The sequence below is a fragment of the Mobula hypostoma genome, chromosome 5 (assembly GCF_963921235.1).
Source record: "Mobula hypostoma chromosome 5, sMobHyp1.1, whole genome shotgun sequence".
Classification (NCBI taxonomy): domain Eukaryota; kingdom Metazoa; phylum Chordata; class Chondrichthyes; order Myliobatiformes; family Myliobatidae; genus Mobula; species Mobula hypostoma.
The window spans coordinates 84,964,397-85,541,112 of NC_086101.1; the positions used below are offsets into that span (position 1 = coordinate 84,964,397).

General features: G+C 42.7%; 1 protein-coding gene across 4 annotated transcripts; it reads right to left on the minus strand.

The window, feature by feature from the left end:
• Positions 1-43,117: 43,117 nt before the first annotated feature.
• On the minus strand, positions 43,118-340,487 carry kynu (kynureninase). 4 transcript variants are annotated; one of them, XM_063048624.1, is made up of 14 exons: positions 340,370-340,487; positions 286,357-286,535; positions 229,275-229,395; positions 219,760-219,842; positions 185,643-185,704; positions 166,173-166,244; positions 165,788-165,862; positions 138,992-139,138; positions 86,827-86,925; positions 86,584-86,657; positions 73,749-73,801; positions 70,572-70,657; positions 58,723-58,953; positions 43,118-46,734 (listed from the first exon to the last, which is right to left on the minus strand). In XM_063048624.1, exons 2-14 carry the CDS (start codon positions 286,523-286,525, stop codon positions 46,600-46,602), a joined length of 1,407 nt encoding a protein of 468 aa, XP_062904694.1. In that variant the 5' UTR covers positions 286,526-286,535; positions 340,370-340,487; the 3' UTR covers positions 43,118-46,599. The 4 variants fall into 4 exon arrangements, with proteins under 4 accessions (XP_062904694.1, XP_062904696.1, XP_062904693.1 ...); XM_063048626.1 differs by having other exon boundaries at positions 340,367-340,434; XM_063048623.1 differs by lacking the exon at positions 340,370-340,487 and adding an exon at positions 328,439-328,485.
• Positions 340,488-576,716: the final 236,229 nt, after the last annotated feature.

Genomic DNA, 576,716 nt, shown 5'->3' on the forward strand with positions numbered 1-576,716 from the left:
ATCAGAGTATCTGTGGAATTCATTATCATAGAAGGTAGTGGAGGCCAAGTCGTTGGGTATATTTAAAGCGAAGGTTGATTGGTTTGTGGGGTAATGTAATGGGTGAAAGATGACACATATTGTTCATAATAGAAACTGTTCTACATGATTCACAAATACCATCAATGAGTTATTGTGTTCGCATTACGTAGTTCTACTGAGAGTAGAGTACTGAGTCTACGAGAAGACCCACCTGCACATGATAAACACGTCACTCTGAAAATTCACCTGTTATGGATTTTTGCACTGTCAGAGTCTGAGCACACTAAAGAGTTTATCTGTCTGTCCTGGGTGACTCCAGGCCTTTAGAACTAATGGACCATATGCTATCTCACTATCCCTGTATTATTTTTAAAGAACTCTTTGTGCAACAAATGCCTGATCAAGTTTGCACAGCCCTCACTAATGCACCCACGAAAGACTAGGGAGCTTACTAAAATGGTTGATATTCTACACTCAGTCAGGCAGAGGTGCATCATTCCTCCTCCTTTCCCTGTCTCAATAAGCCCTGTCAGCAGAGCCTCCAGCAGACTCAGGCCTGCAGCTCTGAAGCAGACAATGCCAGCTCTGTGTTTTTACCAATGGCAAGTAAAGCCGACCGCCATGCAGCTTTGTCAGTGCCAGCATGTGAGGACATCAGAGGTCTATAAACACCGTGGGTTCCAATGGCCAGGGTCATCTATGGTTAATTGTGGACACCCTTTCAGGATGATGCTTCCTGCGTGACACAGGTGCTCAAGTGAATGTTCTGTCATCATCGCTGATGCACTATCAATAACTCCAAAAGACTGGAAGTAGAGTAAATACTGAAAGGCTTTTATTAGCAGTAAAATGTGACCTCCGCCATGCTGAGTATCTGCCCCTGGACTGAGAGGAGGAGCAATGGCACAATGGCCTTTATTCAGGGAACTGAGGGAGGAGCCACAGGGGCAGTCAGCAGAGGGCCATGCCCAGACAGGTAACCCAGTTACAACATATATATATGGTTTACCTCATTCACCCCTCCTTTTTTAAAAAAAGAGTCCTGCGGGGTGAAGTGACTGACAATATTTACAAGAAGTATATTTACAGGTCAAGTCTATCAGGCGGTCGAGTCCGTCGCTGTGACCTACGTAGCACCGGTGGTGATTGCACCGGCGATGGTGGTTGTGCTGGCTCCGGCCTGACTTGAGGTGCCAGCACGTTAGGCGTCGGTAATCCCTCGTGCGTGTGTGTCGCGCCCGGTATGGGAGTGTCGTGTGGTGTCTGTATAGGGTTTGGGGTGCACGGTGTCTCGTGGGTACATACATCGGTGGGTACGGGGTCTATAGTCACCATGGAGTGTTCAGGGTAGGAGCCCAGTGCTCCTGCGGGCACCAGGTCGCGGATGGAGACCGTGTCCTCCCGCCCATCAGGTAAAACCACATAGGCATACTGAGGGTTCGCATGAAGTAAGTGAACCCTCTCGACCATTGGGGAGTATTTATTGCTCCTCGCATGTCTCCGGAGCAGCACTGGCCCCGTGGACGTCAGCCAAGATGGTAGGGTGGTTCCAGTGGTCGATTTTCTGGGAAAAGAAAAGAGCCGCTCATGAGGGGTGGCATTGGTGGCCGTGCATAACAGGGAGCGGATGGAATGGAGTGCCTCGGGAAGGACCTCCTGCCAGCGGGAGACCGGCAGTCCCTTTGACCAGAGGGCTAAGAGTGTGGCTTTCCACACTGTGCCATTCTCCTTCTCTACCTGTCCATTCCTCCGGGGATTATAGCTCGTGGTCCTACTGGTTGCAATTCCCCTAGCCAGTAGGTATTGGCGCAGCTCGTCACTCATAAACGAGGACCCTCTGTCACTGTGGATATAGCATGGGTATCCGAACAGAGTGAAGAGCTTGCGCAGGGCTTTTATAACTGACGTGGTAGTGGTGTCGGGGCAGGGGATGGCGAAGGGGAACCACGAGTACTCGTCAATTACGTTAAGAAAGTACACATTGCAGTCGGTGGAGGGAAGGGGGCCCTTAAAGACAACACTCAGTTGCTAAAGAAGCGGGTGGCCTTGATGAGTTGTGCCTTTTCGGGTCGGTAGAAGTGTGGTTTGCACTCTGCGCAGACTTGGCAGTCCCTGGTCATTGTCCTGATCTCCTCAAGGGAGTAAGGCAGGTTGCGGGCTTTCACGAAGTGGAAAAGCCGGGTGACCCCTGGGTGGCAAAGATCTACATGTAGGGCATATAGCTGGTCGATATGCGCGCTGGTGCACGTTCCCCGGGATAGGGCATCGGAGGGCTTGTTGAGTTTCCCAGGCCTGTACATGATGTCATAGTTGTAGGTGGAGAGTTGGATTCTCCACCTCAGAATTTTATCATTTTTGATTTTGCTCCGCTGCTGATTATTAAACATGAATGCAACAGAGTGCTGGTCAGTCAGCAGGGTGAACTTTTTGCCGGCGAGATAGTGCCTCCAGTGCCTAATAGCTTCCACTATGGCCTGGGCCTCTTTCTCCACCACGGGGTGCCGAATTTCAGGGCCTTGAAGGGTACGAGAGAAGAACGCCACTGGTCTTCCCGCCTGGTTGAGGGTAGCAGCCAGCGCGAAGTCGAAGGCGTCACTCTCTACTTGGAAGGGAATGGCCTCATCCACCGCATGCATTGCTGCTTTGACAATATCCCCTTTTATGCGGCTGAAGGCCGTGCGGGCCTTGGCTGAGAGGGGGAATGTGGTGGACTTGACCGGGGGTAGGCCTTGTCTGCGTAGTTAGAGACCCATTGGGCGTAATATGAAAAGAAGCCCAGGCACCTTTTGAGGGTTCTGAGGGTATTGGGAAGAGGGAGTTCCAACAGGGGGCGCATACGGTCGGGGTCAGGGCCAATGACTCCATTCTCCACGACACACCCAAGGATAGCAAGTCGGGTGGTCCTGAATACACACTTGTCCTTGTTATAGGTGAGATTGAAAGTTTTGGCCGCTTGGAGAAAGTTTTGGAGGTTGTTGTCGTGATCCTGCCAGTCGTGACCGCAGATGGTGATGTTATCCAGATATGGGAACGTGGCCTTCAGCTGGCACTGGTCCACCATCCGGTCCATTTCCCTCTGGAAGACCGATACACCATTCGTAACGCCGAAGGGGACACGCAGGAATTGATAAAGCCTGCCGTCCGCTTCGAAGGCAGTGTAAGGGCGGTCCTCCCGGCAGATGGGGAGCTGATGGTAAGCGGATTTTAGGTCTATGGTTGAGTCCACCTTGTACTGTGCTATCTGATTGACCATATCCGCTATGCGGGGTAGAGGGTACGCGTCGAGCTGCGTAAATCTATTGATGGTCTGGCTATAGTCCACGACCATCCTATTTTTCTCCCCATTCCGAACAACGACCACCTGCGCCCTCCAAGGACTTGTGCTTGCCTCAATGACCCCCTCCCTGAGCAGCCGCTGCACCTCCGACTTAATGAAAGCTCTGTCCCCCGCGCTGTACCTCCTGCTTTTAGTTGCCACAGATTTACAGTCGGGGGTCAGGTTGGCGAACAGCGGTGGGGGAGGGATCTTGAGGGTGGAGAGGCTGCAAGTGGTGTCGGTGGGGCGACTGTTGGCATGGTGTTGGGTGGGATGTGCGGGTCGGTGTGTGTGTGTGTGTGTGTGTGTGTGTGGTCAGTAGCGGGGTATGTGAAGTATCCCTACAAAACTGGGGATTTACGACAGTGATTGGAGGGAGGGGCCCGTCATATTCGATTGTCACACTTTTCAGGTGGCTCTGGAAGTCGAGCCCCAATAGCACAGGGGCACACAGTTGAGGCAAGACCAGTAAAGTCAAGTCTCGATATTCTGTGCCCTGCACCACTAACGTCGCTACACAACCCCCCCAGATGTCTGTTGTATGCGACCCGGAGGCCATGGTGACCCTTTGACTTACCGGCCGTATTGCGAGTCCGCAAAGCTGCACCATGTCCGGGTGGATAAAACTCTCCGTGCTGCCTGTGTCAAACAGGCAGCTTGTCCTGCGCCCCTCCACCAGGATGTCCATCATTGACCTTGTGAACTGGTGGGGAGTGCTTTGGTTGAGGGTCACGGAGGCCAGGGTTGAGTTGCTGTCTTGGTCTGGCGCGGCGGGATGCCTGGTGAGCACCCGTGGGTCGTAAGATGGCTGCCTCCATGTCTCACATGTGGTGGCAACGTGCAGGCAAGATGGCGACCTCCATGTCTCGCACGTGGTGGCGGCATGCAGGGAAGATGGTGGCAGGCAAGATGGCGACCCCCATGCTTCAAACACAGCGCTGCTCGATCCCGCTCATGGTTTGGACTTACAGGCCTTGGCGAAGTGGCCCTTCTTTCCACAGCTGGAGCAGGTAGCTTCTCAGGCCAGGCAGCATTTCTGGGGGTGCTTCTTGAGTCCACAGAAGTAGCACTTCGCGGACCCGTGACTGGCAGCAGCCATGGTCAATTCGCCGGCGGGTTGCGGGGTCCACAGCGTCCACGAGGCCGTCAGGAGATCGCATACCTAGAGAGCGTCAGAGTTGTGCAGAGCGGCCTCCAGCGTGTCGGCCAGCTCAGTCACTGAACGTAAGGTAAGATCGGTGTGTTCCAGCAGTCACTGGTGCACATACACTGACCTGGTCCCCGTGACGAAGGCGTCTCTTACTAGGAGCTCTGCATGCTGTTCGGCCGTCAGTTCTCCGCAATCGCAGGTCCACAGAGTGTCTGTAGGGCCCGGACAAACTCAGCACTCGACTCTCCAGTCTGCTGCCGTCACGTCGCTAAGCGATGTCGCGCATAGACGGTGTTCACCGGCTGCATGTATTGTCTTTTGAGGGCGCTCATCGTGCCATCGTAGCTCGGCTGTTCGCTGATCATTGAGTAGACCCGTGGACTGACCCTGGAGAGGAGAACTCTGTGCTTCGCGGCAGACTCGGTCGCTTCAATTTCCTCCAGGTATAATTCGAAGCAGGCCAGCCAGAGTTCGAAAGCGTTTCCGGCTTCAGGTGTTTGCGGGTCGCGTCTAGCTTGTCGGGTCTCAGGACGAGTTCCATGCTTAAAAATTACTGCTAATAAAATTGATGCACTATCAATAACTCCAAAAGACTGGAAGCAGAGTAAATACTGAAAGGTTTTTATTAGCAGTAAAATGTGACCTCCACCATGCTGAGTATCTGCCCCTGGACTGAGAGGAGGAGCAATGGCACAATCGCCTTTATTCAGGGCTCTGTGGGAGGAGCTACAGGAGCAGTCAGCAGAGGGGCGTGTCCAGACAGGTAACACAGTTACAACATATATGTATATGGTTTACCACAATCGCCCATTGATTATAAAGCAGAGAGTTCTGCACGCTCAGTGGAGGCCATGAATGGCAGCAGAATCTGGGCTTATGGGACATGATGTGTGATGCTCTGCTTCAGTGGATGGGCACTTAGTGTTAGCTAAAATTGCTAGAACTCTGTTTAGCACAAGTTTCATGTGGGCCAAACGACTATTAGTAGATCGTAAGAACTGCCGGCTTGTGGGCACCAAGGACTTTTGACTCATTACACTGCACCCACAGTAAGTTCCCCATAACGACTCTATCTAGCACATGCACCACCACAAGCGAATTTACTCACCTGCTGAGTGAATTCCCAGACCACACCAAGCTTACATTTTCCACTACAGTCACAAAGCATGGGGTTGAGCACCACATTTCCACAACTGGCTCACCGGTCCGTACCTGTGCACAAAGACTGGACTCAGAAAAGCTAGCCAGCGTGAAGGCTGAGATTGCTAACATGGGAATGCTTGACATTCTATGCAGGTTAAATAACCCTTATGCTTCACCCCTCCACATGCCCCTAAGTTCGATGGTTGTTGCTGTGTTTGCAGCGATTACCACCACCTTAACAAGGCCACCACCCTGATCGTTACCCAGTTCCACATATTCAGGACTTTTCAGAATGTTTAGCTGGAAAGATATTTTTTTCTAAAGTGGACTTAGTCAGTGGCCTGTGTGCACTGAGGAAGTTCTGGAGAATGCTGTTATAACCCCATTTGGGTTTCTGTGCATGCCGTTTGGGCTGAAAAATAGAGTACAGGCTTTCCAGTGACTAATGCACATCCAAAACCAAACACATATCTCCACACACTTTTCAAGTGCTTAAGCCAACATGGACTAATTATTAATCCTGCTAAATGCCAGTTCGGGTTGTCTACTATTGACTTCCTCGGCCACTGAATCTCCACAGAAGGTGCGATACCCCAGCCATCAAAAGTCAGTGCTATTACGGACTTTTACTGCCCCGCACGACCTATGCACTTCAAGAGTTTTTAGGTATGATGAATTTAGAACATAGAACATAGAATAGTACAGCACAGTACAGGCCCTTCGGCCCACAATGTTGTGCCGACCCTCAAACCCTGCCTCCCATATAAGCCCCCACCTTAGATTCCTCCATATACCTGTCTAGTAGTCCCTTAAACTTCACTAGTGTATCTGCCTCCACCACTGACTCAGGCAGTGCATTCCACGCATCAACCACTCTCTGAGTAAAAAACCTTCCTCTAATATCCCCCTTGAACTTCCCACCCCTTACCTTAAAGCCATGTCCTCTTGTATTGAGCAGTGGTGCCCTGGGGAAGAGGCGCTGGCTATCCGCTCTATCTATTCCTCTTATTATCTTGTACACCTCTATCATGTCTCCTCTCATCCTCCTTCTCTCCAAAGAGTAAAGCCCTAGCTCCCTTAATCTCTGATCATAATGCATACTCTCTAAACCAGGCAGCATCCTGGTAAATCTCCCCTGTACCCTTTCCAATGCTTCCATATCCTTCCTATAGTGAGGTGACCAGAACTGGACACAGTACTCCAAGTGTGGCCTAACCAGTGTTTTATAGAGCTGCATCATTACATCGCGACTCTTAAACCCGATCCCTTGACTTATGAAAGCTAACACCCCATAAGCTTTCTTAACTACCCTTTCTACCTGTGAGGCAACTTTCAGGGATCTGTGGACATGTACCCCGAGATCACTCTGCTCCTTCACACTACCAAGTATCCTGCCATTTACCTTGTACTCTGCCTTGGAGTTTGTCCTTCCAAAGTGTACCACCTCACACTTCTCCGGGTTGAACTCCATCTGCCACTTCTCAGCCCACTTCTGCATCCTATCAATGTCTCTCTGCAATCTTTGACAATCCTCTACATATAATTTGTATCACTGTTTTATTCCATGAGCTGCTGAACTTATGCACCCCTTGTATAGTGCCCCTAATTGCATGCTTGGGTGGTCAGCAGACATGACCAGAGCACTGGACGACACCAAACAATCTCATTCGAATGTGACCCTACTGGTGCACCTGTTTCCCAGTGGACCTATAGCCATCACGACTGACACCTCAGACATAGCTGTGGGTGCTGTGCATGAACAGCTGGATGGAGATTTGTGGCAGCCACTCAACTTCTTCAGCCAGCAGCTCCACCCCGGAGAGGAAGAGCAGCACATTTGACTGCGAGCTTCTCTGTCTCCTTCTGACCGTCCTTTATTTTCTTTTTCTGCTGGAGGGTCGACACCTCACAATGGCCGTTGACCACAAACCCCTCATTCAAGCGTCAAACCCTTGGTCTGCATGGTGGCAATGCCACCTGACCTACATTTTGGAACTCACCACTGACATACAGCACATCAAAATGCTGTGACTGGTTCCTCTTACGACCCACCATTGACGCCCTACACATCAGGGTTGACTATGCGGGCATGGCTGCCGACCATGTTACCGATCCAGAGGTCCGGGCTTACAGGATAGCAGTCACGGGCCTGTAGTTGGTTGATGCCAACTTCAGGGATGCAGGAGTTTATTTCCAATATGATGCCTCACCCGGTCACCCTCGCCCTGCACACTGGAGCATACTGTTTTTAACTCCATTCACGGCCTCTCGCATCCAAGCGGGAAGTGTTGTAGGATAGACACCAGTTGCCGGCATAGCTCGGGCCTTCAACCACACCTGGGTCTCTCGGTTCGGCACCCCATCTGGTATTTCTTCCAACCAAATCATGTCAGTTCTCACGGCTGCAATGGCCCAGAACCTCTGCGCTGGATTACATCGCACTGCAGCATATCACCCGCTGTCCAATGGACTGTGCAAGCAGTTTCACTGTTCTTTAAAGGCTGCTTTGAGGGCCTCCCTGATGGACAAGTGTTGGTAGGATCACCTCCCAGGAGTGCTGCGGAGGCTCAGAATGGCTCCAAAAAGAAGACCCTCAGTCCTCTGCAGCTGTTGGCTTACAAGCAGCCAGTATGCGTACCAGGTGATATTATTCCCGATGCCACAACCATCTAGTTGGCATCTCTGCAGCATTCCACCCTCCTCAGTAAAGTCAATTATCTTATACCTATTCCTACCTCCCATCATGGCTCCAGATGACCGGCGTTCTACTTCGTCCAACTTTGACCATGATGATGCATATCTATGCCCCCTTAGGCTCTCCTATGATGGTTCATGATATGGGGCAAAAAGACTCTTCTGGTAAACAGGAAGAGTAAACCTTAATATATTTCTGTAGATCACCTTAAACCAGCCCACCAAGACCAGGAAGGTTCCACTACCATACCCTCAGCATCACAACATGACCATGTGTATGTCAGCACACCTCTGGACGAGCCAGAGGCATCTGTTCCTACTCCAACTGAGGCACATAGAACCCGAGCTGTTTATAACTGAGAAACACCATCATTAATTTGTAACACAAACACGAGAAAATCTGCAGATGCTGGAAATTCAAGCAACACACACAAAATGATGGTGGAACACAGCAGGCCAGGCAGCATCTATAGGAAGAAGTACAGTCGACGTTTCGGGCCGAGACCCTTCGACAGGACTGTCGACGTTTCGGGCCAAGACCCTTCACCTGAAACTTCGACTGTTCTTCTTCCTATAGATGTTGCCTGGCCTGCTGCGTTCCACCAGCATTTTGTGTGTGTCATTAAGAGACGGTGTCTGATGTAATGACGTCAGTGTAAGGTGACTGCTTTTGGTTTGTTCTCAGTGGAAGTGAAGGGCTGTGACTTTTCTTAAAGCACATGAAACAACTCTTGCACTTTTTATTAACAAAATCCTACAAGATCTTGATTAATAAGGGTGCCAAAGGTTAAGGGGAGAAGGGAGGAGAAGGGGCTGGGAGGAATAGTAAATCAGCTATGATAAGATGGCAGAGTAGAGCCGATGGACAGAATGGACTAATTCAGCTCCTATGTCTTATAGTCTAAATGACTGAGCTCCGATTGTGAAAACAGGCCTAACATTGTACGTACTAGTTATTTCTCTCCTCAGTGTTACCCCAACAATAACTCATGCAGGCCCTCAGAGTGGAATTTGTTTGTGAACTCGCCCTCTGGGGAGCTGGAAATTACACTGCTTTATGCTCCCATCTTGCCTGACTAGCTCTACTGCCCAATAACTCAAGAAATGTGGACCCAACCTTCAAACTAAATCATAAATTGCACTAGATGTCAATATCTGATCTGCTCACTGCAAACACTAAATCTATTCACTGTGTCCATATAACCATATAACAATTACAGCACAGAAACAGGCCATCTTGGCCCTTCTAGTCCGTGCCGAACGCTTACTCTCACCTAGTCCCACCGACCTGCACTCAGCCCATAACCCTCCATTCCTTTCCTGTCCATATAGCTGTCTAATTTAACTTTAAATGACAATATCGAACCTGCCTCAACCACTTCTGCTGGAAGCTCATTCCACACAGCTGCCACTCTCTGAGTGAAGAAGTTCCCCCTCATGTTACCACTAAACTTTTGCCCTTTAACTTTCAACTCATGTCCTCTTGTATGAACCTCCCCTACTCTCAATGGAAAAAGCCTATCCACGTCAACTCTATCTATCCTCCTCATAATTTTAAATACCTCTATCAAGTCCCTCCTCAACCTTCTGCGCTCCAAAGAATAAAGACGCAACTTGTTAAACCTTTCTCTGTAACTTCGGAGATGAAACCTAGGTAACATTCCAGTAAACCTTCTCTCTACTCTCTCTATTTTGTTGACATCTTTCCTATAATTCGGTGACCAGAACTGTACACAATACTCCAAATTTGGCCTTACGAATGTCTTATACAATTTCAACATTACATCCCAACTCCTATACTCAATTGTCTGATTTATACAGGCCAGCATACCAAAATCTTTCTTCACCACCCTATCCACATGAAATTCCACTTTCAGGGAACTATGCACCATTATTCCTAGATCCCTATGTTCTACTGCATTCTTCAATGCCCTACCATTTACCATGTATGTCCTATTTTGATTAGTTCTACCAAAATGTAGCATCTCACATTTTTCTGCATTAAACTCCATCTGCCATCTTTCAGCCCACTCTTCTAACTGCCCTAAACCTCTCTGCAAGCTTTGAAAACCTACTTCATTATCCACAACTCCACCTATCTTAGTATCATCTGCATACTTACTTATCCAATTTACCGCCCCATCATCCAGATCATTAATGTATATGACAAACAACATTGGACCCAGTACAGATCCCTGAGGCACACCACTAGTCACCAGCCTCCAATCTGACAAACAGTTATCCACCACTACTCTCTGATGTCTCCCATCCAGCCACTGCTGAATCCATTTTACTACTTCAATATTAATATCTGACGATTGAACCTTCCTAACCAACCTTACGTGTGGAACCTTGTCAAAGGCCTTACTGAAGTCCAGATAGGCAACATCCACCACTTTACCCTCGTCAACTTTTCTAGTAACCTCTTCAAAAAATTCAATAAGATTTATCAAACATGACCTTCCACGCACAAATCCATGTTGACTGTTCCTAATCAGACCCTGTCTATCCAGATAATTATATATATACCATCTCTAAGAATACTTTCCATCAATTTACCCACCACTGACATCAAACTCACAGGCCGATAATTGCTAGGTTTACTCTTAGAATCCCTTTTAAACACTGGAACAACATGAGCAATACGCCAATCCTCTGGCACCATCCCCGTTTCTAATGACATTTGAAATATTTCTGTCAGAGCCCCTGTTATTTCCACACTAACTTTTCTCAAGGTCCTAGGGAATATCCTGTCAGGACCTGGAGACTTATCCACTTTTATATTACTTAAAAGTGCCAGTACTTGCTCTTCTTTAATCATCGTAGTTTCCATAACTTCCCTATCTGTTTCCCTTACCTTACATAATTCAATATCCTTCTTCTTAGTGAATACAGAAGAAAAGAAATTGTTTAAAATCTACCCCATCTCTTTTGGCTCCACACATAACTGTCCACTCTGATTCTCTAAGGGACCAATTTTATTGTTAACTATCCTTTGCTATTAATATAACTGTAGAAACCCTTTGGATTTATTTTCAGCTTACTTGCCAAAGCAACCTTGTATCTTCTTTTAGCTTTTCTAATTTCTTTCTTAAGATTCTGTTTACATTCTTTATATTCCTCGAGCACCTCATTTACTCCATGCTACCTATATTTATTGTAGATATCTCTCTTTTTCCAAATCAAGTTACCAATATACCTTGAAAATCATGGTTCTCTCAAACTTTTAACCTTTCCTTTCAACCTAACAGGAACATAAAGATTCTGTACCCTCAAAATTTCACCTTTAAATGACCTCCATTTCTCTATTACATCTTTTCCATAAAACAGTTTGTCCCAATCCACTCCTTCTAAATCCTTTCGCATCTCCTCAAAGTTAGCCTTTCTCCAATCAAAAATCTCAATCCTCGGTCCAGTCCTATCCTTCTCCATAATTACACTGAAACTAATTGTATTGTGATCACTGGACCCGAATGCTCCCCAACACAAACCTCCGTCACCTGCCCTGTCTCATTCCCTAACAGCAGATCCAACACTGCCCCTTCTCTAGTTCGTACCTCTATGTATTGCTGCAAAAAACTATCCTGCACACATCTTACAAACTCCAAACCATCCAGCCCTTTTACAGAATGGGCTTCCCAGTCTATGTGAGGAAAATTAAAATCTCCCACAATCACAACCTTGTGCTTACTACAAATATCTGCTATCTCCTTACAAATTTGCTCCTCCAGTTCTCGGTTCCCATTAGGTGGTCTATAATACACCCCTATAAGCGTCACAACACCTTTCCTATTGTTCAATTCCACCCAAATAGCCTCCCTAGACGAGTCCACTAATCTATCCTGCCAGAGCACCGCTGTTATATAATCTCTGACAAGCAATGCAACACCTCCCCCTCTTGCCCCTCCAATTCTATCACACCTGAAGCAATGAAATCCTGGAATAATTAGTTGCCAATCACACCCCTCCTGCAACCATGTTTCACTAATAGCTACAACATCATACTTTCAGGTATCAATCTATGCTCTAAGCTCATCCATCTTTCTTAAAATGCTCCTAGCATTAAAATAAATGCATTTAAGAAATTTTCCACCTCTTACTCTCTGTTTATCACTGATGGTGCAAACAACTTTACTATCTCCTTTTTCTTCCTTCTCCCCTATATCTGTTCCAACATCATCAAACTCACCATCCATGCTCTCTTCTTGCCGCCGCCATCAGGAAGAAGGTACAGGAGCCTCAGGACCCACACCACTAGGTTTAGGAACAGCTATTACCCCTCAACCATCAGCCTCTTGAACTTCACTCAACTTCACTTGCCCCATCACTGAACTGTTCCCACAAACTATGAACTTGCTTTCAAAGACTCTTCATCTCATGTTCTCAATATTTATTACTGATTTATTTTTTTCTTTTGTATTTTTACAGTTTGCTGTCTTTTGTTCAATTGTTTTTTGTCCTTCTTGTTGGGTGCGCTCTTTCACTGATTCTATTAAGTTTCTTCAATTTACTGAGTATGCTCGTAAGAAAACAAATCCCAGGTTTGTATATGGTGACACACTTTGATAATAAACTTACTTTGAACTTGTTGGTTCAGAATATTTACAATTAGTCTAAATTATTGTTCAAAGGAATATGCTATGAAGTTACTAGGGGTGATTGATAAGTTCATGGTCTAGGGTAGAAGGAGTCAATTTTAGAAAACCTAGCACATTTATCCTTCAACATAGTCCCCTCCTATATTTACACACTTAGTTCAGCAGTCGTGGAGCATACGGATCTTGGACCTGCACGTGGCACTGTTAGCAATCCTGAGATTGCCATCCTGGAGGTCCTATGCTTTAACTTGGTGCCTATCTCCCTAAACTTACCTTTCAGGACCTCTTCACTCTTCCTACCCATGTGATTGGTCCCTACATGCACCACAACATCTGGCTGCTCACCCTCCCTCTTGAGAATACTGAGAACTCGACCCGAGATATCGCGGACCTTTAAGTTCAATCAGTTTTTACTTCAGCCCTGGGACAGTTTCTGTCTTTTGACTATCGAGAGGAAAAGGGCTTAATAGTCGGCAACAGTGGGAAGGATGTAAAGAATGAGGGGTGTGCAGCCACAATCTGGATCTTGGAAATCAGACAAGAATTTGGGAAATGGCTTGTGTGCATTAGATACGGAACAGCATCATCAATTATAGTTTTAGCCTTGCCATTGCACAATGTTAACCACTCCAGGTTTGTCTCCCCCTGGAGTTAATGTGGCAGTGAATAGTGCTGTGGGTGAGCTGCTACTATGAAATTATACATCTTCTTATTTTACTAGAGCAGGGGTTCCCAATCTGGGGTCCATGGACCCCTTGATTAATGGTGCTGGTCCATGGCAAAAAAAAGCTTGGGAACCCCTGAACTAGAGGAAGGAAAATGCTCACATTGATATTGCACGTGTAACTATGACAGGTGAATAACTGCAGTTTGAGATCTGGATGGCAGCCTGCCATCGTGATAGGATGGGCGTCTTCACTCACAGAGATTGCTGCTAGGTGAGTGTCAGTTGGGTGCCACATTACCTAGTATATGAGAGGCACAGTAACGTAATGGTTAGCACAATGCTTTACAGTACAGGTAACCTGGGGTTCAGTTCTCACTGCTGCCTGTAAGGTGTTTGTATGTTTTCCCTGCGACCAGGTGGGTTATTTATTGATTTATTTATCTTGATAAATAATTAAATAAATAACACTATTTCTGCAGTTACACGCACAAAATGCTGGAGGAACTCAGCAGGCCAGTCGGCAGCATCTACGAAAAAGAAGGATCAGTCGATGTTTCAGGCCAAGACCCTTCATGAGTTTTCATTTTATGTGCGTTGCTTTGGATTTCCAGAATCTGCGGATTTTCTCCTATTTCTGCTGTTGGTGGGTTTTAACTGCAGCTCTGCTCCTCTTCAAGCCATGCACAATAGTCCTCAGTGCAGAACTGTGAATCCAGTCTCTCCTATCTTGAGCCAAAATTGAATGCACGCAAGCCAGCTCCAGAATGTTTGCCAACATGTGCTGTAGCCACAGTGTGCCTCCTATATAAGAGACGCTGGCTGCCTTTAAATAAGACAGCCTGATTTAAAGTGTTGCTTGCCACACACAGAATTTGGTTCCCTGCTGAGGAGTTAACCACTGAACACACGGTTAGTACTGGCTGTGCACGGCGTTCATGCTAATAAGCTGGCAGCTCCAAATTACTGGACTGACAACATTGGATGGAATGGCATGAGTTAATCCTGCATCAAATATCTAAATCTTGTTTTGAGGGGGATTATTCAATTTAGAGTCCATCCATATCCTGGGAATTGAGATACGGAAAAAGGATAATTTTTATAACATTAGCATATGTTTTGAGATTTTCTGCAACTTTCCCGATTGGCCTCATTGTTTTGATCATTTGCAAATTTTAGTCTCAAATGGCTTTATAGTTGTGCAAACCCAGTCAGAAGCATAATACGCTAACTGCATTTCTGATACCGGTGTCAGCTTATTTCCAGTTATCCAACGTAGTCACTTCGGTTTTCGTATTGTGCAGGGACTTGCCTTAATATAGGGGGATAGAAAATAGTTGAAAAAAATTAAAAGGAACTTGGCACTGAGTCATGATGCATCTGAATCAGAGAAAAAACTTTCTTACAATCATTAGAAAAAATTCAGAAGATGTATCAATCTGCTGCTAAGGTTCAAAGAGGAGAAAGGAACAAAAACAGTAAATAAAATTGTCTGAAAATGGTTCAGTGAAGAGACATGACATGACACTCAGTCCAAGGACATCGCATCCCAGACCAAAATGCCTTCAGTTCCTTCATAAACCCTCCCCTGCAGCGTTATGTCAAGAGTAGAACTATTTGCTGACTGTTCAAGTCTATCTATCATATGATGAAGCTGTATATGTTACCTGCAAGTCCTGCCCAGTATTCAAGAGAAAGGTGGTAAGAAGTAAGAAATGTCTGTGTCATACATTACTGGTTCATCTCTGCCAGTTATGTTCCCTCCAAGGTGTGCGTGTGTGCACACATCTTTTTTGTTACTAGCACTCAGAGGAATTTAAACTGCACACAACAGGTTGTCAGCCTCTACCTTGTTGGCATGTTTAGTATACACAATCACATTTCCATTTCTGGTTTCTGATGCATACGGTGTGGACAACATGGAATTTGCGATCATTTGTCTGCAGATTTTAGAACTGGTTTATGTATACTGTTTTTATGGAATAAATTATTCAATGCACATGTTATTGTCACTGAGCAAAAAAAATTGCATGGCACAAGATTTTTCTGCACTCTGGACATTACAAATTAGAGGGAACATTGCTGTCAGGCAGTATTCACTACCAATAAAATAGCGTCCAACCAAACTAATTTTTATTGACATTATTACCATTGGTGAGTTTCCCAAAATCATTCTGCTGTCACTTCTTCAGAAAGTTTAAGTGGTTTGTCACACACAAGATGGGCCAAAGGGCCAGTTTCTGTGCTGTACTTTTCTATGACTCTATGAAAGCTAGCTGAAACTACTACTACATCGACTCAGGCCTAGGGGGCCAGCCTTGGGCTAGCTGAAAGAACAACATAAATGTTATTTCTAATAGGTGTGAGGTGGCACAGTGAATGCCCTATCCCCTTAACAAGAATATACATAAAAACAAAAGACTCGAAATAAATCACTAGAAGCCTTACATAATTATTTTAAATATCTCTACCTTTTTGTTTTTCTTTTTTTATCCTTCAAGGCACAGTGAAACAACCCTCCTTTACAAAGCATACAATTATATAGTGTCATTGAGCACAGAAAGAAGCCCACTGATCATCAATCACGCACTTAGATTAATCCTACATTAATGCCATTGCGTTCTTCCCATCTTTCTATCTACTCTCCTCCCCCCCCCCCACCATATTCAATCATTTACGAACACACCAGGATCAGCTCATGGTGGCCACTTAATCTATCGACCTAGCTGCATGTCTTTGGCATGTGGGAGGAAAGCAAAGTACCTGGAGAAAACATACATGGTCATAGGAGAGTATCTAAACTCTGCACAAACTGCAGCAGAGGTCACTGAAGATGTGTGGTAGTAGCTACACCACTATGCTGTATGGTTCAACATTTGCTTTTATGCCTCTGTGTTAAATAATATTTGATAAAATAATTTGCTGTTTACAGCTAATTACTTGAATGTTGCTGTTATCATTTATATATCACAGCAATACTGCAACTTTACAGAGCAAGCAGACAAAGGAAATGCAGGCAAGATATATGTCAGAAAGGGCTAATTAGAAGCTTTGACTGAAGCTTAAATGAAGAGATAGTTGCAGCCGTCTGAATTTTGAGGAAGTGATTAGTTGAAGGGATTTATGCCAAGTTCAGGGAATAAGAGCTGATGGTTATATCTTTAAAAAATTATGGTGAAAATCAGAATGATAAATAAATGGCCAAAAGACAAACCAAAAAAATATATAAAATTTGGAATAAAAGATGGCACATATAACTTTAAACTGAAAGAAAGTGGATCAAGATTTATGGCTTTTAGATTTAAGGAAACAACAATGCTATGTTTTGCTGTCTCACATACTGTTTTTGTTTGACAGTATAATTAAGTGTGATTTCAATTAATAATATTTGAACTTCATGGAAAATTATCAAAATTGATCAGTGTTCCAAGAACTTTTAAGGAGTTTTGAAAAGCTATATCAAACATGAAATAAATATCTTCTTATTATGTATGCCTTAGAATAACCGTGTAAATCTGTCTAATTAATGATAAAGTATTCTTTCACCCAGAAGATATTCTTGTCCAGCAAGACTAATATGAGTCTGATTACTCTATGGCAAACCAATCCTAGCCCATAAAAATATCCTATCCCCAATTGTTTAAGACAAACAGCAAACATAGGCAGTTTTACTATAATGAGAAAAGGTTTTCTTTGCTGATTGATCTATGTAGTCTCTCCAATGCATCTGTGCCAATTAATCCTTATAGGAAATAAAGATTTTTCATACAAAAATGTTGCTCAGCATGCTTCTTGATCACAATTGCAGAAAGGCAAAGTCCTAATGTAAAGTTTTGGCCTGAAACATCAACAGTTTCTTTCCTGCCATTGACGTTGCTGAACACATTGAGTTCTTTCAGCAGCGTTTTAATTCAAGAGTCAATAATATTTAACTGTTTTGGAATTCTGAGAGATTTGGACCTCTTTTGCTTAGAACCCCTTGGAAGTTAAAGTACGTAATTAAAACTGGGTTTGTTAGATGGGTCATGACTTCCTTGTATATCTTTCTCGAGGTGTATGAACTCAAGTGTAAAACTCATTATACCATAAAATTTACAAGCCTGAAGGAGGCTGCATGCTCTCCTTCACTTTCAGCAAGCACGTTACAAATTTACATGAAAAAAATATAAAAGATATATATACTTGAGATTATCAGACTTAACACAAAGAGCAGATTCATTTGGTGAAAGGAAGGAACATCAAAGCTCTTTTTGTAACAAAAAACATACTCCTACATGATTGTATAACTTGCCTAATCCTGCAGCATGATGACCATATAATAAGATTTCTAATAATCATAGGTGTAACTACATATAGTACTGTACAAAAGTTTTAGGCACACATATATAATAAGAGTGCGTAAGACTTTTGTACAGTGCTGCGGTAATTTTATCTATCACACTGTACTGCTATCACAAAAAAAAAATTACATAAGTGAGTCATGATAAACCTGATTATGATATGGGTCTCTGTTATGGACTGAGAAGGGGACAGCGAGCTGGAGTCACGGTTGGGAAATGGGGAAGGTAGTGGGCTGGGAGCAGGAAGCACCAGAGAGTCATTCTGTAATGATCAATAAACCAATAGTTTGGAATCAAATGACCTTGCCTGGTATCTTGGGGCTAGTTGTGTCTGTATCTGCGCACTACCCCACAACCCCCCACGCCTCTGGCACTCCTCCTTCACATGTCTTACACCCCTCACTTGGTGCTCCACCTTCACTGTTCCCGAAATCCTTTGCTCCTGCCAGATTTATAAACTCTCCCTCCACTCCATGTTGACAAATATAGTAGTGTGCAAAACTCTTAGGCACCCTAGCTATATACATGTGCTTAAGATTTTTGCACAGTACTGTACATTATGTTTTCTTTAGTCTATACTGAAGCCAAACGGCCATACTGGAATAAGATCTCTGCAAGATTAGTAACCAGGTGATCTACCAACAGCACATCTGTACAAGTGAAAGAAATTTCTCCCAAAGAAACTTCAAGACTAAATGTGGATTTGTTCGCACCCAAACAATAATGACACACACTTCAAAGCCTATTAGTTTCTATCAGTATTAATTCTTCAGAGTCAAACAATAAATAGTTAATGTTATAGTTAATATCAGATCATTTGGAGAATTATTATTTGTAAAACATTAAACTACATGTTATTCTAGCATCTTCCCCCTTCCTTTCCAGTCCTGAAGGAAGGTCTCGGCCTGAAACGTCGACTGTTTAGTCATTTCCATTGGTGCTGCCTGATCTGCTGAGTTCCTCCATCATTTTGTGTGTGTTGCTCTGGATTTCAAGCATCTGCAGAATTTCTCCTGTGTATTAAATTATATCAACAATTGGGGTGTATGGGGTGTCAGGGAGGGGTAGCACCTCTGGTGGAGGAACGTGTCACGTCCTTTTCAAAGCAGTTAGTCCACCTTTGGTCCCCACCTGGCACTCAGCTCTCACCTGTGGCTCCCCGTAGCTGTTTGCATGTGGCAGCGGCCACACCCCGGGCAACGGCTTTGACAAGCCGGCTAAACCAGGTGAGGGTAGCCGATGGGTCTCAAACCCTCGGTGATATAGGGAGTTGTCTATCCCAGTATGTGAAGACAGACTCCGGCGGATTGAACGGACGAGACCAATGGAAGGTCCAACGATCAAGAAGGTGGTCTCTGACGCATCGTGGAAGTAGAGCAGGACAAGACACAGAAAATGTCCTGGTCATCCACTGTGCCTAGTCCCATCTCCAGTCATCTCAACTGTCTTGTCACTGGATCCAGATAGGAATTGGGAAGAGAGAGTGAGGCTGACACTGTGCAACTCTCCCTCACTTAAATCCAAATCATGCGCTAGTCTCGACACCATCATCTTCATAATGGTGTTGAGGTCTTCATCAACGACGACGATGGACGAACAACATCAACAATTCACCATGTGGGTCGACGTGGAAGCAAAATAATCTTCTAATAAGCAGGTTTTTACCGGATACTTACCTTATTTTCAGATAGTAAATTTAGCTGATTAAGACATAGAGGGGTAAAGAGTTAATGCAGACAAGTGGGATTAATATAGACAGGTATGATAGTTGGCAGAGATGAGGTGAACCAAAATGCCTGATTCTATGCTGCTCAACTAATTATGCAGTGAATTTTCTTTTCATTAATTTTTGTAACCGTTGTGCAGTTACAGGTGTGAATCAGAATTGGCTGTTGCCTGCCACATTAATTCTCCATCTCACTCCCACTCTGACCTCCTGCCTATTGTAATGATGCCCAACATAAGCTTGAGATTAGTTCCATATCTTCCATCTGGACATGTAGCAGCCTTCCGATGAGCATTAAATTCTGCAACTTCAGATCACACTCTTTTCTGTCTATATCAGAAATGCCAATTTCTGCTGTAGGTCATCCATCTGTGACTTTACTTAGGTTTTGCTTCTCAATTAGCACAGGCTGACTTGATGGGCATGTCTGATGACTGCTTATAGGTTAAAACTAACTTGTTTTCTCTTGCTTCCCATTCAAATGAATGATTTCAACCTGAAATGTTAACCCTTTTTCTCTTTTCACAAACACTGATTGGTACCAGCAGTTCCTGATTTTATTTCAGACTTCCAGCATCTTCATTTTCTTGCATTTGATTTTCTGTAGTTACCCAAAATATCTTTGCATTTAAAAAAGTTCTTACTAATGAAAAGGTAGTCTTGAATTAAAACAAAAATCAACCGGACAACTATCAATTGAACACTTGAAGTTAGGGGTGGACATGGAAACTTGAATTAAAGGATGTTTACAAGTCCTTAGGAGAGACCATCATGTATTTGCTCCATTACCAATTCCTTTGAAGCTTCAAAAAAAATTCAAAAATTATAAGATTTTCAAAGGCATTACATATAGAAAGCCTCACTTTTTCACATCTGCAATTCAGACTTCAATGCATATTGTTGGTTTCATTTATAAAGCCCAGCTTTTGCATACAGAATTCCTCAGACTTTTTCACAAATGGCATTCTAAGTCCACATACTCTGAACATGGAAAATTGCATGTGTCATGCTGTTGTTTGTTCAAAGCCCTCCTGATTAACCATATAATCATATAACAATTACAGCACAGAAACAGGCCAACTCGGCCCTTCTAGTCTGTGCCAAACACTTACTCTCAACTAGTCCCATCTACCTGCACTCAGCCCATAACCCTCCATTCTTTTCCTGTCCATATATCTATCCAATTTTTTTTTTAAGTGACAAAATCGAACCTGCCTCTACCACTTCTACTGGAAGCTCGTTTCACACAGCTACCACTCTCTGAGTAAAGAAGTTCCCCCTCGTGTTACCCTTAAACTTTTGCCCCTTAACTCTCAACTCATGTCCTCTTGTTTGAATCTCCCCTACTCTCAATGGAAAAAGCCTATCCACATCAATTCTATCTATCCCCCTCATAATTTTAAATACCTCTTTCAAGTCCCCCCTCAACCTTCTATGCTCCAAAGAATAAAAACCCAACTTGTTCAACCTTTCTCTGTAACTTTGGTGCTGAAACCCAGGTAACATTCTTCTTGCTATCCCTTTATCTTTATGAAGACTGCAACAAGTCTTCATAACCTAATGTATATCAGGTTCATAAAGCAGCAAAAAGCAGCAATCAGGATTCATCCATGAAAATAACACCATTGTTTCCTGGTACTGCAGAACTGTAATTTGTTCTTCCTCTAATGCCCCTGAAAAATTGGTTCTGAATTTGAAGAATGCTTCATTCCGAGTAATTTCAGGACATTCATGAATGCAACACTTTAAATTAGACTGCAGACATTCTGATAGGACAAGATAAATTCAGATGGAAGAGTTGACAGATAAATATTGAAGATTTAAGTATCAAAATTCCATGAGTCCAATACATATGTTGAGTCCCTAAATCTTATTTTTTTCACTTTCCATTTATGATATCTTACAGAAAAAAATCACAAAGAATAAAGTGGGCAGTTCGCATTGTAGTTAGTCTATCTATCTTAATGGCACATTGATATCATAATTTTAATTATACACTGTGGCAACTTTATTCAGTACAGGACTGGAACCTGGTGTGATCATCTGCTGATGTAGCCCATTCACTTCATCTTTCGATGTGTTCTGTGTTCAGAGATGTTCTTCTGCACACTGCTGTTGCAATGCATGTTTATTTGAGTCACTGTCACCTTCCTGTCAACTTGAACCAGTCTGGACATTTGTCATCGACCTCTCTCATTAGCAAGGCATTTTCACCACAGAACTGCCACTCACTTTAGTTTTCTGCTTTTCACACCGTTCTTTGTAAATTCTAGAGACTTGTGTGTGAAAGTCCAAGGAGATCAGCAGTTTCTAAGATCCTCAAACCACCCCATCTGGCACCAACAATCATTCCACAGTCAAGGTCATTTAGATCAAATTTCTTCCCCATTGTGCTGTTTGATTTGAACAACAACTAAATCCCTTGACCATGTTTGCATGCTTTGATGCATTGAGTTGCTGCCACATGATTGGCTGGTTAGATATTTGCATTAACGAGCAAGTGTACCTAATAAAGTAGCCATTGAGTGTATGTTCATACAGAAGTACATTATTACTTCTTATGTAAACTTATTGTAATTGTCTTACATATTCATAAGGTAGATATTCCTGCTCCTGTTCCAGGTTATTATTTAAAAACAGTTAAAGATGTTAACATTGGAAAATATTTCCTTTATGTTGAGGGTGACTAGAATGAAAAGTACCTCTGCCACTCAAAACAAATGAGTAACTGCGCTTTTATAATAAACACTTCAATAAAAGACTTTGTGAATCATCTTGATCTTCTTAGACTATCCTTTGGGATTAACAATGACTAATTTTTACTTAGTTCTGTGGGATCTAAGGGTGGCTGATGAGGCTAATATACATCCAATATAGTCTGCCATTGGTGAGGTCATTGGTGCCTGATGGAATGTGTGGTTAGTTTGAGAATTGTGTGTTCTTTTTGCCATTTATTCTGAGCTTCCTGTCTGTTCCCAACAAATGGAAATTCCTAAATGTTCCTTTCCTATTGTGAGCAACCATGGAGCAGGAATTCCCACTAGTTGGTTTGATATTGCACTTTCTTCAAGGAGGTTTTGAGAACATCATTAAATCTTTTCTGCATCCACTAGATCAAGATAGAACTTCGTTTCTGAAGACTTGTGTTAGACATGTGAATAACATGGTCTGACCCTATTATGCTAAAGTGAGTGGGATTAAGTTCTCAGTGCTGGGAATGTCAGCCTGGATGAGGGCACTGTTGTTAGCTCAGTTCTGCCCAGACAGCAGAGACTGAGGATGTCAGAATCTGGAGCAAAAAGTAAACTTCTGAAAGAAGTCAGTAGGTTATGCGTCATCAGTAGGGTGCAGCGGTGGAATAATAGTAGTGGAAGGAGTTACTGGTATTACAATGCCCTGTTGAAGGAGCTCGGCCTGAAATGTTGACTGCTTAATCTTTTCCATAGACACTGTCTGGCCTGCTGAGTTCCTCCGGCATTTTGTATGTGTGTTGCTTTGTTTTCCAGAAACTGCAGATTTTCTCTTGTTTGAATTACTGGTATTCTTGGTGGATACCCTGCTTCAGGAGTGAGAGTGAAGAGAGAAGATAAGCAGATACTAAGAGTGAAGAGTGAAAAGAGAAGTAGGAGAGGGGGAGGGATGAGGAAGGCACCAGAAGATGATCCGTGGTCTGAGGAGGAGTGAAGAATAATAACTTGGAGCTTTACCTCTGTACCTGTGCATAGGCAGGTGTCACCTGCAAGTTCCACTTTGCAGATGAGTTTAGAGTAACTTTGGTTTAGGAGTGGAAGCAGTTTAGTATTTTAAATAAACACCACTCTAGTAAGATGCTTGTTGGAAGTGGAATGCAACAGTTTGATGAGGAAGTTTGTAGAAGTATTAGTATGATTATACAGCCTGTTCTGACACCAGGCTGTACTAGAAAGGAGCCTGTTGCCGACCCTTTATCCTTGGTGCCACCACAATGCTGTAATAAAATGGTGATATAAATTTCTGCAGTTGACCCAATGTGAGAAGGATGCTCCACAAGCTCTCTCAATTCTTGGAGTCAAAAAAGACCAGAAGTTCTGACTGATGCTGCACTGTGCTTTTGGAGTCATAGTGCATGACAAAACAGGAACAATATATTTGGGCCATCTAGTCCATACTGAACTATTATTCTGCCTACTCCTATCAACCTGCACCAGGACCATAGCCCACCATACCCCTCTCATCCATGTAGTTATCCAAACTTCAGTTAAATGCTGAAATCTAACTAACATTCACCAATTCCACTGGCAGCTCATTCCACATTCTCACTACCCTCAGAGTGAAGACGATCCTCCTCATGTTCCCCTTAAATATTTCATTTCCAGCCTTAACCCATGACCACTAGTTCTAATCTCACCCAACTTCAGTGGAAAACAGCCAGCTTTCATTTACCCTATCTGTACTCCTCATAGTTTTGTATACATCCATCAAATCTTCCCTCAATCACCTTTTCTGAGGTGCAAACACTTTAGAGTCTTCATCTTGCAAACACTTCATTTTCTTACTAAGGGTTTGTAGGATAAAAACCCTGCTCATTGTCTAGCAGTAAGGAGTTAACAAGGATCCTTGTACTCATATTTACTGTAGAAATTTGTGACCATACTCTAGGATTTAACAAGACGACAGACTCAACCCAAGGTGTTGCTTATGAATTTACATTTGGTCTTTTTGTCTTCTTGTCAATAAGGAATCATGGCAGAGATGTATTATAGTTTATCTAGAGAATTTGCTAAGGATAGAATCACACTTGAGGAATTCTCTACTGTGTTCTTTTCAAAGGATGCTCTCAGCCTTGATATGCTCTTCTCTGTTCTCGATTTTCTGCATGGTAGGCTCTTGGGAAATATCCACACACATTATGTAAAGATTCCTGCACTTTTTCTAAGTTTAAAGTTCAAAATTCAAAGTAAGTTTTATTATCAAAGGACGTATATGCCACTATATTCAACCCTGAGATTCATCTTCTTGTGGGCATACTCTATAAATCTATAGAATAGTAACTAATACAGGATCAATTAAAGATCAACCAGAGTGGTTCGTCCATTGTCATCGATGAAGATCTCGACACCATTAGTCACTTTGAGACTGGATGCGGTGTGTCCGAAGATGACTGGTCAGGCCAATTCGAGCACGGAATGTCCTGGCACATGTTGGGCAGACATGTGTAGGCACTGCAGTTGTTGTGCTGGTGGCTCTGGTCTTGCGCAGCTCGCGCTTATGTTGTGCTTCTGCAATGCGCCTTGCTTCATAAGCTTGACAGCCCTTGTGGATGAGGCCGCGCCAGGTAGGGCGGTTTTGTGCCAGCGTTTCCCAAGAGGTCGTGTCTATGTCAAGCGACTTCAGGGAGGCCTTTAGTGTGTCTTCGTAACGTTTCTTCTGCCCTCTGTGCAAGCGTCTTCCAGCAGAGAGTTCCCCAAAAAGGAGCTGCTTGGGTATGCGCTCATCTGGCATGCGGATGACATGACCTGCCCACCGGGTCTGTGCTCTCATCAGCAGTGTGTGGACTGATGATAGACTTACTCTAGAGAGAACTTCAGTGTCTGGTTCTTTGTTTTGCCATCTGATGCCTAATATTCTGCGAAGACAAGTCATGTGGAAATGGTTGAACTGTCTTGCATGCCTTGGATACACAGTCCATGTTTCACAGGAGGGTAGTGGGTACCAGCGGAGTACAGAAGACAACAAGCTATGCAAATGCAAATATAAATAAATACCAATAAATAACGAGAGCATGAGATAAAGAGTCCTTGTTAGTGAGATCATCAGTTGCAGAAAATATCAAAGATGGAGCAAGTTGAGTGTAGTTATCCCCTTTTATTCAAGTGCCTGATGCTTGAGGGATAGCAATTGTTCTTGAACCTGGTGGTGTGAGTCCTGAGGCTCTTGTACTTTCTACCTGATGGCTGAAGTGAGAAGAGAGCATGGCCTGGATGGTGGAGATCGCTGATAAGGATCGCTGCTTTCCTACAACAGAATTTTATGCACTGTAGATGTGCTCAGTGGTTGGGAGGGCTTCATCCATGATGTATTGGGTCGATCCACTACTTTATGTAGAATTTTCCATTCAATAAATCTACAGAATAATAACTATAACAGAATCAATGGAAGACCTCTACTTAGGGCATTCAGCCAGAGTGCAGAAGACAGCAAACTGTTGAAATACAAAAAGAAGAAATAATAATATCTAAATTAGCAATAAATTTCAAGAATATGAGATGAAAAGTCCTTGAAAGTGAGTCCATTGGTTGTGGAAACATTTCAGTGATGGGGCAAGTGAAGTTGAATGAAATTATCACACACGAATAACAAAACAACTAGAACTTCAATGAATGCTGAAACAGGCTATTCATCAGTGATTATGCTCCTCTTTTTATGTGTAATCAAAAGGAAAAAATAGCAAGGATTTATTTATGTTGATGATAATTGGAATGAAAAAGATTCTGCCACCAACCAACACTGAAGCAGTGACTTACAAGAAGGAATGGGAGAAACCTTTAAAAAAGGAAACAGAGAATAAGCCTGGTATTAGATAAAAACATTTGGTGAAAATCATCAGTACAGGACTGCAAAGCCAACTGGAAAGCTGTAGCATTCAACAATATGATGTGCATTCTAAAATGACAAAAAAATCTTGAGATTAACCCAGATCTAACAATGTATAATATAAAGCATTAAAAATATAACTAATGGTTCTGAATTTCCTGGAAATATAAATAACAGTAAATTTTATATTTCAGTAGAGTTAAATTAGCTCTGTGGAACATTTGGCTGCAAAAATGCTTGGGCAATTCCAGTATAAATATTGCCATATTATGTCACAAATCACAATGACAATAATATTTATCTTGAGAGAAATCAGTTTTCACAACTGAAATATCCTTACTGTGAATATATATTGGATAGAAGTTTTAAAATTATAGACATGTATAAGGCTGTAAGGAACTACTTGATTCATTATGTTTGTGGCAGAAGAAGAAGAACATCCCACTTGCTTGTTTCTGGTCATGTAGATGTCACTTCAAATGCTCATCTATGTACTTTCTGTCTATGTTGTGCAGCAATACCCGTAGGAAGAGTGCAGCTATATTACCAGGATGTGTGACAGAACAGACAGCTGTGTTAGGAGAGACAGGTTGAAATTCAGGCAATCAACCAAAATGCTGATGTTCTAGAATGCATTGAGAGAGCCGAGGCTCTGTGAAATATACATTTGGGAATGAATAAGAAAGAGAGGAGAACGTATCAGATTCACTGTGATTTTTGACAGTCTAGATCTGTCGTTTTCACATATTGCCATAAAAGATGTTGCTTATTCAATGGTACTTCCTCACTTGTTTTAACAGTACATGTCATTTCAATGTGGGGTTAGCTTGGTTCAACCATGATGAGCAGGTACTAAGAAATTCTATTTTTTTTCTTTTTCTAACTAACATGTATCTTACTGTGAATGTATAATTAAAATGAAATTGTCCCCTCTTTCAGAATCAGTATTAGGTTTATTATCACCAGCATGTGACGTGAAATTTGTTAACTCAAAAACTTATTGAAGTAAAGTAACCCATTGTAACTACAGACATTTTCAAGATCAAGATTCAAGATTCCTGATAGTTTATTATCAATCACGACAATCATCGGGTTTCCTCCAGGTGCTCCAGTTTGCTCCTACGTTCCAAAGACGTACCGGTTGGTAGGTTAATTGGTCATTGTATGTTGTCCCGGATCAAAGGGCTGAAAGAGCCTACTCTGTGCTGTATCACATTAAAAAATAAATAACTTCTTTTCAGTACACAAGTGTAAAGGAGAACAAAATGCTTGTTACTTTGGATCAAATGCAGCATATATAAAAAAGCCATAAGAATAAATAACAGAATAAAAACATTAAAAAACAAATAAAAATAAATATATAAAAACAATGCTAAAAATCACAACGTACAAGCAATTGTTTGAGTCTGCCTATAAATACATAAGATTAGCTTATGTACAGTACCTAGACTGATTGTATATACATAAATTTATGCTAGGTGCAATAGTTTTTGTACATAAGGTGTCTGACAGGAAAAGGTAAAGTGACAAAGTGATGCTTGGCAAGAGGGACTCTTCTAAGAAGTAGCAGGGCATATGAAAACACAATGGGATAGTGACTGTGGAATGTTGGTCTGTGGTGTGCAGTGTAAGTGTAAAGTGACAGTGCATGGGGGAAGGAAGTGTGCTGAGTGTCTGTGGAGAGGAGTGGCTGATGTGTATGTAGCAGTGATGGGTAGGTTTATGGGTAGATGCATTGATCAGCCAGGTAGCTTATTGATCAAAAGTTGCTTTTTAATTAATGATTTTATTGATTTTTAAGTACATGTATTTAGTTTAACCTCCTGCTGACATAGAAATGTGTCTATATTTTTCACAAGGTTACATAAGTCCTATCATCACCTCTGTAATGAATGGTTTGCTACTTATATTATTAGGCTACAAATAATTATAGTCAGTGGTTAACTCTGAAATTTTCCCTCTGTACTTCCTGGGGTGAAATTGATCTCAAGTTTCCAACAAAACAACTAATTCTCCCCTGAAGAAAATTCATTTGTCCCTGGCATCTGCTGTAACCAATAAAAACAACATGTTTTATTATCTAAGTCATTGAAATGCACCTGCTCCAAAACGTTGCACAAAATCAAGAAAGATCGCTTTTGGGATATGTGTCAAAAGTGTTTAATGTACAATGTCTATCAAGATTAATGCAAAAATAGAAATAATTTCAATGAGTGAAAAATATATTTTTCATTTATTTGTGCTTTTGTGTTTCTATGAAACATTTTGTGTATATAAAAACTTCGATATTAATTTTTTGACGACATCTTAAAAAATGGATTTTATGGTCATTTCTACAGGTATTCTTTCTCTTTTAGAGGGAGGTTAACTATTTCAACTAAAGCATTACATTTTATAAATTGTCTGATCAATTTCATAAGGAACCACTGCAAAATTATATTGAAAAACTTATTAATAGAATCAGAATCAAGTTTAGTATCAATGGCTTATGTCATAAAATTTGTTGCTATGTGGCAGCAGTACATCACAATACTTAATAATATAAACTGTAATTTACATTATATATATAAAAAGTTAAATTAAATAAATAGTGCAAAAAGAGAAAATAAAAGTTGTGAGGTTGCGTTCAGGGGGTCAACATCCATTCAGAAATCTGACAGCATAGGGGAAGAAACTATTCCTGAGCCTTTGAATGGCTGCTTTCAGATTCTCATATCTCTTCATTAATGGTTGTACTGAGAAGAGGGCATATCCTTTTTGAGGCATCGCTCCTTGAAGATGTCCTAGGTGCATCGATATGTTGGTCCCAGGATAGACCCTCAGAGATGTTGACATCTAGGAACTTGAAACTGCTCACCCTCCCCACTTCTGATGTCTTGATGAGGACTGGTGTGTGTTCCATCATCTTCCCCTTTCTGAAGTCCACAATCAGTTCTTTGTCCTTACTGATGTTGAGTGCTACGTTGTTGCTGCAACACCATTCAACCAGCTGATCTATCTCATTCCTGTACCCATCTGAAATACTGCCAACAATAGTTGTGTCATCAGCAAATTTTTGGATGGCATTTGAGCTATGCCTAGCCACACAGTCATGGCTGTAGAGAGGAAAGTAATGGGCTAATCACACATGCTTGAGGTGTGCCAATGTTGACTATCAGTGAGGTGGAGATATTACTTCCAATCTGCAGAGACTTCTTCTGTTGAGGAAGTCAAGTATCCAGTTGCAGAGGGAGATACAGAGGCCCAGGTTTTGGAGCTTTTTTGATCAGAACTGTAGGAATAGCTGTGTTAAACACTGAGCTTTAGTCAATAAACAGCAGCCTGACAAGTGATCTAAGGCCTCGTGAAGAGCCAGTGAGATCACCTCCACTGTAGAGCTATTGAGGCGCTGGGCAAATTGCAGTACGTCCGGCTCCTTGCTTAGGCAGGAGTTGATTCTAACCATAACCAACTTCTCTTCATCCCCATAGATGTCAGTGTTACTGGACCATAGTTGTTAATGCAGCTCATCCTGCTCTTCTTGGCTATTGGTATGATTGTCGCCCACTTGATTACTTTGAGTCCTCAGATCCAGATTTCTCATTAAGTAGCCCACAGAGCTATTTTGTCAGTGGCATTTAGATTTAATTTAGCTTTGTATTTCATTGTAAAAAGCTATGATTGGTTAAATATTGAAATTCCAGACTCCCTTGCTCATCTGAATATGGAAAGATTGTGAGCCCCAAAGACCACAGTTTGAATCCCTGCCCTTTCCTGTGTGTTCATTGGACTGTGGTAAGCAAGGGCACTGCTCACTAACCTGCAAAAGCCCATGCATACTGGGTGAGATGGAAGGGAGCCTGAAGCAGACAAACAACACTTTACTGACAGACAAATATGAACAAGATCATTTGGACAAGGGAACAAAAAGCTAGCCAACACACCAGGCACAGAACCACTGAACAGTAAAAGGGAGACAAGGCATTCAAATAAGAATTGGAAATGTAGAAGTATTACATTTCTGATGCCAAACAAATTGGCTAGGAGTTCATTACCAGCACTGTTGGTGCAGATGGAATTAATGGTGTAAAATGTAATTCCTTTCAGCCAACTGCCAGATGGATACATAAATATTCAGATATATTTCAGCATAATGACTGCCAGTTTAGTGTTAAATTACCCTGAGGACATCACTTCAAATGTGGCAAGTTGAAATGGATAGTGGACTCAATATGAGGGGAGAGGTAAAGGAAACAGCAAGAAGGTGATTTATAAAGCTATTAGAATATAAAAATAGTTTTCATGAAATCATAGAAATCATAAAATCATTGAAACCAGTGTGTGTTTGTGCCTGCTCTTTTAAAGAGCTATTCAATTACTTATTCCCTTCAGTATGAGCAGAAGAAGTCACTTGGCCCCTTTCGACTTCTGCATAATTCCATACGATATCAGATCTATTGTAACTTCAGCTTCAAATACCTGCTGACTCTGGAAAACTTCTACTACTTAGCTTATCAAGAACTTATCTAACTCTGCCTTAAAAAAATATGGAAAGGTCTGCATCCACTGCACTTTGAAGAAGGTATCTCCAAAGACTCATCACCCTTTGAGAGATAGAGTGCTGTCTATGCATTTTTACACCCTGCTCAACTTGTCCCATACATTCATATTTTTTAGATTGAGTTATTCATAAAAAGTGCCATTTTTCCCACTTAAGTGAATCAATTTAGTTCTTTTATGTTAATAGTCATCTATCTCACCAGCCAGTCTATATTATTTACTTAACGATCTATAGGTAATGTCCTTGAAAAGATAGAGGAGACAACTTTTTACCAACCCAACTGGTGAAAGTATTCTTACAGTGCTGTTGCTGGGGAATTATGATGTAGGGAAGCAGAAAGAATGGCAAAATACAGTATCTCTGGGTCAAGATGGTGATTGGTTTGGAGGGGAACTATCAGGTAATTGTGCTCCCATGAACTTGTTGCCTCTGCATTTCTAAAAAGCTATTGCTGTTTGTTAAGGTTCTATTGTTAAAAAAATGTTTTCAAGTGCATCTTACAGATGATGCACTTTATAGACACACTTCACTAGCAGTGAAGGAAGCAAAATTTTAGTTGGAAGACTGGATGAAAATCAGCACAGCCACTGATGTTGCTGAACTTCATGAATGTTATTGTTACCACACTTATCCAGCCAAGTGACCTGTTGGGTCTGTAATGTCCACAGTATCTCCATGGCTGGTCTATTTTAGCTTCTGATCAATGGTGACACACCAACAGACAGAAAAGACTACTTCATGAGCTCAGGAAGTGCATATTAAAATAATCATATATTATTCATGAATCATTTCTGGCTTTATACTGTAAGGACCAAAGTCACCGCTGTGATGGTTAGCAAAAGAAACTTCCCGAGGAAGGCCTGTACCAAGATGATTGACATTTCTTTTCTTTGTTCCCTCAGTTGCACTGTTGCATCACCTGCACAATTATGCCTGGATGTCTAATTTCAGCTCTTTTATTCAGTTCTGGAAGTTAGTTCTTTGTTCACGTTTGGACAGTAGGATTTTAAATGTGGACCAGGTAACTAAAGTGGAGCCAAACTTGGCGAGGGAATTAGTGGTTGGTTTCGGAAATACCTTGAAGATGGAGCACAGACTGAAGGGGTAGCTTGGATATTAACTGATGTTTGTGTAGCAAGGATATTTCAAGTCTATTTTGGAGATCCCAATGTAGACCTACTTGAACATCCTGCTTTGGCTGGTGGAAAACCTATATCCGTAACACAAGTATTCAGCAATGTTGACACCTCTTGCTACATTCAACCATGTATTGATATGATCTTGAGTGAGGCAAACAGCAAGAATATTGGCTTCATTGATAATGTGAATATTAACAAGTAATTGATATAACCATCTCAAATTTTCCTTCCCCCTTCCTCATTCTAACCCATTCATTTTGAATTTGCATTGACCTGCTCAATATGATTCCAATCCAAGCATAGTCATTAAATCAACTGACCAGGATGTTGCTATTATGGGTTTCTCAAGATGGCATCTATCTGACAACGGTCAAGTATTACCTCACAGTCATTGGCTTTTTGCTCCCCACAAAGTACCACTGAATATGAGGCCAATGTCTTCCAGACATTCACTAACCTAACTTTCATGGGTAATCTTTCTACTGCAGCTATGAGCCTCGCACTGCTAGAAACACACAAAGCCCACTTCCACTTACTCCTGAAGATCTACAGGTGCGACCGTCCAGGCAGACACACTGTTATGGCCTGCTCTTACCCCACAGTACTTCTCCATCCTTTCTCCCTTGCAACCCCTTCCACTTTACATCTGTTAATCCTCTAACACAGGGTTCCCAACCTTTTCAATGCCATCGAGCCTTATCATTCAGCAAGGGATCATGGACCTCAGGTTGGAAATCCCTGATCAAATGGCTGGTCTGACAGGTTGCAGTATTTTGGTCCCTATTGGTTCATCTTCATCATGGACATACAATCCCCCTTGATTTCTATCCCACACTCAAATGGTCTGAAGGCCCCCACTTTATATTTCAAATGAAGCTCATTCATTCTTCCTGAATCATCTGATTCTGCTCATTTTCACAGTTCAGTTCCACCCACTTCCAGCACATCAAAGGTGAAACTATGGCAACTCACATGGAACCAATTTACGCCTGCCTCTTTGTAGGGTATGTTGAAGACTCCTTGTTTCCAATCTATTCAGTCACACCCTTGAACTATTTTATTTTCTGATCTTTCGACAATTGACTTGATGCTGTATTCTGATTTGTGTGGAACTCAAAAATGTCCTTACCTTGACTGTCATTTTCCACCCTTCACATGGCACATCTCTAACTCTTCTGGATTTCTGGATTCAGAAAATCCAGGAAGTCACAGAATATAAAACATCAAACCACAGAGTCATAAAAGCAGTCCAGGGATGTTTACTTTATTTTAGCACTTTGACTACTTGCCATAGAGCCAGTCCACTCTGATTAAAATTGTACAAAATAGCAATAAAAAAGGAGTAACCAGAAACCAGAAACCAGAAACACATATAACATGAACTGCAGAGTCCAATCCATAAACCACTTGGCATTCATTTCCAAACTCACCATTTACTCTTTCTGCTGTTCATTATATTTCTGATTTTTTTCTTATTCCCTTATATACTAAGATCCAAGTTACTAACAAACATCAAAAAAACAGTGATGCCAATACTAAACCCGAGAGGTCACTACAGTACAATCCTTATATTATGGAAAATAATCATACATTCTGCTTTCTGTTTACAGCAAATTTATGTATTCATGCGGGCACAGTCCCCTAAATCCCACAGTCTTCAATCTTGCTGATAGATGGTACTTTATTATACATTTATGTAAGCCCATATTCATAACTCCACTATCTTGAGCCAGCTTCTCTCTTACTTCATCAAAGAGTTCAATCAAGATGGTTTGATTTGAGCAAATCCAAGCTGACTTTCAATCATTATCCCATACTTCACCAAATGCCAACAATAATGACTTTAAAAGTTTTCACTTTCTGATGTTAGGTTGATTAGCCTGCAACTTGTGGCTTTACCTATTCAGCCATGTTGATCAGAGCACCATAGCTAGAGTGCTATGGTCCTCTGGCACAATGGTTTCAAAAGCTTTAGACAAGGCCTTTTAAGTTTTTGTCCTTACTTCACCTATGATCAAAAGTATTGCCCTTCTAAAATGATTGACTATTCAAAATATGATTTATTTTCAGTCCTGCCCACACTACAAGTGTTTACTTATACTTATATGAGCATATAGATATACAGATTTGGATCATGAAAAGGTCAGTTAGCCTCTCAAATCTGTTTCATGATTAATAAAATGGTGACTGATCTGACTGTAGCCTCAAATTTTGCCTTCTCGGTCTTGACAAGATCCAGACACAACTCTCCGCCAACAACACACGCAACTTATGGCAAGGTATGCAAACCATCACTGACTTCAAAACTAAGCGCAATGGTGCAGTCAACATCGTTGCCTCTCTCCCTGATAAGCTAAATGTCTTTTACACTCAGTTCCATGTTGCCCACACTGAGCCCCCAAGGAGAGCTGCTGAAGTGACCCGTGGTCATCTCTGAGGCTAAAGTACGCAAGTGTTTTCATCAAGTGGACAATCACAAGGCTGCGGGAACAGCTGGCATCCCAGGGCGGGTACTCAGGATATATGTGGCACAACTGGCAGGTGTGTTTCCAGACATTTTTAATCTCTCCCTCTCCCAGTGTAGAGTGCCCTCCTGCTTTGTCCCTGTACCTAAAAAGACCAAGGTAACATGTCTGAACAACTAGCATCCTGTCGCACTCACCTCAATAATGAGTAAATACTCTGAGAGGCTGGTCAAGGACTACATCTGCAGCATGCAACCACCCATAATTCATCTACCAACACAACCAATTGACAGATGACACAATAGCCACAGCTCTACACACCATCCTTATGTGAGGATGCTGATGTGAGAATGCTGCTCTTGAACTACATTTCAGCAATCAACACCATAATTCCCTCCAGGCTTGACAAGAAGCTCAGAGACCTCGGCCTTCACCCTGCTTTGTGCTGCTGGAGCCTGGACTTCCTATCAGATCGCCGCCAGGTAGTAAGAGTGGGCTCCCTCACCTCTGCCCCTCTGACCCTCAACACAGGTGCCCCTCAAGGTTGTGTCCTAAGCCCCTCCTTTACTCTGTATATCCATGATTGTGTCACCACCCGTGGGTTCAGTCTGCTAACTAAATTTGCTGACAATATTACATTGATTGGCCTTATCTCAAATAATAATGAGGCAGCCAACAGAGAAGAAGTCATTACCCTGACACAGTAGTGTCAAGAAAATAACCTCTCCCTCAATGTTGCAAAAACAAAGGAGCTGGTTGTGGACTACAGGAGGAATGGAGACAGGCTAACCCTCATAGATATCAATGGATCTGGGGTTGAGAGGGTGAACAGCTTTAAGTTCCTCAGCATACACATCACCGAGGTTTTCACATGGTCTGTACATACTGGCTGTGTGATGAAGAAAGCACAAGAGCACCTCTTTCACCTCAGATGGCTGAAGAGGTTTGGTATGATTCCCCAAAACCTAAGAACTTTCTACAGGGGCACAATTGAAAGCATCCTGACTGGCTGCATCACTCCCTGGTATGGGAACTGTACTTCCCCCAATTGCAGGACTCTGCAGAGAGTGGTGCAGACAGCCCAGCGCATCTGTAGTTGTGAACTTCCCATGATTCAGGACATTTACAGAGTCAGGTATTTAAAAAGGGCCCAAAGGATCATTGGGGACCTGAGTCACTCCGATCACAAACTGTTCCAACTGTTACCATCTGGGAAAGGGTTCCACAGCATAAAAAGCCAGGACCAACAGGCTCCAGGACAGCTTCTTCCACCAGGCCATCAGACTAATTAATTCATGCTGATACAATTGTATCTCTATGCTATATTGACTGTCCTGAAATACAAACTATTTATAACAAATTGCTATAAATTGCACATTGCACATTTAGACAGAGATGTAAAGATTTTTACTCCTCATGTATGTGAAGGATATAAGAAATAAAATTAATTCAATTCAATACTGGCAGTAGTTTTCTTATCCCTTGATTATCAAAACCCTATCCAGCTCTATCTTAAAGATACTCCGATGTTGCTTCCACCACACTTTGAGGAAGAAAGTTTTAACAATTGAAAACTCTCTGAAAGAAAAAAAACTTATCTTAAATGGCTGACAGCCTTTACTTAAGCAGTGAACATTTCGTTCTCAGAGTCTCGCACAAGTGAAAGCATCCCTTCCATATCTACCTGCTAAAGCACTTCAGAACCATATTCATTCCAATTAAGTCCCATTCACTTCCAAACTCCACTTTTCATAGAAACATAGAAAACCCACAGCACAATACATGCCCTTCAGCCCACAAAGCTGTGCCTCACATGTCTCTACCTTAGAAATTACCTAGGGTTACTCATAGCCCTCTATTTTTCTAAGCTCCATGTATTCCAGGTATCAATCTAATAAGCCACCTCTGATTTAATTATCTTGTGATCTAATTCCCTTCAGCCTCTTTTACCATAATGGTGACATCTTTTTGATGATGTGTCATTGTGTCACAGAGGTATATGATCAGCTTATCCATGCCAACCAAGGTGAGTACCTTGCCTATCCATGCACAGTAGCTGTCCAAATATCTTTTAAGCATTGCAGTGGTACCTGCTGTACCACTTTTCGCTGGCAGTTCACTCCCTTGCTTCTCCTTTATATTTTTCCCCTCTCATCTTAAACCCAAGCACTCTCAGTTTTAGTCTCCCTTATTCTGGGGGGTGGTGGGGAGGAGACTGATTATCTATTCTATGCATGCCCCTCATAGATTTATATAGCTCAATAAAGTAATCTCTTAGCCTCATTAACTTCAGGGAAAATAAATTAACTTCTTCAAACTCTCCTTATAACTCAAGCTCCCTACTCCTGTGAACATATTCTGCACCTTCTCCAACTTAGTTACATTCTTGCAACTAGAACTGCACACGATAACAGTTCAAAGTAAATTTATTACCAAAGTACATACTGTATGTGTCACCATATATAACCGAGAGATTCATTTTCTTATGGGCATACTCAATAAATCTGATAACCATAATAGAATCAATGAAAGACTGCACCAATAATCAGTGTGCAAAAGACACCAAACTGCAAATACAAAAAGAAAGAAAAAAAGAAATAATAATAAAGATGTAATAAATTTTGAGCTCATGGGATGAAGAGCCCTTGAAAGTGAGTCCATAGGCATTAAGAATAGTTCAGTGCTGAGGCAAGTGAAGTTGAATAACATTATCCCGTCTGTTTCAAGAGCCTGATGGTTGAGGAGTAGTAACTGTTTCTGAAGCTGGTGGTGAGAGTCTTGAGCTCCTGTGCCTTCTCCCTGATGGAAGCAGTGAGAAGAGAGCATAATCTGGGTGGTAGGGGTCGTTTATGATGGATGCTGCTTTCCTGTCACATTACTCCATGTAGATGTATGGTGGAGAACATTTTAACCTGCTGCATTACTGGTGGGGGGGGGATGGGGGGTGAGGGGGTACTGCACAGGACCAAAAGAGCTTGTAGAAACTAGTGAACTTAATTAACTCCATCATGGACACTAGCCTCCATAGTATCCAGGACATCTTCAAAGAGTGATGCCTCAAAAGGGTAGCAACTATCATTAAGGGCCCCATCACCCAGGACATGTCCTCTTCTCATTGTTACCATCAGGAAGGAGGTACAGAAGCCTGAAGGCACACACTCAATGATTTAGGAACAGCTTCTTCTCTTCAGCCATTCAATTTCTGAATGGATATCGAAACCCTGGACATGTTGTTATTTTTAGTTTTGCACTACTGATTTAACTATTTAACATATATGTACTTACTGTAATTCATCACAAACAAAAGAATATCTGCAGATGCTGGAAATCTGAGCAACACACACACAAAATACTGGAGGAACTCAGCAGGCCAGGTAGTATTTATGGAAAAAGGTACAGTCAACACTTTGGGCCAAGACCCTTCAGCAGAACTGGAGACAAAAAAGATGAGAAATAGATTTAAAAAGTTGGGGACGGGGGAAACACAAGATGATAGGTGAAACTGGGAGTGGGAGGGATGAAATAAAGAGCTGGGAAGTTGATTGGTGAAAGAGATACAGGGCTTTAGAAGAGGGAGTCTGATTGGCGAGGACAGAAGCCCATGGAAGAAAGAAAGGTGGTGGGGAAGGGAGGAATACCAGAGGAAGATGATGGGCAGGCAAGAAGATAAGGTGAGAGATGGAAAACAGGATGTGGAATAGTGAAGGAAGAGGGACATTACCGGAAGTTTAAGAAATCGATGTTCATGCCATCAGGTTGGAGGCTACCCAGGTGGATTATAAGGTGTTGTTCCTCCATCGTGAGTGTGGGCTCATAGTGACAGTAGAGGAGGCCGTGGATTGACATATCGGAATGGGAATGGAAAGTGGAATTAAAATGGGTGGCCACTAGGAGATCCCACTTCTTCTGACAGGGCACTTTTTCTGTGTGTGTTACTGTAATTCATGGCTTTTTCTCTATTATGTATTGCATGTACTGCTGCCGTAATATTAACTAATTTCACAATATATGCCGGTGATATTAAACCTGATTCTGATGGCAATTCCGTATGATTTTACCTCTCATAGCAACCTACCACTAAAGTTCATGTGGACAACATGTGCCACCTTGGCCTCATCAGTATTTTTGTTTATTCCTTTAATCAAATTTTTGAAACACGATTTCTCAGGCACAAAACCATGCCCACTGTCTCTAATCAGTCTTTGCCCTCCAAACACAGATAAATCCTATTACTCAGAATCCCATCAAGTAATTTATGTTATACTCAATAGCCTGTAGTTCCCTGGTTTGTCAATGCAGCCCTAGTGAAATTTTAAAAAAGCGCATTAGCAGCATTCCAGTCTTCCGCTACCTCAAATTGACTAAGAAAGATACAAAGTTATCTACCCTGACAGCCAACTCTAAACCACTAGATTATAGACGAAAGTAAAAGCTCTAACCTTATCTTCTCATGCGCAGCCTCATTGAATACTTTTGATGAAATGCTTCACTACATACTCCTCATATTTCAGCTTTTGCATTTTGAGAAGACAAACCACAGCACTGCTTCCATAATGAATGGCTGGGCATTGTAGAATAGAGAGGTTTAGGTGTTCAAGTACATGGTTCCCTGAAAGTGGCAAACACAGGTAGAAGGAAGAGAAGGCCTCTGGTGTGCTAACCTTCATCAGTTATTGATGGGATGTTATGCTGCAGCTGTACAAGATGTTGGTAGGGTCAAATTTGAAATATTGCTTTCAGCTTTAGTCACCCTGCTATAAGAAAGGTGACATGAAGCTAAAAAAGGTGCAGAGGAGATTTATGAGGATGTTATCAGGTCTCAAGAGAATGAGTTATGGAGAGATGTTAAGCAGGTTAGGTCTTTATTCATTGGAGTGGAGAACGATGGGTGATAGCATAAAGGTATATAAAATCACAATGGTGAAAGGACAAATGCCATGATTGATAATAAAGTATAGAGGATATACATTTAGGTTGAAAGAATAGAAATTTAATAGAAACCTGAGGAGCAAATTCTTCAACAGAGATCGGTCCATATATGTCATGAGATGCCAGAGGAAGTGGTTGAGGCAGGTACAAGAACATTTAAACTGGATGGGTAATGGATAGGAAAGGTGGTTTAATGTGAGTCAAATGTGGTCATATGGGATTAGTTTAGATGATAATCTGGGTTGGCATGGACCATTTGGGCAAGAGGTCCTGTTTCAATGCTGTATCACTCTGTGACTCCCAAAGCATTCACTCCAAAATATCTGCCCTACTGCAGCTCAGCTCTTTCTAAATCTTTCCAAAAACTGCTCACAAGGAATGCTGGAAGGAAGCCTGATGGATGCAAAGTACTCCTTCAGTACCTTTAAAATACCCTGTACTTCCACAGTATGTCTTTTCTGGTCCCCTGTCCCATGCAGCTACGGTAATGTATTCACTTGAACATTAGCTATGATTCTATTCTCAGACAATTGCTTATTGCCCTTTTCAGATTTCCCTACCTGTGCATTTGACTTGGACATACTGCTAAAATTTGAATCTGGCACCTGCAGTCCCAAATGGAGTGATGACACTTCTATGATCTATAAAAAAAAAGTTTCAAGGGTGACACCATAATTGAGGGTGTAGCGACGAAGGCTATCAAAGCTTGCAGCAGGATTTGGTTCTGCTGAAAAAAATGGGTTGAAAAATGAGATGGAATTTAATTCCGATAAATATGAGGTGTTGTACTTGGGAGGATAAAAAACAAGGTAGGACTTACATAGTGAAGGGTAGGGCACTGGGCAGTTAATTTATAGAATAAAAATAGGCAATTCTGGTCACCTACCTTCAGGAAAGTTATTAATAAGAGAACCGAATAGACAGAAAATTTACAAGTATGTTGCTGGGATTTGAGGACCAGAGTTATAGGGAAGGATTTGATAGAGGCATTCAGATTTATGAGGGTAAATATAAGCAGGCCTTTCCCACTGAAATGGGGCAAGAATAGAACTAGAGATCATAGGATAAAGGTGAAAGGTGAAATATTTAAGGGGAACCTGAGGGGGATCTTCTTCACTCCGAGGGTGGTGTGAGTGTGGAATGAGCTGACAGCGGAAGTGGACATAGGGTTAATTGCAACATTTAAGGGAATTTTGGAGAGGTACATGGATGGGAGGGGTAAGGGGGGGGGAGCATGGTCCACATGGGGTTTCATGGGACTTGGCAGAGTAACAGTTCAGCAGAGACTCGCTTGCCCAAAGGACCTATCCCTGTGCTGTTGTGCTTTATGATTCGAGGACTTTTCACAAATCATGTTCTCAAATTTTTATTTAGAGCTTGTCTTCTTTTGTACATTGTCAGTCTTTGCATATTTAAATACTGTTTTTCATGAAATTCTGTTGAATTTCTTTTTCTTCCTTGTAAATGCCCACAAGAAAATGAATGAATTGCAAGGTAATACATGGTGGCATTTACATCCTTCGATAATAAATTTACCTTGAACTTTGAACTGATCTTCAAAGGATTGAGTTGCATGTATTGATTTTGCTGCCATGCTCTTCATATTGTGAAACGATGCTGGAAATGGGAACTGAATGTTTGTTTCTGTACAATTACTCATAAAAAGGAAACTCAAGATACAAAACTGTATTTGAGTAGCAGGTAGGATGGTAATTTTTAAAAAAATTTCTGCACTGAAAACACAATACTTTGAACAGGTAAAATAAAACTATGCTATAATTGGGGAAACATTTAGTCACAAAGAACAGCACAATTTCTTTGCTTATGGTTGAATTGCATTAAACAGAACATATACAGAATTTTTTGTTAAAATAATACAACAGGATTTCATCGTACTCCGTAAAATATTTCTTATTCATACATACTTCCTTTGTACAGTACTTTGCTACAATAATAATTTGGATTGTTGTCCTGAGAAACCCTCACTTGGAGCAGGAATGTAGGAGGTTATTTTCCAAGGGAAAGACAAAAGGTGAAAAACACAATTAGTGAGTCTACATGCAATGGCAAATTTTCTCTATCTGCATGTTCCTTCACCCCATATAATCTTATATCTGGCAAGGACCCTTCAAGTTGAAGAGAACATAACTGGCAATTTTCTTGTTAAAAAAGATTTCTGAAACAATGCTTTTACTAAGAAGCTACAATAAATGAGCTGAGAGATAATTTTGGTCAATCAAGTTGGAATTGCAACACAAACTAATAGAAAATAACAAGACTTTCAAAATTCCAAACTAGAAATTCAACTTGTCAAGGTCTAATTAATAATAGTTTTCTCTCAGTTGATAGCAACTAGCTATTTTAAATGCTGCTTTAAAATGGACCGTTTTGGGATCACAGGACTGTATGTACGCGGCAGGGAGAAACAAGGACATGTTTTTCTGCTGTTGCTTAGTTGTTGTGTTGTTCTATGAGTATTGTAGGCATGATATATCAGTGCCAGAGTGTGTTAACACATGCCATGCTGCCTCCAGCACACCCTTGGTTGTTAACGCATATTACACATTTCACTGTTAAAGTTTCGATGTACACGTGATAGATAAACTTGAATCTTGATTCTGTAGCAGTTTTCTGTTTGCCAGTCATCACATTACTGAAGGATACTTACTGAAATGCTAGTGTTTACAAGAGCTGGAAAGATATTTCACATAGTTTTATGTCTTTGATTATCTTCTGATTTCTGGATAGGACAGTGGCATGTGGAAATTAGTACAATTTCCAGGAACTACACCTATAATATTGATAGCACTCTGCCCAGAATTTCCCAACATTTATTGCAAAGGAGAATGATCCCCTGATGTTCGCGTCTCCCACAGTGCCCTTATTAAATTGTCTAGAATTTTACTGAGAACGTAGAGACCACTACTGAGGAAAAGACTTAAAACCTACAACTGGGATTAATGTATTTTATAGCTAGTTTGAAGTACTCTCAGGGGTATTTACCAAACAGTGTCAAATAGTAGCAGCTGTTGCAGATATTAAGTTCTTATGAAGTATACAGTGCCCATCTGCAGTCATGATGTGACACTGGTAATGTTCTAAAGGTCCGAGCATCATCATTTATAAATGCAGCAACAGCAACAATTTGCTGTTTTCCCAATAGTTTCTGTGTTAATGATCGTAAGAACACAACATTAGAAGGGAAAAGTTCATTAAAAAGTCAAGCCTTTTGCAACCAAATGTGACCCATTCATGATTGATACTCCTTTTATTAAAGTTTGTAAAAGTCTGTCTGCTTCTAGTTTAGAAAACCGACAGAAAATTCATCCAACACAGCCATTCATTAGAGGAGAAACTAATCTATGTTTTGGTAATTTTCTGGACAGACAGAAGATCAAAGTGAACCAATGTCAGGCGAATCATCCAATCTGCAAAGGGCCAAATGATAATAAGGCATCTCTAAAAGCTATCTGAAGCTGGTGTTTATTCAATGAACCATTTCACAAATACACTAATAATATTTCAGATTTACATTTAGACAGCACCCAATTAAATATTTTAGCAGAGAGTAGAGCTGGCTGCAGACATCAGTTGGTTGTTTTGCTTGATACTCAGATGGACACCGCAGCTACTTTAAAAAAAAACCTGAGCCCCTGGATCCTCAGACGATTCATAGAATGCCAAATAGAAATTACTTAAATGAAAATACCATACTCTTCTCTTTTTCTAATATTTTTATTAATTTAAATATAAGAATACAGAGTACAGGAAAAATACATATGTCAATACATTAAAATAAATCACATATAAAGACTCCTTACCCTATATTCGTACAAATCAATTAGTTCGTAACATTGAAAAATAATAATTATTTTATATTAAAAAAATCTAACCCACTACCAACACTGAAGCTGATTAATAGAAAAAAAAGATTGTTAGTCATCATCTGTGCTTTAACAGCAAATCAAAGGTTTTGAAAATAATTCAGAAAGGGTCCCCACAATGTTTGAAAGTCTTGATTAAATACCATATTCTTAAGCTTATATTACTATGTAATCAACAGAAGTCATCATTGTTGTTCCTCTCCAGCCTTGTGCTGCATCGGGCGACAACCTTGGTGTTCCTTCAGCATTTGTCTGTTGTTTTTTAAGTGGCGGAGTTGTTAGCTCAAAGCTAAACCCAGCAGGGGTGGAAAACATACGAGGAGCTGGCTGGATTCGAACCTGAGTCCACTCGTATCAAAGTCCGGTGCGGATGCCACTAAACCACTGGCGGGCACATTGGTAAAGGTACTCATTCTAAATCCACAGCTCCCCTATATTGCTGTCAACCTGCATTAATCTTTTCTAGCTCTTCTACTTTTCCAATGGTTACCGCCAATAAAGTAAACTGCCCAAAATGTAAATGGAGAGTACTGGGCAGTCTTCGGATATTAGATGCTGTTATGAAGTTGGGTGAAAACTAGCTTCTGCTCCACAGACTTCTGATATATGTAAAATAATCACATATTAACTTCAAATTCTATGATCCCAACTACACAGAAGTTATCAACTTGAATTTAATATGCGATTATTTTTCACTGAGCTATAAGTACAAAAAAGCAAATTTATTGAGGATTAACTGCAACTTACTTAACTCAAATTTATATGCTTATGGTTAACACTAAGTGTCATTAGTAAGGGAGGAAACTCCTGGAGAATCATCCAATGAGTTGGAATGGGTGGAACTGTGATGCATGAAGGGGGGTGATCATGTTGATGGGGTTGTAACATAGACTCCTCAATAGTCAGCAGGAAGAAAGGAGCAAATAATGTAAGGATGTCACAGATAGCTGTAAGAATAATTGGTAGGATTGTTGATTATAAGAGTAAGAAAGTCATGCTGAGGTTATATAAAACTTCAGTCAGACTGCACTGCTCGCAGTTTTGGTCACCCCACTCTTGGAAAAAATGCAGAGACTGTGGACAGGGTGCAGAATAGGTTTACCAGGATGCTGCCTGGATTAAGAGCTGTAAAGAAAGAGTGGGAAAACTTGGATTGTTCTTCCTAGAGTATTGGAAGCAGAGGTGAGGCTTGTCAGATACGTGAAGCACAGATAGTGTCGACAGTCAACATCTTTTCACCAGGGTAGAAATGTCAAACACCAGAGGACATAATTTTAAGTTGATTGGTGGGGGGGGGGGAGGAGTTTAAAAGTGATGTGAGGGGCAAGTTTTTTTTATACAGAAGCATGCAGTCTGGTAATCGTTTAAGAGGCTTTCAGATACACATGTATATGAAGGGAATGGAAGGAGATGAATGATACACAGGAGGAAGACATTCAGTGTAAATTAGCATCAAGATGGCCTGTCCAGTGCTGTTTTCTTTCATATTCTAATAATAGGTTTGTAATAGTAGGGGATTTAACTTTCTAAACATTGATGGGGAATGCCATAGCATTAAGGGCTTGTATGGTGAGGAATTTGTTAAGTATGTTCAGGAAAATTATCACATCAACTTGTCAATGGCTCAATTTTTCTCTCTTTTGAAAATGCAGTGTTTCCTTTTAACACTTAGTTCGTTTAACCAAAAGAAATTCTCTTTTTGCTGAGTGGAATTATAGAAAATGGAACAGGTGAGTGTACAAATGATGACTTCCTTCATGTTTATTTTGCATTACATATGTATCATTTTTATGAATCTCTGATTGTACTCAACACTTTGTAGTTAAAGATTTGATTTGAGTAATTTCTGTCTCACAATAGTTTTCAAGTTACCTTAGGAAATGAAGTGTTTATTGGGAACACTTCTGGAATATCAAGCTTCAAGCTAGTTATGAAAGGGCATAGGTTTGACACTCAATATCTTGAAATGAGGCAAGGCTGATTTCAACAGTGTTGGTGAGGGCCATGCAAAAGTAGACTGGGAGCAGACATGCCAGGGTAAAATGACGTGTGGCAATTGTTTAAAGAGACTTAATGAGACCCAGCATGTTCTCATAAGGGTGAGCAGCCATATATCCTTGGAGGTGGCAACACAGGTAGATGGGATGGTGAAGATCGCATATGACATGCCTGCATTCATTGTTTGGGGCATGAAATATAAATGCTGGGAAATTATGTAACGACTTTACAAAGCACTGGTTAGGTTGCCCTTGGGATATTGCCTGTATTTGTGGTCAAGTCATAAACTCCTCTGAATTCTGTCCAATGCAAAACATCCTTCCAGATAATAGAAAGTATGCTGCTGCACTGGAGAGAGTGCAGGGGTGTTTCATCACAGAATCTGTTGGACTGGAGAATTTCAGTGATGGGGAGAAACTGGATAAGCTGGGTTTTTTTTCTTTCAAGTGAAGAAGGCTGAGGGATGACACGATAAGAGAAGCATAGACAATGTTGAGAGAACCTTTTTCCCCAGATTAGGGACATCAAAAACTACAGGGGTAGGTGAGAGGCAAACACTTTAAAATGAAGTTATTTTACACACTCATAAAAGTTGCTGGTGAATGCAGCAGGCCAGGCAGCATCTCTAGGAAGAGGTGCAGTCGACGTTTCAGGTCGAGACCCTTCGTCAGGACTGCGTTCACCAGCAACTTTTATGTGTGTTGCTTGAATTTCCAGCATCTGCAGAATTCCTGTTGTTTTTATTTTACACACTGCTTGGTTGATCTCTGGAACTCACTACTACAGGAGGTGATGGAATCAGGCATAACCATTATGTTTTAGAGAAATTTAGACAGACATTTAATAGGGCAAGGCATAGACTTATACAGATTTAATGTAGGGAAGTAGGATAAAGTGAAAATGGCAAAAAGGAAGGCATGGACGTGGGCTAATGGGCACATTTCTGTGCTGCACAACAATGAATACTGAATGTATTATGAAATTCATCAATGACAGACATCTTCCTTTAGTTTCTCTTCTGCCTAGTGGACTGGTAAAGCAAATGCACAAATCAGTAATTTGCTACCGTTGCGGCCACTATTTCTTTCACAATATTTGATATTTCAGAAGTAGTGCAATTGACTAAATTGGAATGGTTTAGAATTAACGCTCTGAAATCACTTAACCAAAGCTCATAGGTCAATTGCACACTTGTTGTCTGCTTGGCTGTTAAACAATGATCTCTGTCATGAGACCATACCATGAAATTTCTAGTAGAGCTGAACTTATAAATTATTCATTTGAAACAAGCAGTTCTTAATTAAAAATAACCTGGTTTCTGACTTCTAGTTTATCAGTCCCGAAATCTGAACAAGCAGAATGATCACTTTTCTGTCACGGGGGGTACTCCTTACACAATGAAACTTTGCACATCCCACACTACATTCCATCCTTGAGTTCACGTGATACGGAATTAAGTGATTCATTCAATTTGCTGACAAATCTGTACACATCATAAAATGAGTTATAAAGAGGTACAGGGGCTATACGAAGAATTGGTTCCCGGATGTCAGCCTGAGGAAAGATATGAAAAACAATGTTAATATAATCCATACATAAAGCTAACTTTTAATGACTGCTTTGATCAATCACATCTTTCACTGTCATTTAACTTCTTTACAAAAATGCATGCTCGTTTGACAAGTGGATAACAGACTTAGGCCAAATGGGAGATTTTAGGTAAGATACTCTTCTGATTATGAAGACTATCTTTCTTTCTTGTGTATTGTATCCTAGCTAAGACCATTCAACCTTGCTGTGTGGAATGCAGAGAGCAGGAGAGAAAATATTAAATGCATTACAATGTTGTGATGGTGGAACCTGGGGGAAGCTGGAGTCAAAGATATTACAAGCTCGACAAGAAGAGTCTGAGTAAGTGGACCAGGTGAGTGTGAAACTCAAAAGTTTCAGAGAAAAGGCACAGGCACAGGCATGAACAGGAAAGCTTATTTTCATTGTCTGTAAATCCTTAGTCCTTAGCTCAGTGTGGGCTGGATGGTTAAGGCACTGGAACGCTCTTCCTGTGAGATGTGGGATTTCAGTGTACCTAACAATCTTCCTGATGACTATATCTGCAGGAAGTGCACCCCCTATTTCAGCTGACAAGGTCAAGGTACTCAGAACCACCTGGGAGGCTGAAATCCTTATACAAATATGGTCTCACCCAGACTGCAGGCTTCAAAACATAGATGGGTGACCACCAGTTGAAGTAAGGGGAGTAAGCAGTCAATGCAGGTGTGTCAATTTCCCTCAGCAAAAAGTAAGCCACTTTGGATACTGCTGGGAGGGATGACCTATCGGGACCCAGCAGCAGCGGCCAGGCCAGTGGCACTGTGGGTGGCTCTGGCTCAGCAGAAAAAGGTAAAGTCGGACAGAGCAATAGTGGAAGGAGACTCAATAGTTAGGGAACGGACAGGAGATTCTGTGGTCAAGAAAGAGACCCAGGATGGTGTGTGAGCAGCCACCAATGACATAGGTAGAAAGGGAGAAGAGGACCTGCACAGACATTGTAGGGAGTTAGGAAAGAGGCTGCAGAACAGGACCTCCTAGGTGGTGATCACTGAGTTACTCCCACTGTCACGTGCTAGTTAGGGCAAGAATAGGATTACAGTACAGATGCATGAGTGGCTGAGGAACTTAAGCAAGGGGCAGGGTTTCATGTTCTTGGATCATTGGAACCTCTCCTGGGGTAGGGGAGATTTGATTGAGAGGGATGGATTGCACCTAAACTGGAGGGAAACCAGTATTCTGGAGGTTCACTGGTGCTACTTGGGAGGAATTAAAATGGTTTGGTAGGGAGATGGGAAACAGAGCACCAAGTCAGAAGTGAAAGGAAGCAGAGGAAGGTAGCTGTCAGAGCCAGTAAAATTAGGAAGGAGCAAAGTAATAGATATGAGAGGATATATAGTTTGAAGTACATGTATTTTAGAGCTAGGAATATTGTGGATAAAGTTGATGAACTTAGAGCAGATCAGTGCATGGAAAGGTGATACTGTGGCCATTACATTGACTTGGTTGAGACAGGGACAGGAATGTGTAATTAATGTTTCCGGGTTTTGATGTTCTTGAAAAGGCAGAGAGGGAGATAAAAGGGGTGTGTGTGTGTGAGCCATGGGTGAGATCCTGGAGAAATGACGAGTAGGTAATGTCATTCTATTGTTCAATAAGAGAACCAGGGATAATCCTGGAAACTATAGGCCATTGAGACTTACGTCAGTGATAGGGAAGTTACTGGAGGAAATTCTTAGGGATAAAATTGAGGAGCATTTAGAAAGCCATGGTCTAATTAGGGAAAGCCAGCATGGATTTGTACAGGGCAAGTTGTGTCTGTCATGGTCCGGTCCGTGAAGTCTGCATTCCGGTTCACGGTCCAGTCTGTCAATCCGTATTCCAGGTTTTCCTGTTTCCCCCAGTTCTGTTGGGCTTCGTAATTGAGGCACCTGATTCTCGTTTCGGGCTGGCACATGAATAGCTCGGCAAACCAGGGATTGGCTGCCGGACTGTTCTCTCTCACTTGCCCCCTCACTCCTCCCTTCTGAATCCCTGGCAGTTACTTCGGCAGTTTATTTCAACAGTTACTTTGACACTAATCTTCGTCTGTAACCTTTGTCTGTTACCTTCGCCTGCTACCTTGCCTGCAACCTCGCCTGCGTCCTCACCTGTATCACCGTCAAGTTCTACCGCCGGAGTAAGACCGGAGCCTTGCCACGCCAAGATAAGGAACTATCTGTCGTTGAGTTTGGAACTGTCTCTTTGTGTCCCTGTGTTTTTGTGTCCATGTCAAAGAAGAGTCCTGGCCCTAGGTCCTGTTCTCAAGGAGGGGTCCTGACTCTGTGTAGAGCCCCGGCCCTAAGTCCTGATCCCAAGGAGGGGTCCTGGCTCTGTGTTCTGTGTATGAGTCCTGACTCTACGTCCTGTTCCCAAGGAGGGGTCCTGGCTCTGTGATCCTGTGCTCAAGTCCAAGGCTCTGTGTTCCTGTGTTCCAAGACCTGGTCCGGCGCCATGTTCCAGATCTGTCCAAGTCTGAACTTGGTGTCCTCATCCAGTTCTGGTGCCTCTTCCAGCCCAGTGCTGGAGATTCCTCGTCCTTTGCTGGAGATTCTTCATCCCGTCCTGTAGCCACATCCTGTCCCTGCCAAGATCCTTGTCCCGAGTCCTAGCCTAGACCGGGGTTCCAGTGTTAAGACCCAGGTTCCAAGTCCTTGTCCAGACTCTGGTTCTGGAGTTCCGAGTTCCTAGTCCAGGCTCCTAGTTCCAAGTTCCTTATCCAGGTCCCGCGTTCCTAGTCCAAGTCCTAGCCCAGGCCCTGAGTACTAGTCCTGTCCAGGACATATGTCCGTGTCCAGATATGCTTCTTTCCACTATGCTTTGCTCTCTTCCAGATTTCCCTCTGATCAATCCTTGTTTCCCGACTTCCCCGGCACTCTTACTGTCATAGTCCGGTTCCTAGTACTTCAGTGTCTGTGTCTTGCATTTGTGACCGCCATCAACGCCCACCTTATGACAGTGTCTTACTAAACTGATAGAGCTTTGTGATGAAGTGGAACTGTGAATGTTTTCCACATGGATTTTAGTAAAGCATTTGACAAGGCCCCTCATGGGGGGCTCATCCACAAGACTAGGGATGCAAGGGGTCAATGCTGAATTGGTCATTTGCATTCTGAATTGGCTTACCCATAGAAGACAGAGGGTAGTGTTCAAAGGGATTTATTCTAGCTGGAGGTCTGTAATTAGTGGTGTTCCACGCGGATCTGTACTGGGACATCTGCTGTTTGTGATGTATGTAGTTGTAGATGAAAATGTAGATGGGTGGGTTAGTAAGTATGTAGATGGTATGGAGATTGGTGGTGCTGTGGATAGCGTAAATGTCTGCCAAAGAACATAGTGGGATGTAGATGAGTTGCAGATGTGGGTGGAGAAATGGTAAATGTTAAGGGCAAGACTGTTAGCAGTGTTGAAGGGCACAGGAATCTTGGAATCCAAGATTATAGCTTCCTGAAAGTAGCTACACAGGTTGATAGGGTGGTTGCAACACTCACAACACGCTGGAGGAACTCAGCATGTCAGGCAGCATCCGTGGAAATGATCAATCAACATTTCGGGCCGGAACCCTTCGTCAGAACTCACAAAGGGTTCCAGCCTGAAATGTTGATTGATCATTTCCACGGATGCTGCCCGACCTGCTGAGTTCCTCCAGCGTGTTGTGAGTGTTGCTTTGACCCCAGCATCTGCAGAATATTTTCTGTTTATGATAGGGTGGTTAAGAAGGAATATTGCATGATTGCCTTTATTAGTTGAGGCACTGAGTTCAAAAGTCAGGAAGTTATGTTGCAGCTTTATAGAAGTCCAATTAGGCTAGATCTGGAGCTTGGGGAGGGTGCAGATGAGGTTTACCAGAATGCTGCATGGATTAGAGGGCACGTGCTATAACGAGAGGTTGGACAATCTTGGGTTGTTTTCTCTGGAGTGCCAGAGGTCGAGGGGAGATCTGATCGAGATTAATAAGATTATGAGAGGCATAGATAGAGTAAAAAGACAATATTCTTTTTCCCAAATATTGAAATGTCTAATACCAGTGAGCATTCATTTAAAATGAGAGGGGGTAATCTTAAGGGCCTTTTTTTTTCCCAGAGAGTGGTGGATGCCTGGAATGTACTACCTGGGTTGGTTGTAGAGGCAGATATATTAGGAACTTCTAAGAGACATTTAGATAGGCACATGGATGTGAGGAAACTGGAGGGATATGGACATTGTGTAGGCAGAAGAGATCAGTTTAGTGGGCCATTTGATTACTAATTTAATTGGTTCAGCACAACATTGGGGACCGAGGGGCCTGTTCCTGTGTTGTACTGTTCTATGCTGTAATGTGTTACTCTAAAGACTTCCCAGGTCACTTCTTTGGCCCGGTGTGGTACTGTTCTCAAGATTCCCAGATCACTTCTTTGGCATGCTGTATGTTGCACAAGTCTGAAAGAAAATGAAAATTAAAACAGTACTATTTCTAGCATGGATGCTAAGGTGTGGAACATACCAAAAAGACAATCAAATATTTTCCTTACTTGGTAAGCAGGTGAATTACACCAAACCGTGAAGAAAATAAAGCCAATCTTCAAAGGTTACATCGCAGTTTTTTAATGCAAACTTTTTTGTGGACCATTGATCACGACAGTGTGCTTGGGTGATTGCAACTGGCAAGCTTCAATTAAATGCAGCCAGTTAATATACATCTGAAACGACTGCTGGAAGGCAAATATTAGGTGCTTCTTAGATGCCTGTCAGGTTCCAATGGAGGGTGTTAGGAGCTTCTCTTCAGAGGGTAGTGGGGCTTGTGCTGACGAATGTTGGGGTAAATATTGATGGGGGCATATATTTCTCATACAGCTCATGAAGGACACTCCAAAGCATCTTTTATTTGTATTCAGACCAGTTGAAAACCCACTGCAGTCAAACCTGAAAGGTGCAGTGGCTTCTCTGCTCAGGTTTCCATTCAAATGACATTGTAACTTTTATTTTTGCAGGTAAGAACCTAATTTCAATAAATTTTACAAGGTTTCGACCTGTAGCCAACTCCTTACTGACAATTCTCTGTAAACTAATACTGGTGGTAACATCATGACTTGCTGCAGCTTGTATAATTTTAACCAAAGGACAGGTGAACACACCATACTAACTCACCGCACAACTAAGAATATTGATTAAAGGCCTTAGAGTTGAGTAGATTAGTAATTGAAGAACAGATTTAAAGGAAGAAATTTAAAATCATATAACTGCCCACATTATGAACTAATAAAGAATATTTTTTTCCCAGGATACAATGTTCCAATTCCTGGAAGCAAGCAGCTGCCTAATAATCTTTCAATGAATCAGAAGACATGGTGAATTTTCTGACAACTACACTGGTGATTTCAATAAGTTAGAGGCAGAACCGAAATAAAATTCACCATCGTGAAAGCATAACCAAACACCACATTTTTAGAACGTTATAATCAGGGATAGAGTACTGTGTCACATTTCAAGGTGAAATATATCAAGATGTTAAAGTGGCTCTTTGTCAGAAGTTTGAAAATTGAATTTAGTCAGCAGAGATTCTCAAGAATCAAAGTTCTATAGGTATGAATTAAGTTGTTTTCTATTTGCAATATGCTAGTCTATGGGACCTGAAAGCTACGACACTCGAGATTCCTCACAAAAAAATAAAATCATTAGAGAGGATGCTTATAGTGGAAGGTATTGTTGACAAGGTCACTTATGTATTTAGTTAGCACAGGTGTGTCCCGCTTTTCGAATGTTCGCTTTACGAAACCTCACTGTTACGAAAGACCTACATTAGTACCCTCCTGTTTTCGCTTTCAGAAGGTGTTTTTACTGTTACGAAAAAAAAGCAGCGTACGATAAAAAAATCAGTGCGCGATAAAAGGAAACACATGCCCCAAGCAGCCGCTCTCCCCCGGATTCTCGCAGGCATTGCTTAAACACGTGCCTGTGAGCAGCCGTTTGCAAGATGAGTTCTAAGGTATCGGAAAAGCCTAAAAGAGCTCGTAAGGGTGTTACACTTAGCGCAAAACTAGACATAATTAAGCATTTTGATCGTGGTGAATGAAATAAGAACAATGTGAGTTTGGCTTGTGGAAGCTGACGAATATGATGTTGAAGAGGTTTTGGCATCCCATGACCAAGAACTGACAGATGAAGAACTGATGCAATTGGAAGAAAAAAGGATAACAATCGAAACCGAATGAGTAATGATAAAGTACGACTTTAATTTTGAAAGGGTACGTTGGTTTAGGGGATAGTTGCAGGATGGTTTGAGTCCTTACAAACAAATGTGTGATAGAAAAATGTGCGAGGCTCAGCAGTCAAGCAAGCCTTCCACATCAGCCACAGCAGACGACGAACCTCGACCTTCGACATCGAGGCGGGGCAGTCATAGGAGAAGATGACCTGCTTGCTCTATTGGAAACAGACGATGATGAGATGACATCCCAGTGTCCCACCACCCCAACCCCCAGGCCACGGACAGACACCGATTCACGGAGAATGCAACAGTAGCCGGGAGGCACACAGCACATATTTAAGAAAAAAGCCAAAATAAACATGCTAATTAATTAGGTGCCGCTGACACGTAATTGTCGCCCCAGATCAGAGACGATGCAATCAGAAATCGGCACTGATCTGGGCCAACAATTACGTGCCGGGCGGCACCTAATTAATTAACGTTTGTTTTGGCTTTTTTCTTAAAGATGTGCTGTGTACCTCCCGGCTACTGCTGCACCCCTGCGTTCTTCGCGGCAATGTATCACTCAGCGGCCTGGAGGGTGGGGGTCACTGCACCATCCAAACTCCGACTCAGCCTAACACACCATCATCAGTGTGCTCGGCGCTGTCTTCCCGATTCCCGTAAGTGATATCACACTGTACATACGTTATTTCTACATTATATAGGCTGTGTATTTTTACGTGTTATTTGGTATGATTTGGCAGTTTCATAGTTTAAAGGTTACTGTAGAGCGCTTGTGCCGTGTTTTTGCCAACAGCGCTTGCGTGAGATTTTCGCTACGGAGAACAGTTCAGTAATGATTGTGGAAAAGTATTTCTACTTTATATAGGCTGTGTATTTATCATATCGTTCCTGCTTTTACTATATGTTATTGTTATTGTAGGTTTTATGTGCTATTTGGCATGATTTGGTAGGTTATTTTTGGGTCTGCGAACACTCACAAAATTTTCCCATATAAATAAATGGTAATTGCTTCTTCGCTTTACATTTCAGCTTACAAACCGTTTCATCTACCTTCAGATGGCGGGGGAAACCTGTAGCACAGAAGAGTAGGCCCTTTGAGCCATGTTGTCCCAGCAACCCCACAACCCCACCTAATCACAGGGCAATTTACAATAACCAATTAACCTACCTGGTATGTCTTTGGACTGTGGGAGGAAACCAGAGCACCCAGAGAAACCCATGCATTCCATGGGGAGGACGTACAGAGAATCTTTACAGAAAGGCCCTGGAATTGAACTCCAAACTCTGGAACACCCCAAACTGTTACAACTTCATGCTAACTGCTACGCTACTGTGGCGCCCAGGGGTTTAGTGGATTAGCTCCATTAAAAGGAGGGGTTAGGTAGAATGGGTCATTTTCTCCAGAGTTTAGAAGAATGTGAGGAAAACCTATTGAAATTTACAAAATTAGCAGATGGGATGCAGGGAAGATACTTACTCTGAAGGATGGGTCTGGGAGCAGGACAAGAGTAGGCTTTTTCACACAGTGTAGTGAATATTTGGAATACTCTTCTCCTAGAGTTTGTAGAGGACCAGCCATTGTGTTTAATCAAAATAGTGGAAAATATTTCCAGAAAGTAAGGGAATGAAAGGATCTAGAAACAGTGCTAGAAAATTATGTTGAGGGAGAAGCTGAAGTATGATGAATGGTGGAGCAGGCTTGGAAGCCCGAATGAATGAATTAAGCTACAAGTTCTTACTGTTCTTCATCTAATACTTCAGCTGAAACTTAGTTCATAGTCTTGGAGATCAGTTATACAGTATATATTTTCAATGCAATCAGATTCTTATCTCTGCTCAACCTACACCCTCTGAGTGAAATAACTTTTCTTCATCTCTCTCCTTATCCTTCTGCCAATTACTCTAAATCTATTTCCTATTTTATTCATCAAGGATCCTCACGATTTTATACACATCAGTTTAGTCTCTCCTCAGTTTCTTCTGTTCAAAGGAAACCTGTATTAGCTTACCCAATCTTTCCTCAGAGTGACAATCTTCCAGTCATGACAAAATGCTTATAAATCTCCACTCTATAGTGTAATTGAGTATTTCCTCCAATGTTGTGACCAGAACACTAAACAGCATCAAACTATGGTCAAACTACAATGTGCAGAGTGGGGACACAGACTCTCTCACCCATCTCAAGCACTCCTTATTTGCTTGGGTGAGGGCATTGACAAAAACATTTCAGAAGTGTAAGATCATTCAGTATAATTCCGCTACCTTTAGTGCCCTCTCATCAACAACCTACACATTCACCACTGGGAAACCACAGGCGCAGTGTTTACCATCCTCAAGATGCACTGTGACAACTCACTACGAATTTTTAATGGATCTTCACAAATGTAATGTTTGCCAAGTGAGTAAACAGACACAAACTAGCCCCCAAATCCCACAGCACCTTGTCTTGCAAATATATCACTGATTGCTCAATGCTACCACATTACAATCCTGGGACTTTCTACTGAAAAGCACAGAGCTATAACTGTAACACACAAAAAACACTGGAGGAACTCAGCAGGCCAGGCAGCATCTATGAACAAAAGTACAGACAAAGATTCAGGCCGAGACCCTTCATATCCGGGAATGCAGTGGTGCAGTAAAACCTCATCACCTGCTTCTCATGGGCAATAAATACTGGTCTTCCCACTGATGCTTGCATTTAGTGTGCGAACAGTAGTGAATACAATCAATAGGAAAGAAAGCTGCAAAGTGATTTATATTATGTCTGATTTGAATAATTGTTTCATTTGCGGAGAATGAAAAATTGCACATTTAATGGACACATCTGTTCAAGGTCGCACAAAAAGTGGTGGTTACTCCATTCATAAATTCAAGTGTTAAGCAGGTATACATAGTCTAAGTCAATATGTAACCACAACAAGTTGTACCTCTGTGGTACTACTGATGAAGAAAATCACTGAAAGGGGACTTGTAGGGAATACAATTAAATTTAATTTTAACTCAAAACCAAACAATAAAACATTAGGGTAAATAACCAAGACTTTGGCCAAATGTCAAAAGAAGGTCAGGGGGCAAAGAGAATTTGGGAGGATATATCTGCAACGAGGGCCCTTAAACATGATATGTTAAACCACCAATCAGAGTGAACTAAGATCAAGAATGATCAAGAGGATAAAAATAGTGAAAACAACTCCAAATCAGATCTTCCCATCCTGCAGTCCACATGACTGTTCAGTACATGGCAGGGGTGCACGGAATAAAAACGGTTGAGAACCCTTCTCCTAAACCCTGACAGTACAATTGGTAATAAGCTGTGACTAATTGATTCTGATTTCTCGTGCAAATTCCAAGCTAATGTTTTCAGCTTGCTTTATACTAGTAGATAAATAATAGTCTCTCTTGCAGTGTGGAAAAATGCAGAGTTGGCTGATCCGGTATCATTCCTCATGCAATGTTGATATGGTCCTGGCACTGACAAATTATATTGTGTTGAGGCAATTAATATAATGTCATATCCATTCACATAGACTAGCCTTTCAATAACAGGTAAGACGTTATTCCAATGCCACCTGCTCTACATGCAGCCACTCTTCGAGAATTTCAGCTTTGTTGGTGATTGATTGGGAATAAGAATTATTCGTGGAGGACTTTATTGTTGAACTCCATGGTGTTTCAGAAATCTTGAGAGAGTGAAGAGACTTAACCTGGATATTTGTATAAATCTATTTAATCCAAATATTCATCGCTCTTTCAACATGAAAGGGAGGATGAAGGAAGTGTTCGGTGTGCAGGGTGATAAGTGAGGAGAGGCCATACATGGAGAAAGGAGTATGTGAACTGTTGTGGAAGTACTCTTCATGCATTGGGATTTCAGAATTTCAGGAAATGGTTCTACTTCTGCAGAAGGCCATGATGTAAAATTGCCACAAATTGCTCCTATATTACAGCCACAGTTACTGCTATATTTTGGCAAAGGCAGAAATGCCTTATCAATAGCAGTCAAGATAACAGCCATGATGAATGACTCTACTTACAACTCATTCCAGGCTGGTATTGAAGATACCAATGGAACCGAGGAGATTATAAAGTCCTGCCACTCAAAGAGAAGAATGTTCCTCTTCTCCCCCATGGAGATAGGGTAAAGGGCAGAGTGCATATGGGAAAAGGGGTGTATAGATTAAGAGTTATTGGGAGCCTCTTTACATTGTCAGAACCAGACTGATAGCATTATGCCTGCAGTAAGGAATGTCCAGAATGGGCTGTTATCATGCCAAGAATGATGCAGTCGATGATCTAATGCAGTATGACTTAGTGCCTTTTCATAAGCAGAGAGGGTGCCACAGTAGTATAGTATTATGCTATCCGCTATTACAGCTCGGGGGCATTGGAGTACGGAGTTCAATTCTGGCACTATCTGTAAGGAGTTTGTGACCACGTGGGTTCCTCTGGGTGCTCTGCTTTCCTCCCACAGTCCAAAGACCTACTGGTCAGTAGGATTGGTCATTGTGAATAGTTCTGTAATTGGCCTAGGGTTAAAAATAGGTGGGATGCTGGGTGGTGTGGCTTGTTGGGCCGGAAAGGGCTGTTCCATGCTATATCTCTTAAATAAATTCCTTCCCCCACCATTATACCAGCACCCTTCCTCCACCAAGCCACAATATGCTGCCCGACCTGCTGAATTCTTTCAGCAGTTTGCTTTTTGTTCCAGATTCCAAGCCAGAAGTGCCTGTTCCAATGCTGTGTCTCTAAACAAAATAATTGGGCTGATAAGGGCTGCAGCCATCCTTCACGCTAGATGTTCATAATGATGACACATTATTTGTAACTTATTCAAAGTTTTGGATGTGTGCATTGCTGGAAGACCAGCATTCATTACTCATCCCCTTAGATTTCATTGGCACTAGCTGCTCCTGCAATGGCATCCTGTAAAGAAGACAATGTAATATGAAATGTGTAAGCTACCGGCTCGATGTTAATCATTATGATGCTGAGGCTGGGTCCCAAATTCTGTCTTAAAACAAACAAGTATACAAAATGATGCCAATGCACCTTCTCCAGTGTTCTGATTTTGTTTCCAGGGATTCTGGTCTTTGTAGTACTTAGATGAATCCCAGTAAAATGGAAGAATAAAGTCACAAAGCACTACTGCACAATAACAGGCCCTTTGGCCATCTAGTTCATGTTGACCTGCTTTTCTGCCTTGTACCATCTATCAGCTTATGGACCATGGCCCTCCATACCCTTCTCATACACGTAAATATAATGACATATCTTAAAGTTTACAGTTGACCCTGCATCTACTTCTACTGCTGCTTGTTCCACATTCACATCACCTTCTGAGTGAATTATATACCCCTCAGATTCTCCTTAAGTATTTCACCTTTCACCCTAAACCTATGACCTCTATTTTCAGGCTTACCCAGCCTGAGAGGAAAAAGCCGTCAAGTACATTCCCAATCCATACCCCTCATAAGGTTGTACTTCTCTATAAGATCTCCCCTCATTCTCTGGAACTCTAAGGATTAAACCCTGCATTCTCCAGGTTTAACTCTGTATTCCTGGGTTTTATCCCCTCTCCTGAGCAGTACTGGGCTTGGCCTCCTCCTAGCCCCAGTTCCCTCCCTAGATTTCAACAACTGCCCACCCTTGTCCCTCCCCTTCCCTCCCAGAATCCCAAATAATAATTTTGAATGAAATAACTCATTTATAGCAAAGCTTAATTACCAACAATTAACAATAACTGTGTCAGTTCTACTTACAACAACTCCTCTTTTCATTAGTTCTACAAAGACCTTTTTGATGTGGTCTGAGAACAACAGTGACAGCTGGCAGCCTCGTTCCTCAATATTTGAGGGAGTAATGATATCGATGTAAAATTTCTGTGGATTATCTGGATCTTTTGAGTGATAATGCTTGATCAGATACTCCAAGTAGCCAGTAAGTAGAACAGATTTTTTTCTCAATGCTTTCTTGTCAGTTTCATTGTAGATCTGTAAACGAAAATAAGTCTAATCACAAATATATCTACCAGAATCACAAACAAACCCTATCACAGTTACAGTTCTGGGAACATTTTCAAAAGAGTACTCATTCCAAATATTTTGACCCCGATGTAATGAAACATTTACTTTTACAGTGTTGTCTTGCTCTTCACTAGAATCCAGGCCAGAAGTGTAAGTTTGTAGAGATTCCCTCGCACATGTGGTGAGCATTCTACTGAAATCACCTACATCAGATCAGACTGGCAAAGGGGCAGCTGTGCAGACTAAGTTATGTGATAGTCATTTTAGATTTAAGTTTATACTGCAAGTTTAATATCAAAGTACATATGTCACTATATAAAACCCTGAGATTTGTTTTTTTGTGGGTATACACAGCAAATACAAGAAACATAACAGAATCAGTGAAAAACAGCACTCAACAGGATGGACAAACAGCTAATGTACAAAAGACAACAAATTGTGCAAATCCGAACAAAAAAAAATTAATGAGCAATAAATATTGAGAATATGAGAGGAAGTCCTTCAAAGTGATTCATAGCTTGTGGGGGACAGTTCAGTGATGGGACGACTGAAATTAAGTGAAGTTATCCCCACTGATTCAAGGGTCTGATGGTTGAAGGGTAATCGCTGTTTCAGAACCTGGTAGTGTGGGTCCTGAGGCACCTGTACCTTCTTCCTGATGGCAAGCAGCGAGAAGAGAGCATGGCCTGGATGGTGGGGGTCTTTGATGATTGATGCCACTTTCCTGCAACAGTGCTCCATATACTGTAAATGTGCTCAAAGGTGGAGATGGCTTTACCCATGATAGACTAGGCCTTATTCACTACTTTTCATAGGATCTTCCATTCATGGGCATTGGTGTTTCCATACCAGGGCATGAGGTAACCAGTTAATCGATCCATTTTCCACCACACATCAATAGAAGTCTGTCAAAGTTTTAGATGTCATGCCGAATCTTTGCAAAGTTCTAAGGAAGTAGAGGCGATGCTGTGTTTTCTTCGTTATAGCATTTACATGCTGGGCCCAGGTCAGATCCTTTGAAATAACACTGAAGAATTTAAAGTTGCTGACCATCTCCACCTCTGATTCCCTGATGAGGACTGGCTCATTGTCCTGTAGTTTCCTCCTCCTGAAATCAATAATCAGTTCCTTGGTTTTGCTGATATGGAGTAAAATGTTGTTGTAGTGGTACCATCAGCAAATGTAAATATGGCATTGGAGGGGTGCTTAACCTCAGTCACAGTGTGTAGAGTAGTGGGCTAAGCACTGCTCTGTGGTGATAGAGACTGTGGAGGAGATATCATTGCCAATCCGAACTGACTGTTGTCTGCAAGTGATGAAATAAAAGGATCCAGTTGCACAAGGAGGCATTGAGGCCAAAGACTTGAAGCTTATTGATTAGTTTTTATGGGATGATAATATTGAATACTGAGCTGTAGTCAATAGAAAGCATTATGATGTATGTAGCTTTGCTGTCCAAATGTTCCAGGGTCAAGTGAAGAGCATCTGCCATAGACCTGTTGTGCCGGTAGGCAAACTGGAGCGGATCCAAGTCACTTCCCAGACAGGAATTGCTATGTTTCATCAAGAACCTCTCAAAGCACTTCATCACTGTGGATGTAAGTGCTACTGGATGACAGTCATTGAGGCAGATCACCATGTTCTTCCTAGGCACCATTATAACTGAAGTCTGCTTGAAGCAGCTGGGTACCTCATACTGATGAAGTGAGAGATGAAAGATATCGGAGAACACTCCAGCCAGTTGACCAGCACACACCGTCAGTACTTGGCCAGGTACCCCAGCAGGGCCGGATGCTCTCCGTGGGTTCACCCTCCCGAAGGATGCTCTCACGTCAGCCTCAGAGACTGAAGGCACAGGATTATCAGGGGATGTAGGAGTTAATGAAGGTTGCTCCATGTTCTGATAGAGAAAGTGAGTGTAGAAAGCTTTGAGTTAATCTGGGAACTAAGCCTTATTGTCACTTACAGTATGTTGCTTGGTTTCACTTTGTAAGAGGTAATATCATTCAAACCCTGCCACAGCCATCAAGCATCCTTCAGTGACAAATAAACTCTTTTTGGGCTTCTAGCTGGGTAGAGGTATTGATTATTACCGATGTTTTGATGACAAACTCAGCAATCTTCATCAGAGTTGATGCCTGGGCATGTCTAGTCCGATAATATTTATACCCCCATCGTCCATCCCTCTGAATTGATTAGTTCTCATCCAATCAGGTTTCCATTCTCCCACCTTGTTTACAATCGAATTCCAGTTCTTACTTACAGCAAGACCTTCATATTTATTAAGGTACTTTTCCTCGAGTTTTATTTCGATTGCTTCCTTTACTTAGCAGTCTCAAGAGCCATTGGTGCAGCACAGTAAACAATCCTACGGCCATTGCAAATTCAATGTTCTGCTTCCACCGACTTTTCCAGGTAACCTAAAGGGATACACTTCCTGTGATTGTTGATGTGGGTTTCCGCTATGCCACCGTCTGGCCAATATATACTGCTCTGCATTTACAGGGAAACCTGTAAACACCAGCCGACCTGAGTCTCAGGTCTTGTTTGACCCGCATAAGCTGTGATTTGAGCTTCCTTACAGATTTGTGTGTGGCATTAATCCGGTATTTCTTCAGGATCCTGGCAATCTCTCCAGAAACTGTGAAATATAGGGAAGACAGAAGGTAGTGACGCGTTACTCCTCATTGTTAAGTTTGCTGGTTTTTCTGTTGGCCTTTTTAAGGGCCCTATTAAGTTCTTTAACCATAGAGTTTCTCTGAGGAAATAAGATGATTATGCACAATGTACAGAATGGCTACAAGGTGAAGGAAATCAATTGGGCCCTTAAAAATACCAACAGAAAAACCCACTGTGCCATGCTAATAGCTTTTATGACTGCCCGGTAAAGGAAGCCATAAGTATAAAAACTAGAGTAAAAGAATTTTCCTGATGAAGACAGCAGAGATTGCCATTGAAGCATTGGTTATAATCGATACCTGTACCCAGCTGGAAGCTCGAGATGAGTTTATTCATCATATACGCCAGGAAAGCACTAGGTTCTTTTTCATTCTTCAGGTTTGGCCTAGAACCGCTACCTCACATGTGAGATGGCTTTTCGGAGATTGTACCTGGACCTTTTATCTTATTTGTTCACAAGACCTGAATGCCTGTGACTTGGTCCTCAGCAGGTTGTGAATCTCATGGTTCATCCAGAGCTGTCGTTGGGGAAGATTGAATGACTTTGTAGAGACACAGTCATCTACAACTGTTGTTATAAATTTTGTGACAACTGTGGCATATTCGTTCAGATTCTCTGTGTCCTTGAACATGGCCCAGTCCACTGACTAGAAGCAATTCTATTGCTGCTCCTGTACCTTCCAGCACTTTGTTGTCCTTATCTCTGGAACCTTGATCTTTAGAGTCTGTCTGTATGCAGGTTGGAGAAGGACAGCCAATTGATCAGATTTCCTGAAATGTGGTCTAGGGATGGAACAGTAGGCATTCCTAATCGTATAGCACTGGTTGATTGTGTTGGGACCCCTGATGTCTCAGGTTATATGTTTATAATTGGGCAGAGACTTCTTCAAATAAGCCTGATTGGATTCTCCAACTATGATTTTAAATGCATCGAAGTGGGTGGTTTCTTGTTTGACGATGGCAGCATTCAATAACTCGGGTGCCTAATTAATGTTGGCTTTTTGCAGTATGTGAACTACAGTCTGAATCATGGAGAACTCTCTTGGTATGTAGAACAATTGGCAATTAATCATTAAATGTTCCAGGTCGGGGGAACAAGAGTGCAATTAAACTGCCATGTCTGAGCACCAGAAAGAGTTTGTCATGAAACACAGATTCCCACCTTCTAACTTCTCCAAATTAGTCGTTTGGTTCATCCAGTGTATCAGGAAGCCTTTAGGTCTTCCCAATGCCATGTCTCCACGAAACACAGAATGCAGCAATTCCTCATTCCCCTCCAATACACCAATATTGCCTTTAGATCCTCAATTTTTTTCTACAGTGATTGTACATTTGCTACCAAGGTGCTGGGTAGAGGTAGTTCTATTCCTCTCGATCTCAATTTTCGCTTGGAGTCCTCCCCTCCTCCTTCTCTTCTGGCGACGATGATGTAACTTCTCCTGCTTAAAGGTGCCACACCTGCATGCTTGAGAGTTAAGTCCGCCAAGTCCCTCAGAAGATTATGAAATCGCTAATTCATTAAGACGGTCCAAAAGCATGTTACTTAAAGGGAAAATGAAGGCTGAAGATTGCAGTATATTGCTCAAAATGGTAAAATTAGTTTTGTAAGCAGCTCAGAACATGTCACCATGGTTCACATGTGACATCTTACATAGGTTTGATTTAATTAGTTAAGTTTATTTTAATATTTTAAATTATTTCGAATTGTTTTAAATATCTTAAGTGCTTTACTTTGTCAATAGTAATGATGCAATTGTTTGCATGCATGCCTTTGCATGCTTTTTGAAGATTTCTGAACATTGGAAACAGACAATGTGATTGTCAGCTCAACCCAAAATGTGGCCAGTTGGCTGTCAAAGTTATTTTCAGTTGTTTTTCAGACATTCATCATTTATATAATGAATAAAGTCTGAAAAATGACTGACAATACATTTGACAACTTGCTGACTGCATCTTCGATTGAGATGACAATCGTCTAAAGATGACAACCACAACTGGTCTAAAGGTCCAAAGCTCTATTCCATCCAGAAGTAAAAAAATTACCTCCTCCTGTACCTAATAAAGTCGCCACTGAGTCTATTTTCATGGTCTTCTGGTGCAGTAGCCCATCCACTTCAATGTTCAACATGTGCATTCAGAAATTCTCTTCTTCTCACCACTGTTGTAATGCGTGCGTGAACCAGTTTGGTCATTCTCCTCTGACCTTTCTCCTTAACAAGCCATTTTTGTCCACAGCACTGCTGTTCACTGGATAGTTCTTCTTTCTAACACCATTCTCTGTAATCTCCGGAGAACGTTGTGAAGGAAATCCCATGACATAAGCACTTTCTGAGATATTCAAACCACCACTTCTGGCACCAACAATCATCCCATGGTCAAAGTCACTCAGATTACATTTCCTCCCCATTCTGAAATGGTTTGAACGACAACTGAACCTTTTGACCATGTCTGCATGTTTATATGCATTGCCTTCCCATCACATGATTGGCTAATTAAATATTTTCATTAACGAGAAGCTGTACCTAATAAAGTGGCCACTGAGTGTACATTGAACCTGTAGTATTGGAGGCTGAGGTATTTGAGATATGGGATCACATTTAGGTCTTGATTTTGGAAAGGAAAGGGTAAAATATTAGCTCATTTCTCGCTCCTTCAGAAGCTGACCTTTTGATATCGGGCGGAATTTTCTGAAATTCAATTGAAAGCAAACATTTTCAGCAAGATGTAATTTTCACATTAGCCATGCAGATTGAATTAACAGTTTACATAAAAAGACAGCTATACTACAACCTGGTAACACCAATCCAACCACCTATTTTGATAAATTACCTGTCAAAAATCAGCCACTTTCCATTCTTTAAATTTCATGATTAACAGAGACCTGCTACATTTTAATTTATAAATCACTGACATGTGGAGTCCATTTGTCCCAGGAGCAATCAGCTCTGAAGAAAGCATGTACCAAAAGTTTAAGGTAAACTTTTTTATACTGAAGATCCCAGAGGCACAGTGACTATGTTGGGTTGCATAAGGTTCAGTGAGGTCTCTGTCCTCTCATCTCATCTCTCCACTGCTGTCCATGCCACAAGTATCTGTTTTTGCTCATGGGTGAAGTGTGAGGCAGCAACTAATAATTCAATTATTTGTCACACTTGCTTAAAATCCTGTGACAATGGAGACACCTCTTTCTCCCTTAGTAGGGAGGGAGAGAGCCTGTGGTATGTGGAAACGTGAAGTCTTTGGGGTAACTGCAAGACTGTGTCTTTGCTGTTGCTTTGTTCATCCTTGAGTGCTCGGTGGCAGGTGCCGATGCTTTATTTTGCCTGTGGGGGGAGGGGGTATTGTTGCTTGCAGCTCCTTATGCTTGGGAGGGGGGAAGCTGGGGGGGATACTTTGGGGTTCTAACATTTGACTGCCATTCATTCTTTGGGGCACTCCTCTGTTTTCGTGGATGGTTGCGAAGAAAAAGCATTTCAGGATGTATATTGTATACATTTCTCTGACATTAAATGTACCTTTGAAACCTAACTGAAATGCTTTTGAGATAGAATTCTGATACTGCACAACCGAGGCAAGGTGAGGCAAGGTTGCCAGGTTTTGATCGATTTAAGCGCCAGGCTGATTTGGAAAGGTCAGACACAGGCCAAGTCAAGGCAGCGGGGTCCAGGCACCAAAACGTATCAAAGCAACTGAACCCAATGTTTGGACGATGATTTAAAAACCAGGACAAAATGGAAAGGTCAGGTACAGGCCAAATTGAGGCAGCGGATTTAAACGCCAGGCCAGATTGAAAGGGTCAGGGTGCTGAGGCCCCGGGCGAGGGCAAGGCCGGTTCGTCTCGCTGCACCACGGCGTTCACTTGGCTCTGTGGATGGACTCTTTGTGGACTTCGGTTCTGAATGCTATTTGCTTGCATTTTTTGTTTGCATGATTTGTAGTTTTTTCTCTGCACATTGGGTGTTAGAGAGGCTTTTTTGAATGGGTCCTTTTGTGTTTTTTTTTGCTTTGTGGCTGCCTGGACCTTGAGATGAATCTCAAGGTTGTATAATGTATTCATACTTTAATAATAAATGTACTTTGAAATTTGAACTTTAATGGAATATAAGGAGTAACTGCAAAAATGCAGCATTCAGTGGGATGTGTTTAAAACAGTTTCCTAAATACTCTTCTGAAAGACCATACTCTGCAGCTCTTTACTCCCTGTCTCTTCCAGTGCCAAGTAGGGATTCCTTCAGAGGTCACTGGCCTGGATCAATCTGAACATTAGAAACAAAGAAGCAATGTTAATTTTTACTCTATTATTCTGAAGCACACGACTGAGTTATTAATATGCAAGAATATTCAAACATAAAAAATTGGAGTAGAAGCAGACCATTTGGTTCCTTAAGGCCATGCCACCCTGCCACAAGAGCATGGACATCTTCTGCCTTAACATCATCCTGCCCTATTCCTATTTACTAAATTCCTCTAATGACCAAAAATCCATCAATCTGTTCTGCTTGAATGAATGACTGAGCTTCTGCAAACCTCTAGAGTAAAACGAAAGGTGTGAAATATTTACCAGTGAATAGAGAATCTTATGTCTTGCTTCAATCCTAAATGGACTATTGCTTTATTTGAGACTATCTCCCAGGTTCTTGACTCCTCAGGCTGGAGAAACACCTTCTCCATCTATATACTACTAAAACTCTCATGCTCTCTCTGTCTGTTTGTGACCTCCAATTAGTGCAAACGGTGCATTACAGCGGCACTTTTATTGGCTAAATCTAATTAAAATGCACTAACTTACAGAATGCAGGTGAAGTTCAGGGTTATATATTCATATAAAATTGCTCATTCACAAAAATCAACAGGCTCTCTTTTAACCTGAGAGCCTATCCACCATCACGGAATTCAGGACGCGACAGCACGATGCATGCGCACGGCCAGCCTCAGCAGCGACACCTACCGGAGCAAAAGGGCAGGGCAGCTCTATTTTGCGGGGTCACATTCTGCTAATCACCATCAGCATGTGCAGGATTAGGACAGATCTAATTGCCACCCATCAATAAGAGATAATTAAATCTTATTGTAATGATGTACTTCGAGACACCCATAAAACCCTTTGCTGCTGTCAAAGGACAGCGGTGACTATATCACGTCCATTTAGGACAGCGCCAACCACATCATCAAGAATAATCAGCATCCCTTGGTGTTACTGCTTCGATTTTTCTATCCAGCATTAGGGTAAAAAAAAATGGTCAGCCTAATTATGCCACGTGTAGAGAGAAGGGGGACATTATGGTCAAGAAATGACGCCAAACGTTGTCGAGAAGCGGCAAAGAGAGGGAGAGAACAAAAATCGGATGAGGCCGGGGCTGCACAACTCCAGGATCAAAGCCTCAGGACAAAAAACGATGAGAGAAGAAGAGACGGAGGAGGAGAGGCATGCACATCTCCAGGATCAGAGACAAACAACAAACAGCAGAAGAGATGAAGAGACAGGGGATGAAAGGACTGCACATCTCCAGAATGACAACCAGAGGCACAAGGGTGGCAGATAAACCCAAAATGATGCCATCAAAAGTGTCCTTCGTTAAATGAGAAGGAGCTATATTTGCTTTGCTACGCATCGTTCTTCTTTAATAAACTGAGGTTTTCTACTTCAGTTTCCAAAGCAAAGCAATACCAATAGTATTCAGGAAAATTTAATGTTCATTCTGTTCACATCAGACTGCACTCTCCTTCTCTCAAAGGGTGCCCCAACGGGTCACACTGTTGTCTAGTATCTAACATATCTTCCCCATATCTTTGCTTATATTCATAATAGCTCTTTGTATTTTTCTAGACTCTAAAGAATGGGGCCTAACTTATACAATCTCTAAATACAAGAGATTCTGCAGATTATAAACACAAGAAAGTCTGCAGCTACTCAAAATCCTTTCCTGTCCTGAAGAAGGGGCTTAGCCTGAAACATCCATAAGACCATAAAACATACTAATCCCTCCATTGCCTTGCTCCATCCATTTCACTGTAATTTACGGTCCATAAGACATAGGAGCAGAATAAGGCCATCCAATCCATCGAGTCTGCTCCATGATTCCATCTGCTGATCCCTGATAGCACTCAACCCCATACACCTGCCTTCTTGCCAAATCTTCTGATGCCCTGACTGATCAGGAAATTATCAACTTCCACCTTAATATATCCATGGACTTGGCCTCCACCACAGTCGGTGGCAGAGCATTCCACAGATTCACTACTCTCTGGCTAAAAAAATTTCTCCTTGCCTCTGTTCTAAAAGGTCGTTCCTCAATTTTGATGCTGTGCCCTCTAGTTCTGGATACCCCCAACATAGGAATCATTCTCTCCACATCCACCCGATCTAGTCCTTTCAACGTTCAGTAGGTTTCAATGAGATTCCCCCTGCATTCTTCCAAATTCTAGTGAGTACAGGCCCAAAGCTGCCCAACACTTCTCATATGTTAACCCCTTCATTCCCAGAATCATCCTTGTGAACCTCATTCGGACTCTCTCCAATGACAATACATTCTTTGAGATATGGGACACAAAACTGTTGACAATATTCCAAGTGTGGCCTGTCTAGTGTCTTATAAAGCCTCAGTATTATCTCCTTGCTTTTATATTCTATTCTCCTTGAAATAAGTGTCAACATTGCATTTGCCTTCTTTACCATAGACTCAGAAGGTAAATTAACCTTCTGGGAGTCTTGCACGAGGTCTCCTAAGTCCCTCTGCACCTCTGATGTTTAAGCCTTCTCCCCATTTAGATAATAATCTACACTAGTGTTCCTTTTACCAAAGTGCATTATCATACATTTCCCAACACTGTATTTTACCTGCCACTTATTTACCCATTCTTCCAATGTGTCTAAGGACTGCTGCAACTTGATTTGCTTCCTCAGCACTATCTACCCCTCCACCTACCTTTGTATCATCCAAAAACTTTGCCACAAAGCCATCAATTCCATTATCCAAATAACTGACAAACCATGTGAAAAGCAGCAGTCCCAATACTGACCCCTGAGGAACACCACTAGTCACTGGCAGCCAACAAGAGAAGAGCCCCTTTATTCCCTTTCACTGCCTCCTGGCTGTCTTCCATTCCTCTATCCATGACAGTATCTTTCCTGTATCACCATAGGATTTTATCTTGTTAGGCAGCCTCATGTGTGGCACCTTAACAAATTTGGCTGGCTGGTGGGGCAGTGGCATCAGCGCCGGACTTCGGAGCAAAGGCTCCCGAGTTCGAATCCAAGTCGCATCCCCCCGCCCCCCCACCGCGAGCACACTTTCCATCCGTTCTGGGTTGAGCTTTGAGCTAGCCACTTGGCCTCGTAAAACAAAAACAAGGATCGAATCAGGAAAGTTCATATCATGACCCGGTTAATCAGAAAGGAGACCAATCCTGACATTACGCGCCAGACAAGAATGGCTGACTGTCTGGTGTGACAAGCTATGAATGAACCTTATCAAATGCCTTCTGAAAATCCAAGTAAATGATATCCACTGCTTCTCCTTTGTCCACCCTGCCCGTTACTTCCTCGAAGAATTCTAACAGATGTGTCAGGTAAGATTTCCTGTTACAGAGACCATGCTTTGGCTTATTTTATCATTCGTCTCCAAGTACACCGAAACCTCATCTTAATAATGGACTCCAACACTTTACCAACCACATTGACTTTTATTCATTTTCAAAGATTCACCAGATGCTGGAAATTCAAAGCAACACACACAAAATGCTGGAGCAACTCAGCAGGTCATGCAGCATCTATGGAAACGAATAAGCAGTTAACATTTTATAGACAATAGACAATAGGTGCAGGAGTAGGCTATTCGGCCCTTCGAGCCAGCACCACCATTCACTGTGATCATGGCTGATCATCCACATTTTGAGGTAAGATCCTATTTCAGGACTGGAAACGAAGGGGAAAGATGCCAGAATAAAAAGGGGGTTGGAAGGGGAAGGAGGACTAGCTAGAAGGTGCTACGTGAAGCCAGATGGGTGGGAAAGGTAAAGGTCAGGAGAAAAAGGAATCTGACAGGAGAGTGGTGGGCCGCAGGCAAAAAACAGAAGGAAGGGCACCAGTGGGAGGTAATAGGCAGATGAGGAATAGAAGAAGGGGAGGGGTAAAAAAATTACCAGAAGGAGATTCAATGTTCATGCGATCAGGTTGGAGACAACCTAGATGGAATATGAGGTGTTGCTCCTCCACCCTGACAGGGGCCTCATTGTGGCAAAAGAGGAGACCATGGACTGACATGTTGGAATGAGAATGAGGATGGGAATTAACATGGTTGATCACCGGGAACTTCTGCTTTTGGCGGGTGCAGCAGAGGTGTTCGACAAAGCAACTTCCCCTAATTTATATCGGGTCTCACCAATGTAGAGGAGGCCTCATCAGGAGCAACAGATGAACACAACAAATTCACAAGGAACGTGTTGCCTTACCTGAAAGGACTATTTGGGGCCCTGAATGGAGGTTTGGGAAGAGGTAAATGGGCATGTGTAGCATTTCTGTCACTTGCAGGGATATGTGCCAAGATGGAGATTAGTCTGGAGGGACAAACAGACAAGGGAATCATAGAAGGAGCAATCTCTGTGGAGAGTTGGGGGGAAGATAAAGATATGTTTGGTGGTAGGATGGCAGATGTTGCTGAGAATTATGTGTTGGAATTGGAAACTCATGGGATGGTAGGTGAGGACAAGAGTAACTCTATCCCTGTTAAACTGGCGAGCAGATGGGGCCAGTGCAGATGTCCAGAAAAGGGTAGAGATGTGGGGAAGGGCAGCATCAATGATGGAGGAAAGGAAACCCTGCTCTTTGAAGAAGGAGAACAACTCTGATGCCATGGAAGTGAAAGCCTCATGTGGGAACAGATGAGAAGTCAAATCAATGCACTTACCTCGAGGCTAGCCTGTAATGAGCGAACCAATAAGATTGGGGGATTAGATATTCGAAATCCATTCACCCCTGGACTTAGATCCAATTCTAAAGAGCAGAGAAGAAAAATAACATGCAGATTTTAGTCTTTTGTTACAATGATTGTATGTTGAATTTTATTTCCCATCATGCAGCATGTGGAAAATATCTCAGGACTACTTAGCTCTACTCAGAACAGTCAAATTTCCACCTCCTGAGAGAAGATGTTGAGAGGCAATATCATGGCTAATACTGAGGAAAATCGGAAGACATTAGGATCAATAGGATCCTGACAATACTGATTAATGCGTCATATTGCAGTTTGTGCATTCATTGACATGAAGCATTCTCTCTCCTTAGATACTGCCTGACCTGTTAGGTATTTCTAGCATTTTCATTCTTGATTTCAGATTTCCAGCAATCTGCCATTTTTTCCTTTTGAATGATCTACTGATTTAGAGTCATGGAGTCATTGAAAAATACATCCCAGAAACAGGACCTTTGGCCCATCTAGACCATACCAATTCATTGAACTGCTTAGTCCCATCGACCTGCACCCGACCCGGCCCATAGCCCTCCATACCATACCCATACATGTACCTATCCAAAATTTTCTGATAGGTTAAAATCAAAACTGCATCCACCTCTTGTGCTGATAGCTTGTTCCACACTCTCACCACCCTCTGAGTGAAGACTTACCCCTCATGTTCCCCTACATCTTCCAGAATCGGAGAAAACAACTTCACGATAAAAGGCATGACAAAGATTGATGGGGGCAGAGGAGGAAAGATGACAGTGACCATGGTCTGCTATTGCACCTGACTTGACAATTCAGAAAGTGAATGGTAAGCAGAATAGATCACAGAGAAATGTCATAGGGACATACAACAGACAATTAGCATCGGGGAGGCATAATTGCATAGTGGTTAGAACAACGCTCAACCCACCCCAAACAATTCGTTAACCAACCTGGCACGGACAATTCGTTAACCAACTCGACCCTGTCAATTCGGTAACCAACCAGGCTCAGACAATTTATAACCAATTAGGCCCCATCAATTCGGTAACCAACAAGGCTGAGACAATTCGTTAACCAACTCGGCCCCGTCAATTCGGTAACCAACCCGGCTGAGACAATTCGTTAACCAACCGGCCCTTACAGTGCCAGCGACCAAGGATCAATTCCCGCTGCTGATTGTAAGGAGTTTGAACATTCTCCCCGTGACCATGTGGGTTTCCTCTGGGTGCTCCAGGTTTCTTACCACAGAGCAGAGATGTACCAGTTGATAGGTTAACTGGTCCCATGTTTAGGCTAAGATTAAATCGGGGTTTCTGGACCAAGCAGCTTGAAGGCAAGAAGGGCCTACAACACACTGTATCTCAATAAATAAATAAATTTCACCTTTCACCCTTAACCCATGACATCCAATTGTACACTCACCCAACCTCACCGGAAAAAGCCTGCTTGCACTCACCACTCAAAATTTTGTATGTCTCTATCAAATCTCCCCTAATCTTCTACATTCCAAGGAATAAATTTCTAATCTATTCTATCTTTACTTATAATTCAGATCCTCCAGTCCTGGCAAATCAAGTATATTGCAGTTTGATCCAGCAGCATCATGCTGTGGGGATTGCATGTTGGTAATATCCAGGTTTTAAAAAGAAGAGGGGAGGGAGTGAAAAACTAATTAACTTTTGGTAAGTGTATTGTCACTCTCATAATCAATGATAAGACAAAACAGACATTAAAAGATCTCCTTGTACTTGCAAGTTTCAAGAAATCTCCAACATTTTCAATACATATTGTGAAATATTTACTGAACATGAGATATATTAACAAAATGCTTGGGAAATAATAAGCATGTCACCAAATTTGCTCCATGCAATAGGAAAGGACAAGTTGAAGAGCATTAAACTGAATTCCCTGCTGGGATATGCAACAATTTGCATCACCTTTGTTAGATACATGGGTTACCTGTATGTCCAAAGGAAAATAAAAGGCTGGAGTTGCTCAGCACTCTCGTGCAAGGGTGCATCAAAAATCAAACTTACAAAACTTATTGAAAATAGCAAAAACTGCCAATATTTACAGAAAGGTATGTACCAGAAAACACAATATCTGCTCCATACTTTGTCCTGTGTGAATTCTGCAGTCCCTCTCTTTCTCTCTCTCTCTCTTTCCCTATCCCTTTCTCCCTCTCCCCCCACCCCTTCCTTTCCTACTGAGAGTGATGAGCCCCCATTTATTAGGCACCAGGACATACCATCTTTAATCACCTACAAAGTTAACTTAAAACCACACATAAATTAGAATATGATGCAGCCCACAATATAGTTACAATCATTTTACAAAATAAACATTAAATACAGTATACAGACAATATATACACACATACATATCCTGATTACTAAAGAAATGGAATATTCTTCCATGTATGGTGGGCAAGTCATTAAGCCAACCCTTTAGGACCCATTATTGGACATTGAAGTGCGCACACTCAGCACAACAACAGCCGAATGACAAGGCAATGTTTGTATGTAAATGTACATGTGTAAGGAATGCGACTACCAAGCACTCTCTGTCTCATCTTCAATGCTCAATTAAGAAAATCTGCTCCCATGTGTGGGAAAATGAAGCTTCATGAAAGTTAATATTTTCATATAATTAAAAATACATGAAAATATTAACATCAAAATTTTCATTGACTTTTTTTGACCATCTATGGAAGTGGAAACTCCATTTATTTTAGCTTTAGTGCAGTGACTTTCTTCTTATCCAGAAAATCAAAATTCGTACCAATTATTAGCAGATTAAGGAAGCAGAAAATTCAGCAAAAACTGGATTTAATTTAGGTAAAATTAAAGTAATTTACTGAAAAGGATAAGCTTAAGTAGCTTCTAAATAGTGAAAATAAAACTAAGTTACATATTTAAAATTTCAACAGAAGTAACAGGGAAGAAAACTCAGTTTAAAAGCAAAATATTATGGATTCTCAAAAATGGCTTCCATGAGAGTAATGATATGTTCATTGGGATTCTATATTCTAACCATATTCAAAATCAAAATATGAGAGAAACACAATATGTACTGCTTACATTTTTATTTCTGACCTCACTAAATACAAATAATAAATAAAGTTCAGAATATGTTCCTTACTGTTGTCCATTTGAAATCTGGATTTAAAGTTATGACTCCACCAACCAAGTAACCTGAAAAATAAGCAATAAATATAGTTTACAAAGCTAATCCATGCTTATTCAACCAATTTCTCAGAATAAATCAGGCCCTTCATTGTTATTTGTGGAATCTGCAAAGTTTGGATTGTTGTACATAGTGACTATATTTTAAAAGAACATTTTTGTAAAGTGCTGTGAGATATAGTCAGAGAGGCTGTCAAAGTAAATATTGGTTGTCATTTCAAACTGATATTAAGCAACCATACCTAGACATTGGCTTCATCTACTTTTGGTGCATTAAACTGTTTCTGAGTTTAGCATAAATACCCATAGAGGTCTGTTAAAAACATGCATGCACATAGTTCAAATAGCATAATGGAAGTTTTCACCAAGAAAGATGTGCAAAAGTACATGATCCTTGATGGGACCATACTCAGTTGAAAACAAATGCTTTTAATTTGCTGTACAGCAATTGGAGAGGACATCATCCTTAAAAGGCTTATTTCCCATAATAGACAGGTTAGAGCAACATACATTATCTTCTAAAGAAGAGAGAAGTTGCAGAGGAGAAAGTGGAAGCTCAAACACTTGCTGTGAGTTATATGACCTGGCTAGCGAAGGTCATGGCATGAATGAGGTCTTATGGGGTGGTGGAGATGTTCACAGTAAGGCAGCATATGATCAGAATATTATTGCAGAGGGTGGCTTGGGTTATCTCCTCCAGATGTGAAAATTCACTGACAACGGGGGAATATTATGAGTAATACAATAATTTCACAAGACGTGTCAAGAGGAATCTCAACCACTGTAAAAAAAATCTGACTTCATAAAGGCTTATACTGCAAACATAGACAGGCAAATTCTTCCAATTACACACAAAAAAAATCTACCCTTTCCTACATCATTTTTAGCCTTACCATCTAATGCATACTCCACTCTCCAAATGCAAGAAAATTTAAAGTTAATTATTATTTCCATTTCGATTAAGACAGCACAGAGGGTAACAATAGGCAGCACAGACAGGCCTCATGAATTCTGCGTCTGAAAGGATGTAGACATAATACCCTTCTTCTCCCGATCAACAAATAGCCTGTTCATGGCCATCGCACCTCATGAATACTGGCCGTACATATCTGCTGGGTCTGCTGACGAACATCGTTTCATTGTGAATACACCTTTCCCTTTGACTTGATTGATACTAGGCACTCTGATTTTCATGGGTGGTATCTTGATCATTTTTTTTAAATGGCTATACCTGAAATGCAATTATTTTCTGCTCTGTTTCTGCTGTAGACAGGTCATTGTTTCCCTCACATCCCTCCCGACCCTGAGAAAACAGAGCGGCAGCGACAAAAGGTAAGACAAAGAGTGAAGGGGGCAAAGGAGAAAAGGCGATGATGACCATTGCCTGTTTTTGCACCTGACTTCACAACTCAGAAAGCGGTTGGTGAGAAGAACAGGTCAGAGACAAAAGTCACAGGGACATATACCAGACAATTAGCATAGAAGGCGGCATGGTAGCATAATGGTTAGCACAACGCTTTATGGTACCAGTGACCCGGGTTTAATTCCCGGTGTTATTTGTAGGGAGCTTGTATGTTCTCCCTGTGACTGCGTGGATTTCCTCCAGGTGCTCCGGTTTCTTCCCACAGGTCAAAGATGTAGGTTAACTGGTTGTGATTAGGCTATGATTAAATTGGGGGTTGCTAGGCGGCATGGCTCAAAGGACTCTAAGGGCCTTTTCTGTGCTGTATCTCAATAAATAAATAGAGACAGATACAAGAGATTGCAGTGTAGAGTGAATAATTATCTGCTGGAGAAACTGGGAAAGTCCAACAACATTAATTGCCAATATTTCAGGTCAGACTTCAGTATAGGGTACCACAGAGTGGAAGTTCTCATATTTCCATTCTATTTCGGAGGAATCAGATTATTACTCATGGTTGGAAGGCTTCCATGATGAGACTGATCTAACAGCTCAAAAAGATGACTTGTACATTGCCGTGCTACCTGGTTGAATGCCAGGTCCACAATTCAGGTGACACATGTCCTTCTGATGTTCAGTGCCACTGGTTCAGGAAACAGCTGCAATGCAGGCTTAGATGGAGGCAGATAAGGTCTCTCTGCTTCAATGCTTATCCAGCTGGAGGTCCACTCTCCAATGCACGTGAGTGGTTTGGGGCTTTTCGGGAACAGCAGGAGCAGAAGCAGCAGAACACCAGAAGCAGCTCAATGTCCTCACTGAGCAGACACGGTACTCATGAGCAGTTATTATTCACACTGAGCAGTGGAATGGTACTAATGAGCAGATTGCCAGTCTCTATGGTCAATCCAAGAGCAGCTTGTGATTACTGATGAGCAACAGAAAGTTGCATGTGAACAGTTAGCTGTTCAGCAGGAACAGAGAGATGCGGCCATACACAGATAACTCTCCCACCCACACCTGAGCGCACGTTGCTCTTCTGTAGATGCAGTGCACAGGAACTTGCCTCTCTTTTTCCTAAATGACAATATGGGCCACTCACCGCCAAAATCCCTCTACTCATCACCCCACCCCTTCCATATATCTTTGTCGGCAGAGTACAAATGCTGATGCTGAAAAGAGATAACTCCAAAGCAGGAAAAATACATTAGCAAACCGAAGCCTGTGATTTGGGGTCATCAGCCATCTCTGCTCCAGGTTTCAAGACCAAAATGTTTGTGTACCCACAGACCACCAAGCCATTGTCTACCTGGTTTCCTGGGAGATCACCAGCCTCTGCAGGTGCAGGATTTTGAAGCCTCCATTAGGAGGACACTAATTTCCTGCCACTGCATCCTCTTGGACAGCAGGCTCACCCAGGACCCAGGTGTGTTGTCCCATATTGCTCATTTAAATGGCTCTAGGCAGAGGGCCTGAGATTGACCCCTCCAGGTCATCAGGCACACCAGAAGGACAGTGAGAACCCTTCTATCAGACAAAATGAAGAGGCACAACAGTCAATACACTGTTGTGCTAGGACACCAAGAACCATGTACAAGATTGTCAAAGAGGACAGGCACCAAGGTATGAAAGCTTAGACATAAACCATCTGCATAATGATTTTTGATGTATGCATTGTTTGATGTAACTCTGCAACGCCATGAGACTGTTAGACATAGTTCAGCACACCATGGAAATAAGCCTCCCATCCAAAGACTCTGTCTACATTTCTCACTATCTTAATAATGCTGTTAATATAATCAAAGACAATTCCCTCCCTCCCTGCCCCCCCATCCCTTACATGCTCTCTTCTACTCCCACCCACTGGACAGAAGACAGAAAAGTCTGAAATGACGCACCACCAAGCTTAAGGACAGCTTCTATCTGCCTCCTAGTACGATAAGATGGACTCAGTCACAATATCATAGAGTAATACGGCACAGAAGCAGTCCATTTGGCACATCTGGTCTATTTGACCCCACCTTCTACTATTCCCATCTACCTGCATCCAGATGATATCCTTCCAAACTATGTATTTATCCTAACATCTCTAAAATGTTAGAATTAAATCTGTTTCTAACACTTTCACTGGCAGCCTGTTCCATACCCATACCACTTTCTGTGTGAAGAAGTTTTCCCTCAGATTCCCCTTGAACATTTAATCTTTCAGCTAACCTCAGGCAGAAAAGCCTGCATGCATTCACCCTATCAACGCCCCTCATAATTTTGCATAATTCTAGAAGATCTCCCCTCATTCTCCTGCAGCCAGGGAACGAAGTCCGAGCCTATTCAGCCTCTCCCTATAACTCAGGTGCTCAAGTTCAGCAACATCCTTGTAAAACAGGAAAACAGATTATTATCTGAATGGTGGCCGATTAGGAAAAGGGGAGGTGCAACGAGACCTGGGTGTCATTATACACCAGTCATTGAAAGTGGGCATGCAGGTACAGCAGGCGGTGAAAAAGGCGAATGGTATGCTGGCATTTATAGCGAGAGGATTCGAGTACAGGAGCAGGGAGGTACTACTGCAGTTGTACAAGGCCTTGGTGAGACCACACCTGGAGTATTGTGTGCAGTTTTGGTCCCCTAATCTGAGGAAAGACATCTTTGCCATAGAGGGAGTACAAAGAAGGTTCACTAGATTGATTCCTGGGATGGCAGGACTTTCATATGAAGAAAGACTGGATGAACTGGGCTTGTACTCGTTGGAATTTAGAAGATTGAGGGGGGATCTGATTGAAACGTATAAGATCCTAAAGGGATTGGACAGGCTAGATGCAGGAAGATTGTTCCCGATGTTGGGGAAGTCCAGAACGAGGGGTCACAGTTTGAGGATAGAGGGGAAGCCTTTTAGGACTGAGATTAGGAAAAACTTCTTCACACAGAGAGTGGTGAATCTGTGGAATTCTCTGCCACAGCAAACTGTTGAGGCCAGTTCGTTGGCTATGTTTAAGAGGGAGTTAGATATGGCCCTTGTGGCTACAGGGGTCAGGGGGTATGGAGGGAAGGCTGGGGCGGGGTTCTGAGTTGGATGATCAACCATGATCATAATAAATGGCGGTGCAGGCTCGAAGGGCCGAATGGCCTACTCCTGCACCTATTTTCTATGTTTCTATGTTTCTAAACTTTCTCTGCACTCCTTTAAACTTGGTGACCAGTACTACACACAATACTCTAAATTCAGCCTCACCGAAGTTGTGTACAACTTCAACATAACAACCCAACTCCTTAATTCAATGCCTGATATATGAAAGCCAATTTGCCAAAAGCTCTCTTTCCAACCCTACCTTTGATGCCACTTTTAAGGAAATATGAGCTATTTTCCCAGGTCCATTTGTTCTGCTACGCATCACAGAGCCCTATCGTTCACTGTGTAAATCTTACCCTGGTTTGACCTCCCAAGGCAACACTTCTCACTTGTCTGCATTAAATTCCATGTGCCATATTTCATTCCGTTTTCCCAGCCGCTCAAGATCATGCTGCAACCTTTGGTAGCTTTCCTCATTGTCCACAGCACCCCTACTCTTGGTATCATCTGCAAATATGCCTATCCAGTTTACCAATACCACTTATATCATTAATATAGATGATAAACAACAATGAATCCAGCACTGATACAATGGCTTCCAGTCAGAGAGACACCATTTACTACCACTCTCTGGCTTCTCCCTCTAAGCCAATATTGCATCCAATTGACTACTTCATTCTGAATGTCAAGTAGCCGAAATTTCTAGAGCAGCCCCCAACGCAGGACTTTGTCATGGGCTTTGCTAAATTCCTGCAGATAACATTCATTGCCTTTCCTTCATCAACCTCTTGGAAACCTCCTCAAAAAAAACTATGAGGCTGGCTTATACATGACCTATCATGCACAAAGTCATGATGACTATTCCTAATCAGGCTTTGCCTATCTAGATACTTAAATATCCTGTCCCTTAGAATATAGTTTACCCACATTGACCTCACGCTCACCAGCCTATAATTCCCCACCTGATTCTTAGATCCTTCTTGAACAACAGAAAACATTAGCTATCCTCCAGTACTTTGACATCTTATTCATTGCCAAGGATATTTTAAATATTTCTGCCAAGGCTCCTAAAATTCTGCACTCACCTCTCACAAGGTCAGATGGGATACCTCATCAAGCCCTGGAGGACTGATCGACCCTAATTTGCCTCAAAAGAGCCAGCACCTCTTTTTCTATAATCTGATATGTTCCATAACCTCACTACGCTTTTGCCTCAGTTCTATCCACTCTATGTCTGTCTCCTGAGTAAATAAAGATACAAAAAGTTCATTTAAGATCTCCCACATCTCTTCTGGACCCATGCATGGATGATCACACTGATCTTCAAGAGGACCGACTTTGTCCCTTGCCATCCTATTGCTCTTAATATACTGACAGGAACCCTTGAGATTCTTGGCCACTTAACCTCACAATCCGCCTTGCTATGGCCTTACACCTTATTGTCTGCACTTCTCAATAATTGCAATACTTTATTCTGCGTTCTCTTATTGCATTCTTTTGCACTCTCTCAATGCACTATTATAATGAAATGATCTGTATGTTTTCCACTATGACTTAGTACATGTCAAAACAATAAACCAATTTATCAATAGTTGAGCATGACCTTCAATATAGAACATTGAACATGAAAGAGCATTCTCTTTGGTGCACATAAATTAACAACCTTTTAATTTATGTACTTCCCTTCCACAAAGCCCTCCATTTTTCCTTCATTGGTGTGCCTGTCTTAGAGTTTCTTTAATGACCCAAATGTTTCTGCCCCTACCACCACACCTGGCAATACATTCCACACCCACCACCCTATGTACAAAAGACCTACCTATAACATCCTCCCTATACTTCTCTCTAATCACCTTAAAATTACAGCTTCTTATATGAGCCATTTCCACCCTGGAATAAAGGCACTGTCTATCACTCTATCAGTGCCTCTTATTGTCTTATATACCTGTATCACATCACCTCTCTTCCTCATTTACTTCAAGGGCAATAGCCCCAGCTCACTCAAACCTTCTTCATTAGACATGCTTTCTAATCCAGGCAGCATCCTGGTAAATCTCCTCTGTAACCTCTCTAAAGCTTCCACATCCTTCCTATAATGAGGGATTCAGAACTGAACACAATATTCCAAGTAAATATCAAATTGATTACTATCTTATGAAGCTTATTTGCTGTTTGTTCAATTTTTTAATGTCCCCGTCTGTGCGAGTGATAGAGAAATTTAAGAGAGGCAACAAATTGAGATGAAGCTTTTGCTATATGCTATCAGTTCTCTCAGAGAATCCCCACTTGTATGGGATTGAAAGCTCCTTGAATTGTTGGATAAGGATTAGTGAAAAGTGATTGCTTATAACAGGAAAGCACAACAGTATAATTAGTAGAGCTACTAGGACTTGATGTTTCAATCCCTATGGTAAGTTGGCACTCTCGATGTTGGCAGTGGGCTTGGAGTGGTGACAAGGAGGGAGGGAAGGTATGTCATCAGGGGGGCACCCTCCTTCTTTGATGTTTCTTGATAAGCCCACGACGTCTCCAGAGGGCTCAACGGTGCTACCTGGCGTCCCAGATACACCCCCCTCAGTTCCATCCCCTCCTGTCTTCATCTTGCAGCCCAGTTGTTGTCTTTCCTTTTAATCCAAATCCAGTTGCTGCTTTCCTCTGCTGCATTTGACAAGGACTTGATTGCTTGTTGGAGGGAGTGACCCCTCACCCCCATCTTCTTCAAGACTGGTTGTAGATGTAGCAACGAATCCCCTGCATCCCACTTCTACAGGGAAAATCTTGGTCTTCCAGCCATTCTGGGCAGCTTCATTTGCCAGTTCAGAGCACTTGGTCTTTTTCCTCTCATAAGCTTCTTCGACACCATCTTCCCATGGTACTGTCAATTCCACAATATATGCCAGCTTGGCTGTTGTGGACCACAGGACCATGTCTGGCCGGAGTGTTGTAGCTGCAAAGTCTGGGGGAAACATAAGCTTTTTTTCCAAGTCCACGTCCATTTTCCAATCCCGAGCGACCTGCAGAATGCTTACACCTTTTGATTTGTATGGTGCTCTGGAGGTTCATGTAATGTAATGTGGTCATGTAATGTAATGTAATCATGTAATGTGGACATTTCCTGCCGATGTCTGTGGGAGAGCATTTGTGGTGATCCGTCTCTGTTCCAAGATTGATGCCAGTTGTCTGAGAACTTGGTTATGCCGCCAAGAGTACCGCCCCTGGGTGAGGCTCGTGGTGCATCCAGTTAAAATGTGCTTTAGTGATCCAGGTGCTTGACAAAGAGAGCAAGCAGGGTCTTCTCCCCACCACTGGTTCAGGTTCTGGGGTGTGGGTAGGAGGTCATAAGTGGCTCTGATGACAAAATTTAGCAGAGATCCCTCCATCTCCCAGATGTCACGCCAGCTGAGTTTCCTCTTTTCCAGGCTCTCCCAATTAGTCCATTGGCCCTGCTTGGTCATTGAGACGGCCCTGGCGTGTTGCTCTGCCTCCTCCTGTCTTCTCAAATCCTCCACCACGAGTCGCCTCTTCTGCACTGATGTCGCATGATTAGTTCCAACTGCCACAACCTATGGACTCACTTTCAAGGACTCCTTATCTCATGTTCTCAATATTTTTGTTCCTTATGTATTTGCACAGTTTGTTGTCGTCTGCAGATTGGTTGTTTGTCCGTCCTGTTGGGTGCGGTCTTTCATTGCTTCTATTGTGTTTCTTGTGTATGCCCACAAGAAAACAAATTTCAGGGTTGTATATGGTGACATACATGTACTTCGATAATAAATTTACTTTGAACTTTGAAGTTGTTGCAAACTGAGTAAAATAACGTGTATCTACTGCTGATAGTTTATCTCTTGTGCCCCATTGTAGAACTTGAAATGGTCGATTGACGCAAGGCTTAAAATGAGTATCAGTTGATTTCTCATGAGGAACTTGTTATTGCTGACAGATTGTACATTTCGTTGGCTTGAAATACCAACCCCTCAGTGCATTATACATCCAACGGCAATCTTAAGAATATGTGATTATAGGCATAAACCATAATTTCTGTGGATATGATGTTGATTAGCTACCACTGATGTTTAGTTGTAATCCAAAAGGATCAACAATTTAAATGATATATCTACTGGGACGTTTTCTGATAATGCTACAATGAAATATGGATCACTGGCCATTAGATGAGGCATGATTATTGCATGTGCGGGTGGTATTAATGCAGTTGCCCAGGAATTCTGTGCCGGAAAGTATAAACTTCAAAGTGGAGTCAAAACCCAATGCTATGTTAATACTGGATCTCCCAGACCCCCTGATATGGGATATGGGTTGATCAGAAGACACAGGAGCAGAATTAGGCCATTTGGCCCATTGAGTCTGCTCTGCCATTCAATCATGGCTAATTTATTATCCCTCTCGAATACTTTCAATTGTGAATACCTATCATTCGGTCTGCTGGAGGCCACCACATCAAAAAGTTCCTCTGAGCTATTTGTGGTGGAACTTCTGTGTGTACACTTCCTCTTGTAAATGGGTGCCTTCACAATTCCAACCCCTTCCACTGATTTCAGATCACTTCTCTTTGTAGAGTCATTATGTACAGATCTGATCTTAAACTACCCAGCAATGTCACCACTTGAGCTGGAACTGTTAAATTTTTCATCTCACTCTTCTACTACAACCCCTGCTAGGTTCCAGTTCTTTGTTATTTTAAGAGAACATGTCCAACAGCTATAAAAACTGACTACAGTATGCGTAATGAGAATACCATTGTCTTTCCCAGTTGCAGCCTTACCACTGGTTGACTGACCATTCATTCATCATCATCATCATTATGTACCGTGCTGTATGACATGGGGGATTGCAGTCTATAACTATGATTAATCTTGGCAAACTTTTCTACAGAAGTGGTTTGCCATTGCCTTCTTCTGGACAGTGTCTTTACAAGATGGGTGACCCCAGCTATTATCAATACTCTTCAGAGATTGTCTATCTGGTGTCAGTTGTTGTATAACCAGGACATGTGATATGCACCAGTTGCTCTTACCACCATCTACCACCTGGTCCGATGGCTTCATGCGATGCTCTTCAGGGAAGTGATGGGGGGCCTAGACACCTTGCCCAAGGGGGACGTGCAAGTGAGCGGAGGGAAGGAGCATCTTACGCCTCCTTTAGTAGAGATGTATCTCTACCCGCTACTTCATTAGGCTGCTCTAAAGATGCCCTCTGAAAATTGAACAACATCTTGATGTATGAAAAGAAGAGGGTTCTAAAGGTTAGATACAATTGAATTAAAGCGGATGGTAAAACGTACAAAGGAAGATGTGTGATTAACTCAATCCTATGCCCAGCTACATTTAGTAGTGCAGGTTAATATGATCAATTGCACCCGTTCCTTGGGGTTTGTCTGCTGTCGTCACCATTTGGGCTTCAGCTAGCCCTGAAGGAGAATGGGTGCTGGTGTGTTATATGCTATATGGTTACACAATGAGCATGCCATGATTGAAAGTTGCCACTTCATGGAAGAGGTGAAATGTCCTTCTGACCCTGCATTAGTGGCAAATGCCCAGTTGTGTTGGCTCTGAATCTTCTTTTTTTTTACTTTATTGAGATACAGTGCGGAATAGACCCTTCGAGTCACACCACCCAGAAATCCCTTGATTTAATCTGAGCATACTCATGGGACAATTTAAAATGACCAAGTTAACCTATTAACTGGTAAACCTTTGGACTGTGGAAGGAAACGTGAGCACCCAGACAAAACCCACACAGTCACGGGGGATAAAGTACAAACTCCTTACAGGCAGTGGTGAACATTGAAACTGGGTCACCTGTACTGTAAAGTGATTTGCTAACCACTACACTACCCATGGTTTTAACCATGTTGAGAATTGAAGGTTTGATACCATGAGCAATATGTGAAGTTAATGCAGTGGGTGAGACTTGGTATCGAAAGATCCTTTCACTAACTTGTAGATTGAGCCCTACTGCCCTTGACCATATTCCTGCGGAGACATCTGCTCTCTGCAATACAAGATTTTACTCCTCCTCGTCACCATTTTCAACAATGGCAGAAATTATCTTCTGAAATCTATTGATTCTTCTATCTTCTGAGGAGTGCTCTGTTTCCCTACTGAGTTTCAAGTTTAAGTTTAATGTTGTTCAACCATACATGAATACCCATGAATACAGCCAAACAGAACACTGTTACTCTGCGGACAAGGTGCAACAGTCACACACAGCACAAGGCACATATAACACGTATATAAAAAAGCATTTTTAAAAAAGTCAAAGCACAGAAAAAAAAAATTGTGCCAACTATAAAAGTAAGCAGATAACATTCGGTACTGAAGAACTGAAGTAAAAGGTCCTCCTTTTAATGAAGTGAGGTGGTCTGTAGCATGCTCTGCTGGATGCTGAAACAATAGTAATGAGAAAACTCTACGACTTCCCTGCACTGCCAACATTATGTTTAATGCATTTCAAATAAGTGCACCTCATCATCCAAGTCAGCACATTCAAAATGCTGCAGGAACTCAGCAGGCTAGACTGCATCTATGGAAAGAAATAAACAGTCAACATTTCAGACCAAGACCCTTTGTTCAAGAGCTCAGCCTGAAATGTCGACTGTTTATTCCACTCCATAGATGCTGCCTGATCTACGGAGTGCCTCTAGCATTTTGTGTGTGTTGCTCTGGATTTCCAGCATCTGCAGAACCTCTTGCATTCATCATCCATGTCCCCCTTTTACATGTACTATCTAATCTAGCTCCATTCAATTCTCCATTTTATAACACTCCTACTCCCATCTATTAAGATGTTTTCCCACTCCTTTTTATGAGGGTATCTTTTAAGTTTAAGATCCACATTGAGAGTACATTTCAAATGGCTCACAGGGCATGTTGCCAAGAACACTTGAAGGCATCATTCAGGTGATTTCATGAGGCACTTACTTACAATTCATTATCTTAACTGCAATGTGCAGAAATTATATACTGCTCTGGTGGCATCTAACCATTGAGTTGCCAGAATCTCAGTTCTGCTTCAGGCTGAAAATTGGTAGTAAGGGATTGTCTACCCTTTATAGTCCTGCTCAATTTTCTGCTTTCTTTAAATCATGTGTAACTGGGAGTGATCTACACCTACTAGTTTTTCAGCAAAGGCAAAATTACCTTCAAAACTCTGTAGTTCATTTCCATGGAAACTTGAATTCAGCCAACTGGCCAATTAGAGCCAGTCAGGCCACAAAACATGCTACCAGACAAGTTCATTGCAACAGTAGGAAAGCAATGCTTCTTCACAAAAGTGACACACACAAAATGCTGGAGGAACTCAACAGCTCAGGCAGTATCTATGGAGAAGAGTAAACAGTCGACTTTTCAAGCCAGGACCCTTTCTCTGGACTGAGAAGGAAGGGGGAAGATGCCTGAATAAAAAGGTGGAGAGAGGGGAGGAGAAAGGGAAGGAAGAGGAGAACCAGGGGAATTAATAGAAGAAGATAAAGGTCAAAGTGGGGAATAGAGTAGGGGGAGAGGGAAATTTGTTCACTGGAAGGAGAAATCGATATTTATACCATCGAGTTGGAGGGTACCCAGACAGAATATGGGATGTTGCTCTAACACTCTGATGGTGGCTTCATCTTAGCACAAGAGGAGGCCGTGGATTGTGATGTCGAACAGGAATCAGAATGGGAATTAAAATGTTTGGCCGCTGGGAAATCCTGCTTGTGGCGGATGGTGCAGATGTGCTCGACGAAGCAAGCCCCCAATTTATGACGGGCCTCCCCAATGTAGAAGCAGCCACATTGAGAGCAGCGAGTACAACAGGCGACCCCCGCAGATTCACAGGTGAAGTGTTGCCTCAGTTGGAGGACCTGAATGGAGGAGAGGGAGGATGCTGATTTGCTTATTCACAAGGCTGAAAGGAGTGAAATGTTGAAAAACAAGAAGCACTTTAGCATTCTGAGAACTGATGAAAGTATTCCATTGTTACTAATTATGGATTGTATATCCTTTCATAGGGACAAAACAGCAAAACGTAGCTAGTAAGGATTACATTTTCAATAGGCTTGTTTAACAAGAGGGTATCCAGAAAACCCATGGGACATGGCTAATAAGACATAAATTGAAAAACCATATTTAATTCAATAAATGTTATATTATTTGCTGAATTATGCTATTTATGTGTAGGTATGTAGGTGATTAAGCATTCACTAATATTTTTCTTGAGGTTATAGCAAAATTATTTCAAATGTGATCCTTCATTAACATTTGCCACCAATTATAAGACAAAAAATTCTATTGATTAAATTTTTTGGGGTTTCTGACACATGATACTTACGTTGGCTTTATGGTAGATTTATGTTTCTCATGTATATAGGCTCCTGCTAAAGCTCCAGCACCAGAATTCAAATACTGCAACATATTAATAAAAGGTAATTTGTTTCTTTTCATATTCACTTCACAGGTTTTCACATTTATGAAACTCAAACACAAATAAGTCATGAAATTTGCTTCAAAATGAATAGATATTAAAAAATAAACAATTACAGTCAATGAAGCAACACAGAGGATACAGTTTTACCTTGTAGTTACACCAGCAGGCAAAGTCCACGTTCCAGTCATGTAGATGCAGTTCGACATTCCCAACAGCATGGGCAAGGTCAAAGCCAACATAACACCCCTGAACAATATCAGTTCAAAGCCAAATTAGTTTCAAGTGCACAAACAAACTGTGAAATAAAACAAACTCCAATGGTAATAGGTTGCTAAAATGGAATATATTTGCTAACAGCATTTTACCTTCTGTAAACTTTTTGAGAAACATTATTTCCAGTAAGAAAGATTTTAAAATTTGCTTTTGCTTAGCACATTGCAGATTAAAAATACTGAAAATAACAAAAAAATGGAGAAGGCATGTTACAAGATTTGCTGAGTTATATTTTCTTGCTTCATAGGCAGCACTGTCAGGATGGATGTGAAACTTGCTCCCAACTGTGAACAAGAACAAGTACTGAAATAGCAATGTTTTGGAAAACTATCAGACCAAGTGGTTGCCTCTTAATTATATAGCTCTTAAAAGTGCCCTTCAGCTCCAGGGATGGAGAATGCCTCAGAGAACAGAGATGAATAACTGTGTTTCTAATACTGCGTTGATAGGTAATCTGTGGGGATGTTACTTCTCCTTTTATGTTTCAGCAGTGTAATTGAGGAAAAAAATGCCCTTTGGACAAAAAGCTCTTTCCTTGATGCCAGCCTTTATTCTACCCATAAAGGGACCAGATGGTTAAGGATGGGTAGCAGATGTCATACATGGTTACCTTATGTCAACTACAGATGTTGGAAATAGATGTTATTAATCCAGCAGGGATTGGCGTGTTCTATATTCTAAAACACCTTTCCAGAGTATACGGTCAGTTAATGGTTTCCTACTGAAAAAAATATGAAGCACTTCTCAGCAGAAATATTCTTTTAATAACTCTTTAATATTTGAATGGAGCACACTGATTTTTTTTCTGAGATAACTGAGGCATTTACGAGAGAATCTACTGCTAGTGTAGCTATGGAAGTGTATTCGCCTGGGCTGAAATATTAGTATGATTTCTGCAGGCGCCAGGTATTCTGTGTCAACAAATTGGATATTTTTAACAATTTGAGGAATTTTTAATTACACAGAAATTTTGGACTGTTTTTCCATGAGCATGCTGATGATATTATATAATATGGTTTATTTTTTTAGCGATTGAGCATGGAGTAGGCCCTTCCGGCCCTTTGAACCACGCCGCCCTAGCAACCCTGAACAAACCCGATTAACCCTAACCTAATCACTGGACAGTTTATGATGACCAATTAACCCACTAACCAGTACACCTTTGGACAGTAGGAGGAAATCAGAGCACCCAGGGAAAACCCATGCATTCCATGGGGAGGACATAGGAGACTCCTTACAGAATGGCGCCAGAATTAAACTCCAAACTCTGGAACACCCCAAGCTGTAATAGCATTGTGATAACTGCTACACTAAATCTAATTAGTAAAATGTTACTTTAAATGTCTAGCAGTTCCAATTTTCTAAACGTTTCAACCTTAACAATTGAATTGCCTGTCTTTACCTTTGAAATATTGTATAGCTTAATCTTTTTAAAACATATTATGAGTCTATGCACTCTTAATCCCCTGGGAACATGCTTGCTATTCAAAAAAACATATGATGTAGAATGCTAAAAAGATCTTACTCTTTACAGCAGGGATAATTTTTCACCCAGGGTTCACCATTTCTTGACCCTGAATGATTATAAAACTGGAGCAGGAGTTCTGATGGAAGTTACCATAGTAAATACATAATGGCCATAATGTTTAGTTAATGAATAAAGAAGATCAACAACAAAGAAAATCTGGCTTGAAACTCAACAGAAAAACAGCAGATGCTGAAAATCTAAAATAAAAGCAGAAAATACAGGAAAAATTCTACGGGTTAAGAAGCTGACTATGGAAATGGTTCAGGATGAAACTCTGTTTTTAGAAATGGGAAACAAAAACTGGTTGGCTTTAAGTTACATTTTGGTGGGGTTTTGGAATTCAAAGGACAAACAACCTAGGATTCACCTTTAGAAGCAAATTGAAGCAAACAGTTCAGGCAAAGGACAATACAAGACAATGCTGACAAGGTGTTTTCAGCTGAACAACTGAGAATGAATATGAATGATGTTTATTAGTTTTATGAACATCATTCCAATAAAATTAGTTGAAACCTCACTGAAATACTGTAAGTATAGGTGTGGGTCAAGCAGAATGATAGTGTGTCTATCTGTAGCTCCTTGTGTCAAAGTAACAATGCCTAAAAAATGCACTTGATAATCTATCTGGAACTTCTTGAAACAGTAGAATTCTTCTGAATACTGGAACTTCAAAGAAAGTTAAAAATGTTCAAAGTAAACTTATTATCAAAGTGCATATTGGTTACCAAGTAGAACCCTGAGATTCATTTACTTATGGGAATTCACAATAAATACAAAGAGACAACAAAAAAAGCAAAATAACAATAAATAAATTAGCAATAAATTTTCAGAACATGAGATGAGGAGTCCTTGAAAGCGAATCCATAGGTTGTGGGAACAGCTCAGTGCTGGGCTGAGTGAAATTACCCATCTGGTTCAAGAGCTTGACAGTTGAGGGGTAGTAAGTGTTCCTGAACCTGGTTGTGTGGGTCCTGTGCTGGACCCAAGACAGATTCTCTGAAATGATAACTCTAAGGAATTTAAAGCTGTTGACCACCTCTGCCTCTGATCTCCCAATCAGGACTGGTTCATGGGCCTCAGTTTTCTCCTCTTGTAATCAATAATCGGCTTTTTGGTCTTGTTGGTGTTGAGTGAGAGGTTGTTGTGGCACCGCTCAGCTGATTTTCAATCTCCCTCCTATATGCTGATTTGTTATCACATTTGGTTCGGCCTACAACAGTAGTGTCATCAGCAACCTTAAGTATGGCATTGGAGATGTGCTTTGCACCACAGTCATAAGTATAAAGTGAGTAGAGTAGGGGGTCAAGCACACAGCCTTGTGGTGTACCTGTGCTGATGGTGATTGTGGAGATGATGTTGCCTAGCCGAAATGGGTGTGGTCTGCAGGTGAGTAAATCGTGGATCCAGTTGCACAGGATGTATTGAAGCCAAGTCTTGAAGCTTATTGATTAGTTTTGAGGGGATGATAGTATTGAATGTAAATGAAGAGCATCCTGACATATGCATCTTCACTGTCCAGGTGTTCCAGGGTTGAGTGAAGAGGCAATGAAATGGCATCTGCTGTTGGAGGACTTGAAGAGTGCCTCAGATAAAATAAATGAATGAATATGTTCTGAAGACTGTATCAATTGATAACCTTTAGAGATGTTTTTTCCTCCTTTTATGACTTTCCCTCCATAGATGCGGACTGACATGCAAAATGTTTTCAGTGCATTTTGCTATTATATCAAGTCTTCAGGAAATACCTTATTTTCCTTTTGTTTTCAAATTGTTTTCGTGAACTAGTGAAGGGTGACCAGTTTCAAGATCCAGGGTGTCAGTATCTCTGAAGGTCTATCCTGGGCCCAGCATATTGATGCAATTACAAAGAAGGGATGACAGTGGCTATATTTTATTTGGAGATTGAAGAGAATTGGTATGTCACGAGGGACACTCACAAATTTCTACAGACGTTCTGTGGGGAGTACTCTAACTGGTTGTATCATCTGCTATGTAGGGACTGCTGCATAGGGTCAGAAAAAGCTGCAGGAAGTTGTGAACTCAACCACCTCCACCATGGACACTAGCCTCCTGAAAATTAAGGACATCTTCAAAAGGTGCAATGCCTCAAAAATGGTGGCATCCATCATTAAGGACACCTGTCACCCAGGTCATGACCTCTTCCCATTGCTACATCAAGAAGCAGGTAGAGGAGCCTGAAGACACACATTTAGTGTTTCAGGAACAGCTTCTTTCCCTCCGACACCAGATCACTGAATGGACAATGAACCCATGAACACTACCTCACAATTTTTGTATACTGAATTACTTTAATTTTTTGTATACCGTATATATTTCTTGTAATTTAATTTTTATGATTATGTGCTGCAATGTGTTGCTGCTACCATAACAAGCTTCATGACATATGCCAGTGATATTAAACCTGATTCTTTTTCTGATCTGATAAATCTGGAATTTATCTTTGGGGACATCTTGGTAATACACTTGCTGCACCACAGGCAAACTGTTGCACAAGAAACAGTAAACAAATAATCTTGCCAGGATTAATTCTGCTCATTACTGTTTCAGATGTAGGTAACAACCATCTGAAAGATAATGCAAGGTATTTTTTGCAACAGATGAAACAAATAGGGCCTTCGACCCTTTTCAAAGTGCAACTTTGCACAATACATATAGAGGTTCTCAATTTGTAAGGGCATAATTGATCACAATCTCCACTGTAGAAAGAGGTAGAAGCTCAGACAACCATGTAAAGAAGAGCTATAACTTACTCTGGTTAACCACATGAAGCTTTGAACTTCCTCTGGTTTTCTTGTTCAGTGCCTTCCTTTCAACGAATATTACTGAAATCATTCTGATTCCTATTTTGTACTATTTATATGTTTTGTGACTTCTGTGAATCCTCAGAATTCTTAAACAGACCGTAATATATAGAAGCAGAATTAGGCCACTCAGCCCATCGAGTGTGCTCTGCTATTTCATCAGTTATTCCATTCTCCCTCTCAGCCCCAATCTCCTGCCTTCTCCCCATATCCCTTTAACACCTGACCAATCATGAAACTATCAACCTCTGCCTGAAATATACGTAACAACTTGGCCACCACGGACGCCTGTGGCAATGAATTCCACAGATTCACCACTCTCTGGCTAAAGAAATACCTCCTCATCTCTATTCTAAAAGGACACCCTCTATTTTAAGCTGTGTCCTCTGGTCCTGGACTCTCCCACCATAGGAAATACCCCCTCCACATCCACTCTATCAAGGCCTTTCAACATTTGATAGGTTTCAATTGGGTCACCACTCATTCTTCTGAATTCTAGCAAATACAGGCCCAGATCCAACAAATGCTGTTCATATGACAAACTGTTTAATCTAAGAATTACTTTTGTAAACCTCCTTTGAACCCTCTCCAGTGTCAGCACATCTTTTCTAAGTTAAGGGGCCCAAAACTGCTCACAGTACACCAAGTGAGGCCTCACCAGTGCTTTATAAAACCTCAACATCACATCCCTGCTTTTATATTCTAGTCACCTTGAAATAAATGCTAACATCACATTTGCCTTCCTCACCACCAACCCAACCTGCAAGTTAACCTTTAGGGAATCCTGCACAAGGATCCAAGTCCCTCTGAACTCAGATTTTTGAATTTTCTCTCCATTTAGAAAATAGTCTACCCTTTATTTCTTCTACCAAGATACATGATCATACACTTCCCGACACTGTATTCCACCTGCCATTTCTTTGACCATTCTCCTATTCTAAGTCCTTCTGCAGCTTCTACTTCTTCATCAAAACCTGCCCCTCCAGCTATCTTCATATCGTCAAAGCCATCAATTCAGTGAGGAATTAATTAGGAGACTGAGCAGCTCGAAGTCATGGTGCACACTGGTGCCAATGACACAGATAGGAAAAGAAACGAAGTTCTGAAAAGTTAATGTAGAGAAGTAGGGAGGAAGCTAAAAAGCAAGAGCTCAAGGATAGAAATCTCTGGATTGTTGCCTGTGCCACGCACTGGTGAGGTAAGAATAGGAAGTTATAGTAGATAAATGTGTAGCTGAAGAATTGGTAGAAGGACCAGGGATTCAGATTTGTGGGTCATTGGGATATCTTTTGAGGAAGATATCATCATCATCATTATGTGCTGTGACGTACGATGTGGGTCATCCTGATTGCATGACCATGATTATTCTCGGCAAATTTTTCTACAGAAGTGGTTTGCCATTGACTTCTTCTGGGCAACTGTCTTTACAAGATGGGTGACCCCAGCCATTATCAATACTCTTTAGAGACTGTCTGCTTGGCGTCAGTGTTCAATCCAAAAAAGTATGAACCGATCCATGTTGGAAGACAGAATGTGAATACAGAATAGATGGCTGATACCAGGATTCTTAGCAGTGAAGAGGAAAAGAAAGATCTTTGGGTTCAAGTCTAAAGCTGGTATGCAAGTGGGTAGGGTGACTGAGAAGATGCATGATGTGTTGACCCATATTAGTAAGGGGACTGAATTCAAGTGCCACAAAGTACAACACTCTGACTCGACCACACTTGGAATACTGTGTTCAGTTCTGCCTGCCTCATAATATGGGAGAGAATGCAGAAGAGAATTATCAGGATTACAGAGCATTCCTTATGAGGAAGGGATGCAGAAGCTGGGCATTTTCTCTTTAGAGCAGAGGTTCCCAACCTTTTTTATGCCATGGACCCCATTATTAACTAGAGGGTCCACGGAGGGTCCTCCTGGAGCAAAGGTGGACGTGAGGTGACTTATTAAGAGTTGCATAAGATTATGAGAGGCAGAGCTAGAGTGCCTTTTTTGCAAGGTGGCATGGCCTATACCAGAGGACGTATCTCTAGGTGTATGGAGGAATGTATAGCTAAGGTGTTGGAGGCATGTATTTTTTGCACAGAGTGGTAGTTGCCTGGAATGCACTGCCATGTGTGTTAGAAGAAATACAACAAGGACATTTAGAAGACTCGTAGGTAGGCATTTGGATGTAAGAAAAATGAAGGACTTATGGGCTGTGTTGGAGGGAAGGGTTAGGTTGATCGTGGAGTATGTTTGTATTAGTCAGCACAACATTGTAGGCTGAAGGCCCCATACTGTGTGTTACTGTTCTACGTTCTATAGTAATTTTTTTATGTCTTCCACTCTGCTGCTGCCACTAAGCAACAAATTTCATGACTTCTGCCATAAAAATTGTGATTCTGATTCTGATCATTTTCCGTTGAAGGTGTTCGATAATCTCTTGCCCCATTGAGTTTTCACTGCTCCAAATAAAATGTTCATCTCAGAGAAACGTGTATTTTCTTCAAGTTTCCCAAGGCTGACATTTCTCCTCACCTTTTCCCTCACACTTTTTTCTGTCACTTACATTTTATGTCGCTACAATAGATACAAATGCTCTGGTAGACTGTGTTTATGTCTCTCGTGATGGAATATATTTGACCTGTCACATATTTCTATTATTTTCTGTTTAGTCTTCCTTTTACTCCTGAACACTTTTTAATCATTTAAAAGCATCAGAATTTTACTTAACACTCTTTAATGGAACCCTTCAAATAGTTTTGCAAGTGATCTAATAATGGACCCTGGTCAATAGAAAATCCACTCTGAAGGTAATAGTCAGCTGGTGCAGAAGGTTTAAGTGCTCTTATTCTACCCTCCTTTAAGATGTTACTTTCCACAAGTTGTACATTATTTAAATGGCATTTTTTCTTGTAAAGCCTGAAGTATAGTTACTTGCACAGATCCACAGCTAGTAGTACAGCTGTCTCACAGCCACGGTGATCCAGGTTCAATGCTGACATCTGCTCAAGAAGGCCACATCCATCACTAAGGACCTCCATTAAGCAGAATTGCCCCCTTCTCATTACAACCATCAGGAAGGAGATTCAAAAGCCTGAAAACACACACTCAACATTTTAAGAACAGCTTCTTCCCCTCCGCCATCAGACTTCTGAACAGTCAATGAAGGCATGAATACTACCTCACTATTTTTGCTTTCTATTTTCCACTTTATTAGGTACACCTGTATACCTGCTCTATAATGCAAATGTCTAAGCAGCCAATCATGTGGCAGTAACTCAATGTAGTCATGGTCAAGAGGTTCAGTTGTTGTTCAGACCAAACTTCAGAAAGGGGAAGAAGTGTGATCTAAGTGAATTTGACCAAGGAATGATTGTTGGTGCCAGACAGGGTTGTTTCAGTATCTCAGAAACTGCTGGTCTCCTGGGATTTTCACACACAACAGTCTAGAGTTCACAGAGAATAGTGTGAAAACAAAACAAAACAAAATCCAGTGAGCAGCAGTTCTGTGGGTGAAATGTTTTGTTAATGAAAGAGGTCAGAGGAATGGTTAGACTGGTTCAAACTGGAGGCAACAGTAACTCAAATAACCATGCATTACAACAGAGGTGTGTAGAAGAGCATCTCTAAATTTCAAACTTTGAAGTGGATGAGCTACAGCAGCAGACCATGAACATACACTCAAAGGCCACTTTAATTGGTACAAGATGTACCTATATATATATAAAAGTGTGTGCAACATATTTTCCAAGATGCTTGGAACAACCTACCAGCTGATATTCTTATAAAACTGCATACAGTGTACTGAGGAGAATTGCTGCAGTTTTAAAAGCAAAGGGTGGTCACACTAAATATTGATTTGATTTAGTTTTTTTACTCTTTACTACTCTTTGTAATAATTTTTTTGAAATTTAGAAACATTTCATTTTATTATTTTGAAAAAGTCTTCACTTTACAGAACTTCTTTTTACATGTGCCCAAGACTTCAGCACAGTAATGTATATATTTGTATGTATGAACGGTATGTGTGTGTGCATGCAGATGTGTACTGTATATGTATTTTTTTATTGTAATGTATATTATATTCTATGGATTGCACTGTACTGCTGCTGCAAAACAACAAATTTCACAACATACATCAGTGATAATAAACCTGAATCTGATTCATATTCTCCTTCTGATGTGTCTGTGAAATGGGTGGTTTCTCGTTGGTGTCGAGGGCCTTTTTCCAGCTATTGTGACCCTGTGTATGATAATTTGGAGGAAGGAGGGAATGTCGACTCAGACCATGAGAGGCCTACGTCAGGCATTTTCATGCCTTACAAGGTACAGATTGGAAGTCTGTGTGGGGCGCCACTCCTCGCAAAGACACTAGAGCAATGTGTGGTTAAGTGCCTTGCTCAAGGACACAAACACGCAGCCACAGCTGAGGATCAAACTAGCAACCTTCAGATCACTAGACGAATGCCTTAACCACTTGACCATGTGCCCAACACACTACATTTTGACAAACACTATATTTTTGTTGATTCCTGAGGATAAGCTTGTTAGCCAAAATTGTGTTGTGTACATCAAACAGTCCCACTTCGTTTCTACTGATATTTCTCAATATACTGTAAATGCCAATAAATTTTGTGATTTCCACTTTAAGGTAGGAAGTCCCAAACAGAGAAATGACCAATCAAGTTTGGGGAGGGCACATCCGATGGTACAGCAGCATCCCGCAGAGGCTCCCCAGCACTTAGACTGGGGAATCTGCTGTTGAACCCTGTGTCGAGCTAGGTTTGCCATGGGCTCTACAAGTCCATTCCTACACAGAGGAAGCTACAAAGATGAAATAATAAGTGAATTGTGCTGCTGAGTTGCTCTCAGAATGCTGGAGGAACTCAGTAAGTCAGCCAGCATCTACGGGGGAGCAATGTTTTAGGATGAGACCCTGCATCTGGACTGGAAAGGAAGCCAACTAAGAAGGTGAGGGTGGGGAAGGTGTACAAACTGATTGATGATAGGTGATTCCAACCGCACCATCAAACTTGCAGACAAGGGTAGTGCTGTTGAAGACTGTGGACTGTCCTCTACCTTTCTGAGTCCAGACAACAACTCTCGGACACTTCCTCTTATTTACCCTTTGAAAAGGACTCCACTCAGGACCATTCAGGCCATTGTCTCCCAAACTATCACCAACCTCATCGATTCTGGTGATCTCTCATCCAGTGTCACCCAACCTCATTGTTCCCTTACCCTGCAATACCTCCTACACAAAGCTTGCAAACCTTACAGACCTGGAAGGCCCATTGTTTCTGCCTGCTGCTGCCCCACTGAAACAGTGTCCCTTTCTAACTACGTATATCCGTGACACTTCACATTCTTCCCATCACTTCAACAACTTTCAGTTCCCTGACCTGGATTACCTTATTTTCACCAGGAACATTCAGTCCCTATGCCTTCCACGCCCCATCAGGGAGGCCCTTAAAGTTCCCTACTTCTTTCTGGATAGCAGACCTAATTGATTCCCCTTCACCACCACCCTCCTCCATTTGGCAGAACTGGTGCTTACTCAACCATTTCCTTTTTTGGCTCCTTCTACTTTCTCCAAACCCCGAAGTGTAGTCATGGGCACTTGCATAGACCCCAGCTATGCCTATCATTTCTTCAACTACATAAACAGTCCAGGTACCATGCCCACACTGGTAGCCTTCCCAACTTTGACTCTGCTACATTGATGACTGCATTAGTGCTGCTTCTTGCACCCAAGGTAAGTTCATCAATTTCATCAAAATTTGCCTCTAGCTTACACCCTATCCTTAAATTCCAGGTTCAGGAGCTTAAAGACTCATACGGCCAGATTTGGGAACAGCTTCTTTCCAACTGTGATAAGACTGCTGAACTGATCCTGACCCGAATCTGGGCTGTACCCTCCACACATCTGGACCTGCCTCTCGGTTTTTTTGCACTATCTTACTTCCCATTTTTCTATTTATGATTTATAATTTAAATTTTTAATATTTACTAATTTTAACTATTTTTAATATTTAATATTTGTAATCCAGGGAGTGTGAAGCGCAGAATCAAATATTGCTGTGATGATTGTACGTTCTAGTACCAATTGTTTGGCGACAATAAAGTATAAAGTATAAATTTATGTGTTTCATCTCTGATACCTCTCTCACCATTTTCAATCTCTGTCTCCATCTCTTGACTATCTACTGACATCTTTTACAAACCCAATGACTATCACAGTTATCCTGACGGTACCTCTTCACCCCCGTCACTTGTAAAAACGCTATTCCCTTCTTTTAATTCCTTCATCTCTATTGCATGTGTTCTTAGGATGAGGCTGTTTTTATTCTACAACACCTAAGTTATCCTCTTTTTTCGAAGAACAAGCTTTCTCTTCCACCACCGTCAATGCTGCCCTCACGTATCTCCTCCATTTCCCCAAAAATTGGCTGTAACCACATCATCCTGCCATAACAGGGATAGGATTCCCTTTGTCCTTACCTCACAATCTCCATATCTAGCACATCATTCTCCCTCAACTAGCCATCTTCACCCTACCCTGCTGTCACTCATCACCTATCAGCTAATACTCCTTACCCTCCTCCATTATTCTGGCTTTTGCTAACTTCCTTCCCAGTCTCGATGAAAGGTGTCAGCCCAAAATGTCAAATGTTTATTCCTCTCCTTTGATTCTGCATAACTAGCTGAATTCCTCCAGTATTTTGTGTGTGATGTTCAAGATCTCCAGCAGCTGAAGAATCTCTTGTGTTTACAAATGAGTTGATTTCTGTGCTTTGTTTTACATTTTTGAAAATTTTTTTGTTTTAATATTTTACAATTTCAATTTACAAATTTTGTTTACTGAAATAACTCAACAGTGTTTACAGCCAGAAGGCCGAGGTGAGACTTTGCAGGCTGTCAAAAGCTTCCAAGTATTTGGTGGGCAGGGCTTGTTCTAGTCCAACCTTGTTACTACATTGGTATTGGTATGAATTTTGGTGTTTGGCTCCAAAATTCTCCAAACTCACCTGGAGGAGGAGTAAACCAACATCAGCAGCGTCTTGTGTAGCAATATCGCTTGCATTGAGGCCCGTTCACTCTTTGTCAGTTACGTTGTGAAAGCTAAGACATGTGAATGCTTGAAGCCACTCTAATCTGAGCTCTGGCAGAGAAAATGATATGAGGTTTGCTCAAACTGAAGAAATGCAATATCCTCAACAACTTCTTGGGACTAAGTAGACGTGCAAAAGGAGCAATGGGATAGTATTAAGTATCTTGCAGTCATATATGCAGAGCACTCAAAGGCCTTGCATAAGAAATGGAAGAAGCTATACCTATGCTTGCCTCCTTGTGAGCCACACTCTGCCCCACACTAGTTTCATGAATCAGAATCCACAAACCCATTGTAGAGCAAATCCATTTTGATCCCAAGGGACTGCTTAAGAAGAATTCTATCAACTCCATCCTCTTTTCTCTCCTTGTTGTGTTGTAAAGTATTTTTCATCAGTGCCTACCCAATTCAGTTTTAAAAGCTCCAATTAGTAATGTTCCAGACCATTACTGCTTTGGATATAAAACATTTTTTCTCAATACTGATTGTATCTGTGGAAAAGTGTTAAACTAGGGTCACCAGAGTCTTAAAACGCAAACAACAGGAATTCTGCAGATGCTGGAAATTCAAGCAACACACATCAAAGTTGCTGGTGAACGCAGCAGGCCAGGCAGCATCTCTAGGAAGAGGTACAGTCGACGTTTCGGGCCGAGATCCTTCGTCAGGACTAACTGAAGAGTTAGTAAGAGATTTGAAAGTGGGAGGGGGAAATTTTGGATCTCCCCCTTCCCCTCCCACTTTCAAATCTTTTACTAACTGTTCCTTCAGTTAGTCTTGACGAAGGGTCTCGGCCCGAAACGTCGACTGTACCTCTTCCTAGAGATGCTGCCTGGCCTGCTGCGTTCACCAGCAACTTTAATGTGTGTCACCAGAGTCTTGAGCTTTCTGCAATCAGAAGAGTTTCCTTCTGTTTAACCAGTCAGACACATCTGCATCTACATCAAATCTCCTTTAAGCTTCCTGTGCTCTGAGCAGAAATGAACAGTTTGCTCATTCTCCATCTAAAATGCACAGCGAGTGGTATTTTGATTCACGTGGGGCTTTTGGGAAGCTTGTAAACTACAATGCATGTAGATGAAATAGTTTTGTCAAAATAACTATTTGAAATAGGTTGGGCAGAATCTTGTATTGGAGTGTAATCACCAATTTTGTCTGGTTTGGTTCTATTTCTGCACAGCAAATGCCAGATAACGCTTTCTTGTAAGATTACCCAGCTCACTGCATAACTAGTGGGTGCAGTGGAGGCAGAGTCTTGGTTGTAGTGAGGACTGGGCCTCAAACCGTGGGCTTGCTTGCTCCTGCAGTCCAGGAGGTACTGGAGGCAGTGTAGCATGGTGTCCATGCTCAGCTGGGGATTGGCATCTCCCATCGGTGCTCCCCCAAGTGTCTAATTGGTGGAATGACAAGATGGTTTGCCTGCATGTGTTCATCTGTGAATTGCTGGGAACTGATACCATCAATTTGTGGGACACGTCACTCAGTCTCTTGGGATATATATATATATATGATTGGGATATGATGATTTTTGTTAACATTGATCATGAAGGATCTGACAGAACTGAGAACTGGGAGTGTTTATGCATATTTTAATTTTAAGACATTGTTACAATATAGAACATAAAGACAAACAATATTGATAAAAGGAAATTTGTCTCAAGAACTGTTTGATATATTTACTTTGTAGTCTGGAGTCAGCAGGGTAGCCAATAAAAGTTCTAAAAAATGTAATCAGTTCTTTTCAACTGCTCAGTAATCAAATTCACTTTGATCTCTCTGATAATACGTTTCTAATTAATGTACTTCTTCAGCTTGGTATGTTTCATTCTAGGTTCAGTCCTTAATTTTAATTTAGAAATGCCTTTCTGAATTTCTATTCAAGAAAAACACAAATTTGGTAATCAAGAGAATAAAAAATGTTGAATTAAACAAAAAAAAAGCTCTTCGGCAATGAAAATTATTCGATGATAGCATGCAATTATCATTATGAAGAACCACTGACAGAAGTCCAGTACAGGCAGCGTGTTCCCTTCACTAAAGGACACTGATTAACTCAAAGTAAGTTTTACTGCAATAAGCTTTACCAATTACTTGATTTTGGAAGATGTTGTCAAACATTACACAATAAAACTCAGCCTGAGGTATTTAAATAAAACAACAGAAATTTTGTATTAACATCATTTTAATTGAAATTAAGAAATGTCAAACAAAGAAAGGGCTCTATTTCAAAACACTTACTTTGAATGGTATTAAATATCCTTCAAAATAAGAACAGGCATTTTATGAATTAGGTGTTTTCTATATAAATAAATTAAGAGTAAGAAAACCTTTTTGTTTGTGGAATGCTTTTGAAAAACTGTAATATTTTAATGGCCTCTAGGTGGCAGAAATAACTAATTTTAACTTCCTAAAACAAGGCACCAGCATTCTACTGTGTTAGGAGTGAATCAACTTTTATTTACATAATTCAAAATGGGGTTAATAGATTTTGGTTTGGATATATTTGAAAGGTATAAATAACCAAGACAGATCAATATATTGTCACAGAGGGAACATAATCTAGCTAAACTAGGCATAGTTTGAGGAAATGAATGGCCTACTCCTTTGCTTATGCCCTTTATATCTCGTGGATTATCCAAATGCATTGACCCTGCTAGATTTCTCCACTGCAATTATTAGCTATGGCCACCACACATACCGTGGATGGATGTGGAAGTCAGATCATTGAGGTCTGGACAGTAATAATGTCTGGAGGCAGCATTGTACAGAGGACCTGCCACTTGAAAGGTTCTGACAGGCTTCAATGGAAGATTAACATGTATTTGAAGTTTTGCTTTCTACCAAAGGTGTCACTGAATTTAAATAATAGGAACACAAGAAATGCAGAATTAGAATGCCACAGTTGTTTTTGAGATTCCTCTGCCATTAAATAAAATGGTGGTTGATCTGACATTGTCCTAAAATTCACTTTCCAGCCAGTTTCCTATAGGCCTTGAACACTCGATGCCCAAAATAGATGTATTTCACCCTGAATATATTCAATGATTTAGCCTCCATGGTTTTCTGAAGTAGACAGATCTAAATATTCATGAAAGGTCGGAAATTTCCTCCTGATCTCCACCTCAAATGGACATCACTTGTTCTGAAACTATGTCCCATGCTTCGAGATTCACCCTCAAAAAAAAATAACCTCAGCATCTTAAAGTAATTGTGGCAAATGGTATGGAAATGCCAAGGATTGAACCAAAGCATTAAGCACCATTGAGCTATGTCCCAAAAAGGATAGTTGCACACATACAAATACCTTAAAATTTCAGTCAACTATTTCTTAAATAAAAATAAAGTTCATTGATACATACCAACTCCTAGGAATAATTTTTAAAACATTAAAGTAAAATAGAATAATTAGCAAATTGAACTTGCTTTCCCCTTCACCTCAACTGCGGTCAAGAAACTCACTAACATTATTGGAGGCCTCAAATGCTGGCCTGCATCTGGCCTGTTACAAGAGTTGAGAGGTGATTCACCAATGTAAAGATGAGGAATCAAAGCAAGATTAGACCTTGCCAAGGAACTGCATGAGGAGTCCAATGATGATGAAAAAAAAAAGGCCTGACAGTTAAATCTGTTGATTAGTCTCAGGTTAATCCCAAAGGAAAGATTTCATGGCTAACAAGAGAAATCAGTGCCAACATATAAGCCAAAGAGAGGGCATATCATAGAGCAAAAATTATTGGGAAGTTGGAGGATTGGGAAGCTTTCGAAAACCAATGGAAGGTAATTAAAAAGTCATTAAGGTAAGATAACCAATAATATTAAGGAGGATACCAAAACTTTCTTCAGATATATTATATGTAAAAGAAACGCAAGAGTGGATGTTGGACCACTGGAAGACGATGCTAGAGAGGTAGTAATGGGAATCACAAAATAGCAGATGAACTGAATAAGTATTTTACATCAGTCTTCACTGTGGAAGACACTAGCAGTATGGTGGAAGTTCCAGGTGTCAGGAGGCATGAAGTGTGTGAAGTTACCACAACTAGAGAGATGGTTCTTGAGAAACTGAAAGATCTGAAGGTTGGTAAGTCACTTGGACCAAATGGTGTACACCACAGAGTTGTGAAAGAGATGGATGAAGAGATCACCGAGGCATTAGGAATGATCTTTCAGGTATCACTAGGTTCTGGAATGGTTCTGCAAGATTGGGAAATTCCAAATGTCATTCCACTCTTCAAGAAGGGAGAGAGGCAGAAGAAAGGAAACTATAGGCTAGTTAGTGTGACTTCAGCGGTAAACATAGAAACATAGAAAATAGGTGCAGGAGTAGAACATTCGGCCCTTCGAGCCTGCACCGCCATTTATTATGATCATGGCTGATCATCCAACTCAGAACCCCGCCCCAGCCTTCCCTCCATACCCCCTGACCCCCGTAGCCACAAGGGCCATATCTAACTCCCTCTTAAATATAGCCAATGAACTGGCCTCAACAGTTTCCTGTGGCAGAGAATTCCACAGATTCACCACTCTCTGTGTGAAGAAGTTTTTCCTAATCTCGGTCCTAAAAGGCTTCCCCTCTATCCTCAAACTGTGGCCCCTCGTTCTGGACTTCTCCAACATCGGGAACAATCTTCCTGCATCTAGCCTGTCCAATCCCTTTAGGATCTTATATGTTTCAATCAGATCCCCCCTCAATCTTCTAAATTCCAACGAGTACAAGCCCAGTTCATCCAGTCTTTCTTCATATGAAAGTCCTGCCATCCCAGGAATCAATCTGGTGAACCTTCTTTGTACTCCCTCTATGGCAAAGATGTCTTTCCTCAGATTAGGGGACCAAAACTGCACACAATACTCCAGGTGTGGTCTCACCAAAGCCTTGTACAACTGCGGTAGGGAAGATGTTGGAGCCAATTACTACGGATGAGGTCTCAGGGTACTTGGAGGCACATGATAAACTAGGCCATAGTCAGCATGGTTTCCTCAAGGGAAAACCTTGCCTGAAAAATCTGTTGCAATCTGTTGCAAGAAGTAACATGCATGATAGACAATGGAGAATCTGTTGATGTTATATACTTGGATTTTCAGAAGGTCTTTGACAAGGCTGCTTAACAAGCTATGAGCCCATAGTATTACAGGAGAGATTCTAGCATGGATAAAGCAGTGGCTGATTGGCAGGAAGCAAAGAGTGGGAATAAAGGGAGCCTTTTCTTACTGGCTACTGACAACTAGTGGTGTTCCAGAGGTATCTTTTTATGTAAAAACGTCAAAGATGTTGATGATGGAATTGATGGCTTTGTTGCTAAGTTTGCAGACTAAATGAGGATAGGTGGAGGGGCAGGTCATTTTGAGGAAGTAGAGAGGCTACAGAAGGACTTAGATTAGAAGAATGGGCGAAGAAGTGGCAGATGAATACAGTGTTGGGAAGTGTATGGTCATGCACTTTGGTAGAAGAAATGAAAAGGTTGACTCTTCTAAATGGAGGTGCAAAGGGACTTAGGAGTCTTTGCGCAGGATTCCTTAAAGGTTAATTTGCAGGTTGAGTCTGTGGTGAGGAAGGAAATTGCAATGTTAGCATTCATTTCAAGGGGACTAGAATATAAAAGCAAGGATATAATGTTGAAACTCATCAAGCATTGGTGAGGCCTCACTTCGAGTATTGTGAGCAGGTTTGGGCCCCATATGGATGTGCTGAAACTAGAGGGGTTTGCGAAAATGATTCCAGGATTGAATGGCTTGTCATATGAAAAGTGTTTGATGTCACTGGGCCTGTGTTCACTAGAATTTAGAAGAATGAGGGGTGACTTCTTTGAAACTTATCAAATGGTGAAAGGTCTTGATAGAGTGGATGTGGAGAGGATGTTTGCTATGGTAGGAAAGCCTAAGCCTGAGAATACAGGGGCATCCTTTTGGAATAAAGATGAGGAGGAATTTTTTTAGTCAGAGAGTGGCGTGCCTGTGGAATTCTTTGCCATAGGCAGCTGTAGAGGCCAAATCTTTATGTATATTTAAGGCAGAAGTTGATAGATTTTTGATTTGTCAGGGCATGAAGGGGTACGGGGAGAAGGCAGGAGATTGGGGCTGAGAAGAAAATCGGATCAACCATGATGAAATAGCAGAGCAGACTCGATGGGTCAAATGGCCTAATTCTGCTCCTATATCTTATGGTCTTATTTATAGTACATATGCATATGTCCAGTACAGACCTCACTATGAATGGCTGAAAGCTAGTTGTTGTGAAGTTATAGCTCATGAGAACTGAATGGCCAGATGACCATTCCCTGCATCAGTAATTTGGCCTGGAGACAAGGAGACAAAGCAGATAATATGCCATTAAACCAATACAAGGTTGTTGCAAAGTAAAACAAATACTGGTAAGTTCCAACAATAATGCAGTAAAATGAAGGCAAGAGTAAGTCAATGCAGTTTTAATGAAGGACTTCAAACTCAAGTAAACAGTATAGTCAGTGAAGCAGAGAAAAATAATGAGAGATCTCATATGAAATGTTCACCATTTTTCAACAGGTTGACAGGGTAAATACATCACTGTTCTTGCTGGGTATTATGTTTGTATTTCTTTCGCACATTTTAATTATATTGTTCTGATGGAGATAACAAAACTAAGGATTTACTCCCATCACAGTTAGTAAGAAGTAGGGAGAAGAAGGAAAAATAAATGGTTGCACAAAAGCTTAGCTAATGAGCAAAATTTTAAAAAGGATTTTAAAAATGGTGACAGAAACATATGTTAGAAACAAAGGGAAGATTCCACATTCTGCTGACAACATCCAGCTCAATCCCTTCATTATCTCTTTAAATCTCTCCATTGATCCCAATTTGTTGTGCTATTTTTGTCAAGAACAAACATTTCTTCTGACAAAATATGATGAATACCAATGCTTCTCTCTTCTATTTCAAGAAGAAATTCCATTCACTGGCCCTAGTTCTATCCCTGCCCATAAACACTGCCTGAGGCTAAAGCAAGCTATTTGCAAGTCCAGTCTCCTATTTAACTCTATGGTGAACTTCCTAGCGTTAATATACTCATAAAATTATAGTTAAACAAAGAAACAAAAAACACTGATCTATGGTTAACAAAATGCTGCATCAAGCCAGTTCCAGCATTTAACCCCGGACTTTATCTACTCCAACGCCAATATTACTGATTGACACCTCCATTACCTCAACAAACCCCTCAAACACATCTTGGTTCCTTTGAGAGTTGACTGCCAAATTTTTTTCCACTTGTATTTTTGACCCCATCCAAAGCGTTGCTGGTTAGATCCAAACCAACAATCATGGGGTTGTTATTTACTCCTGGGGTTGTTGATCTACCCGGGATCTCAGTTGGCAAATATCTCAGTTTTAACATTTTCATGAGTTTACCAATCCCTCCATTGCCTTGCTCCATCCGTTGTTCTGGTAATCTACAGTTGATAAGACCAGAAGACATAGGAGCAGAATTAAGCCATTCAACCCATCAGGTCTGCTCCGCCATTCCATCATGGTTGATCCCGGAACCCACTCAAGCCCATACACCTGCCTTCTCACCATATAATTTAATGCCTTGACCAATCAGGAAACTATCAACTTCTGCCTTAAATATACCCATACACTTGGACTCCACTGTAGTCTGTGGCAGAGCATTCCACAGATTCACTACTCTCTGGCTAAAAAAAAATTCCCCCTTACCTCTGTTCTAAAAGGTCACCCCTTAATTTTTGAGGCTGTGCCCTCTAGTTATAGAAAACCATAGGAAACATCCTCTCCAATCCACCTTATCTAGTACTTTCAACATACAATGGGTTTCAAGGAGATCCCTCTGCCCATTCTTCTAAATTCCGCTGAGTACAGGCCCAAAGCTGCCAAACGCTCCTCGTAAGTTAACAGCTTCATTCCCAGAATAATCCTCATGAAACTCCTCTGGATTCTCTCCAATGACAACATACTCTTTCTGTGATATGCTGCCCAAAACTGTTGACAATACTCCAAGTGCAGCCTGACTAGTGTCTTATAAAACCTCAGCATTATCTCCTTGCTTTTATTTTCTATTCCCCTTGAAATAAATGCCAACGTTGCAATTGCCTTCTTTACCACAGATGCAACCTGTAAGTTAACCTTCTGGAAGTCTTGCACGAGGACTCCTAAGTCCCTTTGCACCTCTGATGTTCAAATTTTCTCCTCATTTAGATAATAGTCTGCACTATTAAGTTCATCTACCATTTCCTTGTCCCCCATTACTACCTCACCAGCATCATTTTTAAGTGGTCCAATATCAACTCTCACCTCCCTTTTACTCTTTATATAATTGAAAAAAACTTTCAGTATCCTGCTTTATATTATTGGCTAGTTTTCTCTCATATTTCATCTTTTCCCTTCTTATAGCTTTTTTAGTTGCCTTTTGCTGGATTTCAAAAGCGTCCCAATCGTCCAACTTCCCATTCACTTTTTCTACCTTATACACTCTTCCATGCAGTCTTTAACTTCCCTTCTCAGTCACCCTTGCCTAGGCCTGCCATTTGAGAACTTCTTCTATTCTGTGCCTTGTGAACTATTCCCAGAAACTTCAGCCACCTCTGTTCTGCCATCATCCCCACCAGTATCTCCCTCCAAGCTCCTCTCTCATGCCTCTGTAATTCCCTTTACAGTATTCCACTGTGATACTGATGCATGTGACTTATGCTTCTGCCTCTCAAACTACAGTATGAATTCAATCATATTATGATCACTGCCTCCTTAGGGTTCCTTTACATTAAGCATCCTAATGAGATTTGGGTTTTAACATCCAATCTAAGACAGCGTTTCCCCTACTAAGCTCAAGCACAAAGCTGCTCTTAAGAGCCTTCTTGTAGGCATTCATCAAATTCCCTCTTCTGCTATCTGACACCAACCTGATTTTCCCAATCCTCTCACATATTAAAATCTCCATTACAATTGTGACAATACTCATGTTACATGCCTTTTCCAGCTCACGTAACAATCTCAATACCACTTCTTGACTACTATTTGGAGACCTATATATAACTTCCATAATGGTTTTTTAACCCTTGCAGTTTCTTAACTCCACCCACAAAGATTCAACATTCTCTGACCCTGTTCTCCTCTTTCTAAAGATGTAATTCCATCTCTCACCAACAGAATCACACCACTGCATATGCTTTCCTGCCTGTCATTTCAACACAAAGTATATCCTTTGATATTAAGCTCTCAACTTTGGCCATCATTCAGCCATGGCTCAATGATGCCCACAACGTCATACCAACCAATCTTTAATTGCGCCACGAGTTGGTCCACCTTATTCTGAATGCTACGCAGATTTAAATACAGTCCCCAAACGATTTAGCATCTTGCACATTTCTGATCTTAATTTTACCATCTTAGACTTTACCCATTGAGACACTAACCTCTTGACCTGATACCTCCTTATATAGCCTGGGATCAAGCTTTATTAATGCTTTTGTGAAGCACCTTAGGATATAGTTAGGGCATGCTATATAACTATATGGTATTGTGACAAGAGGTAGTGGTTCTTTCTGAAGGGGAGCAACAAAATACACAAAAAAATTTTGGGCAATTTATTCTCAACATTACTGTAATGAAAGGAAGTAGAAGTCAGCTCACTAATACAGTGAAAGGCGACATTATTAATGGAATGGACAGGGAGATAAATATGTTTTTTTTTTATTTTAATGCTACACCGTACATTCATTAGTTCTCTGAAAAAGATAGGGCCACTCAGCTATCTGCATCTGACCTTGTCTCATTGAAGTGTTTTCAATCTGTCTACTGAAAGATTGGAGAAGTGGACACAGGGGTACTTTTGAAAGAAATAATATCCAGTTCACATCACAAGGTTATCCTGTAGTTGCAAACTTCCCCTCGGGTTATGCTATCACATGAATACATATTGGGCAATGCAGACAATTTCTTAGATTTAAAATGCACAGCTTAGCTACTGAAGTGACCGGCTCTGCTGAACCAGAGAGAATGCTTAAACCAGATAAAAAAAATCTTTAACACAGATGGAGGGTGGGGGATGGCGAGGGAATGGCAGCTAGAAGAACATCTGAGAAAATAAACAAGAGAAAATTGGCAGACGCTGGCAATCCAAGTAACACCTAAAAATGCCGGAGGAACTCAGAAGACTAGGGAGGACCTATGGAAAAAGAGTAAACAGTCAACACTTCAGTCTGCTACCCTCCATCAAGACCAGGGAAAAAGGATGAGAAGTCAGAGTAGGAAAGTCAGGGGGGGGGAGGAGAGAAAGTAGTACAATGTAGTAGGTGATAGGTGAAACCGGGAGAGGGGGAGCTGGGAAGTCGATTGGTGAAATAGATGAAGGGAAAACCTGAAAGGGCATAGAAGGCCATGGAAGAAAGAGAAGGGGAGATGCTCCTGAGGGAGGTGATGGACAGGTAAGGGGATAAAGTGAGCGAGGGAAATGGGAAAGGGGAATGGTGAAGGAGAGTGGGGTGGAGAGGTATTACCAGAAGTTCGAGAAATCAATGTTCATCCTATCAGGGTTGGAGGCTACCCAGAAAGAATATAAGGTGTTGCTCCTCCAAGCTGAGTGTGGCCTCATTGCAGCAGCAGAATAGGTCATGGACTGACATGTCGAAATGGGAATGGGAAGTAGAACTGAAATGGTTAGACACAGGGTGATCCCTCTTTTTCTGGCAGATTGGACTTAGGGGCTCAGTGAAGCTGTCTCCTAGTCTACATCAGGTCTCATTGATATACTGGAAGACACACCAGGAGCACCAGATACAGTAGATGACCCCAACAGACTCACAGGTGAAGTGTTGCCTCACCTGGAAGGTCCTGGGGCTCTGAATAGTAGAGAGGGAGGAGGTGTAGGGCAGCTGCAGCACTTGATCCACTTGCAAGAATAAGTGCCAGGAGGGAGATTAGTGGGGTGGGACAAATGGATAAAGAAGTCACGAAGGGAGAGATCCCTGTGGAAAGCAGAAAGTGAGGTGGGGTGGGAGGGAAAGTTGTGTTTGATAATAGGATCCCGTTGGAGATAGTGGAAGTTACGGAGAATTACATGCTGGACGCAGATGAGGACAAGAGGAATCCTATCACTGGTGGGGTGGTGGGAGGATGGAGTGAGGTTAGACGTGTGTGAAGTGGAAGAGATGTGGGTGAGGCTAGTGTTGATAGTGGAGGAAGGGATACCCCTTTATTTGAAGTAGTAGTTCTGGAATAAAATGCCTCAGCCTGAGAGCAGATGCAGCAAAAATGGAGGAATGTGAGAGAAGGGGATGGTATTTTTAAGAGAAAATCTGAGAATATGCCTTATTTGGAGTGGAACTAAGGGCTGTGATGTGGCCAAGGTGAAAGCAATAGCTAGTCAGTCTTGGTGAGCGATTTTTAAAACATTTTGGATAGAACTTGTGCAACCAACAGATAAAACAATACAACTGATACATTTTTTTTAGGTTCACACTAATTACTATCAGAGTCAGAACCAGGTTTATTATCACTGGCATATGTCGTGAGACTTTTTTTTTGGTGGAATTACAGTGCAAGACAAAAAAAAATTACTTTAAGTTACAATTAAATTCTATGACTGAAAGGCTCTAAAAATAAAACAGATGAATGCTAGTGGCCTATTAGGTACATGCCAGCTCCCAGATGAGTGGTCCGATTAGCTCCACTCCTCTCCTTAGTTCATGTGGCCCTTGCATTTCTCCAATTTTACATGCAAATCAACTCATCTTTGATTCTTTTTTCCAGTTGCTTACACTAAATGGTGATCCACAGTACCTGATTAACCAAGTGTGCATCTTTTGGATGAGGGAGGAAACCAGAATATTCCTCAGAAACCCACACACATAGAGAAAACATGCAGCTTCCGCCCAGGCAGCACAAATGTCAGGATCAATCCTGGGTTCCCGGAGCTACAAGGCAGCGGTGCAAAATGTCACGTTGCAGTGAAACTCTTCTTTTCCATGGATGACATGGTGGTATTTGAACTCAAGTCTCTAGGCTGTTTGTACTGGCCTCTGGAGTGCTGGTAATTTAACTGCTGCACAGCAATTCTACCCTCATACTGCACAGGACTGTCAATTTATTTAATTATTGCAGCACAAAAGGAAGGTATTCAATCAAAAGAACGACCAAAAGAGCAATCTTATCAATCCCTCGTGCAGTGGGCAAGTAGGGCTGAATGAGCTTGTTTAAATGGGCAAGTCAGACTGCTTCATTGACAGCTGGGCCAAGTTATTGCTGACAGGCACTAATTCTCAAAACTTATGCTATGTTAATTGTCACAGGGGTCCAGCTCCACAGCCTATTGCTAATATATTTGTCCTTTTGGCTCACCAAGATCTTGCTGTTCAAATGACTAAAGAATTGTTGTTTCAACTAGCATGGAGTTGGCAACTCTTTTGTCTGAGAGTCAGATGTATGGTTCTGCAGGAAGTGAAGCATGAGGTTTTTGGTTCAGACGACAGTGTAGCATTGAGGATATGATGCACTATCCATGTCCTGCAGGTCTTTTTGTTGAATGAGTTAAAGGCCCAGTTCACTCTCTCACAGAGATGTGAAACATTCAGTACTCAACCCTCTGATTAATGGTCTCAGACATGGCGGGGTGGGAGGTGGCGGGGGCCGGGGGGGGGGGGGAGATGTTGGCTACTGCACAGGATCGAAAGAAGCTGCAGAAAGTTGTAAACTCAATCAGCCCCATCATGGGCAGTAGCCTCCACAGTATCCAGGATATCTTCAAGAGGCGATGCTTCCAAAAAGGAGGCATCTATCTTTAAGGGCCCCCATCACCCAGGGCATGCCTTCATGGCTACTGTATATAAATAAAACACTTACTATAATTCAGTTATTCTTATGTATTATGTATTACTGCAGCCGTAAAAACGCCAAATCTCACGGCATATGCTGGTGATATTAAACCTGATTCTGATCATTATTTTTCCACAGATGCTGCCTGACCTGCTCATTGTTTGTAGAATGCTCTGTTTTCATTGTCTACTGTTTTAACAAAAGGTGATTATGATCAGTGAATAATACGTATTTTTCAATCAATATCAGAGTCATGGAGCTATACTGTATAGAAAAAGGCCTTGTGGCCACTTTGTTTTGTACTATTAAATACCTAACTATATAGGTCCAATTTCACAACACTTGGCCTGTATCCTTCAATACCATGGCACATCAATTGTTCATGTACAGTAAGTACTTCTTAAGTATTGTGAGAACAACCTCCTACATCGGCCCCTCAGGCAGTGCATTCCAAATTTTATTCAAACTCTGGGTGAAAAGTTCTGAAAGCTATGGAGTGATACACTTGTCCATGGCTACCAATCTCCCCTTCAAGCAGTACAGAGTCCATTTGCTTGCATATGGCCTAAATCTCTCCAGATTTCAGATCCACTTTACCATATTACTCTTAAGCCCAAGGGCTGTTGCCTTGTGGGACAGAAGTCCACTACTAAAACATGTTGTCATGTGGCATTTAGATTAGATTTTTGTTGGAGTCTTCTATCTGTAAATTAGGAAAATTTTCAAAAATATTTCATTCATTGCAGTGTGATTTGGAACATAAAAATCATAGGTGTGGTGAAATATACATTTTTGTTCTTTTTGGGATCTCAAAACTGTTGAGTAACAGTTGGGAATGCAAGTGGCTACAAGGATTACTGAAGGAACACCCAAGCCTCGTATGGGTAATGTAATCAGTTGACTGATGCACACCTGCTTCAGGTGGATCTTTAAGATTGTCAAGCTAATGATGGAAAAGGATTCAGACCAGATTATCAGGCAATATATGGCATCTCTGCCAATGAATGAGTACCAAGGAGGCAAAATTTTTGGCTCTGTATTGTCAACATGGGGGAGATTAGAAATATCTTTCAATCACAATGTAAGTGACTGCAATACCCAAGGCTATTGAAACAAATCTAGGAGTAATTGAGGGTGCTCGTCAAATGATAAAATAAAATAGTAAACAATACCAGAAACAATGTAATTTACCAACAGTAAATTTTACTTTTACTGTTGAATTTAATGTTATATACAGAGACAGCAATGCAAATTGATGTCTCCCACCATGTATGTATTGGAGCAAGTGGCTTGAAAAAGAAGTTTTATTCCTCTTTATAACAAATGGTAGATCATAGAGTCAGTTAATATATTTCCAGCTGTACTATTGCAATCATTCTTCAAGTTGTTCCTATTAAATATTTCAATTCACCATCCATCCACTTGCTATGAGCAAACACTATGCAATCGCTATGGGCAAATGTTTAACTAGGCATCATTTCCCTGGGGATGTGGGTGAGTGCCTTTGATATACTCTGTACCTTATCAAATTATGTTTTACTTATTTTTTGTTTCTAGAAGGGTGAGCTGTTGAATTCTTCTGACAGGAGTAACATTTCAAAATAGCTGACATGAGTATGTTTTGTAATTTGAGGTGACCCTTCAAAAGATCACCACATTAATGGGTAATGACACCTAGTATGCCACCACATTTAATAGCCCAACTTCTAATTTAGCATAAGGTTGACTACACTGCTAAATTGATACAGTGATACTGTTTTAAAGTGCCAGGCAAAGGAATAATACTTTGCAGATTGGAACTTGAGTTATTTTGAAGAATAAACACTTCTCAGGCTTCCAGCCAGGTACAGGTATCAATTTTACTCACGTACTGAGTTTTGATGACAAACTCTGCCATCTTCATCAGGGATGATGCCTAGGTATAACTAGACTGGTATTTTTTATACCCCCATCGACCATCCCTCCTGATTGATTAGACCTCATCCAATCAGGTTTTCGCTGTCCCACGCTGTTACAATCAAATTCCAGTTCTTACTTTGTCTTTGTTAAAATTCCTCTCCTCTGGTTTTATTTCAATGGCTTCCTTCACCAGGCGATCCCAAAAGCCATTGGCACAGCACAGCAGTTTTGTGCCATCAGAGTCAATCCTATGGCCATTGCAAATGCAATTTTCTGCCACCGCCAGTTTCTCCAGGTAACCCAAACAGATATGCCCACTGTGCTCCTCAATGCGGGTTTCTACCGTGCATCTCGTCTGGCCGATATACACCGCTCTGCATTCATAGAGAAACCTGTAAATGCTAGCTGTCCTGTGTCCCAGGACATCTTTGACCCACACAAGCTGTGATTTGAGCTTCCTTATGGTTTTTGAATGGATCCTGGGGATCCTTCCAGAAATCATGGAAATACAGGGAAGACAGGTGGTAGCGATGGGTTCCTCCTGGTTGTTAGGTTTCCTTGGTTTTTCTGTCTGCCCTTTTAAGGGCCCGATTACTGTCCTTCACCTTCGGTAGGAACATTGTGCATAATCATCTTATTTTCTCATGGAAACTCTCTGTGTCTGAAACAGTTTTTGCATGGTTAATCAAAGTGGAAAGGACTGCTCTATGTTGGGAGGTAGGTGGTCAAAGATGACCTGGGACTCAGGATGAGTGGCCTTTACAGGATTCCCTGTGAATGCAGAGCAGTGTATATTGGCCAGACAGGACTCAATGTGAAAACCAGCATCAAGGAGCACAGGTGTATCCATTTGGGTTACCCAGAGAAATTGCTGGTAGCGGAACATTGCATTCACAATGGCCATAGGATTGACTTCGATGGCACAAACCTACTGTGCTCTGCCAATGTCTTTTGGGACTGCCCGGTGAAGGAAGCCTTTGAAATAAAACTAGAGCAAAACAAATGTTAACAAAGATGAAAATCTCGCTCTAAGTAAAAACTGAAATTCGATTATAAACAAGGTGGGAGAGCGGAAACCTGATTGGATGAGGACTAACCAATTAGGAGGGACGAATAACAGGGGTATAAATACCGCCAGACTAGATATGCCCAGGCATCATCCCTGATGAAGACAGCAAAGTTTGTTATTGAAACGTCAGTTAAAAGTGATACATGCACCCTACCTGAAGCCCGAGAAGGATTTATTCATCGTATACGCCAGGGAATCACTAGATCCTTTTGAGTTATTTTCATTTAGCTCCCAACAGCCTAAGCAATTTATTTCATTCATGATAACTACAGGATGTTCCACCCCACGCCCTGTTTCCTTCACTTCTGAGACCCTAAAACACATTCTGCAGGTAAGAAGTTTTATACTATTGGACATAATTATTCAATGTTTATTGAAAGGCTTTCGCACATGGTTTAATTCATCATTATGTTACTAAATGCGGTTTAAAGAGAAAACAGGTGGGGAAGGTGTAAGGTGCTCCTTCTCTCTGCTAGCCCGCAGATCAGCCTTGGGCAAGGTGTAGCACCTGCTTAGCACCCACCGATCAGGGTCACATGAAGCTCATGAAGCCACTGTCATATGAATAGGTGGCGCACATCACAAGTCCTGGTTATGCAACCACTGATGCCAGACAGACAATCTCTGAGGAGTATTGATATCCGCTGGGGTCACCCATCTTGTAAAGACACTGCCCAGAAGAAGGCAATGGCAAACCACTTCTGTAGAAAAATTTGCCAAGATCTATCATGGTCATGGAATCATGATCGCCTACATGATACAACATGGGACATACACAACAACTGATAAAAGAAAATGCAAAAAATGTTATTGAATTTGGCTGTTGACATAAAGCAGTCTCTTCTTAGAACTAACACCACAGTTGTACTGTTTCAGTTGCATTTTAGATTGTAACCACAAATGAGAACAGACCTCTAATTTTCATCGGTCAACCTCATTTGAGTTATCTCGATAATGTCTTTCTTTTAAACTTCTTCTAATTCTGAACTAATATTTTGATCAAAGTATTGTGCCTTCCAAATAATTATCTGTTGGAGAAGGTGATCAATTTCAAGATCCTGAAATAAAACTAACAGCATTTCTACACTGTGATCACAGCAAGTATTAAGTCAACTTTACCCTAGGAAATAAATCAGATTTCAATTTAAGAACAGTTAAGCTAATTAATTCCGGGGCCTATGTCCTGCAGTGGTCAAAATAAAACAGTGATAAAAAGCTATTCACACAACAGAAGCATGACCTGCAGACATGGTAATTTCCCATTAACTTCACTTACCACTGCTATGGTCATTAGTAATCGTATGGTTACATCTTCCCTTGTCTCACCTCCTTCCTATCTGCAACACATTCAGGACTATGGGTTGCCATTTCCTGTTTATGATCAGATGATGCACAGTTCTGATTCTGGTTAGAGTAGATTTGAAAGAGTCAAACACCACTGCAATTGGAAACCAGCCAACTGTGCCCTGTTATTTTCTGTTTGTTGGAATCGCTAGCACGATGCACAACATCAATGGTACTGCCACCACTTGGGGAAGTGCTTTGTTGAGCACCTCTGCTCCCGGTGGCCCTTTGACTCACATTCCCGTTTCAATGTGTCAGTCCCTGGCCTCCTCTTGTGCCACATTGAGACCACCCTTAGGATGGAGAAGCAAACCTTCTATCCATCTAGATAGCCTCCAACCTGATGACATGAATATCAATTTCTCCTTCTGGTAAAAAAAAATCCTCTTCCCCTCCCCACTTCTTCTATTCTCCCACTCTGGCCTCTCTTACCTCTTCTCAATGGCCTACCTACTACCTACCGTGGGTCTGGCCTCCTTCCCTTTCTTCTATTGTCCACTCTCCTCTTCAGCCCTTTACCTTTCCCACCCACCTGGCTTCACCTATCGCCTTCTAGCTATCCTCCTTCCTCTCCCCCCACCATCTTTTTATTCTGGAAGGTTCTCCCTTGCTTCTCAGTCCTGAAGGAGGGTCTAGGCCTGAAACATTAAATGTTTATTAATTTCCATAGATGCTGCCTGACCTTCTGAGTTCCTTTGGCATTTTGTGTGCATTGCTGCTCTGGATTTCCAGCATCTGCGGACTTTCGCGTGTGAATGGTACTTCCAATTTTTTTGGTATGAAGTAAAAAAACATTTTTAGGAAAGTAAAATTCTGAAAGAACGATGCAGACACAGGAAATATGAAACTAAAACAAAAATGCCCAGAGCTTTCAGCAGGCTGCACAGCATCTGTGAAGAGAGAAACCAAAGCAAGATCTCAGTTTTGCATTAGAATAGGAAACAAAGACATTTTAAATTGCAATGGTTGGGGGAGTCGGCGGGGGGTGGGGACGGTGTGGAAGGACAGGAACTGGTGAAGAAAGAATGGAGACCGAGTTTGCCATGGCGACATAAAAAGCCCATGGGATGGAAGGAGTAATGAAACAAAGGAAACATGTTGGCTGGAAACCTTGAGAGACTGCAAAAATGTCAACATATCATGTAATAGTTGTGGAGAGAGAACACTGAGTTAATGTTACATCAGAACATCATAGCCGGTTAACTCTGTCACAAGCAGATTATCTAAGGGTGAATAAGACAAAAGAGTCAGGTGGAAATCCAATAGAATGGGGAGCTGAGCTTTTTCAAGATGGGTAGTCCTGGAAAAGAAATGACAATAAACTTAATAATAACATGGGACGACAAAGATTTTGCTTCCTGAATACCTTTGGGTGTATCTTATGGATGCTGATCATGAAAATCATCATGAAATTTCCATATCCTGCACCATTTTGTGAAATCCGCCTATATTTGCTATTTCAACTCATTACTCAAGTCAGAATAATTGATGCCAAGGTTAAGGAAGGCATTTTTGTTGGTTCACAAATCAAACAGGTCATTATTGACAGGCAACTTGAAGAACTTCCAGTGGGACTGGAGAGAATCGCATGGAAGGTATTCATGCTGAAAATTGTCTTGGCGACTACAAAGAACCAAACTATGTGCACCTGGTTGACAACAGGATTCAGACATACAAAACCATGAAGTGCAACACGTCACTAAAGATTCATTTTCTGCATTCAGACTTCTTCCCCGCACATCTTGGTGCTGGCAGTGACCAGCATGGTGAAACGTTTCACCAGGACATTATGGTCATAGAGGAACAGCATCTCAGGGCAATTGGAATCCATCAATGCTGGCTGATTATTGTTGGACACATCATATTCAATACAAGTTATTTCTTGTTTCTCCGAATTCCTACATGATTCAAGTAGTTTGAAATTATATTTGGGTTCAGCTTCAAATGGTCTATCATAAACAAAATAAAGTTCTGAGTCCCAGTTGTCCAGTGCAATTGATACAAATCAAGCTTGTTCTCTGTTCAGAAAAATACTTGAGTATTCCTGTGTTCATTTGTTTTGTTCAATATATATCTCAGCCTTCCTTTTAATTTTAATCAGATATTTTCTGACAATTACCTAATGGGAATCAGCAACAAATTAAAAATGAATCAATACAGGGTTAAATCCCATGGCTCCAAACCTCTGAATTTAACCAAAACCAAAATGAAATAATATCTTTCTTTTGTATTTATTTAGCTTCACAAAACCCTTTTCTCATTGTTACAGCAGCAATGAAATCGCATTAATTTCAAATCACTTTCCCTGAAATGCATTTTATAATGATGTCTATCAAAGCATCACATTAAAAATGTGTGTTTTAACACCCTCTGCTCCTTTTGTACACTTTGCCATTTTATCCAAATACTTAAAGAGCCTGTGGAATATAAAACAAACTCTGTTGCTGGTGATTTGATGTCCTTTGCTATAAATACAGTTAAACAAGCTCCGTTATAAATGCCCTTCCCTGATGTTAAACTGTGCAGAATGACATCTATTATACAGTACTTCATAGTTTTGTGCTGTGAAATATATTAATTTCCTAACAAATTTCAGATCTGTTGACCTTAAATTGCCAACAAATCCTTTATATTCATTTGTATTTTAACAGCTCTCTCGCTATTTCAATGGCCAGAAATCCTGCCTTGATTTTTGTTATTGTGGAAATCATTATGTTCCACACTGAAATATCACAGCAAAAACATATTTAATGATTTATCCACCATAAAAATCATATGAATTACGAGGATTAAACAGGGATGGCCAGCACCACAGTTAAAGACATGCTCCTGCCCGGAAATACAACTTTAACTGGGAGTGCTAAATATATTATGAACACGAAGGAATGAATATTGGACTTGAGACAATTGGCAAGGTATTCCAACTTGGAATATTTTCATTAGCCACCCACAAGTTTGCTGTGGGTGATGTGACTTTGCTCAAGCAATTAGAATTACATTCGCATTTGAGAAAGTGAAAGGAGATTATGAAGATGAAAAAAACACCTTCGTTTTTGCTGAACAGGTACCACATTGCTGGTAGGTAATTGGATTCCATTTGGGTTCAAGTAAGTTTGCCTGATCTTCCTTTAACTCTTTGTTTAGATATCAAGTTTTTAAAGTTCAAAGTTAATTAAACTTAAATATATTAAGTACATATATGTCACCATATACAACTTTTGAGATTATTTTTTCTTGTAGGCATACTCAATAAATCCATAATATAATAATAACTATAATATAATCAATGAAAGACCCCCCAGCTTAGGTGTTCATCCAGTGTACAAAAGACAACAAACTGTGCAAATACAAAAGGAAAGAAATAATAATAAGAAATAAGAAATAAATATGAAAAATGATATAAAGAGTCCTTGAAAATGAGTCCATAGGTTGTGGGATCATTTCAATAAAGGGGCAAGTGAAGTTGAATAAAGTTATCCCCTCTGGTTCAAGAGCCTGGTGGTTAAGGGGTGATAACTGTTCCTGAATCTGGTCCTGGTCTTAAGGGTCCTGTACCTTCCTCCTGATGGCAGCACTAAGAAGAGAACATGTCCTGGATGATGGTGGCAGGGCAGGGGAGCTGATGACAGATGCTGCTTTCCTGCAAAAGTGTTGCTGCTCATTGTTGGTGAGGGCATACCTGTGATGGATTAATTTCTGTAAATGCTATTTACACATCAGAGTCCAATGCCCTCGCATTTTTGCTGCCTGTGTCAGTTTCTTAAATCATTAGTAAAAAACATTTATCAAAACAGAAATAAGTAATTTTCTGATTTACATAAATTTTCATTTAAAGTAATGCAATGTAGTTTGAGATTCTCACTGTTTTTTAGCTGTAATAATCTAGTACATAACTTGAAGGAAAATGTTTCATCCTTCAGATTATCTTTTCATCAGTTTATGTAGAAACATGATCTCTAAATTTCTTTCCGCGATCATAACTAAAACTTCAAGAATGTTTTCCCCCAGAAGTTCTGAACATTACTCTGACATTTTTTCAGTTACAGGAATACATACTTGTTTCAAATTGTAGGAGTATACTTGTTTTTTAAAAAAAGGGAAAATGCTTATAGTTTTTTTTAATGAACCTAAGTATGATGATAACTGCATTGCTCATTATCCTGAAGGAAAAGGTTAACTAAGGACAGTCCGCTTGGATTTGCTGCAAGAGGGTCATGTCTAATTGTCTTTAGTGATCTTTTTAGGAAAGTAACAAGATTGTCAGAGAGGGTTCGCCTCCACTGAGTTTAGTCAGGCTTTTAACATAGCCATTCAAGGCAGAGAAATCAGAAGTACAAAGGCCCCTGAGTTTGAAGAGAGAGCAGAAAGTTAGATCCACAATTGGCACCTTGGGGAAAAATTATTAAAGGTAATTGTTGAAAAGTGTTTCAGACAGGAAAGCTGATTGCAGCTGGTTTCTGCAATGCTCTATGTTGATGTAACAAAGAGTTAACTACTAGGATATGAAGTTTGTAGATGATGCTGGAATTTTCAAGTGGCTGATAGTAGGAAATGAAACTGTCAACTTTGGGAAAGATCTCCACTCTACGGATTACAGACAGCTTCTTCCTCACTGCCCTCAGATTTTTGAAATGTATGTGAACCCATGAATAGTATCCTTTTTTTAAAAACTATTTATTTAGTGATAATAAACCTAATTCTGAAGTAAAGAGGTATGAATGAATTGGTGAAGGGGCAGAATTAAATCTGGAGAGCTCTCTGAGTAAGTCAAGGGAATACACAATAAATATTGGCATACTGCTTAGAGGAATGGAGAGATCTAGAAGTGTGTGACCACAGATTCCCAAGCAGTTGAGAAGGCATATCTTTAATCACTAAGGTGATAAATATAAGAGCAGGAAAATCATAATGACCCATAATGTCACGAGTAAAGACTGCTTAGTTCTAGTCACAGGAGGATGTGACATCACCACTGAGTGTTTAGAGGACAGTCTTTTTTTCCCAAGATGGAAATCTCAAATACTAAAGGGCTTCTAATAATTTCTAATGCAGCTTTAAGATGAAATGTTTAAAGGACACCTACATTGTAAGTTTTCTTTTTGCAGAGAATAAGTACCTGGAATGAGTTGCCAGGGGAGATGGTGGTGGAAGCAGAAACAACATCACAACTTAAGAGGCTCTTGGAGAGGTACATGAATATGCAAAGTTGAAGGATATAGACAATGTGCAGGGACATGTACAATTTAAATAGGCATCACGAGAGGCACAGACAACATAGGGAGAATGATATGTTCTAGAGATTTACAAGGTTGTGCCAAGGCCAGTTATAATCAGAATATTCCTACCCTTGACTGCTTACTTCATTCTTTGATTGACGAGCATTCTTCACCTCCCGTTAGCGGAGTTTAATTTAAAAGTGATTTTCTCCAACTTGCTTGCATATCATTTACCAAAGAAATGGACAGTAAAATGTGTATTAATCAAAATACAAAATTCGAGAAAAAGCATAGCAGGTTAAGCAGCATCTGTGGAAAGAGAAACAGATTTAAAGCTTCAGATTTCTAGCATCTGCAGTATTTTAGATTTCATTCGGGGCAGAAAACAGTAAATTTCTGATTGTAGAGAAAAGAAAGTGACAAAGTGTCTGGCAATTTCAGGAAACAAGGCAAGCTACCCTCTCACTTCTCAGCATAAATTGTGTTGTAAAATTACAAGGTCACTTATTTCACAAGCAGAAATATCAGTCACAGAAGGATGAGTAATGAGCACAATTAACTGACCAAATGGGTCCCTGCAGATGAGATTTAGAATCTCTATTCCGTGTCTACACCTCGCACAAATGTCTGAAAAAACAGCTTTGTTAATAACACAGTGGAAATCTTCATCATAATGGACTACAGTTGATCATGATTTAGCAGGAAGGAGTACTTGCAATAGTTTTAGGTCTTATTTTTTATTACAGTTAACAAGTACTCAGCCGGCTAAAACAATATACAGACCACATTACTGCACTTTACATATTGGCAAAACTTTATGAATTGCTATGTAAACTAAATCATCCACATCAGAGCACATTCAGGTTCATGACAATAACACCCTTTTCCAGTTTTTGCTTTAAAATTTATTTATTTATGAAGTAAACCGCAATCGCAATTGTGGTCATTTTGCAAAATGTTGGACCATCACTACCAGCAAAATTAACAGTCAGATTATAGCTCCAGGCCAATCAGGATTTCAGGGTATGGGAACCAATTATTAGTGGGTGTGGGATTGCGGTGACAGTGGATTATCTGTGCATTGTTCAGGGGAAGAAAATGAATGACAAAACTAAGTAATTCACTTGCTTGGCAGATATCTTAGTCCTGGGAAGACCTTGTTGTCCACCAAAGTACTTAACAATGATCTCTCTCAGGACAACGTGGCCTAGATTCGGCAATTACCTAAAAAGAAGTGAGAAGCACTGTGAATGAAATAATCTTTCAGAAATTGCTTAGAGGCACATCAATGACTCATCTACCTCCTTATTTAGGAATTCTGATGTATACCACCTTCCTCTGGCTGACAGAACTGGTTCTCACACTCAACAATTTCTCCTACAGCTCCTCCCACTTTCTCCACATTCGAGAGGTAGCCATGAACACCTCCACTGGCCTCTATAATGCCTGCCTTTTCACTGGCTACATAGAACACCTTCATCAACTTTGCCTCCAGCTTCCACCCTGCCCTTAAATGCATTTAGTCCATTGCTTTTGCTCCACGCAGCAACAGCAGAATTTCCTGGTGGCCAATTACCTTCATTCCTATTCTCATTCCCATTCCAACATGTCGGTCCATGGCCTCCTTTCTGGATATAGATATTGACAATGTGAAAATGTTCTCTCTTCATTTATTCTTGTTATCAAGATCTGTGTTTTCAGAGGCACTAGTGCCTCTACTTCTTCAGAAAGTTGAAGTATTTTATCCCTGCCAGCCGCTTACCAAGTTTTATCAATGTACCTTAGAAAGCAATCTCTCCAGATACAGCATGGCTTAAGATGGCAAATACTCTGCCCATGACCACAGGGAATTTCAGACCGTTGTGGACAGCTCAGCGCATCATGGAAACTGGCCTCCCCTCTATGGACTGTCTGCACTTCTCAGTTCTCAGTGCCTTCGTAAAGCAGCCAACGTAATGAAATTCCCCCGACATTTTGTCTTCTATTCCCTCCCACGGGGTAGAAGATACAAAACACTTAAAGCAGGTACCACCAAGCTCAAGGAAAGCTTTTATTCTACTGTTGTAAGACCAATGAATGGCCCTCTAGTCAGGTAAGATGGATTATTGACCTCATATTCTACCTTGTGCCTTACTGTTTGCTTGCACTGTATTGTTTCTGAAACACTTTAAATGTTTAAAGTAAATTTATTATCCTAAGTATGTATGTGTCACCATATACTACCTTGAGGTTCATTCTCTTTCAGGTATTTGCAGTAGGACAAAGAAATAGGACAGATTCAATGAAAAGACTCCTACAGATACATGGCCTAAAGAAGATCTTTATACAGCTGTCCCCCGCTTTTCGAATGTTTGCGTTACGAAACCTCACTGTTACAAAAGACCTACATTAGTACCCTATTTTTGCTTTCAGAAGGTGTTTTCACTGTTACGAAAAAAAACAGCGCGTGATAAAATCAGCGTGCGAAAAAAAGCCACGCGCGCCCCGAGCAGCCGCTCTCCCCCGCATTTGGAACGGTATTCCCACTGGCACTGCTTAAACACATGCCTGTGAGCAGCCGTTTGCAAGATGAGTTCTAAGGTATTGGAAAAGCCTGAAAGAGCTCATAAGGGTGTTACATTTAGTGTAAAACTAGACATAATTAAGCGTTTTGATTGTGGTGAACGAAGTAAGGACCAAGTGAGTTTGGCTTGTGGAAGCTGACGAAGATGATGTTGAAGAGGTTTTGGCATCACATGACCAAGAACTGATAGATGAAGAGCTGATGCAATTGGAAGAGGAAAGGATAACAATTGAAACCGAATGCAGTAGCGAACTGAACGTAAAGCAACTGTGTCAGATTTTCGCTGCAATGATAAAGTACGACTTTAATTTTGAAAGGGTACGTCGGTTTAGGGGATACTTGCAAGATGGTTTGAGTCCTTACAAAGAACTGTATGACAGAAAAATGCGCGAGGCTCAGCAGTCAAGCAAGCCTTCCACATCAGCCACAGCAGACGATGAACCTCGACCTTCGACATCGAGGTAGACAGACATAGGAGAAGATGAGCTGCCAGCTCTAATGGAAACAGACAATGAGATGACACCCCAGTGTCCCACCACCCCTACACCCAGGCCGCGGACAGATACCGATTCACGGAGAATGCATCGGTAGCCGGGGGGCACACAGCTCATCTTTAAGAAAAAAGCCGAAATAAACATGCTAATTAATTAGGTGCCGCCCGACACGTAATTGTCGGCCCAGATCAGAGGCGACGCAATCAGCACTGATCTGGACCAACAATTACGTGCCAGGCGGCACCTAATTAATTAGCATGTTTATTTCGGCTTTTCTCTTAAAGACGTGCTGTGTGCCTCCTGGCTACCACTTGACCCCTGCCTGCTTTGCGGCAATGTATCGGTCAGTGGCCTGGAGGGTGGGGGCCACTGCACCACCCCAACCTGCGACAACTCAGCCTAACACACCAATGGTGTGCTCAGCGCTGCCCCAATTCCGGTAAGTGATACTACACTGTACATACACAATTTCTACTTTATATAGGCTGTGTATTTTTACGTGTTATTTCGTATGATTTGGCAGCTTCATAGCTTAAAGGTTACTGGAGAGAGTGTTTTTGCCAACACGTTTGCATGAGATTTTCTGCCAACGGCACTTGCGTGAGATTTTCGCTACGGAGAACAGTGCAGCAATGAATGTGGAAAAGTATTTCTACTTTATATAGACTGTGTATTTATCATATCATTCCTGCTTTTACTATATGCTACTGTTATTTTAGGTTTTATGTGTTATTTGGCATGATTTGGTAGGTTATTTTTGGGTCTGCGAACACTCACAAAATTTTCCCATATAAATAAATGGTAATTGCTTCTTTGCTTTACGACATTTCAGCTTATGAACCGTTTCATAGGAATGCTCTACCTTCGGATGGCAGGGGAAACCTGTACTACATTCTGTAATTGCTTTCCTTTGCACTACCTCAGTACACCGTTGGAATAAAATAACCTGTATGGATGGCATGAAAAAACGAAGTGTTTCAGTGTACCTTGGTATACATATGACAATAATAAAGCAATTGACTTCAAGAAGTCTTTGAATCTGACTGCTATATTGTTTCCTATAAGAGGTAGCTAATTTTGTTTATGGATAGAATCGGGAGGAGAAGATGGCAGTGCGCCACACGTGCTCAGCTCTCCGGTGAAAATGATATCGTATCCGTTAAATATTTCTTAATATCCGTTAAATAAATTTCTTAATTCTACCCATAAGGATTCTACCTCTTCTGATCCTATGTCCCTTCTTTCTATTGATTTGATATCGTTACTTACCATCAGGGCCACGCTACCCCCTTTATCTACCTTCCTATCTTTCCTATACACTGTGTATCCTTGGATATTCAGCTCCCAATCACATCCATCATTTAGCCATGACTCAGTGATGGCCACAATGTCATATCTTTTAACCTGCAGCTGTGCAGCAAGGTCATCCACTTTATTTCTAATGCTGCGTGCATTTAAGTACAGTACATTTAGATCAGTATCTGTTGCCGATTTTGCTATATTTCTATTTTGCAGCAAATTATCCTGTATATTCACCGGCTTGTCCTTCTTGCCATCTTTGCTGCACAGTATTTTTGACTTATTTCTATTTTCCTCTTCCTCGACCCTAACACCTTGGTTTCCTTCCCCTTGCCAACTTAGTTTAAACCCTCCCTAACAGCTATATTAAACAATCCCGCCAGGATATTAGTACCTTTTGAGTTCAGGTGTAATCCATCTTTTTTGTATAAGTCATACCTTCCCCAAAAAAGATCCCAATGAGTCAAGAATTTGAAGCCTTGCCCCCTGCAGCAGTTACTTAGCCACACATTCATCTGCTTAATTCTGCTATTCTTACCATCATTAGCGTGCAGCTCAGGCAGCAACCCTGATATTATTACTCTGGAGGTCCGGCTTTTCAATTTTCTTCCTAGCTCCCAGTAATCTTTCTTCAGGACCTCCTCTCTTTTTCTGTCTATATCATTGGTACCAACATGTACCAAGACTTCCGGCTGCTCGCCCTCTCTCCTCAGAATACTCTGGACTCGATCTGAGACATCCCGTACCTTGGCACCAGGGAGGCAACACACCATCTGGGTATCCTTGTCCGGCCCGCAGAATCTCTTGTCCGTCCCCCTTACGATGGAATCCCCTATAACGACTGCATTTCTTCTTGCTCTCTTGATTTCGGCACTGGGCAGAATGCCAGAGTCTCGTTCACTGTGGTCCCCCTCTGTCAGGTCTGCCTCTTCAACAGTATCCAAAACGATATATCGATTTCTAAGGGGGACAGTCACAGGGGATACTACCTCTCTATAGGTAGTATCTATCACCTCCTCACTTTCCCTAATTAGCCGAAGGTCATCAATTTCCATCTCCAGCTCCTTAAGACGGTCCTTCAGGAGCCTCATCTCAGTGCACCTGGTGCAGATATAATCCTTGGGGAGGCTGGGAGTCTCCTAGGGTCCCCACATCTGGCACTCCAAGCACAACACTAATCCTAGATGCATACCTCTAATGCTACTGTTTGTACTAAATACCAAATACCAAAAAACTGTAACTCACTCCGTTACTATGAGACTCAACGGTCGCAGGAAGCCTCTTCCCTGTCTCTGCCGAAGCCTGTTGAGCCAAAGCCCTTTCACTCTGCACCCTCTCACTCTGTAGCCCGCTCTGATGCTGCCCGCTGGATATGACGGTTTTCTTTTTAAAGTGTTCACACTCAACTGGCTGACATCACGCACCTGCGCAGTCTGGCCTCTCTCCTACTTCAAGAAATAAAATGTCTTCTCGCTGGAAATCCTTAGCCTCTTACCGCTGTCTTCTTGATCCGAAGAGAAAAAGTCTGCGACTTCCTTCCTCTTTTTAAGCTGTTCGCGCTCAACTGGCTGACGTCACGTGCCTGCGCAGTCTGGCCTCTCTCCTACTCCTAGAAATAAAATGTCTTCTCACTGGAAATCCTTAGCCTCTTACCGCTGTCTTCATGGGTTTTATAAATGTAATTTATTTTTGACTCCCCACCCGTCAAAATCACCCCCTCCCCCCCGACCAAAGAAAATCAAAGAATACAGTTCTGTGGTTACTAATGCCATTTTCAGGGAATGTTGAGTCAGAGTACTATAGCACAGTAACAGGCCCTTCGGCCCATCTCTTCTGTGCTAAACTCTTCTGTGTTTTTCTACCTAGTCCCATCTACCCACATACAGACCATAGCCCTCCATACACCCTTCATCCACCACAGAATATCACTTGGAATATTTTACAATTCGTGCCAGAAAGAAGCATTGGTTGAAATGTAGAATATACGATATCTGAACTTACCCAAACAGATGTCAGCTCAGTTTTTGCTGCTTTTTAAAAAAAAATGTCAGACTTTCATCACAAAAATTTTGCATTCACAGATAACATTTCCACCTTATTGGAATGATTTAAAACTTTGCAGAGCTTACTCTGAAACCTAAACAATATAGATAATGCATGCACACACTGAATATTGTCTTTATCCACTAACTAGACATTTTTGTCATAATTCAACTGTTTAAGTCAGGTCCAGCATTTCAGGTTTTGTGGGGAAGCTAGTTCTACTAAGGTGGGACCCCAGGATATTGATGGTGAGGTAATACTGATAGAAGGGTGTATGTATTACATCATGATCATCATTATTATGTATTGTGTCATAGGACATGGGGGAATCATGCTCTCCTGTCCATGATTGTTCCTGGCAAATTTTTCTGCAGAACTGGTTTGCCATTCCCTTCTTCTGGGCAGTGTCGTTACAAGACGGGTGACCCCAGCCATTATCAATGCTCTTCAGAAATTGTCTGCCTGGTGTCAGTGGTCGCATAACCAGGACTTGTGATATGCACCAGCTGCTCATACGAGACCATCCACCACCTGCTCCCATGGCATCATGTGACCCTGATCAGGGGGCTAAGCAGGTGCTACATCTGGCCCAAGGGTGACCTGCAGGCCAGTGGAGGGAAGAAGTGCCTTACACGTCCTTTGGTAGAGACGCATCTCCACCCCCGCCACTCAGTATGTATTAGAAGGAATTACAAAAGGTAGTGTTTCTGCTGGCCTTCAATATGATTTAAGTGGTTTGATTGATAGATAGTTAAGTAAACCTTGGTAAAGGGCAGCCCTGTGGCAAAGCAGTTGGTGTTCTTGGCATCTGGATTTGATCCAGACTTCACCTGTGTGGAATTGGCATATTTTCTCTGTGACTGTGTGTGTTTTTGCTCCAGTTATCTCTCACATCACAAAGGTGTGCTGGCTGTACCTGTCGTGGAGAGAAGGAATCTGGGGCTCATGGACCCCTCGGTAAATGGTATAAAAATGGCCGAGCACCCCTGATTTAGACTGTTGAATCATTGAGGTTGCACTTCTCCAGGTAAATGGAGCATAATCCATTCCTCTCCTGACTGCAATGGAAAAGGTAGAACGATTCTGGATATTAAGTTGTGATAGAGTCTTTGAAATCATAAAATGGAGATGCAAAGTCAAGATATCCTCCAAGGCGACCACAACCATGTTGTAGGGTTTGCAGGCTTGCACGCCTCAATGATCAGGAAAGCTATGTAGGCTGGAGTCAGGGCCTTGTGCTTTGGCTCTTAGTAGGGTCATTCCATGCCGAACAGGTCAAAGGGCAAAGGTTTGTGGGGTTCAGCTCAGGGCTAAAAGCCCGACTGGTCAAAAAAAAAGCAGTTGTTGTGGAAACAGCAATGAAGAATCCTTCTACATCTGTATGCGATGGTATGGACAGACTGAGATGGAGAACCTTAATTGTTGCTCTTAATGCCAGTAAGTAACAGGCAGTAAGTAAAGTCAAGGTATGAAAAAACAATGGCATATAAAATCAAAGAAAATCCGAACACAAGAAAATCTGCAGATCCTGGAAATTCAAAGCAACACACACAAAATGCTGGAGGAACTCAAAAGGCCAGGCAGCATCTATGCTAAAGAGTAAAACAGTCAATATTTTGGGCCGAGACCTTTCATTAGGAAGAAAATCCAAGTCATTTTATAAGTTCATAAAGATCAAGTGGACAACTAGGGAAAGAAGGACCAAAAAAATAAAATGAGTATAGAGGCAGAGAATGAGGATAAGTTTCATTGTGAATAGCTTTTGACTGTCTTCACTAAAGAGGGCAATGATGCTAATCTTAATGAAGATAAATAATTAAGATTTTTACATCATAAAAGAGGACGTATTAAGGAGCTAAGCATCTTTGAAAATAGATAGGTGATGAAACCTATTTGAAAGGTAAAGATGCAAGAGACTATAGACCCTGGAATACGGAGCAACAGAAAATATACTGGAGGAACTCAGCAGAGCAAGTGGAATCGGTGGAACGAAAGTAATTGTTGTTGTAATGGGCCAAGACCCTGCATCAGGATTATTTGTTCCTCCAGATGAAATATAACACAGGCTGTTAAAAGACGCAAGAAAGAAAACTGCAGAGACTCGAAATATGATTTTCAATCCCACTTGGCTACAGGAGAGATTTCAGTGGAGGAGAGAACTGCTGGCCTTATACCACTGGCTTAAAAGAGAGGAAAATATAAACCAATTAATTACAGACCAATTAGTTTAACTGCAATGGTGGGGAAATTATTGGAATCAATTCTAAGCAATTGTATAAACATTAGTTTTACAAGATACAGTTCAATCAGAACAGCATGGATTTGTGGAAGGATGACTATGTCTAAGCAACTTGTTTGAAGTATTTAAGAAATTGAGAGTCAATTGGGAAAACATCATATATATATATATGTAATTTGTATGAACTTTAACAAGTCTTTTGGTGAGGTCCTAAATGTTAAGTTGATCAGATACAGAATCAATGGAGATACCAATATAGGGATTATAGTGGCATGAAAAATACTTTCCTTCATTACCCAAGACATAAGAGCATGGAGATGACACTAGTAGGACCACAATATGGGTACAACATTTTGTTCTAGTCTCCACCTTAGAGGAAAGGTAAAATTCTGCAGGTGCTAGAAATCCAAAGCAACACATTCAAAATGCTGGAGGAACTCAGCAGGACAGACATTAACTGTTGAATAAAAAGTCAATATTTTGGGCCATGATTCTTCTTCAGGACTGGAAAGGGAGGGGGAAGACACCAAAATAAAAGGACAGGCAGAGGGGTAAGAGGATAGCTAGGAGGTGATAAATGAAGCCAGGCCCAGAAGAGGAGAGTGGATTATAGGAGAACGGGAAGGAGGAGTGGATGAAGGGGGTGGTGACAGGCGGTTAAGAAGAGGTAATGGGACAGATTGCAGAATAGAAGAGGAGAGGGGGAGGGACAATTTTTTTTATATAAAGTGTTGCTCCTCTACCCTGAGGGTAGCCTCATCACGGCACACGAGGAGGCCATGGACTGACATGTCAGAATGGGAATGGGAATCGGAACTAAAGTGCTTGGACACCGGGAAGTTCTGCTTTTGGTAGATGTGATTGCAAGACAGAGAGTGTAGAGACTAACAAATGTTTTTCCAGGACTTTAAAAAAAAATAGTATCTCAGAGTTTTGTATAGAAAATAATTAAATCCATCCACCCACTTCACCTATGCCATGTTTTTGCACATCTAGTCCTATCTGCCTTCATCAGTTTCATTTCCTTCTTTCCCTAAAGTGCTTGCTCCCTTGTCCATGGAAGAATTAGAAAAGCTATGATAACTTTCTTTGAAAACAATGAGTCTGCAACCAGACTTATTTGAGATATATGCCGTATGATTATGGGAAACTTGCCATATGACTTGACTTGATATGAAATTAGCTAAAGTAAATGGAATGTAATGCTTTATTTATCAGAGAGGTCAGAATGCAGTAAGCTTTGATTCAAAATCAAAGGATTATGTGCAGAATAAGAATTAATTTTACTAAGAAAGTGGATCACAACCGGAACTCAGTGCCTGAAAGGAGGGAAATGGGAGAAACACTCATCAAACAGTGCATGAATATGTATGTAAAAAGCCCTTATCTACAGCTCATAGACCTGGTGCTGGTAAATAAGATTAAATTGGGAGGCTCTTTTTCAATCAACACTAACTAAATGGGTTAATTGTTCTCCTAATGTCAAGAGAATGTCCAATGATTTTATAGAAGATGGAGTTTGCGGGGTGCGGAGTGAGCCAGGAGAAGAGTGAAGCCTTACGGGCTTAGGCAGAAACCGGCGAGGTGAAGAGGGTTTGGTTATTCATTTTTTTTCCACTGTTATTTGAAGAGAGGGGAAGTATAAGTGTGAGGGCAACCTGTTGTTCTCAGTGCCGGATGTGGGAGGTAGTGGAGTCTCCCAGCCTCCCGGACTTCCACATCTGCAGACATCCCACCCTGCAAAAACTGATTTCAGGGAGGTAGCATCATCAATTTGCAGGAGACTTCTGGGAGAGCTGGGATGTCTGCAATAGAGTAGCTCCTTAGCAGCGAGCTAGCTAGTTTAAATAACGTTAGCTATGCTAATGAACGAATGACACCTGTTAAACTCACCTCAACATGTCTTTTACAGTCTTACCCCACCATGGGCTATAGAAAAGTCACTGTTGCAAACAGTGCAGCGAACAACACTGTCATTATTTTTGATTAAGGAGGGGTACACTTTAGTGTAGTCTGGGGTGACGTACATTTTATAGTTTCTTTTTTTTGGAACACTCTGCCATGGCACGCTCTCGCTCACTCACTCTCTCTCCCTCTCGTAGTCGCTCGCACGCTCTCTCGTGCTCTCGCTTCCTCTCTCGCTCTCTCGCTTGCTTTCCCTCGCTCGCTCGCTCTCAAAAAAACTGATTTCCGTGATATTGTATATAATTTACGGACATCAGGGAGCCACTATTAATATGCGGGAGACTCCCGGAACTTCCGGGAGAGGTGGGATGTCTGCATCTGCGCAAGGTGCATCGAGATGCAGCTCCTAAGAGACCACGTTAGGAAACTGGAGCTGCAGCTTGATAACCTTTGTCTTATCAGGGAGAGTGAGGAGTTGATAGAGAGAAGTTACAGGAAGGTGGTCACACCAGGGCCACGGGTGGCAGACAAGTGGGTCAAGGTTAGGAAGCGGAATAGGAAGAATCAGGTAATAGAGAGTACCCCAGTGGCTGTGGCTGTTCCCCTTGACAATAAGTACCCCTGTTTGAGTACTGTTGAGGGGGGACAGCATACCTGGGGGAAGCTACACTGTCCGGCCCTGTAGCTAAGAAGGATAGGGAATGGAAGAGGAGGGCAGTAGTAATAGGGGACTCAATAGTTAGGGGGTCAGATAGGCGATTCTGTGGATGAAGTCAGGATACCGGGATGGTAGTTTTCCTCCCTGGTGCCAGGGTCCGGGATGTTTCTGATTGCATCCAAGAGATCTTGAAGAGGTCGTGGTACATATAGGTACCAATCACATAGGTTGGAAAAGGGGAGAGGTCCTGAAAGAAGAATATAGGGAGTTAGGAAGGGAGTTGAGAAAAAGGACATGAAAGGTAGTAATCTCGGGATTACTGCCTGTGCTACGCGACAGTGAGAATAGGAATGCAATGAGATGTAGGATAAATGCGTGGATGAGAGATTGGAGCAAGGAGCAGGGATTTGGGTTTTTGGATCATTGGGACCACTATTGGGACAGGGGTGACCTGTACAAAGGGGACGGGTTGCACTTGAATCCTAGGGGAACCAATATCTTAGCGGGGAGATTTGCGAGGGTTGCTGAGGTGACTTTATACTGGAATGGTTGGAGGGAGGGAATCAAATTAAGGAGACTAGGGGAGGGGAGGTTGATGTACGGGAAAAGGAAGAAAAAGATAACAAAGTTGTTTGGTTAATTAAGGATAAACAGAGAGTGGGAGGTGGGGAGTTTCTTAAATGCATCTATTTTAATGCTAGGAGCATTGTAAGAAAGGTGGATGAGCTTAGAGCATGGATTGATACCTGGAAATATGATGTGGTAGCTATTAGTGAAATGTGGTTGCAGGAGGGGTGTGATTGGCAACTAAATATTCCAGGATTTCATTGCTTCAGGTATGATAGAATAGGAGGGGCAAGAGGGAGAGGTATTGCATTGCTTGTCAGAGACAATATAACAGCGGTGCTCTGGCAGGGTATATTAATGGACTCATCTAGGGAAGCTATTTGGGTGGAATTGAGGAATAGGAAAGGTGTTGTGACGCTTATAGGGGTGTATTATAGACCACCTAATGGGGACTGAGAACTGGAGGAGCAAATTTGTAAGGAGATAGCAGATATTCGTAGTAAGCACAAGGTTGTGATTGTGGGAGATTTTAATTTTCCACACATAGACTGGGAAGCCCATTCTGTAAAAGGGCTGGATGGTTTGGAGTTTGTAAAATGTGTGCAGGATAGTTTCTTGCAGCAATACATAGAAGTACCAACTAGAGAAGGGGCAGTGTTGGATCTGCTGTTAGGGAATGAGACAGGGCAGGTGACGGAGGTTTGTGTTGGGGAGCATTCAGGTCCAGTGATCACAATACAATTAGTTTCAGTGTAATTATGGAGAAGGATAGGACTGGACCGAGGATTGAGATTCTTGATTGGAGAAAGGCTAACTTTGAGGAGATGCGGAAGGATTTAGAAGGAGTGGATTGGGAAAATTTGTTTTATGGGAAGGATGTAACAGAGAAATGGAGGTCATTTAAAGGTGAAATTTTGAGGGTTCAAAATCTTTATGTTCCTGTTAGGTTGAAAGGAAAGGTTAAAAGTTCGAGAGACCAATGGTTTTCAAGAGATATTAGAAACTTGATTCGGAAAAAGAGAGGGATCTTCAATAAATATAGGCAGCTTGGAGTTAATGAGGTACTCGAGGAATACGAAGAATGTAAAAAGTATCTTAAGAAAGAAATTAGAAAAGCTAAAAGAAGATATGAGGCTGCTTTGGCAAGTAAGGTGAAAATAGATGCAAAGGGTTTCTACAGTTATGTTAGTGGCAAAAGGATAGTGAGGGATAAAATTGGTACCTTGGAGAATCAAAGTGAATGGCTATGTGCGGAGCCAAAAGAGATGGGGAGATTTTGAACAATTTATTTTCTTTGGTATTCACTAAGGAGAAGGATATTGAATTGTGTAAGGTAAAGGGAACAAGTAGGGTAGTTATGTAAAGTATGACAATGATAGAAGAGGAAGTACTGGCACTTCTCAGGAATATAAAAGTCTCCGGGTCCAGACAAGATATTCCCTAGGACCTTGAGGGAAGTTAGTGTAGAAATAGCAGGGGCTCTGACAGAAATATTTCAGATGTCATTAGATACGGGGATGGTGCTGGAGGATTGGTGTATTGCTCATGTGGTTCCTGTTTAAAAAGGGTTCTAAGAGTAAACCTGGCAATTATCAGCCTGTGAGTTTGACGTCAGTGGTGGGTAAATTGATAGAATGTATTCTTAGAGATGGTATATATATATATATATATATATAATTATCTGGATAGACAGGGTCTGATTAGGAACAGTCAACATGGATTTGTGCGTGGAAGGTAATTTTGACAAATGTTATTGAATTTTTTGATGAGTTTACTAAGAAAGTTGACGAGGGTAAAGCGGTGGATGTTATCTATATGGACTTTGGTTAGGCCTTTGACAAGGTTCCACACAGAAGGTTAGTTAGGAAAGTTCAATCATTAGGCATTAATATGGAAGTACAAATGTTTGTGGTAAAATAGATTCAGCAGTGGCTAGATGGGCGATGCCAGAGTAGTGATGGATAACTGTGTGTCAGATTGGAGGACAGTGTGTAGTGGTGTGCCTCAGGGATCTGTACTGGGTCCAATGTTGTTTATAAAATATATTAATGATCTGGATGATGAGGTGGTAAATTGGATTAGTAAGTATGCAGATGATACTAAGATAGGTGGTGTTGTAGATGATGAGGTAGGTTTTCAAAATTTGCAGAGAGATTTAGGCCAGTTAGAAGAGTGGGCTGAAAGATGGCAGATGGAGTTTAATGCAGAAAAATATGAGATGCTACATTTTGGTAGAACTAATCAAAATAGGACATACACAGTAAATGTTAGGGCATTAACGAATGCTGTAGAACAGAGGGATCTAGGAATAATGGTGCATAGTTCCCTGAAGATGGAATCTCATGTGGATAGGGTGGTGAAGAAAGCTTTTGGTTTGCTAGCCTTTATTAATCAGAGCATTGAGTATAGGAGTTAGGATGTAATGTTGAATTTGTATAACGCATTGGTAAGGCCAAATCTGGGGTATTGTGTACAGTTCTGGTCACCGAATTATAGGAAAGATGTCAATAAAATTGAGAGAGTGCAGAGGAGGTTTACTAAAATGTTACCTGGGTTTCATCTCCTAAGTTACAGAGAAAGGTTGAACAAGTTAGGTCTTTATTCTTTGGAGCGTAGAAGGTTGAGGGGGGACTTGATAGAGCTGTTTAAAATTATGAGGGGGATTGATAGAGTTGACGTGGTTAGACTTTTTCCATTGAGAGTGGGGAAGATTCAAACAAGAGGACATGGGTTGAGAGTTAGAGGACAAAAGTTTAGGGGTAACATGAGGGGGAACTTCTTTACTCAGAGAGTGGTAGCTGTGTGGAATGAGCTTCCAGCAGAAGTGGCTGAAGCAGGTTCTATGTTGTCATTTAAAGTTAAATTGGATAGATATATGGACAGGAAAGGAATGGAGGGTTATGGGCTGAGTGCAGGTCGGTGGGACTAGGATAGGGTAAGAGTTCGGCACGGACTAGAAGGGCCGAGATAGCCTATTTCTATGCTGTAATTGTTATATGGTTATATGGAATCTTGCAACCACAAAATGGGAAGAACAGCCAAATGGCATGTTGGGAAGAAACAAACAGTGAAAACGCTGACATATTTTACCCTGCAGGTTGAAAGAAAGTAGTTAGCAAAAAGGAGATAAGGGATTGCTGATATCTTGTGAAGACAACAGATACCCTAAATAGACAAATAAGCAAAATGTAACTGATAAAATATCGGATGAGGATAGATGAGAATATTGGAAATTATCTGAAACAAGGGAAGAATCGAAAACTGATGAATGAGTCTGCCACATTGTCTGCAATGAAAACAAAAGAACATCTGTTTCTTTGTAATGCCAAGGGAGAAAAAACCAATTAAATTGATCAGCAGCTAAACCGTCAAATACGCCATTATTCCAGCAGGCTTGAGTGGGAAAAATTATCACCTATACATTACCAGGGCATATTCTAACAGACCTGACATAAAATGTCTCCAAAACAATAGTGGCTGAGAGGATCAGAGGTGGAGAGGGTCAGGAACTTTAAATTCCTGGGTGTTACTATTTCAGAGGATCTGTCCTGGACCCAGCACGTAAACAAAGAAAGCACGGAATCCCCTCGACTTCCTTAGGAGTCTGTGGAGATTCAGCATGTCATCTAAAAATCTCATGAACTTCTATTGATGTGCATTGGAGAGTGTATTGACTGGCTGCATCTCAGCCTCATATGGAAACACCAATGCCTTTGAACTGAAAATCCCACAAAAGGTATTAGATTCAGCCCAGTACATCACAGGTAAAGCCCTCATCATCACGGCTCCCCACCCACCACCCAGGTCATGATCTTCTCTCACTGCTGCCATCAGGTAGAAGGTACAGGTGCCTCAGGAGTCAAACCATCAGTTTCAAGAACAGTTACCACTCCACAACCATCAGGCTATTGAACAAAAGGGGATAACTACACTCACCCATCCATTGAGAAGTTCTCACAACTAATGGTCTCAGTTTAAGGACTCTTTATCTTGTTATCTCATGTTCCAATTATTTATTGCTATTTATTTATATTTGCATTTGCACAGTTTGTTGTCTTCTGCACTCTGGTTGATCTTTCATTGATTCTGTTATAGTTACTATTCAATAGTTTTGCTGAGTATGCCTGCATGAAAATGAATCTTAGGGTTATATATAGTGATATATATGTACTTTGATCTTTTTCGGCATCCGTTAGTCTCATGAGACCATGGATTTGCATCTTGGAAAGTTTCCTGGGCTCAGACCTGGGCAAGGTTCTATGGAAGACCGGCAGTTGCCCATGCTGCAGGTCTGCCCTCTCCATGCCACCGATGTTGTCCAAGGGAAGGGCATTAGGACCCATACAGCTTGGCACCAGTGTCGTCATAGAGCAATGTGTGGTTAAGTGCCTTGCTCAAAGACACACATGCTGCTTCAGCCGAGCCTCGAACTAGCGACCTTCAGATCACTAGACGAGCACCTTAACCACTTGGCCACAGACCAACACATTGTACTTTGATAATAAAATTTATTTTGAACTTTTGAACTTTGAATTCCTTTTTGATTTCAGATTCCCAGTATCTATACAGCTAAATAACATAAAAGCTGCAGAAGTGAAGGGAAAAAGTACGGGTGCCCTCTCAAACCTGTATCAGAACATTGACCTAAATCATGTGCCTAGAGCTGGAATACAAATTGAAATTAGAAACTTGTATTGCAGAACTGAGAGCAGCAGCAACTGAGCTACAACTTACATAGCTGCAAGGTGACAATCCCATTGTGACAATAGATTAGGTTGAAGCTTATGCAATTTTCATATGACTCGCAGCTTCTGTCCTGTCAGATTAAATGAAATTACTCTTCCTGTAGTGAATGCTGGATCCTTAAGTAACTAAAATGTTTCTTGTTCTCTAGGTAACCATCTGGAAAGAAGTCAAAATAATGTAATGGACAAGGGAGATAATTGAAATCCCAACATTATGTTCTGAATTTTCTGTAACTATGGGACTGAGCTTAGGAGCCTTCTTGAAGCAAGTACCCAGTGACTTGCCACTGTTGCCTCCCTTGTGACTCGATCGTTTTGTTTTGAGCTGTATTTGTAAACTGGGGCCTCATTTAAATTTGCCAGTTGCAATCACCTAACTTCCACGCTAAGCCAGCATTTTAGATAGCAGGAAGGTACTTTCAAGTCAAGTTAAGTTTATTGTCATTTAACTGTATACATGTATACAGCAAAATGATAAAACACTTCTCCGGACCATGGTGTAAAGCACAGTAGTACACATAAACATACATATAACACACATTAACTTAGGAAAGTAAGAATAAAATCTACAAATGAATTGTGCATAAAGTACATAAATTAAACATTGTAGGGTACAGAACAAATTAATGAGTGACACTGTGATGCGATGTGGCCAGCTTGTCACCCAGCAACTGACAAGGGATTGCTCCTGTATGTTTTAATTTAGAGCAGCTTGCAATATTCAATGCATAGTAAAAATGAGCAAGATTTGCACAGCAGTTGGCTTTGAGATCCAACCAAAAGGGTGGCTCTTTCCCAACCCCAGTGATTTTCTGATGTTGTCAGTTATTTTACAGCAAGAATATGAGATTGGCATTTGAAAAGTGCTGCCTACCTTCTTCAAGACATGAAAGTTGTTCTGTAAATACTGACACTTACCTAAGTTCCTATTAAATGACTTACTTCAGTACTTCCATGTTCCTTTCTTCTTCTGAAAACTTTTTCTCTGACATTCTCAAGTGATCTTTGAAGCTGTCATTTTATACCATTTACAGTAGCTTTTCAAAAAACGTACCTTTAGACTTCTGTAACAGAAATCAACCTGCCCGCCTGTAATGTCCCTTGTGATCATTTTACCTACTTTCTATTTTGCTGTATATTAATACCTGCTGATATTTCAATATCTGTCCAGAACGTAACTTTATTAGATCCTTTCAGACGTTGCTGAATCTCAATTTCAATATTCTGTCGATCTAGGATGGGTGGTGAACATTGGTATCTCGGGCTGAGATGGTGTGGTGTTTGTCAAGCTTAGCAATTATCTTGCAAACGTTTCATCACCAATGAAGGTGACATCCTCAGTGTGCATTTGTTGGTGTTTCTCTCTGAGAACGCTCGTGTTTATATAGTACCCTTTGCTATTTGCTTGCCTCGGTCCTGATTGCCTACCCATTCAATTGAGTTCTTTTAGCTCATGTTTCTTTGGCCCTTGGGGGTTTGTAGATGGCGTCTATTTTGATATGTTTGTTTATGGAGTTATTAGAAGAGAACCACACTTCTAAAAATTCTCGTGCCTGCTTCATGTTTGCCTGCACCAGAACCTCTGCAGTGCCCCAGTTAAAGTGAATGGGCAGTCTACATAAACACGAGCCCTCCCAGAGGGAAACAGCAGCAACTGCTCACTGAGGATGTCTCCTCGACAGGTGATTAAATGTCCGCAAGCTAACTGCCAAGCTTGGTGAATATTGCAACATCAAACTCAGTTGATCTGTTCAACTCACCTTCGCATGCCCTCCTTTTGTTATTGAAAGCATGTCAAAAAGCTGTCCAGTGTAATATTGTACTCCGCTGAGGAGAATCACGGCAATACTGTCACCTTCCTTTTCGATTGTAGATAAAATATCCTCTGTTTGCAGAGTCTTTTCACCCTGGAAGCAAATGGTTGATCATGATTTTGTTTAAATGCAAAGCGTAATGAATGAAATTATAATTCCTACAATCAGGGAATATTAATTGAAGAATATGTTTTGAATCAGTGTGCGTCAATGCTCTGTCCTTCAGTAAAACTGGATTTCAACACAGTTTGAAATATTGTTTTGCAAAAAATCAGGTTTTCAAAAAATGTTCAGAGATTTTAAATATCATTATTTTGTTCTTGAAATCAAATATTTATCTCCTTTGATCTAATTACATTAATAGCTACTATTTATGCTGCATTGACATAACACATTTTCAAGATAAAAGAAACTGCTTTTCACTTCAATCTTTAAAAAGTACTTAACACCTCATGTTAAAAAAAACTTTATTCTGAGCTCATGTTGCCAAGAATACATCAGCAGATATTTCATACTGTTCCTCTCAAGAATAGCGGGCAATTATTTAATTATCTGTATCCATGTTGTACCAAAGGAAACTTGAAAACTGAATTTGAAGTTTATGGTAATAACATCCTTAATGTTGTTCCTTGGCAAGTCCAAGCACTTGTGGCCCATGTACAGTAAATGATTAGATTTGATGTATAATTGTTCATGTAATTATGTAATTTATGTAATGTAATTATCAAAACTGAAAGAACTAAACACTTGTTTGAATTGGTTCTGACGATGGTATCTAACTACTTTGTAATGTATCAACTAAGACTGCATAGAACAGAATTTATATGGGTATAAAACAGCAACCATTTTTCAGAAACTCAAAGCCCAACTGCTGAAGATTAGACACAAAAGGTATTGCAGATGCTGGAAACCTAGAGCAATACACACAATGTGCTGGAGGAGCTCAGCAGGTCAGGCAGCATCTATGGATGGAAATAAACAGAAAATCTTTCCGGCTAGGACCATTCATCAGGTCTATGAAGGACCCCAGCCCAAAACGTTGTCTGTTTATTCCTATTCACAGATGCTGCCTGACCTGCTGATCATCTCCAGCACACTGCGTGAACTGCTAAAAATTGTAGCCTTCCAGTCAGCTGAATACTAAAGAGATACATAATGCTCAATCAGTAATGATATCGGTGGCATTACTGCATTGGTTACAGATCATCAAATCCTTAATAAAGTTATAACTGTTTCACAAAATTGTGAATATTTAATGTGTAGAAGGAATTGTGTGGTGCATCAATGTCAATCAAGCTTTCTAGTCCAATCATGTTTCACAGCTTTTGTTCCATTTTGATGTTAGCTTTACCACTTCAAGTGCAATCTGAACACTTACTAGGTGTCCCGAGATTTCTGCCTTTCCTACACTTTCAGACTTCACACTCTGGGTAGGTATTAAGACCCTTTTATTCAATGCAATTCTAATACCATTCAAAATCCCTGTCCTCAAGTTACTGTCTTCCATGCTATGGAAAATGGATCTTTCTTATCAATTCCATGTGGTCTCCACATATTTTTTTGACAATTCAATTAAATTTTCCATCATCTTAAAAGCATTGCTATTTTTATCTTTCCAATCATTCTTCTAAAATTCTACAGCCTTGGAAAAATTTTTGTAATCTGTATCATCTGATTTCCAATAAATCACACAGTGGAATTCTACACTGTAATAGCCAGAAGACACAGCATGCATGAAGTAAAGAATGGCTGGAAACGTACCTAGTATCCAAGCTATGATGTAATTAGTGTTTTAGACAGTTTTAGCATGAGCTCTCTGCCTCTGATGCTACTCCTTCAGAAGTATCGCATATACTTTCTCAAATACCTTATCTACTTGTCTACCTTATCCTTTAGAGATCTCTCGGCATTCACGTCAAGGTACTTCTTTTCTGCCACGTCAGCATAGCCTATAGCTCATCCACAGATCAGCACATTATGAAACCAGCCTCCCTTACATGACCTCTTTGTTGGCTATTACAGCTCGAGAGTTGGAGTTTGGAGTTCAATTCAAACATCATCTGTAAGGAGTCTGTACATCCTCTCCACGGAATGCGTGGGTTTTCTCCAGGTGCTCTGGTTTCCTCCCACAGTTCAAAGATGTACTGGTTAGTAGTTAGATGGTCATTGTAAATTGTCCCTTTATTCGGCTGGGGTTAATAGGGGGATGCAAATACCCCTGAGGTGTGTCAGTGATGATCGTCACTGAGGAGGAGATATTATCATCAATTCGTACAAATTTTGGTCTTCCAGTTAGGAAGTCGAGATTTCAATTGCAGAGGGAGGTACAGAGGCCCAGGATCTGTAGCTTTTTGATCAGGACTGTGGGAATGATGGTGTAAAATGCTGAGCTATGGTCAATGAACAGCATCCTGGCATACAATGCCTGTAAGAAGTATTCCCCCACTCCCGGAAGTTTTCATGCTTCAGAACATTGAATCACAGTGGCTTTTTTTGGTTTTTTTTGGCTTTTTTTTACACTGATCAACAGAAAACACTCTGTTCTGTCCAAGTAAAAACAGATCTATACAAAGTGATCTAAAACACAAAATAATTTAATGTAAGTGTTCACCTCCTTCAAGTCAGTATTTAGTAGATTCACCTCTGGCAGCAACTACAGCCTTCAGTGTGTGTGGATAGGTCTCCATCAGCTTTGTCATATCAAGCTCTATCATATTGCATGGGGATCACGAATGAACAGCCCTTCACATGTCCAGCCCCAAATTCTCAATTGAATTGAGGTCTGGACTCTGACTTGGCCACTCCAGGACATTAACTTTGTTGTGTTTAAGCCATACCTGTGTAGTTCTGGCTTTATGCTTAGGGTCATTCTCTTGCTGGAAAACAAACCTTCTCCCAAGTCACAGTTCTCTTGAAGACTGCATCAGGTTTTCCTCCAGGATTTCCCTGTATTTTGCTGCATTCATTTTACACTTTACCTTCACAAGCCTTCCAGGGTCTGCTGCAGGGAAATACCTCCAGAAAATGATGCAGACACCACCATGCTTCATGGGAGGGCTGGTGTGTTTTTCATGTTGTGCTGTGTTTGGCTTATGCCAAACAGTGTTTAGTCTGATGGCCAAAATGCTCAATGTTGGTTTCATCAGACCATAGAACCTTCTTCCAGCTAACTTCAGAGTCTCCCACATGCCTTCCAGCAAACTGTAGCCGAGATTTCATGTGAGTTTTTTCAACAGTGGTTTTCCCTTTGCCACTGTCCTGTGAAGATGCAATTGGTAAAGCACTTGAGCAATAGTTGCTGCATACACACTCTCTTTCATCTCAGCTCCTGAAGCTTGTAACTCCTCTAGAGTTGTCACAGGACTCTTGGTGGCCTCCCTCAATAGTCCCCTTCTTGCACAGTCACTCCATTTATGAGGACGGCCTGCTCTAGGCAGATTTACAGCTGTGCCATATTCTTTCCATTTCTTGATGATTAACTTAACTGTACACCAGCGGATATTCAGTGACTTGGAAATTTTCTTGTTTCCATCTCCTGACTCGTGCTTTTCAATAATCTTTTTACGGAGTTGCTTGGGAGTGTTCTTTATTCTTCACGGTGTAGTTTTTGCCAGGATGCTGACTCATCAGCAGATGGACGTTCCAGATACAGGTGTATTTTTACTACAGTCATTTGAACCACCTTGTCTGCACACAGGTCTCCAAAAACAAGTCTTCATTTAACTAATTATGTGGCTTCCAGAACCAAATGGCTGCACCTCTGATGATTTAGTGTGTCATATTAAAGGAGGGGGGGAGTGAATACCAATACAATCAATTATTTTCTATTTTCTATTTGTAATTTATTTAGATCACTTTTTAGAGATCTGTTTTTAATTTGACACGAAATAGTCTTTTTCTGTTGAACAATGTCATAAAAGCCAAATCAAATCGCCTGCTATTCAGTGGTGTAAAAAAATAACACATGAAAAGTTCCAAGGGGAGTAAGTACTTTTTATAGGCACTGTAGGTTGTCCAGGTGAACCAAGAACATGTGAAGACCCACTGAGATTGCGTCTGCCGTTGATCTATTGTGGCGATAGGCAAACTGCAGTGGGTGCAGGTCCTTGCTGAGGCAGGAGTTCATTCTAGACATGACCAACCTCTCAAATCACTCCATCACCATTGATGTGAGTGCTACTGGGTGACAATCATTAAGGCAGCTCACACTACTCTTCCTAGGCACTGGTATAATTGTTGCCTTTTTGAAGCAGGTGGGAACTTCCGACCATAGCAGTATGAGGTTGAAAATGTCCTTGAATACCCCCAATAGTTGGTTGGCACAGGTTTTCGGAACCTTGCCAGGTAATCCATCAGGGCCTGCTGCCTTGCAAGGGTTTACCCTCCTTAAAGACAGCCTAACATCGGCCTCTGAGACTGAGATCACAGGGTCACCAGGTGCAGCAGGGAACTTCACAGCTGTAGTTATGTTCTCCCCTTCAAAGCAGGCACAGAAGGCGTTGAGTTCATCTGGTAGTGAAGCATTGCTGCCATTCATGCTATTGGGTTTCACTTTGTAGGAAGTAATGTCCTGCAAAGCATGCCAGAGTTGATCTGCATCCAATGTTGCCCCGAAACTTGCTCGGTTGTTTCTATACTCTTGAAATAGCCCTCTGCAAGTCATACCTGGTTTTCTTATATAGACCTAGGCTATCAGACTTAAATGCCAGAGATCTAGCCCTCAGCAGACAATGAGCCTCCTGGTTCATCCACAGCTTTCAGTTTGGCAACATACAAGCAAGTTTCCGTGGGAACACACTTACCCACACAAATTTTAATGAAGTCGATAATAACTGCAGCATACTCATCCAGATTTGAAGATGAATCCCTGAATACATTCCAGTCCATTGATTCAAAGCAATCCTGTAGGCACTCCTGTGCTTCCCTCCCTTGTCCATATCCTCTTGGTCCTCACTACTTGTGCTGCAGTCTTCAGTCTCTGCCTATACTCAGGGAGTAGAAGTGCAGCCAGGTGATCAGACTTTCCAAAGTGCGGGCATGGAATAGCACAGTAGGCATTTTTGATGGTGATGTAACAGTGGTCCAGTGTGTTTTTTCCTCTGGCAGTACAAGCACTCTGTTGATTGAAGCTTCTCTGTAACCATAATACTTTATTCTATATTTCACATTTGCTTTTCCTTGCACTACCTCAATGTACTGATGTGATGAAATGATTCTTATGGATGACATGCAAAACCAAGTTCTTCACTGTCTCAGGTCATGTGACAATAATAAACCAACTTAACAACGTATCACAAACAACAGGAATTCTGCAGATGCTGGAAATTCAAGCAACACACATCAAAGTTGCTGGTGAATGCAGCAGGCCAAGCAGCATCTGTAGGAAGAGGTGCAGTCGACGTTTCAGGCCGAGACCCTTCGTCCTGAAACGTCGACTGCACCTCTTCCTACAGATGCTGCTTGGCCTGCTGCGTTCACCAGCAACTTTGATGTGTGTTGCTTTAACAACATATCATTGTTTTGCGTTTTTTGCCTTCATCAAATACATCACTAAATCTGTTATTTGCAATTTGCTACTCATTTTATCAATTATGCCATGTTTTTAGTTGTCATACTGTCTCTGAAATACTGAGCACATTCGCTTTATCTCAAAGTCAATTTGCAAGTTTTAGCAGTGAACAAAGAAATTTCACATCTGCAACTCAAGATCAACATCCAAGACCAATGTACGTCAGAGGCTGAATTTTATTTCAGAGTAAGATAGAGAATTGGAATAACTAGGAGACGAAAGGTTGGAGCCACAGAGAGTAAGAGGAAACTTCGTGAAGCCACGGTCCCTGTGGAATCTGTGGAATTCATTGCTACAGGGGGCTGAGGAGGCCAAGTCATTGGGAACATTTAAGGCAGAGGTTTATAGATTCTTAATTAGTCAGGTCATGAAGATAATCAGTGAAAAGTCCAGATATTGGAACCGAGAGGGAAATGGATCAGATGTGATGGAATGGTGTAGACTTGATGGACTGAATGGCCTAATTCTGCCCTACATCTTATGGCCTTGTGGAATGGCTAATAAACAAATGAAGAGAAAGAGTTTCATGGGTGGTAGAGATGAATGGATGAAGATTTGAGATAAAAATGCACAATAAAGTAGGGAACCAGGTTGGTGGGGAAGAATGAAGATAAAGTCATAGGGTGAATAAAGTCATAGAAGATAAAACATAATTCATGCAGTTGGGTTGACACATTGATTTATGGAAGACACTCTATAGAGGACAGATAAGGCAACTGTTGAGGCTCTCACTATGGGAGGTGATAAATTATGTATGAGTATCTTCAGTAACAGAGGAAGGTATATCCACCAGTCGACAGTGGATTTGGAGATGGTATGACAAGGGTGAGAGTGAAATACACTCATTTCTTTCACTTTTAAGCATCATTTAAATTTGAATTCTGTTATTCATTTGTATCACTTGTCCTTCTATGATCCAGACTTAACCTGTCTGTTCTCCTTTAAAACAACATCTTTCTTTTCTTCTGGACAATGAGTGAAGAAGCAACACACACAAAATGCTGGAGGAGCTCAGCAAATCAGGCCAGCATCAATGGGAATAAATAAACAGTCGACATTTCAAGCTGAGACCCTTCATCAGGACTGGAAAGGACGGGGGAAGACGCCAGAATAAGAAATGTGGGGGGAGGGTAAAGAGGATAGCTGGTAGGTGATAGGTGAAAAGGTAAAGGGCTGAGGAAGAAGGAATCTGATAGGAGAGGAGAATGAACCACAGGAGAAAGAGAAGAAGAGGAGGAACCAGGGGTAGGTGATAGGCAGGTGAGAAGAGGTAAGACGCCAGAGTGGCGAATAGAAGAAGAGAGGGGGGATGGGGGAGAGAACTATTTTTTACTGGAAGGAGAAATGGATATTCATGCCAGCAGGTTGGAGGCTGCCCAGATGAGGTCCTCCATCCTGAGACTAGCCTCATCTTGGCAAAACTGGAGGCCATGGACTGACATGTCAGAATGAGAATGGGAATCAGAATTAAAATGTTTGGTCACCAGGAAGTTCTACTTTTGGCGAATGGAGTGGAGATGCTTGACAAAGCGGTCCCCCAGGGAGTGAACTTCACAACTCCCACATCCGTTTGTCTGTGTTCTTTTATTGGTAAATTGGTTTATAACTTTCATATACACCAAGGTACAGTGATAAACATAAATTTCATCCCATCCATACAGATCATTTCATTGCAAAAGTCCATTGAATTTCATTGTTCATTGCAAGGGAAAACAATAACAGAATGCAGAATAAAGTGTTACAGTTACAGAGAAAGTGCACTGCCGTTACTCATTGAATACTTCAAAGATATATCACAGCCTTAGATTTTCCTTTATCAAATTCACTTGCAGGAGCTGAACCAATAATAGAAACAAAATGTTCCTTCTGCCTACTCATTTTAGCAAGGTAGCTAATGCAATTGCACACACCATCAGGAGGAAAGTAAGTGAGAAAGAATGTATGTGTGAACTTTAACCACATTAACCCATTAGTCCTAACCCTTTTGGAATTATATTACAGTATTTATCATTTGCAATAACAAAGGTGTTCCAATATAATTTTTTGACAGAATGAGATCAGCAAGCAAGAATTCAGTTTAACTTTCCGTTCATGGAGTCATTCAGCGTGGAAACCAGCCATTTGGCCACAATGCCCAAACTAACCAGTGGATGCTCATCAATATTAACCCATCTTCCAGCACTCAGCCTGTAGCCTCCATTGCCCGCTTAGACTGTTCCTAAGTGCAGTCAGCAACTCTGCTTCCAACACTCCCTTTTGTGCTGCATTCCAGGTATTCACAACTCTTTCAGTGAAAAAGGCACACCTTGAATCCCCTACAAATCTCCATATGCAAAATTTATGTCCTGTACTTTTAGTCGTCTATGATGAGAGGAAGAATTTTCTGCTATCTATTCTATCTGCTCCCTTCATAATTTGTTATATACCTGAATCATGTCCTCTCCTAACCTCCTCTTCTCCAGGGAAAAGAAACCTAGTTTTTTCAGTCTCTCCTTACATGTCACCTTGTAACTTGATGGAAAATGTACAAGATGAAAAGAAGCATAGATTGAGTGGATAGTGAAATGGTTAATACAAGACGGTATTATTTTAAAGTGATTAGAGGGAAGTATGGGGGGATGTCAGAGTTAATTTCTTTATATAGAGAGGAATGCTCGGTAGAGAGACACATTAGTGATATTTAAGAAACTCTTACATAGGCACATGGATGATAGAAAAATGGAGGACTATGCAGAAAGGAAGGGTTAGATTGATTGTAGAGTAGGTTAAAAGGTTGGCACAACATTATGGGCTGAAGGGCCTGTATTGTGCTGGAATGTTTTATGTTCTATAACTGAATCATTCCATCACAGGTGACATCATGGCATTTATCCTTTGCACCCTCTGTGTTTTGCACCCAGCTGAGGGTGACCAATATTTCATAACATTGAATCATGGCTTCCCTGCTTTTGTCTTTAATGTTCTGACTAATTCAAGGCAACCCCTGTGGCCATTCCCATCAATAATAAGTATACTGTTTTGGATAGTGTTGATGGGGATGCCCTTCCTTGGACAAGTTGCAGTGGTTGCATCTCTGGCACCGAGACTGGACCTTCAGCTCAGAAAGGAAGGAGGGAAAAGAGGAGAGCAGTAGTGATAGGGGATTCGATAGTTAGGGGGACAGATAAGAGGTTCTGTGGAAGAGATTGAGAATCCGGGATGGTCTGTTGCCTCCCTGGTACCAGGGTCCGTGATATCAAGGATCGAGTTCTCGGTATTCTCAAGAGGGAGGGTGAGCAGCCAGATGTCGTGATCCATGTAAGGACTAATGATGTGGATAGGAAGAATGAGAAGGTCCTGCAACGAGAATTTAGGGAGTTAGGTGCAAAGTTGAAGGACAGTACCTCCAAGGTTGCAATCTCAGGATTGATACCCGTGCCACGTGCCAGTAGGGCTAGAAATAGGAAGATAATGCAGCAAAATACGTGGCTAAGGAGTTGGTGCAGGAGGGAGGGCTTCATGTTTCTGGACAATTGGGCCTTTTTCCAGGGAAGGTGGGACCTGTTCCGACGGGACGGGTTGCACCTGAACTGGAGGGGGACTAACATCCTTGCAGGAAAGTTTGCTAGTCCTGCTCCGGGGGGTGGGGGGTTTAAACTAGATTTGCAGGAGCAGGCGAACCAGAGTGTTAGAGCAGATAGTGAGGTGGAGGAGGATAATGGTCATGAGAGAACTGCAAGTATAATATATGGAGTAAAGCCAGATCTAACCTATAGAGAGGCTTTGAGGAAAGGGAAACAGAGTAAAGGGTGTAAAGGTAGGAAGGTAGGAGGGCTAAAGTGCGTGTACTTCAATACAAGAAGCATCAGGAACAAAGGTGATGAACTGAGAGCTTGGATACATACATGGAATTATGATGTAGTGGCCATTACAGAGACTTGGCTGGCACCAGGGCAGGAATGGATTCTCAATATTCTTGGATTTCAGTGCTTTAAAAGGGATAGAGAGGGGGGAAGAAGGGGAGGAGGGGTGGCATTACTGGTCAGGGGTACTATTACAGTACCCCTGAAAAGGTGGGTAATGTAGCAGGATCCTCTTTTGAGTCAGTATGGGTAGAAGTCAGGAACAGGAAGGGAGCAGTTACTCTATTGGGAGTATTCTATAGGCCCCCTGGTAGCAGCAGAGATACCGAGGAACAGATTGGGAGGCAGATTTTGGAAAGGTACAAAAAAAAGCAGGGCTGTTATCATGGGTGACTTTAACTTCCCCAATATTGATTGGCACCTGATTAGTTCCAATGGTTTAGATGGGGCAGAGTTTGTTAAGTGTGTCCAGGATGGATTTCAGTCACAGTATGTTGACAGGCCAACTAGGGCGAATGCTACACTAGATCTAGTATTAGGTAACGAACCAGATCAGGTCACAGATCTCTCAGTGGGTGAGCATCTGGGGGACAGTGACCATGTTAGCATTATCATGGAAAAGGATAAAATCAGAGAGGACAGGAAAATTTTTAATTGGTGAAGGGCAAATTATGAGGCTATAAGGCTAGAACATGCGGGTGTGAATTGGGATGATGTTTTTGCAGGGAAATATACTATGGACATGTGGTCGATGTTTAGGGATCTCTTGCAGGATGTTAGGGATAAATTTGTCCTGGTGCGGAAGCTAAAGAATGGTAGGGTGAAGGAACCATGGGTGACAAGTGAGGTGGAGAATACAGTCAGGTGGAAGAAGGCAGCATACATGAGGTTTAGGAAGCAAAGATCAGATGGGTCTACTGAGGAATATAGGGTAGAAAGAAAGAAGCTTAAGAAGGAACTGAGAAGAGCAAGAAGGGGTCATGAAAAGGCTTTGGCAAGTAGGGTAAAAGAAAATCCCAAGGCATTCCTCAGTTATGTGAAGAACAAAAGGATGACAGGAGTAAAGACAGGACCGATTAGAGATAAAAAAATGGGAAGATGTGCCTGGAGGCTGTGGAAGTGAGCGAGGTCCTCAATGAATACTTCTCTTCGGTATTCACCAATGAGAGGGAATTTGATGATGGTGAGGGCAATATGAGTGAGGTTGCTGTTCTGGAGCATGTTGATATTAAGGGAGAGGAGGTGTTGGAGTTGTTAAAATACATTAGGATGGATAAGTCCCTGGGGCCTGACGGAATATTTCCCAGGCTGCTCCACAAGGCGAGGAAAGAGATTACTGAGCATCTGGCTAGGATCTTTATGTCCTCGTTGTCCACGGGAATGGTACTGGAGGATTGGAGGGAGGCGAATGTTGTCCCTTTGTTCAAAAAAGGTAGTAGAGATAGTCTGCGTAATTATAGTCCAGTGAGCCTTACGTCTGTGGTGGGAAAGCTGTTGGAAAAGATTCTTTGAGATAGGATCTATGGGCATTTAGAGAATCATGGTCTGATCAGGGACAGTCAGCATGGCTTTGTGAAGGGCAGATCGTGTCTAACAAGCCTGATAGAGTTCTTTGAGGAGGTGACCAGGCATATAGATGACGGTATAGCAGTGGATGTGATCTACATGGATTTTAGTAAGGTATTTGACAAGGTTCCACACGGTAGGCTTATTCAGAAAGTCAGAAGGCATGGGATCCAGGGAGGTTTGGCAAGGTGGATTCAGAATTGGCTTGCCTGCAGAAAGCAGAGGGCTGTGGTGGAGGGAGTACATTCGAATTGGAAGGCTGTGAATAGTGGTGTCCCACAAGGATCAGTTCTGGGACCTCTAATTTTCGTGATTATTATTAACGACCTGGATGTGGGGCTAGAAGGGTGGGTTGGCAAATTTGCAGATGACACAAGTCCAGGAATAGAGTTTAAGAGTCACGGGGTAATGATGCAGTTCTATAAAACCGCACACAAGAGGAATTCTGCAGATGCTGGAAATTCAAGCAACACACATCAAAGTTGCCTGGCCTGCTGCGTTCACCAGCAACTTTGATGTGTGTAGCTCTATAAAACTCTGGTTAGGCCACACTTAGAGAGTACTGTGTCCAGTACTGGTCGCCTCACTATAGGAAGGATGTGAGGGAGATGTCTTCCTTTTTTAAAGAAAGGGGCTTCCCTTCCTCCACTATCAACTCTGCTCTTAAACACATCTCCCCCATTTCACGTACATCTGCTCTCACTCCATCCTCCCGCCACCCCACTAGGAATAGGGTTCCCCTGGTCCTCACCTACCACCCCACCAGCCTCCGGGTCCAACATATTATTCTCCGTAACTTCCGCCACCTCCAACGGGATCCCACCACTAAGCACATCTTTCCCTCCCCCCCTCTCTCTGCATTCCGCAGGGATTGCTCCCTACGCAACTCCCTTGTCCATTCATCCCCCCCATCCCTCCCCACTGATCTCCTTCCTGGCACTTATCCGTGTAAGCGGAACAAGTGCTACACATGCCCTTACACTTCCTCCCTTACCACCATTCAGGGCCCCAAACAGTCCTTCCAGGTGAGGCAACATTTCACCTGTGAGTCGACTGGGGTGATATACTGCGTCTGGTGCTCCCGATGTGGCCTTTTATATATTGGCGAGACCCGACGCAGACTGGCAGACCGCTTTGCTGAACATCTACGCTCTGTCCGCCAGAGAAAGCAGGATCTCCCAGTGGCCACACATTTTAATTCCACATCCCATTCCCATTCTGACATGTCTATCCACGGCCTCCTCTACTGTAAAGATGAAGCCACACTCAGGTTGGAGGAACAACACCTTATATTCCGTCTGGGTAGCCTCCAACCTGATGGCATGAACATCGACTTCTCTAACTTCCGCTAAGGCCTCACCTCCCCCTCGTACCCCATCTGTTACTTATTTTTATGCACACATTCTTTCTCTCACTCTCCTTTTTCTCCCTCTGTCCCTCAGAATATACCTCTGGGTCCCCCATCTTGTCTTTCTTCCCGGACCTCCTGTCCCATGATCCTCTCGTATTCCCTTTTGCCTATCACCTGTCCAGCTCTTGGCTCCATCCCTTCCCCTCCTGTCTTCTCCTATCATTTTGGATCTCCCCCTCCACCTCCAACTTTCAAATCCCTTACTCACTCTTCCTTCAGTTAGTCCTGACGAAGGGTCTCGGCCTGAAACGTCGACTGCACCTCTTCCTACAGATGGAGTCAGTGGATGTTACTTACTAGAATTTTCAGAAGGCTTTAACAAGATAACAAGAGATCATGGTATTATAGGATAGATATTAGCATAGACAGAAGATTGGCTGACTGGCAGAGGCAAAGAGTAGGGAAAAGGGGGCCTTTTCTAGTTGGCTACTGGTGACTAATGGTGTTTCACAGGGGCAGTGTTGGGAACCCTTCTTTTCATGTTATATGTCATTGATTTAGATGACAGGATTGCTGGCTCTGTTGCCAGGTTTGCAGATGATATGAAGATAGATGGAGGAGCAAGTAGTATTGCAGAAGCAGGGAGCCTGCAGAAGGGCCTAGACAGAATGGGTGAATGGACAAAGTGGCAGATGGAATATAGTGTAAGGAAGTATATGATGATGCACTTTTGTAGAAGGCATAAATTCATAGATTATTTTCTGAATGGGGAGAAAATTCAAAAAAATTAATGGTGCCAAGGGACTTGGGAGTCCTTGTGCAGGTTTCCTAAAGGTTAACTTGCAGGTTGAGTTGGTGGTAAGGAAGGCAAATGCAATGTCAGCATTAATTTCGGCGGGGGGGTCTAGAATATAAAAGCAAGGATCTAATGTTGAGGCTTTATAAGGCATTAGTCAGTATTGTGAGTAGTATTGGCCCTTTATCTTAGACGTGTTGACATTGGAGAGAATCCAGTAGATGTTCACAAGAATGAATTGGAAAGAAAGGATTTATGTATGAGGAGAATTTGATGGTTCTGGGCCTGTACTCATTGGAATTTAGAAGAATTGGGGGCGAGGGAAGCTCATTGAAACCTATCAAATATTTAATGGGCCAAGTAGAGTGGATGTGAAGAGGATGTTTCCTATAGTTTGGGAGTACAAAACCAGAGGGCACAACCTCAGAATAGAGAGATGTTCATTTTGAATAGAGATGAGGAGGAATTTCTTTAGCCAGAGAGTTCTGAATCTGTGGAATTCATTGCCACAGATGGCTGCAGAAGCCAAGTTATTGAATAAATGTAAAGGGGCTGCTGATAAGTTCTCGTCAGTCACAGCCTCAACTGTTACAGGGAAAAGACAGGAGAATAGGTTTGAGAGGGATAATAAATCATCCATGATAGAATTGCAAAGAGTTAATGGGCTGAATGGCCTAATTATGCTTCTATATCTTTTGGTCTTACAGTCTAATATCCCACAAGCTTTCTTTCCTGCACTGCTGTCTTCTAGGATCATCGGACTTGCATGCCAAGGTTACTACCTGTTCCTCAACACTCTCTAGGAACTTATCACTTATGGTGTATGACCCAGCCTCAATAGAACCCCCAAAATTCATCATCCCATATTTATCGACTCCACCAATCTTCATGTCATCTGTGAAATTTTGATCATGCTTCCTATATCCACACCCAGAAGGACTCACATATGTTACAAACTGCAGGGTCTCATCAGTGATCCCTGTGGCATACTACTAGTAGCAGGCATCCAATTACAAAGACATCTCCCATAATCCCTGTCTGCTTCTGCCAAGCACTCTCCCTTTGGATCTCATTGAAATTCTTAAGGATGTCCATATAAACTGTGACTACTGAACGATACTCAACGATACACTTTCTTATATCTTCTAAAGATCTTCCCTTGGCAAAACCTTGTTACCTATCTCTGATTAATCTAATTTAACATATCATTCTTCGCACCTTCCACCAGCTTCAACGAGACCCTGTCATCAAACACATCTTTACCTCTCCAACCCCCATTCTCCACTTTCCTCCAGGATTCCCTTCTGCATTCATCCCTCCATGATAATCTCCCTCCTACCACTTATCCCTGCAAGCGGAAGTGCTATAATTGTCCGTTCACCTCCTCTCTCATCTCCATCCAGGGGGTCAGTATGGACATGGTGGAGGATTACAAATACCTGGGGATACGAATTGACAATAAACTGGACTGGTCAAAGAACACTGAGGCTGTCTACAAGAAGGGTCAGAGCCGTCTCTATTTCCTGAGGAGACAGAGGTCCTTTAACATCTGCCGGACGATGCTGAGGATGTTCTATGAGTTTGCGGTGCCCAGTGCTATCACGTTTGCTGTTGTGTGCTGGGGCAGCAGGCTGAGGGTAGCAGACACCAACAGAATCAACAAACTCATTCGTAAGGCCAGTGATGTTGTGGGGATGGAACTGGACTCTCTGACGGTGCTGTCTGAAACGAGGATGCTGTCCAAGTTGCATGCCATCTTGGACAATGTCTCCCATCCACTACATAATGTACTGGTTGGGCACAGGAAACATTCAGCCAGAGACTCATTCCACCGAGATGCAACACTGAGTGTCATAGGAAGTTATTCCTGGCTGTGGCCATCAAACTTTACAACTCCTCCCTTGGTGGGTCATATACCCTGAGCAAATAGACTGGTCCTGGATTTATTTCATAATTTACTGGCATAATTTACATATTACTATTTAATTATTTATGGTGCATCTCTAACGAAAACCAATTTCTCTCGGGATCAATAAAGTATGACTGTGACTATGACTATGAAACAATCCTCCCAGGTGAGGCAGCACTTCACCTTCAATTCTGCTGGGGTCATCTACTATAACTGGTGGTCCCAATGTGGACTCCTCTGCACTGGTGAGACATGACCCGCTTTGTTGCGCACCTTCACTCTACCCACAAAAAGCAGGATTTCCTGGTGGCCAGCCTTTTTTAATTCCAATCCCCATTCTCATTCCAACATGTCAGCTCATGACTGTCACGATAAGGAGACTCTCAGGTTAAAGGTGCAACATCTCAAATCCTGTCTGGGTAGCCTCCAACCTGATGGCATGAATATCGATTTTTCCAATGTCCGATTATCTTCCCCCTCTCCCTTCCCCAATTTCCCACTCCGGCCTCCCTTTTAGCTCTTCTCTACACCTGGCTATCATCTCCCCCGGGGCCCCTCCTCCTTCCCTTTCTCCCATTGACCACTCTCTCCTATCTGATTCCTTCTTCTCCAGCTCTTCATCTTTTCCACTATCACCTTCCAGCATATTACATCATCCCCTCCCCCACATTCTTACTGTGACATTTTCCAGTCCTGATGAAGTGTCTCAACCCAAAATGTATGATTTGTGGAGGGCTATTTCAAGGGCGAAGGGACAATTTTGAACGAGGTTGGAGGTGTTGTCAGCTGCACAGCAACTCTGGCAGGGACTGCAAGACATTACTTCCTACAAAGCAAAACCCAATAGTATGAATGGCAGCGATGCTTCATTAACAGGTGAACTCAACACCTTCTATGCCTGCTTTGAAAGGGAGAACACAACTACAGCTGTGAAGATCCCTGCTGCACCTGATGACCTTGTGGTCTCCATCTCAGAGGCCGATGTTAGGCTGTCTTTAAAGAAGGTGAACCCTCGCAAGGCAGAAGGTCACGATGGAGTAGCTCATAAGGCTCTGAAAACCTGTGCCAACCAACTAGCGGGAGTATTCAAGGACATTTTCAACCTCTCACTGCTATGGGCAGAAATTCCCACTTGCTTCAAAAAGGCAACAATTATACCGGTGCCAAAGAAGAATATTGTGGGTTGCCTTAACGACTATCGCCCGGTAGCACTCATAGCGACAGTGATGAAATGCTTTGAGAGGCTGGTTATGACCAGACTGAACTCCTGCCTCAGCAAGGATCTGGACCCATTGCAATTTGCCTATCATCACAATAGGTCAACAGCAGATGCAATCTCCATGGGTCTTCACACGGCTTTAGACCACCTGGACAACACAAACACCTACGTCAGGATGCTGGTCATTGACTACAGATCAGCATTTAATAATATCATTCCCACAATCCTGAATGAAAAGTTGCAGAAACTGGGCCTCTGTACCTCCCTCTGTAATTGGATCCTCGACTTCCTAACCAGAAGACCACAGTCTGTGCGGATTCGTGATAGCATATCCTCTTCGCTGACGATCAACACTGGCGCACCTCAGGGGTGTGTGCTTAGCCCACTGCTCTACTCTCTGTATACACACGACTGTGTGGCTAGGCATAGCTCAAGTACCATCTACAAATTTGCTGACGATGCAACCATTGTTGGTAGAATCTCAGGTGGTGACGAGAGGGCGTACAGGAGTAAGGCTACATCCACACTAGACCGAATAATTTTGAAAACGCCAGTTTCGAGTAAAATCGACATGTGTCCACACTATGCGTTTTTCAAAATATCTCTGTCCACACTAAAACAGATATTTGGGCGAATCTACTCCTACTGGGCATGCGCAGACACATCTACAGAAAACAAGCGAAAAGGAAACGGTATAATATTTACGTTTCCGCGGCAGCGTTGTGTTATTTCCATTGGTCAAAAACTAGAGTACCAACAACAACAGAGAAAGAAAGTTTTCAACAATGTCTTCAAGGAATACAAAGAAACCCTCCGCTGAAAAATCAGACCAGACTTCTCCATTTAGACAGACAATGAAATCCAGCTGTTTCTGCGAGTTACAAACGACTACAAAGTCAGCAGAGCAGTGGAGAATGTGGAGATGTTTAACTCCAAACAAACTATTAACATAGACAATAAAGTAAACAACACACACATGAAGCCATCCTCTACCCAAGATCAACAGCAGAATGGAATCTTCTGCCACCAGACCTGCACAGTATTTCTGACATTAATATTTTTAAAGATAGACTCAATCAAATCAATTTAGGTGATCTAGTCAAAAAAGCTCACTTTACAATTTAACTCTCACGCCGTTCACGCCGACTGCGTGTTATAACAGCCATCTGGCCGTGCTTGCGCAGTACTAAGCAGAAGCAGAAAAGGCATTGTTATTGTGGTGTTGTCATGACAGCGTTTTCAGGTGTCTCCGCTTACCCTGTCCACACTGCAACGCCGAACAATCGTTTTCAAATTTACACACTATGGAGAGTGTTTTAGAAAAGCTCCATTTTCGGGGGAAGAAAATGCCGTTTCAGTGTGGATGGAGAATCAAAACGAAGAGAAAAGCTTTGTTTTCAAAATTATCTGGCATAGCGTGGACGTAGCCTCAGATGTGCCAACTAGTGGAATGATGCCACAGCATCAGTAAGACGAAAGAGTTGATTGTAGACCTCAGGAAGGGTAAGATGAAGGAGTACATACCAATCCTCATAGAGGGATCAGAAGTGGAGAGAGTGAGCAGCTTCAAGTTCCTGGGTGTCAAGATCTCTGAGGATCTAACCTGGTCCCAACACATTGATGTAGTCATAAAGAAGGCAAGACAGTGGCTATACTTTATTAGGAGTCTGAAGTGATTTGGCATGTCAACAAATACACTCAAAAACTTCTATAGTTGTACTGTTGAGAGCATTCTGACAGGCTGCATCACTATCTGGTATGGAGGGGCTACTGCACAGGACCGAAAGAAGCTGCAGAAGGTCCTGCAGCTCCATCTTGGGCACTAGCCTACAAAGTACCCAGGACTCCTTTAGGGAGCGGTGTCTCAGAAAGGCAGCGTCCATTATTAAGGACCTCCAGAACGCAGGGCATGCCCTTTTCTCACTGTTACCATCAGGCAGGACAGTGGACCCCAACCTTTTTTGCACCGCTGACCGGTTTATTATTGACGATATTCTTGCAGGCCAGCCGAACTGGGGCAGGGTGGGGGGGGGGTGTTGCCAACGGACAACAGTAGCAGTCAAGTACATTGTGTTTACCCCGAGAAAGACTACCATGACCATGAAGCCCTGCGCGGGCACCTATGTGCGCATGCGTGTGTGTGCCAGCTTTTTTCTACAAATCGTTTTTGGCGATTCTGTTCCGTGAAACTACACTGTGCATAGATTATTTCTACTTTATATAGGCTGTGTATTTATCATATCATTCCTGCTTTTACTATATGTTAGTGTTATTTTAGATTTTATGTAACACAGCGCATGAATATAGTGATAAGTCAATCATAAGTCACTTAGCATCATAACATTTTAAGTAACGTTTGGATATTAAACACAGCACATATTTTCCCCGTATGAACATATAAACTCATTGCAACGCACCAATATCGCTGCATCAGTGGGAGCCCTGAGCTTGTTTCCCTGCAACAAGACAGTCCCATCGAGGGGTGATGGGAGACAGCGATACTCGAAGGGGGCTCCTTATGTCCAGTCTATTCCGCAATTTAGTTTTCGTTGCATTCATTGCAGAAAAGCCCACTTCGCAGAGATATGTTGGAAATGGAAGCAACGCTTTCAGTGCTCTCGTGGCTATCTCAGGATATTTAGCTTTGACTTTGATCTGAAATGCCGGCAGAGATGTTATGTCAAACATACTTTTCAGCCCGTCGTCATTTGCAAGCTCGAGGAGTTGATCTTCTTCCCGCGCTGTCATGAATGACGTGTGCATAATGACCTCGCGTGCGTTCAAGTTCAACAGTGAGCGTGACAGGGAATGAGGAAAGGTGCAGCTGACTTATATCGCCAAATCATATCATTTCCTCGCGGCCCAGTAGCACATGCTTTGCGGCCCAGTGGTTGGACACCGCTGAGGTAGGAGATACAGAAGCCTGAAGGCACACACTCAGCCATTCAGGAACAGCTTCTTCCCCTCTGCCATCCGATTCCTAAATGGACTTTGAAGCTTTGGACACTACCTCACTTTTTTAAGATATACAGTATTTCTGTTTCTGCATATTTTAAAATAATCTATTCAATATATGTAATTGATTTACTTGTTTATTTATTACGTTTTTTTTTCTCTCTCTCCCTGCTAGTTTATGTATTGCATTGAACTGCTGCTGCTAAGTTAATAAATTTCACGTCACATGTCGGTGATAACAAAACTGATTCTGATTCTGAACTGTTTATCCATTTCTCACAGATGCTCCAGTATTTTGTGTATGTGTTGCTTCCCTACACTGACTGCCTTTATTTCTGGCCTATTCCTACAATTTCTCTAGTGAGCTTTAAATAGATGAAATTATGGTAACTACCTCGGAAATGTTCCTTCACTGACACTCCATCAATCTTACCAGCTATTTCCCCTAGACGGAGCCTTGGAATGCTCCTCTCACATTGGTTTATCTGTATATTGTTTCAAACACTTTCTTGGACACGTCTCATAGATCACTGCCCACACCCCCCCCCCGAGTCTTTTATACCAAAGCAATCTCAATAACTACTTGGGAAACTGAAACCCAAAATGAGAAAACTATTTTTATGACAGTTCTTCTCCGTCTGCTCCACCATCTTTTGTTTACTGTTACATAAACTGGAATGCACCCAGCAAAGTGATACCACCCTTTTTGTTCCAAATCTCTAACCAAATGGCCTCGTTTGATGAGCCTTCTAAAATATTCTCTCTCGTCCAGAAGAAGATGGTGCCAGCAAACAATGCAACCAAGGGCGACCTCCTCCAGGCAGTTCACAAAACTACTTCTCTCACGTCATCTTCCTCTTTCAAATGAGATTCTGCCACTGCTGGAGCCAGTGATCTACAATTTGGTGGTGATTGAGCAATCCGGCACTTTGCTGTCTCTGAGAGTGTTCTGGAAAACTTCGAGTGAAGTGTGCAGCCTCGCGGTCAAGAAGCCTGGAGATCAGGTGTGAGTCCATGATCAACTCCATTTCTCACTGATCTCACCAATTAAAGCACTGAAGAAGACTGATGCAAGAAGCATCAGGAACAAAGGTGATGAACTGAGAGCTTGGATACATACATGGAATTATGATGTAGTGGCTATTACAGAGACTTGGCTGGCACCAGGGCAGGAATGGATTCTCAATATTCCTGGATTCAGTGCTTTAAGAGGGATAGAGAGGGAGGAAAAAGGAGAGGAGGGGTGGCATTACTGGTCAGGGATATTATTACAGCTACAGAAAGGGTGGGTAATGTAGCAGGATCCTCTTTTGAGTCAATATGGGTGGAAGTCAGGAACAGGAAGGGAGCAGTTACTCTACTGGGGGTATTCTATAGGCCCCCTAGTAGCAGCAGAGATACAGAGGAGCAGATTGGGAGACAGATTTTGGAAAGGTGCAAAAATAACAGGGTTGTTATCATGGGTGACTTTAACTTCCCTAATATTGACTGGCACCTGATTAGTTCCAAGGGTTTAGATGGGGCAGAATTTGTTAAGTGTGTCCAGGATGGATTCCTGTCACAGTATGTGGACAGGCCGACCAGGGGGAATGCCATACTAGATCTAGTACTAGGTAATGAACCGGGTCAGGTCACAGATCTCTCAGTGGGTGAGCATCTGGGGGACAGTGGCCTTTATAATTATCATGGAAAAGGATAGAACCAAAGAGGACAGGAAAATTTTTAATTGGGGAAAGGCAAATTATTAGGCTATAAGGCTAGAACTTGCGGGTGTGAATTGGGATGATGTTTTTGCAGGGAAATGTACTATGGACAAGTGGTCGATGTTTAGAGATCTCTTGCGGGATGTTAGGGATAAATTTGTCCCGGTGAGGAAGATAAAGAATGGTAGGGTGAAGGAACCATGGGTGACAAGTGAGGTGGAAAATCTAGTCAGGAGGAAGAAGGCAGCATACATGAGGTTTAGGAAGCAAGGATCAGATGGGTCTATTGAGGAATATAGGGAAGCAAGAAAGGAGCTTAAGAAGGGGCTGAGAAGAGCAAGAAGGGAGCATGAGAAGGCCTTGGCAAGTAGGGTAAAGGAAAACCCCATGGCATTCTTCAATTATGTGAAGATAAAAAGGATGACAGGAGTGAAGGTAGGACCGATTAGAGATAAAGGTGGGAAGATGTGCCTGGAGGCTGTGGAAGTGAGCGAGGTCCTCAATGAATACTTCTCTTCGGTATTCACCAATGAGAGGGAACTTGATGATGGTGAGGACAATATGAGTGAGGTTGATGTTCTGGAGCATGTTGATATTAAGGGAGAGGAGGTGTTGGAGTTGTTAAAATACATTAGGACAGATAAGTCCCCGGGGCCTGACGGAATATTCCCCCGGCTGCTCCACGAGGCGAGAGAAGAGATTGCTGAGCCTCTGGCTAGGATCTTTATGTTCTCGTTGTCCATGGGAATGGTACCGGAGGATTGGAGGGAGGCGAATGTTGGTCCCTTGTTCAAAAAAGGTAGTAGGGATAGTCCGGGTAATTATAGACCAGTGAGCCTTATGTCTGTGGTGGGAAAGCTGTTGGAAAAAGATTCTTAGAGATAGGATCTATAGGCATTTAGAGAATCATGGTCTGATCAGGGACAGTCAGCATGGCTTTGTGAAGGGCAGATCGTGTCTAACAAGCCTGATAGAGTTCTTTGAGGAGGTGACCAGGCATATAGATGAGGGTAGTGCAGTGGATGTGATCTGTATGGATTTTAGTAAGGCATTTGACAAGGTTCCACATGGTAGGCTTATTCAGAAAGCTAGAAGGCATGGGATCCAGGGAAGTTTGGCCAGGTGGATTCAGAATTGGCTTGCCTGCAGAAGGCAGAGGGTGGTGGTGGAGAGAGTACATTCAGATTGGAGGATTGTGACTAGTGGTGTCCCACAAGGATCTGTTCTGGGACCTCTACTTTTCGTGATTTTTATTAACGACCTGGATGTGGGGGTAGAAGGGTGGGTTGGCAAGTTTGCAGACGACACAAAGATTGGTGGTGTTGTAGGTAGTGTAGAGGATTGGCAAAGATTGCAGAGAGACATTGATAGGATGCAGAAGTGGGCTGAGAAGTGGCAGATGGAGTTCAACCCGGAGAAGTGTGAGGTGGTACACTTTGGAAGGACAAACTCCAAGGCAGAGTACAAAGTAAATGGCAGGATACTTGGTAGTGTGGAGGAGCAGAGGGATCTAGGGGTACATGTCCACAGATCCCTGAAAGTTGCCTCACAGGTAGATAGGGTAGTTAAGAAAGCTTATGGGGTGTTAGCTTTCATAAGTCGAGGGATAGAGTTTAAGAGTCGCGATGTAATGATGCAGCTCTATAAAACTCTGGTTAGGCCACACTTGGAGTATTGTGTCCAGTTCTGGTCACCTCACTATAGGAAGGATGTGGAAGCATTGGAAAGGGTACAGAAGAGATTTACCAGGATGCTGCCTGGTTTAGAAAGTATGCATTATGATCAGAGATTAAGGGAGCTAGGGCTTTACTCTTTGGAGAGGAGGATGAGAGGAGACATGATAGAGGTGTACAAGATAATAAGAGGAATAGATAGAGTGGATAGCCAGCGCCTCTTCCCCAGGGCACCACTGCTCAATACAAGAGGACATGGCTTTAAGGTAAGGGGTGGGAAGTTCAAGGAGGATATTAGAGAAAGGTTTTTCACTCAGAGAGTGGTTGGTGCGTGGAATGCACTGCCTGAGTCAGTGGTGGAGGCAGATACACTAGTGAAGTTTAAGAGACTACTAGACAGGTATATGGAGGAATCTAAGGTGGGGGCTTATATGGGAGGCAGCGTTTTTTAGGGTCGGCACAACATTATGGGCCGAAGGGCCTGTACTGTGCTGTACTATTCTGTGTTCTATGTTCATTGAGGCGAATGTGGAAAGTGAGTGGGTGTTCAGTGCTGTCTATCAGTCTGTCACTCACTGCTGCCAGAGGAACGTGTCTGCATGTGAGGTTCACCCTCTTCCTCGCTGTTCCTGAATGAAGATCCCTGCGTTGAAATGGTCTCTCTTCCTTGGATGCTTTTGCGGGATGGTGCCAGAGTTTTTGGGCAAGGTTTAATTGACGCAGTTTGTGGATTGGACTCTGTAGTTCACGTTCTGGCTTCTTTTTTGTTCCAGTTTTGGTCAACTTTGAGTTGGTGCGGCGTGCAGATAATAAACACTACATTGAACTGAGTATGTCTGGACTCTCCTTGATTTAAAAAAAAATTCTGCGCTTTTCTCTCTTTTTTGCTGCCAATTGTGCAATTTTGTTTGCACGTGGGGGGAAGGGGCTTTGTTGGTTCTCTTTGTTTTGTGGCTGCCTGTGAAGAAGACGAATCTCAGGGGTGTATACTGCATACATACTTTGATAATAAATGTACTTTGAGCCTCAAATCTTGTACTGATATGATACATTCTTTGATTGAGATTGAAATGCCATGAACTCTTTGGCATCCTTTCTACCTCACTTGAAAGTTCTACACCGCAGGATACTGAGCCTAACTGAGGTTCTGCCTAACCTCCAACGACATCTTGGTAATGCCAACAATATTGTAGCAATGAGTACCTTGTGTAGTTCTATCTGATCACATTACAGGAAAGCTGTGATAGTAATAGGGAGGGTGTACGTGAGATTCATCAGGATGTTTTGCCTCAGATGGAAGGGCTGTTGTTGCATAAACACGAGGAATTCTGCAGATGCTGGAAATTCAAACAACACACATCAAAGTTGCTGGTGAACACAGCAGCCCAGGCAGCATCTCTAGGAAGAGGTACAGTCGACATTTCGGGACGAAGGGTCTCGTCCCGAAACGTCGACTGTACCTCTCCCTAGAGATGCTGCCTGGCCTGCTGCGTTCACCAGCAACTTTGATGTGTGGGGCTGTTGTTGCATGGTGAGACTGGATAGACTGAGCTTATTCTCAATGGATTTATTCACCGATCCATGATGCTGAGGGATGACCTAAACAAGGTTTAGATAATTATGAGGAGGAGAAGATGGTGGCGTGACGCAGCACGTGCGGCCTCTCCGGTGAATGATATCTATAATCTATCAAGTAGGGGACCGTGCACAATTCTGATTTGATGGAGATGGACGTGAGAATACGGAGGAACATCTGGAAAACTTCTGAAATGCCCGCTTCGCTGCCGCTGCTACTGTGTGGTAACCGGAATCTCCGGAGCAGAAGGCCCCAAATCCTCGGCTTTGCTTGTTCCGGTGACCGGAGCTAGGTCAAAGGTGCTCGGCAGAGGATGGCACTCGGGGAAGCTGTATTGGAGGGGCTGGTCAGAGGCTCGAAGTTTTCAGACGGACAGACTCAGTGTCGGCTGTGGTCGGCTGCTTCCAAGGCATCGGCAGTTGTTGGTGCCTTGGAGGTTTATGGCAGGGAGTTTCTCCCTTTTGCCGCCTGCTACCGGAGACTCGGGAGTCGATCGACTCGGGACATTGAGACTTTTTTTTACCGTGCCCATGGTCTGTTCTTCATCAAATTATGGTATTGTTTTGCACTGCTGTAACTATATGTTATAATTATGTGGTTCTGTCAGTGTTAATCTTTAGTTTGTCCTGTTTTCTGTGATATCACTCCGGAGGAACATTTTATCATTTCTTAAGGCTTGTATGCATTTCTAAATGACAATAAAAGAGGACTGAGTGTTCTCATAATCTAATGTAATCTAATTATGAGGGGCATGGAGAGGACACATAGTCTACAGTGAAGGGTAGTCTAGGACAAGAGGGTTTAAGATGAGAGAGAAGAAATTCAAAGGATATTTGAGGAGTAGACTTTTCACAGAAATCAGAATCAAGTTTATTATCGCTGATTTACATGATGTGAAATTTATTGTTTTGAGGCAGCAGTAGAGCCAGGGTGGTGGTTATCCGGAATACGTTGCTAGAGAAGGTAATCGAGGGATATAAAATAACAATGTTTAAAAAGCATTTTGGAGAGGTCCTCAGATAGGGAAGGCAAAGAGAGATACAGGACAAATACAAATAGGATTAGATAAAATACACTAATCCCATTCATCTGCACAGTGTAGATAGGCATTGTGGTCGGCATAGCCAAGAAGGGCTAAAATTGTCTGTTTCTGTGTTGCACAATTCTGTTTCTATGGTTCCTATCAAAGGCACTACTCTAGGTAACGATCTGCTGCTTACCTAGTGTTACAACCCAGTGCAAATCACTTGCAATTGACCACAAATTCCTGGACCAAACTACTGCACTGTGTTCCAGTATTCTGGTAATTGAATATGTTTTTACACTACATCCTCTCAATGGCATTGCTATTGGGACATTGCAAATTAATAGTTACATAAAACCCCGAGGGACAAATTTTTCCTGGGCTTTGGCAAAGTCTGTGGACTGTACAGGGAAGTGCTAGGAGCCATAACAAATCTTTGGAAGCTGTGGCACTGCTCACTGCTTGTCAAGCAAGGTCACTGTGTGCTCACTACTGAGGTCACAGTATATTTCTGCTCTCTTCTGAGTTTGTTAAATAATGCAGTTTGAGTACTATTAAATGAGCTGCCAGCCATGCTTAAAAAACCCAGAAGTCATCATTTATTCTCGTGAAAATACAACAACAGCAATAAGGTTAAATTTCATTCCACACAAAATAACAGCAGTGTTCAATTAGATTTAATATTCTGGAACTTCAAACAGTTGGAAATAGTGTTCACAAAATTTAGTCCCGACTTTATTTATTGATTGAGTGATTGATTGATACAGTGTGGAACTGGCCCTTCCAGCCCTTCGAGCCACGCTGCCCAGCAATCCCCCGATTAAATCCTAGCTTAATCCAACCAGTACGCCTTTGGACTGTGAGGAAACCGGAGCTCCTGGAGGAAACCCACACCATCACGAGAAGAAGCTACAAACTTTTTACAGCAGTGGCAGGAAATGAATTCCTGTCGCCTGTACTGTAAAGCATTGTGCTAACCACTACACTACCATGCTACTTTCCAGCAATTCCGTTGTCAGGAGAGACTGGATAAGCTAGGTTTATTTTTTTTGGAGTACAGGAGAATAAAGGGGGACCCTGAGAGAGGCAGATTATATTATGAGGAGGATAGTTAGGGTAGATAGCAAAAATCCTTTTCTTACGGTGGGTTCTTTAAGACTATAGGGCATAAGTTTAACGTGAGAGATACAAGGTTTAGAGGAGATCTGAGGGGGAACTTAATTTCCACAGAGGATGAATGGAGGCTGAAATGTGCTGCCTGAAGAGGTAGTGGAGGCAGATACTCTCTTGACATTTAAGAGCATTGAGTGAAGTATTTGAATGATCTAGGTAAATAAAGATAAGGACTTAATAGAGGTAAATGGAATTAAAGTAATTAAGTTCAACAGGCAGGAATGTGGGTTAGAGGGTTGGATCCTGTACTGTATGACTCCAATAATAAATGACTATAAATAATTAAACAGTATTTTTCAAAAAGAACCTGCATTGTGTGTTATTCAAGCCTAATAATGTACTGTGCAATGGCAACCGGTTTATTATCTTATCTGTATGATACAAACCTCTGCAGGAGACAGCAAAAGCATGCTTTCCTTTGGATCGCGACCTTGAAGACGGATTTGAGACTCCACTGCATACTTTAAAGGAACAAAGGTTATAATTAATGATTTGCAGACTTTAACTTCTACTACATAAAAATCAATATGGCCAGTTTTCAGCTACTTCCACGGTCTCTTACTGAACTCTTACATCAATCATATAGCATACTCTTTTCAAAAATGGCTTTGGTAATAAGATGCATGCTGGGTGAGCTTGTAAAAAAGCTTGTTGAAATATTGGCAAAGAGCCAGGAAGTAAATATTTCACCAACTAAGTGTCCACAAATAAATCACTGAGTAACCTATGCAAGGACTTGATGAATTCTAGTGCTGTAAATGTGGTTCTTACATGATCAGAAGGAAATGCATTCGCTTCTATGAGAATCTTATGTCTACTTGATGACGGTTTGTAGAAAGACAACTGTAAAACAAAACAAAAAGATTATCACATACAGTGTTCACTCATCATTTAAATAAAACTATTTTATAAGTGAAATGAGCAGTTTAGTTGGCCATCTAAGGAAACAAATACATCTGAAGGAAAGTATAATTTCTTTTGATGTGAAATAGAAGAGTCTCCATTTTCCTCCATAAATTATTATTTAAAACTTAACTGGTCGTTGGGCCTTAAAACAAACTATAATGGGGGATTTTTTTTTTGTATAATTGATCAGGATGGAGTTAAAAAAATATCAGAACCAGGTTTAATATCACTGGCATATGTTGTGAAATTTGTCGCTACACAGCAGCAGTACAATGCAATACGTACATAATAACAAAAAGTCTAAATTACAGTAAGGAGGTACATATATATTTAAAAAAATAAATAAGCAGCACAAAAGGAGAGAAAAAAACTGAAGAGGAATGGATCAATGTCCATTCAGAAATCTGATGGCAGAAGAGAAGAAGCTATTCCTGAATCATTGAGTGTGTGGGTTTAGGCTCCTGTACCTCCTCTCTGATGGTAGCAATGATAAGAGGACATGCCCTAGATGATGGGGATCCTTAATGATGGATGCTGCCTTTTTGAGGCATCGCTCTTTGAAAATGTTCTGGATGCTAGAGAGAGGGGCAATGAGGCCCAAGTCCTCCTTAGTCCCACCACTGCTCTCACTCTTGCAGGGATCACTTAATGATGGGGTAATTTTAAAATCTTAGTCCCATTGTCTTGCCAGAAACAGAGAATAAACAATTTAAGGACCAACTGTAAGGCTGCAAGCCAAACTGATTTGTTTGATTTATTATTGCTGCTTCAAAATAGCTTTCAGTCTGACATATCATCTTTAACTATCTATTAAAGTTAATGTACATGATAGCCAACCTCAAGACTTGCACGGAGCATGAGGTATCCCCTTTGTTGAGACCCAAGATTGGTGCAAAATCTAATTTGCGCAGTAGTTTATTTCTAAGATATTTATTTTTTGTCAGATTAATAGTTTTTATCTAGACCCCTGGAAACCAGTATGTTTTAGTCTTCAGTCATGTGCAGAACACTACGGAGGTACGGATTGTATGAGAATTCAAATGCTGGGGTATTTGTTGACAAAAGAAAGTTATTCCTAGTGGATTACATTAAATACTCTATATTATATCAAGAGCGTATTCAGTTTTGTTAACATCAGTAAAACCAATCCAATTCAAATACTGATTGCTCAATCATCTACACCAGCGGTCCCCAACCACCGGGCCGCAGAGCATGCGCTACCGGGCCGCGAGGAAACGATATGATTTAGCGATAGGAGTCAGCTGCACCTTTCCTCATTCCCTGTCACGCCCACTGTTGAGCCATTACGCATGCGAGGTCATTACCCGTGCGTCATCCATTTCAGCGCGGGAAGAAGATCAACTCCTCGAGCTTGCAAATGATGGCGTGCTGAAAAGTATGTTTGACATAACATCTCTGCCGGCATTCTGGATCAAAGTCAAGGCTAAATATCCTGAGATAGCCACGAAAGAACTGAAAACGTTGCTTCCATTTCTAACGTATCTCTGCAATGAATGCAACGAAAACTAAATTGCAGAATAGACTGGACATAAGGAACCCTGTTCGAGTATCGCTGTCTCTCGTCATCCTTCAATAGGACCATCTTGTTGCAGGAAAACAATCCCAGGGCTCCCACTGTTTCAGCGATATTGGTATGTTGCAATGATTTTATATGTTCATACGGGGAAAATAAGTGCTGCGTGTTTAATATCCAAACGATACTTAAAATGTTATGATGCTATTGACTTATATAACTATATAACAATTACAGCACGGAAACAGGCCATCTCTGCCCTTCTAGTCCGTGCTGAATGCTACTCTAACCTAGTCCCACCGACCTGCCTCAGCCCGTAACTCTCCATTCCTTTCCTGTCCATATACCTATGCAATTTTTCTTTAAATGATAATATCGAACCTGCCTCTACCACTCCTACTGGAAGTTCGTTCAACATTTACTTCAAGCTCCCCTGTCCTCCCCTGATAATTGACTTATCACTATATTCATGCGAGGAAAACATGCGCTGTCTGTTTAATATTAAATTCGTTAGATAAACCCTTTTAGAAATGAAATTGATGTGTATTAGCTAATTATCAACTGTATTTTCCGGTCGTGATTAACACCCCACCCCCCGAAAAGAATCGCCAAAAATGATTTGTGGAAAAAAATCGTACACACATGCGTACTGGTGCCCGCGCAAGGCTTCATGGTCATTGTAGTCTTTCTCGGAGTAAACCCAGCGTATTTGACTGCTACTCTTGTCCATTGGCAACCCTCCCCCGGTCAGCCGGTCCACAAGAATATTGTCAATATGAAACTGGTCCGCAGTGCGAAAAAGGTTGGGGACCCCTGATCTACATCAATGGTTCCCTACCTGGGCTCCATGGACAACTCAGTTAATTGTAAGGCTCTACAGCATAAAAAAGGGTTGAGAGCCCCTGATCTATGCAGTGATGAAAGCCATTATCATCAGTGCTATGAAGTGGTATTTAATCACCTCGCTAACGCCCAACCTGGGTTTCACCAGGGCTTCCAAGTTCTAAACCCCATCATAGCCTTTGTCCAAGTGTGGACCAAAGAGCTGAATTCCAGAAGGGAGATGAAAGTGGCTGCCATTGGCATCAAGACAGCACTTGACCAAGTACAGCATCAAGGCAACCTGCTAAATCTAGTCAACGAATATGAAATACTCCAGTAGTTGGAGACCTACCTCACACAAAGGAAATTGGATGAGATTATTGAAGATCAATCATCCCAGTACTCGAACTTCACTTCACAAGTTCTTCAGGGCAATGTCCTCAACACAGTCACCTTTATCTGTTTTGTCAATGACCTATCTTCTATTGCTGGCTCAGCTATCAGCAGGGTCAGAGTTAAACGGGTGCCAAGTGGCTGCCTCTTCGAGTTCAACTGCGGAAACAGCTTAAATTCTTCTCTTTAATGTCTCTTCTTTTCCTTTTCAGGAATGTTGGGGTTCTATCGAGGTCCTGATCTGCAAGTGACACTCATCTGTGTTTTTTTTAAAAAGGCGGAGGAGTTCCGTTCCTGGAGCTCATCGGCCGACCATTTTCCGACATTCTCCAGGCACGGCTTGGAAGATAGTGCTTCCAGAGTCCGGCCTTGGAACACTCAATTCCACGCCAATGTTGCCAATTGAGATATCGCAGGAGATGAGAACAACAGGATTTCACTGCAACGGATGTGTGGACAGAGGTCTCTGTGGTCAAACGGTCGCAAACTCTCTTTCCCTCTTTCTCATGGCGGAACGAGAGTTTGCTGCCGATTCTTGAGTCAGAGAATCTCTGAATAAGAAGTGACATGGTAGACTGTAATATCGTAACAGCTTCTGTCAGTCTTCCCTTTCGCTGCGAAAATGGGTGATATCTCTCTGTTGCACGTGTGTGTGAGTGAGGAGGGGGGGAGAGGGGGGAAAGAGAGGAGGGAGAGGAGGGGAGGGGGGGAGGGGGAGAGAGAGGGGGTGAGAGGGGGAGAGAGAGGTGGGGGAGAGAGGAAAGACAGACAGACATACATCAAACTGTCAGGTGAACAATAGTTTTAGGAGACTGGAGATCATGGCCTCTCTTTCAGTGCTTTGCAGTTACTGAGTGGTGGGCACTGAAGCTTCTTCCTGATGTGGGAAAGGCAGGGAGGGAGGTTGTGTTGATGCTTGCTGCTGCTTGCACGGGGGAGGGGGAGAGCAAGATTTGGGGTTCTAGTGTTTTTCTGTCGTTCAGTTTTTTGGGGTTCTGTTTTTTTGGGGATGTCTGTGAAGACAAATATTTCAGGTTGAATACTGTATAGGTTCTCTCATAATAAATAAAACCATTTGAACCATCTGATGTTCACTGATAATTGTATCATGTTCAATTCATTTAGAATTTTCAGCAAATAAAGCAACCCATATATGCACACAGCAAGAACCAGATAACATTCAGGTATGGACAGTTGAGCAGGAAGCAGTATTTGTATTGCAAAAGTGAAAGGGAATGAGCATTTCCAACAGGAGAAAATCGAATCACTATTGAACGATAGTTGCAGGACTCAGGCTGAAAGCTGATGACCTGGGATCAGAGCTTCAAACACTACAAAGTTCAAAGTGAATTTATCATCAAAGTACATATATGACTCCATACGTAACCTTTCTTACGGGCATACAAAGTAATTCCAAGAAACACCACAAAATCAATGAACAGCAACACACAAAAAATGCTGGAGGAACTTGGCAGGTCAGGCAGCATCTATGGAAATAAAATGATAGCCGACATTTCCGGTTGAGATCCTTCTTCAGGACTGAGAAGGGGGAAGATGCCAGAAAAAAAATGAGGTGTGAGGAGGGGAAAAAGCCGAGCTGGAAGATGATAGCTGAAGCCAGGTGGGTGGGAAAGGTCAACAGTTGGAAAAGAAGGAATCTGATAAGAGAGGAGAGTGGATAATTGGAGAAAGGGAAGGAGGTGGGGACCCAGGGGAAGTAAAGGGCAGGTGAAAAGAGGTAAAAAGGTCAGAGTTGGAAATGGAAGGGGGGAGGAGAGAGAATTTGTTTACCAGGAGAAATCAATATTCATGCCATTAGGTTGGAGGCTACTCAGGCTCCTCCACCCTGAGGGTGGCCTCATCTTAAATGTAAGACCTCACTCAAACAATTGGGCAAACAACCAATGTACAAAAGACAAACCAACTGTGCAAATACAAAGGAAAAAAATAAGCAGTAATTATCAAGAATGAGATGAGTCCTTGAAAGTGAGTCCATTGGTTGTGATAACAGTTCACAGATGGCGCGAATGAAGTTATCCTCTGGCTTAGTGTTAATAACTGTTCCTGAACCCTGGTGGTGTCTGTTCGGAGGCTCCTGTACCTTCTTCCTGATGGCAGCAGCACGGCCTGGGTAGTCGGGGTGCTTGATGATGGATGCTGCTCTTCTGTGACAGGGCTCCATGTAGATGTGCTCAAGGGTGGGGAGGGCTTTACCTGAGATGGACTGGGCCATATCCACAACACATCAGAGTTGGGTAGAGTTACCTGGACGCGGAGGTGGAGAGGCAGTCACACCCATTAGATTATCTGCTTCTAATTTGATTTTGGTCAAGCACAAGAGGATGTGATTGTGAGAGTTACAGCGGGCGGAGCTTACAAACAGTCCTGAGATTCTCACTCCCTGCGTGAGCAAGGGTGGGTGCCATTGGAAGGACGAGTATCCTAACTGAAGCACTGTGGTTCAGAAAATAATTTAGGGTGGGGGGAGAGAAGAGACATAGTTGTAATTGGGAATAGTCTAGTCATGGGAATAGACAGGATTATCTGTCACAAAGATCGAGAGTCCTGAAGGCTGTGTTGCCTGCTGCCTGGTGACAGGGTTCAGGACTTCTCATCTGATTTGCAGAGGCTTTTGGAGCAAGAGTGGAAAGATCCAAAGGTTGTGATCCACGTCGGTGGCAAAATCATAGATATGACAAAAGGTTCTGCTGAAGGAATATGAGCAGCTAGGCATTAAATTAAAAAAGCAGCACCAAAAAGGTTACAATCTCTGGATTGGAACCTGAACCAATTGCAAAGTGGCACAATGTCAAAAGGATTAAACAGTTGAACATGTGTCTCAGTGATTGGTCTGGGAGAAGTGTGACATTGGAACCAGTACTGGGAATTGGGAGCGCTGTTCCAAAGCAGCAGGCTCCACCTGAAACAAGTAGAACCAGTGTTCTGGCAAATCATATAACTTGGGCTGTAGATCGGGCTTTAATCTAAATAGTGGGATTGGGGGGGGCGCGGGGGGAACAGGCTGGAAAAATACTGATAACATAAAAGGAGAGCGCAGGAGAGGTTACTTAAGTCTCCAAAATAAATAAAGATAAAACTAAATGTTTATAAAATGACACTAATTTAACTTTAGGTAACATAGAGACACATTTGAGAAGAAGGCTGGTGGCTACAGGATGGAAGATGGTATATTTGACTGCACTTTTTTTTTACAAAACATGGTAGATGAACTTATAGCACAATTAAAAAATTAGCAGGTACATCATAGCTGAAAGAAAATCACAGCTGGGGCCTAAACATCCAAGTATGCACATCCTAATGCAAAGACAAGCAGGTGGGCAGTGGTGGTATGATGGCTCGGTTGATAAAAAAAAATAAATCAAATCCTTAGGACATAGGATCAGAAGATGTACAATCCTTGTGGGCAGAGTTAAAGAACTGCAAGGGTATAAAGACCTTGATGGCAGCTATGTATAGGCCTCCAAATAGTGGCCAGGGTGTGGGGTATAAATTACAACAGGAGATAGAAATCAAATGTAAGAAAGGCTATTTTTCAATTGTCAGGGGGAATTCAGTATGCAGGTAGACTGGGAAAACAAGGTTGCACTAGATCCTAAGGGAAGGAGTTTGTAGAATGCATATGAGGTGGCTTTTTAGAGCAACTTGTGTTTAAGCACTTCAGGCAAAAAAGCAATTCAAGATTTTGTATTGTACTATGAGCCAGGTTTGATTAGGGAGATTAAGTCCTGAGGAAGCAGTGATCACAATATGACAGAAATAACATTGCAGATTGAGAGATGCAAGCTATAACTGGCTGTATCAGTATTAGAGTTGAGTAAGTTTAACTACAGAGGCATGGAAAAGGAGTTGGTGAAATTCAAACAGTGATACTGGAGGACTTAAACTGGTTGGAAGAATGGGCATAGAAGAGGCAGATGGAACACAGAGTAGGAACGTGCCTGGCCATGCACTTTTGTATAGAAGTAATAATGCTGAACATTATTTTCTAAATAGATAGTGTGTGGGTTTCTGCAAATAAAATGAAGTGAGGCATTTTATGTTTAATGACACCTGTAACACATTTGATTGAACTCCAAAACTTACACCTCAAAAGTGCGCTAAAAAACATTTTATGTAAAAGTGTCATCACGTCAGAGCAGCCTCTAAAAGCAAAGCCCTAACTCAATGTTGGTAGTTATGAATTATTTACATTTCTCCCAATTACAGTACCCTACAAGTGAATTCTGAAATTGAATGTGTAAAGGGATTCCTAGTGCAGGCTTCACTAAAGGTTAACCTGCAGGTTGTGTTGGTAGTAAGGAAGGCAAATGCAATGTTAGCATTCATTTTGAGAGGACTAGAACACAAAAACAAGGATGTAATGCTGAGGCTTTATGAGGTGTTGCTCAGACTACATTTGTAGTATTTTGAGTAGTTTTGGGCCCCATATCCATAGAAGGAGTTGCTGGCATTTGAGAGGGTCCTGAGGAGATTTACAACAATGATCCTAGGGATGAAAGGATTAACACATGAGCAGCATTTGATGGTCCTGGGCCTGTTCTCACTTGAGTTTAGAAGGATGAAGGGAGATCTCATTAAAACCTACCTGTAGGGTTCTCCGTAATATTAACTGTAATGTTAACTGTTAACTGCTAATAATTGTTACGAGAATACACATAAAATTAAGATGTTTGCTGGCCTGGGCTAGCATCAGTGGCATCAGCAGTTGGCCTGCCACCTGCCCTCAGGGGAAGGAGAGATAAGGAACAATGGAGCAGCGTCTGGAGATGTGTAATGAAGGGATGTGGGAGAGAGAGCTGTCTGGAGCGGCTCCCCCCTTTGAACCCTGAACTCTTTGAAGTGATGGACAGGCGATACCCCAGCAGGGGGATAAAAAGGGACAGGTTCGCTAAGACAGGGACACACACGCCACCCGAGGTAACGAGACCCTGGAAGCGGTGCGCCTCTCACGAGTGGGTGAGAAGCATCAGACAACGACAAGGGTGGAAAGGTACGATCAGCGGGAACCCGGTGTGTGTCCGCCCTTGCCTGGGTGCCGGGTTCACTGCAGAGGATCGACCGCATCTGGAGGAGGGGTCACAGTCGGTGACCTCAGGTGACATCACCAAGGACCCGCCCAAAAGTTGCTTGTGAGCCATCCCGCCGGTCTGTGAGTGAAGCCGTTCTGAATGATCAGTTGTTCCTGTTCTCTCTGTCTCTCTTCCCCCACCTTGTCCATCGCCATGGCAACGATTACTGCGAACTGAACTACTAACTGGACTGAACTTTGAGTCATTTTGAAATTGGTCATTTACCCCTAGACAACGATAGAGCTTGATTGATGCTGTTATCTTACTTCTGTGCACATGTGTGTTTATCATCACTGAACTGTTGCATTTATTATCCTTTCGATTACGGTGTTGCTTGTTTCTTTAATAAAACTTTCTTAGTTCTAGTACTCCAGACTCCAACTGAGTGATCCATTTCTGCTGGTTTGGCAACCCAGTTACGGGGTACGTAACATAATAAAATGGCTTCTCGGTAGTGTTATAATGAAATGGCTTCATTGTAATGATAACTCATGAGGTAACGTCCTTTGTAGCTGAAATGTTTGGGTTATAATTAGAGATAAATGGAAGTCATGTTATTCTACCTGTATATGTGGGAACCTGAGTGAGAGCGGGGAAATTCGGCGAGGAGAGGCGAAGAGGAAGGACTTGTGGGATGCCCTCTGATTGGTCCCAGTCCAAGGGTCGAGGAGTTCGGAGGAGATCGAATAGTGGAGACACAACTCTGTTTCTTGAGCTCCAACAATTGTGCACAAACTAATTAACTCTGATAAGTGTGGCACCTTTACTCTTCTCTATCTGTTTCCCTACTAATCACATAGTCACAGTAAGATTTATAAAGTGCAATCTTTTAATCGTACATTGTGTACTGACTGATATTTTGCATTGTAGGTTGTACCGGAGTGCATTACACAGCATCTACACAAACGTGAGACACAGTTTGTCGAGCCGACGGTGGCTTCCCCCTCGACGAACGTGAAGTGATAGCGCTGAGTGTTACATACGGATTATTATAAAGTCCAATAGAGTAGTTGTGGAGAGTAGTGGGAGAATCTAAGATCAGAGAATACTGCCTCAGAATAAAAGAACATCCCTTTAGAACAGAGATGATGAGGAATTTTGTAATGCAGGGATCCATTTCTTCTCGAGCAATGACTCCCCTTAGTACTATGTATTGATCCATTATCTACACATGCACATTGCTCTTCCTCTGTCTCTCTCTCACTACAATGCAAATACATCAGTTAAAGCCATTTCCCGCATGTGTGCTTTTATTTAATTGATATGTAGTTGTGCACAGACGCAACAATTGGCAATGAGTATGAACCTGAATGTCAGCAAATATCACCAACTGCACCAAAAGTTAAGGGACAGAAAAATGAGAGGAAACAGGGATGCTAACAAAGGAACGTGCAAGTAACAGTGCATAGTGGATATTATAGAGAGTGCAGAGGAGATTTACAAGGATGTTGCCTGGATTGGAGGGCGTACCTTATGAGAATAGGTTGAGTGAAATTGGCATTTTCTCCTTGGAGCGACAGAGGATGAAAGGTGACCTGATAGAAGTGTACAAGACGATGAGGGGCATTCATCGTGTGGATTGCCAGAGGGTTTTTCCTAGGGCTGAAATGGCTAACATGAGGGTTTTAAGATGCTTGGAAACAGGTACCAAGGGAATGTCCAGAATAAGTTTTTCTACACAGAGAGTGATGGTGCGTGAAATGCACTGCTGGGGGTAGTGGTGGAAGCAGATACAATAGGGTCTTTTAAGAGCCTCTTCGATTGGTACATTGAGCATAGAAAAATAGAGGGCATGCGCTAGGGAAATTCTCGACATGTTCCTAGGGTAGGTTACATGGTCGGCAAAACATTGTGGGCCAAAGGGCCTGTAATGGACTGTAGATTTCTATGTTCTAGTATACAGTGAAAGACACAGCTAGCAAAGTTAAAGTGAAAATAACATGACGATGGCTTTAGTGGGGAAAGTTAATGAATTCAATAGTGCTAATGAAGGCTAGGAATTCTATATTGAGAGGGTGGAACTGAACCATGTTGGGGGAACAAAAGAAAGTCATCATGCATCTTAATGGGTCCAAGGATGTACAGTTTGTTATGTAACCTATTAACCCCTGAAAAGCCAGCAAGCATGACATTTGATAAAATTGTTACAATTTTTCACAATCACTTGAGCCCTAAACAACTGGTAACAGTTGAGAGATAAGGAACCAGTCAAAGGATGAAAACATATTGCACACTTTCCCAGTACTGTGACTTTAGAAATGGACTTTATGTTGCATAAAGGAACAAGCTTGTATGTAGCATGCATAGTCAAAGCACCCAAGAGGCTACTGTCAGAAAGATATCTAACCTTAGAATGGGCATTGGCCATTGCAATATCATTGGAGACTGCAGCAAAGGATGCAGCAGAACTAGGGAAAAAGAGGTCAGAATGTAAAATGCACAAAATGTTCCTGAATGATGCAAAAGCCATCTATCAATGTAGCAAATCTTCTCATGATGCAAACGATTGTTGATTCAAAGAAAAAGTTTGCAGAATGTGTCACAAACAAGGTCACATAGGGAGAATGTGCAAGGCAGACAAAGAGCACAACCAAGTGAAAACTCTCAAAAACAAAACTAAGCAAATGCATAGTGACCGAATGTGAAATGGAATCAGACAACATAGAGTCTGACTAATGTGAGCTGTCATGCCTAGTACTGTATAGTATTACTGAAGCAGATCATAAAATCATCTGGATCACAATAGATGCGCCTGGTGTAAAACTGAAAATGGAGCTATATATAGGGACAGCTTTGTCTATAGTTCTAGAAGCTGACTACAACAGATTGTTTTCTAAGATAGCATTAGAGAAGATCTCAGTGATGCTAAAGACTTACACAAATGAAAAAGTGTCTCCCAAAGGCAAACTGTAAGCAAATGTGACATATGGAGGCCAAACACAGTAGTTGGAGCTTTGTGTGTTGAAAAGTGAGGGCAGCACTTTTCGGATGTGAATGGTTGAGAAAAATCCAACTAGACTGGCACTCAATCAAAGCCCTCAGTGTGACATCAACAGGCAATGGCAGGTCAAATGGTAGCACCAACCAGAGAGAGGCACAGCTGCTTAATGCTAATGAGAAGGTGTTTGGTCAACTCAAAGGCATGAAGGTCAGAATTGAATTGAATTGAATTGAATGAAGCAGCAACACCAAGAACCCATAAGGCTCCACCACTGTCCAACTAAAGAAGATGCTGAACTTCAGAACTTTGGCATTCTCACCAAGGCTGTGTGGAGTGACTGGACCATGTCCATTGTCCCGGTGATCAACTAAGGGAAGGCCGGAGCCAATCGCATATGTGTGGATTTCAAAGTGAGCATCAACTTAGTGCTGCATACTGTGCAGTATCCCTGCCACAAATAGAAGACATTTTTGTACCTTTGGCAGGTGGGGAGAGATTTTCAAAGATTGCCTTGTCACAAACCTACCCGCAAATGGAGATCCAGGAACCAAGCAGGAAGTTCCTCACAATCAACACTCACAAGGGACTGTTCAGTATAATTATCTCATCTTTGGCGTCGCATCAGCTCCTGAAATTTGACAAAGTGCTCCAAGATATCCCAGGTACACAATGTTACCTTGATGACATCATTGTGATGGGCAAGAATGATGAAGAGCACCTCCAGAACCTTGGTAAAGAACTTACCAGTTTGAGTGAGTATGGTCTGTGTGCAAGGAGAAAGATATGAGAGTTTTTCAAGAATTAAATCTCATATTGTGGACATGTCATTGACAAGCATGGCTTACATAATCACAAGAGAAGTTTGAAGCAGCGTTACAGTCACCCAAACAGGAAAATGTGTCACAACTCAGGTCATACTTGGGCCTTGTAAACTACGAGGGGTGATTGATAAGCTTGTGGCCTAAGGTAAAAGAAGTTAATTTTAGAAAACCCAGCACATTTATTTTTCAACATAGTCCCCGCCTGCATTTACGCACTTAGTCCAGCAGCCGTGAAGCATATGGATCTTGGACCTCCAGAAAGTGTCTACAGCAGGGGTGATTGATAAGTTCATGGATAACAGTAGGAGATGAGTTATACAGCTCTTGTTACATGCACATGCAGTTCAACTCTTTGAGTGATTATGCAGAAAGTTTGAAGTCAATAACTCATCTCCTTCTACCTTAGGCCACAAACTTATCAATCACCCCGATGAGTTATTAACTTCAAACTTTCTGCATAATCACTCAGAGTTGAACTGCATGTGCATGTAATGACAGCTGTATAACTCATCTCCTTCTACCTTAGGCCACAAACTTAACAACCACCCCTTGTACTACCACCTGTTCCTCCCAAACCTTACTACAGTTCTGCACCCATTGAATGCACCGTTAGAGACAGGAGCAAAGTGGGAATGGTCAGAAAGATGTGAAAAAGCATTCAAGGAAACAAAGAGACCAATAACATCCAAAGAATTGCTCACCCATTATGACCCATCCTTGCCCATCAGACTAGTGTGGGATGCGTCCCCTTATGGCACTGGACCTGCTTTATCGCACATTATGAAAGATGGATCTGAATGCCCAATCGAGTTTGCTTCAAGATCATTGACAAGTGCAAAACACAACTACGCACAGATTGACTGAGAGGCCCTTAGTCTAGCATGTGAAATAAAGTTGTTCCACCACTACCTCTACAGAGAGAAGTTTACACTAATGACCAATCACCAGCCTCTTGTGCCCATTTTCAATCCCAGGAAGGGAATCTCAGTGATGACTGCTATCTGGTTACAACATCGGGTACTATTCCTAGGAGCCCACTCTTACGGCATAGAGTTCAAGGGTATCAAACAACATAGCAATGCTGTTGGCTTGTCACGTCTTCCACTAATGACAACTAAAGAAGAAGTCTTCATACTGTGACCCAGCAGAAGTGTTCCACACAGCATTGGTGGACCAGCTGCTGGTAACAAATTCTGAAATATAAAGGGAAACAAGGAATGACCCGACATTATCAAAAGTCTATGATATCACCATGCAAGGATGGCAAGCTCATGGTAACCCTATGTTTGCAGACTTCTCAGTGAGATGAGACCAACTGTTGGTATGTCAAAGTATGCTGATGCATGGATCTTGTGTTGTGGTTCCCTCTAAACTGCAGACCAGAGTGTCAGAAAATCTGCATGAAGGACATCTGGGTACAGTCAAGATGAAGAGTCTTGACGGAGCTATGTGTGGTGACCGGGAACAGATAAACAGATTGAAAAATTCGACAAGAGCTATTGAGGATGCCAGGAAGTTCAAAATGCAACCCCACAGGCAACGTTACACTCTGGCAACGAGTACATATTGACTTTGCTGGGCCATTCATGGACTCCATGTTTCTGATCACTGTGGATGCTCATTTGAAGTGACGGGAGGTTATACCCATGAAGTCAACCACCTCAGCAAAGACTTTCTCCATTCTGACTACCTTCACCAGAAATGGCTTACCTGAACAAATTACAAGTGACGATGGACCACAATACATAGCAGAAGAATTCTGACTGTTCATGAAGAAATATGGCATCCAGCATTTTCTGTCAGTTCCTCACCACCCAGCAATGAATGGCTGAAAGGTTTATCCAGACCTTCAAGAAATCTATTAAAGTGATGGACAAGGAGGCCATTTCTCTACAGCACCAGGTGGAAAATTTTCTTTTTGTGTATTGCAACTCTGTTCATGCGATGACAAATCAAACACCTGCAATGCTGTTCATGAGCAGGAATCTGAAATCTCACATAGTCCTCCTAAAACCAGGCCTACAAAGGAAAGTGCAGAATAAACAGTTCAACCAGTTGCCAAGTGAAGCAGCAAGGAGCTTTGAGATTGAACTGGAAGTCCTAGTGTGTTACTGAGAAGACAAGTGAACACCCGGTAGGATAGCTGAAGAATTGGACCACTGATGTACACAGTGGATGTCGGACATCAGACATGAAGATGTCATGTGGACCAGATACTGGATGCTCAACCAAAGAACACACCTGAGTGAACTGCATCCAACAAGACAGACACATTACAGCCACTGGACTTAACTCTCAGGCTGCTGTCACTGACAGCAATGTGACATCGTCAACTGAGAACGTTGTCTTAGACAAGACATCTGCCAATCCTGATGCTACTCCACAGGTCCAAAGGCACTAGAAGAATGTTATCATTGACAAGACACCTGCCAAACCTGATGCTACTCCACGGGTCCAGAGGCACTAGGAGAATGTTATCATTGACAAGACACCTGCCAAACCTGATGCTACTCCACGGGTCCAGAGGCACTAGGAGAATGTTATCATTGACAAGACACCTGCCAAACCTGATGCTACTCCACGGGTCCAGAGGTGTTATCCTGAAAGCAACAGAGCGCCATCCAAAAGACGGAATCTTCTAGATCAGTGAAGTTAGTTATGGACTGTTATTGTGAAAGCATGTTTATTTGGAATATGGTTTGTGAATAGGAAGACTTAGAGTGTTTTGTACATATACACTTTTATTGTTGCATAATCTAAAGGGGCAGGAAGTGTAATATGTGGATCTATTTCTTTTGGAGCAATGACTCATTCCCCTTAGCACTATGTATTGATCTGGTGTCTATGCATGTGCATTCATTTTCATTCTTATTTTTTTTTCTTTCTCTCTCCCTCTCTCCAGTATGACTACACCAGTTAAAGTATCTCCCACATGCATGTTTTTATTTAATTGAAATGTAGTTGCACAGATACAACAAATTTCTTTTGCCAGAGGGTGGTGAATCTGTGTAATTCATTGCCATCAATGGCTCGGGAGGCCAAGTCTTTGTGGAGTTTTAAAGCTGAGGTTGGTAGGCTCTTGATGAGTAAGGGCATCATAGGTTATGGGGAGAAGGCAGGAAAATAGGGTTGAGAGGGAACAATAGATCAGCCTTGACTGAATAGCAGAACAGACTTGATGGGCTGAACAGCCTAATACTGCTCCTAAGCATTATGTGTTTATGACGTTCAACAACTCTCCCTTTCATTAATATCCTGGAGTCACAAGAGAGTATGACTACCCACAGGATGCATTGCAAGATGCACAACATCTGAACTGAATTATGTTGCCAGACCTTCATTGCTGCTGGGTCTCAATCCTGGAATTTCCTAGCTTCACAGAATTGTGAAACTTCTTTCACTCAAATTACCAATGTACTTCAAGAAGTTTCTCACCACCAGCTTCTCAAGGTCAATCAGGATGGGTATTAAATACTGGCTTTAGCAGCAACGTCTAGATCAAAAAATATACAATTTTTAAAAATGCCTTTGAAATTGGACCAGAATGTGCCACATTGATTAATGACATGTTTCACGTTAGATATGGAAGATACATTCTGCACAAAAGTTTGTGGAGTATAGATTTGCAAAAGCAAAATTACAAATGGAAGAAAATAAAAATGAGGCACAAATTTTAGGCATGGGTCATTAAATACAATTACAATCAGTGAGATTTTGCAAAACCTATTCAAGTAAACTACAATTCACAATTGTAATACTATGTTGATCCAAAATCAAAATATAGTACTTGGTTTCATGCGCTTCATTATAAAGTAGATTCTGGAGTGGGAGGGAAAAAAAAGTGTAGATTTATCAAGGTGACACCATTGATATAATTTGTTCCAGTGAGTAAAAGCTCTCTTTCAAGTCTCTTATCATCATTTGATAATATGATGATGAGAGAATTGAAAAATATATTGCACTCACTGGAGCAAATAAGGATAAGACAAGAGCTAGCAGGGTCGATGAAAATTTCAAATGGTTAGAAGAAAGAATTAGTCAAAGATTATTTCTACCGATCAATGAATCAGTAACAAGGTTACATTAATTTTGGATTAATACTGCAAGCATTAAGAATGAGAATAAAATATTTTATAAAATAAAAATATAAAATTATTGCAAGTTCCATTGTCGATTACAGCAGAGACAGTCAGAAGGTTGAAGAGGCAAATGACTTAGTAAAGGACATCGAAGAGGTAATGAAATGGGATGAAAATGAATTACTTAATTCAAGGAAACATCATGTAAAAATTAATACTGTAATAATATCTACTTTTGCATTGACATATCACAAATTTTATTATCTTGTTATTTAGAAGAATTCTCCACTATGATATGCCAATGCGCAAAGGAGGCTGCTTTCTGATACCATCAGAATTTTTGTCTGTATGAAATCACTCACAATATTTCACTCCACTCACATGTTTTATTATTATTATTATTATTATTATTATTATTATGGTTAACGTCAACAATGCTGAGGTAAAGAGGGTTGAGAGTTTCCATTCCTGGAAGTGCACATGAACAATTGCCTGTCCTGGTCCATCCACATTAATAGCATGCACAAGAAAGCTCAATAGTACCTCAGCTTCCTCGTTAAGGCTAAGACTCCCTTTGACTTCACCAATTTTTCTTAATACACATTAGAAAATATCCTAAGCAATACAACAATAAAAACACAGGATAGACTCAGCAGATCAAGCAGGATCTATGAAAGTGAATAGACAGTCATTGTTTTAGGCTGAGACCCTTCTTCAGGACTGTGAAGGAAGGAGGAAATGGCAGAATAAAAAGGTGGAGGGAGGGAAAGAGGCTAGAGCAGTGGACGGGGGAGGAGAATTTGTCTACCTGAATGAGAGTTCAATATTCATGCCATCAGGTTAGAGCTACCCAGACAAAATATAAGTTGTTGCTCCCCCACACTGAGGGTGGCTTCATCTCGGCACAAGAGGAGGTCATGGACCAACATGTCGGAATGGGAATGGGAATCAAAATAAAGATGCTTGGCCACCAGGAAATCCCGCTTGTAGCAGATGGTGTGGAGGCATTCAACGAAAATATCCTATCTAGATACATAATGGCTTGGTACGGCAACCGCCTTAGCACACGAGTACAAGAAAATTCAGAGAGCAATAGACACAGCTCAACTCATCACAGAAACCAGCCTCCCTCCATGGTCTACACTTCTCACTGGCTCAGCAAAGCAGTCAGCATAATCAGAGATCCCACCCACCTTGCGACATTCTCTCTTCTCTCTCCCACCCCCAGGCAGAAGATGCAAAAGCCTGAAATCACGTACCACTGGCCAAACGGACTATTCCTGTCCCACATTTTAAGACTATTGAGGAGATCCATGGCAGGATAAGGAGGACTTTTGCTCTCACAGTCTACCTCATTGTGACTGTGCATCTTACAGTCTACATGCACTGCACTTCCTCCGTAGTGTAATACTTTATTCCGCACTCTGTAATTGCTTTGCCTTGTAATACCTGAATGCACCATTGTCATGAATTGATCGGTATGGAGGGTATGCAAAAGTTTTCACTGTATCTCAGTCTATATCAGGGATTCAGAACCTGGGGCACATGGACCCCTTGGTTAATGGTAGGGGTCAATGGTATAAAAAAATGTTGGGAACCCCTGGTACATGTGATGATAATAAGCAATAAACAAAATCTAGAAAACAATTCTTTCACCACCATTATGTAGAAGAATTCCCCACTATGATATGTTTACCTGCAAAGGAGGTTACTTTCTGTTGCCATCAGAATTTTTGACTAAATGAAATGGCTTACAACTTATAACTAAACTCACTCAAGTTTTAGTTCTGAAGAAATCAGAACTACTTATTAGACCTTGCATAAATTTAATGTTAGTTCCTGTATCTCAACCTCAGATAAGCTGCATACAAATGGGACAGCGATGGACAGCAACGGCTTATTCTTTGAGTAGAGAGAATGAAGGAAACAGAGAGAGAAAAAGAGAAGATACTGGAAAGCACTGAAAGGAATATTAGAACAAAGAAAGAATGGAAGACATAGTTTATTGTCCAAGCATTATTCTTTCAATCTGCCTTTACCAATACTCAAAGTAGTTAATCATTTTTATATTAATTTATCAATAATTAGCTTTTATATTTATTCCATCATTCCTGACTAATACTCAAAGCAGCTTGCTCTAAGAAGGGCCACCTCTCTTGCAAAATGATTGAACTTGGTCATCTCACTTCCGTGTGACTTGATTTTACATCGTAGCATTTTGAAGTTTATTACAAGATTCAATTTATTGAAGCTCATGACTTGAAACTCATCATAGCCTCTGCAGACTAACATAGTTGCCCCTTTTCACACTACTTTGTTTACCTATAGTAATGGTATTAGAAATGTACTGAGCAATTATTCAAAAAAGAGAAAGTAAAGCCAAAATAGGTGTAATGAAATAAATGCTAATTTTCTGAGAATTGATTTGTTAGCTGATTGTTTTTAAGGTACGAAGGACATCGGAAGGTATTTGATCATATATAGACATTAACTTTGGTGGCATCCATTAGTCTCTCAAGACCATGGAGCTGCGCCTGGATACTCCAGGTCTGGGCAGGGTTGTATGGAAGACCAGCAGTTGCCCATGCAGCATGTCTCCCCTCTCCACGACACCGATGTTGTCCAAGGGAAGAGCAAGGGCCGATACAGCTTGACACCGGTGTCGTCGCAGGAGTTGCCAGAACGAGGTTGAAGACAACATCGGACTACTTTAGGAACTCCAGCTCTGGAGTTGTCCTCAGGGTTTACTCCCGAAGCCTTTCCAACGAGTGGGTATGGCCGCAAGGCAGCGGAGGTCTGAATTCAGAGTTTTCCCTCTTTTAGATGGACTGCCTTCCCAGGCTAACCAGTTCCATCTACCCAAAACTGTACTTCATGGGCATTTGGATAAAGAATGAGCCGGCTTATATCCTCATAACAATCAGAATCAGGTACAATATCACCAGCATATGGCATGAAATTTGTCTGTGTGGCAGCAGTACAATGCAATACATAATTTTAAAAATTGTCAATTACAGTAAATACATAAAATAGTTAAATAAATAAGTAGCGCAAAAATAGAAATAAAAAAGTCAGGTAGTGTTCATGGGTTCAATGTCCATTCAGAAATCTGATAGCAGAGGGGATGAAGCCATTCCTAAATTATTGAATGTGCGCCTTCAGGCTTCTGCATCTCCTCCCTGATGAGAAAAGGACATGGCCTGGGTAATGGGGGTCCTTAATGATGGATGCCATCATTTTGAAGCTTCACTTCTTGAGCATGTCCTGGGTATTACTCAGACCACTGCCCATGATGGAGCTGACTGAGTTTACAACTCTCTGCAGCTCATTTTGATCCTGTGCAGTAACCAACCCCCTCCAATGCCAGACAGTGATGCAGCCAGTTAGAATGCTCTCCATTGTACATCGGTAGAAATTTCCAAATGAGGATTCATGAGGATATTTTTAACCTCAACAACATGAAATTATGCAAGGGTAACTGAAGCAAATACTTTTGTAATGTTTCCCATTTATGTAGGTGACCTCCATGAAGCATACCATGAAACAAAAAAGAAATTATATGTCTGCAAGTACTTACACTGTACCAGTTCTTCAAAGTATTGGTGTCTAATTGCATTATTTTTCAAAATGATGTGTAGTAAAAATGACTTCTCACCAGCAGGAGATGCAAGTTCACGCTCAGTCCATTCATCAACGCAGTTTCTTCTTTTTTAGCACCTATGAAATAAAAAGCTATTAGTGCACTATACCGAGTTGATTTTAGCTTTCATGTCATGTCGAACACTGCCTGTTTATATCTTGTATGTTTTGCTTGAATACATTTAATATTGTTTATACATTCAAGACATCAAATACTGAACACAATAGTTGGTTTTGCTGGCAAATATCAGTGGCTCATTGAGTTATCTGCTGAATATAAGGTAGCTTTTGAAATCCACCCACGTTTTAATTAAACATGGTGGCAGGCATTGAAACGTCCTTCAACTGATGTAGCACGAGTCTGTTTACAGTCGCTCAGGAGAGAAGTGTTGGAGTTGGTGCTGCCCCCATTGTTCACTCGGCAGAAGACATGCCATAGTCTTTGGGCCTGGAGTAATGCTATTTTGCTTGGCTGAATTCATGAGTAATCATGTATGGTTAAAAAACAATTAAGCTTGAACTATGATATGTGTGTCAGAGAAATATGGTCTCTCTGACTCTGTGCTTTACATTCTATGCCTGGTGATTCTGCTCAGTAACTACTACAAAACACCACAAATTGCAACAAATATGCAGAGCCCAGGCTTTGTCTTGGTCAGCAATTTTACACCCAAAGTAGAGCTCATAGGCTTTTGTAATAAGAGAAGTAATGCTCCATCTTTAAGACTTAAGTGTATACTGACCACAAATATAACAAAGTATCGTGGCTGTTGCAACATTGGCGAGACATTCTGCTGTCACAAGTACTCACGAAAATACAAAGACTTCATTAGAATGAGTACACAGAATATGCTATGCGCATCAACGTGATGGCAAACTGCCATATATGTGAACACAATGCATAGAACGGTGTGTACGTGATGATTTTATAGCTTTTCTAAAACCTGTCCCGCCATGCCGCATCCACCCTACCTAATCGTGCCTGGACAAGATAGAAAACTCTTCAGCTTACATTGTGGGCAATATTTTAATTGACTTGAATTATGAACTGAAATTTCAAATATGGGTGATTTCAAAGAAAATGGTATGTAATAAGGAAATTGCATGGATATTTTCATGATCAGCAGCCCAAAGTCCATGAGATACAACCAAAATCTTCAGGAAGCAAAATCCTTGTTGTCCAGTGTTTTTGAAAATAGAATTTTCGAAAAACTATAAAGATTGAAAAACAACCAATGTGCCCAAAAAAAGGGAAATTTTACAAATAAAAAAATACTGAGAACATGAGCTGTAAAGATTTCTTGAAAGTGAGGCTGTAGGTTGTACAATCAGTTCTGAGTTGTGATGAGTGAAACTATCCAGACTTCTTCAGCAGCCTAATGTAATAAGTGTTTCTGAATAGAAGTGGGGATCCTAAGGCTTCTGTACCCCCTGCCTGCTAGTCGTAACAAAAAAGCATGGCCTGGATGGTGAGGTTCTTGATGATGGATCTTGTAGCAGTGCTCCATGTAAATGTGCTCAATGTTGGGGAGGGCTTTGACTGATGGACTAGTTGCATCAATAACATTCTGTTGGCTTTTTAGTTCCTGAGATTTGGTGTTTCCACACCACACCATGATGTAACAAGTTAGGTAACAATCCACTGTGCATCTATAAAAGATTTGTCATAATTGCAATTACACCAGAGTGCTACACACAAAATGTTGGAGGAATTCAACAAGTCAGACAACATCTATGAAGAAGAAGAAAAAAAGAACTGAAATCTCGGGCCAAGACTTTTCACCAGAACTCATCAGAAATTTGTTAAAGATTTTTTGGTGATTTGCTGATTCTACACAAACTTCTATGAAGGTAAATATGCTATTGTGCCTTCTTTGTAATGGCACTTACATGCTGGCAACAGGACAGCGTGCAGGAGGTGGCTTTTTGGTGAATTATGTGAGCGCTAGCCTTTTTGCAGTTGACCAATTGCTCTGCCCTTTTCCTATACCTTTCCAAATTACTTCTTTTCATTTAAGTGTCCAATTCCATTTTAGAATTGATCTTTGTCTCTGTTACTTTTCAGGCAGTACAGTTACAATTGAGTCACTGCATATACAATACTGTGCAGAAGTCTTAGGCACCCTAGATTTTTCATATAGTTTCAGATGGTATGTCCTCCACAGAGCCCTGATCTCAGTATCATCAAGGTTATCAGGGATTACCTGGAGAGACAGAAACAAGTGAGGCAAGACAGCCAAAGTCTGCAGGACTGTGGGAAGTTCTCCAAGATGCTTCAAACAACCTACCAGACAATTTTATTAAAACTGCACAACAGGGTACCTAAGAGAATTGAGCAGTTTTAAAGGCAATCACAACAAATTTTGATTTGAAGGCCAGGCAGCATCTACAGGAAGAGGTACAGTCGACGTTTCGGACCGAGACCCTTTGTCAGGACTAACTGAAAGAAGAAATAATAAGAGATTTGAAAGTGGGAGGGGGAGGGGGAGATCCAAAATTGTAGGACGATACAGGAGGGGGAGGGATGGAGCTAAGAGCTGGAAAGTTGATTGGCAAAAGGGATATGAGAGGATCATGGGACGAGAGGCCTAGGGAGAAAGAAAGGGGGAGGGGGGAAACCCAGAGGATGGGCAAGGAGTATAGTGAGAGGGACAGAGGGAGAAAAAGGAGAGAGAAAAAAAATAATAACAATGAATAAATGAATAACGGATGAGGTACGAAGGGGAGGTGGGGCATTAACGGAAGTTAGAGAAGTCAAGGTTCATGCCATCAGGTTGGAGGCTACCCAGACGGAATATAAGGTGTTGTTCCTCCAACCTGAGTGTGGCTTCATCTTGACAGTACAGGAGGCCGTGGTTAGACATATCAGAATGGGAATGGGACGTGGAATTAAAACGTGTGGCCATTGGGAGATCCTGCTTTCTCTGGCGGACAGAGCGTAGGTGTTCAGCGAAACGGTCTCCCAGCCTGCGTCAGGTCTCGCCAATCTCTTCCTATAGATGCTGCGTTCACCAGTATTTTTTATGTGTATTGCTTGACATTCAAGCATCTGCAGATTTCCCCGTTTGAAATTTTGATTTGATTTAGTTTTTTATTGTTTGTTGCTCTTTATAATTTTTTTCATATTTAGAAACTTCATTTCATTATTTTTGAAAACATCTCCCCTTTTCAGAATTTTTTTTACATGTGCCTAAGACTTTTGCACAGTATAGTAAAAGGAACATACATCAAAGTTGCTGGTGAATGCAGCAGGCCAAGCAGCATCTATAGGAAGAGGCGCAGTCAACGTTTCAGGTCGAGACCCTTCGTCAGGACGAAGGGTCTCGGCCTGAAACGTCGACTGCGCCTCTTCCTATAGATGCTGCTTGGCCTGCTGCGTTCACCAGCAACTTTGATGTATGTTGCTTGAATTTCCAGCATCTGCAGAATTCCTGTTGTTTATAGTAAAAGGAAGTTTTCATGTATTTGTTCCTAATAAAGCTTTTTTCGTAATTATCTTCTTAAATTTGTATCCTCCAGGTATTAATCAACCAGGTTTCTTTCCATCAATTCAATCAAAATATCTCAAATTTTGGGTCAACAATCTTTTTCTCTCTAGTCCTGCTGAAGGGTCTCAGCCCGAAACATTGACTGTACTCTTTCCACTGATACTGCCTGCCTCACAAAAAAATGCTGGTGAATGCAGCAGACCAGGCAGCATCTACAGGAAGACATACAATTGACGTTTTGGATCAAGACCCTTTGTCAGGTCTCGGCCTGAAACGTCAACTGTACCTCTTCCTATTGATGCTGCCTGGCCTGCTGCATTCACCAGCATTTTTTTTTTGTGTATGTTGCTTGAATTTCTAGCATCTGCAGATTTCCTCGTGTTTGTGATACTGCCTGCCTGCTGAGTTCCTCCAGAATTTTGTGCGTTTTGCCTGGATTTCCAGCATCTGCAGATTTTCTCTTGTTCATTTTTTGTGTCCCTCTATTAAATCTCTAATTATGACACTGGAAAATAAGGCTATTTTAAGAATATCAAAAGAATCGTTAACATAAATAAAACTATTAAGCCTTGGGATATGTGAAACCAATCTTACTAAGTACTAAAATGGGACTTTTTGGAGCATTAAACACAGTACATGCAATCTTAATATCACTAACATTTCTTATAAATAAAGCTGAAAGAGGAGAAGCAGTGTAATGAAAATCTGATCATCCAACTGCGATAGTACATCCTTCAATTCAAAATTTCAATATTCTACATAAATAGTAACAGCTTGCAAGACTTAGTTACTGGTAACCTTTTATGTAGCAGACAGTGAACATTGGATTGACCAGTTCAGACACTGGACAAAAACTAAATAAAATCTTGAAAATATCAGGTGGTAGGACAGCAATCCTTCCATTATTTCCTCTTCATTTTAAAATATGTCCTTTCAAAATTGACTTATTCAGAATTTCCAGATGATATGGATTGTATTCAGCAATGCACTCTTACATCAAACTCCACATTTGTGTTTGTCCTGCAGAATAGCATAGCTGTTGTCATCTCTCCTGCATACCAGATCTGTTTTTAAGCCACATAATATATTGCAAGAAGACAAGCAGCTTGCTTGTTGGAAGCCCAAGTTAATTCCCTGTGGTCACATTGAGGGGGCTAATAAGATTTTGAACAAAAAAAATCACAACAGACTGTCCTTGTATAGAGAACAGAGATGAAAAGCCTTGGCTAAGGCATCATGAAAAGTTAAGCCTTTCTTACATAGTCTGCTTTACCTACACAGATACACTAAAGAAGAATTGTCAGTGTCAGAGTATTGTTGCCAGCAGATTCATTCCTCTGTATGTGTGAATGCAATTTCACAATGTAAAATCAAATCAAATTATTTTACAATACCTACCACTTGCTTTCGTGTAAAGACCTTCACATAATAATAATAAAATTATTACAGGTAAGAAAGGATTGTTGGAAATGAACAGGAAGCTTAACCTTGATTAAAGAAGTAGATTTACCGGAACAAAAATGATTGCAGTTAAGTGATTGTAAAATACTGATTTTTCGAAGTATTTGAAACTATGATGGATCTATTCTGATGAGGAAGGGTGAGGATAAAATTCCAAATGTGGGGATGAAGGCATCTGAACACAAGGAGGAACTGGAAGAATGATGAAAACTGGTGATGCACAGGAAACCAGTATTGGAGAAGAGCAGAGTCTGCAAAAGAATGTGAAGCTTTATAAAGTCATGTCAGTAGTGAAACGATACAAGGATGAACAATGTGGTTTCATATTGCATTATGACATAGAAGGAAGGCACTTAATTCAATTAAGTCTATGCTTTCTCACAGAGCAATCAAATGTTACTACATTTCCCTGTAACACCCTTTCATCAGCTCCCTCGTGTTTCTGTTATTTACCTGGAAATGAGGAACAATCTACAATGGCCAATTAATCCTGAACCCGCATAGCTAGAGGATGTGGGGTACTGGAGAAGGATGTGCAAATACAGACCACACAGGATTGAAAATTAGTCCTGGAGCTATGAGCAGCAGCTCTCACACCTATGCCTTGGGCTTCAACTAAAATGTAAATGGTAGGGCATTGAAGAATGCAGTAGAACAGAGGGATCTAGGAATAATGGTGCATAGTTCCCTGAAGGTGGAATCTCATGTGGATAGGGTTGTGAAGAAAGCTTTTGGTATGCTGGTCTTTATAAATCAGATCATTGAGTATAGGAGTTGGGATGTAATGTTGAAATTGTACAAGGCATTGGTATGGCCAAATTTGGAGTATTGTTTACAGTTCCGGTCACTGAATTATAGGAAAGATGTCAACAAAACAGAGAGAGTACAGAGAAGATCTACTAAAATGTTACCTGGGTTTATAGAACATAGAACATAGAATAGTACAGCACAGTACAGGCCTTTCGGCCCACAACGTTGTGCCGACCCTCAAACCCTGCCTCCCATATAAGCCCCAACCTTAAATTCCTCCATATACCTGTCTAGTAGTCTCTTAAACTTCACTAGTGTATCTGCCTCCACCACTGACTCAGGCAGTGCATTCCATGCACCAACCACTCTCTGAGTAAAAAACCTTCCTCTAATATCCCCCTTGAACTTCCCACACCTTACCTTAAAGCCATGTCCTCTTGTATTGAGCAGTGGTGCCCTGGGGAAGAGGTGCTGGCTATCCACTCTATCTATTCCTCTTATTATCTTGTACACCTCTTTCATGTCTCCACTCATCCTCCTTCCCTCCAAAGAGTAAAGCCCCAGCTCCATTAATCTCTGATCATAATGCATACTCTCTAAACCGGCAGCATCCTGGTAAATCTTTGACAATCCTCTACACTATCTACAACACCACCAACCTTTGTGTCGTCTGCAAACTTGCCAACCCACCCTTCTACCCCTACATCCAGGTCGTTAATAAACCTAAGTTACAGAGAAAGGTTGAACAAATTCGGATCTTGAAGGAGACTAGTGGTGAAATTGCAGGGGCCCTGGCAGATATATTTAAAATGTTGGTGTCTACGGGTGACGTGCCGGAGGATTGGAGAATGGCACATGTTGTCCCGTTGTTTAAAAAGGGATCAAAAAGTAATCCGGGAAATTATAGACCGATGAGCTTGACGTCAGTAGTGGTTAAGTTATTGGAGGGAGTACTAAGAGACAGAATCTACAAGCATTTGGATAGACAGGGACTTATTAGGGAGAGTCAACATGGCTTTGTGCATGGTAGGTCATGTTTGACCAATCTGTTGGAGTTTTTCGAGGAGGTTACCAGGAAAGTGGATGAAGGGAAGGCATCCATATCAATGATCTGGATGATAATGTGGTAAATTGGATCAGCAAATTTGCTGTTGATACAAAGATTGGAGGTGTAGTGGACAGTGAGGAAGGTTTTCAAAGCTTGCAGATGGAGTTTAATATAGACAAGTGTGAAGTATTGCACTTTGGAAGAACAAACCAAGGTAGAACATACAGGGTAAATGGTAAGGCACTGAGGAGTGCAGTAGAACAGAAGGATCTGGGAATACAGATACAAAATTCCCTAAAAGTGGCGTCACAGGTAGATAGGTTCGTAAAGAGAGCTTTTGGTACATTGGCCTTTATTAATCAAAGTATTGAGTATAAGAGCTGGAGTGTTATGGTGAGGTTGTATAAGGCATTGGTGAGGCCGAATCTGGAGTATTGTTTTCAGTTTTGGTCACCAAATTACAGGAAGGATATAAATAAGGTTGAAAGAGTGCAGAGAAGGTTTACTAGGATGTTGCCGGGACTTGAGAAACGCAGTTACAGAGAAAGGTTGAATAGGTTAGGACTTTATTCCCTGGAGCGTAGAAGAATGAGGGGAGATTTGATAGAGGTATATAAAATTATGATGGGTATAGATAGAGTGAACGCAAGCAGGCTTTTTCCACTGAGGCAAGGGGAGAAAAAAACCAGAGGACATGGATTAAGGGGAAGGGGGAAAAGTTTAAAGGAAACATTGGCGGGGGGGCTTCTTCACACAGAAAGTGGTGGGAGTGTGGAATCAGCTGCCAGACGAGGTGGTAAATGCGGGTCCTTTTTTAACATTTAAGAATAAATTGGACAGGTATATGGATGGGAGGTGTATGGAGGGATATGGTCCGTGTGCAGGTCAGTGGGACTAGGCAGAAAATGGTTTGGCATAGCCAAGAAGGGCCAAAAGGCCTGTTTCTGTGCTGTAGTTTTTCTATGGTTTCTAAGTTGGGTCTTTATTCTTTGGAGCATAGGAGGTTGAGAGGACACTTGATAGAGGGATTTAAAATTATGAGAGGGATAGATAGAGTTGACATGGATAGGCTTTTTCCATTGAGAGTAGGGGAGATTCAAACAAGAGGACATGAGTTCAGGTTAAAGGGCAAAAGTTTAGGGGTAACATGAGGGGAACTTCTTTACTCAAACAGTGGAACGAGCTTCCAGCAGAAGTGGTTGAGACAGGTTCGATGTTGTCATTTAATGTTAAATTAGACAGCTAGATGGACAGGAAAGGAATGGAGGGTTATGGGCTGAGTGCAGGTCGGTGGGACTAGGTGAGAGTAGGAGCTCGGCACGGACTAGAAGGGCTGAGATTGCCTGTTTCCGTGCTGTAATTGTTATATGGTTAAAATACATTTGGAGTATTGTATTCAGCTCTAATGCCATCATTAAAGAAAGGAGGAAAGGTACAGAAGAGGCTCACCAAGACACAGTTAGAATTGGAGTATAATGACCATAAGGAAAGGTCTTCTCAAAGGCTAAGAAGCAACCATATTTAAGCATATAAAATTATCAGAAGCATAGCTAGTGTAGGCAGTCAGAGGGTGAAAATGTCAAGTACAAGAAAGGCACAGCTTTAAAGTGGGAGGGGAAAGGCATTATTATTACACAGAGTAGTAGGTGTCTGGAACATCCTGCCAGGGAAGGAGTAGCAGTAGGTAGAATACAAATGTTTAAGAGGTATCTAGGCAAAAGTATCAACAGACAGGGAATGTGGAACACATGCAGGAAAATGGGATGAGTTTAATTGGCTTCATGGTTGAAATGACATGGTTGCCTTAAAGGTCTGTTTATGCATTGTTATATTAGGTACTGTACTCTATGTACAATGTGCAGAAAATGGTAACTTTGTAATCTGGATGCCAATACAAATCATGGATGATAGTAAGTTAAATGTGTTGCAAGTTAAAATAAGGGAGAAGTTGTTTAGCTTTATTTAATACATAAAATGGTTGGGAGCTAGTAGTACATTAAATTGATGAGGGAAACAATTGTCACCCAGAGGAGGCCAGAATTAGAGGAGTCCACTGATTTTGAACAGAAGTTAAAACTTTGGGTGAGTACGGAGGTAGGAAGATACAGTCATTCCTCGGTTTCCGCCGGGGATTGGTTCCAAGATCCCCCGCGGATACCAAAATCTGCGGATGCTCAAGTCCCTCATATAAAAAGGTGTAGTATTTTCATATAACCTGCGCACATCCTCCCATATGCTTTAAATCATCTCTAGATTACCTATAATACCTAATAAAATGTAAATGCTATGTAAATAGTTGTTATACTGTATTGTTTGGGGAATAATGACAAGAAAAAAATGTCGGCACATGTTCAGTACAGACGCAACCATCGTAGCTCTTCTGGGAACGCTGATGCTGCCTCGGCACCAGCCGATGCCGACTCTCCCGTGATCTTTAAGTTCTTGAGACTGTAGCGCTTTACATAGCTAGCCAGCCATCCCTTACTAGCCTTAAACTCCTTCCTCTTGTTCACAACACAAGTAGCGAATGAGCAAGACGCCAGACGAACAATGCTCAAACGAGTGCTGGAGAGAGACTGAGGATCTGTGAAATGGCGGGAGGCTACAACAGGGTATGCCTACACATCACTTCATTCGCATGGATTCAGCGTAGTGCTCAGCATGTGGCAAATTCAAGTTTTGCTTTTTGGAACTTAAAAATGTTTTTTCCCGAAAATTTTCGATCCGTGGTTGGTTGAATCTGTGGATGCGGAACCCGCGGATATGGAGGGCCGACTGTACAGGGATTTAATCCACAAATATCTATTCAATTGAATGAAAGTTTGTCAATTGTACGAAGCTAGATGGCAGTATGGGCTATGTTTGTGAATTGACAAAGACATGGCAGATGGAATGTAACGTTAAAATATGTGAGGTCACACATTCTGTTTGAAAAAGTAAAGAAGCTAAAGCGTTTATAAGATTATGTGAGATTAAAATGAATTAGTGCACAAATAGACCTGGATGGCATTGTATGCAAATCAGTGAAAGTTTGGATGCAGCAAGAAATCATAAAGGCAAATGTTATATTCATCTTCATTACAAGATGAGTTGAATAAATGGTAAACCTTGTTACGTGAATGAAGTCACCGGAGAAAAGTACTGCTAGATATAAAGCAGCCCCTTATTCGACAAAACAAGATATAGCAGGCATTGTATGGAGACGCTTTCGGTGGAAAGGTCTTCCAACGCCACATTTTGTATGCTAAAGATCAAAGAAAATTCAGGACAATTCGAACAATTTTTACAATATATTTACAAATATAAACAATATTTACAATCTTCCCACCATCACACCCAAAAACGAGTGTTAATCTCTGTCGCATCCATACAATGGAATGTTGAATGGACTCGTGCTATGCAGACCATCAGCAAAGTGCCTGTTTCCTGGTGTGTGAACCTATTGTTCAGAGCTGCATTCAAATCAAATCCACAATTCAAATTCAGATGTGAAGGCTGGTGACCAAAGTTATCTGCTAAATGTGCTAAACACAAAATTCATTCTAACAGTCCCTCCTCTTGGCCCTCCTGGACAAAAATATACTTGGTCCAGGAAAGGCCAAATGTTAAGGAGGATCTATTCAAATAAGGCAGCAGAAATGTCCTTCCTCTGAATCCCCCCCCCCACCCGCCAACCAAATATCATCTATATCTACCCTATCATCCCTTATCGCTACCTACAAAATGCTAAGCAGTGAGCACAGACCTTTTGAAGGGTCTCTGTCCGAAACGTCGACTGTATTCTTTTCCATAGATGCTGCCTGGCCTGCTGAGTTCCTCCAGCATTTTGTGTGTGTTGATTGGATTTCTAGCATCTGCAGGTTTTCTCTTGTTTGTGAAGGAGGGAGATTGTTCCAGAGATTGAACAACAGTCTATAGAAATGCGGCTTCTTTCATATGCCTGTTGGCTCTTTCCCTGCCGGCTGAATGCAGCTTAATCACATTCCTTTTCTTCACCCCTTCATTCTCTGGTAGCTAAATCTCCCTCTTTCCAGGGGCACCAGCAAGGTAAGTGCATCAGGCTCAGCGACCCTCTGATCGATGTACAGGAAAGGGTTGGGGTGGTCTCCAATTGAATGACTGCAAGGACCTTTCTCTCTTCTGAATGGTCTGATCAATCGCTGGCCCCAACTGCTGAAAGGGGGCAGCTCACTTGTATTCAGGTTGGAGGTGACTGCCTTCAGATGCCATGCACAATCTTTCTAAGTCTGCCACGTTATTGAAGTTGTGGAACCCATTGTCTCTGACAACGGGTTCCACAACTTAAATCCCTCCCCATCTATTTTTTCCCCAATACCTCTTTCTATTCTATGCTGTTCGACTAATCATCCACCTTCAGCAAACAGCCATCATCACAGAGTACTGACTGTTACTATCACACTTTAGTATGTTATTCATGGGTTTCTGTCATGCTGTCAGTGTCTTCTGCCTTCACGTTTGCTGTGGGTGCGTTTCCATCAACTGTGGTCAGGTCTGGTGTGGCCAGATGCTGTTAAACTCTTAGGTTCTCTATAATTACACGATTACTGGGTACACTTGATCCCCCGTTCTGTCTGTGGGAGCAACAAGAAAGTGAGTTTTGCAGTTTAGCCTAGGTCTGCTGTTTCTACTGCCTGCCTCACCAAGTCTGCACACGGACACAAGTCTCATTTGTTAAAAGTACCATCTGTGCTCCTATCCATCTGGGAGCAAACCCTGCCCTTTCAGGCAGCACCCTCACCATGACTTGGTCACCCAGCTATGTCAGAATCAGAATCAGGTTTATTATCACCGGCATGTGACGTGAAATTTGTTAACTTAGCAGCAGCAGTTCAATGCAATACATAATCCAGCAGAGAGAGAAAAAAAAATTTTAAAATGATAATAAATGAACAAGTAAATCAATTACGTATATTGAACAGATTGAAAAGTGTGCAAAAACAGACATACTGTACAGGTTTCCCCCGCTATCCGAATGTAGAGTGTTCCTATGAAACCGTTCGTAAGCCGAAATGGCAGAGAGTGAAGAAGCAATTACCATTAATTTATATGGGAAAATTTTTTGAGCGTTCCCAGACCCAAAAAATAATCTACCAAATCATACCAAATAGCACATAAAACCTAAGATAACACTAACATATAGTAAAAGCAGGAATAATATGATAAATACACAGCCTATATAAAGTAGAAATAATGTATGTACAGTGTAGTTTCACCTAACAGAATTGGGAAGTCTGAGCCAAAATCGATTTGTCGAAAAAAAATCAGCACATACACGCATGTGCACATTATGCATTCGCATGTACACACACATCACACATGCACACGTACACGCATTTGCACGTCACACATGTGCACACACCTGCCTGCGCAAGGCTTCATGGTCATGGTAGTCTTTCTCAGGGTAAACACAAGTTTAAAGCCAGTATCTTTTTTCGTAAAAGCGAAAATCCTCTTTCAGTTAATGAAATTAGGTACTAATGTAGGTTTTTCGTAAAAGCGAAATATCGTGAAGAGGACGTTCGGAAAGCGGGGGACACTTGTATATTAAAAAAAGGTGAGGTAGTGTCCGAAGATTCAGTGTCCATTCAGGAATTGAATGGCAGAGGGGAAGAAGCTGTTCCTGAATCACTGAGTCTGTACCTTCAGGCTTCTGTACATCCTACTTGATGGTAACAGTGAGAAAAGGTCATGCCTGGGTGCAGGAGGTCCTTAATAATGGACACTGCCTTTCTGAGACTATGTGAGGACTATCTCCCTCCAGCTCTCCCTCCTCAGCAGTGTGCTGCTACTGTATTGTTTGTTCCTTCAACAGCTTAAATTGGTTACAAAGGTCTTTCACATACTGTGTCATTCTATCCCTGTAAGCCCCAGACTCACCACAGCACATAATTATCCCATAAGGGAGTGTCGTTGCTTGCTCCATTAATAATTCATAAGGGCTGAGACCCAGCGTGTGGTCTTGGGCTGCTCACAACCTCATCGGGATTCATGGTAATACATCAACCCATGTCTTTCCCGTTTCAGCTATAGCTTTGTCTAAGGCACTCTTGATTGCTCGGTTCATCCTTTCTACCCTTCCTGAACTCTGAGGGTGGTAGGATATGTGGAACTGTTGTCGAATCCCTAACAATTAGCACAGTTCCTTCATCACTTTCCCTGTGAAATGTGCTTCCTGATCCGAGTCCACCTGAACTGGGGTTCCCCACCTCAGGAGGATTTCCTGAACTGAAATCTGTGCAGCGGTGCTGGTGGTGCAGTCTCTTGTTGGGAAAGCCTGTACTAACTGGGTGAAATGATCCATAATTACTTGACAGTAGCTTTTCCCCTTGTGTTTTGGCAGGGGCCCTGTGAAGTCCGTTAGGATATTTTCCCAGGGTCCCCTCAGCCCTGACTGATTTGCCAGCAGTAGGTTTATGCCCTTACTAGGGTTATGCTGGACACAAATGATACAACATCAGCAGAATTTCTCAACATCCCCGCCCATTACCAGTCCTGTCAGAGGGTCAGGATCATGTTCTGCCTTCCTGATGCATCACCCCATGATATAACTTCAGTTGCATCTGCCTAATACATAGCGGGGGGGGGGCGGGGGAGGCACCATAACTCCTTCCTCCCCATGGGTCCAGCTCCCATCTGGTCCCTCTTTTGCTCCCTTTCTCCTTCTCTTCTGCCTCCACCTCTTCATATAATTTTACTTCCAACATTCCTTCCTGCACACTTGAAATTTCAATTGCCACTTTGTTCCTTTGCGGCCATCTTTTCACTGATGTCTGCCCACTCAATTCCTTTCTGATCCTTACTCTCCCCTTTCCAGTGTGTTTTTACTTTAACTACTGCCACCTCTGCTGGCAGACTCACTGCTTCCAGCAGTTGTTGTTTTAGGTGCCCGTGCTGAATACCTGCACCTGTGAGGTTACAAATCCTCTTCATGCCCATGCCATCAGAAAATCATGCACTACCCTGAAATCATACCTGATATCTGTATACAGTTGGCCCACATTTTCCGAATGTGCGCTTTACGACACCTCGCTGTTATGAAAAACCTACATTAGTTATCTGTTTTTGCTAACAGAAGGTGTTTACACCGTTACGAAAAAAGGCAGCACGCACTTGAACAGCCAAGCTTCCTACCCCCCCCCACAGAATTGCATTCTAGCTGGCATTGCTTAAACACGTGCTTTATCTTGATTTATTTTGTGCATCCGTTAGCAAGATGAGTTCTAAGGTATCGGAAAACCTTGAAGGAGCTCGTAAGGGTGATACGCTTAATGTAAAACTAGACATAATTAAGCGTTCCGATCGTGGTGAACGAAGTAAGGACATTGTCCGCACGTTGAACTTGCCTGCGTCCACCATTCGCACTACTTATACGCAGAGAGAGAATTTTGAAAGCTGCCGATGTTACTGTTGGTTCTGCTCATAGCAAAGTGGTTTCTCTTAGTCGGCATCCAATAATGGATAAAACGGTGAACGCAGCAGGCCAGGCAGCATCTATAGAAAGAGGTACAGTCGACGTTTCGGGCCGAGACCCTTCATCAGGACTAACTGAAAGAAGAGTGAGTAAGGGATTTGAAAGTTGGAGGGGGAGGGGGAGATCCAAAATGATAGGAGAAAACAGGAGGGGGAGGGATGGAGCCAAGAGCTGGACAGGTGATAGGCAAAAGGGGATACGAGAGGATCGTGGGACAGGAGGTCCGGGGAGAAAGAAAAGGGGGGGGGAACCCAGAGGATGGACAAGGGGTATAGTGAGAGAGACAGAGAGAGAAAAAGGAGAGAGAGAGAAAGAATGTGTGCATAGAAATAAATAACGGATGGGGTACGAGGGGGAGGTGGGGCATTAGCAGAAGTTTGAAAAGTCAATGTTCATGCCATCAGGTTGGAGGCTACCCAGATGGAATATAAGGTGTTGTTCCTCCAACCTGAGTGTGGCTTCATCTTTACAGTAGAGGAGGCTGTGGATAGACGTATCAGAATGGGAATGGGATGTGGAATTAAAAGGTGTGGCCACTGGGAGATCCTGCGGCCTCCGTCTATCCACGAGAAATGGAGACTGAGGCATAATCCTGAATCAGAATCAGGATCGAGGTTAATATCACCAGCCTATGTTGTGAAATCTGCTGTCTTTGCAGCTGCAATACAATGCAATACATAATAATAGGAAAGAAATGTAAATTACAATAAATATATATATTTCATTGTTAAATTAAATTAGTCCAAAAATTTAAAAAAATTCATGGATTCAATGTCCATTCAGAAATCGGATGGCAGAGGAGAAGTGTTCTGGAATCATTAAGTGTGTGCCTTCAGGCTCCTGTACCTCCTTCCTGATGGGTACAATAAGGGTGATTTTGAATTCAAGAATAAGGTCAGCTGATGAATTAAATTGAAGTAATTCAATAAACCTGGATTCAAAATCATTCCTTAACAATCACTATGAAATGTCTAGATTGTCAATTAAAAAGAACAGACTGACTAGTGTTATAAGGAAATATTTTCTGATACCTTCATCTATTTGGACCCCTACGTAACTCAAGACCAAGAACAATGGTTGGCTTTTAACTGCCTCCAAGTTCTAAGGCAAGAATAAATCGTATAAAGAGAGAATACAGATTGGCAATGCCACTTAATGAAAAACTAAAAACACTCAGCAAAACAGAACATCTGAATACTGAAATTATGGGCACGTGGACAGGTTAAGAACATTAACAGTGTAAAAGGCAGTGAAAATCAAAGAGATACTAGTCAAAGAAGATCGCACTGCAGCGTCCAATAAAATACATGATAACACTCAATGACAAATGAAAGAGACAGATGGAATGGAACATCATGACCTGAAGGGAATATTCAGAAAAAGATAATCTGAAATAACTCATGCTCAAAGGATAAAATCAAAGGCAGCAATTGGCATGGGAAGCCAAATGAACAAAATGATTCTCAGAGCTGTCAAACTGAACAATCACTCACTGTCCTTCCACCAGCAATGAAATACTGAAGAGCGAGATAATAATCTCCATTTGTAAAGTATGAGATCATAAGACCACAAGATAAGAACATTTGGCTCACTTCCCCTCAACCATTTACAGGCATGTCTATTACAGCACCCAGCTGTCTTTAAAATTACCCTAGGTATTCACCTCCAAAATTGTGTTTCTTATTTCACTTTCTATATCATTTAACATCATGAATACTTTAACACCTAATCTTCCTCATTCCTCTGTTCAAGGTTGAAGCATGGAATTTTCTTCAGGTTTTCATTATCATTCACCGGTCCATTCCCAGGAGCCGATTTGGCACCTTTTCAATTGTTCTGCCTTCTAATCTGAATGCTTCTGCAATGACTCTATCAGCAAATCTGCACACTTTTATTCAAGTGCCTATTCTGGTATCTGTCCCCCACTTTTCCTTCGCTACATCGACGACTGCATTGGCGCTGCTTCCTGCATGCATGCAGAACTCGTTGACTTTATTAACTTTGCCTCCAACTTTCACCCTGCCCTCAAGTTTACCTGGTCCATTTCTGACACCTCCCTCCCCTTTCTAGATCTTTCTGTCTCTGTCTCTGGAGACAGCTTATCCACTGATGTCTACTATAAGCCTACTGACTCTCACAGCTATCTGGACTATTCCTCTTCTCACCCTGTCTCTTGCAAAAACGCCATCCCCTTCTCGCAATTCCTCCGTCTCCGCCGCATCTGCTCTCAGGATGAGGCTTTTCATTCTAGGACGAGAGAGATGTCTTCCTTTTTTAAAGAAAGGGGCTTCCCTTCCTCCACTATCAACTCTGCTCTTAAACGCATCTCCCCCATTTCACATACATCTGCTCTCACTCCATCCTCCCACCACCCCACTAGGAATAGGGTTCCCCTGCTCCTCACCTACCACCCCACCAGCCTCCGGGTCCAACATATTATTCTCCGTAACTTCCGCCACCTCCAACGGGATCCCACCACTAAGCACATCTTTCCCTCCCCGCCTCTCTCTGCATTCTGCAGGGATCGCTCCCTACACAACTCCCTTGTCCATTCGTCCCCCCCATCCCTCCCCACTGATCTCCCTCCTGGCACTTATCCGTGTAAGCGGAACAAGTGCTACACATGCCCTTACACTTCCTCCCTTACCACCATTCAGGGTGCCAAACAGTCCTTCCAGGTGAGGCAACACTTCACCTGTGAGTCAACTGGGGTGATATACTGCGTCCGGTGCTCCCAATGTGGCCTTTTATATATTGGCGAGACCCGACGCAGACTGGCAGACCGCTTTGCTGCACATCTACGCTCTGTCCGCCAGAGAAAGCAGGACCTCCCAGTGGCCACACATTTTAATTCCACATCCCATTCCCATTCTGACATGTCTATCCACGGCCTCCTCTACTGTAAAGATGAAGCCACACTCAGGTTGGAGGAACAACACCTTATATTCCGTCTGGGTAGCCTCCAACCTGATGGCATGAACATCGACTTCTCTAACTTCCGCTAAGGCCCCACCTCCCCCTCGTACCCCATCTGTTACTTATTTTTATGCACACATTCTTTCTCTCAGTCTCCTTTTTCTCCCTCTGTCCCTCTGAATATACCTCTTGCCCATCCTCTGGGTCCCCCCCCACCTCCTTGTCTTTCTTCCCAGACCTCCTGTCCCATGATCCTCTCATATCCCCTTTGCCTATCACCTGTCCAGCTCTTGGCTCCATCCCTCCCCCTCCTGTCTTCTCCTATCATTTTGGATCTCCCCCTCCCCCTCCAACTTTCAAATCCCTTCCTCACTCTTCCTTCAGTTAGTCCTGACGAAGGGTCTCGGCCTGAAATGTTGACTGTACCTCTTCCTACAGATGCTGCCTGGCCTGCTGCGTTCACCAGCAACTTTGATGTGTGTTGCTTGAATTTCCAGCATCTGCAGAATTCCTGTTGTTTACTCTTTTATTCAAGGTGGTTGGCTGACCAGAAAACCGACCATCCTCGTAACCTCCCACTCACATTCCATAGATTCCAATTTAACGGACACACTACTAATGTGACACAACTCACTTACTGGCACAACTTCCCACTTGGGCAGGTTAACACCATTAATGCAAAACATATTTCATGCACTCTTATGATGAATATGACATTGTTCATAAATAACCCTGGTGAATTTTTGTTTGCTAACTGTTAGGCAATTATTGATTACACCTGGTTCATTGCAGATATTTGAATTCCTTTTTGTGGAGCACAGGTCCACAGCACGGCATCTTTCCACTTCCTGATTTATTTCCCTTATGATACAGATTCAGAAATATAACCATTTTTATTGTAAAAGATACAGCATAGTAACAGGTCCTAGCAGCCCAATGAACCTGTGTGACCAATTAACCTACGAATCTTTTTTGAATGTTGAAGGAAACTGGGAATCATTTATAGACAGTGGTGGGAATTGAACCTACATACATCGCTGTAATAGCATTATTGCCAACAACTAAGTTACTGTGCCACCCTAATTATTATAAATTTCAAAATATTGCAGGCTCTAGTTCATTCTTATCCCATTTCCAAACAATGATGGACCCCCATCATCCATGTCATGCCCTGTTCACATTGCTACCATCAGGAAAGAGGCACAGAAGCTTGAAAGCACACGCTCAGTGATTCAGGGGTAACTTCTTCGCCTCCACCATCCGATTTCTTAATGGACATTGAACCCATGAACTTTTTAATTTCCATTTTTGCATTTTTTATTTAATAAAACAAGTTAATATATATAATATACCAGCAGTCCCCAACCACCGGGCCGTGGACCGGTACCAGGCCACAAAGCATGCGCTACCGGGCCGCGAGGAAACGATATGATTTGGCGATAGGAGTCAGCTGCACCTTTCCTCATTCCCTGACACGCCCACTGTTGAGTCATTACACATGCGAGGTCATTACCCGCGCGACATCCATGTCAGCACGGGAAGAAGATCAACTTCTCGAGCTTGCAAATGATGGTGGGCTGAAAAGTATGTTTGACATAACATCTCTGCCGGCATTCAAAGTCAAAGCTAAATATCCTGAGATAGCCACGAAAGCACTGAAAACATTGCTTCCATTTCCAACATATCTCTGCAATGAATGCAACGAAAACCAAATTGCGGAATAGACTGGACATAAGGAACCCCCTTCGAGTATCGCTGTCTCCTATCACCCCTCGATAGGACCGTCTTGTTTCAGAAAAACAAGCCCAGGGCTCCCACTGATACAGCGATATTGGTGTGTTGCAATGATTTTATATGTTCATACGGGGAAAATATGCTCTGTGTGTTTAATATCCAAACGTTACTTAAAATGTTATGATGCTATTGACTTATATAACCATATAACAATTACAGCACGGAAACAGGCGTCTCAACCTTCTAGTCCGTGCCGAACGCTACTCTCACCTAGTCCCACCGACCTGCACTCAGCCCATAACCCTCTATTCCTTTCCTGTCCATATACCTATCCAATTTTTCTTTAAATGATAATATCGAACCTGTCTCTACCATTTCTACTGGAAGTTCGTTCAACACTTACTTCAAGCTCCCCTGACCTTCCCTGATAATTGACTTATCACTATATTCATGCGAGGAAAATATGCGCTGTGTGTTTAATATTAAATTCGTTAGATAAACCCCTTTAGAAACGAAATTCAGTGTATTAGCCACTTATCACCTATATTCCCATTGTGATTAACACCCCCCCACCCCGAACAGAATGCCAAAAATGATTTGTAGAAAAAATCGGCACGTACATGCATGCGCAAATCACGCATGCGCACCGGTGCCCACATAAAGCTTCATGGTCATTGTAGTCTCTCGGGGTAAGGTCAAACTTATTTGACTGCTACTCTTGTCCGTTGGCAACCCTACCCCACCCCTCCCGATCGGCCGGTCCGCAAGAATATTGTCAATATGAAACCGGTCGAAACCAGTTAGATGGTTTCCTTTATATTTAACTTTGATTGGTCGTATTAATGCAGTTAAGATGTTTTTTTTGCCAAAATTTTTATATATATTTCAGGCATTACCAATCTTTGTTCCAAAATCTTTTTTTGACAAAGTTGACTCTAAAGTTTCTTCATTTATTTGGCAGAATAAAAACCCGAGACTGGGTAACATACATTTACAGAAAGCTAAGAGAGATGGAGGCTTAGCATTACCTAACTTTAGATTTTATTATTGGGCAATTAATATTCGACATATGAAATTCTGGTTACTTGACCAGGATATACTATCCATTCCTAAATGGGTAGCATTGGAATTACAATCTGTTCAGGGTTTTACACTTGGTTCTATTTTAGGTTCCTCTCTTCCTTTTGATTTGAAATGCTTTAAACAGGTGTCTAACCCGATAGTTAAATATACCTTACGTATTTGGTTTCAATTCAGAAAATTTTTTGATCTTAATCAATTTGGGTTAGCGATTCCTATTTTAGGTAACATATTTTTTCCTCCCTCCTTTACGGATCGTGCTTTTCAAATTTGGAAGACTAAGGGTATTTCACGGTTTTTGGATTTATTTTTAGATGGTTCCCTTATGTCTTTTGAACAATTATCTAATAAATATAACTTATCAAGAATACATTTTTTTAGATATCTACAAGTTAGAAATTTCCTAAGTACTATACTTTCTTCCTTTCCAATGCTTCCTCCTACATACATTTTAGATACTATAATCAACCTTAATCCATGTCAGAAAGGTGCATCGGCTATGATTTATAATATTATTATGAAACTTAGGAAAGCTCCATTTGATAAGATTAGGGTAGATTGGGAACAGGAATTGGGGTTTACCATTTCCGTAGATGACTGGGGGCAGATTTTACAATTAGTCAATACTTCCTCTATTTGTGCTAAACATTCCCTAATTCAATTTAAAGTTGTTCATAGAGCTCATATGTCCAAAGATAAGTTAGCGCGCTTTTATTCTCATATTAATCCTTTTTGTGATAGATGGCCGGGGCAGATAGCCTCTTTAACTCATATGTTTTGGTCTTGCCCTACTTTGGAAACTTTTTGGAGAGACATTTTTAATATTATCTCCAAGGTATTGAATATAGATATCTCCCCTCACCCTATTACTGCTATCTTTGGACTACCTAAAATGTCCAGTAATCTTTCCCCTTCAGCCCATAGAATGATTGCATTTCTTACTTTAATGGCGAAAAGATGTATCTTACAACATTGGAAAGAGCTTAATGCTCCAACTACCTTTTTTTGGTTTTCTCAGACGATATTATGCTTCAATCTGGAGAAAATTAGAAGCAATCTTTATGACTCCTCATCTAAATTTGAACAGACTTGGAGATCTTTTATTCAATATTTTCATTTAATGTAATATATACCCTTCTTGTTTTTTTTTACTGTTTTTAATGGAGGTCGGGATTGAGGACGTGATTTTAAGTTTAACTCTGTTTGGTTTCAAGTTAGCCCATTGCTTTGCTTTGCTTTTAGTTAGTTGCACGGTGGGGTTTTTTGGGGTTTTTTTTTTTCCTTTTCTCTATTGATATATATATAAAATTAGTATACTATTATGTTATCTTGGTATGTTATGTTTAAATTACATTGTTGTATTTTTTTTGCATAATATCTTCTGTAATTTTATTATATTCTAACAGTGTATTAGTGTTTATATGGCTTACCTTTTTGTATACTTATTCAATAAAAAGATTTAAAAAGAAAGAAAGAAAGAAAGAAACCGGTCCGCAGTGCAAAAAAGGTTGGGGACCCCTGTAATATACTGTAATTCATGGTTTTTTCTATTATTATGTATTGCAATGTACTGCTGCCTCACAATCACCAAATTTCACAACATATGCCGGTGATATTAAACTTGATTCTGAATTCATTTCATAGTTCTGATGCTATTTGCCTTCAGTTAAGTTCTGAGCAATATTCAGATTTCAGTGAACTCATATTGCTCCTAACAGGTTGTGTGTTAGCCTTTGAAATAGTGCCCAAAATTTGAAATGATAGGATTCAAAATGATGCAAGTGAGGCGTGGAATCTGACACAAGTGCAAAAATGGATTCCCCACTGAGCAACTGGGAAACCATTGCAAAGAATGGTTTGAAGTGCCAAAAGTATTGGTGACAGGATAGCTTCACTTCAGTTCTCTGCTAGCAGCTTCAGCATCTGTTTTTCTGCATCCATTAACATCATCTGCCTTTAAACTTTTTCCACGACATTTCCATTCTTTTCAGATTTGGACTGAAGGAAGATTTAAAAAACCACAAAAGCAACTTTTAAGGACAATATGTGGAGGCTATTTTGAAAACTTTTCCCAAATTTCTCTTTTAAGATGTTCTCAAAATGGGCACGATTTACAGTTTAACGCAGTCCTCTTTTTACAAGTAGTCATTTGCTTTCAATGACTTTGAATAACAAATCAAAAGTCATTTGAAACATATACTGTTTTGGCTCTGAACACCAGCCTCATGGTTAGAAAATAAAATCACATTCTGAGTTTGAAATTGCGAAACACATTTGCTGAAAAATTTGCTCAATAGTAATATTGTGCATTGTATCATAGTGTCAACAGAATATATCCCAGAGAGAGCATTATTCACTAAAGTCACATTAAATTACCAATCTGAGATAGTTTTCTAAGTATGCTTGTTATTAAGATTTGCATTAAACTACCAATCGGAGATAAATTTCTAAGAATGCTTGTTATTAAGATTTGCATTAAGCTACCAATCTGAGATAATTTTATAAATATGCATGTTATTAAAATTTGCATTAAACTACCAATCTAAGATAAATTTCTAAATATGAATGTTATTAAGATTTGTATTACTCTGTGCCATCACATCATTTACACTAATTAATGGGGGGGGGGGAGAGAAGAACAGGAAGATAGAACAGAACACTTCACCCTGGCTTGTGCCAATTTGAGATTTTTTATCATGTCCTGTTTTCAACACAATAATTATTTATTTTGGTATTAAAGATAAAAAAGTAGAAGACTTCCAATGCCAAGTCTAGGCAGACAAAGTTAATCAAACATCAGTTCTGACAGTCCATATACGTCTGCTCTGGTGACCAATGAAAAATTTCTCCCCCATGGAGTTTCAGTCAATGACTCCCTGGTATTGATAACTTACTACCAGCAGTATGAGCTGGCTGCAAAATTTGATCCTTTGCTCTGGTATTGTCTTGAGAGGAAGCATGATATTTTGTACATCTGTGGGGCACAAAAAACACCCATATTGCAGACTAAAAATGAATTTGTTATTCCGCTAAAATGGAAATCAAGTTCATTGAAACAGGGTCACTTCACCACAGTGTAATTGATAAGTGCATCTTACTACACTCAGAGATCTAAACATAATATCAAATCTTATATCCAAGGGTATTTTTCTATTGTAAATTATCAGTTTGCACATTAAACAACCACCACAAGTAGCATTTAATAGATCTTGAAAATAAGGTTACATTCTATTTTAAGCATGTGCTGAATCAAAAGTTAGTATTTATAATTTTAAAATGTCCTTTTGTAAGATCAGCTGTATAAAACATCCTAATAAGGACACAGGCACCGTGTCTTTTCCATAAAGAACAAAATAACATTTAATTTATCATGATTTTCTCATGAAACTCAGTGAGCTGAGCCTACTAGTTTGTCAGGGTGGAATTAAAAAGTGAATTATCTGATAATTAGTCAAAAAAGCTTCACATGTGAATACTACATGATTAAAAGTCACCGAACATTCAGAAACAGGTGGAAGTATACATATGACCATGAGACACAGGAGCAGAAATAGGCTTATCGGTCTGTTGAGTCTGCTCTGCTGGCTGATTGATTAACCCTCACAACCCCATTCTCCTGCCTTCTTCCTGTAACCTCTGACGCCTTCACTAATCAAAACCTATCAACCTCCATTTTAAATATACCTAATTACTTGGCTTCCACAGCCATCTCTGGCAATGAACTCCACAAATTTGCCACCATCTGGCTAAAGGAATTTCTCTTCATCTCTGATCTGAAGGGGTGTCCTTCTATTCTGAGGCTATGTCCTCAAATCTGAGCCTCTCCCACTATTGGATACATCTTCTCCACATCCATTCTATCTGGGCCTATCAATATTCAAATTCAATAAGATCCCCCTCATTTTTCAAAACTCCAGTGAGTATAGGCCCAGAGTCATCAAACACTTCTCAAATGTTAACCCTATTATTCCCAGAATCATTTTCATAAATCTATTCTGGACTATCACCAATGCCAGCACATTCTACCTTAGACATAGGGCCAAAACTACTCACAATACTCCAAGTGAGGTATGACCATTGAATACCTCATAAAGTTTCAGCATTTCATACTTGCTTTTATATGTTAGTCCTCTTGAAATGAATGCTAACATTGAACTTGCCTTCCGTATTACCAACTCAACATGCAAATAAACATTGAGACAATCCTGCACTACGACTTCCAAGTCTCTTTGCATTTCTGATTTCTTTTTTTTTATTATTAATTATTTATTGCAACACCAACAAATTACATTCAATACAACCAGTTGCCAATTACATTTTGACTGTTTAACCCAGCGACCCCCAAACTTCATCACCATCCCCCTCCACCCCTCTCTCCCCCCATCCCTCTCCCCTCCACCAATCAACTGAATAGTAGTACATACACAGACAAAGCATTCCTATTTTAACAAAAGATCTTTTAAGTTAGGTATCAAATTTGTCCACATTATGATTGTGTTTGGTCGTGCATCATTTACTGTTGCTGATGAAAGTTCCAGGTAACAAATGTCCAAAAAGCTCCGAAGCCAGTGAATATTTGAAATATCATGGGGAGGTTTCCAACGCTGGACTACAATGTTCTTAGCTGCAGTCAGGCCTGCCAGCCAGATTTTGCGTGTTTTTTCCGTAAGGGAAAGGTGGGAGTCATCATTTAGAAGATGTACAGCAGTGTCCATTGGTTATTGTACCCCTGTTAGTTCTGTAATAGTACTGCTAACCTTCCCCCACAAACCAAAAACCCCTGGACATTCCCATACAACATGTATAAAAGAGCCAATGGCTCCATGGGGGCAATATGAGCGATAAGGGTCAGGAACCAGTCCCATCTGATGTCTAATTCTCGGTGTTAAATATGCTCTATGACAAAATTTCAAGTGTATATACCGATGATTTGGGTTTTTCGAAGCACCGGCAGCATTATCCCAAATCGCATCCCAGTCTAAGTCTTGTCTCAATTCAGATATGTCCCTATCCCAAGCTTTCATTCCCGATGTGGGCACATAATTCTGGGAATTTAATTTATCATAGATATATGACACTATCTGTCCTGGAGCACTCTGTATCCAACTTAAAATGGGATGGTCCTTTAAATCTGACCCCCAGGGAACGCTGTAGGCTTTACTAGCTGATCTTACTCGAAAGTAGAAGAAAGGAGGATGTTTGTCAATATTATATCGAGATATCAGTTCTTGAAAGCCAAGGATAGTACTTGCCCCATTAATATCTTGAAGAGTAGTAATACCTTTATCCTCCCAAGTTCTGTTAATGAATGGTTTCCCCCCAGATAGAAACTTTATCCTCCTCCATCCAGTAGCTAAGACTTTTTAATACAAATGCCCAATGATACAATTTAAAATTTGGATATGCCAATCCCCCATTCGACTTTTTGAATTGTAGAGCTGACCATTTTATATTGGGTCGTTTACCATTCCAAACATAGCATCGTAGTAAGGAGTCCGGTTTTTGCCAATATCCTGCTGGAGGCACAAGTGGGATCACTGAGCTGATAAAATTAATGCGGGGTAAGATGTTCATTTTAATGACCGATATACAGGCCGGGACCGATGCTGGCAGGTGTCTCCATCTATTAATATCTTCTTCTATTTTTTTCAGAATTAAAGAGTAATTTGTTTTAGCCACAGCTGATAGGGAAGTATTAACTTTAATACCCAAGTAGAGGACTTCATTTGTAACTTTAATCTGGGGAGGAAGAGACACCTTATTTTTATCCATATTAATCAGCATCAGTGCTGATTTTAACAAATTAACTTTGTATCCTGAAAGAACTCCAAATTGCTCCAGTGTTTTTAAAACATAGGGGAGAGCTTGTTGAACATTTGCCATATAAACTAGCGTGTCATCCGGGTAAAGTGATATTGAATGCGATGTTGTACCTATTGTAATAGGGAAGATCTGAGGAGAGTTTCTAATTAAGTGTGCAAGCAGTTCAATAGATATATTAAAAATTAAAGGAGACAAAGGGTCCCCGTGTCATGTGCCCCATCCTATGTCAAATAACTCTGAGAAACCTCCTCCTACACATACCCAGGCTGAAGGATTAGCATACAGTGTTTGAATCATATTGATAAATTTATCGCCGAACTTGAATTCTTTTAGAACTCTCCAAAGATATGGCCATTCAAGGCGATCGAACGCTTTTTCAGCATCTAAAAATAGCAGGCCATGGGCAGGTGGGATTTTATTTGTTGCATTCAGTACGTGTAAGAGCCGGCAAATATTATCAGATGCGAGACGCCCCTTGATAAAACCCGTTTGATCTGGGGTAATTATTTTCCCAACTCTGTCTCAAGTCTACTGGCTAAGACTTTGGAAAATATCTTGAGGTCAGCATTTATCAAGGAGATTAGACGGTAATTGGCACACTCCAAGGGGTCCTTACCGGGCTTAGGTATAACTGTGATCAGGGCTGTGTTTAGATCTCTATGGAAAGCGCCATTTCCAAAAGCATAATTTAATGTTTCTAACCATACTGGTCCAAGAATATCCCAAAGTACTAGGTCAAGTTCCACAGGAATGCCATCGATGCCTGGCGTACGGCCCTTATTTGTAGCTTTAACTGCTTTGAGTAGCTCATCCAGTGTAATAGGAGAGTCTAGAGTTTTGGTGTCCTCTAACGACAACGTAGGGAGGTCTAATCCACTAAAAATATCCGTGAAGTCATTCTCAGAAGGAACTGAGCCACTCGTATACAATTCTTTAAAGTAATTCTTCCTCTGTTGAAGATACTACTCCATGCTTAGCACATCTAATCGCTGGTATAGACCTTTTAGTTTCCTGTTGTTTGAGCGTTAGAGCTAAAAGATGGCTCGGTCTGCTGCCTTCTGCGTAATACTTATGTTTGGTTATATGGATCATATATTCTGCCCTGCTTCTTAATAAATCATTTAATTCTGCTTGTTTTGTTTTGAGCTCATTTTCTTTTGTTCTGGTGTGTATCCCTTTAAGATCATTTTCCAAAACCTTACATTCGTCTTCTAAGGTGGAAATCTTTTGAAGCCGGCTTTTATGTAGGTGAGAACTGAATATAGTGTTATTTCGTAAGAAACCCTTGATGGAGGCCCAAATCACTGTCGCATCTGAGACACTATTTTTATTTACATTTATAAATTCTGTCAGTTTTGTTCTCAGTTGTGATAGAAATTCGTCGTTTTTTAGAAGGGTGGAGTTAAACCTCCACCTAGTAGCCTTATTTTTAATTTTGCCATAATTAAAAGTAGATATGACTGGGTTGTGATCAGGTAGATGTCTGGGCAAAAATTCTATTGAGTGTACTAAAGGCAGCAGACTGGAGGATATAAGAATGTAATCTATCCGAGAGAAAGTTTTATGTCTTGTGGAGAAGAAGGTATAGTCTTTAGCAGATGGATTATGCACCCTCCACACATCTGTTAAATTTAAATCAGTTAGAAAAAGGTTAAGTGCTTTGGAAGCAGATTCTTGAGAGCTTGATATAGTTGAGGAAGATTTATCGAGGTTAATATTTACCAAAGCATTCATGTCCGAACCAACATATAGTCGGTAGTCACTTAACTTTAGTAATTGTGAGGTAATTGAGGGAAAAAATTCAACCTCGAATATAGTTGGGGCATATAGGCTAATGAATGCAACTTTTTTACACTGAATGAATGTGCAGCAAAAAGCTAGACGTCCTTTATTGTCGGCACCCCTCCTTTCAATTGATACATTAATATTATGTCTCATTACTATCATAACTCCTTTCATATGAGTACCATCAGCTGACGCCACAACGGGTTTATAAAAATGGTTTTGAACCCTGGGAATGTCATTAGGTTTAAGATGTGTTTCCTGTAACAGCGCAATATCTATTTTCTTTCTCTGTAAGAAATCTAAAACCTTTGAACGCTTGTAGGAAGAGTTTAAACCTCTAACATTAAATGATACAATAGTAAGATTTTCTAATTTATCTGTATTGCTCATCTTCCCCTGGATCTGTTGTAAGTTGGTGATGGAGCCCTGAGTTATCTCCTTCCCACCCCCGCTCCCATCACCCCTCCCATTCAACCCTTTACTCTGTAACATCTGTGAGTGTCACTTAGCAATGTCAGACACTGAACACTGACATCAACCGCCCCCCTTCCAGCACCAACAAATTAGAAAGGCAAAGCAGTTCTCATAGACAATCATATCAAAGAGACAAGAAAAACGAAACCTGGGCAAACCCGTTAACCTATATAAGTGAAACCATTTCCGTCTCACCTATATTATAGCACATGATCAAGATCCCAACAGCTATCTTGCAAGTAACTGTCGCTTCAATAGACTGTTGCTTAGCGATGGCGCTAATGACATCTTATCCAGTGCCCAGAAATGTAAACAAGTCTACTGGAGACATAGCATTCTAAAGTTAGTCAGAATAAACTGCTGTTTCTCAGCTTCATTCCTGATGAAGTATTACATTTGTATATATTGAATATTACCTTAAAACTCAGACCTGCAATACTCAGAAACAAATTGCCCTCTTAATTAATTAAATACAAAGGCGCAACGAATGACTTTCCGATAAAAGAATAACCAGAAAACTTCACACTTAGAATGTTAACTTGCCCTTGCCTGATAGATTGTACATACAGACAAGTCCGAGCTCTTAATGCAGTTCCATCTCCTCCCGAGGGGTGTGTGGACTTTGCCCAGAGTCTTCTTCCATATCTCTCAGCACCGATAATTTCAGAACTTCTTTCGCTTCCTCTGCCGACTTAAACGACACCTTCATGCCCTTGATATTCACTTTCAAGATCGCTGGATATATGAGGAACGAGTCGATCCCCTTCTTTTGAAGTTTAGCGCGGTTCTCCTTGTATCTCTGCCGTTCCTGCACCGTGCCGGGGCTGTAGTCGGCAAAGAACTGCAGCTGGGTGCCATCAGGGAGAGTATGTTTGGCTTTCCTCACATCCTCCAGGATAGCCTGCTGGTCGGAGTACCATAGAAGCTTAAAAATCATGGTCCGCGGTTTTGAGGTGTTGTTGGAAAAGATCCTATGTGCTCTATCTATCTCCAAAGGAGTGCTGTGGGAATTCTTGAGTGCTGGAATCCAGTTAGGCAGCATCTTCTGGAGGTAACCTCTTGGATCGTCGCCCTCAGCGCCTGTCGGTACGTTGACCAGCCGCACATTGTTTCTCCTGGATCTGTCCTCCAAGTCGTTTAACTTCTTCCATATCTTAGACACCTCCGCGAGACAGGAGTTAGTAACTTTCTCATTCTTGCGTAAGCAAACCTGAATGTTGTCTATTTTATTGAAGACCGTGTTAAATTTTTTAGCGTGAATGTCGCCATATGCTTCTGTAGGGGGTCGAGAGCCTTTTCCAGCGACTCCTTTAGCATGTGTGCTACCATTTCTTGCCATTGTTTGTTTAGTTAACATAGCTATTTCTTTGGATGAATCGCTAGCTTGGTGCCGTCTGCTGGTATCTTGTTTCCTGGTTGAATTTGTATCTTTTTTTGAAGCCATGTCTTTAGTTAGATCTTTCTTCAATTCAACCTTGTATTCAGACCATCTATGAGCCCTGAAGAACTTGAAAAAGGAGAGTTGTATGCCAGCGCTCAGTGCCGTGCTGCCATCTTGCCTCGTGCCTCACTGGAAGTCCTGCATTTCTGATTTCTGAATTCACTCCCCATTTAAAAAATAGACTACGCCTTTATTCCTTCTACTAACGTACACGACCATACACTTCCCTACATTATATTCCATCTGCCACTTCTTTGCCTATTCTCCTAATCTGTTTAAGTCCTTCCACAGACTTATTGCTTCCTCGATATTTTGGAATCCCGGAGTATAGTCCATCCATTTCAGATGACTTATCTACCTTCAGACCTTTCAACTTCTCAAGCACCTTCTTCTTAGTAATAGTGTCTGCCCCCCTGACTCTTTCAAATTTCTGGAATGTTGTTGGTGTCCCACACAGTGAAGACTGATGCAAAATACCTATTTTGTTCATCCACCAGATCTCTGTTCTCCATTATTATATTCCAGCAGTTCAATGTCTTCTCTTCCCTCTCTTTTATTTTATATATATATATATACACACACATATCTGAAAATATTTCTGGTATCCTCTTTTATATCAATGGCTAGCTTACTTTTCCCTTTAAGATGCTGGAAAAGATTTGTAGCTAGGTTTCAGGATGTTGTTGACTAGCTCAGCGAGCTATTCAAAAACAACATTACTTTTTCCTCCTTATTACATTTTTAGTTGCCTTTAGTTGGTATTCAAAATGCTTCCCAATCTTCCAACTTTCCACTGACTAAACCATGAAGTGCCTTTTCTCTGGTGGACTCAACCCCAAACTGCTCTGAAAAGCCATCTTGTAGACATTCTACAAATTCTTTCTTTGGGATCCAGTACCAACCTGTTTTGTCAAGCAACACACACAAAATGCTGGTGGAATGCAACAGGCCAGACAGCATCCACAGGAAGAAGCACAGTCGACGTTTCAGGCGAAGACCAGTCCTGACAAAGGGTCTCAGCCTGAAACATTGACTGTGCTTCTTCCTGTGGATGCTGTCTGACCTGCGGAGTTTCACCAGCATTTTGTGTGTGTTGCTTGAAATTCCAGCATCTGCAGATTTCCTTGTGTTTGCTGTTTTGCCAATCTACCTGCATGTTCAAATACCGCATGACCTATCAGAACATTGGCCTTTTTACATGCCAATTCCTATTTGCCATGTGGGAGATTGAAGTAGCAAACTAACTCCCCACTAGGACCGCCACAGATTCTGCAGATGCCGGAAACCAAAGGTTCCGTTCCAAAACGTTGACCGGTTCATTCACTTCTGTAGAAACAACTGTCCAGATCTACCTTTATATTTTGATTAAGATTCATAGAGTTAAACAGAAACAGGCCTTTCGGCCAAGCTCAGCTATTCCAAGATATCAATGCAAGCTAATCCCATTTGGCTCATATTCATCTCACCTTTACCAAGTGTTTCATGATGCAGTGGTCCCCAACCACCGGGCCGCGGACCTGTACTCGGCCGCGAGGAAACAATATGATTTGGCGATATGAAACGATATGAGTCAGCTGCACCTTTCCTCATTCCCTGTCACGCACTGTTGAACTTGAAATAACCTACCAAATCATACAAAAAAAACCCAAAAAAACCTAAAATAACACTAACATACAGTAAAAGCAGGAATGATATGATAAATACACAGCCTATATAAAGTAGAAATAATGTATGTACAGCGTAGTTTTACTTAACAGAATTGGGAAGATTAAGCCAAAACCAATTTGTAGAAAAAAAAATTCGGCATGTACACGCATGTGCACGTCATGTACGTGCACACAGGTGCCCGTGCAAGCCTTCATGGTCATGGTAGTCTTTCTCCGTAGTCTTCATGGTCATGGTAGTCTTCAAGTGTCCCGTATTTGACTGCTACTTTTATCCCTTATTTGGGAGTGAGAAAGTTGGCAACCCTACTTGAACACCCCCCTCCCTTTGTCAGCCAGTCCGCAAGAATGTTGTCAATATTAAACGGTCCGCGGTGCAGAAAAGGTTGGGGACCCCTGTCATAATGAACTAGTTATAAGAACCTCTAACACCTCCTCCGGCAACATAGCATATTATTCCTACCACCTTCTGTTTGAAAACTTCCCCTCATATACCCTTCAAATTTTTCCCCTCTCACCTTAACCTTAAGCCCCCTAGTTTTAGAGTCTTGTACCCAGGGTAAAATGCTATGTATCTTATCAATGCCCTTGAGGTTTATAAATCTCTATAAGACCATCACTCAGTCCCCTTCTTTCCAGAAAAAGTAAGCTCAGCCTATCCAATCTCTAGTCCCAGAAGCACCTTTCTGAGCCTTTACTGCACCCGCTCTAGTTTAAACACATCCCTCCTAGCTTATGGTGACCAGAATGACACATGAAATTCCAGGTAACTTTCACCAATGTCTTGTACTCAATGCTCCAACCAAACAAAAAGGCAAGCAAAGCTCTGCCTTCATCAGAACCGGTCTATCTGTGATGCTTTTTATGGAACTATGTACTGGTGCTCCTAGGTTCCTCTGTTCAAGGACATCTTCAAGAGGTAGTGCTTCAAGAAGACAGTATCCATCCATCATTAAAGAGCCTCACCATTTGGGACATGCCCTCTTCTCGTTACCAAGGTGGTACAAGAGTGCTGTTCTGCTGCCAGAGAACAAAAGATTTCACAACATCAGTCCGAGAGTGATAAAAATAAATGTAAAAAGAATTTTTTAAATTCCACCCTTATGTAGTTCCTTGAAAGCGGAAATACAGAGAAAAGGGAGATGAAGAAAGTACGTGGCATGCTTGCCTTCAACCGCTGTGGCAATGAGTATCAGATATGGAAACTCAAGTCGCAAATGCACAAGACATTGGTTAGACCACACTTGGAGTCCAAAGGCGTACCGGCTGGTAGGTTATTGGGCATTGTAAACAGTCCTGTGATTAGCCTAGGGTTAAACCAGGGGTTGCTGGGCAGCAAAGCTTGAAGGGCCAATAGGGCTTGCTGTATCTCAATAAATACATAAATAAATGCTGCGTGATCCATTGAATTCCTTCAGCTCCTTCTGTGATACTTTGGATAAATTGGATATGAATTTACTGGTTTGAGCTTGTAGTCCAGAGACAGGAGATATCAGAGCATGGGGTGTCAGCCATTGGATTGTTATTGTAATTTCTCAATTCAAGTAAAGACAGGTTATTCAGAAAAATATACATCATTTGTCATAATTCATTACTTCCTGGATTGGATCCGTGTACAGCTGACAGAAGTCAAATCCCCACCTACTGTAAAGTGGAAATAATTGTTAAAAAAAACTTGTTAAAAAAGTAAAATTGGTACATTGTGCATTAAAAGTTGATGGAGTTTTGGATAGTGTAGAAGGTTGTCACAGGTTACATCAGAACATTGACAGAATGCAGAGCTGGGCTGAGAAGTGGCAGATGTAGTTCATACCAGAGAAGTGTGAAGCATTTCACATTGGAAAGTCAAATTTGAAGGTAGAATACATAGTGAATGGCAGGATTCTTAGCAGTGTGATTGGACAGGGGAATCTTGGTCCTACTAAGTAGTTGATAGGGTTTTCAAATGGTATATGATGGGTTTGCTTTCATTAGTCAGGGGTTGAGTTCAAGAGCCATAAAGTAATGTGGCAGCTCAATAAAACCCTGATTAGAAAATACTTGGAATATTGTGTTCAGTTCCGGTTACCTCATGAAAGGAAGGATGTGGAAGCTTTAGAGAGTATGCAAAAGAGATTTACCCTGATTGTCTCTGGATTGGAGAGAATATTTTATGGGGAATGTTTGGGTGAGCCATGGTTTTTCTTCATTGGAGCAAAGGAAGATGAGAGGTGACTTGATAGAGGTCTAAAAAATGATAAGAGACATAGATTGAGTGGACAGCCAGATACTTTTTCCGCAAGGGCAGAAATCACTAATATCAGGGGGTATAGTTTTAAGGTGGTGGGGGAGTGTATAGTGGAGATGTCAGATGTAAGATTTTTTACCCCATAGAGTGGTGGGTGCTTGGAACAGCCTAACAGAAGTGGTTTTGGAGATACAGTAGATACTTTAGGGGCATTTAAGAAACTCTTAGGGAGGTACATGGGTGATAGAAAAGTCAGAGCTATATAAGATGAAAGGGTTAGATTAATCTTAGAGTAGGTTAAAAGGCTGGCACAACATCTTGGGCTAAAGGGCCTATACTTTAATACAAGATGCACTGAGTAGGAGTTTGTTCATTAAAAGTCGTTATAATAATGACTGCATTGAAAATTGTTCAGTACTGCTGGATTTCCTTCATAGTTCAGTACCGCTGGATTTTCTTCATAAAGTATTTCTGTTTGAACCTGTCATGCTAAACACTTCAGTAATGTGGTGATATTGTCTTGATGCAGTATCATTTATCCACAATTTTTCTTGAAAATGAACAAAATGTACCAGAAGGTAAATGTTAACAATAACAGTAAACTGCCTGTGAATCAGTAGAGAAATATCAACTTTGTTCAAAATAAATTTCATATATTAGTCAGATAAGCCTTCATGATAAAATCAAAAACCAATGTGGCTTAAAGTAATTCATATCAACATTAAGTCACAATGAAAAGTTGTATCTTACCAACTACATTAGCCATTCGTTCAGTAAGGCATTCATCGCCTAACGCCCAAGGATAAGATCCATGAAAATGACCGTGAACACCTCTGCAAGATAAATAAAAATGTTGTTGAAAAGAAAAACAAATTAATATTGCAGCACTTGACAGGATCTCAACTTATTCCAATACATTTCAGAATCAGATCAACTTAAAATAATGTCATTGCTGTCTTACTGGGAATTGCATACATCATATAACAAAGTCTATTAAGTAACAGTCCATTCTTCTCTCCTACCAGATTCCTTCCTCAGCCCTTTACCTTTTCTACTTAACACCTCCCAGCTTCTTAGTTCAAACACCTCCATACCCCACTTGGCTTCACTTATCACCTGCTAGCTTAGAATCCTTCCACTCCCCATACCTTCTTATTCTGGTTTCTTCCCCATTCCTTTCCAGTCCTGATGAAGTGTCTCAGCCATTAATGCCGCCTATTTATTCCACCCCATAGATGCCGCTGAGTTCCTCCAGCACTGTGTGTGTGTTATTCTGGATTAACAACATCTGCAGAATCTCTTGTATTCATTGAAATACTCTGAACAAAACTGAACTTTCCGGAATGTAGTTGTGCCAATAACATTGCATAATGGTCAGTGTGGAACCTAGATTGTGATCCTTGAAATGAAATGCTGCAGGCTGTCATTAGAGGGAAAGCAGTTGAAGTACTATACACCCAAATGTGGAACAGAAAACTGCTGGTTCCCTGCTGGTCTCCACAGTAAAATTATGTTCTGGTGCTGGCCACCTTTCAAACACCACCTTTCAAGCTTGATACATCTTCTCCGACTAACTGACCACTTCAGCACTCTTTCTGCTAGCTTCAGCTCACCATTTCTCTGGGATATTTGCACATCATGTCATCTTGTTATGACTATTTGAACTTTCCTGCCTTCTACCATTAACTTCTACACTGAATCTCAAAGGTTCACTTATTATCAAAATATGGAAATACTTCTCTATATAACCACAAAACCAAGCAAGAAAAGAATGGCAGCATGATCATGAACCCCCAAATCACCCTCCCCCACACAAAAAATGAGAACGATTGGGCAAAAAACCCAGAATATAAAAAAAATTATTAAACTGAAAAGTCCAAGTCCATATCTAAAACTCAGAAAACCTGGCTAACATTCTCTGGGCATTATGGCAGGCCTTTCCCTCTCTGACAGTGAGCAATCCCACCAGCGGTCAAAAGGCAATCTCTGCTCTCCAAAATCGATTCAAAGGCAGACAGCTCACACTCACGTTCTGCATTCACCTCGATGTTTCAATCTCCCTTTAAATCGGTGAACAACGGAAGCTTTAATCTAATGATAAACTGGCATCATTCAGTGCCCTTGTGATGCTGGTCTCAGTGGCAGGAGATCCACAAGAAAGCTTTGAAAGGCTTGAAAGGACTTGTGTTCAAGATATTGCAGCTCCTTTTCAGACCAGCAATTAAAATGGCCTTCAAGGAGGAACACAATGATTATAACAGGTCCTTGCCGCTTTGCAGTAAGCATCATTACTGTTTCTGAAGTCAGACAAACAATACAAGTGGGAGGAAGGAGGTGTTTGAAAACTAATCCACAATCCTTCTACTATTGTGGCTCCATTTCTATTAACTCCCATGTAAAAGAGGAGGAATAATCAATTACAATAACCCTAGAATTACCTATAGCTATGTAAAAAATATAACTTTAGCTATAGGTCACCACTGCAGCAACATTCCATACTTACTCTGTTGAATGCTGGTGAAAGGCAGACTTCAAATAATCATGAGACCGTAAGACATAGAAGCAGAGTTAGGCCATTTGGCCTATTGGATGTTCTCGACCATTCGATTGTGGTTGATTTATTTTCCCTCTCAACCCCACTCTCTTGTGTTCATCAGTTAACCTTTGACACCCTTATTAATGAAGGTACTTTCAACCTCTATTTTAAATATACCCAATAACTTGGTCTCCATGGCGATCTGCAACAATGAATTCCAGAGATTCTCCACCCTCTGGCTTGAAAAACTCCTCTTCATGTGTTGTCTTAAAGGAATATTTTTGTAGTCTGAGGCTGCGCCCTCTGGTCCTTGGCTCTCCTGCTATTGGAAATATCCTCTCCATATCAGGGGAGCAGGGAAGGAGAAGATGGCAGCAGGACGCAGCGCGCGCGGCTGCTCCGAAATGATATCGTATTTGTTAAGTTGGGGCTGTGCACAATCCTGATTTGATGGAGACAGACGTGAGAAGCATGGAGGAACATCTGGAGAAATTTCTGAAACGTCTGCTTCGCTGCTGCTGCTACTGTGCGATCGAGAATCTCCGGAGGGGAAGGCCCCAAATCCTCGGCTTTGCCTACTGCCTGTTGCCGGGGCCGGGGTCGAAGCGCTCGGCAGAGATGGTGCTTGAGGTTGGAGGGCTGGTCGGAGGCTCGAAGTTTTCGGACGGACTCAAGAGTCGGCTGTGGTCGGGTGCTTCCAGGGTGCTGCATTAGCAAGTTTGCGGCGCTGGAAGCTCATGGCAGGAAGGAAGTTTTTCTTCTTTCTACCGTCTACGTAAGATGATGGGACTTTCGAGAGACTTTGAGACTTTTTTTTACCGTGCCCATGATCTGTTCTTTATCAAATTACAGTATTGCTTTGCACTGTTGTAACTATATGTTATAATTATGTCGTTTTTGTCAGTTTTTTAGTCCTGGTTTGTCTTGTGTTTCTGTGATATTATTCTGGAGAAACGCTGTATCATTTCTTAATGCATGCATTACTAAATGACAATAAAAGAGGACTGCGTGTCCTCATAATCTAATCTAATCTAATATCCATTCTATCTAGACCTTTTCATATTTGGTAGGTTTCCATGAGATCCCTCCTCATTCTTCTAAGCTCCAGGGAGGATGGGCTCAGAACCATAAAATACTCCCCATACATTAACCCATTCATTCCCGGAATCAATCCATCACTATTCACATTTGGAGAGATCTTTTCCAATGAAAGCAGCAAATAAAGAAACAAGCTGACATTTTGAATTAATGAGGCTTGACACCGGCTGTACAGCTAAAAATCAAGATTAGATGGCAGTTGAGGATCTGGGTGTTGGGCTTTTACCGAGAACAATCAAATCACAAAGGAAAATAGGCCTGCTATGGTTATCTGTGTTATTAAAATAATGATGACATGTATTCTGAGTGTATTGATAAACTGAAATGGTCTTTCTGCTGTCACCTTACCTTCTTCACCAGCCCATTAACAAAATCTACATTAGATTTGTATTCATATGGCACACATGAAGCAAAACCTTCCAAACGACTGGATAGAAATGAAGCAATGGCAATAAAAAATGGGAAGAATAGGTAGCATAGAGAAAAAAATAGGCAAATAATCATATTGCAGGGGCAAAAAGTAGACTTAGAAAGGGAACTGCAGGGCTGCTAACTTTGGAGACAGGAGACATGAATATCAATGGTAGATAAACTGCAGATAATTCTAAAGTCGGTATTGGAAATTGACAGTGGGAGTAATGAATTGAGGATTACAAAGATAGGGCAGAGGCCTTGAAGAGAAATGAAAAGTTAGCAAGATTAAAAGCCTAAGTCATTATTTAACCACGAAGCAGCATGTTTTTTTTAAATTTATTCATTCTTTGTGTTTCAGGTGGTGAGCATCTTGGGAAAGCCTTCAATTACTGCCCACCCACAATTACACTCAAGGCTATGCCACCCTTTTGAACGGCTGCAATGTTTTTGTGAAATAATTTTTAGGGACCCAACAATGATCAAGATATTATGGCCTTAAATGAAGGCTATATTTCCAAGTGAGGATATTGAAAGTTTGATCAGGAAAGAAAAATAGAATGTATGGCAGGCAATGGCAACTGGAACTAAGCAGGTCTCTTAAGGAAGACAGGTTGAAGAAGAGAACTTGAGAAATAAGTTGACAGGGTAAAAGGAACTATGAAATAGCCTTGGATAGTCAGATTACAGAGAATCATAAGATATTCTCTTCACATATTAGGAGAAAAATTTTAGCTAGAGAAAGAGCGGCTCTTCCAAGTGTTAATCAGAGCGTGGAGCCAAGGAATTTGAGCACGGTCCTAAATAAATAAATATTTCTCATCTGTATTCAACAAGGAAGATGTGGAAGATACTGCATTCCAGAAGGTCCAGAGCACATTATTAATAAGAGACAAAAACATGAGAAAATCTACAAATGCTGCAAATCCACACAAAATGCTGAAGGAACTCAGCAGGCCAAGCAACATCTATGGAAAAGAGTAAACAGTCTGACGTTTTGTGCCGAGACTCTTCTTCAGGGCCTTCTTCTGCCGTGCTGAGTTCTCCAGCATTTTGTGTGCATTGCTCATTAATAAGAGATTTGTTAGATGTCATTGAACATACAAGGGTTAAAAAATCCTCAAGGCTGAATGAGATCGACCTCAGGATGTTATGAGGAAGTAAGTAGAGCCCTGAAAAGGAATTTTACACTCACTTATGTGAGATGCCAGAAGACTAGTGGTAACTAAAGTTCTTCCTTCAGTTAAGAACTCAAGCCCTACCGGCTGGAATGGTAGAATCAGTGATAAAAAAAAAAATCATTGAAGAAAATACAAAAGGGATAGATAGAATCTGTGCATTTAGAAAGGCATAGCCAACATGTCTGGCTAAAAACATTCAAAGCACGTTTATTGTCCAAGTACATAACAAAATACCTTGAGATTAATTTTCTTGCAGTCATTTACAAGAAAACAGACAGTAGGCTTTTATGAAATACTATACATAAACAAAGAATAGTAACCAATGTGCAAAAGACAAACTGCAAATAAAAATAATACTGAGAATGATTTATAATGCGTCATTAAAAAGGAGTCTGCAAAGCACAGAGTCAGTTCAGAGTAGTGGTGATTGCCGTCATCCACAGGAGTGGGTACAAAAGCTTAAGGTAACTTGAGTTCAAAGGTGAACTGACTAAATGTATCCAAAATTGGTCTGATGATAAGAGCAAAGGGTAGAGTTAGAAGAATGTTTTGCTGATTGGTAGTCTGTGACTTGTGATGCATGGCATGGTTTGGCAATGGTAAGTTTGCAGCTGGCATGAAAATTGATGATGCTTTGGGTAACCAGGAAGGTTGTCTAAGATGATAGTAAGAAACAGATCAAACAAAAAGTTGGGCACAACTTTGAATTAGATTGAATTTAATCCCAATTGTGAGATGATGCCATTTTGGAGATTACACAAGGGGGAACGACATATAAAGTAAATAAAATAATGGGTGATCAGATGCACCTTGATGATCTGCTGTATAATTACTGAAACTGGTAGACAGTGTGGTAAAGGAGGCATGTGACATGTTTGCCATCATAAATTGTGCATTAGAATATAAAAGCTGGAATATTATATTGTACCTTTAGAAAACACTGGTTACACCATACTTGGAGCACTGTATGGAATTCAGGTTGCCACATATAGGGAGGATGTGCTTGTACGGAAGACAGTGCAGAGGACATTCTTCAGGATAATGGCTACAATAGAAAACTGTAGTTATGGGGAGAGGTTGAATAGGTTGGATTTGTTCTGTCTGGAGCAAATGAGGCTGTCAGAATAGGTAGTGGAAGCAGATACAATCAATATGTTTGAGATATTTAAACAATTGAACAAGACAGAGGAAAGCATGAACCCAATGTGGGCAAATGGAATAAGTATAGAAAGACAAAATTACAGTTTTTAGATGCTTTCTGGTTAACAATGCTCATTCCATAAAATTTCTGATACTAAAGTTACTTGTCACTTACCAGCCTACTTTTCAATCTAGAGGCATCGGCTGATTCATAACTAGCAGTATACCTTCACTAGACTTTGTAAAGGAAGGTTGGGCTGACAAAGATGGAGATGTTTGAACCAAGGACCTTGCCAGAACAATCCCTGCAATAATGTCCTGGGAAAGGAATGGTTGAACTCTAACAGCTAGAACTATATTTGTTTTTTGGGAGTTAACATTCTAATGTGTAGAGTATCTTCCACTTCGTATCCACTTATGTTGGTTTATCAGAACCCGAATCAATCAATTGTTGTCTTGATGTCAAGACCCAATCTTATTACACCCCGACTTCCCTCTCAAACAGCATGAGGCAGATTATTTGATCAACTACATTCCCACAAATCCTTCAAAACCCATAAGCAATGCTTAGCAGCTTGAGCCAGCACATCTCTGGGACATGAGAGGAAACCAGATTATTTGGAGGAAACTCATGCAGGTCATTGTATGTAAAACTCAACAACACAGTCAGCACTCAAGGTGAGGATTATACCCAGATCTCTGAAGTTGTGATGCAGCTCTGCTATTCAACGTGCCAGCACACTCAAAATGCTGGAGGAGCTCAGCAGACCAGGCAGCATTTATGGAAAGGAGTACAGTCAACTTTTCAGGCTCAGACTCAGCCTGAAATGTTGACCGTACTCTTTTCCATAGATGCTGCCTGGCCTGCTGAGCTCCTCCATTATTTTGTGTATGGTGTTTGGATTTCCAGCATCTGCAGATTTTCTCTGGTATTCCAACACACCGCCTGCTTTCAGTACTACAGCTTTGCTGTTGCTTGGTCCTGACCCTCCGGCTTAGGATCGAGATAATGGGTGAACGAGAATTGATCAACATTAGGACACTGGCAGCAGACATTTCAATTAACACAGGCTTATGAAGTGTAGAACAAGGCTAGGCAGCCGGGAAAGCACATATGGAGTTGAATTTAAATGCAACAAAAGTGAAAGCAAGTTTCAGAAACAGGAGAGAATCAGGCAATGTTACACAAGCACCAAGAGGTAGACTGCAACTGAATTCTACTGCATCTGTATGTCAGACGTGTTTCAGAGTGTATCTGTATTCCCAGGTGTATCCACACACCAAGGAGCCCCCACTTATTTGACTTGCACCTGGAGTTTGGTGTGTGTTTGCATATACTGTAAGTGAGCAACTGCAGTGTGATATTAATCCCCTGTGTATGCGTGAAGCCAGAATGCGAACTTCAAGACTTTTCGACGTAGCTCAGAATTTTCTAAGATCTAAGCACTTAATATCAGGCTGTTGGCTGTACAGAGTGCCATATCAACGTTCTTCCAGAAGAAGATGGTACCAACAACCAATGCTAGCAATAGTGACATTCTCCAGGCTGTTCACCAAACTACTTCAATCACATCTTCTTTTTCTTTCAAATGTGGTTTTGCTACTGTTGGAGCCTATGCTCTATATATTGGTGGTATGCTTTCTGGCCGATTGGGCAATCTAGCACTTTGCTTTCTCTAAGGGTTTTCTGTGAGGCTTTGAGTGAAGTATGCAGCCTCGAGGCTAAGAAGCCTGGAGATGGGGCAGAAGTCCATGATCAACTCCATTTATCGCTGATCTCGTTGATTAAAGCACTGAGCAAAATTGAAATCATTGAGGCTTATGCGGAAGGTGAGCGGGTGTTCAGCGCTATCTACCAGCCTCTCATCTCTCCTACCAGATGAAGGTCTATGCCTGTGACAGTCTTGCTCACTGCTTCCAGAGGAAGCTCCCTGCATTCGAATGTCTATCTCTCTTTCGATGTTGTCAAAGGATGGGCCGGAGTTCCGAGTCTTGGACAAGGTTTGTGGCAAATCAATGCAGTTTGTGGATTGGCCTCTGTAGTTCACGTTATTATGTGCTGCTGGTTTCTGATTGCTCCTTTATTTGTTGCTATTTTGGGTGATTCTGTATCAGGGTGGCTATAGTAATAAAAACTGAGCTGAATTGAAATATACCTGGACTCCTGATTTTATATTTTAGACCTGTTCTTTTTTCTCTCGTTCTTTCTCGTTGCATGATTTTTTTTTTGCGCATAGAAGGTTGATTTTTTTTTTCTTTGAATGGGTTCCATGGTTTTCTTTGCCATGTGGCTGTCTGTGGGGAAGACGAATCTCGAGGTTGTATACCGCATACATTATTTGATAATAAATGTACTTTGAATCCCACTCTCACTCCTTAATAGCCCAAATGCATGATTTAGACAGAATAGGCTGAATGTTGCACTGTCAAAACTACTATCTTTTTATTCCTCAAGTTCCAAACTACCAATTTTGATGAAGAACAGTAATTATCACTCAATCATTATGACAAAGACGGATTGCTGAATTATTTCATTGCTAATTAGTCACTATTCTCTTACATTACAAGAGTGCTTACATTCCTCAGATATTCAGTTTACTACAGACTATTGGGTATTGATTGACCTTAGAAATCCTGAAGTCAAGGAAGTATCCATACTAGATCATTTCTTGTTTGGATAAGTATTGAATTTTATGATCTCACAAAAGCAAATAGAAAAGAAAATAAACACAGGATATTGAAATTCTAAGCAGGGTCGGCAGCATCAACTTGAAAGATTAACTCTTTCACTTTCCGCAACATACCTTACAGTATGAGCCCTGATAAAGGGTCATAGCCCAAAATGTTGACTATTTATTCCCCTCCATAAATGCTGCTTGACCTGCTGAGTCCCTGTGGCATTTTGCGTATGTGAGACTATATAGAACAGTCTTTCTTTGCAATGAGCTGGGATGCTCTATATTTGCAATAATCGTTAAAAAGATAAGGAGGATGGTGGATGGATAAAGCCACATATCTAACTAGTGACAAGGTTCAGTTACCATTCAATAAACTTGGGAACAGTGGCCACTATTGGATGTCCTTTCTACCCACTTAATGCAGGTTCAGTGAACTTCATTGTGTAATAGGTGACCTTGGCTAGTGGCCAATACTTCTCACACTGGGTTAGCTCCAGGAACTAGACAAAGTTCTCAGTCTGTTTGACCTTGTTGCGGGGTGAATGATATTACAAATTATGCTACTGAGAACAGCACGTGCCCCACTGCTCCATGCCTACGTAGAACCCTTTTTTTTTCCAAAATTTGAACCTTGTATATATAGACAGGCATTGTAATGTGGAAGGTTAACTTATTGGCTGACTGAAAACTGGTCCGAAAGTCACTTCCACCATACTGGTTAGTGCTGCCTTCTTACTGGTTAGCTCCTGTGTCTTGCAGCACCGGTTTCTGGTCCCGTGCTGCAACACCTGCAATTGGTTTCTGGCCTTCAGGTATATAAAGGTGAACGCACACGCGCTAGTCACTCTCTTGGCCCCAAGCTCATTTCAGGCAGGAGGCCCTGGAGAAACCATATGGAAGGAGTGTTACAGTTAATGGAGGGAGGGGCTTGTGCTTTGGGTGCATACCTAATTTCCTGCTAGTTTAATTGTGTTGTGTTACTTGGGCAGGTTTAATAAGTGAATGCTTAGTGTTATAGTTTCTATAGTTTGAGTGATGTGGATGAGTACTTGTTTGACTTACACTCAGTAAAATGTTTCATTATTTGTTGTGAATAAACAGTGGCTGTATATACCTGCAATCAGTAACTGCTGTTTCACTTACTGAACCCGTGAATCTGCTTCCATATAACAGACATCTGGTTAAAAAACCTTTTACTGAAAACTTCTAAATGTCACTTACATTCTGGCCCAAATATCAAGCTCTTCGTTAATATAACCCTTTGTTTTCTTCGGTTGCAGTCCAAGAGAGTGTCCGCATAAGTAAACACATTCTTCTTCTGGATTTATCAAAGCTGGGTCAACTTCAAAATATGAAAAAAGAATCAGCATCATTCAGGCTTACTAAATATGTTGTTGTACTCCTAGCAGATGTTCACAACTATGTGTGAGACTAATAGAAGACTAATTGAAATACGAGGGGTGATTGATAAGTTCATGGCCTAAGGTAGAAAGAGTCAATTTTAGAAAACCTAACACATTTATTTTTCTACATAGTCTCCTCCCACATGTACACACTTCATCCAGCTGCCGTGGAGCATACGGATCCCTTCTTTGTAGAAGTGGTCCACAGCAGGGGTGATTGATAAGTTTGTGGCCTTAGGTAGAAGGAGATGAGTTATACAGCTCTTGTTACATGTTCTTTGAGTGAAAATGCAGTAAGTTTGAAGTTTCTCCTAATCTCCTCCTACTTTAGGCCACAAACTTATCAATCAACCCTGCTGTGGACCACTTCTGGAGGTCCAAGATATCGCCTTCTACAAAGAAGAGAACCATATGCTCCGTGACCGCTAGACTAAGTGTGTAAATGTAGGAAAAATAAATGTGCTAGGTTTTCTAAAATTCACTCCTTCTACTTTAGGCCACGAACTAATCAATCACCCCTCGTAAAAGCCAATTTCTGTTATTTATATAAAAAAAAACCCTATTCACATCACTCTACAACAACAATTAGTACTTACTTGCTGGTATCAATGTGAAGGTGATTTGACATGAATTGCTACAGCTCTGTTGACCATGATTCTAAAAGCATGTTGAGTAATTATTTACAAGTATGGATTTTAATGGCAATCCAAATATGTCAAAAGGAGAAATTGGTAAGCAGATGGTACTGTTTTAAAATAGACAAGAAATATTTGGTGTCTTGAAGGGGTATTTTCCTCCGCTGTCACTGTGCCAGATCGGCTGTATACATAGCTGTTCTGTCTGTATTAGTGGTCAGATCTAAAGAATTTTAGTTTAATCTGGAAGCCACTTTGAGAATAGCTATTGTCACTGATCAGCTGTGAGAGAAGTGGTGGTGGACAGTCAGGATGGGGGGGGAGGGGGTCTTTAAGCAGAAGTAATAACTTGGTATATTGAAGATGTGCAATCTTCTTGTCTCTTCTGAATCTGCACAGGAAGGTTCTACACCCGAGAACACAGAGCTTGTTCTAAAAGCTGAGGTAGTGTTATACCATGTGTATTCCTGCCTCTGTTGAAGTCTTTTTGAACAGTGGTAAAACATCCCTGATTAGGACAGCCAGATTAATGTGGCAGAAAACATACAATTACCTTTAAATAGTTTTTAAAAACAAACCTTGTGGTCAGCTTTAAATAATAAACAAAAGAGATTCTGCAGATGTTAGCGATCCTAAGGAACACACACTAAATTACGGAGGAACTCAGCAGGTCAGGTAGCATCTATGCAAGGGGAATAAGCGGTCAATGTTCTAGACCAGGACTCTTGATCAGGTTTAAATACTTTTGATAGGATCATCAGACACAGGCTATAGAATATTAGCAACATAATTACACAAACAAAGCAGTTTAATCTGAACTGCTCCATTATTTCACTCTATCAGAGAAATACAGTGCGGCAGGGTGAAAAGGAGGTCTGAGAGTTACACTTCTCACACAGAGGGTGGTAGTTATCAGTTGCTAGAGGAGCTGGCTGAGGCTGATACAACATTCAAAAGGCATTTGAACAGGTGCTTGAAGATCAAGTGTATAGAGTGACAGATGCCTGCTGTAGACATCGTGGATTGGCAGAGAAACTCATTCCGGTCAGCATGGACCAAATGAATTCATTTCAGTGCTTTTTGATTCATTTATTTAGAGATCTAGCACGGAATAGGCCCTTCCAGCCCTTTGAGCCACACTATCCAGCGACCACCAATTTTAATCTAGCCTAACCATGGGACAATTTACAATAGCCAATTAACCTACTAACCGTTACGTCACTGGACTGTGGGAGGAAAGCCCCAGAGCACCCGGGGAAATCCCAGGCATTCCACAGGGAGGGCGTACAGACTCCTTACAGATGACATCGGAATTGAACGTCCCAACATCCCAGGCTGTAACAGCGTCATCCTAACAGCCATGTTATTGTGGCAACAGTATAATGCTGAAAAGGTTCCTCTCTTTCACCAATCATACCCCATCACCTTCTCTGCAACCCAAATTAACTGGTGTCTCTCTCATTTCTGAAGAGCCTTGAACACAACAGACAGCGGATGCTGGAAATCTGGAGCATCTTGGAACACAGAGGAGTTGGAGGGCCTTAGCAGCTACTAAATTCCATAAATTTCCATGGATGCTAGCTGACCCACTATGTTCCTCCAGCTCCTTTGTACATTGTCCTTGAAATGTCAACACCCTTTTCCCCCCGTAGATGCTGCCTGACCTGCTGAATTTTTCAATATTCTCTGTTATTACAATGACGTCAGGGTTGCTAATCTGGATTCAAAAACAGTCCTTACTACTTTACAGCTGTTACTCCTTGTTCAAAAAGGAAAAGGGGAAAAGCCAGATGGCTACTAGGCTTTGAACCTCACATCTGTTGCAAGGAACTTACTGGAAAAATTTGTAAGTACTAAGATTTATTCACTCTTAGAAAGATGGGGTCTGACTAGGACCAGTCAATACGACTGCGCACAGAAAATCCTGCCTCAGTAATCTGACTGAGCATTTTCTGAAATAGTAACTCTGAAATGTGCTGAGGGCAGGGTGGTAGTTATGATATGAGTGGACTTCAGTAAGGCCTTTGACAAGGTCCCTCATGGTAGTCTGGCCCAGGAAGTTACAGCACTGGAAAACTGGCAATTTGGATCCAAATTTGATTTGTGACAGAAAACAGACTGCAAGTGTGTGAAGAGATGGTTTTCTGACTGGAAACCTGCTTGCATTAGGCTCATATCCCTCCATGCCATTATTAATCAAGGAATGTTGCTAGAAACCTTGAAATTCATGATATATATTTATGACTTGAGTGTCAATGTAGGAAGTATAATTTGTAAGTTTGCAAGTGACATGACAATTAATTGTGTTGTACATAGCAAAGAAGGTTGTCTAAGGCAGGATATCAATCACTCAGAGAATTGTGTGGAACAATGGCAAACAGAAAATAATCCGACTGTGCGAGGTGACAGGAAGTAAAATAAGGGTAGAACATGTACTGTAAATGATAAAATAATAATGAACAGAAGAAACATGAGGTACAAGTCCACAGTTCCTTGAAAGAGGCAACATAGGTGGACAGGGTGGAAAACAAGCCATGTGGCATGCTTGCTTTCATTGGGTAGGACATAAAATATATAAGGGAGTTAAGCCATTATGTTGCAACTTTACAATACACTGGTAGGATTGCACTTGAATTATTGGTGCAGCTCTGGCTGCCATATTGTAAGAATGATATGATTGTGCTGGAGAGAGTGCAGAGAAGATTTACCAGGATGTTCAATGGACTGGTTGTCTTGATTTATGAGGTGAGAGAAGATAGCTGGGTTTGTTTTCCCTGGAGCGAAGCTGACCTGATAGAGGTATATAAAATTATAAAAACAAATATGGTACATTATATACCACCCCGCTCTCTCCCCCCCCCCACAAGATGGCGATAGCTAAAACGAGACACAGATTTAAGGTGAGAGAGGAGATTTAGAGAGGACCAGTGGGGAACATTTTGTTACTTCGGGAGGTGTGGATATCTGGGGAACTCTTTGCCAGAGGAGGTGGTGGAATCAGATATAATCGCAACAGTTGAGGAACACTTAGACGGGCACTTGAGCAAGCATACGGACATGATGTGGGTAAATGTGTTGATATAATGGTCATCATGGTCATGCTGGGCCAGAGAGCCTGTCTCTGTGCCCTGAGACTTACATCTCAATGCTAACTACATTCCATGGTCTTACAACAGAAAAACAACAGGAGCCCCTGTCGGCTCCCAACACAACCCCATCAGTTCTATTTCTCTGTAGCCCTGCAACTTTACCTTTGGAGTAACCTGGTTATTTTTATTTTTATTTACAGATACAGTACGATACAGGCTCTTCTGACCCACTGGATTTCCTAGCAGCAACCCACCAACTCAACTCGAGCCTGATCATATTGGCCAAAGACCAATTAACCTACTAAATAGTATGTCTTTGGACTGTGGGAGGTAACCAGAGCACCAAGAGGAAACCACGTGATCACAAGAAGGATGTACAAACTCCTTACAGAGGACATTGGAATGGAACTTTGACGCCCCAACCTGTAATGGCATCACACTAACCACTACACCACCATTACTCCTGATGTTCTCAAGTCAGAGAGCTCTCTGTTTCAATTATGAATTTAGAATAGTTTCTAACATTTCCTCCCACCTCACATGCAAATTCTGTAATATTTGCCAACTAACTGCTTTTTGACTTCAAGATTTAGTTATAACTAACCCAAGACTTGCTTGTTACTATAGCAACCAGTACAGCCACCTTAACCTGAACAGTTTGCAAGTGAGACATATGGCCATGAGTCCTGTTTGAACAAGGCCCACGACGTCTGCAGCCATTCCTCTGCTGGGAAATCAATACCACTACACTCCCAAGTGCTTACATGAATACGTAATTAGCACAATGCTATGACAGAGTTTCGGAGTTCAGAGTTCAATTCCGACGCATTCCGTAAAAAGCTTGCAAGCCTTTCTTGTGAATGTGTGTGCTTCCTTTGGGTGCTCCACTCTCCTCCCACAGTCCAAAGGTGTACCAGTCATTGTAAACTGTCAGATTTCAAGTAGGTAGAGTTGCAAAGAGTGATTTCAGCACATTGGCCATCATAAATTAAAGTAATGAGTACCAGAGTGGAACGTTATGTTGAAGTTGTGCAAGACATCGGCGAGGCCTTATTTGCAGCATTGTGTACAGTTCTGTTTACCTACCTACAGGAAAGATAACAATACGATTGAAAGAGTGCAGAGAAAATTTATAAGGACATTGTCAAGATTTGAGAACCTGAGTTAGAACGTAGGAGAATGAGGGGAGATTTTACAGAGGTATGCACATTTATGAGGGGTATAAAAAGGGTAAATGTAAGCAGTCTTTTTCCACTGAGGTTGGGTGAGACTAGAGGTCATGGATTTAGGGTGAAAAGTGAAATGTTAAAGGGGAACATGAGAGGGAACTTCTTCACTCAGATAGTGATGAGAGTGTGGAACGAACTGCTAGTAGAAGTGGTGAATTTGGGTTTGATTTCAACACTTAAGAGAAATATGGATAGAAATGGATGGGAGGGCTATGGCCTAGGCAGATTAATAGTTTGGCACAGACTAGATGGGCTGAAGGGCCTGTTTCTGTGCTGTAGTATTATATCATTCCATGACAACAAGGAAAACTACAACAGAAGCAAGTTGGGCTCAATGCCACTGGACTGCCAATAAAGGAAAATATACTAGTGGAAGACAAACTTGGCAATATTCAATAAGGACAACAACCACAAACTGCTGTTCAAACATAGAATACCACTCCTGTTACATGGATTTCATTTCACTCTGCTATGTCCTGTTGACCGCAGGATCTCTTAGTTTAATTGTGGTTAGATCATGAAGACACACAGTCCTTTTTTATTGTCATTTAGTAATGCATGCATTAAGAAATATTACAATATTTCCTCCAGTGTGATATCACAAAACACAGGACAGACCAAGACTGAAAAAACTGACAAAACCACATAATTATAACATATAGTTACAACAGTAGCCTCCGAATCAGCTCTCCAACACCGAGTACTGAGCGCCGTCTCTGTCCAAGCGATTTGACCTCAATCTCGGTCGCCAACAGCAGACAAAGCCAGGGATTTTGAGGTCTTCCCTCCAGAAGATTCCCGACCGCGCAGTAACGATAGCAGCGAACGAGCGTTTCAGAAATTCCTCCAGATGTTCCTCTGTGCTTTCACGTCCGTCTCTATCAAATCAGAGTTGTCCACAGCCCCTACTTAACTGACACGATATCAGTTTTCACCGGAGGGCTGCGCACGCGCGGCGCGCTGCTCTCTCTCCTCCTGCCGTTACACATCTCTTTCTCTCTCTCTGCTTCCACCTCCCCTCCAAATTAATTTATTTTTTCTTTTCGATCTTACTTTCTAACTACCAGTTTCTTAAACTATTCAATTATTGAAACTGCCCTGCTACTTTTATAGATTTAGCTTCACATAATCAGCCTTGTTAACATTCTCACAGAATGAGCTACTCTTTGAATGAGATCTTCAGACGAATTGTCTAGCATTTTGTGTAAAACCTGTTTCATTCAAGAACATCATCTTCTGAATATTTCAATCCTTCCATTGTGTTCTTCATCTCACAATCAGTGTATTGTTCCAATTTACCTTGTTTGAACACTATACTTTGTTAGCATGTTCCTGGTGGAATTCATGGCCTGCCCTATTCAAGGTCATCAGTCAGTTTCAGACTTAACTGGGATCTAAATTAGTGCCAATCACAAACATGAGAAAGTCTGCAGATGCTGGAAATCTAAAGCAACACATACACAAAACACTGAAGGAACTCAACAGATCAAGGAGGATCTAAGGAAAAGAATAAACAGTCAATGTTTCAGGCCAGGACCCTTCTTCAAGACTAAAGAAGGGAGGAGATGCCTGAATAAAAAGGTGGGGGGAGGGGAAAGAGGCTAGCAGGAAGGGAATAGTTGAAGTCAGGTGGGTGGGAAAGGTCAAGGGCTGAAGGAGGAATCTGATAGGAGAGGAGAGGGGACTGTAGGAGAAAGGGAAGGAGAAGGGGCACCGGGGGGGGGGGAGTAGTGGGCACGTGAGAAGAAGTAAAAGATCAGATTGGGGAATAGAGGAAGGATGAGGGCATTTGTTCATCAGAAGGAGAAATCGATATTCATGCCATCAGGTTGGACAGTACTCAGACAGAATATAAGATGTTGCTCCTCCACCCCGAAGGTAGCCTCATCTTGGCACAAGAGGAGGCAAATTAAGTGTTCTAGCTTTGACATTCTGCAGCTATTATATATAATGATGTTTCAACAGGGTCTTTGCAGATAGCTGTGTTTTCTTGTTAACTGATCACCATCTTGTTTCTCAATTCTACAGCACTTTTAAAGAACTAATGCACATTGTGTTTGCTTTAAAAATCTTCTCAACACTGGTTCATCAAAGCAACAATACTCTAACTGTTACACAAAAGAACATTCAAAATAAACTGATATATTTGAAACATTTCACTCTTTGTTACTTAAAATCTTCCTTGAGTCTGTTGCTCATTAAATTCAACCACTTCACATCAAATGAAACTGTTGCATATTTTTATACCACTGAATATCCTTTCAAGGATAATGAATATTAAACACTTCCACCTGAAAAGGGAATGAAACCAATCGTTAGGAACTGGGCATTGCAAACTGGAAGGTAACACACATGTATGCACGCTAGATATTTAACATTGCTACCTTATCCAGGCTTCCATTGTTTTTCTCAATTATAAATCATCATGGCAGCTGAATCGATATGGCAGTGAAATCGATATCATTAAAAGGGCTTTCAGATGCACCGATATGACACTTAATTCAATTTTTCTACGTATATCAATTATTCTGATTCTGTTGAAAATACTGCCATAATCATTTGACTCACACTACCCGACATTAAAAGAAATGCAATAAATCTTGCTGGTTGGGTTAGGGATTCAGCTTTCTTTTCAACTCAGAATACATGGATTATTCTCCCTGTCCATCACTTTTAATCTACTAGAAATAGCAAACGCATCACAAAGATTTTTTTCAGTACAGCACACCCAGGCACAATTTGTTAAATATTAAGTAGTAAAACTTGGTAAATAATTGATGGATGTTTTAAAAATACTAAAAAATAGTCTGATATTTCGCAAGAAATTTGTAAACATGATGAAGTTCATTATGACTGTGCATGATAAAGATTATCAGTGATGACCAGCAAAAAACTGATCTGATTTTCCAAGGGACTCATTCCAGCCATCTGGTTGAAGAAACTTCCTCAGTACCTAGTTCAAAATGAAAGCGACTACAATAAAAGACAAAATGATGTAGTTGGGAAACAATTATGCAAGTGAGCCACACTGGGGGAAGGTACTTTACATAGACACAAGAGGTAATGCAGATGCTGTGAATCTACAGGAATACACACAATGCACTGGCGGCACTCAGCAGGTCAGGCAGCACCTACCGAGGGAATGAACAGGCAACATCTTGGGCCAAGAAGCTTTTGTCCTGGTGTTTTACATATGCCTGAGAGGCTGCACGTGGGGATGCTGAGTTGCCAGAGGAGGGTTAAAGTGGAAAGTGAAACCAAGGATTAACACCAGAAGCAGGGAGCCATTTCTAAACTGCAAACCTCCACACATCACAGGACTAGGTCAAATTTGCATGCATACAAATCCTTAGGAAAAGAAGATTGTCAATTTCATCACATTCCTCAAACAATATAAACGTGGGTTTTGTAATTTGACTTTGACTCAGTGGGTTTGACAATCCTGGAACTCACTGGGTTCCTAACTACTTGAAGCTACCTTTTAACTTGCTTGTATAAGTGACTTCTATTACAACTTTACTCATTAAAGATTATTTTTCAACCATCTGAGATGCTTAAATGGGCCACAGTTTGACAACTTACCCTAGCCTCTGTATCCATAATACAGAATTAGCTACTAGCTGGCAAATAATCTTTTGCAAACCCCCTGGTGCTTGTATCTTTTTCTGGAAATGTTATGCCAACTTTATAATGCCTTCTTAGTCCTTGATGGACAGAAAACACAGGAGCAACACATAAACTGCTGGAAGAACTCAGCAGACCAGGCAGCATCTATGTGTAACAGCCTTTGCCCCACTGACTCCCGTTGCCTAGGGTGAATAGCCATCGACCCCGCCAAACAATGCAAATGCTTTGGTGTGGATAAGGTGTGAGTCCAGAACATGACTTCCATTGGCTAACAAATGAATACAGTTTCCATTATCACATTGTATAACCCAAACATTGCTGTTACAGAGAATCCCTTGCTCAGCAGTTAACAGTATGAGAAGCCATTTTAATATAACACCTCAGAGAAGCCATTTTGGTAATAAGCAATTAACAGTTAACAGTCCATCTAGTATTACTGAGAGCCCTACATTCCCCACCCCCACCGAAATAACTCATGCCCTCATGACGTTCAGATAATTCGCCATTCCTTCCTGCAGAACACACAACCCAATCCAAGTGCAGAAAGCAGTGATCTGACTCCCCAAAACAGTAGAGATCACACCTTGTTCCCTGGGTGCTACGTAGGCCAACCTCTCTGGGGGTTTTTGACTCCTTTGAGGCCTACGTACCCCCTCGTCTACCCCTTCTGCCTCGGATACTGCAAGGGACTCTTTGAAACTACGAGGTGAACACTCCCCCAAGCGGTCACCCAAGTCCCTCTGCACCTCGGAACCCTCTATCTCTGGTTCAGGCCCTACATCCTCTCCTTCAGTGCCCTGCGGTACCACAGACTGCCCTTCACTAGCCCTTTCAACCTAGTGGGAAAAAGGCCAGGAGTCTCTTCCTCCATCCTGGGAGCATCAGCGAATGGCAGAATGTACCAACCATCCCAGTCATCATCCTCCAAATCAGTATCCCTCACAGGGGCTGGGCTCGGGCCCATCTCTCTCAGGGTAGGCACGTCCTCCACCCTGCAGGGACGCAGAGTCCTGATACTGGGTGCAGCCACCTTGTCAGGCTCCTGCTCTACCTGCACATCTTGCCCCAGGGGCAACAGGTGATTCCGATGGGGAATCTTAACAGGCCCCTTTCCATCCTCAAGTCGTACCCGGAAAACCAGCCGGTTTAGCATCTGACGCTCCACCACATAGGGCGTGGCTGCCTAACGATCAGCCAGTTTGTGTTTTCTCGGTAATTCCAGATTCCTGATGAGTACTCGGTCTCCCGGCAGGAGTAGAGAGAACTTTACTTTCTGGTCGTACCTCCTCTTATTTCCCCGATTCTGCCAGGCGGCAGCCTCCCCGGCCAACTCGTAGGCTCTTTTCAGCTCTTGCCTCATATCAGACACATACTTCAAGTAAGGCTTCGGCGACACCTCACCCGCATCAGTCCCGAAACAAAGGTCAATGGGTAACCTTGCCTCGCGTCCAAACATAACATAATGGGGCGAGTAACTAGTAACTTCATTGCGTGTACAGTTGTAACAGAGAACAAGATGCCCAATATGTTGACTCCAATGATTCTTTTTGCTGATCTCCAGAGTCCCGAGCATGTCTGATAGCGTCTGATTGAACCTTTCCGGCTGGGGATCACCCTGTGGATGATGATAGGATGTGGTCCTCGATTTCTCAACCCCCAGCATGCCCAGTAACTCATAAATGAGTTTGCTCTCAAAGTCTTGTCCCTGGTCACTACGTATCCGCCGAGGAAGACCATAATGAACAAAATACATTATGGAGGAGGAAAGAGAAGATGGCGGCGCAACGCAGTGCGTGTAGCCTCTCCGGCGAATGATATCGTATTTGTAAGTAGGATGCCGTGCACAATTCTGATTTGATGGAGACAGCTGTGACAGCATGGAGGAACATCTGGAGTAACTTCTGAAATGCCCGGTTCGCTGCCGCTGCTACTGTGCGATCGAGAATCTCCGGAGGGAAGGCCCCAAAATCTTCGGCTTTTCCTGCTGTTGGCGACTGGGGCTGGGGTCGAAGCGTTCGGCAGAGATGATGCTCAGTACTCGGTGTCAGAGGGCTGGTCAGAGCTTGAAGTTTTCAGACGACTCAAGAGTCGGACTGTGGTCGGGTATGGCAGGGAAAGTTTTCTTCCTTCTTCCGTCTGCGTGAGATGTAGGACTTTCGAGAGACTTTGAACTTTTTACCATGCTCATGGCCTGTTCTTTATCAAGTTAGGATGTTGCTTGAACTGTTGTAATTATATGTTATAATTATGTGGTTTTTGTCAGTTTTTCAGTCTTGGTCTGGACTGTGTTTCTGTGATATCACACCGGAGGAATATTGCATCATTTCTTAATGCATGCATTACTAAATGACAATAAAAGACGACAGCGTGTCCTCATAATCTAATTTAATCTAATCTAAGTATTTCTCCCATAGCACTTTTGCCACTGTAGTCGCCCTTTGATCCTTGGTAGGAAAAGTTTGAGCATACCTGGTGTAGTGATCCATGATGAACAAGACATTTGCCATGTTGCTGGCATTGGGTTTTATGGACAGGAAACTCATACATACCAGGTCCAAAGGCCTCACACTCTGCAAATGGGACAAGGGGCAAACTGCCTGAGCAGCGTCTTCCGTCGTATGCAACGAATGCAGGACTTGCAGTACTCTTCAACCTCCGTCCTCATTCAGGGCCAGTAAAACCGATCCTTGAGCAATTCATAGGTCTTTTCCACCCCCAGATGTCCAGAGTCATCATGGAGGGACTTCAACACAACCTTCCGATACTTCTCCGGCAGGACCAGCTGCCAACACCGAGGTCGGTCCGGGGGTGACATTACCCGGTATAACATTTGGTTCTTCAACCTCAACCAATGCCATTCTTTCAGTAACAGGGACACAGGACCGTGCTTAGCCTTCTCCACCCATATCACATCCCCCTCTTCCACGGCATGCCAGACCGGGCCTATGTCTTGGTCATCTTGCTGCGCGGCGGCCACATCCCCAGGGCTTAACCCTGGCAGCTGCATGGTCTTCAGAGCAGACATATCACAGTGCACCAGGGGCAGAGCATCATCAGATGCCCCCAATGAGCCCACTGCTCGATCTGGCCTCTACTTCTCCTCAGCCTGCAGGGGTGATAGCAAACTGGCACATCGCCTTCACCCCGGATGCGGGAACACTATCCCACTCCTCGTTCTTCCCCAGCTCCTCATGCCCCCGTCGGAACACAGCATCCGCGTCGACATTCCGGCTCCCCGGCCGGTATTTCAGGCTGAAATCGTATGAAGACAAAGCTGCCAACCACCAATGGCCTGTGGCATCCAGTTTCGCCGAGGTCAAGATGTAAGTCAGCGGGTTGTTGTCCGTCCTCACCTCAAACTTGGCCCTGTAGAGATCATCACTCAGCTTATCCACCACCGCCCATTTCAACGTCAGGAACTCCAACTTGTGAGTGGGATAGTTTCTCTCTGAAGGTGACAAACTCCAGCTGACAAACGCTACAGGCCTCAGGCCAGCGCCCTGATCCTGATATAGAATGACCCCTAACCCCTCATGACTGGCGTCTGTGTGTAGCACATAAGGCAATCGGGTGTCTGCAAAAGACAGCACTGGCACCTGAGTCAGCATCTCCTTCAGTAACTGGAAAGCCGCTTTACACTTGCCATCCCATCTCTGTGCAAAGGGCTCTGATGGGTTCAAATATTCTCCCACTTCCCGTCCTTTCCCCCCTTTCCCCCTCTGTCCCAGGTGAGGGTAGCCACGCAGAAGCTGGTTCAAGGGATGACTCACCTTGGCATAGCCCTTCACGAATCTCCAATAGTACCCACAGAACCCTAGGAACGAGCGCAGAGTACTCAAGGTCCGGGGCCTCGGACAGGTGGTCACTGCTTCGATCTTAGCCGGGTCTGTCACTACACCATTCCTCAAGACAATGTGTCCAACATAGCTAACAAACATCTGGCAGAACTGGCACTAGTCCAGTGAAAGCTTCACCCCTTCCTGCTTCAGCCGGGTGAGAACCTTCATTAGCTTCACTTCGTGTTCTTCCAAGGTGGATCCAAATACTATGAGGTCATCCAAATATACCAGCACTTCGAGCAGGTTCATATCCACCAGTGTCTTCTCCATGACTCTCTGGAAGGTGGCAGGGGCCTCCGATATGCCCTAGGGCATCCGTTCGAACTGGTAAAAGCCCGAAGGGCAAATGAAAGCTGTCTTCTCCTTATTGGCCTCGCTCATCGGGATCTGGTAATACCCCCTCCTCAAACCCAGCACGCTAAACCACTTTGCCCCACTCAGACAGGCCAGGGGACCGTGTACTGATCTGGGACTGTGCGCCTGTTCAGTGTTCTATAGTCCACACACATACAAACCTTCCCATTCTTCTTCTGGGCCACTACGATAGGAGACGCATATGAGCTTCAGGACTCCGTGATGATCCCAGCCACCTTCAACTTGCCCAAATGCTGCCGCATGTCTTCCACATCTGCAGGGGCCAGTCGCTGTGATCGTTCTCTAAACGGAGTATCCTCAGTCACCCATATGGTGTGGCGAGTGCCCCTGGAACAACCCACATCAAACTCATCAAAGGGAAAAACATCTGTCATCGTCAACATCTTCTCCACCAGCCTCTGCTTCCAACCCTCCGGTACAGGTGATGCCCCAAAGTTAAAAGCTTCAGCAGTCAACTTAGGCCTTTTTCCCAACTGCTCTCCCCCAACTGGCCTCATGGGGGCACTATGTATCACCGTCACCGGGAGCAAATGCGCCAGAGGCATCCCTCGCTTAAAGGTGACCTCCCGTGCAGTAGTGCTCCTGACGATCACCACTAGCCTGCGTGCCTGCACCACCGAGGGCTTTTGCAACTCGGGTCTCACCAGCACCCCAGCAGGGAATCTCGACTCCCTTTCGAGATCTTCCAGGCTATCCACTAAAAGAGCTTCACCCTCAGGCACTCCCGGGGAATCTAGGGATCATCTGGTCCAGGAACACCACTGGGATTATGATACGGGCCCAGCAGAGATTGCACTTCCTGAGGAAGCTTAAACAAGCATCACTCCTCACTAACATCTTAACTGCATTCTACAGAGGCGTGGTTGAGAGTGTGCTGACCTTTTGCATCACAACCTGGTACTCCAGCTGCAGTGTTGTTGACAAAAAAGCCGTGCAGAGGGTGGTTAGGGGAGCAGAGAAGGTGTCCAAGACCTCTTCCAGAGTCGATGCCTCCAGAAGACACGGTACATTATTAAAGACCCCTCACGCCCTCTCCATGAACTGTTTGTTCTTCTGCCATCAGGCAAACATTACAGGAGCATCAAAACTAAAACCACAAGGCTACGAAACAGCTTCCTCCCACAGGCAGTCAGACTGCTAAATAGCTGCTCTACCTGACTCTGCTTTGGACACTTTTAACTTGCACTGTGCACTTATAACTGATTTAACTGACATGTGGCTGTTGTGTTTTACTATTTATTGTTATGTTTATCATTTAGTGTTGCGTTTGTTATGTTATGATTGCACTGCCCCTGAGGAACGCTGTCTCATTCTGTCCTGCAGAGCTAATGTATGGTTAGAATGACAAAAAAGTTTTTTGAATCTTGAATCTTACTTCACCCGGCCGCACCACCCTAGGCACACCACACAGTGCCTCATTCACATGTCGCGTCCGGCCCAGGGCTACCCCACGCTTCCTCAAAAGCAGCTCGGAACACTGGGTGCACTAACAGGGTCTCCAAAAAGTCTTCACCCACTTTCTCCTTGCAGGCTTCCAGGAGTCCCCGCACAATAGGGGTGTTGGTCCCCACCACAACTGACACAGCCCCAGTCTCACCGGGGTCTGGGCACACCAGTACCAGGGCTTCATGAGCCTCAGACACCCCCACCTCAGCTTCCAGGAACTCCAGTTTCACAGACAAATAGCCATCGTACGGGTAATCACCATCACTGTTGCCCCAAATCTCCAGTTACTGAAAGGTGTCAGCAGTAAATGCGCCAGATACTGATTGTAGAACGACTGGTACAGTAATGTGACCTGCGACCCCGTGTCAAGCTTTTACATCTATCCCCTCTATTCGTATCGACACACTGGATTGGGGCCCCCCCAATCCTTTTGGGATAGGGTCTTTTCCTCTCGAGGGTCCCGCGGCACATTGTTGGGAATGTATTTTCCCAGAGGCTCCAGTTCCCCTACTGAGTCTCCTCTAAGTTTCCTGACCTCGCTTCCTGCTGGGACACCCGGGGACTCTCCCTCCGAGGGGTTCCCTGCTGTTCACATTCCCGCCTGAAGTGCCCCTCTTCCCCACAGTTATAGCACACGCCTCGCCTCGCAGGACCCCAGCCTCCGCCTGCCTCAGTGCTGTCCGGCCCTTCTGGGAGGGACCTTTTCCGCTAGTCCCCTCCCATGGAGGGTCCCCACCTGCCGCGACCCCCTTATGTGTCTCCCGCATGGAGCTGGCCCCAGTCATTTCACCACAAGGGGCTACTACCAAGGACTGTACCTTGTTAACGGAGCCCTCTTCCGCTTCCAATTCGTCCTCCTCCTCCCTGACCTCTCTGAGCAACTGAACAAAAGACCGGGGGCGGTGGGGGAACACGTTCTACGAGACTGCCGGAGGCTCTTAGCGATCGCATCATGTCTCTGCGCATCCCTGACTACCTGGTCGATCCTTATCCGATCCACCTCAGCTGCCGAAATGATCCCCCCGGCGCCTCAATCAATTTAGCCTACGGTCAAGTCGGAGAAGATACTCAGAAAGCTTTTCCCCTTTCTCCTGGCGCAGATTCTGAATCCCCCCCCTAAAAGCTCCACCGGGCTTCCAGTAAGCCCAAACGCCTCCTCTAGGGCGACGAGACACTCCTTCCAAGAAGCCAGGGGGTGATTAACTCTCAGCCCTGTCACCACCTCAGCTGCTGCCCCTCTCAAACAGTCCCCCAATCTTTGCCACTTCTCCTCCTCAGAACACTGCCACTCACCTAGCAGCTGAGAGGTATATTCTATCCAGGACTCGTAATCATCCTCCTCCTCGGGGATGGGTACCCACCCTGAGAATATTCTTAACTTCTGTCGCAGACCCAGCGCCCTGTTCACCAAAGAGTTCATGGCTGAGGCCAAATCAGAGCCCACCTCTTCCATGGGGAATGAGAACTAATTACATCCTTCAAATCTGACCACTCCCTTCCTTCATCCCTCAAAAACGATTGGACCCACTTGCTAAAATCTCCACCCCTAGCTTCAGGCAACTCCTCTGGTGTCTCTTCAACCCCGTCCTCCATGACAGCATGCACGCCCCATGGCCCCGCCTCACCTACGTCACCGATAGACGGGGCAGTCCCATATCCTTGACGTCAGCACCCGTCTGTACCAGCACAGAGACTGAGTCCCCCGTTTTACCAATCTTTCTGCTTACAATCTCAAACTTACCGATAGCTCTGACCGTACTCAAACATCGAATTAACACATCATCTGATGTACATATATTCACCCCACTTAATACACAGGCATGAGAACCGGGACATCCTTGATCTCACACCAAAGTTCAATCTTATCCGTGTCCATCCCTTTTAATTTAACCCGGGCGACTTACCCCTTATCCTGGCAGAATTCAAATCCATGGGACAAGCCCCCAAATGTAACGGCCTTTGCCCCACTGACTCCCGTTGCCTAGGGTGAATGCCCATCGAGCCCGCCAAACAATGCAAATGCTTTGGTGCAGATAAGGTGTGAATCGCCCAATGATCAGCCATGACACAAATATGAAATAATATACAAAGTGCGAGTAAAGAATTATACTTTATAGCAAATTTTGGTGATGAGTTAGTAGCAACAACTAAAAGAAAAGGCGCCAAATAAGTAACTTATTAGTCTTGTGCACATAATATTTTAATACGTTGGAGCTCACGCCTCCGATTCCATCCACAAAGTCCTTCTGAGATTCCGGCCACCCTCCGAACCCCCAAGGTCCGGTATCCACCGCACTGGAACCGTTGTCTGTTCCTCACATGTTCGTCCTCTCTGCTCGCCTCCCGAAAAAGCCCGCGCTCCTCAACTCAGCACACATATACAAGATAACAGAACATGACTTCCATTGGCTAACAAATGAATACAGTTTCCATTAGTTAGTCTCATGAGACCATGAATTTGCACCTTGGAAGGTTTCCAGGGCGCAGGCCTGGGCAAGGTTGTATGGAAGACCAGCAACTGCCCATGGTGCAAGTCTCCCCTCTCCACGACACCAATGTTGTCCAAGGGAAGAGCATTAGGGTCCATACAACTTGGCACCGGTGTCTTCGCAGAGCAATGTGTGGTTAAGTGCCTTGCTGAAGGACACACACGCTGCCTCAGCCAAGGCCTGAACTAGTGACCTTCAAATCACTAGACCAATGCCTGAACCACTTGGCCATGCGCCAACAGTTTCCGTTATCACATTGTATAACCCAAACATTGCTGTTACAGAGAACTCCTTGCTCAGCAGTTAACAGTACGAGAAGCCATTTTAATATAACACCTCAGAGAAGCCATTTTGGTAATAAGCAATTAACAGTTAACAGTCTGTGCGGTATTATTGAGAGCCTTACATGTGGAAGAGGGTAAACTTTCGGCATTTTGGGCTGAAATCCTTCATCAGGACATCATTGTTTACTTTTTTCCATAGATGCTGCCTGGCCTGCTGAGTTCCTCCAGCATTTCGCATGTGTTGCTTGGATTTCCAGTATCTGCAGATTTTCTCTTGTTTCTGATAGGAGCATAGGAGGTTCATTCACTGATCTTGCAAGGTCTTCCTATTGAATGGAAGTAATAATAGACTGCCAACGCACTGTTCTGCTTGTATGGCTTATATTTCAGTTCCCTTTCAGAAAGAACAGTTCACCTTACGCTCGTGCACTGAGCATGTTAAAAGAAGGATAATTATTTCCATGTGGTGAGAACCAAGGCCAGGTGAGGTGGAGAGGATTTTAGAAGGAAATGGATATTAGCATGGGTTGGGGTTTGTTCCCTTACCCCTTCTGGTTTCATCCACCCACTTCACACACTGGTTACTCTCCCTCCTCCCCCACGTCTGCTTCCATCTATTGCTCGCTATCGCACCTCTTTATCAGAAATCAGATCCTCAGAGATTCCATCTTTCTCTCATCCCACCTTTCCTAAACACCTCAACCCTCCCTGCTGCTGAGACACGACAAACCACCTTCCCCCCTCTGATCCTAGTTCTCTTCCATTTTCACACTTCCCTTTAACCTTCCCCTCTCTGAGGCAGAAAGTTCTGTCCTCAGCAAGGGCCTCACCTTTGACCCCCTGCGGGCACACCTCAGTGAGTTCCACGCCCGCCATGACGCTGAGCTCTTCCTCTGCCGCCTCCTTCTCTGAGCCTATTTCTTTCGCAAAGTCTCTTCAGCACACACCGATAACCCCCTTCTTCCGTCTTCAACCCCCCCCTCCTCTTTCTGGACACCCCGCCCTGGTCTTCTGCCTGCTCTGGATGTTTCCATTGATAACTGCCAATCAGACATCAACCATCTCAACTTCAACACTCCTCTCTCCAATTCTAACCTCATTCCTTTCGAACGCACTCCTCTCCGCTCTCTCCGCACTAGTCCTAACCTCAGCATCAAACCGGCACATAAGTCAGGTGCTGTAGTAGTCTGGCAGACTGAGCTCTACCTTGCAGAGGCTAGGCAGCAACTTACAGACACTTTCTCTTACTTACCACACGAACAGACCCCACTAAGGAGCACCAGGCCATTGTCACCCACAACATCACCGACTTTATTAACTCTGGGAATCTCCCATCCACTGCCACCAACCTCATAGTTCCCTTACCCTGAAACTCCCTTTTCTACCTCCTACCCAAGATCCACAAACCTGCCCGTCCAGGTAGACACATTTTTTCTGCTTGTTCCTGCCCCACCAAACTTACATGTACATACCTTGCCTCAGTTTTATCCCTCCTGGTTCAGTTCCTTTCTACCTACATCGATGACACTTTATAAACTCTTGATCTTTTCAAAGATTTCAAGCTTCCTGGCTCTGGTAGTGTCATTTTCATTATGGATGTCCAGTCCCTGTACACCTCCTTCCCCCATCAGGAGGACCTCAACGCCTTCCAATTCATTCTGGATAACAGATCAAACCAATTCTCCTCCACAACTCTCCGCTTCTGGCAGAACTAGTCCTCATGGTCAATAATTTCTCATCAGGCTCCTGCCATTTCCTTCAAAGAAAGGGTGTACTATATACTTTAAACCTTATTGTCGCCAAACAATTGATACCAGAGCATACAATCATCACAACGATATTTGATTCTGCTCTTTTTGCTCCCTGGAATACAAACTGATAGTAAATATTAAAAATTTAAGTTATAAATCATAAATAGAAAATAGAAAAAGGGAAAGTAAGATAGTGCAAAAAAAAACCGAGAGGCATGTCCGGATATTTGGAGGGTATGGCCCAGATCCGGGTCAGGATCCGTTCAGCAGTCTTATCACAGTTGGAAAGAAGCTGTTCCCAAATCTGGCCGTACGAGTCTTCAAGTTCCTGAGCCTTCTCCCAGAGGGAAGAGGGACGAAAAGTGTGTTGGCTGGTTGGGTCGTATCCTTGATTATCCTGGCAGCACTGCTCCGACAGCGTGTGGTGTAAAATGAGTCCAAGGATGGAAGATTGGTTTGTGTGATGTGCTGGGCTGTGTTCATGATCTTCTGTAGCTTCTTCCAGTCTTGGACAGGACAACTTCCATACCAGGTTGTGATACACCCTAGCAGAATGCTTTCTACGGTGCATCTATAAAAATTAGTGAGGGTTTTAGGGGAAAGGCCAAATGTTCTTAATTCCTCAGGAAGTAAAGGAGCTGGTGGGCCTTCTTGGCAGTGGACTCTGCTTGGTTGGACCAAGTCAGGTCGTTTGTGATATTGACCCCGAGGAACTTAAAGCTTTTGACCTGTTCCACTTGTGCACCACCGATGTAAATGGGGTTGTGCGGTCCGCTACTCCTTCTGAAGTCAACGACCAATTCCTTCGTCTTGCTGACGTTGAGGGATAGGTTATTGTCTTCGCACCATGCCACCAGGTTCTTAATTTCCTCTCTGTACTCAAACTCATCATTACCCGAGATACGGCCTTCAATTGTCGTGTCATCAGCAAACTTAGCATATAATGGAAACTTGGCTACACAATCATGGGTGAACAGTGAGTACAGCAGGGGGCTGAGTACACAGACTTATGGGGCACCGGTGCTCAGAGTGATTGTAGAGGAGAGCTTGTCCCCTATTTTTACAGCCTGGGTCCTGTTTGTGAGGAAGTTGAAGATCCAGCTGCAGATCTGAGTGCTAAGGCCCAGGTTCCGGAGCTTAGGAATCAGTTTATTTGGAATGATGGTATTAAAGGCAGAGCTGTAGTCAATGAAAAGGAGCCTTACATATGTGTCTTTATTCTCCAGGTGTTCTAAGGAGGAATGTAGGGCCAGAGAGATGGCATCTGCTGTTGACCTGTTGCTCCGGTATGCGAATTGCAAAGCGTCGAGGTTGACCGGTAGGCTGTGGTTGATGTGTGCCATAACCAATCTCTCGAAGTACTTCATAGCAATTGATGTCAGAGCCACAGGTCGATAGTCATTCAGGCATGCCACCTTGGTCTTCTTCGGCAGCGGAATTATCATTGCCTTCTTAAAGCAAGCAGCAGTTGAAGATGTCAGCAAACACTCCAGCTAGCTTGCTTGCACAGGCCCGGAGAACCCATCCCGGGACGCTATCTGGGCCGATCGTCTTCCTTGGATTTACCTTCAGGAAGGTCCTTCTAACGTCCTCCTCAGTGGCGATGAATCTCGATGCCATCAGGTCCAGTTCATCTGGAGGGAGTGGAATGTTCCTCTTCTGTTCGAATCTCGTGTAGAATATGTTAAGTTCGTCAGGAAGAGAAGCGCCACAGTTATTGATATTCCCAGCCTTTTCTTTGCGCCCATTTAGACCCTGCCATAGTCTACTGGCATCCCTCTGGTTAGCCTGGGCTTCCAACTTGGCTCGATATTGCCTCCTGGCGCCCTTAATGGCTTTCCGAAGTTCATGCCTGGATTCCGTGTAGTGACTGGTATCCCCGGACCTAAAAGCCGCAGCTCTAGCCTTCAAAAGGGACTTGACCTCATAATTCATCCAAGGTTTCCGGTTAGGGAATACCTGGATCGTCTTGCGAGACACATAGTTCTCTGTGCATTTCCAGATAAAGTCCGTGACAGCTGAGGCATACTTATCAAGGTTAGCTGCCGAGTCCTTGAATACTAACCAGTCCACCGATTCAAAGCAGCCACGGAGGACCTCATCCGTTTCCTCCGTCCAACACAACACCACTTTTGACACAGTGACCTCCCACTTCAGTTTCTGTTTGTAAGCTGGGAGGAGGAGTATGGCCTGATGGTCCGATTTTCCGAACTGAGGTCATGGGACGGAACGGTAGTCATCCTTGACTGCTGCGTAGCGGTGGTCAAGTATATTCGGGCCTCTAGTGGGGCAGGAGACAGGTTGGTATAACTTGGCAGTGCCTTTCTGCAGTTGGCCTGGTTAAAGTCCCCGGCTGTAATGAGCAAAGCCTCCAGATACCTGGTCTGAAGTTCACTGATGTTGGCATACAGTATGTTCAGAGCACACTCCACATCCACCTGGGGGGGAATGTAGACCGCTGTCAATACGACTGAGGTGAATTCCCGTGGCAGATAGTAGGGACGACACTTCACCGACAGGTGTTCCAGGTCTGGGCTGCAGGAGCTTGTCAGTGCCACTGTGTCCGAGCACCACGCAGTGTTGGTCAGTAGGCAGACACCACCTCCCCTCGTCTTGCCCGAAGACGCCGTGCGGTCCATCCGATGGATCGAAAATCTCTCCAGTTGGATGGCACAGTTGGAGGTGGCAGGGGAGAGCCAGGTCTCGGTGAAACAGAATACACAGCAGTTCTGCATCTCCCTGCAGTAGGTGAGTCTCCCTTTAAGATCATCCACCTTGTTCGCCATGGCTTGCACATTCGCTAGTAGGATGGTGGGCACAGGGACCCTGAAGCCCCTCAGGTGTAGCTGTGGGTACTTGCATGGGTGTCAGCCATGTCTATCTTTTTGTCAGCTATGTGGAACAGTCTGTTCCAAGCCTATATCGGCATCACTCCCCAACTCTTCTTACGCTACGTTGACGACTCCATTGGTGCTGCTTCCTGTACCCATGCTGAGCTCATCGACTTTATCAACTTTACCTCTAACTTTCACCCTGCCCTCAAATTTACCTGGTCTATTTCTGACACCTCCCTCCCAATGTTCCCTCTGAGGTGTGCACGTGCACACATCTTTTGCTATTAGCACACAAAGGAATTAAAACTGTGCGCAGATGTTTGTCACCCTCTACCTTGTTGGCATGTTAAGTATATTTCACAATCAAACACAATCACGTTTCCTTTTCCAGTTTCTGATGCGAGCAGTGCTGACAACGTGGAGTTTGTGATGATCTGTCTGCAAATTTTTGATTTATAAATTTATACTGTTTATATAGAAGAAATTATTCAGTGTGCTCATGGTGTTGTCACTGGACAAAAAACTGCACAGCACAAGATTTTTGCGCACACAATTTTTGCACAAATTAGAGGGAATATTGCTCTCTCCGCTTCCTCTCTGTCTCTGGAGACAGCTTATCCACTATTATCATTCATAAACCCACTGAATCTCACAGCTACCTGAACTAGACCTCTTCCCACCCCGTCATTTATAAAAATGCCATTTTCTGCTCTCAATTCCTTTGTCTCCACCACATTTGTTGTCAGGATGAGGCTTTTTACTCCAGAACTAATGAGATGTCCTCCTTCAACAAAAGGAGCTCCTCTTCCCCTTCCAACGCTGCTGCTCTCACCCACCTCTTCCATTTCACATACATCTGCCTTCACCCCATCCACCCATCACCTCACTCCTCCTGTCCTCACCTACCTCCCCATCAGCCTCTGCATCCAGCACATAATCCTCCACAACTTCCGTCATCTCTGACAGGATCCCATCACCAAGCACATCTTTCACTGCCCCCACTTCCTGCTTTCCACAGGGATTACTTCCTTGTCCCTCCCCACTGATCTCCCTCCTGGCAATTAATTTGCAAGCGGAACAAGTGCTACACCTGTCCCTACACATCCTACCTCACTACTATCCAGGGACCCAAATAGTACTTCCAGGTGAGGCGACACTTCACCTGTGAGTCTACTGGAGCCTGTATCCAGTGCTGCCAGTGTGGTCTCCGATATATCGGTGAGACTCAATGTAGATTGTGCGACTGCTTCGTCAAGCAGCTACACTCCATTGGCCAGAAAAAGTGGGATTTCCTGGTGGCCACCCATTTTAATACAACTTCCCACTCCCATTCTGATATGTCAGTTCATGGCCTCTTCTACTGCCACGACAAAGCCACACTTCAGGTTGGAGTACAATCCGTCTGGGTAGCCTCCAACCTGATGCCTTGAACATTGGTTTCTTGAACTTTGGGTAATTGCCTCCTCCTCCCTCTCCTTCAACATTCCCCACTACCATTTCCCTCTCTCACCTTATCTCCTTACCTGCCCATCACATCCCTCTGGGGCTCCTATCAGATTCCCCCATCTCCAGCCCTTTATCTCTTTCACTAATTGACATTCCAGCTCTTTACTTCACCACTCCCCCTCTCTCAGTTTCACCTATCACCTACTACGTTGTACCTCTTCCTCTCCTTCCTCCACCTTCTTTCTCTGACTTCTAATTTCCTATTACCCATCCTGATGTAGGGTGTCAGCCCAAAATGGCGACTGTACTCTTTTCCAAAGATGCTACCTGGCCTGCTAAGTTTCTCCAGCATTTTGTGTGTATAACTTTGATTTCCAGCATCTGCAGATTTTTTCTTGTTAGTGATCTGCCTATCTTCCTCCAGCAGCTGTCTCCTAAATTTACACTTCTCTCTCTCCACTACTTGTTGATTTTATTTTCTCTATTTTCCTCTCTCTTTTTGCCTCCACCTACCTGGCACTGATTTCTAACTTTGTTTCTTGCTACTCCCTAACTCCTCTTTACACTGGCCATCTTGTCTCTCCACTCTCAATCCTGGTGCAGGATTTCGACTCAAAATGACAATAATTCCCTTCCTTCCACAGATGCTGTACAAGTTCTTCCAGCAGACTGTAGTCCAGATTCCATCACCAGGCTGGGCTGCTCCCATTTAGTTGCATTTGACACGTACACTTCTGTGCAAAAGTCTTGGGCACGTATGTATAGCTAGGGTTCTAAGATGTCTGCACAGTACTGTTGTAATTTTATGTATTGCACTGTGCTGATGCCTCAAAGAAAAACAAATTTCATGACATATGTGAGTGACAATAAACCTGATTCTGATCTGGGTCCCTACAGGGGACTGAGAATGGTAAGGGAGCCAAAAATTGGGGAATCTTGGTGGGGAATCTCTGACGGTGGTGTCTGAAAAGAGGATGCTGTCCAAGTTGCATGCCATCTTGGACAATGTCTCCCATCCACTACATAATGTACTGGTTGGGCACAGGAGTACATTCAGCCAGAGACTCATTCCACTGAGATGCAACACAGAGCGTCATAGGAAGTCATTCCTGCCTGTGGCCATCAAACTTTACAACTCCTCCCTTGGAGGGTCAGACACCCTGAGCCAATAGGCTGGTCCTGGACTTATTTCCTGGCATAATTTACATATATGCCATGATGAGGCTAAACTCAGGTTGGAGGAGCAACACCTCATATACCGTCTAGGTAATCTCCAGCCCCTTGGTATGAACATAGAATTCTCCAACTTCCGGTAATTCCCTCCCCCTCCCTTCCTCTATCCCCATTTCACTCTACCCCCTCCCCCAGCTCCCTCATGGTTCCGCCTCCTTCTTCTACCACCCATTGTTTTCAGGACTATGACGTCAATGCTTCCCCTCCCCCACCCCTTTGTCTTTCAAATTATTGGTCTATCAACTGACGCTACGAGCATTCTTCAAATCCTTCCCCGTCTTCCATTCTTCAGTCCTGATGAAGGGTTCCGGCCCGAAACGTCGACTCATCGTTTCTGACTGATGCTGCCGGACCTGCTGAGTTCATCCAGCGTACTGAAAATGTTGCTTAGATAATTTACATATTACTATTTAATTATTTATGGTTTTATATTGCTATATTTATACTCTATTCTTGGTTGGGGCAACTGTAACGAAAATCAATTTCCCTCGGGATCAATAAAGTATGACTATGACTATGACTAAAAGGGGAAGGGAGAGGGGAGGGAGCAGGAAGCACCAGAAAGGCATTCTGTAATTATCAATAAACCAATTGTTTGGAATCAAATGACCTTGCCTGGTGTCTCAGGACTAGGTATGTCTGCACCTGTGCTACCCCCCAAACCTCTGGCACTCCTTCTCTGCCACCTGTCCCACACCCCTCTACTACTACCATTCCCAACATCCTTTGCTTCTGCCAATCTCTGCTCCATGTGGATAAATAATGTCTGTGCAAAAGTTTTAGACACTATATACAGTATGTAGGGTGCAGTATATGCGGCATGCAGACTTTTGCCCTGCACTGTATCTCTGCCCCTTTCCTATCCATGTACCTGTCTGACGACTTCATAGATGTGGCAATTGTAAGAGCCTCCACCACTTCCTCTGGCACCTTGTTTCACATACCCACCATCTTCTGTGTAGAAAATTTGCTGCTCACGTCCTTTTAACACCATCCATCCCCACACTTATATCCTCTAGTTTTAAACTTCCCTATCCTTGGAAAATGACTGTGAAGATTCAACCCCATCTGTGCCTCATGATTATAATACCCCTATCTAAAGATTTTATATACATTTGTAAAGTCATTTCTCAGCCTCCAGAGAAAAAGGAACACCAGTCCTTTCTGGTCGCCAGACTAAGTAAGGATGTTCAGCAACAGAGAGATATACTAAACGGATTCACCCAGAATATTGCATGCAATGGAGGGTCATAGTTGGATAGGCGGTGTTTATTCTCACTCGGAGCAAGAAGGCTGCGAGTGAACGGTTGATTTTTGGAGCGAGGGCAGTTTTTAACCACTCAGGGTAAAAGAGAGGCAAGACTGCGCAGGCACGTGACGTCAGCCAGTAGAGCGCAGACGGTTTAAAAAGTCCGCCATATCCAGCAGGCAGCAGAGTGATAGGGCTTTGGCTCAACGGGCTTAGGCGGTAACGGGACGAGGCGAGGTAGGTTTACCAGTGTTATTTGTGGAAAGGAGGAAGTATGTGTGTAAGGCCAGTTTTCTGTGCTCGGTGTCAGATGTTGGAGGTCCTGGAGTCTCCCAGCCTCTCGGATGGCCATATCTGCACCAGGTGTGTCGAGCTGCAGCTCCTAAGGGACCGTGTTAAGGAACTGAAGATGCAGATCAATGACCTTCGCCTGGTCAGGGAGAGTGAGGAGGTGACAGAAAGGAGTTTATAGGCAGGTGATCACACCGGGGCCACGGGAGACAAACAAGTGGGTCACAGTCAGGAGGGGGAGGGTGAAGAGTCAGATACTAGAGAGTACTCCTGTGGCTGTACCCCTTGACAGTAAGTACTCCTGTTTTAGTACTGTTGGGGGGGGGCAGCCTTCCTGGGGGAAGCATTAGAAGCCGTACCTCTGGCACAGAGTATGGCCCTGTGGCTCAGAAGGGTAGGGAAAGGAAGAGGAAGACAGTAGTGATAGGGGACTCTATAGTGAGGGGATCAGACAGGCGATTCTGTGGATGCAGGAAAGAAACTCAGATGGTAACTTGCCTCCCAGGTGCCAGGGTCTGGGATGTTTCACATCGCGTCCAAGATATCATGCAGTGGGAGGGAGAACAGCCAGAGGTTGTGGTACATATTTATACCAATGACATAGGTAGGAAACGGGAAGCGGTCCTAAAAAAAAAAGAGTACATGGAGTTAGGAAGGAAGTTCAGAAGCAGGACCACAAAGGTAGTAATCTCGGGATTACTGCCTGTGCCACGCGACATTGAGAATAGGAAGAGAATGAAGTGGAGGTGCGTGGCTGAGGGATTGGAGCAGGGGCAGGGATTCAGATTTCTGGATCATTGGGACCTCTTTTAGCGCAGGTGTGACCTGTACAAAAAGGACAGGTTGCACGTGAATCCCGGGGGACCAATATCCTGGCGGGCAGGTTTGTTAAGGCTACTGGGAAGAGTTTAAACTAGAACTGTTGAGGGGTGGGAACCGAACTGAAGGCACTGGGGAAGAGAAAGTTGGCTTCACAAATAGAAAAAGCTTGTAGACAGTGCAAGAGGTGATAAAGAAGAGACCCGCTCAGACCAAAGGTTTGAGATGGGTTTATTTTAACGCAAGGAGTGTTGTGAACAAAGCGGATGAGCTTAGAGCATGGATCAATACTTGGAGATATGATATGCTGGCCATTACAGAGACTTGGATGGCTCAGGGGCAGGAATGGTTACTTCGAGTGCCGTGCTTTAGATGTTTCAGAAAGGACAGGGAGGGAGGCAAAAGAGGTGGGGGAATGGCACCGTTGATCAAAGATAGTGTCACAGCTGCAGAAAAGGTGGACGCCATGGAGGGATTGTCTACAGAGTCTCTGTGGGTGGAGGTTAGGAACAGGAAGGGGTCAATAACTTTACTGGGTGTTTCTTTATAGGCCGCCCAATAGTAACAGGGATATCGAGGAGCGGTTAGGGAAGCAGACCCTGGAAAGGTGTAATAATAACAGAGTTGTCATGGTAGGAGATTTTAATTTCCCGAATATCGATTGGCATCTCTCTAGAGCAAGGAGTTTAGATGGGGTGGAGTTTGTTAGGTGTGCTCAGGAAGGCTTCTTGACACAATATGTAGGTAAGCCTACAAGAGGAGAGGCTGTACTTGATTTGGTAATGGGAAATGTACCTGGTCATGTGTCAGATCTCTCAGTGGGAAAGCATTTTGGGAAAAGTGATCATAATTCTATCTCCTTTACAATAAGCATTGGAGAGAGATAGGAACAGACAAGTTAGAAAAATGTTTAATTGGAATAAAGGAAATTACGAGGGTATCAGGCAGGAAATCAGAAGCTTAAATTGGAAACAGATGTTCTCAGGGAAAAGTACAGAAGAAATGTGGCAAATGTTCAGGGGACATTTGTGTAGAGTTCTGCACAGGTACGTTCCAATGAGACAGGGAAGTTATGGTGGGGTACAGGAACCGTAGTGTACAAAGGCTGTGATAAATCTAGTCAAGAAGAAAAGCTTACAAAAGGTTTAGAGAGCTAGGTAATGTTAGAGATCTAGAAGATTATAAGGCGAATAGGAAGGAGTTTAAGAAGGAAATTAGGAGAGCCAGAAGGGGACATGAGAAGGCCTTGGCCGGCAGGATTAAGGAAAACCCCAAGGCATTCTACAAGTATGTGAAGAGCAAGTTGATAAGACATGAAAGAATAAGACCTATCAAGTGTGGCAGTGGGAAAGTATGTATGGAACCAGAAGAAACAGCAGAGGTACTTAATGAATACTTTACTTCAGTATTCACTATGGAAAAGGATCTTGCTGATTGCAGTGATGACTTGCAGCAGACTGATAAGCTTGAGCATGTAGATATTAAGGAAGAGGATGTGCTGGAGCTTTTGGAAAACATCAAGTTGGATAAGTCGCCGGGACCGGATGAGAAGAGATTGATAAGCCTCTGGCGATGATCTTTGCATCATCAATGGGGACGGGAGAGGTTCCGGAGGATTGGAGGGTTGTGGATGTTGTTCCTTTATTCAAGAAAGGGAGTGGAGATAGCCCAGGAAATTATAGACCAATGAGTCTTACCTCAGTGGTTGGTAAGTTGATGGAGAAGATCCAGAGAGGCAGGATTTATAAACATTTGGAGGGGTATAATATGATTAGGAATAGTCAGCATGGCTTTGTCAAGGGCAGGTCGTGTCTTACAAGCCTGATTAAATTTTTTGTGGATGTGACTAAACACATTGATAAAGGAAGAGCAGTAGATGTAGTGTACATGGATTTCAGCAAGGCATTTGATAAGGTACCCCCATGCAAGGCTTATTGAAAAAGTAAGGAGGCATGGGATCCAAGGGGACATTGCTTTGTGGATCCAGAACTGGCTTCCCACAGCAGGCAAAGAGTTCAGTCACAATTGGAGTGCCTCAGCGATCTGTTCTGGGACCGTTACTCTTCATGATTTTTATAAATGTCCTGGATGAGGAAGTGGAAGGATGGGTTAGTAAGTTTGCTGATGACACAAAGGTTGGAGGTGTTGTAGATAGTGTGGAGGGCTATCAGAGGTAACAGTGAGACATTGATAGGATGCAAAACTGGGCTGAGAAGTGGCAGATGGAATTCAACCTTAAGTGTGAAGTGGTTCATTTTGGTAGGTCAAATATGATGGCAGAATATAGTATTAGTGGTAAGACAACTGGCAGTGTGGAGGATCAAAGGAATCTTGGGGTCTGATTCCATATGATGCTCAAAGCAGCTGCGCAGGTTGACTCTGTGGTTAAGAAGGCGTACAGTGTATTGGCCTTCATCAATCATGGAATTGAATTTAGAAGCCGAGAGGTAATGTTGCAGCTATATAGGACCCTGGTCAGAACCCACTTACTGTGCTCAGTTCTGGTCAACTCACTACAGGAAGGATGTGGAAGCCATAGAAAGGGTGCAGAGGAGATTTACAAGGATGTCGTCTGGATTGGGGAGCATGGCTTATGAGAATAGGTTGAGTGATCTTGGCCTTTTCTCCTTGGAGCGACGGAGGATGAGAGGTGACTTGACAGAGGTGTATAACATGATGAGAGGCATTAATCATATGGACAGTCAGAGGCTTTTTTCCCAAGGCTGAAATGGTTGCCAGAAGAGTACACAGGTTAAAGGTGCTGGGGAGTAGATACAGAGGAGACGTCGGGGGTAACTTGCGGTAACTAGTGGGGTACCGCAAGGCTCAGTGCTGGGACCCCAGTTGTTTATAATATATATTAATGACTTGGACGAGGGAATTAAATGCAGCATCTCCAAGTTTGCGGATGACACGAAGCTGGGTGGCAGTGTTAGCTGTGAGGAGGATGCTAAGAGGATGCAGAGTGACTTGGATAGGTTGGGTGAGTGGGCAAATTCATGGCAGATGCAGTTTAATGTGGATAAATGTGAAGTTATCCACTTTGGTGGCAAAAATAGGAAAACAGATTATTATCTGAATGGTGGCCGATTAGGAAAAGGGGAGGTGCAACGAGACCTGGGTGTCATTATACACCAGTCATTGAAAGTGGGCATGCAGGTACAGCAGGCGGTGAAAAAGGCGAATGGTATGCTGGCATTTATAGCGAGAGGATTCGAGTACAGGAGCAGGGAGGTACTACTGCAGTTGTACAAGGCCTTGGTGAGACCACACCTGGAGTATTGTGTGCAGTTTTGGTCCCCTAATCTGAGGAAAGACATCCTTGCCATAGAGGGAGTACAAAGAAGGTTCACCAGATTGATTCCTGGGATGGCAGGACTTTCATATGAAGAAAGACTGGATGAACTGGGCTTGTACTCGTTGGAATTTAGAAGATTGAGGGGGGATCTGATTGAAACGTATAAAATCCTAAAGGGATTGGACAGGCTAGATGCAGGAAGATTGTTCCCGATGTTGGAGGTCCAGAACGAGGGGTCACAGTTTGAGGATAAAGGGGAGGCCTTTTAGGACCGAGATTAGGAAAAACTTCTTCACACAGAGAGTGGTGAATCTGTGGAATTCTCTGCCACAGGAAACAGTGAGGCCAGTTCATTGGCTATATTTAAGAGGGAGTTAGATATGGCCCTTGTGGCTACGGGGATCAGGGGGAATGGAGGGAAGGCTGGGGCGGGGTTCTGAGTTGGATGATCAGCCATGATCATAATAAATGGCGGTGCAGGCTCGAAGGGCCGAATGGCCTCCTCCTGCACCTATTTTCTATGTTTCTATGTTTCTATGTAAGTTTTTTTTACTCAGAGAGTGGTGAGTGCATGGAATGGGCTGCTGGCAACGGTGGTGGAGGCGGATACGATAGGGTCTTTTAAGAGAGTTTTGGATAGGTATATGGAGCTTAGAAAAATATAGGGCTATAGATAAGCCTAGTAATTTCTTTTTTTACTATTTCTTTTTTTTTAATTTTATTTTTATTTGGATAAGAAGTTCACAATTATCCATGTACTTTTTTCACACATATAACCTTTTCCATTTTTTTATATGTATAAAACTACAATTATTTATACATTCTTACGTACACATTGAGATGATATAAAAGCAAAATAAACATTTAAATAGATAATTATGTACTGTGGTAAATCTAACCTATTAGGCTAAGTAATGAAATTAGTTGTTAAGAAAAATGGTAATAATAGTTTCCATACAACCCTTCTGGACCATTTCCACTGGTCCAAAATGCTGCATACAAGCCTATATACCAACTATTGTAGGTGTTTATATCCCAATTTGTTCGTGCTTGTTCCTGCCCGCAGACATAATTATCCAATCCCTATGTACTTATTTACTTAATTTTTTCATTTTTTTTTATCCCTTTCCCAAATCTTTCCCTTTACTTGTGTTAATTCTCTATTTTCCAAAAAAAAACAACAAACATTTAGCCTAGGGGTGCTTACGTTAGCAATATTACTGTGTTGATGAGAAGCGCAATATAAATCGTTAGGAGAGTCATCTAAAGTCTGCTCGCATTGGGGTTATATATTCAATCCATTTATTCCAGATTTGATAAAATGTTTCTTTTTGAGTGGACATTTTGGCACAACTTTGTGGGCCAAAAGGCCTGTATTGTGCTGTAGGTTTTCTATGTTTCTATGATTCAGGAGACCAAGTGACCTTATAGAGGTTTAAAAAAAAATATGAGAGGTATATTCAGGATACAGGGCAAGTCCTTTTTGCCCAAGGCAAAGGAATTTAGAATTAAATGGCACAAGTTTAAGGTGGCCCTGTGGCTGTGGCCACCGGGCTCCTGGACCAGCTGCAGTGCTGAACTGGCTCCACGTCATGGACTTACTTTGGGAACTCTGCAGTTCGTTTTCTGTGTATTATTTGTTTACTTTTTTATTGTTTACCCAATTTCTTTTTTTCCCACACATTGGATTTTTAACAGTCTTTGTTGTGGTATTTGTCATGGATTCTATCGTGCTTCTTTGGTTTGTGCTGCCTGCAAGGAGACGAATCTCACAAGGGTGTATATGGTATACAACCTTGAGATTCGTCTTCTAGCAGGCAGCCACAAATATGCACTTTGATAATAAACTTCGAGGGGGGGCGGGAGAAATTTAAAGGAGATCTGAGGGGCAATTTCCAGCATGGAGCGTGGTGGATATCCAGACCAAAATGCCATATTTGTACTAGTGGCAGAGCCAATCTCAAAGTTTAAAAGTTATTTGGGCAGGTACCTGGATAAGAGAAAAAAAAGAGATGTGGGCCTTACACAAGAAAACATTGCTGGTTAGCACAATTGTAATGGATGAGTTGGGCCAGTTGATGTATTTTAGACTCCTACGTTGCCATGATTCTGTAACATCAGAATATACAACTTAACATCAATCCTTGATATTCTTCAGTCTTCAGAAAAAAAAAGCCTATCTGTTAACTTAAGATTACAGTTAAAAGACTGCAGGGGTCTTAATGGAGAAATAGGTCCTTGATATGGTCACTCATTAACTTCGCCTGTTTAAATTTTAGATAGTACTGTAATCTCTTACAAGGAAAACAACAGAAATTCTGAAGATGCTGGAAATTCAAGCAACACACATCAAAGTTGCTGGTGAACGCAGCAGGCCAGGCTCTTCTTAGAGATGCTGCCTGGCCTGCTGCGTTCACCAGCAACTTTGATGTGTGTCCCTTACAAGGAGGTGGTTCTACAGAGCTGATGAAGTCACCTTACAGTTGAGGACACATTGACTGACTTTTGTCTGTAACATATTATTCTGCCAATGAAACCTTTTTCCAAAATGCAGTCCTTGATCGATGATGCTGGAATTGACAGCCAATAACATAAATGGCTCAGAGTTTCTTTCATCCAACAGCTAGTAGGAAGAACTGACATGGCTTCCATTTCTTTAGCATTAACATTTCTTTGTTTCTGAAAAAAGCCAAGTAGTCAAAAATTCTCTGGCAAAGTTTGATTTCCAAAGTTTGTCATTTATTATTGCCTACTTAAGGATGTCTTTTATTGTTTATTAACTTCTCTGATTTCCAACAGAGTGCTATATCCACCAATGCTTAATAAAATAAACATTTGTCATTAGTTAGGTGGCACAAATGAAAGCAAAGGTGGTTTTAGCTGGCCATTTCTTTGATCAAACAAATACAGAAGCAACTAAAATATAGATAAATCTCTGCTCATTCTTTCCTGCTATTAATTGCTGTTCACTGTGTGTTATCAGAACAGCTTCCAATAGTCTTCCTACGTAGATATTCAGCTTTGGCAACAATGCAGGATTTTACAGCCTGCTTTCATTAACTTTGAAGAGACTGAACAAAAGGCAGAAGTGACAGGAGACCTTCCCCCATCCAGGTTGCAGAGTTATCCAGGATAAATTAATTCCAATTTCTGTTTCCATTACCTGGTAACTAAGGAAACTGCTTGCTAATTATCTGTGTTTTTTTTTAATATAAAGGACAGAATTTTCATCTTAAATTCCTGATATAAATTAAAAATTCAGCTACAGCCCCTCCAACCTCACCCCCAGTTTAGTGCTGTCAATATCATTGATGAACACGAACAAAAAAAACAAAGCACGTGGCTATTATCAGCTACAATTCCTCTCAGTATACTACATGACACACTTTTCCCTTTAATGCCATTTTTTCTGTGCCTACGGAGCACAGCAAGAGCTCAAGGTTGCCAGAGAGAACATCATCAAGCAATATTATCAGTGAAGTAAAGATCAGTAAGCTACTGCATTAAAGCACCTTGAAAAGAAAATGGATGTACCCTGAAGATGCAAGTCAAAAATAAGCAGCAAAATTATGGGCCTTTTTTTTGTAACCACAGGAATTGAAAAGCTTGGATGCCAGAGCTTTCTGATGATACCCTTCCAAGGAGTGGTTAAGTAATTAGATTCACAGATGTGGGTACACAATTTATGTAACAGGGTAGCATGTGTGCACTGATCTCTGCCTCTGAAATTCATTACCACTGACATCTCTGAAACCAAATTTTCCAGGTGGAGTTCTATGAAAATATTCAACGTACTGTTTATTTAGCACATACAACAGAAGATAAACCTACCCTTGGGCACTGGCAGAACAAAATGTCATTTAGTTTCTGGCTCACATAATGGGTCGCTCTAATATCTAGTGGGAGTTACTGCAATTTCCTCCTTCTCCTTCAAGACTGCCAAATCAAGGATAAGCAGTTTTCTAATATTGCACCTGGCATATGTAGAATTGGAGATCACAAAGGAGTTCCCGGCAAGATTCACAGCTTGAAACATTTCAGTAAAACAACAATCACATTTATACAGCACTTACACACTTTTCAGAAGTTAGTTAAAGCCTTCATTGAATTAATCTAGGATTCTGGTTAATTGGTCTATCAGTTAATTGCAGAAGCTTATTTGGGACAACTCTTAAAGAACAAGGATTAATTGAGAAAATAACTAGGATTCCCTTTGTTTATTTGAGACACTCTGCTGCTTACATAGGACAGGAGGCTGTGCTGAACAGTTTCTAACTAGAGTCAGACACATGAGCTTGTGTGGCTATTAGACAATACATCATACTTAGAGTGAGCAATTTTCAGAAGTGTCAGTTGTGTGTATTTGTGTGCAAAAAGAAGTCACTGATGGTTGGCGAGAAATAAGCAGTAACATAATTTAGAGTTGTTTGTTCATTGTGGTTTCAAACATTCAGGTTTGGAGATGCCTGAAATGGCTGGGAGTGAAAATGAAACCATTTCACTACTTCAACAAGTTAGGCACTATGAAGAATTTGAAGGTATCAACAATCATCTTGAATGTTACGATGAAAATGAAGAATTGGAGGGTGCATTTGTCAGAAGTATCGTATGAAGGCAGACCATTATCTGCACTAGGTGTTCATACATTTACAGTCAATCAAAAGAACCATGACAGCGTTTTGGTTGTTTGTCGTATCAAATGATTAAAGGGAAACCTATGCAGGAGAGTTTTCTTAAAGCAGATAAGCCATTGCACTGAGACAGTTCCACTCTCTCGACTTCGGAAGTCCAGGCTCAGTGATACAAGTAGTCGTCACAAACTGGTGTCTTCCTTGGATGCAGTGGATAGCCATGACTTCTGTGCCCTTCAGTCTCCATGAAGCATTGCAGAATCACCTTCTTGGCCGCTGGATCTTACTGCCGATCTCGTCTACCCAGTCCACTGGAGATTACTTCACATACTAAGACAGGCACACCCCTATTTCACCGCTGTATTAGGCACGCCAGCTAACCTGACGTAGTTTAGCCCACATGTCAAAGCAGTGTCCTGGGATATGGCCACTGTCACATGCAAAAAGCTACTTGGAGCTACAGGTGAAAGCTCATCCACTGGGAACCAAAAGTGAGTGAGCTGCCTCAGAATGGACATGACAGGCTGCGTCACCGGAGGTGCTACCGCTCTCTGGACATGCCACACAAGGCAGGGTACACTGGATGAATTCCTCTGTTGATAACTAGCAGGAACTAATAGACAGTTCTGTAGTACTGTAGTACCTTTGGTGATGTTCTGAATCTCATTTAAATACATAATTCATTGCTCATTTAAATGGCAGTTTGTCTTTTTCATACCTTTTTAACTATTTCCATGAAACTTCAGCTAAATAAGACAGCCGTTTAATTGGGCAAAAATGAACTGCTCCAGATGTGTTCCAATTAAGCGGAATCCACGGCAATAGATGAGCTAAAGCTTAGTCAAAGGGAACACAGCAAGAAGATTATGTTTGGAAATTAATATGCCACACTGACTGCAATGGAATGAATTTCAGAGACAACTAGAAGGCTCTAATTGCTAAAGCTCAAACAACAAAGACAAGTTTTTTTTGTTTAAACAACTTAACTTTTATGGTCTGAGATTAAAACATGAGGACCAGCATCTTTATACCAGTAATCCCATTTCTCCCTTTGCACGCATGCCTGTAACAGGGAAAATGCATGTGCCAACAATGAACAGAACTCAATAATCACCCATCCTTTTTATGTATATTAAAATAAAAATTAAAAGGAAAAGCAATTCAAATGTCCATTCAGATATGGGAATGAGTTCTAACCCTTGATGTTGATACAGTTCATGAGTACCAAATGCCTTTAGCAGCACGAGAGCTGGAGCTCCCTTCTTTGTGAGTCAGTTAGCTAGTTGTTCCTTTGTAGTTGACCATAGCATGTGATGAATTTTCGGTGCTTGGACAAGTTCCTTGACGCTGCTTATCTCGAGACGAAGCCTCTTCTCTGTAACTGATTTGGTGGATTTAACAGCATCATCCAAACAGTAGTTGCCTGCAACACAAGATATCTGTAGACTGTTCTTCTTTGGTTCACCATGGAAATGCTCAGAATAGTGTGTGGCCAGATAAACAGCATTGTCAATACCCTCAGACATTGCAAGGATTTCTCCTGCCAGTGTAGTACATACAAATTTTTGGATCCTTTTTGATTGCCACCAGAGAGATGAAAATCTTCCTTCTTCTCCCATCTGTACAATAAAATGTCCCCTTCGAATATCTCCATCAGGAAGGTTTCCAAGTGAGGCATCACTGAAGACAACAAGTCTCTGTGAGCTATCTTTTCCAAGCTGTTTAAACTTGAAAAGTACTTTTTTTCAGATTGAATTCTGCACACTATCTTGATTGCCTCATATAAAATTTGTACTGTGGCATTTCTTTTTTGCTGGATGCCAATTTGTAGACATCAAACATGATATCAGGTCTGCTCTGTCTTGCCACCCATAGAATCTAACCTTTCACCTAAATTGCTAGGCTTCAGCTTCACTGACGGGTGCATCCCGTTGTGTGGCACGTGAGGATTCCATGTGAATTGTCTTAAGATCCCTGATGTAGCTTTCTTGGTGCAGTTGTACTGTCCATCAACAGCAAGGATGTCTGTCATTTTCCTCCTGTCCAACCTGAAAGGCTGAATTTGCTGTAGTGGAGTTTGGTGAACCTCCCATATGAAGTCATCGACATGACAGGCAAGCACTCCAATCGCATTTTATCCTGAATCTTGCCAGTAAAAAGCAGCTGGATCAATTTATGACATCTTTATGTTTGCAACATTATTTCCTTGACCGTTTCATACCAGTAGAATGATACATCTGCTGGACCATAGACACACTTTTTGAGATTCCACAGTGTTCCTTCACTTCTGGCTTCAGGAAGGAATTTAATGTAAATGTCACGTGACAGCTCCATTCCCTGGAAGAAACGGATTTTATGTCCATGTAATGGGATTACTGATGCTTTGACATATCACTCCCTGTGCTGTCCTCTAGAGCAGGTGGCCTGTCAACCAGTACAGAGGGAAGGTTTGGATTCTGGTTGATACGGGCTATAGCCATGTATATTGTGCATAGCATTCTTCGCCACAAAGACCCAGGCAGGGCTATATTCCAATCACAGCCATCGTTTTTCTTTACCTTCAGCGTTATCTCAGTGAGCATTTGATTGCGTTGCTCCAAGTCCATTACTCCAAGGTCTCTGTTCCAATGTTAAAGTTTTCCACCATATCTCTGAAATCATCATTAAAGTCACCACCATTGTCACTGAATACTTTCCAAAGAGGGCCATGGACACTTATCCAGGAATGAATGAAGCTTTTTTCCCTCCATCTCTGAAGGTCTCTTTATGCTTACAATGCTACTAGCACTGAAACGTGTGAACTCATCAATGATATGGAGATACCACACTCCTTGTTCCAGTTCATGTAGGTCTACGGCTACTGTTTCAGTGTACTCAGACGCTAGTGGCAAACCCACCACAGGCTTGCATTTGGGCTTTCCAAACGTCTGGCGTGTCTCACAGCTGTCAATTAACTGCTTTAGAATGGTAAAAATATCTGCATCTTTGTTTCCTGAACTCCTGAGCAGTTTCTGAAGTTTATCAATAGAAGCCTATCTAAACTGCTCGTGAAATTCAAGCAACATTTTGTGTTTCTCCTCATCTTATGGTCTTGTTTTGTGTGACAGTTAGTTCATTCTCACATTGATTCTCAGTAGTGTCTATATCTAGATGTTCACACAGTAATGTCCAGAGCTAGTGAGTTTAAAAGACACTGGCTGTTGAAATACCACAGCTTGGTCATTCTCCATATCCAGTACTGCTCCTGCTTTCTTTAGGGAAGAATTATTTAAGAGTAATGGAATGTTCACTGGCACCACTTCTGTTTCGATCTAACATTTTGCCTGCCTTGTTTTTGCAGGAATTTTCACTCTTTTGGTAGAATGTACAATCTTTCCATTTCCAAATTTGAATGGTTTGTAACTGGATGTATTTGTGTTCATCAGTTTATGCACTTCATCCTGGTTCAGTTCACTTACATAGCTTTCAAGCCATTTTCCTCCACACACTGTGCATGTGCATGCTACATCATTAACAGCAGATCCTAGAGATTCTATCAGCAAGATCTCTGCATCAGATATCTCTGCACTAATAAGTAATATGATATGGAACTCTTCTACATTTTCAGATTTGTAATTTTCTTCAGTCAGCTTAACTTCTTCGATCCTGTGCAGACAGTTTCCTGCCCACTTTGACAAAGCACACCATTTGTTCTCCTGCTGTACTTTATTTAATGGATTTGTGCCAGGTAATGGTATCCTCGTCTGGTCACTCTGAGACCAACACTTGCTATACTCTTGTTTCTGCTTAGTATGGCATTTCCTGACTCAAACTAATTCCAACTATTGTCTTGGTGGCCCTTTCTCCAAAAATCCTCTTCAGTAGATGCAAAGGTAAATTCGGTACATGCAGTTAACACCAGCTGTCTGTCCTTTATGTCTAGACATGCAATATCTAACAGTTTAAAAGCTAATACTATGTCAGGAAATTCCATTTTGTATTTACGCATGCCACTGTAATTTTCTTCAAAATTAATAATATTGTGTCAAACAGGGGAAATGAAGAGGTGATAGAGAGGAGCTATAGGCAGGTAATCACACCGGAGCCTGGGGAGACCGATTAGTGGGTAACAATCAGGAGAGGGAAGGGCAGGAGTCAGATACCAGAGAGTACCCCTGTGGCTGTACTCCTTAATAATAAGTACTCCTGCTTGAGTACTGTTGGGGGGGGGGCCTACCTGGGAGAAGCAACAGTGGCCGTGTATCTGGCACAGAGTCTGGCCCTGTGGCTCAGAAGGGTAGGGAAAGGAAGAGAATGGCAGCAGTTGTTGTAATGTGAGCATGATTAAAAGTAAGATAATACTAATTAGGATAATGGGGGGTTTTTTACTTCCGTTCTTTTCACTTCCGGTGTGCTTTGTATATAGTGTTCCTGCCATGCTGTATGGGTTGTGAAAGCCTCTGTATATACATAACGGTTTTGACATTTGAGATAAAGTTCTTTCTTTGGGCATGAAGTTGTCGAGTGTGCCTTTTTCAAAGTAGAAGTTACCACATATTTTTGGTGATGCGGTGAACTGGTTTTGTGGACATGTCGGTGCGTTTCGAATGGGAGCAGCAGCGCCGATAAGGGGACTTACATTCAGATGGCTACGTTTGGGACTATCATCGAATTTGTGGAGGTTATGGAGGACTGGCTGGAGTATGAGGAAAGGTTGGGACACTTTTCCTGTGCTAATGGAATTACTGAGGAGGTTAAGAAGCGCTCTACTCTCCCGAGTGTGTGTGGGGCGAATACTTACAAGCTAATAAGGAATTTAGCCACACTGCGGAAACCGGGGGACATTCCATATGATGAACTGGTCAAGCTCGTAGGGAACCACCACAATCTGAAACCTTCTGTGAAAGTCCAACAGTGTAAGTTTCACAGCCGTTTCAGAAAGCCAGGTCAGTCTGTGGCCAATTTTGTGGCCAAGCTTTGGCAGCTGTCAGAGCATTGTGATTTTGGAGCGGTGTTGGAAGACATGCTCCATGATCGATTGGTATGCGGCATTAATAATGACGCCATACAATGCCACCTCTTAGGGGAAACCCCAGGTTGACTTTCAAGAAAGCCTCTGAGATTGCCCAAGGCATGGAGATGGCTGCTAATAATGTCAAGGATATCCAGAAAGGACATGGTGGGTCGCAGTCAGCAACAGTGCACCAAGTCAGGAGGGCGACTGGTGAACAGGAAAAGAGGGTGGAATGTTTTTGGTGCAGAGGGATGCACTACGCAAATGATTGCAAATTCAAAGACACTGTCTGCCATGTTTGTAGCAAAAAGGGGCCTTTTGCTAAAAAGTGCAGAAGTTCAAAGGGTAAGATTAAGTCTGGGCAGGGGAATGCTCAACAGGCTCAGGCAGCCACACACCAGCTAGAAGATGCAGATGAAGAGGCAGTGGGTGCCTACAACATGTTTGCAGTGGAAGCAGATGAGGAACCACCTGAACCATATTATGCCACAGTCACTGTCAGGGGAAAGGACATTAAGTTTGAGATTGATTCAGGGGCTACTGCATCGGTCATTAGTGAAGAGACCTTCAGGAGGACATGGGGGTCTAACCTACCTCCCATTAGACAGTCAAAGCTCAAACTCAGGACCTATACGGGGCAGCCCATACTTCATTTCGGGGTGGTATATGTGGACTTTTCAGCCGGGGGTCAGAAGGCTGAAGCCAGGCTTGTGTTAGCTAAGGGCAGGGAGCCCAGTCTTTTGGGCCGCGATTGGCTTCACAAAATCCGGTTAAACTGGCATGAAATTAAGTATGCACACATGACGGAAGACATTCCGCAGCGGTACAGCGACGTTTTCAGGGACGAGCTAGGAACACTGAAGGGTGTGACAGTGAAACTCCATGTCGACCCTGAGGCTACACCACGTTTATTTAAGCCCAGGTCAGTGCCCTATGCCATGAAAGGTAAAGTCGAAGAGGAACTGGAATGTTTACAGAGGCTGGGCATTATTGACCCGTCCAGTTTTCAAGGTGGGCGGCTCCCATTGTTCCAGTTTTGTAGGCAGATAAAACGGTGAGGATATGTGGGGATTATAAGGTTACAGTGAATCAGGTCTCTCGGCTGGAGGAGTACCCATTGCCACGGGTGAACGACCTTTGCGACCCTGTCAGGGGGTAAGCTGTTCACAAAGCTGGGCATGAGCCATGCTTACCAACAGCTGCTGCTCGATGAGGATTCAAGGAGTACGTCACAATTAATACGCACAGGGGATTGTTCAAGTACAATCGCCTGGTGTTTGGAGTGGCGTCCAGCCCTGTCATTTTCCAAAGGACAATGGACACTTTGCTGCAGGGGATTCCACACGTAGCAGTGTACCTTGATGATATTTTGATCACAGGGGCTACGGGGGTGGAGCATCTGGCGAACTTCGAACAGATACTGAAGAGGCTCTCAGACGCACGGCTGTGATTGAAATGCTGCAAATGTGTGTTCCTGGCATCGAGTGTGACTTACCTGGGATACAAGATCACAGCTGAGGGGCTTTGCCCTGTGGAGGACAAAGTGAGAGCTATTAAGGAAGCCCCAAGCCCTGAGACCGTGACGGAACTCAGATCATTTCTGGGCATGGTGAATTATAATGGCAAGTTTCTTCATGACCTCTCAAGGGTTTTGACCCCACTGTATAAGCTGCTTCACAATGACACTAAGTGACAGTGGGGTGAGGAGCAGGAGAAAGCTTTCAAGGAAGTGAAAGAACTCCTCCACTCAGCGAAGCTGATTGTTCACTATGACCCAGACAAGGAGATCACCCTGGCATGCGATGCCTCGCCCTATGGAGTCAGGGCAGTTCTCTCACATGTAATGGAGGACTGTTCAGAGAAGTCTATTGGTTTTGCTTCACGTACCCTGACGGCTGCTGAGAAGGGATACTCACAGCTAGACAAAGAAGGTTTTGCCATCGTTTTTGCGGTCAAATGCTTTCATCAGTACCTTTATGGACATGCACTTACAATTTATATGGACCATAAACCACTGATGAGCCTGTTCAGTGAGACTAGATGCATCCCACCACTAACCTCAGCCAGAATACAGCGTTGGGCTCTTACACTGTCAGCCTACCAGTACACTATAGTGTACAGAGCGGGTGAGGATAATGCAAACGCCAATCTACTGAGTCGGCTACCTTTACCTGAGACACCTGTTGCTACATACGTGCCTCCAGAGACTGTGTTTTCCTTGGAGAGGCTGTCAGAGACACCTGTAAAGGTGACCCAGATCAAGCAGTGGACAGAGAGGGACCCAGTCCTGTACCAAGTCGTCATTTTTTTTACAAGGTTGGCCCAGGGTCATGGAAGGGGAGGAAATGAGGCCTTATGCCAAACACAAGACAGAACTCAGCCTGCAGGATGGCTGCATTTTCTGGGGGGGGGGGGGGCGAGGGTCATCATGCCCCCCCAGCTGTTCATAGATTGTGGAGGAAATTCATGAGACTCACCCAGGAGTGTCTCAAATGAAAAGCCGTGCAAGATCCTACGTTTGGTGGCCAAGAATGGATCAGGATCTGGAGAACAAGGTAAAATCATGCATGCAATGTCAGACTAATCAGAATATGCCACCACCAGCTCCTTTGCACCCATGGGAGTGGCCAGACCACCCCTGGTCTAGGCTACATTTGGACTTTGCTGGCCCTTTTATGTGGACCGAAGCTGACATCATGAGCAACATCACAGTCCCCTCAACCACAGACAAACTCAGGCAAGTGCTTGCAGTCCACGGGTTGCCTGACTCTCTGGTCACTGATAATGGCCCGACGTTCACCAGTGAACTGTTCAGTGAGTTCATGCAGCAGAATGGCATTCATTACATTCAGATGGCCCCTTTCCACCCAGCCTCAAATGGTTTGGCTGAGCGGGCTGTTCAGACAGTGAAGGAAGGCCTGTCATGTTTCCTGTTTAAATACCGCATCACGCCACAGACTATGACTGCCCGCACTCCAGCAGAGATGTTGACGGGGCGTAGGCCCAAGTCAAGATTGGATCTGCCCGGACATGAAGGCAAAAGTGAGACAGACTACGGTGGAAGCATGTCCACCAGTGACTTTGCCAGAGAGCAAGACGCTGGCAGAGGGGTCGGGGTCCCCTGAAGAGGATGGAAACTCTCACGCAGACTCACAGACCCCTCTCATGCCCCCAACACCAGATCCACCCAAAACACCCTCTCCAGCGGTGCCTGCTGGGTCACCTGGGGTAGTGCGTAGATCACAGCGCACTCGTAAACCTCCTGACAGACTGAATCTTTGACAAAACAGTTTTTTTGTTGTTGTTGGTAGATTGAATGTTGAATCTGTCATGTTTTCTAGATGTTTTGTATGATAAACTGTTGCTGAGATACTAGTACAAGTTTTCAGGAGTACGCAAGTTAATAACACCACTATTTTTTATTTCTCAGTTCTTACATTTGGGGAATGATGGATCTTAAAGGGGGAGAAGTGTTGTAATGTGAGCATTATTAAAAGTAAGTTAACAATAATTAGGATAATGGGGGGTTTTACTTTCGTTCTTTTTACTTTCGGTGTGCTTTGTATATAGTGTTCCTGCCATGCCGTACAGATTGTGAAAGCCTCTGTATATACATAACGCTTTTGACGTTTGAGATAAACTTGTTTCTTTGGGCATGAAGTTGTCGAGTGTGTCTTTTTCAAAGTAGAAGTTAGCACAGCAGTGATAGTGGACTCTATTGTTAGGGGGTCAGACAAGCGATTTTGTGGATGCAGGAAAGAAACTCAGATGGTAGTTTGCCTCCCAGGTGCCAGGGTCCAGGATGTTTCTCATCACATCCACGATATCCTGAAGTGGCAAGGAGAACAGCCAGAGGTTGTGATACATATTGGTACCAACGACATAGGCAGGAAAAGGGAGGAGGTTCTGAAAACAGACTGCAGGGAGTTCAGAAGGAAGTTGAGAAGCAGGACCACAAAGGTAGTAATCTCGGGATTACTGCCTGTGCCACATGACAGTGAGTATAGGAATAGAGTGAGGTGGAGGATAAATGCGTGGCTGAGGGATTAGAGCAGGGGTCAGGGATTCAGATTTCTGGATGATTGGGACTTCTTTTGGGGCAGGTGTGACCTATACAAAAAGAACACGTTGCACTTGAATCCCAGGGGGACCAATATCCAGGTAGAGAGGTTTGCTAAGGCTACTGGGGAGAGTTTAAACTAGGATTGCTGGGGGTGAGACCAAACCAAAGAGACTGAGGAAGAGGCGGTTGGATCACATATAGAGAAAGCTTGGCGACAGTGCGTGCGAGAGGGTAGGCAGGTGGTAGAGAAGGGATGTGCTCAAACCAATGGTGTGAGATGTGTCTATTTTAAAGCAAGGAATATTAGATTAGTTTATGAGGACACGCAGTCCTCTTTTATTGTCATTTACTAATGCATGCTGTTACGTACCCGTAACTGGGTTGCCAAACCAGCAGAAATGGACCACTCAGTTGGAGTCTGGATTACTGGAACTAAGAAAGTTTTATTAAAGAAATAAGCAACACAGTACTCTAATAGTAAGGATATAAATGCAACAGGTTAGCAATGAATAAACACACATGTACACAGAACTAGGATAATAGGGTCAATCAAGCTCTATTGCAGTCTAGGGGTAAAATGATCAATCACGAGTGACAGAGTTTAGTTTAATTCAGTTTGCAGTAGTCGCCGTCGTGTTGTTGGAGAGAGAGAGAGAGTGAATGCTAATATTCAAATCGGATTCAACAGACCTTTGATATTCCTTGCAGTTAGCTTTCGGCACGAGCCCTTTGTAATGTCTTCTGAGGTCACCGACTGTGACCCCTCTGTTTCAGATACGATCGATCCTCTGCTGTGAATCCGGCACCCAGGCAATGGTGGACACACACACCAGGTTCCCGCCGACCATATCTTTCCACCCTGTGCGTCTATGGCTGGCCCCGCGAACAGTCCTCCAAAAACTCCCACCGACTTGTGGGGGGCACACCGCTTCCAGGGTCTCGTTACCTCGTGGTGTCGTGGGTCCGTGTCTTAGCGAACCTGCCCCTTTTTATCCACCTGCTGGGGTATCGCTTGTTCACCACACTTCAAACAGTTCAGGGTTCAAAAGGAGCCAGTCATGACAATACTCAGACCGGTGTCTCCTTCCGTTAAACTCTCTCGTCTCTTCATTAACATTTCCAAATGCTGCTCCATTGTCTTACTTATCTCTCTCTCCTGAAGACAGGTGGCAGATCAACTGTTGATCCCAGGGTTCAAAAGGAGCCAGTCTTGACAATATTCAGACCGGTGTCTCCTCCCGTTAAACTCTCTTGTCTCTTCATTAACATTTCCAAATGCTGCTCCATTGTCTTACTTATCTCTCTCTCCTGAAGACAGGTGGCAGATCAACTGTTGATTCCACTGGTGCTAGCACAGGACAGTTAACATCTTAGTCTATGTGTACTTTTGTAACCCGCTTTCGTCACAATGCATTAAGAAATAATACAATGTTCCTCCAGTATCATATCACAGAAACACAAGACAAACCAAGACTAAAAAAAACTGACAAAAACCACATAATTATAACATATAGTTACAACAGTGCAAAGCAATACGGTAATTTGATAAAGAACAGACTATGGGCACGGTAAAAAAGAGTCTAAAAGACTCTCAAAAGTCCCATCATCTCACGCAGACAGTAGAAGGGAGAAACTCTCCCTGCCGTGAACCTCCAGTGCCACAAACTTGCCGATGCAGCACCCTGACCACAGCCGACTCGAGTACGTCCGAAAACTTCGAGCCTCAGACCAGCCCTCCAACACCGAGCACCATCTCTGCCAAGCGCTTCAACTCTTCAACCCCAGCCACGGTAACAGGCAATAGACAAAGCCGAGGATTTGGTGCCTTCCCCTCTGGAGATTCTCGATCGCACAGTAGCAGCAGCAGTGACACAGGCATTTCAGAAATTTCTCCAGATGTTCCTCCATGCTTCTCACGTCTGTCTCCATCAAATCAGGATTGTGTAAATTACCTACTTAACAAATGCCGATATCATTTCAGAGCGACCGTGTGCGCTGCGTCGCGCCACCATTTTCTCCTCCCCTCATAATATTACAAACAAAGCGGATGAGCTTAGAGCGTGCATCAGTACTTGGAGCTATCATGTTGTGGCCATTACAGAGACTTGGATGGCTCAGGGGCAGGAATGGTTACTTCGAATGTTTTAGAAAGGACAGGGAGGGAGAAAAAGAGGTGGGGGCGTGGCACTGTTGATCAGAGATAGCGTCACAGCTGCAGAAAATTAGGAAGTCATGGAGGGATTGTCTATGGAGTCTCTGTGGGTGGAAGTTAGGAACAGCAAGGGGTCAATAACTCTATTGAGAGTTTTTTTTATTGTCCACACAATAGTAACAGGGACATCAAGGAGCAGATTGGGAGACAGATTCTGGAAAGGTGTAATAATAAGTGTTGTTGTGGTGGGATATTTTAATTTCCCAAATATCGATTGGTATGTCCCAGGGCGAGGGGCCATGGGGTAAAGTTTGTTAGGTGTGTTCAAGAAGGTTTCCTGACACAATATGTAGATAAGCCGACAACAGGAGAGGCAGTACTTGATCTGGTATTGTGAAATGAACCTGGTCAGGTGTCAGGTCTCTCAGTGGGAGAGCATTTTGGAGATAGTGACCACAATTCTATCTCCTTTACCATAGCATTGGAGAAGGATAGGAATAGACAAGTTAGGAAAGCGTTTAATTGGAGTAAGGGGAAATATGAGGCTATCAGGCAAGAACTTGGAAGCACAAATTGGGAACAGATGTTCTCAGGCAAACATATGGCCAATGTTCAGGGGATATTTGCGTGGAGTTCTGCACAGGTATATTCCAATGAGACAGGGAAAGGATGGTAGGGTACAGGAACTGTGGTGTACAAAGGCTGTTGTAAACCTAGTCAAGAAGAAGAGCTTACGAAAGGTTCAAAAGACTTGGTAATGATAGAGATCTAGAAGATTATAAGGCTAGCAGGATGGAGCTTAAGAATGAAATTAGGAGAGCCAGAAGGGGCCATGAGAAGGCCTTGGCAGACATGATTAAGGAAAATCCCAAGGCATTCTACAAGTATGTGAAGAGCAAGAGGATAAGACATGAGAGAATAGGACCAATCAAGTGTGACAGTGGAAAAGTGTGTATGGAACCGAAGGAGATAGCAGAGGTACTTAATGAGTACTTTGCTGCAGTATTCACTACGGAAAAGGATCTTGGCAATTGTAGGGTTGACTTGTAGTGGACTGAAAAACTTGAGCATGTAGATATTAAGAAAGAGGATGTGCTGGAGCTTTTGGAAAACATCAAGTTAGATAAGTTTAAACGCAAACAACAGGAATTCTGCAGATGCTGGAAATTCAAGCAACACACATAAAAGTTGCTGGTGAACGCAGCAGGCCAGGCAGCATCTCTAGGAAGAGGTGCAGTCGACGTTTCAGGCTGAGACCCTTCGTCAGGACTAACTGAAAGAAGAGCTAGTAAGAGATTTGAAAGTTTCAGATCTCTTACTAGCTCTTCTTTCAGTTAGTCCTGACAAAGGGTCTCGGCCTGAAACATCGACTGCACCTCTTCCTAGAGATGCTGCCTGGCCTGCTGCGTTCACCAGCAACTTTTATGTGTGTTGCTTGAAGTTAGATAAGTCACTGGAACCGGAAGAGGTATACCCCAGGCTACTGTGGGAGGCGAGAGAGGAGATTGCTGAGCCTCTCGCAATGATCTTTGCATCAGTGGGGACGGGAGAGGTTCCGGACGATTGGAGGGTTGTGGATGTTGTTCCATTATTCAAGAAAGGGAGTAGAGATAGCCCAGGAAATTATAGACCAGTGAGTCTTACCTCAGTGGTTAGTAAGTTGATGGAGAAGATCCTGAAAGGCAGCATTTATGAACATTTGGAGAGGTATAATATGATTAGGAATAGTCAGCATGGCTTTGGCAAAGGCAGGTCATGCCTTACGAGCCTGATTGAATTTTCTGAGGATATGACTAAACACATTGATGAAGGCAGAGCAGTAGATGTAGTGTATATGGATTTCAGCATGGCATTTGACAAGGTACCCCATGCAAGGCTTTATTGAGAAAGTAAAGAGGCATGGGATCCACGAGGACATTGCTTTGTGGATCCAGAACTGGCTTGCCCACAGAAGGCAAGGAGTGGTTATAGACGGGTCATATTCTGCATGGAGGTCCGTCACAAGTGGTGCACCTCAGGGATTTGTTCTGGGACCCCTATTCTTCATGATTTTAATAATGACCTGGAAGAGGAAGTGGAGGGATGGGTGAGTAAGTTTGCTGATGACATAAAGTTTGGAGGTGTTGTGGATAGTGTGGAGGGCTGTCCGAGGTTACAGCGGGAAATTGATAGCATGGAAAACTGGGCTGAGAAGTGGGAGATGGAGGTCAAGCCAGATAAGTATGAGGTGGTTCATTTTGATAGGTCAACTATGGTGACAGAACATAGTATTAATGGTAAGACTCTTGGCAGTGCGGAGGGTCAGAGGGACCTTGGGTTCCAAGTCCATAGGACACCTCGAAGTTGCTGCATAGGTTGACTCTGTGGTTAAGAAAGAGCATTGTACATCTGTGCATTGGCCTACATCAATCGTGGGATTAAGTTTAGGAGCTAAGAGGTAACGTTGCAGCTATATAGGACCCTGGTCAGACCCCACTTGGAGTACTGTGCTCACTTCTGGTCACCTCGCTATAGGAAGGCTGTGGGAACCATAGGAAGTGTGTAAAAGAGATTTGAATTGATGTTGCCTGGATTGGGGAGCATGCCTTATGAGAATAGGTTGAGAAAACTCAGCCTTCTTCCCTTGGAGTGATGAAGGATGAGAGGTGACCTGATAGAGGTATATAAGATGATGAGAGTCATTGACTGTGTGGATAGTCAGAGGCTTTTTCCCAGGGCTGAAATGGTTAGCATGAGAGGGCACAGTTTTAAGGGGCTTTGAAGAAGGTACAGAGGAGATGTCAGGGGTTAAGTTTCTTTTTTCCCCCCACAGAGAGTGGTGAGTGCTTGGAATGGGCTGCCGGGGACGGTGGAGGAGGCGGATATGATAGCATCTTTTAACGGCTTCTGGATAGGTACATGGAGCTCAGAAAAATAGAGGGCTATGAGTAACCCTGGGTAATTTCTAAGGTTAGGATATGTTCGGCACAGGTTTGTTGGCCAAAGGGCCTGTATTGTGCTGTAGATTTTCTTTGTTTCTATGAAGGGAGCGTCATGAAGCAATCGGAGGATGACAATTGGAATTTAAAGTTTGAAACATAAGGCAACCTATTTGTTATCAAAGTCTGTGGTGGCCAGTGCTATCATGTTTGCTGTTGTGTGCTGGGGCAGCAGGCTGAGGGTAGCAGACACCAACAGAATCAACAAACTCATTCGTAAGGCCAGTGATGTTGTGGGGATGGAACTGGACTCTCTGACGGTGGTGTCTGAAAAGAGGATGCTGTCCAAGTTGCATGCCATCTTGGTCAATGTCTCCCATCCACTACATAATGTACTGGTTGGGCACAGGAGTACATTCAGCCAGAGACTCATTCCACCAAGATGCAGCACTGAGCATCATAGGAAGTCATTCCTGCCTGTGGCCATCAAACTTTACAACTCCTCCCTTGGAGGGTCAGACACCCTGAGCCAATAGGCTGGTCCTGGACTTATTTCCTGGCATAATTTACATATTACTATTTATGGTTTTATTACTATTTATTACTTATGGAGCAACTGTAACGAAAATCCAATTTCCTCCAGGATCAATAAAGTATAACTATGACTATGGCTATTAAAAATGCAAGAGAGGGTGCAGTTTGGTGAGATGCAAGAAGAGGACAGGAAGTGGGGGGGAGGGATGCAAGGCAGGCTAGAGAAAGCAGTAAACTCAGGAGACCATTAATTTTCTCTCTCTCTTCTCCATACCCCATATTTACTCACCACAAACTGAATTGGATGACTATTGTGAGCTGAAGATAACCTGGAGTGTGGGTGTGAAGATGGAGGTGTTTGAAAATGCTGTGGAATTCAAAGGAAGCACTGAGATATATTGTAACTATAGTAACTGTAGAATTGTCCTACAGTTACCTTTGATCTTTAGCATATAAAAATGTCACGTAATATTGGGTTAATCAAGCCTCTTCTTCCAGAAGTGTCTCAAATATGAGCCTGCTACTTGTTTTGCTGAATAAAGACTTCCATATCCACCAGCTTCAATGTTCAGTCACCAACACCATAACATGAACGTACCCAAGTTCAAGTTCTAAGTACATTTATTATCAAAGTATGTATACTTTATACAACCTTGAGATTCGTCTCCTAACAGGAAGCCATAAAACAAAGAAAGCCAAAAGAACCCATAAAAAAAGTGTCAAGTACACAACGTGCAGAGAGAAAAAAAAACAAATCATGCAAAAAAACCGCAAGCAAACAGCATTCTGAACTGAAGTCCGCAAAGAGAGTACCATTGTTCAGCACAGAGCCGAGCAGTGATCCAAATCGGCCTGTCACTTGACTCGGGTCCTGACGCCCTGACCTTTTCAGTCTGGCCTGGTGCATAAATCAACGTCCAAACATCAGATTCAATCGTCTCGAAATGCACTGAGGCCAGGACCCCACTGTCTTGATTCAGCCCTGTGCTTAAATCTCCGTCCAAACACTGATTCCACTGATGCACTCTGGGGCTTGGATACCGACACCTCGATTTGGCCTGTATTCTAATTCGGCCCCTCACTTAAGTCTCCATCCAAACATCAGGTTCAGTCACTTCGATACAGTCTGGTGCCTGGATCTTGCCGCCTTGAATCAGCCTGCAACCAACCCCTCCGATCCGGCACAGCACTTAAACTGATCGAAACTCAGGTCTTCCTCAGTCTCGATGACGGGCTTACTGCCTTACCTTGGTTCTGCCACAACATATTGCCTTCAAGTCCAAAGGGGTCTTACAAACTATAACTTGCAGTAATTACTTGCCAGAAAAATGTGATTAACAAATTATTTAGTTGTTTTCTTTGTTTCGTTATCCACCAGCCAGAAGTCACTGAGGTTCTCCCAGCACCATCTTAAACTGAATGTACAATACAGAAACCGATTTACACATGCAACATATAAAATCTCCAGTTTTTTTATATCTGAAACACAGCTGGCTAATTTCTTTCTAGATCTTGAGTTTTATAAGTAGGAATAAACGGTCAAAAGTTTGTATCACATCAATACCACTCTAACTTTTCCTTACACAATGCTATGAGCTGAGAGAATTTTAAAATCATTTTCAGATGATTTTGTGTATCTGTTCATCTTAGCAACTTAATTTCATAATTTCAAAATACCATGCAAAAAATTCACAAAACAGTGAATGATTAACCTCGACAACAACAGATATTTCAAATCAAAAGTATGAAAATCAACCCCTCAAATTAACACTTAAAACAACACTCAGCACTTTTCATTAATTTAATGCCAATAAAATATCTCAAAGCCAAAGTGTAACACTGAAATTATTCAGAAATGACTAAACTACATTTTTCAAAACTTATTGTGAAAAAGCAAACATCCTCATAACGAGAAGTTAAAGAAAAATCATTGCTCAGTATTTTTGTTGTTGCTGTACAGCAATGACCTTGTGGCCGAATAAAAGAGATACCAGGGCACAGAATGCAAGTACGCAATTGTTAATTCACTAAAGAGTTTAACAGACAAGTTTCATTCGATGCTGTACTCAGAAGGAATTCTTTTTTTTGTTACTTCATCATTGGCAATCACTTTTGATAATGTGCTCAGTGAACCAATAAATGAACTCCCCTGGTTTGCACCATTCCTCTACTTCCAGCCAATCCAAAGTGAAGGAATTCTGTACGGGAGGGATATTGGAGATTAGGGTTGTGGTGACAAAGCCACTTCCATCATCAACCATCAAACTAGTCAATTGTCTGCATGTTCTCAAGGCTAGGTAATTTATTTTAGCAATGGAGTCCAAGAGACAAGGCTTAGCCACACATTAGTCAGTGTTTTTCAGGCTCAGCAGTGATTACTCAACCTCAACTAGTGAAAAATACTCTATATTGAAAGCTGAACATCGTCTCTGAAATATATGCATTCACAATTCAACCACTAAATCAAGAAGTTTATTCTAAAGAACCAATGCTCACATAGACTAAGGACTAGTTTCTACTCTTTGTTAATAATCTGAATTTTCCCAATTTCTTCCAAAAGGTGGTAGGTTGTGATACAAATAACTTCAAATACCATTCCAAACATTCCCTATAATTACAAAGCAAAGTCCCAGTTTCCAATAATCTATTAATCAATGATGGATATCTATAGATAATCCATCGTTGATGCTGCCCACACTCACATCTCCTCAATTTCCCAAGCCTACACACTTACTCTATCTTCCCGCCGCCATAACAGGGAGAGACTTCCTCTTGTCCTCAGCTGCCACCCCATGAGTCTGCACATCTAAAGCATCATTCTCCGTACCAGGTTGTGATGCACCCTAGAAGAATGTTTTCTCCGGTGCATCTATAAAAATTAGTGAGGGTTTTAGGGAAAAGGACAAATTTCTTTAGCTTTCTCAGGAAGTAAAGGTGCTGGTGGCCCTTTTTGGCAGTGGACTGCTTGGTTGGACCAAGTCAGGTCGTTTGTGATATTTCCTTCCAGCAAAATGAATGACTATACATTTTTTGACATTGCATTCCATTTAAAGTTCAAAGTAAATATATTATCTAAGTACATATGTCACCATATACAACCCTGAGATTAATTTTCTTGTGGGCATACTCAGTAAATCTACAGAATAATAACCATTACAGAATCAATGAAAGGCCACCCAACTGGGGCATTCAACCAGAGAGAAGACAACAAACTGTGCAAACACAAAAGAAATAATAACAATAAATAAATAAGCAATAAATTTCAAGAACATGAGATGAAGAATCCTTGAAAGTGAATCCATTGGTTGTGGGAACATTTCAGTGAAGCTGAGTGAAGTTATCCCCTTTGGTTCAAGAGCCAGACGATTGAGGGGTAGTAACTATTCCTTCTTCCTGATGGCAGCAGCGAGAAAAGAGCATGTCCTACGTGGTGCTGGTGGGGGGCCCTGATGATGGATGCTGCTTTCCTGTGACAGCGATTCTTGTAGATATGCTCAATAGTTGGTAGTGTTTTACCAGTGATAGACTGGGCTATATCCACTACTTTTTGTAGGATTTTTCATTCAAGGGATTTGGTGGTTCCATAGCAGGCTGTGATGCAGTCAGTCAATCAGTTAATTTACTCTCCACTACTATCTATAGAAGTCTGTCAAAGTTTTAGATGTCATGCCAAAGCTCTGCAAACTCCTCAGGAGGTAGATGCATGTTCTTGCCACTTCTAAGCTCATTCTCCTCATCTGTCCAAGTCTTTCTGCAGCCTTCCCACTTTCTCAACACTATCTGTCCCTCTACCTGTCTTCATATCATTCACAAACTTGGCCACAAAACCATCAATTCCATCATCCAAATCTTTGATAGTCAGCATAAAAAGAAGAGGTCCAAAGCCACACACAAAGTCCTGGAGAAACTCAGTAGGCCAGGCAGCACCTATGGAAAAGAGTACAGTCGATGTTTCAGGCCAAGACCCTTCAAACTGCTGAGTTCCTCCAGCATTTTGTGTGTTTTGCTTGGATGTCCAGCATCTGCAGATTTTTTCTTGTTCATCCCAACACCAACCCCCTACGGAACACCACTAGTCACTGGCAGCCAGTCAGAAAAGACTCCTTTTATTCCAACTCTTTGCCTCCTGCTAATCAGCCAATGCTCTATCTATGTTAGTTTCTTTCCTGTGATACCATGGACTCCTATCTTGTTAAGCAGCTTCATGTGCGGCACCTTGTCGAAGGCCTCCAGAAAATCCAAGAAGAACATCCACTGATTATCCTTTGTCGATTCTGCTTGTTATTTCCTCAATGAATTCCAACAGCTTTGTCGGGCAAGATGATCCCTTAAGGAAATATGCTGATGTTGGCCTATTTTATCATGTGCCTCCACATTATCAACAGTCAACTCCAAAATCTACCAAACCACTGAAGTCAGGCTAACTGGCCTATGAATTCCATTTTTTTTTCTGCTTCACTCCCTTCTTGAAGAGTGCAGTGACATTTGCAATTTACCAGTCCTCCAGAAACATTGCAGAATCTACTGATTCTTGAAAGATCAAAATTATTGCCTCCAGAATCTCTTCAGCTACCTCCTTCAGTAATCTATCTGGTCCAGGTGACTTATCTGCCTTCAGACCTTTCACTTTCCCAAGAACCTTCTCCTTCGTAATTGCAACTCTATTCACTTTTGCCCCTTGCACTCTCTTAAACTTCTGGCATACTGCTAGTGTCTTCCACAGTGAAGACTAATACAAGATACTTATTTAGTTCATTTGCCATTTCCATGTCCCCCATTACTTCCTCTCCAGTGTCATTTTGCAGTGGTCCAAATTTTACTCCCACCTCTCTTTAAAACTTGTTTATTTATCAGAAAAATACTTTTGGTATCCTCTTTGATATAGTTGGCTAGCTTATCTTCATATTTCATCTCCCCCCCACCCCCATGGCTTTTTTTTTAAGTTGCCTTCTGTTGGTTTCAAAAGTTTCCCAATCCTCTAACTTTCCACTAACTTTTGTTCTATTATATGCTCTCTCTTTGCTTGTACGTTGGCTTTGACTTCCCTTTTTAGCCACAGTTGCATCATCCTGCCTTAGAATACTCCTCCATATTTGGGATGTATCTATCTTGTGCCTTCCGAATTGCTCCCGGAAACTCCAGCTGGTCAATTTTGAACAGCTCTCCTCTCTTGCCTCTGTAATCCCCTTTACTCCACTGTACTACTGGTGCATTTGACTTAAGCTTTTACCCATTATGATCAGTGGCTCCTAAGGTTCCTTTATCTTAAGCTCCCTAATCAAATCTGGTTCATTACAGAACACTGAGCCAAGAATAGCAGTTCCTGTAGTGGGTTCAACCACAAGCTGATCTAAAAAGCCATCTTGTAAGCATTCTACAAATTCTTTGTCTTGGGATCCAGCACCAACCTAATTTTCCCAATCTACCCCAAGACTATCATAACATTGCTCTTTTGACATGCCTTTCCTAACTCCCATTGTAATTTGAAGCCGACATGCTGACTACTGTTTGGAGGTCTGTTTTTAACTCCCATTGGCATCTTTTTGCTCCTGCAGTTTCTACCTCTCCAGTGTCATTTTCCATCGGTCCAATACACTAACCTCTCTTTTACTCTTTTATTTATCTGAAAAATACTTTTGGCATCCTCTTTGATATGGCTGGCTAGCTTATCTTCATATTACCCACAAGGAATCTGCATCTTCCAATCCTACGTCACTTCCTTCTAAGGAATGGCAAAACATGATGTAGATTGGGGACCACTTTGTCAATCACCTTCACTCCATCCACCTAAAGCAAGATTTCCCAGTGGCCAAACTTTTTTCTTAATTTCAATTCCCATTCCCAATCCAACATATTGGTTCATACCTTCCTCCTCTACCACCATCAGGCCAGACGAGCAACAAGTCATATTCCATAAAGGTAGTTTCCAACCTGATGGTAGGGACATCGATCTCTCCAAATTCTGGTCATATTATTCCCTTTCTTCCTTCCTCAATTCCCCCCTCTGTCTTCTTCCCTCTTCTCTTCACCTGCCTCTCACCTCCCCCAGTGCCCTCCTCCCTTCCCTTTCTCCCATGGTCCACTCTCCTTTCCTATCAGATTCATTAATCTCCACCCTTTACCTTTTCCTGGCTTCTTACTTCATCCACCTTCAACACTCACTTGGCTTCATCTATCACATTCTAGCTTGTGCCCTTTCCCTTACCCCCACCTTCTTAATCTGGCATCTTCCACATTCTTTTCCAATCCCGACGAAGGGACTCAGTCCAAAATATGGACTGTTTACTTATTTCCGTAGATGCTGCCTGACCTGCTGAGTTCCTCCAGCACTTTGTGTCCATTGCTCTGGATTTCCAGAACCTGCAGAATCTCTTGTGTTCATCTATAGATTGCAATAATTTAGCAGAGCATTATAGAAAAACAGAACCTGTAAGAATTAATCCCAACATCAAACCAACACATTCAGGGGGAAAAAAAAAGGTCATGAAGGGAGTTAACTGGTGCCAAAAGTATGAATTGATTCAAAAGGTGGTAATAAAATAATGAAAAACCTATCAAAACATAATTAATTACTTGATCACCCCTCCTTCTAAAGTCTGCTTTCCTGAACTCTACTTTCCCATGCAAGAAGGTCAACACTTCCAGTATCCACCTGAAGTAGGAAATCTCATAAGGTCTCAACTGGTACATTAAGGTTTTCTGATCCAAGTGTACATTCTATGTCTCCGCAGCATTAGTATAACATAATAACATCTTGTGTTAGTACCTATTTTCATGATTATTTGCCCTATTTCAATGATGCTGGATTGCATTGTAGATTGACTCATGAAGTGGGTGCCAAGATGTCAACAAAGTAAGCAACTCCAAAGAATAAATCTTGAAAAAAATCATCCCCATATAAAACTGTGCAAATGTGAATATAAATAAATAGCAATAAATAACAAGAACATGAGATGAATAGTCCTTGAAAATGAGATATTTGTTTCTGGGAATATTTCAATGATGGGGCAATTGAAGGTGAGTGTAGTTACCTTTTGCTCAAGAGCCCAATGGCTGGAGGGTAGTAACTGCTCTTGAACCTGTTGGTGTGAGTCCTAAGGCTCTTCTACCTTCTAGCTGATGGCAGCAGCGAGAACAGAGCATGAACTGGGTGGTAGGGGTCACTGATGATGGATGCATGATGTATTACTATATGTGTTAGGCAGCAGAAATAAAACAAATTCATTCCAACACTTTGACATTTTAAAACTGTTCTCAACAAAAAAAGTCACTGAGTGATTATACTAAATTCTATGCTTGACACCAGATCAACCACTGATGGTTTTAAACATTGATTTCCTTTGAAAATTCTGCAAAGATCATGGTAATAGGATAATTAAACTTAAATTTATGATTTAAAATCAATTCCATCATTTTTTTTGTTGAAAACTACCTACAAATGATTTTTTTGTTAATGAAATATACCTCTAAATGAAGGTGATAAAACTGATGTAAATAACATTCTTCTTTCACCCTATGAGGAAGGTAATACACAGGTAATAGCTCTAATCAAAAGCAATATAATGATATATGAACCAAAATAGTGTCTTTTAAAATCATTACCATAGACAATATCAATAACACAAATTCAAAGTAAAAAATTCAATGCAAGCCAGTAGATTAATTGTAAACTTACTGGAAGGCAGGTCTTTACTTTTGGGAATATGGAACTGGTCTCGAAGATGTTGCAGTTCATCTTCTTGATCTAAATGAACTGCAAGCTTCTCATCAGTAATACTGCATCCTACAATGGAGGCAGTACGTTCCAAAATCTCTTGTGGGAATTTGCCAGCACATCGATCCATGATCAGTAAGCTGCAATCGGTCCAAAAGTAAAGTTAAAATTTGTTACTGATACAATGAAAGTGGTCATTTAAATAATATTTGTCCTCAAAAAGTCTCCACGGTATAGAATATGATGCATGCTTGAACTAATTCTCTGAGGTTCCCACAAGATTACAAGAGGAGGAACAACCTTTACAAAGATCCAAGTGGCAGCTCAGCACAATGAGGGATCTCTGGAATACGAGTAAAATGATCCAAATGCACCCATTCTACCTCCTGAGACAGGAATTTTCCAGCAAGTCTGCAGGAAACATTATACTAGGTTTTGCCCATAGTTTTCAGAGAAGGCAGGATTGAATCTGGGGCACCAGAGATGTGAGGTAGCAACTCCAGTAGCTATAACACTCTACAGCACTGATATTAACTGCTGTTACCTCAGCCAATGAAAGGCCTACCATCTCATCATCAATAGTAAGACCATAAGACATGGGAGCAGAATCAGGCCATTTGGCCCATCAAGTCAATTCTGCCATTTGATCAAGGGTGATGTATTTTCCCTCCCAGTCCCATTCTCCTGCCTTCCCTCATGTAATCTTTGATGCCCTTGCTAATCAAGAAACTGTCATATCTGTTTTAAATATATCTAGTAGCTTGGATTCCACACCATCTGTGGCAATATATCTGTGACTAATAACTTTCATTTGCATGTTCTTCAAAAAGGCCAAGTATTTCTTGAGCCTGGGAGCATCTGGAGATACTATTAGGAAATGGTCATTATAAATACATGCAGAATAACCTGTTTACCTTTTGCATGAAATTGTCAAAAATTTTTATTTCAAAGTATTCACTTTGCCTCAAACAGCTTGTGCACATTTCAAATTCAGGCAGTTGGCAGCTGCTTGAACATAAGGTAAAAGTCTCAGAAATCATGATATTTCACAGCTTGTGTATTAACAAAAAGGATCCCTCAAACAAAGGTGAGGGAATATCAGTGAGAAATGTCTCATTTAAAACAAAAAAAGGGAAAATGCTGGATATAACAGTAGGTCAGGCAGGATCAATGGAAAAGGAAATAGTAAATGATTCAGATCAAAGGCATTTAATCAGAAACAGAAAAAAACAGATAAACATGGTTTATTTAAATACATAAGAGGGGAGGAACAAATTACAAATTTTGGCAGAGCAAAGCTGATAAATGGGGAATCTTTGTTTGAACTATTGAACTAAAGGTGGAGTCAGACTTACAATATCAAAAGATGAGGCTCTATGGCTCCAGAAAACAGATGCACAAATGGTAGCCTGCCTGTCCAAAGCAACTCTTCGTTTACCCACTGAAGGATAGTGCAATAAAAACTGGAGCTCAGATATTCCATCAAGTGTGTGGCCTCAGGCATTATGCTGCAGTAAAGGTCCTTCAAACTAACCCCTTCCCATTGCTAAAGTCAGATATATCAGTATCACAGTGGAATAAAGTGAATTACAGAGGCATAAGAGAGGAACTGACCAAAATTGATTCGAAGGGAACAGTAACAGGAATTACAGCAGAGCAGCAATGGCAGCGCTCAACACATCAGAATTCCCAATAGCGTCCACTACAGTGAAGATGTAGTGGAGGCTCTTAGAAACTTTGTATCTACATCCACTACTTCCAAAAAGAATTGTGGCCATGAATAATTCGGCAAACTACACATGAATCCTCTGCCTATGCAATGCAGGTTATTCCCAGTGATCGAAAGGTGCTGCACTTGGCAACTTCTGGGCGTGTTGGTATCCCAAACAGTGCATGGTAAGCAGCTCAATCTGCTGATCTATCCCAGGCCACCAAAGCTTCAAGTCAATGCTTTCATTTTGACTATGCCTAAATGACTGGCATGTAGCTCCTCCAACACTTTAGCTCACAAATTTGATGACACAACAAATCTCAGTCCCCACATAGGGCGACTCCCATCAAGAGCAAGTATATCCCAGCAATGGTAAAATGGGGAAACTAGAAATTCTGCTGCACATTCCAGCCATTTTGGGCTGCCATATAGACCTGAGAAAATGTGGAGTCCTTTCTGGTTTTCTTTTGAATCATCTCTGCTGTATTAGGAAGACTTGAGTTACATTAGGGAAAAGAAGCCAAGAGCAGTGTTCTCTTTTGTAAATCTTTCAGGTACATGTGTGCGCCACTTAACGTCCATTTGGACAATACCTGATCACATATAGATCTGTAGTCCCGATCGGAGAATGTGACGTAGTGGACATAACCAATCTCGTGTATCGCGCGTCTCGAGTGTAGTAGTGTTATGTATATAGTGTACAGTATACAGTTTTAGTGTAAGTTCTTGGCTATTTAGTCAATACAGGTACACTACAGTACTCCATATAGGTTCGCTAAGTATTTAATATGGTGTTCCCACAATGTCCAATTTCACAGAATGTATCGTGGACGTTAAGCGACGCATACCTGTATTTCCTTTTCTAAGGGTAGACTGAACAATCCATCAGCATTTCCATGATCCAGCCTTCCTCTTGAATTTGGTCTTGTTAATGTGTCCTCCAGTTAAAAGAGCCCATCTCTGCATTTGTGCTGCTGCTGTTAATGGAACATCCTTCTATGGACTGAAAATGGATACTAGTGGCTGATGATCAGTCACGCGGGTAAACTCTCTCCCTTCTAAGTATTGGGTGAAACACATTACGCCCCAAAAGAGACTCAAGTCTTCTCTGTTAACCTGTGCATACTTCTCCGTAGTGGTACGGGAACGTGATGCAAAGGCTAAGGGGTGTACACGTCAATCAGTCACAACATGTGACATGACTACACCTGTACTACAAGGCGAAGCATCACAGGCAAGTTTCACCTAATGATGGGGATAGTAGTGTGTGAGCACAGTGTCTAACATCACCATTTCCTTTATGCTTTGGAAAGCCACCTCACACTGCTTAGTCCATTGTCATTTCTTCTCGATCTGTAGTAATGAGTTCAAGGGGTGGAGCACCGTAGCCAGGTTTGGCAAGAACCTGTTGGTAATTGACAAATCCTAAGAAGGACACAACTGTGACACTTCCTTTGGCCTTGGGGCATCCACCACTGCTTGAATTTTCTCAGCGCACTTTTGTAAAGCTTGTGTGTCAATGGCCTGACCACAGCGTGTGATGCTTGATTTAAAGAAGTCACACTTGTTGCATCATGCTCTGAGCCCATAATCTTCTAATCTTTTCAGCACTGTCTTGGTATTTTGGAAAAATTCCTTGCCTGCCTCACTGGTAATGATGATACCAGTGCAGGCAACACCAGGTGACTGTAACTTAGTCTATAGCTTTCTGCCAGAGTGCAGGTGCGGATGATACTCCAAAAATAATCCTATTATAGCGATAAAGCCCGACCCTTGATGTGTTTGAGTTTACCCTTGATATCCGTGAACATTGCTGTGGCATCAGCTGATAGCTTTCTTAATTTGTTTTCAGTTGACTTTATTGTGGGAGATATGGCATGCAAATTGTGGATGGACCAGGCTGTAGTTGTCTCACCAAATCATGGCTCTCCAACACTGGCCCACCCTCCTGTTTTTACTGCAAACAAGTCCAATGTGGCTTGTTCATTGTTGTATTTCACTGTTATAAATGGCATTCCCACAGGAGTTACCTTTTTGGGGTGTATGGGGTGTATGGGGTGTCAGGGAGGGGTAGCACCTCTGGTGGGGTAACAGGTCACGTCCTTTTCAAGGCGGTTAGTCCACCTTTGGTCCCCTCCTGGCACTCCCCTCTCACCTGTGGCTCCCCGTAGCTGTTTGCATGCGACAGCGGCCACACCTCGGGCAACGGCTTCCACAAGCCGGCTAAACCAGGTGAGGGTAGCCGACGGGTCTCAAACCCTCGGTGAGATAGGGAGTTGTCTATCCCAGCATGTGAAGACAGACTCCGGCGGATTGAGCGGATGAGACCAATGGAAGGTCCAACGGTCAAGAAGGTGGTCTCTGCAAGCGTCGTGGAACGTGTAGAGCAGGACAAGACACAGAAGACGTCCTGGTCATCCACTGCGCCTAGTCCCATCTCCAGCTGTCTCGACTCTGTCTTGCCACTGGATCCAGATGGGAATTGGGAAGAGAGAGTGAGGCTGACGCTGTGCAACACTCCCTCACTTAAATCCAAATCACGCGCTAGTCTCGACATCATCAATAATGGTGTTGAGGTCCTCATCGACATACGATGGACGAACAACAACAACCTTTTCTCCAGTATAACTTCTTAGTTGGATATCTGCAGGTTCCAGTTCAGATTCTTTGAAATGCCAGTCAAACTCAATTTGTGGAATGACAGAAACAGTGTCCAATTCCATTTTAATTAATTTGCCATTCAGGTTTGATGCAAGGAATATTGCTTGCCTCTAGTTAGTTTTCACATTATAAATCTTAAAGCTACCTAATCTTATGACACTGTCATTATTATCAGATTTTTTATCAACAACATGCAGATTAGTGCTCTTTGACTTTCTATCTTTTTCTCTTCCCTGTGCATTCCATTTATTTTTGTCTGCCAACATGCTCTTGAATGCGTTCTACTTTGTTGCATTTTCTGCAAGTTTTACCTTTAAGCCTGCATTGATCTGGCATTTGTGAGGTCCTGCTACAACAGTAACACAATTTCTTTGGCATGGGCAGGTTTCTGTTTAGGCATTGCAATTTTGTTCGCACTCTCTTTCATTCCTGACTGCATCTCAGTTGTGTCACTGACTGCTGTTTCCATTGATACAGCTATTTTAGCTGTTCTTTAAATGTGAGTTGTCCTTCAATTAGGAGACATTTTTGAATGCATTCTTGTAAGATTTCACAAACTAAACGACTGTTGAGTAAATCATCAAGTCCATCATTGAACTGGCAATGCACAGGCAATTGCTTCAAATCAGCCACCTAAGGTGAAATGGACTCCCTTTTGATTCTGCACAAGGATTTAAATTTTAAGCAATTAACAACAGTTTTGGTTCTAAATGTTCCTGCATTACTTTCATGATATCAGCAAAGCTCACTTTAGCTGGTTTGGTTGGAGCAGTCAAACTTCTGAGCAAATTTAATGCCTTTCCACCCAATTCACTCAGCAAAATTGGCAGTCACTTTTTATTGGCTATCTCATTTGCTTCAAAATACCTTTCAATTCACTCTGTATACAACAACCAGTTGTCTCTTATGCAATCAAACACAAATATCTTATGTAGCTAGCTTTTTTCTGGTTTTATTTATGAATACCATCACCTGGTTTTCACTGTTTATAAACCTGTGAATTTTGTCCATTTTCTGCCCTTTTTTAAACTCTCGCATCTATGAACCTTTCCAAAGAAGCACGCACTGTGCGTTTTTAAAACTCAAATGTCTCAATGCATTTTTTTTAACTCAAACATTTTACTGTCTTCAACAGGTAGTCAATCATCTTGGTTTTATTTAAAATTTACTCATCACCACTGCTATGTTTTGTAACTCTAAAAAATAAATGGGGGGAAAAAAACATGGAGCCAGGAACAATGTGTCTACTTCAGTCTTTACTCTAGTGAGGCTCACACAAACGATGTGGTGGTGTGAAGTATGCCATTCACACACTTTTACTTGTAACCCATAATGAATTATGTAAACAAAGTATATTAATTAAATATATTTACAATATTACTCAAATAATACTGAGATAGTGAATACACAACATCTAACAACAATGTAAGCCCATAGCTTTTCCTTTGCTCTCTAAGCATATAACCAGATACCCCTAGTTTTGAAAGTCAGGAACATTAAGAATAGAGTGGGAGTGGGTAAAAAAAATAAAGTAACATGCAACTGGAATACAAAGGTCATGGTTGAAAGGAAATTATTAGAGAGTAATAATTTCCTTAAGTGGAAAGTATCAACTATAGTAGCTGTTGATACAATCAAAAATGTCTTCAATTTAATTCCAGATGTAGCATGCAAGCAGAAATAATTTTGTTTCAACTATAGGACGTATCATAAACAAACACTGCTGTTTGTTAAGTGAACATACTATCCAGTTGATAGATATCCTTTGGGAACTGACAAGACAATATCTTGATTACACTGAGGCAATTTGTTAAATTATGCAACATCCATCAACACTATAAATCAACAGATGAACTTCAAGTCATTAAAATTGGGCATTAGAAATGAGACATCCTGAGTTTTACACTCATTCTGCCACTCAGACTGAGGATACAATGTGTCTGTAACCGTAGAATGATATCCTGACTATTATGTCACACAGCACCTCAGAACTGCCCTCATTCTGTTTGTTCAATTAATCAGTCCTGGGAATTCTGTGTGTCCAGAGAGCCATGCTCCTCAATACAGCAGTAAAGTACACTTTAGATGTCTGGGTTTTCTTTTGTCCTCCAAAGCTTTTATAATAGCAAACATTTGAGCATCCTTCTTAGACTTCTCCCCTTCCTTTCCAGTTCTGATGAAGGGTCTTGGTCCAAAATATCAACTGGTTAGTCTTTTCCATAGATGTTGCCTGGCCTGCTGAGTTCCTCCAGCATCTTGGGTGTGTTGCTTTGGATTTCCAGCATCTGTAGATTTTCTCGTGTTGGTTTTGTCAGTTAAGATGTACCTCCATTAAAAATACATAATCCTAAGGAACTATATACATCCAAAATATCAAAGTAAACTGAAGAAACTGTACTTAATCAACTGCTCTTACCTTTGTATCTAAAGACAATGAAACTCAATGTGCTCTGAGCCTGAGAAGATTCTCCCAACAAGATTTGCCTGCATATCTGCTTATAACGAGAAAGTAAGGCCTGTTAAATCTAGAGCTCCAGATTCTGCATGACTCTTTTGAAGTCACAACAGATATTAGGCAAAACTGTCATAGAATTTGTGTATTATACCAGCTTTAGAAAATGGTCTGTTGTCACAATTTTCCTTGACACAACGTTTTGCCAGGTGTCAAAATTGCACTTGTTAATTCCTTTATTTTTGTTCACATAAATTCTGAAAGAGTGAGTTTTATTCGGGACATCAAATTTTTGGGAATTGATTTGTGAATTGTGGAAGAGACAATTTTGTTCGGTGAACATTCATAACCTATTTATATCTATATAGATGTAGTCTATATATCACAGGGAAGTAACTTGAGCCAAATGCTTTGATTTTTAAACTATCGTTAGCAAGGCACTAACTTGGTCTCCGAGATTCTCCATTTCTGGACAATTAATGGGAATTCTGCTAGCTTATTAACATCCATTTTCAGGGGCTGAAAATGCCATTTCAGTGTGGACGGAAGATCAAAACGAAGAGAAAAAGCTTCGTTTTCAAAAGTATTCAGCGTAGTGTGGACATCGCCTTAGCTCAGAGTTGTTGCTCTTATTCTTCATCTGAGATCACTGCAGGAAAATATCAATTCTGAATAATGGGTAAATGTTTAAAGTGGGAAGAGACGATAATCATTGAGAAACGGTTTCAAGTATACAATAAAATTTCATTTTGTAGAAAATCGTAGTATGGAAACTTCAAAGCCTTTGAACAGAAAATCCTCCATAGGGTAGTGGATTTGGCCCAATACATCATGGGTAAAGCCCTCCCAACCATTGAGCACATCACCTGAAACACTGTAACTGGAAAGCAGCATCCACTATCAGAGATCTCCACCATCCAGGTCATGCTCTCTTCTAGCTACTGCCATCAAGTAGAAAGTACATGAGCCACAGGACTCACATCACTAGGCTCAAGAACAGTTACTATCCTCAACCATCAGGTTCCTGTATAAAAGAAGAGAACTACACTCACTTGCCCCATCATTGAAATGTTCCTACACTAATGATCTCAGTTTAAGGACTCTTTCAGGAATAAGTGGTGCAATATTCAGAATCTGAATCGGTTTTATTATCACTGATACATGTCATGAAATTTATTGTTTTATGACAGCAGTACAGTGCAATACATAAAATATACTATCAATTACAATAAGATAGATACATCTATGAGAGAAAGAGCAAAAGTATTGAGGTCGTCTTCATGAACTGTTCAGAAGTGTGATGGAAGTGGGGAAGAAGCTGTTGCTAAAACATTAAATGTCTCTCTTCAGGCTCCAGTACCACTTCCCTGATGGGGTGGCACAGAGGCCTAGTGGTTAGCACAACACTTCATAGTACCAGCACCCCAGGATCAATTCCCACCACCGCCTGTAAGGCGTTTGTATGTTCTGCACTTTCTCCCTGTGATCGTGCAGGTTTCCTATGGGTGCTCCAGTTTCTTCACTCAGTCCAAAGACACAGCAGTTGGTAGGTTAATTGGTCATTGTAAGTTGTTCTGTGATCAGGCTGGGATTAAATTTCTGGGTGGCCTGGGTCAGAGGGCCATTTCCATGCTGGATCTCAATAAATAATAATAAGGCAAGCTGGTCCTTCACCATGGATTCATCTTTTGAAAATCCCCTTGATGCTGGGGAGACGAGTGCCCTTGATAGAGCTGGCTAAGTTTACAACCTGCTGCAGCTTTTTCTGATCCTGTGCGCCTCCATACCAGTTGGTGATGCAACCAGTCGGAATGCTCTCAGCGTTACATCTGTAGGAATTCGCTAGTCTTTGGTGACGTATCAAATCTGCTCAAACTCAAAAGTGAAATGTAGCTGCTGGCATGCCTTCTTCATACTTGCATCAATATGTTGGGCCCAGGATAGATCTTCAGAGATGTTGACACCCAGGAACTTGAAACTGCTCACCCTTTCCACCGCCTGACCCCTTGATGAAGACTGGCATGTGGTCCCTCAATCTCCCCTTTCTAAAGTCCACAATCAATTTCTTGGTCTTACTGACATTGAGCAGAAGTTGGTTGTTGTGACACTACTCAACCAGACCAACTATCTCACTCTTGTACGTCTCCTTGTCACTATCTGAGATTATGCTGACAACAGTTGGATCTTCGGCAAATCTTTGGATGGCATTTCCAAGCCACACAGTCATGAGCACAAAGAATGCGAAGCTTGCATCCTTCCGGAGTGTCTGTATTGATTGTCAGCGAGAAGATGTTATTTCCGATCTGCGCTGATTGTGCTTTCCTGCTGAGGAGGTCAAGGATCCAGTTGTACTAGGCCCAAGTTTTAAAGCTTATTGATTAATACCAAGGGGACGATGGTATGGAACACTGACCTGTAATCAAAAAACAGCAGCCTGACATAGGCATTGCTGTTGTCCAGGTGATTGAAATCCAATTGGAGAGCCAGTGAGATTGCATCCACTGAGAACTATTGTGACCATGGGCAAATTGCAGTGGGTCCTGGTCTTTGATTAGGCAGGAGTTAATTATAGCCTTAATCATCCTCTCAAAGCATTTCTTCACAGTAAATGCAAGTGCCATTGAAACATGACGATGTCCAAGATAATCTGAACAACCCTTCCCTAATAAACAACAACAAATCCTCTTGTCCAACCCATTCTCTGCCAGCAGGTCACCACAGACCGGAAAATTGACTGGAATTACCACATATACACTATGACTCTGCCATGAGCCGCAAGAAATTACAAGGTTGAGCACATCATGGAAACCAGCTTTCCCCTCGTGGACTCCGTCTGTATTTCTCACTGTTCTGGTAAAGCAGCCACCATAGAGTTCACCGAAGTCTCCGCCCACCACCATACAGCAGATACAAGAGCCTGAAAGCTCATACTACAGGCTCAATGACAGCTTCTATCCCACTATGGAACAGTCCCCTAGTATGATAAGACAGACTCTTGACCTCACAATCTACCTCATTATAGCCTGGCATCTTATTGTCTGTCTGCCTGCACTTTCTCTGTATTCAGTTGTTTCTTCCCCTTGTATCACCTCAATGCCCTGTTGTAATGAAGAGATCTGCATGGATGTCACGCAAAACAAAGATTTTCACCATGCTGTAGGACATGTCACAATCATAAACCAACTTACCATGGCTACAAGACCGGGCTGGAGACAAGGTATTCTGTGATCAAAGGCTCACCTCCTGAGTTCTCAAAACTATTCCATCATATTCCTTAGGTGTCTGCAGCTCCAACAACACTCAAAAATCTCAATTCTATCTCAGAGGAGTCAAGCAGCGTGCCTGACTCTATTCTAAATCCCTACTCTCTCGAGCTGCCTTTACTGAATACCATTTACATTGTCACAGCCTGTCAAACTCCTAGAGCCAAGATTTCTACTATCAAGTACATCATGGCAGCACAGTAGCAGCAACACGTGCTCAGTTCCTACCACTGCCTGTAAGGAGTTTGTACCCTCTCTCTATCAGGGCATAGTTTTCCTCCAGGTGTTCCAGTTTCCTCTCCCAGTCCAAAGACATATCGGTTGGTAGGTTAATTAGTTATTGTAAATTGTCCCCTGTCTAGGCTAGGGTTAAACTGGGTGTTGCCGTGTGGCGCAGCTCAAAGGACCGAAAAGCTCTACTCCATACATAAAAGGCCAGAGACACCAGAATATGGAATTACCACAACCTCCAAATCTCCTTCACCATCCCAACATAAGAAATAACTCACCACTCATTCTGCATTTCATCATTAAAGTCTTTGAATTGGTTACTTAAAACACAGGAGTATTTTCACCTCGAAGACCAAGGTAGTTCATGAAAGAGGCTCACCACTACCTTCAAGCAATGGACATAAAAGTCACTTTCATGCTGATACTGTTACTTTAACAGTTCCCAGGCACAGATTTATGGAATATTCCTCTCTGATCCTACTCAGTCAGAGATGGCACAAGACCAGAGTTCCAATTCATTTACATGGAGACTCTTAGAGTAAATTTTTTATTTATTTGTTAGTCCACAGCATGGGCCCTTAAACCCGCAACCGCCCAGCAACCCTCGATTTAATCATGGCATAATTTACAATGACCAATTAACCTACTAACCAGTACTTCTTTGAACTATGGAGCACCTGGAGAAAACCCACACATTCCATGTGGGGGGGCGTACAGACTCCTTACAGATGACTTAGAATTGAACTCCAAACTCTGACCTGAGCTGTAATAGTATCTCACTAACCACTGTACTACCACAGCTAACCACTACACTACCATAATGTTACACTGTCACTACCATAATGTTACACTGTGGGAACAGCAAAATTATTTACCTTTTGCTTCCTTTTTAGTACTTTTATATATACATTTTTGATTTCTTTTAATAAATTTATTTTTGAATTATTCAGAACAAATTAAAAATTAATGAATATCAAGGACATTCAAAGGCTCTTACAATGTCCCAACAGCTTTGTGAGAAGTGAGCTTTACCTCCTATCAAAGTCTGAAGAGTTCAACATGTTGAACTAAGGCCACATTATGCGAGTACCTGTTTATGTAGCGTGATCAGTTTCAGGTCAATGAGTTGCTGAAAATCATGGTAAAACATGGTTACAGCTGCACATAAAGGTCTGAAGGTTTAAAGCTCATGCTGGGGTTAAAGCAGAAAGAAAAAGATTGATAATGTTGAGAAGGCTGCCACAGTAAAAGAGATTGTTGTGATGACAGAGCAATGTGCAAAGTTCTGTTGTCAATGCACCAGCACAGAGTTTAAAGGAAGTTACCCACTCCAATAAACTGGGAGAAATAACACAGAGGTGAATGGCCACTGGCTTCAGAACATAGGAAGCAGGTTGATGAAATGGAATACCACATGAGCATATGCATGAGGAGCAGGTGACAGCCACTCAGCTCCCTGTCCCATCACTCAATAAAATTATGGGTGATCCGACTACAACATCAATTCCACATTCTTGTCCATTCCAAGTTTTCATCCACCTTCACGGTTTTTATGTAACTCTGTTTTCATATCTTTATTGGATTAGCTGGTATTATTGATGTCTTTAATCTGTTAGAAAGTCTATGCCTGTGTGATTAGTACAGAGTCAAGAGTATATACAAAGGTGATCACTTAAAAGAAATGTTGGCAAGAGTTAGGGCAAGAATACTTCCCTCTGGAAAGTTCTTCCTTCAGGTGCTTTGTTTGCCCACTTTGTCTCACAATTTGTTGATTGCCTAGAAACTATAAAAGGTGGAGTGGCCTGGTGCTTGGGAGAAGGCAGAAAGTTTCAGAACACAAAATGCTGAAGGGATTCATCAGGGAGGGCAGCACCAATGTAGGGAAGTAAACAGTGCCTATTTCAGCCAAGACCTTTCATCAGGACTGGAAAGGAAAGGCACAGAAACCAGAAGAAAATGGGGGACGGGAGAGGAGTGCAAGCTAACTGGTGATAGTAGGTGGGGGAGGGGGCCAATGAAGTAAGAAGCTGGGCATAATAAGTGGAAGAGGTAAAGGGCTGAAGAAGGAGGTAGCTAATAGGAGAGGAGAGTAGACCATGAAATATGGTCCCCGAAGGAGATGATGGACAGGTTACGCAGAGAAGTAACAACTGGCTATCTTGAATGGGGAATGGAAAGAGAGCAAAGATAGAATGAGGGACTAATTATCCAGCAGTTCAAGAAATCAATATTCATGCTTTCAAGTTAGAGGCTACCCAGACAGAATATGAGGTATTGCTCCTTCAAACTGAGTGTGGCCTCACCATGGCAGTAGAAGAAAGCAAGGACAGGAGAAGATGCTCAGGAAGCTGAGAGGCCTAAAGGTGGAACCAGATGGACTACATCCCAGGGTTCCATAGCGGAAGAGACTGTGGAAGCATTAGTAGTGATCTTTCAAGAATCAATGGATTCTGAAATGGTTCTGAAGGCAGGAAAATCACAACTGTCACTTTACTCTTTAAGTAGGGATGGAAGCAAAAGAAAGGAAGTTATAGGGCAGCCATGCTGACACCAGTGGCAAGTTGTTAAGAGTCCATTATTAAAGATGAGGTTTAGAGTTACTTGGAGGCGTACAACAAAATAGACCAAAATCAGCATGGCTTCCTTTAGGGCAGGGGATCCCAACCTAGGGTCTATGGAACCCTCAGTTAATGGTAGGGGTCCATGGCATAAAAAAGTAGACAACCTCTGCTTTAGGGGAAATCTTGCCCGATGAATCATTTGAAAATCTTTAAGGAAACAACAGGCAGGATAGAAAATGCAGATTTGTTACTTGGATTTTCAGAAGGTCTTCAATAAGGTGTCACAGTGAAGGATGCTGAACAAAATAAGAGCCAAATGGTATCATAGGAAAGACACCAAAATGGACCGAAGATTGGCAGGCTGGCAGAAGGCAAAGAATAGGGATAAGGGGGACTTTTCCTCATTGGCTGCTGGTGACTAGTGATGTTCCACAGGGATCAGTTTGCTACTTGTCACATAATGTAATAATGATCTGATGAGAGAATTGATGGTTCTGTCACTAGTTTTGTGGATAATACAAAGATAGGTGGAGGAGAATGTTCAAGAAGAATAGAAACATAGAAACATAAAAATCTACAGCACATTACAGACCCTTCGGTCCACAATGTTGTGCCAACCATATAACCTACTCTAGAAACTGCCTAGAATATCCCTACTGCATAGCTCTCTATATTTCTAAGCTCTATGTACCTATCCAAGAGTTCTTAAAAGACCCTTTTGTATCCGCCTCTACTACCTTCTCTGACAGTACATTCCACTCCCCCATCACTCCCTGTGTGAAAAACTTAACTCTGACATTCCCTCGTATGTACTTCCAAGCACCTTAAAACTAAGCCCCCTCACATTAGCCTCTTCAGTCCTGGGTAAAAGCTTCTGGCTATCCACACGATCAATGCCTCTCATCATCTTATACACCTCGAACAGGTCACCTCTCATCCTCCAATACTCCAAGGAGAAAAGGCCAAGTTCACTCAACCTAGTCTCATAAGGCATGCTTTACAAGCCAAGCAGCATCCTCATACATCTCCTCTGCACTCTCTCTACAGTATCCACATCCTTCCTGTAATGAGGCGACCAGAACTGAACACAGTACTCCAAGTGGGGTCTAATTAAGGTCTTAAAAGAATCTGCAGAAGTCTGAGGCATATTAGGACAATGGGCAAAGAAGCATCAGATGAAATATAGTGCAGGGAAGTGCAAGGTCATGCACATTGGTAGAAGGAATAAAGGTACAGATAATTTTCTAAATGGCGAGTAAATTCGAAGATTGGAGATGCAAAGGGACTTGGCCATCCTATACAGGATTCCCTGAAGGTTAACTTGCAGGTTGAGTCAGTGGTAAGGAAGCCACACGCAATATTGCATTCATTTCAAAAGGACTAGAATATAAAACCCAAGAATATAATGCTGAGGTTTTGGTCAGACCACATTTGGAGTATTGTGAGCAGTTTAGGGGCTCTTATCTAAGAAAATATGTGTTAACGTTGGAAAGCTTACACATGAGTGTTATGAGCATGATCCTGGGAATGAAAGGATTGACATATGAGAAGTGTCTGATGGCTCTTAAGGCTGATTTATACTTGTGCGTACGGGCTACACCGTAGCCTACGCCGTAGGCCTGATTTATACTTTTGCGTAGCCCTACGACATAGCGAGCATGAGTAGTTGTATCTGCGTCGCTCTGCATTCACTGCCAAACCGCTAGTTGGCGGTGGGGTTTCTATGCCACTGTGTTGAGCTTCTTCATCAGAGACATGGACGAGGAAATGCATTTCAAATGTTTTCGGATGTCGGCAGGTAGATTTGACAATCTGGTTCATCGTCTCCAACCATTTATTTTGCATCAGTGTACAGACATGGTGGAGAAAAGCAACCGGAACTGCGATGCTACCAAGTGGACCAATCACAGTTTTTGCGGTCTGCGTCGCCACGACGTGTGAGTTACATTTTGGGGAGGTGCACGTCACCCTACGGTGTACATTTGACGCACTAGTATTAATCAGCCTTTAGTCTGCACGCACTAGAGTTTAGAAAAATGAGAGGAGGAACACATTGAAACCAACTGAATAACGAAAAGCCTAGGTGTGAAGAGGATGTTTTCTGCAATGGGAGAGTCTAGGACCAAAGGATACAGCCTCAGAATAGAAGGAATTCATTTAAAACAGAAATGAGGAGCAATTTCCTTAACCAGAGTATGGTAAATCTGTGGAATTAATTGCCACAAATGGCGGCTGAGGCTAAATCACTGGGTAAACTTAAATGAGGTTGATAGGTTCCTCATTAGCAAGAGTATCAAATGATATGTGGAGAAGGCAGGAGAATGAAGTTGAGAGAGAAAATAAGTCAGCCATAATAGAATGTGGAGCACTGAAAGGCTGAATTCTGCTCCTATGTTTCAGTCAAATCATACATAGATACAGCTGAACAGGAGTGTCTTATGAACCCCAGACTCTCAGTTCATCAACATTCATTTGTGCCTTTCCATTCACTAAATATGTCCAACCCCTATTTGACTTCCCAAATTCTAGTAGTTTGTGAATTTTACACAGCTGGGGAATTTGAACCAATTACATGGAAGTATTAAAGGAGGAAACATATGAGGCACTGACACCTTGTAAGATGCTATACTGAATTGGTGATATGATGACCATAGAAAAGGATATGTCCTGGCTGTTGTTAATGTATATTTCATGAACCAAAGATGTTTTTGAAATAACAATGCTCTATCAGCATATAGTACCTTAAATGCACATTAAATTATTTAGCTTTATGTGTCCTCACAAGTCTACCTTTCTGTGTTCTAGCATTTTATGAGACAATCCTGGAGAATTACAAAGATTTAGAGGAAAAATGCTCTAATAACTGCCTAAAATTGCCCTGATATGGAGCTCAAGCTTGAAAGCTTCTGCAAAAAGTTGGAAGAATGCAAACAAATGGAATACAGGAAAATGGATGTAAATTGCAGAAAGTTCAAGCCATAGCAATTCCCTGGTAATCAAGCCATAAAATCTCTAAGTTAATTACTCTATCAAGATTTATTGATGCACAAGGCATTTCTTAATGGCACCGTAAAACTATTTGGAAACCTCAAACCATTTAGGCTAACATCTAATGGGACATAAAGATGTCACATCTCTCCATTAATGTGGTAAAAACATTCAACAACTCTTAATGGCTGAATTTGAAATAAACCACACATTCTGGCATATTCTGAGCCCCAGAGTTGTCAAAGACAATTAAAAGGAGAGGAAATTAACTCTTCTATGGAAATAGAATCAAAAAATGCCACAAATACTCAGCAGGTCAGGCAGCTTCTGTGGAACATGGAGAGAGATAGAGAACTTTTCCGGTCGAATGCCCTTCTTCAAAACTGGGAGAGAAAAGTTCAAAGTAAATTTTATTATCAAACTACATATATGTCATCAAATACAACCCTGAGAGTCATTTTCCTGTGGGCATACTCAGAAAATCTATAGAATAGTAACCATTATTAAAGAATTGATGAAAGATCAATCAGAGTGCAGAAGACAATAAACTGTGCAAATGAAAATATAAATAAGTAGCAATAAATAATGAAAACATGAGATAATGAGATAAAGATTATTAAGTATTAAAACAGTATTAACATGCAAAGAAGATAGGGGAGGAATCAGCATGAAAATTAGGAATACCTCTAATCCATTTCCAATGGATGGCCTTTGATCTTAAAGGCCAATGCTGTTAGTATATCCGCAGATGCTGCCTGACCTGCTAAGACATATTTTTGTTTTCACTTCCAATTTCCAGCAACTGCAATATTTTGATCTGCAACTCTTCAAAGGTCATGTGTTAATCAGATTCATTTATTATATGTACAAACCATACAGTATATTTACATTAACAGTCAAATCAACCTAAGTATGTGATTGATGGGTGCAGCCCAGTAGTGTCACCACATATTCTGGCACCAACATAGCAATCCCAAAATGCTTGACAGAATAACTCTGGACATGATAAGCAAAACAAGCTGCATTTCTCCCTCCTACCCACACACATACTGTGGAGAGTCCACCAGCCCCATGACAAGCCTCCAGCAGACTCGTGTATTTGTCAACATGGGACTCGCAGACCCAGGTTTCCAGAGATTTCCAATCAACTTTTGGGTTCCAAGAGATGGTCTTTCAAATAAAGATGCATCAAAGGGGGTCTTTTCACTAGTCCTCATAAAACCTGTCACAATGCCTCTCCACTTCTTGTAGAAGATCAAATGCTGTCCGTCACTATACACTACATCACTGTGGGTGCCGCAGACAAAGCAGAAATATTTTTCAAAATATATGTCAAGGAAAAAAAGAAACTGACATTTTAAGGGTGTTCAAGATAAAGATGTGTTTTACTAACTGTTTAAGTGTATGACTATAGTGTCTTGAAAAAGTATTCAGCCCCCACAACAAATTTCATATCTTACAATCTGTTTCTAAATTTAAAATATATTGAAGTAGGATTTTATGAACTGATCTACAAAACATTATGCATCATGTCAAATTGAAAGAAAAACTCCAAAATCTAAAATTTAAAAATCAAAATTGAGGCTGAAAAAGTATTCATCCCCTTTGTAATTAATTACTATATCATCTTTTCCTCAGGTGCAATATATCACCTTACCAACTCACCCAATTTGTTGATGTAGAAAACTGGAGGATTACCAGTTTTCAATGAATTCATAAGAGTAAGTACCCCCTCTCTGTAAGGTCCAACAGTGCAGTAGATTTTCAACAGACCAGTCCAAATGAAGACAAAACAGCATTCAAGACAAGTCAGGGAAATAATAGAGAAGCACAAATCTGGGAAAAGGTACAAGAACATCTCAAAGGCACTGAGCATACCTTGGAGCTCAGTGCAGTCCATCGTGAAAAAGTGTAAAGGTATTAAACTACAGCCAGGCTACCCCTCTATACTTTGTCACTGGAGAAGAATGGCACTTGTAAGAGTATTATGACACCAGCAGTCACTCTGAGTGAGCTGCTGAAGTCAGTGGCTGCAACTGGAGATGAAGTTCCAATTAAAATTAAAATAATTAAAAAAGCTCCACAATCCCTAAGGCCTCACACAAAAGGGGTATATTTACAGGAGAGTGACAAGGAAGAAGCCATGGCTTAAAAAAAAGAGCATATCCTTGCCCATGAAGACTTTGCAAAGCATCGATAGAAGATGCAGCAAAGATGTGGAAGAACATTTTATGGTCAGATGAGACTAAAGTTGAACTTTGTGGCCTTAGTACTGAGCAGCACGTGTGGCATAAGTCGAATACTGCACATCAGGCAGGTAACACCATCCTCACTGTGAAGCATAGTAGAGATACCATCATGCTCTGGGGATGCTTTTCAGCAGCAGGAACTGGAAATTGGGTCATGACTGATGGAAATGCTGCTAAATTCAGAGAGATCCTGGATAAAAACCTGCCAGCCTCTGCCAGAGAGCTTAAACCGGGGACAACAACCCAAAGAGCAACCATAGAGTGGATTCAACTGAAGAAAATTGATGTCCAGTCAGATTCCCAACATTAACCTGATCGAACATCACTGGCAAGACTTCAAGAATGCTTCCACTGACACCCCCCAATGAACCTGGCGCAGCTTGAGCAATTTTGCAAGGAGTAATAGGCAAATCTTGCTCCATCAGATTGTGCAAAGCTAATAAACACTTATCCAAAAAGACTACTGGCTGTAATAGCTGTGAAAGGTGGTTCAATTAAGAACTGAAGAAAGGAGGATGAACTGCTGACATCTCTTTTTTTTAATTTTTAGTTTTTCATGCTTTACAATATTTTCCTTTTTTAGGCTCTACTGTGAAAAAAAGGAACATGTGATTCTCAAATAGAAGTTCTCAGTTGAATTGATCAAAGTCCTTGGTTGTAATACTCATATGTAAAAAAAGGTTGGAAGATGAATACTTTTACAAGGCACTGTATATCCTATGTACATTACTGCATGGCTAAAGCAGAGCTCCAATGCCATATACAAATTTGCCGATGACACCATCAACATTGTTGGATGAATCATAAGTCGTGATAAGTCATCTTGCATCACCCAGGGTTGAATGGTGCCACAACGATCTCTCACTAAATGTCAGTAAAACTAAACAGCTGGTTGTTAACTTCAGGAAAAGGAAGGAGGGAGAACATGCGATGATCTAGATTGTAGATTGGTGGAGAGAGTCAGCAGCTTTAAGTTTCTGAGTGTTAAAATATCAGATCACCTGCCCCAGTCCATGAATATTGATGCATCTGCAAGCACCAAACAAACTTCCACTTCTGTACTGTGGAAAGTGCCCTGACTGGTTGCATCATAGTCCGGTATGGAAATTCAAATGCGCAGGAATGCAAGGACCTGCAGATGGTGGTGGACTCTGCTGAATACATCTCAGGTACATTCCTCGCAACCATCAGAAGTATCCAAAGGACAGGCTAGTTCAAACAGCAACACCAGTCAAAGACCCCCACCTTCTGGGTCATGCCATCTTGCAGCGATCATTGGGCAGAAGGTAAATAAGTAAATAAATAAAGGTACACAAATAGCTACTTCCCTTCAGCCATTTGTTTCTTGAACCAACCAGCACAACCCTAATCATTGAGTTCAGCAAAACTATGACCATTTACATCAAAATGGATGTTGTGTATTGTTTTCTGTTCTATTGTGTTCTTTCTTGTATATTAAACAGACATTTTTTACATTTTATCTTGAGAATACTGCTTGATGCTACGCGCCTGTGATGCCACTGCATTAATTTTTTTCACTGCAGCTGTGCACATCTGTAGTTATAAACTATAAACTCAACTTTGATGATTTAAGTATAACTGAGAATGAAGCAGCATAAATATCATTACTCTCATCAACTAAACTGAGTTCAGTCTAAAGCAGGGAATCACCACTTTTTTTATGCTATAGACCAATATCATTAAACAAGGCTTCTGTGGACCCAAGCTTGGGAACTGCTGGTCTAAAGCAAAGACACATTTAACACAATTAACCTTGCTACTTCCATTGGTTAAAACATCTAGAAGCTAAGACAAGCATCCCAGAAGTAGAAAGAAACTAACTTGCCAGTTACACTCAAAGACAGCACTATTCCTGCAGATGCACTTCCATTTAGCAATCCATGGTTCAAAACCTTTGTGGTGGCCCGCACATGCGGGACTCGAACCACCATCGGGAGCCGCAGGCAGACACGCGGTAGCGAGTTTGGAACTACCCGCTCCGGGCGGACCTTCCAGGGACAGTCTGATGTCATGTCCGCACCGTGGGTCACAGGGGCCCATGGGAGAGGAGATGTAAGCGCGCAATTTTGAATCAGTAAAGGCATTCTGAGTTCAGCTTTCTCGGCCTCCGTGTGTTTCTTTAGTAGCATGTTAGCGTGCAACATTGGTTACCCCAACGTTCCAGACGACATCTGGAGCCGGCGACTCAGCGACCAACCACGAGTTCGAGCAACTCGCACAGCGCGGTCTCTCTGAAGCTCCCGACTTTCTGGGCCACTCAGCCCCACATTTGGTTCGACCAGGCTGAGGCCCAGTTCAATATCAGAGACATTACAGCCGACGCCACGCAGTACTACTACGTGGTCAGCATGCTCGACCAGGAGACGGCAGGCCGGATCATCGACTTCCTACGCCAGCCACCAACGGAGGACAGGTACATTAAGCTCAAGACGCTCCTGATCCGTACCTTCGGACTCTCCCGCCGTGAACGGGCCGCGCGACTCCTACACATGGACGGCCTGGGCGACCGCATGCCTTCCAAGTTCATGAATGATATACTGGCGCTCATGGATGGCCATAAGCCATGCCTTTTATTTGAACAGTTGTTCCTCGAGCAAGTACCAGAGGACATTCGCCTCCTTCTCGCGAGTGAGGATTTCAGCGACCCATGCAGGGTCGCGGCTAAAGCAGATGTCCTTTGGCAGAACAAGCAATGTGGAACAGCCTCCACTGGCCTAGCCATGATCGTGCACCCCAAAGCCCAGGCCCCGCAACCGAAGCCGTCGAGACCCACAGGGGAAAAAGACGAAAGTTTGGAACAATGGTGTTTCTATCACCAAAGATGGGGCTCAGGCGTGCGTAGCTGCCGTCCACCATGTGCTTTTCTGGGAAACGCTAGAGCCAGCCGTCGCTAATCGCTACGACGGTTGGCCACCGAGACAGCCTCCTGTACCTCTGGGACCGACACTCCAGGCGGCGCTTCCTGGTAGACACTGGGGCCGAAGTCAGCATACTCCACCCACCCCGCACCCCCGAACATGGACACTCGTAACGCCGTCCCAGGCCCCGAACTCACCACTGCAAATGGCACCAGTATTCGGACATACGGCCTGTGAACTATCTCACTGCCTTTCAGGTCCAGCCGTTTCACTTGGACTTTCACGTTGGCAGCGGTGTCGCAGCCACTACTAGGGGCAGATTTCCTAAAAGCCAACTGCCTCCTGGTCGACCTAAAAGATCGGCGTTTGGTCCACGCCGAGACGTTCCAGACTTTCCAGCTCAGAGAAGCCAAGCTACCGGACCTCCACCTGGATTCCGTGACCCTCTCGGGTAACAAATATGACAGGGTGTTGGCGGAATTCCCCATCATAGTCACCCCGCAGTTCTCCACAGCCGACCCTAAGCACGGCGTGCAGCACCACATCCCTACGCAAGGACCGCCGCTGCACGTCCAAGCTCGCAGGCTCCCACCTGACAAGCTCCACCTCGCCAAGGAGGAGTTCAGTAAGATGGAAGGGATAGGTATCGTACGCCGCTCAGACAGCCCGTGGGCATCCCCGCTGCACACGGTGCCCAAGTCCGCAGGAGGATGGAGGCCCTGAGGAGACTACAGAAGGCTCAACAACGCCACAACCACCGAGACATACCCGGTACCCAACATCCAGGACTTCACGGTGAACCTGCACGGAGTGACCATCTTCTCGAAAATCGACCTGGTCGGGGGATACCATCAGATCCCAGTGCACCCCGACGACGTGCCCAAGACAGCCCTCATCACCCCGTTCGGCCTTTTCGAATTCCTGAGGATGCCTTTCGGTCTCAAGAATGCAGCCCAAACTTTCCAAAGGCTCACGGACTCGGTGGGACACGACCTAGATTTCATTTTCATTTACTCGGACGATATGCTGGAGGCTAGCAGTTTGTACCAAGAGCACGTGGCACATTTGCGCCAGCTCTGCCAACGCCTGAGCAACCACGGACTGGCAATCAATCCGGCGAAGTGCCGGTTCAGGCTGACGGAGATCGACCTCTTGGGCCACAGAGTCAATCGACATGGCGCAGTTCCCCTTCCGGACAAGGTCCAGGCCATCCGCCAGTTCCCCAAGCCCAGCATGGTCAAGGGCCTGCAAGAGTTCGTAGGGATGGTCAAGTTTTATCATCGGTTTGTGCCGGTGGCAGCACACATCATGAGACCCTTGTTCAGCCTGATGGCTGGCAAGGCCAAAGAGGTGGCATGGGACGCGGAGTCCACGGAGGCGTTCGAGCAGGCCAAGGAGGCGCTGGCAAAGGCGGCCCTCGGAGTGCACCCGAGAGTCGACGTACCAACGGCACTTACAGTCGACGCTTCCAACACGGCAGTCGGCGGAGTCCTGGAGCAGCTCGTCAAGGACCAGTGGCGACCACTCCCTTTCTTCAGCCGGCACCTACGGCCACCAGAGGTGAAGTACAGCGCTTTCGACAGAGAGTTGCTAGCGCTCTACCTGGCTGTCCGGTATTTCCGGTACTTCCTCGAGGGAAGGGAGTTCACCGTGTATACGGACCACAAGCCCCTCACCTTCACACTGGCCAAGGTATCAGACCCATGGTCGGCTCGACAGCAGAGGCACCTGTCCTTTATTTCAGAATTCACCACATCACAGGGAAGTACAACGTCGTCAGCGACACACTGTCTCGCCCCTGCCTCCACTCAGTAGGCATATCGTCCTCAGGAATAGACTATGCAACACTGGCGGAAGCACAATAGACGGACACCGAGATCCCGGCTTACCGCACCGCCGTTTCAGGGCTCCAGTTAGAGGACGTCTCCATTGGCCTGGCAGCGGATCGACTCCTGTGCGACATGTCTACTGGCAAACCCCGACCCGTGGTGCCAGCAGCATGGAGGCGCCGGGTGTTTGACATGTTGTATGACTTAGCCCACCCATCCATCCGGGCATCCATCAAGCTGGTAGCGGACAGATTCGTCTGGCACGGTTTGCGCAAACAGGTCGGACATTGGGCCAGGACCTGCGTACACTGCCAGACCGCCAAAGTCTAGCGGCACGTGAAGGCTCCCCTCCAGCGGTTCCAGACGATGCACAGGAGGTTCCAACACATCCACGTGGACATCGTCGGCCCCTTGCCAGTCTCCCAGGGTGCCAGGTATATCTTTACCAAGGTAGACAGGTTCACCAGGTGGCTGGAAGCCGTACCGCTCGCAGACACGTCCACTGAGTCCTGCGCCAAGACGCTCATTGCAAACTGGATCGCCAGGTTCGGCCTCCCAACGGACATCACCTCCGACAGAGGGGCGGTCATGTCTGGTTTGTGGACAGCACTGGCGCAGCTCCTGGGCACCCAGCTGCATCATACCATAGCGTACAGTAAAGCACACGGTACTGGGGGGTAAGGTATAAATGTGGATAGAGAATTGGTTGGCAGATAGGAAGCAAACAGTGGGAATAAACGGGACCTTTTCAGAATGGCAGGCAGTGACTAGAGGGGTACCGCAAGGCTCAGTGCTGGGACCCCAGTTGTTTACAATATATATTAATGACTTAGACGAGGGAATTAAATGCAGCATCTCCAAGTTTCCGGATGACACGAAACTGGGCGGCAGTGTTAGTTGTGAGGAGGATGCTAAGAGGATGCAGGGTGACTTGGATGGGTTGGGTGAGTGGGCAAATTCATGGCAGATGCAACTTAATGTAGATAAATATGAGGTTATCCACTTTGGTGGCAAGAACAGGAAAACAGATTATTATCTGAATGGTGGCCGATTAGGAAAAGGGGAGGTGCAACGAGACCTGGGTGTCATTATACACCAGTCATTGAAAGTGGGCATGCAGGTATTGCAGGCGCTAAAAAAGGCGAATGGTATGCTGGCATTTATAGCAAGAGGATTCGAGTACAGGAGCAGGGAGGTACTACTGCAGTTGTACAAGGCCTTGGTGAGACCACACCTGGAGTATTGTGTGCAGTTTTGGTCCCCTAATCTGAGGAAAGACATCCTTGCCATAGAGGGAGTACAAAGAAGGTTCACCAGATTGATTCCTGGGATGGCAGGACTTTCATATGAAGAAAGACTGGATGAACTGGGCTTGTACTCGTTGGAATTTAGAAGATTGAGGAGGGATCTGATTGAAACGTATAAAATCCTAAAGGGATTGGACAGGCTAGATGCAGGAAGATTGTTCCTGATGTTGGAGAAGTCCAGAACGAGGGGTCACAGATTGAGGATAAAGGGGAGGCCTTTTAGGACCGAGATTAGGAAAAACTTCTTCACACAGAGAGTGGTGAATCTGTGGAATTCTCTGCCACAGGAAACAGTTGAGGCCAGTTCATTGGCTATATTTAAGAGGGAGTTAGATATGGCCCTTGTGGCTAAAGGGATCAGGGGGTATGGAGAGAAGGCAGGTACAGGGTTCTGAGTTGGATGATCAACCATGATCGTACTGAGTGGCGGTGCAGGCTAGAAGGGCCGAATGGCCTGCTCCTGCACCTATTTTCTATGTTTCTATGTACCATCTCCAGTCCAATGGTTTGGTAGAGCGATTCCACCGGTATCTCAAGTCAGCCCTGATGGCGCGCCTCAGGGGCCCTAACTGGACAGATGAGCTTCCCTGGGTCCTGCTGGGCATCTGTACAGCCCCCAAGGAGGACCTGGACACTTCCTCAGCGGAATTGGCCTACAGCGCCCCCCTGACGGTCCCAGGCGAGTTCGTACCAGAGTCCCGAGGTTCGGAAGAAACTCCAGCCGTGGTGCTAACGAGGCTGCGGGACAAGGTAGGGACCATGGCACCAGTCCCGACCTCCAGGCCTGGTCCCACACCACCCTTCACTCCTAAAGACCTCCAAGACTGTGAGTATGTTTTTATTCGCAGCGGCATGCACAGGTCACGGCTACAGCGGCCGTACGAGGGACCCTTCAAGGTGATCCGGCACAACGGAACCACGTGTGTCGTGGAGGTGGGTGGCCAGGAAGAGACTTTTACAGTGGACTACCTCAAACCGGAGCACTTGGACATTGAGCAACCAGTGAGGGTACTACACTGCGCCGGCGAGGCCGGCCACCCAGGCAAGCCGCACAGACTGGGGGCTCCACTCCCCCGATGGACATTTCTAGGGGGCGGGGGGGGTGGTGGCCCGCACATGCGGTACTCGAACTGCCATCGGGAGCCGCAGGCAGACACGTGGTAGCGTGTTTGGAACTACCCGCTCCGGGCGGACCTTCCAGGGGCAGTCTGACGTCACGTCCGCCCCGCGGGTCGCAGGGGCCCATGGGAGGGGAGATTTAAACGCGCAATTTTGAATCAGTAAAGGCCTTCTGAGTTCAGCTCTCTCTGCCTCCGTGTGTTTCTTTAGTAGCACGTTTACGCGTGACTACACCTTCATAGAGTACCAATGAGTCATACAACGTGGGCAAAGATGTGTGATGACCAATAACCACTAATTCAGGCTGATTTTAATTAATTCCCCCTGCGTTCGAAACACCCTACCACCCCTACCCCATGTCCCAAGATTCTCCCAACATATACATCAACATATACAGTGAAATGAATTGTTTGGACCAAATCAAAATCAGTGAGGATTGTGCTGGGCAGCCCAAAAGTGACACCCCGCTTTCAGCACCATCATAGCATGCCGACATCTTATTAATCTTAACCATACATCTCTGGAATGTGGCTGAGAACTGGATCACCCAGAGGAAGCCCATACCATCATGTGGAAAACAGACAAACCCCTTAGAGGCAATGGCAGGAAGTGAACCCCAATCATACAGCCAGTGCCGTAACATGATGCACCAACATCAATGCTATCGTGCCACCCTTGCCTTACATACATTCATCTCCCTGGTTGTGCAGGTATGGATTTTGCAGGGCCAGAGGCAGACAATTTAGCAGTATCTAAATCTGAAGTATAGTTACAGAAACTGAGTCATAGAATCTTTGTGACCTTTACTGCCATACATTCACATTATGCCCAACCTTTCTCCACTTGTCTTTTTTGATTAATCCAGTTGGAAAGGGAGAAAAGATAGAGTGAGAAAGAGGGGAGAGTATTCAAGATGGTTTATACAACAGATGGGAAAGGAAGAGCAGCCATTTCAGATCTCCAGTGACCCAGGTTTGACACTAACCTCTGGTGCTGATTTGGTGGAGTTTGTAAATTCTCCCCATGACTGTATGCACTTAGCCCAGGTGTTCTGGTTTTTACCCACATCCCAGAGATCAGTGATCAGTAGTTTACTTGACTACTGTAAATTACTCCTGTAGGATGCAGGATAATCACGATGGAGATGCAAGGGAGAAAAGCTTATTGGGAAATGTGGAGGAAAGGGATGAAAGGGAAATACTCTAAGACAGACATGATCTTGAAGGAACAAATTAGTTCCTGTTGTGATAGGTCAAATATATAAGAATTATATAAATTTGAAGAGATTTTTAGTAATTGTTAATGAGCAAGGTGAGATGAGCAACATGCCGCTTAAAGACTGATATCTCTTTCACTGGTGAGAATGGATTTACGAAAACAGAAGGTGGTAGGAGAAAGGGCAGCAAAACCAGGTGTGGGTTAATGTGACTAAATGATCGCTGAAGACGTATTACCCGGCCAGATGTGCATCAAATGCTACAAAGCTTCCAGCTGCTGAACTTGAAAGCACAATAAATTATGACATTTTAATAAAGCTTTCATAATGCGTGATCACCTTTTCAATCCCAAAACCATCAGCTGAATTGAAGTGAGAGATACAAGGATGAAAAAGGCCTTTCAACTCTAGGTCTCCTCCACAACTGATCCTGGAATGCTCTCCAGGGTGTGAAGAAATTGCATAGCGATTGTTGTAGCTACCTCAACCTCACAAAAATGTAATCTAGAATTTCCTTGCATTCCAAAATCCTTACAAAATTCTGAAGTCCAAAGCAGTTAAGCAACTCAAAGAATCAAAGGCTGCCAGTATTTGCAAAAATCACATTTAAAGTGCAGTAACAGCATGCTTTACAATGTTGTCTATAAGAGAGCTGCATTAAACTTCTTTAGAAATGTTTCATAAAAAACAGTTCAGCTGTTACAAAGGGGAATGCAACAAAGTTGCCCTACTAATTAGGGAGAATATAATAGCAATACTCAGGGGAGAATTCCAGAGAGTTTGTCCAAAAAGGACTTAGGGGCAAATTTCGGAATAAGAGAGCAGTAATTACTTTGCTGGAGTTATATTATAAGCCTATCACTGGTCACGGGGAACAAGAGGAACAGATAAGGTATACAGGTCACAGAAGGGTACAAGAGCAATAGGGTTAGCGTAGAAACATACATCAAAGTTGCTGGTGAACGCAGCAGGCCAAGCAGCATCTATAGGAAGAGGCGCAGTCGACGTTTCAGGCCGAGACCCTTCGTCAGGACTAACTGAAGGAAGAGTGAGTAAGGGATTTGAAAGCTGGAGGGGGAGGGGGAGATGCAAAATGATAGGAGAAGACAGGAGGGGTTGGGATAGAGCCGAGAGCTGGACAGGTGATTGGCAAAAGGGGATACGAGAGGATCATGGGACAGGAGGTCCGGGAAGAAAGACAGGGGGGAAGGGGTGACACAGAGGATGGACAAGAGGTATATTCAGAGGGACAGAGGGAGAAAAAGGAGAGTGAGAGAAAGAATGTGTGCATAAAAATGAGTAACAGATGGGGTACGAGGGGGAGGTGGGGCCTTAGCGGAAGTTAGAGAAGTCGATGTTCATGCCATCAGGTTGGAGGCTACACAGACGGAATATAAGGTGTTGTTCCTCCAACCTGAGTGTGGCTTCATCTTTACAGTAGAGGAGGCCGTGGATAGACATGTCAGAATGGGAATGGGATGTGGAATTAAAATGTGTGGCCACTGGGAGATCCTGCTTTCTCTGGCGGACAGAGCGTAGATGTTCAGCAAAGCGGTCTCCCAGTCTGCGTCGGGTCTCACCAATATATTGAAGGCCACATCGGGAGCACCGGACGCAGTATATCACCCCAGTCGACTCACAGGTGAAGTGATGCCGCACCTGGAAGGACTGTTTGGGGCCCTGAATGGTGGTAAGGGAGGAAGTGTAAGGGCACGTGTAGCACTTGTTCCGCTTACACGGATAAGTGCCAGGAGGGAGATCAGTGGGGAGGGATGGGGGGGACGAATGGACAAGGGAGTTGTGTAGGGAGCGATCCCTGCGGAATGCAGGGGGGGGGAGGGAAAGATGTGCTTAGTGGTGGGATCCCGTTGGAGGTGGCGGAAGTTACGGAGAATAATATGTTGGACCCGGAGGCTGGTGGGGTGGTAGGTGAGGACCAGAGGAACCCTATTCCTAGTGGGGTGGTGGGAGGATGGAGTGAGAGCAGATGTACGTGAAATGGGGGAGATGCGTTTAAGAGCAGAGTTGATAGTGGAAGAAGGGAAGCCCCTTTCTTTAAAAAATGAAGACATCTCCCTCGTCCTAGAATGAAAAGCCTCATCCTGAGAGCAGATGCGGCGGAGACGGAGGAATTGCGAGAAGGGGATGGCGTTTTTGCAAGAGACAGGGTGAGAAGAGGAATAGTCCAGACAGCTGTGAGAGTCAGTAGGCTTATAGTAGACATCAGTGGATAAGCTGTCTCCAGAGACAGAGACAGAAAGATCTAGAAAGGGGAGGGAGGTGTCGGAAATGGACCAGGTAAACTTGAGGGCAGGGTGAAAGTTGGAGGCAAAGTTAATAAAGTCAACGAGTTCTGCATGCGTGCAGGAAGCAGCGCCAATGCAATCGTCGATGTAGCGAAGGAAAAGTGGGGGACAGATACTTTTTCTCCTTTTTCTCCCTCTGTCCCTCTGAATATACCTCTTGCCCATCCTCTGGGTCACCCCCCCCCTTTCTTCCCGGACCTCCTGTCCCATGATCCTCTCGTATCCCCTTTTGCCTATCACCTGTCCAGCTCTCGGCTCTATCCCTCCCCCTCCTGTCTTCTCCTATCATTTTGCATCTCCCCCTCCCCCTCCAGCTTTCAAATCCCTTACTCACTCTTCCTTCAGTTAGTCCTGACGAAGGGTCTCGGCCTGAAACGTCGACTGCGCCTCTTCCTATAGATGCTGCTTGGCCTGCTGCGTTCACCAGCAACTTTGATGTATGTTGCTTGAATTTCCAGCATCTGCAGAATTCCTGTTGTTAGCGTAGAGATGGATTTTTTCTTTCACAATATTCACTGAGATTGTTTTAGTGCAATGGGGGTTAAGACGAGCATAATTTATTAATTGTCTCCAGGAAAACTTTTTAAGACAATATGTAAAATATTATCCTCCGGATAGAACAGTATTCAATTATACATTTGGAAAAGAAACTTGACAGGGGGGTGGGGGCGATAGTTTTTTTAAAATTTTTATCTTATTGAGGTACAGAGCAGAATAGGCATTTCTAACCCTTTGAGCCACATCACCTAGCAACCCCCGATGTCACCCATAGTTAGGTCCCTCCCCACCTACATCTGGGATACATCCCATGCCCTCCACCTCTTCAATGACTTCCAGTTCATGCTTGATTTTCACTATAGATGTCCAATCCTTATACACGTCCATTCCCCATCAAGAAGGCCTCAAAGCTACTTTCTGGACACTAAACCTCACCAGCTCCCCACCACCACCACCACCCTCCAGTTGGCAGAACTGGTATTCACACTTAATAACTTCTCTTTTGGCTCTTCCTACTTTCTTCAGACCAAGGGTGTAGCTATGGGAACTTGCATGGGCCTCAGCTATGCCTGCCTCTTCGTTGGTTATGTGGAACAATTTTTGCTCCAAACCTATTCTGGTACTGCTCCCCAACTTTTCCTTCGCTACATTGACGACTACATTGGTGCTGCTTCCTGTACCCATGCTAAGCTCGTCAATTTCATCGACTTTGCTTCTAACTTTCACCCAGCCCTCAAATTCACTTGGTCAATCTCGGATACTTCTCTCCCCTTTCTCGATCTCTTGGTCTCCATCTCTGAAGACAGACTGTCCACTCACATCTTCTACAAGCCCACTGACTCTCATAACTACCTCGACTATACCTCTTCCCACCCTGCCACATACAAAAATGCAATTCCCTACTCTCAGTTCCTCCATCTCCACTACATCTACTCCCAGGATGAGGCTTTCTGTTTCAGGACATCTCAAATGTCCTCTTTAAGGATCGTGGTTTCCCTTCTGCCATTATCAATGATGCCCTCACCCGCATCTCCTCCATTTCCCGCACTTCAGCCCTCACCCCATCCTCTGTCACAAAAGGGACAGAGTTCCCCTTGTCCTCACCTACCACCCCACCAGCCCCCAGATCCAGCACATTATCCTCCGCAACTTCTGCCACCCTCAACAGGACCCCACCACTAAGCACATCGTTCCTTCTCTACCCATCTCTGCTTTCCGCCAGGATCGGTCCCTCCACGACTCCCTGGTCCACTCGTCCCTCCCCACGGATCTCCCACCCGGCATTTATCCCTGTAAGTGTAAGTGCTACACCTGTCCCTACACCTCCTCTCTTGCCACCATTCAGGGCCCCAAACAGTCCTTCCAGGTGAGGCAACACTGCACTAGTGAGTCTGTTGGGGTCATCTATTACATCCGGTGCTCCCGGTGCAGCCTCCTCTACATCGGTGAGATTCGACGCAGATTGGGGGACCGCTTCGTCGAGCACCTCCGCTCCATCTGCCACAACAGACAGGATCTCCCGGTTGCCACCCATTTCAACTCTGCTTCCCACTCCCATTCAGACATGTCCATACATGGCCTCCTCTACTGCCATGATGAGGCCAAACTCAGGTTGGAGGAGCAATACCTCATATACTGTCTGGATAGTCTCCAGCCCCTTGGCATGAACACTGAATTCTCCAACTTCCAGTAATTCCCTCCCCCTCCCTTCCCCTATCCCTATGTCACTCTGTCCCCTCCCCCAGCTGCCTATCACCTCCCTCATGGTTCCGCCTCCTTCTACTGCTCATTGTGTTTTCCCCTATTCTTTCTTCACCTTTCCTGCCTATCACCTCCCTGCCTCCCTTCCCCCAACCCTTGCTCTTTCCCCTTACTGGTTTTTCACCTGGAACCTACCTGTCTTCTCCTTCCCACCCTCCCCCCACCTTCTTAATAGGGCCCCTGCCCCTTCCCTCTTCAGTTCTGATGAAGGGTCTCGGCAAGAAACGCCTACTGTTCGTTTCCACGGATGCTGCCCAACCTGCTGAGCTCCTCCAGCGTGTTGTGCGTGTTGCTTTAACCCCCGATGTAACTCAAGCCTAACCATAGGACAATTTACAATGACCAATTAAACTACCAACCGGTCGGTCCATCTTTGGACTGTGGGAGGAAACTGGAGCACCCAGAGGAAACCCATGTATTCACAGGGAGAACAAACATACACACTCCTTACAGACAGCAGTGCCACTGACACCGTAAAGCATTGTGCTAACCACTATGTTACCGGGCCACCAGAAAACTTTGAGCATAATTTTGTAAAGCTCAAAGTAGTTCTGGAAAGGCACAAGTTTCACGCACAAGTTAAGATCTTGAATTGCAAGAAGGAAGATTTCAACAGAAGGTAAATTACATCTGACAAGAATTGACAGTCTATGTGCTCTGGTTGGGTGAATGACAAAGATGGTAAGATTAGGAAACCTTGGACACAAAGGATATTGATAACTTAATCGGGGAAAAAAAGATATTTAATGTGGAGGAAAGAACTGAAGATAAAAGATTGAGAGGGAAAAAGGGGACCACAAAGTAACCTTGACAAGTGAGATTAAAGGAAAATCCCAAGACATTCTGGAGGTATTTCAGGGGGGAGGGATCTAAGGAAAGATTAGGAAAGGAATCTGGCAAGACTAGAGACAAGATTCACTTCAGGACCAAAGGGATAATCTCTGTAAGGAGCCAGATAATGTGTGTAAAATCCTACATAAATATTTACCATTTGCATTCACCAAGGATATGGAAGATTCCTTCCCCTCCAGCCTATACCTTTCCCACCCACCTGGCTTCACCCATCACCTTCTAGCTATACTCCTTCCCACACCTGTTTTATTTTAGTGTCTTCCCCCTTCCTCTTCAGTCCTGAAGAGAAGTCTCAGCTAAAAAGTCACCCATTTATTCATTTCCGTTGACACTGTCTGACCTGCTGAGTTCCTTTGTCATTTCTTGTGTGTTGCTGTAGAAGACAGTGAGTTCAGTGAGGGTTATGCACGCTAATGATAAGGAGGAGTTGTTTGATATCAACACATAAGGGTTGATAAATCCCCAGAACACCATGGGAGACAAGGTATTGTCAGCAAGGAGGAGAAGTTATTCCCAACCTGCATTGACTGTAGTCTCCTGATAAGGAAGTTACAGATAGAAGTACAGAGGCCCTGCTGTTAAAGCTTGTTGATTAGTACTGAGAGGATAATGGTGCTGAACGCGGACCAGTAATTGATGTCTTTTGCGATTGTCTAGGTACTTCAAAGCAGAATGGACAGCCAGTGAGATTGCGACTGCTGTAGACCTTTTATGATGATAGGCAAATTGCAGTGAGTTTTATGATACCTCAAATTCTGCTTAATTACACTGTACACAGAGAAAACTGTATTGCTGCAATTTCCTGCACTTACTTCCAATCATATTCCAGGAAACTGGATACACTCATAACATTGGTCTCACTCGCAAGGACATGAAACAACACAAAAGATTTTCTGCTAAGTTGAGTTGTTTACAGGCCTTTGAAGAGGCCACCAAACTGAACAGGATACAAAACCTTTATTAAATCTACTGTAGCGGTGAGCTACACACAGCACTAGAATAACCACACGGAGTCGGTGAGTTAGAGTTGCGATGAAAGAGATTTATTCAGACTTCGCGGCCTGCTTTAAAGCCTTCCCGTTCCCGCCCTCCCTGGGGCAGGACTGCTGTGGGGAATGCATATTCCCAGACCCTTTCTGCGCGCGGGATTTTCCCCCTGCTGGTGAAGATGGCCTGGCGCCCTTTTTGGGGCCGGCCCTCTGCCTGCGCGCGCTGTTGTGAGCCGGTTCGTGGGTGCCAGAAAGTGGGTCGCCACATAACCCGCCCCCCAGAACCGGCGATACCTCCCCCAATGTCAATAGTCTGGATCGGCCTCTGTTTGGGAGGTCTGCCCCTGTGCCGCGGTGCCTGAGCCTGGACCGGCTGCACCAAGTCCACATGGGCCGGTTTGAGTCGGTCCACCGTGAAAACCTCCTCTCTCCCCCCAATGTCCAGCACGAACGTGGACCCGTTGTTGCTGATCACCTTAAACGGCCCCTCGTAGGGCCACTGTAGCGGTGCCCGGTGTCTACCCCGTCGTACAAAAAGAAACTTACAGTTCTGCAGGTCTTTGGGTACGCAGGTCAGGCTCTGTCCATGCTGTGAAGTGGGGATGGGGGCCAGGTTACCGAGCCTCTCCCATAGTCTGTCCAGGACTGCTGTGGGTTCTTCCTCTTGCCCCCTTGGGCCTGGTATGAACTCTCCTGGGACTACCAGGGGTGTGCCGTACACCAACTCGGCCGACGAGGTGTGCAGATCCTCTTTGGGCGCCGTGCGGATTCTGAGCAGGACCCAGGGAAGTTCGTCCACCCAGTTAGGCCCCTCCAGGCGGGCCATGAGAGCCGATTTCAGGTGACGGTGGAAGCGCTCCACTAGCCCGTTCGACTGTGGGTGGTAGGCAGTTGTGTGGTGTAGCTGCGATCCTAAAAGGTTGGCCATACCTGACCACAGACTGGAGGTGAACTGGGCACCCCTGTCGGAGGTAATGTGGGCCGGTACCCTGAAGCGGGCTACCCAGGTTGCGATCAGTGCTCGGGCGCAGGATTCGGAGGTGGTGTCGGTGAGCGGGACTGCCTCTGGCCATCTGGTGAACCGGTCTATCATAGTTAGGAGGTACCGCGCTCCTCGTGACACTGGCAGGGCCCCACGATATCCACATGGATGTGGTCGAACCTCCGGCGGGTGGGTTCGAACCGCTGCGGCAGAGCCTTGGTGTGCCGCTGCACCTTGGCCATTTGGCACTGCATACACGTTTTGGCCCATTCACTGACCTGTTTACGCAGTCCATGCCACCCGAACCTGTTGGCGACCAGCCGGACGGTTGTCCTGATGGAGGGGTGCGCTAAGTTGTGAATGGACTCGAAAACCCGCCGGCGCCAGGCTGCTGGGACGACGGGGCGGGGTTGGCCGGTAGCTACGCCACATAGTAAGGTCCTCTCACCTGGGCCTACGGGGAGGTCTTGGAGCTGCAAACCGGAGACTGCAGTCCTGTAACTGGGGATCTCAGCGTCTGCCTGCTGTGCCTCTGCCAGCGCTGCATAGTCCACCCCCTGGGACAGGGCCTGTATGGTCGGTCTGGATAGTGCGTTCGCCACCACGTTGTCCTTTCCCGAGACATACCGGATGTCTGTCGTGTACTCGGAGATGTAGGACAGATGTCGCTGCTGGCGGGACGACCAGGGGTCGGACATCTTCATGAACGCAAAGGTAAGCAGTTTCTGGTCTGTGAACGCGGTGAAGGGCCTACCTTCTAAGAAGTACCTGAAATGCCGGATTGCCAGGTATAGTGCCAATAGCTCCCGGTCGAAAGCACTGTATTTGAGTTCAGGTGGTCGTAGGTGTTTGCTGAAGAACGCCAGGGTTTGCCAGCAGCCCTCGATGAGTTGTTCCAGCACTCCACCGACCGCTGTGTTGGATGCGTCCACCGTGAGGGCAGTAGGAACGTTCGTTCTGGGGTGCACTAGCATCACGGCGTTTGCCAAGGCCTCTTTGGTTTTAACGAAAGCGGTTGCGGCCTCTTCGTCCCAGGTAATGTCCTTGCCCTTACCCGACATTAGAGTGAACAGGGGTCGCATGGTTCGGGCTGCTGAGGGGAGGAAACGGTGGTAGAAATTCACCATACCCACGAATTCCTGCAGGCCTTTGATTGTGTTGGGTCGGGGGAAATTGCGGACCACGTCTACTTTGGCGGGCAGAGGGGTTGCCCTGTGTTTAGTAATCCTGTGGCCCAGGAAGTCGATGGTGTCGAGTCCGAACTGGCATTTGGCTGGGTTGATTGTAAGGCCGAATTCGCTCAGGCAGGAGTAGAGCTGGCGGAGGTGGGACAGATGCTCCTGCTGACTACTGCTGGCTATGAGGATGTCGTCCAAATAGATGAATGCAAAGTCCAGGTCGCATCCCACCGCGTCCATTAGCCGCTGGAAAGTCTGTGCGGCATTCTTTAGACCAAACGGCATTCGGAGGAATTCGAAAAGTCCGAATGGGGTGATAAGTGCTGTTTTAGGGATGTCGTCTGGATGTACAGGGATTTGATGGTATCCCCGGACGAGGTCTACCTTGGAAAAGATCCTTGCGCCGTGTAGGTTTGCTGCAAAGTCTTGAATGTGCGGCACAGGGTAGCGGTCTGGCGTTGTAGCCTCGTTCAGTCTGCGGTAGTCACCGCATGGTCTCTAGCCCCCCATTGCCTTGGGCATCATGTGAAGGGGGGAGGCCCATGGGCTGTCGGACCGTCGTATGATCCCCAGTTCCTCCATCTTCTTGAACTCCTCCTTCGCCAGTCAGGGCTTGTCCGGGGGAGGCCTTCGAGCACGGGCGTGGAGGGGTGGTCCCTGAGTCGGGATGTGGTGCTGTACTCCGTGTCTGGGCATGGCTGCTGTGAACTGTGGTGTCAGTACTGATGGGAAATCCGCCAGGACCCTGGTGAATTCGTCGTCGGACAGCGTGATGGAGTCCAGGGGTGGGGCTGGCAACTGTGCTTCACCCAGGGAGAACGTTTGAAAAGTCTTGGCGTGGACTAATCGCTTCCCTTGCAGGTCGACCAGCAGGCTGTGGGCTCGCAGAAAATCCGCCCCCAGGAGTGGTTGGGCCACGGCGGCCAGTGTGAAATCCCACGTGAACCGCCTGGAGCTGAACTGTAGCCGCACCGTGCGGGTGCCGTAGGTTCGTATTGTGCTGCCATTTGCGGCCCTCAGGGTGGGTCCCGGTTCTCTGTTGCGGGTGTCGTAACTCGTTGGAAGTAAGACGCTGATCTCCGCTCCGGTGTCGACCAAAAAGTGGCGTCCCGACTGCTTGTCCCAAACGTACAGGAGGCTGTCCTGATGGCCAGCCACCGTAGCCATCAGTGGCGGCTGGTCCTGGCGTTTCCTGGGAATTTGCAGGGTGGTCTGCAGCGGCCGGCCTCTGTGCCCCACCGCTGGTGGTATAAACACCATTGTTCGTAGGGCTCCTCACTCCCATCGCTGGGTTTTGTAGGCTCTGCTGCCGGGCCTGGTCTGGTCTGTCGTTGGGCACCCGGCTTGGTGATCTGTGCGACTGATGCCCTTCTCTCTTTCCCGGCATTCCACGCACATTTGCCTGGGCCGCCACCTCCCGGGGGTTGCTGAAATCTGCGTCGAACAGCAGCAGGCATATGTCCTCGGGCTGTTGCTCTAGGAACGCCTGCTCAAACATGAGGCAGGGTTTGTGTCCTTCAGCCAGGGCCAGCATCTCGTTCATTAATGCTGACGGCGGCCTGTCTCCCAAACCATCCAGGTGCATTAAGCGGTGTGCTCGTTCGCGCTGTGAGAATCCGAAAGTCCTTATGAGCAGGGCTTTGAATGCTGTGTATTTGCCATCCTCCGGGGGCGACTGTATAAACTCCTCAATTTGTGCAGCTGTCTCCTGGTTGAGTGAGCTCAGCACGTAGTAGTAGCGAGTGGACTCCGAGGTTATCTGCCGAATGTGGAATTGTGCTTCTGCTTGTTCAAACCATAATTGGAGTCGCAGCGTCCAGAAGCTTGGCAGTTTTAACGAAACTGCGTGAACAGATGCAGCGTCGGTCATCTCTGGTCCAAATATCGTTTGGGCCGTCGGGGTCACCAATTGTAGCGGTGTGCTACACACAGCGCTAGAATAACCACACGGAGTCGGTGAGTTAGAGTTGCGATGAAAGAAATTTATTCAGACTTCGCGGCCTGCTTTAAAGCCTTCCCGTTCCCGCCCTCCCTGGGGCCGGACTGCTGTGGGGAATGCATATTCCCAGACCCTTTCCGCGCGCAGGATTTTCCCCCTGCTGGTGAAGACGGCCTGGCGCCCTTTTTGGGGCCGGCCCTCTGCCTGCGCGTGCTGTTGTGAGCCGGTTTATGGGTGCCAGAAAGTGGGTCGCCACACTACATTATTTTTAAAGTAGGTTCCAAGGAAATTATAGCCACACACACAAAATGCTGGTGGAACACAGCAAGCCAGGCAGCATCTTTAGGAAGAAGTACAGTCGATGTTTCGGCCGAGACCCTTCGTCAGGACTAAGAAAATTATGCCCATTTAGCAAATGTTACCAAGTCAATGGTTCAATTTAGTATCAAAGAATGTAAACAGTTCCACCTGAAATTCTTACTCCTTGCGGACAACCACGAAACATAAAAAACCCAAAGAGTGAATGACTGAAACGTTAGATTCCCAAAGCCCTCCTCCCCCACACACAAGCAGTAGCAATAGCAGCCACTCAAACCCCTCCCCCCACTTGCTCCAGCAAAAGTAGCAACCCTCTCCTCCCATCATACAAGCAATAGCAAAGCCCCTAAAGACACCATGATCTAGAGTCCATCAAAAACCTACTGTCCATCCCAACTCTTAAACATCTCAGACAGGCTCAGAAACAAAGAGTGCTCAAGGAATCAGTCCCAAGAGGGGTTATTATGGTACCATATACAGAGAAATGCTGCAGCTTCCCCACATAACGCTCCCTGAACATTATCTTCCGTGTCCCTTTTGGTGAATACAAATGATAAGTATTTGTGTAGGATTTTACCCATGTCACCTAGTTCCTCACAAGGATTATACCTTTGGTCTCTAAGGGAACCCAATCTTCCTTGAGATTGCCTCTTTATTTTACCCTAGTGCCCCAACCATCCCCCCAACCCCTGGCTCCTAAAATACTTCCAGGATATCATGGGATTTTCCTTAAATCTTACTTGTCAAGGTTACTTTGTGGCTCCCTTTTGTCCTCCTGACTTTTTAAAACTGTAATGAATCAGCAATTTCACCTACACCTCCTCTAACATGGTCTACTGTTTTTGCTGCTCTCAACGTGGCCTCTTCTACAGTGGTAAAGCGAAGCGCACACCAATTGGTCACTCTGTGGAGCACCTGCGCTTTATCTGCAAAGGCCATCTTGAGCTTCCAACTGCATGTCATGTTACCTTACCTTCCCATATCCACACCAACCTATCTGACCTTTGCCTTCTCCATGGCTATGGAATCAAATGCCAACTGGATGAACAACATCTCATATTCCATCTGAGTAGCTCACAACCAAATGTTAAGAATACTGAATTTTCCAGTTTCTGGTAAGCCACAATTTGACTGCTCATCTTCCATGCACAGTCATACATCCATCTCGTTTTCTTCTCTGATTGTCCACTCCTCCCATGCCTTTCCCCAAATGGATTATATCTATCTGCTGCCAGCCTCTATCTCAGCCTTTTTTCCCCACCCAATTACATCTGCCCTTTTAGGTGAACCCATTTGTTTTGTCCTATCACCCACCGGCCTAACAGCCTCTACTCTAGCACTTTTCCTATTACTGTACATTGGGCAATCTTTTCCTGTTCATCCTGATGCAAGCCTTTGATCCACCACGTTAATGCACACTTCGTTCCACAGATGCTACTTAGCCCACTGAGTCCTTGCAGCAATCTTCCCCCCTTGTATGTTACAGCATCTACACTCTCTGTATTCACAAGTACGAGTGTTGTCCACATAATGCAGCTCAACTACTGAGTTCCAGACAGTAAATGTCGTAATTGCCATCCAAGCCTCCCAGGGTAGAATCTGAGTTCATCATCCAGAAATTGCAATGCAAACCATTAGTGCTGTATTTCCCCACATCACAATGTAGCTTCAGTTTAAACATCCTTCACTGCTGTCTAAGTCCAAATGTTATGGAAATGCTGACTTGCAACAACTTGATCCTAATGCCTTTGACAATTAAAAAGGCACAAATTCGCTGCATTTTTGTCCTCAAACTCTGTTTGCAGTCATAAAGTTCTCAAAATTCAGGAGACCAATGTTAGCCACATTGGGGCAAGAAATGCAGTAAAGTTAAAGGATTGTTGGGGGGGGTCGACGTGAGAGGGTGGGGTAATTATTACACTACACAGTTTTTTTTTAAATGAACACTATTAAATTGGAGAATGTGTGTGGGGAGCATTGGAGTGAGTACAAACAACAGTTAGGAGAGGGCTGCAGCCAAATTGTTTGTAACCTGTTTGATAATTCGAGCTTCACTTGGCTCCAAGTTTTCCTCTTATTGGGAAAACTGAAGACAACTGAAAAAAAACTTCTTGATAATTTCAGAAGTACTCCCTCCAGTTACTTAACTTACAGAAAAGTGAATTAAATATCTCAAGGAATGAAGCACTGCTGTCATTCATAGACAGCATGGAAGAAAACAGAATCAGGTTTAATATCACCCGCAGATGTTGCGAAATTTGTTAACTTTATGGCAGCAGTACAATGAAATACATTATAAATAAATGTAGAGAAAAAAATAACTGAGTTACATTAAGTTTATATACATCTATTAAATAAGTGAAAGTAATGCAAAAAACAGAAATAAGGAAGTAGTGGGGTAGTGTTCATGGGGTCAATGCCCATTTAGAAATTGGACAGCAGATGGGAAGAAGCTGTTCCTGATGGTTGAGAAATTACTTGAAAGATTGCTAAAATGATATTTACGGAACTTCAACAATACTTTTCGTCCCACAGAAAAAAAGAACAACCTAAGCCCGAATGTGGAGAAGACAAAGGAAATCATTGTGGACTTCAAGAAGGTGCAGATGAACCAATTACCCTCTATGAATACATAGCTCCTCCTTACCGAGAATTAAGTATACCAAGTTCCTGGGGACTTACATCACAGACGACCTCATCTGGTCCCTTAACATTACCTCCCTGAACAAGGCAGCACATCAGCACCTCCACTTCCTAAGAAGACAGAGGCAAGCAAGGCTTCCCTCTCCCATCTTAACTGTGTTTTACAGGAGTACCGTTGAGAGCATCCTGACAAGCTGCATCTTCATCTGATATGGGAGCAGTTGAGCATTGGACCAGAACTCTCTACAAAGGACTGAGAACAGGTGAGAGGATCACATGGGTCTTCTTGGCATCCATCGGGGACATTTATCAGCAGCATTGCATCGTTTTTCAGTTTCTAGCATCAGGCAGGAGACTATGATGCATCAAAACAAGAATGGTCAGGATGAGGAACAGTTTCTTCCCCCAGGCCATTAGGCTTCTGAACTCCCGGCCAGTGACACATCGTATTCGAAGTGTTCCGTACCTTACAATATTTAATATTAATGCACTTTTGTTTGTTATTTATGTGTGATTCATCCATAGATTTTATCTTCACCTTCATAAGCTACCATGTGTTAAGTGTGTTATATGTACTTTATACACAGGTTCGGAGAAATGTTGTCTTGTTTCTATACACATTATGATGGCCATAACTGCACCATGCGCATCGAGATGCAGCTCCTCAGAGACCTATTAAGGAATTGGAGCTGCAGCTCGATGACCTTCAGCTTGTTAGGGAAAGTGAAGAGGGGACAGACAGGCACTACAGGGAGGTGGCCACCCCAAGGCTACAGGAGACAGATAAATGGGTGACTGTCAAGGGAGAGAAGGGAGAGCATCAGATAGTGGAGAGCACCCCTGTGGCCATACCCCTCATCATCTCATCAGTAAGTACTCCATTATGAGTATTGACTTGTGGGCGGGGAGGGGGAAGGAAATGTACCTGGGGGATGTAGCAGCGGCCATGCCTCTGGCACTGAGTCCGGCTCTGTGGCTCAAAAGGGTAGGGAATGGAACAGGATGGCAGCAGTAATAGGGGACTCTATAGTTAGGGGGACAGATAGGCGATTCTGTATATGTGAAAAAGAAACACAGATGGTAATTTGCGTTCTGTGTGTTTCTGAACATGTTCACAATATCCTGAAAAGGGAGGGTGAGCAGCCAGAAGTCATAGTGCATATTGGTACCAATGACATAGATAGAAAAAGGGAGGAGTTCCTGAGAACGGGATACAGGGAGTTAGGAAAAAAGCTGAGGAGCAGGACCTCAAGGGTAGTAATCTCAGGATTGCTGCCTGTGCCATGTGACAGTGAGGATAGGAATAGAATGAGGTGGCAGATAGATGCACACAATAGAATTGGAGCAGGGAGGAAGGATTCAGATTTCTGGATAATTGGGACCTGTTCTGGGGCAGGTGTGACCTGTACATAAGGGACAGGTTGCACTCGAATCTGAAGGGTTCCAATGTGCTTGTGGGCAGGTTTCCTAGAGCTGTTGACAGTGGTTTAAGCTAATTTGGTAGGGGGATGGGAACCAGCATGATAGAGCAGAGGATGGGCCAGCAGGTTTACCTACTATGTGCCGCCTTTCCTAGACTGGGATCCCCTGCTTGCGCAATTCATGGGAGACTCATCTCTAACACCGCCACTACCTTGGAAGAAGCGCCAGAGGCAAGGGAGAAGGGCCGGCGTCCTGGTGAGGCTGAGACAGCGCGCAAATCGACCACTGCTCCCTAGCATGCTCCTGGCTAATGTTCAGTCCATGGATAACAAACTTTGTGAACTGACAGCCAGAATCTCCTATCAGCGGGAAACAAAGGAATGCAACATTTGTGCTTCGTGGAGATCTGGCTGACAGAGGAGATACTGGATCATGCCATCAAGCCCTTTGGATTCTCCCTGTTTTGGGCAGACAGATCAAAAAACCTCATTGGTAAGAGCAAAGGAGGAGGAGTATGCTTCATGGTCAACAATGCTTGGTATGACCCCCAGAATGTGCATGCACTCAAATCATTTTGTTCCCCAGTCCTGGAATACCTGGTGTTGCTGTGCAGACCCTACTGGCTGCCTAGGGAGTCCATGGCTGTTATCATCACAGCGGTGTACATTCCGCTACAGGCTGATACTGACCTGGCTCTCAAGGAACTGTACGAGACCATCAACACGCTGGAGACTGCACACCCTGAGGCTGCCTTCATCGTCGCCAGTGACTTTAATCGAGCATCGCTGATGGAAATCTCTCCGAAGTTTTGTCAGCACATCCAGGTGAGCACACGTGGAGATAACACACTTGACCACTGTTACACTCCCTTTCCTAATGCTTACAAGTCTCTCCTCCATCCCGCTTTTGGAACATTAGGCCATTCATCGCTGCTTCTCCCAACGTACAAGCAGAAGCTGAAACAACAAGTGGCCATAGTTAAAACTGCCAACTGTGTGACCCATCGGCCTCCAGGCTGCATGACTGCTTTGATGATGTCCACTGGAATCAGTCTCGAAGTTCACTGATGGAGTCACATGCTTCATCCGGAAGTGCATCGGCGATGCTGTCCCCCAGAAGTCGGTCAGGGTCTTCGCGAACCAGAAACCCTGGATCAATAATTCCACGTAAGCAACACTTACAGCACAACATCGAGCCTACACCGCTGGCAATCAGCTAGAGTTCAAGTTAGCAATGATCTGCGCAAAGCTACCAAGGCTGTGAAACAACAATATAGGGAGAAGATTGAGGCTACGTCCACACTACGCTGGGTAATTCTGAAAACGCCAGTTTCGAGTAAAAACAACAGGCATACACACTAAGCGTTTTTCAAAATATTTCTATCCACACTAACACGGATATTTGGGCGGATCTCCTCTACTGGGCACGCGCAGAACACACAGAAACAAGCGAAGAGGAAACAGTGCACGTTTGTCCAATTACAAAGTAAAAAAACTTAAAAGGAATTGCTCTTGGCTCTCGCGCAGGAGGACTTAAAACCAAAAAAACAAATACTGGAGCGTATGGAGGCAACTGACAGGGAGTTCACAGACAGTATGACCCGGCTGATGACGAACATTGAAAAACTGACTAACTCTGTTGCATTAATAAAGCACCTTGTTAAATGTATAAAACATGTCTGCATCAGTGTTATCTTGTATGTCCATACAATGTTACTTTAAGCTGCTACACATCTATTGTCAGAGAAGTACTTGTGTAAATAGTTAAACCACATTCATACAAGCAAGGACAGAAAACAGGGCAAAGTGAGTATACTTATTTATTCAGTAAGCTATGGGTCAAAGTATTTGGTGAGTACATTCCTAACTCTTCTGGCTTCAGTCTCGTTGCCCTCTGTTCTGAAATTGTTAGGTTCTGCAAAGTGCAGAATCAAATATCGCTGTGATGATTGCATGCTTAAGTATCAATTGTTTGGCGACAATAGAGAAGAAGGAGGAGGAGGAGGAGGAGGACGAGGACGAAGATGAAGACGAAGACGAAGACGAAGACAAAGACGAATCCTTACTGTCATGCTGCCGTCTGTTCCGGGCTGCTGCCATCTAACCCTGAGCCTCCAAGGAAAGCCACCGCTACAACCTGCAATCTGGTCATCTCCGAGGCTGAGGTACGCAGATTGTTTCCAATGAGAGGATAGTCGGAATCCCAGGGCGAGTACTTAGGATGTGCGCAGCTCAACTGGTAGGTGTGTTTATAGACATTTTTAACTTCTCCCTCTCCCTGCTTCAAATTATCCACCATTGTCCCTGTACCAAAAAAGACCAAGGTAATGTGCCTGAATGGCTAGCGTCCTGTCACAGTCACCTCAGTAATAAGCAAATGCTTTGAGAGGCTGGTCAAGGGTACATCTACATCTTGCTACCACCCACACTGGACCCCCTACAATTTACCTACTGACACAACCGATCAACAGACATCGCAATAGCCACCTTACACATCTGGAGAAGAAGGATGCTTACTTGAGAATGCTGTTCTTGGACTACAGTTCATCATTCAACACCATAGTTCGATCCAGGATCAACAAGAAGCTCAGTGACCTCAGCCTTGACCCTGCGTGCAACTGGATCCTGGACTTCCTGTCAGATTGCCAGCAGGTTGTAAGAGTGGGCTTCCTCACCTCCAACCCTCTGACTCTCAATACAGGAGCCCCTCCTTTACTCCCTGTATACCCATGACTGTATCGCCATGCACAACTCCAATCTGCTAATTAAATTTGCTGACGACACTACATTGATTGGCCTTATCTCAAACAATAACAAAGTGGCCTACAGGGAAGAAGTCATCTCTCTGGTACAGTGGTGTCAAGAAAATAACCTCTCCCTCAATGTCACAAAAACAAAGGAGCTGGTTGTGGACTACAGGAGGAATGGAGACAGGCTAACTCCTATAGACATCAATGAATCTGGGGTTGAGAGGGTAAACAGTTTCAAGTTCCTTGGCATCCACATCACCGAGGACCTCACGTGGTCTGTACATACCAGCTGTGTGGTGTAAAAGACACAACAGCACCTCTTTCACCTCAAGACGGTTGAGGAAGTTTGGTATGGGCCCCCAAATCCTAAGAACTTTCTATAGGGCCACAATTGAGAGCATCCTGACTGGCTGCATCACTGCCTGGTATGGGAACTGTACCTCCCTCAATCGCAGGACTCTGCAGAGAGTGGTGCGGACAGCCCAGCACATCTGTTGTTGTGAACTTCCCATGATTCAGGACATTTACAAGGACAGGTGTATAAAAAGGGCCCGTAGGATCATTGGGGACCTAAGCCATCCCAACCACAATCTATTCCACTTGCTACTATCTGGGAAGCAGTACTGCAGCATAAAAGCCAGGGCCAACAGGCTCCAGCACAGCTTCGTCCACAGGCCATCAGACTGCTGAAATCATGCTGACTTGAGTGGCAAGGCTGCGTCAACTCCCCAAATGGACACCAGAGGGAAGGAAAGACGTCATCTAGTTCAGGAGGAGGTGACAGCAGTAGTGGAGGAGATGAGAGCCTGCAAGGCGGTGGGAATGAAGCAACAGGGAACTTGGACAAGATGGGAGAATGCGGTTGAGAGGAAAGTGACCTGGGCTGATCTTTGGAAAGCCGAACCACACCGCATCCAATTTCTCATCCAGGCAGTGTACAATGTGCTTCCAAGCCCATCAATCCTGCACACATGGGGCAAGGCAGAATCATCTGTGTGTCCACTGTGCTCCAAGCGAGGAACCCTGGAGCACATCCTCAGCGGCTGTGCAAGGGCACTTGGTGAGGGACGGTACAGGTGGAGGCATGATCAGGTCCTGAAGACCATCGCTGAAGCCGTCAGCGCAGGCGTTGAGTGGGGGAAGCGGTCCCGACCCTCCAAGCAGACCATTGCCTTTGTCAGAGCTGGGGAGCAGCTAATACCTGCCAAAAGAACATCTGCAGGCATTCTGACCTCTGCAAGGGACTGGCAGCTGTTGGTGGACCTCAAAGGGGAGCTGAAATTCCCCAACCATATCGCAGCCACCACCCTGCGACCAGACATTGTCCTAGTGTCTGAGTTTACTAAGCAAGTGGTGCTGCTGGAGTTGACAGTCCCATGGGAAGATAGCTTGGAGGAGGCCTTTGAAAGGAAGCTCTCCAAGTACGCAGGACTGGTCAGCAACTGTCAGCAGGCTGGATGGAGAGCGAGGTGTCTCCCAGTGGAGGTTGGTTGTAGGGGATTCATAGCCCATTCTTTAGTTAGAGCCTTCAGCATTTTGGGCATCGAGGGAGAGAGGAAGAGGAGAGCCATCCGCAGTACCACCGATGCAGCAGAGAGGGCCTCAAGATGGCTGTGGCTCAAAAGAGGGGAGCCATGGAGTCATAAGTAGCTAGCCATCTGGACACAAGCTGGGGTCTGATCCGCCCCAGCTGGGTCACCTGGAGGAGGTGGTATGATGTTGAAAGACCCGAAACACCCGATGATTCCAGGAACATCACTGAAGATGTGTCCAGAAGCATCAATAGATGTATGTACACAACATTGATTGTACTATTTATTATAAACAATTACAAATTACTATGTTTGCCCATTGCACGTTTAGATGGAAATGTAACATAAGGACTTTTACTCTTCATTTATGTGAAGAATCTAAGAAATAAAGTTAATTCAATTCAAGCAGATGATGGGTGTAATGTGAATGTAAGGAAGGACAAGCCAATAACTGGGTACAAATGCAGACAGAGTAAAGAGTTAAATTGTAGCACAGAGGCAACATTCAAAAAGATGAAGAATGCAGGACTGAAGGTGCTGCAGAGCATTCGGAATAAGGTGGACCAACTTGTGGCACAATTAGAGATTGGTCAGTATGACGTTGTGGGCATCACTGAGTCGTTGCTGAAAGGAGGCCATAGTTGGGAGCTTAACATTAAAGGATATACTTTGTATCAAAAGGATAGGCAAGAAGGCATAGGCAGTGGTGTGGCTCCTTTGGTAAGAGGTGGAATTACATCTTTAGGAGGTGATTATTGGGTCAGAAAATGTTGGATCTTTGTGGGTGGCGTCAAGGAACTGTAAGGGTAAATAAAACATAATGGAAATCATATTTCGGCCTCCAAATAGTAGCCAAGATGTGGATTGAGCTTACTAAGGGAGCTCGAAAAGGCATGTAATAATGGTAATGTCACAATTGTAAGGGGGGACTTCAATATGCAGGGGGTTTGGGAAAATCAGGTTGGTGTCAGATCCTAACAGAGGAACTTTGTTGAATGCCTACGAGGTGGCTTTTTAGAGCAGCTTGTGCTTGAGCCTACTCAGCGAAAAGCCATCTTAGATTGGGTACTGTGTAATAACCCAGGCCTTATTAGGGAGCTTAATATAAAGGAACCCTTTAGAAAACTGCGATCATAACATGATTGAATTCATCCTGCAACTTGAGAGGGAGAAGCAGAATTCACATGTATCAGTATCAGAATGGAATAAAGGGAATTACAGAGGCATTAGTGAGGAGCTTGCCCAGAAGGACTGAAGGAGGATACCAGCAGGGACAATGACGGAACAGAGCTGGCTGAAGTTTCTGGGATTAGTTCACAAGGCTCAGGATAGATATTTCCACAGAAGAAATTGTTCTCAAATGGCCGGGCTAGGCAACCGTGGCTGCCAAGGGAAGTTAAGGACCGCATAAAAGCCAAGGAAAGGGCATACAAGGTAGCAAAATTGAGTGGGAAGTTGGATGATTGGGATGCTTTTAAAATCCAACGAAAGGCAACTAAAAAAGTTATAAGAAGGGAAAAGATGAATTATGAGGGCAAACTAGCCAATACTATAAAGCAGTATACTAAAAGTTTCTTCCATATTATAAAGACTAAAAGGGAAGCGAGAGTTGGTATCAGATCACAGGAAAATGATGCTGATGAGGTGGTAATGGGGAACAAAGAAATGGCAGGTGAACTTAATGAGTACTTTGCATCTGCCTTCACTGTGGAAGACACCAGCACTGTGCCAGAGATCGAGTACCAGAGAGCAATCGTTAGTGCCATTGCGATTACAAAGTACTTGGCAAGCTCAAAGGTCTTAAGGTGGATAAGTCACCTGGACCAGATGGACTACATCAATGATTTGTTAATGCCTTAGATAACGGAATTGATGGCTTTCTGGCAAAGTTTGCGGATGATACGAAGATAGATGTAAGGCTAGGTAATGCTGAGGAAGCAATGCGATTGCAGCAAGACTTAGACAAATTGGAAGAATGGGCAAAAAACTGGCAGATGGAATACAGTGTCAGGAAATGTCTGATAATGCATTTTGGTAAAAGGAACACTAGTGCAGACTATTATCTAAATGGATAAAAATTCAAATATCAGAGGTGCAGAGGGACTTAGGAGTCCGCATGCAAGACTCCAGAAGTTTAATTTACAGGTTGAGTCTGTGGTAAAGGCAGCAAATGAAACGTTAGCCTTTATTTTGAGGGGAATTGTATACAAAAGCAAAGAGATAATGCAGAGGCTTTATAAGACACTGGTCAAGCCACACTTGGAGTATTGTAGGAAGAGGTGCAGTCGACGTTTCAGGCCGAGACCCTTTGTCGACTGCACCTCTTCCTACAGATGCTGCCTGGCCTGCTGCGTTCACCAGCAACTTTGATGTGTGTTGCTTGAATTTCCAGCATCTGCAGAATTCCTGTTGTTCTTGGAGTATTGTCAACAGTTTTGGGTCCTATATCTCAGAAAGGCTGTGTTGTCATTGGAGAGACTCCAGAGGAGGTTCACAAGGATGATTCTGAGAACGAAGGGTTAACATACGAGGAGCATTTGGCAGCTTTGAGCCTGTACTCACTGGAATTTAGAAAAATTCAGGGGGATCTCATTGAAACCTACCGAATGTTAAAAGGACTAGATAAGATAGATGGGGAGAGGATGTTTCTTCTGGTGGTGGGCATCTAGAACTATAGGACACAGCCTCAAAACTGAGGGGCAACCTTTCAGAAGAGAGGTGAGGTGGAATTTTAGCCAGAGAGGAGCGAATCTGTGGAATGCTCTGCCACACACTGTGGTGGAGGCCAAGTCCGTGAGTATATTTAAAGTGGAAGTTGATAGTTTCCTGATTGGTTCTAGTATAAAAGGAAATGGCTAGAAGGCAGGTGTATGGGGTTGAGCAGGATCCTCTGACTCAATGTTTGCAAAACCAAAGAACTGATTTTTGGCTACAGGAGAAAAAAAACTGAAGGTCCATGAGCTGGTCCTCATCTAGGATTCAGAGGAAGGAAGGGTCAGCAACTTTAAATTCCTCAATGTTTTCATCTTAGTGTCTCTGTCCTGGATCCACCATGGAAGCACCATTACCATAGAACCACAGAACATTACAGCACAGAAACAGGCCTTTTGGCCCTTCTTAACTGCGCCGAACCATTTTTCTGCAAAGTCCCACTGACCTGCACCTGGACCATATCCCTCCATACACCTCTCATCCATGTATCTGTCCAAGTTTTTCTTAAATGTTAAAAGTGAGCCTGGATTTACCACTTCATCTGGCAGTTCATTCCGCACTCCCACCACTCTCTGTGTGAAGTAGCCCCCCCCAATGTTCCCTTTGAACTTTTCCCCCCTCACCCTTAACCCATGTCCTCTGGTTTTTTTTCCTCCCCTAGCCTCAGTGGAAAAAGCTTGCTTGCATTCACTCTATCTATACCCATCATAATTTTATATACCTCTATCAAATCTCCCCTCATTCTTCTACGCTCCAGGGAATAAAGTCCTAACCTATTCAACCTTTCTCTGTAACTCAGTTTCTCAAGTCCCGGCAACATCCTTGTAAACCTTCTCTGCACTCTTTCAACCTTATTAATATCCTTTCTGTAATTTGGTGACCAAAACTGTACACAATACTCCAAATTCGGCCTCACCAATGCCTTATACAACCTCACCATAACAATCTAACTCTTATATTCAATACTTTGACTTATAAAGGCCAATGTACCAAAAGCTCTCTTTATAACCCTATCTACTTGTGACGTCACTTTTAGGGAATTTTGTATCTGTATTCCCAGATCCCTCTGTTCTACTGCACTCCTCAGTGCCCTACCATTTACCTTGTATGTTCTACCTTGGTTTGTCCTTTCAAAGTGCAATACCTCACACTTGTCTGTATTAAACTCCATCTGCCATTTTTCAGCCCATTTTTCCAGCTGGTCCAAAGAAAGCATGGCAGCACCTCTACTTAGATGTTTGCGAGGATTCAACATTGCATCTAGTACTTTGACGGACTGCTATATAAGCATGGTGAATAGTATACTGACTGGTTATATCTCGGCCTGGTACGGAAGCATCAATACTCTTGAAAAGCCTACAAAAAGTGCTGGATATAGTCCAATCCAACACAGGTAAAGCCTACCCCACCACTGAGCACATCTACATGGAACGCTGTCACTGGAAAGCAGCATCCATCATCAGGGAACCCCACCAACCAGGCCATGTTCTCTTCTCGTTGCTGTGATCAGGAAGATGAGCCTCAGAACCCAAGCCAATGGGTTCAGGAACAGTTATTACCCCTCAACCGTCAGGCTCTTGAACCAAAGGGGATAACTTCATTCAACTTTGTTCATCCCAACACTGAGCTGTTCCCACAACCTATGGACTAACAGTAAAGCTAGGGCTTTACTTTTTGGACAGAAGGAGGATGAGAGGAGACATGATAGAGGTGTACAAGATATTAAGAGGAATAGATAGAGTGGATAGCCAGCGCCTCTTCCCCAGGGCACCACTGCTCAATACAAGGGGACATGGCTTTAAGGTAAGGGGTGGGAAGTTCAAAGGGGATGTTAGAGGAAGGTTTGTAACTCTGACAGTGGTTGGTGCATGGAATACACTGCCTGAGTCAATGGTCGAGGCAGATACACTAGTGAAATTTAAGAGACTACTAGACAGATATATGGAGGAATTTAAGGTGGGCGGTTATATGGGAGGCAGGATTTAAGGGCCGGCACAACATTGTGGGCCGAAGGGCCTGTACTGTGCTGTACTATTCTATGTTCTATGACTCACTTCATTCATCTGATGCTCTTTATATTTATTGTTCATTTACTTTTCAATTTGCACAATTTGTTGTCTTTTGTACTGGTTGTTCCTCCATCTTGTGCACAGTTTCTCAGTGATTCTACTGTTTCTCTTTTTGCATTTACTGTCAATCCTCAGAGGAAAATTAACCTCAGGGTTGTGGTGACATGTACTTGCTAATACGTACTTCGCTAATAAATTTACTTTGAACTTGGAACCGTTCTTATCAGTACACGTGCTTTCAATGATTAGACAAGGAAAGATGAAGCACTGGAGAGAGAAACTGTGACAAAGGCTGGCTGGAACACCAGACTTCCATGGGGCTTCTAAGATCTCCGCTGATGGCAAAGTAGTTTAAGGAATAGTGTTTATCGGCCATAAAAATTATGAACCATATAACGAAATGTAGGGTGAAAATGAGCATCAAAATGTATGTATTTCAGCTCAGAGTAGTAAAGAATTGTTAAATTGATGTGATGAGACAGTGTCAATTTTCTTTTATTCTGGCTAGCCTGAGCCATCTTTGACAGAACAGTTCCACATCAGCTCAACAATAATGGTAGCATCCCTCAGCAGGGAAGAAAATTTTTGGAATTTTCTACAATTTTGTCATTTCACCTGCTGGCAACTGAATGGAGTTGGGTAGTCCAGAGAGATTTCACACCTTTTGTTAATAACCATGACATTTCTGGCCATGAATTATTTTAGCCAAATCACCACTGGCTGTTTGCCCTGAGTCTTGCTCTTATTTGATTTCAGGTTATGCTATAGATCCATCCCAAAAAAACCAAAACTAATCTTTAAATAGAGTTCAATTATAAACTCGTCTTAATTCCTAACAACATTAAGCATCGGAGCTACGTGAAATGAAGATACAAATGTGAATATTGAATTGTGATAAACTATAAAACAAACAGAGCAAGGATTTACTCTGAATTACATAATGATATGCACTGAAAGAGATGAAGCTGGGTTTCAATTTCCCTTCAGATTTTACTACCATAAGCCACATTCAACAATCATTATTTTCAGCATGTACATTTTTTAAATTGGTTAGATCTTTACTAAGCCTCTCATAGCATCTGTCAATTTAACTCAAATTGATTTGCTAATGTGTTAACATAATGTGTTAACCTGTTAAGGGCCATCAAGTATATCATACAATTCTCATTGAGGCTGAAAATTGGATAGATCTGACTATAACTGCTTTCAGTCACATCCTGAGGCTAAATATTTGCACCTTCTTTAACATTGGTACTTCCTCCTTCCAGTCCAACCTTCAAGGACAGAAAAGACAGCAAGAAGCAAGCAGTTGTTTTATCTGTCTTTGTGTAGTAGAAGCAGAGTTAACCCCCATAAAATGTATGGATTAGATCCTGTTGAGATAGCAGGGGCATTGTACATATTCATCAGCAGAAAAAAGCATGCAAATTGCATCTACTTCACACCTTGGGTAACTTAATTAATAAAGAATTCAATAGCCTTAAGCAAAGTCAGTGTGAACAAACAACACCATATAAGGTTTGACACTGCTTTAATATTCAAATAATTTCAAAATATATCATGTTGAAGTCATCCATGAAGAATTTTTTTACCATTATGGGAAGATATACAGCAGGTCAGAATCAACATTGAAATGCCACTCTGAAAATACTGATCCTCAATTAGAGACCACTCAGCTCACATTCTCTAACATTAACCTGACAAAACAGAAGAAATCAAATGGAGGCAAGCAACTACTGAGAACAAGTCCGGAGAGTGATGGAGTGTGTGTATTAATATTTCACTGCCATTCAAAATTGCCCAGAACACAAGTCCAAGGGGGTAACTAAAGATGGTCCACCCATGTAGGTCTTGTTGGCGATGTCCAAAATAACCAAAAATATTTAAATTTCAGCTCCCCCGTTAGTCCTCAGTACTCATGATTCAGAATAAATTCATCAAGATTTCTTCAACTACAGCTTAAAAAATGAAAGCTTCCACTAAGGATAAAAGTCTTCTGCCATAGGATCACTATTGCATTCTCAAGCAACTTTAACTTGTATCATCCCCCCTGAGACAGTCACCATATTTGGGAACTGATTCCTATCATCCTTTTGTATTCACAAGTCTATAGGGAGGATAATGCTCAGTCAGTCACATTTCTGGTCTCGCACAAGTGCGTCTGCAATGGGAAACTAACTTACAGCAGTCACGAGATACACAATAATCACAAATAAAACACAAATACCAACAGCAGCAAAACAGCTGGTCACTGACTTTATAAAGAGGGGGAGCTTCCATGCTCCTGCCTGCATCAACAGTGTTGAGGTTGAGTGGGTCAAGTTTCTAAGTGAGATTACAACCAACAGCTCATCGTGGTCCAACCACAAAGAAAACTCAAGGATGCCTTCACTTCCTCAGGTGGCTAAAGAGATCTGGCATGTCATTATATCCCATGTTATTATTGTTTTACCTTATTCTACCTCAATGCACTGTGTCATGGTTTAATCTGTATGAACAGTTTATAAGATGAACGTTTGTATCTTAGTGCTTGTGACAATAATAAACCAACACATTATACAAAAAAATGAATAATACAATTATAACAAAAAAAGTTCATTGTAGTACAGAGAGTGGTCAGACTGCTGCTACAAGGAGGTTGGCTGTGTTCAGGAACAACCCTTGTGTTGAAGGGAAGTAGTTGTTCTTCAACGTGGGTGAGCATCTTGGTTCAAGAACAGCTACCTCTATAAATAGATGCTGTAAATAGTTACTATCAGCTCAATAAAATAGAACATGGGCCTACATAAATGGCAAGGGAGTCTGCTTCTGAAAACCCTCACAAGGGATCTTCTAAGATATCCGTTAATAGCAATAAACTTATGGCAAAGAAACAGGGAACATCTTGCATAACTGAAACCAAAATGTAATTCAGTGCTGTGAAACTACTGTACATCCATCCAAATCATTTTATATCTTAAAACTGCTTTTCCTTCTTAGCATCAAAATACAGTCTATTTTGGCTTATACTGCTGGAACTTATCCCTAACACGGTATGCTGCCGAGTTTCGTGCCGCCATGCCATTTCACACAAAGAAATAAATTCGCGAAATAAAACAATGTACATCAAATACTGGAAATTTCTGATTTATGGGAAAAATACTGTCACTTGAAGTGGTGATCGAATTCACCACCCTAAAACAGGCATGAGGATCTTTTTAAATGGCTCGCCCATTGAATGGTTGCAATGTCTGGAAATATTAGCTCCAAGGACTTTGTTCAACAAGTCCCGTTACCTTCCGAGGCAAATCTCACACTCTCTTTAAAAACTTTCCGCCCTGTAAAAAGATAATTAATTTAAAAGACCAATGCAATCGGCCTTAGTTACAACAGGTAATCGCAACTCAGGGACTCCTGCAATCTTTCGCCTCAGTCTCAGTACTATTGAGATTTGAATTAACTCCCCCGAAGTGTTACTTCCCTCACCTACGACGAGCAAGCATTAATCTTCAGCATAGACTCCGATATCATAAATTAAACTAATTGAAATTTAAGAAAAAAACGAAGCAAAACTACTACCTCACGTGTGTGACGCAGTGACCTCGCTGCAGCTTTCGATGCGTTGATTTAACGCTCACAGTCAAATCGATCACGGTGTAGCCGATCCCCAGTGAAATATCCTCTCGTCACTCTCAACCTGTTCACTGAACCAAACTACCAAACAGAACGCTGACAATGCCTTTTCAATCAATTGAAACTAGGAATTCCCTGAAATAAAAGGGCATTTGCAATTACTTTGAGCATTTCTCAATCTATAAAGAAAGCGTTGTACTTTTTTATAGATTTCATGTGAACTGGATTTTATTAACGTCTTGCTGAACTTTACAACGAAATGTACTTCAAACGAAAGATAACCATTGCAATACTAATATTGTTCATGGAAAGAGATCGCAGAGAAATAGGTGTGTCTTAAAGAGAGTAGGTGGAAAAAATGTAGCAGCAGATCAACCTCTAAAAACAAAATGGCTGGATCTTGTATCATATGGTGGAGGACTTTATCAAATGGTGCAAGCTGAATCATCTAGTAAAATCGTCTAGTCTCGTGATAGTAAAAGCTTCTTTAGAAGATAGAACATAGAATAGTACAGCACAGTACAGGCCCTTTGGCCCACAATGTTGTGCTGACCCTCAAACACTGCCTCCCATATAACCCCCCCCCCCTTTAATTCCTCCATATACCTGCCTAGTAGTCTCTTAAATTTCACTAGTGTATCTGCCTCCACCACTGACTCAGGCACCACGCACCAACCACTCTACGAGTAAAAACCTTCCTCTAATATCCCCCTTGAACTTCCTACCCCTTACCTTAAAGTCATGTCCTCTTGTATTGAGCAGTGGTGCCCTGGGGAAGACAGCGCTGGCTATCCACTCTATCTATTCCTCTTAATATATTGTACACCTCTATCATGTCTCCTTTCATCCTCCTTCTCTCCAAAGAGTAAAGCCCGAGCTCCCTTAATCTCTCATCACAATGCATACGCTCTAAACCAGGCAGCATCCTGGTAACTCTCCTCTGTACCCTTTCCAATGCTTCCACATCCTTCCTATAGTGAGGCGAGCAGAACTGGACACAGTACTCCAAGTGTGACCTAACCAGAATTTTATAAAGCTGCATCATTACCTCGTGACTCTTAAACTCTGTCCCTCGACTTATGAAAGCTAACACCCCATAAGCTTTCTTAACTACCCTATCCACCTGTGAGGCAACTTTCAGGGATCTGTGGACATGTACCCCCAGATCCCTCTGCTCCTCCACACTACCAAGTATCCTGCCATTTACTTTGTACTCTGCCTTGGAGTTTGTCCTTCCAAAGTGTACCACCTCACACTTCTCTGGGTTGAACTCCATCTGCCACTTCTCAGCTCACTTCTGCATCCTATCAATGTCTCTCTGCAATCTTCGACAATCCTCTACACTATCTACAACACCAGCAACCTTTGTGTCGTTTGCAAACTTGCCAACCCACCCTTCTACCCCCACATCCAGGTCGTTAATAAAAAATAGTTTTAAAAAAATTAGGTATGTGAAGAGGAAAAAATTAGTTAAGACCAAAGTTGGGCCCTTGAAGACAGAAACAGGTGAAATTATTAGGGGAACAAGGAAATGGCCGACGAGTTGAACATGTACTTTGGATCTGTCTTCACTAGAGAAGACACAAACAATCTCCCAGATGTAATAGTGGCCAGAGGACCTAGGGTAATGGAGCAACTGAAGGAAATTTATTTTAGGCAGGAAATAGTGTTGAGTAGACTGATGGGACTGAAGGCTGGTAAATCCCAGGTCCTGATGGTCTGCATCCCAGGGTACTTAAGGAGGTGGCTCTAGAAATTGTGGACACATTGGTAATCATTTTCCAATGTTCTATAGATTCAGGATCAATTCTTACGGATTGGCGGGAAGCTAATGTTATCCCACTTTTTAAGAAAGGAGGGAAAGAGAAAGCAGGGAATTATAGACCAGTTAGCCTGACATCAGTGGTGGGGAAGATGCTGGAGTCAATTATAAAAGATGAAATAGTGGCACATTTGGATAGCAGTAACAGGACTGGTCTGAGTCAGCATGGAGTTACGAAGGGGATATCATGCTTGACTAATCTTCTGGAATTTTTTGAGGATTTAACTATGAAAATGGACAAGGGAGAGCCAGTGGATGTAGTGTACCTGGACTTTCAGAAAGCCTTTGATAAGGTTCCACAGAGGAGACTAGTGGGCAAAATTAGAGCACATGGTAACACTCACAACACGCTAGAGGAACTCAGGAGGTTGGGCAGCATCCATGGAAAAGATCGGTCTACGTTTCGGGCCGGAACTCTTCGTAAGGACTGTAGCGGGAAGGGGCAGAGGCCCTATAAAGAAGGTGGGGGGAGGGTGTGAAGGAGAAGGCTGGTAGGTTCCACGTGAAAAACCAGTGGGGAAAGATAAAGGGGTGGGGGAGTGGAGGTAGGGAGGTGATAGGCAGGAAAGGTGAAGAAAGAATAGGGGAAAACACAATGGGTAGTAGAAGGAGGCGGAACCATGAGGGAGGTGATAGGTAGCTGGGGGAGGGGGCAGAGTGAAATAGGGATAGGAGAAGGGAGGGGGAGGGAACTACCGGAAGTTGGAGAATTCTATGTTCATACCAAGGGGCTGGAGACTACCCAGAGAGTGTGAGGTGTTGCTCCTCCAAACTGAGTTTGGCCTCATCATGGCAGTAGAGGAGGCCATGTATGGACATGTCTGAATGGGAGTGGGAAGCAGAGTTGAAGTGGGTGGCTACTGGAAGATCCTGTCTGTTGTGGCAGACGGAGCGGAGGTGCTCGATGAAGCGGTCCCCCAATCTGCGTCGGGTTTCACTGATGTAGAGGAGGCTGCACCAGGAGCACCGGATGCAATAGATGACCCCAACAGACTCACAAGTGAAGTGTTGCCTCATTTGGAAGGATTGTTTGGGACCCTGAATGGTGGCAAGAGAGGAGGTGTAGGGACAGGTGTAGCACTTGCACTTATAGGGATAAGTGCCAGGTGGGAGATCCGTGGGGAGGGACGTGTGGACCAGGGAGTCGCGGAGGGACCAATCCCTGCGGAAAGCAGAGAGGGGTGGAGAGGGAAAGATGTGCTTACTGGTGGGGTCCTGATGAAGGTGGCGGAAGTTGCGGAGGATAATGTGCTGGATCCGGAGGCTGGTGGGGTGGTAGGTGAAGACGAGGGGAACTCTGTCCTTGGCGTGGTGACAGAGGATGGGGTGAGGGCTGAAGTGCGGGAAATGGAGGAGATGCAGGTGAGGGCATCATTGACGATGGCAGAAGGGAAACCATGATCCTTAAAGAAAGAGGACATTTGAGATGTCCTGGAACAGAAAGCCTCAACCTGGGAGCAGATGCAGCGGAGACAGAGGAACTAGGAAAAGGGAATAACATTTCTGCATGTGGCCGGGTGGGAAGAGGTATAGTCGAAGTAGAGAGTCAGTGGGCTTATAGAAGATGTCAGTGGACAGTCTGTCTCCAGAGATGGAGACCGAGACATCGAGAAAAGGGAGAGAAGTATCCGAGATGGACCAGGTGAATTTGAGGGCTGGGTGGAAGTTAGAAGTAAAGTCGATAAAATTGACAAGCTCAGCATGGGTGGAGGAAGCAGCACCAATGTAGTCATCAATGAACCGAAGGAAAAGTTGGGAAGCAGTACCAGAATAGGGTTGGAGCACAGACTGTTCCACATAACCAACGAAGAGGCAGGCATAGCTAGCGCCCATGTGAGTTTCCATACCTACACCCTTAGTCTGAAGAAAGTGGGAAGAGCCAAAAGAGAAGTTACTGAGAGTGCGAACCAGTTCTGCCAGCTGGAGGAGGGTAGTGGTGGTGGGGAACTGGTGAGGTCTATTATCCAGAAAGTAGTGGAAGGCTTTGAGGCCTTCTTGATGAGGAATGGAGGTGTATAGGGATTGGACATCCATCGTGAAAATGAAGCGGTTGGGAACGGGGAACTGGAAGTTATTGAAGAGGTGGAGGGATGGGATGTATCCCAGATGTAGGTGGGGAGGGGCTGGAGTATGGGTGACAAAAAGGAGTCCAGGTAGGCAGATACAAGTTCGGTGGGACAGGAGCAGACAGAAACTACGGGTCTACCGGGACAGTCAGGCTTGTGGATTTTGTGGAGGAGGTAAAACTGAGCAGTACGGGGTGTGGGAATTATGAGTTTTGTGGCTGAGGATGGAAGGTCTCCGGAGTTGATAAGGGTGGTGATGGTGCGGGAGACAATGGTTTGATGTTTTTTGGTGGGGTCCTGTTCCAGGGTTAAGTAAGAGGTGGTGTCAGAGAGCTGCTGTTTGGCCTCAGTGAGGTAGAGGTCCATCCGCCAGTCTACTACAGCACTACCTTTGTCAGCAGGTTTGATGGTGAGGTTGGGATTAGTGCGGAGAGAGTGGAGGGCAGTGCGTTCAGAGGGAGTGAGGTTGCAACAGGAGAGAGGAGTGGTGAAGTTGAGACGGTTGATGTCTCGGCGACAGTTGGAGATAAACAGATCGAGTGCAGGTAGAAGGCCCGGGCGGGGTGTCCAGAAGGAGGAGGGTTGAAGACAGGAGAAGGGGTCCTCAGTTCTACCTGCACTCGATCTTTATTTTGTGTTTAGAGCACATGGTATTGGGGGTAGGGTACTGACATGGATAGAAAATTGGTTGGCAGGCCGGAAACAAAGAGTAGGGAAAACGGGTCCCTTTCAGAATGGCAGGCAGTGACTAGTGGGGTACCGCAAGGCTCGGTGCTGGGATCGCAGCCATTTACAATATACATTAATGATTTGGATGAAGGGATTAAAAGTAACATTAACAAATTTGCCGATGACACAAAGCTGGGTGGCAGTGTGAAATGTAAAGAGGATGTTATGAGAATGCAGGGTGACTTGGACAGGTTGGGTGGGTGGGCAGATGCATGGCAGATGCATTTTAATGTGGATGGCACTTTGGTGGCAAGAACAGGAAGGCAGATTACTATCTGAATGGTGTCAAGTTGGGAAAAGAGCAAGTACAATGAGATCTGGGTGTCCTCGTTCATCAGGCACTGAAAGTAAGCATGCATGTACAGCAGACAGTGAAGAAAGCTAATGGCATGTTGGCCTTCATACACGGGGAGTTGAGAGGTTCTTCTGCAGCTGTACAGAGCTCTGGTGAGACCACACCAAGAGTATTGTGTACAGTTTTGGTCTCCAAATTTGAGGAAGGACATTCTTGCTATTGAGGGAGTGCAGCATAGGTTCACAAGATTAATTCCCGGGATGGAGGGACTGTCATATGTTGAAAGATTGGAGCAACTGGGCTTGTATACACTGGAATTTAGAAGAATGCGAGGGGATCTGATTGAAACATATAAGGTTGTTATGGGATTGGACACGCTACAGGCAGGAAACATGTTCCTGATGTTGGGGGAGTCCAGAACCGGAAGCTACAGCTTAAGAATAATGTGTAGGCCATTTAGAACGGAGTTGAGGAAAAACTTTTTCACACAGAGGGTTGTGGATCTGTGGAATGCTTTGCCTCAGAGGGCAGTGGAGGCCAATTCTCTGGATGCTTTCAAGAAAGAGTTAGATAGACCTCTTAAAAATAGTGGAGTCAAGGGATATGGGGAGAAGGCAGGAAAGGGGTACTGATTGTGGATGATCAGCCATGATCACAGTCAATGGTGGTGCTGGCTCAAAGGGCCGAATGGCCTACTCCTGCATCTGTTGTCTATTGTCTACAGCTCAACATTAGTAGGACAAAGTAGATGGTGATGGGCTTTAGGAAAACTAAGCCTGCATTGCTCCTTGTTACTATTGATGGTATGGACGTGGATGTGCTGAGGACCTACAAGTACCTGGGGTTGCACCTGGATGACAGACTTGAGTAGAGAACCAACATAGAGGCTGTGTAAAAGAGCCAGAGTCACTCCTACTTCCTGAGAAGACTGAGGTCCTATAGAGTATGCAAGCCTCTCTTTCACATGTTCAACCCGTAGAGTCTTCTATGCAGTGGTACGCTGGGGCACGGGTAATGTCAACAGGCTCAATAAACTGATTAGAAAGACTGCCTCTATTATCGGAGTTGAACTGGACATACTGGAGGCTGTGGGAGAACAAAGGACTCCATGCAAAACCCTGCCAATTCAGGACAATATTTCTCATCCTCTGCATGTCACCTTGGCTGAACAGGGGAGCACATTTAGTAACAGACTAAGATGACTGCCTGCTCCAAACAGTGCTGAATGAGGTCATTCTTACCCTCGGCCATTTGGCTCTATAATGAGTGATACCAACCCCCCCCCCCCCATTTGAGGTAACTTATTTTTTATTCTTTCTAACCTCCCTAGTTCCCTTCTAACATTTGTACATCTGTGCACTTGTAATGCTACTGTGACAGTGTAATTTTCTTTGGGATCAATAAAGTATCTATCTATCTATATAAAACACAATGATAGAAATATTCAGCTGGTCAGGCAGCAGCTGTGGAAAGAGAAACAGCTAACATTTCAGATCCAAGAGCCTTCATCCATTCTCTTTCTCTTCCCGCAGATGAAGTCTGCCCGATTGAGTATTTCTAGCATTTTCCATTTATATTTGAGATTTTCAATTTTGAGTTTTGTGTAACTGAGCATGGCATCCTGCATATGATGCACAATATTTCTGACTGGACTTGAGATTCTATTGGATATCTTAAAATTTAATTACCATAGCCCTCAAAAAATACAAATGCTGACAATTATCTACTGGGATCATTAGTGAGAGAACTACAATCTTCTGAGCTGAGAGGAATTTGATAACTACATCAGCTTGTTTACATTGTGCCAGGAGCTGTCACAGTAAATCAACTATGGCATCAATAGGGCAGAAAATTAAGAATGCGGTGAAGAAATATGAGCAGCGGTTGATGGTTCTGGGCCTGTTCTTGCTGGAATTTAGAGAAGATCTCTTTGAAACCTATTGAATTTTGGAAGACCTAGATAGGGTGGATGTTTCCTCTGGTGGGGAAGTCTAGGAGCAGAGTGCACAGTCTCAAAATAGAGGGACATTCATTTAGAACTAAGATGAGGAAGAATATCTTCAGCCAGAGGATGGTGAATCTGTGGGATTCACTGCCACAAGTGGAATGGAGACCAGGTCTCTGGTGCATTGAAGGCAGAGATTGATAGGTTCTTGATTAGTCAGGGCATGGGGAGAAGGCAGGAGAATGGGGTTGAGAGGGAAATGGATCAGCCATGATGAAATGGCGGGGAAGACTTGATGGACTGAATGGCTTCATTTTGCTCCTATGTTTTATGGTCTTATGGAAATTAGAACTTATAAAAATATCTAATGGAAGGAGACAGAAATGGAGTGACTGAAAGCCTTCAGGAGAGAATTCCATAGCTTACGCTTTTGGCAACCATAGGAAAATCAACAACAATGGAACTGTTCAATTCAGTGTTTGTCAAGAATCAGAACCAGAAACAAAATCTGAATCAGGTTTAATATCACTGGCACATGCTGTGAAATTTATTATCTTTGCGATAGTAGTACTATGCAATACATAGCAATAAAGAAAATAAGCTGCGAATTACAGTAAGTATATGCAAATAGTTAAACTAATAGGGCAAAAATAAGAATTTTTTTAAAGTACTGAAGTAATGTTCATGGGTTCAATGTTCATTCAGAAATCGGATGGCAGAGGGTCAGAGCTGTCCGAGTCATTGAGTGTATGCCTTCACACTTCTGTACCTCCTTCCCAATGGTGCAATGAGGAGAGGGCATTTCCTGGGTGATGGGAATTCTTAATGATGGATGTTACCTTTTTGAGAGCGGAGATGAGAAATTTCTTTTAGCCAGTGAGTGGTGAATCTGTGGAATTTGTTGCCACAGGCAGCTGTGGAGGCCAAGTCATTGGGTATATTTAAGGCAGAGATTAATAGGTTCTTGGTTAGTCAAAGCATGAAGGGATGCTGGGAGAAAGCAGGAGACTGGGGCTGAGGAGGTCCAGTGATCAGCAATGATGAAATGGCAGAGCAGACTCAGTGAACCAATTGGCCTAATTCTGCTCCTATATCTCAACCGGCCATAGAATATAAAGGCAAGGAGGGTACGGTACAACTTTGTAAACATTTGTTGCTAAGGTACTCTGTGCGGTTCCGGTCACCAGACAACAGAATGGATATGACTGTTCTGTGTGGATAACAAAGAAGATGCACTCGGACATTTTTAGGATAGAGTTGTTCTGCTTGAAGAGAAGCGAGATAAGTTAGGTTTTCCTTGGAGTCGAGTGGACTGAGGTGTGCAATATTATGACGGGTGTATATAGGGTAAAGAGGAAGACATTCTTCCGCAGAATGGATGTACAAACCCAAAAGGCATTTTTTTTAAGTTAAGGTCTAGGAGGTGTAGAGGATATATGAAGTGAAATTTATTGTTATCCAGAAGATGGTTAGAACTGGGAAGGAACTACCTGAGGGGGTGGTTGAGGCACAAACTTTCGAAATGTGTAAAAAGTATGTGGAGGAGCTTTGAATTGCCAAGGTTTTGTGTCAGGTTCTAGAAACTTGGGATTAGAATTAGTTTGAACGTTGGCATAGACATGATGGGTCAATGGGCCTGTTTCTGTGCTTTTTCACACTATGGTTTACTTTCAGCTATTCTCTCCAGAGAGAATTCCAGCAGCATCCATTTTTGTTTTACTTTGGCATACTTGTTTTTCATTCTTACTGCTCTTATCTAACTGTAAACTTCAGTTTATGCAGAGAATCCTGATGAAATTCAAAAATCAAAAGCCACTAGAGTCTATGTTATACCTCCACATTAGATTTTCTAATTCATTTGTTTTTCTCTTGTGTGATATAAATATCATTTCAATCATCTATGGATTTCTTGTTTCATTTATTAAGCAAGAGCCATGACATTTGAGATTTCTTCCTTTTTTGTTAAATTGCTTCTTCTTCTTTCATATATTTCATATATGAAAGTTCGTATACCCAGGGCATCAACATTCCTCTCATCATCACAGGTGACAATTAATGTGCTATGTACTGCATATACATCGGCTTCAACTTGTTCTTCATTCAAATGTGCTTCATTCCTGTAAAAAAAAGTGTTAGTTATAGGGTTAATTCAGGAAAGTGGTGTTGAGTTAAAAATCAGCCAAGACTACTTTAAGCTGGAATGCAAGCCTTAGGGACTGAATACCTAATCTTACTTCTATTTCTTTGATATCTTTTATCTAATCATTTATTTCATAGACTGTGTCTTAGGACCAGATTTATTGGAATATTGTATTATCTGTACCTGCAAATTTGTTTATTTATTTATTGAGATTCAGCGTGGAATAGGCCCTTCCGTCCCTTTGCACCATGCCACCCAACAGCTCAGTGATTTAACTCTAGCATAACCACAGGACAATTGAAAATGACCAACTTGTATGTCTTTGGGCTGTGGGAGGAAACCAGAGCACCTGGAGGAAACCTTTGGGGTCATGGGGAGAAGGTACAAACACCTTACCGACTGTGGTGGGAATTGAACCTGAATTGCTAGGACTGGAAAGCCTTGTGCTCAACACTATACTCCTGTGTCACCCTTGAAATGAAAATTGTTATACTCAGAATCAGACTCAAAATGATGGAGGAACTCAGCAGGCCAGAGAGCGTCTTGGCCTTCAAGTCTCAAACCAAAACATTGACTGTTTATTCCTCTCCATAGACGCTGCCTGACTTGCAGTGTCTGCGAAAACTTGTATTTATAGTCAAACTCAGTAATCGGAATCAGGATCAGTATCAGTAACACCGACACATCATGAAATTTGTTGTTTTGCAGCACCTGTACTGTGCAATACATTAAAATTTGTATAAATTACTACAAAAATATATTTTAAAATAAATATATTGTGCAAAAAGGGAGCATAACAGTGAGGTAGTGTTCAGAAGTTCATGGACCACTCAGAGATATGATGGTGGAGGAGAAGAAATTATTCCTAAAATGTTGAGTGTGCATCATCAGCCTCCAGTACTTCCTCCCTGAGGGTAGTAATGCAAACAGGGCATGTTCTAGATTGTGAGTGTCCTTCAGAACAGATGCCACCTTCTTGAAGCATCACCTTTTCAAGATATCCTTGATGTTGGGAGGTTTGTGCCCAACATTCAAAGTACATTTATTATCAAAGTATGTAAAGTGTATACAACCTTGAGATTCGTCTCCTTCGAGGCAGCCTCAAAACAAGGAGACACAATCACACGCACACAACAAAAAGAACAAATCATGCAAACAATAAAAAAGTAAACAAGTAACACCCAGAACATTAACCACAGGAACCCCAAAAGTTATTCCGCAGCCAGAGAGCCAGTTCAGTGCTAAGGCGAGTGAAGCCAGTCCAGGAGCCTGATGGCTGCAGGCCATAGCTTCAGAGCCAGTTCAGGGATGGATCTGGCTGAACTGAGAACGCTCTGCAGCTTTTTCTGTTCCTGTGATTTGTCGCCCCCACACCAAATGGTGATGCGGCTAGTCAGAATGCTCTCCATGGTACATCTGTTGAAATTTGCTAGAGTGCTTCATGACATACAATGGATGAATAAATTTGGTGACTAAAAATAGATGTACTTAGAATTGAACACCTCCAACAAAATAAAAGCAAGTGTACAAAGACTCTCAATCTGAAAGGGAATAGGGCTGGTACTGAACTCAAGCAGCTAACAAATATTTTAGGATAGAATTTCAAACAGGGGTTGCTTAAGGCAATCCAGGTTTCCCCCGCCATCTGAAGGTAGAGCGTTCCTATGAAACGATTCGTTAGCCGGAATGTCGTAAAGCGAAGAAGCGATTAACATTTATTCGTATGGGAAAATTTTGTGAGCGTTCGCAGACCCAAAAATAACCTACCAAATCATGCCAAGTAACACATAAAACCCAAAATAACAGTAACATATAGTAAAAGCAGGAATGATATGATAAATACACAGCTTATATAAAGTAGAAATACTTTTCCCACAGTCATTGCCTGAACTGTTCTCCGTAGCGAAAATCTCACGCAAGCGCCGTCAGCAAAAGGACGGCGCAAGCATTCTCCAGTAACCTTTAAGCTATGAAGTTGCCAAATCATACCAAATAACATGTAAAAATACACAGCCGATATAAAGTAGAAATAATGTATGTACAGTGTAGCATCACTTACTGGAATTTGGAAAGCGTGGAGCACGCTGATGATGGCGTGTTAGACTGAGTCATCGGAGTTTGGGTGGTGCAGTGGCCCGCACCCTGATACCGATCCACGAAGCATGCAGTGGTAGCCAGGAAGCACACAGCACATCTTTAAGAAAAAAGCCGAAATAATCATGCTAATTAATTAGGTGCCGCCCAGCATGTAATTAATTAGCACGTTTATTTCGGCTTTTTTCTTAAAGATGTGCTGTCTGTTTCCCGTCTACTGCTGCATTCTCCGCGAATCGGTATCTGTCCGCAGCCTGGGTGTTGGGGTGGTGGGACACTGGGACGTCAGCTCATCATCATCTATTTCCATTAGAGCAGGCAGCTCATCTTCTATGACTGTCTGCCTCGATGTCGAAGGTCGAGGTTCGTCGTCTGCTGTGGCTGATGTGGAAAGCCTGCTTGACTGCTGAGACTCGTGCATTTTTCTTTGTAAGTTTTGTGTAAGCACTCAAACCATCCTGCAAATAAACCCTAAACCGATGTACCCTTTCAAAATTAAAGTCGTACTTCATCATTACTCATTTGGTTTCGATTGTTATTCTTTCCTCTTCCAATTGCATCAGCTCTTCATCTGTCAGTTCTTGGTCATGGGATGGCAAAACCTCTTCAACATCATCTTCATCAACTTCTACAAGCCAAACTCACTTAGTCCTTACTTCATTCACCAAGATCAAAATACTTAATTATGTCTAGTTTTACACTAAGTATAACACCCTTGCGAGCTCTTTCAGGCTTTTTCGATACCATAGAACTCATCTTGCAAACGACTGCTCACAGGCATGTGTTTAAGCAATGCCGGCGAGAAAGCCGTTCCAAGTCTGGGGGAGAGCGGCTGCTCGGGGCACACGCTGCCTTTTATCACGTGCTGATTTTTTTTGCGTGCTGCTTTTCTCATGTGATGCTTTTTTTGTAACAGTGAAACACCTTCTGTTAGCGAAAACAGGGTACTAATGTAGGTCTTTTGCAACAGTGAGTTTTCGTAAAGCGAAAGTTGGAAAAGCGGGGGATACCTGTACTCAAGCACAGTTTTGCACAGTTTTATACAAACTGAATCGTGATTTCTTTTATACAACAACTTGAATGAATAGTATACAAGCCAGATTGTCCAATTCAGATCAGGGAATTTGACCACACCAGGATATGGGGCAGTGCAAATACAATTAGATTCTCAGTAGGGCTTTGTTTCATTTGTCTCAAACCACCCCATTCTCCCCCCTCCTCTAAAATTATAGAACAGCACAGTACAGGCCCTTCGGCCCACAATGTTATGCCGACCTTAAACCCTGCCTCCCATAACCCCCCACCTTCAGTTCCTCCATATACCTGTCTAGTAGTCTCTTAAACTTCACTAGTATATCTGTCTCCACCACTGACTCAGGCAGTGCATTCCACGCACCAATCACTCTAAGAAAAAAACCTTCCTCTAATATCTCCCTTGAAATTCCCACCCCTTACCTTAAAGCTATGTCCTCTTGTATTGAGCAGTGGTGCCCTGAGGAAGAGGCGCTGGCTGTCCACTATCTATTCCTCTTAATATCTTATATACCTCTATCATGTCTCCTCTCATCCTCCTTCACTCCAAAGAATAAAGCCCTAGCTCCCTTAATTTCTGACACAAAATAATCTGCAGATGCTGGGATCAAAGCAACACTCACAACATGCTGGAGGAACTCAGCGGGTCGGGCAGCATCTGTGGAAAAGATCGGTCGACGTTTCGGGCCGGGGGTTCCGGCCCGAAACGTCGACCGATCTTTTCCACGGATGCTGCCTGACGTGCTGAGTTCCTCCAGCATGTTGTGAGTGTTCACATAATCTCTGATCAGAATGCATACTCTCTAAACCAGGCAGCATCCTGGTAAATCCCCTCTGTAGCCTTTCCAATGCTTCCACATCCTTCCTATAGTGAGGCGACCAGAACTGGACACAATACTCCAAGTGTGGCCTAACCAGAGTTTTATAGAGCTGCATCATTACCTCACATCTCTTAAACTCTATCCCTCGACTTATGAAAGCTAACACCCCATAAGCTTTCTGAACTACCCTATCTACCTGTGAGGCAACTTTCAGGGATCTGTGGACATGCAACCCCAGATCCCTCTGCTCCTCCACACTACCAAGTATCCTGCCATTTACTTTGTACTCTGCCTTGGAGTTTGCCCTTCCAAAATGTACCACTTCACACTTCTCCAGGTTGAACTCCATCAACCACTTCTCAGCCCACCTCTGCATCCTATCAATGTCTCTGCAATCTTCGACAATCCTCTACACTATCCACAACACCACCAGCCTTTGTCATCTGCAAACCTGCCAACCCACCCTTCTACCCCCTCATCCAGGTCATTAATAAAAATCATGAAAAGTAGAAGTCCCAGAACTGATCCTTGTGGGACACCACTAGTCACAATCCTCCAATCTGAATGTACTCCCTCCACTATGACCCTCTGCTTTCTGCAGGCAAGCCAATTCTGAATCCACCTGGCCAAACTTCCCTGGATCCCATGCCTTCTGACTTTCTGAATAAGCCTACCATGTGGAACCTTGTCAAATGCCTTACTAAAATCCATGTAGATCACATCCTGTCACAATGGGGTGCTGAGAATGGACCCAAATGCAAGATACAGACACTGAAGTACAAGGAACAGGACTTGACAAGAGTAGGGACGTGACAGGATTCAGGCAAGAAGCAGGGACAAGAACGCAGAGTTGGGCTAGGGAAAGTGGGACCAGGGCTTGGAACCATGGACTAGGAGACAAGGCTTAGACTCCAAGCTCGAGACTGGACAAGGACCCAGAACCTGGGTCTTGCCTCGGGCTCAGACCCCAGAACCAGGCAAGGACATGACATGGCTTGAGGCTTGGGGTCTTGGTTCTTGAGCTTGGCTGCAGGCTGGGGTCCTGGGTCTTGAGCTTGGCTTGGGATCCTCAAGCCTTGGGGCCTTGGAGCTCAGCTTGGGATCCTCAAGGCTTGGGGCCTTGGAGCTTGAGCTTGGCTTGGGATCCTTGAGGCTTGGGGTTTTCATCTTGAAAAGCAGAGGCTGATAACTCAGAGACTGGAGCTGAGGGACAGACTGGGAACTGAATATCAACAAAGAGCCAGGACTTATTCTACAACAAGCCAGGATTCATCTTTAACACAGCACAAACGTGAGACAGGACAGAACATAGACATAGAGCCAGGACCTATCCTACAACAAGCCAGGACTCAACTTCATCTCCACACCAAGGTGGGACAGGTTTCTCCATCAGGTAACAGCAGAACAGCCAGACTTACCCAACAGAGGTAAGGACAAGACAAGACAGGCCCTCCCCCCCCCACAGGGCAACAGAAAAACAGCCTGGCTTACCCCACAGAGGCAAGGACAAGAAGAGACAAACACCAAAGAACAACAGAGAATTCCATCTCTGCTCCAGGGTAGCTCCAAGTCTCAGTTCAGCCAACAACCTCTGCTGGCTATGGAAACAGCCAGATCCCTACCTAGCTTGGAGTGGCTGGCAGCCACTCAGCTGGCCTGGGAAACAGCCAAATCCATACCACAAAGACCACTCCAACAAGTGGCAACAAGGCTCCATGAAGTAATAGTCCTTCAACCAGGCCTAGAGATCACAAATGGTTTCTCTAGCCTTCCATCAGCAGATTACTGCAAAGGGGAGTGACAAGACAAACCAGCAGCCCACACTCAATCCCAAGGCTACTTATATTGCAAGCCCAAAGATGGGAATCAGGTGCCTATGATTAACTTAAACAATGGACAGCTGGAAGACCCGGAGTCCTGAGTCCACAGACCGGACCGTGAACCGGAATGCGGACTTCACGGACCGGACCATGACACTTCCACTGCACTACCCTCATCTATATGCCTGGTCACCTCCTCAAAGAACTCTATCAGGCTTGTTAGACATGATCTGCCCTTCACAAAACCATGCTGACTGTCCCTGATCAGACAATGATTCTCTAAGTGCCCATAGATCCTATCTCTAAGAACCTTTTCCAACAACTTTCCCACCACAGACGTAAGGCTCACTGGTCTATAATTACCCGGACTATCCCTACTACCTTTTTTGAACAAAGGGACAACATTTGCCTCCCTCCAATCCTCCAGTACCATTCCCGTGGAAAACGAGGACACAAAGATCCTAGCCAGAGGCTCAGCAATCTCTTCCCTCGCCTCATGGAGCAGCCTGGGGAATATTCCATTCGGCCCAGGGGACTTATCTGTCCTAATGTATTTTAGCAATTCCAACACCTCCTCTCCCTTAACATCAACATGCTCCAGAACATCAACTTCACTCATATTGTCCTCATCGTCATCAAGTTCCCTCTCATTGGTGAATATCAAAGAGAGGTATTCATTGAGGACCATATATAAGATGATGGACCACATATGCTCCGTACACTATGTTGTAGTTGATGGCTGATGTGGCCACTACCACATTGCTACCATAGATGAGGGTAAACTGATAACTTCATCTGTTGGACCTATTAATTATCAATCTCACTTATTCTTCTTTATTTATATTTACGCTGCACATCTCTTTGGATTCAATTGGCCTGATTTTGAGCTTGGACACAGCAGATACTCAGCCGGTACCTCACTTGTTGAGCAGAATGCTTTGCCAAGAAGAAGGACGCCAATGGAATCAGCAATAAAAGTGATAATTATAGCATTATAAGCCTGAAGCTGGAATACTGGCTATTTAGTACCCAGAACCTGGATATGGTGAACCTGGGCTAAAACAAGCCATTCATCACCTCACTACCCATTTACGAGGGGTTGCTTGTGAAGGCTCATATTGACTGGCCCAGGAGAACCAGGGCAGCATCAATGTAGGCTCTGGGCTGATGACACCTACTCCATTTACAAAAATATAATGGAGCTTCTGCCATTTCTCCCACCACCTCCTCTTGGGTGAGATGGGAGTTGCTGCCTCTCCCTCTCTTTGGCTGCACACCTCTTCCTAGTCCACAGAATTGTCTATTATAACAAACAATAATGAATAACACTGTGCTTGACAACATCAAGAACTATCTCAGCAGGCAGTTAATCTGCACCAATCATGGTGTGGATTCATGGATGGTGTTGCGCCAGTGGAGAGCCCATGTTTACATCATTTCCCTGGCTCAACAATTCATATAGTGTGTAGTCCAAGCAGACTTGAAATACCTGTGAGTGTTTATACTCCTGGAGCAAGAATGTTGCAATAAATCAGCACTCTGCATGAACTCACACAAAATGCTGGAGGAGTTCTTGTTAAGCTCTGAATCTCTCTCTCAAGTCTTTCTGCCCACTTTGAGCATTGCTGTTGGGACTTTCTTTCTGAATATTCACACCTCATACTGGTACTTGTTATTAATACAAGTGACCTGGAAATATTCTTCCTTCTTCATTGTTCCTTGTTTACTTACTCACTCAAGATTCTCCTTGAGCCTCTTCTTTAAAGATCAGTTTAGAGTCATACAAGAAAGGTTGGAAACAGCCCAACTTGCCCATGCAACTGTGTTACTCAGTGAGCTAATCCCACTTGCCTGCATTTGGCCCATAACCTTCTAACCTGTCCAAACACTCACCCCCCCCCCCAATCCATGTTCCTATCAAGGTGGTTTTTAAATAGTGGCCTGTGTCAACCACTATTTCTGCTGCTCATTCCAACCACCCTTTGTATGAATAAACTGCTCCAATGTATATTTTTAATCTCTCAGTTCTGATCTTCAACCTATGTCCTCTGGCATTTAGCAACTGCTCCCTGTTTAACCCCACATGATCTTATATAGCTCGATCAGGTCAGCTCTCAATCTCCTAAATTTCAGGGAATAAAATCACAGTCTGCGTAATCTCTCCTTGTTCCTCTGGCGCACAGGTCCTGATAATATCCTGGTAATTCTTTCCCGATAAACTGCAATCTATTTACTTTCATCAAATGAATTCAGTTTCTCAGAAACTCCTTTCTATCTTCTGTCATTGAAAACCAGCATAGTTTTTGTAACACTCTCACGATTAGGGTATTTGATTTTTTAATTAACTTGCATCTATAATATTTAAATTGTTCACATTCAGTTATGGATTATGTCTATAGAAACATACTACGTTCTATTTCCAGAAAAATATTACCCAGACTTTAAAGCTAAGTAACTTACTAAAACCTGAGCAATTAGTTTTTTAGTGCTTACTTTCAAATTCCACCTCAAAAAAATACCTGACAAACCTTTCAAAATAAATTCAAGATGCAACATCTAATACCTTGTAATGGTGGACCTGCTGTGTATATGTCAGGTAAACCAAGTTAAATCACAGTTATGTAGTTTTGCTCTCACATGGAATGGAATCCAAAATACATGATAACAATGAAGGAGAATACAATCAGGACTCAGAACTATACAAGGAAATAAAGTACCTGCTTTAAATATAAATGGACAAACTTCATTATTCATGTATAATTATAAACACATGCAAAAGTAATAAAATGTTTGCATATCAGCAAATGTTAGTCTGTATTAAACACTTATAGTGTTTACTATTACCTTCTAACTGCTAAAGTTTTGTTCAGTTTGACCTTTGTAAGATTGTGGTCTTAACTAATCTTTGATAGGCTACAACTGAATATTTTTATATGATCCCTTGGATCTACTGCTCAACCTCATAGTCCAGTGCTATACATCTATCATGAGCTAGACCCACTTTTCCCTTTCAGACAGCTTCACCATCATGATGCACCCTTCTATCATCTTTGCCATTATCGACTCCAGATGCTTCTTTATTCAGGCATCAGAACCTATAAGAAGGGAATTAGTACCATCAATCTAACAAGATTTCAAGATTAAGACAATTGAAATAGGCAACTTGAGCCAAAGACTCTGGAGACAAAAATCCACATTTCTTAAAATTGGCAAGAGATTGCAACCAATACAATTATAGATAGATAGATACTTTATTGTTCCCAAAGGAAATTACAGTGTCCCAGTAGCATTATAAATGAACAGATATAATTATTAGAAGAGAAGTAGAAAGAATAAAAAATAAGTTATTACAAACAGTTTAACAGGAGGGGGGTGTCATCACCTCCCTGGCTCATTATAAAGCCTAATGGCCGAAGGAAACAATGACCCCATTTAGCACTCTTTGGAGCAGCGCAGTTGTCTTAGTCTTTTACTATAAATACTCCTCTGCTCAGCCAAGGTGGCATGCAGAGGGTGAGGAATATTGTCCAGAATTGCCAGGATATTCTAGGGGGTCCTTTGTTCTACCACAGCCTCCAGCGTGTGCAGTTTGACTCCTATAACAGAGCCAGCCTTTCTAATCAGTGTATTGAGCCTGTTGGCATCACCCGTGTTGATGTCATTGCCCCAATGTACCACTGCATAGAAGATTGTGCTGGCAACAACAGACTGGTAGAACATGTGAAAGAGAGGCCTACATACTCCAAAGAACTTCAGTCTCCTCAGGAAGTAGAGGTGACTCTGGCTCTTCTTGTACATAGCCTCTGTGTTGGTACTCCATTAAAGTCTATCATCCAGATGCATCCCCAGATACTTGTAGGTCCTCACCACATCCACATCCTCACCATCAATAGGAACAGGGAGCAGTGTAGGCTTAGTCTTCCTAAGTCCATCACTATCTCCTATGTCTCATTAATCAGATCAAAATCAGAATCAGGTTTATTATCACCTGCATGTGACGTGAAAATTGTTAACCTAGCAGCAGCAGTTCAATACAATACATAATATAGAAGAGAAAAATAAATAAATAAATAAATAAATAAATAAATTACGGTATATGTATATTGAATAGATTAAAACATGTGCAAAAAACAGAAATACTGTATATTAAAAAAAAGTGAGGTAGCGTCTAAGGGTTCAATGTCCATTTAGGAATCGGATGGCAGAGTGGAAGAAGCTCTGTATGAAACAGCGCATCTTAACGCATTCACCATCGTTTTGGGAGATTTTAACCAGGCCAGTCTGTAAAAATCACTAAGCAATTACCACTAACAGATCACTTGCAATACTAGAGGAAACAACACATTGGACCATGGATACACCACCATCAAGAATACCTACCATGCTATTCCACACCTTCACTTAGGGAAATCTGATCACCTGGCAGTACTTCTACTCCCTGAGTATAGGCAGACTGAAGACTGCAGCAACAGTAGTGTGGACCAAGAAGGTCTGGACAAGAGAAGCATTGCGTCTACAGGACTGCTTTGAATTGGCGGACTAGACTGTATTCAGGGATTCATCTTCGTACCTGGATGAGTATGCTGCAGTTGTTACCAACATCATTAAAACCTGTGTGGATCAGTGTGTGCCTACAAAGACTTAATGTACATTCCCAAACCAAAAGCCATGGATGAACAGGAGGCTAGATCTGTGGCATTCAAGTCTGGCGACCCAGGTCTGTACCAGAAAATCAGGTATGTTTTGTGGAGAGCTATTTCAAGGACGAGGAGGAATTTCAAATGAGGTTGGAGGTGACATCAGATGCACAGCAACTTTGGCAGGGTCTGCAAGACATTACTTCCTACAAAGTGAAACCCAATAGCATGAATGGCAATGCTGCTTCACTATCAGATGAACTCAACACCTTCTATGCACGCTTTGAAAGGAAGAACACAACTACAGTTGTGAATATCCCTGCTGCACCTGATGACCCTGTGATCTCCGCCTCAGAGGCCGATGTTAGGCTGTCTTTAAAGTGAGTGAACCCTCGTAAGTCAGAATGTCCCGATGGAGTACCTGGTAAGGCTCTGAAAACCTGTGCCAACCAACTAGTGGGAGTATTCAAGGACATTTTCAACCTCTCACTGCTTCGGGTGATAGTTCCCACTTGCTTCAAAAAGGCAACAGATATACCAGTGGCTAAGAAGAATAATGTGAGCTGCCTTAATGACTATCGCCCAGTAGCACTCACATCAACAGTGATGAAATGCTTTGAGAGGTTGGTCATGACTAGAGTGAACTCCTGCCTCAGCAAGGACCTAGACCCATTGTAATTTGCCTTTTGCCACAATAGGTCAACAGCAGATGCAATCTCAATGGCTCTCCATAAGGCTTTAGACCATCTGGTCAATGCAAACACCTACATCATGATGCTGTTCATCGACTATAGCTCAGCATTTGTTATTATCATTCCCACAATCCTGGTTGAGAAGTTGCAGAACCTGAGACTCCGTATGTCCCTCTGCAATTGGATCCTTGACTTCCTAACTGGAAGACCACAATCTATGTGGATTGATGATAACATATAATGTTGAGCTGCAGATGATTCAGCTTGCATCATGACAAAGTTCTCCACCAGGGCCCTGCAATCATCCATTCATCCTCCCATCCTCCCTTTATACACTCAACTATTGCTCATGTCTTACAGCAATCATATTTTTACCTTTATTTGAATTTTAGTTCAAACACAGGCTACCTATATCAACCCCTTAACTACACCTATTTCACTACAATTCAAAGTTTCAGGTACTTCCAAGAACTTTATCAGGCAAACAAGGATTTTCCCTTCGAATGCTGTATTGTAGTGAGTAGGCAGGCAGCATTTTTGTGTAACCTCTTCAGTTTCTCTGTCTACTCTACTGTCCATAACCCTGCTGGCATTAGAGCAGCAATACAGGTCCTCCATCTCTGGCAGTGCCCAAGGCTTCCTTCAATGTGTTAGTAGCTCAGTTTTCACTACTGGCAGTCATACAGATTCTGGGTGGAGACTCAGGAATACTGTCACACTCAGATGTAGAAGGATTCTTTATAGCCGTTTCCATAAGAGATTTACTTTACCTGTCAAGGTTTTTAGCCCTGAGCCGAACTCCCAAACCTGGAGGACCGATGACCCACTCTCAGCCTGGCCTCTACCCTTTGACCTGTTTGGCATGGTTGACCCTACCAAGAGCCAAAGCATAAAGCTCTCCAGGTCACTGAGGCATGCTAGCCTCCAAATTCTATGACGGTTGTGGTCCTCTTGAAGATTCTCCATGTTCCTATTGCTTTTATTCATTTGGGTTTTGTATTGACAATGGTCGTTCCCACATCATGGTTAGTTTATGCAATATCCTGTGTACTAACTTAAATCTTGATATTTACTCACCTGCATATTGTAGGGTACATCCAGAATGGTCCAGATAGAAAAAGGAGGACTCCAGTTGTGCTCTTCTTAATAGCATCGGAAACAACATAATCATGATTATATATGGGTTCCAAATCCATCACCAGCCTTGTCAGGATTATAAATCTCTTGTATCCAGGTGATATTTATCTTGAGATGGGTTCCTCAAACTGTTTTTTTATTTATTGAGATACAGTGTGGAATAGGCCCTTCTGGTCCTTCGAGCCACGCCACCCAGCAACACACCTATTTCACCCAAGCCTGCAGAAAATTGCCAGAGAACCAAGGGGATTTGACCTCTCCCACAGCATTGAGTTGTGTGATTATCCAATTGTGTTAACATCAGCTGCATCCTGAAGTAGAATGTGATTCAGCCTCAAGTGGCTGAATTCATATTAATGACAGATATAGGAACAGGAGTAGGCCATGGTTTATATTGGAATGTATGATTATCTACTTGTGTTCACTTCGACTGTGCCCAAAGGTTCAAACATGAATAAATTAAAGTGTGAGTATCCACAGCCTTCTAGGGTAGAGAATTCAAAAATATGTAATGCCCTTAGAATAAACTTCTAAACCAAGTGGTAAATATTAATTCTCATAGGACTGAAATCAATGGCACTATGTAATCACAAAGTTACATGGTCAAAAATATGTAATGCCCTTAGAATAAACTTCTAAACCAAGTGGTAAATATTAATTCTCATAGGACTGAAATCAATGGCACTATGTAATCACAAAGTTACATGGTCAAAAATATGTAATGCCCTTAGAATAAACTTCTAAACCAAGTGGTAAATATTAATTCTCATAGGACTGAAATCAATGGCACTATGTAATCACAAAGTTACATGGTCAGTCCTTCACTTAGTCGAGATCAAGATGGAATGAGAAAATCTAGGTATGCTCTTCTTGTTCATAGAACTGCATTGAATTTGTAGTCACTGAAATGGAGCGAATCGGTTCACTTTACCCAGAGCACATAACTTATACTCCTTTCGTAAATGTAAAAAATGAATTGCCAAGGTTATAGCTGTCTTTCTCTTCGTTTTCAACAGTCTCTCACTCTTTGTATAAAAATTAACTGCCGACATTATAGCTGTAATTCTCTTTGTTTTAAAGCTATCTCTCTCTCTCTCTCTCTCTCCCTCTCTCTGTTTTCCTCATTTTCTTCTACCAATTCTTTTTGTTTAAGAAATCTCATTTTGTGAAATGTAAAACTCTTTTTAAAAACACTAAATCAAATGGAAATAAGGATAGACTAACTGAACACTCCCATAAAGTGAGAGAATTATTCTGCCTGTTTAGTCACTGTCCCAAGCTATTAGGCTATAGAATATACCTCTGTGGTGGGACAAATAAATGATTGTATCTGGTATTAGTTCCTGAAAGTGTTGGAGTGGATGGAGGTTCTTGAACAGTTGTGTCCACCTCAGGTAAGTTGTCCTCGTCATGAGGATTAGGCCACTTTATTTCTTCCTCTACCTTTTATTGACTTTGAAGGCACACGAGTGCACACCTGTTCCACCTGATTTTACCTGGTGATGTTCTAACTACAAATGATCGTGGTGCATGTTGCCTGACTATTGTTCCTCTGGCGAATTGGTCTAAAATCCAAACAGCTTCACCACTCCTGAGAGGCGTCAAAGATCTTGCTCTGTGTTTGAGGTCATACAAACCCTTTGTTTTCTCACCTTGTGTTGTCTCAGAATTTCTCACTTAGTTTAAGTCTGGTAAGTGAGGTTGGAGAGGGAAGGAAGAACCGGCAGACTTGTTCTCAGTTTCTGGGCCATTGACAGCTCTGATGGGCAGCAGCCATTTGTAAGAGGTGTGGAGCAACAAGCTAGCAGTGCTTTCTAGGGGGCTTCTGCCGTCAGCAGGAGACTCTAAACAGTTTGCACTGCTCTTTCTGCTTCTCTATTTGTCTGTGGGGTACTGCGGACTGCTTGTCTGGTGTTTAAACTCCCAGTCCCTAGCAAAGGCTTTGAATTCTGAGCAGCTGAATTGTGGACCATTGTCTGACACAAGTTTGTCTGGTATTCCATGGCGAGCGAATGTAGCTTTCAGGTGCTGTATAACTGCTGCTGAGGATATAGAAGACAGGTTGAACACCTCAACATTCCCTGACTAGTAATCCACAGTGAGAAAATATGTCTCTTTTCAGTTTGCAAATATCTGTGCCTGCAGTTTGCCATGGAAAGTTTGGGAATTCTGTGGGGCAGAGAGTTTCAGCAAAATTGTTGTGCAGTTTCCTGCATGCTTCACATTGCTTCACATAATCTCCCAGCTGTGTGCGCAGACCAAGCCACCAGACAGAATGCCTTTGAAAATTTGCATTTCCTTTTCGTCAGGGTGATTCCGGCCTGTTTCAATCTCTCTAAGGCAGCTTCCACTTTTCTGTCATGTTTCTCACCGGAGCCTCTGAAGCTGATTATTTCATTCATGAGGCAGACTACTCCTTCCAGCCCCTCCAAAGATGGGTTCATCCTCATCTGAAAGAGTTCAGGGGCTGATAAGATGCCAAAAAGGAGTCTCCTGAAGGCATGGTGTCCATATGGTGCGAGAGAGGTTGTGAGCTTCAGTGACTCATGAGCTAAACAGATCTGCCAGAACCCTGAGTTTGCATCTAATTTGGTGAAGAACTTTGCTCCACACAGCATACCCAGTGTGTGCTCAACAGAGGACAGGATAAACTTCTCCTGTCCCACTGTATATTTCAATTTTGTTAGATAAACACAGATCCTCACTGTGTTATCTGGCTTGAGTACAGGAAGAACGTCCACACGCCATTCACTCTAATTATGATGTCAAGCACTTCCATTCTCTCAAGTTCAGCTCTGACTTTATTCATCAATGGGATTGGTGTATGCCTCACTGTAGTCAGAGAGTAGAGCATCACACCTGGCGGCAGTTGGATAAGGTATTCCTCTTTCAGTACTCCCAGGCCTGTTAACAACTCTGGGTACTTCTAGTACGGAACATCGTTCAGCAAGTCCATCTTTACAGTGAGGTTCAGCTTCTCGATGGCATGTCCTCCCAGTGGTGGAGAGAAGAGATTCTGAACAACATAGACATCTTCTTTTAACTGTTATTAATTTTTATTGGTGGAAGTAGAAAACATTCCTTTCACACTGGGATTACATTTCAATGCCCACATGAACACTTTCATTGTTGAGGTTAGTATAATGCCTATTTTCTTCACCAGTTTTGTGAACAGATATTCAGGGATGGCGATGACATCTGCCCCAGGGTCATCACGCCTCACTTTGCAATTGAACTATAGTACATGAGCCTTGTCTATTTGAATCTAGAGCCAGAAGGAAAACCCTCTTTTCGTCTGAATCATGGTCTTCTTTGACCTCCTGAAGAACAATTTTTGAGTGACACTGGCTTTTATAATGGCCAACACGATTTCATTGGTGACATTTCACTTCTTTTGCTGGACAGAGCTCTGTGACATGCAATGGAGACTTGCCACATCTCCTGCATTTGGACATTTTACCTTCTCTTTGTATCACTTGTCTGTTTTGTTTGAGCTGAGCTCTACAGTCACTTCTTTCTGTCCAACTTTTCTTTCCAACTGCACCTTGTTTGTACTTTCTTTTTTTACAGCTTCTAGCTTTACCTCAATTTTGTTTTCCTACCTGAGTTCTGCCTGTTGCGGACAAACATTCTCAATCTGCCTGACTATAGCAATTGCTATGGTATGAGATTTGCGTGGAATTGATGTCTCTCTTACAATTTGTTGTCTTTCTGTAATGAGCTCATCTCTCAGATTTTCATATGCACAGTCATCTGTCAGGAAATACAATGCTGTGATGAAGTTATTTATGCTTTTATCTAGCTTGTTTTCTGGAGTTGAACTTTGTCTTCTTGTATATCTCATTTCACTTTCCTGTGAAGTATTCTTTGAATTTGTCCTGCATTGTTTTGTACTCCTTTCTCTGAGCATCTGTCAGTCCTAATATACCCATAATGTCATCTGTTTTGTCACCCATGCAATATAACAGTCTGATGCTTTTCTGGCCTAAGTGAGATTGCTTGCAACCCTAAATCTCTCAAAGCAGCTGAGCCTTCTTTTAAAGTCCATTGGTTTGGAGAATTCAAATGTTTTTTTTGGGGGGGGGTGCTTCGTAGGTAATTAGGTGTAGATACTGCAGGTATTTCCTCCATTTTCCTGCTTGTTTATTTATTTCATTGATTTGGACTAGGAAACTCTTCTTTTCTCTCCCTGAGAGTTTGACTGACTTCTCTGCTATGTCTGTGTCTCTGTGCACTTCCCCGGGCTAGTGGCCCACAGATTATTACAATGTATTCACTTTTGGGTGTAGCATGAAGGCATTGCCAAGCAACCCTGACCAGTTCTCAGCTCATGTTCCATGATGCATACAATTAGCAGCTACCATGGGCAGCTTAGATTGATAAGTCTCTGGGTATTTTCAGATATATGTGAACAATAACAGTTTTACTGTTACAAATGCAGACTCGGCAGTGCAGCAGATTTGGTAATTGCGTTCGTGAATACGCATGTATCAGCTAATTATTATTTCATTATGGTCATATTTAACTCCCTTTTTTTCATTGTATCGTTTTACAAGACGTGAGCAAAACACAGCAACGTTATGCTGCCTGCTTGCATTTGGCCTTGCCTGAGAAAGTGGGTTATCGAGTTGACTGACATTGAAGACTCGCAGTATTCGTTTCATATTTAGATATTTCTTTCAACCAGGGTGTTGGCATCTAAGTTTTCAATTTGACAGTTTTAGTTAAATTGGTCCTGTTTGGCCTAGTGTTTATTGTTTTCCTTTCTCTTAAAATCTTGTTTGCATTAAAGTCTATGAAGTATTGACCCACTTCAGTGTCTCTCTCTTGAGTCATATCAAACTTAATGAAAGCAAGCCTAGATGATACAAAGATGGACCAAACAGAGAGAGAGCGGCTGGCCCTGAGATTCATTGGTCAGGTAGGGGACAAGCTACAGGTATTGAATTTGTCCTGGTTGAAGTTCTTCTTCTTCTTCAGCTGTCCATTGATTTTCAATGTTGACTGAGGCCTGGGCAAGGTTGTATGGAAGACCGGCAGTTACCCATGCTGCAAGTTTCCCCTCTCCATGCCACCGATGTTGTCCAAGGGAAGGGCACTAGGACCCATCCAACTTGGCACTGGTGTCGTCGCAGAACAATGTGTGGTTAAGTGCCTTGCTCAAGGGAACAACACGCTGCCTCAGCTGACGTTCAGATCACTAGATCAGCACCTTAACCACTTGGCCACGTGCCACACGCATGGCTGAAGTTACTGAAGCAATGAAGCAGATAATCTGACGCCGATGAACCCAGATTCATCTGCAGGAACAAATAGCATCCCTAGCCGCAACTTCAACAGCTCACCACAGACAATTGGAGTCAGGTATCTACGATTTCCGTTCTCATGACTGCTGTCCACGAACTCAGTGTGGACAGCCAGCACCAACTGAGAGCCATTAGAGCTCTCGCCAACACAATTCTGCAGCTTCTGGCCGCGTCAGTCCCACTTGAACAATTCACAGTTCCTCGTTTTCTGCCGTCTTTTTTTAGATTATGAGGACACGCAGTCCTCTTTTATTGTCATTTAGTAATGCATGCAATAAGAAATGATACAATGTTTTTCCAGAATGATATCACGAAAATACATGACAAACCAACTTAAAAACTAACAAAAAACACATAATTATAACATATAGTTACGACAGGGCAAAGCAATACCGTAATTTGATAAGAACAGACCAATGGCATGGTAAAGTCTCAAAGTCTCTCAAAAGTCCTGTCATCTCACGCAGACGGTAAACCTCCAGCACTGCCAACTTGCCAATGCAGCATCCTGGAAGCATCTGACCACAGTCCGACTCTGAGTCCGTCCGAAAACTTCAAGCCTCCGACCACCTCTCCGACAACGAGCACCGAGCACCATCTCTGCCAAGCGTTCCGACCCTGACCCCGGCAACAAGCAATGGCAAAGCCGAGGATTTGGGGCTTTTGTCTCCAGAGATTCTGGATCACACAGTAGCAGCAGCAGTGAAGCAGGCATTTCAGAAGGTACTCCAGATGTTCCTCCGTACTCCCACGGCTGCCTCCATCAAATCTGGATTGTGCACAGCCCCCCTAGTTACACATACGATATTCCTTCGGAATAGCCCCGCGAGCTGCATCGCGCTGCCATCTTCTCCTCCCTCTTGACAATCTCTGCCACTAATTCTCCCACTCCTGCGTCCAGACAGAATTGACTCCCGCTTTTGGACCACCACCAGCTGCTGCTTTCGGACCACTACAGACTCCCGTATCCATACAAGAAACATGTATTCCTTTACTAGGCAGATACTCTGATGATTACGATGGCTGCCGGAATTTTATTACCCAATGCGAGCTGACATTACAAGCCCAGCCTGGTCGTTTTGGTAATGATGTGCAAAAAGTGGCGTACGTGGTCAATCTCCTAGATGGACCTCCTCTCAGCTTGTTTACACTTTACAGGAGCAACGATACCCCGTAGCCCAGTCTTCTAATATTTCGTTGCAGACCTAGAGAGGGTTTTGACTTTCCAATACGAGGTCAGGAGGCTGCCCACCGCCACTTGGACCTGCACCAAGGAGAGGAATGGTGAGGACCTATGCAGTCAAATTCTGCATGCTTACGGTAGAGACAGGATGGAACGAGAGATCTCTCATCACTGCCTTCCAGCGTGGACTGAGCGAAGGGGTCTGGCATAATATCGCTGTCTGGGACGAGCAGGATCGTCTGGATGACCTGATTAGTTTGGCTATTCAAGTGGACGACCATGTAACTGAGTGGCGCAGGGAAAGAAGGTTTCAAGCTTCCTACACGCCATCTGATCACCGTCTTTCCTTGCTGTCTCCTTCACCACCCAGCACCCAGTCTACGGAGGAGTCTATACAAGTGGGGCGCATGCGCCTCTCTCAGGAGGAACAAGAGTGGCGCAGTGGTCACTATTGTGGTGATCCAGGACACATCCGGGCAGTATGTCCCAAGTGACCAGCAAAAGAGAGCAGCCATCAGCAGGGAGGGGAGTCCTGTTAGGTCGGTTCTTTCTTCAGTTAGCTTCCCCTACTTCTGCAATGCTCACAGCTTCCTTGTCGTGGGGGTCTCAGACCCATGAACTTAAGGTAATCATCGACTCCGGTGCAGCTGCAAATCTCATGGACATCTCCCTGACTCAAATATGGGGAGTTCCAACCCAGGAATCAAGAGAAAAGATCAATATCGAGGCACTGGACAGTCAACCTCTGGGCACAGACCAGATCCACCTTTCCACCCTACCCCTCTAACTCATGCTCGAAGGGAATCAAAGTGTAGAACTCTCTTTCTATCTGGTTGATTTGCCTGAACTGCTACTTGGTCTCCCCTGGTTAACCCAACATAATCCATAGATTGATTGGTCCCTTAAAGTACTCCAAGAGTGGGGACCAGCATTCCTGCCTACCTGTCTGGGACCAGCTCAAGCTCTGTTCCAGGAATACCCTCCTGTGTCAGCTAAGGATGTGGACCTATCTGGGATGCCATCTGAGTATGTAGATCTTCTTGAGGTCTTCAGTAAAAGGAAGGTCACCTCCCTGCCCCCACACCAACCATAAGTCTGTACCATCGACCTCCTACTGAGCACTAGTCCTCTCTGGGGCTGGCTCTCCTTTCTCTCTCATCCTGAAACGGTGGCCATGCAGGAATATATCAAGGAGGCATGGCCAAGGGGTTTATCCATCTATCAACCTCACCAGCAGGAGTAGTCTTCTTTCTTGTGAGCAAGAAAGGAAGCAAGATCTATCCCTCCATTGCTCTTCAGCCCCTGAACAACATCACCGTGAAGAACCCCTACCTCTTCCCCTGCTGGTGTCTGCATTCGAACATTTCCAAGGAGTAACCATGTTTTCCAAAATTGACTTGCACAATGCATATAATCTGGTTCATATAAGAGAAGGGGATGAGTGGAAGATAGCTTTCAACACATCTAATGGCTGTGTGAGTACCTTGTGAAGCCTTTGGTCTGGCCAACACCCTCGCTATTTTCCAGGCCTTAGTTAACGATGTGCTCAGAGACATGTTGAACCAGTCTGTTTTTGTGTATTTAGATGGCATCCTTATCTATTCCCACTCTCAATAGGAACACATCCAGCATGTCCAGATGGTTCTCAGACAGTTCCTTGAAAACAGCCTGTACGCCATGTTCAAGAAATGGGAGTTCTGTAAAGACCAGGTGTTGTTGCTGGACTATATACTTAACCCATCCAGTGTTCAAATGGACCATAGTAAAGTTTAGGCAGTTACACAGTGGCCGAAACCATCTACAGTCAAACAGGTATAACGCTTCAGCGGGGCTAGGAACTTTTAATACCACTTCATCTAGAAATTAGGCTCAATTGCACCTCCCATAAGTGCACTCACCAGGAAGACCTTGGCAGGATTCCATTGCCCAGACAATGCCAACCAAGCATTTTTGGAGTTAAAGTGATGTTTCACCACTACCCCACTGCTGCAGCGCTCAGACCCATCACAGACATTCACTGTCAAGGTGGATGCATCGGATGTTGGCATTGGAGCTGTCCTTTCTCAGTGCTCTTCTGTGGATAGCCGGTTGCATCCTTATGCCTTTCTTTCCTGTTGCTTGACTCTGGCGAGGCCATAACTACAATTTTGGGAACTGAGAACTTCTGGCTGTCAAGGGGCCCTGGAAGAATGGCAACACTGGCTGGAGGGGCAGAGCATCCTTTCGTGATCTCAAGACCCTCTCCTACATTCAGGATACAAAGAAACTCAACTCCCTTCAAGCCTGGTAGGCTCCCTTCCTCATCCGGTTTAAGTTCACCCCCACCTACTGTCCTGGCAGCAAGGATACCAAGGCCATCACTTTCTCCCAGCAGTTTGACAGACCTGAGGTCAATGCTGATCTACAGCTCATTCTTCCTTGGTTGCATATTGCTGCTCTGGTGATCAGGGGAATAGAAGTGGAGGTGAGAGCCACCTAACAGTCAAACCCAGGCCTGGGTGGGGGACCTCCCAACCAGCTGATTGTCCCTATTGCAGTGTGCTCCAAAGTGTTGGAATGGGGTCACTCCTCCCACCAGGCTAGACATCCGGGAATTCAATGGACCCAGGCGTTTTTATATATAGAGAGATAATTTTGGTTGTCATCTATGTCCCAAGAAGTCGGTAACTTCATATCTGCCTGTCCCACCTGCACTCGGAACAAGACATCATGCCAGCTTTTTTCAGGACTGCTACGTCCACTGCCTGTGCCCCACAACTCCTGGTCCCACCTCTCAGTGAATTTCATCACTGGGCTGCCCCCGTCTAATGGAAACACCAGCATTTTGGTGGTTGTGGATCGATTTTCCGAGGCTGCTCACTTCATTGTCCTCCCTAAGCTCACATCGGCTTGTGAGACTGCCACACTCATAGTTCGACATGTGTTCAGGCTCCATGGGTTTCCTCAAGACATAGTGTCTGATCCTGGACCAGAGTTCACTTCCCACTTTTGGAAGACTTTCTGCTCTCTTGTATGAGCCACGGCCAGCCTCTCATCTGGTTTCCACCCCCAATTCAATAGCCAGACTGAAAGAGTGAACCAGGAGTTGGAGACAACCCTGCGCTGTCTTGCCTCTTCCAACCCCACGTCCTGGAGCTCCCAATTGGGTTGGGCAGAGATGGCCACAATAACCTCCAGTCGTCCTCCATGGATATGTCCCCCCTTTGAATGCCAGGAGGGATTCCAGCCACCACTTTTCCTGACCTGGAGATTGATGTAGGAGTTCCTACTGCTGAACAGCTGATCCAGCACTACAAACCCACCTGGAGAGAGTCAGGGCTCCTCTACTGTGCGCCCAGAAACAACGTGCCCAGTAGGCTGATCAGCTCCTCTGACATGTAAAGCCTTTCAAGCTACGAGTGGAGGTTTGGTTGGCACCAAGGGATCTTCCCCTGAGCCACAAATAGGTTCCATGCTATGTAGGACCATTTGTGGTGGAAAAGGCTGTCAACAAAGTCTCGTAAAGATTGTGTATACCAGCATCAAAGAAGATCCACCTGGTATTCCATGTTTCGAGCTCAAGTCAGTTACTATCTCTCCCTGGGCGCAGTCACCCCACCTCCCCTTCCACTGAACTTGGCAGATGGTTCCTTGGTCTATACGGTGCAGTGCCTCCTGGCATCTCACTGGGCATGGGGTAAGGTCCAGTACCTTAAGGATTAGGAAGGTTTTGGTCCTGAAGAACATTCTTGGATCCCGGCAAAGGACATCTTGAACAAATCGCTCATCCAGGTGTTCCAGCAGGCACAGGTTTTTGGCACCTGCGCCTAAGGAGTGGGGGCCCTTTCACAACCACGGACTCGGCAGCACTTGTGAATATGCACATGTCAGCTAATCATTATTTGATTATGGCGGTATTTAACTCCCTTCTTTTCATTGTAGTGCTTGTCGAGACTTGAGCAAAGCACAGCAACATTGTGCTGCCTGTCGACTGATGCTGAAGCTAGCGGTGGTGGTGTTGGTTGGTATCCGTCTGTCTTGAAGGACAATGGGTGATGATGATCATCATCGCAAGCCTGGTGGAAGGTATGGAGATTCTGAGATGCCCAGTCGTCAAGATCCTCCACCCGCCCTCCCCCCTTGGGCACACCAGTGTAGTCCAAAGGAAAGCTTATGAAGCAATATGTTTGCTGGAAGGATGTTCAATGACGTCCAACCGCCTTAGAGGCTCCACTCTGGATTTGCTGTCTGGGTTAACTCCTGTAGCCTTCGTCTCTCCCGAGGCTGTCCACAAGGCAGTGGGGCTATTTATCCATAGCTGCGAATCTAGTTCATGAGCGCCAGGGTGTGTCCACATACCGGTGGGTCTGTATACTACATGTGCAGGGGCCAGATCTCCTCCCCGTCCTCTATAGTTCAGCCTGAGTCCAAATGGAGTTCAGCTTCCGTGTGTCACCAGCGAGAAGGTATTACATGAGGCCTGCTATTGGAGAGGCTATGTATCGGCAGGGAGAGACTTATGCACTCAGCTCTTCGCAAGACTGCTAGCCAGCGGTCTACCCACTACACTACCACACTAGACATATCACAACAACCATTTTGGCACCAGACTAGGGGTTTTCAATTTTTATTTAGATATTTCTTTCAGCTGTGGTGTTGGCGTCTAGTTTTCCATTTGAGAGTTTTAGTTAAAGGCCTGTTTGGCCTTGCGTTTATTGTTTTCCTTTCCCTTTAATCCTTGTTTGCATTGAAGTCTGTGAACTATTGATATGCTTCAGTGTCTCTTTCTCTGCACTTGGGCCTTTTCTGAGCCTACTGACACACTGTAAAGTCTTTCTTGTTGGATATCTCACCTGGTCTATAGCACCAATTCATCAATGATCAACCACTTACGACACCATTTTGTGTTTGGTATTGAGTGTGAGGGGAGAGTGCAGAGCACACCAGGCTGCCAGCCTTGCAGAATATTCAACTGAACTTTATTGGTAACTCTATGTGTACAGTATGTGAATTCCTCCCATGTGTGAGTGGCTAACTGATTGGCATAATGAACCTAATGAACCACCACTACTCTTGTCAGATAAGGTAAAAGAGGATTGAAAAGGATCAATATGGTCATCTGTGTGTGGAGCCATGTGAGGTGGGGGACATCTTAAATGAATTAATGGAGGGTTGTTTCTCAGACTGGTCCCTGTAGTCAGTGGTGTGCTGTAGGGATCAGTGTTAGTTCCCCTCTTCTTTGTTATACATATTGATGGTCTCAATGAGAATGTAGGTGGCATGATTAGTAAATTTCCTAGTAACAACATAATTGGTGGTATAGTGGATAGAGAAGAAGGTTGTCTAAAGTTACAACAGGATATTGATCAACCTGGAAAGTGGGCAAAGGAGGGGCACATGAAATTCAACTCAGATAAGTGTGAACTGATATATTTGGGGAAGTTAAACAAGGCCAGGACATGCAGTGAATGGCAGGGCCTGGGAAGTCCTATAGAATAGATATACCTGGGGTATAAGAAGATAATTCCCTGGAGGAGGCAACACAGACTGCATGGTAAAAAGGCTTATGGTATGCTTACCTTCATCAGCCATGGCACAGAGTACAAGAACTGAGATATCATCTTACAGTCATACAAAATGTTGCTTAAACTGGACTGGGAGTACCGTGTGCAGTCTGATTAATATACTATAGGAAGGACGTGATTATTGAGAGTGTGTTGTATTTTACTGATATTCTTTATGCGTTTGTTGACTTGTACATGTGAGGGCTGGGCATCAAGCTGTGGTGTCACTGTGGGGAGGGGGGGCATTGGGACTCTTTCATTCTGTGTATGTGTTCTTGTGTGTAACTGTTGGTAATGTGTTTTAGCACCTTGACCCCATAGTAACATTGCTTCGTTTGGGTTTATTCATGGTCATTCATGTATAGTTGAACAACAATTAAACTTGAACTGAATTGAAATTGAAAATATCCAGTGTGTTGCCTGTACTGGAGGCTTGTGTTTTAAGAGGAGACTGGATATTCTGGGTCTGTTTATCTGGAAATGAAGGAAGCTGAGGCTTACAAAAACTGAAGGGCATTGACTACAGTCATTTTTTCTCCCCCCAGGAAAGAGGGCATAAGATTAAGATGAGGGGGGAAAGATTTAAAGGGGATCTGAGAGGAAGGTTTATTTTACATGGAGGGTCATTGTCTATGGAATAAGCCTGTAGTGAATTACTTACAGCATTTTGTTTTTCTTTCTATATGATCATGTAATGCATTGCACTGCTGTTAAGTTAACAAACTTCACGACACATGCTGATGATAATAAACCTGATTCTGATTCTGGAGGTGGCAGAGGCTGGTGCAACTCAAAATAATTTAGACAGCTATTTGGATAATAAAAGATAAGATGAGTAAGGGCTGAACACAGTTAGGTGGGATGAACATTTACTCAGTGGCCACTTTATAAGGTGTGGGAGGTACTTAACTGTGGTCACTGAGTGTTCTTCTATATGTTCATGGTCTTCATCTGCTATAGCCCATCCATAAGGTTTAATGTGTTGTGCAAACCACTGTTGTAAAGCTTGCTTACTTGAGTTACTGTCACCTTGAAGCAGTCTAACCATTCTCCACTGGCCTCTCTTACTAACAAGGCATTTTCACCCACAGAACTGCCACACACTGGGCATTATTTTTTGTTTTTTCACACCATTCTCTGTAAACTCTAGAGACTACTGCACATGGAAACTCGAGGAGATCATCATTTTTTGAGATACTCAAATCCCGCTGTCAGGCACCAACAATCATTCCACAGTCAAAGTCTTTTAAATTACATTTCTTCCCCATTCTGATGTTTGGAGTGACCAGCAACTGTCTGTCTGCATGCTTTTATGCAATGAGATGCTGCCACATGATTGGCTGATTAGACATTCGCATTAACAAGCATGAGTACAGGTGTACCTAATAAAGTGGCCACTGAGTGGAGAAGGGTTTCACAGGTGATATGCATAAGTTTGGCCTAATCGCCTGTTTTGGTGTTTTATCTATGAATCTCAAAAATTATTTCTTGAAGGTGAAAATCAAAGCTATTGTACATTTTGAACTGCAAGTTGTATCTTATTATTTCAGAAACTTGAAAGGACCAAATGTGGAAAATTTTAGCCCCAATTACCATAAAGGCCAGAGGTACTGTTACTTCTACAATATTTTTAGGCTAAACTGCAGCTGTACCATTTGTATCAGTTTATGAAACTCAAGCTTCAGTCCTTGGTAAAATTGAAGTGACAGAATTACTCCTTAAGACCTCTCATCAGATATAAGCCGGCTGGGAGATACAGATACAAGAGATTGCAGATGCTAGAATCTGGAGAAGAAACCAGTGCATTATGCTGTTGGGTGAAGGAAATGGTCAACATTTCATGTCAAGACCCTGCATCAGATCTGAGAACAGCGATGGAAACAGCCAGTGTGAAAGAGATGAAGGGGAAGGATGAGACTGTGGCTGGTAAGTAATTGGAGAGAGGGGTGAAGGATGATGAGCAGAGAGAGCCAGGTGGGAGAAAGGAAAGAGTAGACTTTTGAGACAAAGAAGACGCAGAGAGGTTGGTGTTAAGTGGAAGAAGACAAGGAAATAAAAGAGGCCAATGTAGCCAAGTAGGGGGAACAGAATACGAAGATGGAGACAGAGGCTGGAGTGTGTTAAATAGGGACACAAATCATACAAGTACTGGAATCTGATTTGTAAGCAAGGTGATAATAGTATCTGTTTGGGAATATATGAAGGACATTTGGAATCAGAAGGAGAAGGGGATAATCTTTCCATGATGTCCTGGTTTGCTAATCCCCACCTACCCCATCCATACTTGACCCCAGAATTTTCCTCAGCAATTCTGTCCTTACACTCCTCTCTCACCACCATCCAGAAATTTAAGAGTCTTGCACGTGAGGCAAAGATTCACTTGAACCTTACCTACCTTATTTGGTGCTCCAGATATTGTCTCCTCTCCATCTCTGACTGTAGACTGGAGCATTCTGGCCATCCAGAACTTTTGGTTGAATGCCATTTCAAATCTCCTTGACATTCCCAAACTGACATGTCCATCCATAGCCTTGTTTCAGTGTGAGGCCCATGCAAACCAGAGCAAAAACACTTTATTTTCTGCCTGGGTAGTCTACAACCTAATGGGATGAACATTGAATTTTTCTATTTCAGGTAACCTACATCTCCTTTGTCTCCCTCTCCCTATCACCTTTGGTCTTCCAATTTTTGTTTTGTTTCCCATAATCCTTTCCTCCCTTTCATCTCCCCATAACTCATTTTATCCTTCCCTCTCTTGTTCAATCAATTTCATACACACTTCCCGCACCGTATTCCATCCCCATCTGAATCCATTTGTCCTTTACTTCCATCCCAATGATTCCCTTTATAATAATTCCTGCTTTACAGTTTCTAGCATTGATGGCCTTTATGTCCCTGCTTATAATTTTGCAGCCTGTCTCCACATCCACCCTTTCCTCACCCACCCACCTTGCTTTTGCTTTTTTGTCCTTCTGTGCTTCCACTTATCATCCACATGCTTCTGTCTCTCAACTCCACCTTTCTGCAGATGGTTCCCTTTGTTATTTATCCTCACTATTTCTCAGTCCACTACTCACCTGCCAGCCCCTTTCCTCCATTTTCTCTTTATACTGGTTATTTTCCCTCTCCACTCTCGGTCCTGCTGCAGGGTCTCGACCTGAAACAGTGACAATTCCTATCCCCAGTCACAGATGCTGCTCGAGCTGCATAGTTCTTCCAGGAGCTTGTTTGTAAGCTGCAGTTTATGACTTAATTCTCTCTCCTCCTTCTCCAGCCGTTTATTGTACTCTGCAAAGCCCCACTTCATTTCCTCAGTTCTGCTCAAGTCCCAGAGGAAGAACGTCAGATAACCTATACCTGAAAACCATTTATTTCAGCATAAGCTTTCAAATCAGCAATATGGCACTTCAGCAACAACTGGAACACTCACTGTAGCGAAGTCAAACTCTGTAGGAAAGCTCCATAAACATATTCAGAAGGAAGTGTATCAGCTATTGAGCAATAAGTAGCTAATGATATCTGTAAGTGCTGCAAGATAGGATTTCTTTTTGTTTAACATTGTGCAAGTTAAGAGTGTAGAGCAGAGTACTGAATTGTAAATAGCAGTGGTTGTATCAAATTAACCTTCCACATTGCCTTAATAAACTGCCTATTTTGCATGCTGCCAGCACTCACTCGTTGCCCGCATACTTCTTACACATAAAGTAGCATTCCAATTTCCAAGTGAGGTAATTTTTATGACTATTTATAGATCGAAATCTGCATAGGGGTCAGGAACTCTCTCGTCACAAGAGTAAACTGAATATATCAGCTTAAAGGAGTGGGAACAATTGAAGACAGCTGTGGTGGTAGAATTCTACAGAACCTTTATAAAAAGATAAAAAGGTAGAGAGATGGAAAAAAATTGAAAGAGAGTATTCCAGATGTTTAAACCTTGGCAACTGAAAGTAAAGCCCGCAAAAAGAGTAAAAGGAAAACTGAAAGAGCAGTAGTATATTGAGGTTTAAGCGCATGAGACAATCACAGATATGGAATGTGGCAAAGGCCATAGGGAGAGTGAGGGTAAGAAATAAATACTGTAGATGAAGCGTTCTTTCTTGGAGTGAAACATTCTAATTACTCGTAACTAACTGTGTCAGGTTATTACTGACTTGTTCACCTAGACATCGCAAAATTGAAGTCTGGAACATGCTGGAGGTCAGTTGTTAATGAAACTGACCTCCTGCACTATCGCTGGACTCAGCACTGATTTCAATTATTCTGGAGTGAAGGGCTGAATGTACTTTAAATCTGCACTTTCAACTTCCCTCAGCATGACCCCTGTCATTGGATTTTAAAGTTAAGTGTATGTGAGTAGCTTTTTTTTTGTTCATTTAACACAATCTCAATGTCTTTAATTAAGCTGTTAAGTAGTTTAAAGATTTTAATTTATGCCTTTAATTATTTAAATCCATTTCAACTCTCTTTGACATTTAGAAGCAGCTGAAAGGTCTTCGTCAGCAGCAAACTTGTAATTGGCCGTCACAACAGATGAGAGCAAGTACTCAGGATCTGCCATCCAAAGCCAATTTCCACTTACACACTGTTGCACTTCACAGGCCTAGCCTGACAACAAGGCTTTGAATTTGATTTGAGTCATGGTACTGCAAGATACAAGCACAGAGTCTGGACTTGAAGAATGGGCTTGATCAAGCAAGACCTGGTCAAACTCAGACCTACAAGCACAGAGGCAGTGGTTAATCTGGATCAAGATACAGACAGTGGAATCAGGATGAGCATGAGGAGGGAGAGCAGATGGTAACAAAGACTTCAAATGCTCATGATATTTTGTAACTGCAGAAACTAATCAAAAAAAAAACATGAGAACCGGGGATACTCATGTACAGTATATAGGTTCTTATCTATAGTTAGGTGCTCACATATGACCTGATGACATATACCACTCATGTACTTATATATAAACAGAAACAAATGATGTAAAGAAGACTGCTTAATCAAACAATATATTTACAATTTGTAGAATTGAACCATTTTGTACTCTTCTCCATCTGTAGGTAGGCCTCAGCTAAGTCCATTTGCTGAAATGTTTCACTTCAGAAAGGTTTGCAAAATCTGACGACCCATTCTTCTTGGCTATTTGGATCAGCAAGTTTGCTGATGATACAAAGATTGGAGGTGTAGTAGACAGTGAGGAAAGTTTTCAGAGCCTGCAGAGGGACTTGGACCAGCTGGAAAAATGGGCTGAAAAATGGCAGATGGAGTTTAATACTGACAAGTGTGAGGTATTGCACGTTGGAAGGACAAACCAACGTAGAACATACAGGGTTAGTGGTAAGGCACTGAGGAGTGCAGTGGAACAGAGGGATCTGGGAATACAGATACAAAATTCCCTAAAAGTGGCGTCACAGGTAGATAAGGTCGTAAAGAGAGCTTTTGGTACATTGGCCTTTGTTAATCAAAGTATTGAGTATAAGAGCTGGAATGTTATGATGAGGTTGTGTAAGGCATTGGTGAGGCCGAATCTGGAGTATCGTGTTCAGTTTTGGTCACCAAATTACAGGAAGGATATAAATAAGGTTGAAAGAGTGCAGAGAAGGTTTACAAGGATGTTTCTGGGACTTGAGAAACTCAGTTACAGAGAAAGGTTGAATAGGTTAGGACTTTATTCCCTGGAGCGTAGAAGAATGAGGGGAGATTTGATAGAGGTATATAAAATTATGATGGGTATAGATAGAGTGAATGCAAGCAGGCTTTTTCCACTGAGGCAAGGGGAGGAAAAAAACCAGAGGACATGGGTTAAGGGTGAGGGGGGAAAAGTTTAAAGGGAACATTAGGGGGGGCTTCTTCACACAGAGAGTGGTGGGAGTATGGAATGAGCTGCCAGACGAGGTGGTAAATGCGGGTTCTTTTTTAACATTTAAGAATAAATTGGACAGATACATGGATGGGAGGTGTATGGAGGGATATGGTCCGTGTGCAGGTCAGTGGGACTAGGCAGAAAATGGTTCGGCACAGCCAAGAAGGGCCAAAGGGCTTGTTTCTGTGCTGTAATTTCTATGGTTCTATGGTTCTATTGGGACCACTGGCATTGCCGATGGACTCCATTCAACCTTGGAAAGAATTCCTTCAGCCTCCATGTGATCTAGCTCACTGGCTACTTTATCGCAGATGGTACAAATAACTGGATGGGCTTTGTAAAACTTGAGTGTGGCATTTTCATTTAACACTAATTATTTTACTCTGGGTATGTTTGAATTTTCCAATGCCATCCTTGAATGCTGCTGTGGTACCATCCATTACCTTTCTTAATTCACTTTCAGTTGACAATATTGCATGGGATGGGACGTGCAAATTGTGAATGAAATGCCAATCAAGTTGCAATTGCCTCTATCAATCACAGCCCCACAATGCTGGCTCTTCTATTTTTACCAGTACAATCCCAATGTGGCTTTGGTTGTTATACTTCACTATTATGAATGTCTTTCCCACAAGAGTTATCTTTTCTCCAGGGTAAGTTCTTGGTTAGATATCTCAGTATCTTTGAGATTTTGGGGAATGACTGAAACAACCAAACCAGTGTCCAATTCATTTTAATTAATTTACCATTCATCATATTGCTTGTCTCTTCTTAATTTACACATTGTAAGTCTCAAGGCTAGCCAGTCCCTTGTCACTATCATCATTACCAGATTTTTATTTATTCATTTTATTTAGCAATACAGCGTAAAATAGACCAATCCAGTCACACCACCCCAACAACCCCCAATCAACCCGAACTTAATCAAGGGACAATTTACAATATCCATTTAACCTACCTTATACACCTTTGAACTGTAGGAGAAAACCCACGTATTCCACGGGGAGGACATACAGAAATGCCTTACAGAATAGCGCTGGAATTGAACTCCAAACTCTGGAATGCCCAAATCTGTAATTGTGTCATGCTAACCACTACACTGCCATGCCATCCATTTATTTTTGTCTGCACAACATGCTCTTTGTATATGTCCTACTTTGTTGGATTTTCTGCAAGTTTTGTCTTTAAACTGTATTGGTCTGGTGTATGTGAGCCCCTGCCACAAAGGTAACACAAACTTTTCAGCCAGACAGGTTTGTTTTTAGACAGTGCAATGTTGCTAAAACTCACTTTCATTCCTGACAGCAACTTAGTTGGCATCTCTGGTTGCTGTTTCCATTGACGCATCTATTTCAATTGCTCTTTAAATTTGAGTTGTGCTTCAGTTAGAAGCACTTTTTGAATGGTTTCTTGTGAGATTCCACAAACTAAACGTTCACTCATTGCATCATTAAGCCCCTCACTGACACTTTTAGTACTCAGACAATTTATTCAATCCAGCCACTTAAGCTGAAATGGACTCCCCTTTCCTTTTGATTCTCGTTATGAAACCTAAAGAGTTCTGATATCAACAATGCTTTTAATTCTAAATGTTCCTGCATAATATTCAAGATATCAGCAGAACTTGTTTTGACTGGTTTGGTTGGAGCAGTTAAACCTCCAAGCGAATTGCATGCTTTTCCATCTATTGCACTCAGTAACACTGGCACTCACTTTTCACTGGCTATTTCATTTGCCAATATTGTCCAATTCATTCAATATACATCATCCAGTTATTGCTTGTGAAATTGAACACATCTATCTTCAGATGCAGCCAGCCATATCTGCTTTTTAAAGGAACTTATTATTATTCACCCAGTTATATGTAAGAACTATGTACATGACAAACATCATTATGCCACAATGTCATATATGAGTACCTCACTGAAGAAAAGAACCATTTTTTCCCTTTTATTTTATTTGAATATCTCTTTCTGCCCCTTCTAAACAAAATACATGCTGCTCATTTTTTAAACTCAAATGTTTCTCTCTCCCCCCCTCTGAAGAAAAGCGTGCTGTGCTTCAACTAGTATATATTCATCGCGGGATTGTTTTAAAATGAACTCACTGCCACTATGATATATTGTAACTCCAGAAACTTATTGGTTAAAAAAAAACACAGGAGCCAGGGTACTCATGCACTTAGGTTCTTTTCTTTAATAAAGTACTCATATATAAAATGGTGGCATAATGACGTTTGCCATTCACATATTTCTTACTCATAACAATATTCATTAAGTAAGTTACTCAATATTCAGTAAGTTACTCATAACTTGTAATCATGTAAACAAACAAAGAATGCTTAATCGAGCAATATATTTACAATATTACTAAAATATTACAGAATATTAAATACAGTACAGTTCACTCTCCCTTTCCATTCCACCCACTCCCTCAAACCTCATTCTGCACATTGAGCTTGGTTTGTGCCAAATGGGGAAAGGGTGATTGGGTGGCGGGTAGGATTGGTGGAAATGAGTCAATGGCATAAAGAAAAATGAACAGGAAAATGAAATTAAGTCCAAGTGTGGTTTAAAAGACACAGATGTATCCTTGTAGCTAGAAAAATTCTTCTACTTTTTCAATAAAACTCTGCATCATGTGCAGAAAATTGAGTTATTTATCAATTATTTATTGAAATACAGTGTGGGATAGCTTCTTCTGGCCCTTCGAGCCACACCACTCAGCAATCTCCTGATTTAACCCTAGCCTAATCACACGACAATTTACAATGGCCAATTAACCTACCAACTGGTACATCTTTGGACTGAGGGAGGAAACCGGAGCACCCGGAGGAAACTCATGCAGTCATGGGAAGAACATACAGACTCCTGCAGGAATTGAACCCACTTCACTGATACCATAAAGCATTGTGCTAACCACTACATTACCATGCTGCCCCAGTTCTTGCAGTACAGCTTTTTACCTGCAAACAAAAGTCTGAGCTCATATAAGCTTGTTAATGGTAGGAATTTAAACCCTATCTTGTGAAATGATTGATGAACTGGCCTGGAAATTTTATGAAATATGGCCCATAGTTAAATGGAGGCCTTTTTTTATATTTTCCATTTCCTTGCTGACAGTTATGTAATTTTAAAAATGAAGAAAGTGGAACCATAAGCTTGAACTCCTTGTTACCAATTTGCAAGAGGGAGAAGTAACAGTTGACTAGTTTCACAACCTTATTAAAATCCACACGATTGCTACCTTTCCAATTGATTTCAAATATTAACAGGACAGGAAATCAATACGATTTACTTAGCAAATGTTTTGCATTGCAAGGTCAATAACTCAGCAAACAAGTTAAGCAACTGTTTATCTATGCTTATTCACTTGGTGGATTGACTGCACCCAAGCAACTTCAAATCACAGCAATGTAATATTATTTAAATGTTTTCTTGGTATATTTAATAAAGGGGCAAAAATTAAGAAAAAAGAAGTTGTTTACCTCTGTTCTATCATGCTAGTTGTAAAATTAAACTAAATATGTTAATAGCTAAAGGGGAGAAAGAAACTTTATTCACAGTAAATAATTAGGAAAAGAGCAGTGCCCTTCGTACTCTGCTAGGCTGTCATTTATGTTGTGATATAATTGACCACAATGCAAAGGTACTTTGCTTCCTACCTGCTGCCGAATCCATTTGTCAGGCAGCACCTGGAACAGATTAACATTATGGATTGATTATTGCAGCTGACACTTCAGCAGAAACTAGGGATCGAGCAGAGGGATGCAGCCAGGCTCATTGGATTAAGGAATTCAGTAGCACCAGCATTTTGCAAATCCATGTCAGCACTAAGGTATATTGACCACTACCCTGCGGCATGCACCATTAACCCGCTTCTGCTTGTGATGTATATCTCAGCACTCACATAAATCTGGAAATTTACTGCATTAAATCAAGCACATGTTGAAAATGATATTGCCAAGCACACAACCAGAACATAAGAAGTAAGAGTAGGTATGAAAAATTTAGCTCATCATCTCACTTCCAGCATTCATCAAGATCATGGCTGATCTTCTTCCTCAGCACCATTTTCTAGTACTAACTTGACATTTCCATTATTCCTTTAATTTCAGGAAATCTATCAAACTTTGATTTCAGTGAACTCAAAGTCCGAGTGTTCACAACCATCTAGGATAGAAAATTTCAAAAATTTGCGTTCTTTTGTGGGGAAAAAAATTCCTCATCTCAGCACTTGAAGGCTGACCCCTTTATTCTGAGATAGCGATCCTTGTTCCAGTACTCGCCAGAGGGAAAACTCTCTCTGTATCCAACCTATAGAGCCCTGTAATAAATTTTTAAAGTCTCAATGAAATTATTCTTCTATCTCTAGAGGAAGCAACTGAGAGTGCTGAACACACAAAAACTCCTGATGAAGGGTCTCGGCCCAAAATGCAGCTGCTCATTTCTCATGATACTGCCTGGCCTATTGCGTTCCTCCAGGACCTTTTGAGCATTACTCCAGATTTCCAGCATCTGCAGTGTTCTTTTGTGCCCCTGAGACTACTCGGTCTCATATTGTACAGCAACTGTGCTATCCCTCAAATAAATCTAGTGATTCGTTACTACCTCCCCTTTGAACAAGTAGACTAGAATGGTGCACAGTACTCTGAGTGTGGTTTCACCAAGACACTATACAGTTGTAACTTTGCTCCTGTGCTGAAATACTTTTATAATAAAGAGAAACATCGTCAGCTTTTCTAATCACTTGTTGCATCAATATGATGGTTTCCAGTGACTTGTACACAAGTCCCTTTGAATATCAGGATGACCCAAATTCTCATACTTGGTATTAAGCTCTCCAATAATGTTACTATTTTTTTCAAGACTTCCTTCAATTTGTCAGATTTACAAGATTCTTGGCACGGAGAAACAAGAATAGAACAGAGAACAGTAAGCAAGGAACAGGTCCCTTGGGCTGTTGTGACTGTGGTCAAAGTCAGGAGAGAGACACTGAAGCTGGTGATATAGAAGTCTTTATTCAGCACTGCAAGCAGGCATTCTCATGGAGACACTCTCGGAAGAGGCTCACAAACCCAAAAGTACATCACATTTTTATACCCTTATGATCAAGGGTAAAGTAGCTGATGCAATGCAATTTCAATAGTTACAATTACATCATTTACTTCTATACTTTGGGTTGACAATGTCTACTTTGAATTACATGAGAGGCACCTTTGATTGTTGAAATAGCTTTGTTGGAGCAAATTGCAAGCTTCCTGAACTTAATTACATTTACACTTGGGCAAATTCCTTAAGCCCATAGTTGATACTGGGCAATTAACACGACCCAATTGTCTGATGCATATGCAATTTCAGTCTTTGAAGCTGCTAATTTACTGCTTGCAATTTACATTATGAATTGAAGACTGTTTGAATTAATATCTGCTTTATCCACATAACTCAAAAAGACTCTCTAACATACCCTCCTCTTGGCCCCTGTTCACAAATCAGTCCCTGGAAGGCCAAACTTTAATGAAGATTTAATTAAGTAGGGAAGCAAAAATGTCCTTTACTTCGAATCCCTTCCCCAATTACTAACCTATCATATCCCTATGTGCATTATTCTATCATCCCTGACAGGCTATCTCCAAGGCTAAGTAGGACTGATGATAAAACATTCCAGAAATTTTATCAGATCTTCAAGGATACTTTCGTCTTCTCAATTTGAAAAGTATTTAAAATACAGCCTTGTCATTCATGTGCCTGTTGCCTTCTTCTCTGTTGTCCCATTGTATTTTAATCACATCTTTATCTTCGCCCTGTCAATCTCTGATAACTGAAACTAGCAGTCATCACTGTCAGTAGTTATTGTGTGGGCAGGGAGCACTGATAAGGTAAAGTCTTCGAGCCCACTTCTTCGGCAAGGACTCTTCCACCCCCACCGATGACCCCTTCTCCCATCTTCAACCCTCCTCATCTTCATGGACACCCTGCTCTGGTCTTCTGCCTGTTCTGGATCTCTTTAATGCTAACTGCCGACGGGACATCAACTGTCTCGACTTCACCACACTTTGTTCCCATTCCAACCTCACTCCTCCCGAACGCTCTGCTCTCCACTCCCTCCGCACTAATCCTAATTTTACTATAAAACCCGCTGATAAGGGAGGTGCTGTTGTAGTCTGGCGTACTGACCTCTACCTTGCTGAGGCACAGTGACAACTCGTGGATACCTCCTCTTATTTATCCCTCGATCATGACCCCACCAAGGAGCACCAGGCCATTCTCTCCCACACCATCACCAACATTATCAGCTCAGGGGATCTCCCATCCACTGCTACCAACCTTATAGTTCCCACACCCCGCACTTCCTGTTTCTATCTCCTACCCAATATCCACAAACCTGCCTGTCCAGGTAGACAAATTGTCTCAGCTTGCTCCTGCCCCACAGAACTTATTTCTGCATACCTAGACACTGTTTTATCCCCCCGTTGTTCAATCCCTTCCCATCTATTTTTGCGACACTTCTCACGCTCTGAATTTTTTCAATGGTTTTAAGGTCCCTGGCCCCCACCACTTTATTTTCACCATGGATGTTCAGTCCCTATATACCTTCACCCCCTCCAGGAAGGTCTCAAAGCTCTACGCTTCTTTTTGGATTCCAGACCTAATCAGTTCCCCTCTACTACCACTCTGCTCCGTCTAGCGGAATTAGTCCTTACTCCTAATAATTTCTCCTTTGGCTCCTCCCACTTCCTCCAGACTAAAGGTGTAGCCATGGGCACCCGTATCGGTTCCAGCTATGCCTGCCTTTTTGTTGGCTTTGTGGAACAATCCATGTTCCAAGCCTACACTGGTATCTATCAACATACATCAAAGTTGCTGGTGAACGCAGCAGGCCAAGCAGCATCTATAGGAAGAGGCGCAGTCGACGTTTCAGGCCGAGACCCTTCGTCAGGACTAACTGAAGGAAGAGTGAGTAAGGGATTTGAAAGCCGGAGGGGGAGGTGGAGATGCAAAATGATAGGAGAAGACAGGAGGGGGAGGGATAGAGCCGAGAGCTGGACAGGTGATAGGCAAAAGGGGAGACGAGAGGATCATGGGACAGGAGGCCTAGGGAGAAAGATGGGGGGGGGTGACCCAGAGGATGGGCAAGAGGTATATTCAGAGGGACAGAGGGAGAAAAAGGAGAGTGAGAGAAAGAATGTGTGCATAAAAAGGAGTAACAGATGGGGTATGAGGGGGAGGTGGGGCCTTAGCGGAAGTTAGAGAAGTCGATGTTCATGCCATCAGGTTGGAGGCTACCCAGACGGAATATAAGGTGTTGTTCCTCCAACCTGAGTGTGGCTTCATCTTTACAGTAGAGGAGGCCGTGGATAGACATGTCAGAATGGGAATGGGATGTGGAATTAAAATGTGTGGCCACTGGGAGATCCTGCTTTCTCTGGCGGACAGAGCGTAGATGTTCAGCAAAGCGGTCTCCCAGTCTGCGTCGGGTCTCACCAATATATAAAAGGCCACATTGGGAGCACCGGACGCAGTATATCACCCCAGTCGACTCACAGGTGAAGTGATGCCTCACCTGGAAGGACTGTTTGGGGCCCTGAATGGTGGTAAGGGAGGAAGTGTAAGGGCATGTGTAGCACTTGTTCCGCTTACACGGATAAGTGCCAGGAGGGAGATCAGTGGGGAGGGATGGGGGGGACGAATGGACAAGGGAGTTGTGTAGGGAGCGATCCCTGCGGAATGCAGAGGGGGGGGGAGGGAAAGATGTGCTTAGTGGTGGGATCCCGTTGGAGGTGGCGGAAGTTACGGAGAATAATATGTTGGACCCGGAGGCTGGTGAGGTGGTAGGTGAGGACCAGGGGAACCCTATTCCTAGTGGGGTGGTGGGAGGATGGAGTGAGAGCAGATGTACGTGAAATGGAGGAGATGCGTTTAAGAGCAGAGTTGATAGTGGAGGAAGGGAAGCCCCTTTCTTTAAAAAATGAAGACATCTCCCTCGTCCTAGAATGAAAAGCCTCATCCTGAGAGCAGATGCAGCGGAGACGGAGGAATTGCGAGAAGGGGTTGGCGTTTTTGCAAGAGACAGGGTGAGAAGAGGAATAGTCCAGATAGCTGTGAGAGTCAGTAGGCTTATAGTAGATATCAGTGGATAAACTGTCTCCAGAGACAGAGACAGAAAGATCTAGAAAGGGGAGGGAGGTGTCGGAAATAGACCAGGTAAACTTGAGGGCAGGGTGAAAGTTGGAGGCAAAGTTAATAAAGTCAACGAGTTCTGCATGCGTGCAGGAAGCAGCGCCAATGCAGTCGTCGATATAGCGAAGGAAAAGTGGGGGACAGATACCAGAATAGGCACGGAACATAGATTGTTCCACAAACCCAACAAAAAGGCAGGCATAGCTAGGACCCATATGGGTGCCCATAGCTACACCTTTAGTTTGGAGGAAATGGGAGGAGCAAAAGGAGAAATTATTAAGAGTAAGGACTAATTCCGCTAGACGGAGCAGAGTGGTGGTAGAGGGGAACTGATTAGGTCTGGAATCCAAAAAGAAGCGTAGAGCTTTGAGACCTTCCTGATGGGGGATGGAAGTATATAAGGACTGGACATCCATGGTGAAAATAAAGCGGTGGGGGCCAGGGAACTTAAAATCATCGAAAAGTTTAAGAGCGTGAGAAGTGTCACGAACATAGGTCGGAAGGGATTGAACAAGGTGTTGATAAAACAGTGTCGAGGTATGCAGAAACGAGTTCGGTGGGGCAGGAGCAAGCTGAGACAATTGGTCGGCCAGGACAGGCAGGTTTGTGGATCTTGGGTAGGAGGTAGAAACGGGAAGTGCGGGGTGTGGGAACTATAAGGTTGGTAGCAGTGGATGGGAGATCCCCTGAGCGGATAAAGTCGTTGATAGTGTGGGAGACAATGGCCTGGTGCTCCTTAGTGGGGTCACGATCGAGGGGTAAATAAGAGGAGGTATCCGCGAGTTGTCGCTGTGCCTCGGCAAGGTAGAGGTCAGTACGCCAGACTACAACAGCACCCCCTTTATCAGCGGGTTTAATAATAAGGTTAGGATTAGTGCGGAGGGAGTGGAGAGCAGAGCGTTCCGAAGGAGTGAGGTTGGAATGGGGACAAGGTGCGGTGAAGTCGAGACGGTTGATGTCCCGTCGGCAGTTGGCAATAAAGAGATCCAGAGCAGGCAGAAGACCAGAGCGGGGTGTCCATGAAGAAGAGGAGGGTTGAAGACGGGAGAAGGGGTCATCGGTGGGGGTGGAAGAGTCCTTGCCGAAGAAGTAGGCTCGGAGACGGAGACGGCGGAAGAAAAGTTCCGCATCGTGGCGAACACGGAACTCGCTGAGGTGTGGGCGAAGGGGGACAAACGTGAGGCCCTTACTGAGAACAGAGCGTTCTGCCTCCGACAGTTGAAGGTCGGAGGGGATGGTAAAGACCCGGCACGGATGAGAGCTGGGATCAGAGGCGGGAGGGGGGAGGCTGGTGGTGTCAGTGGAGAGGGGAGGGTTGGGGTGAGAGGAAGATGGAGCCTCTGAGGGCCCAGGAGTTGACGGTGGGATCTGAGGAAGATGGGGCTACGGAGTGGTGGTGGGGGAAGGGGAGACGGGAGTCACAACAGCAGCACATAAAGACCCGGCCTGGAGTTCAAGGCTGGAGTCGCAGTTGGTGGTTGCGTAATCATTTCGAATGTGTCCATGGTCGTTGCTGGAGTCCGGGTTTTGAATGTGTCCTGAGGTGTTGGAGCCGCCGAGATCAATGGCAGGCGCCGCAATTGAAAGTTCATGCCTGCTAGCGTCGGGGCCGGCAGGCTCTGGAGTCCGTAGATGTAAGATCTTACGATCTTTGCCTAACATGACAAAGTCAAAAAAACGGCGATTGCAGGCGTGGATCCGACGGAGGATGAAATAGCGGGTAGGACTGGTATCTATCCCCCACTTTTCCTTTGCTACATCAACGACTGCATTGGTGCTGCTTTCTGCATGCAATTTGAGCTCGTTGACTTGATTAACTTTGCCTCCAACTTTCACCCTGCCCTCAAGTTTACCTGGACCATTTCCAACAACTCCCTCCCGTTTCTTGATCTTTCTGTCTCTGTCTCTGGAGACAGCTTATCCACTGATGTCTACTATAAGCCTACGGACTCTCACAGCTACCTGGACTATTCCTCTTCTCACCCTGTCTCTTGCAAAAATGCCATCCCCTTCTCGCAATTCCTCCGTCTCCGCCGCATCTGCTCTCAGGATGAGGCTTTTCATTCCAGAACGAAGGAGATGTCCTTTTTTAAAGAGAGGGGCTTCCCTTCCTTCACTATCAACTCTGCTCTCAAATGCATCTCTCCTATTTCATGCACATCTGCTCTCACCCCATCCTCCTGCCACCCCACTAGGAATAGGGTTCCCCCTGTCCTCACCTACCACCCCACCAGCCTCCGGGTTCAACGTATAATTCTCCGTAACTTCCACCACCTCCAATGGGATCCCACCACTAAGCACATCTTTCCCTCCCCCCACCCACTTTCCGCAGGGATCACTCCTTACGCGACTCACTTGACCATTTGTCCCCCCCCCACCCCTTCCCACCGATCTCCCTCCTGGCACTTATCCTTGTAAGCGGAACAAGTGCTACACATGCCCTTACACTTCCTCCCTCACCACCATTCAGAGCCCCAGACAGTCCTTCCAGGTGAGGCAACACTTCACCTGTGAGTCGGCTGGAGTGATATACTGTGTCTGGTGCTCCCGATGTGGCCTTTTATATATTGGCAAGACCCAACGCAGGCTGGGAGACAGATTCGCTGAACACCTACGCTCTGTCCGCCAGAGAAAGCAGGATCTCCCAGTGGCCACACATTTTAATTCCACGTCCCATTCCCATTCTGATATGTCTATCCACGGCCTCTTCTACTGTCAAGATGAAGCCACACTCAGGTTGGAGGAACAACACCTTATATTCCATCTGGGTAGCCTCCATCCTGATGGCATGAACATTGACTTCTCTAACTTCCGTTAATGCCCCACCTCCCCTTCGTACCCCATCCATTATTTATTTATCTTTTATTATTATTAATATATTTTTTTTCTCTCCTTTTTCTCCCTCTGTCCCTCTCACTATACTCCTTGCCCATCCTCTGGGCATTCCCCCCCCCCCCTTACTTTCTCCCTAGACCTCCCGTCCATCCCATGATCCTCTCATATCCCTTTTGCCAATCAACTTTGCAGCTCTTTGCTCCATCCCTCCCCCTCCTGTCTTCTCCTATCATTTCAGATCTCCCCCTCCCCTTCCCACTTTCATATTTCTTACTAGCTCTTCTTTCAGTTAGTCCTGATGAAGGGTCTCGGCCTGAAACGTTTATTGTACCTCTTCCTATAGATGCTGCCTGGCCTGCTGCGTTCACCAGCAATTTTTATGTGTGCTAAATGATTCTCACATATTGTCCTGCCTCCCCTCCTTGCCTGGGGCTGCTGTCTCTCTCTGGGACATGTTAGCTGTTCTGGGGATCAGACCTGTTTGCTGTCTCTGTCTTGTCCACATTATTGAGTCTATGATGGCACCTGCCTCAGTGAGGGGAGGGGGATTTGGAAGTTGATGTCCCTGATCATTTTTGTTTTTTTTTATTGCGGGTGGATGGATTTTAGGTTCGATGTGCCTGATTGGTTTTGCTCAGTTTTTGTACGGGAGGCAGGATTTGGGGATTGATGTGCCTGTTCCATTTTTCTTTGTTTTTTTTTCGCAGTGAGGTGAGATTTGGGCATTGATGATCATGCTGCCTCACTTTTCCTTCTTGGTTTCATGGCTACCTGGAGAATTGAAGAATTTCAGAGTTGTATACCTTGAAGTAAATGAGCCTTTGAAATTTTAATCCGTTGAATTCAGTATGTCGATCCCCAGGATGGTACCCTCATGGTTTGGACACACCCAAACGAAAATGCAGGAAGCTACGCTCCCTGAATCCCAACAACCTAAGGCTCACTTCTGTCTGCCCTTCTTGATTCACCCCATGGACTGGTAATGTAAAACACCCACCCAGTCGTGGGCAAGGATAGCTCAGTTATTAACACTGATACCCTGTGTCCACTAACATATTTTCAAAAATTTATTTTTAATTTATTACAGCTAAGAACTAGCAGAAGGCAACTAAAAAGCCATAAAGGGGTAGAATATAAAATGTGAAGCTAGACAATAATATAAAAGAGGATACCAACATTTTTTAAAAAAAGAGTAAAAGAGAGGTGAGAGTGGATATTGGAAAATCTGGAAATGACATTGGAAATGTAGTAATGGGGGGATAAAGAAATGGCAGATGAACTAGAGAAGTATTTTGCATCAGTCTGCACTGTGGAAAACACAGGCATTATGCCAGCAATGTCAGAATGTCAGGAGGCAAAAGGGAGTGCAGTTGCTATTACTAGGGGCAAGGTGCTTGGGAAGCTGTAAGGCCTGAAGATAGCTAAGTCACCTGTACCAGATGGACTACACACCAGGATTCTGAAAGAGGCAGCTGAAGAGATTATGGTGGCATTAGTAATGATCTTTCAAGAATCACTAGATTCTGGACTGTTCCGGAGGACTGGAAAATTCCAAATCTGACCCACACTTCAGGAAGGAAGGGAGGCAGAAGAGAGGGAATTATAGACGAATTAGTCTGACTTCACTGGCTGAGAAGATGTTGGAGTTCATTAATAAGAATGAGGTTTCAGGTTACTTGAGGCACTTGATAAAATAGACCAAAGTCAACATGGTTTCTGTTAATGTTTGTTCTTAATAAAGACAAACTGGGTGTGGGTAAACACTCGAACCTTTTATTAACTGTGTTCCACACTGGGTGCATGCAACAAGCTCACCATTGAAGCTTCTGGTTCTGAGTGAACCATCCGCATTGCCCACTGGGAACTGAAGTTCTTTATTACGCATACAGAATAATACAGCTTCCCCCTTGAAAGAAAAACAAACACAATACTCTGTCCTAGTAAACCTGCAAGGAACAATAATCTTTTCCAACAAAGATATCTACATTAACTTCAAATGTAATGAGCAAATACATTCTCTCAACAACTTTCAATCAGTCCCTGAGGTGGTTTAGTGATCCTTTTTGGTCTGCTATTTGTTTCCACAGATGTACTGCTTTCATTTGCTGTGCTAATATCAGTGTCTTTCTGAGAACTTTGATCAACATGCTCCTTTCTTTCATATCCCTTCTACTAAGATCCTACATTTTCATCTCTGTTCTTGTTCTTGCTGTGTGACCGTAATTCACTCTACTTGCCCCATAATGGAGCCCTGGAATGTATCCATGAATCTTTGCACAAGTTGCAACTGATTCTGTCACAATTCACAGAGCTCCCTCTGTTGACCACATATCACAGATAGCAACTCCTCTGTTGGTTTGTGTTGAACTGTTGGTGATGTTCTAATCTTGGGGACTGCGTGATCTCCCCATCTTCTTTTTCATTTTGCCTCTTCAACTTCAGAGAGATCATAGAGATATTTTTGAATTCTAGTCTTTAGCTGAAAGCTGATGAGAGGCAGGTTTTGAAACAAAGCTGCATGATGTGGAACCAAGACTGGCGACTTCTTCATCATGATCACTCTGTTCAGCACTGGCATCCTGACTGTCATGCTGAGGTAGCTGGTATGGATATCTATAGAAAGTGGAATTCTTGTACATCTCTTGCATAACTTCTCTGGAGCTCTCCTGGATGCTGCTACGCATTTCTCGAGTTACATCGGGTAACTATCTGAACCCCTTAAAGGCACCTGTGTACTCTTGCATGAGGGTTTGGTGGTCATCTTTGGACTGTGAAGCCACCAAGAAAACTCTTTTCAGCAGGTTAAGCTTTTCACATGCACTCAGACCTAAAAATTGGCTGTATTCTCTTTTCTGCAATCAGTAGCTGTGCCTTTGGGTGTTGCCCCTTGTGCTTGAAGGTCACTATGCAGTCTCCTTTTACTGAACCGTTCTCTCCAGTACAGGCTGTCACTTTCAACTTCACTGAATACATTTTGCTCTTTACTTTGAGAGTCTTCTAATCATCCATGGATAAGATTCACCTGGGCTCTAGTCTCAAGTTTGAATGGAATTACTGTCTCATTCACAGTCACTGGAATAATCTATTCTGGAATAATTTATTCTGTTTTACCAGCACCCACAGTCTGTCGAGAATCTGCTAAGATTTCCTCCATTTCCTCATCAATCATGTGCATCTTCTCTTGGTAGCCCTAGCTTTGCAGCACTTTGCAAAACAATTCGTCTTCCCACAATTATTGCAGGATTTTCCATAAGTAGGACACACCCTTGGAATATGATTGCCTTCAGATTTACTGCATTTGCTGTTTGAATCTTCCCCTTTGCTTTGCTTTGCTTTGCTTTGCTTTGCTATTGCTTTGGGGAATGCCTTGTGCTCTGTTTCTTTGTTTTCACACCATGCACGGTTGTATCGGACCTGTGCACCTCCTTAGCTTTGCTCATGTTGTCTCTGCTACCATATGCATATTCTCAGTCTTTTCTAGCATCAAATCTTTTTCACGCAACAATCTTTCCCTGAGCCCATTATTTGCAAGTTCCATATATTATTCTGGCTCTATCGAGCGAGTTTCTCAAATCTCTAAATTCACAGGGCTTACTCAGTGTGTTTAGTTCGGCTAAGTATTGGTCAAAGCTAACACCTTGCTTCTGGTCACAGTAAAAAAAATTTTATCTCATAAACATAATGTTTTTACTTGGGACAAAATACTCCTCATCAGAGTGTCCAATGTAAAGGCAGTCTCATCAATTTGAATATTGTTATTGATGTCCAATGCATCTTTTCCAGTTATATGCAGAAAAACAGATGTTTTCAATTTTTCATCAGTCCCTCCCTACTAGCCGGTAAGTATGTATCGAATCACTGAAGCATTTCCAGTTATCAGCTGGCTTGCTGGCAAACTGTATAGGTGTGAGAGGACTTAGCTTATCCATGATCGGAACTCTCGGCCTCTCACCTGAATTTCTCTGAGTGAATTTAGGAACAGTATGCTCTCTTGCCTAGCTGGCCAGCTTTTCTCCATCGTAACCTCACTTGCTTCTTGCTTCTTGCACTTATGCAGTCTTTTTCTCAGTCGCACATGTTTAGCCCTCATGCTGACTTCTGACACCATGTTATGTTTGTTTTTAATAAAGACAAACTTGCCATGAGTAAACACTAGAACATTTTATTACCCAACTGTGTTCAGCACTGAGTATGTTCGACGAGATCACCATCGAAACTTCTGGTTGCGAGTGAACCTCCTGCATTGCCCACTAGGAACTGAAGCTGCACACACAAAATGCTGGTGGAACGCAGCAGGCCAGGCAGCATCTATAGGAAGAAATACAGTCGACATTTCGGGGCGAGACCCTTCATCAGGACTAACTGAAAGAAGAGATAGTAAGAGATTTGAAAGTGGGAGGGGGAGGGGGAGATCAAAGTGTTTTGCAGGAGTCAGTATTAAGACCACTTCTTTTCATATTGTATGTTAATGATTTGGATGATAGAGTTGATGGCTTTGTGGCCTAGTTTGTAGATGATACGTGGAGGGGCAGGTAGTGTTGAGGAAGTAGGGAATCTGCAGGAGAACTTAGATTGGGAGAATGGCAAACACTTGGCACATGGAATACAGTGTAGGGAAGTGTATGGTCAGGCACTTTGATAGACGGATTAAAGGTATAGACGATTTTATAAATAAAGAGGCAATTCAAAAATCAGAGGTACAAAGCAACTTGGGAGTCTTCTACAGAATTCCCTAAAGTCTAATTTGCAGGCTGAGTGGATGATAAGGAAGGTAAATGCAACATTAGCAGTCATTTTGTGAGAAACAGAATATAAGAGCAAGGATGTAATGCTGAGGTTTTATAAGGCATTATGTCAAGCCATACTTGGAGTATCGTGAGCAGTTTTGGGTCCCTTATCTAAGTAAAGGTATGTATGGGGTATACAGAAAGGGGTGGCGTGATTGATGTGCTCTGCCCAAGGGCAGCTTGTCCAGACTTGGTGTCCACCTGCCACCCAGCTCTCATCTGTGTCTCCAAGTAACAGTCTGCATGCAACAGTGTCCACACCCCGGCACACCACTTCATCAGGTGAGCTAACCCAGATGGGGTTAGCTGGAAACCTCCAACCCCAGTGAGATAGGGAAGTGCCTAACCCAGCATGCAAAGCCATTTTCGGCTGACTGGTCAGATGAGTCAACTCCAAGATCCAACGGTCAAGAAGGTGGTGCTGCAACTCTTCATGGAGAGCGAAGAGCATGACAAGGCACAGAAAGCATCATGGCTATCCACTGAAGCTGAGGATATCTCCAGGCATGACGATTTTTCGTAGCATTGGAGTAAGATTTTTGAAGCCGAGAGAGTGTAACTGCCCTAGTGCAACTGCTTTTTCACTAAAAGACTCAGCCTGCACAGGTTTACGTCATTGTTGGATTTATTATCCCTCTCAGCCTCGTTCTTCTGCCTTCTCCCTATAAACAACACCCTGACTAACCTAGAATCTTATCAACTCTGCTTTAAATATCCATGACTTGACCCCGACAACTAGGGGACATAGCCTCAAGATTCGGGGAGCAAGTATAGGATGGAGATGAGGAGGAACTGCTTTTCCCAAAGAGTGATGAATCTATGAGAATTGTCTGCCCATTGAAGCAATGGAAGCTGCCTCAGTGAATACCATTTATATATTTAAGACACGGTTGGATAGAATTTTACATAGTAGGGAATTAAGGATTATGGGGAAAAGGTAAGGTGGAGATGAGTCCATGGTCAGAGCAACTATGATCTTATTGAATGGTGGTGTGGGCTCAATGGGTCAGATGGCTTACTCCTGTTCCATTTCTTATGTTCTTATGTTATGTTCTCTTCAGCTACATGTGGTAATAAATTCCTCAGATTCACCACACACTGGCTAAATAATTCCCTTCTTATCTCTGTTCTAAATGGACATCCCTCTATTCTGAGGCTGTGCCCATTGGTCTTAGGCTCACTCTGTATAGGAAACATCTTCACATCCACTCTGTTCAAGCTTTTCAATATTCAATAGGTTTCAATGATATACCCGTCATTCTTCTAAATTCCAGTAAGTACAGGCCCAAAGCTATCAAACACATCTCATGCATTAACCCTTTCATTCCTAGAACCATCCTGGTGAAACTCCTCTGGATCCTCAGCAATGTCAGCACATCTTTTCTTAGGTGTGTATTTTATGGGAAGAAGGCAGAAGAATGAGGCTGAGAGGGATAATAAATCAGCTATGATGGATCAATGGGCCGAATGGCCTTATTCTGCTCCTATGTCCTTTGGTCTGTATACTGATATACAACTGCTATATAATTTCTTGATATACTTGATACCCGAATTGATAAAGGCAAGAGTGCCATACATCTTCTTTATCACCCCTCTCTTACAGGGAGCTTTGGACTTAAACCAGAAGATTCCTCTGCACATCGTGCTCTCACGGGTTCTGCTGTTACTGCATATTTTACTCTTGCAGTTGATCTACCAAAGTGTAACACCTCATACTTGACTGAATTAAACTCCAGTTGCCATTTCTCTGCATGTGTAATTAAGGCTGATTGCATGAACACAAAGCTGACTAAGTAAGAAATAATGGAGGGCTGTGGTTAATTGTTTGTTTTTCATACTGGAAGAAGATGAATCATGGCATTTCCCACAACGCAATGTTAGGGCCATTGCTGTTGTTTATTTATATTAATTATGTCAACTGGAAAGGTGTAAGCCACAATTTCTGCAGTCACAGTACTGTGAACAGTGAAAATGATACTGATAATTTGCAGAAGGGTTTAGACACAGACAGGTGTTGGTAAATCTTCAAGATTCTCTGCCACACATATTGTGCGACGATCAGGCAGCAATCTGCTTGAAAATTGGATTCAATGAAGTTCTTGATATTAAACAAGTCAAATTGCAGAAGGATAGAGCAAGAAGATGACTATGATTTAGAAGATTATTCATAATATTGATACACTGTCAAGCAGATACAAAAAATTCAAAGTTCAAAGTAAACTTGTTATTGAAGTACATCTGCATTGGAATTACAATCTGTTCAGGGTTATACACTTGGTTCTATTTTAGGTTCCTCTCTTCCTTTTGATTTGAAATGCCTTAAACAGGTGTCTAACCCGATAGTTAAATATACCTTACGTATTTGGTTTCAATTCAGAAAATTTTTTGATCTTAATCAATTTGGGTTAGCGATTCCTATTTTAGGTAACATATTTTTTCCTCCCTCTTTTACGGATCGTGGTTTTCAAATTTGGAAGACTAAGGGTATTTCACGGTTTTTGGATTTATTTTTAGATCGTTCCCTTATGTCTTTTGAACAATTATCTAATAAATATAATTTATCAAGAATACATTTTTTTAGATATCTACAAGTTAGAAATTTCCTAAGTACTATACTTTCTTCCTTTCCAATGCTTCCTCCTACATACATTTTAGATACTATAATTAACCTTAATCCATGTCAGAAAGGTGCATCGGCTATGATTTATAATATTATTATGAAACTTAGGAAAGCTCCATTTGATAAGATTAGGGTAGATTGGGAACAGGAATTGGGGTTTATCATTTCCGTGGATGACTGGGGGCAGATTTTACAATTAGTCAATACTTCCTCTATCTGTGCTAAACATTCCCTAATTCAATTTAAAGTTGTTCATAGAGCACATATGTCCAAGGATAAATTAGTGCACTTTTATTCTCATATTAATCCTTTTTGTGATAGATGTCCGGGGCAGATAGCCTCTTTAACTCATATGTTTTGCTCTTGCCCTACTCTGGAAACTTTTTGGAGAGACATTTTTAATATTATCTCCAAGGTATTGAATATAGATATCTCTCCTCACCCTATTACTGCTATCTTTGGACTACCTAAAATTTCCAGTAATCTTTCCCCTTCAGCCCGTAGAATGATTGCATTTCTTACTTTAATGGCGAAAAGATGTATCTTACAACATTGGAAAGAGCTTAATACTCCAACTACCTTTTTTTGGTTTTCTCAGACGATATTATGCTTGAATTTGGAGAAAATTAGAAGCAATCTTTATGACTCCTCATTTAAATTTGAACAGACCTGGAGATCTTTTATTCAATATTTTCATTTAATGTAATATATACCCTTCTTGTTTTTTTTTACTGTTTTTAATGGAGGTCGGGATTGAGGACGTGATTTTAAGTTTTTTAACTCTGTTTGGTTTCAAGTTAGCCCATTGCTTTGCTTTGCTTTTAGTTAGTTGCACGGTGGGTTTTTTTGGGTTTTTTTTTTCCCTTTCTCTATTGATATATATATAAAAATTAGTACACTATTATGTTACCTTGGTACGTTATGTTTAAATTACATTGTTTGTATTATTTTTTTGTATTAATATCTTCTGTAATTTTATTATATTCTAACAGTGTATTGGTGACTATATGGCTTACCTTTTTGTATACTTACTCAATAAAAAGATTTAAAAAGAAAAAAAAAATTTTTTTTTTTAGAAAAAAATTAAAAAAAGATGTAAAAAAAAAGAAGTACATCTAGTGTATGTCACCATATACAATGCTGAGATTCATTTAATGGCCTGTTCTGACTATTTCTTTATGTTAATCAACTTGGTTGTCAGCTTAGTTCTGACATATTCCAGGATATTTCAGATGATCACTAGAAGTAAGATAGAATCTTTCCTAATGACACATTTTTACGCTGTACTCAGTGACCACTTTACACCTGTACACCTGCTCTTTAATGCGAATATCTATTGAGCCAATCATGTGACATCACCTCAATGCATAAAAGCATGCAAAAATGTTAAAGATAGTTTTGTTCAGACCAAACATCTGAATGCAGAATAAATGTATTGTAAGTGACTTTGAATGTGGTCTGATTGTTCGTGCCAGACAGGGTGGTTTGAGTAACTCAGAAACTGCTGGTCTCCTGAGATTTTTACGGACAACAGTCTCTAGAGTATACAGAGAATTAACAAAACATCCAATGAGAGGTAGTTCTGTGGGTAAAAATGCCTTCTATATGAGAGAGGTCAAAGAATAATGACCAGACTGATTCAAGCTGACAAGAAGGCAACAATAACACAAATAAGTATACATTACAGCAGTTATGTGCAGAAGAGCCTCTCTTGTTGTGGTTTTTAATGGGTTAATCCTATGCCATTGAGTTAGCCACTCCTAAATGGGAGGAACTCACATACTGTACAAACAGAGTTATCAATAAAGTTCAGTTGAATATCCTGCAAGCTGCCTTGCTGGTGTGTGCTCTGCGCTCTCCCTCAAAACAAACACAACATGGTGTCAGAAGTGGTTGATCATCAATGAATCTGGGTTAGAAACCAAAGGAGGTCCCTAACAAGATAAAATTTACTGTAAGACTGGCCTTGTTTGCATATATCTATGGAAAATATCCACTGCCTATGCTAGCTGCTAATGTATGCACTACAAAGCTGAGCTGAGAACTGGCTAGGATTGTTAGGCAACACCTTTAAGCTGCACCCAAAAGTGAATACATTGAAACCATTTGTGGGCCACTAGCCTAGGGAAGTGCACAGAGTCACATGCACAGCAGAGAAGTCAGAGAAGTTAGTCAAACTCTTAGGGAGAGAAAAGAAGACTAATGGAGTCCAAATCAATAAAATAAATGAATGAACAATGAGGAAAATGTTTCAAATACATGCAGTACCTACAACTACTTACCAAATATAGCCTCTCCCCCCATCCCCCTGACCCAAAGGCATTTGATTTCTTTAAACCAGAGTACTTTCAGAAATGGATTCAGATTTAGGGGTGTGCCTTCAGAAAAGCATCAAGTAAACACACTGATATACTGTATGAGTGACAAAGGAGATGACTTCATGCGTAGATTAGGACTGACAGATGCTTAGAAAAAGAATACAAAACAGTGCAGAGCGAATTCAAAGAATATTTCTCAGGAAAGCAAAGTGTGATGTATGAGAGGACAAAGCTCAACTCCAGAAAACAGGAGTCAGATGAAAGTGTAAGGGACTTTATCACAGCATTGTGTGCCCTGTTGGACAACTGTGCATATGGAAATCTGAGAGATGAGCTCATTAGGGACAGGATTGTTTTCAGGCTAATAGACACCAAATTGTCAGAGATATTTCAGCTGCACGCAAATCTCACACTAGAGATAGCTATTACAATGGACAGCAGAGTGAGAATATGCAATAGCAACAAGCAGAACTCAGGCATGAAAACAATGCAGAGGTAAAGCTGGAAGCTGTACAAAAATAAGAGTTCAAAAAAGGTGCAGTCGGAAAGACTGCAGAAAGAGTGACAGTAGAGCTCAGCTCAAAGAAAGCAGACAAACAAAACAAAGAGCAGGTAAAATGTCCAACAGCAGGAGATGTAGCAAGTCTCTACTTCTTGTTGAAGAGCTCTGTCCAGCAAAAGAAGTGAAATGCCACCAATGCAATTGTGTTGGCCATCATAAAAGTCAGTGTCACTCAAAACAGTTCTTCAGGAGGTCAAAGGGGACCTTGATTTAGACAAAGAGAGAGCTCTCCTTGGGGCTCTAGATTCAAATAGACAAGACTGGTGCACTACAGTTCAGTTGCAAAATGAGGCAGTGTTCAAAATGGACACTGGGACAGAAGGAACAGCCATTCTTGAATGTCTGTTCACAAAACTGGCAAAGAAAACAGGCGTTATGCTAAACCCAACAATGGAAGTGCTCATGGTGCTAAGGAAACATGAGCTCAGTGTGAAAGGAATGCTCACTACTTCCATCCAAAAAAATGAGAGACAGTTAAAAGGGGATGTATATGTTGTTCAGTCACCACTACTGGGATGACATGCCATCAAGAAGCTGAACTTCATTGCAAGGTTGGATGTGCTAAACAATGTTCAGTAACAGGAGAAGTACCTGGAGGTATTGAAATAAGATTACCTTATCCAACTGAGACCAGGAGTGACACCCTACCCTCTGACCACAGCGAGGCGTGTACCAGTCCCATTGAGGAACAAAGTCAAAGCTGAACTTGAGAGAATGGAGGCACTTGACATCATAACCAGAGTGAATGGATGTACTGACAAGTGTGTGAGCTTTGTTCCTGCTCCCAAGCCAGATGGTACAGTGAAGATCTGTGATGATCTAACAATGTGGTGAGACAGGCAAAGTTTATTCTGCCCTCTGTTGAGCACACACTGGGTATGCTGGGTGGAGCAAAGTTCTTCACCAAACTAGATGCAAACTCAGGATTCTGGCAGAACTGTTGAGCTCTCGAGTCACAGAAGCTCACAAAATTTGTCACAGCTTATGGACACTATGCCTTCAAGAGAATCTCTTTTGGCATCTTATCAGCCTCTGAACACATTCAGATGAGGATGAACCCAATTTTGGAGGGACTGGGGGCATTGGGAGTGGACCCAAATGTAAGACATAGACACTGAAGTACTAGGAACAGGACTAGGGTTGTCAAGAAAGCAAGGGAAGAAACGTCACTGGACACTGACACAGGCCCTGGTCGAGACTAGGATTCAGGGCCTGGGCTAGGACTTGGACTAGAAGCACGGGACCCGGATGTGAAACTAGGAACAAGGAGCCTGGATTAGGAACTCGGAACTCTGGAACCAGAGTCTGGACAAGGACCCGAAACCTGGGTCTTGGTTGGGACTCGGAACTGGAACTTGGGTCTAGGCTAGGACTCGGGTCCAGGATCTTGGCAAGGAAAGGATGAGGCAATAGGACAGGACAAGGTACCCCAGCACAGGACGAGGAATCTCCAGCACTGGGCTGGGCGAGGAACTTCTGGGCTGGGCAAGGCACCAGAACTAGATGAGGACACGAAGCTCAGATTTGGACAGGGCTGGAACGCGGCGCCTGTACTTGGTCTTGGAACACAGAGCTTTGGACTGGAGCACAGGAACACAGAACACAGAGTCAGTACCCCTCCTTGGGGGCAGGACATAGGGCCGGGACTCGTACACAGAACACAAGGCCAGGACACCTCCTTGGGAACGAGACCTAAGGCTGGGACTCTTCTTTGACATGGACACTAAACACAGGGACACAAAGAGACAATTCCAAACTCAACAATAGATAATTCCTTATCTTGGCGTGACAAGGCTCCGGTCTCACGTCAGCAGTTGAACAAGATGGCGATACAGGCGAGGACACGGGCGAGGTTGCAGGCAAGGTAACAGGCGAAGGTTAGTGCCAAGGTAACGACTGAGATAAACTGCCAGGGATTCAGATAGGGAGGGGAGGGGAGGGGAACAGTCCAGCAGGGAAACCTTGGTTTGAGAGGTATTTATGTGCCAGCCCACAACAAGAAGCAGGTGCCTCCATTAAGGCACCCAACAGAACAAGGGAGAAAACAGGAAAACCCAGAACAAGGATCGATGGACTGGACCGTGAACCGGAATGCGGACTTCACGGACCAGACCATGATAGAAACAGGCTGAAATCACTTTGAACAAAAAGAAATGCAAATTTGAAAAGTTGGAGGTGAATTTCTTAGGCCATCAACTGAGGTCAGAGGGAGTTCAAGAAGGATTAGACAGCACTGGCTGGAGTTCGGAACATGGACCAATTTATTGATGTATCGGAGATCAATAGTTTCTTTGTCATGGTAAACCAGCTGGGAAAGTTCATTCTGGATTTTACAGAAACAACAAAGCCACTATGCAACCTCCTCTCTCAATGAAAAGTTTGGACCTGGCATGAACCACATGAGAAAACTTCCCCATTACTTAAAGCACAGCTTACTTCTCGGCCAGCATTGGCACTCTTTGATTTGAACAAAGCAACCAAGGTCTCAGCAAACATCTCTTTCTTTGGCCTAGGGAGAGTGCTCATGAAAACCTGCAGTGGTGTATGGAAATTAGTGACATATGCATCACGAACACTGATTCCTACTGAACAGCGTTATGCCCAAATCGAAAAGGGGATGTTGAATCTCATGTGTGCTTGTGAATACTCTAGCTGCTACTTGATATGCACTTAATTCCTACTTGAAACACACCAAAAGCCACTGCTCAGCCTCCTCAGCTCGAAACACTTTGATGACTTACCTCCACGTCTGCAAAGATTCAGAATGAGGCTTATGCGATACCATTATGACATTGACCATGTCCCCAACACATTTTTCACAACATCAGACACTCTGTAGAGGATGCCATGCAAAAGTGAGTGGACGGAAGCTGACTCTGCCCTCATGGAAGATACCAACATCTACTCAGCTCAGATACATGAAAGCTTTCTGAGTAGAAAAAAGACTAAATCTACAGCAAGATCATGCAACACTCTGAGTATGGATGGTTAGCTGTTCCAAAAGGAACCGATGAACTCAGACATTACTGGCTTGAAAGAGACACACTCACTATTCATCAAAGTTGCTGGTGAACGCAGCAGGCCAGGCAGCATCTCTAGGAAGAGGTGCAGTCCACATTTCAGGCCGAGACCCTTCGTCAGGACTAACTGAAGGAAGAGTTAGTAAGAGATTTGAAAGTGAGAGGAGGAGGGGGAGATCCAAAATGATAGGAGAAGACAGGAGGGGGAGGGATAGAGCCAAGAGCTGGACAGGTGATTGGCAAAGGGGATATGAGAGGATCATGGGACAGGAGGTCCAGGAAGAAAGACAAGGGAGGGGGGTGGAACCCAGAGGATGGGCAAGGGGTATAGTCAGAGGGACAGAGGGAGAAAAAGGAGAGTGAGAGAAAGAATGTGTGTATAAAAATAAATAACAGATGGGGTGCGATGGGGAGGTGGGGCATTAGCGGAAGTTAGAGAAGTCAATGTTCATGCCATCAGGTTGGAGGCCACCCAGACGGAATATAAGGTTTTGTTCCTCCAACCTGAGTGTGGCTTCATCTTTACAATAGAGGAGGCCGTGGATAGACATGTCGGAATGGGAATGGGATGTGGAATTAAAATGTGTGGCCACTGGGAGATCCTGCTTTCTCTGGCGGACAGAGCGTAGGTGTTCAGCAAAGCGGTCTCCCAGTCTGCGTTGGGTCTCGCCAACATACAGAAGGCCACATCGTGAGCACCGGACATTAAAATGTATGGCCACTGGGAGATCCTGCTTTCTCTGGCGGACAGAGCGTAGGCATTCAGCAAAGCGGTCTCCCAGTCTGCGTCAGGTCTCACCAATATATAGAAGGCCACATCAGGAGAACCGGACATTAAAATGTGTGGCCACTGGGAGATCCTGCTTTCTCTGGCGGACAGAGCGTAGGCATTCAGCAAAGCGGTCTCCCAGTCTGCGTCAGGTCTCACCAATATATAGAAGGCCACATCAGGAGAACCGGACATTAAAATGTGTGGCCACTGGGAGATCCTGCTTTCTCTGGCGGACAGAGCGTAGGCATTCAGCAAAGCGGTCTCCCAGTCTGCGTCAAGTCTCACCAATATATAGAAGGCCACATCAGGAGAACCGGACATTAAAATGTGTGGCCACTGGGAGATCCTGCTTTCTCTGGCGGACAGAGCGTAGGTGTTCAGCAAAGCGGTCTCCCAGTCTGCGTCGGGTCTCGCCAATATATAGAAGGCCACATCGGGAGCTCCTCAACTGTAAAGATGAAGCCACACTCAGGTTGGAGGAACAACACCTTATATTCCATCTAGGTAGCCTCCAACCTGATGGCATGAATATTGGCTTCTCTAACTTCCACTAATGCCCCACCTCCCCCTTGTACCCCATCCGTTATTTATTTTTATACACACATTCTTTCTCTCACTCTCCTTTTTCTCCCTCTGTCTGTCTGAATATACCCCTTGCCCATCCTCTGAGTTCCCCCCCCACCCCTTGTCTTTCTCCCTGGGCCTCCTGTCCCATGATCCTCTCATATCCCCTTTGCCAATCACCTGTCCAGCTCTTGGCTCCATCCCTCCCCCTCCTGTCTTCTCCTATCATTTTGGATCTCCCCCTCCCCCTCCAACTTTCAAATCCCTTACTCACTCTTCCTTCAGTTAGTCCTGATGAAGGGTCTCAGCCTGAAACGTCGACTGTACCTCTTCCTAGAGATGCTGCCTGGCCTGCTGTGTTCACCAGCAACTTTGATGTGTGTTGCTTGAATTTCCAGCATCTGCAGAATTCCTGTTGTTTGTATTTTAACACTCACTATTCACGATCGTTTGCGGCTAAACGAACCCCGACTCAACATTCTTGCTTCTATGCATGGCAAAATCATCAGTCAAATCCACCAAGGACATCAAGGCATTGAAAAATGTTGTGTAAGAGCAAGGCAATCTGTGTGTTGGCCTGGTCTGAGCACACAGCTGGGAGATTATGTAAAGCAATAATATGAAGCATGCAGAAAGTGGCACAAAAGATCACGCTGAATCTCTCTGTCCCACAGAATTCCCAGATTTTCCATGGCAAAGTGCAGACAGCGACATTTTCAACTGAAAAGAGACAAATACCTTCTCACTGTGGATTGCGACTAACAGAATGTTGAGGTGTCCAAGCTGTCCAGTACACCCTCAGCAGCAGTTATAGAGCACCTGAAAGCTGTCTTTTAATTTGCCATGGAATATTAGACACACTTGTTTCAGGTAACGGTACACAATACAGCTGCTCAGAATTCCAAGCCTTTGCTAAGCACTGTGAGTTCAAATGTCAGACAAGCAGTCCACAGTACCCAAAGGCAAATGGAGAAGTGGAAACAGCAGTGCAAACTTTTAAGTTTCCTACCAAAGACAAAGACCCCTACAAAGCACTGCCAGCTTATTGCTCCACACTTCTTGCAAGTGGCAACAGTCCATCAGAGCTGTCAATGGGCTGGAGACTGAGGACAACCCTGCTTGTTCTTCCCTCCCTTCTCCAACCTCGCTTAGACAAAGTTAGAAAATTTGAGACAACACGGTGTGAGAAAACGAACAGCATGCATGATTCAGATACAGAGCAAAATCTTTGTCGTCACTCAGGACTGGTGAAGCTGTTTGGGTTTCAGACCAATCCACCAAAGGAACAATAGTCCAGCAGCATTTGCCATGATCTTTTGTGATCAGAACATCACAAGGTGAAATCAGGCGGAACAGGCGTGCACCCATGTGCATTCAAAGTCCACAAAAGGTTGAGAAAGAAGTAAAATGGTCTGATCCTTATGATGAGAATCTCTTACCGGAGGCGGACGTACTGGTTCAGGATTCCACTCCGACATTTTCAGGAACCTAGACAGGATATGGTCGTTTATCTGTCCCACCGCAGAGGTGCACTCCATAGCTTAACAACTTAGGGCAAGTGACCTCCATTAGATTTAGTGTGCTGTTGAAAGAGTTCTCATGTTGAAAACGTTTCCCAAAAAAAGGAAATGGTGGAAAAAAGGAGAAAAACAGTGAGGGGGGGGGAAGAGAGAGAGATGGGGGGGAGAGAGATGGGGGGGGGAGAGAGATGGGGGGGAGAGAGATGGGGGGAGAGAGATGGGGGGAGAGAGATGGGGGGAGAGAGATGGGGAGAGAGAGAGAGAGAGAGAGAGAGAGTGTTAAACAAAGAGAAAGGCAGTTATAATGTAGAAACATAGAAACTTAGAAAACCTACAGCGCAATAAGGCCCTTCGGCCCACAAAGCTGTGCCGAACACATCCTTACCTTAGAAATTACCTAGGGTTGCCCATAGCCTTCTATTTTTCTAAGCTCAATGTACCTATCCAGGAGTGTCTTAAAAGACCCTATTGTATCCACCTCCACCACCGTTGCCAGCAGCCCATTCCACGTACTCACCACTCTCTACGTAAAAAAACTTACCCCTGAGATCTCCTCTATACTGTTACATATCTCATGGATGTCTTGTGACTGTCTTAAGACCATGATGCAATTGAGTATCTTATGAGCATGATGTAATGGTCTTGCAGAGGTCACATGATGTAATTTTCCCGCCAGTGAGGTCACAGGATGACCTGTTCGCAACAGGTATATCAAGGAGACCCCTAGTGTGACGCAGTTAGTTTTTGGTTTAGCTATGTGTGAGTTACTCCGTATTGCTGTGTATTCATCTTATGACACAGTTTCGTTTTAAAGTGGAGTTTTACTTTCTATTGTAAGTAGTATTGGAGAGTGAAGACTTTACCAAAGTACAGGAATTCGCCGAGTCGAGTAAAGCTGATATCGTTTGGCGGTTTTGGAGAGGATCGACCTTTATTGAATCTTTGTTCAAAAAACAGTGACCTACATGAGGTAACCTCTGCTAAAGTAGGAAACGTTATGCAGTGTCTATTCTCCAGAGGAAAAGGTCAGTTCCTTTAAACCGTTTTATTTCCGTCGTTGTGAATCCTGCGGACAAGGCAGGTTCCGGCTGGGATCAGCAGTAACGTGACATCTTCGAGGAATTCTTTACTTTAGGAAAGTCTCTCCTAATTGACTGTATAAATCTTTTGGACTTTCGAATTTACTACTCTAAGAACTGTGTTTGAATTTACCAGTATAAGAACTGTTTTTGCATTTACCCTTTTAAGAACTGTTCCAGAGTTGCCGTACAGCAGTTAACTTTCGGTTAAGTTAGTCGTTTAAATTCATTTCATTATTTTTGAGCAGAACTTAATAAATGTTTGTTTGTTTTTATAAAAGCTGACTCAATTGATATTCATTGTTGCCAGTCACGTGATAATACCTACTTCCAAGCACCATGAAACTGTGCCTTCTCATGCTAGCCATTTCAGCCCTGGGAAAAAGCCTCTGACTATACACATGATCAATGCCTCTCATCATCTTATACCCCTCTAACAGGTCACCTCTCATCCTCAGTCACTCCAAAGAGAAGAGGCCGTGTTCACTCAACCTATTCTCATAAGGCACACTTCCCAATCCAGGCAACAGCTTTGTAAATCTCCTGTGCACACTTTCTATGGTTTCCACATCTTTCCTGTAGTGAGACGACCAGAACTGAGTACAGTGCTCCAAGTAGGGTCTGACCAGAGTCCTATATAGCTGCAACATTACCTCTCGGCTCCTAAACTCAATCCCTTGAATGATGAAAGCCAATGCACCGTATGCTTTCTTAACTACAGAGTCAACCAACGCAGCAGCTTTGAGTGTCCTGTGGACTTGGACCCCAAGATCCCTCTGATCCTCCACATTGCCAAGAGTCTTACCATTAATACTATATTCTGTCATCATATTCGACTTACCAAAATGAACCATCTCACACTTATCTGATTTGAACTCCATCTGCCACTTCTCAGCCCAGTTTTCCATCCTATCAATGTCCCACTTTAACCTCTGACAGCTCTCCACACTATCCACAACACCCCCAACCATTGTCTCACCAGCAAGTTTACTAACCCATCCCTCCACTTCCTCATCCAGGTCATTTATAAAAATCATGAAGAGTAGGATTCCCAGAACAGATCCCTGAGGCACACCACTGGTCACTGACCTCCATGCAGAATATGACCCATCTACAAGCACTCTTTGCCTTCTGTGGGCAAGCCAGTTCTGGATCCACAAAGCAAAGTCCCCTTTGATCCCATGCCTCCTTACTTTCTCAATAAGCATTGCATGGGGTACTTTGTCAAATGCCTTGTTGAAATCCATATACACTACATCTACTGCTCTACCTTCATCAATGTGTTTAGTCACATCCTCAAAACATTTACTTAGGCTCATAAGGCATGACCTGCCTTTGACAAAACCATGCTGACTATTACTAATCATATTATGCCTCTCCAAATATTCATAAATCCTGCCTCTCAGGGTCTTCTCCATGAACTTACCAACCACTTAAGTAAGACTCACTAGTCTATAATTACTGAATTTTCTCTACTACCTTTCTGGAATAAGGGAACAACATCCACAGCCCTCCAGTCCTCCAGAACCTTTCCTGTACCCGGTGATGATGGAAAGATCATTGCCAGAGACTCAGCAATCTGCTCCCTTGCCTCCCAGAGTAGCCTCGGGTACATCTCATCTGGTTCCGGTGACTTACCCAACTTGATGCTTTCCAAAAGCTCCAGCGCATTCTCTTTCTTAATATCTACATGCTCAAGCTTTTCAGTCCGCTGCAAGTCATCCCTGCAATCACCAAGATCCTTTTCTGTAGTGAATACTGAAGCAAAGTAGTCATTTGGTACCTCTGCTGTCTCCTCCAATTCCATACATACTTTTCCACTTTCACACTTGATTGGTCCTATTCTCTCACGTTTTATCCTCCTTCTCTTCACATACTTGTAGAATGCCTTGGGATTTTCCATAATCCTGTCCGCCAAGGCCTCATGGCACCTTCTGGCTCTTCATTCTTAAGCTCCTTCCTGCTAGCTTTATAATCTTCTAGATACCTATCATGTAAGCTCTTCCTTTCTTCTTGACTAGATTTACAACAGCCTTTGTATACCACAGTTTCTGTACCCCATCATCCTTTCCGTGTCTCATTGGAATGTACCTATGCAGAACTCCACACAAATATCCCCAGATCATTTTACCACATTTCTTCAGTACATTTCCATGAGAACATCTGTTCCCAATTTATGCTTCCAAGTTCCTGCCTGATAGTCTCATATTTCCCCTTACTCCAATTAAACGCTTTCCTAACTTGTCTATACCTATCCCTCTCCAATGCTATGGTAAAGGAGATAGAATTGTGATCACTATCTCTAAAATGCTCTCCCACTGAGATCTGACACCTGACCAGGTTCATTTCCCAATACCAGATCAAGTACAGCCTCTCCTCCTGTAGGCTTATCTACATATTGTATCAGGAAACCTTCCTGAACACACCTAACAAACCCCACCCCATCTAAACCCCTCGCTTTAGGGAGATGCCAATCAATATTTGGGAAATTAAAATCTCCCACCACAACAATCCTGTTATTACTACACCTTTCCAGAATCTGTCTCCCTATCTGCTCCTTGATGTCCCTGTTACTATTGGGTGGTCTATAAAAAACACCCAGTAGAGATATTGACCCCTTCCTGTTCCTAACTTTCACTCACAGAGACTGCGTAGACAATCCCTCCATGACTTCCTCCTTTTCTGCAGCTGTGACACTATCTCTGATCAACAGTGCCATACCCTCCACCTCTTTTGCTTCCCTCCTTGTCCTTTCTGAAACATCTAAAACCCGGCACTTGAAGTAACCATTCCTGCCCCTGAGCCATCCAAGTCTCTGTGATGACCATAACATCATAGCTCCAAATACTGATCCACGCTCTGAGCTCATCTGCTTTGTTCGTAATACTCTTTGCATTAAAATATAACATCTCAAACCATTGGCCTGAGCATGTCCCTTCTTTATCACGTTCCTTTCCTCCCTTTCGCACTGTCTCCAAGCTTTCTGTATTTGTGAGCTACTTGTCTCTTATTCCATCTCTTCAGTTCAGTTCCCACCCCTCCGCAATTCTAGTTTAAACTCTACCCAATAGCCTTAGCAAACCTCTCCGCCAGGATATTGGTCCCCCTGGGATTCAAATGCAACCATTCTTTTTGTACAGGTCACACCTACCCCAAAAGAAGTCCCAAGGATCCAGAAATCCGTATCCCTGCCCCCTGCTCCAATCCCTCAGCCACTCATTTATCCTCCAACTCACTCTATTCCTGTACTCAGAGTCACATGGCACAGGCAGTAATCCCGAGATTACTGCCTTTGTGGTCCTGCTTCTCAACTTCCTTCCTAACTCCCTATAGTCTGTTTTCAGGGCCTCCTCCCTTTTCCTACTATGTCTTTGCTACCAATATGTACCACGACTTCTGGCTGTTTTTCCCACTTCAGGATACCGTGGATGTGATCAGAAACATCAGTTCATTTTTATACAAAGTGAGTGAGAGATCATTAAAAGAAAGAGAAAAGCGGTTATAATGCTGGCAATTCATGCTATGTTATGTTATGTTATGTTAAGGAGCATAAATTACATGCTATGGGTAGAGTGAACTGAATCGTTCCATTTCAATGACTATAATTTCAATGCAGTTCCCTTGATACACAGCGCATACCTAGTTTTTCATTTATTCAGGAAGAGATGTTGTGGTAGTTAATGGGGTAATCCTATGCCACTCAGTCAGCCACCCCCACATGGGAGGAGCTCACATGCTGTACAAGCAGAGTTATCCATTAAGTTCAGTTGAATATCCTGCAAGCTGACTTGCTGGTGTGCTCTGCACTCTCCCTCATAACGAACATAACATCCTTGAACACCTAACATTTTGAATTTTGAAGTGAATTGGCCACAGCAGCAGAACACCACAAACATACACTCAGTGGACATTTCATTAGGTACTGGATATGCCCAACCGAGAGGCCATTAGGTGTATATGTGGCAGATCAAATTTGTTCGAAACATGTTTCTTAATGCTCCAATATTTATCATGCATATTGCTTACAGTTATCTCAAGAATCTGGGAGAGTTGTCAATCCTACTGAATATGAGAATAGAACTGCACACTTTGTGCCTCAAATGAAGGGCTCAAAATGGGAGCAGACTCAGGAAAAACATAAGCTGCAGTACAGACCAGCCAGGCTGAATGGCCAGTTTCTGCTCTGTGTATTTTATGTAATTCAATCCAAAAGTCAATTTTTTTTCAAAAATTATCAGTAGTTCCAAATTATTAATACATTAGTCAGAATTGTTACTTATTGCTAATTAGGTAATAATGATGGATTTATCTCTAATTACTATACTTTAACATCATTTGGTGACATTCATTTGTTTACTGATGTGAGCTTTCTTCTGTTAAAGTCTCTGAGCTTCTGGACACTTGGCACAGATCCCAATGTGATTTTCTGAAGTTCCTGGTAGATCCTGGTGATTACAGATTATTACTTCCATTGTGATACATTGAGATTTTCCAGTTAGAGGAGATTTATTTGTTTTCATCGATTGTATGTATATTTGCCTAATGTGAAACAACCTGCTAGATAACAGACTTAAATACCACATGATCCAGTAGGGTTCAAAATTTCCCAAGGCATTCCAAAGTTCTCGTGTTTATACCAGATTTGGGGTTTGAAATCACTTAGCCAGGAACTAAATTTGATCAAAATTCTCTCTGCTGACTTCCAGCCCAATAAATGATCCCCTGCACTTCAAAAAAATTATATAGTTTGGACCAATAATCATGAATCAACATCCACTCAATTAATCACAGTAAAGTATCAGGTGTTCTTGTAACATTTACATTCATAATGTTACAAGCTGACGTCGACGATGGATGAACACATTCGTAATGTCTTAGGACCAGTTTGACGAGATTTTGGAAGATCCGACTGTTGTCAGGATCACATCACCCTGTGAGATGAGGGTTCGAAATCACAGAGGAAAGCTAAACACCATCAAACCTAGTCAAAATTGTTTTCTGAAAGGTGAAACAAGTGGGATAAATTTTCTTGAATTCTTTCAGGATGTGACAGGGAGGTAGATAGAGTTAAACATCTAGATGCAGCATACTTACATTTATAAAAGGCATTGGAAAGGTGACATAACTAAGAGATACTGCTTATCATTACAGCTTGGCATCAAACACCATCATCCCCTCAGTATTAACCAAAAAACTTCAAAACCTTGGCCTCTGTACCTGGATCCTTGATTTCCTTATCGAGATACCATAGTTGGTGCAAATTAATGCTAACTTCTCCTCATTAAAAATGCACAAAGGACACCACAAGTAATGCTACTTTGACCACTGCTCTACTCTCCCTCCCTACTGAGAACTGTATGGCTAGGCACAGGGCAAATTCACTGATGACACCAATGCTGTTGCCAGAATCTCAGGCGGTGAGTAGGAGGCATAAAAGAATGAAATAGATCAACTGGTTGAATGATGCCATGTCAGCCTCACACTTATTATTCGAAAGGCGGAGGAACTGATTGTGAAATTCAGGAAGTGGGAGTCAGCAGAATGTTCACCCCTCCTCATTGAGAGGTTGTTGATGGAAAAAGTGAGCAGCCTTAAGTTCCTGGGTATCTCAGAACTTCTATCTTGGGATTCAATCATGAAGAAGCCACACTGGTGACTCTACTTCATTACTATTTTGATAAGATTTGATATGTCACCAAAGAAACTTACAGATGTCCAACAGATGTATAATCACTCCAACTGGTTGCATCACCACCTGGTACTGAGGCTACAATGCACAGGATTGCCAGCCCTAACAGAAGCACAACCCTCCCCACCACTGAGGACATCTTCATGAGGTGATACTTCAGGAAGGAGGCATACAACATCAAGGATCCTCACCATCCAGAACATGTCCTCTTCTCATTATTGCCATCAGAGAGGAGGTACAGGAGTCTGAAGGCAGACCCACACTCAGCAATTTAATAAGACTTTCACCCCCTTCAACAGATTTCTGAATGGTCCATGAATCAATGAATTATTTGTTATTCATCTTTTGCAATACTTATTTATTTTTGTAACTTATATTAATTTTTGTCATGCACTGCACTGCTGCCGCAACACAGCAAACTTCATGACATACAATATGTCAACGATAATAAAGCTGACTCTGTTTCTGATTCTGGCTCATTAGAGATTGGTCCATTGGTTAAGAGCCTAAGGTGTTGAAGGAAATATATTGGCATGGCCAAATGGTTTAGGCACCAGTCTAGTGATCTGAAGGTTGCTAGTTCGAGCCTCAGCTGAGGCAGCGTGTTGTGTCTTTTTCTTTCTTTCTTTTCAAATCCTTTTATTGTATATATAGGAAAAATAACATGAGTACATCAAAGTAACAACATTTACAATGCCTCAATAAAAACGATCATCTTAAAGATCGAAAACAAAATTTTGTGATAACAAAAAAAACCTACTAAGCAGAAAAGTGAGAAAAAAAAGAGAACCCATTAGGTGTACAACCCCGGAGCCATGTGTTATACAAAAAGCTTCTAAAAATAAACATCAAACTGCCAGCAAAAAAAGAAAATATACTAAAAGAATTTACAATTAGATTGTGGAAAAATTATATCAATTAACTCAAATGATAATAACGAGCAAATGAGCCCCACCTTTTCCCAAAATCAAATAAAGGTTCAAAGGTTCGACTTCTAATTTTCTCCACACTAAGACATAGCATCACTTGAGAGAACCATTGTGACAAAGTGGGAGCTGATGTATCCTTCCACTTCAACAAAATGGCCCTCCTAGCTATCAATGTAACAAATGCAATAACATGTTGGTCAGACACAGAAATACCATGAATATTTTGAGGAACTATTCCAAAAAGCACAATTAATTTATTAGGTTGTAAATTAATTTTAAGTGCTTTAGAAATTGTTGAGAAAACCGGCTTCCAGAACTGTTCCAATATAGAACAAGAGCAAAACATATGTATCAGTGTAGCTATCTCAGTGTTACATCTATCACAATGACTATCAACATTAGGAAAGATTTTAGAAAGTCTCTCCTTTGTCAAATGATAACGATGTACAATTTTAAATTGAATCAATGAACGACTAGCACAAATTGAAGAAGAGTTAACCAACTTCAATATCCGCATCCAATCCTTCGTCATAAAGGTCAAATTAAGTTCCTTTTCCCAATCCTGTTTAATCTTAGACAAAGGACGCTTATCCCATTGTAATAGTAAATTATAAATTCTTCCAATAGAACCCTTAAATAGAGCCCTTAACCAAAGGATTCATACTCATAATAGTATCTAACAGGTCAGCCTCCAATAGTGCTGTGTCTTTGAGCAAGGCACTTAACCACACATTGCTCTGCGACGACACCGGTGCCAAGCTGTATCAGCCCTAGTGCCCTTCCCTTGGACAACGTCGGTGGCGTGGAGAGGGGAGACTTGTAGCATGGGCAACTGCCAGTCTTCCATACAACCTTGCCCAGGCCTGTGCCCTTGAAACCTTCCAAGGTGCAATTCCATGGCTCACGAGACTAACGGATGCCTATATATATTGGCATGGACTGAAAGCTGGCTCATCATCATCATCATCAAGTGCCGTGTTGAATGATGTGGGTGATCATGATTTTGCATCTGTCATTAATCCGCTTATCTTTTCTCTAAATTGGTCTTGGTAAATTTTTCTGCAGAAGTGGTTTCCATTGGGCAATGGTCACATAACCAAGGATTGTGATATGCGCCAGCTACTCATACGACCATCCACCACCTGCTCCCATGGCTTCATGTGCCCCGCATCTGGGGGCCAAGCAGGTGCTACACCTTGCCCAAGGGTGACCTGCAGGCTAGCAGAGGAAAGGAGCGCTTTACACTTCCTTTGCTAAAGATGTATCTCCACAATGCCACTCAAGAAGATTGGCTATCACATAGAAAATAGAGAGTTAGAGTAAATTGGTCCTTTTTAAGTTAGAGGATGTTACTCGCAGAGTTTCCCAAAAATCAGTACTTGGCCCCGAATTGCTTAATTTTTACATTAGCGACCTGTAAGAAAATATATAAATTTTCCAAAAATAGCAATGATACTAAAATAGATGGAAGGGAGTATCATGATGACTACATTATGATTCTGCAACAGGATACAGAGAAAATGAGTGCTTTGGTGAAAACCTGATGAATGGAGTTTAAAGCATAGAAGAGCAAGATCATTCCATTTGGTAAGAGAAATCAAAAGGCAGCTAGTGAGCTAAATGGAGAAAGACTGCAAAAAGGTTAAGCTCCAGGGACTCCATGTGCTCCAGTGTATGAGTCACAATAAGTTAGCAGACAAGTCCAACATGCTGTTAAGAAAGCAAATGTCATTTTGGTTTTCACTGCAAAGTGGATGGAGGTTAAGAATAGGAAGTTATATTATAGCTATGCAAGGTGTTGATGGGATCACACCTGGAATACTGCGCACAGTTTTGCTCCCCTGCTGATAAAAAAAAGGTATATTGTAGCATTGATGGCTGTTCTGTGGTGGTTCATCAGGATAATTCCTGCATTGAGAGAATTTGTCTGTCATGGGGTGATAGACAATTTTGCTCTGTCTACCCTGGCATTAGAAGAATGAGAGGTGAGCTTACTGGTAGATGTTGAGATGTTTTCAGTAGTGGGAGAATAACAAACAAGGGGACATGGTTATATGATAATTCTGCTCTCATGTCTTATCGTCTTATAAGACTGTTAGACATAGCAGCAGAAATAGGCTATTTGGCCCATCAAGTCTGCTCCACCATTCCTTCATAGCTGATTTATTATCCTTCTCAACCCCATTCTCCTGCCTTCTCTCTGTAACTTTTTACACCCTGCCATATAGAAAACTTATCAACCTCCACTTTAAATATACTCAAAGAGTATCAATCTGCGGCAATGATTTTCACAGATTCACCACACTCTGGCTAAAGAAATTCCTCCACATCTTGACTTTAAATGGACGCCCCTCTATTCTGAGGCTGTGCCTGGTCTTAGACTGACTCACTATAGAAAACATCCTCTCCACATCCACTCCATCTAGGCCTTCCAACATTCATTCCTTTAAATTCTAGAGATTACAGGCCCAGAACCATTAAACACTATCATACATGAACCCCTTTTATTCCTGGAATCATTCTTATAAACCTCCTCTGTACCCTCTCCAATGCCAGCATATCTTTTCTCAGGTAGGTGGCACAGAGCTGCTCACAATACTCCAAGTTCGGTCTGACTAATGCCTTATAAATCCTCAGCATTACATCCTTGCTCTTATTTTGTAGTCTTCTCATGTTAATATTGCATTTGTCTTCCTTACCACGATCTCAACCTGCAAGTTAACCTGTATGGAATCCTGCACAAGGACTCCCAAGTCTCTGATGTTTTAATCTTCTCCCCAATTAGAAAATAGTCCATGTTCTTATTCCTTCTACAGAAGTGTATGTCCATACACTTCCCTACACTATATTCCATCTGCCATTTATTTGCTCATTCTCCCAATCTGTCTAAGTCTTTCTGCTGGCTTCCTGCTTTTTCAGCAATACCTGCCCTCCACCTGTCTTCATATCATTCACAAACTTGGCCACAAGCCATCAATTCTATCAGCCAAATCACTGACCTATAATGTGAAAGGTAGTGGTCCCACTACCAACCCTTATGCAGCACAATTAGTCACCGGCAGCCAACCAGGATAGGCTCTTTTTATTACCAGTGTTTGTCTCCTGCCAGTCCGCCGATCTTCTAATCGTCCTATTATATGCATTGTAATACCTAGGGCACTTATCTTGTTAAGCTGCCTCATGTGTGGCACCTTGTAAAATGCCTTCTGAAAATCCAAGCAAATAACACCCACTGACTCTCCTTTGTCTATCCTGCTTGTTACTTCCTCAAAGAATTCCAACAGATTTTTCAGAAAAGATTTTCCATTAAGGAAACAATGCTGACTTTGACCTATTTTATCATGTGCCTCCAAGTATCCCGAAACCTCGTCCTTAGTAATGGACTCCAACATCATCCCATCCCAACCACTGAAGTCAGGGTAACTGGCCTATAATTTTCTTTCATCTGTTTTCCTCCCTTCTTGAAGAGTGGAGTGACATTTGCAATTTTTGTCCTCTGGAACCATTCTGGAATCTAGTGATTCTTGAAAGATCATCACTAATGCCTCCACAATCTCTACAGTGAAGACTGACACAATATCTCTTTAGAATACTTCCTCATCTATGGGATGTATCTATCCTGCACTTTTTGAACTCCCTCCAGAAACTTCAGCCATTGTTGTTCTACCATCATCCCTGCTATTGTCCCCTTCTAATTAACTTTGACCAGTTCTTCTCTAATGCCTCTGTAATTCCCTTTTCTCCACTGTAATACTGACAGATCTGACTTTATACTTGCTCTCAAACTGCAGGGTGAATTCTATCATATGATGATCACTGCCTTCAAAGGATTCTTTTACTTTAAGCTCCCGAATCAATTCTTATTCATTACACAATACCCAATCCAGAATTACCTTCTGCCTAGTGGGCTCAACCACAAGCTGTTCAAAAATGCGATCTCCTAGGCTTCTACTCTCTCGGGATCCAGCACCAGTCTAATTTTCCCAAACTACCTACATATTGAAACCCCCCATGATCAGAGTAACATTGCTCTTTTTACATGCCTTTTCTATCTCCCATTGTAATCTATATCAGATATCCAGTCTATTGTTCAGAAACCTGTATATAATTCTGATCAGGGTCTTCAAATGTCACCTTTTTCCAAGGATTTGATTTAATTTTTTACCAGCAGAGCCATCCCATCCATCTGCCTACTTGCTTGTTCTTTCAATACAACGTGTATCCTTGGATGTCTCCTCCCAATTATCTCCTTCCAGCAAATGACCCAGTGATGCCCATAACTTTATACCTGCCAATCTCTAACTGCTGTACAAGATAATCTACCTTATTCCATATACCGAGCCCATTCAAATACAGCACGTTCAGTCCTGTGTTAATCATCCTTTTAAATTTTGCCCCCATGTTTCACTTAAACTTATCCTACTGACTGCAAATTTGCCCCGTCATCTGCCTGTCCTTGCTCAGTCTCACTACACGTTACATCTACTTGTATACCAACTGTTCCCCTCAGTCCTGTCACACCAATTCCCATTCTCCTGCCAATGAGTTTAATCCTCCCCCATAGCTCTAGTAAACCAGCTGCAAATATATTGGTCCCGGTTGAGTTCAAATGTAACCCATCTTTTTTGTACAGGTTATACCTTCCCCAGAAAAGTTCCCAATGACGCATGTAACATGCTGTAGGGTTTCACTGATAAGGTAATGATTTCTCTGTAGCAACAATGTTTGGGTTATGACTAGAGATAACGGGGTTTGGAATGCTGTTATTCTTTCTTGTGAGTCTGGAAGAGAGACTTTTGTGGTCTTTTGCTGGGGAGAGATGCGGAGAGAAGACGCGAATGGAGAGAGTCGGTAGACCGCCGGACAGGGTGGACTTGGAGCGAGGGTCCGAAGGGCAGCGACGATTGGAGGAGGTCGATTGTGGATGATTGGCTTATCAGTGAGCTCCAACCTTGCACAATAGACTGTTTCATAAGATTGGGCTCTTTTTCTTTTTTTCGTTTTCTTTATTAACCATATAGTCAAAGTAAGAAATATAAAGCTTAATCGTTTAATTGCATAAAGTGTACTGTTTTTTATTTTGGGGTACTGATTTGTAACGGTGGACACATCGCGCAGCATCCACCTAAATGAGATTTCTTAAGTTTGGCCGGGCCGGGGGCTATCACTCCCTACATTAAGCCGCTAGCCGAAGCGAGAGTTACACACAGAAACCTGAAACCATGACCCCTGCAGTAGATCCTCAGCCACTGATTCATCTGTATTATCATCCTATTCCTGCTCTGAATATCATCTGGCAGTAGGAGTAATCAAGAGATCACTACCTTGGAGGTCCTGTTCTTCTGCCTCTTCCCTAACTCCCTATACTCTCTAATCACGACCTGTTTCCTTTTTGCTACAGATGTCATCGGTGCCAATGTGTATGAGGACCTTTGACTACTCACCTCCTCGCTTGAGATATTCTGTAGCTGTTCTGAGACATCCTTGATCTTAGCACTCGGGATGCAACACACCATCCTGGCAACCTTTTCATGGCCACAGAATCTCCTGTCCATCCCGCCGCCCCCCAATTATCACTATCCCACCACCTGAATTTAGCCTTGTGTGTGTGGTGACCCTCAGAGCTGGCTGCAGTGCCATTGGGTTGGCTTCCGCAGTTGTGCCCCTGACAGGTCATTCCCCCTCCACCTCAGCAGTATCCAAATGGGTATGGTTGTTCTTGTGGGAAGTGGCCACAGGGGAACCCTGCACTAACTGCTTACTCTTACTTTTCCTGGTGGTCGATCATTTGCTATTGGAGATCGGCACTCTGGGTGTGATCACCTCAGTTAAAGTCTCACTTCTGAGGTTTTCAGCCTACAAGATGGTCTGGAGTATATCCAGCTCCAGTTCCTTGATCTTGTCATTCAGGAGCTGAAGTTGGGTACACTTCCTCCAGATATAATCATCAGGGAAAACGTTAGGTACCCAGCAATTTCACAATTTAATGGACAGGCATTCCACTGCCTTAACTATCCACTATCCTATACCGGAGAAACCCTTCTAAACCTCCAATCTGCTACATCTAGCAAGATCAACAACACCTTGGCAAAGCTACTGACCCAGCTGGAGACCACAGCGCCAGAATTGCTTCTTAAACTCCAGACTGCACCTGGACCCAACCAGCGAGGCCCACCATGTTCCCAGAGACCCGCGGTCTGCTACCGTGCTGGAGCACTTGGAGACATGGCCCATTCCGACCAACACCTCTCCAGAGCAGATGACCACACAGAAGTGACGGCGGAGACCTCAAGGTGCCCCAGACGCTTCCCCAGTGCGACCACCATAAAACCCCATTGGTGGCCATCCACAGCTGCCAGAAGTGAGGCCTCCACCGCTGACCTCGGAAATTGAGCCCAAGGCTCGGCTGGAGCGGAAGCCTCCGCAACCGTGACTCGGTTTACGGACATGTTTCAGCAAGGAGCCTGGCCATCCGGGATTAAATGTCGGCTTTGGGGCCCAACCCAATTGACAGCCCGGGCCCCCGGCAGCTGGAAGTGGCAGCAGAGCCTCCCCCGTTACTCGGCCCGACCCAGAGCGCCTGGCGACGCGACCTGCCAATCGGTCCCCGCAGGATGCGTTCACCAACCTCAAAGAGCAGACAACAACACACTACATCGATAGAAACCTGGAAAGATGAACTATTTACCGAGGAAGCATGGGAAAAGAGCTGGGCTGCTGGTCAGATTGAAGCTGAGGGGCTTCGGGGTCCCTATGCCCACCATCCTACTAGCAAATGTGCAAGCCACAGGTAACAAGTTGGATGACCTTAAAGGGAGACTCACCTACTGCAGGGAAATGCAGAACTGCTGTGTATTCTGTTTCACTGAGACCTGGCTCTCCCCTGCCACCCCCGGCTGTGCCATCCGACTGGAGAGATTTTTGATCCATCGGATGGACCCCACGGCGTCTTCGGGCAAGACGAGGGGAGGTGGTGTCTGCCTACTGATCAACACTGCGTGGTGCTCGGACACAGTGGCACTGACAAGCTCCTGCAGCCCAGACCTGGAACACTTGTCGGTGAAGTGTCGTCCCTACTATCTGCCAAGGAAATTCACCTTGGTCATACTGATAGCGGTCTACATTCCCCCCCCAGGTGGATGTGGAGTGTGCTCTGAACATACTGTATGCCAACATCAGTGAAATTGAGACCAGGTATCCGGAAGCTTTGCTCATTACAGCTGGGGACTTTAACCAGGCCAATCTTAAAAAGGCGCTGCCGAATTTATACCATCATTTCTCCTGCCCCACTAGAGTCTCGAATATACTTGACCACTGCTACACAGCAGTCACGGATGCCTACCGTTCCGTCCCACAACCTCACTTTGGAAAATCGGACGATCAGGCCGTACTCCTCCTCCCCGCTTACAAACAGAAACTGAAGTGGGAGGTCACGGTGTCAAAAGTAGTGTCGCGTTGGATGGAGGAAACGGATGAGGTCCTCCATGACTGCTTTGAGTCGGTGGACTGGTTAGTATTCAAGGACTTGGCAGCTAACTTCGATGAGTATGCCTCAGCTGTCACGGACTTTATCTAGAAATGCACGGAGGACTGTGTGCCTCGCAGGACGATCCGGGTATTCCCAAACTGGAATAAAGGCTAGAGCTACGGCTTTTAAGTCCGGGGATACCAGTTGCTACATGGAAACCAGGCATGAACTCCGGAAAGCCATTAAGGGCACCAAGAGGCAATATCGAGCCAAGTTGGAAGCCCAGGCTAACCAGAGGGATGCCAGTAGACTATGGCAGGGTCTAAATGAGATCACTGGGCATAAAGAAAAAGCTGGGAATATCAATAACTGTGGTGCTTCTCTTCCAGACAAACTTAACGTATTCTACGCAAGATTCAAACAGAAGAGGAGCGTCCCGCTCCCTCCCGATGAATCGGACCTGGTGGCATCGAGATTCATCGTCACCAAGGACGACGTTAGAAGGCCCTTCCTGAGGATAAATCCAAGGAAGGTGACGGGCCCAGATGGTGTCCCGGCATGGGTTCTCCGGGCCTGTGCGAGTGAGCTAGCTGGAGTGTTTGCTGACATCTTCAACTGCTTGTTGCTTCAGTCTAAGATCCCCTCGTGTTTTAAGAAGGCAACGATAATCCCTGTGCCGAAGAAGAGCAAGTTGGCATGCCTGAATGACTATCAACCTGTATCTGACATCAATTGCTGTGTAGTGCTTCGAGAGATTGGTTATGGCACACATCAACCACAGCCTACCGGTCAACCTCGATGCTTTGCAATTCGCATACAGCAGCAACAGATCAACGGCAGATGCCATCTCTCTGGTCCTACATTCCTCCTTAGAACACCTGGAGAATAAAGATGCATACATAAGGCTCCTTTTCATTGAATACAGCTCTGTCTTTAATACCATCATTCCAAACAAACTGATTCCTAAGCTCCGGAACCTGGGCCTTAGCACTCAGATCTGCAGCTGGATCTTCAACTTCCTCACAGACAGGACCCAGGCTGTAAAAATAGGGGACAAGCTCTTCCCTACAATCACTCTGAGCGCCGGTGCCCCACAAGGCTGTGTACTCAGCCCCCTGCTGTACTCACTGTACACCCATGATTGTGTAGCCAAGTTTCCATCAAACTCAATATATAAGTTTGCTGATGACACAACAATTGTAGGTCGTATCTCGGGTAATGATGAGTTTGAGTACAGAGAGGAAATTAAGAACCTGATGGCATGGTGCGAAGACAATAACCTATCCCTCAACGTCAGCAAGACGAAGGAATTGGTTGTTGACTTCAGAAGGAGTAGCGGACCGCACGACCCAATTTACATCGGTGGTGCGCAAGTGGAACAGGTCAAAAGCTTTAAGTTCCTCAGGGTCAATATCACAAATGACCTGACTTGGTCCAACCAAGCAGAGTTCACTGCCAAGAAGGCCCACCAGCGCCTTTACGTCCTGAGAAAGCTAAAGAAATTTGGCCTGTCCCCTAAAACCCTCACTAATTTTTATAAATGCACTGTAGAAAGCATCACAACCTGGTATGGAAGTTGTCTTGTCCAAGACCGAAAGAAGCTGCAGAAGATCGTGAACACGGCACAGCACATCACACAAACCAATCTTCCGTCCCTGGACTCACTTTACACTGCATGCTGTCGGAGCAGTGCTGCAAGGATAATCAAGGACACGACCCACCCAGCCAACACACTTTTTGTCCCTCTTCCCTCTGGGAGAAGGCTCAGGAGCTTGAAGACTCCTACGGCCAGATTTGGGAACAGCTTCTTTCCAGCTGTGATAAAACTGCTGAACGGATCCTGACCCGGATCTGGGCCGTACCCTCCAAATATCCAGACCTGCCTCTCAGTGTTTTTGCACTACCTTACTTTCCATTTTTCTATTTTCTATTTATGATTTATAATTTAAATTTTTAATATTTACGATTTTTAATATTTTTAAGATTTAATATTTGTAATCCAGGGAGCAGAAAGCGCAGAATCAAATATCGCTGTGATGATTGTACGTTCTAATATCAATAGTTTTGCGACAATAAGGTAAAGTATAAAGTATAACTATCATCCTGCCTACACTTGTTATACCCTTGGCTCTTCTTAAACTTGAGTTCTACAATCAACTAATCCAACACCTTTAACCTCCATCTGTTTTCACTGAAGCCTGCTGAGACAAAGACTGATCACTCTAACACTGGCCCACTCACACTATGGCCACTTCCACAATGGCCAATCCATTTATGCCTCCTTTCTTTTTATTGGTTCAAATAAGACTCAATTCCAAGAAGATTTCCTGTTTTCAAATGGCTCATGCCCTGCACATTGTTACTTTCTCATTTACTAATTCAAGCAATGACTCACTCCTGATGAGACTTGCTGGTTTGAAATGGCTCCAAGCCCTGCAAGGCATTGCTCTCTCACTCGTTACTTCAAACAACAATGGATGGTTCATTTAAAACTGAACTTGTAGAAATTTCAACTGTCACTCCTCAGGGTATTGAAGACCAAATCATTAGGTATACTCAAGATGGAAATAAATTTCTCTCTCCAATATGTATTTATACATGCTTTATCTCACTGAGAAAATGTTTCTTAGTAAAGAGATAAGTTTCTGCAGCCACAGTTATCTGCTACAAAGTTATCAGTTTGGGACTATCATTCATTAATGATTTTTGTATTGAGTGATAATAATTTTGGTTTCTTAAGGTTGTTATAGCCAAGGGTGGTAACGGGGACAAGCTCCCACTACCTATTAAATGCCCCCAATGGCTTGCCCTTAAAAAGCCTCTGACAACCAAGTCCAGCTCCTGGACTTCACCTTCGACTTAGCTACTAAGTCCAGCAGAACCTTTTCTACTGACAGGAGAAGGAGCAAAGGTGGGTTACCGGTGCCCTAAAACCAGCTGCTTCGGGCAGATGTGGTTTCATCAGCTGTGATTGGCATCTCACCGAGGAGAACAAAAACTCTGATCGCATTTGACAAGGTTCCACACGGTAGGCTTATTCAGAAAGTTAGAAGGCATGGGATCCAGGGAAGTTTGGCCAGGTGGATTCAGAATTGGCTTGCCTGCAGAAGGCAGAGGGTGGTGGTGGAGGGAGTACATTCAGATTGGAGGATTGTGACTAGTGGTGTCCCACAAGGATCTGTTCTGGGACCTCTACTTTTCGTGATTTTTATTAACGACCTGGATGTGGGGGTAGAAGGGTGGGTTGGCAAGTTTGCAGATGACACAAAGGTTGGTGGTCTTGTAGATAGTGTAGAGGATTGTCAAAGATTGCAGAGAGACATTGATAGGATGCAGAGGTGGGCTGAGAAGTGGTTGATGGAGTTCAACCCGGAGAAGTGTGAGGTGGTACATTTTGGAAGGGCAAACTCCAAGGCAGAGTACAAAGTAAATGGCAGGATACTTGGTAGTGTGGAGGAGCAGAGGGATCTCGGGGTACATGTCCACAGATCCCTGAAAGTTGCCTCACATGTGGATAGGGTAGTTAAGAAAGCTTATGGGGTGTTAGCTTTCATAAGTCAAGGGATAGAGTTTAAGAGTCGCAACGTAATGATGCAGCTCTATAAAAATCTGGTTAGGCCACACTTGGAGTACTGTGTCCAGTTCTGGTCGTCTCACTATAGGAAGGATGTGGAAGCATTGGAAAGGGTACAGAGGAGATTTACCAGGATGCTGCCTGGTTTAGAAAGTATGGATTATGATCAGAGATTAAGGGAGCTAGGGCTTTACTCTTTGGAGAGAAGGAGGATGAGAGGAGTCATGATAGAGGTGTACAAGATAATAAGAGGAATAGATAGAGTGGATAGCCAGCGCCTCTTCCCCAGGGCACCACTGCTCAATACAAGAGGACATGGCTTTAAGGTAAGGGGTGGGAAGTTCAAGGGGGATATTAGAGGAAGGTTTTTTACTCAGAGAGTGGTTGGTGCGTGGAATGCACTGCCTGAGTCAGTGGTGGAGGCAGATACACTAGTGAAGTTTAAGAGACTACTAGACAGGTATATGGAGGAATTTAAGGTGGGGGCTTATATGGGAGGCAGGGTTTGAGGGTTGGCACAACATTGTGGGCTGAAGGGCCTGTACTGTGCTGTACTATTCTATGTTCTATGTTCTATGTTCTATGTTCAAACTTCTGCTGCCTTGTGGCTGTACACATTCATGGGGTTGGTTTCACAAGTAAACTCTGAGGGGAAAATTTGGAATCTCTAACACCTTCATGTATTGAGTTCAACGCTGGGGGAGGAGGCAACTCCTGCCATGCTGCTGGTGCTAAACTGTATCGGTCTCTACTGTTCCTTTGGGTTCATTAGATACGTGGAGAGGCAGAGCTTGTTACCTGGGCAACAACTTGCTCTCCATGTTGTACTACCCAGGTTTTGCGTATTTGGACAGCAAAGATGCAACATTCGTGGTCAACCCTGCCCAACAGAAGCCTAAAGATAATAGTTCACATGTAACTCCCTCTCAAGGCTTATGTAAATACAGGACATTTTTATTTACTACCACATATTACAGTGACTTTCTCCTTTTGCTCCTGTTCTTTCCCTTTCTTCTCTTAACTACACCAGTACATCATGCAAATTAAAACATTTGGTTTGATCTTCTTCTCTGCTCAGGCCAGATAATTGCATTCCCTTTGTCAGTTAATTTGGACATCTATATCAATGAGTCTTTGACAGAACATGACCCATAAGACCAGAAGATAGAGGAGCAGAATTAGACCATTTGACCCATTGAGTCTGCTCCGCCATTTCATCATGGCTGATCCATTTTCCTTCTCTGTCAAATCTCCTGCCTTCTCACCATATCTTTTCATGCCCTGACTAATCAGGAATCTATCAACCTCTGCCTTAAACATAGCCTACGACCGGCTTCCACAGCCATCTGCGGCAACGAATTTGATAGATTCACCATTCTCTGGCTGAAGAAATTCCTCCTCATCACCATTCTAAAAGGATGCTCCTCTATTCCAAGGTTGTGCCCTCTAATCTTAGACTCCTCCACCATAGGAAATATCCTCTCTACATCCACTCCACTGAGGCCACTCTTCATTGTTCTGAATTCTATTGAATGTTACTGCATTCCCTGCAGCAGGATAGTGATCATTTTCAAATGCACTTCCTCATTGTTAATCCTTCTGGTTATAAAATATTATTTTTGCTCTTTTTTTTCCCTTGCTCTTCTCAAGGACTTATCACTTTTACAGGTATATTTGACTCGTTGCTGCTTGCTGTGCTTTCCTTTAATATTGCTGATGCTGTGGAGAAGGACTGGATTGCAGGCTCCACTTGGCAGATAGCCGATTGCCTCGATGCTAAGAAAGATGGCAAGTTCACATGGAGCCACCGAATGGTAGTGTAATAGCACCAAAGGTGTTTTGCCCACACCTGTCATGAGCCTGATGCCCATATCTATAAATCTCCTCACAGGGACCTGTATATGTTGAAGGAGAGGTGAATGTGTCAACTTCATTTTAAAGGACCGACAACCTCACACTAGTACCATCTGTGGTATCCATCTAAACTATGGAACTGCATTTTTATTAGGAAATACTCTCCTCTTCAAACCTGCATCAAGCAAGCAAAATAAACCTGGTCCTAAAATTTGCTTGCTTGAATTTTCTACAAATCAAAAATGATTTTGGATTATGAAAGCAACAACATTTTGATTCTGCTGCTGCTTTTGCTGTTGCTTATGATGTCTTAAGGAATCTCTTCAACTTAGGCAACTCAACTGGGACTTAAACAACTATGGATAAATGTTAAGTACAAATTATGTGGGCTAGATGGGGCCTCAGCTATGCTTCTTTGCCCAGCAGAGATCACTACAGCCTCTTCTGCATCCTGTTAAGCGGTCTCTTTTATTTATGGACTTTGACCACAATATAATGCTGCCTCTAATGGTACAGATCACCAGCTGGATATATACGGTACATATATATTGATCAAAGTCTCAATCATATGAATCCTTGTGGAAATAGTAAAAGAAATTCCTGCTACTTCATTGTCTTGGCCTTGGGCAGCACAGCTAGTAGAACCATCGGCTTGCAATATCAAAGACTCTTGTTCAGCCCTGAGCTCGATTGTTGTCTCTGTGGCATTTGTACCATGGCTTTGCTCTTTTGGCTTCAGTTTTCAAAGAACATGGATTCATTGGTCAACCGGCCTCTGTAAATCACCCTTCATGTGTAGGTGAGTGGTAGAATATGGGAGAGTTGATGAGAAATGAGAAGATAAATTAAAATGAGATTCGTACGGGATTTGTAGCTCCCCTGGCCAGCCTCAGGGTCGCTAGACTCGCTGTCGTCTAGGGAAACAGCCCTTGGCGCCGGCAAACTGGGTAATAAGTTTGTGTGGATGCTGTGAGATGTACCCCACCCCACCCAAATAACAGACAATACACCAGATACGATTAAATGATTTACAGTTTATAGATATTACCGGAACTATATAATTAGAGAATAAAATATAAAAGGATAATAAAAGGTGCCACACTTATCAAAGCTCAATCTCTTTGTGCACAAACAGTTGGAGCTCAGGATCCTCCTTCACCTTGCGATCCCTCGGACCACCTCGACTGGCTGCCTGGGACCAACAATGGTGGTTGACCAGACGCTCCCCACGAGTCCGTCTCCTCTCCTCGCCAACTCCCCGCTCGGGATCCGACCCCGTTAGTGGACTCACAGCACCTGGTCCTTCCTTTATCTCTCTCTCCTGCCTTCTGCCGCAAAACTCTGTGCATACAATATCTTCAGATACACCAAAAACATAACAACTATCCCAATTGGTTCGTAAAATCTCTTTTCATAGTCAAACCCAAAACAAGCTGCTCGCACAAGAACTTTCTCAGCATTTAACATAACAAAGAAGCATTCCCAAGTATAACATAACAAAGCCATTTTAATTAGCCTACGCAGTAACATAAAAGACGAAACCCCCTTACAGATTCATAAACACAAAGGATGCTGCAGATGTTGGAAATCCAAAGCAACGCACACAAAGTGCTGGAGCAACTCAACAGGTCAGGCAGCATCTATGGAGTAGGATAAAGAGTAGATGTCTCAGACTGAGACCCCTGATCAGGCCTGGAAAGGAAGGGGAAAGAAGCCAGATTAATAACAGGGGGCAGTGTGGAAGGAGTATAAACTAGAAGATGATGGGTGAAACCAGGTAAGAGGGACAATAACTGGATGAAGGAGAGAGGATGAAGTAAGAAGCATAGAAGTGAGAAAAAATGGTAAAGATCTGAAGAAAAAGGGAATAACAAGATAGCGGCAGGGACAAGTTCCAGGGAAACATGTGACTAAGACAGCAAATGTGGGTGAACACAGTGTTAGAATTGGAGGGCAAAGTTCACAGGGTGGGTGGGGAATCAGTGAGAGAGGGTCCCCCAGTGAACTGCCATTGAAGAGAAGATTTAAATTCTTCAGGGTATGCATGCTTTGAAGAGACTTCGTAGTGCAGCAGGAAATGATCAACACAGAGATTCTGTAGATGCTGGAAATCCAGAGTAACACCCACAAAATGCTGGAGGAACTCAGCAGCACCTATAGAGAGGAATATAGAGTTGACATTTTGGGACAAGACTCTTCATCAGGACTGGAAAGGAAAGGAGAAGCCCGAAAAAGGTGGTAGGAGAGGAAGGGGTACAAGCTGGAAGGTGAGAAATGAAGCCAAGCGAAGGGGAAGGTAGGTGGGTGGGAAAGCAGGTGAAATGAGAAGCGCGTTAGTATGGGATAACTGTAAAAGGGTGGTAGATGGTCAGCATGGACTCAGTGGTCTAAAGTGCCGATTCTATGCTGCACATCTCTGTGACTCTAACTTACAGTATAGCCTTTTGGACTGGAGTTATGCGGGATTCCAAAATAGACCTCCTGTGTTTATAGAGGGAAACATAACGGTGTAAATCACTTTGCCTAGCCATTAGCACAACATTGAGAAGAATTTGCTTTAAAAGTTGCTTTTAATAGATTTCTTTGAAAATGTAACCTTTGGTGAGCACGAACAAGAACTGGTGGCTGTACTAAACTTAGATTTACAGGACATATTTGCTAATGTGCAGCACCAAAGGTTATTACAGACAATAAAGACTCATAAATATGTCTTGATGACCAGCTGGCTAACACAAAACAGAGAGCAGACATAAATGATACTTTCTGCTTAGCACACCACCCTCTGCAGGTCTGCCACAAGGATAGCTCCAACAATCATCTGAGATGTATAGGACTTGGTGAGACTAGAACTAGAGGTCACAGATTAAAGGTGAAAGGTGAAATACTGAAGGGGAACATGAAGGGCATCTTCGTCACTCAGAGGATGGGTGAGAGTCTGGTATGAGCCACCAGTGGATGTATTGGATGCAAGTTTGATTTCAGCATTTAAGAGAAATTTGGATAAATACAAGAATGGGTTGGGGGTGGATTTTTGGTTTAGGTTCAAATCGATGGGAATAGACAGAATAATAGTTCAGCACAGACTAACAGGTCTGCTTCTGTGTACTAATGCTCTCTGACTATGACTTTATGGATGCGTTCCTTCAAATCTGGCTTCTTAACTTCATCATCTGTGTGTCCCAGTGTATGATTGACAAAAGGCTAAGATGTTGGTATGAAAATAATTAGGAATGCTGGCAGAATGCTAGTGAATTAAATACAAAATTAAAACAATATTCTTTAGTCACATTGTCTGGGGCATTGTTCAGAGCACATTTGGATTACCACTGTATGATCAGCGCTAATCTTATTTTTTTTAAGGATGGATTCAAGAGCATTGGAAAAGGTTTAGAGAAGGTTTCTTAGACCACTACCTGGAATAAGTGGGTTATATTATGGTGAAGGGATGCATTCGATGTGCTCGTATTTTTTGATGTTTAGAACACTCTGAGAGGACTTTGTTGAAACACATAAGATCTTGAGGAGTCTTACAGGATGGATATAAACAGGATGTTTTCTCTCATAGCAGAATCTAGAACTAGGAACTGTTTAAAAGTAAGGAATCGTCCAGTTAAGATAGAGGTTAGGTATTTTTCTCAAAAAGTTTTGAGTCTAAAATGATTTTCCTAAAAACATGGTGCAAATATCTTTAAGTATTTTTTAGCAGAGGTGGATCGATTATTATTAAGCAATGGAACAAAAGGTTACCGGGGCAGGCGGGAATGAGGTGTTAAGGTTACAATCAGATCAACCATGATCTTATTGAATAGAAGAGTAGGCATGAGGGGCCAAGTCATCTACTCTTGCCTGTACTTTATATGCTCATATATACACTCAGATATGATATAGCTTAATTTGATTCAGACAAAGGATTCTCAGACCAAATGTGACACCAATCGTGTACTGGGATATTAAAAGAGATTCGAGATTATCTTTATTTATCACATGTAGATTGAAACATTGAAAAATACGTACAGTGAAATGAGTCATTTGCGTCAAACCAGATCGTGCTGGGGGCAGCCTACAAGTGTCACCACACTTCTAACTCCAATATAGGATGCCCATAACTTACTAGCCATAACCCTAACTGTATACCTTTGGAATGTGGGAGGAAACTGGAGCGTCCGGAGGAAACCCATATGGTCATGGGGAGAAAGTACATCCTCCATGCAGACAGTGGTTTGTTAATTGAATACATTAAAAGAAAAGAGAGAGGTATCAGAAATTTAGGCAGGAATTTGAGAATGTAGGGTTAGCCAGAGTGAAAGTATGAGTACTTGTCATGTAGTGAAACAAAAAAAAAATCAGAGAAGGGAAGATGTCACATTTAGTAGCATGTAGTCAACTCAGACACTTGAAGGATAAAGGTTACAGAAATGTGAAGACATGAGGTTTCAGAAGAATTTGAAAAGCAAGTATGGCAACATCAAAGTCCAGATAAAATACACAAGGAATCACTAAGTTGCAGTTATGAAAAATGTCAAGAAGCAGTAAGGTTTTCCATATCAATATTATGAGATATACACCCTGTACAAGCAGAAAAACAATTAGGCAATATCTTTGCTATCAAAGGCTGTTTACAAGACTATAAGACATAGGAACAGATAGGGCCATTTGGCCCATCGAGTCTGCTCCACCATTTCATCAATGCTGATGCAACTTTCCTCTCAGCCCCAATCTCCTGCCTTCTCCCTGTATTTCTTCATTCCTGACCAATCAAGAATCTATTAACATCAGCCTTAAATATACATAAAGACTCCCCCTCCACAGCTGCCTGTGGCAAAGAATTTCACAGATTCAATTCTCTGGCTAAAGAAATTCATCCTCATCTGCATTCTAAAAGGGCATCCCTCTATTCTGAGGTTATGTCCTCTGGTCTTAAGACTCTCCCTTCATAGGAAACATCCTCTCCACGTTCACTCTAACAAGGCCTTTCACCATTTGATAGGTTTCAATGATGTCACCCTACATTCTTCTAAAATCTAGTGAGTACAGGCCCAGAGTCATCAAACGCTCTTCATATGACAAGCCATTCAATTCTGGAATCATTTTCGTGAACCTCCTTTGAAACCTCTCCAGTTTTAGCATATCCTGTCTAAGACAAGGGGACTAAAACTGCTCAATATTCCAACTGAGGTCTTACCAGTGCTTTATAAAGTCTCAACATTACATCCTTGCTTTTATATTCTAGCCCTCTTGAAATGAATAGTAAGATCACATTTGCCTTCCTCACCACAGTCTCAACCTGCAAACTAACCTTTAGGAAATCCTGCACAAGGACTCCCAAGTCCCTTTGCACCTCAGTTTTTTGTATCTTCTCTCCATTTAGAAAATAGTCAACCCTTTCATTTTTTTCTACTGAAGTGCATGACCATACATCACTGTATTTCATCTACCATTCTTTGCCCATTCTCCTCATCTGTCCAACCCTTCTGTAGCCCCTCTACTTCCTCAAAGCTACCTTCCCCTCCACCTATCTTCATATTATCTGCAAACTCTGCAACAAAGTCATCAGTTCCACCATCCAAATCATTGACATATAACATAAAAGAATCAGACCCAACACAGAGCCCTGTGGAATACCAGAAAAGGCTCCCTTTATTCCCACTCTTTGCCTCTTGCCAATCAACCACTGCTTTGATATTCTAGAATATTTTCCGTAATATCATGGGCTTCTAGCTTGGTCAGCAGCACCTTTTAAAAGCCTTCTTAAAATCCAAATACAAATTAACCGATTCTCCTTTGTCTATACTGCTTGTTAATTCTTCAGAGAATTCCTACAGGTTTATTTGCCAAGATTTTCCCTTGGAGAAACAATGATGACTACAGCCTAATTTATCATGTGCCTCCCAGTACCTTGAAACCTCATCCTTAATAATTGACTTCAACATCTTCCCAACTAACTGGCCTATAGTCCCCTTTCTTCTGCCTCCCTCCCTTCTTGAAGAGTGAAGTAACATTTGTGATTTTCCATTCTTTCAGAACCATTCCAGGATCTAGTGATTCTTGAAAGATCATTACTAATGTCTCCACAATTTGATTAGCCACCTCTTTCAGAACCCTGGGGTGTAAACTATCTGGTCTAGGTGACTTATCTACCTTCACACTCTTCACTTTCTCATGAACCTTCTCTCTACTAATGGTAACTTCACACGCTTCATGGCCTCTGACATCTGGAACTTCCAACACACTACTGGTGTTTTCCAGCTGATGTAATATACTTACTCAGTTTGTCCACCATTACTACCTCTCCAGCATCGTTTTCCAGTGGTCAAATATCCACTCTCACCTTCCTTTTACACTTTCTCCTCTTTAATATTATTGGCAAGTCTACTTTTGTTTTCCATCTTTATCTTCTTAATGCCTTTTTCAATTGCCTTCTGTTGATATTTAAAAGCTCACTATCCTCTCACTCCCCACTAATTTTTGCTCCATTTATGCCCTCACTTTGGTTTTTATGTTGGCTTTGCCTTCTCGTTTGCCATGGTAGTGTCATCTTTCCTTTAGAATGCATCTTCCTCTTTGGGATGTGTATGTCCTGTGCCTTTCGAATTGCTTCCAAAAATGCCTGCCATTACCCCTGCCTGTCACAATGGGGTGCTGGGAACGGACCCACATGCGAGACACAGACAATGAAGTACAAAGAACAGGACTTGGCTAGAGTAGGGACATGACAGGATTCAGACCAGGAGCAGGGACAAGAATGCAGACTTGGACTAGGGAAAGTGGGACCAGGACTAGGAACCATGGACTAGGAGACAAGGCTTGGACTCCGAGCCCGAGACTGGACAAGGACCAAGAACCTGGGTCTTGCCTCGGGATCAGACACCGGAACCAGGCAAGGACATGACATGGCTTCAGGACAGGATGTGGCTGTGGTCTAGAGGCCTGACCTTGGAGATAGTCTGGGGTCTTTGCTCGAGGCTTGAGGCTGGGGTCTTGAGTCCTGAGCTTGGCTGCAGGATCGTCGGGGCTCAGGTTCCTGGGTTCTTGGTCCTTGGCCGCGGGATCGTCGGGGCCAGGGGCCTTGGCGCCTTGGCCGCGGGATCGTCGGGGCTAGCGGTCTTGGAGCTCAGAGGCAGACTGGGAACCGAACATCAACATACAGCCAGGATGTATCCTTCGACAAGCTGTGACTCATCTTTGACACAACACTAACATGAGACAGGACAGAACATAAACATAGAACCAGGACTCATCTTCATCTCCACACCAAGGTGGGACAGGTCTCTCCATCAAGTAACAGCAGAACAGCCAGACTTACCCAACAGAGGCAAGGACAAGACAAGACAGGTCCCCCCCCAGGGCAATGGCAAAATGGCCTGATTACCCCACAGAGGCAAGGACAAGACAAGACAAACACCAAAGAACAGCAGACAGTTCCATCTCTGTTCCAAGGTAGCTCCAAGTCTCTGTTCAGCCAGCAACCTCAGCTGGCTACAGAAACAGCCGGATCCCTACCTAGCTCGGAGTGGCTGGCAGCCTCTCAGCTGTCCCGGAAACAGCTGAATCCATACCACAAAGACCACTCCAACAAGTGGCAGCAAGGCTCCATGAAGCAGTGGTCCTCCAACCCGGCCTAGAGATCACAAATGGTTTCACTAGCCTTCCATCAGCAGATTGTTCCAAGGGGAACTGACAAGACTAACCAACAACCCACACTCAATCCCAAGGCTACTTAAATTGCAAGCCCAAAGATGGGAATCAGGAGCCTATGATTAACTCAAACAAGGGACAGCTGGAAGATCCAGAGTCCTGAGTCCACGGACCGGACTGTGAACCGGAATGCGGACTTCACGGACCGGACCATGACACTGCCAGTGTTCTTTTCCAATCAATGCTGGCAACTCCTCTCTCATGCCTTTGTAATTCACTTTACTCCATTGTAATACTGATAAATCTGACTTCAGCTTCTTAAATTTCAAGGTAAATTTGATCATATTATGATTACTTGCCCCTAAGAATTCTTTTACCTTATGCTCTCTAATCAATTCCGGCTCAATTGTACAACACCCATTCCAGAATCAATCCCAAATGTCAATTAGTCACAGGTCAAAGCTTTTTTTCGCTGTAGCGAACTGCTGCTGGCTTTTCTACTCAGGCAGTGGACCTGAGTGAAATACCCTCCTCTTAAAACTTCTGATATCCTTACTGGCGTGCAAAGAGAAAATCGATGTTAGTCTGTAGAATCCTCACAAATTTAAAAATAAAGCAACTGGGAAAGGCAGACCACAAAAAAAAATGTCCTGGTGGAAAGCATCAATTGAAACTGAAAACTGACAGTTTAGAGGAAATTCAAGCTAGCTAGATAAGACACAAATTCTGAAGAAAGATAAGTACGGTGACATGCAGAAGTGTGGGCACCCAAGGTCAAAATTTCTGTCACTGTGAATAGTTAAGTGAGTAGAAGATGAACTGATCTCCAAAAGTCATAAAGTCAAAGATGAAACATTCTTTTCAACATTTTAAGCAAGATTAGTGTATTATTTCTGTTTTGTACAATTTTAAAGTGAAAAAAGGAAAGGAGCACCATGCAAAAGTTTGGGCACCCCAAGAGATTTGAGCTCTCAGATAACTTTTACCAAGGTCTCTTCAGTTCATAATGTAATTAGGAAATGGCAGTTAACAGGAACAATGGAGGTCAAGTTGAGGCCAAGAAAACATTCTGAGAGAACTGCTTGTAGGATTGCTAGAAAGGCAAATCAAAACCCCCGTTTGACTGCAAAAGACCTTTAGGAAGATTTAGCAGACTCTGGAGTGGTGGTGTACTGTTCTACTGTGCAGCGACACCTGCACAAATATGACCTTCACGTAAGAGTCATCAGAAGAAAACCTTTCCTGCGTCCTCACCACAAAATTTAGCGTCAGAAGTTTGCAAAGGAACATCTAAACAAGCCTGATGCATTTTGGAAACAAGTCCTGTGGACTGACAAAGTTAAACGAGAACTTTTTGGCCACAATGAGCAAAGGTATGTTTGGAGAGAAAAGGGTGCAGAATTTCATGAAAAGAACACCTCTCCAACTGTTAAGCCTGGGGGTGGATCGATCTTGCTTTTGGCTTGTGTTGCAGCCAGTGGCACGGGAAACTTTTCACTGCTAGAGAGAAGAATGAATTCAATTAAATACCAGCAAATTCTGAAAGCAAACATCCCACCATCTGTAAAAAAATGCCGAAGATGAAAAGAGGATGGCTTCTACAACAGGATAATGATTCTAAACACACCTCAAAATCCACAATGGACTACCTCAAGAGGTGCAAGCTGAAGGTTTTGCCATGGCCCTCACAGTCCCCCGACCTAAACATCATCAAAAATCTATTGATAGACCTCAAAAGAGCAGTGCATGCAAGACAGTCCAAGAATCTCACAGAACTAGAAACCTTTTGCAAGGAAGAATGGGTGAAAATCCCCCAAACAAGAATTGAAAGACTCTTAGATGGCTACAGAAAGCATTTACAAGCTGTGATACTTGCCAGAGGGGGTGTTACTAAGTACTGTCATGCGGGGTGCCCAAACTTTTGCTTCGGGCCCTTTTCCTTTTTTGTTATTTTGAAACTGTAAAAGATGGAATTAAAAAAGTAATCTTGCTTAAAATATTAAAGAAATGTGTCACCTTCAACTTTATGCCTTTTGGAAATCAGTGGATCTTTTACTCGCTTAGCTATTCACAGTAACAGAAATTTTGACCGGGGTGCCCAAACTTTTGCATACCACTGTAAAGAAGTTGCACTACTTTCTCGGGGTAGAACATCCCGAAGGAAAAAGTGAGCCCTATATTTTTGTGGCTGAATCAGTGTTAGTCTGATCCCTTTAACCAGTCTCTCAATTTGTCCAGAATTGGGAAGGTTAAATGAGTCACAGCACTGCCAGGGCATTGACACATACATCTGTGATGATTTCCGTCTCACATACCACCTGCACCTGATTAAAATTGAAGACTTGCCTGTTAGAGTAATATATGAATTCTCCAAAGGTGCACAGATGGGCATGCGGAATCAATCTATCAAAACCCAAGACATTGAGAAAGTCAACAGTGACAAAGAATCCTTTCTAAGCCATTTGCTCTTGCTTTGATGATATCATTAAACTGATAGAATATGAAATGCTAAGCAAAGCACCAGTGACTTGAGAAATTGCTTTGGATATTTCTGACAGATCTTTTGATTGCACTTAGCTAAGTTCTGAAATGTACTATGAGCACAGAAATGTCACTTTTGGTGGCATTTTAAGTGGTGTGATTCATGTAGTAATATCACTTGAGATCATCCCACCTATTAAGTTAAATCTAAATTTCTGAATGCAGTATGTGCCATATCTAGAAGCAGTCCTCATTTTTTGGCTTAATTTTCTGAATTTAGCCCACATTATCGGGATATTTACTATTCTCATATTAATGCATAAGCCGCTGATATGGCCATCACAGCCAAGTTGACAATGTTACGAAGGCATTGACTGGAAGACTAATTAAGAAATCAGGATTCTTTCCACATATAAGCATCTTCAACAGGAAATGCAACATGACTGTCAACATATAAGTTAGAAGACTGGTAGTCAAGATAATTGGCTCATTTGATGTTCAAAGTTCAAAGTACATTTATTGTCGAAGTACGTATGCATTATACAACCTTGAAAATCGTCTCCTTACAGGCAGCCACAAAACAAGAAACCCAAAGGAATCCATTAAAAAAAAAACAAATCCCAATGTGCAGAGAGACGAAATTGTGCAAACAATAAAAGTAAGCAAATGGCATTTAGAACGAAAGTAATTCCGTATTCACGAATCCCGGAGCAGCCCGAGCAGGCCCGCAGCAAAGAGCAAGTAAAGGTCATGGCGCAGCGAAGAGACGTTATATTGGAACCGCAGTCCCATTCATTGAATAACAGAAGAGACGGGTACCTTAATTTTGCATGTATTGTTTTGACTTTATTCTTCCTCCGCCCTTTGTATTGAACAGATTGTCTCCAAGAAATCACCATTCAATATCTGCTTAGCTGAAAATCAATAATACCAGACATATACCAATAAATATTGGAATGGATCTCTCAGTTTTTCTGAAATGAATGGCGAACATCACAATTTATCTCATCATGAGGTTCAGCATTCATTTCAGGAATATTGGAACACATTTTTTGGGGGTTTGGAAAAACCTGAAGATGTGGAGGCATAACAAGAAGTGCACTGGCAGGAAAGAAAGAGAGGAAGAGATATTAGTCCAGTTCAAAGATCAAGAGAATTGGATCTAAATGTTTGGCCATTTGTAGGAAATTAGCTCTTGAAGTTGGATAGGGTTGTGGGGGAGGGTATTGCAAGAAAGAAGTACTCTGCATGCAGTGTTTGAAAAAGAAACATTGAACTGTTAAACCAAGCACTTCTTCCAACATTTCAAAACTGGATCTCATGAACTTGTATATGAAACATCTGACCCACAGAAAGAATCCATCTTTCTATGGGGTTTCTTTGGTGGAAATATGTCTGTAGAAACTGACGTAAGAGTGAAAGGTAAGAAAAATGCGTTAAGTGCAAGTTACTTGGCTTCAGTAGCATACTGGTCCTTCAAAGTTCAAAATTCAAATTAAATTTGTTATCAAAGTAAATAAAGGTCACCATATGCAAACCTGAGATTTGTTTTCTTACTCAGTAAATCCAAGAACCATAAAAGAATCAATGAAAGACCTCTCCCAATAGGGCGGACAAACAACCAACATGCAGAAGGCAACAAAGTGTGTAAATACAAAAGAAAAAAAAAGGAATAAATATTGATAACATGAAATGAAGAGTCCTTGAATGGTTGCGGGAACTGTTCAGTGATGAGGCAAGTGAAGTTGAATTAAGTTATCCCACTGGTTCAAAGACCAAAGGCTGAGGGGTTATAACCAAGATTGTATTCCTTTGCTCTAATTGTATTCTTACAGTGATGCTGTGCTTGTGGTATTGCAACAACTACATTTGTCTATACATCTGTGCTTACATGTGTATGCAAACAAAAAACGCACCTTTGACTTTCCATTGCTATGGTCTGTTTGTAACCCAAACTGTTTGCAAGTTGAAATGCAGCTGTGAACCAAGTACCCATGTAGCAGAAACTGTCTGCAGCCCTCCAGCATCCAACAAATCTGTACTGCCTGTCTCCCAAATGCTCACTCTCCCAAATACACAATTTGAGCATTCATAAACTGGGGTAGGCCTGCTTTAGAATTACTTACCCAGATATAAAGTGTGGGCTACCCTAGCCCAACCTTTTTCTGTAAAACTGCAATTGGAACATTTATAGCACATTGCTGTACGATTTAACATTCTTGAAAATGTAAGTGATTGTTCCCTCGACACTGCACCCTCTCCGCACATCAACTGCTCACACGGTGAGAATAAAATGTGAACCAATATCTGGGTTAAGATAAATGATCCATACAGTCTGTTCTTCGCAATTGGTAAATCACGTTTCACAAGCTACTGTGTTCAGCTTCAATGCACGCCACCAACGCCTGGCAGATGAACAATAAATTCTCATTTGTCTCAACAGCTGCAGCACATAGCTTTGAAGAGAAACATAAGCAAAGTGAACTTGCTTTGATTTAAAATAAAAACATGACTGAAATTGCACCTTCAAAGCCTTTTTCGAAAAAATGGTTAAGCTCATTTTAAAACAAGGTTCCAATCTGCTGGTTATGTTGAAGACAATTAGCATGTTCTAGCACTGTTCCACAGTAGAGGAACAGTTCCACGGATCACACTATCACCTTGCTTGCCCTCTAAAAAAAGGACTTTGGGTTTCAAAATTATTCTGTGAAAGATCTACCCAGTCTGTTAGTAGTAATGAAAATAAAAAGAACTGAAAATACTCAACAGATCAGGCAGTCGATGTGTAAAGAGAAAACAAAATGATTTATTTACTTAGAGATACAACACAGTAACAGCCATTTCTGGCCCAATGAACTCATGCCACTCAATTACACCGGTGTGACCAATTCATCTACTACCCCATACATCTTTGGAATGTGTGAGGAAACTGACACATCCAAAGGAATCCCATGCAATCATGAGGAGAATGTACAAACTCTTTACAGACAGCACCGGAATTGATCCCAGGTCACTAGCGCTGTTACAGCGTTATACATTTGTTTCAGATAAAAGACCCTGTCGAAATTAGGAAAGAGGGAAAACAGTTTAGTTTTAATTTGCAAAGACTGTGGGGGAAAGGCTGTGTGCGTAGCTCCCTGCTCTACTCACTTAACACTTATGACTGGATAGCAAAACACAGCTCCAATGCCATATTTAAATTTGCTGATGAAACCACTGCCCTTGGCCAAATCAAAGGTGGTGACAAACCAACGTATAGTAGGGAGATTGAAATTTTGGCTGAGTGTTGCCACAACTACTACCTCTCACTTAATGTCAACAAGACCAAGGAGCTGATTATTGACTTCAGGTGGAGGAAACAATGAACTAGTCCTCATCGGTGGATCAGAGGTAGAAAGGGTCACAACTTTAAATTTCTCCATATTATCATTTCAGAGGATCTTTCCAGTGTCCAGCTCGTAAGTGCCACTACAAAGAAAGCATGGAGGTACCTCTACGTTCTTAGATATTTGCATGACTTCCAAAACTTTTACAAACCTCTAAATATAGTGTGGGAGGAGAAGATGGCAGTGCACCACAGCTTGCAGCGGTCACTCTGATGAATGATAACTGTTATCTGTCAAGTAGGGGGCCGTGCACAATCCTGATTTGATGGAGACAGACGTGAGAGCATGGAGGAACATCTGGTGAAACTTCTGAAATGCTTGTTTTGCTGCCGCTGCTACTGTGTGATCCAGAATCTCCAAAGAGGAAGGCCCCGAGTCCTCGACTTTGCTTGTTGCTCGGCGGCCGGGTCGGGGTCGAAGCGCTCGGCTGAGATGGTGCTTGGTGCTCGGTGTCGGAGGGCTGGTTGGAGGCTTGAAGTTTTTGGACAGACTCGGTGTAGGCTGCGGTCGGGTGCTTCCAATGCATCGGCAAGTTTGCAGCGCTTCCGTCTGAGTGAGATGATGGGGCTATCGGGACTTGAGACTTATTTTAACCGTGCCCATGGTCTGCTCTTTATCAAATTACAGTATTGCTTTGCACTGTTGTAACTATATGTTATAATTATGTGGTTTTGTCAGTTTTAGTCTTGGCTTGTCCTGTGTTTCTGTGCTACCTTTCTGGAGGAACATTGTATCATTTTTAAATGGATGCATTTCTAAATGACAATAAATGAGGACTGAGTGTCTTCATAATCTAAACTAATCTAATATATGTGGTGGAAAATTTATTAACTGGTTGACTCATGGCCTGGTATGGATATACCAATGCCTTTGAACAGAAAAGCTTACCAAAAGTAGTAGATACAACCCAGTCCATTGCAGATAAAACTCTCCCCACCACTGAGACCATCTACGTGGACGATTGTCGTAGGAAAGCAGAATCCATCATCAAGGACACCCAACATCCAAATCATCCTCCCCGCTCAAAGAAGATACAGGAGCCTCAGCACCCACACTACCATGTTCAGGAACAGTTATTACCCCTCAACCATCAGGCTCTTGAACCAAAGTGCATAAAATCACTCATCTTCATTCACTCCAAGAATGACTGGTTCCCACAAACTATGGATTCACTTTGAAGGACTCTTCATCTTATCTTCTTGACATTTTTTGCTTAGTTATTTATTATAATGTTTGTATTTGCACAGTTTATTGTCTTTTGCACATTGGTTGTGTTATGTTGTATGCAGCCTTTCATTGATGCTACTGTATTTCTTTTGTAAGTACTGTTAATGTCCGCAAGAAAATAAATCCCAGGTTTGCTTATGGTGACATGTATGTACTTTGATAATAAATTTACTTTGAACTTTGATCTTTGGCAAGAAAGACTGGACAAAATAAACCTCCACGGTAGTGCATAGCTAGGAAAGACAGGTGAACTAGAACAGCAGGAAGGTGATTATGATATTTTTCTATGGTGTATGCTGCTAATAACAGAACTGTGGAACATGGCCAGAAGACCAACCATGACTAATGGACTGAAATAATATTTCATGCTGAAGATGTTTCATTCAAACTGGAAGGAGAACGCAAGCTGGTTTTAAGTTCTAAAGATGGAGTGAGGTGGAATGGATAGGTAAGCCTCTATCTCATGGGGAAGGTAAAGCTCTGATAAGGTTTCATGGGATAATCCTTATCTGATATCTAATGTGCTTACTCACAGAGGGAACAAATGAAATTCAAAGCTATGAAATGAAATAAGGGCACGTTTCAAAACAAAAATAGCTTCAGGACACGCCTGTCATTTTGGGCAGTATTGAGATGGATGGAAATACTGTCCTAACTTCACACGGTCTAAAACTGTACTGGTTGGTAGGTTAATTTGACATTGTAAATTGTTCTGTGATTAGGATACAGTTAAATCAGGTATTGCAGGACAGCATGGCTCGAAAAGCCGGAAGAGCCTACTCCACGCTGGTCATTCAGAGAAAGCAAGCTGATTGAAGTTGTAGAGTTTCATGCTCAGAATGGAAGGTGGTGATATGTCCAGTTGGCAGATGGATCCTCAAGTTTGCACTGGGCTTTGTTATAGCAGTGCAATTAGTCACAGATAGATAGGTCAGAGTGCAAACAGAATGGATACTGAAAGTGACAGGCAGACTGAATTGTGGAACATAGAACATAAAACATAGACTATAGAGAAGTACAGCACAATATGAACCCCTTCGGCTCACGATGTTGTGCCAACATATACAAACCTACACCATCATCAATCTAACCCCTCCCACCAACATGGTCCATAACACTCCATTTGGCTTCCATCCATCTGCCTGTCCAAGAGATTTTCAAATGTCCCTATTGTATAAGCCTCTGCTATCACCCCTGGCAGTGGGTTCCAGACACTTACACTCCTACTAGTCATTTAGAGAAAGCAAGTTGACAGAAGTTGTAGGATTTCATGTTCAGTCTGGAAGGCTGTGACATGTTCAGATGGCAAATGGATCCTCAAGTTTGCATTGGGCTTTGTTATACTGGTGCAGTTAGTCACCTTATACACCTCTACCAAGCCACCTCTCATCTGCTCGGCTTGAAAGAGAAAAACCCAACCTTTTTCTTATATTTATTCTCTAATCCAGGCAGCATCCTGGTAAATCTCCTCTGAAACCTCTCCAAAATTTCCACATCCTCCCAATAATGAGGTGACCAGAACTAAATTCTAAGTGTGACCTAACCAGAGATTTAAAGTTTTGCAACATTACTTCATGGCTCTTGAATTCAATCCCCTTACTTATGAAGGCCAGTTTAACCATACACCTTCTTAACCATCATATCAACTTGTGCAGTAACTTTGAGGGATCTATGGCCTTGGAACCCAGGATCCTTCTGTTCCTCCAAACTGTGAAGAATCCTGCCATTAATATTGTATGCCATCTCAGTGATTGTTTTGCAGAGCATCTATGTTCAGTATAAGCTCAATTACTCCAAAGATTTTCTTTCTGATTAAATTTTCTGGTCTAGAATTCCTTCTCTATATCTTTCTATCTTCCCTCTTCTTTAGATAACACCTTTATAAAGCAATTATCATAGTATCTGCTTCAGTAGCTTATTGTCAAATGCTGTACCATAGCATCTATGTGAGAAGGCTTAGATTCTTTTTTTTACTGCATTAAACACACTATATAAATGCAAATTGTTGTTATTATTCTGTTTCATTGCAATCTGTGAGACTTGATTATAAATTAGTTGCCAGATTTACTCACACTGCCATTGCACTATAGAAGAGACTTCATTAACTACAAGCTCTTCGCGATATCATAAAAGCCACGATTGAAGATGCACAAAAAATCCAAAGGTGCTTCACAACAGATTAATCAGGCAAAGCTTAACACTCATCTAAGGACAGGTGACCAAATGTAAGGCAAGGTTTTTACTTCATTAGTTTGCTTACACTGTTACAGGCTGTGGCAAAGGTCAAAGTTTGAGACAAAGCTGCAGTTTGTGCCTTGCTTTGAAGGGATAGACATAGGAAGTAAAACCATTTAATTATCTTTGTAAACAAGGGAGAGAGAGAGGGGGAGGGGGAGGGGGAGAGGGGGAGAAGGGAGAGAGGGGGAGAGAGAGGGGAGAGAGAGGGGAGAGGGGGAGGAGAGAGAGAGGGGAGGGGGAGGGGGAGAGGGGGAGAAGGGAGAGAGGGGGGAGAGAGAGAGGAGAGAGATGGGAGAGGGGGAGGGGGAGGGCGGAGAGGGAGAGGGGGAGGGGGAGGGGGAGAGAGGGGGAGAGAGAGGGGAGAGAGAGAGGAGAGAGAGAGGGGAGGGGGAGCGGGAGAGGGGGAGAGGGGGAGAAGGGAGAGAGGGGGAGAGAGAGAGGAGAGAGAGAGGGGAGGGGGAGGGGAGAGGGGGAGAGGGGGAGAAGGGAGAGAGGGGGAGAGAGAGGGGAGAGAGAGAGGAGAGAGAGGGGAGAGGGGGAGAGGGGAGGGGGAGGGGGAGAGGGGGGAGAGGGGGAGAAGGGAGAGAGGGGGAGAGAGAGGGGAGAGGGGGAGGGGGAGGGGAGAGAGGGAGGGGGAGGGGGAGAGGGGGAGAAGGGAGAGGGGGGAGAGAGGGGAGAGAGAGGGGAGAGGGGGAGGGGGAGGGCGGAGAGGCGGGAGAGAGGAAAGAGATGAAGAGAAAGATTCAAGATTCAAGATTCAAAAAACTTTATTGTCATTCTAACCGTACATCAGCTCTGCAGGGCAGAATGAGACAGCATTTCCCAGGAAAGGGGAGAGAGAGAGAGAAAGAGGAGAGAAGAGGAGAGAGGAGAAAGGAATATGTACAAACTGTAGCTGAATTAAAAAATTTTGCTCCCCAAAAGGCAGTGCATGGAAGTAAAAAAAAACAGTCCGTGGAGAGTGTCTGAATGAAAAATTCACCAAGACAGTAGTTTAATTCCTATGGAAACCAGAAATCTGAAATGGCAATAGATCGTTCTGGAAAAATGAGTGGCAGCTTGCCTGTTTTTATTATTAAGTAAATTTAACGTTGTCAACTGAAATTCCTCAGCAGTGTTCTGCTAGCATAATATCATAGAGTTGATATTTTAGTAAGTTTCTATATGTTACAATACTAAATCATTTAAGCAACCTGAAAACAGTTCTTCTGAGAATTTGTAGAAAGCTTTTCATGTGGTAAGCAACTCTCACAGGATATTGTTATATCTGTGTATTTTTAACTGTGTATATTGCTCTGGAATACAGCAGGTTTCATATGGATTCTGTAGTCACAGTAAATTACCTGTTAAAACACATGTTTGTGTATGGAAACTGCTTGGCAATGGCTAGAGCTGTGCATTATGCTCTCAGTTCAAGCCTTGGGAGAGGATTATGTTAGATTGAAATCTTTAATTTGTGACATTCACTCCAGGGCACCATTTATTATGTTATGCAGTTACAGAATGTACAGTATTATATTTTTCTAGTTTCTTTACTTTGCTTAGTTCCAATCTGGTCTTGTGCGGGCATAAACTTTATTATATACAGCGTATTTATACTTCACTCATGGGTGGAGGCAATCTATGCAATCACAAGTGAGCTCAATCCAATTATCAGCAGATATGGTTTCCTATACAGCACAAGTAGTCTCTTTTAAAGCAGTACTTCATATTAAGGAGTCTTGTTATAACATAACATAGTCTTGTTAGGGATACTCACCCTGATTTTGAGGGGCAGGTCATAGTCATATTTTATAAGGCGACAAAACAAATTGAAGAAGGTACAATAGTTGGAAGAGCAACAGAAGGATCTTTGGATCCAATTCAATTGATCCTTCAAAGGTGCCACACAAGTTGATAGGAGGTTAAGGCGATGTATTGTGTGCTTGCCTTCATTAGTCAGGGAATTGAATTCAAGAGGTGTTGCGGCTCTATAAAACTCTGGCTTGGAGTATTGTGTTCAGTTCTAATCACCTCATGATAGGAAGAACGTGGAAGTTTTAGAGAGGGGGCAGAGGTGATTTATGAGGGTGCTGCCTGGATTAGAGAGAATATGTATAATGAGGATGGTTGTGCAAGCTAAAGCTTTTCCCTTTGGAGTGAAGGAAGATGAAAAGGAACTGGACAGAGGTGTATAACATAGATAGAGTGGACAGCCAACAACTCTGTCCAAAAGGAAGTAATAGCCAATACAAGAGCTCATCCAGGTGTGTGGAGGAAGGTTTAAGAGAGATCTCAGAGGGAGGTGTTTTAACTCAGAGAGTGGTAAATTCATGGAGCGCACTGTCGGGTGTGGTAGTAGAGGCTGATCCAAGAGGGATAGTTAAGAGATCCTCAGCTGGGCACATAGGTATAAGAAAAATAGAGGTTATGTGCTTCGAAGTTCAAAGTCCAAAGTCCAAAATAAATTTATTATCAAAGTACATATATGTTGCCATATACAACCCTGAAATTTGTTTTCTTGCAGACATGCACAGTAAGTCCAATAACTAAACTAGAATCAATGAAAGACTGCACCCAACAGGGCCGTCAGCCTGTGTCTAAAAGACAACAAACTGTGCAAATACAAAAGAAATAAAAATAAATAATAAATATATAAATCAGCAATAAGTGTCGAGAACATGAGGTGAATAGTCACTGAAAGAGAGTCCATTGGTTGTGGGAGCAGTTCAGTGATAGGGCAAGTGAAGTTGAGTGAAGCTATCTCCTCTGGTTCAAGAGCCTGATGGCTGAAGGGTAATAGCTGTTCCTGAACCTGGTGATGTGGGTCCTGAGGCTGATGCTTTGCAGGAGAGAAGAAGTAGATTGATTTTTGACTACAGCGGGTTTATATAGGTTAACAGAATATCATGGGATGAAGCTTATACAGTGCTGTGCTGCTCTACGTTCTAAGAATGACTTGTTTTCAAAGAGCAGAAAGTGATTGTGTATAAGTTATATTAACATGGGATATACACCAGGCCCCATACCGTATGACAGAAAAAGGTTTTAATGCAGTGGCAATGACGTCCAAGAGAGCTGAAAACCTAAGCTGGTGGCATGAATGTAATGTATATACACAGTATAGAAAAAACATAAACAGCTATTCACAGTTCGCCCATATGAACACAGATTCTAACCATACAAGAGTAAACATAAATATGCATTCTCATGAGTAATTTGTGATTATCAACAACAGGAAGTCACACACACTGGGAGCCTGGCCCTATAAACTGGAATGGCTTGGCCACTAGCTGACCTTGGGATGAAGTAACATATGCTGGTATTCAAGAAGACACCCTGGAGGGATGGTAGCTGTTGGGTGCATCTTCACTTCAGGAGAGAGTGCAGACTGGAGGCAGAGGATGTGGGGGTTTTTGAGGAGGGAAAGGAAGGAAGGATGTTGATGTGGGAGGTGAGAATGGAAGGAGTGAAGTGCATCCACAGTGGGAGAAGGGCAAGTGTATCATGGGATATGGAGGGAAAAGAAGGAGAAAAATAATTCTTTGACATAATACACCAATAAACAAAACAGTGAATTCAATAAACTTTGGCAAATTAAACTTGAAGACACAGTACAAGTTTAATGGCAGAATCCTTAGCAGTGTGGAGGAACATTAGGATCTTGGGGTCCACATCCATAGATTCCTCAAGGATGCCATGCAAGTTGATAGGGTGGTTAAGAAGGTGTATGGTCTATTGGCCTTCATTAGTTGGGGGATTGAGTTCAAGAGCCATGAGGTAATGTTGCAACTCTATAAAATCTCTGGTTAGACTACACCAGTACAGTGACTGCAACAAGTACTATGTTGGTCAAACAGGAAGAAAACTATCGACCAGGCTACACGAGCATCAGCTAGCGGGCAGAAGACATGATCCACTCTTGCTAGTATCAGCTCACGAAGACAAAGAAGGACACCATTTCAATTGGATGACAGCCAGAATCTTGGCTCAAGCAAATACAAGAATGAGAATTTTTTGAAGCGTGATTCTCTACAGAAAGATTGATCAACAAACACATCGACATAGATCAGTATATGAACCCTTATGGAGAAAAGAAAAACAACAATCAATGAATCACCAGTAATCTCGGGATCTGGACAGCAAAGCAAACACTCCCAATGGACCTCCCTTGAAGTTAGCCAATCAGAATCTTCTACTGCTAAATTGTTCACAGTGTTTTTAAACAGCCAGGCAAATCAAAATCTCCAATCAATATCCATTCAGACCTCAGAGGAGTATATAATCTGGCATTCTGAGGAGACAACACCCTCAACTGCAGACTGATGATGGCTTCTAGATTGGAGCTGATACGTATGCAAACATTTTGCCAAGTTCAGCAATCAACCAAACTTCCAAATGTCCAACCTGAAATGGCTAACAATATTCCACAATCTTTCAAACATGTTCAGTTCTGGTCACCTCATTATAGGATAGATACCAAAGCTTCAGAGAAAGTGTGAAGGAGATTTACCAGGCTATTACCTGAATTAGGGAGCAGATCTTATGAGGAAAGGTTGAGTGAGCCAGGACATTTCTCATTGGGGCTAAAGAGTTGAGAGGTGACTTGACTGAAGTATATAAGCTAAGAGGATAGATCAAGAGAATAGCCAGAAACATTTTTCCCAAAGCACAAATGGCTAATATGATGAGGCAAAATTTTAAGGTGATTGATGGAAAGTATGGGGGATATCAGAAGTAGGATTTTTTTACACAGGGAGTGGTAAGTATTGTACACATATTTTGACAATAAAATGAACCTTTGAACATTTAAGAGACTCTTAGACAGGCACGTTAATTAACGAAAATGGAGGTCTATGTGCAAGTGGAGGGTTGATTGTTCTTGAAGTAGGTTAAAGGTTCGGCACAACATTATGGGCCAAAGGGCCTGTGCTGTGTTGTACTGTTTTATGCTCTACGTTCTATGTTCAAATTCCAAACTCTTCAGACCAGACTCAATTTCCAGGAGCTTTAAACTCTGGGAAGACAACCTAAACTGTTTTTAGACAGTCGAATGGTTGTCGCAATTGGACCTCCCAAAGGATTTGTTCTGGTCACCGAAATATAGGAAAGATGTCAACAAAATAGAGAGGGTACAGGGAAAATTAGCTGGATTTCAACACCTGAGTTACAGAGAAAGGTTGAACAAGTTAGGTCTTTATTCTTTGGAGCATAGAAGGTTGAGGGGGGACTTGATAGAGATATTTAAAATTATGAGGGGGATAGATAGAGTTGAAGTGGATAGGCTTTTCCCATTGAGACTAGGGGAGATTCAAACAAAAGGACATGAGTTGAGAGTCAGGGGGCAAAAGTTTAGGGATAACACGAGGGGGAACTTCTTTACTCAGAGAGTGGTGGCTGTGTGGAACAAGCTTCCAGTAGAAGTGGTAGAGGCAGTTTCGATATTATTATTCAAAGAAAAATTGGATAGGTATATGGACAAGAAAGGAATGGAGGGTTATGGGCTGAGTGCAGGTCGGTGGGACTAAGTGAGAGTAAGCGTTCAGCATGGACTAGAAGGGCCGAGATGGCCTGTTTCCGTGCTGTAATTGTTATATGGTTATAATTGAATCATCCCCAACACCTACATGACAGAAAAATGAAAAGGGACTTCAGTGTTGGGCAAAAAGTGAACTTCATGAATGGTCATTCATATTGATAGTCTCATTTCTACCATTAGGGTTACTTGCTGCTATAAACACAAGGGAAACACATTCAGTGTTGAACCATCTGTGGCTTTTGTTACCAGTGAACCTATTTCAGAATCACAATCACGTTTGTTATCAGTGCAATTTGTTGTTCTGCTGCTGCAGAACAGTGCAGTGACATAAAACTACTTTAAATTATAAAACAAACAGTGCAAGAAAAATAACAAGTTGGTATTTATGTGATCATGGACGGTTCAGAAACTTAATGGCGGAGAGGAAGAAACCATTCCTAAATTACTGAATTTGGGTCTTCAGACTCCTGTACCTTCTCACCAATAATCATGATGTGTCCTGAATTATAATAGTTCTTAGTGATGCATGCCACCTTCTTGAGTCACCTCCTTTTGAAGATGACTTCAATGGTGGGGAGAGTTGTTCCAGTGGTGGAGCTGGCTGAACCTATAATACTTAGCAACCTCTTTAGATTCTGTCTATTGGAGCCTCCATGCCAGGTGGTCATGCAAACAAACAATGTTTCCCAGAATACATCTATAGAATTTGCAGCAGTCTTTGGAGAGATACTAAATCTCTTCAAAATCTTAAAGTAGAGCTATCGTGTCTTCATGATGTCAAAGTTGCTGGTGAACGCAGCAGGCCAGGCAGCATCTGTAGGAAGAGGTGCCGTCGACGTTTCAGGCCGAGACCCTTCGTCAGGACAAACTGAAGGAAGAGTGAGCAAGGGATTTGAAAATTGGAGGGGGAGGGGGAGATCCAAAATGATAGGAGAAGACAGGAGGGAGAGGGATAGAGCAAAGAGCTGGACAGGTGATAGGCAAAAGGGGATACGAGAGAATCATGGGACAGGAGGTCCGGGAAGAAAGACAAGGAGGGGGGACCCAGAGGATGGGCAAGAGGTATATTCAGACGGACAGAGGGAGAAAAAGGAGAGTGAGAGAAAGAATGTGTGCATAAAAATAAGTAACAGATGGGATACGAGGGGGAGGTGGGGCCTTAGCGGAAGTTGGAGAAGTTGATGTTCATGCCATCAGGTTGGAGGCTACCCAGACGGAATATAAGGTGTTGTTCCTCCAACCTGGGTGTGGCTTCATCTTTACAGTAGAGGAGGCCGTGGATAGACATGTCAGAATGGGAATGGGATGTGGAATTAAAATGTGTGGCCACTGGGAGATCCTGCTTTCTCTGGCGGACAGAGCGTAGATGTTCAGCAAAGCGGTCTCCCAGTCTGCGTCGGGTCTCGCCAATATATAAAAGGCCACATCGGGAGCACCGGACACAGTATATCACCCCAGTCGACTCACAGGTGAAGTGTTGCCTCACCTGGAAGGACTGTTTGGGACCCTGAATGGTGGTAAGGGAGGAAGTGTAAGGGCATGTGTAGCACTTGTTCCGCTTACACGGATAAGTGCCAGGAGGGAGATCAGTGGGGAGGGATGGGGGGGATGAATGGACAAGGGAGTTGCGTAGGGAGCGATCCCTGCGGAATGCGGGGGGGGGAGGGAAAGAGGTGCTTAGTGGTGGGATCCCGTTGGAGGTGGCGGAAGTTACAGAGAATAATATGTTGGACCCGGAGGCTGGTGGGGTGGTAGGTGAGGACCAGGGGAACCCTATTCCTAGTGGGGTGGAGGGAGGATGGAGTGAGAGCAGATGTATGTGAAATGGGGGAGATACATTTAAGAGCAGAGTTGATAGTGGAGGAAGGGAAGCCCCTTTCTTTAAAAAAGGAAGACATCTCCCTCGTCCTAGAATGAAAAGCCTCATCCTGAAAGCAGATGCGGCAGAGACGGAGGAATTGCGAGAAGGGGATGGCGTTTTTGCAAGAGACAGGGTGAGAAGAGGCCTGGTGCTCCTTAGTGGGGTCACGATCGAGGGGTAAATAAGAGAAGGTATCCGCGAGTTGTCGCTGTGTCTCGGCAAGGTAGAGGTCAGTACCCGATCGTGACCCCACTAAGGAGCACCAGGCCATTGTCTCCCACACCATCACCGACTTTATCCGCTTAGAGGATCTCCCATCCACTGCTACCAACCTTATAGTTCCCACACCTCGCACTTCCCGTTTCTACCTCCTACCCAAGATCCACAAACCTGCCTGTCCTGGCCGACCTATTGTCTCAGCTTGCTCCTGCCCTACCGAACTCGTTTCTGCATACCTCGACACGGTTTTATCATCCCTTGTTCAATCCCTTCCAACCTATGCTCGTGACACTTCTCACGCTCTTAAACTTTTCGATGATTTTAAGTTCCCTGGCTCCCACCGCTTTATTTTCACCATGGATGTCCAGTCCTTATATACTTCCATCCCCCATCAGGAAGGTCTCAAAGCTCTACGCTTCTTTTTGGATTCAAGACCTAATCAGTTCCCCTCTACCACCACTCTGCTCTGTCTAGCGGAATTAGTCCTTACTCTTAATAATTTCTCCTTTGGCTCCTCCCACTTCCTCCAAACTAAAGGTGTAGCTATGGGCACCCGTATGGGTCCTAGCTATGCCTGCCTTTTTGTTGGGTTTGTGGAACAATCTATGTTCCGTGCCTATTCTGGTATCTGTCCCCCACTTTTCCTTCGCTATATCGACAACTGCATTGGCGCTGCTTCCTGCACGCATGCAGAACTCGTTGACTTTATTAACTTTGCCTCCAACTTTCACCCTGCCCTCAAGTTTACCTGGTCCATTTCTGACACTTCCCTCCCCTTTCTAGATCTTTCTGTCTCTGTCTCTGGAGACAGCTTATGCACTGATGTCTACTATAAGCCTACTGACTCTCACAGCTATCTGGACTATTCCTCTTCTCACCCTGTCTCTTGCAAAAACGCCATCCCCTTCTCGCAATTCCTCCGTCTCCGCCATATCTGCTCTCAGGATGAGGCTTTTCATTCTAGGACGAGGGAGATGTCTTCCTTTTTTAAAGAAAGGGGCTTCCCTTCCTCCACTATCAACTCTGCTCTTAAACGCATCTCCCCCATTTCACGTACATCTGCTCTCACTCCATCCTCCCGCCACCCCACTAGGAATAGGGTTCCTCTGGTCCTCACCTACCACCCCACCAGCCTCCGGGTCCAACATATTATTCTCTGTAACTTCCTCCACCTCCAACGGGATCCCACCACTAAGCACATCTTTCCCTCCCCCCCTCTCTCTGCATTCCGCAGGGATCGCTCCCTACGCAACTCCCTTGTCCATTCGTCCCCCCCATCCCTCCCCACTGATCTCCCTCCTGGCACTTATCCGTGTAAGCGGAACAAGTGCTACACATGCCCTTACACTTCCTCCCTTACCACCATTCAGGGCCCAAAACAGTCCTTCCAGGTGAGGCAACACTTCACCTGTGAGTCGACTGGGGTGATATATTGCGTCCGGTGCTCCCGATGTGGCCTTTTATATATTGGCGAGACCCGACGCAGACTGGGAGACCGCTTTGCTGAACATCTACGCTCTGTCCGCCAGAGAAAGCAGGATCTCCCAGTGGCCACACATTTTAATTCCACATCCCATTCCCATTCTGACATGTCTATCCACGGCCTCCTCTACTGTAAAGATGAAGCCACACTCAGGTTGGAGGAACAACACCTTATATTCCGTCTGGGTAGCCTCCAACCTGATGGCATGAACATCGACTTCTCTAACTTCCGCTAAGGCCCCACCTCCCCCTCGTACCCCATCTGTTACTTATTTTTATGCACACATTCTTTCTCTCACTCTCCTTTTTCTGCCTCTGTCCCTCTGATTTTCTGCCTCTGTCCCTCTGAATATCCCATCCTTTGGGTTCCCCCCCCCCTTGTCTTTCTTCCCGGACCTCCTGTCCCATGATCCTCTCGTATTCCCTTTTGCCTATCACCTGTCCAGCTCTTGGCTCTATCCCTCCCCCTCCTGTCTTCTCCTATCATTTTGGATCTCCCCCTGACGAAGGGTCTCGGCCTGAAATGTCGACTGCACCTCTTCCTACAGATGCTGCCTGGCCTGCTGCGTTCACCAGCAACGTTGATGTGTGTTGCTTGAATTTCCAGCATCTGCAGAATTCCTGTTGTTTGTGTCTTCATTATGATTGTATCAATGTGTTGAGCCCATGATCAAACGTATGAGATGTTAATGCCCAGGAACTCCATTTCACCATTTTCACAACTGATCCCCTCATGAGGACTGGTTTATGTTCTCTCAAATTCCTCTTCCTGATGTACACAATCAACTCCTTGGTATTGCTGACCAAACCTAAGATTACAAACAGAGTTGGGGAAACATTGAATGTAAATTTCTTTTTCCATCTTTGGGATTATACTTTCCATATCCACAATTTTTGACCACAAAACTAAGTCATTTGCTACCTGATGAAACATTTTTATTCAAATCAATAACAAATAGTAGGAGGAATAAAACACTTTTTTCCCTCCTTAATAGAAATGTATCGAACAAATGAAGTCAGATGTTTCCGGAACTCCTTATTTTCACAAGACAGCTTGATTATTTTCACAGGACATCCAAAACATCTTTCAATATTTGATTTGAATTCAGACAAAATATGCAACTTCTATGTATGAGGCATGAAACTTAAAGGACTATGTATATTAAAAGATAATAATTCTGTTCAAAAAGCATTATAAATTAGAATCAGAATCTGTTTTAAGATCACTGGCATAAATCATGAAGTTTGTTGTTTTGCAGCAACAGTACAAGGCAATGTATAATAATAAAACTAACTATAAATTACAATGAGAATACATTAAAATAAATTAAATAAGCAGTGCAAAAAGAGCACAAACAAAAAAGGAAAAAAATGAGGTTGTGCTCATGGGTTCATTGTACACACAGAATTCTGATGGCAGAGGGGAGGAAGCTGTTCTTAAAATGTTCAGTGTCTGTCTTCAGGCTCCTGTAGCTCCTCCTTTGTGGCAGCGATGAGAAGAGGGAATGTCCTAGGTGATGGGGGTCCTCAATGATGGATGCTAGCTTTTTGAGGCATCGTCTTTTGAAGATATCCTCGACGTTGGGGATGTTGGGAGCTGGCTGAATTTACAACTTTCTGCAGCTTTTTCTGATCCTATGCAATCACTCCTTCACACCAGATAGTGATGCGACCAGTTCGAAGACTCTCAATGTTACATCTGTAGAAATTTACAAGGGTCTTTGATGTCATACGAAGACTCCTCAAACTCATAATGAAATATAACTGCTGTTGCGCCTTCTTTGTAATTACATCAATATGTTGGGCCCAGGGTAGATTTTCAGAAATGTTGACACCCGGGAACTTGAAACTGCTCACCATTTCCACTGCGATTCCCTTGTTGAGGACTGGTATGTGCTCCCTCGACCTCCCCTTCCTGATGTCCACAATCTACTCCTCGGTCCTATTGACATTGAGTGCAAGATTGTTGTTGTGACACCACTCAACCAGTTGATCTATCTCATTCCTGTACGCCCCCTCATCATCGTCTTAAATACGGCCAAGAACAGTTGTGCCATCAGCAAATTTATAGATGGTCTTTGAGCTGTGCCTAGCCACACAGTCATGGGTGTAGAGAGAATAGAGCAGTGGGCTAAGTACACATTAAAAATAAATTTCACCATTAGCATGGGTCCATTGAGCTGAAAAGCCTGTTTCCGTGTCATTCGACACTATGATTCTACAACCAGCTTATACATAATTGAATAAAATGTCTTAGCCCCTTTGCTGCACCTCTGATTGGATAAACTCAGCAACGCTTTTGCGTGTCCCATAAAATGCAGCATTGGAACTAGACAGCCATTACCTTGCCACTAATTTTTACAGTGGGCCAGATCAGTGTGACTGACAATTCTCAGCTCAGGTCACCTTGGCCATACACAGAATAATATATAGAAACGCATGCAGGTGGTCCACAGTGGAAAGGGTGAGCAGCTTCAGGTTCCTGGTGTCAATGTAGTACCCCTGAAAAGAGCGGACAAATGAAACATAAACGCTGTAATGTTCATACATGACTTTAAAGTGAATGAAAATAAATTACCGTACATCTAGTTAACTGTATAACAACAGACAAAGAGATGTGTATCAAATCAAGTTCATTCCTTTTCCTGTTTATACGGCTACTCATTTAACATTCAGGCCTCTTGGTTTAACTATAATTTCTGTTATTCCATGAGAACATCTCACTTTAGTTCTAAATTATCAAAAAAAAAATAATATAAAAATACCCCAGTAAAGTGTTATCATCTGTTATCAGCAATACCATGCATCCAAACAGTTGCACTGCGTTCTTATGACACTGTCTCCACACAGCTTTAACACTTCAATCATACACACCACGTGGGTGAACACAGTCTTTTTTCACGGTTTGAAACAAACATTTAACTAGAAGAATTATATAGAACATCGGAAAAAATACTTAACAATGTTTTTCTAAGAATATGAATCTGCCAATTCGCTTAACATTCCAATTATTTTCTGTATTTCTTTCCCTTTCTGAAAAGGGGAGACAAATGAACTGCATCAGTAACTTTGGTGAGTGAGTACAACGGGTCTTAACCCTCACAGGCATTCTGGCAGGCCTGAGCGATCAATCGCGTGCTGAAGACTGAATGCAAGCCCTTACAAGTAAATTGAAGATTTAGTGCTCAATACTGTACTATAGAAGGATATCTTGCACACAGATTCTCTGAGTTATCACCTACACATATTTGCATATTTTTAAGTAATATCCCTTTTTATCTTAACATGAAATGATATTCACATTAAGTAAATTATTGTAACTGTTTAAAAAAATACAATTATTTGTCACTAAGTTGCAGCAGCTAAATTAAGCAGCAGCTCTAGTTCATTAGGAGTTTGAGGATATTTTATATGTCACCAAAAATTCTGGAACATTTCTACAGATGTACCAGGGAGAACATTCTCACTCTGGTTGCATCATTGTCTGGTATAGAGGCTCCAATGTTCAGGATTGGAAGAGATTGCAGAAGCTTGTATACTCAGTTAGGACATGGCTCCCCACCATTGAGGACATCTACAAAAAGCAAAAGGCATTAAGAACCCTCAATATCCAGAACATGGCCTCTTCTCATTAGACCATAAGACGCAGGAGCAGAATTAAGTCACTTGGCCCATTGAGTCTGCTCCGCCATTTCATCATGGTTGACCTTTCACTTACTACTGTTATGTTGTCTGCTTGGGAACTGATGTACGGGAAAACATCGTAAAACTAATTTCACAAATCATCATCCCATTCAAATTAATATGACCAGATGGAAAAAGTGATTTGCATTTTTAACTTGAATTTAATGTTTTTAATTACTTGTTGGCATTAGTAAGTGTTTGAATTGAAATTTAATAATTTATGCTTTTAAAGATTTGATTTGTTTAAATAATTCAGAAGTATTTATGAACATCAGAGACATTTAAAAAACTGTTCATGAGCTGGGTGATCTCTCAAAAATTGTCAGAATGCTTGGGAAGCAGGGTGTCAAGAAATAAAGCTGAAAATCATCATCATCATCATCATCATCATCAGGTGCCATGCCCAGTTTGAGCTTTGACTGCCATGGCCCACACACTCCTGTTTCGGGTCAAGTGGATCAACTCATTGGTATTCATTTCCAGTTCTCTGGCTGCTGGCTCCATCATCATCATTTGTCTTTGCCTTCCTCTTGCTTTTTTCTCTTCAATCTTTGCCATAATTACCGTGCATTCTATCTCCTTTTTTCTAATCACATGTCCAATGAAGTTACTTTGCTTTTTCATGATCTCATACATTCATTTCTCTTTCTGTTCACGACATCCTCGTTAGATATTCGTTTCGTCCGTGATATCATTTGAGGTGACCCTGCCGATTGGTTGCAGATGGTCAGCTGATCCTGTCATCTACATGCAGGAAAAGGAAAGTTGAGTGGGTGTATACTTCAGGCAGTGAGTTTGAGGAGCAAGTCAACTCCAAGACCATTCTTTCTATTATGCAAGGCATGATAGAGATGCTGCCATATTGATGATTGATGGAGGGATGGTGTTAAAAGTCACTGACTGATTTCCAGTCATGTTATTCTCCATATTATTGAGGAAAAAATGATTTCACCCTCCACGTTCACCAAATTTAGCTCAAATGCCATTTACAGATTTGGCAATGGGACCATTGTTTTTGGTAAGATCACAAATGACAACGAGGAGGCATACATTGTAGTGTCTCAACAATACCTTTGCACTTTATGCCAGCAAGACCTAGGAATTAACTGTTGACTCAGGAAGGAGGAGTTGAGTCCTCCTTGATGATTGGTAAATTTTCAGTACTTGGAAAAGTTCAAAGTTTTTCTTGCTTAAGAGAACCTATGTTAACTTTTCTTTGGAAACTTGTTTATTATTTGAATATCTCAGACACATTTAGGAAGCATCAAAAGATTTAAATGTTCAGCTAAGTCAGGAAGAAGTCCTTTGCTGAATTTTTTTTTTGTATTTTAGACCTCGGCAGGGCTAGTTTTAGCTGCATCACGTTTACCTCTTTTCTGCTAGATATTAAGGGAATCAAAGTGATATGGGATTGATGTAGGAAAGGGGCACTCACTGTGACAAGAGGATGGTTAGAACCCAATTGCTGGAGTATCCAGGGCTAGGATCAAGGCACGGTATGAGACTGAAACAAGAACTGAGTGCTAAATACGATGCTAAACAATAACCCAAGTTGAGCTTACGAATGAGCACTGAATCTCCGTTCAGGTGCTCTTTAAATACTGAAATGCTGGTGCCAAAACATGGCAGCCAAAAATAGCAGGACAGTCATGAATTCTTAAAAGAGCCACACCAGCTATTCAAACTATGGAGAGTTAGAACATCGAAATTCTGGAAGCTGGCACGTTTAGGTGCACATTTTAACAGGAACCCCTCCCCTGTGTCTGACTCCTGATAGCCCTGACTGCTCGGAGAGATGGTGATGGTAGTTGTGGATGAAGGCCAGATCCAAGATGTCCTTTTCAGGCACCCAGCACCTCTCCTCAGGACCAAATCCTTCCAGTTCATGAAGTACTGCCAAAGACTTTTACAGTTTGTGAGTCCAAAATTCTTCTTGCTGTGAAGATCTCTTCCCCATCAATACACTTGGGTGGCAGCGGGGCTTATGGCGGTAGGACTAAGGGGCTGGTGGTTTTAGATTAGAGATGTGGAAAGTGGGATTGATCTTCAGGGTCTTGGGGAGCTGCAGGCTGTAAATCCCTGGGTTTGCTATCTTGAGGACTTTGAAGGATTCAAGGAACTTGGGCACCAATTTTCTAGACGCCATCCAGAGTTTCAAATCCTGAGTAGATAGCCAGACCTGTTGCCCAGGTTGCAAAGCGGGTCCCTGTCTTTTCCTTTGGTTTGCCTTGGTTTCCGCCTTCTGCGTAGAGGCCAGCAAAATTTCCCTTGCCCTAGTCGGTTTCTCCTTGCAGCATTGGAAGATACCACCATGGACTCCGGGATGAACTAAAGGATGCTCTCGCCTTGGGAGAGCCAGCAGAACGCTTAGAGATCCTGATCATCCAGTCCATCCTCCATGATAATCGTCTGGGGGAGCCATAAGTAAGACAACAACAAGAGGCCAAAGAGGGCTAGCTTGGCCTCAACCCATCACAATTTCACCACCGCACCACCCACGCCCCCTCCAGATCTTGGTCTTCTGCTCGAGACTGTTGAAAACATGCAGATCATTTACCCAAGGTTCTCCACTAATGAGAGGTCTCAGCATCGGAATCAAGGGTGCTGCTATTACTGCGAGGAGACAGGTCACCAGTGGGCCAAATGCCCAAAGCTGCAGCCATCCAGGGAGCAGCTAAGACCATACATCACTCCCAACCCTACGGACGCAGGTGTTACACTGAAGGCGGAGATGTCTTAGGGTAAGAACAAGAGAAAAGTGGAAGTTTTTGTGGACTCTGGGGCAGTGGGTCATTTCCTGGACTTGGGGACCTCCCATCTGCTTGACATACCATTGCGGGAGTTGAACAGGTCTCTGCCTGCAACTGTCTTGGACGGCCATCCGTTAGGTTTCCGGCAGATCTAGCAACAGACATGGGTCTTGCAGATGAGGATTGAAGAACATATGGAGGGCATTAATTTTTTCATCATTGACTCACCATTCATACCCCGATCCTCAGGCATTCTTGGCTGTCCTGGCATAGCCCTTCCATGAGCTGGAAGGAAGGGAGAATCATTGCTTGGACCAGTTGTTATAAGAAGGCATGTTTATGATGTGGTGTTCCAACCCGCAGACTCTCCCATGACCAACAACGAACAATGGGGTGGACTTCAGTGCGAGGCAACCTGAAGTCTTCTGGAGATCTGCCCTCGAAGACAGACAAGCTGGAACCGGCCTTTGGGAATGTATGAGTGCTGACCACATCTAGTCAGAGCGTGCTAGAACTAGATAGAGGGAATCTGTAGTTCAGGAAAAGCCAAGGAGATGCTCAAGTAGTCTGGAACTCCTGCAGCTAAGCCTAAGGGATTCATGGCCAGGTGCAGACCAAAGGAAAGACTCCAAAATGCAGATCCTTAAAATCTATTCCTGGGGGTGCAAAGACCATTTGTAACACCTCACTGCGTCATCTGAGGATATGGACAAGGATTTGGACACTGATTTAAACAAATGAGTCCAGTGAACCCATGGAGGAGACTCTGAGGACTGTCAACTCACCCCTGCCACCTCAGAAGCCTCAGGAGTCATCCTCGAAGAAGGTCTGAAGGAGACTGCAACAATCAAACCAGTTAAAATCCCTTCCACCAACAAGGACTTGGAAGGGGTCTTCAGCAAGGGAAAGGCCTCCACTGTTCCACCGCACCAACCCTACAACTGTGCTATAAACCTACTGCCTGGTACCTGTCCTTCGTGGGGTCAAATATATGCACACTCAGGCCCAGAGAGAAGCACAATGGAAGAGTATATAAAGGAGGCTCTTGCTCTGGGATTCATTCAGCCCTCTACATCATCAGCCAGCACAGGCTTCTTCTTTGTACAAAAAGAGGATCGGAGCCTGTGACCATGCATTGATCATAGAGGGTTGAACTGCTTAATGGCCAGGCATCATTACCTCCTCCCACTCATGAATACCGCCTTCGAGATTCTCCAAGTGGCAAGAGTATTCGTGAAGCTAGACTTGTAGAATGAGCACAGTCTGGTTCGCATAAAGGAGGGCAATGGGTGGAAAGCTGCATTCAACACACTGACAGGGCACTTTGAGTAGCTGGTTATGCTCTTCAAGTCTTGCGAATGCTCCAGCAGTTTTTCAGGCCTCCAGGATGCTCTCCATAAGTGTGCCTTTGTCTACTCGGCTAATCTCCTGATCTTCTTGAGATCCATAGAGGAGAACATTGCTCACGTCAGGGACTTTTTAAAGCAATTTCTCGACCATGGACTTAAGCCGGAGAAATCTGAATTTCACGTAACAACTGTTTCATTTTTGGGTTTCATCATTCCCAATGGCAAGCTCAGGATAGGCCCTACCAAGATCCAGGCAGTCAGAGACTGGCCACAACCATCCAGTAACAAACAAGTTCAATGATTTCAGGGATTTACTAACCTTTACTGGAAGTTCATCATGAACTTTAGCTCAATGTCGGCTTAACTGATGGCTCTAAATTTGAACTTCACAGGCTCTTTTCACTGGACTACCAAAGTGGGGGCTGCTTTAGCAGAGCTCAAACAATGGTACACATTAGCTCCCTTCTTGTTTTCTTCGGAGTGAGTGCAGTGTGGTCTCAATGGTAACCTTCAGACAGTAAACTGCACCTGTGTGCATGCTTCTCCAGGCTGCTTTCCCACTTTCCCCAGCGGACAGATGCTGTGACATTGGGAATCAGGAACTACTCTTGGTTAAGTTTGTGGTAACTTGTACTTTGAAAATGGCACACTTGACAACTTCATGCCCAAAGAAACAACTTTATCTCGAACGTCAAAACCGTTATGTATATACAGAGGCTTTCACAACTCGTACGGCATGGCCGGAACACTGTACAAACACACTGGAAGTAAAAAGAATGGAAGTAACCCCCCCATTATCCTAATTAGTATTAACTTACTTTTAATAGTGCTCACATTACAACACTTCTCCCCCTTTAAAATCCAACATTCCCCAAATTTAACAATCTAGGAAATAAAAACGCTTGCGTTATTAACTTGCGTACCCCTGAAAACTTATACTAATATCTCAGCAACAGCTTACCAATACAAAACATCTGGAAAGCATGTCAGATTCAACATTCAATCTAACAACAACGAAAGAAAACTGTCCCGTGAAAGATTCAGTCTGTCAGGAGGTTTACTAGTGCGCTGTGATCTACGCACTACCCCCGGTGACCCAGCAGGCACCACTGGTGAGGGTGTTTTGGGTGGATCTGGTATTGGGGCCATGACAGGGGTCTGTGTGTCAGCGTGAGAATGCCCGTCCTCCTCAGGGGACCCCAACCCTTCTGCCAGCATCGCTCCCTCCGGCAAAGTCACTGGTGGACATGCTTCCACCATAGTCTGTCTCACTTTTGCCTTCATGTCCGGGCGCAGCAGGTCCAATCTTGACTTGGGCCTACGCCCCATCAGCATCTCTGCGGGAGTGCGGGCAGTCGTAGTCTGTGGTGTGAGGCGGTATTTAAACAGGAAACATGAAAGCCGAATGCTCAGAGAGTCCCCTGTCATCGGCTTCAGGCCTTCCTTCACTGTCTGAACAGCCCGCTCAGCCAAACCATTTGAGGCTGGATGGAAAGGGGCCATCTGAATGTGATGAATGCCATTCTGTTGCATGAACTCACTGAACAGCTTACTGGCGAACGTCAGGCCATTATCAGTGACCAGAGTGTCAGGCAACCCGTGGACTGCAAACACTTGCCTGAGGTTGTCTATGGTTGAGGGGGCTGTGATGTTGCTCATGATGTCAGCTTCAATCTATTTAGAATGCACATCTACCATAACAAGAAACATTTGCCCCATAAAAGGGCCAGCAAAGTCCAAATGTAGCCTAGACCAGGGGTGGTCTGGCCACTCCCATGGGTGCAAAGGAGCTGGTGGTGGCATATTCTGATTAGTCTGACATTGCGTGCATGATTTTGCTTTGCTCTCCAGATCCTGATCCATTCTTGGCCACCAAACGTAGGACCCTGCAAGGCTTTTCATTCGAGATACCCCTGGATGAGTCTCATGAATTTCCTCCACAATCTGTGAATGGCCAGGGGAGGCACGATGACCCTCACACTCCCCCCCCCCAGAAAATGCAGCCATCCTGCAGACTGAGTTCTGTCTTGTGTTTGGCATAAGGCCTCAGTTCCTCTCCTTCCACGACACTGGGCCAACCTTGTAAAAGAAAAGTCTTGACTTGGGACAGGACTAGGTCCCTCTCTGTCCACTGCTTGATCTGGGTCGCCTTTACAGGCATCTGTGACAGCCTCTCCAATGAAAACACAGTCTCTGGAGGCACATATGTAGTAACAGGTGTCTCAGGTAAAGGTAGCCGACTCAGTGCATCGGCGTTTGTATTATCCCCACCCGCTCTGCACGCTATAGTGTACTGGTAGGCTGACAGTGTAAGAGCCCAATGCTGTATTCTGGCTGAGGTTAGCATTGGGATGCATCTCATCTCACTGAACAGGCTCATCAGTGGTTTATGGTCCATATAAATTGTAATACGCATCCATAAAGGTACTGATTAGATTAGATTGAGGACACACAGTCCTCTTTTATTGTCACTTAGTAATGCATGCATTAAGAAATGATACAATGTTCCTCCAGTATCATATCACGGAAACACAGGACAAGCAAAGACTAAAAAACTGACAAAAAACACATAATTATAACATATAGTTGCAACAGTGCAAAGCAATACCATAATTTGATAAAGAGCAGACCATGGGCACAGTAAAAAAAAGTCTCAAAGTCTCTTGAAAGTCCCATCATCTCATGCAGACGGTAGAAGGAAGAAAAACTGTCCCTGCAATGAACCTCCGGCGCCGCAAACTTGCTGATGCAGCACCCTGGAAGCAGCCGACCACAGCCGACTCTTGAGTCCGTCCAAAAACTTCGAGCCTCCGACCAGCCCTCTGACATTGAGCACCAAGCACCATCTCTGCTGAGCACTTTGACCCCGGCCCTAGCAACAGGCAATAGGCAAAGCCAAGGATTTGGGGCCTTCCCTCCAGAGATTCTCGGTTGCACAGTAGCAGCGACAGCAAAGCAGGCATTTCAGGAGTTTCTCCAGATGTTCCTCTGTGCTTCCCACGTCTGTCTCCATCAAATCAGGATTGTGCATGGTACCTACTTAACAAATACCGATATCATTTCGGAGCGGCCTCGCGCGCAGTGTCGCGCCGCCATCTTTTCTTCCCCTCCTTAGAAAACGTTTGACTGCAAAAACAATGGCCAGGCCTTCTTTGTCTAGCTGTAAATATCCCTTCTCAGCAGATGTCAAGATACGTGAAGCAAAACCAACAGGCCTCTCTGAGCGGTCCTCTATTACATGTGAGAGAACTGCCCCGACTCCATAGGGCGAGGCATCGCATGCAAAGGTGATCTCCTTGTCCGGGTCATAGTGAACAAGCAGCTTTGCTGAGTGGAGGAGTTCTTTCACTTCCTTGAAAGCTTTCTCCTGCTCCTCACCCCAGTGCCACTTAGTGTCATTGTGAAGCAGCTTATACAGTGGGGTCAAAACCCTTGAGAGGTCATGAAGAAACTTGCCATTATAATTCACCATGCCCAGAAATGATCTGAGTTCCGTCATGGTCTTAGGGCTTGGGTCCTCCTTAATACCTCGCACTTTGTCCTCCACAGGGCAAAGCCCCTCAGCTGTGATCTTGTGTCCCTGGTAAGTCACACTCGATGCCAGGAACACACATTTTCCGCGTTTCAATCACAGCCCTGTGTCTGAGAGCCTCTTCAGCACCCATTCTTAATTAGCCAGATGCTCCACCCCTGTAGCCCCTGTGATCAAAATATCATCAAGGTACACTGCTTCGTGTGGAATCCCCTGCAGCAAAGTGTCCATTGTCCTTTGGAAAATGGCTGGGCTGGATGCCACTCCAAACACCAGGTGATGGTACTTGAATAATCCGTTGTGCATATTAATTGTGACGTCCTCCTTTGAATCCTCGTCGAGCAGCAGCTGTTGGTAGGTGTGGCTCATGCCCAACTTTGTGAACAGCTTACCCCCTGACAGGGTCATAAACAGGTCATCCACCCATGGCAATGGGTACTCCTCCAGCCGAGAGACCTGATTCACCGTAAGCTTATAATCCCCACATATCCTCACCGTTTTATCTGCCTACAAAACTGGAACAATGGGAGCTGCCCACCTTGAAAACTGGACAGGCTCAATAATGCCCAGCCTCTGGAAACATTCCAGCTCCTCCTCGACTTTGCCTTTCATGGCATAGGGCACCGACCTGGGCTTTAAAAAAACATGGAGCAGCCTCAGGATCGACATGGAATTTCACTGTCATACCCTTCAGTGTTCCTAGCTCATCTATGCAAACGTCGCTGTACCACTGCAGAATGTCCTCCGTCGTGTGCACATACTTAATTTCATGCCAGTTTAGCTGGGTTTTGCAAAGCCAGTCACGACCCAAAAGCTGGGTGCTCTGCCGTTAGCTATCACTAGCCTGATTTCAGCCTTCTGACCCCTGGCTGAAATGTCCACATATAACACCCCTAAATGAGGTATGGGCTGCCCCGTATAGGTCCTAAGTTTGAGCTTTGATGGTCTAATAGGAGGCAGGTTGGACCCCCATGTCCTCCTGAAGGTCTCTTCACTAATGACCGATGCAGTAGCCCCTGAATCAATCTCAAACTTAATGTCCTTTCCCCTGACAGTGACTGTGGCATGATATGGTTCAGGTGGTTCCTCATCTGTTTCCACTGCAAACATGTTGTAGGCACACGCTGCCTCTTCATCTGCATCTTCTTGATGGTGTGTGGCTGCCTGAGCCTGTTGAGCTTTCCCCTGCCCAGGCTTAATCTTACCCTTTGAACTTCTGCACTTTTGAGCTAAATGCCCCTTTTTGCTACAAGCATGGCAGACAGTGTCTTTGAATTTGCAATCATTTGCGTAGCGCGTCTCTCCACACCGGAAACATTCTACCCGCTTTGCCTGTTTACCAATCTCCCTCCTGACTTGGTGCACTGCCGCCGACTGCGACCCCCATGTCTTTTCTGGATATCCTTGACATTATTAGCAGCCATCTCCATGCCTCGGTCAATCTCAGAGGCTTTCTTGAAAGTCAACGGTGGGGTTTCCCCTAACAGGCGGCATTGTATGCCGTCATTATTAATGCTGCATACTAATCGATCATGGAGCATGTCATTCAACACTGCTCCGAAATCATAATGCTCTGACAGCTGCCAAAGCTCAGCCATGAAATTGGCTGCAGACTGACCTGGCTTTCTGAAACGGCTGTGAAACTTACACTGTTGGACTATCACAGAAGGTTTTGGATTGTAGTGGTTCCCCACGAGCTTGACCAGTTCGTCATATGGAATGTCCCCCGGTTACCGTGGTGTGGCTAAATTCCTTATTAGCTTGTAAGTCTTTGCCCCACACACACTCAGGAGAATAGAGCGCTTCTTAGCCTCCTTAGTAATTCCATTAGCAGAGAAAAAGTCTCCCTACCTTTCCTCATACTCCAGCCAGTCCTCCATAACCTCCACAAATGCAATGATAGTCCCAAACGTAGCCATCTGAACATGAGGCTCCTTATCGGCGCTGCTGCTCCCATTCGAAACGTGCCGACACCTCCACAAAACCAGTTTAACTCGTCACCAAAAATATGTGGTAACTCCTACTTTGAAAAAGTCACACTTGACAACTTCATTCCCAAAGAAACAACTTTATCTCGAACATCAAAACCATTATGTATATACAGAGGGTTTCTCAACCCGTACGGCAGGGCCAAGACACTATACAAGCACACCGGAAGTAAACCCCACCCCCAATTATTCTAATTAGTATTAACTTACTTTTAATAATGCCCACATTACAATAAAGTTGGTCATGGAGAAATGGCATCATTGGCTTGAGGGGGCCAAGAACCTTGTCATTGTCCGTACAGACCCTGGGCGCACATCCCTATGGAATTTGTCATAGGTCTTCCACATCCAAGATGAAGACCATCATTGTGACAATTGTTTATTAGTTTTCAAAGGCCTGCAAATTTATTGCCTTGGACAAGCTGCCATCTGTAGCAGAAAAAGCCAATATTGTCCTGGACCATATCTTCAGGATCCATGGATTCCCGGTGGACATTGTCATATATCATAGTCCACAATTCACATCACATTACTGGAGGGTGTTCTGTAAGCTGATTGGGACAACAGCAAGTCTTTCCTCTAGGTTTCACCCACAGTCCAACGGCCAGACGGAGCAGGTCAACCAAGATTTGAAATGAACTCTAGGGTGCCTGGCCTCAAAGAGACCTGACAAGTGGCGTGACCAGTTGATGTGGGCAGAGATCGCCATTTTAATTAGCTTACTCAGTAACATAAAAGAAGAAACCTCTTACACTCTCCCCCCACCAAATAAAGTCATGTCCTCATGACTTCTAAATAACTCACCAACCATTCCTGCAGACACAAAAACCCAACCCAGGTACACACAGTGACATTGCTCCCCAAACAGTGAACCTTTCACCCGGTCCCATGGGCCCCACATAGGCCAACCGATCTGGGAGTTTCCTAATCCTCCGAGACCTCTGTACCCTCTCACCTAAACCCTTCAGGCTCAGACACTATGGGGGATACCTTGGGTCTGCTTACCAACTCCTTTCTCAATCTCTCACTCATGCCTCCACTGCAACTTGTAGCCCCCTGTCCCGTGTCCAAGGCCCCACTTCTTTTCCTTACGGGTCCTGCTGTAACCCAGGCTGCCCACAGCTAGCCCTCCCCACTACACCTGACTCAGCGGGGGAAGGGCCAAAAGTCTCGTCCTCAATCACAGGGAAGGTAGCGAAAGGCAGCATGTACCACATGTGCAGCACATCATCCTTCAAATCCGTATTCTTCCTCATTCCCTTGATTGGTAGCTGCTGTTTGATTTTCTTCAAACTGAAGCAATTAGCCTGGGCTGCCTCTGCAGCCTCTTCAGCCTCCTGCAATCGAGACGTCAGCTTCTTCTCTGACTCCTCCAACTCTCACCACAGTCTCAGCAGTTCTGACTCGCGCTTCGTGTCCGTCTCCATCGGGGACGCAATTACACCATCAGCTTCTTCCAATCTGCTCTGGATTGATGTCTTGAGTTTCTGCTGATCCTTTCGAAGGCTGGTCATTGTTTTGTCTCTCTGGTTTAATTCATCAGTACATGACCACAGTTTTGGCTCGGAATTCCATTTCTCTGTCTCCACTTTGACGAGCGTGAGTTCCAAGTCTTCAATGGTATTGGGGGCAGAGTACTGACATGGATTGAAAATTGGCTGGCTGACAGAAAACAAAGAGTAGCGATTAACGGGTCCCTTTCGGAATGGCAGGCGGTGACCAGTGGGGTACCGCAGTGTTCAGTGCTGGGACCGCAGCTGTTTACAATATATATTAATGATTTAGATGAGGGAATTAAAAGTAACATTAGCAAATTTGCCAATGATACAAAGCTGGGTGGCAGTGTGAAATGTGAGGAGGATGTTATGAGAATACAGGGTGACTTGGACAGGCTGGGTGAGTGGGCAGATGCAGTTTACTGTGGATAAATGTGAGGTTATCCACTTTGGTGGTAAGAACGAGAAGGCAGATTATTACCTAAATAGAGTCAAATTAGGAAAAGGGGAAGCACAATGAGATCTAAGTGTTCTTGTACATCAGTCACTGAAAGCAAGCATGCAAGTACAGCAGGCTGTGAAGAAAGCTAATGGCATGCTGGCCTACATAACAAGGGGAATTGAGTATAAGAGCAAAGAGGTCCTTCTGCAGCTGTACAGGGCCCTGGTGAGACCACACCTGGAGTACTGTGTGCAGTTTTGGTCTCCATGTTTGAGGAAGGACATTCTTGCTATTGAGGGAGTGCAGCGTAGGTTCACAAGGTTAATTCCCGGGATGGCGGGACTGTCATATGTCGAAAGATTGGAGCGACTGGGCTTGTATACTCTGGAATTTAGAAGACTGAGAGGGGATCTTATTGAAACATATAAGATTATTAAGGGATTGGACACGCTGGAGGCAGGAAGCATGTTCCCACTGATGAGTGAGTCCAGAACCAGAGGCCACAGTTTAAGAATAATAGATAGGCCATTTAGAACGGAGTTGAGGAAAAACTTTTTCACCCAGAGAGTGGTGGATATATGGAATGCTCTGCCTCAGAAGGCTGTGGAGGCCAAATCTCTGGATGCTTTCAAAAAAGAGGTGGATAGAGCTCTTAAAGATAGCGGAATCAAAGGTTATGGGGTTAAGGGAGGAACTGGATACTGATAGTGGATGATCAGCCATGATCACAGTGAATGGCGGTGCTGGTTCGAAGGGCAAAATGGCCTACTCCTGCACCTATTGTCTATTGTCTATTGAGTATTGTCCTGGGCTCAGGCACTCTCCTCACATCATCATCCCCCAAGGCGAATCCAAATCCTAGGCGATCATCCACATACGCCAAAACTCTAAACAGCTCCACATCCTCCATGGTCTTCCTCACTGGAGCGTGGTCCCTCTAAGCTTTCAGGAATAGGGTCTTTTCCTTCCGGAAGTTCCTTGGTACATTGCTGGGAACGTACTCCCCCAGAGACCCCAAGCCCTTCCCCCACTGGGCCTCCACTAAGTTTCCCGACACCTCTCTGATCAGCTGAACAACTGAGGAAGGGGCTGATTCCCCTGAAGTGATCCTCCCGGCACTGCAAGCAATTTAGCTGCCCTCCTAGCCAGAGAAGATACACTGAAAGCTTTTCCCCCTCTTTCAGATAACTGACAGCTGTCACTACGGTGTAAGTGAACTTGACAGCTCTAACACCGTCATGAGCCCGCCTACAAACTTTCAACCAATCCCTGATGCTCTCCTTCAACCGAGCACTGCCACTCATCTAACAACTGAGAGATCCACTCCGCCCACATCTCGCATGCCTCTGCCCCTTTAGGGGTGGACAATATCCCAAAAGCCAGGCGGAGCCTGCCATAACTGAAACATTTATTTGCAGGCACTATCTCCGAATCAGACCACTCTTTCCTCTCTCTCCTGACAATATGGACAGCCCCCGGTCCCACCACCAACACGCGTGCCATAACCAGCAATCCCACAGAGACACACATTACTAACCACAATGCCACAGAGACAACAGCAGCACTGATTTAAACAGAGCAATCATACAGCACACCACTGAATTCAATCCCGGACGAGCCCCCAAATGTAGCCCCCTGGTAAGCCTCAGGCTCACTGAACTTGCTTTCGTCTAGGGGAAGCAGCCTTCGGCCCCACCAAACTGGGTAATTAAGTTTGTGTGGATGCTGTGTGATGTACCCCACCCCGCCAAATAACAGACAGTACACCATATGCAATTAAATGATTACAGTTTATAAATATTACTGGAACTATATAATTAATAGATATAAAATATAAAAGGAAAGTAAAAGGTGCCAGACTTATCAAAGTTCAACCTCTTCGTGCACAAGCAGTTGGAACTCTAGTAATGATCCTCTTTTTGCCATTCGATTCCCTCTGACCACCTCGACCTACTGCCTGGGACCAACCTCAGTTGTCAATCAGACACTCCACATGAGTCTGTCTTCATTTCCTCTCCTCGCCGAAGACCTGGACCTCGGACTCCAGCTCGGGGTCCGCCCTGTCTGCCAGCTCACAACATCGCAACCACTCTCTCTCTCCCTATCGCACCTTCTGCCCAAACCCCGCACAGCACAATAGCTTACAGACACACAAGAAAGAATAACATCTATTCCAATTGGTTCATTGCTTCTCTTATCAATAATATAACCCGAACAAGCTGCTAGTGAGAGAACTTTCTCAGCAGTTAACATAACAAAGAAGCCATTTTAATTAGCCTACGCAGTAACATAGAAGAAGAAACCCCTTACATACGCTTGCTATCTTATATGTAGTATATGTGTCTTGTGCTGTGTATGACTGCTGGTACTGCGTTTTGCACCTTGGTCCCAGAGGAGCACTGTTTCATTTAGCTGTATTCATGGTTATTCATGTATGGTTGAATGACAATTCAACATGAACCTGAACTTAAACTCACAGCATTTCTCCATTCCCACTACAGGTCCACAATTCTTTATCTGAAATCCTTGAGGCCAGTTGTATTTCGGAAATCAGAATTTTTCGGATTTCAGACCACCCCCCAATACCATAAAACAGGTATGCTCAAGTCCCTTATATAACCTGGCTCAGTGTGGTGGACTTTAAGACCCAGCGGCGCACCAAACCTACGCACATCCTCCCATATACTTTAAATCATCTCTAGATTACTTATAATACCTAATACAATGTAAATGCTATGTAAGTAATTGTTATACTGTATTGTTTAGGGAATAATGACAAGAAGAAATTTTATTTCCGACAAAAACATTCAATAAAACATAAAAACATACAGCTTCAAACGAACCGAATCAAACAGATGGTAAATGACTTATTGGAATAAATGTAGAACGTCACTGTCACTATAAAACTTCAGTAACTTGTCTTTCTGTTTATTTAAATCATATACAGTGGTAGTTCCAACCCTATTTTCTTCAGTAAGATGCCGCACAGACACACCACGATCAAGCTTCTGCAATAACTCCACTTTCTGCGTTATTAATAATGATAAATGTTTCCTTCTCTTTTTTTCATTGTTACCCATAGGGGTATCTGCAGCTCTTTTTGACATTTTCACAGTGAAATTAAACACGAAGTCAACAGTGAACACAAAATATCAGTGAACAGTAAATGCACGTGTAACCTGTATGAGCGCTGAGCCACAACTGACGTCAGGTGGCCTCTGCTCGTGCTGCCACGTCACACCTGAGTGACGTCAGCTGTTGGCGAAAAAAACTTTGGTTTTCGGAGCTTTTTGGATTTCAGAATTTTGGATAAAGGAATGTGTACCTGTATCACCATGTCCCCGCTCTCCACCATCCACGATACTTGCCTCTTAGAATGGTTGTTCATTTTGGATCGTAGAAGTGGCACCCCCCCGCCCCCCATTTTATTAAAATATTTTCAGCTACAGAAGGTCCATACCAGTACTGAAAAAGAAACACTAACTGGGGGAGAAAAAAGAACTCAGAGACTCCAACCTAGCATGGCGCACAAGAAGTACTAGTTGAAAATAGCTCCTGTGGAGCAAGAGAAAACATTCAATCTCAAAAGAAAGACCTTTGTTGGAGTAAAGGGGAAAATTAAAACATAATAAAGTTGAAGTGAAGAGTAAAGGTGGAGGGGTGGAAAGAACCTAGGGGAAGTTCTGTAATACAATAAATTGCAGGAGAGATTAAATGACAAGAAGACATTAGTACAATGAGAAATATTCTCAGTATATTTTGATTAATTAATAGGTGCATATCTATAATCCATTGATGCAACTATAATATCAGCATGCATGTAGTAAGTTCATCAAAGGCAAAATTTTCTTCAGATTAATAAGGAAGTGACTCATTGAAATTTAAAGAAAGAAATCGCAATTCCATTACATATTAGTGATGTGTCCCAAAAGTTATGGCATTTGGTCATAATCCTGTCAATTGGCTCCTCGTCTCTATGCACATTGTCTCATTTACATATCTCAAGCTTGCTTCTCACTTCTTTGCACTTGTTCATCTTACCACTTCATGACATCTTTCATAAATTGTAACCTCAGCAAGTGCAGACCACAATGAATAGTGAACGCAAATGAGAATAGTTCCCTGGCCGTACACAGGTCACAGGCTGTGTTTCTATGCCTTAATGGTTAGCTTAAATATAGCTGATCATAGGAAAAAAACTCAGAGGTAATGGAGCGAGTCAAGAACACGACTTCACTCCATGAGCTCTACCGGAAGTCTGTTGTCACAGGCTGTGTTTCTGAAATAAACTTCTATCTCCTTCATAAAAAACATCAGAAAGGTAATAGTCCAGTGCTAGACATAGAACCTAGAACACAGAACACAGGACAGCACAGCACAGCAACAGGCCCATTGGTCCACAATTTTGTGCAAAACCAACTAAATTAGTCATCGAATGATAAACTAAAATAATTTCTTCTACCTGCACAATGTCCATATCATTCCATTTTTCTGACATTCATATGCCTATCTAAAAGTCTTTAATATGTCTGCTTCTATCACCACTCCAGGCAATGAATTCCAGGCATGCACCAATCTCTGTGTAAAAAAAAACTTGCCCCTCAAATCTTCTTTGAAATTACCCACTCTCACCTTAAATGCATGCCTGCTCATATTAGACCTTTTTAAACTTGGAAAAAAGATATTGTCTATCTATGCCTCTCATAATCCTGTAATCCTCTTTTAGATTCCTGCTATTCCAGAGAAAACAACCCAAGTTTGTCCAATCTCTCGTCATAGCACCATCCAGATAAACCTCTTCTGCACCCTCTCCCAATCCATGACATCCATCCTAAAATGGGGAGATGAAAATTGTGTGCAATACTCCAGCTGCAGCCTACCTAGAGTTTTATAAAGCTGCAAAATAACTTACTGACTTTTGAACTCTGCTTTAACTAATAAAGGAAGCATGTCCTATGGCTTCTTAACCACCCTATCAACCTGCGCAGTCCCTTTCAGGGAGCTTTGAATTTGGATTCCAAGCTCCCTGTGCTCATCCACACTGTTAAGGGTCTTGCCCTGAACAGTGTACTGTCTCTTCACAATTGATCTATAAAGGTGCAACACTTCACATTTGGCTGGGTTAAACTCCAAGTGCTATTTCTTTGGCCAGATCTGTAATGGCTCTATATCCCACTATATTCTTTGCCAGTCTTCCATGCTATCCACAACATCACCAATCTTTGTATCATCTGTAAATTTACCCACCTACCCATCTACATTTTCATCCAGGTCATTTATTTATTTATGGTGATAAGGCACAGAATAGGCCTTCCAGCCCTTTGAACCACAGCACCCAACAACCGCCGATTTAATCTGAGCCTAATCATGGGACAATTTACAATGATCAATTAACCTAACAACTGGTACATCTTTGGACCAAAGGAGGAAACCAGAGCACCAAGAGGAAATCCATACCGTCAAGGGGAGTACATACAAATTCCTCACCGGGAGCAGTGGGAATTGAACCCAGGACTATACTGTAAAGTGTTGTGCTAACTACTATACTGCTGTGCTGCATACTTCACAAACAAGAGTCCCAGTACAGATCCCTGAAGAACACCACTAATCACAGATCTCCAGCTAAAGTAAGTTCATTCGACCACTACACTCTGTCTTCTATGGCAAGCTAGTTCTGAGCCCCAATGGCCAATTCACCATGGATCCCATGCATCTTAATCTTTTGGATAGCCTCCCATGAAGGACCTTGTCACGCACCTTTCTAAAATCCATGTAGACAACATCCACAGCTTCGCCTTCATCAATCAACTTTGACACCTTCTCAAAAAACTCAATCATTCATAAGACATGACGTGCCATGCACAAAGCCATGCTGACTCTTCATAATTAGGCCATTGTTTCCAAGTGCTCATAAATCCTATCCATAAGAAATCTCTCCAGTAACTTCCCTTTCACTGACGTGAGACTCACCAGTCTATAGTCTCCAGATTTATCCCTGGTTCTCGTCCTGAATAGTGGAACAACATTTTGGGACCTCCTGGGATCTCCTGGGACCACACCTGTGGCTAGAGTGGACACAGAGATAAAACAGTATGCAGAATTAGGCCATTCAGCCCATCAGTTTGCTCCGCCATTCCATCATGGCTGACTTATTATCCCTCTCAACCCTATTCTCTTGCCTTATCCTCATACCTTTGATGTCCCTTTTAATCAAGAACCTATCAGCCTCTGCCTTAAATATACTCAATGACTTGATCTGCACAGCCATCTGTGGCAATAAATTCCACAGATTCACCACCTCTGGCTGAAGAAGTATTTTTCCTCATCTCTGTTCAAACTGGATGTCCCTCGTTTCTGAAACTGCGCCCTCTGGTCCTAGACTCACCAACTGTAGGAAGCATCCTTTCCACATCTACCATATCAAGGTGTTTCAATATTTGATAGGATTCAATGAGATTCCATCCCCACCTGCCCCCATTCTGCACTCCAGCGAGTATAGCCCAGAGCCATCAAACATTCCTCATATGTTGACCCCTTCATTCCTGGGATAATCTTTGCAAGCCTCCTCTGCACCCTCTCCAATGCCAGTATATCTTTTCTTTGAAAAGGACACCCAAACTGCTCATAATACTCTAAGTGTGGTCTGGCCAATGCTTTCTAAAGCCTCAGCATTACATCCTTGAATGTGCATTCTTGTCCTCTTGATATGAATGCCAACATTGCATTTGCTTCCTTGCCACTGACTCACCATGCAGGTTAACCTTTAGGGAATCCTGCATGAGAACTCCTAAGTCCCTTTTCACCTCAGATTTTTGAACTTACTCCCCATTTAGAAAATAGTTCACACCTTTATTCCTTCTATTACAGTGCATGGCCATGTATGTACCTACACTATATTCAATCTACCACTTCTATGCCCATTTTCTCAATCTGTCTAGGTCATTCTATAGACACCCTGCTTCCTCAACACTACATGACCCTCCACCTATCTTTTTATCATCTACAAACTTGGCCACAAAACGATCAATTCTTTATTCAAATCATTGACATATAGCTGTGGGCTGTCCCGGCCCCTGGTGATAGATTGTGTCACAAAGGGCTCCCTCCCATCAGTGGGAGGTGACGGAGTAGATCTGGAAGAGAGACGAGGTGGAAGCGGTAGCGATCTTTTACTGTTTAAGAAACAGAATTTTAGAAGTGCACCTTGGACTTTTTTTGTGAAGGAAAGCAGTCCCAACACTGACTGCTGTGGAACACCGCTACTCACCGGCAGCAAATCAGAAAAGGACCACTTTATACCCATTCTTTTCCTCTTGCCTGTCAGCTGATCTCTTTCCTGTAATATCATGGGATCATTTTTTGTTAAGGGGCTCCATGTGCGGTACCTTGTTGAAAGCCTTCTGTAAATACAAACAACATCCACTGGCTCTCCTTTATCTATTCTGCCTGTTATTTCCTCAAAGAATTCCAACAGATTTGTCAGGCAAGATGTCTTCTTAAGGAATTCATGCTGACTTTGACTTGCTTTGGCATGTGCCTGCATGTACACCAAAACCTCATCCCTAATAACTGACTCCAACATCTTCCCAACAACTAAAGTCAGGGTAACTGGCCTGTAATATCCTTCTTCTGCCTCCCTTCCTTCTTAAAGAGTGGAGTGATGTTTGCAATTTTCCAGTCCTCTGGAACCATTACAGAATCTAGTAATTCTTGAATGATCATTACTAATGCCCCCACAATCTCTTCAGCTACCACTGTTACGTACCCCGTAACTGGGTTGCCAAACCAGCAGAAATGGATCACTCAGTTGGAGTCTGGATTACTAGAACTAAGAAAGTTTTATTAAAGAAACAAGCAACACAGTAATCGAAAGGATAATAAATGCAACAGTTCAGCAATGATAAACACACATGTGCACAGAATTAAGATAACAGGATCAACCAAGCTCTATCGTTGTCTAGGGGTAAATGACCAATTTCAAAGTGACACAAAGTCCAGTTCAATTTAGTTCAGTTCGCAGTAATTGTTGCCATGGCGATGGACAACGTGGGGGGAGGGAGAGAGAGAACAAGAACGACTGATCATTCAAAACGGCTTCCACTCACAGACCTGCAATATTGCTCACAAGCAGCTTTCGGGCGAGTCCTTTGTGATGTCACCTGAGGTCACCGACTGTGACCCCTCCTCCAGATGCGGTCGACCCTCTGCAGTGAACCTGGCACCCAAGCGAGGGTGGACACACACCGGATTCCTGCTGATCGTACCTTTCCACCCTGTGCGTCTAAGGCTGATCCCGCGATCAGCCGTCCAAGAGCTTCCCACCGACTTGTGAGAGGCGCACCGCTTCCAGGGTCTCGTTACCTCGGGGTGTCGTGTGTGTCTTGCCTTAGCGAACCTGTCTCTTTTTATCCCCCTGCTGGGGTATCGCCTGTCCATCACTTCAGACAGTTCAGGGTTCAAAGGGGGAGCCGCTCTTGACAATACCCAGACTGATGGCTCCTTCATTAACATCTCCAAATGCTTCTTCATTGTGTTCCTTATCTCTCCCTCCCCTGAGGACAGGTGGCAGACCAACTGCTGATGCCACTGGTGCTAGCCCAGGCCAGCAAACATCTTAATTTATGTATATTCTCGTCACACCACTTTCAGAACACCAGGTGTAGTCCATCTGTGACTTATCTACCTTTAGACCTTTCAGAATCTTAAGCACTTTTTCCTTTGTAATAGCAATGACATGCACATTTTTTCCCTGACACTCTTGCATTTCTAGCTTTCTGCTAGTGTCTTTCACAGTGAAGTCTGATGCAAAATAGTTATTAAGTTTGTCAGTCATTTCTTTGTCTCCCATTATTACCTCACCAGCGTCATTTTCTCATCTCTCTTTTACTCTTTATATATCTGAAAAAATCTTTTTGTATCACCTTTTGTATTATTAGCTAGCTTACCTTCATATTTCATCTTTTCTCTCTTTATGGCTTTTTTAGTTGCTTTCTATTGGTTTTTAAAAGCATCCCAATCCTTTTATCTTCCCATGAATTACTAATACATTATATGCCCTCTCTCTTGCTTTTGTGCTGTCTCTGACTTCCCTTATCAGCCACGGTTACCTCATTCTCCATTTGGAATACATTTTCACCTTCCAATTTGGGATGTATTTTTCCTGCACCTTCTGAATTGCTCCCAGAAACACCCCCTGCTATTTCTGCTTTGCCGTCATTCCTGCTAGTGTCCCCTTCCAACTAACTTTGGTCAGCTCCATTCTCATGCCTCTGCAATTCCCTTTATTTCACTGTAATACCAAAACGTCCAATTTTCCTTCTCAAACTATTCAGTGAATTCTATCACATTATAATCACTGTTTCCTAAGGGGTTGTTTTCCTTAAGCTCCCCAATCAAATCTGGTTCATTACCCAATTCCCAATCCAGAATTAGTGTTTTCCTTGTGGGCCACAACCATAAGTTGCTCTATAAAGCTATCTCATAGGCATTCTACAAATTTCTTCTCATGGGGTCCAGTTACAAACTAATTTTCCTAATTTACCTGAATATTATAATCCCCCAAGGCCATTGCATCATTGCCCTTTGTACATGCCTTTTCCGTCTCCTGTTGTAATTTGTAACCTACATCCTGGATACTGATTGGAGGCCTGCATATAACTCTCATCAAGGTCTTTTTACCCTTGCAGTTTCTTAACTCTACCCACAAGAATTTTACATCTGCCGATCCTATGTCACCTCTTTTTAACAATTTAATTTTTTTTCCCAACAAATTCACACCACTCCCTCTGCCAACCTTTTCTTTCGAAACAATTGCTTATCCTTGGATGTTAAGTTCCCAACTATGATCTTCTTTCAGCCATGACCCAGTGATGCCCACAGAATCATACTTTGCAATCTGTAGCTGCCCTACAAACCCATTTACATTATTCCGTATACAGCATGCATTCATATATAACAACTTCAGTTCTGTCTTCATCACCCTTTTCAATTTTGGCCCCCTGTTGCTCTCCAACTCATCCCACTGACTGCAATTTTGCCCTAGTATCTGCCTGTCCTTCTTCACCATCTCATTAAGCACCAGATCTAGTTGTACGCCAACTGCCCCATCCTCTGCCCTATCACTCTGGCTCCCATCTGCCTGCCAGATATTGGTTAAGGCCCCAGCAATCTCTTCAGTTGTCTCTCTCAATAATTTGAGATATATCTCTCAGGCCCTGGGGACTTATTAAACATAATGCTCTTTGAGAAACCCAAAAGAACTTCGCCATTTTCCTTGAAATGTCCTAGCTTATCAATATACACAGCACTGATCTCCATGTCCTTCTCCTTGGTAAATACTGCTGTAATGTACTCATTAAAGACATCACCCATGTCTTCCACATCCAAGCTAAAGTTCCTTCCTTTATCTTAGAGTGGCTCTATCCTCTCCCTAGTTATACTTTTGCTCTTGATGTATATGTAGAATGCCTTGGGATTCTCTTAATCCTCCTTGTCAAGGACTTTTCATGGCCCTCTTGGCTCTCCTATTTTCTTTTCTGAGTTATTTTCTGGCTTTTAAAAATAATCCTCATGGGTTCTGTTGGACTCTAGCTTCCTAAGCTTTACATGCTTCTCCTTTTCCTTCTTGACTGAATTACTCAGCTCCCTCAACACCCAAAGTTCTCATATAGCTTGCGTGTATTAGTTTTCACAGGTAAATCTCAAGGTTCTCAGTTCTGAGTCAATCTCATCATCATCATTTTTTTATCAACAGCATGCAGATTAATACTCTTTTTGAAACTGCAACTTGACTTTTTATCTTTTTCTCTTCCTCGTGCAGTCCATTTGTTTTTCCTGATATGCTCATTGTATGGGTCCTACATTAGCGGTCCCCGACCACCGTGCCGTGGACCAGTACCGGGGCACAAAGCATGTGGTACTGGGCCGCGAGGAAATGATATGACTTGGCGATATGAGTCAGCTGCACCTTTCCTCATTCCCTGTCACACACGGTTGAGCTTGAACGCACGCAAGGTCATTACTCGTGCATCATCCATGGTAGCGTGGGAAGAAGATCAACTCCTCAAGCTTGCAAATGACGGCGGGCTGAAAAGTATGCTTGACATAACATCTCTGCCAGCATTCTGGATCAAAGTCAAGGCTAAATATCCTGAGATAGCCACGAAAGCACTAAAAAAGTTGCTTCTATTTCCAACACATCTGCGCAATGAATGCAACGAAAACTAAATTGCGGAATAGACTGGACATAAGGAACCCCCTTCGAGTATCGCTGTCTCCCATCACCCCTGGATAGGACCATGTTGTTGCAGGAAAACAAGCCCAGGGCTTCCACTGATTCAGCGATATTGGTGCGTTGCAATGAGTTTATATGTTCATACGGGGAAAATATGTGCTGCGTGTTTAATATCCAAACGTTACTTAAAATGTTATGATGCTATTGACTTATAAGTGACTTATATAACCATATAACAATTACAGCTCGGAAACAGGCCATCCCTGCGCTTCTCGTCCATGCCGAATGCTACTCTCACCTAGTCCCACCGACCTGCACTCAACCCATAACCCTCCATTCCTTTCCTGTCCATATACCTATCCAATTTTTCTTTAAATGATAACATCGAACCTGCCTCTACCACTTCTACTGGAAGCTCGTTCCACACTTACTTCAAGCTCCCCTGTCCTCTTCTGATAATTGACTTATCACTATATTGATGCAAGGAAAATACGTGCTGTGTGTTTAATATTAAATTTGTTAGATAAACCCTTCTATAAACGAAATTGCATGTATTAGCCACTTATCACCTATATTCCGGTCGTGATTAACACCCTCCCCCCACCGAACAGAATCGCCAAAAATGATTTGTAGAAAAAAATCGGCACGTACATGCAAGCGCAAGTCACGCACGCGCACACAGGTGCCCACGCAAGGCTTCATGGTCATTGTAGTCTTTCTCGGGGTAAACACAAAGTATTTGACTGTTCCTCTTGTCTGTTGTCAACCCTACAACCCTACCCTCCCCCCCCCCCGAGTCAGCCAGTCCGCAAGAATATTGTCAATATATAACCAGTCCGCACTGCAAAAAAGGCTGGGGACCCCTGTCCTACATTGTTGCATTTTATGTAATTTTCACCTTTAACCCTGCATTGGTCTGGTGTAAGTGAGCACTTGCCTCAGAAGTAGCATGATATGGGTGGCCAAGTCTGTTTCTGTTTAGTCATTGGAATTTTGTTGACATTCAGTTTCATTCCTGAAAACTCAATTGCTTCTCTGCCTACTGTTTCCATTGATACAGCTATTTCAACTGCTCTTTTAAAAGTAAGCTCTGCTTCAGTTAGGAATATTTTTGAATGCTTTCTTGTAAGATTCCACAAACTAAATGATCTCTCGATGTATCATTAAGCCCATCACTGAACTGACACTGCTCTGACAACTTCTTCAATTAAGCCATGTACACTGAAATAGACTCCCTTTCCTTTTAATTCCACTTATGAAATGCTAAAGCATTCTGCAATCAACAATGGCTTCAGTTCTAAATGTTCCTGCACTTTTTCTTATCAGCCAAGCTCATTTTGACTGGTTTGGCTGGAGTAGTTACATTTCTAACCAAACTGTATGACTTAAATCCAATGCACTCTGCAAAATTGGCATTCGCTTCTCATCGACAGTTTCTTTTGTTTTAAAATACTGCTCAATTCAGTACATATACAATATCCATTTACCTGTTGTGTAATTAAACACCTCAAATGTGCTGATGTCACTAGCTATTTCTGCTTTTTGGTTTTATGATTATTATCATCCAGTACTCCCTGTTTATGAACCTGTGAATGGTTCCATTTTAAACTGAATCATTTTTCATTTTGCGAAGAAAGTAAACTCAGACAGCTTGCTGTGCTTCAACAGGCAGGCAGTCATCGTCATCTTGGGTTCATTTTAAAAATATCTCATGGCCTCTGTTATGTTTTTTTTTAACTCCAAAACATTAAACTAAAGAAAAGACTGGTGTCCAGGAATATGAGTCTAACTTCGTATTTACTTTTATGTGAGACACGTACTTATCACGTGATAGCATCATAACATATGCAATTCACTTATTTTTACATATAACACGTAATAAATTATTTAAACAAACAAGATTGCTTAATTAAACAATTTATTTACAATCTTACTCAAATACTGCTGAAACATTAAATACACAACAGGCATGATATCTAAAACTTTGAAAACTTCTATAGATGCGTGGTGGAGAGTATCACAACCTGGTATGGAAACACCAATGCTCTTGAATGGAAAATCCTCCAAAAAGTAATGGATATGACCCAGTCCATCAGATGTAAAGCCCTCTCCACCATTGAGCACATCTACAAAGAGCACTGTCGCTGGAAAGCAGAATCCATCATCAAGGACTCACAGCACCCGGGTCATGCTCTCTTCTTGCTGCTGTTATCAGAAAAAAAAGTGCAAGAGTCTCAGATGTTTATTGCTTATTTATTTATCATTTTTTTTCTTTTATTCTTTTGTATTTGCTGTTTGTTTTCTTTTGCATATTGGTTGTTTGTCCGTTCTGTTTGACGAGGTCTTTCATTGAAACTGTATGTTTCTTGGATTTACTGAGAATGCTTACAAGAAAGTGATTCTCAGGGTGGTATACGGTGACATTTATGTACATAGTTTGATAATAAATTTACTTTGAATATATTTAAAACTTTGAAATGAAGGGCATGCACCTTCTCTTCCAGTGCCTTTTAATATCAAAACGTAAGTGGATTTGCACTGCTCTAGCTTTTTGGAGAGTGCATGCAATTGCAAGACATTTGATGCCAATTAGTATAGGAATACACCAGCAGATCTGAATTAAGTAGTTTTTGTTTTAACCACAAGTTGCCATTTAATATGCCTGAAAAACCAAAGTTCATGGTTAAACACATAATCCAAGCTACATGTGAATTATTATGCACAGTTAAGCATGAAATACATGATTAACTCTTTTACTTAGGACATATCCTGTAGAGCATTTTGTGTTCCTGCAGAAGGTACAGTAACCAATCCAGATATTGGAAGTTTTACGAGGAGGAAATTTCACTCGGGTCCACTGTTCAAGCAGAAAAGGGAGCAGTAGGTCGCTGCAGTACAGTAGAGCTTTGACCAGTGACCAAACTGCATTAGTGATTGATTAACAAAACCAAATCAAAGGAAGGCAGAAACAAGTGCAGCGGCCATTGCCTGAATGGACAGAGTCAGTGTGGTAATCTTGAGGCTTTAGCGAAGAGAGGCTTCAGTCAGAGAAAGCAAAAGAAAAGAAAAGCTCAAAGTTAATTTCTTTTCCGCCTTCCCTTCCTTATATCTGCTCAGTTAGGATAGTAGAAATTTCAGGCTGGATACTGGAATGGTCTTCTTAGGGGATGTGGGAAGGCAGGGAGACCTTCAGTGTCCCTGACAATCACAGCTGCGAGAAGTGCATCCAGGTGCAGCTTCTAACAATCCATGTTAAGGAGCTGGAGCTGTAACCGGATGAACTCTGGATTGTTCAGAAGGCTGAAAGTATGTTAGTCAGGACATATAGAGAGGTACTGTAGTTACATCCAAAGTGCAGGACCCAGGAAACTGGATGATAGTCAGGAAAGGGAAAGGGGTTAAGAAGCCTATACAGAGTACTCCTGTAACAATCCCCCTCAACGACGGGTATATCCATTTGGATACTGCTGGAGGGTTGATGTAACAGAGGAAAGTCACAGTGGCCGGGTCTCAGGCACTGAGTCTGGCTCTGTGACTCAGAAGGGAAGTGGTGAGAAAAGGCAAGTTGTGGTAGGAGATTCATTAGTTAGAGGAACAGTCAGGAGGCTCTGTGGGTGAGAGTAAGATTTCCGGGTGGTAGGTTGTGTCCCGGGTGCCAGAGCATAGGACAACCTGGACTGAGTCCTCAGTATTCCTAAGAGGGGGAGGGGAGAACAGTCAGAGGTCGTGGTCCACGTAGGGACCAATGACAAATGCCGGACGAGTGACGAGGCTCTGCATAAGGAGTTCAGGGAGTTAGGTGCCAAGTTAAAGGACAGGACCTCCAGGGTTGTGATTTCAGGACTGCTACCCGTGCCGTGTGCTAGTGAGGGCAGAACTAGGAAAATAATACGTGGCTACTGAGTTGGTGCAGGAGGGAGGACATAAGATTTTTGGATCATTGAGCTCTCTACCAGAGAAGGTGGGATCTGTACAGAGGGGACGATTTTCACCTGAACTGGAGCGGGACTAATATCTTAGCAGAAAGGTTTGTTACTGCTGCACGGTGAAGTTTAAATTAGAGTTGCAGGTGGATGGGAAACAGAGTGCTAGAAGACTTAGTAGAGAGGTTGTGGAGGAAGATGTTGTTAAGACCTCAGGGAAAGTTAGGAATCAGAAGGTTGAGCATGGTCTGACTAGTGTCCTCAGCTGCATATATTTCAATGCAAGAGATACCGTAGGAAAGGCAGATCATAGAGCTGAAGATGGGGTAGCTGGTTTACAAACCGAAACAATGTGTAGTGAGAGCAAAATTGCAGTCAACAGGATGAGTTGCAACATAAACGGTGGACAAAATCGAAAAGGGTGAATATAACACTGAAGGTGTTTTATTTGAATATGTGCAGTGTACAGAATAAGGTAGATGAACTTGTAACACAGTTGCAAATTGGCATGTATGATGTTGTAGTAATCACTAAATAATGGCTGATAGAAGATTATCGCTGGGAGTTTAATGTCCAAGGAAACACATGGTGTCAAAAGGACAGGCAGGAAGGCAGAAAAGGAGGCATTACTGTGTTGGTAAAAATGAAATCAAACCATTAGAAAAGGTGACATAGGGTTGGAGAGTGTTGAATCATCGTGAATAGATCTAAGGAATTGTAAGGGTAAAACAGACCCCCCCATCCCTCCCCAGCAAACAGTAGTAACAATGTGGTTTACAAATTACAATGGTAGATTGAAAATGCATGCCAAAAGGGTGGGATTTCAATATGGAGGTAGATTGGGAAAATCAGATTGGTGCTAGATTCCAAGAGGAGGAATTTCTTGAATGCTTTGGAGCTGGCTTTTTAGAGCAGCTTGTGGTTGAACCCACTGGGGGATTAGCTATTCTAGATTGGCTGTTGTGCAGTGAACCAGAATTGATTAGAGGGCTTAACATAAAAGAACCCTTAAGGGTAAGTGATCATAACATAATCGCATTTTCCCCTGAAATTTGAGAAGGAGAAGCTGAAGTCACATATATCAGTATTACAGTGGAGTAAAGGGAATTACAGAGGCATGAGAGAGTAGCTGATCAGATTGATTGGAAAAGAACACTGTCAGGGATGACAAAAAGCAGCAATAGGTGAAATTTATGTAAGCAATTTGGAAGGCATAGGATATAAACATCCCAAAGAGGAAAATGTATTTTAAAGGGAAGGTGACACAACCATGGCTAATGAGATAATAAAATCCAGTGATCACAATATAATTAGTTTCAGTGTAATAATGGAGAAGGATAGGACTGGACCTAGGATTGAGATTTTTGATTGGAGAAAGGCTAACTTTGAGGAGATGCGAAAGGATTTAGAAGGAGTGGATTGGGAAAATTTGTTTTATGGGAAGGATGTAACAGAGAAATGGAGGTCATTTAAAGGTGAAATTTTGAGGGTTCGGAATTTTTATGTTCCTGTTAGGTTGAAAGGAAAGGTTAAAAATTTGAGAGAGCCATGGTTCTCAAGAGATATTAGAAACTTGGTTCAGAGAAAGAGAGGGATCTTCAATAAATATAGGCAGCTTGGAGTTAATGAGGTACTCGAGGAATATAAAGAATGTAAAAAGAATCTTAAGAAAGAAATTAGAAAAGCTAAAAGAAGATATGAGGCTGCTTTGGCAAGTAAGGTGAAAATAAATCCAAAGGGTTTCTACAGTTATGTTAGTGGCAAAAGGATAGTGAGGGATAAAATTGGTCCCTTAGAGAATCAGAGTGGATGGCTATGTGCAGATCCAAAAGAGATGGGGGAGATTTTCAACAATTTCTTTTCTTTGGAATTCACTAAGGAGAAAGATATTGAATTATGTAAGGTAAAGGAAACAAGTAGGGTAGCTGTGGAAAGTATGACTATAAAAGAAGAGGAAGTACTGGCACTTTTAGGGAATATAAAAGTGGATAAGTCTCCGGGTCCAGACAAGATATTCCCTAGGACCTTGAGGGAAGTTAGTGTAGAAATAGCAGGGGCTCTGACAGAAATATTTCAAATGTCATTAGAAATGGGGATGGTGCCGGAGGATTGGCATATTGCTCATGTTGTTCCATTGTTTAAAAAGGGTTCTAAGAGTAAACCTGGCAATTATCAGCCTGTGAGTTTGACGTTAGTGGTGGTTAAATTGATGGAAACTATTCTTACAGATGGTATATATAATTTTCTGGATAGACAAGGTCTGATTAGGAACAGTCAACATGGATTTGTGCATGGAAGGTCATGTTTGACAAATCTGATCGAATTTTTTGATGAGGTTACTAAGAAAGCAGATGAGGGTAAAGCGATGGATGTTGTCTATATGGACTTCAGTAAGGCCTTTGACAAGGTTCCACATGGAAGGTTAGTTAGGAAGGTTCAATCGTTAGGCATTAATATGGAAGTAGTAAAATGGATTCATCAGTGGCTAGATGGGAGATGCCAAAGAGTAGTGGTGGATAACTGTGTGTCAGATTAGAGGACGGTGTGTAGCGGTGTGCCTCAGGGATCTGTACTGGGTCCAATGTTGTTTGTAATATACATTAATGATCTGGATGATGGGGTGGTAAATTGGATTAGTAAGTATGCAGATGATACCAAGATAGGTGGAGTTGTGGATAATGAAGTAATTTGCAGAGAGATTTAGGCCAGTTAGAAGAGTGGGCTGAAAGATGGCAGATGGAGTTTAATGCTGAAGAATGTGAGGTGCTACATGTTGATAGAACTAATTAAAATAGGACATACATGGTAAATGGTAGGGCATTAAAGAATGCTGTAGAACAGAGTGATCTAAGAATAATGGTGCATAGTTCCCTGAAGATGGAATCTCATGTAGATAGGGTGGTGAAGAAAGCTTTTGGTTTGCTGGCCTTTATTAATCAGAGCATTGAGTATTGGAGTTGGGATGTAATGTTGAATTTGTATAAGGCATTGGTAAGGCCAAATCTGGAGTATTGTGTCCAGTTCTGGTCACCGAATTATAGGAAAGATGTCAATAAAATTGAGAGATTACAGAAGAGGTTTACTAAAATGTTGCCTGGGTTTCATCTCCTAAGTTACAGAGAAAAGTTGAACAAGTTTGGTCTTTATTCTTTGGAGCGTAGAAGGTTGAGGGGGGACTTGAGAGAGGTGTTTAAAATTATGAGGGGGATTGATAGAGTTGACATGGTTAGACTTTTTCCACTGAGAGTGGGGAAGATTCAAACAAAAGGACATGGGTTGAGAGTTAGAGGACAAAAGTTTAGGGGTAACATAAGGGGGAACTTCTTTACTCAGAGAGTGGTAGCTGTGTGGAACTAGCTTCCAGCAGAAGTGGTTGAGGCAGGTTCGATGTTGTCATTTAAAGTTAAATTGGATAGATATATGGACAGGAAAGGAATGGAGGGTTATGGGCTGAGTGCAGGTCGGTGGGACTAGGATAGAGTAAGAGTTCGGCACGGACTAGAAGGGCTGAGATGGCCTGTTTCCGTGCTGTAATTATTATATGGTTATATGGTTATAAGAGAAGTCAAAGCCAACAAAAAAGTCAAAGAGAGGGAATATAATAGAGCAAAGATTAGTGGGAAGTTAAAGGACTTGGAAGCTTTTAAAAACCAACAGAAGACAACTAAAAAAAGTAATTAAGGCCGTAAAGATGGAATACAAAAGTAAGCTAGCCAATAATATTAAAGATGATACCAACAATTTCTTTAGATACATAAAGTGTAAAAGAGAGGGGAGAGAGGATATCGGATCACTGGAACACAATGCTGGAGAGGTAGTAATGGGGGACAAGGAAATAGTGGATGAACTAAATAAGTATTTTGCATCAGCCTTCACTATGAAAGACACCAGCAGTTTGGAGGAACTTCCAGGTGTCAGGTGCTGTGAAGTGTGTGAAGTTACCATTACTAGAGCAAAGGTTCTTAAGAAACTGAAATCTCTGAATCAAATCGAATTAATTATTATTCAACCATACATAGATAAAGCTGAATGAGACAGATTTCGTTTGGGGCCAAGGTGCAAAACATTAAAAATAACAACCAAATATTCAAAATAGTGTGTAACATAATTGAACATAGCAAGTAAAGAAGCATATTCTATTGAAAAAGAAACATATATATCACCCGAGACCTTGAGTGACAATGTCTGTCAATCAATAGTGCAGACTCCTGGCAGTGTGCAGAGACACATAACCCAGTCTGTCACTCGAACACGAGGAAATCTGCAGATGCTGGAATTTCAAGTAACACACATAAAAATTGCTGGTGAACGCAGCAGGCCAGGCAGCATCTCTAGGAAGAGGTACAGTCAAAGTTTTGGTCCGGCGTTTCGATGTTTCGATGTCAGGACGAAGGGTCTCGGCCTGAAACGTTGACTGTACCTCTTCCTAGAGATGCTGTCTGGCCTGCTGCGTTCACCGGCAACTTTCATGTGTGTTCCAGTCTATCACTCCACTGCTCGAACACAAGAGGGCAGCACTGATGGAAGAGGCCAGGCCCCTGCTGAGCATGGACAACACATTGTAACACTACTGCATCATCTCACTTGGTCTGCAGCAGCAGGCAAGTCCAAAACTTAAGGTTTAGTCCCTGCTACAACTGAGGCTACACAGCTCCCATGTCTTTCATCCCTCCACCAGACAAGGGTAACACGCCCGCAGCATCTTACTTTACCACTGTCCAACAGAGTGTTGGGATCGCAAGTGAAATGTCCGAGACAATCTCCCACAGTTATACTGCACCAACTTCAATGCTTCTTGGTAGTGGGCAGCAACACAGTCTGCAGCTAGGTCAGCTCCTCCAAACCCAAACCAGATCCTCGGACATCCCAGCAATCTCCTCTGACATCCGACCATCTCCTTCTCCAACATCCTGGCTTGCCTCTTTGACTGCTCAGTTGGCTCCTTCTGCAACTTCCTGACTGGCTCTGCCAGCGACATTAGTCCAGCTACTCTGATCAATGAGTAGTGTTACGTAACTGGCAACAATGAATATTAATCGAGACAGGTTTTATAAAAACAACCAAACATTTATTAAGCACGTATAAACGATAAGGAAAAAAAAAACAAAGGAAAACTTTAACCGGAGGTTAAACAGGTACGCAGCCGTTCACCAACTCCACTCAGCTCTGGTTCTTAAAGCATTAAATGCGAAAAAAGTTCTTAAAGCGATACAGTCAGATACAGTTCTTAAAGCAATAACTTCAAAAGTCCAACAGTTTTATGCATTCAATTGGGAGAGACTTCTCTGGAGAACGATTTCTTCACCGACGCACCTTTATTGCCGGTTCTGTCCACAGGATTCCCGATGCCGAAAATAAACAGTTTAAATTGACTGACCTTAAACTCTTTTTAGCGAGTGAGCCTTTTTGCATGAACTCATTGCGCAAGAGTTATCTCAATGCAGGTTCTCGTCAATGAAGACTCAATAAGGTCGATCCTTTATTAAACTGCCAAACGATGCCGACTTCTCTCGATCCTTCACTTCGACGAATTCTTCACTCTCCCTTCAAAACTGTCGGAATTGAGTAAATTGGCACTTCCAGCCACAAATTTCCAGTCCAAATGCCATATCTTGTAAGAGAATGCACTTTCCGTTTTAAAAATGAAACTGCGTCACAAAAACAAACACGCAACAGAAACGGAGGCACAACACGTTCTACCTGGAAATCTACAAACTCAAAAACCAACTGCGTCACCTGAGTCGACCCTTATATAGTCACGGGGCACATGTCATCACGTGACCTCACAACGGCGGGAAAATCACATCAGGTGACCTCCAAAAGACCATTACAGCATTCTCACAAAAAAAAAGATCTCCTTGAGCATGTAGCAGTAGCCTTGCAGTACCTGAATTGTCTTTGGATCATAAAAGACCCATATTTTATTTGAAAAAAAGCACCTCTGATTGGCCCCCAAGAAGCCACTGCATTCGTATCTTACTGAAAGTTCTGAAGGTAGGTAATTCTCTTGAACCAGATGGTGTACACACCAGGGTTATGAAAGAGGTGGCTGAAGAGATTGTGGAGTCATTAGTAATGATGTTTCAAAAATCACTACATTCCGGAATGTTTCTGAAAGATTGGAAAATGGCCAAAGTCACTCTACTCTTCAAGAAGGGTGAGAGGCAGAAGAAAGGACACTAGTTATAGGCCTCATTAGTTGGGAAGTTGTTGGAGTCAATTATTAATGGTAAGGTCTCAGGGTACTTGAAGGCACATGATAAAATAGGCTGTAGTCTGCATGGTTTCCTCAAGGGAAAATTTTGCCTGACAAAGCTGTTGGAATTCTTTGAAGAAATTAGCAAGCAGGGTAGACAAAGCAGAATTGGTTGATGTTGTGTACTTGGATTCTCAGAAGGCCTTTGACAAGGTGCCACACATGAGGCTGTTTAACAAGCTATGAGCCCATGATATTACAGTAAATATTCTAGCATGGATGAAACAGTGGCTTAATGGCAGGAGGCAATGAGTGGAAATAAAGAGAGCCTTTTCTGGTTGGCAGCCAGTGATGAGTGGTGTTCTACGGGGGTCTGTGTTGGGATCAATTCTTTTTATGTTATATGTCAATGATTTGGATGATGGAATTGATGGTTTTGTTGTAAAGTTTGCAGATAATACGAAGATAGGTGGAGGGCAGGTAGAAAATACAGAGGTTAGAGAAGGAAGATAGATTAGGAGAATGGTCAAAGTGGCAGATGGAATATAGTGTCAGGAAGTTAATGGTCATGCAGATTGGTAGAGGAAATGAAAGGGTTGACTATTTTCTAAATGAAGAGAAAATACAAAAACCTGATGTACGAAGGGCTTTTGGAGTCCTTGAGCAGGAATCTCTGAAGGTTAATTTGCAGGTTGTGTCTGTGGTGAGGAAGGCAAATGTGATATTACTATTCATTTCAAATGGACTAGAATATAAGTGTAAGGGTGCAGTGTTGAGACTTTAAAAAGCACTGGTGAGGCCTCACTTGGAATATTGTGAGCAGTTTTGGGCCCCTTATTTCAGTAAGGATGTGCTAAAACTGGACAGGGTTCAAAGGAGGTTCATGAAAATGATTCTAGGATTGGATGGCTCGTCATATGAAGAGTGTTTCATAGTTCTGAGTCTATACAGTATTCTATATAATTCCGAGTGAGGGATAAACTCATTGAAACCTATCGAATAGTGAAAGGCCTTGATAGACTGGAAGTGGGGAGGATGTTTCCTATGATGGGAGAGTCTAAGACCAGAGTATATGGCCTTAGAATAGAGGGCATCCTTTTAGAATGAAGATAAGGAGGAATTTCTTTAGCCATGGAGTGGTGTATCTATGGAATTCTTTGTCATTGGCAGCTGTGGACACCAAGTCTTTATGTATATTTAAGGCAGAGGTCAACAGATTGTTGATTGGCCAGTGCATGAAGTGATACAGAGGAAGGCAGGAGATTAGAGCTGAGAGGAAAATTGGATCACTATAATGAAATGGTGGAGCAGACCCATTGGGTCAAATGGCCTATTTCTGCTCCTATATCTTATGGTATTATACATTCAGTTTATAGGCAGTTATATTTGTTTTAACTTCAGGAGTAATACACTGCTTACTAGAATCTCCTGATACAAGGCTTTTTAAAATTATTATCATGAGCCCTAATTCCCCATGATGCCATCATTGCAAAATGTGTTAATGAAGGAGAAAACAAGGTGTTTTTCATTCTCATGAATTAATTTCTGTCCCAAACGTAGCTAAAGCTAAGAACTCCACATGTAATAAAAATACCCTTGATATTTTGAAGAGCATCCTTTTAACTTTGTGTATCAAAGCAGCACTTGCACAAGTCTCTTGGGTGTTCTTTTCCCCTAGATGACAATATCTTGGTCCAAATATGACATTCCTTGAGCAAGTGTATAAATGACTTTACCTGTAAGTCCAATTAGGTAGAAATAGACTGTTCATCCATGATGCAACTGTAATTGCACTTCTGAAGACCTTAGCTGTGAAGAGTTTTGTTGATGTAGAAGGTGTACACAAATACAGTTAGTTCCTTTCATCTTCATCATATTCTGCACTTCGCTATTGAATATAGATGGTTCTAAAATGGAACAATTCACCACATCAAAAGAACCGTATGCTAATTAAATCAGTGAACTATTTTCAACTAAGATTAAAGAATCCATCTGAATCTTATGAACACAGAAATAAATCATCATTCCTATTTGTGCCAAAAGCCCTGAAACTGCTCCATGGTAATTCAGGTGTAGAGTTCAATGCAGAAGGAAAATACAGCGAGTTGTGCACAAAGGTTAGTTCACATATCAAAATCAGAATCAGGTTTAATATCACCGGCATATGTCATGTAATTTGTTTTCTTTGCGGCAGCAGTTCAATACAATACATAATAATAGGAAAACGCCATGAATTACAGTAAGTATATATATATATATTTACTGTAATTCATATATATATATATAATATGTTTAATATATTAAATACATAGTTACAGTGAATTAAATAACTAGTGCAAAAAGAGAAATGAAAAAGTGATGAGGTAGTGTTCATGGGTTCAATATCTATGCAGAGAGCGGCTGACAGGGAAAATGCTGTGTCTGAATCGTTGAGTGTGTGCCTTCAGGATTCTGTACATCCTTCTGTTCACTGCTCACTTAATATAACACCGTTTATATTGATACTGAGGAAACAAAACAAGCTGTACTTTGCAAATTGTGAATTCCTTCTTCAATTCACCAACCTAGTTTTCAAGAAAGTGGGACTTTATTCTGCAGCTTGTAAGTCTGTGATTTACCAGCAGTCCAAATTTAAGACCCAGACCAGCCATCAGCTGTGGCAAAATTTCCATTCTTTGATGTGGGACGAAACAAAGTTGGGCAGCATTGCCGACAACTATGCATTCTTTCCCTATGAACCAAATGTATTCTCCACATATTTTGAACAGAAGGGAATTGGGATACCATCACCCACCCCAACAGCATCTACTTCACCTTAAGCCACGGTCATCTTTGTGTACATCAGATTAGTCATCCAGAGAGGAACCCGTGGAAAGCGAAGCAGCAACAATTCTGGTTCAATTATTAAAGTAAATTTATTATGAAAATACACCACATACAACCCCAAGATTAATTTTACTTGCAGACATTTGCAGTAATCACAAAAAAAACCCAACAGAATCGAAGAAAGACTGCACCCAACAGGATGGACAAAGAAATAAAGTACAAAACAAAACCAACTGCAAATGCAAAAAGAAAGAAAAAGTAATAATAACAATAAATAAATATTGAGATCATGGGATGAAGAGTCCTTGAAAATGAGCCCTTAGGTTGTGGGACCAGTTCAGTGGTCCGGTGAATGAAGTTGAACGGAGCTATCTCCTCTACTTCAAGAGTTTGATGTCTGAGGGTAATAACTTTTCCTGAAATGTTTCATAACACATAAGGTGATCCACAAGTTCGCGTCCTCAGCCTCTTACACTACAACCTCTACACTCATGACTTTGTGGCCAGATTTTGTTCTAAGTCTGTCTGCAAGTTTGCAGATGACAACACAATAAAACAATTTCAAATAAAAAATTGAGTTGGAGTAGAGGAAAGTGATAGAGAGCCTACTGAGATGGTGTCATGACAACATTAATAACAGCAAAACAAAATAGCTGATAATTGACTTCAAGAAGTGGTGCTATTCTCAAACTCCCATTTACATCAATCAACTGAGATCTTCAAGTTCCTTGGAGTATGCATCACCAATGGCCCATCTTGGTCCAACCAAGAATGCTTACTAGTGCTTCTTCATCCATAGGAAGTTAAAGAAATTTGGCATGTACCTTGGACCAGCATTAAGCTTCATGGGACAGAAGTATGGTGACTGGGGTAGGTAGTGTAGAGTCTGCCTGCAGACAGCCAGACGGCATAGAAGCTGACCTCAAAATATTGAAAGAGGGTAAGGATAGGTAGCTGCGAGAGCTCACCTGGTGGAAGTATTGTTTTGTACTATTGTCTTCTGTCTCTCTTCTAAAATATTTTTTGACCATTTTTTTCTAGTTTTATAAACTCTCTCAATCTTGGGCTTCCAGATATTCTTTGTAATATTACAGGCACATACCTTTGATCCAATATCATCCTCTATAGTAAAATATAATTGTGTTATTTTAACTATTTTTTTCTACAAATGGAATAATTAATGCATTCCTTAAGAGAATGGGATTTTTCATTAAATCTATACCATTATATATCTATTGGTAAACCATTCTAATATAATCTACCATTCTACATTTGCCAGCCTTTGTATCTGGTTTAATTTAGTTTCCTCAGAGACATGGTATGAGGCTGGTTTAATTTAGTTTCCTCAGAGACATGGTATGAGACAAGGCAGAAAGACTGCTAAGTCTGGGAGCATAGATCACAAGGGGCCATTCGCGGAACTCCAAGAAAACATGCTGTTGAATATTCTATATGTTCTTCATCAAGTGTGTTCAGTTGGTAGTCTCGTTTTTGATGAGGTTTGTCACTCAGAATCGGGTTTATTATAACTAACATATGATGTGAAATTATAAACATGAGAAAATCTTCAGATGCTGGAACCTCAGAGCATCACACACAAAATGGTGCAGGAACTCAGCAGGCCCAGCGGCATCTTCGGAAAGTGAATAAGCAGTCGACATTTTGGGCTGAGACGCTTCTCCTGGATTGTGAAATTTGCTGCTTTGCAGCAGTGTTAAACTGCAACAGAAAATGATTTAAAAATACTTTAAATTACAATGTGAAATATGAAAAAATAAATAAGTAGTTCAAAACTAGTGAGGTAGTGTTCAAGGGTTCATGGGGCATTCAGAAATCTTGTAGCGGAGGGGAAGAACTGAAACTGTTACTAAAACGTGAAGTATGTATCTTCAGGCTCCTGTATCTTCTCCCTGATGGTAGCAACATTTTGTCATATATTGATGATTTATGCTTAATGATTCTTGTTCAGGATATTGAGAGGAGGTGTACTTTTTAATGTCCTGAATATTGTGAAATCATTCATTTTTTTTGCTTGAGACTCTATTTGCATTATTATGCATTATTTCAATATTACATTCTAAAACACCATCATTCTATAATTCTAAATTATAATTATTTGGACACATTTCTTACAACAAAAATGAAGACAGTAGGGTCTGAGTCAGAACGCAAGTGAACATTTTCAGCAGAATGCAGCTAATTAAGAACAAATAACAAAGTTGCGAATGAGTTTCCAAGAGTAATGCCATAGCTTGGATGTAACAGTTGAAGCTCTGTGGAAATCTGAGAGAAACAGCAGAAATAGTTGTCCATGTCAGTCATCTGCCGATCTTCCATTGTTATGTTAGGAAATGAGGAGAGGAGAATTATATTTTTGTTATAACAATGCAGAAGGACATTTCATCCATCAAGTACATGCCAGTTCCCAAAGGATTTATCCTATTAGTCCCATTCCTGTTTTCCTCACTTCCTTATACCTCTGCAATTTAATCTCTCACACACGTGCCCATCCATTCATAATATCCTAATTTTCTTTACCTTTAATTTGAGCTGTTGTGTTATTTACATGAGCCAATTAATCCATCAACATCATTTTTAGATGTGAGAGGAAGATGAAGCTACTGGAAGTGAACCATATGATTTCCTTCCCCATAATCATAAAATACTTCCAATCATCATTTTGGAGACCTAAACTCACAGTAAAATTCTGTTTGACATTTAATTTTCTACCATGATCAGCTGCATAATAAAAATGCAATTATGTAAATTTTCACATATTCATTACATTCTGAAGTATAACTGAGTAGTTTTGAAATATAGTATAATTTTAACTTGGAAATTGAAGCAGCCAGCGTGAATTTGGGGAAGTGTCACAGCAAAAGTGTACGTCAATAAACAGCTCGTTGTTCTTAATGACGTTAGATAGAGGGAAAAAAATTGAATCAATCATGTTTAATGTTTTTCAAGACAGTAAGTTATCTGAATTGCATTCAATATATGTTGTGTTAGGATTTGCTTTAGACTCAGATACTTAATGGCCTTTTGTTCTTTTTATTTATTGAATGTGTTGGAAGTTGTCCATGCCCATAATTCCTCCTGACTAACACCTTGCTTGACATCTTCAATGCACATAGAGTCGTACAGTACCATAGCACATATACAGGCCCATCAGCCCCTCTAATACATGACAAGCTATATATCTGTTTAGTACCAACGACTAGCACCTGGACCATACCCTCCCATCCATGTATCTATCCAAATTTCTCTTAAATGTTGAAAAGAGGAGAAGATAGCGGCGCACAGCGGCCACTCCTGTGGTGATGTCTGTTATTTGTCAAGTAGGGTGCCATGTACAATCCTGATTTGATGGAGACGGACATGAGAAGCACGGAGGAACACCTGGTGAAACTTCTGAAATGCCTGCTTCACTGCTGCTGCTACTGTGTGGCCCAGAATCTCCGAAGGAGAAGGCCCCAAGTCCTTGGCTTTGCTTGTTGCTTGGCAGCCGGGGTGGGGTCGAAGCACTCGGCAGAGGATGGTGCTCGGAGAGGCTGTGTCGGAGGGGCTGGTTGGAGGCTCGAAGTTTTCAGACGAAACCTAGAGTCCGCTGTGGTCGGATGCTTCCAATGGTGCTGCATCGGCAAGTCGGCGGCGCTTGGAGGTTCATGGCAGGGAGAGTTCCTCCCTTCTGCTGCCTGAGTGAGATCGTGAGTCTATTGGGACTTTGAGACTTTTTTTTACCATGCCCATGGTCTGCTCTTTATCAAATTATGGTATTGCTTTGCACTGTTGTAACTTATATGTTATAATTAAGTGATCTTGTCAGTTTTAGTCTTGGTTTGTTCTGTGTTTTCTTGTGATATCATTCTGGAGGAACATTGTATCATTTTTAATGCATGGATTTCTAAATGACAATAAACAAGGACTGAGTGTCCTCATAATCTAAAAAATTGAACTGCATCCACCACTTCTGTTGGCAGCTCATTCGACACCCTCACTGCCCTCTGAGTGAAGAAGTTCCCCCTCATGTTCCCCTGAAGCATTTCACCTTTCACCCTTAACCAATGACCTTTAGCTCTAACCTCACCCAACCTCGGTGGAAAAAGCCTGCTTCCATTTACCCCAGCTATACCCCTCAGAATTTTATATACCCCTATCAATTCTCCCCTCATTCTCCTAGGCTCCAGGGAATAAAGTTCCAGCCTATTCCCTATACCAGGCAATATATTTGTAAATTTTCTCTGCTCTCTTTTAAACTTATTGATATCTTCCCAGTAGGTAGGTGACCAGAAATGCACACAATACTCCAAATTAGGCCTCAACAATGTCTTATATAACTCCAACATAACATCCCAATTCCTCTACTCAGCATTTTGATCATTAGGCCAATATGTCAAAAGGTTTCTTTGCGACCCTGCCTAACTGTGATGCCACTTCCAAAGAATTATGGAGCTTTATTCCCAGATCCCTCTGTTGTACTCCACTCCTCCATGCCCTACCACCCACCATGTAAGTCCTACCCTAGTTTGTCCACCAAACGTGCAACAACTCAATCTTGTCTTCATTAAGTTCCATCTGTCAGTTCTCAGCCCATTTTTCCAGTTGGTCCAGATTCTGCTACAAGCTTTGATAGCTTTCCTTTGGTCCACTACAGCCCCAGTCTTGGAGTCATCCAAAAATTTGCTGATCAAGTTTATTACATTATCATCCAAATCATTGATCCAGATGACAAAGAACAATGGACCCAGCATAGATCCCTGAGGCACGCTACTAATCACAGGCCTCCAGTCAGAGAGACAAACACCTGCAACTATATCTTGCTTCTTCTGCAAAATCAATGTCTAATTTAATTTACTACCCAATCCTGAATGCCAAGCAACTAAACCTTCTTGACCAACCTCCCATGCAGGACTTCATCAAATGCCTTGCTAAAGTCCATGTAGAAAACATCCACTGCCTTGCCTTCATCAACTTTCCTGGTAACTTCCTCGAAAAACTCCTTCAGGTTGGTTAGACACAACCTACCTCATGCAAAGCCACGTTGACTATTCCTAATCAGTCCATGTCTATCCAAATACTTATAAATCTGGTCCCTTAGAGTATCTTCTAATAACTTACCCACTTCTGATGTCAAGTTCACTGTCCTATAATTTCCTGGCTTATTCTTAGAGAATTTCTTAAACAATGGAATAAATTAGCTGTCCTCCATCTTACCAGTGGCTAAGGATGTTTTAAATCTCTCTGTTTGGACCTCTAAAATTTCTGCACTAGCCTCCCACAAGGTTTAAGGGTACACTCCATAAGGTCCTAGGGATTTATCTACTCTATGTTGCCTCAAGACAGCTCTCATCTCTTCCTCTGTAATCTGTATATTCCTAACCTATATACTGTATAGGGCCCATAACCTCACTGCTGCATTGCCTCAACTTCTGTAGACTTTGTGTCCTTCTCATGAGTAAATACAGAAGCAAAAAAAAAAAAAAAAATGAGATCTTTCCCATCTCTTTCGGCTCCATGCTCTCCATGCTCCATAAACTCTCTGATCTTCAAGAGGACCAATTTTGTCCTTTTACTCTTAATATATCCATGGAAACCTTAGGGATTCTCCTTCACCTTACCTGCTAGAGCCACCTCAGCATACTCTGGTTTCCTTCTTAGGTGTTCGCTTGCATTTCTTATAATCCTCAGGTACCTCATTTGTTCCTTCCTGCCTATACTTGCTATACATGTCCTTCTTCTTCTTAACTACAGCCTCAAGATCTCTTGAAAACCAAGGTTCCCTAAACTTGTGATCCTTGCCTTTTATTCAGACAGGAATACACAAACTCCTTACTTTCAACGTTTCACTTTTGAAAACCTCTTACTTACCAGGCACACCTTTTCCAGAAAATAACCTGTCAAAATCTATGCTTGCCATATTCTTTCTGATACCATCAAAACTGGCTTTTCTGCAATTTAGAATCTCAAATCAAGGACCAGGTCTATCCTTCTCCATAATTATCTTGAAGCTAATGGCATTGCGTTCACTAGATATAAAGTGTTTCCCGACACAAAATTTTGTCACCTGTCCTATCACATTCCTTAATAAGAGATCTAGTATTGCTCTCTCTCTCTCTAGTTGTGACCTATATGTATTAATAAAGGAAACGTTCCTCATCGTATTTGGCAGAGCCTATCACAACTGGCTCTTTTACAGTATGGGAGTTTCATTCAAAATGTGGAAATTTAATATCACCTACTATCAGAACTATGCATAACTGAGAATGACCAGAGAAAAATATGATTGAATGCATGATTGCTGTTTTCAAGGAAAATATGTACTTGTGCAAAGTAGCCAGACATTCTGCTCCATTGATTATCATCAGCAGATGTTCTGTGAGAAGCTGTGTATAAATAAAAACTCAAGTTTATCTTCACAAGCAGCAGAGAGTCAAGTCAATGCCTATTTCTCCTTTTTACGAATACATGGTCTCATACAAATATATGGAATAAATCATAAACCAAGTTTGACTTCGGGATTCAAATTGCTGCATGCAATCTCCTACCTCGAAGATTCAGTTTAACATAACAATTTACTGTTAGTGTATAGCTTTATTTTTGTAAAGCCTCTTTGGGTTATTGATCCCACCTTTACTTTTCATCAGTTGGCTTAAACTTGGATGATCTTCTTCAGATGTTGACTAATGACTTAGATTGCTTCAAACTGTTCATCAGTTACATGTTTCATTTCAGAACTTCTTGTCTGAAAAGTGAAGAAAATCTATTTCATTCTCACCAACAAAAAGATAAAGTATCCCCTAAATCCTTAAAACAATCAAATTAACAGAACCTACTAGTTATAATGAAAACAATAAAACCTGAAACAATTAGTGAAACAAAGTCAACAACAAACTTGGATAGGGCACATGCAATGAAGCATTTTGTATGTGCTGACCTGCTGAGTTCCTCCAGTGGTATGTATGTGTTGCAATGATATTAAATGTTATGAATTCCTAACGGCTCTCAAAGTACATTACAGAGAATGATTTATCATTTGATATCTCTTTGTCATTATGGAGATAAATGAACCCAATACTAGTACATAAATTGGATATCCAAACTGTCCAATTTATTTATATGAGGGATGCAAACAAATAAACAAGTTACATCAGCAGAGGTTGTTTTAGTAATGGTATTTAAGAGGATAATGTTGTCTCTGCACTCAATCTCTATATTTTTTTCAAATAGTGCCATCAAAATTTTTACCTGAACACCATTGAACGATAAGAGCTGTGTAGTTGGACTACACAGTGAACATTGTTTTGATCCTACAGCTGCCTTGTCAAAGAATCATGAAGTCATACAATGCAGACACAGTTCCACCCTCCGAATCCATGCTGTTGACCAGGAACCCATCTACAATCCTCCTATGCTCAATGCAGCTTTTAAAATTCTCTCAAATTTCCATCAACTATCTCTAGATTCCACTGGTTAGCTGTACCCCAGAGATATTTAATAGTAGCCAATTAACCTACAGTAGTAAGTTGAAACAGAATTAGTGAGTTCCCTGTTGCACCAGCATAAAATGGCTGCCACACCCACAAAAGAGATGGAGAGGTCGAGAAAAGGGAGGGTGGTATCAGAGATGGACCAAGTGAATTTAAGCTTAGGGTGGAAGTTAGAGGCAAAGTTGATGAAATTGATGAACAACCGTGGTCATCCCATCTTCCCGCCAAATTAACAGTGATAGAGTTCCTCTTGTCCTTCCCAATCACCTCATGGGCCTTTGCATCCAACACACTGACCTCTGCAACTTCCTCCAACTTCAAAGGAATCCCACCACTAAGCATACCTTTACATCTCCCACCCCCCACTCCAACATTCTGCAGCGACTTCTCTCTCTGCGATTCCCTTATCCATTCATCACTCCCCATTAATCACCCTCCCTCCCTTGCAAGCAGTCTAAGTGCTATTCTCCTCCCTCACATCCATTTTGGGCCCCAACCAGTCCTTCCAGGTGAGGCACTATTTCGCCTGTGAAACTGCTGGGATCGCTTGTTACGTCTAGTGCTCTACATTGGTGAGACTCATCATGAACAAGGAGACTGCTTCGTTGAGCACCTTTGCTCCATTTGCCAACAGCAGAACTTCCTGGTGGCCTAGCATTTTAATTCCAATTCCCATTCCTGTGCTGACATGTCGGTCCATGGCCTCTTCTTGCCTCTTCTAGCATTCTGAGGATGAAGCCACCCTCAGGGTGGAGGAGCAACACCTTATACTCCATCTGGATGGCCTCCAACCTAATGGAGTGAATGTCAATTTCTCCTTCTGGTAAAAAAAATTCCCTCCCCCTCCCCTCTTCTACTCTCTACTCTGGCCTCTTTCCTCTTCTCACCTGCCTATCACCTCCTTCTGGATACCCCTCCTCCTTCTCTTTCTCCTATGGTCCACTCACATCTCCTATCAGATTCTTCCTCTCCAGCCCTTTTCTTTTCCCATCCACCAGGCTTGACCGACCACCTTCTGGCTAGATCTTTCCCCTTTCCCCAACTTCTTAGTCTGACATCTTCCCCCTTCCTTTCCAGTCCTGAAGAAGGTTCTTGGCCCGAAATTCGTTTCTATAGATGCTGCCTGGCCTGCTGAGTTCCTCCAGCATTTTGTATGTGTGGCTTTGGATTTCCAGCATTTACAGACCCTTTTGAGTTCATAAAATGACTAAATATGTTGACAAGATAGCTAACTCAAGTTTTGTTTTATGTTTTAGTTACCCAGGTGGGGCTGTGAGAGGGGATTTATTGGAAATTATGTGGCAGCTTCCAGTAAACAATCAGGGGTCTTGCCTTATATGGAATTGTTATTCACTTAGAGAGGGGCATGAGAGAGACCCTGACAGTAAGGTCGTTTCAAGGGATTTTTGGAGCTTCTCCATTGGTTGTATTGCAGCCAGTGCCTGGCTATCTTGATACTCCTTCATATTCCATCAACGTGTTGGGACTCCCCACAGCTAAAAAGCACACCGGCTGTTATGCTTATTGATGACTGCTAATACGTTTTACAATGAATTGCACACAACCTTGAGCTTAATTTGTTAGTGGAGAATCAAATAAATAAGTCTGAGTTTTGTTCTTTGAATTGAATTAGACTAGATTTTTAGTAATGGTTAGAAGTTCAATTAAAGCTGTAAGTAGGAGTTAAACAAAATTACTTGAGTTACTAATTTCTTTGTTCATTTAATTAAGAGTTCAGGTAAATAATCAAATAATTGAGTTGCTTAATCAAACTGTCTGTGTTGTTCCTTGCCAACTCTGTCATTTGAGAGGAATTGAAAGAGCCTGAGCTCCAGTTCGAGATACCAGCCAACTCTGAACTACAAGTGCATGAAGGCAAAAACTTGAAGAATAAATAGAGCATATGAGCATAGTCCTCCTTCAAAGCTGATCTGAGCCCCTTTTTGCCAAATTAGAACAGGGAATCCATATCCATCTAATGGGGAATTAAGAAAGAGCCTGTTCCATCAAAATGGATACACTTGCATGTCATCGTCATCATTAGTATGAGCCATGTCGTACGACATAGGTGATCCTGGTCTATGACTATGATTGTTCCTGGCAAATTTTCCTACAGTAGTTTGTCATTGCCTTCTTCTTGGCAGTGTCTTTACAAGATGGGTGGCCCCAGCCATTATCAATACCCTTCAGAGATAGTCTGCTGGCATTGGTGGTTTTCTAACCAGGACTTGCGATACGCACCACCTGCTCCCATGGCTTTACGTGACCCTGACTGGAGGGGCTAAGCAGGTACTTTCCCCTGCCCCAGGGTAACCTGCAGGCTAGTGGAGAAGAGCGCCTTATGCCTCCTTTGGTAGAAACGTAACTCCACGCCACCACCCATGGAATTGCATATACTTTGTCCATAAAGCGTGCATAAAAATAAGTGTTTTGTGCATGAATAAACTCTTCTTGGGCTACCAGCCAGGTTCAGGTATTGATTATAACTGACGTTTAGATGGCAGACTCTGCCATCTTCTTCAGGGATGATGCCTGGACATATCTAGTCTGGTGCTATTTATACCCACATAGTCTGTCCCTTCTGATTGGTTAGTCTTCATCCAATCAGGTTTCTGCTTTCCCAACTTGTCTACAATCAAATTCCAGTTCTTACTTCGAGTGAGACCTTTGTCTTTGTAAAAAGTCCTTTCCTCTAGTTTTATTTCAATAGTTTTTGGGACTGCCTGGTAAAGGAAGCAAGCAGTTAATACAAATGAGAGCCAGTCTTCAGTCTAGGACAAGAAAAGTAAGAACACCATTTTCTGCAGAGATCCATCTCTCAATACAGTGATAAAACTAGAATGATTTGAGTGGGCTGGATGCTCAACAAATGTGTCTGACTATACAGAGTTGTTCTTGCCCAAATACAATACATTGAATTCAAAACTATATATATTTCTGTCAAGAAGATGTGGACCATAAGACAAATAAGACATAGGAAACATGCTCTCTACATCCATTCTATCTAGGCCTTTCAATATTCAATAGGTTTCAATGAGATTCCCCCTCATTCTTCTAAACTCCTGTGAGTATAGCCCTAGAATCATCAAGAACTCATCATACATTAATCCTTCGATTCCCAGGATTATTTTTGTGATCCTCTTCTGGACCCTCTCCAATGTCAACACATCTTTTCTTAGATGATGGGCCCAAAACTGCTCATTATACTCGAAGTGCAGTCTGACCAATGCCTTATCAAGCCTCAATATCACACCCTTGCTCTGATATTCTAGTCCTCTCGAAATGAACGCTAACATTACATTTGTCTTCCAACACAACCTCAAGTTAACCTTTAGGGAATCCTGCACGAGGACTTCCCAAAGTCTCTTTGCTCCTCTGATTTCTGAATTCGCTCCCCATTTAGAAAATTGTTTGCACCTTTATTTTTTTCTTCCAAAATGCATGATCATACACTTTCGTATACTATATTCGATCTGCCATTTCTTTGCCCATTCTCCCAATCTGTCTAGGTCCTTCTGTGGACTCCTTGTTTACTCAACACCACCTACCCCATGCCAATGTATAGGACCCAGTAACTATTTACTGACAGAATTTGGACTAAATATCAAAGCATTTCACCAAACTAAAGATTCAAGATTCAAGGTTTTAATGTCATTTCCTGTACACAAGTATAAAGGAGAATAAAATAGTTCTTAATCTGGATCCGGCACAGCACCTAACAAACCCACAAAGGATTAACACAATAATAATAAAAAAAACACTAAATATACTGTAAATACATAAGGCAGCTTATATACATGGATTGATTGTATGTCTGTAATGTGATGCTAGTCTGTACATAAGGTGACTGACAGGAAATGATAAAGTAGTGATGGAGTCGGTGGATGGAGGTGTAGATCAGCTTTATTGCTTGGGGAAAGTACCACTGTTTTTGAGTCTGGTCATCCTAGTGTGGATGCTGTGTAGCTTCCTTCCTGATGGGAGTGGGACAAAGAACCCATGAGCAGGCTAGGTGGGATCCTTCATAATGTTACTGGCCCTTTTTTGGTACCTTTCTATATAGGTGTCCTTGATGGCAGGTAGGCTGGTACCAGTGATGCATTGGGCAGTTTTGACTATCCATTGTAGAGCCTTCCTGTCTGCTGCAGTAGATTCTGTTCCAAGCAGTGATGCAGATTGTCACGTTGCTCTCTACTATGCACGGGTAGAATGACATGAGTATGGATGTGCAAAGTCCTGCTCTCTTCAGCTTCCTCAGAAAGAAGAAGCATCAGTGAGTTTTCCTGACTGTGTAGGATGTGATAAGCGTGTGAAGCAATGAATTGTACTAAAACCATAACAGAAATTGCCAAAAAGACTTCAAAGGTCAAGCAGTAACTGTGGGAAAATAAACAGTTAATGTTTCAGATGTGGGACCCTGTATCAGAACTGGGAGAGAGAAAATAAATTAGTTTTGAAAAGCGGAGAATTTGGGGAGGGATAGAACAAAGGTAAACATAGATCAGGGGGAATGCATTTGGTGAGTCTAGGCAGGTGGTCCAGGCTGGGAAAATTGGACTATTAGCATGACTTACATGAAGTAATTTTCAGTGTATAATGACAACAAAGCTATGAAATAATTGAGATCTTGATTTAATTTTTTTAATAATACCAAGCTTTCTCTTAAGGGCTTCTGCCATTCTTGAATTTTATAAGATTATATAGCTACATACACAGATAGACATAACTTGTAGTTGATTTGATTCTGTATGACACATTTTTAGCTTTCTTCTTCTTTCTGAAATGATTAATAGTTGCTCATTCCCTGAATCCTCTGGAGTATGATTTGGTACAATTTGGCTGGCATAGCCTTTGGGTATGTAAAGTCTATGTCTTATATATTTATAAATTATACTCATAAGCTTTTTCATGACCCTTGAGTTGTTTCCATAAGCAAACCATGCTGGTTATGAGATGTGGAACGACTAAAGAACATGATGAAAATAGTTGTGATCTGTTATTTTGAAAGAACATTTGCTCTGCCATTTTGAAATGTATTAAATGCTGACCCATGCCAGTAGCACCAACATCCATGAGAAATAAATGCAAATTACGAATATCGGAGTGCTTCAGAAAACAACTGTAAAATTCGTAAAGTTTTGCTAACAAGATTTTCTTTTAAATGCAAGAAATGAATTGGTTACTTTTAGTTTCTTTATGGGGACTACATCTCAAAGATAGAGAAGAGATTTGCATTTGGTCATCGATGATAAACGTGACTAAGAATTGTCCTTATAAATTAACAATTGCTCCTAATGAAATCAATGGAGCCAATTGTGGGGAGATAGTGAAAATATAATTTCATGTCATTTGATGCTTGTGACCAAAGATGGATTTATTCCATATTAGGTGTATTTGGACATGATCCCCTTCATTTTCCAACTCACCAATTAGTAGCTCAACAATGTTCAGTTTGGGTTTTGACAAGGTTTTGTTGATAAGATTTTCTGTCTACTGGAGAAAATGAATGGGTTTCATTATATTTCTTATTGGACCACTTCAAAGATGGAGGAGAGATGTGCCTTTTGTCAGTGATGGTAAACATGACTGAAAATTGTCCTTACAACCTGCCAATTGCTCTTAATGAAATGTACGGAGATAATAAAAATATACGGTAACCTCATGTCATTTGATGCTTATGGTCAAAGATGAATTTCTTCTGTATTAGGTGTACCTTGCACACGACCCCCTTCTTTTTTAAGTCACCAATTGACAGCTCACCAATGCCCATTTTGGGTTTTGCCAAGGCAGTTCAGCATATCCTCAGTTCACATGTGAACTGAAGAATGGAATTTCCAGAGGGGAAGCTCTGTGTGTCTGTGCGCGCGCGCGCGCGCGTGTGTGTGTGTGTGTGTGTGTGTGTGTGTGTGTGTGTGTGTGATTGGGGATTGCAGACAAAACAGAGGTCCCTAGCATCAAGTAGAAATAGGTAGAAAACATTCCAATAAATGCAGACATTGCTTGCAAAGAAGAAGATAATTATGGTTCATGGAGTTCAATCATCTCAGCTCCAGTACATCCAGACACAGATAAGTATGGCATGAAAACAGGCCCTTTAGCCCAACTTGCCCATGCTGAATAAACTGCCCATCTAAACTAGTCCCATTTACCTGCATTTCTCCCATATCCCTCTAAACCAGAGGTTCCAACCTTTTTTATGGACCAATAAATTTAACCAAGGGGTCTATGGACCCCTGGTTGGGAACTACTGCTCTAAGCAGTTCTAATTAGTGTACCTGTCCAAATGTTTTTATTGCACCTGTCTCAAACTCTTGCTCTGACAGCTTGTTCCATATATGCACTACCCATCGTATAAAGAAGTTGTGGCTCGGGTCTCTTTAAAAAATTTCCATCTCACATCAAAGCTATGTCCTCTTGGTTCTGATTCCCTTTTCCTGGAAAAAAAAAGTGCTGTTTGCCAGAGCTCCACAGAACAATCAATTAGGTCCAAGCCCCTTCTACTACACATCATTGACATTCCTTCCAGCAATATGTCAAATATGAAGATGTTTGAAGACATTTGCACATTAGTTGCACCTTCAAAAAAAAAACATCTAGTGCCTGGACAAGACCTGGATAACTATTAGGAATTTGCACTAATAAAGTTGGAATTGGATTAATTGGCACCATTTGGTGCATGAATTACCAACTTCACCAAGTGAGGGACCAACCAACTGCGCTTGACATTCAACAGTGTTCAACATAATTTAGTTCCCCACTATCACTGTCCTGGGAATTCATCTTGACCCACCAAATAAACACTGTGGCTAGATGAACACGAAATTAAGCATCCTACAGCGGGAGACTCACATACTAACAGCCCATATGGTACAAGCCTGAATAAGTGCAACTCTTACAACAGTCAAGCCAAGGGAGCCTAAAATGAGAGGGCACATATTTAAGGTAAGATCATCATCATTATTATGTGCCATGTTGAATGATGTGGGTAATCATGGTCTTGACCAGGAATATTCTTGGCAATCTTTTTCTACAGAGCTGGTTTGCTAATTGCCTTCCTTTGGGTAGTGTCTTTACAAGACAAATAGCCCCAGCCATTATCAATACTTTTCAAAGATTGTCTGCCTAGCTTCAGTGGTCGCATAACCAGACTTGTGATATGCACCATCTGCTCATCTGACCATCCATTTGTTCCCATGGCTTCACGTGACCCTGATCAGGTGGTGGGGTGAGGATACATCTCTAGCAAAGAAGGTGTAGAGCGTTCCTTCCTTCCGCTAGCATGTGGGTCACCCTTGGGCAAGGTGTGGCACCTGCTTAGCCCCCCTCCCACCACCAATCAGGGTCATGTGAAGATAAGATACTGTATAATAATGATTTGAAAATGTAGGTGGCCTGATTAATAAGCTTACAGATGAAGCGGAAACTGATCAATTTGTGAATAGTGAATAAGGTTGTCAATGTTCCTTGTATGATATATACCTGTTTAAATTTTGGGCACATAATGGCAGTTTGGGTAATTTTGGGGTGTTGCACTTTGGGAGGTCAAATGGAAGAAGAAATTATAAAGTAAAGGGCAGTATTGTTAGGATTGTTTATATACAGAGGGATCTTGGAGTGCAGGTCCATGGCTCCCTGAAAATGGAAAAACAAGTGGATCAGGCGGTAAAGAAGCCACATGGCATGCTTGCCTTCATTGTCGGGGCATGAAGCGTAAAAGTTGAGAAGTGGTGCTTCAGCTGTACAAAACTTTGTTTGGGCCACATTTGGGATATTGGGTGCATTTCTAGTTGACACACTATAGGAAGAATGTGGAAAATTTGAGGAGGATGAAGAAGATGTCAGCCAAGTTGTTGCCTGAATTGGAATGTATTAGCTCAGAGGAAAGATTGGACAACGTGGATTGTTCCTCTGGACTGTCGACAGCTAAGGGATAAACAGATAGAAGAACTGTAGTTAAATTATGAGAGGAATACGCAAAGTACATCGATCCTTCTTCCGAGGATACACCTGTCAAATACCTCAGGAAATTAGCTTGAGGTGAAATGAGAAAAGTTTGAGGTAAAATGTCATGAAAATTTGCAAGTCAATTTTGTTTTTGCGCAGAGTGTGGTAGGTGCCTGAAAATGCTCTGTCAGGGGAGGTAGGTTCTTATCTTGTTTAACAGGTGTGGTAGCAATGTTTTAGAGGACAGACATATGGATAGGTAAGGAATGGAAAGAGAGAATACAGAAATGGAAAGGAAACATCTCAGAGGATCTATCCTGGGTCTAACATATTGATCCAATTTGAAGAAGGGCTGCCAATGGCTGTACTTTATTAGGAGTTTGAGGAGATCTGGTATGTCACCAAAGACTGTTGCAAAATTATTTATTTATTTATTGAGATAGAGTACGCAGTAGGCCCTTCTGGCCCTTCAAGCCACAATGCCCAGCAATTCCCCCCGATTTAATCGTAGCCTAATTACGGGTCAATTTACAAAGACTAATTAACTTACCAACCAGTACGTCTTTGGACTGTTGGAGGAAACCAGAGTACCTGGAGGAACTCACACGACCACAGGGAGAACGTACAAAATCCTTACAGGTAGTGGTGGGAGTTCAGCCTGGGTTGCCTGTCCTGTAAAGCGTTGCGTTAACCACTACGCTACCGTGTTACAGACGCATGGGGGGGGGAGCATTCCCAGTAGTTACATCACCGCTTGGTATGGAGGCTCCAATGCACAGAATCACAGGGCTGTAGACTCAGCCAGCTCCATCTCAGGTATAAGCCTCTCCACCATCGAAAATGTTTTCAAAAAGTGCTGCCTCTAGAGGTAGTGTCCATCATTATGGACCCTTATGACTTGGGACATGCTCTCTTCTCATTGATACCATTGGTAAGGATATACAGGAGCTTGAATACACGCAGTCAACATTTTAGGACCAACACACACAAAATGATGGAGGAACTCAGCAGGTCAGGCAGCATCAACGGAAAGGAATAAACTGTTGGTGTTTCAGGGCAAGACCCTTCATCAAGACAGTCTTCCCAAAGGGGGAAGATGCCAGAGTAAAAAGGTGGAGGGAAGGGAAGGAGAACCAGCTAGAGGGTGGTAGGTGACACAGGTGGGTGGGAAAGGTAAAGGACTGGTGAATATTTTAGGAGCAGCTTCTCTCCCCTTTAACATCACATTTCTGAACAGTCTATGAACCCATGAACACTACATCTTTTTGCACTATTATATCTATCTATTTACATTTATAGCAACTTTTTATGTCTTGCACAATACTGATGCCACAAAACAATAAATATCCCAGCATTTGTCAGTGATAGTAAACTTGATTCTGATTGGTTTAATTTGGCATCATAGTCAGCACAGACATGGTAGGTCATAGGCCATTCCCTATACTGTATCTACGTTTCCAGTGAATACAATGCCAGTCAACCCAATCTGTCCTCATATCACAATGCTGGGAATCAATCCAGCAACTCATTAAGGCAAGTCTTTCCTTTCTGATACACAGGTACCAAAACTACACACTGCATTCCAGGTGCTGTCTCACAAAGACTGTATAATTACAATGAGATTCTTTACTCCTGTATTAATTTCCTCTCATAATAAAAGTTAATGTACCATTTCCCTCTTAACATTTGCAGCATTTATGTATTCCTGCTTAGCGACTGAATCTCCCGTTGAATATCAGTGTAACCCAATCTTTCACCATTTAACAGATATTGTTATGTGCAGCAAAGTCTATGATCATTTCTTCCAGCTCTGGCATGTTTTGTAACACTCTCTTAGCTTATACACAATCTCTTGAAGATGTATATGAGGAAACTTGAAAATATAACATTCTGCTGTCTCAACCCATAATTATTTGGATTGAGACCCAAACACCGAACCCCATGGTACTATTTCTATGGTGTAAATATTATGAGATTCTGTCATAAAAATGAAAGCAAAGATTATGAATGAAACTGGGTGAAGATTCTGGGCTGCTCAACAACTGAAAGTGCATGCAGTATTTTCAATGTATCCTGCAACTCTGTGAAGAAATATACTAGCACTGAGGACCAAATAAAATTTATCCACCCCTAGCATTTTGTCAGAAGAGAAGAAAAACTTGTAAATTGCTTGGATTTTATGTAAATTCTGAATAAGACCATAAGACAAAAGGACTAGAATTGGAGTAAAACTATTCACAACAGTCTATAAGAAAAAAAGATGTAGGAGCAGAAGTAGGCCATTCGACCCTTCGAGTCTGCTCCGCCATTCAATCATGGGCTGATCCATTTCTTCTCGTCATCCCCACTCCCCTGCCTTCTCCCCATACCCTTTGGTGCCCTGGCTAATCAGGAACCTATCTACCTCTGCCTTAAATACACTCAGTGACTTACCCTTCACTGTCGCTTGTGGCGACAGATTCCACAGATTTACTACCCTCTGACTAAAATTATTTCTCCTCATCTCTGTTCTAAATGGACGCCCTTCAAACATGAAGTCATGGCCTCTTGTTCTAGACCCTGCTACCATGGGAAATAACTTTGCTTTTTAACATTCCGAATGTTTCTATGAGATACCCCGTCATCCTCCTGAACTCCAGAGAATACAGCCCAAGAGCTGTCAGAAGTTCCTCATATAGTAACCATTTCATTCCTAGAATCATTCTCGTGAATGTTTTCTGAACCTGCTCCAATCCTTTCTAAAATAAGTAACCCAAAACTGCACACAATAATCCAAGTGCGGTCTCATGAGTGCCTTATAGAGCCTCAACATCACGTCCCTGTTCTTATATTCTATATGTTTAGAAATGAATGCCAACACTGTATTCGCCTTCTTCACCACTTACTCAACCTACAAGTTAACATTTAGGGTATCCTGCACAAGGACTCCCAAGTCCCTTTGTATCTCTGCATTTTGAATTATCTCCCCATTTAAATAATAGTCTGCCCATTTATTTTTTTCCACCAATGTACATGACCATATTCTTTCCAACATTTGCCATTTCTTTGTCCATTCCCCTAAACTATCTAAGTCTCTCTGCAGGCTCTCTGCTTCCCAACACTACTCGCTCCTCCACTTATCTTTGTATCATCGGCAAATTTAGACACAAATCCATTAATCCCATAGTCCAAATCATTGACGTACATAGTAAAAGCAACAGTCCTAACACTGATCCTTGTGGATCTTCCTGGTAACTAGCAGCCAGCCAGAATAGGATCCCTTTATTCCCACTCTCTGTTTTCTGCCGATCAGTCAATGCTCCACCTATGCTATTAACTTCCCTGAAATTTCATGGGCTCTTATCTTGCTAAACAGCTTCATGTGCAGTACCTTGTCAAAGGCCTGAAAATCCAAGTACACCACATCTACCGCATCTCCTCTGTCTATCCTGCTCGTAATTTACTCAAAAAATTGCAGTAGGTTAGTCAGGCAGGATTTTTCTTTCAGGAAACCATGCTGGCTTTGGCCTATCTTCTTATGTACCAGGTGCTCCGTAATCTCATGCCTAACAATCGATTCTAACAACTTCCCAACCACCAATGTCAGGTTAGCAGGTCTATAGTTTCCTTTCTGCTGCCTCCCACTTTTCTTAAATAGCTGAGTAACTTTTACAATTTTCCAGTCATCTTGTATAATGCAAGAATCTATGATTCTTGAAATATCATTGATAATGCCTCCACAGTCTCTCCAGCTACTTTCTTCAGAACCCGAGGACGCATTTCATCGGGTCCAGGAGATTTATCCACCCTCAGACTATTAAGCTTCCTGAGAACCTTCTCAGTCGTAATTTTCACTGTACATACTTCACTTTCCTGACATTCTTGAATGTCTGGTATATTACAGATGTCTTCCATTGTGAAGACTGATGCAAAATATGCATTCAGTTCCTCTGCCTTCTCTGCGTCTCTCATTACAATATCTCCAGCATCATTTTCTCGAAGGGTCATTATATATATCCTCAACTCTCTTTTACCCTTTATATACTTAAAAAGCTTTTAGCATCTTCTTTGATATTAGTTGTTAGAGTGAGTTTTTGGGTAGATGATTCATTTACACTTAAACAACTTTGGCCTCTAGTCCTCTGATTTGACAAAGTACTGTAGATTGAGTTCACAACAATGCATTTTCTGAAAGCCGTGAATATCAGAATACTAGCCAGACGCCACGGATGGAAGTGTGAATTTACAGGTAGTTTCGAAGACAGCCTTATCCGTACTTTATAAATATTAATTGTCCTCTATGTAGCACATAAAATATCAAATAAATGTATTGTGGATTTGACTTGCACTCCTAAAGGCTGTGAGTACCAACCCAGACATGTTGGCATCAGGAGGAAAATATGAAGTCAGAAGGTGTGATGTTTTGTATGTAGCTTCAAAATGAAGCATTGTCTATAACTTTGTAAATAGCGATTGCCACTTGTGTTTAGCATATGAATATCGAGCCCACATTGGGCTAGCAGACCTTCTACCGAAAGCGTCTCCGTCCATATGATGCCTGCTGTACCTTGTTGTGTTAAATAAAGAAGCTGCTTTGTATCTACCAGCAGCTCTGTTTCTCAGGTGATTTCATCCATACCACAACCAGCTTCATTTTATAATTCATCTTTTCCTTCCTAATGACCTTCTTAGTTTCCTCCTGCAAGTTTTTAAAAGCTCCCCAATCCTCTATCTTCCCACTAGCTTTGGCTTCCTTGTATGCCCTCTCTTTTGCTTTTACTTTGGGTCTGACTCCTCTTGTCAGCCACGGTATTGTCCTCCTTCTGTTCAAAAATTTCTTCTTATTTGGAATATATCTGTCTTGTACTTCCCTCATTTTTCACAGAATCTCCAACCATTGCTGTACTGCTGTCCTTCCTGCTAGTGTCCCTTTCAAGTCAGCTTTGGCCAGTTCCCCTCTCATGTCATTGTAATTTCCCCTTTTCTCCTGAGATAATGACACATTGGAATTTAGTTTCTCCTTCTCAAATTTCAAAGTGAACTCGCTCATATTGTGATCACTGTTCCCTCAGGGTTCTTTAACCTTTAGCTCTCTTATCACTTCCGGATCATTGCACAACACCCAATCCAGCACAGCTGATCCCGCTAGTGGGCTCAACAACAAGCTGTTCTAAAAAGCCATCCCTTAGACATTCTACAAATCCTTTCTCTTAAGGTCCAGTATTGACCTGGTTTTTCTAATCCACTTTCATGTTAAAATCCCCAACGATTATCATGACATTGCCCTTCTGACATGCCTTTTCTATCTCCTGCTGTAATTTGTAATCCATATCCTGGCTGCTGTTTGGAGGCCGGTATACAACTGCCATTAGGTTCCTTTTACCCTTGTCATTTCTTAACTCAACTCATAGAGACTCTACACCTTCTGATCCTATGTCATCCCTTTCTAATGATTTAATATTATTTCTTGTACACAGTGCCACACCATCTCCTCTGCCTACTAACCTATCTTTCTGATACATCGTATATCCTTGGACGTTCAGCTCTCAATGGCAGCCACCCTTTAGTTTAAGTTTCAGAGATGACCACAATGTCATACTTGCCAATTTGTAGCTGAATTTCAAGATCGTCCATTTTATTTCTTATGCTGCATGCATTCAAATATAACACTTTCAGTCCAGTATTTGTTGCTTTCTGGTATAACTGCACAACACCTCTATTGCCCTGTAAATCATCCCATTGGATGTGATTATGTCTCATCTCCTGCCTGTTCTTTCTATCATCTCTGTTGTACGCTATCTTTGAATTAATTCTGTTTTCCCCTTCCTCAGCCTTATCACTCCAGTTCCCAACCCCTTGTCAAATTAGTTTAAACCCCCCCTAACAGCTCTATTAAACTTGCCTGCTAGGATATTGGACCCCCTTGGGTTCAGGTGTAACCTGTCCTTTTTGCACAGCTTGTACCTCCCCCAGAAGAGGCTCCAATGATCCAGGAACCTGAAGCCCTGTGCCCTACATCAGTCTCTCAGCCATGCATTAATATGCCTGATCATGCTATTCTTGCGCGTGCTAGCACGTGGCACAGGCAGCAATCCTGAGATTACTACCCTGGAGGTCCTGCTTTTCAGCTTCCTACCCAACTCCCTGAATTCTCTCTTCAGGACCTCCTTTTTCTACCTATGTCATTGGTACCAATGTGTACCAAGACTTCTGGCTGTTCACCCTCTCCCTTCAGAATACCCTGCACTTGATCTGAGACATCCCATACCCTGGCACCTGCGAGGCAACAGACCATGTGGGTATCTCTATCAGTCTCCTGTCTGGTCCTCTCACTATGGAATCCCCTATGGCTACTGCATTCCCCATCTTCTTCTTTTCCTTCTGCACCACGGAACCGGGATCAGTGCCAGAGACCAGATCTAAATGCGGTCTGACCTGTGCATTATAAAGCCTCAGCTTTACATCATTGTTTTTACATTCTAGGCCTCTCAAAATGAATACTAGCACTGCATTTGCCTTCTTTACTACTGACTCAAACTGCAAGTTAACCTTTAGAGGATCCCGCACTCAAGTGCTTTTGTACTTCTGATTTCTGAACTTGCTCTCTATTTAAAAAAATAGTCTATGCCTTTATTCCTCATACCAAAGTACATGACTATACACCTCCTTACCTTGTATTCCATCCTCCATTTCTTTTCCCATTCATCTAACCTGTCCAAGCCTTTCTACAGACTCCCCATTTCCTCAGCACTTCATGCCCCTCCACCTGTCTTTGTATTATCCACAGATTTGGCCACCAAGATATTAATTCCAAAATTGAGATTGTTAACATGGAAGTTAGCAGACCCAACAGTGATCTCTATGGAACTGCTCAAACCACCAGTAGAATTCCAGAAAAGACCCCTCTTTATTCCCACACTTTGCTTCCTGCCAGCCAGCCAATCTTCTGTCTTTACTAGTATCTTTCCTGTAGTACCTTGTTCAGAAGATGTACAAGGGAATAGATATATTCTATTCCTTAAAATTAATAGCATTTGGCACATTAAGTGATAGATGTTACAGGCTTATTTATATTATAAATGTTAAAACATACATCAAACAGTTAAAACAACAAGTATCTGTGAGTTTTAATTGGAGAAATCATACAAATTATGTTTGAGCTTTATTTCCAGGTGGGTTGAATGTTAATCAAATTCTAAAATAACTATTCTAAAAATATTGTTCATTTTTCTCCTCTCCCTTTTAAATTTAATAAGATGCATACTTCATAGTTAGATACCGTGGTACTGCTTAATGCTGTTTGGTTAGGCTCCAATTTGTTCTCTAACTTTACATCATTTCTGAAATTTTCAGATCTATGTTTTTTCCTCAGGCAAGTGCTTATGTAAAGGTTCTCTTTTAATTCATCCACAAAAGGCTTTTTTCACTGATTATTATCTGTGACTAGTGATTATTTCATTCATTTTGCTTCCACCAAGGTGAAACTTATATTTATAATCTACACCATTCCACAACCATTTTCTTCTTCTGAGTGGGCTGATAAACTTGCAGATGTTCTTCTTTGGCAGAATTTGTTGTCAATTAATTAATCTCTTCTGTTGAATGCACAGTGTATTTTAATTTGATGTACGCTTACCATTTCTTTACGGTCAATCTTCATTCAACACTTCAGTGGCCAGTGAATCTAAATTGACCCACTTTCTCAGTTAATAGGCAAAAACTGAAGATCGCTGTTACTACAATATAAAGCAAAATCAATAGTCTTAGAACATTAGCACAGTTGAAGGTAACACAATTAATCTGCTTCTTTCATTTTTAAAGAAAAAATTGTTTTGTTAGCCAGCCAGTCTAATATTATTTTCTCTTTCCAAGGTCTTTTGTTACGAGCAACACATACCTGCAATGATGATGAACCCAAAGATTTTCTAGGGATGCAAGTAAGATTTTTTCTTGCATCATTTATAAAAGAAATGTTACAAGCAGATGTGCAGATCAACTGCACATCTAAAGTGAAAAAGTAGAGCTGGAAATTTAAAATAAGAACAAAGAATATTGGAAACTCTCAGTAGGTCAGGCATCACCTGTGGAATGAGAAACTGAGTTAATGTTTTGGCCTATACACCCTTCATCAAAATTTATTGATCTTACTGAAGGTTCTTTGATCTGAGAGAAAAAGAACACTGTAGCTCTGTCCACAGATGCCACCATGCCTCTGTTTTTCTTTGCAAAAAAAATCTGCATACTGTATATTCAATGATTAATACTTATGAAAGTGGCATTGTATCGTAGTGGTAAGGTAACATTATTATAGCATCGGCAAGCTGGGTTCAATTCCACCTCTCTCTGTAAGGAGTTTGTTACATTCTCCCCATGACCACATGGATTTTCTCTGGATGCTCTGGTTTCCTCCCACTTTCCATATGTGTTAGTAGGTTAATTGGTCACATGGGAATAATTGGGCTACATGGACTTGAAGAGCCCAAGGGCTTGTTACTGTGCTGTAACTCTGAATAAATAAATTAATTTAAAAAGTGAAATGAAGATATTTTCATGCATGTTGAATATGTTAACAACAAAATTTTCAGTGGCCACTTCAATGACATAAATCACAAGAAATTAGCCTGGAATTAGCAGGTAAATTGTAGTAGCTGCATATGTTTCCCACTTTACATGTCAACAAGTTCAGGATTTCTGCCTACGTACCTATGAGTGCGGTCCTGAACTTGTTAGTAGTCTACCATTACATTAAATGGTTGCAATACTCCATTTGGAACAATATGTGCCAGATAAGTCCTGGTATAGGAACATCTCAATTTAGTTTAAGTGGATCAAGTAAATGATTGAAGCAAGTTTTTGTTACTTCACAATTTTTCAACTTTTGATGATTTATTTAAATAAGAGGGAGGAGAAGATGGTGGCACGACGCAGCTCGCAGCCGCCAATCTGGTGGTGATGTCTGTTATTTTTCAAGTAGGCTGCCGTGCACAATCCTGATTTGATGGAGACGGATGTGAGAGCATGGAGGAACATTGGGCGAAACTTCTGAAATGCCTGCTTCGCTGCTGCTGCTACTGTGTGGTTGAGAATCTCCGGAGGGGAAGGCCTCGAGTCCTCGGCTTTGCTTGTTGCTCGTTGGCCGGGGCAGGGTCGAAGCGCTTGGCAGAGGATGGCGCTCGGAGAGGCTGTGCCAAAGGGTTGGTCGGAGGCTCGAAGTTTTTGGACGGACTCAGAGTCCGCTGTGGTCAGGTGCTTCCAATGGTAGTGCATCGGCAAGTTTGCGGCGTTTGGAGGTTCATGGCAGGGAGAGTTTCTCTCTTCTACCATCTGCGTGAGATGATGAGGCTATCGGGACTTTTAGACTTTTTTTTACCGTGCCCATGTTCTGCTCTTTATCAAATTACGGTATTGCTTTGCGCTGTTGTAACTATATGTTATTATTATGTGGTTTTGTCAGTTTTAGTCTTGGTTTGTCCTGTGTTTCTTGTGATATCATTCTGGAGGAACACTGTATCATTTTTGAATGCATGCATTTCTAAATGACAATAAATGAGGACTGACTGTCCTCATAATCTAATCTAATAATCTAAACATTTGCATTGTTTTCGTGGATTTTAAGTGCTGTTGAGCATTTTAGTACTTCAAACTTTTTTGATCATCTTTTTAAATTTTTTGATATTTTGAACAATTATAGTAACTTCTGAGAAATAGGGGTTGGTTGCAAAATTGGTGAAGATCTATTATTACAAATTTCATTTTGTGGAATAATATTGAAGGGAACCACAGATGTGATAAAGAAAATAAAATGTTTCTGCTCCTTATAATCCTCTTGCCTTCCCTAGCTGACTGGCAGTGTAGTGGCATCAGCGCCGGACTTCGGAGTGAAGGCTCCCGAGTTCGAATCCAGCCAGCTCCCTTGCACGTTTTCCATCTGTGCTGGGTTGAGCATCAAGCTAGCAACTCGGCCTCATAAAAATAAGAAAACCTGCTAAAAAAACGGCGTCCGGATGACTCCACTCGGAGTTAAGGGCTTTTTTCTTCTTCTTCTTCTTTCAAAGCCTTGGTGATAATTTGGGAGATCTGACAAAAAATGCAAAATATTTTAAGAACCATGACAGCTGGGAATCCAGGTGTACAAGAAGGTGTTCTGTATTTTTCTGGCCAGAGCTATTTTATGGCTTTCATCACTCTCAACACTTTCAACCTAACTACCCTCATCCAGTGACAACATGGTGCTTGGAAGGCCCTCAGCTCTGAGATTGCATTTCTCTCTTTTGCATCAGGAATGAACAAAGGCAAATTTTCAACCTCTAAGCAAATTATTCAATGCTTACTTGTAGTTAAAATTGCTTTAAAAAATTTTTGTAATGAATAGGGTCTTGTTTATGACAATGAAGGAAACAGACTTTTTTTTCTGACATTCTTCTGATCTTAGAAAGTAAGAGGGGTATTTTTGTTTATTGTACTGAATTCTATAAAATTGCCAATAGTGCCACTTAGACACATGTGGATTATTTAACTGTTTGCTCACTTCAGAATAAATAACTGTGAAATTATTGAAGCACGATAGTTTCTGAGAATAGTCAATATGTTGATGGACTTAAATTCTCAATTCTATTAAACAACCGAAATATGCTACAATTACAAATTACTCATATACAAGCAGTTACATGTTTACCAATATTTCAAAATCTTGTCCTGAACTATTAATTCTGTTCCACTTGATCCTTCTTCAGAGCTTTCAGACAGGTGATTGTAATGAAAAAGCTTCCACTTTGATGGGTTTAATACTTCCATCATTACGGAAAACAATTTTCTGAAAGTGATGTCTGCTTTTGAAAACTGGATAGTTGATCAAAAATTAATTCCTGACAAATAGCTGTTTTAATCTCATACAAGAGTGTGAAAAAATACAATCCAGTGTACTGGCCAGTTCTAGTCACAACACACGAGTGTATTTACAACCTAGAAGATCTGGTTATTGTAATGAGCTTGGCACAAAGGATGGAGCAGACCTCTCCTGAAGTTGCCACTGAAGGAGGTTTGTAAGTTAAGTGTGATCTTTCCTGGTAATTGGCTGCAAGCCTCTGAAAGATAATTATGAGCCTATTTTTATGTCAGTTTAAAAACAGAAGTTGCTAATGATAAGTCACAATGCTATTGGACCTATTGAGTGCATAGAAGAGCTCAGAAAAGCTATCCCATTGGTTCCATTTCCCTTTCCTTATTTCCTGGATCCATGCAGTTTATTCTCTCTCATAGGCCCATTATCTCATCATTGATTACACCGGACAACAACTTTATTTCAAAAGTTTTGCTTCTTCGGAATTTTTTTTTGTTTATGATAGGCCGTTTGAAGCTGAACACAAATACAATTTCAGACTACATGTACCATGTAGGAATTTGAAGAAACAAGCAATTAACTTCTGAATATAATGCATTTACTTGCGTCATGGTGCTGATGCTTTGTAATAGTTCAAATGAGCTAAAAATGTTTTGTTGATGATTTTCATTTGTACTCAGTGACCAAAGATTATGTGTTCAATAATAATCAGCCAACACAGATGAATTCCAGTTGCTCTGATACAGTTTCTCCATGACCATGATGTCCTGGTGAAATGTTTCACCACACTCAGCACTGACAGTGCCTAGGTTTGCCGGGAAGAAGTCTAAATGGGAACATAGAAAATAAATCTTCAGTTAAATGTTGCATTTCATGGTTTTGGTGCTTGAAGCATGTTGTCAACCATGTAGTTTGGTGTTTTGTAGTTGCCAAGAAAATTTTCAACAACACCCTTGAATGCCTTCCATGTGATTTTCTCCAGTCCCACTAGAATTTTTTGGAATTGCCTGTCATTGACTTGTTTGATTTGTGGACCAACAAAAATGCCTTCCTTAATCTTAGTATCAGTTATTCTGACTTGAATTATGAATTGAAATAACAAGTATGTGATTTCAAAAAATAGAGCATCAGAGGGAAATTTCATGATCAGCAGCCCAAAATCCATAATATACACCCAAAGGTATTCAGGTAGCAAAATCTTTGTTGTCTAGTATTATTTTTCCACTTAACTATATGAAAGGATATAATTACCAATTAATTTATTGGCTTATATTTAAAATGCGGGAGAAAACTTAACAAATGGTGAGAAAATGCACCCACGACACATATAGCAAGCAAAACTGTTGATTTTTGATGTACTTTCAGAGACACTTAAATAATATGAAGCCTTCCAATACACTTTTCCCATATTCATTTTTGCATCTCATTCCACTAACTCCATGTTGTTGCTTTACTATTTCAATATCCTGCTGTGGATGGAAGATAATTTTGTTCAGTTGGATTTTGCAAAACACAAAGCCATTGGCTTCTGTATATAGGTTACTGATTCAAACTTTCTCCCTTGCCAGAGCAATCCGGACTTTTTGTAACTCCAGTGCCCTAAGTAGCAGTTATTTCCATTCTACATAATCTTCATCCCAAAAATTATTATATATTTTCCTCAAATCAGCTGAATCCAGCTTACCCAGGCAGATTGCTTCTGAAACTTTTATCCCTGCTGTCACCTCCCTTAGTTCAGTACAGTATCTTTAACTCATCTTCATCATCATTATGTGCCATGTTGTGTGACATGGGCATACGTGGTCTTAGACCACGCTTGTTCTTGGCAAATCTTTCAGCACAAGTGGTTTGCCATTGCTTTCTTCTGGGCGGCATCTTTACAAGACAGGTGGCCCCAGCCATGATCAATACTCTTTAGAGATTATCTGCCTGACATCAGTGGTTGCAAAACCAGGACATGCGATATGCATCAGCTGCTCTTTTGACCATCCACCACTGCTCCCATGGCTTCAAATGACCCTGACTGGGGGGGCTAAGCAGGTGCTACACTTTGTCCAAGGGAGACCTGCAGGCTGGCAGAGGAAAGAAAGCTTTACACCTCCTTCGGTAGAGACATACCGTATTTCCATCCTGACACTTTAAATAAATAATCTGAAGCATTTAGTGGGAGCATTACTGCTCACAGTTTGATGTTGAGCCACGCAAAGAGATATTGGTTCACAATTTGGGTCGTAATGGTTGGTTTAAATTGATAACTTAAAGGAAGATGGAAAACTAGTAATGTATAGTGGTTTTCATAGAGCATTTCTAAACTACACTATTGGAAATTATGATTTTTCATTCACCAACCTTAAACCTCCATGAAGGTTATTGGGGTCTCCCTACCTTCTGTCCGAGACCTCTTTCAGAGTCGATGCCTCCAGAAGACACGGTACATCATTAAAGACCCCTCCCACCCTCTCCATGAACTGTTTGTTCTTCTGCCATCAGGCAAACGTTACAGGAGCATCAAAACTGAAACCACAAAGCTACTAAACAGCTTCTTCCCACAGGCAGACAGACTGCTAAATAGCTGCTCTACCTGACTCTGCTTTGGATACTTTTAACTTGCACTGGACACTTATAACCTGATTTTAACTGACGTGTGGCTGTTGTGTTTTACTAATTATTGTTATGTTTATTATTTAGTGTTGCGTTGTTATGTTATGATTGCACTGCTCCTGGGAAATGCTGTCTCATTCTGTCCTGCAGAGCTGATGTACGGTTAGAATGACAATAAAGTTTTTTGAATCTTGAATCTTGAATATTTCCCATCCTTAATCTCCATTTGACCACTTTAGAACTTATATCTCTGATCAAGTTTTAATGTCTTTTTTCATTTTGTTTTCTGAGTGAATCACAATCATGTAGTTCTAGCTACACTGTGGATTTGTTTTCTGCAAAAGCACTCTATATGTTAAAGAAGTCCCCAGTTTTAAAAACCACATCATTACTTTTTGTTGTTTAGCTTATTTGCTGATCATTAGGTTCCTATTTTCCATCAAAGTATGCATGAACAAACAAGCCTCAGGTATAATTTTTTTTACTTAGGGGATTTCTTGTTGTATAACTCACATTGTTCTTAAAACACATGTTATGTCATGTAGGTAGTTTTTTTGTAAATGAAAATTAATACATTTGACTATTCTTAGCCAGCAGCAGAATAAAAAACTAACAAAAGGCTATTTGGTTGTTAATAAAACCTTAATGTGGTCACATACTACCACTTTCCCCTTTAGACAAATATGATACTTGGTGCTGAATGTTTGCTGCTGTAATCCTATTATAACAATTTGTGCAGGTTCCACTAAGTGAATGATGATTTATTCCAAATATTTCTGCAAATCTAATTATTGTGGTGACAATCTTAAAAAATTTCATAAAGCCTTTCTCTAATGACTGACTTCCTGCAATAAATTACACATTATGCAATATATGTACAAAATCTGTGATGGATTAGTAGAAGTTTTCTTTCTTATTGTTTAAATGTTTAGCAGATGCCTATTAATATACTATGATATCTATTTGACTTTCCACCAAAGGAAACCGGCTCCTTATTATATGAGAACGTTTAGAGCAAGTACTACTTGGGCATAACTTTCAGCCTTACTGGATGTGTTCTAAACCATCAAATATCTTCAAGGATAATACATGTTGAATGTATTGAAATATTTCTTATTGGGAGCTGTCACCATATTTATTATTATCTTCCATTTCTGTCTGCCTGTTATTTTCTGGATGCAAAACTACTTACCTTTCCCTTCTCTCCTGTTCACTCAAGACTTGTCAACTCAGCTGCAATGTCTTGGGGACATGTTGTGAACACTGGTTTCTTTCAGTGCCAAAGCTAGCTCTGTTAATTGGGTATTCAATGCCAAATATTCCTTCCTAATATGTCTTCAATTAAGCAACCAAAAATATCCATTATTTTTATATAACTATCATTTCTATCTCATTATTCTTTTTCACTGACACATACAGCACACTGCATTTCCATTGAACATAGCTATAAGATATATATACTTAGAAATGATTTGCTTACCATAACCCACTTACATTGCTAGATCCTTCTGTGTTTTCTACTGTTTCTAACTGAGAGGGTTTATTTTTTTTTAACAAAGTTATTGCTATGATGTGAGGAAAATCATCGAAGTAGGTTTGTTGGTTCATTCCATGGTGCAAATAATTGTTTTCACAATTGAGTTACTTTACGTCAGCCTGTGTTTAAGTGGGGTCCCAGGTAAGGACATACAAAATAGGAATGTCAGCATTCTTGTTCCAATATTGTAACAGTTGGACTTTTATGAAAATTAGCTGCCTTCACAACAGTCTGTTTAAAATTTATTTTGGTTATTTATGGATTTAGTACCAACATATAGCCATCCAGTAAGACAAATGTCAGTCAAACCCGGTGGCCATATCTGCTGGAAGTGGATGCAATTGACTTTATACAAATGAATTACGGTATACAGTATCTAACTTGCCCCCACTCACTTTTTTTTTCTGGGGAAAATACTTTGCTTTTTATATAAGAGTTTGTCATTTTATCCAGTTTCTCTGATCATTAAGCACACAGTTTTATGAGAATATTGTCTATGCTGTACAATAACCTGGGATACAATTGCTGCGCTTCATATGTCCCTTCTTGCCTCCATCTCATTGGCTGAGGCAGTTTTGGGAATAAATATTCAGTATATGTAATTAACTCATATCTGGAGTTTAACAGTTGGTTTCAAATTCACTTTGATTGAACTCAAACATCATTATTACCCTTCCCTATAAAACTTATTGCTATTTTTGAGCCAGTCTTTGGAATGTTCAGCATAGCCTCTGTCCTCATATTTTAAATGTATTTTACCTATTCAATTTTTTATAAATTTCCAAGTTAGGAATGATCGGAATTGATGCTATACAACAGTATCATCTTTAATATCAGGTATTAAATCATCAAGGATTATATTTCACCATAAAGTGTTATATCTCTTTGTGGTTGTTATTTACCATCACTAAGGATGATATATTACTATATTTGAAATCAATTAGTTTAGACTTTATATTTGGTGTTATTTAATGTCATCTGTAATGCATTAAATTTAATGCAGCAGTGACTCATTTATTTTAAATAGATTACTGTTTATGTTAGAATAATGATATTTAGAGAAGTTAGGCTCTGTTTTTCAGGAGAGAGTAGTGATTATGCTTACTGATGTGCTTAACACAAACCAAAGGCCATCAAGATCATTTGCACTCATTTAGATTTTTTGCAATTTTTGGCCATACAATGAGAACAATGATCATGCCTTGTCTCCTTGTTACCATCGGGAAGGAGGTACAGAAGCCTGAAGGCACACACTCAGTGATTCAGGGACAACTTCTCTCCCTCTGCCATCAGACTTCTGAATGGACATTGAACCCATGAACACTACCTCACTACTTTTTTAAAAATTTCCATTTTTTGCATGACGTACTTAGTTTAACTATTATTCACAGTTTTCTCTCTCTTATTATGTATTACATTATACTGCTGCCACAGAGTCAACAAATTTCACAAGATATGCTGGTGATATTAAACCTGATTCTGATTCTGATACATGTGGCAAAAAAAAATTAAATTGGCCTATTCATTTATGAGAATTTTATTTTTATTTTTTAACATTTTTATTGAGATACAGCGTGCTGAAGGCCCTTCCAGCCCTTTGAGCCTTGTCACCCAGCAATCCCCAAATTAACACTAGCCTAATTTACAATTTACAATGACCAATTAACTTACCAACCAGTACGTCTTTGGACAGTAGTAGGAAACCAGAGGACTCAGAGTAAACCCACACAGTCACAGGAAGAACGTACAAACTCATTGCAGACAGCGGTGGGATTTGAACCCGATTTGCTGATACTGTAAAGCGTTGTGCAAACTGTTACGCTAGCTGTATCCTGTACCCATCATCATTTGAGACATGGCAATGGTAATCTGCAAACTTGTAGACATCAACAGCTCTCTTGCTTTTGACTTTTCAAGCTCACACACATATTCATTCGAGGAGCAATCGGAGGCAGAGCATTATTGTTTTTTTCTATTGGTTTATCATTGTTTGATGTACCAAGATGCAAAATGCAGACTGTAATGCTGCAACTACGGAGAAAGTGCAGTGAAAGGAGACAAATAAAATGCAAAGGTAGATACAATGATGGAAGTTCAAGAACTCACCTTTTATGAGAGGTTGGTTCAAGAGTTTAGTAACAGCAAATGCTTGCTCAGAAGAGCAGTTGAAAATAAATAGATGAAGAAAGACTACTGCTAAGGATTGGGATTGAAATTACTCTGATAATAATTGACCAAGAAGGGAAAAAAAGTTGGTTAATTCATCCTGATATAAATTATAGAACAACTTCGCTGGAAATCGGATGAACCGAGAACCAATGATCCAGCAATCTATGAGCTTCTTTCAGCCACAATTACATTCTATTAACCTCTGGCTTCTGCTGACTTATCCTGATTCTGCTTCAGCAGACTGGTAACTGAATCCCTTATCCACATCCACTGGAATTATATATCGAATCGCGGTTATACGGTGAGACAAGCAAAGCTGACTTGCTCCTTTTCAAGGAGAAATGTCTAAGAGCTGAATTAAGAGAAGTGTTCAAAATCATGAAGAGATTTGAGAGTGTAGGAAAGGAGAACTTGTTTATACTGGGAGCAAGAGTTGGTAACCAGAGCACAAAGATTAATTAGCCAAAAAACCAGAGATGAAATGAGAAGAATGCAGGAAAGTAAGAAATGGAAGCAAGAGTCGGCCATTGTGCCCTTTGTGCATAACATTTATTAAAGAAAATTATGCCTGTTTTTTTTACCCGTGTACTGCCTTACTGCAGTAATGCCATATCGCTTGATTGCTGTGGTCGAAGCCGAGGGTCAAGGCCCTAAGTTGAATCAGAAGTCTAGAGGTCAAAGCCCATTGGCCAGAGCCCCTGGTCTGTGAATCTTTGCAAGTCCACTGGCACAGTCTGTGTGTCCATGTCTGAATCTGAGTCAGAATCTAGGTCTGGGGGGAGAGTGGAGCTGAAGAATATTGACTGTCTTGGGGTTAGAGGACTGTGTATGTGCATTGGTGGGGGGTGGGAATGGAAATAGGGGCTTGTTTGTGTTGCCCCAGCACACCCTTGAGTATCCCACATCAAAGTTGCTGGTGAACGCAGCAGGCCAGGCAGCATCTCTAGGAAGAGGCGCAGTCGACGTTTCGGGCCGAGACCCTTCGTCAGGACTAACTGAAGGAAGAGTGAGTAAGGGATTTGAAAGTTGGAGGGGGAGGGGGAGATCCAAAATGATAGGAGAAGACAGGAGGGGGAGGGATAGAGCCAAGAGCTGGACAGGTGATAGGCAAAGGGGATATGAGAGGATCATGGGACAGGAGGTCCGGGGAGAAAGACAAGGTGGGGGGGGGAACCAGAGGATGGGCAAGGGGTATAGTCAGAGGGACAGAGGGAGAAAAAGGAGAGTGAGAGAAAGAATGTGTGTATAAAAATAAATAACGGATGGGGTACGATGGGGAGGTGGGGCATTAGCGGAAGTTAGAGAAGTCGATGTTCATGCCATCAGGTTGGAGGCTATCCAGATGGAATATAAGGTGTTGTTCCTCCAACCTGAGTGTGGCTTCATCTTTACAGTAGAGGAGGCCGTGGATAGACATGTCAGAATGGGAATGGGATGTGGAATTAAAATGTGTGGTCACTGGGAGATCCTGCTTTCTCTGGCGGACAGAGTGTAGGTGTTCAGCAAAGCGGTCTCCCAGTCTGCGTCGGGTCTCGCCAATATATAGAAGGCCACATCGGGAGCACCGGACATAGTATATCACCCCAGCCGACTCACAGGTGAAGTTTCGCCTCACCTGGAAGGACCTGAATGGTGGTAAGGGAGGAAGTGTAAGGGCATGTGTAGCACTTGTTCCGCTTACAAGGATAAGTGCCAGGAGGGAGATCAGTGGGGAGGGATGGGGGTGACGAATGGACAAGGGAGTCGCATAGAAAGCGATCCCTGTGGAAAGCGGGGGGGGGGTTTGAGGGAAAGATGTGCTTAGTCGTGGGATCCCGTTGGAGGTAGCGGAAGTTACGGAGAATAATATGTTGGACCCAGAGGCTGGTGGGGTGATAGGTGAGGACCAGGGGAACCCTATTCCTAGTGGGGTGCTGGGAGGATGGAGTGAGAGCAGATGTACGTGAAATGGGGGAGATGCGTTTGAGAGCAGAGTAGATAGTGGAGGAGGGGAAGCCCGTTTCTTTAAAAAAGGAGGACATCTCCCTCGTCCTGGAATGAAAAGCCTCTTCCTGAGAGCAGATGCGGCAGAGACGGAGGAATTGCGAGAAGGGGATGGCATTTTTGCAAGAGACAGGGTGAGAAGAGGAATAGTCCAGATAGCTGTGAGAGTCAGTAGGCTTATAGTAGACATCAGTGGATAAGCTGTCTGCAGATACAGAGACAGAAAGGGAGGGAGGTGTCAGAAATGGACCAGATAAACTTGAGGGCAGGGTGAAAGTTGGAGGCAAAGTTAATAAAGTCAACGAGCTCAGCATGTGTGCAGGAAGCAGCGGCAATGCCCTTGAGTATGTTCGTTGCTAACGCAAACAACACATGCCACTCCTGAGGATTAGAGGGTGGCTAATGTAACCACGCTTTTTAAAAAAGGAGGGAGAGAGAAACCAGAGAATTATAGACCAGTTAGCCTAACATCGGTGGTGGGGAAAATGCTAGAGTGAGTTATCAAAGATGTGATAACAGCACATTTGGAAAGCAGTGAAATCATCGGACAAAGTCAGCATGGATTTGTGAAAGGAAAATCATGTCTGACGAATCTCATAGAATTTTTTGAGGATGTAACTAGTAGAGTGGATAGGGGAGAACCAGTGGCTGTGATATATGTGGATTTTCAAAAGGCTTTTGACAAGGTCCCACACAGGAGATTAGTGTGCAAACTTAAACCACATGGTATTGGGAGTATGGTATTGATGTGGATAGAGAATTGGTTGGCAGACGGGAAGCAAAGAGTGGGAATAAACTGGACCTTTTCAGAATGGTAGGCAGTGACTAGTGGGGTACCGCAAGGCTCAGTGCTGGGGCCCCAGTTGTTTACAATATATAGTAATGACTTAGACGAGGGAATTAAATGCAGCATCTCCAAGTTTGCGGATGACGCGAAGCTGGGCAGCAGTATTAGCTGTGAGGAGGATGCTAAGAGGATGCAGGGTGACTTGGATAGGTTAGCTGAGTGGGCAAGTTCATGGCAGATGCAATTTAATGTGGATAAATGTGAGGTTATTCACTTTGGTGGCAAAAACAGGAAAACAGATTATTATCTGAATGGTGGCCGATTAGGAAAAGGGGAGGTGCAACGAGACCTGGGTGTCATTGTACACCAGTCATTGAAAGTGGGCATGCAGGTACAGCAGGCGGTGAAAAAGGCGAATGGTATGCTGGCATTCATAGCAAGAAGATTCGAGTACAGGAGCAGGGAGTTACTACTGCCGTTGTACAAGGGCTTGGTGAGACCACACCTGGAGTATTGTGTGCAGTTTTGGTCCCCTAATCTGAGGAAAGACATTCTTGCCATAGAGGGAGTACAAAGAAGGTTCACCAGATTGATTCCTGGATGGCAGGACTTTCATATGAAGAAAGACTGGATCGACTAGGCCTATACTCACTGGAATTTAGAAGATTGAGGGGGGATCTTATTGAAACGTATAAACGTCTAAAGGGATTGGACAGGCTAGATGCAGGAAAATCGTTCCCGATGTTGTGGAAGTCCAGAACGAGGGGTCATAGTTGAAGTATAAAGGGGAAGCCTTTTAGGACCGAGGTGAGGAAAAACTTCTTCACACAGAGAGTGGTGAATCTGTGGAATTCTCTGCCACTGGAAACAGTTGAGGCCAGTTCATTGGTTATATTTAAGAGGGAGTTAGATATGGCCCTTGTGGCTAAAGGGATCAGGGGCTATGGAGGGAAGGCAGGTACAGGGTTCTGAGTTGGATGATCAGCCGTGATCATACTGAATGGCGGTGCAGGCTCAAAGGCCTACTTTCTATTTTCTATGTTTCTACGCTATGTTTGGATGTAGGTGCAATAAACTTGAATCTTGTATTTTGAATCCCTTAATATCCACAAATATATCAATCTCTCTTTTGAGTCTTTTTGGCATCTTAGTTTCCACAGTCCCATTTTTTAGATTATTTCAAAGACCCTGTATTCTCTTTTGGAGAAAACAGTCACTCACACTGTTGTTCTCAAATCAAACTGAAGAACTTTTATTTTGATTAATCTTATCCTTGCATGTCTGAGAGGAGCCCACTCATCTTACCAGGCTCAGTGAATATTCTTTCCTGGACTGTTCAATTCATGGCACATTAATACAAAATCAGAGATGTGGTACCGTACCTTAGAACATACTTACTGAATGTGCAAAAATTCTCATATTGGCACTGAGCTATTTAATAAAGATGAACTTCAGGTGCTGCTCAAATGTCAACCGCCCATTCCTTCCATAGATGCTGCCTGCCTTTTGACTTCCAGCATCTTGGGTGTAGCATTGGATTCCAGCATCTGCAGCCTCTTGTGTCTCAAAGATGAACTTGTAACCTGTTTTTTGCTAACGTCATCAGCACTGTGTGATCAGCTGACTGCTATGACCTCCATCAAGGGCAGAGGCTCCTTTACTGGAGAAGTGAAATATGCTCTTCAGCCATGATTAAATCATGTATCAATAGCATATAACTATCTCTCCTCTCATATTCCTCCCTGAGGCCTTGGTGGTCTTTGTTATATTTTCCTACAAGTGCAGGGTCTCTGCAAATAAAGGTCACCTTACTCACTGTCATGGGACTGATTTACAACATAATCTTTTCTCAGTTGCAGTAGGAGATAGGGTTTACCTAGATCTTTCCCTCTAAAGTTTAGTAGAAGATTATATTGTCTTTCCTTTCTCCAGTTTCAGTAAGCACGCACCATTACACATACAAAAAGTAACCCTTTCTGAGATTCATAATGTGCCTTTATTACTTTTTACCTTACATCCTCAGTTAACAAAAAAAGTTTATTTGATTTCTGCCCTCAATGAGTAAATCATTATTTTGAGCAATACACACAACATGCTGGAGAAATGCAGCAAATCGACAGCAGATATTGAGGGGAATAAACAGTTGATGTTTCAGGCTGAGGCCCTTCATTAGGACAGTTTATTCTGAGACCGTCCTCTCCACTTCTGGACACCAAGTCAGGAGAGTTATCAATCCAGCATCTTATCCTTTCAAGCAGTGAGGTTATAGAAGCAGACAGTCAGGCAGCATGGAAATTGATCCTCTGACACAATATGCCAATATCCATCCAAATATCATTTTCCATCACTCTACTAAAATCCTTCTTTAGTTCCCTCCTTGAATTCTCCAGAAACTCTACACTTCTTCACAGCAAATACAGATAGGGAGTGTTCATTTGAGATCTTTGGTACATCGTCTGGCTACACACCTCGATTGCCTTTTTCACTCCTCAATAAACATTGCTTTTTCTCTCATTATCTTTCTGGCATCACTGTTTCTGTAAGGTGCTTTGAGAGTTTCCATAATCCTGTCTGTCAGTGATACTTTAAGTCTTTCTTTGCTCTCCTAAGTTCTTTCTTTAATTGCTCCCATGCACATCTACCATATGTTTCCTTTCTTTTTGTTTAACCAGCCTTTGATATTCTTTAAAATCCAGGCTTCTTCAAACTTGTTCTTACACCATGTTGGTGCTCATCTGTCAGTGTTTTACTTTTGAAAGACTCCCACATCAGATGGAGATGTATCTGCAAGACACTGCTCCAAATCGATTTCTGCCAGGCCTTGTCTTGTGACATAGGAAATGCCCTTCTTCCAATAAAGACCCCCGTTGTAAATTGGGGGACCACTTTTTTGAGCACCTTTACTGTATTTGCGAAACACAGAACTTCTCAGTGGCCAAACGTTTTTAAGACCCATTTCTATTCCTGTTCCAACATGGCGGTCCATGGCCTCCTCTTGTGCCAAGATGAGGCCACCCTCAGGATGGAGGAGCAGCACCTTATATTCCATCCAGATAGCCTCCAACCTGTAATAGTATGAATATCGATCTTTCCTCTGGGGATAAAAAAATCTCTCTCCCTCCCCAGTTCTTCCATTCTCCAATCTTGACATTTTCCACTTCTCGCCTGCCCATCACCACTTCCTTGGCCCCCTCCTTCTTCTCTTTCTCCTATGGTCCACTCTCCTCTCTTAGCCAATTCCTCTCTCTCCAGCCCTTTACCTTTCCAGCCCACCTTCTTCACCTATCACCTTCTAGCTATCCTCCTTCCCTCTCCTCAGCTTCTTCTTCTATTGTATTTGCCCTTCCTTTCCAGTCCTGAAAAGGGTCGCGGCCCAAATCGTCGACTGATTATTTATTTCCATTCATGCCTCCTGACCTCCTGAGTTCCTCCAGCATTTTGCTTGTGTTGCTCTTATTTCCAGTCTGTTTTTTTTTCCATAAGAAAAGAGAAGGTTCTATAAGAGGAGGTTCACAAGGATGATTCCAGGAATGAAGGGGTTAATATATGTGGAGTGTTTGGCAGCTTTGGGCCCGTACTCACTGGAATTTAGAAGAATGCGAACAGATCTCATTGAAATCTACTGAATGTTGAAAGGACCAGATAGAGTGGATGTGGAGAGGATGTTTCCTACAGTGGGGGTATCTAGAACTAAAGGGTACAGACTTGAAATTGAGGGAGACATTTTAGAATAGAGGTAAGCAAGAATTTTTTTTTAGCCGGAGTGTAGTAAATCTGTGGAATGCCCTGCCACAGACTGTAGTGGAGGCCAAGTCCATGTGTATACTTGAGGTGGAAGTTGATTGTTTCCTGATCAATCAGGGCATCAAAGATTATGGTCAGAAGGCAGGTAGATGTATGGGCTTGAGTGGGATCTGGGATCAGCAATGATGGAATGGTGGAGCAGACATGATGGGCTGAATGGTGTAATTCTGCTCCTATGTCTTATGGTCTTATGGTCCTATAAGGACTTTGAAACTTACTGAAATACCAAAGACTGCAGATGCTAGAACGTGCAGCAGAAAAAGAGCTACTGGAGGAACTCAATGGGTCAGGCAACATCAGTGGAGGAAAATAGATTGTTGACTTTTGAGGTTGAAGCCATCCAGGTGAAGGATCTTGACCCAAACTATTGAATGCTTATTTCCCTGCACCAATGCTGTCTGACCTATGGGGTTCCTGTAGCAGCTTGTTTTTTTAGGCTTACAGGGTTGCGCTGCCCATCTTAAAATGCTTTCTCACTGACTTTCAGCCACTTGCCTATCTACATTCCCTAAGGCTGGGTCCAGTGTGCTCCTTCGCTTGGAGGGTTCTCTATGTAACAGCTCCAGAAGTGCACCTGGACTCTCTTTATAATGTCCACCTTTCATATTGGAATGACTCCGGTTCATGTTGCTGATGTTCAAGTTCTGCAATACCATAACCCTGTTCCTCTGACACCTCTCTCTGATTTACTCCCCTATTTTCTGCTGACTATTTGGATGCTATGATACACCTCCATCAAAGTGATCACTCCCATTTCTGTTTCTACACAATTCCCTACATAACCTTATTTGAAAAGCTTTCTATAATATTCCCCTTCATTACAAGAGTAATGAAATCACTAATTAAAATTGCAGTGCCTTCTTCCCTTTTACATCCTGTCTGTCACATCTGTAAACTCTATACCCTGGAATGCTGAGCTGTCAATCCTTTCCCTCTTTCAACCATATATGAAGAATAACAGCTATGTCATTTTCCCAAGTGTTAATCATTGCTCTCACATTATTAGTCTTACTATTCATACTCTTTGCATTAAACAGATGCAAATTTAGCCTTGCATTTCTCTAAGTGCCTTATCACACCAATGCATACTCTGTTTACTGAAATGATTTAATTTTCCTTCTGTATGCGACTGTACCCCTTACTCCCAATGGTCTTCCTCCTCTACTACATTTCCTTGCCAAATTGATTTAAACTCTTCTACTTCATTCTTAACAAACATCACCTCCACCATCCACAAACGCGCTGGACCTGTTTTATTTCAGATCACCAGACATAGCCACATATTTACCTAACCAGTCATCAAATCTGTACACATGCTTGCATTTGGCAATGGAATTAATTCTGGGATTTCAATATTACAGGACCTGCTCTTTAATCTGTTACTTAGCTTCCTATGTTGCATTATGCTGCTTCCCTCTGCTAATTTATGCCATTAATTCTATTGTAGTCTTGTGATCACTCAAGTCTAGTACAATGTTCTCATAAGGGCTTGTCCCAGGATGTTTAGGTGGATCCCCTGTGTGTGACATTGTTTAACATGGGGAGATTGATTCATGGGCGACCACCACAGGGAACTTGACATGGTTTAGTGGCATGGAGTGCAAGATGACTGAGGATTCTCCACCACCACCCCCCCACCCCACCTTCACTGCCATTGTGATGTGTCTTCTACCAGCTCCACCATTGAGGTCTTGGTTTGAATCTCTCTCTTGTTCTTACCATTGTGGTTGCTCCTACCAGGCGCTCAGTGCCAGGTTGCTAAACTCCAGACGGCAATGCTCTCAGGATGTCAGGAAATCAGACGTCTCTCCACCATGACAAGGTGACGATGTTTGGAGACTCCCATTGTGAACTGTAACATCTATCTCTTTACCTTTTCCTCTTACAATACTTTATGATTGCTTTGTGACATCCTTAAACCAGGAAGCCACGACATCAATTTGGGATTCATATCTACAGTCACAGAAGCACATTTACTACTGAGCACTTTCCACTGCTGCCTTTGATCTCTTTCCCCTTCCCCTTTCTGTAGCTGAGCCACCCACCGTGCTGTAATCTTGAACTCTCTAGCGGTATGTAACAATCACCATTCTGAAGACCTGACGTTGGGCGATCAGAGGTTTTGACAGTATTTCAGATCAGTTTCATCTAATATGACATTTTTTCTTGAATATTTTTAGAATATTTATCATCATTATCAGAATTGCTTTGCAAAAGTGTTGATGGAAATATATTAACTAGTAATTTTCAAAGAAAATCAGTTATTCTTGAAAAGAAAGGTAGGACTCTTGGGTAACAGCAGGGGTGCGGAACTCATCAGTTAACTCTGTTAAACAGCCTACACTTGCTGAGAGAACAGATAACCTCTTTCTGTGTTTTACTGGGATAATTCTATTTCGTAAGAGTCTGACTTACACTTGGTAAAAGTGAAGTTAGAGGACAAACATGCCAAATAACTTGTAAGTACTGTATGTGTAAAAGCTGGCACCATTAGGAAAAGCCCTAGAGCAATTTTCTGATTTGTTGAGGCTCACCACACAAGATAATTACTATCTACCCATTTCCCCTCCAATATTATGATGCAATAGGCCTCCCAGCACTTTTAAAGTTACTGTGAGAAAACCACCAATTGGAATCTAATAAGGAGAGACGGATCTGTTGAGCAATGGCCTTTTCTAGTTCCTAAAAGTCATATTATTATGGAAGGCCCTTCTTCCATATTTGTCTCAAAACTGTGAATTAAGAAGTTAACAATACAGTCAAAGATTTAAATCTAGCAGTGTCTTATCAGTGAATATAACATGTTACATTACAAAAGTAGCATGAATAATAGAATAATTGTGTACAATATGTTAACAAAGAACAACAATGATGCTGCCCAATATTTTAACAGGGTCATTAATAACTATGTCCATTTAGGCGATTCACGCCCATTAGATAGTCACGGATTCAAAGAGCAATAGAGCCCTTCAGCTCAATGAGCCCATGTGGACTATAACACCGACCCAGCTACTCCCAATTTCCTGTGTTTGGCCCATATCCCTTCAAGTCCTGCTTCTTCATGTATATATCTAAGTGTTTCTTACATGATACAATTTGCATAATTCTCTGTACTCAGATGACTATCCAAGTTATAAAGGCCCTTTAGTTCCAGCTGATGAATCAATACCTACCTTCCAACTTTGAAGTTGCCAAATCAGAGCTAGTGATCAGTTTGCTTTATTAAGTAGTCCTTCTTCCAAGTCTGGTAATGTCCCAATAATTTCATTCATCTTCTATTCAGCATATAACAGGCTGATATTCTAGAACACATCAATGTAAACAAAGAAGATGTGCCGAAACTTTAGAAAGACATGAGGATAGGCAAGTCTCTGGGGCCAGATGAGATATACCCCAGATTACTATAAGAGGTGAGTGAAAAGATTGCTCTGCTTTTGGTGGTGATCTTTGGGTCCTCATTGACCATAGGAATAGTGCTGGATGATCGGAGGGTGCCAAGTGGTATTCCTTTGTTCAAGAAAGTTAATAGGGCTAATCCTGGGAATTATAGACTAGTTAGTGGTGGCCACACTATTGACAGAAGATTCTCAGAGTTAGGGTTTACAAGCATTTGGTAAACATATTAGGGATGATGAGCATGGCTTTGTGATGGGCAGGTCATGCTTTATGAGCCCGATTGTATTCTTTGGAGAAAAGACATAACAGATTGATGAAGATAGAGCTGTGGACGTAATGCATATGGATTTTTGTAAGGTGTTTGACAAGGATCCCCATAGGAGGCTTACTAAGAAAGTCAGGAGGCATTGGATCCAGGGAAAGTTGGTTGTGTCGATTTAGAATTGGCTTACTATAGAAAGCAGAGGGTGATAGTAGATCCAGGGTACTCTGCCTGGAAGTCAGTGATCAGTGGTCTCGAACACAGATCCGTTCTTTGTGATTTTTTATTAATACTCGATTAGGGAGTGAAAGGATGGAATGGTAGGTTTGCAGAAAACTTGAAGGTTGGTGGAGTTGTGGATAGTGTGGATGGTTTTTGCAGGTTGCAACAGAGCATTAATAGGATGTAGAGCTGAGTTGCGAAGTGGCAGATGGAGTTCAACCCAGTTACACGTGATATCATACACTTTGGAAGTTGAAATTTGAAGGCAGAGTATCGGCATATTGACAAGATTTTTAAGAGTGGAGAAGAAGAGAGGGATCTTGAAGTGCACATCCATAGATCCCTCAAAGTTGCCACAAAGTGGATAGGTGATTAAGACGGCATATGGTGTGCTGGCCTTTATCACACAGGGGATTGATTTCAAAAGCTGTGAGGTAATCTTGCAGTTCTATCAAACTCTGATTTGGCCACATTTGGAGTATTGTTCTCATTTCTGATCCCCACATTATGGGAAGGATGTGGAAGCTTTACAGAAATTTACCAGGATGCTGTCTGGATTAGAGAGTAGGTTCTATGAAGATAGGTAGAGTGAGCTCGGACTTTTCTCTTTGGAGCAAAGGAAGATGAGAGTCAAGTTGTTTATTTTACATTTAACTATATACATGTATATAATGTATATAACTATATAGTGTATATAGAAATGAGATGTTTCTTCAGACCAGAGTGTAAAGCACAGTAGTACACTTAACACACAATAACTTACGAAGGTAAAGATAAAATCTGCAGATGAATCACACATAAATAACAAACTAAAGTGCACTGATTTTAAATATTGTAAGGAATGGAACAGACTAACCAGTGAAACTTTGAATACAATGCAGCAGGGAGTTCAGAAGCCTAATGGCCGGGGAAGAAACTACTTCTCATACTGAGCATTCTTGTTTTTATGCATCATAGTCTGCTGCCTGATGGTAGAAAGTCAAAGAGGATGCTGGATTGATGGATGGATGGATGGATGGGATCCTTAATAATACCAAGGAGCCTGCTTATGCAGTGCTCCTGATATATGTCCCCATCGGATGATAGGGACACCCCTATGATCCTCTGAGTTTTTCTCACAGTGGTTTGAAGGGACTTCCAATCCAATGCTCAGCTGTTCCCATACCAGATGGAGATGCAACTTGTTAGGGCTTTCTCAATGGTGCTCCTGTAAAATGCTGGGGGTGTGGCGGGGAGTGGGTGTGGGAGATTTGTTTGCCTCAATCTTCCTAGAAAGTGGAGGCACTCTTGTGCCTGCTTGTTGAGGGAGGTGATATTAAGGAACCAGCTAAGGTCATCCATGATGTGAACTCCCAGGAACTTGGTGCACTTAACTCTCTTTATGGAGGAGCCATGTATTCGCAGAGAGGAATGGTTTGTCTGCAACCTCCAGAAGTCCAAAATAATTTCCTTTGTCTTCTCCACAGTCAGGCTTGAGTTGTTCTTCTCTCACCAATCCACCAGCTGCTCGACTTCCTCTCCATATTCCCTCACATCCAGCTTTGTGGCAAAGTTTGCAGCAAGTAGTGCTGAGGAAGCAATGTGATTGCAGCAGGACTTAGACAAATCGGAAGAATTGGCAAAAATGTGGCAGCTGGAATGCAGTGCTGGGTAATGTATGTTAATGCATTTTGGTAAAAGGAACACTAATACAGACTATTATCTAAATGGGGAGAAAATTCAAACATCAGAGGTGCAGAGGGACTTAGGAGTCCTTGTGCAAGACTCCCAGAAGGTTAATTTACAGGTTGAGTCTGTGGTAGAGGCAAATACAATGTTGACATTTATTTCAATGGAAATAGAAGATAATGCTGAGGCTTTATAAGACACCGATCAGGCCACATTGTCAACAGTTTTCCCTTATCTCAGAAAGGATGTGTTGTCATTGGAAAGAGTCCAGAGGAGGTTCATGTGGATGATTCTGGGAATGAAGAGGTTAACAGATAAGGAGCGCTTGGCAGCTTGAACCTGTATTCACTGGAATTTAGAAGAATGGTGGTGGTGGGGGGGGGGATCTTATTGAAACCTATCGAATGTTGAAAGGACTACATAGGGTGAACGTGGAGAGGATGTCTCCTATGGTTGGGGTAACCAGAACTAGAGTGCACAGCCTCAAAATTGAGGGGCGACCTTTCAGAACAGAGGTAAGGAGGAAATTTTTTAGCTAGAGAGTGGTGAATCTGTGGAATACTCTGCCACACATTATGGTGGAGGCCAAATCCATGAATATATTTAAGGCAGAAGTTGATTGTTTTTTGCTTAGTCATAGCATCAAAGGATACGGCAAGAAGGCAGGTGTATGGGGTTGAGTGGGATCTGACATCAGCCATGATGGAATGGTGGAGCAGACTCTTGGGCTGAATGGTGTAATTCTGCTCCTATATCTTATGGTCTTATCACGGTTATTGATAAAGCAACCACTGTTGTATCGTCCACAAACTTGATAACACAGTTTGATCTGGCTCCTGCAACACAGTGATGGAACAGGTGTGTGAACAACAGTAGGCTGAGCACACAGCCTTGGGAAAGGGGTTGGGGGGGTGGGGGAAACCAGAGCTCACCGTAATGGGACGAGAGACATTGCTGCCACACGGACTGACTGCAGCCTTATTGTTAAGAAATCCAGGGGGAGGTATAACAATATTGACCCCCGGTTGAGGCAGGGAGGACAGATGATTTGGAGCAGACCAGGCAAAGTGAAGTTGCACAGTATAATGAACCAGAGTGAGATGCTTTGAGTGACACAAATCAAAGTTGCAGGTGAACGCAGCAGGCCAGGCAGCATCTCTAGGAAGAGGTACAATCAATGTTTCAGGCCGAGACCCTTCAGGACAAACTGAAGGAAGAGCTAGTAAGAGATTTGAAAGTGGGAGGGGGAGGGGGAGATCGAAAATGATAGGAGAAGACAGGAGGGGGAGGGATGGAGCCAAGAGCTGGACAGGTGATTGGCAAAAGGGATATCCATGGCCTCCTCTGCTGTAAAGATGAAGCCACACTCATGTTGGAGGAACAACACCTTATATTCCGTCTGGGTAGACTCCAACCTGATGGCATGAACATTGACTTCTCTAACTTCTGCTAATGCCCCACATCCCCCTCGTACCCCATCCGTTATCTATTTATATACACACATTCTTTCTCTCTCTCTCTCCTTTTTCTCCCTCTGTCCCTCTGACTATACCCCTTGCCTATCCTCTGGGTTTTTTTCCCCGTCCTTCCCCCTTTCTTTCTCCGTGGGCCTCCTGTCCCATGATCCTCTCATATCCCTTATGCTCTTGGCTCCATCCCTCCCCCTCCTGTCTTCTCCTATCATTTTGGATCTCCCCCTCCCCCTCCCCCTTTCAAATCTCTTACTAACTCTTCCTTCAGTTAGTCCTGACGAAGGGTCTCGGCCCGAAACATCGACTGTACCTCTTCCTAGAGATGCTGCCTGGCTTGCTGTGTTCACCAGCAACTTTGATGTGTGTCGCTTGAGATGCTTTGAGGATGGGCATAGCCTGTTCTGTGAGGAGCCCGAAGTTGGCTGAGTGCCCAGGCATACAACCAAAGTATGAAAAAGATGAGAAGCCTAAGCGAAGCGAGTGAACTATGAAGAGACAGATGTAGCGAGCAGTGCAGATGTAGTAAAAGGATGACCTGGAGGATATATGGTAAACTGGATGCAGAGCCGGTAGGGTGGATTTCAGGCTGGCCTGAAAAAGGAAAACAATGGCAGGGTCGAACCACTTGAAACTGAAAGGGTGATGACCTAGTAGACCGTGTCGGGTAGATATATGGAAAGAATGTAGGGACAACTGTAGGATGAAGCAGGAGCAGGAATGGTTGAAGTGAAGGGACAATTAACCAAGGAATGCTTAACAGGGTGAGGTGGAGAGTATTGGATGATTTGGAGTGGACCGTGAAATGCAAAGTGGGTGCAGACACGGCAGGGTGAAGCAGAAAGCAATGCAGGAATTGGTATCGTTACCATGTCTATGGCAGCATAGAAATGCCTGTTTTTGTGGTGTATGACACTGTGACTGCAAAGTGACAGCATCATGAAAACATTTCTCCTTTATTACATTCCTTGAGCAAACAGTTCTGAGAGAGTTTCCAGTCCCACAGTATGTAGTGGTAGAAGAGTCTTAAATTGTGGCTTTCCTTTGCTTTGTTCTCCCAGAGACAGATGTGGAAGCAAACATCAAAATAGAGTAAAGCCACCAAATTTTGTATTATGCAGCTGTTCAAATGAATCTAAACAAAAATCTCTCCAGATCGTCTTCACGCAGTCAATGGTAGGGCACTGAGGAGTGCGGTAGAACGAAGGGATTAGGAATACAGGTCCATAATTCATTGAAAGTAGCATCATAGTTTGATAGGGTCACAAAGAATGCTTTTGGCATGTTGGCCTTCATAAATCAAACTGTTGAGTACAAGAGATGGAATGTTATGTTGAAGTTGTATAAGACTGACGCCTAATTTGGAGTATCATGCCCAGTTTTGGACACCTACCTTCCGGAAAGATGTAAATTTACAAGGATGTTGCCAGGTCTCGAGAACTTGAGTTTCAGGTTTATGGAAACTTTGAATCGGTTAGGACTTCATTCTTTGGAGTGTAGAAGATTGAGAAGAGATTTGAAACAGGTATTCAATATTACGAAGGGTAAAGATAGGATAAGGCAGGCAGGCTTCAGTCCTGACGAAGGGTCTCGGCCTGAAACGTCGACTGCACCTCTTCCTATAGATGCTGCTTGGCCTGCTGCGTTCACCAGCAACTTTGATGTATGTTGCCAGGCTTTTTCCTCTGAGTTTGGGTGGGAATACAATCTGAGGCCATGGATTAAGGGGGAAGGGTGGAAAGTTTAAGGGAACTTGAGGGGAAACTTCTTCATTTAGAGAGCCATGAGAGTGTGGAATGAGCTGCCAGTGCAAGTCCTGCAGGCAAGCTCGATTTCAAAGTTTAAGAGACGTTTGGGTATGTATATGGATGGTAGGGATATTACCTAAAGCATTGACAAACAATGTGAATATAGAGGGCTCTGGTCCTGGTGAAGGTCAATGGGGGTAGGCAGTTTAAATGGTTTGGCATCGACTAGATGGGCCAAATGACCTGTGTCTGTGCTGTACTTTTCTATGCTCTAGGACTCTATGACAAAACACAGTGGATAGGTGATGGTCTCAATTCCAGCACGATTTTCTCTCATATTAAGATATCAGCTGACTGGGAGGCTCCCTGCATGTCAAGCCCTTAATGCTTATATGAAATTTCAGGTGATTAGGAATTCTGCAAAATTATGTTGATAGTCTGATCAGAGGGTGATCTGACAGGATTCTTTATTTTCGTTTTCCATATAGTTTTGATGAAATTCTTCCATTTTGGATGATACCACTCCATTATGACACTCACTACAGGAGTGGATATCTTCTCCCAGAAACCTTTCATAACCTACAGTTCCTGTGAGCTGTTTTCTTATGTACTAATTACAGTTTTACATCAACCATGTTTGAACTTACTTGTCCGTTTCATTGAAGGATGTTTTGGTGTCACATTTGTAACAAAGAGCTCTGAGGAATGTTGCAGTTCTTAAAATTCTGATTAGACCACACTTGGAGAAATGTGCTCAGTTCTGGGCGCCCCATTATAGAAAAGACGTAGAGGTTTTAGAAAGGGTGTGGAGGAGATTTACCAGGTTGCTGACAGAATTGGTGAGTGTATCTTATGAGGAAAGGTTGAGTGAGCTGGGACTTTTCTATTTGGAGCTAAGGAAGATGAGATGATTAGAGTTGATAGGAGAGGTATAGACAGAGTGGGCAGCCAGCACATTTCGCAAACACAAGGAATTCTGCAGATGCTGGAAATTCAAGCAACACACATCAAAGTTGCTGGTGAACGCAGCAGGCCAGACAGTATCTCTAGGAAGAGGTACAGTCAATGTTTCGGGCCGAGATCCTGACGAAGTATCTCTTCCTGGAGATACTGCCTGGCCTGCTGCATTCACCAGCAACTTTGATGTGTGTAGCCAGCACATTTCACCTACATACCTTCCAAGCTGCTGGATCACTGTCCTGGACCCCATTCGATAGTTAACGAACAAGAGAAAATCTACAGATGCTGGAAATCCTAGTAACACACATAAAATGCTGGAGGAACTCAGCATGCCAGGCAGCGTCTATATATAAAAAAATAGTCGACATTTCAGCCCGAAACATCAACTGTATTTTTTTCTATAGATGCTGCCTATTTGATAGTTTCAAGTTTACAGTTTTATTGTGGGATATCTTCAATCACACTGAAAGCATTTGTTTTGCAGGGCCTGAGAAGGGTTTTATCATCTGCTGTAGTATTTTATAGACCATCTGTTAACAAGTGAACAGATCTCCACTTAATCACCTGTGAATTTAACACTTGAATGAGTGCAGTTTGTTCTTCAACCTCTAAAATTACAGTTAACATTGACCATCTCATTTTCTCAGTGCCTACTGATACATCCAAACTCTGTCAAGTCTGTGACACACTTTATTTGTAATTCGGTGTTGCATACAACTGTTTATATTATGAATTACAGTTTGATAATTTATATTAGCTTGCATTATAAATCTTTTGAGGAATTGGGGGATTTAGCTTTACAGTACATGTAAATTAAAGCATTTGTTTTCACAAGCCTTTGCAAATATATGAGGATAACTAGAGAGACGGTCGGACCATTCAACGATAAAGAGGGGAGCATTGTTTGAAGTGGAGGACATGGGAAAGAAGCCACATGAATAATTTGAGTTGCCATTTAAGAATGAAGATTTAAGGACAATAGTCAGTATGAAGAGTGATGTATTGGTCTGAAACATCGACTGTTTATCACCTCGATACATGCTGTTTGAGTTGCTGAGCCCACCAACATTTTGTGCATGATGCCTGCATGTGCTAATATGGTAGGGCATTCTGCGATTTAAAAAAAAGGAATTAGGTCTTTTGAAAAACATTAAGGTTGATAAGTCCCTAAAACCTGGGGATACAGCGCACCCCAGGTTATTGGAAGAGACAAATGATAAGACTGTTAGAGCCCTGGCCAAGATCTTTGTGTCCTCTCTGGCCATAACGTGGTCCCAGCAAATTGGCAAGTAGTTAATGCTGTTCTCTTGTTCAAGAAGAGAAATAGGGATAATTGTGGAAACTATAGACTGATGAGTCTTATGTTACTGGTCCAGAAACTATTGGAGAGGATTCATAGGAATAGGATTTATGTACATTTGGCTTAATTATGGACATTAAGCATTGCTTTTTGTTTAATGAAATTGATTGAGTTTTCCAAGGAGGTGAGCGAGAGCCTGTCAGTCCCCAAGTTGGGGGACTCGGAGAAACGATGTGGAAGGATGATTGTAACATCAAAATGGCAAGTTTCAGATCGCCTGCTTTTGTTGTTGTTACAGGAGTGATCTCTGTCTCCATTGCTAATGAGAGAGAAGTGCTGGGATGGACTGTAGGTTTTGATGGACTCCAGATCAAGGCCTCTTTGGGGCTTTGCTATTGCTTGCATGATGGCGGCAGTGGAGGGGGTCGGTGTTTTTGCTAGTGCAGGTGGGAGGAGGGTCAATGATTTTGTTGCAGTTTGTGTGTGGGGGGAGGGGGAATTGGGGTTCTGATGTTTCTTTCATTCATTCTTTGGGTTTTTTTCTGTTTTGAGGATGTCTGAGAAGAGTACAAAATTCACGTTGTATACTGTATACATTCTCTGATAATAAATTGTACCATTGAGGTTACAAAGGTTGCTGATGAGTGCAGAGCTGTGGATGTTGTCGGTACAGATTTTGGTAAAGTGCTTGACAATATAGATACTCTGTAGGCAAAAGGTACTATTTTATTTTGGTATTTAATTACTAGACTGATTATCTTCTATAAGCCGAACGGTCTTTTTCTTTGCTGTACTGTTCAGTGTTCCAGGTCCTGAACGTGTTTACTGTAAATCACATGTAATATTCAAATGTAGAGAACTGTTATGGAGTTGATGGAGGTAAAGCAATTTTTGTCAACATTTCAATGCTTTACCACCATTAACTCACAACATGGTCTTTCTGAAATGATATCAGTTTCTAGACCAGAACCATTGTCATGCCAACCTATTCAAATTGCTAAATACATGAGTCCTACTTTTTACAGATTCTTGGTAGTATGGTGGTGCTTTTGTGCAGTGAAATTGAAATGTGTTAACTACTTACAGCTGATAGAGTGGCTGAGGATGCATAATCCGCAAGAAATAAACAACTTACGTTGACAATCCAAAAGGTGAAATATGAGCAGAAAATGCTGGAAAATCTCAGCAGATCAGGCAGCATCGGTGGAAAGAGAAACAAGTAATGTATTAAGTGTAGAATTTTGACACAATTGGGAAAAAGTAACTGGGATTTTGGTATGGAGACTAGATCATCATTATCATCATCATCACTATATGCCATGTCACATGATGTGAGTAATCATGGTCTTTCAATGACCATGATTGTCCTTGGGAAATTTTTCTACAGTAGTGGTTTGCCATTGCCTTCTGGCAGTGTCTTTACAGGAAGGGCGACCCCGGCCAAATCAATATTCTTCAGAGGTTGTCTGCCTGGTGTCAGAGGTCGCATAACTAGGACTTGTGATATGCACCAGCTGCTCATACGACCATCCTCCTATTGCTCCCATGATTGCACGTGACCCTGACTGGGGGGCTAAGCAGGTACTACACCTTGCCTAAGGGTGACATGCAGGCTAGTGGAGGGAAGGAGTGCCTTACACCTAGTTTGGTGGACTTATCACCACCCAATCACCAAGGAGACTAGATATGCTCTTCGAGTTTGGAAAACTTGATATGACCATATAACATATAACCATATAACAATTACAGCACGGAAACAGGCCATCCTGGCCCTTCTAGTCTAGAACTCTTACTCTCACCTAGTCCCACTGACCTGCACTTGGCCCATAACCCTCCATTCCTTTCCTGTCCATATATCTATCCAATTTAACTTTAAATGACAACATCAAACTTGCCTCAACCACTTCTGCTGGAAGCTCATTCCACACAGCTACCACTCTCTGAGTAAAGAAGTTCCCCCTCATGTTACTCCTAAGCTTTTGTCCTTTAACTCTCAACTCATGTCCTCTTAGATAGATAGAATGTCCTCTTAGATAGATAGATATACTTTATTGATCCCGAGGGAAATTGGGTTTCGTTACAGCCACACCAACCAAGAATAGAGCATAAATATAACAATACAAAAACCACAAACAATCAAACAACAAAATGCAAACTATGCCAGATGGAAATAAGTCCAGGACCAGCCTATTGGCTCAGGGTGTCTGACTCTCCACAGGAGGAGCTGCAAAGTTCGATGGCCACAGGCAGGAACAACCTCCCGTGACGCCCAGTGTTGTACCTCGGTGGAATATGGCTGGAGTCCAACAGCAAAGAGTTCAATATCCGGTCTACAAGCACGTTCCTCGATCGTAATATGACCCGGATTGCACCATCTGTTGTTAACCAGAACAGTAAGCACCCAACTCCTTTGCGCTTACCGCTGTCAGTGCACTTCCGGTCAGCCCGAACGGTCTGGAAGCCGCCAATGGAAAGGTTTTGATGGGTATGTCCTCGTGCAGCCCTGTTCCAGTGAAACACATAACATTGCACTCCCGAAATGTTCTCTGACGCCTGGCTAGCACCGAGAACTCGTCCATTTTATTACACACCAAACTCCTCTTCTCCATAAGTCTCTGTTGTCTCGACCCGGTCCTCTTTTCTCGCCTTTGTGATCCCCCTCTGAATCCCCTGTGTGTTTTCCTCCAGATTTCAGCTGGGTTGTCCACTGCTCTGCTCGCTAAACCGGCCGGCATAAGCTCAATCAGCTGGTCCCTGGAATAAACGATGCGACCATGCTTCTGCCCCGCTAATGAGACATGTCGGAATGTAACTATTTCCAGCGCAAAAACCCAAATAAAACTCTCTCCACCAGCATGTTAGAGAGGGTGCAGCTTCAACGTGTTACCGAGAAAAAAAAATATACAAAAAATAACGTACTTAAAAAAGTAAGAAGAAAAAAGTGAGAATACTAGTCAGAACGGCTGTAACAGGCTGCATGCACGACCGGCGCATGCGCATTCCTCTTGTTTGAATCTCCCCCATTCTCAATGGAAAAAGCCTATCCATGTCAACTCCATCAATCCCCCTCATAATTTTAAACACCTCTATCAAGTCCCTCCTCAACCTTCTACACTCCAAAGAATAAAGACTTAACTTGTTCAACCTTTCTCTGTAACTTAGGAGATGAAACCCAGGCAACATTTTAATAAATCTCCTCTGTACTCTCTCAATTTTATTGACATCTTTCCTATAATTTGGTGACCAGAACTGTACACAATACTCCAAATTTGGCCTTACCAATGCCGTATAAAGTTTCAACATTACATCCCAACTCCTATACTCAATGCTCTGATTAATAAAGGCCAGCATACCAAAAGATTTCTTCACCACCCTATCCACATGAGATTCCACCTTCAGGGAACAATGCACCATTATTCCTAGATCACTCTGTTCTACAGCATTCCTCAATGCCCTACCATTTACCATGTTTGTCCTATTTTGATTAGTCCTACCAAAATGTAGCACATCACATTTTTCAGCATTAAACTCCAACTGCCAACTTTCAACCCACTCTTCTAACTGGCCTAAATCTCTCTGCAAGCTTTGAAAACCTATTTCAATATCCACAACGCCACCTATCTTAGTATCATCTGCATACTTACTAATCCAATTTACCAACCCATCATCCAGATCATTAATATATATGACAAACAACATTGGCCCCAGTACAGATCCCTGAGGCACACCGCTACACACCATCCTCCAATCTGACACACAGTTATCCACCACTACTCTCTGGCATCTCCCATCCAGCCACTGCTGAATCCATTTTACTATTTTGATATTAATGCCTAACGATTGAACCTTTTTAACTAACCCTCCGTGTGGAACCTTGTCAAAGACCTTACTGAAATCCATATAGACAACATTCACCGCGTTACCCTCGTCAACTTTCCTAGTAACCTCATCAAAAAATTCAATAAGATTTGTCAAACATGACCTTCCACGCACAAATCCATGTTAACTGTTCCTAATCAGACCCTGTCTATTAAGGTAATTATATATACCATCGCTAAGAATACCTTCCATCAATTTATCCACCACTGACGTCAAACTCACAGGCTGATAATTGCTAGGTTTACTCTTAGAACCCATTTTAAGCAATGGAACAACATGAACAATACACCAATCCTCTGGCACCATCCCCGTTTCTAATGACATTTGAAATATTTCTGTCAGAGTCCCTGCTATTTCCACACTAACTTCCCTCAAGGTCCTAGGGAATATCTTGTCCGGACCCGGAGACTTATCCACTTTTATATTCCTTTAAAGTGCCAGTACTTCCTCTTCTTTAATTGACATACTTTCCATAACTACCCTTCTTGTTTCCTTTACCTTAACACAATTCGATATCCTTCTCCTTAGTGAATACCGAAGAAAAGAAATTGTTCAAAATCTCCGCCATCTCTTTTGGCTCCGCACATAGCCGTCCACTCTGATTCTCTAAGGGACCAATTTCATCCCTCACTATCCTTTAGCTATTTATATAACTGGAGAAACCCTCTGGATTGATTTTCACCTTATTTGCCAAAGCAGCCTCATATCTTCTTTTAGCTTTTCTAATTCCTTTCTTAAGATTCTTTTTACATTCTTTATATTCCTCGAGCACCTCATTAACTCCAACCTGCCTATATTTATTGTAGATCCCTCTCTTTTTCCGAACCAAGTTTCCTATATCCCTTGAAAACCATGGTTCTCTCAAACTTTCAACCTTTCCTTTCAACCTAACAGGAACATAAAAATCCTGTACCCTCAAAATTTCACCTTTAAATGACCTCCATTTCTCTATTACATTCTTCCTATAAAACAAATTGTCCCAATCCACTCCTTCTAAATCCTTTTGCATCTCCTCAAAGTTAGCCTTTCTCCAATCAAAAATCTCAACCCTGGGTCCAGTCCTATCCTTCTCCATAATTATATTGAAGCTAATGGTATTATGATCACTGGACCCGAAGTGTTCCCCAACACATAACTCTGTTACCTGCCCTATCTCATTCCCTAACAGGAGATCCAACACTGCCCCTTCTCTAGTTGGTACTTCTATGTATTGCTGCAAAAAACTATCTTGCACACATTTGACGAACTCCAAACCATCCAGCCCTTTTACAGAATGGGCTTCCCAGTCTATGTGTGGAAAATTAAAATCTCCCACAATCACAACCCTGTGCTTACTACAAATATCTGCTATCTCCTTACAAATTTGTTCCTCCAGTTCTCGGTTCCCATTAGGTGGTCTATAATACACCCCTATAAGCGTCACAACACCTTTCCTATTCCTCAATTCCACCCAAATAGCCTCCCTGGACGAGTCCACTAATCTATCCTGCCAGAGCACCGCTGATATATTTTCTCTGACAAGCAATGCAACACCTCCTCCTCTTGCCCCTCCTATTCTATCACACCTGAAGCAACAAAATCCTGGAATATTTAGTTGCCAATCACACCCCTCCTGCAACCACGTTTCACTGATAGATACAACATCATATTTCCAGGTATCAGTCTATGCTCTAAGCTCATCCACCTTTCTTACAATGCTCCTAGCATTAAAATAGATGCATTTAAGAAACTCTCCACCTCTTACTCTCTGTTTATCCTTAATGGAGCAAATAACTTTGTTACCTTTTTCTTCCTTGTCCCCTACATCCTTGGTCTGAGTGCTCCTGATCTCTGTCCCCTGCCTATCCTCCCTCACTTAATGTCTACTAGCTTTCTCTATTTGTGAACTAACCTCCTCTCTCTGAGTCTCTTTAATTTGATTCCCACTCCCTAACCATTCTAGATTAAAGTCACCTCAGTAGCCCTCGCAAATCTCCCTGCCAGGATATTAGTTCCCCTAGGATTTAAGTATAACCTGTCCTATTTGTACAGGTCATACCTGCGCCAAAAGAGGTCCCAATAATCCAAAAACTTGAATCCCTTCCCCCTGCTCCAATCCCTCAGCCACGCATTTATCCTCCACCTCATTGCATTCCTGCTCTCACTGTCACGTAGCACAGGCAGTAACCCCGAGATTACTACCTTTGCGGTCCTTTTTTTCAACTCCATTTCTAACTCCTTATATTCTCCTTTCAGGACCTCTTCCCTTTTCCTACCTATGTCATTGGTACCTATATGTACCACGACCTTCGGCTGCTCTCCCTCCCTTTTAAGGATATCTTGGACGTGATCAGAAACATCCCAGACCCTGGCACCAGGGAGGCAAACTACCATCCGGGTCTTCGGACTGCGTCCACAGAATCGCCTATCTGACCCCCTAACTATTGAGTCCCCTATTACTACTGCCCTCCCCTTCCTTTCCCTACCCTTCTGAGCTACAGGGCCGGACTCTGTGCCAGAGGCACGGCCACTGTTTCTTTCCCCATCAGCAAAGAGCATGAATGCAACTTCTCTATAAAAGGCAGCTTATATTTGAATAGCCAATCAAACCTCTGGAAATGGCTCCAAATAGTTGTTGGTACAGAGGGTAAAGATCAGCACCTACTTTCTCTGACTAATGGGGAAGTTCCACTGGTCTAAATTACAGAAAAAGATGATTAAAGTAGTTTGATCAGCAGGGAAGATGGTGAGGTATGCTTGCCACTTATGTGATCAATGTTGCATGAGGTGACAAAAAATGGTTTCTCCATGAGTCATAGTCACATAGAAAACTACAGCACAGAAATAGGCTCTTCAGTCTATCCATTCCATGCTAGACCATTTAAACTGCTCAGGCCCATTGACCTGCACCTGGACCATAGCTCTCCACACCTCTCCCATCCATCAACCTATCCTAACTTCTCTTGAACATTGAAACCAAAATCACATTCATCACTTGTGTTGGCAGCTCATTCCACACTGTTTCACCTCAATTTCCCCTTAAATCTTAGCCCATGACTGCTAGTTGTAATCTCACCGAATCTCGGTGGAAAAACCTGACTGTATTTAACCTATTTACACCCTTATAATTTTGAATACCTCTATCAAATGTTCCCTCAATCTTTTAAGTTTTACATGAGTCTTAAAAACTCATGTGCAATATTGAATGATCTTATGAAAATTAGTCTGAACCTCTTATGTACCTCTTAGTAAAGTATATGGGCATTTTCTGGTACGATAATCAAGGATTTCTCTAATGAACACTTCATGATATCATTTGTATTGAACTAGAAACAAAGTTATTGGGTTCAGAAGTGGGAATCCTGAGGTGAATGCTAATATAATGACTTTATATAACTTAAGCTCTTGCTATTATGGCTTTCCGGTTAATGAAACTTTTTTTCAACCGCGTGAGAAGATAATCTCTAATGCTAGGGAATGTCAGGTTTCTGGAGATCATATTAGCATTTACCAGCAGGTGTAAGATAAGCTAATATCATTAATTGGTTTCAGTTCTGGCTTGATATTAGGTGAAAGCACACTGAAGTGTTTTCAATGGATTTGCAAGAAAATTAAACTTCTTCCGTTTAATCGTTCCAAGTAATTTTCAGCCTTTCCAGGGTCGGCACAACATTGTGGGCTGAAGGGCCTGTACTGTGCTGTACTGTTCTATGTTCTATGTTCTAATGTTTCAAGATGGCGCCGGTATCTGGTGACTCTGCGCGTGCTCTCCCGAGCAAACTGCCCTCTACACTATCCTATACCCGAGAAACCCTTTTAAATCTAAAATTTGCTACATCTAGCAAGATCAACAACACCCTGGCAAAGCTGCTGACCCAGCTGGAGTTCACCACGCCAGAATTGCTTCTTCAACTCTGGACCACACCTGGACCCGACCAGCGAGGCCTGGTCTGAGGCCCACCACGTTCCCGGAGACCTGCAGCCGGTTACCGTGCTGGAGTGCTTGGAGACGCAGCCCATTCCGACCAGCACCTCTCTGGAGCAGACGACCACACAGAAGTGACGTCAGAGACCTCAAGGTGCCTCAGACGCTTCCCCGGAGCGACCACCGTAAAGTCTTGTTGGCGGCCATCCACAGCTGCCAGAAGTGAGGCCTCCGCTGCCGACCTCGGAAATCGAGCCCGAGGCACGGCTGGAGCAGAGGCCTCCGCAACTTTGACTCAGCTCAGGGACTTTTTTCAGCCAGGAGCCCGGACCTCGGAGATTAAGTGTCGGCTTCGAGGCCCAACCCAATCGACAGCCTGGGCCCCTGGCAGCTGGAAGTGGCAGCGGAGCCTCCCCCGTCACTCGGCCTGATCCGGAGCACCCGACGACGCGACCCGCCGATCAATCCCCACGGGATGTATCCACCAACCTCAGAGAGCTGACAACAACACACTACATTGATGGAGACCTGGAAAGATGCACTATTTACCAAGGAAGCGTGGGAAAAGAGCTGGGCTGCTGGTCAGATTGAAGCTGAGGGGCTTCAGGGTCCCAATGCTCACCATCCTACTAACTAATGTGCAAGCCATAGAGAACAAGGTGGATAATCTTAAAGGGAGACTCACCTGCTGCAGGGAGATGCAGAACTGCTGTGTATTGTTTCACCGAGACCTGGCTCTCCCCTGCCACCCCCGACTGTGCCATCCAACCGGAGAGATTTTTGATCCATCGGATGGACTGCATGGCATCTTCGAGCAAGACGAGGGGAGGCGGTGTCTGCCTACTGATCAACACTGCGTGGTGCTTGGACACAGTGGCACTGACAAGCTCCTGTAGCCTGGACCTGGAACACCTGTCGGTGAAGTGTCGTCCCTACTATCTGCCTCGGGAATTCACCTCGGTCGTACTGACAGCGGTCTACATTCCCCCCCCTAGGCAGACGTGGAGTCTGCTCTGAAGATACTGTATGCAAACATCAGTGAACTTGAGACCAGGTATCCAGAGGCTTTGCTCATTACAGCCAGGGACTTTAACCAGGCCAACCTCAGAAAGGCACTGCCAAAGTTATACCAATATGTCTCCTGCCTCACTAGAGGCCTGAATATACTTGGCCACTGCTACACAGCAGTCAAGGACGCCTACCGTTCCGTCCCACCACCTCACTTTGGAAAATCGGACCATCAGGCCGTACTCCTCCTTCCGGCTTACAAACAGAAACTGAAGCGGGAGGTCACGGTGTCAAAAGTAGTGTCGCATTGGACGGAGGAAACGGATGAGGTCCTCCGTGACTGTTTGAATCGGTGGACTGGTTAGTATTCAAGGAATTGGCAGCTAACCTCGGTGAGTATACCTCAGCTGTCACGGACTTTATTTGGAAGTGCACGGAGGACTATGTGTCTCGCAAGACAATCCCGCTACTCCCTAACCGGAAACCCTGGATGAATTATGAGGTCAAGTCCCTTTTAAAGGCTAGAGCTGCGGCTTTTAGGTCCGGGGATACCAGTTGCTACACGGAAACCAGGCGTGAACTCCGGAAAGCCATTAAGGGTGCCAAGAGGCAATATCGAGCCAAGTTGGAAGCCCAGGCTAACCAAAGGGATGCCAGTAGACTATGGCAGGGTCTAAATGAGATCACAGGGTGTAAAGAAAAGGCTGGGAATATCAATAACTGTGGCGCTTCTCTTCCTGACGAACTTAACGTATTCTACGCAAGATTTGAACAGAAGAGAAGCATCCCGCTCCCTCCGCATGAACCGGACCTAGTGGCATCGAGATTTATCATCACCGAGGAGGACGTTAGAAGGGCCTTCCTGTAGATAAATCCTAGGAAGGCGACGGGCCCAGATGGTGTCCCAGGACAGGTTTTCTGCGTCTGTACAAGCGAGCTAGCTGGAGTATTGGTTGACATCTTCAACTGCTCCTTGCTTCAGTCTAAGATCCCCTCATGTTTTAAGAAGGCAACGATAATCCCGGTGCCGAAGAAGAGCAAAGTGGCATGCCTGAATGACTATCGACCTGTGGCTCTGACATCAATTGCATGAAGTGCTTCGAGCAATTGGTTATGGCACACCTCAACCACAGCCTACCCGTCAACCTCGACGCTTTGCAATTTGCCTACCGGAGCAACAGGTCAACGATAGATGCCATCTCTCTGGCCCTACATTCCACCTTTGAACACCTGGAGAATAAAGATACATACATAAGGCTCCTTTTCATTGATTACAGCCTTTAATACCATCATTCCAAATAAACTGATTCCTAAGCTCCGGAACCAGGGCCTTAGCACTCAGATCTGCAGCTGGATCTTCAACTTCCTAACAGACAGGACCCAGGCTGTAAAAATAGGGGACAAGCTCTCCTCTACCATCACTCTGAGCACCAGTGCCCCACAAGGCTGTGTACTCAGCCCCCTGCTGTACTCACTGTACACCCATGATTGTATAGTCAAGTTTCTATCGAACTCAATATATAAGTTTGCTGATGACACCATAATTGTAGGCTGTATCTTGGGTAATGATGAGTTTGATTACAGAGAGGAAATTAAGAACCTCGTGGCATGATGCAAAGATAATAACCTATCCCTCAACGTCAGCAAAATGAAGGAATTAGTTGTTGACTTCAGAAGGAGTAGCGGACCGCACCACCCCATTTACATCGGTGGTGCACGAGTGGAACAGGTCAAAAGCTTTAAGTTCCTTGGGGTCAATATCACAAATGATCTGACTTGGTCCAACCAAGCAGAGTTCACTGCCAAGAAGGCCCACCAGTGCCTTTACTTCCTGAGAAAGCTAAAGAAATTTGGCCTGTCCCCTAAAACCCTCACTAATTTTTATAAATGCACCGTAGAAAGCATTCTTCTCGGGTGCATCACAACCTGGTATGGAAGTTGTCCTGTCCAAACCCAGAAGAAGCTGCAGAAGATCGTGAACACAGCCCAGCACATCACACAAACCAATCTTCCATCCTTGGACTCACTTTACACCGCGCACTATCAGAGCAGTGCTGCCAGGATAATCAAGGACAAGGCCCACTTAGCCAACACACTTTTTGTCCCTTTCCCTCCGGGAGGAGGCTTAGGAGCTTGAAGACTCGTACGGCCAGATTTGGGAACAGCTTCTTTCCAACTGTGATAAGACTGCTGAACGGATCCTGACCCGAATCTGGACCGTACCTTCCAAATATCTGGACCTGCCTATCGTTTTTTTTGCACTACCTTACTTTCCCTTTTCTGTTTTCTATTTATGATTTATAATTTAACTTTTTAATATTTACTATCGACTTGTACTCCAGGGAGCGCAAAGCGCAGAATCAAATTATCGCTGTGATGATCGTGCGCTCCAGTATCAATTGTTTGGCGACAATAAAGTAAAGTAAGTAAGTATATCACTCTCCTCAGAAAGTATCCACAAAGCATATTTATCATTGTTTCACAAAACAAAGACCCAAAGAGCACTGACCGTCATTTCTGTCTGGAGTAAGACTGACCACCAGTCACATTCTTTGCCATACACAATGGCCTTTCAGACTCCATGTCATCTATATAGTTGGTGCCATGAAGGAACCATTGGTGTTGGTATTGGTCTGATTTTATTATCTCTATATATTTTGAAATGCATTAAAAATTATATCAAGGTGGTGTAAAGAAAAACAGTATGGAATATACTGTTAGAATTACAGAGAAAGTGTTGGTATTTCAAGAAAGTGGAAATAGAGCTTTGCATCATTAAGTAAAACTGCAAGATGTATCACCTTCAACGGCAGAGCTCATCTTTGGGGACGTAACTCTCAAGCCTTGAAAGGGTGGATGGAAAAATGTAATGAGAGAGACAATAAGTTTCTCTAATGGTATCTCCTAAGTTATGCAGCAAATGGCTGGTCTATCAGCAAAATCACTGCACAATTGCCATTTCTACTGTTCAAGTGAATAAATTCCTCAGAAACACATCAAGTCTTCTTTGATCTCGTGTCCCAAGCCAGGAATTCTATGATTTAGATGGTAAAAAGAAATGCAGTCACCACAAAGTCACACATCCTCCTGTCTTGTTTCATTATCACACTATCAAAATCCCAAAAATTTTTCCCCTATCGGGTGGGTTTGAAGAGGTGGGGCAGGGGAGAGAATATCTGTTACATTCTGAAGCAGTAAATGAACATTTGAACATAAGAATATTAGAACATTAGCAAGTTTTGGATAGGAACAGGTCATTCAGCCCAACAAAGGTTGCCAAATTCTTATTCACATCATGCGTTGAGATAACTATTGAGTTTAAATTTGAAAGTCTCCAATGTTCTATTCTCAATTACACATCTAGATAGTTTGCTGCATGTGTCCACAACTCACTGTGTAAAGAAATGCTTCCTGATGTTAGTGTGAAATCTCCCCTTAACCAATCTCCACCTATGGCCTGTGCCCTTGATGATGGATCGATTTTGAAGTAGCAGCTGGCATCCACTTTACTTATATCCTTAATGATTCTGAACACTTTTATCATGTCTCCTCTCATTCTATGTCTAGTTAGGCAAAAAAGAATTAATTATTTCAATCTTTCTTCACATCTCATACCCTGCAGACCTGGAATGAGTCTATTTGCCCTCCTTTGGACTCTTTCTAGAGCCTACACATCCCTCATACAATAGGGAGATGAAAACTGTACACAGTACTCAAGGTGTGGCCTTACAAACACATTATACAGCTTAAGGAGAATGCCTCTTGACCTGAGCTCCACTGAGCACATTATATAGCCCAACATTTTATAAGCCTTCCTAATCGTTGCTGCACATTGTCTAGATTTTGATAGTGATGAGTCACCAGAACTCCCAAATCCTTCTCATACTGTGCACTTTCTAATTCAAGACCCTCCATTTTATATTTATATCTAATATTTCTACTTCCTATATGTAATATTTTACATTTACTTACATTAAATTACATTTGCCATTTATCTGTCCACATCTGAATTTCATTGAGATCTAACTGTATTGATTCTGCTGCCTGAATGTTATCAACCGATCCTCCTAATTTTGTTACATAGCAAACTTTACTAGTTTATTTATTATATGCTTATCCAAATCATTAATGTAAATGAAAAACAACAGTGACCCAAAATCATCCCTGCAGAACCCCATTTTTAACATCTTAAAGGTGTGAAAATGACCCTCTTACATAACTTGCTTTCGGTTCTTGAACCAGTTCTGCACCCATTCGCACACCTTACCCAGAGACTCTACCTCTTGTAATTTGATTATTAACCTCTCTTGGGGTACCTTGTCTAAAGCCTTCTGAAAGTCCAAGTAAATGATATCAACCATTCTATTGTTATCATAAATTTTAGTTGCATCTTACTGAAACATGATTTCTTTTTCTGAACCCATGCTGACTTTCTGCTAACATGCCTGTTCTTATCAGCTGCTTTTCCAATCTCATTCTTTATTATTGTTTTCATTACCTTACCTGCGATGCACGTTAAGCCTACTGCTCTATTGTTAGCATATTGGGACAACGTTAACCCATTTCCAGTCCTAAGGATTTCATCAGTCTTCAGTGACTTTTGAAAAATACATGTTGGGGTTTTTGTATGTACAATCACAGACCTCTTTAAGTATACCTGGATATATTTTGTCTGGCCCTGGAGATTTACTAACCTTTAGCCTTTTCTGCTGAAGCAACACCCCTTTTTCTAAAATCTCTAAGTCACTTAAAACAACCTAGTTTTATCTACACTTACTGGCATATTGCTAATGGCTATGCAGGTGAATACTTCAGCAAAATATGTTAAGAGTATCCGCTATGTCCTTCTCTGCATAATTTAAACACCCCACTATTATTCCTAATGCACTTGACTGCTGCTTTGACTTTTCTTTTACTACTAAAGTATGGAAAAAATCTCTTGGGTTTAGTCTTAGCATGATCAGCAATATCAATCTCGACCTGCCTTTGAGCAATCGAATTTCCTTCTTGTTTTCATATAGCCTATGGTTAACATCACTATTACTTTCACCAAGGCAGTGAAGGACAAGTTCAAGTTTAATTGTCATTCAAACATACAAAACAACGTTTCTCTAGGGCCATGGTGCAAAACACAGGACATAGTCACACAGCACATGTAATGGCGATAGCACAAACAGTCATAAAATAATATTAGCACAAGTCCCTGAGTGGCATGGTCTGAATTTTTATGCTATAAATTTAATGATATTTATCCTGTCACTAATGTCTAGTCTAGCAAGTTAAGATGTTCTGAGGCCTGCTGTCAGTGCTGAAGAACTTGCCAAGTAACATGAATCTTGTTTCTCACTTTGGATAATCCAAAAATGCTGCTTCATATTTTCCATCTGCATTGCATTAAAAGCAAAATAATAATGTTCATATAAATCATATAACCTACTTGATCCTTAAACGTATTTCATAGGAGGAGCAAAGTACAAAGAGAGCCCTAATCAAAGTGAAAAATCAACTGTTAAATGCTTACCACGAATATATAATGAGCATGTTTCCATAAAAGTTTAGAATTGTTTTTGCCACTTTTATTATCTCCTCTACATCCTCAGATTAAACTCCTTGATTTGGGCAGTCACTTTCAAAATTTCCAGTGAACTCCATATTAACATTAACCAGCTTAAGGGACTTTTTTTTTTAGAGGTATTAACATAATCATGGGCTAATATCACTGGACAACAATCTTTTTTGGAATTGTTGTTTCCTCAGTTTTTTTTTTGTTTATGATAGATCATTTGAAGCTGAACACAGGTATAATTTCAGACGACTTCTATCACGGAGGAATTTAGAGAAAGAATAAATTTAACTTTTATGGAATATAATGCGTTTAATTGCATAACGGTGCTGACAATTTGCAAGAATTCAACTAAGCTAACAATGTTTTTTGGTGATTTTTGTTTGTACTCGGTGTCTGAGGCTTCTCGCTGATGTGTCCAACAATAATCAGCCAGCACTGATGGATTCCAGTTGCCCTGATACCGTTTCTCCATGACTGCAATGTCCTGGTTAACTAATCAACATGCTTGCCACTGATGTTACCAAGATTTTTTTTTAAATTATTCATTTACAGGATGTGGGCATTGCCAGCTAAGCCAGCATTTATTGCCCATCCCTAGTTGCCTTTGAGAGGGTGGTGATGAGTTGCCTTCTTGAATCGCTGCAGGCCCTGAGGTGTAGGTACACCCACAGTGCTGTTTGGGAGGGATTTCCATGATTTTGACCGAGCAACAATGACGGAATGGCGATATGTTTCCAAGTCAGGATAGTGACTTGGAGGGGAATTTCCAAGTGGTGGTGTTCCCTGGAATCTGCAGTTCTTGTCCTTCTAGATGGTAGTGGTTGTGGGTCTGGAAGGTGCTGCCTTCGAAACTTTGGTGTGTTGTTGCAGTGCATCTTGTAGATAGCACACACTGCTTCAACTGTTCATCGAGGGTGTTTGTGGAAGGGGTACCAATCAACTGGGCTGCCTTGTATTGGGTGGTGTCAAGATTCTTGAGTGTTGATGGAGCTGCATTCACCCAGGCAAGTGGTGAGCATTCCATTGCACTCCTGACCTGAGACCTGTAGATGGTGGACAGGCTTTGGGGAGTCAAGAGGTGAGTTACACGCCGCAAGATTCCTAGCCTTTGACCTACTCTGGTAGCTAGGGCACCTTGAAGCCATATTCGGTCAAGATTTGCAGGGAAGAAGGCTAAGTGGGAATGCAGAAAATGAATCTTTAGAGCCATGTTGCACTTCATGCTTTTGTATGCTGGAAACATGTTGTCAACCAGCTGCACATAGTTTTGTGCTCTGAATTGCTAAGAAATTTTTCAACAACATCCTTGAATGTCTTCCATTCAATTTTCTCTGGTCCCACTAGAAGTTCTACAAATTGCCTGTCATTGATGACCTGTTTGATTTGTGGACCAGCAAAAATACCTTCCTTAATCTTGGCATCAATTGTTCTGACTTAAATTATGAATTGAAATATCAAATATAAGCAATTTCAAAAAAATGGTGCATGATAGGGAAATTTCAAAGGACATCCGTTTAAGAAAAGTGCAAAAAAGTGTAGGGGAGCTGTCAGAGGTGGGTTTTATGCACAGAAGATGGTAAGTGCCTGAAATGCACTGTCCGGGGCAGTGGTAGGCGGTGATACCATAAGACCAAAAGACAAAGGAACAGAAGTTGGCCATTTGGCCCATCAAGTCTGCTCTGTCATTTTATCATGAGCTGATCCATTCTCCAATTTAGACCCACTCCCCCGCCTTCTCACCATAACCTTTGATGCCCTGGCTACTCAGATACCTGTCAATCTCTACCTTAAATACACCCAAGGAGTTGGCCTCCACCGTTGCCCGTGGCAACAAATTCCATAGATTCACCACCCTCTGGCTAAAAAAATTTCTTTGCATTTCTGTTCTGAATGGGCACCCTTCAATCCTTAAGTCATACCTTCTCGTACTAGACTCCCTCATCATGGGAAACAACTTTGCCACATCCACTCTATCCATGCCTTTCAACATTCGAAATGTTTCTATGGGGTCTCCCCTCATTCTTCTAAACTCCAAGGAATACAGTCCAAGAGCGGACAAACGTTCCTCATATGTTAACCCTCTTATTCCCGGAATCATTCTCTTGAATTTTTTCTGTACCCTCTCCAACGTCAGCACATCTTTTCTTAAATAAGGAGACCAAGACTGCCCACAATACTCCAAGTGAGGTCTCACCAGCACCTTATAGAGCCTCAACATCACATCCCTGCTCCTATACTCTATTCCTCCAGAAATGAATGCCAACATTGCATTCGCCTTTTTCATCACTGACTCAACCTGGAGGTTAACCTTAAGGGTATCCTGTATGAGGACTCCCAAGTCCCGTTGCATCTCAGAACTTTGAATTCTCTCCCCATTTAAATAATAGTCTGCCCGTCTATTTTTTCTGCCAAAGTGCATAACCATACACTTTCCAACATTGTACTTCATTTGCCACTTCTCTGCCCATTCTTCCAATCTATCCAAGTCTCTCTGCAGACTCTCCATTTCCTCAGCACTACCGGCCCCTCTACCTATCTTTGTATCGTCAGCAAACTTAGCGACAAAGCCATCTATTCCATAATCCAAATCGTTGATGTACAATGTAAAAAGAAGCGGCCCCAACACTGATCCCTGTGGAACACCACTGGTAGCCGGCAGCCAACCAGAATAGGATCCCTTTATTCCCACTCTCTGTTTCCTGCCAATCAGCCAACGCTCTATCCACGTATGTAACTTTCCTGTAATTCCATGGGCTCTTATCTTGTTAAGTAGCCTCATGTGTGGCACCTTGTCAAAGGCCTTCCGAAAATCCAAATATACAACATCCACTGCATCTCCCTTGTCTAGCCTACTGGTAATTTCCTCAAAAAATTGTAATAGGTTTGTCAGGCAGGATTTTCCTTTAAGGAATCCATGCTGAGTTCTGCCTATCTTGTCATATGCCTCCAGGTACTCTGTAACCTCATCCTTGACAATCGACTCCAACAACTTCCCAACCACCGACGTCAAGCTAACAGGTCTATAATTTCCTTTTTGCTTCCTTGCCCCCTTCTTAAATAGCGGAGTGACATTTGCAATCTTCCAGTCTTCCGGAACCATGCCAGAATCTATCGACTTTTGAAAGATCATCGCTAATGCCTCCGCAATCTCCACTGCTACTTCCTTCAGAACACGAGGGTGCATTCCATCTGGTCCAGGAGATTTATCGAGCTTTAGCCTATTCAGCTTCCTGAGTACTTTCTCTGTCGTAATTGTGACTGCGCACACTTCTCTTCCCTGCCACCCTTGAGTGTCCGGTATCCTGCTGTCTTCCTCAGTGAAGACTGATGCAAAATACTTGTTCAGTTCCTCTGCCATCTCCTCATCTCCCATTACAATTTCTCCAATATCATTTTCTATCGGTCCTATATCTACTCTCACCTGTCTTTTACTCTCTATATACTTGAAAAAGCTTTTAGTATCCTCTTTGATATTATTTGCTAGTTTCCTTTCATAGTTAATCTTTTCTCTCTTAATGACCTTCTTGGTTTCCTTTTGTAAGGTTTTAAAGACTTCCCAATCCTCTGTCTTCCCACTAATTTTTGCTTCCTTGTATGCCCTCTCCTTAGCTTTAACTTTGGCTTTGACTTCTCTTGTCAACCATGGTTGCATCCTTTTTCCACTCGAAAATTTCTTCTTTTTTGGAATATACCTGTCTTGCACATTCTTCATTTCTCGCATGAACTCCAGCCACTGCTGCTCTGCCGTCTCTCCCGCCAGTGTCTCTTTCCAGTCAACTTTGGCCAGTTCCTCTCTCATGCCACTGTAGTTTCCTTTACTCCACTGAAACACCGACACATCAGATTTTGGCTTCCCTTTTACTAATTTCACAGTGAACTCAATCATGTTATATTCACTGCCTCCTAAGGGTTCTTTCACCTCAATCTCTCCAATCACCTCCGGTTCATTACACAATACCCAATCCAGTACAGCCGATCCCCTAGTGGGCTCAACAACAAGCTGTTCTAAAAAGCCATCTCGCAGACATTCTATAAATTCTCTCTCTTGAGATCCAGTGCCGGCCTGATTTTTCCAATTAACTCGCATGTTAACATCCCCCACAATTATCATAACACTGCCCTTCTGACCAGCCTTTTCTATTTCCAGTTGTAATTTGTAGTCCACATCCCTGCAGCTGTTTGGAGGCCTATAAATAACTGCCATCAGGGTCCTTTTACCCCTGCTATTTCTTAGCTCAACCCATAAAGATTCTGCACCTATATCACCTCTTTCTAATGATTTAATATCATTTCTTACCAATAAAGCCACGCCTCCCCCTCTGCCTACCTTCCTATCCTTCTGATACACCGTGTATCCTTGGACGTTCAGCTCCCAGAGACATGCATCCTTTAGCCAGGTCTCAGTGATGGCCACAATATCATACCTGCCAATCTGTAGCTGTACAACAAGATCATCCACCTTATTTCCTATGCTGCGTGCATTTAAGTACAACACCTTAAGACCAGTATTTGATACTTTTTGCTTTGATTTCACTGCAACTTTATTGCACTGCAACTCATCCCAATGGCTACACATTTGCCCCATCACCTGCCTGTCTTTCCTGACATCTTTACTGCTCACTATCTTAGATTTATTTCTGTTTTCCCCTTCCTCCACTCTATCATTCCGGTTCCCATCCCCCTGCCAAATTAGTTTAAACCCTCCCTAACAGCTCTATTAAATTTTCCCGCCAGGATATTGGTCCCCTTCGGGTTCAGGTGTAACCTGTCCTTTTTGAACAGGTCATACTTCCCCCAGAAGAGATCCCAATTATCCAAGAATCTGAAGCCCTGCCCCCTACACCAGTCTCTCAGCCAGGCATTCATCTGCCTGATCCGACTACTCTTGCCCTCGCTAGCACGTGGCACAGGTAGCAATCCCGAGATTACTACCCTGGAGGTCCTGCTTCTCAGCTTCCTTCCTAACTCCTGGAAATCTCTTTTCAGGACCTCCTCCTTTGTCCTATCTATGTCATTGGTACCAACATGTACCAAGACAACTGGCTGCTCACCTTCCCCCTTTCCCCTTTAGAATATTCAGGACCCGATCCGAGACATCCCGTACCCGGGCACCTGGGAGGCAACACACCATGCGGGTATCTCTGTCAGGCTCACAGAATCTCCTGTCTGTTCCCCTGACTATGGAATCCCCCACGACTACCGCATTTCTCTTCACCCTCCTTCTCTCCTGCACAACAGCGTCAGGCTCAGTGATGAAACAGGAACTTTGCCCCAGACATTGTTTAACTGAATACAAACACATAAAACAGTCAAGTAACTCAGTATTGTGATTTACACACATAGTCTTGTGACTGACACCAGTAGGCTAAAGGGCAGTACCTGATTTCTGCTGTTTTTGTTTTTTCCTCTAATAGTCTCTCCTGAGATTTTTACTGCTTCAATGGTCTTTTCATCTGTTCAGATCAAAGAGGTGCCAGCTTCTCCCAGCGTGAGGCGGGTTCCAGCAGGCATAGGCTGTTCCTTTAGGACCTCAAAGGGGGTTAATTTAGTAGTCCCATTAGTCAGATTCCATAAGGTATAAAGGACGATAGGTAGAGCATTGGGGGATGCCATTTTAACCCAGCATCTTGACGAGTTTTAGCCAACATGTCTTTTAGTATCCTGTTCATCCGTTCCACCAGCCGAGGGGATTGAGGTTGGTGAGAGAGGTGGTATTTCCAGCTGAAACCCAGAAGATTGAGGATGGTGAGGGAGGTGGTATTCCCAGTTGAAACCCAGAGGATTGAGGTTGGTGAGGGAGGTGGTATTCCCAGCTGAAACCCAGAGGATTGAGGTTGGTGAGGGAGGTGGTATTTCCAGCTGAAACCCAGAGGATTGAGGTTGGTGAGGGAGGTGGTATTCCCAGCTGAAACCCAGAGGATTGAGGTTGGTGAGGGAGGTGGTATTCCCAGCTGAAACCCAGAGGATTGAGGTTGGTGAGGGAGGTGGTATTTCCAGCTGAAACCCAGAGGATTGAGGTTGGTGAGGGAGGTGGTATTCCCAGCTGAAACCCAGAGGATTGAGGATGATGAGGGAGGTGGTATTCCCAGCTGAAACCCAGAGGACTGAGGTTGGTGAGGGAGGTGGGATTCCCAGTTGAAACCCGGAGCCTGACTCAATTCCTTAATCAATTTCCCGGTAAAGTGGGTTCCTCTGTCACTATTGATTTGGTAAGGGACCCTGAAGCGGAGTATGATATCCTTCCCTCATAAGGGTCTTGACCACAATTCTGGTACAATCTTTTCAGATCTGAAATGCCCTGACACACATAGAAAGCATATCAACTTTCACCAATAAACATTTGAACTCCTCCCCCCCCCCCCCCCCCGCCGCCACTGGCTGGAATATGCACAAAGTCAGTCTGCAGGTCGGTGATAGGGGACTCTGCAAGAGGCAGATGATCAAACTTGGAGGGTGATTTCTCTCTGTTATTTGTTTGACAAAGTTTGTAACTCTGTACAGTACGCTTGACCATTGCTGTTAAACCTGGTGCAAACCATTGTTGTGGTAGCACGTAGGAGACTTTGGGGGCATACTAACCGTCTATCAGAGTGGAGCCATACCCCCTGGGCAGGGGGCACATTAAGCTTTGCTCCACCTAAGCTGTGGAACTTTCTCTTGGGCCGCTGCCAGGTCCTTTGAAGCGGGCCCTGTGGGGAGGAGAAGAGGTGGTGCAGCTTTGCACACGGCCTGGATAGGCACCTGTAAAGGCTCATCTCCCACAGCAGCCTGTTTGGCCATTGTATCTGCTGCAGCCTTGCCCTTTGTTATGCCATCCTTGGAGTGAGTGTGGGCTGTGCACTTGATTATTGCTAAACTGCTTGGAACTGTACTGCTTGTAGCAGGTTAATGATTAAATGGGCATGTTGTATAGGTTTTCTGGACGAAGTAATAAAATCCTTGTTGTCCCTAAGTCATGCACCAGCCCAAAGGCACATGGGAATCGGTGTAGATATTAGCAGTCTTTCCAGCTTCTAGAATGTGGGCCCAGGTTAAAGCAAACATCTCAGTAGCCTGAGCCAATGTCCCGGTGGGGGGCGGGGGGGAAGGCTGCCACTTCCAGTGTCTCGAAGAGTGAGACAATGGGGTAGCCCGCCAGTGTGGTATGGTCGTTAGGTTTACGGGGGGAACCATAGGTAAGAATTAGAACGGGATTATTCAAGGGGGTGGTGGACAGGTCGGGTCGGAGTGAGGTAACCGTCTCGAATACTTCTGGGCAATCATGAGGCTCCGAAAGGTCAGGACGTGGCACTAGTTTGAGGGAGTGAGGGCTGGTGCTCTTTTAAAAGAGATTTTAGGATAATTTAGGAGCATGACCTCGTAGCCTGTTCTGCAAGTCATTGTAAAATGCTGATTTTCTGCTAAAACTGAGCAGCAGCACTGTGTAAGAAGTCAGGATGGTACAAGCATGATCCAAGACCAATGCTGTGGCCTTTTCTACCGCGGTAGCAGACACGGCACAGAAACAACCAGGCAACCCGCAAACTAAGGGGGTAAAAGGGTTGAATAATAGGCTACAGGTCTCCAGAATCCACCATGCTCCTGGGTCCGGATGGCGCAAGCAGAGCCCTCTTTTTCATTCACACAGAGCTGGAAGGGCTTATAATGGTCCTGCAGCCTGAGTGCAGGGGACTTGCGTCAGGGCCTCTCAGGGTGGTGAAGGCTGCTTCTCCATTTCCTTCGTCCATGGGATAATTTTGGTTGCTGTTTGTACCAAGGCCCCTCGAAGGGTCGCATCATTCGGGTCCCCATTGCCGACAGTGGTTAGTATTTGGGGGTCAGGAAGTGTACCCTGGGTTCTCGGCATTGGCACAGATCGGCCTGTACTCTTTATAGCATTGGACCCAAGTCCTTCTGCGTGAAGGGAAGTTTTAGAGCACGGGACATCTGCGTTTCTGAGAATCGTTGTGTCAGGCCATAAAGAGGGCCAGGGTCTAGGTGGATTTCTGCAGCTGGTCCATCGGGACCAAAAACTATGGCATCACTGAAAGAGATGGGCCCTAGTGTGTCACAATGCCCTGTTGGGAGCAAGGGTGGACCCAAATGCAAGACACATCTTGTAAGGTTAACTTAATTGAGTTTATTGCTCGATACAAGGAGAGCAAATCAGAAGCAGGAATAGCGTACTGGACTAAGAGTCTGGGCTAGGACTCGGAATCACGGACCGCCAGGGCTAGGACTTGAGACTTGGAGCTGCCAGGGCCAAGACGTGGTACTTGGAGCCTCCGGAGCCAGGACTTGGTACTTGGAGACGCCAGGGCCAGGACTTGGTACTTGGAGCCTCCAGAGCCAGGAACTCTTCTCATTCACAGGACAGACACAGACACAGGACATAAAACATAGAGCCGGGAATCCTCCTAAGACACAGGACGGAGTCAGGACTCTTCTTGACACAGATTCAGGACCCTTCCAGGGTACAGGGCCGGGACCCTTTTTAGATGCATGACATGCATACGGAGATCACAAAACAATGGACAGAATTGTAACTGGGCACAAGTACGCTCCAAGCCGCGGCGAGCTCTTGAATCACCACAGAGGGTTAACTTAGACTGACCCGTACTGACAAGGGAAGCCGGTTTGCTGGCACTTGCTCCAGGAGCACACTAGGCTTGCTCCGGCCAGATGACGTTGGCTCGCAGTACCTTTGCAGACTTTGCAAACGCTCTCGCGCCAAACGGCTGAAAGCCAGAGACTATAAACTGCCGGTTCAGCCGAGAGTAAATTGCCTCCAATCACCAAGCTCAAGGGACACGGGAAAACAGGGAGTCAACGGTCTGGATCGTAACATAAACAAAGTAAATTTAAAGGGACCCCAATCCGGACCATGACAGTGTGTCCCCTCATATTCGGCAGCCCTTCTACAGTAATTATCATCGGGATCTCGGAAAGCGGCGATACAGTGTAAGGTACACAAGTATTTAATAAAGTCTTCCAAGAACCCCCAATCCTCCGCCTCCGTCATTACATCCTGCCATAACCAATTTCCCCAGGGATGTCCCTCTACGTCCCTGGCATATAAAGTCGCCTGTGTTTCTAAGGGTCCCCTTTTCTTTGGAGCGTCATAGTGCAAAGCTCAGGCACCTTCTCGTTAGGCAGCTCAAGGTACAAACCCTGGAGAGTGCGATGGATTACGGTGTTCAGTTTGCATAAAGCCTGCCGTCCTAGCGGGTTAACAGGTGAGTTATTGGCTATGACTAAGGTCTCCTCTACTCCTCTGCCTTCTATTCTAATCCATACGAGCTGTGATAATGGGTTGGTCATGGGGACTTCGGTTATTCTCACACTTTTCATAGTTTCAGCACTTCTAAGCAGTGCCACGGAAGGTGGTGCCGGAGTCGATCAGGACATGCACTTGTGTCTTAGCAATTTCTATTTCCAGGAGCAAGGCCTCCTGAGAGTTCTCGAAGAGCCTGAACATAGCAGCCTGTATCGTCTTCCCTTTGTGGTCTTCCTATTGGGGCCCAAAGGTGGGTAATAAAATGGACGAGTTGACGGCGCTAGCCAGGAGTCAGAGAACATTTCGGGAGAGCAGTGTTATGTGTTTTACTGAAACGTTGCTGCACGAGGACATACCGACCAAAACTTTTCCATGAACGGCTTCCAGACCTTTCGGGCTGACCGGAAGTGCACTGAGGGCAGTAAACGTAAAGGAGTTGGGGGCTTGCTGTTCTGGTTAACAACGGATTGTGCAATCCTGGTCATATTACGATCGAGGAACGTGTTTGTAGCCCGGATATTGAACTTTTTGCTGTTGGACTCTGGCCATATTCCACCGAGATACAGCACTGGGCATCATGGGAGGTTGTACCTGCCTGTAGCCATTGAACTTTGCAGCTCCTCCCATGGAGGGTCAGACAACCTGAGCCAATAGGCTGGTCCTGGACTTATTTCCATCTGGCATAGTTGGCATATTGTTGTTTGATTGTTTGTGGTTTTTGTATTGCTATATTGATGCTCTATTCTTGGTTGGTGCAGCTGTAACGAAACTCAATTTCCCTTAGGATCAATAAAGTATGTCTATCTATCTGTTTATCTATCTATCTATGGTCAATGCCTTTCATTTTTGTGATGTGACTGTAATTTGCCACATCAGCCCATAATTGAATGTTATCTAAACCTTGTTACCTGCAAGCCACTGATTGCTCAGGTTTTCAATAGAATGTGTAATATTGTGCAATATTTTGCACTTATCAGAAACATTCCTATATTTGATCTAATGGAAGATCAGTCTGCGAGCAAATCACTCATGTTTGGACCACTGTTCTGTTTAGCTCCTGACTGTTGTCCTGGAGCTGGAAATACTGACTTTCGACAACCATCATCCTTCAGTTTTCACCTCCTTCAATGAGATTCCACCACAGTGCACTTTTCCCCTTCACCTTTCAGCTTTCTTCCACTTACTATGTTCAGATTTCTTCTGATTTGTTCTATTTCTTCCATCATGATCTCTTTCTCTGATGCAACAATGTGTCTTAGGTCATGGGTTGCTGATTAGTCAGGGCATCAAAGGTAACAGGGAGAAAGCAGAAGAATGTGGTTGATAGGGAAAATAAATCAGCCATGATGGAATGGCACAGTAGACATGCTTGGCCAAATTTGTATAATTCTGCTCCCATGTCATATGTTCTTATGGCCTATGGACATTGAACCTTTGTCAATTTGCCATTTCCCTTTCCACTGTCCGGGATTCCAGAATTTCCTTTCAGGTGAAGCTGCATTCCCTTTGCTGCCAGACCAATTGTTACAATGGATGTTGTAAGCTTTGTTTTAACACCCAAATTATAGTTTACAATAAGTTGTCTTTCATCCAGCTGGAATTATTATTAAGAACCCTACTGATTACAAAGTAGTTGAATTAGGAGAAAAAAGAACTTTATTGCAACTGAGTGTTTGCAGCTATTTTTGAAGTATAAGAAATCTAGCTTTAGAATGATAACATGGAGTAGGCATTGACATATACTGAAATGCTGTTTGAACATTACATATTAAAACACTTAAAGCAAACTGTAATCCATTTATTTCACAGGTTAACTAACTATGCAGGCTATTTATTTCACAGGTTAACTAACTATGCAGGTTAACTAACTATGCAGAATTCTAGCAGGCTAGACAAGGAAAATGTGGAAAATTAATTTTATGATGGAACTTCTTCTCCCATTGTTTATCAGTTGAAAAAAAGGCAGAAATGACAGCCGTAAAATGACAATGACTAGAACATTGCATTAACTTTTTCAGATGTTGCCATCACAACAGTGTATAACCTAGTTTTCACATTGCTGGTGGCAATTCCCTTTGGGCATAAAAATAACAGATATGCATTGATAAATGAGGGCCATTGGTGTTGTATTAGAACAACAGAATTAAATTAGCCCTTATGGTATTGAATATACAAGGGTTGCCCTTGAGTTCAGTACATAAACCTATTTTGGGAAGGAAGGATGCACATTTGTTTGACAGAAATTATTATGATCACTCATTCTCCATTGGCAACATTAATATCCATGTTTTCAGTGAAGAAAAAATTAGTTAGCTGTAACAGCTTCAATGAGTCATTCAGGATTGATATTTTCTAACTATCCCAACGCTGATATTTACAATAGTTATCCCAATTGTACCTTGCTTTACTTCACTCCTTATTCAAATTATTTTAGTTTTCTTTGCCCTAGATATCAAGATAATGCTCCTTTCCTGCCCAATGCAATACTGATAGGGTAGTCATGAACTAGTATTTTTTTTTCAAATGTCTACCCGCTTCAATGACATTTTTCCTCTACTAAGCATGATGGTGGCAAGATTTGATGAACCATCTTAGTGCCGATAATAAATGTCACTGGAATGGATATCATCATCATCATTACATGCCGTGTTGTATGATATGGGTGATCATAGTCTTTTGACCATAGTTGTTCCTGGCAATATTTTTCTACAGATATGGTTTGCTATTGCTGCCTTCTGGGCAGTGTCTTTACAAGATCAGTGACTCCAGCCATTACTAATACCAAAATTGCCTGGTGTCATTGGTTGCATAACCAGGACTTGTGATATACGGCAATGGATTACCTGCTCCCATGGCATTATGTGACCCTGATCGGGGGCGGGGGAGGGGAGGGGGTGCTAAGCAGGTGCTACAACTTGTCCCAGGGTGACCTGCAGTCTATTGGAGGGAAGGAGCAGCTTATACCTCCTTTAGTAGGGGCGTATCATGGAGGTAGACCATTTGAGGAGAGAATAGAATTAGAACTTATCACTGCGGGCAAGGCCATCACTACATGTGCTAACCAGAAGCCATGAATGACCGTGCAGGTGCATGCGCTGCTGAGGACCCGTGACTCCGCCTTCAGAGTAGGTGACAAGGCAGCCCTAACAATAGCGAGGGCCAAACTGTCCCGGGCCATCAGAGAGGCAAAGCGTACACACACCCAGCAAATCACTTTTGTGATGCGACTGTTATTTGCCACATCAGTCTCAGGCAGGAGGAGAGAAAGCAGCGCACCGCGCATACGCAGCCCTCCAGTGAAAAATGATATTGTATCTGTTAAATAGGGGCCATGGACAATTCTCATTTGATGGAAATGGACGTGAAATTACAGAGGAACATCTGGAAAAATTTCTGAAACGCTTGCTCACTGCTGTCGTTACTGCGTGATCGGGAATCTTTCGGAGGGAAGGCCTCAAAATGCCCAGCTTTTCCTGCTGTTGGCGGCCGAGATGGAGGTCGAATCGTTCGGATAGAAATGGTACTCAGTACTCGGTGTCGGAGAGCTGATCAGAGCTCGAAGTTTTCGGATGACTCAGAGTCGGACCGTGGTCGGGTATGGCAGGGAGAGTTTTTCTTCCTTCTCCCGTCTGCGTGAGATGTGGGACATTTGACAGACTTTGAACTTTTACTGTGCTCATGGACTTCTTCATCAAGTTATGGTATTGTTGCACCGTTGTAACTATATGTTATAATTATGTGGTTTTGTTAGTTTTTTTTTCAGTCTTGGTCTGTCCTGTGTTTTGTGATATCACACTGGAAGAAATATTGAATCATTTCTTAATGCATGCATTACTAATTGACAACAAAAGAGGACTGCGTGTCTTCATAATCTAATCTAAAAAAAAAATCCACAGCCACTTCCAGGACAGCGGCGACACACAGTGCATGTGGAAGGGCATTCAGGACATCACCAACTACAAGATACCACCACCTGCCTGTGCTGGTGATGCCTCCCTCCCAGATGCATTGAACAACTTCTATGCTCGTTTTGTGGTGGAAAATGACGTGGCAGCGAGGAAGACCACCCCTCCTCCAAACGACCAGTTGCTGTGTCTTACCGTGGCTGATGTGAGGAGAACCCTGTTCAGTGTCAACCCACAGAAGGCTGCTGGACCAGACAATATTCCTGGCAGAGTGCTTAGAGGATGTGCAGACCAGCTAGCTGAGATTCTCACTGACATCTTCAACATCTCCCTGAGCAACACCGTTGTTCCACCATGCTTCAAGGCCGCCACCATCGTCCCCGTGCCAAAGAAGTCTTCAGTGTCCGGCCTCAACGACTACCGTCCCGTTGCACTTACGTTCATCATCATGAAGTGTTTCAAGAGGCTCGTCATGAGGCACATCAAGACCCTGCTGCCCCCCTCACTGGACTCCCTGAAGTTCGTTTATCGTCCCAACCGTTCAACAGAAGACGCCATTGTCATCACCCTCCACCTGGCCCTAACCCACCTGGACAAAAAAGACACATATGTTTGAATGCTGTTCATAGACTTCAGTTCAGCATTCAACACAATCATTCCTCAGAAACTGATTGGAAAGCTGAGCCTACTGGGCCTGAACACCTCCCTCTGCAACTGGATCCTAGACTTCCTGACTGGGAGATCTCAGTCAGTCCGGATTGGAAGCAGCATCTCCAACACCATCACACTGAGCACGGGGGCCCCCCACCGGTGTGTGCTCAGTCCACTGCTGTTCACTCTGCTGACCCACGACTGTGCTGCAACACACAGCTTGAACCACATCATTAAGTTCGCCAATGACACGACCGTGGTGGGTCTCATCAGCAAGAACAACGAGTTAGCATACAGAGAGGAGGTGCAGCAGCTAACGGACTTGTTCAGAGCCAACAACCTGTCTCTGAATGTGAACAACACAAAAGAGATGGATGTTGACTTCAGGAGGACACGGAACAACCACTGTCTGCGAAACATCGGCAACTCATCTGTAGAGATCGTTAAGAGCACCAAATTTCTTGGTGTTCACCTGGCGGAGAATCTCACCTGGTCCCTCAACACCAGCTCTATATCAAAGAAAGCCCAGCAGCCTCTCTACTTTCTGCGAAGGCTGAGAAAAGTCCATCTCCCAACCACCACCCTCCCCCCATCCTCACCACATTCTACAGAGGATGTATTGAGAGCATCCTGAGCAGCTGCATCACTGCCTGGTTCAGAAATTGCACCATCTCAGATCGCAAGACCCTGCAGCGGATAGTGAGGTCAGCCGAGAAGATCATCGGGGTCTCTCTTCCCGCCATTACAGACATTTACACCACACGCTGCATCCTTAAAGCAAGCAGCGTTATGAAGGACCCCACGCACCCCTCATATAAACTCTTCTCCCTCCTGCCATCTGGCAAAAGGCACCGAAGTACTTGGGCTCTCACGACCAGACTATGTAACAGTCTCTTCCCCCAAGCCATCAGACTCCTCAATACCCAGAGCCTGGACTGACACCAACCTACTGCCCTCTACTGTGCCTATTGTCTTGTTTATTATTTATTGTAATGCCTGCACTGTTTTGTGCACTGTATGCAGTCCTGGGTAGGTCTGTAGTCTGGTGTAGTTTTGTGTTGTTTTATGTAGTTCAGTGTAGTTTTTGTATTGTTTCATGTAGCACCATGGTCCTGAAAAACGTTGTCTTGTTTTTACTGTGTACTGTACCAGCAGTTATAGTCGAAATGACAATAAAAAGTGACTTGACTTGACTTGACTTGAATGGATATACCTTTGAAAAATATCTCTAGGGAAAAGGAAATCTTAAAGCAATAACTAGTGTACAACTAAGTATTTGGCTCTTCACCAAGCAGTTCAAGTGACCCCATGTTAGGTTGATTGATTGATTCACAGATGTTTGTTCTATACAAGACTGCAAAAAAATTCAGATTATCTATTCAATAGATCTTTCACATATTTCAACATCTGTGACTATATTTCCCAGAACTCAAAAATGGGTAGTAAATAAGAGATAATCTTCCAGTGTCTTCGGAAATAGAAAACAAATGTTTTTTTAAATAGAATTAAAGTAAAAAATTATAAGTGCACATACATGAATATGATATTTTATTCTGTTAAAATCTTCTCATTCTATAGTTACAATGAATTGCATCTTGCAGTATATTAGTAGATTTATTTTTTCAAATCAGATATCTCCTACACGCAGCTTTATATAGACTACTAATGAGAGGGCTGCAGTATATAGAAATGAAGTGGGAAGTTGTGATAAGATGACATATAGTTATTATCCTTCCTACAATTCTATTTATTTCAAAAGATAAAATGAGTATTAAAGCTGCATTTCCTAATATTTATTCAAAAGCAAAGGGAAAATGATGAAGAATGCCCAAAACTAACTGCTTTGTCATTTTTTTTTGTGAAACAATTTATCTTACTGGTAGCGCACACATTTCTTCTCTTTGATCAAAGTGGTCTAGAAATTTGGTTTATTTTGATTAGAATGTTTTTTTTTCTGGAGGGGAGAACTTTCAGCAATGCATGTCCTTCATTTTGGATGAACTTTGGGCTTCAATGATATCTGCTCAGTTTTGCTGGGGGTGCGGCGCAAAAACAAGACATATACTTTACCACAACAAATCACAATTGATACTCCCCGTTTCCAAGTTGATGCAAACATAAATATTGTAAAGGAAACTGCTCACCCAATTGTATAAGGAACTATTTTGCGTGATCCAATATAAGCCCTGTAGGCTTATATGTGGGATGCAAGCTGAAGATTTTGTTTATTGCAGAGAGACTAATTATGGACTGGTCCCACAGCCTGCAGGGGTTTCTAAAGTGGATTGTACAACTACACGAGAAGAATAATTTGCAGGGCCACAGGGAAAAAGCCAGTAATATTGAATGAATGACTGGTCTATCACAGTAGATAGATCCAAACACCTCTTCAACTGAACTCATAATTCTTCGAATCCATGGACACTTGCTCACGTTTCTTTTCCCATACTGTAAATAGTAAAGAGAAGGTTAGAAAAGTAGATAGCATATTGCCGCCTTTTCCATGCTTACACTATCAATGTAGTCAGAATTTTGATTGTAATTTGTTATCAAGGTTTACACTATTTGTCAGACAGAATCATATAGCTCTTTGCACCTTGCTGAAAAGAATAGAGTCAGCATTTGGTGACACTGTGTGACCTTGCCATGGAAAATTGGCCCATATAATTTAACTTACACAACAGGAAGAAAATACACCCTCACTACTACTCACACTGCTTTTTAAGTTGTCCCACAAATACTTATAAGCTGTTGTGAATTACGCAAAAGCTATGCTTTGGAGGCATTGCCAAAGTTTAATGTGAAGGTTACCTTCCTATCCTCTAAACATGAGTTTCTGACATGACTGAGGGGCTGAATGAGAGTACCCTATAGGCCCCACATTCCTTCATACTCATTATACCTTCACGAGCCTCATGGAAGTCCAGTGCATCTGCAGACACAACACCAGCCACAGTGATAATGAGGTCACAGGGTTTCTGTAAACTATTGTAGGCAGAGGAAATAAACTTCTTCCATTTTCCCCAGTTTACAATATATCATTATATAATGTGATGGTTCAGACAGAAGTGACTTCATTTCATTTACCCGTGGTTGATTGAAGCAGGCAGGATGGGCACACAGCTTTACCAGTAAGATGGGATTCAGGCAGTGATAGTCTGTGCACATGTGTTATTAAGAAATCTGAACAATTTAATGAACTGAAAGTACTGTCCACTTTTTGAACATGCGCATTATTTGCAACCCATCTTCCCTTCCATCTTAACAGCGATAGAGTTCCTCTAATCCTTACCTACCACCTCATCTGCTTCTGCATCCAACACATCATCCTCTGCAGCTTCTGCCACCTCCAAAGGGATCCTAGCACTAATCATATCTTTACCATCCCTCAACTTGCTGCTTTCCACAGGGATCGCTCCCTCTGCAATTCCCTGTCCATTTGTCCCTCCACTCTAATCCCCCTCCTGATAATTATCCCTGCAAGTAGCCTAAGTGTGACACCGGCCCGTACACCTCCATTCAGGGCCCCAAGCATTCCTTCCAGATGAGATAACACTTCACCTGTGAATCTCAGTCCATGCCCTCCTCTTGTGGCAAGATGAGGCCACCTTAAGGGTGAGGGAGCAACACTTTATATTCAGTCTGGGTACACTCCAACCTGATGGCATGAATATCGATTTCTCCTTCGGGTAAAAAAAATCCTCCACCCCGCCTTCCTCTATTCCCCACTCTGACCTTTTTCCTCTCTCACCTGCCTATCACTTCCCCCTGGGTCTCCCCTCCTCCTTCCCTTTCTCCTATGGTCCATTGTTCTCTCCTGTAAAATTCCTTCTTCTCCAGCCCTTCTCAATCCCCATCCACCTGGATTTATCAACCACCTTCCAGCTAGCTTCCCTCCTCTCTCCGCACCTTTTTATTCCGGCATCTTTCCTCTTCCTTCTCAGTCCTGAAGAAGGGTCTCAGTGCGAAACATTGACTGTTTATTCATTTGCATTGAATCTGCCTGACCTGCTGAGTTTTTCCAGCATTTTCTGTAAGCTGCTATGGATTTCCATCATCTGCAAACTTTCTCATGTTTAGAAAATAATGGTGTCAAATGTCACACATTCAAAGAGTTTGGAGGACTTTCTACCCTCGAACAATCCACCATATACTAAATAGTTGAGCTATACATTTCAGTATAGACAGGATTTCCTGTGCTTTGAATTTCAAGTGGATAACTCTAAGTGTGATTGAATCTTCAGACTATTTTCTCATTATGTTTTTTTCTGTTGTCTTCCTGTCCATATTTTCCAAAAGTGTGAATTATGTAATTAAACCCATCTAGCAGAAACTAGGTGAGTGAAGGTTAAGAATATTTTATTTAGTGATACACTCTGGAGTAGGTCTTTCTGCCCTTCTGCACTTTGAGCCACGCCACTCGTGCAAACTATTAATATGAACCTGATCACGGGACAATTTACAATGACCAATTAATGTATCCAGTATGTCTTTGGACAGTGGGAGGAAACTGGAACACCCGGGGAAAACCCATGCCTTCCACTGGGACAACTTACAGACTTCTTACAAATGGTGCCGGAACTGAAGATCGGTCTTGGCTTGAAACATTGACTGCTCATTTCCATGGATGCTGCCTCAGCTGCTGAGTTCCTTCAGCATTGTGTGTGTGTTGCTTTGGATTTCCAGCATCTACAGAATTCCTCATGTTTATGAACGCCAAACTATGGGACACGCTAGCTGTAATACTGATGTGTTAATGGCTATGTTACCTTGGTGCATACAGTATCCTAGTTATGTATCTATTTTTATACCATTGGAAGCTGGCTGGTCTTTTTCCGAAACAATTTAAATGAGCCAAAAACACTTGAGCAGAATAGTAGAATCCATTCTACTATCGCTCACATCTTTCTCATACTGTTATGTATTTAATATTTCAATAATATTTGAGTAATCTTTTATATACATTGGTTGATTAAGCATTCTTATTCATTTAAACAATGCATTATGGTTTGTATGTATAAATATGTGAATTGCATCTGTCATCATGCTACCATATGATTTGTGCTTAAACCCACATTTCGGAAACTTGTGTCTTCCTTTGAATTAATTTAATGTTTTGAAGTTACAAAACACAACACTTACAAAGGAGACCAATCAGCTTTTCAGTCTAGACCAGCTTGCAGATCAATCCCATGAACCCCAATCAAACACTGTATTCCCTAGAACATTCCCTCGCACATGCCCACTAACAACCTCTCTAGCCACTTACACATGTATTTTGTTTACAGTCACGAAGTACCTACCAATTGTCAGGTCCAGATATATCAGGACATCACTCATATCCATTTTCATGTCCATTTCAAAATCTTGACTGTGATGCAAAAGTTGTTTTCCTGAGATGTGAAGACAGTAGATATCAGAACAAGAGTTACTGTAACTGGCAATTGAGTAAAGCCTGAATTCAACAATACCTTCAAGTGTAAAATCTTATATGGCAAATAGTGAAACATTACCTTTACATCAGCCTGGCTATGTGAATTTTCAATGCTCTAGGCAGGAAATAAATATGACTGGGTCATGTTCAGGTAAATTTCTTACTTATTTTCATTCCT

Excerpts from the sequence above, each read along its gene's own strand:
- kynu (XM_063048623.1), bottom strand. The coding sequence starts at position 328,467 with ATGGTCTCGTACAGTTCCTTGAGAGCCAG. Across the intron at positions 185,705-219,759 it reads ACGAATGGCTAATGTAGTTG|GTGCTAAAAAAGAAGAAACT; the intron begins GTAAGATACAAC and ends TTTATTTCATAG. Across the intron at positions 70,658-73,748 it reads CAGATTTCAAATGGACAACA|AATTGGATCTAAGTCCAGGG; the intron begins GTAAGGAACATA and ends TCTGCTCTTTAG.